The sequence below is a fragment of the Ictalurus furcatus genome, chromosome 12 (assembly GCF_023375685.1).
Source record: "Ictalurus furcatus strain D&B chromosome 12, Billie_1.0, whole genome shotgun sequence".
NCBI classification, from domain to species: domain Eukaryota; kingdom Metazoa; phylum Chordata; class Actinopteri; order Siluriformes; family Ictaluridae; genus Ictalurus; species Ictalurus furcatus.
The window spans coordinates 20,748,317-21,325,032 of NC_071266.1; the positions used below are offsets into that span (position 1 = coordinate 20,748,317).

Genomic DNA, 576,716 nt, shown 5'->3' on the forward strand with positions numbered 1-576,716 from the left:
AGCAGTTTGAAATGATGCGGTTGCTTGGCTTCAGGTGTCTCGGAGGAAGCATGTGTTAGCTTTCACCCTCCTCATTTGGTAGCTCTTTATGATAGGAGAGAGCAGGCTGGTGGGTGAGACTTTGCAGTTGACCAAATTGGAGAGAAAAGTGAAAATAAAAAAAAATACATTTGAAAGATACCTTCAAAATACATGCACTATAGATAGAAAGCACAGCAAGTAATAGAAATAACTATAGAGAAATTCTGAAACTGAACGATACAATCAATAAACATTGCTTCTAACATCCTCCATCCCAAATAAAAAGCTGTTGAGCTGTAAATTACTAGATAGCGAGAGAGAGTGAGAGATGGGCAGGGTCTTGATAAAATATTTCCCTTTGATATCAGGCTTTCCCACCTGCTCGTGATGACTGGATAAAGGTGTACAAGAGATATCAGAGGTGACTGGCAGAAGTGAGAAAGACCGTGCTTTTATGGACGGTCACAATCTGAGTGCAATACAAATGCAGTAAACTCATGGTTACAGCAATTACCTCTACTCAAGGCAAATTGAGCATGGAAGATTTAATTATATTTTATTAATATTAAATATGAATACCACTGATTTCAATCACAGACCTCCATTACAATCTGCATCACAATTAGTGTAAGACATGGGATCCAGGGGTGCTCATACTATGTAGGGTCTATTTATTCAAGCATTTCCAATAGTCTTAGTCATGATCACAGACAAACAGCAAATCAAGAATGTCTAGACTTCAGTCTTGGAGAGCCACAACCCTACAGAGATTTCTCCTAGAATACCACATTCAGCCCATAAAAGCACTAGACATTAGCACTAGACAACACTAGACAAAGTCAAAAGCAGTGTTGCTTATAGCCAGGCATAAGCCCTGTTGATGCAATTGGCCAATGGAATGCAAAAGATCTGAAGCTTGCGAACTAGAAAGCGGAGAAATGGAGTATAAACACATTGAAGACTTCACAATAGAACAGTCAAATAAATGAATATGTATACAGTTTAAATAAGGTGACTAAATCACATGGAATGGGTGAAATAATCAGTGAGTGCTGGTACTGATGAGGAAGAAAACAAAAACAAAAAAAAGGAGAGAGTGGTGTGACAACTATCTTGTACATACAGCATAATACAGCACTCCTGCATAGGAAAAACAGACAAACTGTTGTCACCCATATGAAAAAATTGCTAACATACAGCAGATAAATAGTCATTAATGCTCCTGGCACTAGGGACTATCAATTATTCTCATTCGTGTAACTTTAGATATCACAGGCTGTAATCAGACAAAGGCAGAGGCCAGTGAGAGGTCAATGAGAACTATCCGACCATAAAACTCTATAAAAATGCTTTATGTTTTGGAGCGGTTGCTACGCCTGTACATGTACAGAAAGAATGAACAGCTCGTGATGACTGGGGCCATTTGCTCTTGCTCTTACTCACACCAGTGGATTTATTTACTGCCCAGCATGGGCTGCCTTCAAGACAATAGGTATCTGCTAGAGAGGGGGGGTGGGGGTGGGCACTGGCTCTGAGAGAGGTCATGCCCAAAGATTTGGTCAAGCACATTGTCTATTTACATACTCTACAACAAAGCAACTTTTCTATACATATTTTGTTGCAGTTAAGTAAATGTCATAAAAAACTACAAAGTCAGTAGTTTTTTAGCTGACTGATCACCTTTTTCCTATGATGCAACATTTCTATCCTGAGACGAGTGGTCTTTTCAAGGATGAACCCACCCCCATTAAATATGCTATGAAATTTCCATTCACTTGATTGATAGATTGCCAAGTGAACAACTGTGAGATTTTGGACCAACAGTACTCTCCACCAAATCAAAACATCGGTTGGTGCGCCATCCCTCCAATACAGTTTTCAGACTCTTGTAGAATCTGTGCCAAGGTGCACTGAAGCTGTCATGGCAGCTTGTGGTGACCCAACAAACCTCTACATTACTTGACTGTGACACATACGGTATGCCCATGCATGGGTTCACTGTGTCAGCTTTTGTATTTGTCTTCCAATCAAATATTTGATTGTCATTCAGTTAAGTTATTATTTATTTAATTAAGTAGTCATTGGTTTCCTTGAATATGAAAAATGCATAACATTGGCTTGGCTATTGCCAGATAAAATAGTCAAAGTCCATACCTGTATATTCTAATATCTAATATTTGGAGATTTAGTAATGGAAGGTGTGAGTAAAATTGTACCCACAACTGTTATGTTCTAATCAGGTTTTCATGGATAAACTAGTCAGTTATAGTGACCAGCTATGGTAAACGAAGACGAATATTTTTAATTGCCTTGTAAAACTAACATCATTTTTTATGTCCTGTTGTTTTTTTTAGGGACAACTCATGAGCTCAGTGATGGATTTACCCAACAACTCTCTTGACCACTACATTAACCTTCCCACATTGTAGAACAGAGAGCCACACACAGAACAAAATACAGATCTTTTTTTACACAGGCAAGAGGCTGACAAAAGAGTGGTGCCTCTGAATCACTGATCAACCCCGATTTGGCAGCAAGGCCTTTTATCCGCCGTGTGAAAACCTAATCAGGCAGCCTGATTGCTGCGAGTGGCCTTTTGTGGTTTTTAATCCAATGAGTGTTTTAAGGAGTACATAATTGAAATTCTGTCCGGGACAGCCACAATTTACAGCTGTGGGGATAATGAGGAGTCATCTGGCCTCCACTGTGTGTGTGTGTGTGTGTGTGTGTGTGTGAGAGAGAGATAGAGAGAGACCATCTTCACGTGCAGAATGATGAGTCTCTGATTGGCATAGCACAAAGAGAGTATTTTGACAATATGAGCCTTAGCAAAGGCCAAATCGGTTTCTTTATTTAGACCCAGCCACTGTTTCAAGTTGGACAAGGGTCTGTTAATGATGTCATTGTTATGGTAATTGGACATTCCATGTATCGCTTCATAAGCACAACCTATTAAGTATCGCAGGTGTTTTATTTGATCAGCTTCAACAGATAATTTGTAAATGCACATTGTCTCTGCTACGATGACATTCTGGCTGAACAGTGAATATGAAAAATAGTTAATCCAAACAGCACTCAAAACCAACTACCACATATGTGACTGATCAAAGTGTGTGGAGTGTCAGTAGAGAATCCTGGTTTCTGTAACCAATGAGATCAGACATTTGAAATTGGACAACTCCTTTCACTACAGGTAGCACTGAACATCCATTGACTGCATCCACAGCAGCTGGTGAAAGCCAGGGTCAAAGTTCATTAGCAATGTGAATTACTATACAGAGACTTCTATCTTCATGTTACCTATCTTAACAGCAGTTTTTAAAATATGGACCAATATTGTCATTGTTCAAATAGAGTCTGTGCAGTAGGGTGTCTCTCTGTGGAATGAGAATAGAGAAAGCTTAACAGAGCAGCCAAGATTCACCTGTAAGTGAACTTGCACTCATGGCAAAAAAAAAAATAAAATGCTGATGCTGCAGAACTGTAATCAAATGTACAGAGGCTTTGTGTGCCCCCACCCCCCAAGTCATGAATTTGACAGTCAACAGAAAATAGTTGATCTTCTGTGGCCACTGTGCCTAAGATCTCAAATATCAATCCAGCATAGCTGGTTATGGCAATGATCTATGTCATCCACCAAAATTAAATTACTTGTTTTGTAAGTGTCCCAGTTGAGGCAAAGATCATAATACTTTAGTGAGCATTCCTGAGACCAGTCCCTGACAACTGTAGCTGATTTGTATTGCCATGTACAGTATGCAGTGAGACAGCATATGGCACTGGAGTTTTGACAGTTCAACAATAACCATGAATGGAGGCCATGAAGAACCAATTCCAATAAATTCTGAAAACTTGTAGAGCTTTGGAAATGCCCATGGCCATCATCTGGAACTGGAATTTTCTCTGTGTCTCTGGATTCAAATGGAATCTGCCATTGTTTGGCAGTAGGATCAGTTGTGCTGAACTCTTGTGCCCCTGCCAGACTGTCTAGATTGTCATCAAATCAAGGTTGTGGGTGCGAATACTTGATTGCAGCCACACTGAGATGGCAGTAATCCATGCAAAGTCATTGTGTACCCTCAATTTTATAGACAAACACCATCAGAGCTGACTATGGACTACTGAATCTTCTGTTCTGCTATGCTCCAAGAGTTTTCCAGATCATGCTGCAACAAAGTATGTGTATGTGAAGGGTGCAGTAGGGTCATAGTTTAATAGCCTGAACATCCTGTGTTAATGCACTGAGAGCTGAAGATGTCATCCAATTCTAAAAAAGCTCTAAATGCTCAACCCATATATTTGTGGTTAAGCATGTGGAGGACTTGTTATGGGGTCAATTCGACGTGTTGATAAAGCTAAAGAGCATTCCTCATTTGGGTTGACTGTGAGGGATAACTCACAGTCAAAGGGAAACTGCCTGCAGGGAACTTCCCTTTGACTGGGGCTGGGTATCCTTCTGAGTTCTTATCAGTGGCCAGTGCAGAGATTGAGGAGAATGGTGGTTTAATAATTGCCAAATAAGAAGTGGAACAGACAACACCTGTATCACTGCTAGTAATCTATAAAGTGGCTATGACTAGCCATGCTAGCAAACTCAGTGCTGCCATGCAGACCAGAAATACACAACAAAATTAAACAACTCTAAAAGGAGCTTCTCCACCTAATATTCATTACTTAAAGATGTACACCTCCAGGAAATCTGCATTGTTGCTACTTGGACATCATTGTGCACCTTCTCCAGGTTCTACAAGGATAATGTCATCCTTCTTAGTGCCATTGCTGGCAGTCGTCTCTGGATTCTTTCATTATACCTAAGGTGTTGGTTCCTCATGACGTTATGCTATGCAAAATCCAGATGATTTTCACCATCCCTGGTAGTTGTGAAGGATGGAATAGAATGCTGGTTATGAATATAACTGTAGTTCTATGAACACTATAAACACCAGGGTTCCTGGTCATTTGGAGCAATTTTACTGACTTAGAAGGTCTCAGAATTTGGCCACCTATACAGAACAAGGTACTGTATCCAGGTGATCCTTCCTTGGTGGTTATCCTTTGTTCTAAGAACCACATAGTATCTAATAAGTGCCGAACAATATATAGTAGGGTATGATGGTAACAACAGTAATGAGATGATATACTGTTTCATATGCTTTAATGAGACATACTTTAATATAAAAATATAATATCCTTTGTCAAGTCAGTTGTTAACTGCTGTGAATGTAGATTTGCTAATTAAAGCAAAATATTTAATAATAATAATAATAATTATATATATATATATATATATATATATATATATATATATATATATATATATATATATATATATATATATATATAATATATATATATATGTGTGTGTGTGTCCTTGAACAGAGCACACAGAATCAACCACTAATGTGCATTGGATTGTTTCTATGCAGTTCATCTGTCAGCTCAAAAGGCTTGGAATATCAATGGAGATCCTTTCAACTCTTTCAATAAGATGTTGAGTTTATGCCATCTGACACAATTATTTCACAATTAAACCTTCTCAGAAACATGACGAGATAATAAAAACGACTATTTTGAGAAATGTCTTTAGTGCTTTACAAACTATGCTTTATTTGCAGATTGCAAAAAAAAAAAAAAAAAAAAAAAAAAAAAAACATTCACATGATTGAGTGCAAATAAGTTCAAATCCCGCCCGGACATTTTTTTTTCACACTGGACATCTGAGGTTAGATTCACAATAAAGTCAAAACCTGCTCTTACTTTAGAAACTTCCAAAGAGGCAGCCTATTCTGCAGAAAATGACTCTCAGGAGCTGAAAAAGAGAGCTTGGGGTGTTAATTTCATGGGGTAAGCCTTAAATTGAGCGCAATAATTTCTCCTCAACTACATTACAGAAAGGTCTCCATATCCGCAGGTGAGAGAGTCTAGCCTCCCCCTCCCTGTGGGTGGACCAATCCGGCCTGAGGATGATACCAATCACATCAGCTGAAAACACACACACACACACACACACAAAATATTGACTTGGTTATAGCTGAGTCTGCTGACCACTTGCAACTAGATACTGAAAATGTGGCATCCATCCCCAGGGACAAAACAGCAGATTCAGACAATCTAGTTTTCCCAGATTTTATATCATAGAGTAAATATCAAAAATTAAGTCTGTAAGGTTGTGAATGAGAAAAAGAAAGAAAGCAAAAAAAAAGATTTATTCTGTAAGTGTGAATATAAACAAACATACGCATATGCCTGCAGTGTGTCAGATCAGCTCTGTCAGCTCTCACCTATTATTAGTCAGGGATTATTTTACATGGAATATTTACATTATTCACTTATTCATAGAAATGCATTACATGAAAATGGTCAAGACAAACTATTATTATTATTATTATTATTATTATTATTATTATTATTATTATTATGTTTTCTCTGTATCTGAGAACGATGACAGCAATGCTTCTAAATTATGTAAACAACCTTTATCCTTTATTGTAGCAACTGGTCACACTGATCAACAGTGTATAAAATGATTCACCCTGGAACACATACACTGCAACTATGCTCTTCCTTCATGACCATGCATTATCGGGCTCTATCTAGGCTATAAGCTAACTATGAGCAGCAAACTGGTAAAGTGGCAAACCAGCAGAATACTACATGGTCTGAGGGATCAAACTGGTTCAGATACAAACCAAGCATTAAAACACTAGTACCACAGTCTGATTCCCCCCAGTTACCACCCAATCATTATGTACTTTCTTAATTATCTAAAAGTACTGGCATTAGTAAAAATTTAGTAATAGCAAAATTTAACTATAGACTAGAGTGTGATCTGATATGGAGCAGTTGTAATTTATTAACCCATGATATGGGAAAGAAAATGGTGGATAAAGAGGAACTCCAGAAAGACCCAGAAAAATTCCATGACCTTGATATTTTACTTTAATCTATCTGGCTGAGTTGTGCTTCCTTTGGAAGGAAAAGACCAGTCAATATAATTGCTGGTCACTTGAGGTAGAGGACCAGCAAGAGGATGCAGATTTTATTTGGCTTGGATATAACACATTTACACACTTGTAATTGTTTAATTGGGATTTGTGTGAAGAAAAGCTTGCTGTTCGGCATAGATCACCACATTTTACACAGAAGATTTATAGAGCCCATGCTGATTGTTGTTGCTAATCCTCTTAAGCTATAAGTAGTTACTTGTGGAATTTTCTAATTTAACTGAACTGTAATGTTTTCTTTTTCTTATTTAAATATTTCAGCAAATGTGGTTTCAGTTAATGCCATTTTGGCATCATATCTGACAGATGGAGGGAGGATGACCTTTGGGCCATCACTTGAAATTGCCCAACTGTGCATTTCTGTCAGAGCTTGGAGGAAACTGAGGATGAAAGAAAAGATTTGAAAAGATTTAGTTAACGAATTGATTCATACATATAATGGTATTTTAATGAGTAACCCTACCACTGCTTGCACAGTTTTGGAACATGTGACCAATATGCATACTGACTTTCCCAAATATGTAATCAAATGACACTAGAACTATGATAATAATTTAATTCTGCAAAATACACATTATATTGAACATAAATGAATTGTAAAGCCGCTTACAAATTCAAAACTCATTTTTTTTTTTTCTTGAAAATGTAACTATGTAAGACTACAAGTATTCACAAAGAAGACAAAGCTGCTCACAACTAGCAAACTGGAAAAGAGATAGTAGATAACTTCAGTGTAAGTCTACTTGGATCAATAATCAATAACGAAGGACAAGCAGTCAAGAAATCTGATGACGAATTGATCTGGGCAAATCTGCCATGAAAAGCTTGGACAAAATTCTCAAGTGCAGGGATATGTCTCTATACACAAAGATCTGACTAGTTCAAGCCATCGTCTTCTCAGCCATGTCATACGGATGCGAGAGTTGGACAATCAAGAAGACAGACAGGAAGGAAATTCACGCCTTTGAACTATAGTTCTGGCGAAGAATCCTGCGTTTACCCTGGACGGGACGGAAAACATATGTGTGGGTATTGCTGCAGATCAAACCAAGATGTCATTGCAAGCTCAGAGATCACTGCTTCAACTCTCTTACTTCAGACACATGATGCAGAAAGGACAGTCAATCAAAAAGGACATCATGCTGGGCAATGTGGTAAGTCAATTTACAAGAGGAAAGCCGGAGCAACACAATCACCATAGCCTTGGATGCACCACTTTCAAGTCTTAAGTTTCAATTTGGCAGAAGCCCAGATGCTTTTTTAGGAAACTATCCACAGAGTTGCCATTAGTCGACATCGACTCGACGGCACCTAACAACAACAAGTACTCAATTGCCTTAATATTCAAGTAGGAGTTTAATTACTGAGATACATTCCACCCCTGCTGTTGGATGTCAGCCAGCGGGTTTGTCCAAATACCACTTGGTTTAAAAAAAAAAAAAAAAAAAAAAAGTCTAAAAATTTACAAGCTTCACCACCATTTTTTTTTTCATAGCTTAACCTTTGGTATTCTGAGATATTCAACGATACTGGTGGCGTGGAAGTTTACATAGATGACATATTGGTGTTTGCCAAGATAGCAGAGGAACTGGATTAAATGATGAGAAATATCTTCACAGTCAAACTACAGTATCTAGGACATTGCACTGTTGCAAATGGCATCCTCATAGATGAAAAAGTTTGGTCCTTTGAAAATTACATTTTTCTACTTACCTGCATGTAAGTAGATTCCTTCACTCTTCACATGTATGCACATGCGCACACACACACACACACACACACACACACTGATAAACAACATGGATCTGAATCCACCAAAATGCCAAAGATCTTTTAAGATGATGACTTTGTGGCCAAAGTATTCCTTTAATGGTGTTCCCTTTGCTGACTTCTTTGTAGTGTATGTACACTGATATTTTTGTACCAGTAAATGGGAAATAAAATCTGTAAAAAACAAAGTGAAGCAAAGAACTGGAACAAATGTTTTATTTCCAACATTTACATCACCATCAGTAGCACAATTCATGTTTATCTGCAAGTAATGATCTCAGCAGTTTATAGTAACAATAATGCAACTTCCTGATTAGAATTTGAAGACATCTACAAGTCACAAATTTAAATATGAAATACCTAAAAGACACACACACACACACACACACACACACACACACACACACACACACACACAACACTGCTTAAAACTAATGTGAAGAGTTTTTTTTTTTTTTTCTTCTATGCAAATTCCTCAAGGGATATAAATTCTAATAAAACTTTCTCATCTAAACCTCATTTGAAAAGGTAGCGATGAGTTCCCTACATTGTAATTTAGACAGAAATTTCCATCAACATAGACTGTCTGTAAAAAAAAAAAAAGAAAAGAAAAGAAATATGGTGTAGTTTGTTTCACATCCATTAGCAAGTGCACTGTTTTCTTTTTCTTTTTTTCATCATTATTATCATTATTAATTCCTCATGTTGGTTTCCTGCATCCTAATTAATTTGATTTTGTTTTGTCCCACTACGGAAGCCTCTGGAAATTAATGATGTGGAACTGCAATGTTGTGTCGCCACTGATGGGGCTCGTCTTCGTGGGCTGAAATTTCCGTCATTAGCCAAAACGGCTGGTGACTGGGAAGTTGGCGCTGGCGGTGTGGGGCTCCGTGCCGGGGGCTACGTTCTGTCTTCATAATTGATTAGACCACCAGAGAGTCGCAAAAGTGATAATGATAACCATAAAAAACGTTTATTTCCATTTTTATGACTCATATTCGAGCAGAAGTGTTTTTCCGACTCCATCAGTATCTATATCACTCCAGTCATGAAGACATCTCTTGGAAATAAATATTCATAACGGCAATGATACTCAGAGCAGCAAAAGTTCATAAAGCCTTGAAGTTATCTTTTAAAAATGTTTTAGAGATCTGAACTCGTTATTGTTATTTTGGGTAATACAGAAGAATGCACAGGATGACAGAAAGTGCATGTCGTGTGTGTGTGTGTGTGTGTGTGTGTGTGTGTGTGTGTGTGATTCCACAACACTCTAGAAATGAGACCCTAAAAGTGTGTCATATTTTTTGCACTTTAATAAGAGGCTATAGTATAGTCCCGTCTGAGGTATTTGCAAGTTAATAAGGGACTCCGAAGGCTTTTCACAGTCCAATCTCTCCACTTTTATGCTGCACACAGAGGGGATATTGGGAGATTTCCTCACCTCATAATGCGCTTCACTTGTTTTATTTGATGTGACATCAGTTCGTATCCCCCCGTCACAATTCGATTCCCCCTACTTATATTTGTGCATTCCATTTTATATTTCGGCACTGGCACAATATCTTTCTGCTTAATCAACAATGAGACTTTTTATCTCACCGTCTGCCGGGGAGAATTTTACTCGCTTCTTCCAATGGTTATGCATACGATTTCACAGAATGGGTGTACTTTATACTTCAGTGCTGCAATACTGTAGGTAATTGATTGCAGAAATGTTCTTTATTCATTAGCAGATTTATTGCTTTAAATATGAAAACCCAATATAGTTTGCAAAATTATTTACAAATGAAAGTTCTGATTCACCTTCATTGCTATGAACCCCTTAAATTAGTTCTGGTGTCATCAGAAGTCACAAAATTATTTGAATGGAGTCCATGTGACTGTGATTAAAGTGTCACATGACACACACACATATATATATATATATATACATATGTTCCTGAAAGACCCCAGCATTTGTTAGAGACAATACCTAAACATACCTAAACAGGGTCACAGGGAGCCAGGAGCCTATTCCAGGGGACTCAGAGCACAAAGCAAGGGACAACCTGGGTTGGGGGGCCAGTTCATTGCGCACACACACGTTCACACACCCATTGACACATTACAGACAATTTGGAAATCCCAATCAGCCTACAGCGCATGTCTTTGGACTGTGTAAGAAAACTGGAGTACCCGGAGGAAACCCCGAAAGCACAGGGAGAACATTTAAACTCTGCGCCCACAGGGCGGACGTGGGAGTTGAACCCCCAACCCTGAAGGTACGAGGCTTTGTGTACAGAAATCCATCAACCAAAAATCAGTAACATACTGTATATGACATGTAATCCCAATGGAGTCTGTTTGAGTTCCCAGTTCAAACAAAATGTGGAAAAGGTCAAAGGGGGTGAATACTTATGCATGGCACTGCCTTTCTGTTATTACGAAAGTGGACGTTACAGTGAGAGAGAGAGAGTATAAAAACAACATTGAACAATATTGAAAATGTTGGAAAATGGTCACGGACACTGCAGAGTGTAGTTTACTTAAATTCCTTTCTTACCTCTCTGACATACATCAAAATCCTGTGATGACAATAACTCGTGAAATAAAATGTATGACAGGTAATCCAAAGCAGAGGACGCAAACATGCACGTACACACACACACACACACACACACACACACACACACACACACACACACACAGAGACACACACACACACACACAAGTTTCAGAGAGAAAGCAGACCTCTTGAGTGTCTGTCCTGAACTTTAATGGTGAACAATGACGGATGGGCATCTTTTAATGGGATGTACCAGCGTACAGTGTGCACGGCCCAGCTGTCAGCTACTAAACTAATTAGAGAAGGAGAATTAATCTGGCGCACAGAGCACGAGTTATAGGAGAGGTCGAAAAAAAATTCAATACACAACCTCCCACAGGGAGACTCGACTTATTAAGTCACACCAAACTCCTAGCAGTAAGTTGGGGGGGGGGGGGGGGGTGGGGGGGGGGATATGGAGCAAAAGAGAAAGAAATAGAAATGCAGAGAGAAAGAAAAAAAGAAAGACATGGGGAGAGAGAGGACGTGAAGAGACAGAAAGAAATAGTAATACAAGATAAGAGGATGTATGGAGAGATAGACCGAGACTGAAAGAGCAAGAAAGAAAGAAAGAAAGAAAGAAAGGAGTTCAGGAGACAAAGAAATAGATCAAAAGGATAAGAGGGTATAAGGAGAGGTAAACAGGGAGAAGGAAGGAAAAAAAGATGAATGGATGAGGAGAAAGGAACTGAGGAGGCAGACAGCCCCAAAGGAGTGAGAGAGAGCAAGACTTGGAAAGGCTGAGAGAGGGAGACAGACAGAAGTTGGAGAGTGAGAGAGACATAGAGAGAGACAGGAAAAAAGAGAAATAGAAACAGTGCTCTCACTCACTGTGGGAATTAAGCTGTTCTCGTGAATAGTTGCACTGATACAGTAAGTGTGATGTTTGTAACTCTGTGTGTGTGTGTGTGTGTGTGTGTGTGTGTGTGAGAGAGAGAGAGAGAGAGAGAGAGAGCTATCAAGTCATGTATCCCTGTGTCCAATTTATTACGTACATCCACTTTCTACGTCTTCCATATTCTCCTAACATTTACAAGTAACATTTACAAATATAGCCGAAGCATATACACATATAGCTGTGCGGACGTTTTATTAGGAAGTAACCCACAAGCTTTTTGTCACAGCAGAGGGATATTTGAGGTGATCTTCGCCGCTGTAATACGGTATTGCGTGAGAGAGGGAGCACATGTGCAGCATGAGTTGTGGCACTGCTGTTTTCTTATACTCGGTACATTTGTCACTCCTACAACTCTGCAGCCCAGTGGATTAGATGTTTGGCTTGGATCATTAAGTTTGGCTCAAACCCTGACAGGGCAGACAAGCGTTTCATCCTCGTCAAAAGCACAGAGCGAGGACGAGGGAGAGACGGAGAGAAGAGACGCAAATGCTGTGCTCTGAAACTGTTTGTGGCCCTGAAATTCTCTATAGCACTTAATTAGCTTAATAATAACAAAATTACACCAAAGTGTATGAACTACCTTACATTCATATTTTTTTTTGTTGGGCCACAATCTCCTGACATCATCTTGGGCATTGAGGATTTGTTTATATCACTGTAATAACCATACCTTAATGTGAATATTGCACAGTTTAATACATTCACTAGTCATCACTGTAGGGTTGTTGACTAGTCAGGGTGGTGGAAAAAACAATGAGGCAGAAAGAAAAGAAAGCAGCTGAATGCACTTTAGTGTGAATATACTGTATTTTAACATAAATTCTACATTTTGTATACAAGTACGCTGGGAAAGGACTCTTTTTCTTTTCTTTAATGAGACATTATCACCATACATCAATTTTGTATCATTTTGGATGAAGTGTAGAAATGTGCAATGGACTTCCCAAATGCTGCTGTAATTATATGCTGCATCCGACTTACCTTGGCAGTGAAACTTGGAAATACATCATTTTCTACCTCTGTGCATTTGAGTTACAAATGGGGTTGGGGTTGGGGGGGGGGTGTTGGAACAGCTACATCCCTGTTCGTTTTATTGATTTATTTATTTTGTTTGAACAATCTAGCCATCTAACTGTGATGAGTGATGTATATTTATTACCTCAGATCAACAAACTGTACAGTCAATGCTACAGATTTTTCAAGCAAATATGCCTGTATGTTCATTGATCTAAAGCAAATACTTGTGTTTACAGCATAATTCATGTGAAGGAGTGCGGCGTTGTTTACTTGTTCATGCTGTGAGCGGACATGCTGATTTGACATCATTTGCTGAACTTGAGGTTGAGGAGACTCTAGCTGACGAGTAGGAATTACAAGTTATGAAATTTCGTCGAAGACAGCAATAGCATCGTCCATACAAGGAAGGCTCTATTGATGGACATGAGCGTCCATGCTGCACACACACACAGAATCAACTATTTCAGCACAATTAATGCACTGATTTTATTTTTTACAATGTAGCCTAAAATCATCTTAGCCTGTTTATGGCTGTTAAATGAAGTTATGCTTTCTTTGTTGTTATTTATCAGGATTTAACTGCAGTAATGAAACAGGTTAAAAACAACAAAGTTCTGAAACAGATCTTGCTTTAACAATGGAAGAAAGCCTTAAACTAGTCAACTTTTTGTTTACTTAAACCTCACAAAGACATGGGTTAAAATGTATTGTATTTTAATGTAATTTCATCATCTTCCTCTGACTAGAAACATTCCAGTGACTATAACATGGGAAATATTATCAGTAGCAATGACAGAACACATGACATAATTGGTATTTTGTGTACTTGGTAGTTTGCCTTGCACCTCTGGGGTTGGGGGTTCAATTCCAACCTCTGCCCTGTCTACATGATGCTTGCTTTGGGGGTTTCCTCCAGGTACTCCGGTTTTCTCCCGTAGTCCAATGACATGCGTTGTAGACTGATTGGTATGTTTAAATTGTCTGAGGTGTGTGATTGTGCCCTACAGTGGGTTGTCCAGGGTCTCCTGCTTTGTTAGGCTCCAGGGAACTCATGTGTAGGATAAGTAGTACAGAAAACAAGAAGATGAAGCTTTTATTCGACACATATACATTACAGCACAGTGTATATCCCAGCTGGTTAGGAAGTTGGGGTCAGAGCACATGGCTCAGCCATGTTTTGGTGCCCCTGGAGCAATCTTGCTCAAGGGTGCAACAGTGGCAGCTAGTGGTGCTGGGGCTTGAACCCCAAACCTTCTGATCAGTAACCCAGAGCCTTAACTGTTGAGCCACCACTATGATCCCCAAATTGATGGATAGATATGTATGAAGCTTAACAGTTGCTAGTGTTACATATGTTTTCACATGTTCATGCAGTGTTGATTGTAGTTATACCTTGAAAGAGAAGTAAGGAAAAAGTTACCCTCAGAGGACTTATATTTCTAACTGTGTACAGCAGGGGAGACGAGAGAAAGAGAAAGCGGGGGCAGGGGCATCAGTGGCAATTAATGCAAGTGGTGTCTCAGACAAGGAGGCTAATGAGTTTTAATATACATGCAGGTGAGGGAGAGGCAAGGCTCCAGAGCCCTTAATGAACCCGTGACAGCCTAATTAGCCACAATTTACAATTCCTGGGTTCTAATCAGAGGCGATGAAATGCTGTCACAAATCTTTGTATGAATGAGTCTTTTTAAACGCTCCAATCTGTTGCCTTGTACTTGATTGATAATTGCCTGTTTTCTTTCATATTTTTTTTTTCTATCTCTATCTCAACCTCTTTCCATTCCATCGCTCGCATTGTGGAGGCGAATGCCCGGAGCAGGCCCTGAAATGATGGAGGATTTGTGGATATCTCAGACCTAAATGTATATTTTGAAAAGTTACAGAGGATTTATCTCTTTTGAGTGCGTGAAAGATGTGTTGACAGGTTATCATTAAAATGATGGTAAAGGAAGATGAAAAAGTTTGATCTTTCTACTGGTTAGAAGCTTGAGTACTAATGTAAGTTTTAAGCATTTAGAATTATATAAGCACTGAATTAATCGATTTAAGGAAACAGTAATATAAAACGCTTCATCAGTCCAAACTCAAGGAGCAATGGCATTATTCATGCGCTCTGGCATTCAGAGACAGACGGTGAGATAGGTATGTGTTGACCCGAGGGCCTGGGAGTCACCATTCACACACACCACACCAAGCAAACACACGACCTTAAACACTCGCACCGCCTTGCTATTTCCACAGGCTCACACACAAGATCTGAACACTCTGGATAACATCTGCTAAGACTCCCTGGAATATCTTTTGGCATTCAGTTTGCATTTCCCTGTTGAATTTTAGGAGGTTTCTTTAAACCAATATTTGGTAGTATCAACACAGCATGTCTCCGGATAAAAAGGTTAACTAAAATAGCTCCAGGCTCCTCAGTATGCACAGGTGTGTGTGCTTCATTTTCATTTTCATTCTACATCTGTTATGACTCCTGGTACTAATTTATTGGTCTTCTCTTACAGTAAAGACACAACATTTACACGTGAATAAGTGCATCATTCACGTGTGAAATTTACGTCCTCTTTATCCTCATCACATGTTCTGTTTAACACGTACATACATATATTTTTTAGTTTTCACGTGTTTTTAGCAAATAATTTATTTTCTTTCTCTTTTTTTGCAAATTCAGATACATTTTCACATTTACATATAATTCCATTATTTTCATTATAAAATCCTTTTTTTTTATTCTTGTGATTTACTATTAATTAATTCATTTATTTTTACTAATTCTTTTTTCACTTGTGATTTTTTTTTTCACATTGTTCTTTAATATGCACTTTAATGTAATTTGTGTGACCCATGGAAATTGTTGACCTTTTTTGATATATTTGGACAAGCAAACATTTGATCATCTTTGAAACAGTGACTATAAATGAAGTTGATATACTTGAACAAAACCACAAGGAAAATAGCTTTTTTCAATCATTTATTCAGCATAAATATCAGTAGATGTCATATTCTTCTGTGATAAAAATAAGTACACCCTTGCCGTCAGAAGGTAGTATTGCCCCCTTTAGCAGAAATAACTTCTTGTAGGCATCTTGCATAATTGTCCACCAAGCTTGCTGGAATTTTTGACCACTCTTCAATGCAATATTCTTTCAAAGCAAGCTGTTTAACGGTTTTCTTGCATGTACTGTCCATTTCAAATCCTCCCACAATATTTAAATGGGATTCAAATCTGGGATTTCACCAGGCCATTCCATAACCCCCCATTTCTTCTTTTTGATCCATTCCTTGGTAGATTTGCTAGTGTGATTAGGATCATTATCCTGCTGAAAAGTTCAAGCATTATCTTCAAACATTTTTTGATATGATGCTGAATTCATAGTTGAATAAATGAATGCAAGCTGTCCAGCCATTGAGGCAGCAAAGCAACCCTAAACCATGACATTTCCACCACCGTACTTCACAGTTGGGATGAGGTGCTTCTCCTGAAAGTCTTTGGTCTGCACCAAACATGTCTGCTGTTGCTGTGGCCAAACCACTCTATCTTTGATTCGTCTGTCCAGAGCACATTATTCTAAAAGGCCTGGTCTTTGCCTAGATGCTCATTGGCAAACTGTAGTCTTGCAAAGGCTTTTTCCTGGAACGCCTCCCATGCAGGTCAAATCTGTTCATTCCCTTTCTGATTGTAGACACATGCACTTTGACACCAACATTTGCAAGACTTACTAGCAGATCCTGTGATAAAAATTTTGGGTTTCTTGGTGACTTCTTTTTGCATCAGACGGTCTGCTCTTGGGCTGAATTTGCTGCACGGACAGTCCTGGACAAATTGGCAGTCATTTGAAATCTGCGCCATTTGTAGATTATTTCCCTTACAGTGGAATGATGTATTTCAAACAATTTGGAGATCTTTTTAAATCCCTTTGCCAGACTCATAGTCATCCACAACCTTTTTCCTGAAGGCCTTTCAGAACTCATTAGATCTTGGCATGATGACACCACACACCTCAATAGCAAAGGAAACACCAGACACTACATATGAGAGGGGTTTAAATAAGACAGATATCCACCTGTACTCTCTAAGCAGGTTCTAATCACTCTCACCCAATCCTGAACACCTGATTCTAATTTTATGGCAGGTGTGATAAATTTATGGGTGTACTTACGTTTTCCATGTGACTGATCTGCTTTTTGTTGTTAAATTTTAATCGTGAAAATTACTACAAAATGTCAATTTTATGTGTAGTTTTATAGAGTGTATCAACTTTATTAACAGGCACTGTTCCAAAGAGGATAAAATTTTTGCTTGTCAAAATATGTTAAAAAAAAGCCAACAATACGCATGGTGTGTACCTATTTTTTCACATTGCTGTAGTTTGTAATAGTAGAGAATGTTTAACAGTGCATGTGAAATACATGCATACATATTACACATGCACATAGGTGTGTGTGTGTGTGTGTGTATATATTGTGATATATATATAATGTTCCATATAATGCTATAATATAATTCTAATACTAGTTTGTAATTAATTGATTCACAATCTTTACATGCTGGACACACACTTCTGCTGCTCTCCGTACCGATCTGGTTCCTTTCAAGCGTGAAATTGCTCTTCAGTGTGCTCTGTAACCTCTAAAGCGGACCTGTTGTCCAGCTGAGCAGATTTGCTCTTTAGGCAGCTGCTGCAGCCTGTGGAAGATTACTTCTGAGTTTAAATGGAAGTACGACAGGGAATCATACATGCATACCAAAATTGTGTGCATACTTTTAACTTACATTGTTATGGGGAAACTCAAGTCTGCCCTCATCAGTCATTTATTTTCCCAGTTCCTCTACATATTCCTACTAATTTGCAGATATATACTTGCTGGTAGATCAAATTGATGAGACTTACAATTTCTGATTGGAGACTGTGCTTTGAAGAGCAGGACATGGACACTAACAAGGCCATGATCAAAGCCCAAAGGACGGACATGCGGTTGATTGAAATGAACCAGACAGACATGACATACACTATAAGTGGGCCTAGGTCTTTAGATTAAAACATTCTGTGATTTTGGCATGGATACACATGAAAGGCATAAATCTAAGTAAACCAAACATTTAACAATGTATAACTGACTTTTCTAGTTAGATAGCATTGATTGTTTTGTGTTCATTCTGAAATGTACTCCACATTTAAGGACCATTAAACCAAAAACCCACTTGGCTATCCTTTCATTCAAAGTTTGTTCTAACACACTGATTAGTTGTTAGTTACTGTTCTTAACAAGCAAAAAAATTGCAGCACCTTGTTGAGCTTGACCAGCTGGATGAATAAATCCAAAGCAATATAAAACATTCAGATTTATATATATATATATATATATATATATATATATATATATATATATATATATATATATATAAAATATATATATATATAAATTTATATATTTAAATTATATATATAAAATTTAAAACAGCTGAGCATTTTCAAATGTGAATTTAATAGGACATGAAGTTTAGAAAAGTACAAAATATGTCATATATGGGAAAACAAATCCCTCAAACCATAATACTTAAGTGCAAAGGCATGATCAGATGATCACTGAGTTCTATATCTGGTCAACAGGACACATTTAACTTCCTAAAACGTCCTATTACAATCCACACCATAGTCATTCTCAAATCACAACATTTTACTTCAGCTAATCAAAGAAAAATAAAAATAAAAATACTGAACATGTGAAGTGCAGTGCGAAGATTTTCTATTTGTGGTCATTACAATTTGGATTGAAATATTCATTTGACTTGCCTGGTGTTTTTAATGCATTAACATGTGTATGTACATTTACAGTATATGTACACAATATGTCTAAATGTTTGTGGACACCTGACCTTAACACCCATTATGTGGTTCTTACCCAAACTGTTGCCACAAAGTTGGAAGGGTGTCTGCTGTAGCATTACAGTTTCCCTTCACTGGAACTAAGAGGCCCAAACCTATTCCAGCATGACAATGCCCCTGTGCACAAAGCAAGCTCCATGAAGACATGGTTTGTCATGTTTGGAGTAGAAGAACTTGAGTGTCCTGCACTTAGTCCTGACCTCAACCCCACTGAACACCTTTGGGATGAACTGAAACACTAACTGCACCCAGACCTTCTCCTCACCCAGCCTCCCTACAGCCACACTCTAAAATCTAGTGAAAAGTCTTGTAGATTATTATAACAGCAAAGGGGGAATAACTCTGGAATGGGGTGTTCAAAAAGAGCATATGGGTGTGATGGTCAGGTGTCCACAAAAAGTGCCAAATGCTCATGATGGCGTGGGATCTTTTCATACACTGACAATGGTCTAACTGATTGAATTTTTTTTTTGTATTTTTGTACCTTCACATCATATTCAATTCTGCTAATTCTAATTTTATTCAGTGTTGGAGAATGAAAGACTCTCAGATTTGAATTACCACACTATATAGTATATACATCGATGAAGTAGGTTCTACATAGCTGAATTAACTCCTACTATAAAGGAAACCTCCACCCTGAAACACATTAAATATGTATATACTGAAATATTTGTGGCATGTTTATCGATTCTGGTGCTAATTTATGGGTTTGTGCTGTATTTTCAGTTATTCCTGTGAAAAGTTAGCAGTTGTTTGCCACACTAGCATCACATTGCTAGTGCAGTTACAATGGAGTTTAATATCAGAAAAGAAAATTTCAATAGGATCAAAAACAAGTCATAACAGTTGAGTTTTGCTGTTAGCTCCTAAAAAGAGCAAGAGCTTCTTTTCTCATTCACCAATTTCCAGAAAAGCTCAATGTCATATTAATAAGAAATACAGTGTAGAAGTAGAAGATGTTAGCGCAAACACTGAACTCAGTGTTTCAGAATGCAATACCGGTAAATGACGCATTTGTACTGATTTACGGCAGAGAATCGGCTCGGCTAGTTGACAATCTATAACTGTGTTTGGTGTTGATGGTATTAGCATGAAAGTTGAAGATTTGGAAACTGAGCTGTGCTATAGACAAATATGTCCATGAAAGAAAATCAAATCAGAATGCCATTACCAGTTAAATGGTGGATGTCACTAACGGTAGTTCAGGTTGGATTTTTCCTTTAAAATTTACTTGCCTGAATTAACTACAGAGTTTATAAATTTACTTCTACTGTGTTAAATTAAACAGCAGCAGTGTTGAAGAAATAATGTCACCATTGTAATTGTAATTATTTCTAATTCACTTACAGTATTGACTCGAGACTCACGCAGCAAACAAAGTGTTTAAGTGACATCTTCAATATTTACTTTAAAGATTGGAGAGAGACACACATTGAAATACATGGCAGTAACATCATTTGTGTGAATTAACTTGGATTGTATAGAGAGAGAGAGAGAGAGAGAGAGAGAGAGAGAGAGAGAGAGAGAGAGAGAGAGACCATTTTTTTCAGCAGAGTTGCATGTAGTTGTGTATACAAAAAAACAATTCTATTGAATTGAAACTAAATTATTGTCCATGGTAATTATCCATAGACTGCAGATGTTTTAGTTTTTCTGTCTTACAAATTACTAACACTAAATATATGTCTTCACACCAGTCAGCCATTATGCAGCAGTAAATTAACAGTCTCAACTAATCAAAGCAAGTTTTTTTTGTTTGTTTTCAAGTTCGTCCATCAATTTGTCTGCCCGTCTGTCTGTGTCAGTGTCTGAGATTCTTGTTAGTATGATGTCTCAAGAACGAGTGGTTGAATGTTTGAAAATCCCATTTATGTAGACTTATTATTGTAACTAGAAGATGAAATTATTTGTTTTTGGAATTGATCCAAGGAGGGTCAGGGTCACAGCAAGGTCCATCCATTCATCCATCCATCCATCAATTTTCTAGAACGCTTATCCTACACAGGGTCATGGGGTAGCTGGAGCCTATCCCAGAGGACTCGGGGGATAATGCCAACCCATCACAGGGCACAATTGCACACCCACTCACACACCATGGACAATTTGGAAATGCCTACAATGCATGTCTTTGGAGGAGGAAACTGGAGTACCCCGAGGAAACCCCCAAAGCACGGGGAGAACACCACGCACCATAACAATGCAGAAGGGGGTTTCAAACTCGCAACCCCAGAGGTGTGAGGCAAATGTGCTAACCATTAAGCCACAGCAAGGTCAAATATCTGAAATAGTTTTTCTTCAATAGCTTCCATTATGTTTTAAGTAATTTTAATGATATTTCTGGCATACAAATTAGTAACAAGAAACACTAGACTTGTTGGCAGCTGTTGCAGAGTTCTACTTGTTTTATTTATTTATGTATTTTTCTGTCATCTATTTGCCATTACAAATGCAGTGCTGTGAAAATGTATTTGATTTCTTATGTTTTTTGTGTATATCTCATACTAAATAGTTTTAGATCTTCAAAAGAAATACAACATAAAACAAAGGCAACCTGAGTAAACACACAATACAGTTTTTTTATTATTATTATTGAAGCACAAAAATGTTATCCAACATTGCCCTCTTAAACTTAAAATCTGGTTGTGCCACCTTTAGCAGCAATAACTGCAACGAAACGCTTCTGATAACTGGAGATCGGTCTTTCACTTACTTCTAGGACTAGGATTTACTCCTATGCTTTCGATCATTGTCTTTCTGCTTTTTGAAACGCTTGTGTTTCAATTTATGAACTGAAGACTGGACGTTCTCCTTTAGGATTTTCTCGTAGAAAGCAGAATTCTTGTTTCCCTCAATTACCGCATGATGCCCAGGTCCTGAAGCAGCAAAGCATCCTCACACCATCACATTTCCACCACCATGCTTGACCGTAGGTATAGTGTTCTTTTTTGTGGAATTCTGTGTTTGGTTTATGCCAGATATAACAGGACACCTGTCTTCCACACAGTTCCACTTTCAACTTATCAGTCCACAGAACATTCACCCAAAAGGTTTAAGGATCATCAAGGTGTGTTTTGGAAAAAATCAGATGAGCCTTAATGATCTTCTGGGTTAGCAGTGGTTTTCACCTCACCTCTCTTCCATGAATGCCATTTTTGCCCAGTGTCTTTCTGATAGTGGATTCATGAACAGTGACCTTTATTGATGCAAAAGAGGCCTGTAGGTCCTTTGATGTTGTCTTTGGCTTTTGTGATTTTCTGGATGAGTCGTTGCTGCGCTCTTGGAGGAATTTTGGAAGGTCGTCCACTTCTGGGAAGGTTTACTACCGTGCTGAGTTTTTCCATTTGGAGATAATGGCTCTCACTGTAGTTCTTTGGAGTCCCAGAGCCTTTGAAATAGCTTTATAGCCCTTCCCAGACTGATTTATTTCAATCACCTTTTTCCTCATTGTTTCTGGAATTTCTATAGTGTGTTACTGAGTAAAACCTTTTTAACCAGCTTCATTCTGCTGAAAAAGATTCCTGTAGGTTTTTTTTTTTTTTTTTTTTGACAGGGGAATAGCATTTCTGAATTGCAGTGTTTGTTAATCTTGTATCAACAATATGAAGAATATATTTGTCTATGTATCAGTTAAAACTGGTGCAAAAAAGGATTTGTCCCGTATTTTTTAATTGGCCACTATCAATGCTTTCTTTACCTTTTTTTCTTCATATCCTCATGCTGAAATCTTCTTAAAAATTCAAGTAGACTTTATCACTTAGAAAATCAATTAATAAAAATAAAAATGCTCTTTATTTGACAGAAAAAAATCTCTAGGTTTGTTAAATACACACACAATGGAGTGTTTATTGATCAGACTACTTGTTTAACAAACCAAAAACTGGTGCTAAAGCAAGAAATTTATTTGAATATGGATTTTAGTTATAAGCAATGTTTTTTCCCCCCAACTGTTTCAGTTCATATCACTTCACAGTACTCAACAAAGATAATTACTGAGTTCTCCGACAGATCAGGCATTTAATATCATTCCATAGGTTTTCATCATTGACCTAGGCGTACCTTAAACCTAATCTCATCACAGAGATTAAACACAGCTATTACAATCAAATCCACTCGTGTATGCTTGAGGATAATCTCGAATTTCATCAGTGTGGAAGTTTTCTATTGTCATCCAGCTCTCAATGGGGTTTTAGACCTTTAATAAGGGTATGAGAGGCTCATTCCACCTGGTTCAGAGGGAATGAGATTAATGCAAATCTATTCCATTAGGGCTTTAATAAGTCAATCTTAGCCATATTTATACAAGGAATTGAGAAATAAAGGTCAGGGATTAGTGCAGAAACATTGAGAAGGTCAAAACTGGGAACACACCAAATGAAATCTAGAAGCGAAACTGGAATGACATACTGACAAAATATAGAATAAAAAATCATCAGAAATTGTGTTTATCATTGTTTTTATTTCTATTTAAATGGCAAATTTGTCTTTTCACCAGTATTATCAGTGATATAATATTCTTGAATTATTTTTGAGTATGCAGACCCCAACCAGAAACCTGATAACCTATTCGAATTTCATATTACAGTTTGCCTGTGCGTTCATCAGTGAGCTCAGAGACCATAATGCAGAGCTGGATATGGTTGCCATAGCAGCAATAACCCAGCGAAAAAACCAAGATTCTTGCTCAGCTTGAAAACATTGAACTCGAAATATTCCAAATTCAGCACTTCTTTATCTTTATAAAATGTCAGTGCTGTATTTGTCAAATATTACATTTATTTTCTTATGTTATTTACAGTTACAGCTAAAACAATGATGTCTGCATTATTTATTTATTTTTTTGTTGTTGTTGTTGCTTTGGTTAATAATTTTGTGTAGTCTGATGGGATGATAGGATTTACAAATGCGATAGGATTGACATGTTTCGAATTTTTGGAAAATAATAAGAAAACAAGTAAAACTTGATACCAATGGTGTCAAGTGGGATGTCTCCACCCCAAACCACCAAACAATATTTGACCTTGCTCTGACCTTGACCTTGTTTGGCTCAATTCCACCGTCTAATCAGTTCATCTGCTGGTTACAATGATAATTCCATAAAAATTTGAATGAAAGAAAAGAAAGAAAGAAAGAATTTGGAATTTAAATGAAGTGTATTCATTCTCAAAGCTATTCTTTCTTTCTCAATATCTATAATATTATGACACCATTATAAACCATTGGTGAAATAATTATATTTAGAAAACAAAAAACATGTTTAAATATATGTTCCTTTAAAAAAATGTATTATATGACATTTTTTTTTAAATATTGCTGTACATTTTGCAATGCTATAGTTCTGATGTCCAACATTGCTTTCGAAATTGTCAAATTATTTGTTGTTTGGAGTCTTCTCTGTTTGTTGCCTGGTTCTGCAGAGACAGTTACGTGTCTATAATTTTGAGTACAATGAGCAGTCATTCTTCATTGCTCAATGTCTATGCTCATGGCAATCAGAGGTCTCTTATCAGCTAGTAAGCTGAAGCTTGGTTCATATTACCAGGTTGAAATGACACAGATCCAATTCGATCCAATTTTCTGCCTTAAAGGGCTGTGTGGATATAAAAATCTGATCTTTACAAGTCATTCCTGAGCCACTTTTGAATGTGGCCCTAGATCAGGTACCTATCTGGTGGCCATGATTGGAATTCATGGAGCTATTTCACAATGGCGATGTTGGTAGCACAACAAAACAACAATGAAGGACAGCAAGAGCAGTGACTATATTGAGAGGAAGGATGGCAAACTGGTGCAAACAAAACTGGAAGGAACCTACTGAAACAGTATTGCACGCTATAGTATTGAAACAGTTGGCCAAGTACTAGATGTGCATTTCAGGGTCATGTACAATCAAATTAAAAACAGATATGGGTCACTTGCAATTACAAATGTGAACAGTCAATATAGACAGATTCTATCTGATGAGAAAAGATGCAATTGTGTGAATAAGTTTGTAATGTGGACATAGCTTTTAATTCCAGTTTACCTCCATTTGGGCAAAGCTGTTTTTCAGATCGCAGCTCAAATCTAATTAGTGGAAGTGTTTCTTCGACAAATAGGAAAATACTGCAAATATGCAGTATGACAGTATATTATTAATTGCTGTTTAGTAATTTTATGCAAGTGTGACATACCTGCTACCTACTAGCTATTAGCCAGTTAGCTCTTCCAAGTATCTTTTCAACAGGTTCTACCAAGGACAAGGGGAAAAAATCACCCTTTGCTTGCCTAATTGCCAGTCAAATTGCTTGCCCCACCTGTTTCTACAAAGGCTAGGGAAAAAACACCCACCCCTTGTGTTCAAACTTGGTAGAACATGATAATTGTCAGTAAACATGTCAAGGTGGGAAATAATTTGGTGGAGGGAGAACAGTTGAAGGGTAAATTTGTAAAATTGTATATGTTAATGAATTACACTTTTGACTCATTAACCTTTATGGCTTCTGTAGTAGAGTGAGTTACTTGTTTGTCCTAGAACAGACATTTACACAGTTATGACTTCACACATGTGTTTACTTCTTTCTTGTCTTACATGCATTTTACACGATGTGCATGTGTGGCTTAACATCTTTTCCTAGGATTCTCAGGCCTGCCAGCGTGTGATTAAGGAGACGAGGCCTAAATTGCCTAGCAGTCCTCTCTCTATGAAGGGCGCGGTGAACACGGCGCATACACACGCTGCCATGATGTCAGACTTGTAATGTAATTACAAACCCATCTGTCTCTCATTGCTTGACAAGCACAAAATGTCCAATTATGGTTTCATTTAAATTCTAATTAGTTCGGCCCAATTTCACAGGCTCTGGAGGGTTTGTGTGTGTGTGTGTGTGTGTGTAGGGGTTGGTGGGGTGGTATTGGTTATGCTAGTGATCAGATGATACACATACAATATAGTGCTGGAGGACCACAAAGCTTTGCACAACTTCACTGATGGATCACGCTTGGGTTGACTCGGTCCAGGTGTTTAGACCTGTGTTTGACACTTCTTCAAGAATTCATGTTTTAATGGATAATGTATGTTCAAACAGTAGGTATGGTCTGAGGTGTGAATAGGTCTAAAGATATGAGAATGACATCACCCTTTTCCAATTCCTGAATTTTAGGGCTAGTTTCAAGGTTTTTGTATAGCTTTTTGTACTTGGGCTGGAAATTTTTCTTACTTTTGCTCTGATTATTATTATTATTATTATTATTATTATTATTATTATTATTATTACAAGCTGACCGGAGGTAGTTGATGTGATATTAAAATGTATGCTTGATCTTTCGAAGTATACATTTCTTTTCAGTGTTATATTTTATAATTTATATAACATTCTATGTAAAACATAAAATAAATGCCCTTTTGAATACATTAAATAAAGTATCATCAAACAAGTTTTTTTTTTTTTCACAATGATGATCACATGACATGTGATATTTTGGTCATATTGTCCACCCCTAATTTCAAGCCTAAAATGTTATTATTTATTATTTATGTTATTTATTTATTATGTTGTTATTATATTGGCAGAAAAATTTTGCACATTTTAAGTGATTATTCCTAGAAAGAAGCAAACTTTTCTGCCAAGAGATCATTTTAAGCTTGTAATAGCTCAAGCTTGTCTAGAAACTTAATGGTTTTATTATTTGTTAATTATTTTGATCTACTATATGTTATATAATACTATTATATAATATATAATGAGAAATATTCCATATTTTTTCTTTATTCAAGATATATTTTTACTTGCTAACATATTTTTTTGCAGCGTTTCTTCTTATGTCACACTATAACTGAAATATTTTTAAAAAACAGCATGCTATAATTGTGTTTTACTTATTTCATTTGTTTGTTTATTCTTGCCTTCACATATGTGTGTGTTCGGATGCAAATTAGGGCTCATAATCAAGTAAATATTGTCATCATTGGAACACCAGGGAAGCTCCTTAATAGATAATAGCTGTTGATTTCTTTCTCGCCCCCTCCTTTTCTGTCTTTCTTTTTGTCTAGTTGATCACGTGTTGCTAAAAAGAGAGTAGTGGAAGTGCTGCGTGCACACAGGCCTCACACACTGTTTGGGCCATGATTAGTCCCTAATCAGGCAAGAACAAACTGATTATTAGCTTGACGCCACTTGACGGTCTTCAAGGAATCTGCTGTGTCTGTCTCTCTCTCTCTCTCTCTCTCTCTCTCTCCCTCTATCTCACTCCCTCTTCTCTCTTTCGATCACTCTGTCTCTTCTCCTGTCACCTCCTCTTAATCACTGGAGCAACATTCTCTCCTGATTGCACCCAGAGTCTGATTGCTGCAGTCTGCCATCTGCACTGACTCACAAATGTCACTTCCAAACTCGCTTTACCTCAAACGCGTCTGTTTCCTCATCGCTAACTAGTTCTATAGTGTCATATTCGAAGTTAAAATAAGAAAACCCTCATAGGACTGTTCATGTTATGTTTATGAATTACTGTAGAATTATGTAGACTGGTCTAAATCATCTCTTTTAATTGTACATCACTATAATTATAAAATCTCAAAATACTTTTAATTTCATTTATACCACAGAACTGTTCAGTTCTCAAATCTGATTGGTTAGTGTGTGTGTGTGTGTGTGTATGTGTGTGTGTTGGGGGGGGTTAATTCATTGGTTATAACAGCAGCACTGGCAGTAGTGCCAGCTATAATTCAAATCACAGGTTTATATAAACCTGAATTAATCCATAATCATATTGATAATGGTGAAGTTTTCTGTAAGGAGACATTAATTTAACATTCATGGAAGGAGTCTCCAGTGTCAGCAAGTTTTCCACAGCAGAAGAATCTTCAGGAAAGAGGACTTTCTAGTTTCTTGGTAACATGACAAGCTGCGTGGTGTTGTCCCCCCCCCCCCCCAAAAGGGAACAACAGGGACTAAGCTGTCACATGGAACATTAAAGCTAACTATAAACAGATAATAAATAAATAAATAAATAAAAAAACACAATGATGTTGCTCATCAATAAAATAATACATGTAAATGTAATGGGAAATTGCTGTGGTGTTAGCGGAATAAAACACTTCAAGGTGTGCTGTTATTGGAAAATAATCAACTTCATGGTGGTAAAAAAAAAAAGCTTAGCTTCAAATCAGGCTACATCCTATCTCCACACTGTTAATTTTTTTCTAATAACAGCACATCTCAATGTGTTTTATTCTTTAGAGCCACTCGAACTCCATCACCTGCTTGAGAATTGTCCTGAGACCAGGTTTGTCTGTGACAGGTACAGTAAGAGGTGAGAATGGTAAGAATTTAAATAACATCACCCTCTTTTTCACATGATTATTACACCTTATTACATTTAGCTTAAAGCACAGTTACTGTGATTAAAAGTCAAAATAAAAATTAAATATAAGAAAACAAAACATTTTTTGGTGTAGACAAAATGAAGTAAGCATAAGTGTTCATGTCGTGAAACAAAAGAATTAAAGTCTGTTTCATTCTCAAGAATTAATAAGCAGCAAAGAGCATGAAAGAAAGGAAAAGCTTTATTCTGAGCTCCACAGCGTGACCTACGAATGCAACCTGAGTGTGTGCAGATGATTCACAACACAGAGCTGGAGTTGTACAAAGGTGGAGGTCGTGCGGTAGGTCAGGGAGAAGATGGATCTGCGGCCATCGATCCACTCTGCATCAGAGCCTGTATTTTGCTGAGAGCCTTGCAGTACGGTTGCATGTCTTACACAGCGTCCAGTGATTTATCAAGCCTTCGCAGGCTGCCAGTTGCTGTGGTGATTAATTACGTGCACTGGCCATGCAACGCACATGAAAGTGCACAGTGTGACACGAGCAAGCGATGCGCCCACCCAAAGGAGAATTTATCACAGGGAAATTACAGCAGGGTGCAAATGTCCAATATTGATAACTGCATCAGGAAAGAAAAATGAGAAAGTTAAAATCTTAAACTCAATTACATCATTGTTCACAAATACATTAGGACCCAGTCAGTAACGTGTGTTTCCATCACCGGGTGCTATTTAGCTCGAATAACTCTTCAAAATGAAACTTTAAAACCATTAAACCATTTCAACATTGTTTTTTTTTTTGTTTGTTTTTTTTTTTACAAGTTTTCATTGGGCTTCATTTTGCTCTTAAATGATTTTGTTCACTGAATGAGTGAATACAAAATGTGGTTAACTAGTATCCATGCTAATGAGGACATTAAGAGCATTCTTATGAATTACTTAAAATTCATGATTTACTTTCAATCTATAATTTGTGTAACAAATGTGTGCTTTCAAATCAAAGTGACCTCATGAGTCAATATCGCAGTATCTTTGAAAATATATATGATGAAATGTGAATAATTATTCCTAATATTTCATAGGAGTGATTGTGGTCAGTTGACAGGGTTGAGTGAACGTTGTGGAAGTAAAATGTACGTTTCATTACCGATAATGGATGAGTCATGGAAAAGGATGTTTCAGGCATTAGAAGTTAAATGGATTCAGACATTAAGGGGGAAAAAAAGTTGTTTTTTAAATATTTTAATTATTAGATTTTTAGGTAAAGTGTAGATATAGTGGACAGGGATGGGCAAAATGTTTTTTGTTTTTATATATATATGACTTCTACATTATCGAGTCAGTACAAAAAACATTTTAGATCTCCAAACATTAGTTTTCTAGCACAAAATTAAATGTTGCAGAAAAATGTTTGTATGTCATTAAAAAAAAGCAGCGTATTACATAAGAGACACTTTTCAGACAAAAAAACAAAAAAAACAAAAACACAATGAAAGCTGCTGGGTTTTGATGCAAAATAAGAAGCAAGTGCGACAGTCAAAGTCTCCAGAAGAACCGTGTCTGGTTCTGTAAGATGCTCAATAAAACTTACTGCTCATTTCCTTATAAAACTGCACTAATTCTATCTCAGACTACTATATTTATTTTTATGTTTTTGTCACACCAAACATTGACTTTGTTTCATATATATATATACAGGGATACAAATGGCAGAGTTATAGGTCACGGGTATATGTACATTTAATATCCAATATCTACATCAAAACAGACTAGGGTCAAAACCAGAAGATAACAGAAACACCCTTACTGGGGAAACAATATAACAATGAGAAGAAAAAAATTAAGTATAAAGCTAGAACACTATAATCTGGAGATTAATGGATACAAAACAGACAGACAAACAGACAGCTATATGTACGTATACTGTACACTCCCAAGACACAAGGTAAAAACAATAAATGTAGAAAAGTGTAGCATGAAAAAAAAAAAGAAATCGGTATTTAGATATGTTTGAATTTGTCAACCATTTGTCCAACAGTTAAAAAGTGGTTTGTCTAATGCACTCGATCATTTAAAAAGCTGCTTGTACTAGTTTTTCATAACACATTGTATTATTTGATAATACGTTTTTCATATGTGATTAAATAAAAACACCACTTACTGTATATTAGCTTTACTTCCTCACACACAGCAAATGTTATTTACTTTTAATCAGAAATCATTTGACTATTTTATTAAGTTAAGATGTTTGACTATTTACATACAGAAAGAATCAAAGATCCAGACTAAAAGCTAAAACCCAGATCATTAAAATTTGCCCCATAGGAGGAGGCTCGACACAAAACTTTTTCTAATTAAAGAGCTGGATCAAGAAAATGAAATCTCATTCTTGTAAAGGTTAGATTTCACTCTTTGTTTGGCAGTGAGATGAGAGGAGAGAGTAGATCCCAAAGTGCTCTTTTATTACTGAGCAGCCTGATCCGCAAACAAGTCGAGTCGCAAAGTTTAATCAAAATGATTTTCCCCAAGCTAATATTATCTCGCTCATAATGTTATAATACTGTGATTATCATCTGAGAGAAATGATCCAACCAGCGACACTTATCTGAGTTTTGATATCACTATGCTGTATATATTACTATTGTTCATTCATATAATTTATTTATTTTTAATGTATGAGGATATGTGAATCATATACGATATAAAACAAAATTAAATATAAAACAGGTGATAAACATTAAATTACTTACTAAGTAAATCTTTCAAGGAATTATTTTTTTAAACACATACGGTTCAAGATTTATTCCATCAAAGAAGTGCAACTGATTGGTGGAAAAGCAACAAATATGTATTCACAATGAGTATTTACCCACACTGGGTATTTGGAAAGTCCAACATAGGCACTCCATCTATAGACAAACTATCTATAAACTATATACAACCTGTGTGTTGACTGTCATTAATCAGCATGTTAAATAATTCTAAACAACATGTTAAAAGTTTATGGTTGATTGTGTTTAGTAGAAAGTATACATGCTCACCTGACACATGGTCTCCCAGATGCAGACCCAAGTATTTCAGCAGATCAAATTGGCCACTTGATAAATATTATAGAACAACCAAAAATATGCATATGAAATTCAGATGGTTTTTTCAGTGAGACATTTTTTTCCTGCAGCAGATCCTGGCCTGTTGCGGCCAAATCAAAAGCATTTGTATACGTTATTTACCTCAAGGTGCAGGAACAAGGTTATATAGATTTATTTCATTTACCCTGTCTGGTCTGATTAGCAAACAAACGAATGGCTTGTTCACAAAAAGTTGACGATTGGACAGAAAACTTTGCATTTAAACTCCACTTCAAGTCCAGAATACATGGCTCTAGTTAATAAGTGATAACATAAAGCGCTATTGTGAAACAAATTCTAACCACTTTAGATTGATGTGTCTCATTTATAGCAAGGAATTTATCATTAACGGTTAAGCATTAAAAGGTAACTTTATCACTATTCAGTCATGGTAGTTGTTTATCAGGCTCTTTATAAGCAAGGAATAAACAACTTGCACTTACAGCAAGCAATGTGCCTGCCGATTACCCGCAGAACTGGCTAAATATCCTAATATATACAATATAACATCCAAACAAACATAATGAAAAAATGGTGAACAGTATCAAAGATAAAATAATGTGCCAGAATAACAACTACTATAACAGTACAGCACATAGCCTACTATGCTAACAAAGAGAATTTAGTTGAACAGAACAACAAATTGATGTGGATTCAGGGCACGCATTATGCTATTGCATAATGAATTAACAATAGTTTTTGATCAGGTATGAAGTGGTATCTCATTGGTGAAGAGTAAGCGCTAGTGATTGCAAGATCTTAGCACTGCTAGATTGCCACTGTTGGCTTCTTGAACATATCCCTTAAAGTCTACTTACCCAACTATTGGATTTGCTACAAACCCCTATGTAAATGCACTAAAGGCTGAATAGTTTCACTTATATCGCTCTGTTCTGATTCAGAGTGCACCATTGTATTTCTGCAGCCAGTGTCAGACTCATTCACTGGGAAACAAAGAGATTTGAAGACTGCAGAAAGAAAAAAGGGCAAGAGAGTGAGAGTGGAAGGAACAGAACAAGATCTAAAGATTAGAATAAAAAGAGGGAGGGCTCACACTCTTCAGAATGCCTCCCATGGTGAGGTCTAAGTGTATAACCCGATTATCAACAGACACTGATGCAAATAATTTCAGACATTTGCATCTGGAAAACAGATGACTCAGCACAACCTCCTCCTTCTGGATGCGCTGGGTGTTTTCTCTGTGCTACTGTATGTTGCATCTCTCTCTCTCTTGGAGAGGTTGGAGACACTTTTATAGAGCTCTTGAGCCCCTCTTTTATGTCGGTCCTTTACATTCTTAAGTGTTTAAATCAGACCACAGGTTTTATTTAGGGGTCAAATCTCGAGCCTTAGATGGACATTGTTGAATGATCTTAACAATATTGATATTGTATGTTTTCTTCTTCTTCCTCATCGTATAATAATGATAATAATAATAATAATCATAATCATAATAATCATTATTATTATAATTTTTATTATTATACTTCAACAAAGGGAGTCCATACCAGCCCATAGAACTCTCCGTACACTATTTATAAAATTTGGCAGTGATAGAGGATAGTCTCAGCTACCTATATAGTCATTTTGATGCATGCCCTTCAAGCGCTCTAGCACCACTAACAGGGAAAATTTGGACATACGTTTGCAAGAATATCTGATTCTTTGGGTAATGCTGAGTAATGCTGAACAGATACCATGATGTTAACTACCTCCACATCAGATTTTCCAACCAAATGTGGATCACAGTATTGTGAAACCGACCCAAACTAAACTTGTTTCTTTTCTTTTTATATGCAGGATGGTTTATCCATAACATGCTAAACAAATTTGTCAGCAACATTGGCAAATAGGAAGTGAGGGCATATCTTGTGTGATGTTTTCAGACCTAACTTCATATGTGAGTGGAGAACCAGGGCCTAAGGGATTAATTTCACTTGTACTGTGTGGGATAATTCACACATTAGTAAAACTTTTGTACTGGTCAATATCAAATCATAATTCGTGTTCATGTCCCAAATTTGCATTTAGCCAAACAGGAAGTTGGCCAGGTTGAGTTTAACCAAAAATGGGGGGGGGGGGGGGGGTGGGGAGGGGGACTTTAAACCTTATCTTAGTGAAATTAGAATTTTTTGCATTGTCAGTCTATGCTGAAAAAAAAAAAACAAAAAAAAAAACAAAAAAAAAAGATTTTAGATATTCAACATGATTAGTCTGTAACGCGTGAATAATTTCATCGCTAAGTCACCAAACAGGAAGCAATTCAATCTTAATAACTGCTTGACATATTGCCATCAAATTTGTCTCTTTGGGAACAAGCAGTGAGTGATAGTCCCAATGGCTTCTGGGTTTCCAACATCACTAACGCATGGAGCCAGTCAGTAAGTGCTTGGCTCTTTAATTGCTGTTGCTGTATATTATTTCATTAATTATTTCATTGAAAAATATTCTTTAAAAATAGGTAAACTCTTCCACAAATTGTTTAAATCAGAAATTCATGTAATAACTGAAGTCATGTTACTGGATATTTATGGATTTTTTGCAGATGACCTCCTTTTTAAAGAACAACATGCCAGGCACAAATCAGACAAATGCATTTTATTTTTTTTTTTTTTGACAAATCACTAAAGGTTGAGAGTGACACTCTGAGTCTGACATTTTATTTATTTTTTTTTTCAAACTGGGAAACTGTAATCACATACTATAATGTACAAAAATTGATTATTTTTAGTTGTATGTTTATCATCAGTTTTACATTATTTTCACCTCAATATGAGCAAAGTCCATTTATGATGGTCATCAAACCTGTCCTATGGACTCATACAAATATGGCATTAAATTATTAATAAACCAGTCTGGTGAAAGGGATTATTTTTTTACTAGACTGGTTGACATTAAATCTGTGCGAGCACTGTTTCTCACTTCATTACTTTGGAAATTAAGTCATTGAATCCTCAGTGTCAGCCTATTAATGGAGACACATTTACTTTGGCTGAAAATTCCCCATCATTTGATTAATTGTATCTGCGCTGCTCAGAGAGGAAATGAGGCACAGGAAGTGGGCTTATGAAGGGAGGGCCCCAGAGCATGCTGGGCTCTTAGAGATGTCAGTCGACCCTAGGCAGAGGCGGATCAGCCTGGTGCATTCGTTCAAGACACACCAGAGATTAAAACGCATTAGGCTCTAAGTAGTTGAAGATTTCTTGCTGCAGGCAGCCCTTGCTCAATTTTTGTGCATAATTAACGCATATTGAAAAGTTCACACTGTAATGGGTTGCCTGAGAACAACGCAAATAATGCACGCTTTGTGTAAACAGATTATAATTGCGTTCTGCCAAAAATAAAAATACAAAAGACCTTGACCCTGGACTTCTGAAAAGCTTAAACAGTCACAATTTGAACAGATTTTGGAATATTTGGTGAATGTACTTCATTTATGGGTGACAACAAAAGTCACCTAAGAGGTGTTCTGGTTTTCTTTCATGATGGTGTCCAATAGTCCAATCACAAACTTTGAACCTAGAAAAAAGAGTTCTGAGTTTTAAGAAAATGGAGAACAAAAATGTGTCGAAAAAAATACACATTCTGTATATACAGATACAGTCTGTATACAGAAGTTGCAAAAAAATGTTATTAAAAAAATTATTATTGCCAGTTTGTTATTTTGACTTAATACCTCATTATTACAATAAATAACTTGTTTCATTCAATATTATGTTATTATTTTAACTAAAGATCTCATTATTTCAAGATAGCATGTCATTATTTTGACTTTATATCTCAGTTTTTGACTTAATTTACTGTGTAACATCCCACAATCTATCCATAAGATTAAGGTTAACTTGACAATTACATAAAATAGCAATATATTAACTAGAAATTTAGTTATTAATTAATTGAATGAAATAATCTCATTTATAAATAATGCGAGAAATAGAAACAATGACGTAATACCAATGACATGGCCAAAAGTTTGTGGCCATAACCTGACCATAACACCCATATGTGCTTTTTGAACATCTCATTCCAGAAGTATTCCCTCTTTTCTGTTATAATAACCTCCACTCTTCTGGGAAGGCTTTCCACTAGATTTCGGAGTGTGGCTGTGGGGATGTGCTCATTCAGCCACTTGAGCATTAGTCAGGTCAGGCGCTGATGTTGGGTGAGGAGGCCTGGTGTCCACAAACTTTTGGCCATATACAGTAGTCTATCTTGAAATAGTGAGTTATTACTGTAAGTCAAAATTATGAGATAACTAAAAAAAAATGGTATACTATCTTGAAATAATTAGTTATGTCAAAATAATGATTAAGTTTAACCAATGACATCCTTCAAACTTTTTCACAACTTCAGGCCTTTCATGTACTTATTATATGTGTGTCTGGTGATGATGATGATGATGATGATGATGATGAAGTAACAGAATTGTTTAGTGCTAAATAGATCCTCTGCATGTTTTGTTTTTAGTTTGAGGAATTATTAGTAGATCTAGTTTGAACTACAGGCTCATCCTCACATTAGGAAATGGGTGGAGTTGTTTCTTCTTTTAAATACAGTATATAATGACCACAATTTGATGAGGTATGTCCATTCACCAAAAAAAAAAAAAAAAAAAAAAAAAAAAAGACTTAAATGGTCAGACACCAATGTGTATTGTTTTCCATCCTTTCCAGGACTAGTCATTTTCTCTAATAGTCAAGTGGTGTCTTGAGTATCGTGCTACTGATTGGACAGTTAGAGGTTCAAATCCCAGCACTGTTCGGCTTCTGAGCAAAGGTCCTAGACCTCAACTGCTCCTGGGATGCCATTCAATGACTGACCCTGCACTCTGACTTTAGCTTCCTTCCAACCAGAGATATGCAAAGAAAAGTATTCCTACATTCTATACTCATGTGTATATGTATAATTGACCTTATAATTGCCGTCCAATCATTCTCCAGTGAAATGGAACTTTTCTTTGTCCTGTTTCTAGCTCATTGTCCTTCTAGTAACACACACACCCTACTCTGAAACAATGTTCCACATCAGATTTCGAGGAGAACCAGGCTTCACTCTTTCAGGCAAATTGTCATGAAGTGTGTAGGCTTGTGATTATTGAATTTTCTCACAAATGATTATAAGTGGCAGACTGCAGTCACTCAATCCTGTGTGTATATGTATATTCTGTATGTGGCTGATGATGATAACATCTTCCATGAAATCATTTATAGGGGACGTTAGAGAAGCCTTTCAGTGATAATCCACTTTTTAGGAGCAAGTCTGCTTATCTATGCAAATTATTAATGCATATATTCATTCAGTGAGATTAGCACTATCCAGATATGCTTTAAGGATTGAGTCTCTGTTTTTCATCCATATGCTAATTATGTTTCAGCTTATTATTAGAATTAAAAGGGATAGAATCAGAGATTACTGCACTTCATCGAGTTAAACGTAATCGCATTAATCACATTAATTAGCATTACTTTACAGTGTAAAAAGCCAGTTTTACTTCCGATGGTTCTATAATTTAGGTACTGATCATCATTAATATTATTACTACCTCTACTACTATTACTACTACTACTACTACTACTACTACTACTACTACTAATAATAATAATAATAATAATAATAATAATAGAAATGTTGCCAATAAGTACAGATAGCAAACTGCACATAATAAGTAGATTTTATGATTTGAAGACTTTTTTCTGTATTTTTTAGTGGGTTTTTTTTTTTTTTTTTGTATTGTCTTAAAAATACATATACATCTCACATCAGTAACCTCGCCCTGACTATATCTGACTTTAATGGCACTGTTTTCCTGCCAATTGCATTCATTTTCCAGAGATGTGAATTTCCAGCAAACCGCCCTATAACCGGAGCCTCTAAGAAAAGTTAATGAACCTTCGTAATTACAACTGCTTTAAACCACAAAGCCGACTCACTGCGCTGATATTACACGTAGTCATCTCTTTCCAATGAGACTGCTTGGAGAAAAGCAAAAGGAGATAAAATGCTTTCATTATGCAAACGCGTCTCCTTTGGGCACAAATAGGTAGAAAGGCATTATATCGTTATACGCTGAAAAATGAGGAGCTAATGTCATTAGGTTGCTGAGAATGGAGAAACATTTTAATAGACTAATGTTCTCACTCCTGCATCTCATTGGATTTTAATGTCTATCAGCAGCTGCAATAATGCAATCTGCCCCTGAAGTAAAATCACTGCTATTTGCAACATCAAAACAGGAACAAATGCCATAAGTCTGCCTCATAATCATGCACAAGCATGCATCTTTATTTTAGCAATTTTGGAACCTTTTAATGGAATTCACAAGAAATCATCGAAAAACTTAACAGTGATTGAAACGATCCCACAAGCCTAAATGGATTTGTCTCACAATCTACTGTGGTCTGATTAAACTACAGTGCAAAGAGTGCTTGTTCTGTGTGCGAAGTTTGATCAATTGTGGAGCATTTTTGACGAGTTGTGAGATGCTCTAATGACAAAAGCACTGAGGAAATCCTCAGTCATGATCGTAATCTCATTTTACCATCTTACTGATTACGAAAGCTCGATCTCCCTCTGTCATAATAATCCAGCTGAGTGTTTTTAGATGACGGGATCGATCACATCTTGCTGACTAAGAGATAAATGTCTCTAGACTGTCACCTTTTTTTGCTTGCATGATCCAACCCAGGAAATGCTGTACAGCAGTATGTAGCCTTCAGGGATACAGAATAATTTTTTGTTTTGTTTTTTTAGTATACATGCTTTACTTCCTTTTAGCTGCATTATTTTTTGTAAAATTATCTCTTAGTATTGACTTCCCTTTGGTGAATGATGGAGGAAAGCACACACACAAAGAGAGAGAGAGAGAGAGAGAGAGAGAGAGAGAGAGAGAGAGAGAGAGAGAGAGTTAAAAAAAAAAGATAGTGAGAGAAGCTTTGACAGGATGTCATAGTACAGTGTGTCAGTTCGGTGGCTGCTCCCGTTTGACGCTAATTACAGGTGACAGGGCTAAGTACAAGGCTTAACACATGATAACGATGACTCTGGAGTAAGTTCTTCACAGCATCCCCCTTTTCAGCCATGCTGACAGCAGCCATTATGCATTCTGGGATTTTGTCAGGAGTTTGCCACTAAAGCTGGTCACACAGAGAAAAATGCAAGAAGCCTACACTTAAAGAACAGCCAGGAGCAAGAGGATATTCCCCTAAGGGAGGGTTCTCTGAACAAATATTACAATGTAGCATGAATGACTGTTCAACAATGGTATATAAGCAGAAGTACTATATTGAAAAACTAGTTGATTGAATTCAATATGCAAATCAAACAATTTTGTAGCCTACATTGGTTAATCTATATTATATCAAATCTCTGTTGAATACTCAGATCTGATTGGTGATGATTAATTCAAATGTGTTGTTAATTAACAAAAATTTAATTAACTAATAACTAATAACTAATTGACTAATAATTGATATGGTGGAGTTTTCTGTAAACATTTATTTAACATTTATGGAAGGAGTCTTCAGTGTCAGCACTTTGTAACAATCAGAGGTGACTGTATTGTTTTTATGTTTTACAGCACCAATCTGGATGTGTTTTTCAGCGTCTCTGTAACAATCTACATTTTTTGTCTTATTAAGTTCAAGAGAAAGTGAAGGAATGGCTGTTTATAGCTACTATAATGCTAATGATAACAGGAACTAAGTTATTTTGAGGCTGTTCCACAACACTAAATTGAAATATGAATTAAATAAATAAATAAATAAATAAATAAATAAATAAATATGAAGCCCTTGGCAAATTGTTGTGGTGTAAGTGGAATAAAACATAAGCGTGCTGTTAATTGGAATATTAATCCACTTTACTTCATGTCAGGCAACCTCACTCCAGCCAATCTTTGATGATTTACCTTTAACATCACACCCCATCATGTTCTATCCCATACTTCTGCATGGTAAATTCCCGTTCTATCACATAAACACCAAACTATCTAACCGTCCTGTCACAAGGGCTTTTGTTTACCTGTTGTGTTACTTCATAGTTCCAGCTTCATGGTTTCCAGACTTTCCAGTTCCTATTTCCTGGTTCACTTCTGCTGCAGCTCCACTTTAAACATGCCTCTGCACACATAGCTTTTAATAGCCACATTTTTAAACCATTTTATGGGTGGGTCTTCGGTACATTTTATACTGCTTGGAAACTGATTTTAAATCGAACAGATTGCAGTGTGGACTTCCTCCTTTATAGAGCCTTTACAGACACAGCTGCCCTAAAATAAAAGAAGACAACATTGCACAAATAGCCACTATTACAAACAATTTAACACAAGCACTTAGTGATCTCAGTCAGCCAATGGACTGCAGCTAGAGACCAATCATGAAGAAGCCCTGTAAAGTTTAAAGCCTATGCTGCTTTTAAACTGCTGTAGCACTGCTTGCGATGTGCTAGTGTATACTATATATATATATATATATATATATATATATATATATATATATATATACACATATATATATATATATATATATATATATATATATATATATATATATATATATATGCATATATTATTATTATTATTATTATTATTATTATTATTATTATTATTATTATTATTATTATTATTATTATCCATCCAATTTCTGCACCGCTTATACTACACAGGGATTGTGGGGAGCCTGGAGCCTCCCAGGGAACTTATGGCACGAGGTGGGGACATCCTGGATGAGGGGCCAGCCCATCGCAGGGCACAGTTGCACACGTACACTCACACACCCATTCACACACTACGGACAATTTGGAAATGCTAATTAGTCTACAACGCAGGTCTTTGGACTGGGGGAGGAAACTGGAGTACCTGGAGGAAACTCCTGAGTAACGGGGAGAACATGTGGGAATCAAACCTCCAAACCCTGAGGTGTGAGATAAATGTACTAGCTGAATGAATTTGGGTTACATGATTCAGTGTTTGACTTCATCTCTATCTATCTATCTATCTATCTAGCTAGCTAGCTCAATAATATGGCAATAAACTCTTAGCAAAACAGTTTTTAACTCTATTTGAAAGTTACAGTACAACTGTAAACAAACATTACAAAATGATTGCTGTGAATTGTACTTACAGTAACTACATGGAAACTCTGCAGCCAGTAATATATTGTTAATTTACCTTTATTTACAGTGTGTATTTCCTGTTCTCTTCTCTCTCTCTCTCTCTCTCTCTCTCTTTCTCTCTCTCTCTCACACACACTTTGTATTCTTAGTCTTAGTATGACTTCTTAGTCTTAGTCTTCCTTGTCCTTTGTTATCTTCGAGTTTTCTGAGCCTTTGCCTGTTTATTTGTCTGAGTATAGATTTATTAATCTGATTACCTGTAATCTGATCTGGGCTATGGATACTGACCACAGTTATTAGATTTGCAATTATAAAGGGATGTTCATCCCATTGCCTCAGGCTTCTCAGGGGCAGTAGTGTCTTGACGGTTAAGGCTCTGGGTTAATGATCGGAAGGTCAGGGTTTTCAAGCCCCAGCACTGCCAAGCTGTCACTGTTGGGACCTTGAGCAAGGCCCTTAACCCTCTCTGCTCCAGGGGCACTGTATCATGGCTGACCCTGTTGTAATGTATATGTGATTAATAAAGACTCACTTTCTATATGTGTTACAAAAACATCATTATTTAGCACAACATATTAACTATATAGTCTATACTGGTATTGTGTAGTCACTAGCTACATCATTTTGACACTAAATATTGTGCTAGAATAAAGAACGTAATGTGTATATTTGACAAACAAATGATACAGTTGACTGTACTTTCACACATAGATTATCTTGCCACATAATGCACTAAAAAGTGAAAAGGGTGTGTTTTCATTAGAATCCTGGTCTTTCCCCAAAGGGTACTGGTGGTCATACTGTTCATGGTCACATAAAGTAGAAATTTGATTTACGATTCGATTTACCACATGCATATTTAAAGCAGCCGTTGATGGTGCACAGCTTCTACGAACATGATTCATGACTCCATCTCGTGGGTGGGATGAATGAGCAACCCTTGATGAGGAGTACCTGGTGTTGCCTCTGTGATGAGCTTGTCATGGCAGGGGTGCTGAAAACATCTTTTCATTCAGCATGTGATAAATATAAGACTGCATGGTCACGCTATGCTACATTCAGTCTATCCCATCACACTTTGCTTATGGATGAAGGTGTTATTTCCAGATTGATTTTCGTGCTGAGCTTCCAGTAGATCTATTTCTATATAGCTCCATCCTTTACCTTCTGCTCAATCTGTGGTAAATGTTATCTGTGCTTCAAATATCTTAGGCAATCCAGGCTTGGAAATCTTGGTTAGCCTTCCATTTGTTTTCCATGCTGTGTGAGCAAATAAAGGTCAGTCTAGAGTTCAGGAACAAATGTGATGCAATGCAACTCACATTCATTAGTAATGGAGAGGAAACCAACAGCCAAAATAAACCCAGTATAAGAGCTAAAAAAAAAAAGGAAAAATAAATGATTTTAGAAAGTACGAGAAAAGTCAAAATTCTGAATTACAGGAAATCAGGAAGTAGCATAAAAAGCCACAGCAGCATGCAGATGCAACACTTCACATAGGGCTGTATTTAATTGAGTTAAGGATGCACATTAAGCATTTAATATCAAAATTATGCATATTAATATTCAGACCTAATGTTAGATTTATGTACATGGGGTAGAGTTGGTCTAAAACAGAGGCATGTCTTAATTACATGCAATTCTGAGCTTAGATTTATAATCCTATTTTCTTGCTCAATATCACCTCAACTGAATTATATTCAGGGTTGCTGCCTAACAGTTTGAGGTAAATACAATATGTCACACTGTATGATTAATGATTTAAATGTTAAATGATTAAATGCCATTTGAGGCCAATATTAAGTGCATAAATGCGTTAATTGATAATATTAATGTTAGATTTATTAATATTGACATCCTACAAATTTCGCAATCATTTTTTTTTCACTACAGAGGAGACATTGCTTATCCTGAGGAGCAAATTTGTGTTATTGATGAACAAAAAACTTCGATTAAAATTGTGCTGTAGGCATAGCAGCTGAATGCTCATGTCAGCATATGTCGTGTAAAATTAGAGAAGGAATTCTGGACTACAGTTCCCAGCAGCCACTGCACCACACCATCATGTCACATGATCACCTACACGTGAACTTCATTCATTTTGACGAGCACTTACAGGTATTTATAGCCACAGTTTGCACTACACTGGTTGTCTTGTGTTTGTCTTATTTTGCCGTTATGTTGTTTCGTTTCTCTGCCTAGATTCTATAGTTTATGTTTCATCATTTGTGTTAGTACATTTGTTTTATTTCAATTAAATCTGCACTTGCATCCTACTCGCATTCCGTGTCGTGACAGCTTATCCACAATCCTAAATTGTGAGCATATTTACATTATAAGATTGCATTGAATAAACAAAAAAATAATAAGCCAGGCACATACTTTAGATTCCATGACCTTTATTTAGTATCTTGTGGTACGTTAAATTGAAGGCCGGCATGGGCTATAAAAATGTCATATTGTTAAATCAGTGATTGTGATCATTACAACTAGGACTATTCATGAAGCTATATATTGGCCATATACCAGACTCCTATTAGATGTTTCTTTCAATACTGGTCATCTTCATTCATGTAATTCATCTTTATTCATTAGTTCTTTTTTATCTCTAATTTTTAAATTAAGAAAAAAAAACTCTGTTTCCTTCTTCAGTCCACATTTTCTATCATCTGGTTTATTTTTACCAGGCGTTGAAAGGTGTTTGTGTTTATGGGCAGTGGTCTAGATGCTACTGAAAACCGACATCTCAGGTGCTGTCCTTACTCTGAATGACACATCCAAAAACCAACTTAAGCACCTGTTTAATACAACTCTGAATAAGCAGGACTTTCCTCATATAATTGTTGACATAACTTTTGGACTTACGCCACTGACTCTGAATATGGCTCAGTGTGTTTTTAGCCTCACCCACCTAGCAAAAACTCATTGAAAAGCCAACTTTGCCAGATGCCTCAACAACATTGGTAGAAAAGTGAAAAGTCGTCTTTATTAGGTCGTTGAAAATACATCTATAAAAAGACATCCCTCTAAGTCTAAATTTGCTTGCAAAGTGATGTGTTTGCAAACAAGAACAAGTCAAAACAAGTCACTCTAGCTTTCTGTACTGCTATCATGCAAAATACGTATCCTGTGGTTGTGTGTGTACATGTGTGTCATGAAGCAGCAGGAAATTACATTCTTATAGATAAATGTATATTAAAAGCAGTAACATCAAGCTTTTCGTATGGCATATTTTAAACATACTGCATTTATATTTATATGAATATATTTAATTTTTTGAACAACACATCACACGTTTTCATGACATATAATTCCCTACTTGCTGCAATGCGATCTTATTTTCATGGCTGTATTAGGGCTATATGTGGTCCGAAACAGACGTCCATCATGGGAAATATTTGGACCAAAACAGGTGGACTAAACAAAGCCTAATTTTCAACAATTTTTGGTTTAAATAAAAGCCATGACGGGCCAACTAGATTTAGCCCGACAAACAACGTCCACGGATGTCAGGTGCTTGGTGGGTAGGATCTACCTATTCCTCAGGCAAAATGGAAAACTGCACTATAGTGGTAAAAAAAAAATGCATCAAGTATTACAGTCGATGGAATGGTGAACGAACACTATTTGCATTTATAGGGTTTGCACAACACCTGGCTTTAATAAGCCACTTACACTGATCCATTCTTTTGTTTTTATTTGCGTATGATGGAGAAATTAGTTCCTGTCCATCAAACGCAATGGAGCTGTCACAACCAATGAAGTACTCCATTTGTTTGTGGACATACTCTGCACCAATACTGAAACGGGGACCAAGGTGGACCCACAAATCAATAGACATTGGACACAGTCTAGTTCCCACCTCACGAGTTGGTTTGAGCAGTGTTTGCAAAATCTACCAGAGAGAAACAAATCGAAGAGGGGAAAAAAGTTACATTGTAGTCTACATTATACTCTAGAGGAATGATTTAAAGCATGACCATATATGTTGCCAATATCTCAGTTCTACAAAGTCCAATGTTTATCAGAATATGCATCAAAACTGAGCCAGTGTCTCTGCACTGCACTAGTGTCTCTTGCTACCTTTAAACTGCTGACTTAAAACACTGAGCCTCCATCACATCTGTGAGAGTTTTTTTCTTCCCCCAGTCAAAAGACATCTAATTGCTAATCTATAATCCTTTTAATATGCTCCTGCCTTTTTTCGATTGATCCTCTGCCAAGCGGAACAGCATGGCCGCAGGCTACATTAATCCTATTACGCTGGGTTTGGAATGGTGCTGTGCAAACCTAAACATCTCTTTTTTACACCCGCCATGTGTTCACGCTATATAATATACGTAAGTCTTAATTGAATCTTGTTGTTCAGAAAGGATGACCCTGACAAAAGCTTGTTTTAGTCCCTGTCTATTTCTATCTATCTGTTTAGTCCATTATTTGTTTAAAATAAATGCTGGGTTACTGTATGAACCATGAACTGACCTCTTGCTCTTGTGAAATTGAGTCATTTAATGCCCACGTCATTACACTTTTAAGGTTGTGTTGCCCCAAGAGGTGTTCTATTAATAATGAAATTGTAACCCAATATTCTCCTTTGTGTTCTCAGTTCCAATCAATATGTCATATATTTTCATTTAAACAGGTCAGATTTGATGTTGTACCAATATCTGATTAGACTTTCAGTAGGTTTCTGAATCAATGTAAAACTTGCAGCCTGAGGTAATTCAAACTTTCTGCTAAATCAAATGCTGAGAGAATTAAGAAGTGTGAAAAACACATTAAAATTTGTAACCCGAGTTGGAAATTTTGCTTACTTCCTTATGCAGTAGCTAGATACCAGTGTAACATGTTGAGTACAAAATTATCTTTACCTCTAATCAGTCAAGAAAAGCTAGGCAAAACGTCAAAATCAAGTACTGTATTTCAGTTCTATTTCTCAAACAGTATACTGTAATTACAGTAAAACTTTAAAAATATGTTTTCTTTACTTCTTTACAGAAAGAAAAATGCCCAAACTGAGGCAGTGTTGGCTATTGGACATTGGGAGATGACAATAATTGATACTGTATTACCACTCAGTATGGCACAACAAGGTATAATGTTGTAGTGTAGCGCAAAAGCACAACGTCACACAACAGCAACAACACAGTGTTACACAACAACAACAACAAGAACAGCACATTGTTATACAACAACAACAGTGTGGTACCACAACTACAACAGTACAGTGTTATACAACAACAACAACAACAACAACAACAGTGTGATATAACAACAATAACAACACAGTGTGATACAACTACATAAGTACAGTGTTATACAATAACAACAATAAAACACAGTGCTATACAAAAACAACAGTAGCAGCACAGTGTTGTACAACAACAGCAATAACAACAACACAGTGTTTTACAACAACAATAACAACCACATACGCACAGTATTATTCAGCAACAACAGCACAGTGTTCTACAACAGCACCAGCAGCAACAACAACATAAACGATGCCTTCAAAAATAATGAAATTAAATGTTTGTACATCACCTGTACACTTGCTCATTTATGCAGTTGTCCAATCAGTTAATCATGTGGCAGCTGCATAATGCATAAAATCATGCAAATACTGGTCAAGAGCTTCAGTTATTGTTTTACATCAAACATCAGATTGGGGTGTGAAATAATGGTGTATTTGGTGCCAGAATGGCTGGTTTGAATACTTCAGAAACTGCTGATCTCCTGGGAATTTCACACACAACAGTCTGTAGAGTTTATAGTACTGTGCAAAGGTCTTAGCCACATGCAATGAAATACTGTAACACCAAAAATGCTTTTAAAAATAATGAAATTAAATGTTTCTACATTGAAAAATACTCACATAAAGAGAAGTAAAAAGTAATTAAATAAAGTCAATATTTGGTGTGACAACCTTTTGCTTTTTAAAAATGCATCAGTAGTTTCAGATATGATTTGCACAGTCTTATAAGGAAATTGATGGGTATGTTTTACCGAGCATCTCGGAGAATCTACCGCAGTTTTTCTGGAGACTTTGACTGTCTCACTGGTTTCTGCTTTTGCAGATAAAACCTGACAGACTTTTTTGTCTGAAAAGTGATGTTGTGCAATATGTTGCTTTCTTTACTGACATACAAACATTTTTCAGTAACAATAAATTTTTGGTTGAAAAAGTAATGTTTGGAAATATAAAATGTTTGTGTTGACTAAATAAAATCATAAAATATCTAAAAAAAAAAAAATAATAATAAAAAAAGTCTATAAATATATAAACATCTGTTTAAAAGTTTATAGCAATATACATATCCGTCTTTCGGTTGAGATGTTAAACTGAGGTCCTGACTCTCTGTGGTCATCTCTGTGGTAAAAAATCCCAGGACACTTCTCATAAAGAGTAGGGGTATAACCCCGGTGTCCTGGCAAAATTACCCCGTTGTCCCTTAGCATGGCCCCCTAATCTCAGCCCTGAATTGGCTACATCAATCTCCTCTCCTCTCCACCAATAGCTGGTGTGTGGAAACTGGAATTAAACTGGAAATGTTATGAATCAACCTGGAATTGGACGTGTGTCTACGTTGTCTCAACGCACTATGAAGAGGATGGTTTGAGTGGCCAAAACATCTCCAAGGATCACAGCTGGAGAATTGCAGAGGTTAGTTGTGTCTTGGGTTCAGAAAGTCTCCAAAACTACAATCCAAAGTCACCTACATCACTACAAGTTGTTTGGAAGGGTTTCAAGAAAAAAGCCTCTACTCTCATCCAAAAACAAACTCAAGTGTCTTCAGTTTGCCAGACACTACTGGAACTTCAAATGGGATCGGGTTCTATGGTCAGATGAAACCAAAATTTCTTTTTTGGCAATAAACACCAGAGGTGGTTTTGGTGCACACAGAGAGGAAGCCATATGGAAAAGTACCTCATGCCCACGGTTAAAAATGGTGGTTTGATGTTTTGGGGCTGTTTTCCTGCTAGAGGACCTGGACATTTTGTTAGCATACATGGCATCATGGACTCTATCAAATATCAACAGATATTAAATGAAAACCTGACTGACACGGCCAGAGAGCTTAAAATGGGCCATGGTTGGATCTTCCAGCAGGACAATGATCCAAAACATACATCAAAATCAACACAAAAATGGTTTACTGACCACAAAATCAAGGTCCTCCCATGGCCATCCCAGTCCCCTGACATGAAACCCATAGAAAACCTGTGGGCTGAACTGAAGAGGAGAGTCTACCAGCATGGACCTCAAAATTCTGGAGAGATTCTGTATGGAGGAACGGTCTCAGATACCTTGCCATGTATTCTCCAACCTCATCAGGCATTATAGGAGAATTGTTGTTTAGATGTGCACCACCAATAATATTATCTAATAAATCAAAGCTAAAACTTATGATGGACATCATAAAGGTGTGGGGTTAATTTATTACTCAACATTTGCTTAGCCTAAACTAGTATCCTAATTAAAAGGTAGTATATAGTATATTATATCATATATACTCCCAGTATTGGCAAATTCACATCACCTCTATTAATGAATCATTTTAAAGTTGAAGTCAAAATGTTAATAAGGATAACAACACCTCTATGAAAAGTATGAAGCCCTCAGGGTCTCCCCGGGGAGCCTAAAGTTATTAAATATGAGTGTAACCTTTACCCACATGTATTTTCTTTCTCTCTCTCTCTCTCGCTCCTCAAGCAATTTATTTTAAATGGATTTTTGGAGGATGCAGGGGAGAGAGAGAGTGATCCTGAGTTGTGTAGAAGTTTAATTGTTTTAAGTTACAATAGCCTATGGGACTGAATTCATAATGTGTAACCAGGCCAGCATATATCATATTGGCATCTGTGGTAAAGATTAGAAAATAAGCTATAAAAAATATTTTGTTGTATTAGCATGGTGTAACATTGAACACATAACTTTTTCTTTTAATATCTGTTGGAAGGTGTCCAAAACTTTGTATGAAATGAAATATTAACATACAGTATATACCATCTACATTTTACCTTTTTTGGGGGGGCGGGGGGGACTCCTGAGGTTTACAAATTCATAATCGATGGATTGTTCATCTACAGTGCCAAGGTCCCTAATTTCACCCTGAACCCGACTAGTGTATGTGAGTAATTTTGTATGTTCTCCTCCTGTTTGAGTAAGTTTCTTATAGGTTCTCCAGTTTCCTCTAACCTCCTAAAACATGCTGGTAGGTGGAATGGCAATTATAAATCACCCCTAAACATGAATGTGCGTGCACATGGTGCCTTGCTATACACTGACATCCCATCCAGCGTGTGGTCCCACCTTGTGCCCAGCTCGGTTATCCAGCATTTGGGGATAAAATGGTTGCTGAAGATGATGATGATGTATCTACGGTGACAAAATAATCTTGTACAGTCTACATGACATTTACGTCACTGTAAAATTGATTCTTTACAGCCAATTTTTTTCCTGTCAGTTTAGTTAGTGCTCACAATATAGTTGCCTATGTACACTATCCTGTGAGTTTATTGCACTGTCTTTTCAGTTGTTATTGTCTTACAATGTTTGTACTGGTTTGGCATTTACATAATACTGTTTTGGTACTGTGATCCTTGATAGACGTGTTCACAATCTGTTGGCAACAATTATGACATAACCTTTTGGGGAAAAGTATTTGTAATAATAATAATAATAATAATAATAATAATAATAATAATAATAATAATGATAATAATAATAATAATAATAATAATAATAATTTAACTGTACTGTAAGGGTGCAACACAATGCCTAAGTCTGTATTTGTATTTAAACGTAAGGTTGTTGTAACCCAATTATTATTATTATTATTATTATTATTATTATTATTATTATTATTATTAATGAACTTTACCACTATGCTCCTAAAAAATAGAAGTAGAGATGCCAGCACTATCATCGTGGTCTGCTGTGGATCTAACAGCTCCACAAACTCAGCTTCATCACCCAGGTACATATTTTTAGCATATTTAGTTGGTTCTATTTCCCAAAATATAAGCAAACTCATAGCCTCCACTACCTTGAACGTGCAGTTACAAGGATGAACAAGTGAACGCTGTAAATGCATGTTAACAAAAAAGGTTTTAGTTTGTCCCATAAGCATCACATCTGACTGCCTGAAAGTAAAACTTCCCAACTTTTTTGCAGTATATCATGGGATGGCAATCATGATATGCACACCTCTATTGTCCATCACACCTCCGGTGCAGACCTCTACTCCACAAATAAAACACACAAAATAATAGTGCACCTCATATTTGTATCTGTATTTGTATCTGTTTAGAACACACTATCTATTCATTCATGAACCATGACTAATGTATTCATATTCAATTGTATCCCTACTCTACTGAAAGGCTATATTCCAGTCATAGTAAGACACGATAAAGCATTCCTTCTAGCTTTTATTTACTCCTCAGCTAAAAGGGCCAAACTTTTGGAGGGCTGTTAAGTGAAGAAATAAAATCAGAACTGGATTTTGGCTATCAAGTCCCTCCAACATTTGAGCATACGACCAAATAGACTGGAAGGGCTGGAGGGGAAAAAATGATGCGCTATGCCTAAAATGAGATTCTGATGCAAGATGTCTAATGTTGCGTGTTCACTTGCTCACTGGAGGAGAAAGAGCTTTATCTAGAGTGCAGGGAGAAAACTGTAATGGATGTGCTTTAGTAAAGGTTACTGTTCCTTCACCGAGCACGCCTGAGCAGCTCCCTCACCGTTCTGTGTGAAAATCAAGGGAAATGTTACATCTGAATAAGCTGCTCACAGTTCATATAAATGACTCTGAATGTGATTCAAATGCATGCTTGGAATAAGTGGAAGGTAAGAGAAGTGATTAAGGTACAAACTTTGTCATAGGAGATCGAATGCATAAACATAGAGATTTCCCAAGTTGAAAAAGGTCACTTATCAGATCTGAAAGGAAGGGAAACTTCAAATGTGTACAATACACTACAAAATGAATCAGACGTGCTCATTATGTCCTGGAACACACTTAAAATTCAGATAGGCAACTGTGGAAAGCTTTCAGGAAAAGGATGAGCAGCCATTTTGAGGGAAGCCATAATGGCACACCGGCACCATTGAGAAGATCCAGGGGTGATTAATGAAAACTAATTATTCATGGCAATTAAAATGATTAAAGCCGCAGGGCTTTTTTTTCACCATTGCTCTGGATTGCTCGAGGAACAAGGTGGTAACAAAGCCGAGAAGCAAAATTGCATTAGTACTGGAGGAGAACTGTATTAAAATGCAAATGTACAGCTGTTAATAGTTCTTCAAAAACCAATAATCCCCCACAGTCACTCATGTGTCAGAATGGTTAATGGAAAAACATCCCAGAGGCATGCAAGGTCCTTTTTCCATTCTGCTTTTGATTAAAACAGATATTCTGTGGTAAAAGTAGGGCCGTTGAGTTGGGATGTGATTGGCAGGAATGCTTCAGTGTTGGGTCGAGGACCCAAAACCCACTGTTGAGTCAACCCCTCATTTTTGAGCTCTCTCTCTTTCTCTTTCCATCCCAAGATAGACATGCCGAGCTAACAAGGGCAAAGTTGCTGCTATATTTGATCTTGTAGTATTAAGGACATTCATTATAGTAGTTTTTAACAGGTAATATTTATTGAGTAATAATTGAATTAAATGCATATGACAGCCAGATTCATAAATAAAGAAGAAACAGGCTTCGTCAAGGGATCAGGCAGCAATGTAAATTGAATAAATATTCGACTTGCTCAGTCTGTCACTTAATTATGATTCTGCTGCAGGGTATGTTTCAGAGAGCAAAATGTTCTGACCCACCAGAGGGGAGAAATGTGGTTTTCTAGACACATTCACAGGAGGGGGGCTGTTGATGGACCAAGCAAATGTATTAAATGCATCATTGTTTCTTTTTTTATTATTATTTCTATTCTTTTTTTGTGAAAGTCTCAGCAATGATTTATATTCATGGCAGTATAATGAGGTTTGATGGTACTGATGAGATTATTCCTAAGCGATCATGGTTCATGAAAGAGCTTAAGAGCCTGAGCCTGCTAAACTGATTTGCATATACTATACCAGGCAGGATGGGACAATTGGTGAATATTGATATAAATCGATGAGCTTTATGGCCTTTAGTTAACTATTGTATAATTAACAAGATATATACAGTAGCATGAGAAGTGGAAGTAATGTTTACTCTCTGTATATAGTGTATATTATAAACTTGTGTAATTATACCCAACTCTAAATTCTTAAGGCTAATTAAAAAGTGAGCAACTCAAATGAGAAATCCTATAAAGGCCCCCTCTGAACGGTGAAACCTGGCATCCTTTTTAATTACTGATAAGTCATGAGCCAGCTAGGCACTGTTCATGTCTCCCACCGGATGCTCTAATCACTTTAAAGGGGACTGCTGATATTAAGTGCCAAGTCTGAGGACATCTGAGCTCTCTGAACAGACGTTATTAGGCCTCTGCACTCAGTCTCTAACTTTTGCAATCACGTTCAGTTGCCGAGAATAAGGTACTGTTCTGTTCTGCACAATTAATTAAACACATTCAATACAACATTCTGTAAATTGAATCTTACACAGATACATTTCTAAACCATATCTTTATTTTACTTTGTCATTAAGATCCTAGGTAACTTAAAAGGACTCAAAAAAAAAAAAAAAAAAAAATCAACTGATAAAACTTTCAGTATTTTATTCATATATACACATCTCCACCCCCAGTTTGACCTGAAAGTAACCATGATCATACAGATGGTAAGTACTTATATATTTTTAGACAGCTTTTACAGCTGCTGTACAAGAGCATGAAATTTACATCTACATCAGCAACATCATTTTCTTTGCCCAAGAAACCAGGAACAGATATGGGACGTGGCATAGAGAGAAAGGGGGGGAAAGGATGAAGGGAAGAGGATCGCCAGATAGGAGATGAGCGCATATACAGAAGTGGCTCCATTGGGATTGACTATGTACAATACAAACCATTCATACAAATTAAGCTCTAAGATATAGAATTCAATACATTACTGTGTATTATAATGGCAATGAGCAAACTGTCAAACCATGGCTGGATCATATTGACACTACAGGAGACAGTGTGGGCTGTATCATCCAGGATTATTACAGTAATAGGACAAAGGCTGAGGAACAACTGTTGTTAATCAGGTTCTCACAGTTCTGCTTCTTTTATTTTAACATAGAAAACATGCCCCGAGTCAAGGCATCTCAGACGAAAACCATTATTTTGTCCATAAACATACCGACAGATCTTGGGGTCATTCTTAGATCTCAAGACAGTATTCACCAAAGCTTGGGGATTCTTGTGTACCTTACACAGTTGGATGGATGAGGGAAATTTCTTTTAGATTCTAATTAAAGTATTCACTTCAAATTTCTCTTCTGTACATCTGTTCTGGTGAATGGTTGGTAAAATATACTGTCTTAACATACACATATTGTTAAGGGATTTAAGAAAAAAAAAATCTAATAAAATAATCTTGTTACATTCAAGATATTCAAGAAATGAACATTTATACTGGAATATATAGAAATAAAAGTGACATACAGGATGAAAATATAAATTTCATTTGAATAAATCAAACAAACAAACAAACAAACAAACAAATAAATATACAGCTGGCAAATATCAATTGGCAGAATTTACTACCCCTATAATTGTGATCAGACGTTTCATTAATTAAACCAACTAAAACAATAACAATTACAAAGAAGCTATTCTAAATTAAGAACCAGACTGACACTTTAAACCATAAGAACTACATTTTTAAAATACGTGTGGGGAAAAAAAAATGGAATCCCATCTGAAATATTGAATTAATTCTGGGTCACATATTTGGAAGGTACAAGAAACACATATTTGTTGTGGTTGGGGAGAGAGAGTCCCACATTGCCTGTGTTGTCCTTCACATCAGTGGCATCCATCAGCCCGAGGGGAAGTAGGGAGTGTCGCTGTGGTAATTATAGTCCGGGCAGACTTTCTGCACCAGCTTGTAGTCGGTGCTGTAGAAGGAGATGTAGATGCAGATGACTTTGAAGGGCTTTGAGCAGAGCCAGGAGACATGACTCTGTGTCTGCTCCTGGAAGCACGTCTTGGATGGGTCATAGTTGCACAGCGTGTTCTTGGAGCCCTTCTCAACTTTCTCATACTCAATGCGGCAGTTGAAGGACTTGGAGTCCTTGGCATCAATGACTGACTGCTGCGCTGTCACATCAAACTCCACGATCTTGGTTGGCGGCACTAGACTGACGGATACATTGCCCTGGCCTGTTGAGTTGTGGCGGAAATAAACGCTGAAGGTACCATTGCCATGGTCGACAATCTTGCCGGTGATGAGAAGGTTGAGCTTGACTGTCTTGATGTTGGAGTGGAAGTCTCCCCATCCGAACATCTTCTTGAATTTTCCTGTCTTGACCATGGGCCGCCGTTTGGCCCTGGGCCTCGAGTCCTGGAGTTCGGTGGCATTCCTCAGCCAGTCCCATAAGTCCCATTCTGAATAGGGCTCTGGTGTGTCATAGCGAAGATCCAGGGCTGTGGCATTCTCCTTCCCATTCAGAGTCTGTGACAGCAGACGACTGATGGACAAGTCCTTGGTGCTTTCTGTCCATATGTGCTTTAATGTCGATTTGGGGCTCCCTGACTTAAGTAGCTCCGACTTCCCTGGGATGGAACCATCAACACTTGAAACCTATGATGATGACAACAACAACAAGAAGAAAAGATATCAATGACAGAGCTGGCTAAACTTCAAGAGCACCTTGGCAAACATTAAACTACTAAGCATTCGATTTAGCATTGCAATGCCAGGAGAAATTTGAGAAGATATTAATCTTCAGTTCCAATCGCAATTCTTACTCAAGCATTGAGGCCTTCCACCAAAAAGATAGAACAAATGGATTTGGAGAGAAAAAGAGATAATCGATCCCTGCTGCATGCTTCAGTTTGGAAGCGTATTAGCTGACAGGAGTCGTCTGGGAAATAGAACAGGGGGCACTGCGAATGAGAAAAAGAACCCAGTGATCAAAGTTGGAGCAGCATTGTTCTATACCTCCTCCTCCTCATCATCATCATCACCGAACTTCTCCTCCTCTACTGCTATGCAATGCTGGGGATATCCAGCAGCGTGGCCTGATAATGCTGGCACCCATTCAGTGAGTAAAGAGCAAACTATTAACCAGCAAGTGCTCCTTGAATTGATGATTGATGAACCCCTGCATTCTCTCCATTTAGTGGTAGTGAGTGGAATTAGGTTCATATGGAGCATTGTGGAGTGCCGTGACATTGATTGCCTGATTTCTACTGTAAGACGTGACAGCAGATCTGTCTTTCCAAGCTTTTTACATCTTGTGCGTTCACTCCCCCCCTCCTCCCACCCCTCCAGGATCAATAGTTAGAAAATAAGGTTTTAGAATTGCCTCACAGCATGTGTCAGCATTAAGGATGGTGCGACCCAGTTTTAAGCATTGCATTGCGTGGACCAATGTAGCTCACCTAAGAAAACTAGAGGCAATCGATACATGACCTTAAGACTGCTTTGAGTTGCAAATTTCAATGTAATTACTCTTTAAAAAATTATTGTTGTATAAAGAGCAGGTTCATATATTCAACTTAAATGTGATGTGTGAACAATACAGTAGATCTTTATGATTAGCTGATTAATCTTTATCTTAATCTTACCACTAGAACAGAGATTACCCAAGAGGCTCTTTTAAAAGAAAATTTTGAACCAACACATGCTGACTAAAATCTGCTGAATGTGAGTTAGATACCCCCCCAAAAAAAGCAATGAAGATCAATTATTTTTTGAAATTATTCTTCATTTCTCCTGGAATAATGGGCTAGCCAGGCCTTGCCCTGTGTTAAAACATTCTAATGATGTGTGTTTTATTGCCAGCGAGTACATGTTGGAAAGGATGATTAAAGACTCGAATCAATTATTTATGGCTAATAACTAGAGGGAAAATATGCATTCACCGACTGAGCAACTTTGAAAGATCAATTCTGCATACAGTTCACTACAGATCACATTGATGAATGGACCTTTACAAAGACAGAGCAGTGTGTGCACCACAGCCTACTTTATTATAAATGTCAAGAGAGCAGAAATGTGTAGAATGAGTCTGCTTTTTTGCTGCTTTATTTTCTGCACCATTGTCACTGATATCTCTCTGATTCAAAAAGATAGCTGAGAAAAAAAAAGGTTCATGTTAATGTTGACTGTTTAATGGATTTATTGATCCAGTGAACATATTTGGAGTATGTGTTGCAGCAATAGTAGTGTCCAACCATCAGAGAAATAACCGTGTCTTTGTAAAAATACATTTATCAAACAAGATTCCGCTATTCGTCATGAACCTGAGGTCTGCGATGTCACACGTGATCACGTTAGGGGTGAATGTTATGATAAAGATGATAAACATGATTATCATATATATTTCTACAATATGACATGCATCATGATGTATAGGTTTGCTAACAATTTCCCAGCCGTACAATTGTATTGAATAAAAAATGGTTTGATACCGCCTATAGTGTCAAGAAAAATAAGTTATTTAATTTAAACAATATTATATATATATATATATATATATATATATATATATATATATATATATATATATATATATATATGTGTGTGTGTGTGTGTGTGTGTGTGTGTGTGTGTGTGTGTGTATTTATTTATTTTATTTACCTTGAAAATAAAACAGTTTGATACTTTATCTACAAAAATAGTTTCTTTTTTATTGATAAAATTATTCTCAATAAAATATTCTGTATAAAACTTAACATTTAAAAAATATATATTTTTTAACATCAAATCAGATGCTCTCAAATATAAAAACCTAAAAATTAATAAAATTAATAATAAACTGATAACACAATGTCCATGATATCTCAGAAAAGTTTACTGTGACAATTATAATGGTATCGATATTATATTGTCATATTGCCCAGCCCTATATCACATCTTATACAGAGTTTAATCATTTAGGAATTATTTAGTCCAGAGACTTTGGGTTGTCTCTTGCTACAAGTAGCCAAACCTTTACCCAGACAAAATAACAATATCAACTGTTAACAATATAAAAGCAGGTTGTGTATTTTTATTTGCTTGCTGGTCAGTTTCTAAGGAGGACATTAGTCATGGTAGACACAACAAGCTCACTGTTTGTAAATAAGACCTTTTGACCAGTCGTACATTTTGTTATTCAGTTTGTACACCAGGCAGAAATCTGTTCATTCAGCAACAGGTCTATGTGCCTCTCTAAGATTTGTTAACCCTATGGATTGGACAAATTTCTGTCTCAGTAGTAGTAACATGACATTTGCATATTTTGTTTGTTGCTTTTTTTTAATTTAGCTTTTAATACAGTCACACAGTTGAAACTGCAAATAGTCACACAGCCATCTGTGCCGAAATATCCCTACATATCTATTTAAATCTATGTAGCAACAATGAGCATTTACCTCTAATACATAAACACCTATAATAAAAAAAGCAAAAAAAAAAAAAAAAAAGATGTATCGTTTACTGTTCGTAGGCATGAATCTGCCAGAACGCATACTAAAGCTATAATAATTGAGTCACTATCAGGTGCTATTTGTTATGAGACAATAATTAACACTTTGGTTTAAGAGCATCCATGTGTTACGATTTAAATTAAATAAAAAAGATATTACTGGAATCTGAAAATATGAAGCAGATGGTGTATGAACAGGATATTAATATATATTTCACTTTCACATCATTATTTCTACAACGTCTATAAATAGATTGGTCTGAGTTTTATAGAATTGAGTAAATATTTGAATAATATCTATCACCTGTGTAAAATATTGCACTAGTTCTTGATAAATGATGACTCGATCTTGGACTCAGACTCTTGGACCCTACTGTATATTAATGTGAGCTTTCTTGTGTCCACATGGCTGCGTGTACCGGCCGGGCGAGGTGCCAGTGGGTCTGATGGAGCTTTGTACTACCAGCTGCAGTGTTCACCTAAGGGGACAGGGCATCTGGTAAACTTGGGTATGGGAGAACGCTGGTACTGACAGGCAGCCAGATGCAAACAGCTGGACTCCCCCGGGCACTGCATGCTGCCAGGTCAGCAAGAGCAGAATGTGGATACCTCTAAGGTGTCTTGATGGCTCATGCACTAGGCTTTTGCTACAGTTTGGAAACTTCCAGAACCTTTCCCAGAAATTCTTTCTTAAGGCAAACAGAATTATGTGTGCAACTCTTATTCATCACAGTATTGTGAGAGTTCATAAGAAATCATCGTATCATTTTTTGGAAGGCCATAACTATAATGATCTAATAATACACTAATAGCATGTTATAATAATTTTGTAAGTTTCTGTAGTAACACTTTATATGAAGGCTATACAGTATGCACAATGACCTATCAATACTTTCACAACCTGTACCGTATACATCAATATAATTATTTACAGTATGAGAAGGCATTGCTGTTTATAGTAATGTTTATTATGCATTTATAAATTGTTAACAGAATGCATTATAAACAGTGATTATAACCCATTATTTCGCCATTACCTAAACATTCTGCCTTGGTTTATTAGTGCTTTATTTTTAGTCATAGCCATACCTCCAAGTTCTTGACAAGAATTTGATAAGTTTGTATTGTGATTTCCTAATCATCTCTCTGGTGTATTTAGAGAGAAAATAAACATAATGGTAATGGTGATATAATGTGTTATGAACACTATGCATGTTAATTCATAATGCATAATAAATATTATAAAGTGTAATGTATTTTCATAAATAATTCTAAATATGTACAATGCATATTTATGATGTGTATAACATTGTTATAATCATTTATTAGTAAAAAGTCTACTATGCATTTATAAATGGTTGATTTTATTTATATATATATATATATATATATATATATATATATATATATATATATATATATATATATATATATATATATATATATATGCAAACCATTTCCAATACTACATTTCTCACAATTTAATCAAGCCCTAAATTACACTTAAAAGACATTTAAAAGCCCTAAAAAACACTGTAAACTTGTGTAATAACATAATACTAATACATATAGATAGATAGATAGATAGATAGATAGATAGATAGATAGATATAGTAGTATATATATAGTACTGTCTGGCATAATAAAAAAAAAATTAAGACAGATCTCACGATGCCCCATGCACAAGTGGGCTCAGAGTCGTTGGTATTAGTGATATAATATGTAATGAATACTAGTTATGATTCAGAGGCTCCCAATCTAGTGGTCACAGATGGTTTATAAATGGGATCATAAGAGAAACTTACTAATGGTACTACAGTTAAAACAGATGTGCTGTATTAGAGTGGGATTTGGACAAAATTCTTTGTCCAGCTGCCTCTGCTAGTTCCTCAGCAACTTCAAGTAACCCTGACTAGGTGGAACGACAGAAGTCAAGATAATAAGATAATAAGTCAAGATAAGGAAATATGAAAATTAGGTTAAATATTTATTGAATATGGATTCACAAGCGTGACTGTAAATAACAACAAAGCATCACAAAAAAGTTTGAACACCCTGTTATAATGCATCCTGTTATAGATTCATAATAAATAATAAACATAGCTACAAAGTGTACTTTAGTTTCATGAATAAGATTAAAATTGCTTATAATGCCTTATACAAACAATGTTATGTGTTACCTACATGTTTATTACACTTACAATATGTTTTTTGTCAGATATTTAAGGTGGATCATCAGCTGAGTTTAAGTGTTTATGTCTAATTTTTTTAACATGATGTTCGAACAAGAGTTCTAATTCAAGTCAATCCAACATGAATTACCACATCAAATTATTTCATGGTATGAAAATTTGTATTTGTAGCACTCACTTGCAGACCATTTTTAATTTACCATGTAACAGTGGCATTTAAAATATTATCAGAGTTAAGTGGGTTAATCTTTAGTGACTTTTTAAAAAATCGTTTATATCACACTATTATTTGTGTGTCGTTGGGTAAATGTACACTTTGATTTGTCCAACACTTTATTTTTAACTAGAAATTAAAAGATGCTAGCACTGCATTAAGCAGAGCATGATTCCTGCAATAATTAAAATTACTGAATTAAATAGAATAATTACAGAAGCTAATTTTGAAAACACAATCACGCTACTGCTACGGGTTTGTGTTTCCATCTAAGTGCTAATTTGCACTAATCAAGGTATTAATATGCATCAATAAGTAAGTTAGAGATCTAACTGGCATTTAAGCTGCCGTGTGCTTGTTATTGACTTTATGTCAGCAGCTTTTTTGGTCATTTAATGCATAATGTTTCTTCAAACGAGCTGAACTTCAAAAAGAGCATATTCAAATGTAGAAGGATTGTATTTTAAGCAGTCTTCTTAAACAAATCTGGTGGTTCTTTCCAAGATATATAATCGACATGCATTGTTCTTATTATATATTCAACAGAGCCAGAATATGAAATAAAGAAAAGACCAAAGGTCTGCTAATAATGGGAATATTGGGAATTGAGAATAATGGGTATAGAAATGAGAACACGATGGCTCCTATGGTGCTGTGCAACCTTGAATGTGCTGACATTTATTCATCTTTACACATGAGAAAGCTGAAATACACAGCGTAGTTCAGATAAAGCATCTGCATCTAAAAGAATTCAAGCACCTGTGTCCATTTTGCATTTGAACTTAAGAAGAGGAGATAAAACAGCCAACATGAAAAAAATAAAAAAATAAAATAAAAAAATCCCCATGCTGCTGTTAGCTTGCGATACTGAAAATAAAAAGGAAAGGCATAAATGAAGATGGATTCCAGTAGATCCTCTGCTGCTAACAAAGCATTGCCTCCAGTGTGTGTCGGTTAGCGGGAGTGCAGTGGCGTGGAGCAGTGGCCAATTAACACTGAAGCTCTGAGCTTTTGGGATGCAAGGGGCCCAATGGAGGAGCTGGACAGCTGCTAAGCAGTGCTGTAATATCATGCCGTGGCTATGCACTAGAACTGACTAATGGCCTTGCAAGGAGGCTGTTAGACGCACCATTAAAGCAGACTCTTTGGTCCAGAGCGTATATATGTGTATGCGTATGTGAGTGCAAAAATGACCACAGGCCTCCCTGCGACAAAATATAGATGAAAAAATGAGCCCCTAAATGTAAATCCTTCACCTCGAGTCAGACCAATAATGAATCTTTTTTTAATGTGTAACATTACAAAACACCTTTTCAGATTTTTTTTTTCTTTTTTACAGCATGTGCTTTCATCCTGTGCATATGAAATAACGGACAATTCTTTTCATTCGTGTTTTTTTTTTTTTCTTTAATCCCATTGTTATTGGGCACTTCAGTATTCAGGGAATATACTAAGCTCTTTTCAAGTTGTGGGGTTTTTTTTATTTTCACTTTATCTCCATTCCCTTTTATACAAAATGCCCTCTTTTTCATCCCTAGAACAAGTACACAATTTAATCATGTCACAGCTTCTATGCCTTGTAATCATTTTAACATGATGTAAAGAATATCTACAAAATAAATGTAGCTCAGTGTATCTGAATGCACTTTTTTTTTTCCCTCTGAAGTCAGACCCTCAGCCGAGGTATTTCACTGGGCAGAAATCTCAAGATTAATCCATCCTGAGGTGCCATAAATCAAAACGGACTTCCCTTTGTCAGCATCGCAGATGGTCCGATCACACCAATTAAGAGGCGAGGAGGCAAAAAGAGGCGAGCACATACGCAGCAAGAGGGAAAAAGAGAAACAGAGAGAAGGACAGGGGGGCACCTGTTCCTGTTCGGCTGTCATATTCGACCCTTTCACAGATCAGCCGCTCTTCCTCTGAGCCTCTCCGGGCTCAAATTAATGATGGCAAACAAAGACTCCTCTCCTCTCAGCTATTTGTAGCTGCCTTCGCTTCACTTCTTACCCTCTGAACTAATCTTCAGCGTCACACTTAATGAGATTTTTGGGATGGAATAATAAACTGGAGCTGTGCTGCTCCTCTCCAAATGAGCTCTTTCTCTTTTATATCCAGTCCTGAATCCCTCATGTATCATTACACTGGCTATACATGCAGCACCAAAAAAAGGAGACTCGGGCTTTTCTTTTGGACTAGCAGTGTGATTTAGTTGTTGTTGTTGTTGTATAATATTCCCATTTGTACATTTAACCCAAGACATGATGGTGAAACTCACTGATTCAGTCGCTGAAAAAGAAATATGGGCACAAGCTTTCTCTGTATTTAACTGATCTCATGCATTGATTGTTCCTTTACACAAAACCTAATCATAAAGAGAATGTTATTTAAAGGCCAGTATGACTACATTATGTTTCTTTTGATATGTTTGTGAGCCAAAAATATCATATCATGGATATTTCTACAATACATGATATCTATCACAATACATATGACTGCTAAAGCAAAACAAACAAACACACAAGCAAATCGAATAATTCAAATAAATTCTAATAATAAGTAAAAAAAAAAATAAGTGTTAACCCATTTTAAAGAGTCTGTGCAAAATATCAGATCAGCTGCTTCCAATTAGAACTTGCAACTATGTTATCTCAGAAAAGTGTATTTCACCACAACTTACCATGATAAATGGTAAATGGTAAAATGGCACACTTATATAGCGCTTTACACTGTGCCTCAATCACCCATTCTCACACACACCAATGGTAGCAGAGCTGCCATGCAAGATGCAAACTTGCCATCGGAAGCAACTTGGGGTTCAGTGTCTTGCCCAAGGACACTTCGGTATGTGGAGTCATGCGGGCCGGGAATCAAACCCCCAACCCTACGATTAGTGGACAACCCGCTCTACCAACTGAGCCACAGCCGCCCCATGATATCGATATTAAATCACACTGTACAGGCCTGGTTTGTGTCTGGGTGTATGCTTCTATACAACCAAGGTGGAGTGGGAGGGGATTTATATTAACTCTAATAACACTTTAATAATGTGCTATAAAACATTCCTTGAAACCATAAATATAACCATAAGGATCTAATCATTATAACATGTGCTGTACTGTATGACATTTATAACTAATTATAACCTGTGATTAATTATAAAACAACTGTAATATTTATTACCGATTAAAAAAAAAAAAAGCTTTATAAACATTTAAAATGTCAGCAAAAAAGTGAAGTAGGTGCTACATACTGTATGTATGTCCTTATCATTTTTGGACGTTTCAGAACAAAACACCTATATACATTTATACATTATATGTATTTTCTTTTGTATGTGCCTTTATTATTTTTTACTTTAAACTTTTCAAACTTTTTTTTATTAATCCAGAATTAAATGTTTCCATATCACATGACAAAAATAAAATTAATACTGCCATAGAACTTATAACGAGGATTTAACCTATTAATTTTACTTGATGGCATGTTGCATGTTTATAATTTTTTTTTTGTTACATTATATTACAGTTGCTTTATATTTATTGGCAGGTCAATATTAGTTATAAAGGCTACACAGTACACCACATGGAATTATAAGGAATACGGATACTTGTGTGACAGTATGATTAAGTAGAGATGGCACGATGGTTCTCATCTGAGACCAATAATGATACTAAAAGCCTGAATATAAGCTGATATTGATACCTATCTGATATGTTTTTTAAGCTACTAAGCTTTAAAACGATTCAGAATATATATATATATATATATATATATATATATATATATATATGTGTGTGTGTGTGTGTGTGTGTGTGTGTGTGTGTGTGTGTATGTATAAAAACATATAGCTAAAATCACTGCTTTTTATATTCAGTCAAACTCTTTCACACAAAAATCCCATTCCAAATATTACACCAAATATAATAAATATAATAACATATATAGTATAAATATGTCTAAAAGTCAAGTCTTGTGTATATAAAAAAATAATAATAATAATAATAATAAAATTCCAATTCTAAGCATTTCCAATTGTTACAGAATCAGAACAAATCCATTTTTTGTTTTTGCTAACATAGACCATTTCTTTGCTGATATCAACCCAATATTGTTCCTGAGTATCAGATTGGTGCTGTCTCTATTAATAAAGTTATCAAGAAACTATATATATATATAAAAGGAGCTTAAACAGAATTATAAGCACATAATGGTTTATGAATATGGGCTTCATAGAAATGGTTGTCTTTTAACAGGCACAATACATCCACAATATACTGTACATGTTTATAATCTAAATAAAAATATATATGGTGGAGAAAAACATCCTGTAGACAACGTCAGTATTGTCTGGTGATAAACTTGTGTGTTTTCCGAAAAGGTCCAAAAGTCAGGTGAAGAGCGGAGCTCTCTTTGGGGAGGCTGCACATTCTGATGCACGCACCGCGCTCCAAATCAAATTAAGCCTGTAATCCAATAAACTGCCATTTCTGCTGCGAGTGACCCCACAGGACCTCATTTCAAATCCATGACAAGCTTTAATCAATATGATTTAGTGGTTGAGGACACAAATAACTCGGCCGGGGAGAAAGAGAGCGACGGAGTGGCACGTTGAGAATCTGTTTTTATAGAAGGCCTGTGGTTTGTTACAGTGCTGCATTGATTTGTGGACATAATGTGACACTGCCAGTGGAGAGCAGAGAAAGAGACGGGGAGGAAGAGAAAGAGGAGATAAAAAAAAAAACGAGGCAACGTAGAGATAAAAGCTGCTATCATGTAAACCCCTTAAGACACATTTAACTGAACATCAGTGATCAATATGCTCATTTCCATTACAGTATACGGTCTTGTAACAGATCTACTCTTACCTCTTTTCACTTATCCACCTAAATGCGTTCTGGTTTCATTTCATTCTTTCTACTCTTTGTAAACCTGTAGAAATCTACAACCGATATTGCCCTTATTTGTTCGTGTAAGCATAACAACGAAAACACCCTTCGATATTTGAGCAAGACTCATAATTTTGCTTTTCTGGCTTGGAGGATTAAACGTGAAATGAAGAGCAAATACAGGCATGTGCTTGCGAGCCAGTGTGATTTCCTGCTAGAGTTTATTCCAGCGACAGTCATTTGTGTTTGTGACTGAAGAGTGAGAAAGTGTGTTACAAGCACAAACAGCATTCTCGGAGAGCAGGTAACAATCCTTTTTACCCTTTAAAAGAAGATGGAACAAGTGGAGAACACATTAAACAGGGATTTGTGAGGGGGGGAAAAACATGCTCTAAAAAGAATTGCATGAGCTACAAAAGCACTCATGGACACAATAGGGTGATAACAAATGTCACACAGGGCCTCTTTCAAAATGGGAGGGGAAAAAAAACTACTTAATGAAATTTAAGCATTGAAACCTGAGATGCTCAACCTTATCACTTCCCTCCAATTACACTTTGCTAAATTGCTTTCCATTCAAGGCATGCAGCACATCTAAACCACTTTGAACACACCACTCACGGGGTTTCTGGGGTTCCCGAGTAGCTCGATGACCAAGAACAAGCCTTAATCTACACGGGATATCTTCTTTATGTAGAGAGCTAAAGCACTGTATTGTATTTGTAAAGACCACAGGATCACATTCATAAAGAATCTCAGCTTACTTGAGCTCTGAGCCGAGCTTGTAACCTAATGCAATTTCCTGCTGAAAGCCTGTTGACTCCAGCTGTGAAACACACACACACACACACACACACACACACACACATACACGCACACACACTTCAAGTTTACTGCAGGCTGTATTCGTGCTGCTGTTCAAAGGGTCCGTGCTAAATCGGCACAATTTGCCAAGGTCCACCAGGGACGAGCTCTACTTACATTACTGAAAAGCACCAATACAAAGTGAAACCATCACCAGATCGACCTGCAGAACTCTGACTATACTGTCATCTTTTTAAAATTAATTAATGAAATCAATTCAGATTTACTACAAATATACAAGTATATATATATATATATATATATATATATATATATATATATATATATATATATATATATATATATATATATATATATTGCTTTATATAATGAAACATTTCTATCCTGATGGGAGTGGTCTCTTCCAGGATAACCCCACCCCCATCCACAGGGCACAAGGGCTCATGGAATTGTTTGAGGAGTATAAAAATGATGTAAATCATATGCTATGGCTTTCACATTCATCAGTCCTCAACCTAATTAAACACCTGGGGGTGATTTTAGACAGAGCTCGACCACCATCATCATCAAAACATTCACTGAGGGAATATCTTTTGGAAGAAGAGCACAAATGAATCAAAATGTGCATGTTTAAATAATTGTACAGCTAAAACAAAGCATAATGAATGTATGAAACGGGTAGAACACACATTAGGATTTCATGACCACAAATGTGTATATTTTAGTACATTATAATATTTAAAAAATAAAAAATTTTTATTATTTTTGTTAGTGGTCCAGTTACTTCTCCTGCAACTCTTAACAGAAGATACAGCACATATAGTTTACTTCTACTTACGTAGAATGTGCTGTATTATTTTAAGTTGACAAGCAATTAATGCTGGTAAAACTAAGATTTGCAGTGATAGTAAATTAATGTGATTTTCACAAGAAACATCCTTTCCACTTCCTGCACGTGAGAAGCCTTCTTAATATATTCTAAATATTCTGTATTAGACTACAATAGACTATTCTATGTTTTGTTAAGTCTCTACCTTCTATTAATATTAGTCTGAACTGTATTTTTATTGCCTCTTCCTTTTATGCTACATTATATTGCATTTGGCAGCAAAAGGAACAATACATTCTGCTAGTACACATTTTCTATTCTTTCTATTCCTTTTTTTTTCAGGCTTAAAGAAAAGTTCTTGCCTTTAAAGGCGGTGGCCTAGGCACAACTGAAAAGCTCATATCCTGAGGGTTTTACACAAAAATCTGAAAAACTCTGGCAACATGAACTGAACGAGATTTGATCATCTGAATGAGGCACGCAGAAATTCAAGCCAAGTACCTGCTTAAGTTAACTCTGAACACACAGAACTTTCCTATGTAAATATTTATGCAAGTTACCACATTTAACACTTTACCAGTGGCCAAAAATGGAATTTCGCCTGTTTTGGCATTGAATTTATTTGTGATGTCACACTCCACAGTAGTGGTTAACGGCTCATATGAAAGTAGACACTCAGGGCTTTAAGAATTTATCATAAGTATTTCTTTCCTTTTTTTTTTTTTTTGAATAACCTACTAGTTTTAAATGTTATAGTTTTACTCTGGCAGTTGAATACAGTGTTTTACTATCAAATAACACTTTAGTTTTTATCTCTGGACCAGTGTTATTGTGGAGGGGTGTGAATTGTTTGCCCAGCAGGAGGATCACACACCTCCCCATATCGGCCTGCTCAGCAGCAGATCAACACATTCATGATACTCTACACACAGAAACCCAACAGTGCCCTGTTTAATCTTATAACAGACTTGCAGTGATAATTAGTTCATACTGATTGAAAATGTCCAATGTGACACACACAGCGGTGGTCTACTGCTAGAAATACTGTATATGTAAGTCAGTATTATATACTTAGAATTTGTAAACAAGTATCTAAGGTTATGTCCACATTAATCCACATAAATTTGAAAACGCATATTTTTCTCAAGGTTTTGGCCTTCCGTCCACAGTGGATATATTTAAATATGCTGTGTTCGTGTTGTAGCGTTGACTGAGGAGATATTCAAAAACGATGTCATGTGACCCATTCCACTCAAAACAGACAAGCTGGTGGACGATGTTGTACTGCGGTTGTTGTGCCTGCTATCCACTTTGTGCAACCTTCAGATTTACTTTTAAATAAACGCCTGCCAGAAATGACACAAGCCAAAGCTTCTTATGTTTTTACGTATGCGCAGTATATAGGGATGTAAGTGTTTTCAGACGTTTCAGTAATACCATACAGTTTTAGAACATCTCTCTTAGCTATGTATCCTCTTCAATGCATTTATCTTTCAGAAGGATACCAACTATATCTGGCTCTGAATTCACAGGAGTGACATACGGAGCTGATGCTCCTCCGGGCTACACGCGAACCTGTCCCTGTATCTGATGGCCCAGCAGGGGTCAGAGCCTGAAAAACAGAGCCTGAAGGGGTTACAAAGTCATCCGACTGTGCTTCTCACCCATGTGCTGAGATACTATCACTGCTTTTTTTATAAATGTTGGTATGGTGCAGTGTGTTTAATCATTTCACACAGCCTCTTTTGTACTGAATGCAGCTCTACAACAGCGGACTCTGTTTGGTAACATAATTAAAAACCAGCCTTTTTTTTTTGGTTTGTTTGTTTTTCAGTTTAACAAGAGAATATTTGCATTTGTGTATGAGAGACAGGGAATGAACTACAAATGCAGTGAAAAAGGCAAAGTTACAAGCTCAGTAAAATAAAAATTAGTTTCATTTAGAACGAATAGGAGCTTTCAACCTATTCTACACACTTATTTTTCTTACTGAGGAGACTGTGTTACAGTTTCCTGGTGTAATAGTATACCATGAAAAGTAAAAAAAAAAAAAATAAATTATATTTTATATAAAATATTTATAAAATTTAAAGGGGAGGAGGCTCAAATAAGCGAAAATGCTGTTTCTACATCGTTTTGAAAAATTTTCATCAGGCCTAAATGTCTTCATGTGTTTAAAATGTAATTTCTAATTTCACTGATTATTACACACTAAAGAATCAGATGGCAGAATACTGATATTGATCTGAATCAATAAGGTGAGTAGAGCCATAAATGTACACACAAGAACGTCTACATTCTCACTGAATATGCGTTCATAAATATGTCAGAGATTCTGGTGAACGGAAATTAATCTGAGATCTGAGTATTTTTCTTGTTTAACCACTACTGCACAAAATAGTTCTGACACGACAGGGCAAGGGTTTCCCATAATGCAACTGGGTGCACAAGACTTAGCTAGCTGGGCTGGAACAGTCAAAGAAAAGTATGTCATTGGAAACTAGCAACACTGTGTGTGTGTGTGTGTGTGTGTGTGTGTGTGTGTGTGTGTGTGTGCAAATGTATATACATATGTACAGTAAGGCTGTAAACACTTTCATCTCTCTCTCACACACAAACACACACGCTTTTCACTTTAAGAGAACAGAACATGTATTCTTCATCCTCTTTATGAGGAACAGTGGAAGTTTGCGAATGTGGGCTTTCTGCTTTTCATTGATTGAGGATCTGTTCTTATTCAACAGATTATAGAGAATTAGCTTCATCTTCATCTTTACACAGTGGCCAATTTTAATACTGTTACTTCTAGTGTTGTCTAATGTTAAGCACTGCTCTGTTCTTTGAAATAGTTGATATAAAAAATAAGTAGTCATATTAATCCAAATGTATTTACCTGTATGCCCACACACACACACACACACACACACACACACACACACACACACACACACACACACACACACACACAGTGAGGAAAAAAAATGAGATAGCTAGAAATATCTTATTCTAAAGATCATAAAGGCCATGCGACTCATGAAGGTGATGGAGGCCAAGATGTGAGATTAAAAAGAAACTAACTAACTAACAACTTTTTTAAAATTATGACTAATGTTATTCATCATTATATTCATTGAATTGTTTTATTATTTCTCACGTTACAAATAAATAAACCGATAAATAAATTCACATTTTCAATGCACAAGTACAGAAATGTTTCATTCTTTATTTAGGAGTAACAGTTTGTTCAGTTTGTTAATTTGTTTGTTTATATCTCACATTTTATAGAAATACATATTTTTGCTAGAAATATTTAATTATCATGATGGATGGATGGATGATTTGTTTGTTTGTTTGTTTGTGAATCTGGATGTTTTGCTTTTCCTCAATCAAGGATCTGTTTGTATTCAGTGGATTATTGGGAATTAGATTCATCTCCATCTTCACATCTTTCTCAATTACCCAGTTGCCTTTTTTCCCCACTTTATAACTGAAGGACTGTTTGAGTAACTCCATACCTGTTACATGTCAACGAATGATCCCATAATAACAACTAGCCCCTAAAAAAACATATTTACCCTATCACATATACATAACATGATTTTGCATTCACATTGATTATAAAATCTTTTTCCTGACCCTGCTGATGTACTCCCAGTCCATCTCCTAACACACTCTCAAGGTGTTATTTAACACACAATGTATATATTTGTGTCAAGTGTTTATTCTCAAACTAATTTCATCTCCTCTTTACCCACTGCTCTGATCATGGAGTGTTACTCAGTGAGCAACACTGCTGTCCTGCTGCTAATGCACCTTCTACACACTAATAGCACATCAAAGTACGCCCAGCGGTGGCACAAGCACCACTTTTCCTTTTCCTTCTCACTCCTGCCATACTGTGTTCATTTATTAAATAATATCAGAGCTTTCACTTCCATGCTACCAGAATGGAATGAGTCGTAAACAACGCAGCGTAATATTACAATGCTGACAAAAAATGATTAGGCCTTATGAACAATTCAGACATATAGGATTGAAACTGTATGTAGGTAAACGCAAGTATATTGTGAGTATGCATACACATACTGTACACATGGCACACACACACACATTATAGAACCATAAATGCGCATAATTATGTCAGTAACACAGTTAATACTTTGTTTTTACAAATAATCCATAGAAAAAGTTCAAACAAAGCAGCTGTATAGTTAGTGAAATATATTACTCTCAGCATGTCATTCAAGCAGATGATGGAGGACAAAATAAGACAAACAAACAAACAAATTAATATCACAGGGAGTATGTTTCCCAGCTTTATTCTCCCATTTAGCCCCTTCATCTTTCCAAATACCTGAAATATATTCAAGTGCAGATGTTTATACTATGATGTATATTATTAGTAATTGAGGCTGGATCCTAAAAGATGTAATATCTTTAATACAGAGAGTTAAAAAAAAGGCAGAGAAAGTAATAGTGCATCAGCAATGTTTTAAAGCGAATGTCTGCAACCAGCAACCAAATCATATTAAATTTCAGATCATAAATTAGAATTGGTCATTTGAATATTTCCTTAAAATGGAAATGTGTCCACTGAAATCATGGCGTGTTATTTATTAGGCCTCGCAATAATAAATCAGAACCCAGTGGGAGACTTGTGCCATGTAGAAAACTGCTGCTGTAGAAAAGAAATTGAAAAGTGCCAAGTTAAATGATGAGGTCTGTAAATCTGCATGTCTGACACCAGTATGATCTTAGGTAAAGCAAAGCAACGGACTTCAGTCCGTGACACGAGTTTGATCATTTCTGCTGTCATTAGAGCCGTGTTGTGACAGACCCGAGAGATTGCAGTGAGCCTTCAGCATTATACTTGGGGGGGGGGGGGGACATGACATCAGATCACTCAGATTCTATCTGACAGCCATTTCAGTAAACTAAAATTAAATTCATTTATTTGATCATGGTGAAGTCTGGATAAATTCTGTGGTGATGCTTGAAGACATTGGCAAGCAGTCTACATTCCAATAATCAGATTTTAAACTCACGGTTTAATACAAAATGATATTTTTAACACTTATGACTAAGTAGAAATACACTGTTACATTGTACTATTAGTAACACCTTAGAAATGCCTTTATGTCATTCAGGTATATTAATAAATTTATCATTAATAATTGAATCAGTTTGTCTTTTTTTTAACCACTCAGTCATCTATCCATCTAAACACAACTATATACATATACACATATATACACATAGATATACACACACACACACACACACACATATACATATATACATATACATATATACATATACATATATATATACACATACATACACATATACATATATATATACATACATATTATATATATATATATATATATATATATATATACACACACACACACACACACACATATATATACACATATACATATATACATATGTGTGAAAGCCTGTAGAAGCATAGTAAAATAAAATGTATTATTATTTTTAATATGTCACCGGTAAAGTTTAAAATATTTCCATTACACTACTAAAATGATCTTCCATTGATTGAGGGTTAGAAATGGGTAAGAATTATACACCATACTGAAATTATTCATTTGTACACCATATAATTATTATAATTACACAATTATACAATTATTACCCTTAGAGAATTATACACAGCACTTAAAGGCACGTTAACTAAAATAGAGCTAAATGCTTAGTATTTCAACCTATAGAAAAATGCCTGCATTATTTTAACACTGTTGATAGATTCAGTAGTACAATAATAAAATGAATTCAATAATTGTGACTGTTACTACAGAATGTATTTTATAGTCTCACATGAGCGATTCAACGACCGAGGCGCCATTTGTGTCCCAATGACATTACATTTACAAATACTGCATGTATGTAAAGTAAAAAGTAAAATGCATTTTAAACAACGTTTCTTTCACATCAATCATGAAATGATGTACATGTTTAAGCTAAATGACTTAAGACGCTGTACCTTGGAATGATATCATTAAAATACTTAAATGTTATTTTGTGCATTAATATGTGAATCCATTCAGCATCTCATGCTTGAGACGTCCCTTTTCCATGAGTCAATCATTATGGGCTATGAAAAACATATTAGTTGAAACATTTGGAATATTCCAGAAGTCACGTGTTGGACATTTCCTGAAGATCATGTGAAGAAGAAAAATAAGTTCCCTCATTTTTTGTCTATTTTCAGTGATGTTGTGATACTGACTATCCAGTTTAAACGTACAACATGTTACCTAAATGGTAAATGGCGCACTTAAATAGCGCTTTTATCCAAAGCGCTTTACACTGTGTCTCATTCACCCATTCACACACACACTCACACACCAATGGTAGCAGAGCTGCCATGCAAGGTGCTAACTTGCCATCGGGAGCAACTTGGGATTCAGTGTCTTGCCCAAAGACACTTCGGCATGTGGAGTCACGTGGGCCGCCAACCCTACGATTAGTGGACAACCCGCTCTACCACCTGAGCCACAGCCGCCCCTAAATTATGAATTGAAAGTTAAACAACTAAATTCAAAGCAAATCGTTAGAATGCCATTTATGTTCTCATGCCATTAGCAGGAATGATAGCTAACCACATGATGTGTATTTGCTCATTCCATGATAAAAGCCTCAACTCTTTTACATATGTAAGAGCAAAATTCAGATTTAGATCGGTTTACATATTTGCATGTATTCTTAGATTCCCTGTTGAATTTTTTTTTTAATAATAATAAAATTGAACTTTTAAGAGTTACAAGGATGCCACAATTGTGGAATCACCACATACTTTACTCCACACACACTGGGTTTCAACGCTCTGTCTCTGGAGACTCGCAGTATGCAGCTGAGAGGCCGGTGCTACGCGCCAGACTAATGTGTTAAGTAATGGCTTTTGAGAGCTGACAGATTGGCAGTGTTAAGGCTGCACTGGGAGAACCGAGCGCATCTATCACAATGCCACGCTCCTCGCTACTCCCATCATCCGCCATCCATCTGATAAATTCTCACAAAAGCACACGCAGGATCACACAACCTCTAATTAAAAGAGGGACCTCAGGGAGCTTTTGGAGGGAATGGCAGGGGAACTTTATTCCTTCAACCTCGTTAAAGGAGTTAAATTCAATTTTCTTCTAGTGTAGGAGGGGGTTCAAGTACAGCACAGACTGGATATAGACATTAACTGAATCATTGTTTCATTTTTATGTATGTAATGAGGCAGTTATAGGAATTTCTTTTTTGCTTTCACTACTGCGAAATGTCTTGAGTTCACCAGTTGTGAGAGTTATATTAATTAAAAGGTTGTTATTCCATAATAAACATATTTAAATAACTGCAACTACCATCTTTTGAGAATGTGAATCTATTATCTATTATTTAAACTTAAAAGAAGAATTAAAGTGAGCTTTAAGAGGAAAATGCAGTGGAGCTTTATGTGCCCGTAAGGAGCTTTATGTGCCATTACACAGAAATAAAGAAATATATGAAGCAGACAATTTAAAACAAAGCAGGTGTAATTTTTTTTCCTCCAAAGCAGGTGTGAGTAACAAAACAATCTTTATATCTAAAGATCAGCATTATGGTTGCCTTATGTAATTTTTGTCATTGTCAAATCTGATTCTTTTTTTTTTTTTTTGTCATTTTCAAAGCAAAAACTATAGAAAAGTTTCCACAGACCTGTTGGGGGTTGGGGGGTGGGGGTGAGGGGGTTGTGGATGAATTAATATTCGCCTCCACACACTGTTTACATCCCACACCGCATACTATCGCAGTCAAACGTGTCAAAATTGCATTACTATAGGAGCCTTACTAATTTACCATACTACTTAGTACTGCGATTTGCAACACGTGCTTTAAATCACCAGCACTCTGAAAACTATTAACTCCTATTGGCATTGTTGCATTGCTGTTTGGTGGCCTACTGAAGACCAAAATTGTGAATAAAACGCTACGATGGCCAACACTGCTGGTACAGAGCTCCAACAGGTCTCATCAACAATGTGTTTAGCATTCAAATGGTTCTAATAAAGGATCTTTTTATCTGCAATAAAGCTGGTGTATATTGTTAAATATAAACTCTAGATCAAACTCGCACAAATGTAATCACTCTGTACTTTACACTAGTACATGTTTTACTCCTTTATTGCAAAACTCTTCAAATTTTCCTTGTTACACAAATAAAATCACAAGCCTTCCAGCTAGAACCTTTAGAAAATGAATGAAATACATTGCACTTATGGTAATGAAATATCAAATAGGACCACAGATTTACTGCTTTAACTTTGTTGAAAGAGGAAAGGTCAGTTTATTGTGGTTGTGGATAGACTTGAGATCATGTGCAATATACCACTGATTGTATATAGTATCACTTGTGGCTTTGAGGGAGTTTAGGCTAAACCAGTGGGATAGTGCTGCAGCGATGCTGACTAGGGGGAATAGAATGTGGTGTGACTAGACATTTGTAACGTGTTTTGTGTACATGTTACATCAGTACAGCAAAAAAAAATATCAAAAGTTAATCACTTTTTTTATTAACTACCCATTTAAAAGTCTGGTAAAAACTGAATGTGGACTGTATATAAATCCAATGAGTTATTAGCTGCAACTAAACTCATTATGCATGTACTCATTATATGCATTATACATGTAAAGATGATATCAAATTATATAAACTATGAATGCATGTGCTAGTTGTTGAACAGCAGCAGAGATACTTACTGAATTCTTGTATAATGAAGTAGCCCTGATAAAAGACACATAGTTTCACTTTTGCAATTTAAGTCCCACTGATGTTTTGCGAGTGAAGACATTCCAAGTGTGGAAGGCTAGCACAGATTTGGGACGGTAAGAGTATCAGAGAAAGATGCTTTGTTGCTCTGCTCAAAAAACTCACAACAGAGCCAGCAATGGCTATTAAACGACTACAAAATAGGTTAAATAAAAACACATATTGCGAGATACAACACAATTTATTTTTGTCAATCTTAAAGCTGCAGACACGTTCTCTGACAGACATTTAAATCGTCCATCTTAGTCGCCATCACGATAGATGGAATACCAGCAATTCCTGATACTATCATCAACTGTCTCAAGGCTAGGTGTGAAGGTACTCAATATATCACCAAAATAATCACACAGATTTATGCTTTTTTTTATTTATAATATTTTATAAATTTATTTTGTTAAATCTATTCAGACTTTGGCCTCCAGCCCTATAAAGTCTACTGCTACTTAACTCTGTATACAAGTTATTATGCAAGACCTTAACATAGCAAAGCTATCCTAAAACAAGGGCTGCACTACTACACTCACTGCTTTGTTGGTACTCTGCCACTGATTTAATTTAAATATTTCTTTCTTTTTTTTTTAGATACTGAATAAAATAAAAAGGGAAGTGAGGCAAACATTTGATTTATCTTAATATCATGCACTTTATTTGAAAAGTCATATCAGTCAGCTCAAGACTAGTCTTGATGAGGCAGAAAAAAATATCTATGAATGTAATTAACCCAGCAAGGTCTTGCATCCCCATGAACTTTTTGGTCAATGTACAATCGCCACCTTAACACACACACACACACACACACACACACACACACACACACACACACACACACACACACACACCAAATGTTATCTTTTATTATTATTTTTTTTTTTATCCTTATAAGAACCCCAGATTAAATGGATCTCCATGAGTGTTGTTCTCTTTATGGCCAGTTCATTTGAGACGTGCGCTCTAACACAGCATGGGAATAATGCATTAGCTGGTTATGAGAAGAAATTCAGATATAATGTAAGTTTACTCTCAACTGTTCAGTTGTATAAAAAAAGAGTGAGATAATTGTAAGTCGCTGTGGATAAGGGCGTCTGCAAAATGCCATAAATGTAAGTTTGCTCCACAGGAAACATATAAAGCACTACAAAATGACCATCAGCTAGTAACTGTTTCACGGCATATTACTTTGATGAAGAGTAGGACTTAATGGGAAACCACTACTGGAAAACAATAGCATGGGAAAAGCAGAAAATGGTACAGTACTAGGATTTTTATTTACAGCTTATGATAAGAACTTTATGATCAGCAGTTCTTAGGTACAAATCTACCGTATCCACATAAGATTGTCCACTGCAACAGGTGTTACTGTTTTTGGGAAATGTAAATATGTAGGTTATTCATGTGGGACCACAACAGCTGTAGGTGAGTCACAAATCCAGCCAGCTCCAAGAAGAACTGCATTTTAGCATTTCTTTATGAGAGGGCAGTGTTCCGTGGAGCATTACTGGGATGTAGGGTCATTTTGTTGACCAGGCTCATAACTTTGCCATTTATGTTCACTTTGAAGCATTCCCTCTGAACTGTGGATCGATTGCGCAATTCCATACATCACATTGTGTGCATGCAGGTTTGCAACATGGTAGGCACTAGGCACATCTGTTAGCTCCACTCAAGTGGCAAATAGCAGAGTTTTTCTGTTTTATATATCAATAACCATAATAACCATTTCCCCAGCATCATGAAAATAGCAACAGGAAGTATCTTTAAACATGAACTATTTGTACATACTGTATGTTTTGAAGTTGTGAGGTGTACCTTATACACTTTAAAAAAAAAAAAAAAAAAAAAAAATTGTAACTAATTGACAGCATTTTCTCCCTATATTATAGAAAACAGGCTTTTATTTAGATGCGAGTCATTTTTTCTGTAAAGTCTATAAACACGCACACACACACACACACACACACACAGTTCATCAAAGCACAATCATGATCAACAATTATTTATGAACAATTAAATTTTAATTTTTTTCACAAAGTAGCTTCAGATGCACTCATAATATGAAAGTTATAAAAATGTTAACTTCATTTCCATGTAAGCTGTGTTTTAGTGCTAGTTTATTATGCTTCATTAAAATTACTTTGCATACTGCTTCATTACAAAGAAATTAATATTAAACAGGCATTCAGACAACATGCATGATTTAATTTGCTATTGTTTGCTCTCTTAAGTATTGTTTTGCATTTCAAATATTTTTCATTATTGTGTGTGTGTATATATACATACATACATGCATATATACATAAACACACACACACACACACACACACACACACACACACACATATATAATTTTTTCATTATCTACCATGGTATTTTTACTCTAACAGTAGCACCTGGCCCTAAAGTAAGCTTTAGAGGCTTTAGAAGTCTAATACCAGAAACTGAGTTTATTTCATAGTTATCAAAAAGTAACTTAAGAATTACTGTAACTATGAAAAGTGATTTGAGATGTGTCAGAAGCTGTAATATATGTGAAATTGTTACTTGTATAGTATACACTATCCTCATGTTTAGTTCTGGTTTGTTGTTTCTTAATGCTTGATACCTGATGCACTGCCATATTTATTATTCAATTCAAAGGTTGATTTACTAGAAAGTTACTATGGAATTTAACAGCAATACCAATGCACTCAGTAGCTAATGTTAAATTTCACACAAAATGACAGAAACAGAATTGAGGTTTCCTATAGACCCCACGTGTTTAACACCAAATGGAGTTATATGAAATTGCAAATGAGTTCATTAGGAAATTTATTAATGTTACACAATGAGTCAAATAAGCAGTCTGTATACATGGATGTTATAAGCTCATGATGTGCATTCATTAAAATCTGACAAAAGTATAGATTAAAAAACAAAAAGACACCTAATCGAATGAGTCTAGCCAAAATGCTCTACATTGATGACATTTATTAAGTAGGAGTGTGGCTATACACAATATTCAATAGGATACAGTGGTGTCTCCATATACTTCAATTTTCAATACAGAAAAATAAGCATTGACTGCATGTGTGTAAGGTTTCCATTTTCAATTTAATAAAATGTTCAAAATTATAAGAAGGCTAATACACTAGTATGTTAGTAACTTGCATTATAGCATTTTGTTTTTGGTTTTTTTAACCACTGTAACCTCTCCAGATTCGAGATAAACAGGAAGTTCATTTTTCAGTTTAAGTTTTTATTACACCTCACCTAATATAAACTGTATCTTATGAAGAATACTCTACTTCATTAAGCAGTCTGTTGCCTGTATTGTTCGCGAGCCTCATCTCAAACAAAACAATACGATATGCTGTATTGTTACACCGCTATTGTTCAGGTGTTTTTATTGCTTCTGCTTTTTGACTTCACACATCCACACTGGCACACGTGTTTAGGAAGAAAAAATTGGAAGTAAAGGGGGATTTCAGAGAGAGGGAGAGAGAGAGAGAGAGAAGGGGTGAAAGTCAGGGGAAGTCATTCTGTTCCAAAACCTTGATTGACATCAGTCTCCACAAATTTAAAGCTTCAGTCAAGAGGGTGAAACTTATCTTGACAATGACTGGCAACTGTCAGTCAAAGTCTTAAATCCTCTTTGTTGGCACGAAGGAAGAAAATCTAGAAATAAATAAGAAATCTTCTAAGCTCAGCCATGAAATGCAATACTGACAACCAAGAAAATAGCATGGGTAGGAATTCTGATTGGACTGTTACCAGTCATGTGTTTACATGCACCTTTGTCCCAATTCTCCAGTAAAATGTAAAAGAATGTAAAAACAGCTTATTGCTTATTTATTGATGGATACAATGGCATGCATTGGTAACATTTATGAGGTCGGTTATATCTGCCCGGTTTTCTTTTCTGGACTAGAAGCATGATTGATTTTAACATAAGTTCACTCTTTTACTGTAACAGTAGCATTTGTACAAGTCTCCCGTTCATTAAACACTTAAAGGGTAATTGGCGTTAAGTGGAGATGTAGCTGAAGCATGCTCTCTAGAATCAACGTTATCCATGTAAAGATTGTCAAAATGCACTGGCGTCTCTTTCAAGCAATATGATACTTATAAATATTTAATTGTAGGCCTGAGTTCAACTAAACTGATGCATTAACTCAAAGCCATTTCTGTTGAGCAAAGGACTACACCAAGTAGCATTTCATTCCAACTGGTTAAGTTATGATGATGATATTGTGCTGTTCTTCTTGGGCATAAGCTCCTGTGTATGCAGGAAGGTTTTAGCTATCGATGATTACCAGTTATAGCTAGCTGTTTCAGGTGCAAGCATAAGCAGCTGTAGTTATCTAACAGAAAATATAATTTATCAAAATGGTTCAACCAAAACTATTGACATATCTGGCTAAGGTATAGAACTGTATCAGTCTAATTATTTTACATAAAATTGGACAATAACTCAGTTTACTACTTGATTTATCTGGGATTAACACGGCATCCAGTCTTCACTGGCACATTTTCAACAGTTTCAACATTTAAACTTGTTTTATTTCCCCTATTTCTGCCATTATTATTTTATTTATTTATTTTTGGCAGTATAGTATTGCAGACACCCTGGTGTTGCTGGATTAGCAGTTGATTTCACTACAAGAGCTACAAGAGCATGTCTACAAGAAGACTGACAGGAAGTACATGAAAAAACAATTGCAGAGTTTGTCCCTGACCTCAGTTTTCCACAGACATATGACACACTGGCTTTGATGAAATTACACACACTCCTGTTATCATGGGTAATTCAAAATCTCACTACCCCTACATCCCCTTCAGTGAGAGAATACCTAAGTAGACAGTATTTGCTTAGGAAGGGCAGCATTTGTTTTCCGGAGATAAAGGCTGCCTTTTGAGCGATAAGTCAGTGTTCCTGTGAGCTACTGACTCTTCCTGCTCTGCAGAGAGGTAAACACAAAGACCTTACAAAAGCTCATTAACAGAATACAGAAGACAAATGTTCAGGCATTTGCAGTTTTGTAATTCATAAAGTACACTTTGGTTTCACAAACTTTCTACAAAACTAACCATTAATTAATATTTCATCAAAACAAAAATGCCAAATGTTCTGCTCGTCCCTTTGGGCGAATTGTTGAAGGTTCTTTGTAAAACAGTACAACATTTTTTTTTTTTTTTTTCCCCCTTATCAGCAAGGGTTTCCCAGTAGACACTTTTTAGGAAGCAAAGAAACCTTGAATACTCAAATGACCTTTATGTGTAGCAGAAAGCATAAAAATGATCTTACACTAGGTATGTTTTTATGCTGTCATTTTTGTAGGTTACTATAAAGTATACGCAAAAGGAGTTCAGTAATATTTTTCCATAGAACAGCCAGTTTTAGACCTCCTCAGATGAAATGGGGAAATTTATTATCCCTTTTGGCCTTGTATTGCGCACAGGTCGCATATGAATCATGAACTAATGTTCATTTTCATGCATCATATCATGCATCATTTTCTTCAGTCTCTACTTGATATTAAAAGTATATTATATCTGCCTATAATGCCCACGTATAAGAGTTCCAAAATAAAGCAACAACTGAAAAACAAATCTATGTAGGGCTAATTAGTTCACCAACTTTAGGTTTATTTGCATTAATTAGCTGATTAATGCTAACTAATCAGATAGTATAGCAATATGTTCATTTTTGTTATGCAATGTTTGTTTATGTTTCACAAAACAGTAGCAAGCTACAAACCAATGACATAAAATAAAGCTCTTGTTGACTGATTGTGAATGCCAGGTTTATTTTTGTTAGCGAATTAGCAAACTAGCATTAGATACATATTGGGTGGGTTGATATTCAAGTCCCTGTGATTGTATAGATATTTGTAGTTTTACAGTCTTTCTGTAGTGTACTGTATGTACTGTAGTATACATGTTTCATGTGTCTCATGTCTCATGTAATCTGCAGCTCCAAATACGCACTTGAAGGTTATCCAGACTATAAAACAAATCTATATAGTCTATCATTTGTCCTTATATGGACAAACCCCAAGTGTTCGTAGAAACTATATATAAATACAAGTGTTCCAGAAGCTTCTTCCAACTCCTTCTTCCATATTCCACATACAGCTACATATGCAATTACTGGGCCTCATTTATCAATCTTTTGTTTAAATTAAAATTCCCACCAGTTTTATAAAAGTTAAAAAAAGTTTACAAATTTCCTTCATACTCACATGATGCATATGTTGATAAATGTGAAACACTCTTAAATTATCATCATGTTCATGGCACATTTACGATTAGTGACACCTACAAAACTCCATGAAAGGCAAAGTACACAAATAGCTGAAAAAGAACAAAATGATGACTAAATGACGAAAGAGCACCACCAGAACACGGTTTGTGCTAAACACGCTAAATCTTCCATTACTGCAGCTCAGCAACAGATACACACTAACGCTTTGTCTTTTTATATGACGACCTATAGTATCTTTTATCCTAATTGAATAGCTAGACTTAACTGTCTGCATTTACAGACTAGTTTTGGATTTCTTTCTTTCTAGTCATTTCAATTTTCACATTGAAATGTATACGTGATTTATTCTTGATAATGTATTCTATATATAAAACTGCTTTACCCTAGTATACAATTATACAATTTGTAGCCTATCAATCAGGATTCACATCGAGTCTAATATGTACATTTATACAGTAGGGTACAAACCTTTTCACAAACTACCATTAACAGCTTTCTTGTGTAAATCCTCTTGCAAGCAATTTTGCAAATAAATTTATTTGTATCCAGATTCATAAATCCAAACTATAGTGTCTGCACCAAATCCACTGATTCTCTGATGGTCTCCATTGGTGTAACTTGGAAATCTACAATTGGCGTAACCATGAAATGCTGGGGACATGTTCTGGCCACTTATCGATATGTCTGATTTTGACCCCATTAAACATCTAATAGTTAAAAGCTGATCTAAATGCTTTTGAAAAAAATGAAGCTGCCATTCATTTCTATTAAAACAAATAAAATTGTGATATTGTGGCTGTAAAGTGATGTCTATACTAGCTGTATCTGTCATTTTAATAGCCAATTTAATCAGCTCATGGGATTTTTCCGTCAGTTGGCTCCCACTGAAACGTTATGCATGTGATGGAAACTGTACCACCAAATAAATTTAAAAAGCATTAATCATTCTGTGATTGCAGGTGGTGGTTAATAAGCTGTCATGGTTGGAAACATTGGTAATGGAAGCAGTTTTGTCCCCAGCACTTTTTACAACAAAAGTCCATCATATCAAGCCTACATCAAACATTTTCTGTTCATGTTCTTCTGGAGGATTAATGAGAAAGTATAGATCAGTGGTCACCAACCCTCTTCTTGGAGATCTGCCTTCCTGAAGACTTTAGCTCCAACCATAATCATGCCTACCTGACCATCTCATCACTGCCTTAAGAGGTCATTGATCAACTAATACAGATGGGTTAGATTTTGATTGGATATGAAACCGGCAGGAAGGTAGATCTCAAGGAAGAGTGTTGGTGACCACTGCTATAGATAATCCTCATCATGGTGGTGTTATTAATAATGTCTGTTTTTCAGATCAGGACTTTCACTCTAAGTTATAGTTCCAGTTCAGTTCTGTATCTACATTAAGGTGAGACATAAATATTCATCGACAGTGCTGTGTGATTATCCCCGCAGTCCCAGTCAAACTTTCAACTCAATTTCCAACTGGAAATGTATAACCCTTAAGCTAATAAAACATGCTTGGATGAATATGTACTGAAGATTTTAAATATTGATTCGGCCCTATTCTCTCTCTCTCCAGCTTGAGTCACAATACAAGCCTTATTGCTCAGTTCTTCCATTAACAAGAATAGTCCTCTTTTGTGAAATGTCCCATATGCGTACATTTTGAAGTTGATAACATCATGTAGATAAACCACATGCGTCATGAACACCAACAAAGCATAATGTAATATTTGAGTCACAATCCATCACTGCAGTTGCAATAAAGTAAACAAACCAGAACTACAGCCAGGTGATTTGCATAATCTGAATGGGAAAGCCCAGAAAACTGACCTAAGTACCCGCATAACCCAATTCTGAATACCAGTAACTTTCCCCGTGTAAATAATGACGTATTTAGGCTTATTTCACGTGTAGGGCAATGCCCAGATGATATACATGAGGTGGGCTATGCTTAATATATACATTGTTTTAAAAGAGGTAAAATTATTTATTACATGTCGATCTTACTGAAGTAGCTTAGTGGTAGAGGTGGGCGTGGTTTAATTACATCAGCGCAGAATGTGGCAGACACAGCATTCGAGTGAAAGCTTGATACATTGATAAGCTTGTGACAGAACATTGATATTCATCATATAGAAGGTGCTGCAAGTTGTGTGTGAATTGAATGTTGTTTTTCTTCTGTGAAACTGGGTTGATAAGGACATGTGTAGGCTAGGATATCTAGGAAAAAAGGCTAGGAAAAAATGATGAATTCTTTACATGAGTAATAAAAGAATAGGCTAGGGATAGGGTCTTATTACAGTATATTCCAGATGTAAATCTACTCTCCTAATAACAATAAAACATTCTGTGCTTTTTTTTATTTAAACAGCTCCTGTTCTTATACACTTGGACAAACTTGGCATAGAAAATGAATGTCGTTCAGCCTGAATAAGCGACAGCAGACATTTGTCCAAACATGGAGTAATCCATCACTGCTGTTGTCTGACTGATGTTTACGGCTCTGATATTTCGCTCTCATCTCTCCCGTTCCAGCCTCTTACACACACACAGGGAAGTTTTGAGTCTCAGCAGTGTCTCTGGTATTGAGCGAGCTTGTGCTGATGTTCAGGTTTCCACAACAATGACAATACAGTGCTGAATGTTACAAGATATTGTAGAACTGATTATATGATGACATGCTTCTTATTCAAGAAATAAAGATTGCTCTTTTCTCGCAGTCATCATGTCCTTACTGGTTTTTTTGTTTTTTTTTTTAACATCCTGAAGTGAGATGAAGGAGTGCTGCTATATATAGCGAGGATGGAAAAATTTGCCCATCGAGAGCTAGTTTGGGGTGGTGTAGTGTGATCTCCCACATCCTCTGCTGTTCACTGGTTCAAGTGCACTCATACCTCTGACCTGTGAGTGTGATTGAAATTCAGGAGAAGAGTCGAGCAGAGACTGCGGCCATTAATCAGCCTGGACTTGTCTTGCCTTCTTGCAATGAAGCTTCCTGGATTTCTACCTCTATCTATCTACCTCTGTGTGTGTGTGTGTGCTGGGGGGGGTGATATTGATACGACTGATTATGAGGGATGCACAAGAGTCAGACTCTGGTTTGGTAAATCAAGCGGAATGCTACATTCTTCAGAAAATAAAATGAGAATAGTCGATTTAAGAAATAATTCTTAATGCATCAGCCAATTATAATAGTGAATTTGTTCCAAAATACGCACATGATGCAATATTAGCACATCTTCTGAAAAGCATGCATAGCGGATGTGTTTAAAATTCCCAAAACTGGTGATGCATGAGTTTAGCTGGGAAGTTCTCGTATCCACCAGACAGCACTGACCTCACGTCTTTTTACGAATTATTACACCAGATTCAGCACAATAGATTTTTCTACAAAAAGGACAATGAACTCTTCAATGCCATGCTGGAATTTCTTCAAGCGTGGAATTGAAATAAATGGTGGAACGATGAGAAGAGTGACTGAATTAATGACTGATATGCGAGCTTGGTTTTATGAAACAATGTTTCAGAAGTAATTGAATGTCCCATCTATAATGACACAGCATAGATGAAGAACAATAAAAGCTTAAGCCTCGTACATGCCGCTCAGTCACTAGTTCGTAAAGACGAATTAAGTTGAAAGCAGTTAGGATTTTTAGAGAGCAGTGTGTGTAGGGGTCATGCTGGAGATGTGGACTGTGTACTGTTTACTGACTGAACTGCAGGGAACAGTGACATGTTAAACATTACTGTACATCTGTCTCCTCTCATACACATCTACACCATTGTGTAAACTTTTTTTTTTTTCTATAATTGATCCTACTCTAAATCTATGGCTAACTCTCGTCTTACCACTAGACTGTATTTACTAATTACACACACATACACACACATACACACACACACACACACACACACACACACACACACACACACACACACACACACACACCTTTCACATCTTTTACATCTATGACCCTTAAACTAATTCTAGAGTCGACATATGTACGTGTTTAAACTATTTAATCCTAGACCTAATCATAATCCCTAACCTAAATCAGATTCTAAATCTAAATTTAAAGCTTTCATTTTCAAACACACACATACACACTTCTGGATGATTGCATCCATTTGACATGTGATCAGAAGTTTTTCAGTTCGTACAGGATTTTGCAGAGTTTTTTTTTTTTTTTTTTGTGAACGTTGTGGCCAAAGATGCTTAATTTTGTTACTGTGTTTTTTCAAAATTTGCGATGGAACTTCATAAAGTTTTTTGTGCGGAAAACGACTCGAATTGGCGAAACTGCAGTTGCACGAAATTGTTTTGCACGGTATTTCGCCGTGATGTTTGTTGGTAAATGAGACCTTTTAGCTGAACTCATGTTCGACGCACGTGAATGGCTGAATGCACGTTGTGATGACGTCACGTGACTCGTCCTGGCCCGAATCTGTGGAAAATGACAACTCCTCCGAATATTGCGAAGTTGGCTTGATTTTGCGTGAATTTCTGTGATCGCAAAATCCTGGAGGGACTGAATCACTTTCCATGTGATTATGTAATATACAATATGTGATCACAGGAAAACGTGTAAACGTGCACTGCAGTATGCTATGTCCTGAAAATGTCTATGTGATTTTACTAAGCACGTGACGTCATATGAAAGATACGCTATGCAATCACATGGTAAGAAAAACCAATGTGAAAAATGAAACCACATGGCATAGATGTGAAAATCATTTGAATGAATCATTTGAAAACTTAATATGATAATAAGTTAATCATTTGAGAAAATATATCATCAATATATCATCAGACTAGATTGATAGAGAATAGATGGATTAAAAATAAAGGAAAATAAAGGAACCATTTTTAAGAAAGAAAGAAAAAACAAACACATGAAAATAAATAATAAATCCACATTTTCAAGTAAATTTATCATATGAATAATGTGATGTTCATATGACTTACGTGCATGGAACACACCTCAAACACAGTTAACTTACACTGAGTTGCCTGATTATTAATAGATCATGTAAGCGTAACTAAACTCAGTGTACAAGCCATCAGCATACTACACTGTGTGCACGTCTGTGTGTGCGTAGCGTATGTATGTTACCCATATGTTATAGTTATGCTTGGCCTGAGATAGACATTTACATTAACGAAATTTGGCAGACACCCTTATCCAGAGCGACTTACATTTATATATCTGAGCAGTTGAGGGTTAAGGGCCTTGCTCACGGGTCTAACAGTGGCAGCTTGGCAGCGCTGGGGTTTGAACTCACAACCTTCCAAACAGTAGCACAACGTCTTAACCACTGAGCTACTGCTGCCCCGACGACCACGAATGCTCTCTTAATGCTACTTTGATGATGAGGCAGCACCGCTGATGATGTCATTACTTCACTGGAGGTGCATTAACATCATGCAAATGTCCTTAACCTCAACACAGACCTCTGATCAGTGGACTGTGGAATGAAGATAGTGCGCGTGTTTGTGTGTGTGTGTGTGTGTGTGTACTCGCCAGTGTTTGAAGACAGCTTATGTCATTCTACACAGAGATTAAACATGCCTCTGCTCTTCCTTCTTCCGCCATCTTACTTGTACACACTCCTCCCTAAATCTCTGTGTCAATTCGGAGCTTAATGTCAATCAGACTTAGTGTGTGTGTGTGTGTGTGTGTGTGTGTATGTGTGTGTGTGTGTGTGTGTGACAAATATGAAATGAAAAGTTTGAAATATACAGACTAATATTTGACAACTTGATGGTTCTGTCGTCATCATTTTTGGGATATAAATATAAATAGGACAAGTCGAAAGAGTGGAAATAGGGAAAAAAATGGACAAACTGGTAGTTTATAGTGTATACAGTGTGTACGATATCTGCTAAACAATTACATCCATAAACTGCTGTTATATTGTTTAGAATTAGTTGATAGGCTGGCTGATGATAGACGGTGTGTCGAGTGTAGAGGTGGGGCGATACGATTAAAATATCATATCAAGATTCTTCAAGGCATTTCTACAATACACGATATGCATCACGATATACACTGTATGTTCACTAACTGTTCATTAATTGCTCGCTAACCGTCAGTGAAAACAAAAAAGTTACAAATAATAATACATTTGTTTATTATTATGAATAAACAGATTTAGATTCAATGTGTTTGTATTTTTTTTATATTTTAAATAAATATATAAATAAAGTTATTATAAATATTATAGAAATAATAGACTGATACATAAATAGACATTTAAATAAATGTGTATGACATTTAACACTGAAAAGTTTTTATTTTATTGTATTGTATTATTGTACATTATGAAAGATTAAGTACAGCTGCTTCCAATCAGATTGTAATTCTTTAAAAAAAAAACAAAAAAACAAAAACAACAACTTCAACTACAAGGAAAGTGTATTTTGATATAGTTGATCATTGTCATATTGGCCAGCCCTGGTGTCTAAAGTGGACTATCCTTCCTGGACTCAAATATTTCTTCAACTGAGCTTACATTAAAACGCTAGTATTATATTTTAAAGCATATGCTTAACAATCTTTATTTACCTCAGATATTTTCTTGGTTATCATTTTTCATTTTAAACAAAATGAGAATATATATTTTGACCTTTTTTTTTCAACGTCACTGACATTGACTACCGTCTGTTTCTACATTTACTGAAATACAAATTGATGGATTTCAATATTTTGTTGTTGGCTTTCTAACTTTATATTACATTTATAACTAAAAATTATTATTATTATATATTAGCATCATGAGTCAGTCCTTCATATTGACATTTCACAGCATGAAAGACTTAATAGAAGTAAATACTGGTGGCTGTAATTAATATATTCTTCCCTAAAGAGTGATTTGTCGTTTCTTCTTAACCGCAGCAGTGTGAGTTCTATGAGGAAATGTGTGTGTGTGTGTGGGTGTGTGTGTAGTCGGATAAGTGCTTGAACTTTCTGAAGCACGCAGCAGGTTTAATGGACAAAAGGCTGAGCGGTTTTACTTGAACAAGTCATTTCACACCTGCTTGGCCTTGCATTAGGCTCGAGTGGGTTAGCGCACAGTTCGGCCGCCGAGTTTCCGATGGAGGCTTAAGTGGAGTGGAACTAGTCAGCTAAGCGGCACCTCCAAACACCCGCAGCGCTCCGAGGAGCACGAAGCACGACTCTAGGATTTTCACTTTTCCTGGGGTAAGAAATGCAGTGTGACTCTGTTGACATGCTGTGCTCGTGTCTGGACAGATTTTATGATGCTGTTTGTGATCATGTGACCGTGTCCAGTGCCTGCACTGTCTTGTAGGCTGCTTCAACTGATATTAATGCTCAGCTCTGATTTACAGTAGTCAAAATCCATTTAACTAAATCACAAGCCAGGGCAATCCTCTTAGTTATATCTGGAATTTCAGTGCTGTCAGGTTGTCTTAATAACTTCATGTAGTTGTGCAAGTGCTTTATACTGCGTGTGTGAGTGTGTGTGAGTGTGTGAGTGTGAATATGACATACATGCTATGATGTAATGCACCCACCCTTTGCTCTACATGCCACCTTTACATTGTAGCCTGTATGCACTCACACACACCCACAATGTGAAAGATTTATACATAAACATACACACACACATAAACCCAACACGTTGCTGAATTTCATGTGTTATATCAAAGAAACCTTATTTGTATCCCGTTATTTCTCCTACTCCTGCAAACATCAATTCAAACCAACAAGGTCAAGTCCAATATTCATAAATCTGACACTTACACTATCGTATGTTAAGAAAAACATGCCTGTGTATTGTATGGGGCATGGATACTCCAGGATTCACGGTGCGTTAATTAGACTTTGCAGTAAAACCATTGTGGCGCAGTTTTTTTGTTTTTTTCCAACAATGGTGTCTGACTATGAATGGAGTAGCCCATGAAATCAATGAACGATTTTAAGGCTATGCCAAAGAACATGCACTCATCTTCATTAGGCTATTAAATACATTGGTACACAACCATTGTCTGCTGTCTGTGAAAATGTTGATATTATATATATATATATATATATATATATATAATTTCCTGTCTATATATATATATATATATATATATATATATATATATATATATATATATATATATATATATAGACAGGAAATAAGAGCGTAAATGATTAGACTTATTTATAGGGTTAGGTGAAAACTGGTGAAAGAAAAGAAAAGAGCTGACCGGCGCGGGGTTTTAACGGAACTGTCCGTGGTGCTGAAATCCGTCTTTCGGAACTCGGAAATCCGTCTGTCTTTACCTCTAAACGTGTATTTGATCTATTTCTAAGTATAAATTCTACATTTATCATACACATGAATCAAAATATGTTCGTCAATGTAGTTCAGGTCCCCTTTTTTGTCTGCTTCATGTTACCATAGTCAGATAAAACCTGGAAATGTGTAAACATACATAAACACGTATAAACAGGTAGGACATTGTAAAATTACAGTTTTGGAAAACTGTACACATTTAAGTAGTATTATTTAGTAGAATACTCATTTAAATATATATATATATATATATATATATATATATATATATATATATATATATATATATATATATATATATATAACATTTTATTTAATCTCAAAGAAAGAAAGAAAGAAAGAAAGAAATCCCCCTCCCTCTTCTTCTTCTTCTTCTTCTTCTTCTTATTATTATTATTATTACGATTCTATCAAATTACTCATTTTACCTTCCAAAAAAAAAAAAATCCCTGAAATCTCCGCTTCTGCAACCGACCACATTGTTAAAACTGAGCATATATGAGTATCCCTTTTGTCTTTTATCTCTGGACATAAAATGAAAATAAATAAAATAAAAGACAAGAACATGTCAAATAAAGCAGACCTCTGGCATGCATGTGGTTCCCTTTCATTAGGTCACTTCAACATGTTTTATAGAATTAATCAAATAAACAGTTTAGTGCATTATTAACAGACGATGTACAGGTTTATTGTAAGCTCGGGTAAAATTACTTTGCACGCTTCTTCTACTTGGAATAAAAGTGTGAATGCAGCACGCGTAACGTGTTCAGAAAAGCTCGTGCACTGCATGCCAAACAACTTTTCCTAAACCTGTGTGTGTGTGTGTGTGTGTGTGTGTGTGTGTGTGTGTGTGTGTGTGTGTGTTTCATCGAAAGCGCAAATTCAAACGCAAAACTTGATCATTAAAAAATAAATAAATAAATAAGAAGAGCTGCACAGAACCTCGTGGGAAAGTTTGTTGATTATTTTGAGAGCGTAAACTGTGCGCGCGCGTATGCGTTTAAAATATGCGTCTCACGTCAAATATCAACATTAAATAACATTCTAGGTAAATTATGATGAATGATCCCGTCTTTGTTTAATCTAAAGGGCAAATCTAACAGCAATATTGTGAAAGATGAACACTTCGGACGAGGAATGATGAAGCACATTAGAAAGGTTTTTCAAATGCGTATCACTTTTATATATGTTGTGATAAACGGTGTTAGGTTTGTGGATTTGCTGTGATTCATACAGTCACTAAATCACCGAAACACGCTCGGCAGCCCAAAGACATGCAGCACACTGCTGAGTTTCCGCTTATTGTGGCGCCACCTTGTGGCTAAACCCGAGAATATCACACTGTTAACACGGTTAAAATCAGGGGTTTTTAGCCTGTAAATTCGTACTACTACTACTACTACTACTACTACTACAACCATTACTACTACTACTACTACTAATAATAATAATAATAATAATAATAATAATAATAATAATGATGATGATGAAGATGAGAAGGGCAGCAGTTTCTATAGGTAAAGTGTTGGATTTGTAAAATATTCTGGAAAAGTCGTTCTGGCTACAACAAAAAGTTGTGTTAATGTGTTGTGCATAGTTTGCATGATGATCTGTGCATGATCATTTGAGGAAACGCACCATAAAAAAAGTATAAAAGTAGAAACGACAAAATCTCCCCGCTTGCATTTAGACGAAGTTGAGTTCGATCTCAGAGGTAAAACAAAGTCTATAGGAAATAAAGAGATAACGTACGTTACAGAGAGAGGGAGAGAGAGAGAGAGAGAGAGAGAGAGAGGTGCACTTCCTTACCAGACACAGCGCCGGTGTGAGGAGAAAGACGGCGCACCAGCACGCAGCCCGCATCCTCTTTCCCGATCTCAAACTTCCGCTAATTTCCCTTCAGCCTTTTCTTCGTCTCCGAGGAACATAGATCCACCCGGTATCCGCGTTACGCACCGGTTAAGACGCAGACGCCATGATGGACCCCATAACCACGAGGGAAAGACGGATGTGCAGTTAGCGGCTTGGAGGGCGCGTGCGGCAGAGGAACGCTTACACGGGCGTTAATCCGTACGGATGGTGAAGCGCGCTCATATTTATGTGCGCACTGGAGAGTGAAGGTTTCGGTGTGGAGGAGTTACCTCTGTGCGTGCGAGTGTGCGCGTGTGCGGGAGCGAGACAGTGAAGTCGAGGTGCTCGTATAGCGACACAGCGCTCCACGACTCTCTCTCTCTCTCTCTCTCTCTCTCTCTCTCTCTCTCTGAAGCTCTTTTTTTTTTGCGCGCTAGTCAGCGCGAGGCTTTTATATCGCGCGCTCTGGCACGCGCTCCCTCCCACTGGAAACTCGGCGTGTCACTGCTCTGTCCAGCGCTTCCATTCCTGCCTCCTGATAACTTGTGTTTTTTTTTTCTAAATGTGTGAAATAAATCACAAAAACAACAAACTGACAAAAAATATGTACTTTCTATACAATTATTGTATAGACTAATTGTTACCAAATAAGGTAAACGCGTCGTTATTGGTGGTGGTGGTGGGGGGCGTGTCTATGCGACCATGGTAACGGCTCTCACCCGGAAGGACGCTGCTCATATTTCAGCATATTTCTCACTTTCACTCCATTTCTTGTCTACCTGTATCTGTTTTTCTCACGTTATCTATTACTTTTTCATTTCCCTCGTTTTTTCCCTTTGCTTCTCTCTTTATTTATTTTTCCTAAATGATATTGGTTTAGTTTAGAGGAGTGTCCTGCTCTTTTTAACCTAAAATACTTTTCCTCACGTGAGCAAATTACATTTATCACATGTATAACATCTGTAACAGTTACTTCCAATCATCTTCACTAGTCGTTCCTCGCTGTTTCAAAGTCTCAGCAGATCTGGAGCCAAGAACACTGTGCATGAGGCAGGAATACAGGACACCATTCCATCACACACACACACACGCACACACACACACACACACACACACACACACACACCCCTAGGGGCAATTTATGGGCAATTTACCTATGGGCAAAATGTAATATGGAGGAAACCCACATGAACATGGACAGAACCTCCAGAAAGACAGGATCAGGCTGGAGCTGTGAGATCAAACAATGCTATGTAACAGTTTTAACAAACTACTATTTAAAAAATGCAAAGAATAAGTTTGGTGGCTTACTGTTTAGCATATTTGTCTCACACCTTTGCAGTTTGGGGGCTCGATTACTGCCTACGCGCTATGTGTGTGGAGTTTGCATGTTCTCCCCATGCTTCGGAGGTTTCCTCCGGGTACTCCGGTTTCCTCCCCCAGTCCAAAGACACTCGTTGTAGGCTGATTACCATTTCCAAATTGTCTGTAGTGTTTGAATGTGCCCTGCGATGGGTTGGCACCCTGTCCAGTGTGTCCCCCACCTTGTGCCCCGAGTTCTTTGGGATAGGCTCCAGGCTCCCCATGACCCTGTGTAGGAAAAGCATTAAAGAAAATGGATGGATGAATGGATGGAAGTTTGAGCTCCACTGAAACTTAACCTGACTACCTTAAACATATAGTTGACCAAGATCACTGGTAAATTCATTAGATTCAATTTTATTGGTGTAGTGATTTTAACAATAGCTTTTTTACTGAATTCCAGATGTAGATTTAGATCCCTAATGAGCAAGATATAGCTGAGAGTGGCAAGGAAAAACTCCCTGAGAAACCATGAGCAAGAAACCTTGAGAGGAGCCAGACGTAAAAGGAAACCTCTTCAGAGTGATGCCACCAGATGAGATTATAAATCATTCCACTCCTACATTGTATACTGTAAAGACAAACAGTATTTAGTGTGTTGAAAGGATGTTCAGGATGAGCATATTATGAATAAGAGTCCTGGGATGAGCAAAGAACAGTCTTTATGATTACAAACCGTTTACACTGCTCTTATGCTAATTAACGATATTCAGATATGTAACAGAGCCTATAGAAAAGTATAAATAATTTGGATGTTTGTATGCCTTATGTTCCCAAACTATACATTTAAACGTTAACCTATCAGTTCAGAATATAACTAAAAAGTTCAGCATATGCTGAGTCTGTGTTCTTGTTTAGCCATGATAGATTGGCGTTCCCCTGACGGGCTTAGTTGTTAAGAAGGAGAAAAGTACGAGTGAGCAGAGAGGTCAGGAGAAAAGACACCACAGGTCTGCCTTCATAAATCTGCAGTGGTCTCGTTGCTACTGCATCGGCACAGCCCGAGCATGTCACTATAACTCAGGCGGTGGGCTGATGGGATGCGGTTGTGAATGGCTCCGGTAGCCTTCACAGTCCCAGCATGGAGCGATAGGGCCTGCAGGGATTAATCACCGGCCCAGATTCACTGCTCAACCCTGGGGTTCATGTAAACTGACCATTTTTTTTTTTTTTTTTGGAGGATACAGCCTGGATTCAGTGCATATGTTGTCATAAGATCTTTGCTTCACTTAAACCAAACAGTTTAGAGAAGACAAAAAAAAATACTGTACGGGAAATCGAATACATATTCGTGAATCTAATTTATTCAGTTGGAAGAAGGTTTCATCCAAACTTAAACTAAGAAATATAACATCATTTGTTCTGGTCGTCTTGTGCTAGCAGCTTTCCGATCGCTAACACACCACATTAACCACTGAAAGAGTAAACAGAAAAACGCACACACACACACACACACACACACACACACACACACACACACACACCAAGTCTGCATTTTGTATTCTGTACTTAGTGTACTCTCCATTTATTTCCAATTGTATTCTGAATCTTATCTCTGCTAAATAATAACCCATGACCTGTGAGAGAGAAGCAGAAATAAAATTAAAAATAAGTAAATAAAGTTCTTGAAGTTTTCATGCCACATTCTGTCATGTTTTAGAGTGGCTTAAAATACAGAGATACTAAAAAACTCTATATCTTTGTAATACCTTTTTGTATTACTTCATGCAATCTATTCCTAGTTATAGAAATCTCATGGCTAAATAATAATTCTCGGTATTGAGAAGGGAATGATGCCTGTGAGTGGATCCATGAGAGGACACCTGCATGCAAAATGACTTATTTCCTTTTTTTCTATTCCTTTTCTTTTCCTTCCACTTTCTTTTCTGCTTCTTTTCTAAAGCACAGGCTGCCTGCTACTCTACCACAAAGTGCACAGTGCGTGGTATTAATCATGAGGTCAAGTGGGTCTAATCCACCACGCTGTACCTTTGGCCCACACTCACGCACATTTGCTTCCACTCACTCCATCTAATCTGTGACAAAAGCACAGGAGATTACAGGGTGCAGACTTCCACTTCCTAATAGCTCTGTAGAAGAGAAATGACAGATAAAGACGACCGGAGCAGCTGAGCGGTGCGCTGGCATGACGCTGCTCAGCTGCCATGGCTCGATGCCCAGTTGTTTAGGCAGATGTTGACCAAGTAGGGGTGCAAACTCTGAATGCGTCATGATACTTAGGTTTTCAATTAGATGCATATTGGGCTGTGTGTCAGGCAGCGATGCAACATTGAAATACACAGACACAAAACAGTAAAGAATAAAGAGAAATGGTTGAAAGGTCAGATCGAGTAGTGTGTGTGAAAGATATTTGCAGAGAGGTGCCAGGTTTGGTGTGAGACAGTGGATACTGGCAGCACGGCTCATCTGGGTGTGAAAGCGGCCCCTGAAGGCACTGACAAATGTGGGTGCTGAGCAGCGGTCGCAGGATGCAGCTGGCGTGTATCAAGTGCTTCCACATGGCAATTAGACTGATGGCGAGTCTCACAGACACTGCCTGGGTGATAAGTGCTCAACAATGTCCAGAGCATCTGCAGCACCAAGCACCATGGAGCTCAGAACACGCAGAATTACTGCTGCATGTAGCCTATGTGAATGTCAGAATGTTCTCTCTCTTACATTTATGCCTTTACAGGAAGTCTCTCTAATCAATGTATATTACAAAATGCTTCTAAATGATTTATGTAATGGATCAAAAAAGGCTTTCTTGAATTTTTTTTTCTTTCTTTCTTTCTTTCTTTCTTTCTTTCTTTCTTTTAAAACTAACATCCAGTAACACCCCTGTTACCAAGTGTACTTCACACTTGGCCACAATTTATTTAATTTATCCTGTGAGAAGTGGGGATATCATGTGAGAAGACATCTGAAACATAAATCTTACCATGAAAGAGCATATACAGTAAGTACAGGGTGTCCCAAAAGTATCCATACATAAGGGAAATTAACATTTTTTTAGCAAAATGTCCTCCAAAAATTTTCATACTTAGTATATGTTATTTTCTGATAGCCTTGAAGAACGCCTTTGACAAAAGAAGAACGTATTGAAATCGTTCTCATGACAGGAAACATGGTGAGCACATCACACAAACACACGACACTGTCGCCAAACTTATTAACAAATTCAAAAAGACAGGAAGTGTTGCGGACCGACCGAGAAGTGGACGTCTACGAACATCCACTGACGAAGGCACAACCGACGTGGTGCTGGCAAACATAGTCCCTTATGTATGGAGACTTTGGGGACACCCTGTATATACTAATTAAATATAAACAAATGTATGTATTATTTTCATTATAAAACTGACCTATGAAATGAGATGAACTCTTTTTAAGTATTCATTTATAGAAATTATTTATATCTATAACTATCTACCCACAGAATAAGACAATTTAGCCTAGAAACAGGCTTAATAATGATCTATTTCCTTAATGTTCATCATATAATGAAAAATAGTAAACAGATTTGCCCGTGTTCATTGTTTTCACTTGTGCAGACTGCAATTATTTGTAGTGAAGGCAAAAAATCAAACTTAGTACGTCATAAGAATATCATAAGGCAACATACTGTAATATAGTCTGAAAAGGACCAAAAGCAAAAAATTCAGAGCCACCTCACCATCACGCTCTCCAGATTATATCTAAATGAAGCAGTGTATGATTTCTGAATGCATATAACAAGAGAAAGTGGCAGTTTGGGAGAGTTTGTGCCCACTCAGAATCAGATTCATGTTCTTGGCTGACAGGAATGGAGCCTGATGTGATCTTTTGCTGTTGTAGACTATCTGCAACATGCTGTGCATTTGAAGTTGCTTTTCTGCTCACCACGGTTGTAAAGAGTGGTCATTTGAATTATCGTAGACTTCCTGTTAGCTCGGACAAGTCTGGTCATACTCATCTGACCTCACTCTTCAACATGGCATTTCCACCTGTAGAACTGCTGTTGGATGTTTTTTTTTTATATATATATTTCACATCATTCTGTGTAAACTCTAGAGACTGCTGTGGATGAAATCCCCAGGAGATCAGCAGTTTCTGAAAGACACAAACCAGCCCGTCTGATACCAACAACTATGTCACAGTCAAAGTCACTGCGATAACAATTTCCCCATTCTGAGGTTTGATGTGAACATTAACTGAAGGGCTGTACATTTGGGATGTAGTCTACATCACTTACGCCAGCTAACTCTCTCACGTCATATGTGTTTCCTGATGTATACTCTTTCTTCAAACCTGTTTCTTTTTTTTTTTTTCCTTAAAGCTCTCCATTTTTTTTATTTAGGTGTGGAGCCATTATTAGCTTTTTTTTTTTTTTTCCATTTCATAGGTCCTCTAAGTGCACAGCACAACAGCACTGAAGTGCACTCTCATCAGGCATGTATGCAAACTGGAAAAAAGGGGAAAAAAGCACTTGTCCTGAATATTTTTAATTAAAGACACCTTCCTGGTGCTTCAGTGTAGAGCTCTTGCGCAAACCTCATGATCCTATCTAACTCAACTTAGAACTAATACTGTGGAATTTTGGAAAGGTATTGCATAGAAAGGAACTAAATGCACGGTCTAAAAACTGTCCAACCCAATATTATGCTTTACTGTGTGTCATCTGCTTCTCATTTTAAACATGGATTGAACTAAATGGCATATCCTTCTAATCTAATCGACACCGTCTAACCAGTCATAATGGAGAATTCAGCAGCACGGTGTATAATTATCTATAGCACAGCTTAACATTATTGGTGTAATATTTATAATTTTGTTTCTCACAGTAGCTGTATATTTTTATTATTTTACTCTTTTGCTTGACAAAGACCATCAAGGATTTTTTTTTCTCTTTCTTGATCCATGAGCATCATGGCGTTTACAAATCAGATCTCATCTGTAGATGCAGAAGTCTCCCCAAGAGCACTCATCTTAATAGCCTAATAGAGACTGAGCCTCATTGGATTTTATTTATTTATTTACTTTTTAAAAGATTATCCTTTTTAAGTGATTCCCCACTCTCGCTATCGCCGAAGCCAATCCAAAGTCGATCTGATAGTACGGAAACACATCCACTTTCCTGTACCTGAGATCTTCTTGGCTTAATTAAATTTTCTTTCATCTTGATAGCTCAGAGGTTGGGACATTGTCACTTGTGACCTTGCATTGGGACTTAATTGATTAGGTCAGTTTATGGGACTTCCTATCCTTTACTGTGGAATTCAATTGGAATGAGGGGCCAAGAGACATGATTGTGATAATTACTGATTAAATAATGAGAACTGAAGGTTCCCAGAGGCTTGAGGCCGTGATTATAATCATAGGACTATTGTTGCCCAGTTGATTAAGACCAGATTTAGTTTAACTAACTGGAGGACACCCAGTTGCCTTCCAGTTGAATTGAAGTATATTCTAAATTCAATGAGTTATCCATCTACATTTGCCACTTTTGGCTGACCTCTAACCAAACTTATGCTGTTGCAGTTAACAAGGAAATGACAGTTTTATACATGTTTCAATGTATTATATTGATCTGAATTTATTTATTTCAAGTTATATACAGTAAAACTAACTGAATGTATTTTTACCAATCTGTTCTATAAAATATCAAGACATGGCATGACTATTTATGAGCATTAATAACAAAGAGCAGTATTATTAATAAGATTATTCATATTATTATTCATATTATTATTCATATTATTATTATTATTATTATTATTATTATTATTATATTTTATATAATTTATAACAAGCCTTTTACAGCAACAATGCTGAATTTAAGATTCCAATTTGTTATGTTTAATTCTCTGTAACAGCAGCACTGCCAGCTGTAACTCAAATGAAAGATTTATAATAATGTGCTCCACATGATCTAAGCCTAATAAAATGTTTGTTGTTTTTTTTTTAATGCATTGTTATTTAATAAAGAAAATGTATAAACATTGCTATGATGAAGTTTTCTGTAAGTATACATTTATTTAACCTTTATGGAAGGAGTCTCCAGTGTCAGCACATTGTAACAGTCATTGAGTTGGGAACTATGGGAAAGGCACAGGCTTTGTGCTTCTTGGTTTCTCTGTAACATGACAGACTGCAGTTCGTGGTCTTATTTCAAGATAAAATCTTTAAGAGAGAGAGAAAAAGAAAGGTTGGTGTGGGACCTCTTTGTTCAAGGGAACAAAATCAACACTCCTCAATTTTTTTTCTAATTTTTAGACCTCTATAGATGGCTTAAGATTGTAATGAAACAGATAAGCTGAGCAAGGATAAATCAACAATTATAATATAAAACAAACGGGGGGGGGGGGGGGGGGTCATCAAGGTTATCAACATATATCACTTACTAGCATGACCCCAGGTGTCTTTATGTGCTCTTGTTAGTGTAAAGAAGAGACTGATGTGCTGTGCTTTATTTTAATACAGCACCTCTCGTTAGAGATTAATGCTTAAGTAAATAGTCATATACATTACTGTTTCTAATTCAGTATGAAATTAATATGAATTAATATGAAACTACAATAAATAAAACAAACTAACCATCATTTACAGTATAATCTGTCCGCTGTCCTTGTGCCCTGAGATGGATTGACACCCTGTCCACGGTGTACCCTGCCTTGTGCCCAATGCTCCCTAGGATAGGCTCCAGGTTCCCCTGCGACCCTGAAAAGAAGTAAGCGGTAGAAGATGGATGGATGGATGTCCGCTGTCCTCAGCTCTAGTCACTGTCTTGTGCTGCCATCTAATGGACATCACAGTAAATGCTGCATCTGAACATAACCATAATTTTGATGTAAAATGTTGCCCTAGAATAACTACATTTATCTAATGTGTACACAGCAAAAAGCATTGTTCAGCTATGATATTCTGGTATATAATTTGATCAATTAAAAATGTAGATTTTTGTAGATTACTGGTTAGCATGTTTGTCTCACACCTCCAAAGTTGGGGGTTCAAATCCCACCTCCGCCCTATGTGGGTGGAGTTTGCATGTTCTACCTGTGCGCCGGGGTTCTCCTCTGGGTACTCCGGTTTCCTCCCCAAGTCCAAAAACATACTCTGTAGACTGATTTGGCATTTCTAAGTTGTCCGTAGTGTGTGAATGTGTGTACAAATTGGCACCCCATCCAGGGTGTCTTCCTATCTTGTCCACCAAGTTCTCTGGGATAGGCTTCGGGCTCCCCACAACCCCGTGTAAGGTAAGCAGTACAGAAAATGGATGGATTGTAAATTCTTACTCTAAGACATTGAATGCATACTTATCTGAACTACTGCAACAGAATCACGTTGCTTGCGCTAGTGTTTTGAAACCATAGGTGACTGACAAACAGAAAGCTTCATCTGAAAACTGAACTCCTGTTTCACCTGCACAGTGACTGTAACACTGTAAATCAAATCCCATGGCATTTAAACTCTTCTACCGGGGCAAGACCTCTCTCCTCACCTGAAAGGGAGAGAACCATGGCCAGAGAGATGCTAAAGTGGCTTTTATTACGAGCACCTACAAAATAACTGTATATAATGTTAATGATGTAACTTCCTTCTATTATAAGATCACAAAACCTTGCAGAAATTGGAGGTAATCCATTTACATTAGCTACTGAAACTTCAATCTTATTATTCAGTTATTTATCTGAAGGTGTATTAATCAGTAACTACTGCGCATTATTTAGTAACTACAGTGACACTAATATGAAAGGTTTAAAAGTTAGTGACATAAGTCTGAACCCATCTATGTGTCCTGGGCATTTAAACAATTTACTCTACATTAGCAAGTATACAAGATAAAATATTACAACTTTATTCATGAAAAATTCATAATGTGTAATATTATGAGAAAAAAAGTTTGAGAATAAATAAATAATAATAGAATAGAACAGAATAAATATTTTGAGAATAAAGTTGTAGTATTTCGAAAAGTACTACAACAAAATGGTACAGTACATATCAGAACAGCATTCATGTGTTAAAGGGGTCCTATTATGCAAAATTCACTTTTACATGGTGTTTGAACATAACTGTGTGTCGGCAGCGTGTGCACACAACCACATATAACGGTAAAAATCTACCCACTCCTTTTCTTATATTCCCCATAAATCATAAAAATGTGTAAAAATGCATCATTCGTGTTTTCTCTCCAACATGACATCACGTTGGAACAGGCCCCACCCACGACTGGTGATTGACTATCGGCTAAACTTACTATTGTCTGTGATTGTATTCACAGAGACCAGAGCTATATCGTCATTTTTATATTTAACCCGAAAACGCTTACTGTCTGTATAATACATATTAACACTTAAGGACTTAACCATGGTATTTACGGTGTCAGTCATATTTGTTCATATTGGTTGTTGCCATAGTATCTGAGTCATATTGGTTGTTTCTGTAGCATCTGAGTCATATTGGTTGTTGCCTTAGTACCCACAGCACAAGCTGTGAAGGCACAGCCCTCTTACACAAAGGAGGCGGGGCACAGCAGCTTATTTGCATTTAAAGAGACACACAAGAAAAAAGCATGTTTTTGCTTTCACCCAAAAAGGGGCATCTACAGCATGGGATAATAAATGTTCAGTGGGGTATTTTGAGCTCAAACTTCACAGACATTCTGGGGACACCTGAGACATATATCACATCTTGGAAAAAGGTGCATAATAGGTCTCCTTTAAAATAAGGAATGTTGAGGATTTGGTGAAATTTTTGCCTCTTTTGTTAAAGAAGAAATCGCAGGCAGTGTATACCTCCAAGTCTATCAATGGCTTTTTCATAATATCAGACACTGCGATTTTTTCTTCATGTAGTATTTATCCATGAAATATTATTACTTCTCGAAATCCTGTAGCCCTAAAAACGCCATCATAAACAAATGATTTCTGCTGTTGGCGTGTATTGACTGCTTAGGGCTATGAACTGTCCAGCATGTTTGTTCGTTTTTGTGTTAGTTTTGTTCCGATGAAAAAGCATAATAGCTCTATACTGTATAGCTTCTAAAGTTAACTAGTTAAAATCCAGTTTACATTTCAACTGAATAAATCAGTGTGAAATGTGAGTTGACTTACATGTTACTTGGCAAATTAGTCAAAGCAAGCTACCTGTACTAGCTACATATACTCACCAGAGTCACCAGAAATCTCTGCTCCTTCCTTCCATGCTTTATTTTTCTTCGTTATGTCTCAATGAGAGTTGTATATGACAGAATAAAATGAGTCACAGTTATGTTTTGGGTATCAAACAGTAACTGGGAATTCATTGCGGGTTGTGAAGTTGTGAGGGTTATATGTTGTGAGTGGCAAACTGAAAAAAAGATCATCAGACCATACGCGCCATAAGAGTGATCTGCGGAATTATTCAAGCCTGTTGTTTGGATTTGTCATTTTACTGTGCCATGCCTATTTTGCATATAACTGAGAAAATGAATTACTTGCTGTTGTTGCTGAAATCGCAGCTCCATGTCATGCACGTACACAGGAAACGGTTGTCTGTCATGTTGTCACTTGCTAGTGTGAACCTAATTTTAACGTGTTAAAACTATTGACATTTCAAGTAAACATGGTGGAATCAATGGATGCAACGTCTGTAGTTGACAGTAAATTTGTTGAAGTTGAATGTTTATTCATCTCAGAAGCTGATTTCAGTTTTTAAGTGTTCAGCTTCTTTCTGAAATATATGCAAATTGGTTAACATTTAAGCACCTATAGGAGAGAAATTGTTTGATTTACAATGTTGCACAGGCATTTTGTTTATAGAAAGAGAGCTAATAAAAGTAAAATAAAAACCACACTACTTATGGCTACTTATCAGTGACATGTCTTTGTCAGGCTTTTTTATTTACAATAAAACAAGCTAGTTGCCTGAACAAAATTATATTATTGTACAATTACTATATAAAATGTAATGATAAAGTTTACAGTGGCTTCATATATTGAATAAAAACATTTTTTTTTTAAAAAAAGCACATTGTTTGTTCTTCATTCTCTAGAAGTAGAGTTTCAAAACCTTGCTGTATTTTCTGTAGTTAACTAAGAGAAGGTACATAGCCATCTTGCTCCGACCAAAGTGACTTGAATACACTTGACGTCGTAATTACGACTTCCTAACTCGTAAATACGAACTTCCCAGGAGGACTTGAACGCACAGTGAAATAGGGAAAAGCAAAATGTTAGGGTTCAGTTTCTTCACCTGTTGAGTTGAATAAAGCAGTGCAGTTAATTGAACTATGAACTTCATTACTTCCTTGAAGGTTTAGTTAAAAATATCATCCAAGATGTTACATAACTCATTAAAGTTAAGGCACTTTTGCTCCAGTGAATAGTGTACAGTACTGTATCTTTTCCTACAGCACCAACTGCCATCACTGGATGGAGGATAACTATTTTTAAAAAACTATTTATTAGTGTAATGAGTGTAAGAACAGTGACAAATCGTGGACGTTTTTTTTTTTCTGTTGTTTATTATCAGCAATTCATCAGATACATATAAATAACTTGTAGGAAAAGGACAAAGCTGAGCAACGGTTTTCACATAGTAAATCTGCATCGGCCCAGAGAAGATCAGTAGCTATTGACTCTCGCTCGCTCTCTCTTTCTTTCTTTCTCTCTCTCTCTCTCTCTCTCTCACATACACACACATGCCACACACACACACAGAAGTTGTGCATTTAAAAAAAAGAAAAATCAACATATTTATATATTATACAGAAAATTCAGAAAATACTTAAATAAAATCATTACGCATGTATTTACAAGAAAAAGTAAACATTCCTTTCAACTGCTGTTGTTAAAATGTGAATGATATGCCACTAGAGACCAACAGTTCTCACACCTGTTTCATGTTGACTAGAGCTTATCACATTAATACTGACTTTGATTATGTTGTAAACATGGACGTTTTTCTTTAAATATGGTGACAAATTAAACATTGCACTCATGATGCTGCTGAGAAAATGTGAAAGTGGTGAACCATATGCATTGTAGAGGAATTATATAGTCCCACATTGCTAGTTTTTAACACACGCTCCTCAGCTTCATCCTCCCATTTCTGTTTGTCCCCAGGACTGTTTTAATACTTCATTATTTCAAGTGAAGTGCCAAAGTGACTCAGAAGGCTGATGCCTTTTTTTTTTCTTTTTTTTTTAAACTGTCAACAACACTGTAAAACTGGATAAGTTCATTTAACTCAAAAAATGTGAGGAAACTAATTACCTCAAAATTTTTACGTTGATAAATCAATTTCTTTAAGCCAAATACACTTAAATATAACAAGTTTCAGTTAAATTTCTGTCATATTTAAGTGTATTTGGCTTAAAGAAATTGATTTATCAACGTAAAAATTATGAGGTAATTAGTTCCCTCACATTTTTTGAGTTAAATGAACTTATCCGGTTTTACAGTGAAATGGTGCATCAAACTGATTATAAATGGAAACAGCAAATACTTTCAAAAGTAAGGGAATAGCTACATACCATGGAAAAAACAATATTAAAGGATATGGCTAATCAAGACTAACAATTTGTCATAAACAGGCCAAATACACTTAAATATAACAGAAATTTAACTCAAACTTGTTATATTTAAGTGTATTTAAGTGGGGGTTTAAATTTATCCCCAATTTATCTTAACACACTGAGGAAATACTGTTTTAAATTTGAGGACTGTGGCTATGGATTTGAGGATTGTTATAAAGTTCATAAATGTTACATAGATAAACTATTTCTAAGGGGATGGAAAGATTTTTAGGTTTGGGACAGGAGATAAATGGAAATCCAATGTAGGCAGATGTCAGGGCAGTAGAAAGTAGATTGTTTTTAGTTAGCTAGCTGCTTCTGGAGGAAGTAAAAAAAAAAGAAGAAGAAGTCTGCAATGTTTTGATATCATTAATGATCAAATTAAGTGACATAAACATCAATATCTATGCAAAATTACTGTAAGCTGAGAATGGTAAGTTTATAAATGAACATTAAATTGGTTTATTAATAAAACATTAAATAATGAGATCATGCATTGCTTAGCCCGTAGGAGTTCTACTGAATTGGCAGTTTTCAGTTTTCATATTATGACATCTAATATCTCAGATTATAAAATCATGTCCTCCCTCATCTCACTTTTTATTGGTTGCGCTAACTGAAGAAGAGGTTTGATTAAGTAAAACTCCAATGAGCACTTTACATAAAATATGAAAATCATATGACCTTCTTTGAAAACATCTCAAAACCTCCAGATTGGGATAATGGAGCCCTTTAAAATCAGACAAGCCCAACTGAAATGATATGAAATTATAAACATTTCACCGAGTGAAAAAATAAAATCTTATTACATGATGCACAAAGTCAGTCAGGAAAAAGAACATTTAGCAGACTTCAGCTGTACAAGGGGTAATGGCAACCACGTTTTTTTTTTTTTTGTTTGTTTGTTTTTTTTTTTTTTTACATTTCTATCCAGTCTTATCACAAACAAAAGTTAAAGTAAACAGAGTTCATTCTGCAAAAAGAGCTATTTTTTACACATCTAGCACAAGACTGTACATTGTATTGAGAGAGGCAGTTTTCTATGGCAAGGTTCTAAGTAATCATGCTGCACTAATATAGTGCAAAACAGGACCTGAATAGGGAGAGGGAGAGAAACAGGCCAGGGTTTGTGTAGCGGGTGCTAGCAGGCCTCTGAAACCAGAGTACCAACTTAGAATCCCATGCCACAATACTGAAAATGGAAAGACAGAATACTGTGAGATCAATTATATGAGTAATCCAGACAACGCAGCCTGAGGAAGAAACGGCTATCCTTGTGCTTTCTCAACAAAATGCCTCAGTTCACAAGCGCCCTCTCCAACAGCTTTCCTTTCCCCAAAGACAAGTCCGTGTTACAGGACGGCAGAAAGGCAAAGGCAGACTTTCCGTAAGAAGATACGAGTTCGTGAAAGGCTCCAGTGAAAGTTGAAAATTCGAAACGTAAAAAACAGGAAAGGGAACAAACCTGGGCTAATTATAAATAGGGGTCCAGTCTGAGGTTCCATAACATCATAGAAAAAAGGAGACGCATAATCTTTAAAGTCCATAAGTAGGCAGCTGTGGAGCTGGGGGGTGGGGGGGGGGGGTGTTTGCAGAAGGCTACATGTCAGCGTCACCATCGTAAGCCAGCGTCAGAGGCTTCAGTCTGTTGTTCATCTGTCTTCTCTGGGGCTTCTTTGGCTTTTTGCTGAGAGGGAAACATACAGTAAACATGCAAGTAATTGAGGGATCAGCAAATTCTTCAGCATTAAATATTTACATATTTAAAGCCCAAGAGTCAAGAGGCTGCTTATATTTAAAAAATAAATTAAATAAAAAAAACTTACTGAAGATACTAAAGTATGATTATATGTACTCACATACACTTAATGTAAGTGTGAGATCAGAATATTACTAACTAAGCAAACCGATAAACTGTGAATATAGTATATGCATTCTATTTTCCAGATGTATTCTGTTAGACTTCATGCACATTTCTTTATTGACCGCCATGCTGTTAATAAAAGGCTGATCATCATGCAATGGATCTAATATATTGAATAGTATAGCTCATACTTCTATAATACGGTACAGTAGACATGTTTATGAGCTGTATGCACTGTATTATTCTGTGTATTATTCCCATTAACTAGATTATGTAAATGAAGCAACGAAAAAAGAAAGCTCATTTGCTATCGATTGTGCTGCCATTCTATCCACAAAATAAAAGAGCTGATATAGGGATAGGGGATAGGGATCTTACCTTAGTGAGTACTTTGACAAAAAATAATGCAGAAAAGTAAATATACGAGATTATAACCAAGCTACACAATAATCATAGCTCACAAATACTGTAGCTAGGTGAGGATTAGCTATAAAAAATAAATAAATAAATAAATAAAGTCCACTTATTTGATATGAATGTTTCTTATAAAAGACCGTGAAATAGGAAAAGAGGAAGCTATGAAAGTGACTGATAGGGAGGATGGTGAAGAGTAGTTCCAAGATTTGCCCAACAGAGGACAATGTTGACCAAAAGACTGCAATTAATGGCAGAATCGGATGCATCCTGCATACCAGTGCTGTTTATCGTGCCCTTCACACTTTGCCTTTTTTTTCACTTGAAAAAGTGAAATATTCAACTATTTCTTCAGCTCAAGTTTGTTAGATTCGATATACAGTAAAATATTGTGTTAAAGTATTAAAGGAAAAATTCGACTGGAAAATTATAACTGCTCTGATCTTACTGAGAGGCAGAACTTGGCTTCACCGCTTAAAACCTAACAAAAGTCTCAGTCTATAGATTTCAAGATTTGGTCTTGTCCAGAAGTCACTGGGATTATGTCAGAAGGTGTTGATTAATTTTCTGTAACAGCAGCTTCAACAGTAGTGCCAGCTACAAAACAAAACACATTTCTATTAAAGCTCATTGTAAGCTATTATAATTTCTAAATTAACCACTAAATTAAACAGGACTTGTATGGTAGATGCCAAACATAAACGGATTAAAATAAACATGTGTCGCTGTAAATATGGTGAACTTTACTGTAAACTGTTTATTAAGCGTTGTTGGAAGGAGTCTCCAGTGTCAATGCTTTGTAATAGTCAGCGGTATAACTGTAGCTATTTGTTTTTCAGCATGGGAAGGTGTTCAGGACAAAAGGCTTTGTGTTTCCAGTGTCTCTGTAACATGCCAAGCTGCATTTTTTGTTTGTTTTGTCATGCTAACTTTGAGAGAAAAAAAAAAGAGATTGCTGGTGAAGGAACATTTGCTTAGAACTGCTTTGATGTAAGTGATAAGTGCAACAATATTGTTTTGTAGACATTCCACAACATTAAATGTAACTATAAACAGATCAAATGTTCTTCTAAATAAAAATATTCTAACCTTTGGAAATTTTCTGTGGTAGATGATGATAAGATGAATACATCATGTGCAGTCATTGGAAAATAATCAACTTCAGGGTGGTAACAGTAACGTCACTTCAAATCGGGCCACATTACAACACCCTGTCACTGATTATTTTCCTTTAACAGCACACCCTGTTGTGTTTTACTCCATTCCTATCTACTTTATTCTAGCACTTCATGTTGGAAAATCCACTCCAGGCCTTGTGGCTATCCTTCTCTTGTACCGTAAGTGCCTACTTATTTGACCTAGATGATCAACAAAAATGTGTTGCGTCATCGAAGAAATTTTGTGTACATGGACGTGTAATGGTGAGAAATGATTTTATTTAGAGGAGTGTCTGATAACCATGAAAAACAATATATAATGTAAACAGACATAAAAAATGATACTAGTACTAGTAGTGACATGTAATGCGATCAAAATTTCAACATGGCTATACTGGATGTCATATGCTATGTTTTACATTCATTAAGACCTAAAGTAATTGAATGTGCATCTTGGCGAGCCTATAATTTAGGAAACTGACATGATGTAAAGGAGGTTTGTCCTAAAAAAAAGAGCGTTCACAAGAACAACACACATAACGTGTATACATTATCTTGTCATGAATGTTAAAGGTTCTTACCAGGCTAAGTAAGACATGGAGACGATGAAGACCAGCAGTACAAAAGCTCCAGCGGCCACGCCGTACACCCAGGTCTTCAGTGTTCCGTCTGTAAAGAATGATCAACACAGACAAATCAACACCAGCTGCTTCACAACCTGATTATTAAAACCTGCCTCTGGCCATTTGATACTACCTACTGAAATCAACTGATCATACAACTGGCTTTTCATATATTTATACAACACCCTTCCGCAGACATGGATAAAATATCAACAGCCAACACTAACTGAAGAATCCTTGGTTTGTTTCAAGGTTTATTCCTCAGGTCTGTGAAGCGTAGCCAGGGGGTCTGGTGTTTGTGATTTTTTCAATTTTATTTATTTAAATATCAACCTACTAGTATCAAAACTATTATATTGATTATTGAGTACTTACAGTTATCAAGCTAGCTTGGATTCATCACCTTCATAAACCTTTCATTCATTCACTGCTTTAGCATTTACAGTACATGCAGTGTTTCAATGTATATGTCTCTGTAGATATTTCACAGAATGTGTACTGCTTCACTTGTCAGTAATCATTGTAAACATTGTAAATGTACATGTAAATGATGTGTTCATTCTTAAGTAGTGAAAAAGGCAGAAGGATTAAGCTTTGCTGCAAGGTTATAGCCCACCTGGTCCGAATGGCTGCAGGTACCAGGTTCTTCCAGAGCGTCCGGGCAGGTTTGCACTAGCCTGAGTGGGGCTCATGGCCCTGATGGTCTTTACATCGCCTGGGAATGTGGGAATTTCCAAAACAGGTATCAAAGTGCACTGGTCCAACACTCCATCTGACGTCATCACTTCAGTGTAGCCCTCCTCGCAACCACACACTCCGGCCTGCAGGGGGCAGAAAGACACCAGTGGAACACATAACCACACTGATAATACTGTATATTCTACCAGCAGCCCATGCTTTGTTTAAATACAGACTATTCCTATCCTAAAAGCCTTTTAATTAGTGGAAATTCCCCACTCACTTAAGTTCAATGCTATTTTAATTTAAGTCCTTCATTAGTAATATGATCATGCCCACTCAATCATTCTGTCAATCTGTTCCCGTGCTGCTTGTCTACCTCCTTGTGTTATTACACAGCAATATGTCAACAATTACATATTTTATTTATTAAAGAATGACACCTTATGCTATTTAACCAATTTGAGTTACTCTTGTAGAATATCCGCAAAACAAATTACATCCTATTATCACTTATGGGTCACATGACCTTTCTGATATGAAGTCCCTTGACCATGTATTAGTTTAGGGATATAATTCAGGACTATCACTTCTAGGATTTCCTCACATTATACACAAGTTACAATTTCCCACGCCAAACTGAACGCATTTAGTCATTCGTTCTGTGATGTATTTTTTTCCACAGCAATTCATTATACTGCATGTCGTCTCACTCTGTAACTGAGAATGATTTCAAGAAGCAATAACAGTGATGTCACTGAGCATTTTACCATGCTGTGTTGGTATTTGTCATTTGCCAGTTCTCTAGAATGTTGGATGTGTGAAAGTGTAAGTTTGGGAGTGTGTGGGGGTATTTGAATGAGATAAATCCCAGCATGTGTTCTGGAGCTGATATGTATGAGTCTGCTTGCACTGCACTCTTCTGTGTCTAAATGCTTATGTGCTTATGTGTGTGAATATGTGTGTGTGTGTGTGTGTGTGTGTGTGTGTGTGTCTGTGTGTGTTTTCAGAGGCATTCCACAAAACCCACTGATTTTCAATGTGTATTCTCCTTGCTGTGCTTGCAGTTCACTGGGAGTCTCCTATTCCCTCAGCAATCTCAGGAGGATAATCACTCCCAGTGCAAACCCAGTACTCAGACCATCACACACATGACAGAACGGACTGGAATCTCCAAAGCATCAGAGAAAATGAGCAGAAGCTATGAGCTGGTCCACAGAGGAAATGAGTAATGCTTGGAAGGGGGTTAACATTGAGTTTCTCATCAGCCTTACAGTATATATCTATAGACACTGCTTGAGGGCTCAACGGTTAAGGCTCTGGATTACTGATCAGAAGGTCGGGGGTTCAAGCCCCAGCACCGCCAAGCTGCCACTGCTGGGCCCTGCTGGGCCCTGCTGGGCCTTTGAGCAAGGCCATTAACCCTACTCTAGGGGTGCTCTATCATGGCTGACCCTGCACTCTGACCCCAACTTCCTAACAAGCTGGGATATGCAAAGAAAAGAATTTCACTGTGCTGTAATGTATATGTGATAAATGAAGGCTTCTTCTATATCTACATGATAAAATACACACCAGGCATTTCCTGTAGAATGCATGCACAATCTTCAAACTCATTGAGCTATTTAAGATTCAGATTTCCACCAATGCCAGTTCGATTCATAAAACGAATGCATGATATTTCTCTGCATATATATTTCTCTGTGGATATAAAGCATGTTACATAATATAAAATATGTAGGGAATTAAAAAAAGACAGGGTGTGATGCAGAAGCACACGAAGCAAGTGACTTTTACCACACTGGAGTTTATTACACTCCAATAACTGTACATCCTGAAGTGTTTAATTCCTCTTACGCCACAGCAATTTGCCAACATTTGCAACTGTCATGACATGTCCAGGCCCGAGTCATAGAAAAATGTTGAATATCAGCGTTCTGGCACAGGGATATATTGCATAACGATGTATAAAACTTTCATTCGAATGCTCATTATGCCACATTCTGCACCAACAAGTTTTAACCAAGCTAACCTCTACCACTACAATATTTTAATAAGATCTGTGTGTAACAAATCATTTACCTCTTTTCCTTTTTACATATTGAGTGTTGCCCACTTCATGCATAACATTCCCAGCATATGATTAGTCTTACTGGGTTCATGAAATCCTCTTCTCTGTTCAGAACAACGCAATCAGGCTCGCAAGTCATGCGGTTATGCGGTATGGCGACACAGGTATGTGCAAAATGTCTCCGTATTCTCAGTATCCTAAAGAATTTACACACTAAAAACTATCCGTATGGTAATATACAGTGTTACCATGTTGCCTGCAAACATTTTTGTTGTTGTTGTGAGACTGGGTTAGACATGTCACACCTTTTATCTATTTATTGTTACATTTAATGATGTGGAACGCCAACAAAACAAGTTTTGTTCATGGTAACGCTTACGTTATAGATGCTATAAACAGTAGCTGTACGTTATAGATGCAGTAGTATGTGATAGATGCTATAATGCATTGAAAACCATACTAACTCAGTCAACATCAGCTGTTTGTCTAGACGACAGCAATCCAGATGTGGAGCATGTTGTACATTTAAAGACGTATTTAAAGACACACACACCTGCACACACTGTGCGTACACGTACAGCTATAGGAATCCACAGGAACAGGAACAGAAGCATTTCTTGAAATATATTGCCATAGACTCTGCAATTCTTCTGATATTGCATCTCTATGATTTGTTTGGTCTTTTTGTGTTTTCACATTTCATTTGTATTCATATACTGGGAATGCACACATGATTGTTCCCCCCACCCCCCAACACACACACACACACACACACACACACACACACAAACTAACCTCAGTGCAGAATGAGCGGTGTTTGTCACAGGCTGGGTCACATGACCTGTCAGACACAGGTTCGCTTGTCGACAGGCATCCACCTACAGGGTAAGTGGTCACATGTCAGTATTGCAAACAAAGTTTAGAAATAACACACACACACGCACACACACACACACACACACACACACACACACACACACACACACACACACATACAAATGTCCCAGATTTTGGTACTGCTCCTTATTTTTATGGAACAGTTTGTTACACTGGAGGCACCAGATTCTCAGAGAAGTTTTTCTTTCACTCTCTCTCTCTCTCTCACACGCTCTCTCTCTCTTTCTCTTAGTAGCACTCTCCTCCTCTCTCTCTCTCTCCTCCTCTAACTCAACTGTTTTAAGATATTAGCGCTCTTGCTAAAGGATTGCCTCATATTAACTGCATGGTTCAGACCTCTAGACTCGCACATACATTACCATTAATTCATCACTTGGCTGACTGCATGAATATTGACACAGGCAGAATAAATAAAAAGAGTCTGAGTTCCTGCAGTCAGTCCCAGGTGAACAGCCATTTCTGAACAGAGGAGCTGCAAGCAATTAAAAATGAATCTCACTACAGGATGCTGAGGAATCCCTCCACACTCAAGAAGAAAAAATGAAGAATATTCACCTCCTGCTCTCTCTCTCTCTCTACACACTCACACACACACACTCACACTCACACACACTAATATATATATATATATATATATATATATATATATATATATATATATATATATATATATATATATATATATATATATATATATATATATATATATATATAAGCCATAGCATGAAGGAGAAGCCAATGGGAATATATTGAAATGGACAGTCAGAGGGCATTCTCTCTCTGCATTCTGCAATAAGAGAGGGAAAACAGTACCTCATCCAGAGCTTGGACCTTCTCCATGACAAGTGTTGGATTTTATCCAAGATTGGAAGCGTGTACAAGAGCCACAGCCAATTCAGAAACCGTTTACACCTGAAATGTCCTAAGAGAGCTCTCTCCTCTACACTCCCTGTGATGTTTTTTTGATTACTGAAGCATTAGGAATGAGCTATAGTGTCATCAGGAGGTGTATGACCGTGGCCTCTGAAGAACCCAAAAAACAAAAACTACAGGGGTCTGCAAAACAAGTGTTCACCTATTACAAGAGTCTTATGAATATTCATAAAGCCTTGCATTTTAGGACAGCACATGAATATTCAGGAGAGTGTGTGTGTGTGTGTCTGTGTGTGTGTGTCTGTGTGTGTGGACTGAGAGGAAGAAGGTGAGGTGCTTGCTGGAAGCTCCGGTGCAACGATCTGTCAAAGTGGTCAGTGCCATCTGGAAAAAGTTCTGTTTGGATGGCTCAACAAAGTGGGATTAAATGACTGAATACTGAAATCATTTTTTTATTTTTTTATTTTTGGAACTGGAAAATGTTAATGACTGATCAAATACTTACATCCAATAAAATTGCATTAAAATAATATATGTAAATATAAAAATGTCTGTCTGTTAAGACTACTGAACAATTTTTTGAAGAAGCTGTAAAACTAAACTGCCTTAGTATTTCAAGCCGTTGGCCAGAGTAAAGCAAAAATATAACATTAAAAATGTGATAAATATACCTTATATGTTAGCAATGTATCATATCTATGCAGTATGTATTAGCAATGTATCATATGCATCATATTTAGGATATCCATGTTGTTTGTTGTTGTTGTTGTTTTGTGCCCAGCTACTACAATACAGTGGGTTCATATTATTAATAACTAAGTCATTATTTATTATTTACAATAAAGACATTTAGTTAAACAGGCAAGAAAGGTTCTGTGGATGGTTAAGGGTCTGTCAGGCACCGCAGCCTACAAACCCTTCACTTCCCAGAACTCACACACACTTCCTCGTTCACAGTCAGTGGACTTTTAACAAGACTCTCATGGTCCCTATTCACACACACACACACACACACACACACACACACACACACACACACACACACTCACAGCCATGCTTTAAAAGAGACGCTCACTCACATACACCTTAGTGAAGTGTATGCTCAGCTTACCCTGTGTTACTGACGTTACCAAGCCAGTTTCACTGCCATAGTTACTCTGGTTTGACTAATATTATGTTTCCTGATTTCTGTGTTTTGCATAACCTAGTCTATTCTGTTTGCTGATCACTTGACCTTACCTGTTTTTGACTTTGACCTTGTCTGGCATTTTTTGATTGTTTGCCTAAAAGACTTTCAGTAAAGCTGAATACCTGCATTTGCATCTGTTTCAGTCTCCATCTTATGACAGGGTCTTTAACTGGTTTTACCTGGAACCATGTATTAACTATTACTTTATTATTATTATTATTACTACATTTACATTTATTCATTTAGCAGATGCATTTTATCCAAAGTGACTTACAAATGAGGAAATTATAATAATATATAATAATTTATTGTTGTTGTTTTATATTTGATTTCCTATTAAATGCATATACTGTATGTATATTTACATACACACTCACACCCCACACCCCCAGCAACACAAGGAGTGTGAAATAAAGTGGGATTAAAAATGTCTGTGTCATGGATTAAAAGCTAAAAGCTTATACAGAGACAGTGAGAAAGTAATCACACTCTACTGCCTTCCAATAGTCTCATGACAGCTCCTAATGCCAACTTATCTCAGAACCGTGTCCTGCTAAACACTCTCACACAGTGAGAAATGTGTTCCAGCCTGCACCATAAAACCAGTGCACTTTCTTGTGAAGATACCCATAAATCTAACTCTGGTTGGTTTCCACGGTTTGCTTAAAATCACTTTAATAAATGCATTATTATTTAATAATAGTACCTGTGACATTTAAGCCATCCGAGCGTTGACACCACACTAGTCGAGAAGAGCCTCGCCATGGACCAGTCATCCATTTATACTCATAACACCGACCCTCTGGTGGAGGAACGAAAGTGATTAATGGATGTTACATTGACCCAGACCATTTCTTTTTATAAATGTACAAAGTTTCTAATAATACCACATACATAATGTATCTCAACTATTAGTGATTTCATACTTCACTGTGTGGACATAGTGTTTGTAATTTAAATGTGCTGTTTTAAAAAGATGTGTATGTTTATCAGAACAGTTGACTCAAACAGGTAAATAACTAAAAATCACTCTTAGTACTGTTCTTATTTTCATCTGGGATTTTATTTTGGAATCATTTTGATCCAGACTTTCTGACTCAGTTACTTTAATACATGTCAGTTTCTATGTGTAGTGTGTTTTCAAGGTTCACGTGCTCTGAACGCTGCTACTTTACCTGTGCACGGCTGGCTCTCCCACTCTTGCTCTGGACACTGTTCGAGGTTCTCCGGTTCTTCAGCGAGCGCAGCTCGAGATCGTACCTGTACCGAACCAAGGCCGAGATCATCTCCACCTATGCAGCTCTGCTGACACGAACTCCATGCTGTCCAGTCTGTCAAATAACACTCACCTGCAAAACAGGCATTCACAATTATGCATCTGAAAGTTCTCCAGATCCATTTACAACATTTGTTAATAATAAATTATATATATATATATATATATATATATATATATATATATATATATATATATATATATGCAGTTTTTATGTCTTTTTCACTTCCTCAGGTCTGCTGTTACAATAAAAATATAATGTACTGTAAATAACTGTTCAGGCATGAAAACCTCAGGCTTCCACGCAATACGATACGATATATTCCAGGTGCAAAATAAATACAATGGACTATCAATCAGTGGATTATCATTGAGATGTGAAACATTTGCAGGGAAGAGACAAAGAGACAAAAAAAAAGCTATTTAGTGTAGAAAGCAACACTGAATGAATTAAATGGAGCACGTAGAATATATGCTTGCATTTCAGTTTCGTCAAAAAATAACCACAAGACAATCTTATTAAATGAGTCATGACCTCATCAATTTTGAACTAGAATATGGCCCGACTTGAGGCTTTTGCTCCATTGTGTTGCTACTCATAACATGCAACATATATATATATATACACACACACACACACACACGTACATATACACACACACACACACACACACACACACACACATACATATATATATATATATATATATATATATATATATATATATATATATATATATATACGTATGTATATAGTGCTTTCAAAGGACACCTTTAGGTGTGTAGGCAGAAGGATTTATTAGCAGTGAGAATTTTATTTCGGGTATGTCACTTATGCACTTATGTGGGTGCTAGTAAAGAGGTTTCAAGAGGAGCCAGGTTCCTAATAATCATTTCACATCAGTGTTTTTCAAGGGTTTAGTTGCAATAGTTATAAATACCTCAGCTACTTATGGGAGTTTGCATTCTGAATGGCATTGTTTTGTAATCGTACAGCTGAAAAATTTCAGAAATTTCCACTGCTTCTCGTGCTTATCAGCATGTCCACTCCAACAATCATACTCATGCTTTTTCCTCATGTATGTATGGCATAACCATTTTACTTCCTTCTTCTTATTCTTCTGGTATTGATGCGTGCTCTTCAAGACAGTTTTGCTTGTGACTTGCGCCACCAAGTATTGGTTTTTAACTTCAGCGGCTCCAGGCACGTGAACATAAGCGCGAATCTGATTGTTTGGCCAGTTTTTAACACGGTGCCTCCAAATAAAATGAGCCGCAAGACATTTAAAAAAATTTGACTCTTTGATGGCACGTGTTTCACGCGTGGGTGTGAACACTCCTGTTGACAACCACTGATTTATACACGGACCATTTAACACGCTGAAAAAACGTCCCGGTGTGAACTGGCCTTTATGTCCAAAAGTTACAGAAATATTTACACTATATAGGCCCCTACTCCATGGATAATTATAGTATATATATATATATATATATATATATATATATATATATATATATATATATATATATATATATTACAGCTTATTACAGCTTCAGCTTGTATGACTGAGACTTTAATGAAAACAGCAAAAACATGCAATTTATTGAAAAAAGTTTTCCAAATATCTCCACCCCCTCCCTAAAAATGGTTTAGTCCGATGGTTATTAATTATTTCAGCTCAGTCAATGGCAAACAGCTGAGGGACCCTATAAAATTGTAAGTCCCACCCCAGCTAGTGAACATCACAAATCAGAGTTGAGGCTGCTCTGAGAACAGTTGAAGTAAGAAGTAAAGTTGCAGTGGATGAAAAGGAGACTGAGTGATTGAAAATGTCGGGGGGGGGGGGGGGGGCATAAATCTGGGTAGCAGAAATGTAATGAAAAGGAGGAGAGGGAGGCCAGGAGAACTGCTGGATCCCAGTCTATCAAGACCTTCTTTAACAAGACAGGTTAGTGCACTGTAGGGATGTCAATGTGATGGGATGCCGTGTCCTGATCGTTTCGCTGCCTGATTTACTGTCGCTGGAATAGGACACCTAATAAGAGCTGCCCCCTGCCGGTACTGTCCCATCATTTTCTCAGTACTGTACAGGCGTGCACTGACCGAACAATTAAATGGTCAAAATCCATGTCTTTTTACGCTATTATGTAAATACAGTAGAGTTGGTTTGTATAACACGTGGAAAAAAATGGATATGCATGTCACAAGGATTACAGACCTGCATGCTTCTGATGTGTTGTTTTAAGATAATACATTCATGAAAACGCGACTACAACTCACTTCTCTTTTATGGATAAATCTATTCGCTTTATTTAATATTCTATTATGCAGCAGAATATTGTCTTCATCAAAAATGAAGACAATGAGTAATAAGTGGTTTTATTTTACATATGACTGCATTCTTTTCCATTTCTGAATGTTTACTTCAGCTGTTAGACACCGGACTGACTGTAAAGACTTATTATTATATTGCTGGTAGTTTATAAACTGGTTTTATTTTATTAATTTCTTGTATTTTCTTATTTTATTAGTTTGTCTTGAATAATTGCTTGAGGATTTTAAACAATGTTTCATAAGAAGTTATTAATGGATTAATGCCATTGCTTTGATATAATATTTATATAAAAAATTTAAAACTTTGTTTTGTTATTTTATAAGAAACCCCTATTAGGTTACATGGCACTGTAGATGTCGGCGTCCATGCCCATATCTTATATGGTATGATATGGGTGGAGTGCGGTGGGGGCCTAGCTACGGCCCTGCACACACACATTTAAATTTATTTGAGCTGCTTGTTCAGATGATTAAAATGGCCTGCGTTTAGTTTAGTCTCCAATGTTGTCCAATTTTTCTTGAGTAGTGGCGTCCGAGACATCATTTTTTCAATATCATCTAGAACGTACTGTATATACTTGCCTTTTAGCCTAAAAAGGAGAAACTGCTCCTCACTTCATCCCATATTGTGCAAGAATATCTGCCTTAAATCCAAGGTCAGAATCATGCATAACTGTCAAATTGAATTTATATGTTCACTGCATTTTATTTTCTCAAATCTGAAACTAACGCATTGGCTTTTGAAACAGTAAAGTAGGCTTCTGTAGGCTGCTGCTACAGATTGGCCTAGTTTTTGCCGGTTTAAACGAAAAATCCAAAATGGGCTAATCCATTCGATTTGACAAAAGTGAACCGCTGCAGCTGATCAATACTTTCCTCTAATACAGTTAAATGAAACTGAAATTCTAGATTTTCTTGTAAGACAGGTCTCCACAGATATCTCTTTTTGTGAAAAACTTAAACTCTCTTTCTGTCTCTCTCCTTTGTTACTAAGAATATCTCTAGTGTCTATCATACATTCCAGCAATTTAGTGAATCACCCATTTAGTGAAAGCTCACAGGCCACTTGTTTTTCTGACTCATGGATGGTGGAAGCTTGACAGACAAATTCTGCTGTAAATAGAAGCTAGTTTGGAACCATTATTATCCTGGTCCTTGTATGACAGATTGCATCATTTTTGGAGGGAAAAAAAGCAAACTGAGACTGTATATTGTTAAAATAAATAAATAAATAAATAAATAAATAAATGGGGGAAAAAAAGAAAAAGAAAAATCACAATACCCAAAACATAAACTGTGACATAAGTGTACGTTGGTGCATTAACGAACATTAAATGACAGCAATCTGGATGTATTTCACAATAAATTATGACAACCTAATCAAAGCAGACTGAAAACTGTGAAAACTTTGTGAAAATATCAAGAGCCTGGAGCAGTGAAGTGAGCATGCAGAGAAACTGTAGGCTTTGAGAGCACTTCAGTCTGGCGAGCACTGAGCATCAAGACATACACTTGCCAGGGTCTACACTTTGCTAGATATCATTAACAACAAGTACAAAAAAACGTACTCATGTTTGCTTTGAAAAAAAAAAAAAAAGAGAAAAAAAATCAGTGCATTTCTAGTTTTAATACATGTGGCTATAATGTTTTCTTGACCAATAAGTATAACCTTGGTAATCGTAGAGCAGTTAATATTGGACTATTATGCACATTACAGGGTTGCCAGGTCTCAGCAAAATTTAAATCCCAACTGCATCTCAAAAAAACCCACAAAAAGACATGAAACTAGCCTAAACACTTCAGGAATTGGAAACGGTAGAAGCATTTCTTTCTCTTTCTCAGTCTTTGCAGGAGGAAATAAATTCACCATGGTACAAACAGGTTTCTGATTTACCCCTGCAATACCCGTTTCCCTCACTATCTGTGGAATGTATTTTATAACAGAAAATGGTATCACAGATACACTGCCTTAACAGCACAAAAACAAACAAACAAACAAACAAACAAACATGTAAATAAACCACCACATACTTGCTTTCTTTTTTGTTTTGTTTTTTTTTTTTACCTGTAACATCATTCATGACTGGGTTACAATTTGCTGTAAAAATGAAAACATGGCAACCCTGACTACACAGTAAATAGTACCAGTGGTTGTACTGTGTGAGTATCAGACCACACCTCCTCTCAATGGTGAGTCAAATATCACGGACAAACTGCCACCAGTACCCTTAGAAATTAAATATGAGCTATAACATCCATATAAAAGTGACTATAAATGAATGGGGCTCTATTTCTATTCATGGAACACGACTCAGAATGTATTTCCAGTATCTCCACTTTCCACCTGCATACAGTGCTGGATTTCATCATGAGGATGGAATATGAAATCAGAATGTGTTCATTAGCATAAACTAGGTCAGACTGTTCTACTGTAATGAATATCTAGGAATATTAATTCATCATGAAGCAGATTTTCAAAAATACATAATCCCAATCAGAATATGTCACGTTAGCAGGCTGAGGATACTAAAGCACTGAGATGTTATTTACAGTATAGCATGTATCTGTGTGTTTGTACATGTGCCTGATATTGCCAGGTACCTCTCATTACGATGTGTGTGTGTGAGTGTGTGTGTATGTGTCCTACACAAGGACAGCTGTCACACACATTTGAATTAGGATTTAGACAGTAAGTGGAGCATGAGATGGGATTTCCCTCATGATTTTCAGAGGGCAAGCAGACATTGGCTCACTATGTATGTTTGAGAGGTCAGCAAGAGAATTAGATTTTGGAAACTATAAAGTCAAAAATTCACAGTAAGCTCCATAACAAATAAATCCACACAATGTTGCGCAGAAACATCATCATGTTTCCTTCTAATTGGCAACACATCATTAATATTCACGTTCTTCCTTTGTCTCCGGCACAGACGCACATGAATGCGTATGAATTATTGCAGTCACATTCTGTGCTGCAGAAAAAAAATATTAATAATCTGTGTCACAGCTCTGTTTCAGCTGCACAGAACATGTCAAAACACTGAGCTCAATGTGTCATTCACACACTCTGACTGTGCCTGAAAGCATACTGAAGCATGGATTGCAGCAAAAGAATAGACATGAACTGAGATACCAGTTTATTAGTAACAGAGGGTCGAAGTGGTACGGTGAGCTCCTTCCTGAACTCAGGTTACTGTCTATGCAGAGTTTTGCATGTACTCTCTGTGTCTGTGTGGGTTTCCGCTGGGTTAGCTGATTTTCTCTGAAAAACTTGCCAGTATGTGTATTAGGTATGATAAATTGCACCTAGAAGTGTGCAACTGTATGTGATACCCTGCGATGGACTGGCTAGGGTGTATAATATAATATAATATAATATAATATAATATAATATAATATAATATAATATAATAATGTACTCTATGGTAATAACAGTGGATGTAGTAAAAATTAAACGCAATACATAAAGTTTCCCGAGAAGCAGGACGCTTTAGACCTTCCGAGTCCTTCCGAGGCTATGAGAAGTAAAGCTGTTATTTTTTTCAAACCTTCTTCATCTACAGCCTCAGAAGCACAATTAACTTGCCAGTTTATTAGACACAGAGTCATTTGTGGGTGTTCCGCTAAATTAAGGTTTACACTGACCTTGTTAGAACATGATTAAAAATAGAATTTGATTCCAAACTGAATACTCACAGCAGAGCAAAATCCCACAATAGATACAGCATAATAAAACCCATCACAATAAGATCCTGACAAGAATAAACCTGGTTTTTAGTGAAGCGTTCCCTAGAGCCCACAGAACTCATAATGCTATACATAAAACACACTGCTTTGGGGCTGGGTGATCAGGATGATGGTAGGATCCTCTGGGGAAATCTATTTCACAGCTGAAACATCCCTCCCATCCCTCATAAATATGCTGAACTAGTAATAAGACGGACTGAGAAGTGCAAACAGTGTATGATAAGGATTCAACTTTCAAGAATATCAGCATGACCTCACGTGTGTCTAATTACTATTTACTATTAAATTACTAAGAAAAAAAAATCTATAATTACTGTAATCACATATCGTATCCTAGAGTCTTCATTACTAGCTAGCTAGTACATAATGTTTATATGGACAATGTGACGGCATAGTGGCAGCGGAAATGACAAAATTTCAGAGAATATCAATATTTTCTTGAAATGTGTGGGTAAATTACTAAGAAAAAACTTTGCATGACTAAAATGACACTGTAATCACGCTTAGTATCGTGTAGTTATCTTGTAAACGCTCCAAATATGGTCAGACATGCACCTACTAGCTAAACTGAACCATTTCTAACTTGACTCGTATGTGCTCATGAGTATTCTTAACAATTTGCATTGAGAGAGCAAGAGAGAGAGAGAGAGAGAGAGCAAGAGTGTTACCAGGGCATGGCAACGTGCAAGCCTCCTCCAAAGTAATCTGTGTGTCTCCATCCACGGTCTGCTGCAGATCTCCACATAGTTCCTCATCCACCAAACTTCCACCATTACTCCCAGAGCTGTCAGACACGAAGCAGGACACATTTCTGAAGCGAAGGCCCTCTCCACACCGAGCACCCTGCATAAACACATACACACACCACAGCCATTAGCGATGACTCACATTACCTACATTTCAGTTTCACTGCACTGCAGTCCTGAAGTCATGTATATTGATGGCAGGGCTATAAAAACTGACTTCGCTTGATGAGAGAAACTAAAGCCTCATAGCAATGCAGCATATAGGGCTGATGCTCTCAGACTGCAGCCAAGCACCAACTTAACCTACCACAGACTCTCTCAGATTAATGTTTAAAAAATATTTGGCTCTTTATTTAAATGTGTACACATATTGGAGCCAAAGTGCTTTTTATTTCTCAACTTTCTACCAAAATAATACATAAGGTCCAAATTGATTATTATAGGCAACTTGAGGTTTGGATTAATCTCATACATACTGTAATATACCCTTAATAATGATGGCTTGTGATTTCCACCTCTAAAAAATATTTTTAACAGCCATGCTTCAGAGACTCCACTTTGAGAACCAGCGATTATGAGAAATACCTAGTTATCCAATAACTATACAGCTCAGCAGGGGGTTTTGTTTTATTTGTTTATTTGATCGAAATCTTTGAGCATATAATGGGGCAGCCAAGGAAGTACATGAAGATTTGAGCCTTTGGAGTCAAAGCTGTGGAGAACAAAGGAGAGAGGTAATATTTCTTCAGAGTCTGGACTGTGACAGGGGCATGTGGCACCACTCAGAGCTCAGAGGAGAGAAAGTAAAGGGGACACAAGAAAGAGAGAGAGAGAGAGAGAGAGAGAGAGAGAGAGAGAGAGAGAGAGAGACAGCAGTGAGCTGTGTCATCACCCTGTTCTCTTTAATTACACCCTACAATAGGCTCAGCAATCCAGACACCTGACAACGGGAGAAATGCAAAAGAGCACAAGAGAAGAACAAGGGCTGAGCCAGACAGGATCTAGACAAAAGAATCTAAGAGCTGTTATATAACAAGCAATTCAGAAAGTATATGAAATCAGGGTAGCAAATTGCTATGTAGCCTGACCTCAACTTTACATGTAGACCATGCGCTGTATCTCCAGCTGTAGCAGGGCTTAACAGGACACGGCTTCCACTGCTCCAGCTGAGAGGGACAAGGACGGCCATCACCCTGAGATGCCTGGATCACAGTCCTCTGTCTCCATAACTTTCCTACAAAGAAAATGAAACAACTCCAACTGTCAAATTACTGACTCAAAAAACAAGCTCTCCAAAGATACAGGTAATAGACAACACACAGATAAATATTGAATAGTATATTAAATAGCAATATAAAAATGAGGCTTTAAACTTTTCTCGAAGTAATGCATGACCATTGGGTCTCATTTAAATACAGCCATCTAACAAAACAATGGCTCTGACAGTAGTTCTGTAGTATACTATAATTCATGGGTTTACTGTATATTAACGTGTCCACGCTAATGATCATTTCAATATCTACTCATTCATAGTGACGTGAACATTCCAGATGCTTTACAATAATCTAAGGCTGATAATAAACAGATTAAAAACATATAGTTATTTAAGAAAGAAAAACATATAACTATTGATCTTTGTGATATTATATTATGATTATCATTGATTGGTGAAGCTTTCTGTAAGAAAATGTTCATTTAACGTTCATGTAAGGAGTCTCCAGTGTCATCGCTTTGTAACTGCCAATACGTTTTCTGCCATGGGAAAGTCTTCAGGAGAGAAGACTTAGCAATTTATGGTTTTCAGTAGCATGACAATCTGCATGTTCTTTTGTTTGTTTGTTTGTTTGAGAGGAGAGGGGAAAAAAAGGTGAGAGACTGGTGATAATGTAAGTGATAGCAAGAAGCAACTTGACTCATGGTAGTTCCACAACATTAAATGTTACTATAAAGGGTTAAAAGTATGAAGTGTTGTTAATTTATACATTCAAAAGTTGTCAAGTTCCTGTGGTCTAAGAAGAATGAAACAGTTTAGGACGTTGGGAAATAATCAACTTCTGGGTGCTAACGTTGGGTGAGTTACTGCGAGTTACTTCACATTGGGATGCACCACACCCACCCCTCATTGTTTTTTTTCCTAGTACAAAACTCTGCGTGTTTTATTCCTTAACTAGAGAGCTGACCATTTAAGATTTAAATGAATTAAAAAACACTTAATGTACTTATCACAAATATATGTATACATTGAGCTCTCGTGAGATCTTTTTGAAGATTTGCCATCCAGCATTTGTAGTCCCTATAAAAAATAATCCCTTTACTGTAAAGGATGTAGTTCATATTACACACTCTATCACATGCTATAACTTGATACCAAACCCTACAGCGATGCGTGTCCTGAACCAGACTAATATGGCACTCTCTTACACATAACTCACTCAGCGGAGCCATTTCCCAGCCTAATTCCAGTACCTGGAATTGCTTTGATTAGACGTCATTACTGTTTTGCAATTTGACTGTAACATAAGCAAAAAAGAGCAATACATTTCTTATCCCAAATGAATCCCACTGCTTAAGAGTGGCACCCGTGGGACACTTGCAATTAAGCGGCAGGGATTTGTTCATGCCTTGGGGAATATAGTAGATTTTCCACCTATTAGAGCAGTTTTGTCACATAGTAGGCTGTGTCTTTGCACAAGCTGCACAAATACTGTAAATGGTCTGCACTTATATAGTGCTTTTATCCAAAGCGCTTTACACTGTGTCTCATTCACCCATTCACACACACACCAATGGTAGCTGAGCTGCCATGCAAGGTGCTAACTTGCCATTGTGAGCAACTTGGGGTTCAGTGTCTTGCCCAAGGACACTTCGGCATGTGGAGTCATGTGGGCCAGGACGATTAGTGGACAACCCGCTCTACCAACTGAGACACAGCCACCCCGTACTGTAAAACTGAGCGATAAAAATGCAATTTGTGTACAGGTGCTATAACATAAGCTTAATGGTTTGCTGAGATTAGAGGTCAGTACTGGCACACCACATCTATTCAGCTTGAAAACAAGACTCACCTACAACATGGTAAGATTGCTAAGGGGTGAGAACTTCCTAATGTTTGCATCCAAATGTCACCTGGTCCAGCACACCCAATTAGTGTTCTCTGTTGTAGCCTTGACCTCTGACTACCCCATGCTTATAATATCGCATTACCAATGGGCCATTGAATAAAATTCTCTGTGCTCTAGCACACAAGGAACCTCACTTATATTATCTTCTGAGTTGTTTTTAATGAGCCTGATTGCACACAGCCCTAAGGGGGCACAATGTGATGCTCCTTAATGTTGAAGATGATCAAACGGGTCCCGCACCAGTGAACTGCCCTCCAGCTAGTCATAGCGTTTGTCGATTCATCTTATCCACAGGCTTTCATCATAATAATGTCACTGCTGAGAGGCTTACTAGAAGAAGCGTTGGGATTTTTGGTTAGCATTGTAGCGAGAAAAGCAAGGACTGAACATAATCACCATTGGGGTGGTGTGATAATTATTTTCACAACAGCACGTTGTGAAGTGTTTCACTCCTCTTATACCAGAGCAATGTCAATAATTACAAAATTTTACATTTTATTAAAGGAGGACATGTAGTTTTTATTACATTTTATTAAAGGATGATGTGTAGTTTTTAACCATTTATAGTTACTTACCATTAAAGGGACTTATCAGTTATCAGTTACATTACAGCAGGTATAAACAGATAATCCCTCACCACCTACTCTTTCTTTCTCTTGCTTGAAGACTTTAAGACTGTGATGAAAACATACAGACCATTCCGAAAGACTGACACTGGAGACTCCTTACTTACATGTTGACTTGTTTACTATTGAAACAATATCATTAGAAGATCACTGATGTAAACCTGTGGTTTGTATTAGTTCTGGCACTACTGCCAGGGCTGCTGTTATAGAAAACCTTCTGACCAATCAGACTTAAGAATTCAACAGCTCTCTGGTACAATATGTGCTAACCATCTTTGTGCTGTAGTTTGTGTATGCACTGGATCCAGTGCTCAGGTGCATTGTGTGTTTGTCTGTAGTCTGGGTGCCAAGCAATTCAGCAGCAAACATCAGGGCTAATCTTTGCTGGGATACTGGACAGATAAGTCAGCACCAGCTGTCACTTGGCTTAGGAACAATCACAAAATAATTTGTTCAGATGATTTATTCACCACACTGTGTCTGGCCTTCTGACTTCGTTTTGCTAACAGAACAAGTCATGCATGTTCTTCATGCATTAATCTTTGATTCCAGCCAGAAGCATCTTTGTATAACTTGAGTTCACATCACCGAGAGCTGTGATCCACCTGCTTGGCCAGCTTTGTGAATATCCCCCCTGTGTGTGGGCAGATTAAAGGCGCCACAATAGCTTAGGTCAGTGCATGTGTTAGTTTCACAGAAGCAGTGTTTACTCTGGTTGCTGGTTCTGCAGCCTCCTGTAGTGAGATGGTTCCTCAAGCACAAATTTAATAGATCCACAGTCAATCTTCTGAACTAATAGAATTACACACACATTATCCGTCTCATAAACAACGCTTTTAAGAAGTAACAGAATCACCAACTCTGATTACCTACTCTGTCATTACGCTGATGATGTTATTCTGAAAGACTCTGGTTTTAGACAAAATCCAGTTTTTCATTCATCTTCAGTAATTGCTTTATACTGGTCAGGTTTGCAGTGGATCTGGAGCCTCTCCCAAGAACAATTGGTGTGAGGCAGGAATGAATACACCCTTGATGGGATGCCACACCATGCATGCACACATTCATTCACACCTAGAGGCAATTTACAGTCACCAGTACACCTACTGTACTGGCATATTTTGGGAAGTGGGAAGAAATCCCACCAATTTGGACAAGAAAGCCAAGATTGTTTTCCAATTTTTTTATGCAGCTCTTAGGAAGCCATTCAATGAATCCTTGTTGCCACATTTTATACCACCTGATCATCAGGTTCTAATATTATCTAAGGTTGGAAAATCGTTCTTTCTGTAAGGCTACAACATTGGGTTCCCATTTCAAAAATGTCCTGGGTAGAGCCATTTAGGAAGCAAAGCATCATTAAACCGCTCGAGCCTTTGAAACCCTTAAAAAGCCCTTGAGTAGCTCTGTGTTGTGAGTCTAGTTGTTTTACCTGCAAGGCCACAGGTATGAGAGCACTCAGACCAGGAGGACCAATCAGACATCTGGCAATTGATGGGACACTCAACCACACAAGAAGCATTCATTTGCCACTTCTTTTCAAGATTAAGCTGAAACACAAGAGATTCATTTGATTTTGTGAAATGTGCAGAGTTTACATAAAAGCACAATATAGTGAAAAGAATAGTACCATACCTCTTCACAGAATTTAAGGTCTACAGATTTGCCATCACTGCGCACACAGTCCAGCATGCGTGTTTTGATGCCACTCCCACACACAGCTCGCTCACTCAGCTGGCATGTACTCCAGTCTACAAAATGAACATGGTTAATTTTATTTCTGCAAGCAGGACAGTAAGCGTCACCAACTACGATTTCTTGGAGTTTACTGAAATCACATTCACAAAAATATACTGACAATTACCTGTGATGTTGTAGGAGTAGTGAAAGCAGTTGGAATTGATAGTGCAAGGCTCTTTCTCGGTTGTAGGTGGACATTGTTTTGATTCACCAGGCTGACGGATGGGGATGGCAGTCCTTTCTCGGGTGTTATTCATGTTGCATGGCTAAAACAAACAGAACCCTTGTTAACATTTTCTATGAAAGTCATATACACTTACCGGCCACATTAACAGGAATACCTGTACACCTGCTCATTAACGCAAATGTCACTCAAGGGATGGCATGGTGTGCATTCTAAGATGCTTTTCAGCTCAACCCGGTTGTAAAGAGTGATTATTGATTAGGTTATTTGATTATAATTGGAGTTACTGTAGGCTTTCAGACAAGTTTGGCCATTTTCCTCTGATCTCTCTCATCAACAAAGCATTTCCACCTAGAGATCTGAATGGGTTTTGTTTTGTTTGTTTTTTGCACCATTCTGTGTAAACTCTAGAGACTGTTGTACATGGAAAGTCTAAAGTAGGTTGTGTGTGAAAAGGTCTATTATGCATTATGAATTGTTAAAATAATTCATAAGCAGTGTTAGCAACAAATTATAATGCATGCATTGTTTATTGCTCTTTGTCTATGAATAACTACAGTATAATTAACTTTTTATTATACATTGTTATATGTTGTAGCAAATACAAAATTTGGGGGGAAAGATGAAAAATAAAACGGCACAAGAGTCAGTGTGCAATCTGAATTTCTTTGACGTTTGCAAAAAAATTCTGCTTAAAGCACTGCCAAAATCTTCTAAGAAAACTAATCCTGTAGTAATGTCACGGGATTCAATTGGAGAGTTTGACTCTCCCTGCCATTTCTCCCGTAGGGAGACTTTCTGCATAGTAATTAATGTCCATTACAACTCTGTGGCAGAGTGCTCAAAGATCACATTTGGTGTGATAGAATACGCCTCTGACATTTTGTCTACTTTTAAACCAAACTCTCATACAGAATATTAATTAAGCAGTGAAAGCCAAGCACCCAAACAGAAGTTTGACAATGCCTGGCTTCTCCTAACTTCCCAACACATACTCTGCTTGTGATTGCTCCTGGAGAACTGGCAATTCCCAATGGCATGACTTTAAATTCGTACCAATCAAGCCTGGAGACCAAGCTGTGCTGCACAACCTTCTTGATAGAAGAATGGAAATTTGGGAGAAGATTGGGGGAAGTTAGAGCTTCCTACTGACCAATCATTGTGCATTGTCTAAGTAAAGGCTCAGAGGTTTAAAAAAAAAGTTACAGTGCTTTAAACATTGTGAACCTTGGGGTGGTATTAAAAAAATACCTGCTGTTAAATAGAAAGCTGTGATGCCAAGGTGGTGGCAATAATGTGAAGAAAATTTGGTACATAAACGTAATAATTAATTGCCTAACCAGTGGGCATCGACTCCAGGTGCTCCAATCGGACAGGACACAGTCTTCTGGGCAAGGCAGCTTGCTGGTTCTGGCTCCAAGAGGCATCTCCTCTGGGTCACACAGGTAATCCTCCACTGGATCTGAAGGCCCATCAATTGTATTCTGCATACACCTACAAAGAAATATTTGACAGATTTATATCTATGGGAAAACCTATACAGAATTATGTTTTGGATAGATTCAAGATGTAAAATGAAAGAGTTATTACATCATACCTAACTTTCCTGGTCTGCACGCCCTCCCCACAGTTCTCTTTCAAGTCAACATTGCTGACTTTCCAGACACTCCAAGGTTCAGCTACCCAAACATACTGACCACAATCACTCTGGCATGGTACTACCTCATAAACCTGTTGCGATATCACAAAACCCCACAGCATTGTAACACTCATACAGAATGTGAATCATGACTAACCTAAAAAACGACTATAAATGTACATTGCTCACCTGAGCCTGTGGTGTAATTCCCATGATCAGAGAAGGAAGAAATTGAGAGAAAAATGGAAGGAGTTATTACTCAGCATTAAAGAGAGGTATTCTGTTTGTTCTTGATGAAATATTAATTGCTTTAGCAGGAAACAATAAATCATTGAAATAGACCAGGGACCTCCGGTGCTGAACAGACACCAAAGACTTCAAAGTTCTCAGCTCACCTGATTTACATGGTCGAGTTTGGGGCATGGTCTCCCACCATTGTAGGGCTTCTCTCTGAGCCATTTGGAGCGCACTTTGACCCCACTTCCACACGACTTGCTGCAGCGTGACCAGTTTGACCATTCACTGAGTTTACAATCAGATGGACATGGAATAATGCACGCTTCTTCAATATATCCTGTGTTCAAATGAAAACAAACAAGAAAATAACAGATGATTTGTTTCATTAGATATAACTGAAATAGCTGTTAGCAGTTAATCAAATGGACTGCTGGCTAATTTACTTTTTTCTGTTTTTGCTTTATGATGAGAATAGCTGCAGGTACTGCTTCTGAATTAATGCTGATTCCATCAAGTAATGCAGAATATATTTGAGTGTAAATGATGCTCAGTGTATGTAATATTCATTCAATATTACACACAAAACACACAAAAAAGTTTGCACATTAAATTTTTAAGGAAAATATCACCATTTAATATTTGCCACCCATTAAAAAAGGATGCAGAACATCTTGGTATTAACAAACAAACAAACAAACAAACAAATAAATGGGGGAGGGAGGACAACTTTGATAAAAACCTGTATTTCTATCCCCAGAGAATAGCCTTTAATATTGGTAACATTTAAAGACAAGTAAATGAATTATAATATGTTAATTTTATATCATTTTCAATAATCAGAGCAGGTTTGCTCCTGAATTTCAGGCAAACATAAAATGTTGAGCAACTTGAAATGAAATGCCGTCACAAACAATTTATTTCCTCGCCATCTGTTTTAAAATCACACTTGGAAATATGTGTTGCTGCGGCGGAAATCATTTAAAACTCATTACCAGCACAGCCAACATGATTAAAAAGCTGAATGCACTGTCTGAACTCAAGTGTTTCCCATTGTTATGGTAACATTCACACTAAATTCTGTTCCATGCATGCACATAACGCTGGACTGGATTACATGTAACATGCATATATAGATCGAGATATTATACAGGCTGCCCAGTTTAGGAAACATGTAAACAATTCATTAGGAATCTGCAAACAGAATGAATTCATACAGAAGTCGTTGCGTGTAAACATAACTACTGTCATGCCTGGAAGGTTCCTTGTTTCTAGGGATAAGTGGAATATTTAAGCATGAGAAACACATAGTAAAACTCTCGTGATTGATCTTTCTCTCTGCTCCTCAACATCATCAGTCTTATCTGGTCTAAGAAATAACAGCAGATCCTGCTGTTGCTCGTGCTGTGGATATGGGAAATGTCTTATGCATGTTAGTAACCATGGTGATAGTTTCAGATAAGGTTAAGAATACAGGCAGGAATGGTTAGATCTCCATGCACGCCTTGCTCAAACAATTATCTTAATTCTTATGAATAATATACACCTACATATCACAGCTACTGTCATTTCCTTGCCTTCCAGATTTATACAAACAGCATTGATATAAAGTATAAATAAATAAAAGTGTAATCCGATCTATAAACACAATATAATATTCTTTCCAAGGTTAAAATGTTTTAACTCCCCCTCCTCTAAATGATTCAGTAACCACAGAGGGCTTCCTGCCTAAAGGTTTTCTTTTATAGTTTTAAAAGGCTGACAAACTCAACCCCCTGCAAACAGCCTCAGGCAGCACATCAGTCCATCACACAAAAAATATTCACAAAGTGAAGAGTGTGGGCTCAAACTGGAGTAATACTGTAGATACATGATGCAGTAATAGAGAAAGAGATCTACAGTATTTCCATCAGCAAGGCTTCAGTTAAGGATTTTGGGTCTGTGAGTACATCTGGACCTGGGTGAGAAGACAGAAATCAAACCTGACTGTGAATCATAAAATAAGGAGCCTTCACATCACCGAGATCTTGTATACGCCCAAAACACATCAGATTTTTCCATTACTGCTTTGATCTGAGGCAGCACATGATATAATTCCGGAAATAACGATCTCCAGTTCCAGGAGATTTTTGTTCTTCTGTTCCATAGCAAAATGCTAATTTGGTTCTGTCGGAAGCGCCCTGACAGATTTGGGCTGTGAATGATGCAGTGGGCTCTCACATTCCACATTGATTCGCTTCTATTGAATTTTCCATCAGTGGATGCTAAGTGTGCACAATGAGGTGAGTGTTTTCCTGTCTCAAGTTGAGATCTGCCAAATGAAGGGAATTTATTATGGAGAACACATACAATGGCCTTGTATCTCCTTTGTTTAATGAAAATAACTGGACAAAATACAACTCCCAGAATTTTGAGGAACGTCCAGTATTTAATGTATGTTAACACTTTATTTAAGCAAAGTGCTCATAGTGCTACTTGAAACCTACATAAGCTATTCATAGCACCGGAAATATCGTAAACCTACATGAATATTTATAAAGGATTATTTCAGCATGCATCTGCTGTTCTACCATTTAATGGAACCTTAATGTGAAACATTATAACATTTTGGTTGAATTTTGGCACTTTTCAAGCTGACTTACGTTATAACATCATGAGGACTGACTTTGGCAGACGTGTCAACCATTAAAACCATTTTTTCCTACCAGAAGTGCACAGAGTAGGTTTTAAGTCAACTTGACATCTGTATGGAAGAAAGTAGCCTTTCTGTCAGTTGACACTGGTCAGTTGTCAAGAAAAGTTTGTGTCATGTGACCCCGTGAACACTATCCTTCAAATGTTGCCACGTGGACTTAATTGGGATTATATGTCATGAATATACACAAAATAAATTATGATATTAAATTGGGGGAAAGCAATATACATTTTGTACTATCAATTTCAAATAACAACATAAAAGAGAAATATTTTCCCCCATATGTGTGGAAGCTTTCCCTACAGGGAAAACCAACATTGCTCAGTGTCCTTAGAATACTACACCTTCAGTGAAGCATGGTAACGGTAGCATCATATTGATTAGATACCCTTGGCCTCTTGGTTGCTTCTCTGACTAATGCCCTCCTTATCCTGTCACTGACTTTTTGGTGTATAGCCTCCTCTAGGCAGGACTGCAGATGTGCCATATTCTTTCCAATTTTTTATGCATTCAATGGTGCTCTGCAGGATGTTCAAAGTTTGCCCACTTCAATATTATGAGATTTTGTGTAAACTTATGAAATATTACCCTAATTAATTCCATTTCAGTTCTAAGTTGTAATACTACAAAATGTGAAAAGGTTAAAGGGGGATAAACATATACAACATATATACATATACAAGACACTGTGTCTGCTTGTTTGTGTGTAGTGAACATAGCTTTAGTGTCGCACCATGACTGTTGCACCGAGACGTCTCCACAAGGCGATTATCCTGGTCGTAGCACACCATGGCCTGGTAGCGATAGCCCTGGCCACACTCCTTAATATCACCTTGAACCTTCATGCCCAGGATACCCTCCACACGGCCTCCCTCAGGCAAGATGCAGTCGGACCAGTTGCCCACAGGCTGGGCATTGTACTTATTACAGGGGCAGTATTGGGTCTCGCTTAGAGGATACACCTGAGTATTCTTGCAGTGGTCTCGCTTCTTACTCTTACCTTAGGGCACAAAAAGCAAACACACATACAAAACATTTTACAGCTCCGTCACTAAAGGATTTCAAAAGAGCCTAAACGTGCAGATTGTTCATGTGGATTGAAGGTACAGAGCATTCATGTGATGTGAATTCACATGGAAATGAAAACAGGGTGCTATGTAGGCAAGTTAAGCTGTTTGACTTTCACCTTCCCCCCAAAAAAAGTGCTGAAAATTGACCTTTGATGGCAGAATGCACCCTCCAACACCACAAAACATCCCTTTAGATCTGCTGACTGTGAATAAACAGATTTCAACAGTCTAAACCAAAGGCACATAACCTAATCCTAGGTAATCCTGCTGCAAATTTGTGCAGTCCAAGGGAAACCTGAAGGACAGATGCAACTAGTACACAGATTAAAGTGACACCTCTTTTCAGGTATGAAATAAGCACTTAAAATATACATTTTGAAACAATTTGATAAATTAACTTTGGAGAATGATCAGAAATATGGGCTAAAGTGCTTCATTTGGTAAGATCTTGTAAATGTTTATGCTGGAATTTTCAGTCATAAGGTACCACCTCGATCCTCGCCCATAACTCTAGCCTTAATCTTAGTAATTATACAGATTGTGTCTTACAAGTATTTGTGAAATATAGAGTTGTCCAAGGAACTCCAGTTCGACCATGGGAGAAAAAATATCTTGTAATCTGTCCACAAAGCTTACAAAATCTACCGTACTCACCTACGAGTGTCCTCCTACGAGTTCTCACCCCCACACAATCAGCTGCACAGGATGAGAACTTGGACCATGCAGTCAGCTGGCAGTCATCTTGACATGGGAGCTGGCAAGCCTGGGTGAGAGGGGGCATGGGGCCCGCCAGCTTCAGACAGGCCGAGATGTCCACCTGTCCACCGTCCTGCTTCTTGCAGGACACAGCTTGAAAGAGAATGAGAAACAAAATGGCCTATTCACCACATTATGCATCTTTATTATTCCTTTTACACTGGGAAACATTGACACAGCCTCATTTACAGATATGGAATAAAACCTGACCAAGAGACGGATCAGCATCTGCATAGTATAATGCTTATTGACTACATCCACACGTGTATGAGAGGGTAAAAGGCCCTCTATTGGATTGCCTCTCCAGCCACGTCTGCGTTTGCCAGGATTCTATTACAGGTAATGAGGCCTAATTCAGAAAGAGCTGCCGAAAGTCTGCCTTATGATCTGATCTGGAGTATATATTGCCCGTTTTCTTTATGCTGGTAATAGAAGTCTGAGAAGAATGTTCAAATAGCCTCTTAAACTTCACGCTCTAGTTTGATGCTTTCCGTTTATTACTGCTGAAGTGTTCTCACTTATGCACTATTCAGTTCCTTTACAGTCTTTCACAAGCGCTTTATCTCTTAGTACTTTTATAACTAAATTAATTAAGTAAAAGAGCTCTTCCTAAGCTGATGTAAGTTTAGTGGGGTGGACCTGCAGTGCACTGCTACCGCTGCCGCTACTGTGTGTCTTTTGTGCAATATGATAATAATACAGTCCACTAGCAAGAAGTGTTTTTATTTGATCAGCTATGATAAAGGAATAAAATTATGTTAAATTTAATGTGATCCATCATTTGTTTGAAATTGTGAGTTAATAATGGATGTTAACATACACTCACCAGCCACACTTTAATAGGAACACATATAGATCTGGGATTTTCACACACAACAGTCTCTAAAGTTTACACAAAATACTACCCAAAAAAAATCTCAGAAATTACAACAGCTTAAATCTTGAGGGTAGATGGACCACATCAGATTCCACTCCTGTCAGCCAAGAACAGGAATCTGAGGCTACAGACTCACTGAAACAGTTGATGATTGGAAAAAAGACCAAGCAATGTTTTTTTTGTTTGTTTGTTTGGGTTTTTTTTTTTTACAATCTTTAACAGTCCAGTTTTGGTGAGGCTTTGCCCAACCTCAGATTCCTGTTCTTGGAGTGGACAGGAGTGGAACCTGATCCACCTTTATTTTGCTGTTGTAGCCCATCTGCCTCAAGTTTTGATCTGGTGTACATTCCAAGATGCTCACCACAGATATAGAGAGTGGTTGTTTGAGTAACCAGAACCAGTCTAGACATTTTCCTTTGACCATTCTCATTGGGTGTTTTAACAAGGTGTTTTTCCTGCAGAACTGCCTTACACTGGATGTTTTGGGTTTTGTTTTTTTGCACCATTCTCTTGGGACTCTTGTTTGTGAAAATCCCAGGACATCATGGCACCATCTGGCACCAACAACCATGCCATGATCAAAGTCACCGAGATCACATTTTTGATGTTTGATGTGGATATTAACTGAAGTTCTTCACCTGTATCTGCATGATCTTGTGCATTGCACTCACATCTGCTACATGATTGGATCTTTGGATAATTACATGAATAAGCCAAGGTACAGGTGTTCCTATTAAAGTGTACGGTGAGTGTATGTGGCATGGAAACAATTTGAAATGGAGCAAGGCATGTGTTGAAAGGATATTCAGATACATTACAGTGTTTATACTATGTAAAGATATGTATACATTTAATTCAGTTCTTAGAATTTGACTTTTATACTTTTCTGAATTACAAGACAATCAAAAAAATCCTGTCTCAAATACAGCACATTTGCAATCCCCAGTTTGAAAATGCAGGTTTGATGTGCTCAGTGGTCTCACTGATCTACCATATGGTGAATGGGTTTGTATTTGATTCCTTTAGAGTTCATAGTGAAGTCTTAAGCCTACGGCTGAGCTTTTGACCACATTTCTTAACCTCTTGCAGTGCAGCGTCTTTTAGTTCCTGTGGCACTTACACAGAGATTAATGTTGCATGCAGAACAGCCCAAGGTAGCACTTTGATGCTAACTAACTCTCCCTCACTCTCCAATGTTTGAAACACCAGAATTCCCTGCAGAGGCAAAAGCTCATTTGCACATTCTAAATACACAAGCACATCTCACAAGCTGGTTAGAGTTTCGACTCTGAATCCAGATTAGGTTTTACTGAACCTTTTTAGCCAGCTTGCTGTCTCGATTAAATCTTGCTGTCCAAAACAACTACACTCACTTTGATGAGGCCTGCCACATTGTTAAAATACTTTTCAACCATGTAGCACAAACATAATGCCAAACAGTTCTTAGTGTGGTTTTAGATGGGGCATTGTCATTTCTTCAGAAAAATTAACCTACAAAGCTTTGTTTTCTTTTGGCTCACGATTCCACAGTTCACAAATTTGAAGGGATAGAGCTGGAGTAAATGAAATTGATGAACTCAGCAAGAAGCTAAAGCATGCATAAATCTTTTTTCACCTTTCCATTCAAGAAAAATTCGTTTTTTAAAGACGCATTTATTCACCTTTGGGCAGACTTCTCCTTGAGGACGGATTAAAGATTACAGTATGAAGTATACAGCATGCAGCATAATGACCATAAAACTCATTATCATGTTTTTTAGCTTATTCACTTATAGCTTCAAAGCTATTTTCAAAGAAGACATTAAATGATATTTATACCACAGCCATATATATATATTTTTTTTTAATATCTAAGTCATAATGCATTGATTGAGTACGTTTGCTTCCACATGACCATTTAAAGATTTTTAATTAATGCAGTGTGATCCAAATGTAAATATGTTTTCAGACCGTAGAGGAGTCTACAGTTGGTGTGATGATACTGTGTTTATTCTACCTCTGGCTTGCAGTCCAGGTCCACATGTCTCCTGAGCTCCAGGACTGTCCTGTCGAACGGACCATGGCACCAACTGACACCGCCGCCATTTATGTGTTTTCCACCTTAAGATCAGCACGTTTCAATCACTCAAGTACTCCTGGACATTTGTCACTATTTCTGCATATACACAACACATTAGACTGACATAAATTTTGGTTTTCACCTGAAGCCAGGGCACACAGAAGGCGCCTCACACTCCTTTTCTTGGTAAAGCACTTCTGGGCAGTCCTGACCCCCATTTGCAGGCAGCTGAATGATTATTCGTTTCCTGGACTGCTTCCTCTTAGTAGTGCCACCTTGAGAAGAAGAGCAACAGGGGGTAAATTTATAATCACTAGGTAACAATAATTTAAAAAACAGGGTTTTGAGGCCCATAACGCCTCAAACCTGGTAATAAAGTGGTTCATTGAATTGTTTAAGCAAAGACATGACAAAGTTCTGTTGAAATCGAATCCTTAAGGGAAGTAGTTTGCCATGCCTGTTTTTAACTATTGCAGGAAGTCAATATTTTTTTTATAAGTATTAAGATAGATTCAGAGAGACATAAACATCTATAAATAATTGTTGTACTTTCTTACATAATTCGCTGAAGCATAAGGAAGATGCAATATTATATGTAATAAACTATTGCAAGGAATAAGATCACTTGGATTTATTTATTTTATTTTTTTTTATATGTTTGTCCTACAGTATGCAAAATTTGCTCGATGCATAGAGTTTTGGCATTATGCTAAATCCTGCATCTGATTTTCATCATTTCATTTTTCCTCAAGATTTCTTTTTCCTCACGAGTGCATTAGTTATGTTCAGACAGACAGCTGGTTAACTAGACCGGCGGGTATGTGGCATTTATTTTTAGCGTTTGATTTTCATTGAAAAGTGTGAAGTGGATGTGATTTTTTTTTTGTTAGTCTTTGTCTGTATAACCAGAGATTTGTCAGTTTGGCACTGGGTTGACATGAAACCAAGTTATTTTAGGGGAGAAAAAAAAAAGGAGAGACAGCAAAACTGTTAAATTGACAGCTCTACTATTGTGCCTTTGTGAAGGCTTAGATGATTTCTACTGAAATCTCTGGGTGATTCCACGACTGGGCTGCCATCTGTGCGACACTGATATTGCACTTATAAAAATATGTATGTAAAGTAAAAAAAAAATTGAAGAAATTTTAAACACTGGTAAAGTGTCTTTCACAACAACCCATTTACATGTTTCAGATAAATAACTGAAATCATTAATAAACCTCTATAGCACTTAAATAACATATTTACCTGTAATATGAAAAAATATTTACCCAAAAATATATTTAATCCAACAACAATCTTGAATGAACACTTACACCCTTATGATTAACAGTATGTGGAACCACAAGTCACATGTTCCACAGGAATTTGCATAATAATCAAGACTCATTTTATCCTCCTTTTGTGATATTGGCTGATTAGGTCACTTTCCTGAGATGGGTTAATGCATTCTTGAATGGGTAAATGCACATTTTCTTATATTTTGCCTTTCTAACGTTTTCCAATATTTCCTCATTTTAAGTATTTGACTGTCAATATGCTGTGCACATGATGACCCACTTTTGTTTACAGCCATGGCTTAGAGAAATTACTCAATGCAGAAAATCATCACAAAAATCCAATAAACCCTACCACCCATTTTTGGAAGTTAAATCTAGATTCAGGCAGAGACTCCGACAGAAATTTAGACAAAGAGCTACACTTCCATTTTACCATCGGGGCTGACAAAAGTCATAAAAAATAAATAATCAGCACTTCATAACAAAATGGCAAATATTTCATCTGCATGAAAAAAAGACCTGAGAGGTTCATAGAGATGAATACAGTGAAACGATCTTGAAATGCGCAGTGTCAATATTTCGTACAAATCACTCTTTGGAATGACGAGTGCACATGAGATGAAGGGTGTAAACAAACATCTGGAGTCCTTTAGTAGCTGAAATCAGCTTCTACTTTGCATATTAGAGCATTTACTCTAATTCCTTGCATAGACTGAAATCTCTTTTTATAGACGTGACAGTCTGTCTCAGTATGAACAACATGCTGCTGTACATGTTTTGTGAACACACAGATAGTAGCTAATTATCAGTTCGTTCACAGAAACCGCCATTTCACCCCTCACCCCCATAACACTACAGCCTTTTTTTTTTTTCATAGCATCTGTCCCGTCATATAATCTCGACAAGAAATAAAATATTATGCACTATAGTAATGCGAGATTAGTTGGACATGTATAATATTGTATATGTTATGGCTGGTTTTAATATACAGGTAAGCCCCTTTGATTTTGGTCATACCTCCTTGACAGGTTGATGGACAAGGGCTCCAGTCACTGTATGGAGTAACAATGCAGTCTCTTTTGCATGGCAGTAGACATGGTCTCACCGTCTCTGGACGCAGACTCTCAGGACACCTAGACACCAGGAAACACATATATAGGATGCTGATGATGGTTATGCCAACAGGCAGCTGAATTCCTATTCTGAACCCAGTGACAACACAGGATGTACAGGGTTTGTGTTTTATTTACTCAGAGATTTAAATTGACATTTTTGTTCAAATTATTTACCTGCAGTACCTCAAAGATATATACATATACATGCAGATACATACACATATACTCTATGCAGAAAAAACAGAAATGCTCTGTTAGCACAAAAGATTTATCAAAGACAGCAGTTTTTTCTTTGGGAACTGTTCAAAATCAAGAGAAAGCAATGTGTCTGCTCTAGAGATGCACCGATACTAAATTTCTCAGCCGATACCGATAACCGATTATTCAGAGTGATATCGGCCGATACTGATAACCAATACCGATAGTTCTGCCTTTTATACCTTCTTTTAAATTAATAATAATTAATTTAAATAAATGTGAATAAAAACTTTATTCTCTCCATTTCAACAAGTTGATTCACAGGAACTCAAATTACTTAAATTAACATTAACACATTATAAATTCTGAGGATTAAATTAAGATTTCTTAACTTATTATTATGAGTTTATATAACGCATATTAACAGAATTAATTGACTGAATTCTAAAAATACCTCCTATTAGGCTCACATTCACTCACCACAAACAAAAACATTTGTACTGTATCACTGAACATCAAACTGGTAATATATAATATAAACTTTATATAATAACATTAACTGGATATGAATATACTACTCTAGAAATATATTTTTCTGTGCAATATATACTTTTTGTCAACTCATCTTCATTTAAATCTTTCAACAGTGTACTGGCCCTTTAATTCAGCGCGAGCAGCTCGAGCACCACGGCAAAAAAAAATTTTAGACTCTATGCCGAAATTCCCTCTTCAATGCTGCAGCATCAGGTGTAAAATTTTAAGCAGTGCAGAGCTTACTAACTGCAGTTTTGTCATCATTCCACACAAGAGACATCATCTTTACACAAAGCACAAAATTGATGTGTTTTCCCACCCTCTTTTGACTGACAGGTTATAATTGGCCCTGATCATCAGATGTTTTTAAACTATATCAGCTGATTGCCTTTATTGGCCGATACATCAGTGCATCTCTAGTCTGCTCCCTTATATTCAGAATGTTGCAAAAACCAACTAGAGTATTGTTAGTGAGAAACAATATAATTTACATGCATGCTAAGCGATCGATAAATAGCACTTGATCCAGCACATTCTATTTTTTGCCTGTTAGCTACAAAATAGCCGACAAAGACAGGAAGAATGAAGCTTAGGCAGAGATACAGAAAATCTCTGTATCTACTATTGAGAGCTGTAGCAAGTGATTGGATTTATTTATGCATTTACCTGCAATATCCACATACCAATGCTACTCAATACCAACAGTACTCAGGCATGGACAGGACTTCTGATACATTTATTTGAATTGCTATGTATTTGTATATATTTCTATGAATATAACATCATGTGAACTGCTCAGAGCTTCTCTATGATTAGAAATTCTCTGGTAGTACCAAATATTCATCAGAGGCATGCAGCTTCTGTCTGGAAACAGTTCAAAATCATTGTAGGAGCTTCGACATCACTGACTGACTCATCATGGAGCATATTATAAGATAGTAATGTGCTACTGCCTTTTTTCTATCCAGCAAGTCAGAATTAATAGTTAACGCTATCTATAAATTAACACTTAATCCAGCACAGCATTTTTCCCCTTATAACCTAGAAGTACCCTCTTATTTTATACTGATCACAGCAGAAAGTGTAAGGCTTGGGCATGGGGTCAAAAATGGTGCCTGTACTGTACCTGTTGAGCGCATGTGACTGCAATACCCCTACAATAGTATTCACGCATGGACAAGATTTATGGAACATTTATTTGGTTTGGTATGTACTTTATTTGAATATACAGTATTTTTTTATCTAAATGTCTTGGCCACCTCATACAGAGTGTCCCCTGCCTTGTGACCAGTGTCCCTCGGGATATGCTCCAGGCTCCCCATGACCCTGTGTAGTATAAGCGGTACAGAAAATGGATGGATGGGTGGATGGATGGATGTCTTGGCATTGAACTTTAGAAAATGTTTTAATTTGGTGACATCACCACCTGCTCTATGACTAGAAATTATCTGTTAGCACCAAGCATTTGTGTTTGGGAACAGATCACAAAGAGCACAGTAGTTTCAACAAGCCTGACTGACCTGTGTTTTAAAGATTTCATTGGTAATGTTCTATATTGTTACTCATACATACATTTCACTAGCCAGTGAGCTTGATGTTAGCATATAGGCACTGCTGCCATGATCTTGTAGCTATGTTAATCCCAAGCTAGCACATTGGAGAAAAAAAAAATATATATATATATAACAGCAGATAAACATTAGTGGTACAGTAATACTTAAGAACCAAAATACACCAGATAGATCATGGAGCCTTGATGATTTAGTGCAGACCACCACTGTGGGCTCTGAAGGATACCTAGAGTTAGGTACTGTCCAAAAGAAAGGTGTGTGGGTGTGTAGCAGGTAAAGCCCAGGACAAGAATAACATGAAAACGAAAGTGGAGCTCATTTCCATAGCCAGCATGAGGTGCGCATGGCAGTTCCCTGTTTCACAGCTGGTGATGCCGATCATCCTGCTGTTAAGCTGAATAAATAAATAGGGGTTGTTGGGTTTTTTTTTTCCTTTCAGCAGACAGCTCAAAGGTGGCAAGCAGACCAAGGTGCTTAAAATGGAGCATTACATACAATTTCTGATAGATATGTAGACTAGCCTAGTGGTCCATGTTCATCAAAGTTACGTACATTCAGATGTGATGATGTAAAGAGCGTACACAAATTCCACTGAAATTGCCCCCAGTGATCAATTTCATCTTTGGCATATTTGTAGGATGAACACTTCAGAGTTCAGAATGCATGAACACTTAACTGCTGTTTATGCTGCATCAGAGGTTCAGTGTAAAATAAAGCGCTGTCTACCCTCTTCAGCATACAGAACATTACAGACACCCATGATTGGCTAGTGTTGCTGTGATTGACAGGTGAGCAAGTATAACACTCTTCCCACCTAGAGGGCATTGGCACCATTGCTCCCTTAGCTTGTTGCTGTGTATGGCATTAGCATTGTCTGGACTCGAACTTGCAATCTCCTGGCAATAACATGTTTCTCTAGCGCCACTCAGGAATGTATTAAGGTTGTATGAAGTTTTTAGGATATGATAGAAATTTAGATTGGTCAGAGCAATACAATCAGCAATGTGAGAGAGACTGAAGTTTTCACAAGTGAATTAGCTCACTGTTTATTGATCGTTCTTATCTCACCTCTAGGAGTTCTGTTTAAAATGTAATATTCCTCCAGGAGGACACATCTGCCAAATCAGGCTGTAGGCCTACAGGATTTCCCAGAGGTTTTTTGTGATTGTTGTGGCCAAAAATGTTTGCTTACCAAACTGCTTACCAAATATTGTCTTATCTTATCCTTTAGTAAAACACTATAATACTGGTCTACATTTGGTCAATGATAACATAGGCAAAGTATGCTCATGGGTATAAAAAGGTATATAAAAACTCCTCTCCCATATACTCTATCTCACACTTCCACTGCGTGGTGGAAACACTATTGCCATATATTTCAGATGTAGGTTACAATACCTGCACCCTAATCTTGCGTCTGTTCATTTATCGGGTTTCATAATTTTTTTTTCACATTCTATTTTTCTTTGTATTGTGTAAAAACTTGTCTAACATATTTCTTTCCTATGCACTCAGTTGTTCTTCCTGGGAAATAGTAAATTAAATGAATGCCCAGTGAGAATATTGCTAGACATGTTTAAATTTACCTCTGACATTCTATTATACAGGGTATGTTTAAAATAAACTGCTGAGCCAGCATTTATATCTGTGGTCATATTAAATTGCCCTTTTTTTCCCCAGTCACTCACTGCCACTGAGGCTACTTCTAGGTTGTAATGTGGGAGAAAGCCATATTGTTATGTTCAATAACATATGCAGGGATAAATTACATAATAGTAGAATATAAGAGATAGATAGATAGATAGATAGATAGATAGATAATTAGATAATAACAATGAGTAGGATTCATGCAGCCTCAGTATACATACAGTAGATATATCTGATTACTGTTAGACACTTATTTAAAGGTTTGTCATATTTTCATTTATTTATTATTATCTTTCTTTTTATTTGTTTATTTTTAATTGACTCTTTTTTTCTTACATTGTATAACAAAAAAATATAGACACCTACAGACAATAAAGATCTGGCAACCCTACCAGATCAGGGACCTGCTGACTCTAAACATGGACAAACTTTTCCTGTGTAAATTGTCATGGTATCGTCCGAGAGTTTGTAAAATTAGGGTTTGTGTTGTTTTTTCTTTGATTAGTAAATTAATTACTTCTTCTCGAAAACAGAGCTTAAATCACTGAGACAATGCACAATACAAATGAAGTCAACTAGTTGAAATAATGGCTTAGACTCACTTTCATTTGGACTCATTCTTGACTTTGCCTTGACCCCTGTAAATACTAGGCCTTAACTCTCGGCCAATGGCGTTTATGACTACAGCCCTGCCTATTATAGTACATTTTTGGTGATTAAAATCTATTAGAATTACCTACTACTTATGTGCAATATTTGCACAGCAGCCATTTCAAAGAATAGTAAAGTACACTTTATATTAAACAAGTTATTAATAACACTTTTTTTTGTTTGTTTTCACTGAATCCAAACAGTCTCTGTTAAATGTATGTGAAAGTTGTCTAAAAATCCAAAAAGTACAAAAAGAACAGGAAAAAGAAGCAAATCAGAATTTGCTCTTACTTCTTGGGAGGCACTTGGCCCACGTTGACACGTACACAGATGACCTTGCGGGTCTGCATGCCCACAGAGCAGGAAGCCTCAGTGCCAGTGGTTCCAGCTCCACTGCGGGTGAGCGAGCCATTGGCAGCAGGAACAGATGTGTCCTCTATGCACTGGCCCCAGGTACCTGTCTGCCAGTGGTACACGGTGCAGGGGTGCTCGTTACAGCTGCGCAATTCCTGCAGAGCGCTGCTGTTAGGACACTGAACCCCACCTAACAAACACATCAAGAGCGCAAGTGCATTACAATTTAAAAAGCTTTGTATTTTTATTAATACTTTTTATCTACTAGTAGCGCAAAAGAAATAACAGGAATATCACATTTCAGATCTTAATTAAAACAATAGCAGATGGTAGTCGTTAAGAGACGATGGCAATTAACGCTATTAGGATCGTCATGCACATGTCAGCATATACATTTATTCAAAGATGTGTGCACAGGATGCATGACTTGAAAGTGACTTGAATACTTGAGCAGTTACTTATAATAAAATGAGATTTTTTTCAAGATTAGACAAACAGTTTTCAGCCATTTTTGATCTCTGCCATAGCCTATGTGTAAAGCCACAAATGATTTAGGTAGTATAGGGATTTTAATGGGTACTTTAATTAACATGATCAACCTGATGTTCAATTTCAAATGTAAATTCACAATTTACACTAATGATTAGGAATAATAATATGATAATATCTGTGCTGCTATCATAGCAGAATACAAAGTGCACTTCTTCATTTGAGATGATGTGACTGATGACTCAAATTTCACTGCAACGATGGCACCAGACCTTATATTTAACCGTGAACGTTATTGAAAGGTACTTTTAATGAGCTCAGACCCGACTTGGTTGAAATAGCAACAAGCTGATTATCTCACTGAACCTTAACAGCAAAAAAAGCCCTGCAATTTTGCTCCAGGCATTAACTTATGTTAAGTGGCATTTAATTTTCATACAGATACCAGAATCATCTGTTACTTTGTTCTTTATCCAATTTTCGCGTGGAAAATCCTAGCATGTGGAGCTACTGTAATAACTCAAATGTGAAACATAAAGCCCTTTTTTTTTCCTATTTTTAGATTTTTTTTTTAGCTTCAGCCCACTGAACATGTGAAGTGGTTATGACAACTGCCAGGATTAGTGCTTTTCTCTTTTCCTTTGATGGATTTTATGTGAGATTGGGTTGGCTATTGAGAATATAAGCTTTCCAAAGAAAGACACAGAGTAAATGGACTGCAAGAAGGACCCAGATGGGCAACGGGTGACCCCTGACTGCTATTGGTGCTCATTAGTCTCCCAGTCAAAGCACCTCCACTGATAGGTCAGCCATTAGCCCTGCACTAAGCACTGACCGCAACACAATCAATGCTGGAGTGGGGAAAAGAATGGAACTACACCTTAAGAGGTACTTGTTCTTCAGAAGCTACTGGAAATACTGAATTATTGACTTATCGTTGCAGTGCAGGATAATGTCCTTCTGTAAGTTGTTTATAAAGAGGTTATCGAGCATTATCACATCACTCTTGTGATGTGGTGTGTTAAAATCCCCTGCCAAGGCATGTTAGGAATCCTACGCATCATGACCACAGAATGAAAGAAAAGCTCTTCTTTACAGCTACGAGTCATTACCTTCGAAGCAGCTCAGTGCTTTAAAGAATTACACTTTTGCTTAAGGATTAGCATTGCTCTCCATTATTTACTCACCTGCTTCTTTGGATGAATGCTAATCCTTTATGTCATAACAAAAGTGTGTACTTTAGAGCTCCGAATAATTACTCAGCCATATGCTTCAAAAAAAAAAAAAAAACTAAAAAGAAAAAAAAAAAAAAGGTGCTGCTTTCTACTCTTTCGCCATTGAGCACAGGGACATTGTCATAAGCTTCATGATATCACACAGCTCTTCATCCTGCCACAAAGAGCCAGATGGCTAAACTTCACAATTTCACACTGCAGTCAGTTCACAACTGGGTTGTCAGACACTTGTCATCTATTTTACATGCTGTGTGCCAAATCGTTTGAGGACTAATCAAGCACACAATACAGCACGCAACACAATTGTTAGAAAACACATCACGATCCAGTTGTAACCATATATCCATGCTAAATCCATAATTCATAAAGACACTCCCCTTTATGCTTGTGTTATATATGCTCCTCCTGTCTGTAACATGTTCTGGTCTGCCAGTGACAGTCTAGTGGAGACACTTGCACAGCCATTAGCTGTGATATGAAATGAAGCTAGGTTGATTTGCTCCCAGACTACTCATTCCAATAGCATATTTATGGAAATGGAATCCTGGACAGTGAGTGGCAGCTCAGAGGGACAGGGTTTCACCCAGAGGCACTCGCTTCACCGTCACTGCATTACGAATTACTCGTTGCCCCAGTCTGGGCCACATGAGGCTTGAATCGCTTAACACTCCAGGATACTCATTACCTCAGCTGGCTGGGGTTTTTATATGTCTGCTAGAATGATATAGTGCTAACCAAGCAAAGTGGGGGATGGTAGTGCTGCTAGATTTTCAGACATCTAAACATGTCTATTTAGACATGTGTATGGTTATAAATCTACAATACATCAGCGGGAAAAACACAAGAAAGTTTCTAGAATAGAAGGTGGTGATGATACAAAAAAATATAACAATGCTGATAATGATAATAATAATAATAATAATAATAATAATAATAATAATAATAATAATAATAATAATTATTATTATTATTATTATTATTATTATTATTATTATGAACAATAATGATGATGATGATGATGATAATAATAATAATAATAATAATAATAATAACAATCATAATCCAGTGCAAAGGTTTGCATCCCCCATATTTTCTTAATGAAAAACTACTCTCTCTCTCTCTCTCTCTCTCTATTTTTATTTAATAGAAAAAGAGCTTGAACTGTACCAAAACGAGAAGATTCTACTGCTGTCCAATTAGAATGAATCTAAACTAAATGAAACCCATTCCTCATTTGCATGCTAAAGCATTATATCCTCCAGTAAATCCATAAATATGTCCAGCAATAAATCATTACACAAATAAATATATAAATACATACATATTATTTCAAATAAACTGAAAGTTATTAAATAAACATTTTGTTTGTTTGTTTGTTTGTTTGTGTATATGTATATGTATATGTATGTTTGTTTGTGTATGTATATATTGTGTATATTATTTTTTCTGGCATTCTCCATCCTCCATACAATATGACCAGAACATAATCTCTGTAATATACAGAAGGGTGCCAAATGATCTGTTACAGTAAGTTGTAGGAGGCATTTTCTTGACGTGGTTTGTGTCCACTTGTCCCCTTAAAGGGAAGAGTCACTGCAAATCAATAGGCGATTATTTCTCTCTCGATGGGCGTGGCCTCTTCCAGGATGGAATGCCCAGGGGGCAATGGTGGCTCAGCAGTTAAGGCTCTGGGTTACTGATCGGAAAATCTGGGGTTCAAGCCCTGGCGCTGCCAAGCTGCCACTGTTGGGCCCCTGAGCAAGTCCCTTAAAATAAAATTTTTATTAATTAATCATTAATTTTACTGCTCCAGGGGCGCTGAATCATGGCTGACCCTGCGCTCTGACCATAAATTCCTGGCATGCTGGCAAAGAAAAGAATATCACACCGCTGTAATGTATATGTGACCAATAAAGACTCATTATTATTATCATTAGCATTATGTCCCCGCCCCATCCACAGACTTTGAGGGCTCATATGGGTATGACGGTATGAGGGCCATTCATATGTACCAGACCTCAATCCAATTGAATATCTACTGGAGATTTTGGAGTGATGTTTTAGACAGTGCTCTCCACCTCCATCATCAAAACACCAGTTGATGGAATATGTTTTAGAAGAACAGCATTCATCACTCCTGTACTATTTGAGAGACATGTCAAATCTCTACCAAGGAGTTCTGAAGCTGTTCTGGTGGCCTGTGGTGCCAATCACCCAAACACGAGATAAGAGTGTAACAGAGAGAGCGACAAAGTAAACAAATAGCAGAATGACTCAAAGTGACACCCACCATCTCCTGCGTTGTAGGCCAATATGGAGCGAGATCTCGTCTGCTTGCCCTCTGTGTTTTTTCCAGAGCAGGTGTGTGAGCAGAGCGACCAGGACGTCCAGGGGCTGAGCACACAATCCTTCGAGCAAGGCACTTCACATAGCGCAGGCATGGGCAGGATGGCATCGCGGCACATTTGCCTGTCCACAAATTCACCTGAGCAAACAAACACAAGACCATGAGTATGATCAGGAACTAAAGAGAAACATATTCACACTAAAGAGTGTCTGATACTGTATTAAAATGTGACGTTAATAATACACAGTGTAAAGATTTGTATTTCTTCTTATTGAATTATCTCTCCACACTGAAAGATACATTCTTTCACAAGGATAGCTCATATGCAAAGGGTACGTTCTTACATAAAATCTGCATATTTATGAAATCCACCCCATGCATCCCTCTTGCATATATTTCATTAACGTGTAGCCTTGAGCAGCTGAAAAGCCCAAAAGTACACGGTTCAGGTTCAGCAGAAGTTCATGCATACATGAATTTTACATTACCTAATTCTTCCTCTTGGTTTGCTGCCAGTTGGATGAGCGAGATGCTCATAATCCCAAACTAACTGTGTGAAAACATGAATTAATAAGTCTTTTGAAGGCATCTTAAGCACCTGCCTTGCCTTTGACCCACACTGAAATCGCTCTTAATATAACTGGACTTGTACTGTATAGTGATAAAAACAGGGGGGAAAAGGCCTGTGATGCAACTTTCCTTGGCTGATCAAATTTTGATCTTAATCTAAAGTGTTTCTTTTTTCTTACAGATTTATAACAAGCTGCACCAGTTGACTTTGAGAAGCAAAAATAAAAAATACAATATGATTGGTGGTGAAGTCAGCTCCAGAGCTCCAGTGTGTAGCAGTTAGAGGTCATCACAGAGCTTATTTTGGGAACTACCCCCACTGTGGCTCTACAATGGCCCCTCTATCGATTTGTGGCACTCCACCCTGCTTTTCTTCACCCTGGATCACTAAAAAAGCCCAAAGTGACAGAAAAGCCAGTGAGTCAGATGACACACCAGGACCCTGTGGGACATAACAGATCCATTCTCATCAGCTGTGGAGAACAGGGATCGATAAAAAGCCCAGAAAGGAATGAGGGAATAGAGGAGAGAGGAGCATAGGAGACTGTTAGCTCTCGTCACATCTCATACACAGATACATGTCCACATGGAATCTTTCAACGTCAGGAAAAAAAAAAAATCATTAAACATCCCGTTTGACATTGATGATTTTATTAAGGACAGAGGGTTTTTTTTTTCAGTATGTGTTATTCAGAATAAAATCAGTGTTGTCTAAATTTGAGCTGAATTTATGGTGCCCTGAGATTGTATTTAATTTTTAAGACCAATTCAAGACAGAACACCATGCCTACCACCTCATCATCAGCAAAGACAAGGACAGAGGTGACCTTGAGCAAATCATATGATTTTACACTGAATCACTGACTTAAACAAGTCAATAAAAAAATACAGCAGGCTCATGGGATGAGGAACAAGAAGAGTGGAAAGAAATAGAGCAAAAGGAAAAATCCACCATACGTGACTTCCATATCAATACTTATAAGATTTATTTTCTGTTTAGTTTTGATTTAAACTACTTTCATTGACGTTAGTCTATTTTCACATTAATGGTTGCATACATTACCCACAATGTCACTCGACCGCCTGATGATAGCGATGCCAGTGGTTATTTCATCTCTACATAAAGACAGCGATGCAGCAGCGCTTTACTCTTTTAGTCTGTCCAGCTCTCTCATCTGTACACTCTGCCCAAACAGATCAGCTTCCAAAGCTTCTACTTTCATTCTCCTATCGCCATCAATACCATCGTGTTTGTCATCTTGTAGCTCGTAGCCAAGCCGAGTTTCTGCTGTAACTCTGAGGAACTCTGTTGTATAGCTGCATTGTATTGCATGTAGTTTTTAAAATGAAAATTTAATATGATTTTTGACAAATTTTATCCCTCAGATCACATCATTCATCACTTACTTACTTAATGTGTGAAATTGTACAGTACGTATTGAGTATATTTACAGTATATCTAGATATGGAAGGAGCAGGTAGAACTCCAAACTAATGATGACCGTTTATTTATAATAAAATACATTTTGTAAAAGAGAGAGAGAAAGAAATATTAACAAGAATAAATGAAGAACGTAATTAATCGTAATTGTACAGCTACAGGCCAGTATCGATATAAATTATCCACAGAACCCACAGGACGTTGTAAAACAACAACCATAGAGCAGGACCAAAAGGACCATTAAAGGTATTTGAAACTTTGGTGATATGTAAATATTCTTTAAATATATGTAAATGTATGATGGGTGTGTATTAATTGTATAATTGTGTTTTTGACTATTCAGATATGTAAGTGTCTACAGAATGTCATAAAATGTAAATGAGTGACTGTAACCAGCTATGAAATTATTCAATAAATTTTGGTTTAAAAAAGTATTACTGTAGTAGGGTGCTTTCACTCTTGGCATTCTTTGTTTGTTTATTTGTTGTATTTTTTATGCAGAAAAAGCAATAGTCTCATATGCTGATTTAAAGAAACAGCTCAAGCTATCACACAATACAATATGATTCTTCACACAATACAATATGATTCTTATGTGATTCAATATTTGACGATACTGCTGAATCTGCAACGTTGCAATACAATTTCTATTCATAAGGCAACAACTGGATATTTGGTGATACCACTGAATTTCTTACAATACAATCCAAATACAATTTAGTAGCCTCTGGTCGATATGTGACCAACTTTGTTCTGAATCTTGAGCAGATCTACTGTTAATTCATGGATGATGATGATGAGTTATGAGCCAACCAAATTGCTAGAATATTTACACATAAGTTTAAAAATATGAATTGCACACCAGTTGTCTACCCTTTTTGACAATAATCAATTAATAGATTTATAATAATTCAACATCAATAATTACCTTTTAAATCAATGCATCGATCCAAATCATCTGACTGTAAGTAAGCATAACACCACCCTTAGCAACACACCAGTCCTAGCTATTGTCGCCTTACTAGCTAGTCTAGTTTTGCGATGAGCATGTTGTTAGTCTTCACTGTAGCTTTGGAAGTAAAGCTAAAAAAAAAAAAAAAAAAACATGTATGCAGCCACATTTAAAATAAAGCTAGTGAACTGTTGAATGTCTCAAAAATTGCAAAGTTATATTATTATATTCATTATATTTCTATGTTAGAATGCCGGCAATTAAATATTATTATTAGAAGAGTCATTATAACTATTTTTTTTACATTAAATCACAAAATGTGAAAGCACCCTGAACAGGAAGTAGAACTATTTCTGCTGGTCCAAAATGGGAACAGTAATTATGAGATGCACTACACTGCTGGAGACATACACATCTGTGTCTTTCTTTTTCTCTCCCTCCCCCGGGTGCTCATTAGCCGTGAGGATGCCGAAGTCCAATTTCCCGGTAATTGCTATGTCCACCCAGCAAAATTCACTTACACACACAGTGAAATGTGTAAATGCAAAGTACATTTACAATGTGCTTGCTTATAATTCACTCTTTAATGTACCTCTAACTCAATAAGGAATTTTTTTTTTTTTTTTTTACCATAAAAAGCCACAGACAAAGGCATCACAGGGCTTGCGTTTGTATTCTCCCAGTGTGATAATCATAATTTCTTCCTCATATTCACCACAATCTAAGGTTAATTCATTCTAATATATCACAATAAATTAATTTATTGTAACACTCTGATATCCTGCTTCTCATGGTTGTCTTGAATCAGATTTGTTCATTGTTGAAATATTCAATCAGTTTTACCCTCTTCTATGTTATCCGGAATTAATTAGATTGGACAAATTAGAATTGCAATTAAACTGCAGTGAAGTTCATCCATCCCTCCCACTGGTCCCTCATCAAGTCTACCAAAGCATCCATCCTTTGAAATCACATTAAATATGCATTAGAGCAACGTCTGGGTGTCTGACTTCCCAGAGATGCACTTAAAGTCATGTCTGCTGAACACTGGGAATGTATTTTGTGACCTATTCTACAAGCCAGAATTTCACGCTTCATGTTATGTAGATAGAAATATATATATTTTTTAAATGAATGTAGAAATGTATTTCTACATGTACAACCTTTAGAAGAATGATCCCAGTATTCATTGATGTTTCATTGTATGTACGTGTATATATTGAAGCATGCATTTGTAGGTATGAGTGCAAAGGATAGAAGTGACATCTTTGTGGCAATTCTTTGCCTTCGAATAACTGCAAGCATTTCGTCACCATTACATGTAAATCTCTAGCAACATGTTTATCATGGTGAGAGGAAGGGTTATAAATTAAAGCTTTTATTACATCTCGATTTCTCTTGAATTAATCCATTCTCTGTTATTATTATTCTTGTTATTCATGTACATTTTTACAAAGCACATGCTCCTTTTATCTCACAGGTGGATTTTATAGTTAATTCAATTTCGTACTCATTCAGCCTGATAATGACCAATTGCTAGCCAACAGCTCATTTAGAACAGAAAGCAGCCTGTAATAACACTGGGTTTATGGTGATAAAAGCCACTGATCATTCTCCTCACTTCTCTGAATCGCCACATTGGCCAATCAAACAACAAAGACCACTACCAGCCCATACAAAGACAGCAATTAGGAAAATAGGCAGCAGACCAGAAGAGCAACCCTGTAAAGTGAGTTCAAGAGCACTTTCAGCTAAACAATTTGGGGTCGTCACGATACTTTGCCAGTTAGAGCAAAAGCAAACAATGAAAGATTTCCACTGGCTGTATCCAAAATGCCTGGAAGATCGTTCTCCATTAAATATTTTGTCCTTCACATATGTCCCACTCTAAAAGACTCTCTTACCATCACTGTTCACACACTGCACTTGAGGTTCCTGCGTTCCAGGCCCACACTCTTTGTCATTGTCAGGAATGCATTCCTCCAGCTTCAGCAGCAGCCAGTCGTAACAGCTGGGCTCCTCACAGGGTATGGCCTCTGTCAGGTGAGGGCAGCTTCCCGTCCCACCTGTGGGCTCATTTAACACCTTCCTCTTCCTCAGTTTGAAACCTAAAAGCCATAAACACAGGCACATGTGGAAGAATTAGTAATTAAGGACATAGGGCCATATTTAGAGTGGGTGATTTAAATTCAAAAGTTCTACTATAAGGAGAGCACGGTCGTGGATAAACTGACCAAGCACTCATCTGCTACATTTACAGCTCACTTTATGTAGGTGTTGTTTATAATTTCATCCATTATGAAATCAATTCTTATGATAAGCAATGTGCCTGATTAAGATGCTGTTGCCAGGCTTGGGGAGTAACGGAATACATGTAACGTTGTTACGTAATCAGGATATAAAATACTGGTAACTGTAATCCATTACAGTTACGTCAAAAAACAAAATAATCAGATTACAGGTACGTTTTGGAGAAAATGGGAGTACTATCAGGATTACAATTTTTTTTTCATTTAAAAGCAAAGAAATTAATCTTTTGACATAACACAATATAGACAGCTGCTTGATTCTAGTTCTGGTTCTCTCTTGCAGTCATGTGCAACCTCCTGGTGCATGCGCAAATAACTTTTGCGCAAAGTTAATTTGATAAAAATCAACACAAGTTTTTCTCTGAAATGGTTTTGTTAGGGTGACTATACGTCCTCTTTTTCGAACAATAAAAAAGCATATAAATTTGAGAAAGTGTCCAAGATTCAGCTTTAGTTTCATTATGATATGCTTATGGTAGAATACTGAATCATGTGTGTGCATGTTTGCATTGTTTCAACCCTTCTCTGTAATTTTCGCCTTCCCACACACAAATTGGTCGACTATAAAAGGCTTGCAGCACCTATTGGCCAAATTCCTGCCTCTAAACCATTAGGCTTCTCTCAGCGAACGCGCGTCAAACAGTTGCTTGACAATAGCAGCAAATGACAGCTGTACTGAGTTGAAACAATGCCCATGGCCATATAAGGTCATTTCTAATCTCATGTTATCACATGGCTTCGTATTACATGGCCATTCAAAGGTGTTAATGATGACAGAAGGTACACTCGTGGCATCTGATGTTTTATTTTATTCCATGGACATTCAAAAGAATGTAGCTAAAAATGTAAAACATGGGCAGAGTGAAACCCACACACACATATATATATATATATACATATATATATATATATATATATATATATATATATATATATATATATATATATATACACACACACACAGTATCTCACAAAAGTGAGTACACCCCTCACATTTTTGTAAATATTTGATTATATCTTTTCATGTGACAACACTGAAGAAATGACACTTTGCTACAATGTAAACTAGTGAGTGTACAGCTTGTATAACAGTGTAAATTTGCTGTCCCCTCAAAATAACTCAACACACAGCCATTAATGTCTAAACCGCTGGCAACAAAAGTGAGTACATCCCCAAGTGAAAATGTCCAAATTGGGCCCAATTAGCCAGTTTTCCTTCCTGGCGTCATGTGACTTGTTACTGTTACAAGGTCTCAGGTGTGAATGGGGAGCAGGTGTGTTAAATTTGGTGTCATCACTCTCACACTCCCTCATACTGGTCACTGGAAGTTCAACATGGCACCTCATGGCAAAGAACTCTCTGAGGATCTGAAAAAAAGAAATGTTGCTCTACATAAAGATGGCCTAGGCTATAAGAAGATTGCCAAGACCCTGACACTGAGCTGCAGCACGGTGGCCAAGAAATATACAGAGGTTTAACAGGACAGGTTCCACTCAGAACAGGCCTCACCATGGTCGACCAAAGAAGTTGAGTGCACGTGCTCAGCGTCATATCCAGAGGTTGTGTTTGGGAAATAGACGTATGAGTGCTGCCAGCATTGCTGCAGAGGTTGAAGGGGTGGGGGGTCAGCCTGTCAGTGCTCAGACCATACGCCGCACACTGCATCAAATTGGTCTGCATGGCTGTCGTCCCAGAAGGAAGCCTCTTCTAAACATGCTGCACAAGAAAGCCCGCAAACAGTTTGCTGAATGGATTACTGGAACCATGTCCTGTGGTCTGATGAGACCAAGATAAACTTATTTAGTTCAGATGGTGTCAAGTGTGTGTGGCGGCAACCAGGTGAGTTGTTCAAAGACAAGTGTGTCTTGTCTACAGTCGAGCATGGTGTTGGGACTGTCATGGTCTGGGGCTGCATGAGTGCTGCCGGCACTGGGGAGCTACAGTTCATTGAGGGAACCATGAATGCCAACATGTACTGTGACATACTGAAGCAGACCATGATCAGTATGCAGTATTCCAGCATGATAACGACCCCAAACACACCTCCAAGACGACCACTGCCTTGCTAAAGAAGCTGAGGGTGAAGGTGATGGACTGGCCAAGCATGTCTCCAGACCTAAACCCTATTGAGCATCTGTGGGGCATCCTCAAATGGAAGGTGGAGGAGCACAAGGTCTCTAACATCCACCAGCTCCGTGATGTCGTCATGGAGGAGTGGAAGAGGACTCCAGTGGCAACCTGTGAAGCTCTGGTGAACTCCATGCCCAAGAGGGTTAAGGCACTGCTGGAAAATAATGGTGGCCACATAAAATATTGACACTTTGAGCCCAATTTGGACATTTTCACTTAGGGGTGTTCTCACTTTTGTTGCCAGCGGTTTAGACAAATTAATGGCTGTGTATTGAGTTATTTTGAGGGGACAGCAAATTTACACTGTAACACAAGCTGTACACTCACTGCTTTACATTGTAGCAAAGTGTCATTTCTTCAGTGTTGTCACATGAAAAGATGTAATCAAATATTTACAAAAATGTGAGGGGTGTACTTACTTTTGTGAGATACTGTGTGTGTATATATATATATATGTATATATGTGTGTGTGTGTGTGTGTGTGTGTGTGTTTGTGTGTGTGTGTGTAATGTTAATAGTGTGTCTTTTTAAGTGTATTAAAGTCTGCATTCACAGTAACACTGTTTTGAACACCATCAATTTCTCGGTCTCTTTGATTGAAAGGGGAGAGAACATATGCCACGCCTTCCTCCCAGAGAGCATTGATGGCAATGGCATTGTCAGGATTCAAAATCAAAATCTGCTGACAATAGAGCGTCTGCTTTTCTGCTGCGCCACTCTGGAGTGACTGCTACTGCTAGTGACACTTTATTTTAATCATAAAGTATCTGCAGAGAAAGATTTGGAAATTCCAGGAAATATCCCTACTCATTACTCCAGCTTCCCTCCAAGAGGACTAGTACATTTAGCATTCCATCATACAAAATAGGCTTTGAATTAGAGCTTTTAGGACCAAGAGATGCTCCAAGGTCACCTACATCGTCCCACAACCCCCCCATCTCTGCAGGCTCCTAATCTAATTCATACTACTGTTTCAGCCTGATAAGAGGATCCACAGGGGGTCATAGGGGACCTGCAGGGCTGAAACAGTCACGGTGTCTTTCTCTGATTATTTCTGTAAAGGCAACATCTAGTTGCACTTGTCCACCATTTATTTATTTATTTATTTATTTATTTATTTATTTCCGTATTTATTTAATTTATTTCCAGGTCTTGCAGAGTTTTGCAATTTCCTAAGCATCCTTTGTACAGTAATGCATGCAAATTTGGTGTTACATCCTTTCTACTCTCGCAGATAAGCAACCAACTGATCCCTTGGTGATAAATAATGGTAATTCTATTCAGTTCTCTCAAGCTCACTGTGCTGGGGGAAAAAGGAATATTGGAGGAAACCATGCCACGTGCTGCTAATCAGATCTAAACAGCACAATGGTGTGTGTGTGTGTGTGTGTGTGTGTGTTTGAGAGTGTGGGTGTAAGACATCACTCTGATTCCAAGTAAAGGATCAGGGATTCTTTGAAAATCTATACTAATTAATATTCACCAGGATTTAATGAGCACTGCAGGGCTCACTTGGTCATATGGTTCTAAACAACAAATCTATCATAAACCATAACAGTATAAATGTAGGCATAAATTTGATGAGCAATTACTAGATCATCTCTGGCATCAAGAAAAACATTAAATCCTGATCCAAAAGCTGATGTGTGCTTACTGAGGTAAGACCGCAGTCTGCCAACATGTGCATGAAACATGAAAAAAAAAGACAAAGTACCCCATGTGTCTCCTTTAGCACACAGCTTCCTGCATAATGAACTCAGCCCTGAGCATTGGAGCATGCTGGCAGCCGTATGTTCTACACCGAACACGGAGTGGGCATTGAAGAGGCAGAACAAGCTACATGAACGATGAGAGAATTTATCATTACGATCCATGAGAAGAGAACTTCCTTTCATTCTATCAGTTTGGGTCGCTTCATTAAGGAAGAGTAAATATACGTTAAATATGGCACACAGGCCACCAGCCTCTCTGTCAGGGGCAACAAACGGCTATCGTCACTTTTGCAATTATCAGGCTTTCTCTTCGATAAAGGGTTTACAAAAGACGAAATCCCATTTACTGTTTCTCTTTGGAGCCACTCAACCATCTGTCTTGCTCTTCTTTTGACATCAGTCCTTTATTTATTTATTTATTTATTTATTTATTTATTTTTGTCCTGCTGTCTCCTCTATAAAGTAGCTCATGCACTTTTGTGGAAATGCATTATACCTTCTAGCAGTGGTAGATAAGCTCACAGTGTACTGATGGAGAGATGGAAAGATAATGCACTCTGAGTTTAGAGGTGGAGTTTTTATTTATTTATTTATTTTAATCACACACAAGGTGTTAAATGCTGAGATGGTAAGGAGCAAACCCCTGACTCCACTATTAAGAACGAGGTGAATTTCATCATACATTTACAGACTGTCCGGAACCAACCTCTCAATTGATTCTCAACAGATGTTTATCAACAACATGTCAAAGATTTCATCATTTACAGCACACATTTCAAATTAACTGTCTATAGATTATTAGCTAAATGTCAACTTATATAAACTGGACCACCCAAATAATAAGAAAGTTCCTTTTTAAAGTTAATATTCTACAGATTATTGACAGTCTATTGGTGGTTTGTTAACTGTTTGTACAGTGTGTGGTGTGCATGTGTGTGTGCATGTGTGTGTGGACTGAATCTGATGTGTGAATAAAGTTGTTTCAATTTTATTCAAGGATTTCTGAACCCATTTCAAAATGTTTTCTTGTACCAGTTTTAAATAATGCATTCTCATATTGAATAGTGCTTTTTTATTTTTTTTTTATTTTTTTATAACAGCACAGTGCTGTTGAATTCTCAAGTCTGATTGGTCAGAAGGTGTTGATTTATTTTCTATAACAGCAACTCTGACAATAGTGCAGGCTGTACTATGCTTAATACGTAATTGTTTCTATACTAATGGCTAATTCACAGGGACTTGTATGGTGGACACTCCAGAATAATCTGAGGTTAATAATAAATGGATTCATGAATGTGTTGTTATTTGATAAAATAACATACAACCATGGTTTGACATCATGAAGTTTCATGGGAATGTTTGTTTAAAATGTATGGAAGGAGTCTCCAGTGTCAGTACTTTGTCAGTCAGTAAGACAGTAGAGTAACTTTTTATAGCTCTTACAATGTAAGTGATAACAGGAACTCACACTGATTGGTATCCTATAACAGCACGCTCCATTGTGGTTTAATGGTTCTTAATAGATTAATTCCAGTGTAATATAAATAATACCTACAAAATGGCAAGAAAGTAATTCAGCATTGACAGCAGAGTGTGTGGTACCGAACGTTGCTGTAAAAAAGTAAATAATGTTGTAAGTAAAACATTCACCTTTCTTGGAGCTCTGGTCCTGACAGTTTTCAAAAGTACAGGGTCCCCAGGCACTCCATGAAGAAACCTCACACTCTACTGGACATGGGATGTGACACACCTGAGTGGTGTTGGGTGAGATTCCCAAACACAGATCAGTGTTCACGGGCCGGGATGCTGAGAAGAAACACAATGCACATATAAAAATGTGATTATAGAGCAAATTAGCAGTGTCATTTCTACTCATTTTGTCAGTTAGAGATTTGTGTGTTAATTTAATACTTGCTAGGAGGCATAATAATTAGGGCTCTGCATGTACTGTAGAAGATTGCAATAAACATTATTGTGGATTTGCATCAACTTAGAAATAAAGAACGCCCAAACACATCAAAATCTGAAGCTTAAATCATTCTGAAAGTTTTGTTACAAAAAAAATATTGGGGCGGCTATGGCTCAGGTGGTAGAGTGGGTTGTCCACTAATCGTAGGGTTGGCAGTTCGATTCCCGGCCAACGTGACTCCACATACCAAAGTGTCCTTGGGCAAGATGCTGAACCCCAAGTTGCTCCCGATGGCAAGTTAGCGCCTTGCATGGCAGCTCTGCTACCATTGGTGTGTGAGTGTGTGTGTGAATGAGTGAATGAGACACAGTGTAAAGCACTTTGGATAAAAGCGCTATATAAGTGCGCCATATAAATGACTGTCACTACTTCATGATCTATTCAAATTAAATTAGGGGGTAGTTGGTAAATTGTTGCCATATGGCAACAGTGTGCAATGGTGGAAAATATCATATAGTCAAAAATAACACAAAATGTATGAAATTGCAATTCCAATTACTGCATTTTCCAGACTACAAGTTGCAGAGTTTTTTTTGCCACCTAGTAAGCATGTAAAAGCTATATCTTCTAGAAAGGAATTATAGTTGTAAAAAGTATGTGGACGGATTTATTCAGTCAAAATGCATACAAAAATGTTATGTTTTGGTGTAGTATCTTTTTAATTCTTTCTTTTTTAATTCTTAATTCTTTCACTTGAAACATAACATGTAGAAAATAAGGTGCAATTGCAAAATGACTGAAATTACAACTGTTTCTTACTTTGAATGTGAAAATATATATATATATTTAGGTGCAATTTAGGCCTGTTTCAATTTATGAATGCACATACCACAGTTCCACTATAGCATGTTGTTGCCATATGGCAACAACTACATTTTACCATTTAACAAAATACTTAAAATATATAAACTTGTTTAAATTACAAAAAATAAATGTTACCTTATCTCAGAAAGTGTTTCAGTTTTTTCCTTTAAATAGTTTTACCTAAATATAGAAAAAATTAATCAAATTTTGAGAGCCATCCAAGGATAACCTTCACCCTGCCATGGGATTGCAGAAAAGGAAGTGTGAACAGCACTTCCTGATCATGTGACATGGCATTTTTTGTTATGTCAAAGTTAATATAGTAGTAGTTTTAGTTAATATGGTAGTAGTTTTGTATTATTGCCTATAAAAAAAATTGGAGATAAATGAATTGTTGCTACATGGTAACAAAAACATAATATACATAGCTGTAAAGAGCCCCTTTCTGTCTGCAACCATTCCCTTTCTTTACAACCAACTAACATGGTGTCATATTTGCAAACAACTTTGCAACAAATTGCACACTCATATATGAAAACACACAAAGATAACAGTTAGCATTTGTATATTTTCTTGTTCCTATGTGTCGATCCTGAGCTCAGGTCTGGACTTGTGCCTTGGCTCTGGATCTATTGTGACCCTAACCAGAATCCAGAGGTTGCTTAAGATGAAGAATGAATGAAGGCTGCATGAATGAATGAATGAATTTTCTTATTAGTGTACCTCATGAGTTTCTTTTAATATCAATGGCATGGTAATGTTAAAATCACATTTTGATGCTATCTTTGAAATTGTATGATTATTCTAGATCTAGCAACACTTTGAAACACTGAAAACTTTAACTGTTAATGATTTCTCAATGTTCTGTTCATGTTCACGTATTCTTTGTGTGTGTGTGTGTGTGTGTGTGTGTGTGTGTGTGTGTGTGTGTGTGTGTGCGTGTGTGCGCATGTACATGTGCAGAAATCAGTAGGTGACTTTCAGCAAGGTCAAAGCTCTGATGGATTGCCCTGTGACAGATCTCTACTTCATTCACATGCAAATTGCTGTGTGTGTGGTCAAAAGGTATGTGAATTGATGGAGCTGTTTCTTAAAATGAGTGTGTGTGTGAGTGTGTGATTGCATTTAAACTGTGGGGTGGTAACTATGTATGACATATCCTTACTGTATCATTTTAAATTTGCAACCAATTGTGATGAACAGTAATAATTGCTATATCTGTGTTCATGTAGGTCACTGAGCATTTGGCTTTTTCTTGTTGAAATGGTATTGTAATTTAACTTGCTGAATTGAGTCGGTAGGGCAAAACAAAGACGTGTAGTACCCTTGAATATTCCCAGCATTATTCGCTTGATTTTGACACAAATAAGCTCAAACAAATGACGTCATTTTATTTAGCATAACCTCGTTCTGTTTCAGTGCTCACAGCTGTATGTCATTCCAATGGACAAAAGCTTGTCTCTGGTCGTCTCTCTTTCCAAAAATGTCCCTCCTCACCTCCCCATTAACCCAGTCTGATTAATGACACTCTCCTTGCAGTCTGACCTTGTTCAGGTGCCACATCATTCACACGAAGGCCAGATGGTTCACACTTTGTTCACTCAAGAGTTCCCCAGTCTAATTAGGGCGCCGATATGCCATCGGTATCTTTGCCCATGCGCCAGCCACCAGCTCCCTTTGCTCTGCATCATCAGTAACTCCACCTAGGCACAAAAGATACCTGCATGGCAGCGCTGTAACAAAGCCATCACGCTGAACCCTCAACAGGGAGCTACTTCAATTACAAACAGGATGAAAACATAGCCAGGATGGAAGGAATGAACATCAGGAGCATCATTGTTCAAAATTAGTACACATTTCTCCACCCTGGATCCTTGTGAATGGCGTGCGTTAATAGATGAGAAACGGCAACCCCCCTACTGAGGGAGAGGAAATCAAGCAGAGCTTCATGAGACACAAACAGCAGAGCAGGAAGCTGGATGGGGATTCTGCTTTCATTGGCAGGGCAAAATGCCTCAAGCTGCTTTTGAAATGTAAAATGTAGAAGCGCAGTTTTTGGCATTCATAACCAGGGCTCAGGAAGCCAACCACAATATCCAAATGATTGAAGCAGGATTTGGGTTCCAAACAAAGCCCTCGTATTTCTATGGTAATGACACATACGGGAACCACAACAACCCGTTTTACCCAGCGTACTGTGTATGCTAAAGACTGGTGGTGGATTTAGCTGCCATTCCCCAAGGGCAAGTGAGCCGATTAAATTTGCACAAAACATGCCATAGTTGTTTCGATGCAGCGCAGTTTTTGGTAACTGTCTCATATTAATATTAAGATCTCTGAATAATTTAATATACCCGTCACATGGTCAGTTGTAGTGATGCCTTCCTGTTATCATTATGACCTAGTTACTTAGGGACAGCACATAACAGCAAAATGTAAAAGGCAAGGGTAAAGTACAAGATAATTGGAAAGCAGAACACAAGACTTCTAAGGTGCACACGAGAGAGTTTCCATGTTAAAGGATATATTAAAAGATTCTGAACATGAAACATTGGAGGCTCTCGAGTGGAGTACAGAAAAACGTAGAGAGATTACCAGTTCCCATATTGATGGTGCCATAGCCATTGACTGGGAGTCCAAGAGAGCAAAATTGTCTGTGCTTTCTGTGTGGGAGGTGTGGCATTACTCTATCCCCTGTCAATCAATGTGACACTAGCCAATCATGGACGTCTGTGAGTAAGCTAAAGAGGGTAGATAGCACATGTCTTGAAGGAAGTATGTGTTAGCCTTCACCCCCCTCGACTGATGATATCTGATGTTCATGGGACAGGGGAGTGACAGGGTGGTAATTGGACACAAATCAATTGGGAGAATATGGGGTCAAACATGGAACACCAGGTCAGGCATCAAAATAACAGTAACATAGCATACATCATAACATACATTCTCAGAGAAAAGTTCCTTTCAGTGGTTCTACATTGTTAAAGTGTCTTAGCTTCGTAAAATTGTTTTGCTTGAAACCCTTTCTCATGAAACCCTTAGATTAACATTTTTTTTTTTTTTAAGAGTGTACCTTGCCCCTAATGTAGTCAATCAGCCAAGAAATGTGAAAGGTTTGGTATCTAATGTGAAATTTTACCAAATAGCAGAACAGTTATTCAAGATACAGTAGATGCTACTCCTGGTTTTATCTATAGATGATACTATTATCCATTTTTACAGTTAACAGGACAACATACAATGTTTACACAATACTAATTTGGTAGCTTTAAGCTTTTCTTGCTAGCTTTTTTTCTTGCTAGGTTTAGTGCAAGTGCAAAACTAAACAGGTCGATCAGTCACATTTGGGGTAAAGTAAAAAAAATATGTACAGTAACTTTTATATTTGGTGGAACTAGTGAGCATCATGACTTTCTAACTGTCAGAGAGAGAGAGAGAGAGAGAGAGAGAGAGAGAGAGATGCAATAGTCTTTGTCCAATGTTTTTACTAGCAGAATATCCCCTCTCTCACATATTTTTTACTGTCTGTCACTGTCTCATTGCATCAGCAAGCCAAGACTGTCACATCATCATGCCTATAGGACCAAGAAAATGGCAGCATTTCAATAATAGCAAGATGGTCTCACAAACTAAAGAGGTGTAAGGCAGCATTTTTAAATTGATTGTCTTTTATTCTTTCTGGATTCACTCCAACTGTCTGTTTGGGAGCAGATGTGGCTATTGGAAGTCCTGCACGAGGTCACCAGTTCAACACTTAGAGCAGATGGCAGGGCACTTCCCCTGTCAACGTGTGGAAGAGTACGGGCACGATACCAGCTTTATTGCCCAGCATGGGGTTACCAACATCTTTCCAGCCATGTCACATCACACATAATGAATATGGGTAAGATGTTTTTTTTTTAACACCTTCACCTCCCATGAGAAGTTTTTGACCGTCTTGTATGAAACGTGGTTTTATCATGAATTAGGTAAAAGAGTGACTTTTTTTTTTATTGACCACAGAGAGCTGAAATACAGGTGGGATGACTACCCCTCTCCTCTGCTACATCTGTTATTTTATTTAGTTTTTAATTAAAAACTTTTTCATCCGATTTTTGAGCCCAAGGTTCATTGCCAGATATTGTATCCCAGCATGTCCAGCATACTATACCAACAGCCCGGCACTCAGCACATGCCCAGCAATCCAGCTCACCAGAATACTAACAACTGAAGCTCATTCTCAGACAATCAAGTTTTGCACCATCCGCATGTTCTTGCTCCATCATTTTCCTAGTCATTCAAATTCGCTGCAAATTCAGTGTGTTTTTCTTGTCAATGTTTGAAATATTCCCTGATATTCAGAAGTGAATCTGTGACTGTTCCCGTTCAAAGGGAACTCCGCGTTGTGTTAGCTGAACGCTGTGGGAAGCATCCTCCGCATTCAGCTAACGCAACGTCTCGTTCCCTTCTCAGTGAACAGGGTTACATGCGTAACCCAGACTTTTTCAAGTACATTTCCTCTCAGCTATGTTTGTCCATTTTCTGTATTGACGTTTAAGTATATGTGATTCATTCTACTTCTGTCTTTGTGCATATTCTCATCACACCACCACTTGTCTTTTTACATTTACTCATTCATTCATTCATCAGGCAGAAATGGTCAGCCCAGAATTTTCTACAACCTTGGCCACAGACTCCAGTTCCTCTCGGGAGATCCCCAGACATTCCTAAGCAAACTGTGAAATAAAATTTCTCCATTGGGACCTACTTCTGCCCTGGATCTCCATCAGGTGTGATGTGCCTGATACGACTCTACTGGAGGTCAACTACATGGCATCCTTGTAAGGTGCCTGAGTTATGTGAATAGCCTGGTCACCAAGCTCTTGCCTGCAGATACCACCCCAAGGCCTGGCTCCAGCGGTTGGATCCTAACCTTAATCCAGGCAGGGTCCACTTATTCCTTATTGTACCTCTCATGAGGGCATTTTGGGCCGCTCTTTGTCTGACATCTCCCTCCAGGTCTGTTCATCAAGTGTAGCCCTACTGGGAGCATTAAGGACCTAGTGATAGACATAGAGGCTCAAGTACACAAGCCCCTTCACCATGACAAGATTTTGGTCTACAAAGGGCCTGTTTTGTTTCAACTACTTACAACTAAATCTCCACACTATTACAATATTAAAACAGTTTTGTAGTAAATGCATTAAGTAATGTTGACGTAACCACTGTAATATGCACTCAAGAACTTCAAACACTTTCTTAACATCTACTCAGAATCAGAAATTATCTAGAACTTTCCTTATCGCTTAAATTGGAGTCTGATCTGATCTCATTTCAAACAGCATGTTTGAAATCTTAGGCTGTCTGATGTCTCAAGAGACTGAGATAAAGATACAGGTCAAGATAGAGACAGAAAACCAGGCAGCAAGTATAAAACATCTAGCTATCACCTGTATGCACACACACACACACACACACACACAAAGACTTATATAAGAGAGTACCCTTAATCATGGTGGACACGTTATTATGTATAAGATATATAGAGTTCTCTATAGAGAAGTGCAGCTTGTTTCAGGTGAGCAGCTAAGCTTGCACCTTACCATCTTTGCTCTTGAGGAAGCTGAGATTGGATGGTGAGTCAGAGGGAACTTGAACGCAGTACACTTCCCTGCTCTGGATACCTCCTCCACATAAACCTGTCTGATTTCCCCTTCTACGGTCCTGTTGGCTGAGGAGCACATCAACCCTACATTCGCTCCATTCTGTAGTCTTCCAGTTATATCTGCAGGGAGCAAAAGAGGAAGCAGAATAAATTAAAATGAACTAATATTTCATTTTATAATTATTTCACTATAATTGTGATATTTCAAAATTTCAAACTTCGTGTAAATGCAAAAGATTACATATTATTTAGGTGTTGATAACTTTGATTATTGAGACAGGGAGAACAACATACTCTCTAATATTATGTTCTTGATTTATAGGTAACCATGTATAATCTGTGATTAATAAAACCACATATATATGCAAAAAAAATTACATGAAAAAAAAATCATATACAAAATAAAAGTCTTTTTTTAAATCATATGAATCATATTTATCATATTTTTAAATCACAAATTTAATGGATCATATAAAAAAAATAGAGGAAAATAAATTCATAGTGCATAATAAAAATAAAACAAATGAAGTATGTGTAAAAATAAATAAATAAATAAATAAATAAATAAATAAAACCACACACAAACAAGAAAATAAATGACGTGTACAAAAAACGTAAAAGAAATGAATTATGTATAAACATTAAATGTCACGATCTCCCCTTCTGGCAGCGCGCTCGGAGATCCGGAGGGCGCACGCATGCACGAGATAAGTGCACGAGTGCTTAGCGAGCGCATGCTCTTCGGATGTTGATAGCCGTGACATTGTTTACTGTGGACATGTGTGTTTGTTTTGTTTCTGTTCTGTCTCCTCCCTGTTTTGTCATTGGTTGTTGTTCGAGGGTGTGGCTTCATAGTTTTCAGCTGCCAGCCCTTAATGCTGATTGTGTTCGGGATATATACCGCTAGCATCCCATTACACCTCGTGGAGTATTATAGTTAAAATAGTTAGATAGTTAATGTTATGTACCTTGATAGATTTAGTTAGTTTAAACTTTAGATTAGTTCATTTAGTCCAAGCTGGTTTTTCCACTCCCAGTTCATAGTACTAGTTCATGTTTCTTGTTTTGTGTTTTGACCCTGTTTTCTGCGACCCCGACTTCGATTCCTGCTTTACCCCGTTTATTTCTGTTTGCCGATCGCCCGACCCTTTGCGTGTCTTGACTACGTTTTTTGGATTATGATTTGGATTTGTCTGCCTGCCCTTAAATAAATACATCTTTACCTGCACCTGCTTCCGTATTCTACTCCCTTACGTCTCGTGACGTGAAAATAAAGCCGGGGGTTGGTAAATTAACGAATATTTAACAAAAATGCTGTAAAATAATCACATGTACATAAATGATTCATATGTTGTAAAATAAATTAAATGTGTGAAGTCTGTAAAATTCACATGTAAATTCCGTGTGATCTTTTTGTAAGACATTTTAAAATATATCTTAAAATTGTACTGCTATTTAATTTAAAAAAAAAAATTATAATACAAAAAATAAAAAACAGATGTCCTGGATCAATGGGAAAGTCATTGCTAGTGAACAGAACATGAGGGTTAATATTGCCATACTTACCCCTGTTTGTGGTAAGTATTAACCTTCTTAATACCATGCATTACATTTCTCTCTATATAAAATATATTCTCTAATTCTCTAATTAGACAATGTTAGGTAAATTCTCTAATTAGACAATGTTCAGACCAGTTCTGTGCTTAGTGTGTCAGTGGGGTTAAAACCTTTAGATTGATCACATTGACTCAGCATGACTCCAGCGCAAACAAATTAGAGCTATATCTTCCACAGAGACAGAATTAGAGAGCTGCTCTGCTCATTTAATGGGGAAATTTTATTGTGCACTCTCTGATACTTTATGGTTGGCTGCATGTATTTTTCATCATACCCATTTGTGAACGTCTGTGGAGAATCGCCTGAGGTGCCAGAAACTTCTGTTAGATTACTGGACAGATTAAATAGAATACGTCCAGTACAAATTGTACCAGATTCAATCAATTAATTAGCATCCAGGATACAGTATACAACAGATTTATAATATTCATCTTGACTAGTGGTGCTACAGTATGTCCGTTAATAAAGAGACCATGGTCAGTCATTCGTGGAGGTGAAATCATTTGCCATTCAAAGACCACCATATAAACAGCTGACCTTTTATAACAATGTACACGTGAACAGAAGATGGCATGGGGGAAGTGTGTAAGAGAGAATGACAGTGGTGCAATTACATTATATCGAGTGATCCAGTATGGCAAGATAGATTAGATAAAACAGCTCCATGCTCACTACCACGTCTTAAGTCGTCCTCCTTGGTGTAACAGTTTGCCAACATGCAATATTTAATACCTTATTTTATTGAGCTTGATAGTTAGTTATGTTTAGCTAACATACTTCAATGACAACACCTTATTGTAGTGCTTGCTAATAGCTTATTGAACAGCAAACTCTAAAGCTATCATTATTAAAACTTTTAATGGTTAAAAAATAAGTCAGTTAATTTCATGAGTCTGTCAACTGTGTGACTTTTGTGTAGGAGAAGATGAATCATTTCAGCCAGGTATCATTGACCTTTTATCGGAACTAAATATTATACTACCATATATTCCCTCCCTTCCCTTCTTTCTTTCCACCTTCCTTATTTGGTTGTTTCTTGATTGGTTGCTTTCTACTGACTATGTTCAATTGTTATAGATTAGTTTCTTTATATATACCATTTCTGTTACTAGATTTTGTGTCTTGAGTCCCTTGTCTGTTTATCTTATTTATAAGATTATCCCTCACACCTCACGTACATTACTGGGGCAGTCTGACTTTAATTGGCCCATATAAAGAGGTTATTGGTTTATTTTGGTCAGCCTGGTCCACCTTTATTGAGCGCCTAAATATGCGTCTTTTGTGGTCCAGATTAAGGTTTATGTCTTGTCTATGACAGTGAAAATCTTTTGTTAAAAGAGGCAAATCTACAAGTCTCATACAAAAAAAGAATGTCAAAAGTGGTCAAATACACTATATGGCCAGACCTTTGTGGACCCTTGACCATTAAACCCATATGTGGTTCTCCCACAAATTGCTGCCACAAAGTTGGAAGCACACAATTGTAAAGGATGCCTTTGTGTGCTGTAGCATAGTTTTAGAAGGTTAGAGTGGAAGAACTCAAATGTCCTGCACAGAGCCCTGACCTCAATCCCACTGAACACCTTAGGAATGAACTGGAACACCAACTGCACCCCAGGCCTCCTCACCCAACATCACTACCTGACATCACTAATGTTCTTGTCGCTGAACGAACACAAATCCCCACAGCCACTCTCCAAAATCTAGTGGAAAGCCTTTGCAGAAGAGTGGAGGTTATTATAACAATATTAATATAAAAATGGGACTAAATCTGGAATGGGATGTTCAAAAAGCACATATGGACATGTTGGTCAGGTGTTGACAAACATTTAGCTCTATAATACACGTCTCAACTTATCTTCTTGTTACTTAAAAAAGAAAAGTAATTTTCACCTGCACCATTGACTAATGGAAAAAAAAAAGAGTAAACTACACAGTGACTAGCATTGGAGGTATACACCTTCTTGGGAAATTGGAATTGTAGGTCATAGTGCATAATATTGAAAGGGGGTGTCTGGGGGTCTATAATGTGAAAACTGATTTACAAATAAAAACTGGAAAAGTTTAGATTTACCCTCATTGTTCTGAAACCCCTTAGTTCTGGAGCAACCAATTAATAACAAAAATCTCATAAATAGTTTAATGGAGTCCATCGGCATGCAAGTGTCATGTAGTGTCACTCAATATAGTTACATCAATTCATGGAAGGTCCCAGAGTTTGTTAGAGAACATATCTAAACAAACAGCATCATGAAGACCATCTAGAAGTTCAATCATGGTTTGGATTTTTTTTTTTTTAATATCCCAAACATCCAGGGGAGCATCTTTTCCATTTTAAAAAATAGAAAGAATATCTTACAATCATTACTCTGCATAAAGGAGGCCATCCAGCAACAGTCATTGACCAGTGAAGGGTAACTCTGATGGAGCTGGAGTAATCCACAGCTCAGACTGGAGATTTTTTTGTTTACAGGACAAACCTAATTCAGACACTCTGCAAAGCTGGGCTTTAGGGAAGAGGGCAAGCTACAGTATATGAAATCCTGATGGCATTTGCCAGATGACATGTTGGAGATTCAGCAAACATCTGAGGAGTTCAAAGTGTAACTTTTTTGCACTATGGAGTATTTGGCAGAAAACCAACATTGCTCATCTCCCTGAGAAAAACATCCCTAGAGTGAACTGTGGTGGTGGTGCTGGTAGCATCATGTTGAGTGTTACCCTTGGCTCCTTTTCAGAAGTCAACAGAGCATTGTTTTTTTGTTGGATACCAAGTGGAAAAATGTTGCTGACCACCAAATGACCTGATTACTGAACTTACAAATAAAACTGCTTGTCCTAATTATCCAGGCTAGTGATTTTCTCCACCCCAGTACATGCATGCTTTCAATTTTTTTTTCATTTTTTTTTTTTGCTTCTTGGCTAATTGGAACTATAATGTGTAATTGCAGTCAGTTCTACATGCTGTAGATGTTTTGATCACACTGTTGGCTCGTGTGCATAATGCCTGGAAATGGTATGCCAAGTTTGTTGTTTGGAAGGCTACAAGTTCTGATAGGCGTATACTTAAACATGGATTTACATTTACATTTTTTAGGGCTTGACCATCAGTTGCTTTCTGGAAATAGCACTGAACCCAAGACAAATGTGACGGGCTAACTGGTGCAGTCCTGAATGATAAGTAACAATATCACACTCTGGTCATTAGGTGAGATGTAAGCATTAAATCATGCTGCGCTCAGTGACAATATTGAAAGTGAGGAGTTCTCTGCAGAGCTGTATAAGTGTGAGAAATAGTATTAAAATCACACACGGGGTTACAGGAGGACAGTCCTCATGCCTACATGGCACAACTCATCGAGAGTTCGGACCAGCTGGGGCTAATTCTGAATGACACACACACCTCTCCCAGAGAGACAGTGAGTGATAGAGCATGGACTGGCCCATCTGTGGTGGAGATCAGATTAGACACCACATCGCCTGTCCTCTCCGACACTCCCCATTCATCACCTCCCCCTTCCATATTGGCAGCATGCCAGCATGCCGGTCCTGACTCCCCTCCCCAACCCTCCATCAGCTCCTCCGTCTGTGTTTTTCCTCACACACAATCTGCAAAAAAATCCCCCCAAACAGATGACAGGCATGAAGAGAGGCTTATTATTTCTCTCCCCACTGTTAACACCAGGCCAAACTGCTGTTAGCTGTTAATACAGTACCAAACACACACCTCAGCATGCCATTACATCAATAATCCTACTGGGAGGACAATGTGTTTATGGTTTCACTGCAATAGTTGATTTAAATCAATGTCAGTTTCAAAAGAAATGGTTGAAATTGCTGGGGAGTAGCGGCTATCTAAAGAATCCCACATACAGACACATGGCAGGTGCTTTTATGCTGCAAACATGAGAAAGCCTGCAGTACTTACGCCACACATGGTGGAACTCCATCCCCTTGAGGAGAACATGGCTCAGATTCCTCCAGACCGGGACACTCGGCTCCTCCACCCACATTGAACTGCTGAACATGGCGAGTGCGTGTGCGCTGACCCTTAGGACCGTTCAGATCATAGCATTCTTTTGAACAGGATGACCATTCAGACCACTCGGTAACCTCACAGTCCTTGGTGGTGACACAAGCCTGATATGTGACCGGAAGTGTTTGCTGATCGCACAAACTGCAGAAGAAGAGAAGAACAAAGCAGTTACTACTTAATGGAATTTTCCAGCTGTGTTCTCTACTTAGCAGGCAGTATCTCTGACACACAAGTGCTTCTGATTTTAGAACACTATAACTGTACAGTTGATTTTAGAACATCCCCATATGTCTTATTGTCATTTGTATTATTAGCAGTATAAACATTCATTGGCGTCCAAGGTTTTTTTTTTTTTTTAATGACATTTTGGTTGCAACCCTCACTTCATCTCTACCTAAAGAGAGAGATGCAGCTGCACTTTAGTCGTTTAGTCTGTCCAGCTCTCTTACCTCCTCATCTGCACTCTGCTCAAATAGATCAGGTTCCAAAGCTTTAACTTTCATGAGAAACCCATAACTGTGCTTGGCATCTCATACACTGCTAACTAGGTGAGATAACAGTGTAGCTGCATCCAAAGTTTACTGTCTTCACTACATCTGTGCAGGATTTCCCATTAATACTGTATGACATTGAACATTGATGGAAAATGGTGAGTGATAAAAAATCCTATAATCTCTTCAATGTTGGATTGAAATAACATCTCACAAATCTCCTCTCTCAGCATGCTATTCTCAGCATGCTATTCCCAGCATGATGAGCTCTGTTCTCATGTCTTGTTTTGACTGTGTACATTGCCATGTGCCTTTGGGTTTTTGGTTTTTTTTTGTCCCCATCCCTGTTGTCTCATTGGTCTGTTACCTAATGTGTGCACCTGTGCTCAGTTTAGCCTTTAATTAGTTTGTTTATTTCTACCCTCCTCTTCCTTTGTTTTTATGTGAAGTCAATTGTTTTGTGCATTATCGAGCCTTGTTTTAAAGTTTATATTTCCATGTTCTTTATGATCTCTTGACCCTAACTTATCATTTATTATTATGGATATTCCTCTCATGACCCTACCAGCCTGTGCTTTGATCTATGCTGTGGATTACAATTATGATTGGATTTGCTCAAATTAAACACTGTGTTTACATACTTGAGTCTCTCAACTGCATGTTATATAATCACTGATACAAATCAAACCTGTGATAGTTCACAGAATTTTCAGACACAAAATCGTAATGTTGCTTATACTCTGACCCAAATTCTTGATAGGGTTTTTTTTTTCTTTCTCAGGTTTTCTTTTTGTGCGTGAATTAGATATGCATCAGTATATGACTTTCATGAATTTTAATTAACAGATATCAAACCCAATTTTCCATAGAATGATTAAAACTGTGTTCCTCTCAGCAGGTCCTAAGAGAATCATGGGTGGAAGAATTTCACCTCCTGCTGTGTTTTAATTACCCTGTTCAAATTTTTGAGGTTTGTTGATTAAGAAATTTTCAAAGCCCCACACATTTACAGTTTACTTTAACTTGTGCACTCGCTTTCTCTCTCTCTCTCTCTCTCTCTCTCTCTCTCTCTCTCTCTCTCTCTCTCTCTCTTATATAACAGTTCCACCACAGTTAGACCACATTCTATCGCAGATGCACGCACGTTTCTAATCATAATAAGATACGAGGAAGAGCAGATGAGTTTCAGTAGGACTTTACTCATAACACATTATTGACCATTATTATTCATTTTCATTCAGTCAAGTCGGTCATTAATTCATTCCTGATCAGGGTTGTGATGGATCCCGAGCCTATCCCGGAATCACTGGGCATGAAGCAGGAATACACCCTGTATGGGATACCAGTCCATCACAGGGCACCATACACAAACACTTTCACACCTAGAGACAGTGTAGCGTATCCAATCCACCTCAAGGCATATTTTAAGAGGTGGGAGGAAACCAGAGAACCTGGAGGAAACCCAGAGGGACAATAACCCTCAGGTGCAGGATCAAACCGGAGACCCTGGAGCTGTGATGCAATACTACATTATTCATAACCATCAAGACATTCAAAATAACCTTCCACAGCTTTGAGGCATTTTTCTGAAGATAAAATTACTCAGTGGACTTTACTAGAAACACTGCACAAGCATGTTTCCTTGAATTAATGCTTTTGGCTTCACTTCAAAATGGAATTTGTCAAGCAAGTGCAGTAATCAAAATATTTTGCTGTAGAGATGCATACGTTTTAATATCTCTAAAAGAAAATAAGGTGCAAGAAAATGTATTGAGTGCTAAATAAATCAATCTGTCCATATTTTTATTATGGAGTAAGGATGAAGAAATAAAAATAGAAAGGAACATGCATAATACGTATTTCAGATCAGAGAAGAAAAACCACCCATCAATCAATAATAGTAGCCAGAAGGAACTAAACCCCTACAGTGTCTCTGTATCAGAAAGGGTTCCAAGTAGAACCATTCTGGTAAGATAAGAACTGTCCAATTGAGTCCTTAAAAAAACCTTAAATAATTTTTTTTTCTAAGGGTGATCAAATAAGAGTAAATAACTGCTATATAATAAATAAATAATAACATTACATTATTATATAATTTTATATTATATAATTATAATAATAAAATAATACTAAAAAACTACTTATTCTTTCGAAATGACAAGTAGGGAGTTACTTTTACCACCAGAAAGCTGATTATTTTCCAATAGCAGCACATCCTGTAGTGTTTTATTCCTCTTATACCACAGCAATTTGTCAATGATTGAATGATCAATTTATTAATGAACAACACATCATAGTTTTTATCCATTTATAGTTACATTTAATGTTATGGAACACTTGCAAGACAAGTTAGTTCCTGTTATCGTGTTATCTCTCTTTGACATTAATAAGATTACACAATTGCAGTTTGTCTTTTTGTCTGTTGTGAAGGCTTTCCCATGTTAAAAAAAAAAAAAAAAACTTAAAGGGACAGCCTTTTCTCTGACAGTTTCAAAGCACTGACACAGGAGACTCCTTCCATAAATGGTAAATAAACTTTATAACTATATAAGTTATTACCCTAGAAATGGTCATGTATTAGAACCATCTCCTTCATGTTATTACATAAACCCATGATGTGCCTCGAAGCCAAATTACTGTCAGAATTGCTGTTAAAGAAAATGAACACCTTTCAATCAGAATTGAGAATAACAACTAAACTGTGGTATAAAAACTGTTACCAAGTTATCTGGTGTGATGTGAACCTACAGTATTGGCAAAATTTGTTGAAACATGTTATACAGGCATCATGTAAAATATATCAAATCAGTCCACATCTGGTCTGGCTTGAAAAAGGCTTGAGTGAGACTAACCTCAGTACTGCTGTGGTCCCATTCTTGTGCACACATGTCACCTCCCTGGTTTGGTAGCCCACTTGCAGATTCCAGAACTTTCCACCCTGTCGGTTTAGCCGGTTCCTTGTCCTCTTCTTCTTGATGAGTTCTCGAGTCTCTGGGTCCTTCACCCGCACTCTGTCCCTTACCCGTTCCTCTTTAGCTCTTTTCAGCTCCTTGTTCTTACGCCTTTTGGCTTGTCGTTCTTGCCTTGCTTGATTCCTGTCTTGCTGATTTGGCCTGTCAGGACGATTTTGTTTGTCCTTGCGATTTGGTCTGTCTGGACGTTTTGGTCTGTCTGGACGTTTTGGTCTGTCTGGGCGATTCGGTTTGTCTGGACGATTTGGTTGATCCTTTCGTTTTGGTCGATCTGGGCGATTTGGCCGGTCCTTACGTTTGGGTCTGTCAGGTCTATCTGGTCGTTTGGGTCGGTCAGGTCTTTCTAGTCTTTTGGGTTGGTCAGGTGGTTCAGGCTGGGTTTCTTCCACTTGCCTGGCCTGGCGTGAAGGGGGCATGCTGCAGTCCCCCCAGGATCCTACCTTGATGCTGTACATACTCTCCTCACCCTCACATTCTTCTTCATGACAGGTTTCGAACTCAGTAAGATTGGGGCAAGCCGAGCCCCCAAAGAGAGGTGGAGAAAGGACCGACCGGACTCGGTTCTGCAATCCTATACCACATGTCTTTGAGCATAAGCTCCATGGAGAAAACTCAGAGACAACACAATCCTGTGGGCATGGGATGAGACAGGCCTGCTCCAGCCTCGGCTTGGGCTCAAAGTATTCACAGATGGCATCTTCTGCGGGTGCACTGTTGCTTTTCTGGACACAGGCCACCTCACGGGTCTGGATGCCTTCCTCACCTCGTGTGCACACCGCTGGCCGTGTTACTGCAGGGTTGCGCAGGGATACAGGCACACACTGGTTCCATGCCCCCAGCTGCCAGTCATACAGCTCCTTGTGCCAGTCACAGACGCGGAAACATGTCTGTTGGTTATCAGGCCGCTCGCTCTGTGGACAGTTGGCATGAAGAGTAGTCCAGCCCTCTGAGTGGGCACACCACACCGCTCTGCTCTGACTCCCACCTGGACCACACTCGCTGCCCATACACCTGCCCCAGGGCCCTGTCAGAAAGAATAAGACATGCTGAAATGATGCGACATTTAGTGTATAGTCTTAACAAATGTACAGTTTTGTGATTCTTAACAAGCATTAGAACTGCCATTTTAACAATATTTGTCAAGCCAACATTATAGGCTGGGACATTACACAATTTAGTTTTTATTGACTCACTTATACCAGCTACTCATAAAGCACTGTAAAAAAGTTACTTTGATGTGTTCAACAACTTATATATAAAGTGACAACAATTTTCCTGTTGAATTACAGCAATTGAATGGATCAAATGCTCTTCATTTAAAGAGTTCAATTAATGCTAATGATATAGATGTGCTTAAGACAACAGTAGGAACGACTAGGAACCAAACACTTGATCTACCATTAAATAGAATGATCATTTCCTAAATCAATATTCCTCTATTCCCAGGAATGCTATAAAAGCACTCACAGGGAGGTAAGTGTATCAGGGATGATGGACAGTAAATGATTGCCATTGCTGATGGATTTCGCAGAAAAAAAGCTGCATACACAGAGCAAAGTGAGAAGTGACCGAAAGAGACCGCTTCAGTGGCATGGTTGCTTCGGGAAAGTGGGTCAGTGTAAGCTAAAAAAAAAAAGGTTGTTTTCTTAGTCCACCATTCTCTCCAGCTTTCTCAAAAATTCACTACCTCCTTTTCTGGCCACAGGGTCTACAGTCACATTATGTCTGCTGGGTGCATCTGGATTCTGCTTTGAAACAGCTTTTGCAGCTTCAAAGCAAAATCTATTCTGATACCATTGACAATGTACCAGCAATTTATTTTTCAGTTTTATAGCATAGTTTCAACATGACATGATTCTCTTTGATGATGGGGTCTTGCCAAGTATTGGTTGTAAAGTCTTTTCTTAAAAATAAAACATCAGTGTAGTTGCGTGGCCTTTGGATGACTCCATGAGACTCTGAACTCAGTACTCGTGTACCTACACCATAAAGTGCCTGGGCTGGAGAGTGATTTACCAAGGGCCAGGGAGGATAGGAGCTCTTTGAAGGCTTGCTTTATAGCCCTACTCGATAAAGGTGAGGGAAGGAAATAAAAATGTCAGTGGAAGAAGCAATGGACAGAATTAGCCTGCAGCTGAAGCCGCAGCCTCACGGTCGATAAAGATCAATAGTAACCTCAAGAACCTGGACCAAATGGTAGAGACAGAGCAGGAACATCCACAATCGCCTAGACACACAGCTTTATCACTGAGATAAGAAGAAAAAATAAGCTGGAAGGCATACTTCTCATACTTGATTTCTATTTTTCTTTACTTAACTAGATATGCTGTTGACTACAATAATCGTGTGGCCACCCATTTCCATCTATCTCATTCCCAAAGCAGTTTGCTGTATGGTGATCCTGAAAAATTAGGATTTGATTCTTGAGGACAGACAGAGAGTTAGAGAGTGATAGAGATAAACACTCTTGGCAAGGCAAAAGCTGATCGTCTCAACTGGTCTTCCATCATGGGAGCTGTGTGATCACCCCCCAGGAGAGCTGCATCCTTTTCATCCTGAGCCCCAGCAGGTGCCCTGGGTAATTTATGAGGGTGTCACAGGGTGTCATGGTTATCCACAGGCTACAGGACACCAGGGAAGTGCACACTATAATCAGATGCTGAATTGGGTAGGGCACCTGCCATCCATTGCCAAGAGGTGCCAAGCGGGAGAAAAAAATATGAGAACAGGAGAGTAGTTAAGGCTGGAGTTAATTCATGCGTTGCCTTTTCCCAGCGGCATTGTTGATTCATTAAAACATTAATGTTAAAAAATAGAAGCGTGATAGAGCCGAGGATATGATGTGAGAAAAAAATGAACAAAGTGAAATACAGTATATATTTTTTTTCATATGTCATATTTTCATATTTTAATCAAAGTCAGCAAAAGAAAAGTAACAAGACAGTGTAATTCACTATAGGCCTTATTCAGAGTTGGTGACTCTGAATACCCCAAACAACACCCCCTCCACCCCCACAACTGCAAATCTTGCAGCTTGCATCTCAGAGGTTGCCAGAATTTTCTTGTTTAGAGCCTTAGGGACTGGAGAGTTTAAGTTGTGTCTAGACTCCTCCCTTTTCATCAGGCACTTGTCTTTACACAAACCTGATGGAAAGAAAATGAACTGATAAAGCGGATTTTCTTTTTCTGCCTAATGCAATATTTAGTAGCATAAAATCAAGACACAATAAAAATACAGGTTTGATTGAAATGATAATATACTGTATTGTGTTATTCGCAATTTATTTAATGGCCAAGTAGGTCAAAATCTCCACCAGTAACATAAATCACAGACTGAGATCATTTTTATAAGCAAGTACTGTGAAAGTCTGTGTTTTTAAAGAAAAACTGATAAAATGCTATTCTATTATTAAAATTGGACTACAATACCAATGTATATAAACAGAATAAACTATCCAAGAGAGGTAAAATGCTTCTTTTTTATTATTATTTATTTAAACAAATCCGTTCAGGGAGTCTTCACACACTTAGCATGAGAAAATATTGTTGTGAAATCTGTTGTTGAGTTTTTGATCTTCATTTCCCACACTATGGACCTTGCATTGTATTTTTGGATATTTGACCAGTAAAGTGTTTCCTGCATGTGCATCCTGTCTTTTTGTGCCAATGGCAACACTTTATGTTTGCTGATGGATTTATAACAGCATCAGTTATTTATTCAGTATTATTATGTTTTATTCCAGTGATGGCCTGCCATTTGCACACTTATATAAGCTAGATCATTTTCATACCCAGAGCAAAAACTTAGCTGTCGATAGTATTTTATGTAATCCTACTACTAATTAAGTAACTAACAATCATTTAGAAGTCACCATTTTCAATTTTCAATTTTTTTTTTTTTTTTTTTTTTTAACATAGTGCTTTTCTGTCTTCCATATAAATAGCAGGTCAATTTTAATCTCCACCATGTATTCTGTTTAATAATCCAATGCACTTCAATTGCCTGTGTATATTGGAAGAAAGGTCATCAGTTGAGGATGCTAAGTAATTAGCCAGTGTTGTGCCAGTAAAGCCTGTGTCTTATTCACAGAACACAATTTTTTTTTCATCTGTTTAGCAGCTATCAAAAACCAGCCTCCTATTGCTGACAGCCACAGGGTCAGAGATTTCCCATAGTGCATTGTTCCTCCATGCCAGGAAAAAAGATCTGTGCAAAATCATTTCCAAATTGGTAATGAGATTTTTTCCCCTCTGCAGCCTCTCTTTTCTGTCCATGTCCAAGTGAATGCACATGACTGGAAGAGCCACACATATTTAGGAGCTTATGGCACATGGTTCATAGGTGTTACAAGGCTCCCACATGGGAAGACCTGGCTGGCATGTCTGAATATCTTTCACCTGAAAATTAAGCATCCCACATGGCTCTACCACACTAGTCTTTCCTTGCCAAAAGTCACCCTACAGTCTGTTCTGCTTTTCATAGTGTGTGATTTTTTTGTTTCAGTCCCATTGTGAAGAGCAGTAAAATCTGTGCATGGTTCACATTTTCGCAGACAGACATTGAGGCTGCTTTACATTTGCCAATGGCTTTGTATAATTTCTTTCAGCTGCTCCTAAAATAGCTAAAACAGCATGGGCCAGAGAGCAAAATGAAACAATTCACGTACAAGGCCAAGCCTTCTGACCAGAGATATCGAGATATATCATCCATCATTGCAATCCCCGGTCTCATCCTCATCTCCAAGGCCTACATGAGAAGGCAAGTCTTTCATAAAACAGATTGGATTTCCTTTTTCAAGAGTACACACCATACGGTGAGGTCAGCGTGCAGTGCTATCTGGCTCATACAAAGTGATCCATGCTGGACTGATTTTCAACCATGGAGATCAAACAGCTTGGGGGTAATGATAGAGATCTGAGGGTTTATTTTCTGGAGCCCCCTGTAGGTATCCTTAACAGAAGCAGAAAGGTAAAAAAAAAAAAAAAAAATCCTCCACAAAAAGGCCTCTTCAGAGCATTTTTTTTTTCTGATTCCTTTGTGGTTGACCAAATTTTCTTGTCAGCATGTAGCGAATGAGGCATATTGGAGAGGTGAAGGATTCTTGCACCACATGGCGTTCCACAGAAAAAGAGATTTGTCAGTGTTGCACTGTATTTTGTTAGGGAGAACATCATGATTCTCATGAACAAGAAATGAGCTCAACAATCTCAAATTTATATTGATCTGTACTAAGCAGAGGGGTGTCATCCCTTTTGTGAAGGGGCATTACATGCCTCATTTGGGATGTCGTTCAACATCAAAAAATGCTTATTCTCCCCAAGATTCTCTTCAGCCTCATTAAACTACAGGGGTGGATAAGGCACAGACACTTTTATGTGTTGGGTCTTAAAAGCAATGTAGAATCCAATCCGATCAAATGGCTAAGCAGTTGAAAGTTAGAGGCTTTCGTCATGGGCTCAAACATGGCTCTATGACAGCTCTTGTATCTGAACTCAAAACTTTATAGCACTAGCACACAATCTGAACCATGGATTTACCACCATCTTTCATCCATTAATCTGGGACTGTCTTAGAAGGGCCCATTTGAAGACAACCTGAATGTAAGACTGACCTCGTTAGTTCATGTCACCATTCATCCCTGTTCTCACAATTCATCGGTACCCCAACCCTACATTAACAACAGCAAGTGACAAGTCACTTGTAGTTTGGGTCTTGTTGCTATATAGCAACCACTACTGTTTGGATCCTATGAGAACTGATAGTAGCCAAACTGTACTTGCTTGTAAAGCTAACTAGTTAAACACAAATTCAGTAATGCATTAAGTTTTATTTTACTCCCTGATATCTCTATACACATTTAATAAGAGGTCATAAATGAGAAGAAACCATGGTTATACCATGTTTTTCTTTCACTTTCTTTCACCGCATCAAACAATAAATCGGAACGACTTACAGGGCCGAACTAAAATTGTTATTGTCAGACTACACGCGCTATAGGATTTGTCCGAGGAATCACTCAAGCCATCATTTGTCACTTTATTTAAGGAATACCTTATCTGCCTAGAATTTAGAAAATCTCAATTCAGATGTCGCTTGTCGCAACTCTATTTCACACATGTACACAGAAAATTTATATAAACAAAACATATCATTAAACTTCCTCGAACTTCCTGCTTATTATTTAGCTATTTATCTTAAAGCATATTATTCAGTAACTATTATAAAAACAATTGGTAACTACAGTGAAACTAAAAGTATTGTGGACATGACCATAGGAACATTTAGTATTATACAATCGTGTATATATATAGGATCCTAAAACAGTTTAAATTTTTATTATCTTCAATCAAAATGCCATAATGTTTTCCTGTTTCTAATATCTTTTCCTATCTCTATTCTCTTCATCACCATGCAGGAGTAGGCAGACAGGCAGACATTTAAATCAACACAGGTTATATTTAGTGTTATGATTCACTGAATTTGACATTTGAAAAGAACAAAACAGCATTTCTTACCATTTCAGATTTAAAAAGGGAAATGATATAAAAGTATCCTAAAGCAAACACTTTCACTCTTGGGAGCCCAAGTGCACTTCAAGACAAAAACAAATGTACACCTACTCTAATGTAGCACCCATTTAGCCAATGCATGGAGAAATGGGCATCAGCACAATAATAGCATGATTGTGGGCATGCTTGTACTCTCAATCTCATCCAGTAAACTGTTCTCCTCAACGTCTCCACACCATATTTCATACCACTATCATGTGATAGCAGCAGGTACTGTGTGATAGAAGTGGCAATGGGAATGGTTGGGGAATTCCACGTTCCATAAGCACTGACTCGCTGAAAGAATGAACACAACCTTGCAAAAACTACTTTCAGCTTTCAAAAATTATTTTCTAGTTTTAGAAGAAGAAAAAAATATGCACAGCATATGCAAGCTAAGTAGACAGCTATTTGAAAACAATGAAATTAAATGAGCTCAATTAAGCTCAATAAGTTCACTTGAGAGGTCAGTGAGATTGTAAAAATACACTTATTAACCTCCTACACAGAAAGTGGCATATATTTATTTAGCACTATGAGCTATTGTGTAGTTTGTCAAGCTACCGTAAAATAAAGTCTGACTTCTTCAGAAAAATATCTGTCATAACAGCATGGAGTCTTCTCCAATGATTTTAGAAGCACTATCAGTCAGACTGACAATTTTAACAACTCAAAAGTTGTTAAATATTGTGTAAGCACTCAGGAAGCACCCAGAAAGGTTTTGCAGTTCAAGCAACAGCAGTAGACTAAGAGAGCCTAAAGGATCTTATTTTGCAATCTGTCTTTTGAACAGATTTTGTTCTTGTGTTTTGTCCTTGTGAGTAAGATAACCCTAAAACACTAAAAATGGGCAATAGCAATCACAAAATGCATAACTTCACCGATCCTTACTATAGTTCAGACTAGAGGAAAATAATGCTGTCCTTCCAAAACCCAAAAAGCAGGACCATTTATGCTTTTGGATTTTTAGCCAATGACAACTGGCATTGTTGAGTTTTAAATCCAATCAGGGGTGTAGTTAACCCCCCTAATAATAAGAACCAGCAATTACCCCACCCCTACCCCACACCCTCCAATATTAATAACATGATCAACTGAATTTGTCATAATACATCAGATAAAAATACTAAAAGCCCTCCTCCATTGCACAAGTTGGTAATGCTTATACTATTACCTCACAACACAACACCTGATTAGTGCCATTTGACTGGGAGACCACAGGTAGCATTGAAGATGAAGAAAAGCGCTGCCCAGCAGACTATTATGCATTACTGATCCAAGAGGGACAGTAAACAAAATTAAATATGTACTCAGAAGGAGGTACGATAATATGGTGTAATTTAGCTAACGATACTCCACATATACTGTAGCTACCAAGCTAATTCATCGCAATTTAGTCATAACTATCAATATAACATGATAGCGAAAAACAGCCTTGTGTTATGTTAGCTAAATTTTATTTTAAGAGTTCCCATTATTATCAACAACAAGGTTGTTCGCAGTGGTTGTTATGTTGCGCTGTCTTCTGTTCACAGATGGCCCAGGTCTATTGTAGATTGCTCCATTTTCGGGTATTGGAACATTCTTAAGTGATGTGAAGCTTTGATGGAATCGGCGCATCCAGTGTGAATATCTTCAAATCTGTGTAATTTGTTTTAAATGAAACAATCATTTGATCATAAATGCTTGTGGACAATAGAAGGATAGATGGATGGATGGATGGATGGATGGATGAATGGATGGATTTATAAAAAAGATAGTTAAGCAGAGGGAAATTATGTAATGACACTGCAGATATTTCAAATCCCCCCCACCCAAAGTTCAAAGAAAATCTACACCCATGAATTCAATTTATATTTACATCCCTATAGAAATAGCAACAGTGTCAAGGAACATGACATGAGGAAGAATGTTTAAGAAGAATCAGACTCGAAAGGGAACCTATCTTCTTCTGAGTGAAACTGGTTAGTTGAATTATTAATCATTACTCTTCTACAACTGTATATTGTAAAGTCAAACAATACTAAGTGTGTTGGGAGCATGTTGACTATGAGCATATTGTGAATAAGCGATCCTGGAGTGAGCACAGGACAGTCTTTATGATTACAGCAGGCACAAATCTACAGTATCCAGCTGAGAATTTCCACTCAAGCACGAGATCCACTGAAGCAATGCAAACAGCATTTTTCAATAAAATTGACTGTGAAGCCATGCTTCACATGCAATCTTAAAGCAATCATATGTGTTCAAAAAATGCACACACGTTCACAAAAATATGAACAGACAAAACCTTCAAACCGCTAACCAGTTATTCAGACAAAAAAAAAAGACAGACAGAGGACTGCAGTTTGCCTGAAGTCTGTGCTCTTCTATTGTTAAAAGAAGACAGCACTGCACTGTACAGAGAGAGAGAGAGAGAGAGAAAGAGAGAGAGAAAACAGACTTTCGCCCAAACATGGAGGGGAGCGATGAGGCACCCAGTGACAGCTTGAGCCACTCGCACACAAAGCACAAAGCGCATACTGTTTAGCCCTAGCCTTGTGGAGACAGACACACAAAATCCTTTGTCCTTTATTCTTCCCGCACCAATTTCAGAAACGTTCGTTCTTCACTTAGAACTGTAGCTTTCTAGCTACCCTGTGTGCATACAAATCCTCGGCTGCTGAGTCTCCATTTATTCTGACACACAAGAATAAATCAAGTCTAATCTCAAGCACCATTAACACTATAGCCAAAGACTAATTAGGTAGAGAGGGAGGGTGGAGGATTTAAAAGAGCCAGCACAGCTCCAAGGACAAAACAGTCCAAACATGTAATCACAGGCAATCTTTTGACGCTCTGCCAAGGTTCCACCTGCTGATGTCTTTGAACTGCTGTGTTGATTGCATGTAGCAGGTTCACCACTGATTCAATTAAGCAACACTTTCTTGATCTTTTACTTTATGAGGGATTGCCCAATGATAGAGGTAACTGTAATGGAGTTGTGGAGCACCTGCAGAAATGTAGTGACAACACACTGGGTGCCACACACACACTAGGTGCTTCAACTCTGGACTAGACTCACGGGGAGCTGTTATAAATGGGTGGCCTGCCTTTCAAAGACATGTATATAAGATTTAATTTTTTGCATCTACACAGATTATTTATATACAGTAATGTGCAAAAGTTTTAGGCACCCTGTTTTGTTTAGTACAAACTTTGTTACAGATTTTTCTTTTATGACTTCTATATCATCAAAAAAAATTTCCCAAACATTTTCCCAAAGATTCCCAAACATTAGTTTTCTAGCACAAAATAAAATGTTACAGAAAAGTGTTTGTATGTTATTAAAGAAAGCAGCGTATTACATAAGAGACCACTTTTCAGACGAAAAACACAATGAAGGCTGCAAAAATAAGAAGCAAGTGCGACGGTCAAAGTCTCCAGAGGAACTGTGGCTGGTTCTTCAAGATTTCTTCAACTTACAGCTCGTTTCCTTATAAATCTGCACAAATCGTACCAGACACTAATAATTTTATTTTTATTTTAAAAAAATTATCACATCAAATATTAACATTGATTATTATATTGTTTTAATTAAATTATTTTTGAAGGCATCTTTGCTCTACAGCATTTCTTTGCAGTACTGTGTGTGTGTGTGTGTGTGTGTGTGTGTATATATATATATATATATATATATATATATATATATATATATATATATATATATATATATATATATAAAATTGCACAAAGAAATTAACTTATTCACGATATTCTAGTTTTTTTAGATGCACCTCTATGTGTGTATATATATACATATATATATATATATATATATATATATATATATATATATATATGTATCTGCTTTTCATCATTCTTATGTTGCCATCTAAGAAACCGTGTGATGTAATGCACCGCTCCAATCTAATAGTTTTATCATTGAGCTATTGATAGCCCTCACATCTAATGTCACGACCAGCCATCGCTGACTAAACCTATGGCTTCAGGGATGGACTGATCATCAGTCATGAAGGATGGGTCACAGTAGGAGTCACAGTCAACAATGCCCGCCTTGAGACATCTGAACAAACTCCTCGATTACACATATTTCATCCTATCAGGGAGGAAAACAATTGCAGATGTAAAGAAAGACGGATGGAATGAGGAGTGAAGCTGATACTTGCAGGGAATCTGCCCTTTGGAAAAAAAATTACATTAGTCAGAGAAGGAAGCAGGGGGTGGAAGAGCTGACATCATGATGATGCGTCTGAGCATGTGTTTGTTTGTGTGTAAGAGAGAAATTTAGACAAAACAGTTTTGTCACTTAAACTGTGAAACACATCTCAGATCTCTTAATGGGAGTTCTTGTACTCTTGATGATGCGCTGACAATACTGTAACTAAATAAAGCTTACTAGATCGAACAGAGGGAGGGAGAGAGAGACACAGCATGGGGTCTGTCGGTTCAGTGGTCTGCATGGTGCACAAACAGCAGGTTTACAGGCTCCAAGCTGCTGTTCTGATTAACATCCCGTTCACATCACTCCAGCATATGCTTTGATCTTCTGCGACCAGTGTCTTTTCTCCTCGACTACATTCTACAGATGGTGTTGTGATTAGTCTCATATTTTGCAACATTAAAATAGAATCAATCCAAGGACATGAAAAAAGACTAATTATACTTAAACGCTACATGGAGTCATTGAAATCTGTGGTAAACAAAATGATTAAGTGCTTCTCTTATCTCTCTTAAATTTTATGTCTGTGTAGCTTTATGATTATAATTATGGAGTGTCTTAAGGGTGTTTATCTGGCTACATGACACCTACATATAAATAATTGGCAGAAACATAAATTAACATTTATAAATATATGCTTATTCTGTAAATATAATACTGTACTGAATTACATGAGAATATCATAACTGACTTTGTAGTGTTCTGGTATTTTTGTGTCAAAGAACGGTGAATTCATCCATTCATTCATTCATTTATTCATTCATTTATTTTCAGTAACTCTGTCCTGGTCAGCATTGGTGGATCCAGAGCCTATCCCAGGAACACTAGGTGTGAGGCAGGAGTACACATTACATGGAACACCAGTCCTTCACATGGCAACATGGACACAAAACTAGCAGCAATTTAGCATTTCCAATCTAGGCATGTTTTTTTGGGAGGTGGAGAAATACCTGGAGAAAACCCACATGGACACAAACTCCACACAGACAGTAACCTGAGCTCAGGATTGAACTGGAGACTCTGGATCTCTGTGGCAGCAATGCAGACAAGTTCAAAAAAAAAAAAAGGTCTCTCCTGAGCTCTGCTTGAAAATTGTATGTCGTATAACACTGTTACATAGTGAAGGTTATATATATATATATATATATATATATATATATATATATATATATATATATATATATATATATACTTATGATAAAGTCATGACAGAGTTATTAATTAATTGGCTGATTGATTGTCTGATTGGTTTGCTTGATTGATTGGTCAATTGATTGATTGATTGATTGGTTGGTTGGTTTGTTGGTTGATTGGTTGGTAGATTCCACAATTGGAATCATCCATAAAAAATGTAAGAAATTGTTAGCAATTCCTTAATGTCCTCCTGGCATTAGCATGGATGCTATTTGAGCACATTCTGTGTATTTGCTAATTCTATGCTCACTCAACCCTACCAATTTAACTCTATACTTTCAATACTTCATTTAAGTGCAAAACACCACCATTGAAAAAAAGGTTTTTAAGGTTAATTTTTAAGAGTTACAACAGCTAAATGTCACCCCAATTGTGGACTCATCTGTATTTAGTAATGGTTATTAGAAATAGCAAATGTTTTGCATATTTATGTCATTTTAACATACCAGAAGTACACTGAGCTATGAAGTCAGTTGTTGTCAATTTTTTAAATGTAAGTTAGCCTGGAAAACACAACACAGCACAATCAAAAGTGTCAAAAGCTGTAATTATAACCGCTGACACCTTTTTTTAGTAAGGATTTAGATATATTTCTGTAAGTTTAATTACTTTGTCATGAAGGTCTTATGCATGGTAGTCATTTGGTATATTCATGTACTGTATATTACTGATAGTTAACTTACCTTTATAGAATAGTAAGCAATAATACATAATACGCCAGGTTTCAGACTAGAAGTAAAAGAGCCATGAAGCATAATCAGGTGGTGGGAGAGAAAGCCACTTTATCAAGTCCAAACTGAAATCCCTGAAAAGCCCTGGTGGTAGCTAAACCTCACATAACAAAACTGCCTGGCACAGCCTAGTCCTCTGCTCTTTATCACTCTTGGCTTTTTTTAGGTGGAAGCACACTGTCTTTGTGTAATGCTGAATTTAACACAATTCATAGTGTAGGACAGCCTGTCCATCAGCACACCTACTATCTTTCTTTAAAGAATCACACAAACCCACCTCTTAGCTCAGAGGCATAGCAAGAAAAAGGCTTACCCTGAGTTTTTAAAGCCTATAACACACTTATTTAGATATAGAACATCTACGTCTCCCAACTTCAATATGAACAATATGAATGAACAAACCACTGTATCCAAATACTGAACAAAACTGATCGAATTATTTAATCCATAGCATTTTATTTGGATTGTCCAACAAATGGTCTATACAACAACCAGATTGACAACAACCAGTCATGTGACTGACAACAATTGGCCTATCAACTAATGTTGACTGCATGTCAGCAGTTTATGGTTGTTGATGTTTCACAGATAAGCTATACACACTCTATACACTATCATGTTTTATAGACTTCCACTTTATTACAAAGCTGAGGTTTATGACTGTTGATGTTTAGTACATAATCTATATAATTTCAAAATTTAAAATTCAGTCCACATTGACTCTATTGAAACACTGAAAGATAGATTAACATTATTTGTCATATTGTTGATAATCAGTTGCTTTAATGATAGTCTATATACTGTATGTGTCTGAAGCAGACTATCCCAATAAAGCCTTACCACTGAATCTGTAGCATGTCAAAACAAACAGAACATTTGTGGCTACCAAACATGATCAGCTAGTTGGCATAATGGAGGTAAACATATTTAATAAAATTATTTGAAATCTAGCAAATTTAATTTGTTAGATTATTTTATTATTTTACTTTTGTATTAATTATTTAGTACATTTAGCAAAACCCACCACACTTTTAAAAGAAATGAGGTAGAAGTTATTATTTGGTATAATGCATTCATTATACTAAAATATTTTTGAAGTTTTGCTCTTTTTTAATTTGTTTGTTTGTTGTTGCTGTTGTTGTTTTGGCATTTTATGCTCTTTTTTTTTCTTATAGAGCTTCTGAAGGAACTGAAGTCCCAGAAGAAGAAAGAAGAAAAAGCTGAAGATCTTGGCAACACTGAGTCCAGTGGTAATGATAATGACAATGATGATGGGACTAATGATGCTGATGATGGTGGTCCTGGTGGTGATGATGATGATGATGATGATGATGATGATGATGATGATAGGGCTGTTGATGATAATGATGATTACGTCATTTGTGCTATTAAAGCAATTACATCCAACTGGCAACAAAAACATGTACATACATGACATAACATGACATAAACCCTAATCTTAAACACACTGAAGCAATAGCATCAGAACTAAACTCAGCATCTGAGTCCAGAATAATCCATATATGAGCAATCCACAGCTGATTCTGAGATAATGAGCGGACCTAACAATAGAGCTGCCATTGTTTGATGATTTGAACAGATTAGGGCGGATTTACATAAATGACAAAAGTGGAATGGTTAAACAGCATGCTAAGCAACATGTTCAGAGCTCCACATGATCTGCTGTATTTCGCCAGCAAGAAGCAGGGAGCCATTATGGCAGCACAGAAAGCCAAGCACGAAAGATATGAGCCAGGTTTGAATGCTGGCAGTCACAAGCATTAAAATCAGGAATGGAGTTTAAATAAGAAGAGCAAAATGGTTGCATAAAAAAATGTATATTGTAGATGAATAACTATTTTTACTTTAAATATCAGCATTTTATCTGGACAATATACTCTTATGCACTGACAAATAAGTTATTTAAGGGCATGCATAGTATAACTTTCATAATCAGATGCAAAACAAACATCAAGCATCATTTGAATGTCCAAATCCACACTCTATTTGTACTATGAGGTCATTATCTGCCCAGTGTATATACATGTATATAAAAATATAATTTCTCCAAATATCATTCAATGTAATGTTAACTCACTCACTGTACTGAAAAATTGTGCAGATATGTCTGGAACTCCTTGATAGCACCATTTGCAATATGGTAGCAGTTCTGACTAATGGCTGAAACAACCCACTCGACATGGTCCATGAGTGCTAGATTTATCAAACTCTTACCACAAGCACAAAACGGGAGCCAAATACTGCATCTGCTGCTAGTGGCTGTGATTCAGAATGCATAAGATCACAGGCATGGGCACATCCAGAAAATAGACTCCACATGTTTGTGATTATCACAGACTGAGATATTTAGCCAAAGCCTGACTGTTACTCTACAACAAATGGAGATCAAATGATGGAATCCTGAAAATCCAGTTAAGCAACAAACTCCAATTCCTATACTGTTTAATAACCCAATACCAGTGGGGAATGGTGGAATTAGTCGTGCTTGAAGGGAGAATCTGTAGCAAAACAAAATTGTGAAAGAAAACACATCCTCTGCCTAACAACCTTGAAATGACCCATTACCATCCTACCAAGCATCTTCAGCCTTCCATCAAAGTCAATGACCTTGAAAGACTGTGGTGCATGAACATTAATATACATACAGTGGGGGAAATATGTATTGAACGTGTCAACATTTTTTTCAGTAAATATATTTCCAATGAGGATATTCACGTGAAATTTTCACCAGACATCGGTATTAACTCAAGAAATCCGCAAGTATAAAGAATTCATGACATTAAAGTCCATAAATAAAGTTGTGTAATAAAGTGGAATGACACAGGAAACGCACTAAGAAAAAGCAGTTCTCCAAGGCAAGGTAAGACAAGGAACCAGCTGAAATCTGTAAGTAGTTATAATTATACCTACTATCTGTGCAAATTAAAATCAGCTGGTTTAGTAAATTGATGATCTATAAAAAGACTTTTCGTTATCAAGGTGTCACACAAGAAACATCTCATGATGGATAAAGGCAAAGGGCTCTCCCAATATCTTTGTAACCTTATTGTTGTGAAACATATTGTTGGAATCAGATACAGATGTATTTCAAAACTTCTGAATCTTCCAGTAAGCACCATTGGGGCTGTTACCCGCATGCGGAAGCAACATCACTCTGTCACCAACCGGCCACACACAGGAGCTCCTTGCAAGATTTCTGACCAGGGAGTCAGAAGAATAGTCAGAAGAGTAGCCCAAGAGCCAAGGACCACTCGGAAAGAGCTCCAGAAACTCTTGGAGGCAGCATGTGCCATCGTCACAGAGAAAACAAAAGGCAATGCAATCCACCGCCATGGCCTCTATGCACACTCACCCTACAAGACTCCATTACTAAAGAAAAGGCATGTCGAAGCTCGTTTAAAGTTTGCTACAACTCATTTGGATAAGCCTATGAAATACTGGGAGAGTGTAGTCTGGTCAGACGAGAGCAAAATTCAACTTTTTGCTGTCATACTACACACCATGTTTGGAGAAGAAATGGCACTGCACATCACCTTTAAAACACTATACCAACAGTGAAGTTTGGAGGTGAAGCATCATGGTGTGGGGCTGTTTTTCATCGCATGGTACTGGCAGACTTCATATAATTGAAGGAGCAATGAATGGAGTCCTTTACCGGGAGATTCTTGAGAAGAATCTGCTGCCATCCACCAGAATGATGAAGATGAGACATGGGTGGACCTTCCAGCAGGACAACGATACAAAGGAAACTCTCAATTGGTTTCAGAGAAAAACAAATCAAGGTGTTAGAATGCCCCAGTCAATCACCTGACTTGAATCCAATTGAACAAGATTGAAAGACAATATGTTTAGAAGAATGGGCTAAAAATCACACCTGAAGCCTGTGGCCCATTAATTTCTTCATAAAGGAAAGGTCTTGAAGCTGTCATTACAAACAAAGGCTTCTCCACTAAGTATTCAATAAATTTCAGTTAGCGTGTGCAATACTTTTTTTCCTGTGTCATGCCACTTTATTACACATAACTTTATTTTTGGACTTTAATGTTTGGATTTCTTTATATGTGTAGATTTCTTGAGTTAATACTGATGTCTGGTGAAAATTGCATGTGAATAGCCTCATTGGAAGTATATTTACTGAAAAAAATGTTGACGCTTTCAATACTTATTTCTCCCACTGTATATAGCAGGGTGCTGAGTCATAAAAATTATGTTTGCTTAAGATGACATTACATTTGATTGCTTGCCTGATTGCTTAAGGGGGGCATTTACATTCGCCCATGTTTCACCTATTGGTTGCCTTTTCTGCACTATGTGTCTCAGTATGATGTTGTGTGTGTGTGTGTGTGTGTGTGTGTGTGTGTGTGTGTGTGTGTGCACACATACATGAGTGTGTCTCTACCACTGCTGTGATAAATCAAGAAGGATTTCTGGATACACCCTCTGTGGAAAGTTATTTCATAAAGTAGAAGCATGCCACACTGGTCTTTTAATATAAATGGAACTGTTGCCATAATATCAATAATATAATATATAATAATGTTATAGAACCCCCACAATTAGCCACATTTACCACTCAGAAATTTCAATACAAATATTGGTAATGCAAATTAGCAAGCACATTCATAGTACAGCTGATTTACATTTAGTTCCACTCGCAAAACTCCATAAAAGACAAAGCTCACAGAAGAATGACAAGATGGCAGCTAAACAGTAAGAGAGAACTTAATTGTGCTAAATCTTCCAGTAATGCAGCTTAGCCATTGCAGCATGTTTCTACCATAGACACACATTAACTCTTCCTCCTTTTATAGGATGCTATTTATTGTATTTTGTCCTAATCAAATACTAGTATTATTTAGATTGGGTGTTTTTTGTTTTGTTTTTGTTTTTTCATATAAAAAAAATTAATATGAAACAACTGAGTTTAACAAAATCATCATTCAAATTTGGTGCAATTGAAATAAATAAGCTATTTAAACTTCATTTGTAAGAAAACTGTAGTAAATCATTGGAATTATATGATATGACGACAATCAGTCAAGGTTCACATTAGTGAGTCTACTTTTTAGTATATTTACACAAATTAATATATTATATACTATAAATATAATAAATATAAGTGTACAATATAAAATCTCAGTGGATTTTCTTACTTATAAATTGCATGTGTACACCTCTGAAGTTGGTCTAGACCCAAAAATCTTTCTGGTCAAAATGACCTGAACATGTTTTGTGTAATATAAATACAAGTTTGTAACAATTTTTTTTTTTTTTTACAGTTCATTACAAACATTGAGCTAAATATAACGTTTCATGTTAGTTATGAAACTATTCATTTTTAGTAATACTCCACCTTTTTCAAGAAAAATGAAAAGACATGTTGAGCATAAAAGCAAGGTTTGAACAGAACAGCAAGGTTAAGTGAATATGAAGTGTTATGAAACATAAACATATTGAGTCAAGAAGACACTTGAGTTAACAATTTTGATTGCTGGCCACATTGGTTAAGAGAAGCAATCAGTTAAGAGTGTACTTACCACGCCACTCATGAAAATCTACTGCAAAACCAGTCACCTTGATTTCAAATCATTCTACCTGTCAATCATCTGCATGGTACTTTGCTGAAGTGGGCGAATGTCTGCATTAATGTGGGTGTTTGTGTCTGTTTAAGCTGTATTTCTATTTATTTGTACTGCACATGTAAAATCCACACAAGGAGTCCCATAACAGAGATATGTCTTCTGGTCTATACCTTTCAAGGATATGTAGCTGATTGGAAGTGACCCATTTAGCCTCTGATGTTTCCTCAAACTGCTTATATTACTTTGAGAAATTGTACTGCAGGATAATGCTATTTTTTGACTAGACCAAAGACCAAGCCTCATATATACTGTACAGGACATTGGTGTTTATAATGACTATGGGTTTTATTCTGAGTTGAGTTATGTGCTCATATTGCACATAGTCTCAAAGACTGAATTCCATTCAAGGGCATAAAAAGTCCATAAAAGTTAAGAGAATGTGCTGGATCAAATGTTATTTTCTAAGCTACTGAATATTTAGTGTGGACATGATATTGTTAAATCAAACCAAGTTTACAGTGATCAATCTGATAATTACAACTATTACAACTAGGACTATTCAAGCAGCAATACTATATTGCCAATAAACTAGAATAAAATGAAATACTATTCCAATGCTTTCCATCTTCTCATTTCATAATCATCATATTAGTCTTTTTTTATTATTTGCTTACTTTTAAAGTGTCTCTTGCTTTTATGTTGCATTGTTATTACAGTTAACCGCTGAGATAAAATGATTTGGTTCTTCACTCGGCATTTTCAATCCCTTGATTTTTTTTTTTTTTTTTTTCAGTCTTAGAGGCAGGTCCCTGTGTTTAAAGCTGTCAACACACTATTGAAAAAACACTTCTTGGACCTTCTACTCAAGAAAAATTGTGTTGCATCACATGCGCTTAACTTTAATCGTTTGAATGAGGCAGAGAAAAAATAAATATAAACACCTGCATGAGCAGACTCTGAATATGATGAATATTCTCAATATAAATATTGATGTATCAAGTAACTTACGTCACTATCATTGACAACTACAACAACTATATTATCTGCATAGTAACAAATATAGAAACTACTTTGGAATGTATAGACCAAGGCAATTCAAGTTCAAGAAAATGAACAATCTTGGGGGGGGGTTCAAATATTTTTTATCATTATTACACTTCCAATAACTTTCAAACACCCATATCATTAGTATTAAGAGAGGCAAATATTATCCCCCTTCATTCCTTATTTATCATTTATAAATTAACACAATAAAATATCTCAATTATAATCGATGTGACATTTCCATTAAGGTGATATCTCCAAAATAATGACCCAGTATGACTCCCCTCATTGCCTCAATCCTCAAAAGACTCCCAACCCAACCCCAGCACTTAACATTTAGCTTGAGGCATAACAGGCTGCATACTCCCTTAACAGTTTGTTTATGTGAACCCAGTCCCTCAGATTTACACACTCGTATACAATTATAGTGCTCTGCCCCCAGACACAGCTGGTTTAAAAGCTGCAGTGCTCACACAAGGTCACTCTCATGACCAGGCTCACTACAATACCTATTTAAAGTTGTGAGAAAATCCACAGGGATCCTCTACTGCACAGTGCAAAAAGTCATATTCTCTTATTTCTATGAAGAAAGAGAATGCAAGCTATGTTAATAGGCCGTTGAGACAGTATGAGCTAAATACAGGAAGAAATAGATGGCTCCATGAAGAAATGTTTTCTACGTAAATGGTGAAAAATTCCATTATAGTTATGTAGAGGTCAGACTAATTAAAATTCTTTTGTATTATCCGTTTCCCATAATGGAGTCATGTCCCTGATCTACTTTTGGGATTTTAGTGCAAATGAGATATGTAGAGTTATCTACAGCATCCTTTTATGTACTTACACACACACACACACACACACACACACAAAGGCAGTGCCCTGCAGCAATGTTAGCATGGTGCTCAATATCAGGGCAGTGTGTCAGCGAGACTCTGAGCTGAAAAAGCACACACACCACCATGGAAATCAATCCCACAAGCCCAGTGCTAAGTGCACCAGTACCATTTTCCTGCCTTTTTCTTTCTTAAAGAAACACAAAAGGCATTTGTTTGGTTTGTGAGGAATGAAAAGTCGGTTTGAGAGGGACTAAAGTCTATAATCACACAGAGTACAATAAGTGAAAAGCAATTTCATACATTTTGTTCCCATTTTGGGTATTTTCCTACCACTGAGTCGCTTCCTAAATGCACTACCATTGTATGATTCCTCATCAGGGAGTCCAAACTAAAGCAATAACACTTTCTGTACCTGTTTAGTGCATCAGATATCCACATCTATATCTGTATTAAATTGTAGTTGAAGTGGGTGTGGCCTAAAACAGATTATTGTTTTAAAATTAAATATGAATCCTACCACTGTGCCCCAGGAAACACTGGGGCATAATTCACAGACCATGCTAACTATCTTAGCATCGTCTGTGAATTCTTACTTTGACAGTTCCTCAACCTCAGCTACATCACTCAAGTTCACAATTGGTCTCAACTAAAGATGTACACCTACCAGTATTCTTTTAATCTCGACCACGCAGTTATTATTTTTGTTTCTACCTGTCTGTGATATTTCCTAACTAATAGCTTAATTTAAACCACCATGCCCCAGATCAGGCAGTTACTAAGGATGCTGTAAGTACATTGCTCAGCACCACACATTTATGTTAAACAATGTGATCTTTTTCCCCCAAGCTTCATATATGTCTACTCCTATTCATATCTGTTTAGAATACATTATATGTTGATTCCAAATATTGGGTTAATCCATGCTTACATTCCCTTCTCTTGTAACTGCATACATTGTCTGTTATTTCTCTGTAGCTACTCGATAATTCATAGCAATTACTGATTAATATGTATAAAGATAACTAACTGAATAATGTGCTAGAATTTAGGAGGCTAATTCTGAGTCTAAATGATGTATCTAATGTACCTAAACAATAAAGCTCAAAAGCCGAGGTCCACCAAGCACGCCTAGCGATGGTATGAGTGCATGTAGGCGCTTGTATTTCAGGAGCACGATGTTAATATTACGCATCGATGATGCTTTCCCATGGCACTGGCAGATTTGTATACAAGGAGGGCACCTTGAACTATTGAGCTATAAAATGACAAGGCATCAATTTCCAAAGGAATGGAGGGAGCATTGCTCTTCCAGTGTAATCAGCTCGTGTTCCACTCAATGGCTTGCTGAATTATTCAATACACAGCGAAGTAATTCTCAAGAGTGGACAGCTAAAAGGGTATGAAAATGTTACAATAGTCGACGTCAGTTTGTAAGATGAAGTTTAATTGCTCAGAGTCCTCCATTAAGTTGAAGAATATTAATCAAATGGCTGCTTTATGTAAGATAAGGTTTGTGGAGTAGGTGTAAAGGGAAAACTCCTAGTCATTGGCTGCATTGTAAACACTGTGCCATATTTTAGCATCTCAGATGGAGTGAACCAGTCACCTTGCTCTGGCATGCCTGCTGGGCAATATTTTATTCACTGCCAAGTGAGGGACTGTGGGGGATAGTCACACACACACACACACACACACACACACACACACACACAAATGACATTGTTAATATTTGTGTTTAAAACAACACATTCTAGAGAGTGCAATCTCATTGTATACGCATAACGAGTTTGTGTGTGTGTGTAAGGTACTGAGAACAGAGCCGTGGTCACTAGGGACTCCCTCCTGCCTCCACATGTCCTCCCGCTAGCCATGCTAATGGTTCTAAACACAGCAGATGGGAAAATAGTGGTATCTAGGGAGTGTGTGCATGTGTAGGTGCTGGAACGTGTGAAAAAAAGGGGCGGGAACATGTGCTCATATATGTGTGATGGAGGAGGGAGGAGGGTAGAGTGCATGTTTATAACGAGGGTGTTGATTAGGACAGCACTGGCTTTGGGAGAATTTCAAAACTGGTAAGAGTTTAGAGTTTTAGTAAGAACTATCTTTATTTCAGTATTTAATGAAAGTGACAACCAAGTTAAAAAGATTGTCACTTTTACTTAGCTTTACAGAAATCCAGGTGTAAAGTCAAGCAGTGTTCAGGGTGACCAGGGTAAAGAGGAATGAATGAATGAATTAATTAATGAATACACAGACACATCTGCTCATATTTCAGTATTAACTGCTGTCAATCTGCTGTTGTATTTCTGCATTCGCTCCTGCTTTCAGTAAATAACAACAAACTGCTCTCCTGTTTACACGCGTGAACACTGCTTCATAATAAACCATGGCATCTTCCAATGACATCAAAAAAATATTTCCTGCCAAGTTTATTATTCTTCATGTACACAGCTTATAAAAGTCTTCAAATGCCGTGTGCCACTGGCTGTTGTATATTAATAGAGGAAATTAGCATAGGTCTTTATTGAAATATTCATGGGCACAGTAGCAACGGCTTTAATGATGCTGCTGCATTAGCAGCCTTTGAGGAGGTTGTGTGATGCTGCTCACAGTGGCTTCTGGCATCGTGGAGCAGAGCAAGATAAAAAATTAAAATAGAAAAAAGGCCAAGTTATAACAGCATTTTAACTGTACGCCGGAAATAACTTGGTAAAGTCATCATGACATACTTATGAATATGAAATGAAATGTTTTATCATTAGTGAGGCTACACCTCAAAATAGTCTAAGGGAGGATTTAGCTTTTTAAAAGCAGTGGTTGGATTAGCAAGGGAGCTATTAGCTAGCAGATTCACGCTCCTACTTTCTTCACTGGTGACCTACTTTAGTTGTGCTACATTTCCTCTCCTGAAATGTTTTTGGTTTTTTTGGTGTGGGATTGCATTACACCTCAAGCCAAAGAAGTGGTTTATGTTCCCTAATGACCCATATCATTAAAAATGAGTGAAAACAGCTTTTCATGTGGATGGAGGATGTAATTAGCATTTATAAGAGGTTCCGTTGTATAGATAGTTACAAAATGAACCAACCCTACAAGTCTTTTGTGTGTGTGTGTGTGTGTGTGTGTGTGTGTGTGTGTGTGTGTGTGTGTGTGTGTGTGTGTGTGAAATATGGCAATTATCATCAAACAGATTTAAAAAAAAAAAAAAAATCTCAGATGCTAAAACATGAAAATAAAAAGATCAATGCTATATCAGCAGGTTTACTGTATTTTCCAAAAGGCAGTTTCTGTGTGGTTAATAAAACAGCAGTAACAGATGTTTTCCTATTTTCTCTACATCAGGAGCATGGGCAGGAAAAATGAATACAGAGACATTTATTACCAAGTGTGTCTTTGAAAAGAAATGGCATAAATTATGACAAGTCGACTGTGACTTTCCACCTGACAGTAAGATTCTAACTGCACTTCGTGCATCTTCACTCATTGCCAAGAATATTGCTTTCTATTATCACTAGTCAGACAAACAGTGGCATCCAAAACAAAATATCTTTGCCACAGAGATCCTTTGACCTTATCGGAGTGAAATGACAAGTCTGTCCACGGAAAATGGCAAAAGAAAACATCGGAATAGGCTGGGGCATTCACAAAATAACCAACGTTAATATTTAATATCAAGGTATCACTTCACATGCAGACAGGAGAAATGGCTCTGTGGCCTCAAGTCATGATGATACTCTGACCTTATCAGAATTGATGGAAGTCCCACAAGACTCAGAGGGATTCAAGGAGAACAAAGTCATGTACATTAACTTTCAGGACCAAGTTACTTTTCTGGCAAAAAAAATCAAACTGCTCATATATTACTTTTACTACAATATCAGCCATTTTATTGATTAGATAGATAGATAGATAGATAGATAGATAGATAGATAGATAGATAGATAGATAGATAGATAGATACAGCCATAGCATTCTGAGAATGGTCAAAATTGTCAAATTTTTCAGGGTTAGTGGAGGATTTAGATGGAGGACTTCTTAATTATCATTTTATAGGCTTCATACAGTGTAGTCTCAGTGGTTGATGACTATGTGTACTTTCATAATGTACTGTGAGTATATGTGATTTTTTTTTTTTTTTTTTTTTTAAAGAAAGAAAGAAAGAAATTCATGCTAGCTATAAGAAGATTTACACATATAATTCCAATATGAAATTAACACTAGCATTTAGGATTGATTTTTGATTTTTTTTTAAATTGCTGGATGCAATGTTAACTTAATGTTAATGATGGTGGCTTAGTGGTTAGCATGTTTGCCTCGCACCACTGGGGTTGGGGGTTCGATTCCCACCTCCTGTGAAGTTTGTATGTTTTCTCTATGCTTTGGGGGTTTCCTCCAGGTACTCCGGTTTCCTCCCCCAGTCCAAAGACATGAGATGTAGGCTCACTGGCATCTCTAAATTGTCCATGGACTGTGAATGGGTGTATGAGTGTGTGTGCAATTGTGCCCCTGCAATGGATTGGCACCCAATCCATTGGGTCCCCCGCCCCGTGCCCCAAGTCCTCAGTGATTGGCTCCCAGCTCCCTGCATTCCTGTGTAGGATCAACGGTACAGAAAATTAATTGAAGGCTGGATGGATGGATGGATGGATTTAGATTTTGTTACAAGAACACTTAGAAAAATAGGATCTGTTTAGCACCCTAAAGCGCTCTTTGGTTTGTCCTTCTGGGTAAAGCTATTAAGCATCTACTTTGTTTCTTTCAACAGAGGGTTCACTTTTCCAAATGGCCCCAAATAGAACCCTTTTAGAAATCTTTAAGAACCCACAGGAAACCCTTCTTTGTACTTCCATGTAAGAGTGCTGACATGGAAAAATGTCATTTCACCGACCTTCACAAAACATTTTATTATCACATCAGGCTCTACTGAGAATGAGCAAGCCATTGTGAAAAACTAACTTCTCCATGAGATACACCTGCTGTGTCTTTGTTCAGCATCTGCCATCCTTTTTTATTCAGAAGAAACATGTTTTCAATTAACATCGAGGGCACAGGTAAAGCACTTGTGTGTGAACATGTTAAGCATGTGTTAATTGGGTGATAATTAACTTGCATTTGTAGTCATTTCACAACAGTGTGGGACTTTCAGGACAGAAGTGTAGCCTCCTGAGACCTGCACCTTGCTGTGTGTTGTTCATTTCTGCTTGATATCTGTGTCTAGTAGCATGATGAGTATGGGAAGTGAGCAATGTGTTAGAATAGAGAGCAGCTTGTGAGGAGAGCTAAGTAGTCTTGCCTACTCTAGGGCAGTGGTTCTGTGGCCTGGACCCTGACTATCTCTGTAAAGAAGGTGTTGCAAATGATGTGATTTAGTTGGATCAGGTGTATTAGAGCGAAGAAAACAATTAAATAAGCTGTGCAGGGCAGGGGGACTCCAGGAACAGGATTGGACTCCAGGAACAGGATTGGAATCCTATATTCTACAGACTATATCCAGTGAGTCAGTTGTTTGGAGTAGCCATAAGGAACCACAAGGTTTCCTCTGGGTTCCCCAGTGTCCTTCCACCTCCCAAAAACGTAGCAGTGAGGATGTGGTTTAGCAGGGTTTTGTGAATGGAGTCTTGGAGAAAGGAGTGGGTGGTTTAATGAATGAGCATTCACCTGTGTGTAATTAACAATGCTGTATTTTTACCTTGTGTGTCTTGCCATGAATGCCGAACCGAGAGAAACAGCGGTGCAGTGCTAAGCCGTTTCCTCGGACATCATTCTGCTGAGCCTGTGTGTCTGTGCATGAGTGTGGACTTTTTGAGGTTATTTTGTTTAACGGACGAATATTTCAGTTCAGAGGGCCATGCTAAGAGACCTGCCTTTTGAGTTTACAATTCTCTTAACCCCATCACGATGCTACAATATATACAGTATATATATATATATATATATATATATATATATATATATATATATATATATATATATATATATGCGTGTGTGTGTGTGTGAATTCCCTTCTCTACATTGGCCCCAATTGTAAGTGTGTGCATGGTGGCCTGTGATGAACCGATGTCCCTTTCAGGGTGTATTCCCACCTCACACCCAGTGTTCATGGGATAAGCACTGGATCTACTAGGACCCTGACCAGGTAAAAGAGGTTTACTAATATGAAGGAATGAATAAAGTGTGGCACAGCAGGTAGCTTTGCAGTTCTATCCTGAGCTTACTCTCTAACTCCCTTGTGAAGTTTTGTATTCTCTCCCTACTGTATGTTCTTGTGGGTTTACTCCTGGTACTCTGGTTTCCTCCCACCTATAATAAACATGATGTAGGTGGATTGGCTATATTAAATTACCCTGTGTGTGAATGATTATGTGAATGTGTTTGTGTATGGTGCCTTGCAAAAGTCTAACAGGCATTTTTTTTTTGGTCCTATCATAGAACAATATCTACAAAGTGAAAATGTTAAACCTGCTTCACCACAGGCCCTTTTACAACCTTGTAAACTGTTTAGTTAGTGATGATGGGACTTTTTGCTAAACCTCAAACCACAGTCAGGTTTTTATCTTTACAGAGAGAAATCTAATTGCCCTAGTGGACTGAAATTACCCATGATGCCATAAAAGGTCCTCAGAGACAGTGGCAGAGGGGGCTGGTGGTGAAGTGAGAGTTCAGAGCTGTCTTCAATTTCTCTCTCTCTCTCTCTCTCTCTCTCTCTCTCTCTCTCTCTCTCTCAATGTTCACGTTCCAGCATGTTTTTTTTTTCAGATGACAAATAGAGGTGTGTATATAAACAAATACAACTGATAGTAAATAATTGTATAAAGTTGAAGAAAGTCTATAAAATTGAAGAAGCATAATGCTAGACATTGTAAAAGTGCAACTTGAACAAACAATAAATAAGTGGCACACTCTTAGAAAAAAAAAAAAAGGTTATTCAAAGGGGTATAAAGGTTTGTTACCATTTCTTATAGGGAAACATTATTATACTATTAAATATTTCTACATTGTACCTTTAGAAATCCCGTTATAGAAAAGTCACAGAACTTCAAGTGTTGTATAATCACACAAACAGACATACTGTACATACTTTTTAGAACTGTCACACTATATTTCAAGTATTACTCACATAATCGCACATGTGATTCTTCTGTAAACCCAGAGGGACAACTGACGAACCTTTATTAAAGGCTCTAAATTTCCCATTTTTTAGATATAGTACTTCTTTTTATTAAGTCTTGCAAATTCTTGAGCATTTTGTTGTGTATATTATGTGATGTAATTGTTTAAATCCAGCAATGCAACTCTGTTTTCCGTTCATTCTGTTTGCATTGCTGGCATATTCTTTGATTTCTGAGCAGCCAAGATTTTTCGCACTAGTCAGATGATGCTCACTGAGTGTGTATGCTGCAGGTCTTTTATCAGTCAATGTGCTTAGCTGTGCTTTGGTGTTTTATTTAGGGCTAAATAAAACTGCACATTATTAATTGGTTTGCGTCTCTTTTCCTGTTTAGAAGAGTTGATAGGAACACGAATCCACAGTTTGTTCTCTATGATATCTCTATTCACGATCTCACACTGCGACAGTCATTACACGGCCCTGTGCTGTACACGTTTGACATACATTATGTATTCAGCTCATCCTGCGTTTTCAACAGCTCTTCACTAGGCAAAATGAAGGCCTGCAAACGTCAATGGGCTCTATCGAGATGAATGCATCACATATTGCTCCTTTGAGCACAGAACGTCGCCTGAATGAATGATTAACAATAAAAGTGATGGGCAGACATTGGGAAATCAACATAAATGCTACTGCCGTGGTGTTGAATAATGCTGTTGGGAAGTCCTTTCAACTGAAGCTGAATTAGTTTTGTGCACTGTGTCCCTAGCAGTGCATATCAAACAGGCTCAGGTCCGACAAACCCTGCCAGCTCAGTTTCTCTGATTGCTTCTTCATGCTGCCTGATATGCCTTGCTTACACACAGCAGTGCTGCACTCATCTTGAAAACAGATACAGCAGGGTTACGTTCGTTACGATGACACTAAATCATTTCTTGATAGACGCTGCATAGTCCTAAGAGCAAAACAAGCTGGCTTTTCTGGCCAACAAAATCAATGCGTATATTCCTGAGGGAAGAATATCACCATAGCACACACAAGCTCTCAATAAAAGCCATGCACACTTCCTATGACCTTTTCGAGGAAAGCCACCTGGGTACTCACAAAAGAAGACTGGTGTGCAAAGGAAAAATCAAAGAAAATGCATAGTGGTTATTAATGATGTCTTGTACATGAATGGCCTTTGTTTCTAAACATGGAGCTGCTGTTCATCTATTCATATAAACATTTAAGCCGGGCATATCAGTGAAGAATTTAAACCAGGAGATGACATAAAACTTGTTTGTACCACAGCACTACTGAATTCTGACTTCTGATTGATCAGAAAGGTGTTGCTTAATTTTCTGTTAAAAACAGCTCTGACAGTAATGCTGACTGACACGAGTGAAACCGGATGTGTGCTTCTGCTGTTGTAGCCTATCTGCCTCAAGGTTCGACATGGCATGCGTTCTAAGATGCATTTCTGCTCACCTCGGTTGTACAGAGTGGTTATTTGAGTCACCATAGCCTTCCTGTCAGCTCAAACCTGTCATGCCATTCTCCTCAGACCTCTCTAAACCCAACCTTCTCTAAAGCCTTCAGGACTGCTGCACACTGGATTATTTTTTTTTGTTTTTCACACCATTCTGTATAATCTGTTGACTGTGTGGAAATCCCAAGTGATGTACAGTTCCTTAAATACTCAAACCAGCCCAACTGGTACCACCAACCATGCCATGGTCAAAGGCACCAAGATCACATTTTTTCCCATTCTTCTTTGGTCTCATTCTTTTTTCTTCCCTCTATGCATTCGCTTATTGCATTGTGTTAATGAAGCTGTACTCATCATAGGAGTTCTATGCGAGCAAATAAGCAACTGAATGGTGAGTAGTGAGATGCAGCCGACTAATTGCCTAGGTGCAATTTGTTCCACATTTGTTGTGATTACATTTTATTCAAATGTGCTTCTGGCCGCTGCTTGCATGATTGGGTTTCTCCCTCACTGGGAAGCGTTTATTTTATAGTCGTCTGAGTTCTTGGTATTAACTGGGTAAGTGGGTTGTACAAACTATAAAGTAGTGTGGATTTGGTCTTTTTTATGCAGGGTAAAAGATGATAAACAGCAGTCAGTCCCTGACAATGGCTAACCATTGAGTGTTATACACTGTATTTATATACCCATAACTGCAGATTATTCTATATAGTACAGTATGTATCTGAAAAGCAAAAAATAAATAAACACCAAAACATTTGGATTGTAAAACATAACATTGTCATTATGGCTTAACCTAGTCTTATTTTTTCTTGTACAATATTAGTGTCTTGCTGATATTATTTTCCAATTTCCAGCTTTTTATATTGTAGCCATTATAGTTATTTACTAATTTGAAAAGTTTATGGTGCACCAATAAAACCATTAAAAATGTTGTGTAATTGTACAGTTACAGTAAAAGTAAATCTAATTACTTAGGTGTACTAAGGTGTATTATATCTTACACGATGTATAATTCTTGTGTAGTTACTGAATAAATTAGCAAAGGAAAGGAATGTAGATATAAAACACTGTTTATTACACATTTACTACATAACTTGCTTTTGTAAGGGTCCAAGTTAATTTTATTATTATTATTAGTAGTAGTAGTAGTAGTAGTAGTAGTAGAATTTATTCCTCTTATTATTATTATTATTATTATTATTAGTCATAGTAGTAGTAGTATTTATTCTTCTTATTCTTCTCTTCTTCTACTGCTATTTATGATTATTGTTGTTATTATTATTGTTGTTGTTGTTATTGTTGTTGTTGTTGTTGTTGTTATATCACGTATTCTTTTCACTTTTCCTCCTACAAATATTATCTCATATTTTAAGAACATTTTCTCAAAGCATCTTCAGACTTTGCCACAGAGATTATACACGAATAATAGATTCTTAAAACTGTTCAACAACAACAGGCCAAGAAATTTATGACCACAAAGATATTAAAAAGGTAGCTGGGAGTTATCTAAACACCAAATTTGAGACAAGATACATGACTTTGAGGTAGCCTCAAATAACATTCAAATAGCTGCTTCTTTGTAACTGCTTGAATGATCAAAGTAACATTTTGTATGCTACATACATCTGTGCATAAATGGCTTCCCAGTGCTCGCATTATTGAAAACCCACCATCGAAAATCAGCTTTCAACAGGCATTTGTCAGGGTTTGCATTACCTAACCTTTGGGGCATTTGAGAATGAGTTAGAATGAGTTATATAAAACTTATGAGCCTGTAAAATAAAGTGTTCTGGCTTGATGGTAACAGTTTTGGCCCACAAGCAGAATAGACATCTTGAAAGTGTTCTTTGTGAGCATGTAAACTTCATGTAGCTGTGGCCCTCAATGCCCACATTCAATGGCTCCATTAATATGAATGGCACTTGAAAGGCTGTGCTATTGTGTCTTGCCATACACTGTGACTAAGGCATTATGATTTAGACTGCAGTTGTGCGTAGCGTGTCTTCTAAGTCTTTCAATAGATCGCACATTCCATCTGGCCTCTCTCTCTCTCTCTTTCTCTCTCACTCTCTCTCTCTCTCTCTCTCTCTCCCTCTCTCTCTCTCTCTCTTCCTCCGTGCCACCCCACCCAACACACACATTAATTGCATGCTAACTACTACTCAGTAATATCCTCTGTTAATTTCCTGGGGAAAATGAATGCTGCATGCATCACTCATCACTTACATACTGATCTCAGAGTTCTACATCAGTTCATGCACCCATCCATCCATATCCATATCGCTTATCCTTCCTTCAGGGTCACGGGGAACCTGGAGCCTATCCCAGGGAGCATCGGGGACAAGGCGGGCCAATCCATCGCAGGGCACACTCACACACACATTCACACACCCATTCATACAGTACGGACACTTTGGACATGCCAATCAGCCTACCATGCATGTCTTTCAACTGGGGGAGGAAACCGGAGTACCCGGAGGAAACCCCCACAGTACGGGGAGAACATGCAAACTCCACACACAGGGCCATGGTGGGAATTGAACCCCCGACCCGTGAAGCGAACGTGCTAACCACTAAGCCACCGTGCGCCCTTCAGTTCATGCATATGAGTAAGAAATATCGACAAAAATACAACAAAATTCACAAATAGTGTATATTCCCTCTGAGACTCTACAATCTCAGAAATATATCCATCTAACACTCTAGAACAGTCTAGAAGCTAATTCTGTGGTCAATTTATTTGTAGCAACCTAAAACACTTCAATAGAGGAGTTCATTATTAGAGAGGGTTCCAAGTAGAAATACCTTTAACTATTTGAAGAACCCTTGAGAACTATTTTTTTTTTCAAGAATGTACTGACAGTGGCGTGTCAATAGCCACAGGCTGTTTTATACAGAAAGGGAACTGAACAATTGCCCTTTAGCTCACAACATAAGAGAGACTCATGCATAACATGTTTACATGAAATTAGCCCATCAAGTAGCTAACAAATTACAGCTATTTGAGAGCATGGTGTGCTACACAGTGACATTTCATTTAACGTTCCCTGCTGTGAGCGATCAACTAGGCAGTATAATTTTAACTGTGCGAAGTGCAAGCTGTATGAGTGCGACAGACAGGCGTGCGGTTGACCTCACTCACTCATATTGAGTTTTATTACTGAGCACACCACTGAGAGACTAGGGCAATGGTGAGTCTGTCTGAACGTCGGCACATTAAGACTCAGAGACATAACGCAGCAATTTGTCAAACTAACAAATGCAAAAATTAATTTTGCGCTAGAACCATCTCATCCTTAAAGAAACACACCAGTGCATCTGAAGCATAAGTGCAATTCCCAGCGACAAGAATTTCCACATGTCTCCCACTACGCCTTGCAAATGTCAAAGCTTCAGTTCTGAGCCATGTTATTGTGATTCACTTGTTCCAGCTTTCTACTGTTTCCAGTTTTTAGTATTTCATAATTATTCTTAAAACGTTCTCAGGCTTTGAGCTCGGCCTTCCTGTTCTTTGATGTGATTATACTTTAAGCATGTGTTCCTGTTCTCTAAACACTACTATAGACTTTAACCATGGATCTTGGTTAAACCCATTAGTACCATATTTCAGGTCAGTTTACAGTTTAACAACTTGTGTAGACAATATCTGCAGGACAATGGACATATAATTGCCCGGTCCAGCACACTGTGCAGGTAATACTAATAGCTGAGGACATTCAGTGTCCAGAAGTCTGAGATCACTAGTGAAAATGCTTCTATTTGAATTCTTTTCTAATTCAATAAAAATTTTCAATGACAAATTTTATTATCACCAATATCTTAGAAATATTTACATTAACTACAGAATGTCTAAGTAGTTTGTATGCCCAACTGAGGATTGTCCATGAAACCCTTCCCCAAGACACTCCCTGAGTCTTAGCTGTGGTGAGAGCAAAATTTGAATGAAGACGATGAATCTAAATGAAGGTCAAGAAAGCAATTATGAATATATTTAGAAGCTATGAATTGTGAGTTTATGTATGTATGAAACAAGGTATATTCTACTGCATGAGAGAACATGGTCACATGATCCAAATCAAAACACCTTTGTCATGATAACTTGAGTATCAATCAATAATTGCATTGATGTCGGTGATATATAATGCCAGATCTTCTCTCCAGTCATTAACTTGTCAATGCAGAATTGAAAATGTACACCATTATTCCATACAAAGCAGCGATCAGAACAAAAGATTACAGCCTTTAAACCTGCTTGCAACATTTGAGATAAAATGTTTCATTACTTTGTTCAAATCTATAATCTATGCCACATTACCATATAAGTCATGATTGACACTGACATTTAGATATGCGTGTGTGTGTGTGTGTGTGTGTGGGTGGGTGGATGGGTGGATGTATTTAGTTACTTTCCTCTCTTCCCTTGTTGTTGTGTATTTAGTGTGAGTGTGTGATAGCACACTAAGAAATGCAAGCTATACTGCTGTGCAAAGCAACAGTGGATGTCTAAATTAGCGTGAAATCCTCCTACACATGGCTTAACCAACAATGCTTATATTTCAGCAATATTACAGCAAATAATGCCTGGAAGCCCAGATTACACTTCTATCATAAGTCTCTGCATAGACTCCTGTCACTACGTATATGCACAGAAGAAAAGATGTAAATTGATGATTTCATATAACACCTCCATAAATTCTTGAGCAGGTTTGCAACTGTTCACATTATAGATCGTAAGGAATAAAACATGACATCCCAAAGTGTTTTATTCGTCTTCTGCCAAAGCATCTTCCCGATGATTACAATTTTTCTTTATTAATGAATGACACTTTATCCATTTATAGTTATGTTGAATGTTGGGGAATGTCTGCGAGAGCAGTCAGTTCTAGTTAGAAATTACTTTAGCTATAAACACTCGTTTTCTCTCTCTCTCTCTCTCTCTCTCTCTCTCTCTCTCTCTCTCTCTCTCTCTCTCTAAGACAAAATATACGCATCTTGTCATGTGAACAAGAAACCAGAAGCAGAACATTTTCTGACCATGATGCTGGAGAATTTCATAAATGTAAATTTGTTAAATAGCATGGATCTGTTTATTACTAGATTATTAGTTATTAGATTATTATTATTATGTCCTTTATTCCAGTACCTGTAAATGAGTTGTTATGAATCAACTTCTTCTGGCCAATCAGATTTCAGAATTCAACAGTACTGTAAATATATGAAGTCTATATACTCATTGAAAGCACATATTTATATCACAAATATAGCATTAAACAGCTATAGCTCATAAAACTCTACACTTCTGAATGAAAAGCATTGCAATAGCGGAGGTGGTGCTGGGTAATTGTGCATTGAGGGAAGGTGGAGCTTGACTTGATGGTTGTTTTCTTGGGAACAATGGTTGATCGCTCAGCTTAACTGAGATAAATTGACTGACTCTTGTATTTCACTTACAGTAAACCCCACAGACTAACCCTGGCTATGAAAAATGATATGGATATAATATCCTCCTTGCAGTTTTCTTCTCTACAACTCCACCTGACAGCACTAGTGTATAGTTTCTACCACGCTTAGCCCTGAGGAAATGCCATGAAAATGCTGCTGATGCAGACATCTAACAGCCTTTTAAGAAGAACTCACAATTGGATGAGGAATTCTCCTCTATTAATCGCATTTAATTTGCTTCTTGAGCAAAGAGCTTACTTGTCTTTAATTGATGATAATTCTGCTATCTGTTCAGCTAATGAAAAAAGCACAGCTGCTTGTTAAAGGTGGGAATTTACTGTGGAAGTGTTTACACTGTAGGAACAGGGAGTGTTGCGTGGGTAGATGTGTAAGTGGCTTGCAGTGCACTTGTGAGCAAGTGTATTGATGTGTTTATGTTGAAAGAAGCTGCTGCACCATATTAAAGATAATTTTTTTTTTTTAAATCCTCATATTGAATAAAAAAAAAGATCTAGCATGCTGGTAGATCATTTCTAATCTTTACACATGCTACGGTATGTCCAAATGACTTTGATTTGAATAATTATGAGAATATTAATTCAGGAATAAACAATGCTACAACTATACCAGTTCTAGTTGTATTGAAGTTTTATTAAATTACTTGGACGGGAAACCACCATTTTAAGTTCTCCACCAGAGGCGCAAACCAAATAATGCTTTAGGATCTTAGATCTTCTGATTGTGCAGCTTGGCATGGCTCGTTTATATGCACATACTGTAGAACTCCCTGTATCTTAACTGAGTATTAGTTTTCTGGAGGTTATCAGGTGAAGGTAGAATTCTACAATTCAAAATAAAAATATATAATGATTTCAAAATGAAATCAGGTATATCTCAATTGGCGCTAAAATGTGTGTGAAACTGACTGTGGAGATGAGTTTAAACAATTAAGCACAAGACACAAGTTTCTTTTTAATGAAATACACACACACACACACACACACACACACACACACACACACACACTGTATTTGGCTTCTTTTAAATGAACAAAATAACTACTCTTGTTGGTTTTGTGCTTTTAATGAATATACAATTTGGGGCATTTCTACCTAAAAGTGCGAAACGCGATAGAAGTAGATTTATTTAACACTATTTATTTGCATTGTGCAAATAAACACCACTGAATGACAAAAAAGCCCATTTTCACCATTTGACAAGAAAATTATACCAGTGACTATGTTTTAAAAATGAGAAATGTTCCGAACCTTGCCGATATTATCTCAAAATAATCAAAAAATCTTGAAACACTCTGATGCCTGTGAAACGGCTTTCTTCACATATTCTTTATGAATTCCTGTCAACACTTGTGTTGTATTTCGAAGGCATGTTTTTGTTTTTGTTTTTTTACACATCTCAACACTTTTAATGAGTGTTATATTCACGAATATGTACATGTGGTAGGTTTCTGTTTTATTCTTCTCTAATGGCTATATTGAGAACATATTGTACAAAAAAAACACATTCAAATATTGTTTTCTCCCTGTTTTTTATTTTTATATATGTGGCATTATTTAGGCGATTATTGTTTTTTAGATCACCCAAAACAAGCTCACTGACACCATTAAATTACACAAAAAACACTTAAATTAGTACTATTTTTTTTATCCTCTCCGATTTAAAGATAACAAGGTGTACTTTTCTCTGAGGTGGTACCATCAAAGGGACATTTTTTTTTACCTTTTACCTGGGTACTGAGCAGGGCCGGACTTAGGGACATGAGGGCCCCTGGGTTTGAGTCATTTTCAGCCCCTATAGTTCAAATTTTAGGGGTAATATTAGATTATTTTGCTTATTAGCAATTATAATGCAATATAATATACTGTATGTATAATATACAATACAGGAAGTGCTCTCAGTTACGAGAAGATATCACAATAACACACTGAACAAAGAGCAAGATAAAGAATGAATGAGTGATTGGGGGTGTGTGTGTGTGTGTGTGTGTGTGTGTGTGTGTGTGTCTGTTGAGTATATAAGTGAGTAGGTGGGTGAGATTTCTTTTAACATCAAACAAATACGATAAAAAAATTATAGTCAAGACAAGTAGTAATAGTAATAGTAAATTAAAAAATAGTACACTATCCCCTCAGACAGCTTAAACAAGTGTGACACCAACATGCTAGAGAGAGATAGGTAATCAAATTTTGACTTCATGAATGTGCAGTGCGTCATCTCACCATGCGGCATACTTGGCTCAGTTGTAGACCTCTGCTAACATGCTAGTTACGCACAGTCGTAAGCATAGCCTTTCACAGTATACTCCATTTGACATGTACGTGTACACACAGGCGATCGACGCATGCACGTTACGACAATTTGCACAACCCCTCCTGGCCTACAAGAGTCAGTACAGAGCAGTAAAGGACTGAAGGACGACAACAAAGAAGAATCACAACATGAAGAAAAATGCTTGGGCGATCTCTTGGCACGATTAGCACATATATACAAATCCTTATAATGCGCATGTGCGAACGGTTCGAAAAATCGGGTGGGTCGTACAGTACGGTCGTACTCTGCCGATGGCGAAATTTGTGTCACACGTACTGTGCGCTGTTCCTAGCGTACGCATAAAACCTGAAGCATACTTTTTACTTACGTTTCCTCAGTTTTAAAAGTGTTTGTTTGTAGCTCCTGTTGTGATTGTATCTGGAAACGGTTTATATCAATGGAATCACAAGAATCTTAGCTTTCGAAAAGTATGTCGCATGAGTACCTATGTACCCACAGAAGATGTGTACATACCATAGTTTTGCACTAAACAACCACTGGCGGGCCGTAGGAATTTATGTTATATCTGAAAGGTAAGAGAGCTATAAAATAAAAACCTACCACTGTGAAACGTTCTGCTAGCAAAGTTGGTTCCGCTTGATCATCTGCATTTTCTGAATCTGACTCGGGCTCGAACTGATACGAAAAACCGACGACATGTTGCTTAGGTGCTTAGAATTGCTTGAGAAGCCTTGGAGGCTGAAGCTAACCCTAGGGGCAGGTTGTTTTCTGCTTGTACATCAGGGTGTGGGTCAAAGGTGTGAAATCCAGTATCCAGTGATACTGAGTGCTTCCTTTTCATGTTGTTGTCTCTCATGTTTTCTCATTCTTTCTTTTAAGCGTGCCACTTCGATACCGCTTGTCCGCCATTATAACAGTGACTAATACAAACAGGTTTCAACAGCGACGCATTGTCGTATATCAAGATGACTGATGTATAATTTAACTAATTAACACAGGGCAGGGCAGGGCTCGCCAACCATTCTAGACCAATCAACAAACTTCAAATGAAAAATAAAATGAACGGCATATAACTGAACAAATCAAACAAATATAAACTGGTGAGGCCCCATACTGGACGGGGTCCTCGGGCTGGAATACATTCAAGCCCAATGGTAAGTCTGGCCCCGGTACTTAGAGGTACGTGGTGCACATTTATAAAAATGTTAGAGTAAAGCTTTACAGGTGCATCATGTGTCCTTAAGGTCCAATTAGATACCTTAAAATATTTTCCAAGATATTTGGAATAAAAAGATAACATAATAAAGTTACAAAGATGTACCTTTGGTTCCCTTGGTGCCATGTCAGTGACAAGGAAAAGTAGAGTTTCTTATCTTTATTATTAGTGAGTGCAGTAAATATTACATACAAATTATTAAATTTTAGACACTGATACTTTACAGGACACCAGCATGGATGTATTACAGGTAAACTTTGCACAAACATTGACTGGGTCTAGACTTCTACACATCCAGTCTTAGCTTTCTGCCCAAGAGTCTGCCTGTTAGCTGATTTGTCAGACTTCGATTAAGCTAGGGGATCCATACATATATCTTACTTCCTCCATTTCACTGGTTTAAAGTATGTCCAGACCTGTGAAGATAATGGAGCACTGCAACCGCTGTAATGTAAGACACGTGGAACCTGAACAAGGAAAAATAATTCATATATTCATTCATTCATTCATTCATTCATTCATCTTCAGTAACTGGTTTAAATAGGTTTACATTAGCTCTTGGTGTGACTGAGTGTGCAATTTTGAGTACATGATAGCTCTGATGGACTCGTGTGTATTCCTGCCTCACACCCACTGCTACCGGGACCATCTATGTTCATATATTCATGTCCATTGTTATCAACTGCACCTAATCATGAAGGTTGTACGTCAATCTCCCATAAACACATTATTTTAGGAATGCTTACATATGTTTATACATATACATATCACATATTATGTGGCATATTTTATATCCAATATTATTCTGAGAATATTATACCATGAGAACACTGAGAATCTCTCTTTGTCCTGATTGTGTTAAAGTACTGTTTACAGATGTGTTTCATGGCTGTAGGGTATAATTTAGCTTGCGTTTTTTCATCATCTGTGTGTTGTCTGTGCTAAAAGCTGCAGGTGGGTCACTGTGAGCAATGAGGCAATGAAACTCACTAATATGTTTACCGGACAAACTGATGCAGAAATTTACACCCAACCCCCTGAAATTAAATAAATAATCGTACACTTCTTCATACACCCATTTCCTGTACAGTACTGTGTCCTGTTAATGGCTACAAAGAGCAGAGCTCAGCTGGTGCATCGTGCAGCCTACCTGCTATTTATAAAGCCCTTCATAGATCTCAGGATCCAATAAAGCATGGTGCTGCACCGTTCAGCCCCGCAGAGAAATTCTGTGTGTGTGTGTGTGTGTGTGTGTGTGTAAAAGAGAGATTGAGCATGAAAGTGAAAGATGTGAAACCCTCTAAACCACCTCCACTGTCTTATAATAACCACAAAGTGCATGTCTACATGGTCCATGTTAGGCTGTTAATATGCTTGCTTTTCTTTACAGTGTGAGGGCATGGTGTAAGGGTGAGGATGAGGAAGTGGGGCTAGAATGAGGGACAGGATGCAGGATAGAGGTTACATAGACTAGTCTACTAGTCAAATAATACATTTACCAATAGTAACCATTGCTGTAAGGAGATGATGACAAGTAAGGGCAGTTGGGATATAAAAAACAGGGAGTCAGATGGTAAAGAAATGCAGACAGATGGTAAAGTCTGTATATATTTCAGTCTAGGTGAAGCCAGTTTTACAGTCAACTGCACATTCTGTAAGATTATGCTGGGGGGGGGGAATAGCTTGTTTTATTTTTGCTTTAATGGATCATTTCGTATGCAATTTATAGCCTGTGTATGTCTGTTAACTGAAGTGCGCTTTGACATATGAATTACTGGTCACCTAGTAATGAAGGTGAGGAGATGAGGATAGATTGAAGAGATGAAGAGAGATTAGTCTGGTTATTGGTGTCATTGTTCTGTTGTGAGAAATAAAGTAAAAGCACTGTGGGGTTGACTCTAAGGCCCGGTCAGTGGGACCACATTCCTCACTCTGATAACTGCTTACACCTCCTGTTAGTCTTACTGTTGTTACTGAATAATTCATAGGTGCATTTGTTATCTATCACAGGGGTCATGGAAGACTGCAGTCTAGCCAAGTACTACAGTGGATGGAAACGAGTGCTTGAAAAATATGTAGCAGGAATAAAAACTGGCCATAGTTCAGTAACTTTGCAAACATGAACCATTCTGGGTTCTGTGGCAGATCCTCTGTTGAGGCCAATCATATGCATTTACATGGATGTTAGGACAGAAAGGGAAGAATTTCCATGAACTTTTGTTTCCATGAACTTTTGAATGAATTTTTTTATTTTTTATTTGAATTACTCTTTTTGTTCTGGTTAGTGAAGTTACAACATGGCTTGTTATTTTAAAAAAATAAATAAATATTCTGAAAACAGAATGTTTAAAGTAGAATGGACAAAAAAATATGTGCTTATTTTCCCAAACAGACTTGTCTCATTTGTTCAGTCCATTGCACTAGTCACTTGTCAATAAAACTACTTAAAATTGTTTACAGTCGTACACAATTATTATTGGCTAAGCATTAAAAGGCCACTTTTGTCAACATTCTGTCAAATCATATAGACAGGCTGCAAAAACAGAGCTCAAACACCACCTCTTCTATCAGCTCGTTCACATGCAACACACACACACACACGATGAGTCATGAAGACACACACATACACACACTCTCCAATAACAGCCCATTCTTAGCAAACTAATGAGGCGCGCACTCAAAAAATGTGAGTGTGTATCAAAAAAAAAAAAGCGATAAGGGTAAATGGATGAAATCACACTGTCAGTCCATTCTTTCTCATCCTTTTCAGTTGTTCTGAATACCAAATACTGGGAATGTCCATTCGCTCTTTACAAAAAGAGGAGGACAAAGAAGGGAGCGAGCAAATGCAGATGTGACGGAACAGATGGCCGTATCTCCATGCAGAGAGCAGAAGCAGTGACTAGAGCTATTAAAAATACAGTTACACAGAAATAAGGAAAGCAATAAACAAGATTGAGAAGCGCTTATATGAGGTGTTACACCTTGAGCAAGCTGTAGTTGTACACTAAACTGTTTGGAACAGCTGCAGGGAGCCTGAGTGAACCATACCAATCTGGCTCATGATGAATCTAGAGGAAAACTCATCAAATTTCATCATTTCACTCACTGTCTCCACCACACAATCAGACCTGCAGGCTGTGCATAATACCCAAAACAATAGTACGATAATTCCCAAGCTCGGCTACGATCCATATGCTTTCCACTAATCTTGGCATTTTCTTCTGTGGCTCAGAATGGTTTGGAAAACAGACACTGCAGCACAGATACTTTACAGCAAAGCTGAATTGTTTGAATTAAGTGCTTGACCTGGTACCCACTGACGCTCAGCCCACTTCCTTGTACCCTTGTGACCTTCTCCAGCGCCTCCTCCAACGGTCAAAGGTCAATATGACATAAAAAAGGATGCCTGATGGGGAGTAGGAAGACGTTAAAAAGATTAAACAAAGGATGAGCATCGTAGATGGAGCAAGCCAGGCCCACTCGCACAGTAAGAATGAAAGTGAAGGGCTGGTTGGGCGGGGGAGAATGGGGGGGGGGGTAGGGTTTCGCTGAGGTCGACAAGTATACAGGCCATGACTGAACACAATGCAGACTGACGAGCTGGTCCAACCCTGTCCATTAAGGTCAGCGTGTGTAAGCGTATGTGTGTGATCAAGCGTGCATGTGCTAGACATTTCACTCACCTTGGATGTGAGGATGGATTAAGAAATAGTCCTGAAGATTTACAATAGCCAAATACACGTTCTTTTGTTATATAAGCACATAGGGCCACGTCTTAAACTGAAGACTAACAGCAATATTTAAGGAATTTATATTTAATAATATTTAACTGAGGTATAGAAGGAGAGTAATTGAATTTCTTAATTAATTGCTTCATCCTTGATTATTTTCCTATATCAGCACATCCCAAAGTGTTTTTTTTTTTTTTTTTTTTTATAAATTAATACATTTCAAGTTGTGGAACAGCCCGGAAACAAGTTATTTCCTGTTATGACTTATAGCACATTAGTAACAATCGTTCGCTCACCAGCCTCTCTATTTTTTCTCCCTCTCTCTCTCTCTCAGTGACAAAAAAAGAGACAGCCTGTCATGTTAATGAGAAACTGGGAAGCACAAAGTCCCCCGTACTGAAGACTTTCCTGTGGTGGAAGACCTGCGGACCATTACAAAGCCCCGAAAATGCAGACTCCATCCATAAATGCTAAATAAGCATCTCCGCACGTAAATCTTTACCATATCAATGATTAGATGTTTTTCTTTGTTAAATAACAACACACTTTTTAAAAAATCTGTTTCTTATTAGCCTTTGAGTCTGTGAGCTTGTATTTCATATCCACTCTGCAAGTCCATGTGGATGAGCTGTTATTATAGAAACAATAACATATTAGAACAAGCGCACTGATAAAAAATAAAATTAAAAAAACCTTGCAGCCAGCACTATTGTCAGAGCTGCTGTTATAGAAACTTAATCAACACCTTCTGACCCATCAGATTGGAGAATCAACAGTCCTGTAGTATAATTAGTGCTGACAATTCAATAAAGTGTCAGTATTACAGGCATGCCATGCAATGAATTGTGCAATGTGGAAACGTCACCCAACGGCTCTCGACAGCTCTGTTTTCATATCTAAATGATTAGACTTAATTAGTGTAGGAAAAACAAAAACTCTTTCTTCTAGTTCAAAGCATCAAAGATGAAGCTGCATGCAGGAATACGCCTCCCCCTGGTTTCTCTCATCATACACACACACACACACACACACACATGTAGCCAGCTTCCTCCAGAGGGAAACATGGGGATGCTCTCACAGCCAATCATATCACTCCTAAGCACATTAGCGAACAGAAGCCCCAGTAGTGCACCATATAACATAAGTGTGCTTATCCGTCATAGGCACAAAATTTATTGCACCTTCATCAAAAACCTGATTTGATCCCACAAATGAGACCACATTTCACTTGACAATAGTTTTTTTTTTAAGACCAGAGGTGCTCTGAGATGCTCAGGAAGGTTTCGCAAGGACATATGGGCTGAAAGAAATAGTGAAAGAAAAGAAAGCCACGTGCTGGGAAGGGTGTGTGTGAGAGACAGAGAGAGAGAGAGAGAGAGAGAGAGAGAGAGAGAGAGAGAGAGAGAATAAACCCAGGGTTGGACTGTATTTAGGTTATGCCGTCTCATCACTGCTTAATCTCCTGCATTCAGTTAAAAAGATAGAGTACTTTCATATCACAGTACTGATCTCTCCAGCTGCTGTATTTAACAAAGAAAACCGCTGCCTGCAGTGTACAAATAATGAAAGATCATGCTGATGTCATGTCAATGCCATAGAATGCCTTAGTATTTGCCACGAGACAAAACTATATATTAATGAAACCCAAACTTCATCACATGATGCATGGATCTTGTTAATCTATAACCAGTTATGGAATCTGCCACATTGTCTCACTGGTCATGTGCAGAAGGATTGAAACAGACCCCTTTGCATTGATCCAACCCCATCTGGCTCGGGCCATGGAGCAGTGGGGATCCTCTATTGATCCTGCAGCCTCATCCAGCCATAAGATGATGCATTGATCACTTTACACTGAATACAGGAGCTCCTACTTCCTCTAAGCCATTGATTAGCAGCTTCTCCACTCGCACTACTATAAGACAACAGGCAAATGACCCATTGATTCCCCAGGTTTATCGGAGGAGGCACACCAGTTCGCTCTAGCCAGTCCCCATGAATCCGCCTGTCCGGTGCCTTCCATACCCCTCCACCCCCCACCCCCCAACCATGAGCATGTGGTGTTATCACAAATCAACTGCAGGAAGAGTGGAAAAGGGGAAAGGGAGGGCTACAGGGAGAGAAAGGCACCACCCAAAACAGACGGTGTCGTTCCCTGTCTACATCTGTCCACGTGCAGATAAAGAGATGCTGCTGCAAACGGGACACTTAGGAACAAGACTTTGGACTTTTTTCAATATCTAACAAGTAGGTAAAAACTTATTGGCAATCCATATGTATACAAAAAAAAAAAAATCTGATGCACCCCCACCACTACTACAGCCAACCTTCATGATCAAGCGTTCATCTCTTTAATGAATCACTCTTCTTTCCGTGATATTCTACATACACTAATACGATAGCATATTGATTCAAGTTTAAGTTTCCTTCAGACAGACAGTAAGTATTCCTCACATTTCCTGGAGAACAGCAGGCGATCTAATTATATTCTCTAAGTGAGATAGAGGATCTCGTACCAACAGGACGTCCATTAACCTCCACACTCAGGTGTGATAAATGATCACATCAAATACTTCACTTCCGTTCACTTTAACAGTAAGGGCTATACACTTACTTGCAGTAAGTGCCATATTTCTTCTTTCCTGCCAGTTTAAGTTGTACGTAATCTATCTATTAGTCTGAATGTCTTCCTCATTTGTAGGTAGCTTTAATTAAAAGCAGTGCTGTGCGATTATCATCTTCACAAAATCCTAAACACTTTAGGATAAGGCAAAGCAAAGCCAGTTTAATTCCTGATGAAGCAACTCAATACACACACATAAGTGGGATGATGGGACGTGGGAAACTGACGGATGGTCCCGGGAGAAAGGAAATAGCTGTACCTGTTTGCCAGATGTAGGTGGGTTTGTGGTTGGTGATGGTCTGTGTCTGCACATCCAATAGTGGCATGGAGAGCAGAGCCACCCTGAGGAGCCAGGTAGCTGGCAGTGCCAGCCTCATGGCTTCAGTCCGGCCACTTAGATCCACGGCTGACAGAGTCCACTGCACACGCGCTCACGCTCACAAACACTAGAGACAAGCAGACGAGCAGAGGGTGTAACGTGTGCCTGCTATTGTCCCTCACTCTTGCGTGTACACACACGATTCCTCCAGGAAAAGGGTAATCCACTGGGCTGTCTCTGCTCCTCCTGTTCCTTTCTCTCTCTTTCTCTTTCAGTCTCTTTCCCTGCTTTGTGAAGGTGAATGGAGAAAAAAAAAGAGAAAAAGTGAGAGAAACAATAGGTCCCTCAGCTCAGGCTGCTGCTGGTGCGGTTACTGCGTCCTGCCTACACCGCACTAATGCAGCACCTCCCACTCTCTCTCTCTCTCTCTCTCTCTCTCTCTCTCTCTCTCTCTCTCACAACCCTCCTCCCTGCCTCTTTCCTCCTCACCTGCTATCTCTCTTTCACAATGCCTCACTACTTCACATCTCAGCCATGCTCTTTCTTTCTTGAACATATTTGCATCTCTCTCTCTCTCTCTTTCTCTCTCTCTCTCTCTCTCTCTCTCTCTCTCTCTCTCTCTCTGAAGATGTCCTGTGTGTGTGTGTGTGTGTGTGTGTGTGTGTGTTTGTGTGTGTGTGTCTATCTTAAAGGAGCAAACAAGAGCTAAAGAAAGTACGGAGCACTAGCCTGAACAACAAATAAAAGCAGAGTAGACATTAAACCACTCTCTCGACACTGAGAAATGGAAGGGAAAGACAGCAAAAACAGCAAACCGAGATGAATAAAAACCCCAATGAATAATTGAAGAAATTCCTCTCCAAATTTGACCTTGATATGAGCCGTTGACTAAAAGGTGAGTTATGAGATTCTGTCGATGCAATCATTACAGAGACAGTGCCTAAGGCATCTTTCCGCAAATTCAATTCCGAATACGAACATGTGCTACATCAACATGTCAGCACATAAAACCCAACACCATTCATGCAAAATCAATGGTAACTGCTGATTTTTAGTATTTAGTATATCAGTACACTTCTGGGTTAGGGCTAAACTGCTCACAAACATCGACTGGATTCAGCATTAGATATACACAGATTCAAGCTTAGCTTAATATGAAATATATTCATATGTAAGCAATAATAGGCTTAGGGGACTGCTGTTATAGAAAATAATCAACAATGAGGTGGTATGAAGTGGAGTTACTGTTACCACCCTGACACTGATTATTTTCCAGTAATGACAGCATTTTGTTCCTCTGGTATAGCACAGCTGTTTGCTAATGATAACAAATTGTCCTTTCTGTATGAATGCCACATCATACTTTTTATCCATTTATAGTTACATATAATGTTGTGGAAAATCTGCAAGACAAGTTATTTCTTGTTATCACTTACATTATAGCAGCTATAAACAGTGGTTCCCTCAGCAGCCTTTTGTTTTTCTCTCTCTTGCCGCATCCCTCCAGGGTTGGGGGTTTGAATCACTCCTCCACACGTTGTTTGCATCTTTGGGGGTTTCCTCTGGGTACTCCCCCAGTCCAAAGACATGCATTGTAAGCTGATTGGCATCTCTAAATTGTCGGTAGTGTGTGAATGTGTGTGCGATTGTGCCCTGCGATTTGATTAGAATTGATTTTAAAATTCTTATTTATGTATACAAAGCTCTTTCTGGTCTTGCTCCACAGTGCATGACTGACCTTCTTCACCCTTACTCTCCTACCAGAACACTAAGATCCTGTAATCAACTTCTTCTATTTGTCCCCTGGTGTCATACTAAGACAAAGAGTAAGCAAGCCTTTTCTCTGGTTATTCCAAAACTCTAGAACAGTCTCCCCTTTCATTTATAAATTGTCTGTTAAAACTTGTTTTTATTCTTTGTCATATGATGTTATTTAATGTGATGTTGTATAGTTATTTGGATTAACTATTGTTGTCTTTAAACGTGCTTTATAAATAAAATTTGACTTGACTTCACTTGACTGCGATGGGTTGACACCCCGTCCAGAGTGTCCCCTGCCTTGTGCCCTGGTATAGGCTCCTGGCTCCCCCGCAACCAATTTAGGATGGATAGATTTGAACTATAGTCATATAGAAAAATAATTAACATCATCTGACCAATCAGATACAATGGTTCAACAGCACTGTGATGAGTATGTCATATATATATATATATATATATATATATATATATATATATATATATATATATATATATAAATCTCTCACTCATAGACATACACAAACAAGTGGATACCTACTGTGCCGTCCTCCTTCCTCTAAAGGCCAGACGTCTGTTAATGTCCATTTCACTCATTTCACACCGATTAGTATAATAAAGGAAAATGCTCACCCCCTACTGACCACGACACAGAGAGCAAACCCTGGAACAAATTTCCCAAACTGCAACACCAACAGACGGCAAGCACTCCAAGTGCCAACAACCCAACACACAGAGAGAGAGAGAGAGAGAGAGAGAGAGAGAGAGAATGAATAGATGCCCACCCCTGAAGTGGAAAAGCTAATTTCTGATTTTCTGATTGTGTCATGTCAGTTGTCAGGGGAAACAGGTTAATAGACATTTTACACTTAATTAACTTTAACAAACCTTGCACACACGTTTGTGTGAAATTTTGTATTAAAATATCAATATCTCTGCGCATGCCGGAAGCCCATGAGGGTCAGTTTGGAATGGCAATGGGCCAGAAACAGAACATTTGGATGATATCCAGGAATGCTTCTGGTGCAGACAACATGGCACTGCAGCTGGTGGATTTGTCATAGTAAATGCTGCGCATCCACACATAGTATGCTCCATATGTGTTTGTGTTTGTGAGCAAGAGAATAAGGCTGGAGCAAGTGGATTGGTTTGGTGTCCAGATATAAAGGTACTCTGACTACTAGCAAAACGCTGGGTTGTATATTATACATGCATTTATATAACAGTATAAATTAGAATTCTCAAATCTGATAGGTCAGAAGTTGGTGATTAATATTCTATAACAGCAGCTCTGACAGAAGTACCAGCTGTAATTCAGACTACAGGTTTATATTAATATAACAATGTTATTGTTTCTATAGTAACAGCTCATTCACATTGACTCATATGTACAGTATGCTGGATGCTCCAAATAATCTAAGCCAAATAATAAATGCATTATAAAACATGTTTTATTAAACTGAAACAATGAGGAGTTTATTCAAACTCAAACTACAAAACAGATAGAGTCTAGAGACTTAGACCAAGCCAGGAAACGAAACTAGAAACTAGAAACGTGGAAGTACTAACACTTGAGAACTTCTCTAGGCGTGAACTTTGTGCTTTGCAGTTTCTCTGTAGCATGACTGGCTGCTTTTTTGTCTTACTGGCTTCCACACAGAGAAAAAGAGAGGCTAGTGAGGGGACGACTGTTTATCGCTGCTATAATATACAGTAAATATTAACGGGAACTAAATTCTCTGGCAAACGTTCTGCAACATTAAATTTAGCTATAAACCAACAAAAAACTATCATTTGTCATTCATCAATAAATTATAAAGTGTAATAGTTGATAAATTGCTGTGGTATAAGAAGAATAAAACTCCAGGACACACTGTTATGGTAACATTGGTCTATATCACACCATCCTGTTATTGATTATTTTCCTACACCAGCACGCACCTTTGTATTTTATTCCTTTCTTATCTGATAAGATTCCAAGCACACTCCATCAGCCAATAAAATCCACACACCAACTTCATTCATGCATGTATGCATCAGTGAGATCAGTGAGCGATCCAATCGGTCACTGCTGGTGCAGTGAACATCAGCAAAAATGAAATTAAAGGAGATTGGCGAGACAAAGATGTGGTTATTTAGACGAAATAAAGCAATGCTTTATAAGGAACAAAGGGCCAACAACAAAGATAGCACAGACAATGGACATATGAGGAAGACTGCAGAGAGGAAGAGGGACAAATCAATGAGAAAAACAATGCTCTTTTTCCAAAAGTGCAATAGCAGATGCACACAGCACTGCAGCCTGATTATTGTACATGCCTAATTCATACAGAGGTAGAAAAACACATTTATCCCACTGTCACTCATGCTCTCTCTGCGAGCTTTGAGAAATGAGCCGATCAATGGCGTGGACGGCAAAGCAATTCCGCAAAGCTCTCTCACAATAAGACACACTGAATAATGAAAGGCAGCTACAATGTACAGGATGTGTGTCAGTGTGTGTGTGTGTGTGTGTGTGTGTGTGTGTGTGTGTCAGGGTGTGTATGCAGCTGTCTCAATTATTTCAGTCCAATTGCATTTTGATGAAAATAATTAACAGCCTGATTAACACGATGTCATGTCTCAGAGATAAATTACCTCAGTGCCATGCTATGTAGTTATCACACCACAATCATTAGGAAAAAAAATGAAGAACTAACATGGAGCTGACAGAAATGATCAGCGTAAAGAACAAAAAAACACACTGTCTCTGTGGGACTTCTCACTAAGTGGTAGATTGGGGGGTGAGTGTGGAACCTGTGTAACTTTGACCACTGGAATGCTGTCAAAATGCAGGGTATAATAGAAAAGCAGAATTTAGCTCACTCCATAGCACTCCAGAGTTTAGCTCATTTAACACACCTAATTCAACTCACCAGTTAAGTACCAAAGCCTTCATGGTTTTACCATTTTATAAATCATTTATGAAACCTCACAGCTCCAGAGTGCCTGACTGAATCCTAGGGATATTTTGAATCTGTGTGGAGTTTTACATGTTCTAGCCATGTCCACTGAAGGTTTCTCTGAGTTCTTCAGTTTCCTCCACCCACTAGATAAAATGCTGGTAGATGTACTGGATACTCTAAACCCTGGCATTCAAACAAGGGTGTATTCCCACTTTGCACCAAGTGTTCCCTTAATAAGCTCGTGATTCACCTTGACCCTGACTAGGATAAACTGCTAACTGAAGTTCATGAATAAATGAATGTCTTCTTAAAGAATCTCCAAAGGTTCCTCCAACCACCCAAGAACATGCCAGTAGGTTTGACTACTCTAAATTATCTCTGGGTGTGAATGAGTGTTTATATGTGTCCCACCCAGGGTATATTCCCACTTTGCACCAAGTATCCAAGTATCGGGATAGGATACTTGGGTACTTGGTGCAAATTGGGAATAAGTATTGGGATAGGATATCGGGATAGGAAGTATCGGGATAGGAAGCACCAAGTATTGGGATAGGATACTTGCTTCAGAGCTACTCCAGGTAAAACTCTAATTAAATTTTATTTGTATAGCATTTTAACATTGTCACAAAGCAACTTTACAGAAATCTGGATGCAGATTTGGATTCCTAATGAACAAGCCAGAGGTGACAAAAGAAAAACAAGTATCAAAGCAAAACTCCTTAAGATGGCATGAGCAAGAAACCTTGAAAGGAGCCAGACAACATGTATAGATCTGGAGAATACAGAGTGTGCACTGATATTCTGTTTGAATTAGATGGGAATAAGCCAATGAAGTAATGGCATCCATACTGAATTTTTGAAAACATGAGTATTTCCATATAAAATGTGGTAAATACCTTCAAACAAGCCCATGTGGTTGTGATCATATCCATATCTAAGTAGACCTGACAGGCTGGTCATGCCCCAGTTTGTTTTGAAGGGAGCATTGATGCTCATTTTTCAAAACGGAACATCTGGGAGGATGGGGATGGAAAAATCAACCAATCAAACAGTAGGGGTATGTCCAGCCATGCTGATCCAATTTAAATATGCAAATGTTCTCAGAGTTGCAGGGGGGTGGAAGATGAGGGAGAACAAAAAAGCAGAGCATCCTAATGCAACTGAACACTTAGCATTGTTTAGCCTTCAATTAAGGATTTAATTACACTTCAAAATGAGGTGTGAGGCATGAACAGCGCCAAGAGGCAAGATCTGATGAAGGAACAAGAAGCAACCAGTTTAAACTTATGTACAATTGGTTTAGGCATGCAGCAGTGCTTGAGAAATAAAGTCTCAATCAGGAAAGAAAAGCAATAGCAAATTAGAATGGGTCCAGCTGGAGCTCCTCCAAATGTCTTTCCCTAATGCATGGCTAATACACCGACAGCCTCAAAACAAAAAAACAAAAACACACACAAAAACTGCTTGTACTGTCACAATGGATTTTCTGCATGACTATGGTACCAGGGAGCTAAAGAAATTGGACATCTCTTATTTCTTTCCATGACTATTGCTGAAGTGAGTAAATCCATATGTACACCAGCTGTTGTTTACCCCCAAAATCTGCCCATTCAGGAGCAATTCATGCTGATCCGTAAGCTGGAAGTAGGTTGCCAATAATGGATTTGAACCTTCACATAAATGCTAATCTAAGCAGCTCGAATTTGTCAAAGCAAATCAAGCTTGAAATGAGTTCAGCCAGGCACACTCCTCCCCAAACCCTAAACCTGATCCTGACTGAGACCACCACACTGCTATTGTCTTCTGCCAGCACATAATCAAACAGGGAACAAAGGCTTCATGGGACACCTCCTTCTTTAGCCACCGAACCTACTTCACACAGAACTGTAAGGACGGGGCAGTGGGGGGGAAAATCAAAGAGGATTTCAAAGAGCTTTTCCATCCACTCCTCTCTAGGAAGCATGAGGACCAACCTGAAGCGAACCAAAACAAATTAAATGAAGCTTCTGTTTTTGTTTATTCCAAAGTGCTGTTGAATTCTTGAATCTGATTAGTGAGGTGGTGTTGATTCAGCAGCTCTGACAGCAGTGCTTATTGTAATTTAAGTCAGGTTTATATTAATGTGCTCATTCTGTTACTTTTTTCTGTAGCAACAAGGACTTCTAATAAACACATTACATATACATTACAGCACAGTGAAATTATTTTTTTCACATATCCCAGCTTGCTAGGAAGCTGGGGTTGAGATTGCAGGGTCAGCCATGATTCAGTGCCCCTAGAGCAGATAGGGTTAAGGGCCTTGCTCAATGGCCCAACAGTGACAGCTTTGGCAGTGCTGGGGCTTGAACCCCCGACCCTATGATCAGACCGTTGAACCACCACTGTCCATGAGGGAACAACTGTTTAAACCATTTACAACATAAATGATAAGAGGAAATAATTAGTTTTGCGGATGTTCCATATTATTAAATGTAACTCTAAATGGAAAGTATTATACATCCATCCACTGGAAAGAATTATCCATCCATCTAATGCACGCTCAATCAATTCGTTCTTTAATGACCTTGTCTACATGATGCAGTAGAGCAGTGCAGTGGACCGACTACACGCCTAGAGGAGGTGGGGCAATGTGGTCATCTCTCAGGTGGAAGCCACGCAATGGCTGTCAGAATGGTTCTCGGCTTTGGTCGTCACTGGAATGGAACATCTGGTACAGTTTCCCTCCTTAGATCTAATCTAATTTATACACATACACAACAATTAACTGAAGGTGACTTTTATGAAGATGCTCTGGACTTCTGTTGTATTGCTCATTATTATAATAAAGTTTTGAATTTGGGTCAAATTCAAATTTTGTCCTAGAGTCTATCCCAGTAACATTCAGAGGCACTCTGGATGGGACAACAGTCCATTACAGGACACCATGCACACACACATTCACACAATCATTAGCTCCTATTGTGTCTGACGGGGAAGGTCACTAATTCAGACACTGAACAAATACCACACTCAGAGGTAGACACAACGGTCACGATTCCTCTATCATCCTCTCGATTGAGGTAGCTTGATGCTGTAGTGTGTATTCTGTAGTCTACTAGAGTCATTCAGGTCAGCCTCACTCACCCATGTTTAATGGAGTTGGCTGTAAGCTACTAGAATACTAGACATGACAAGACAGGAGCGATCAGGCAGGAAGTGTATTGGGATTTCCACGACACAGCTCAGTAATAACAAAAGCAAACTGTGTGATGAAAAGATTAAGATGTCCTTCACATGGAGATGATAAGCATGACTTTTGTAACTGCACATGCTGAATATGTCAAGGATACAACACAAAGATGGCCATTCATAGACAAAGATTTGACTTTTTCACTATATCTAGGGTTCTATTTTCACACAAGCACAAGCAAAACTTATAGCATGGGTTTTTTTCCCCATTCTCATTCAGTTGCTGTTGTAGTCAGATATGAACATATCTGCACTCTTAGTCAAAGTCCTGTCCCATTTCTTACAACCCAGTTTCGTGGATATACATTATTAATATCACTAACTTCAAAGTAAATAGGCTACTTCACTCAAATAGTAACTAAATATAACCAACTACATTTCATCTGTAACAAAGACCCAGCCCAGTTTTACAATTATGCTGCATTTTAACCAGATTATCACTTAAAAATACCACGGATAACCATGGAAACACTGACAAACCCGAACAAAACTGTCCTGCATTCTGTGGTTAAACATCCATCCATCTATCCATCTGTACTACTTATCCTACACAGGGTCGCGGGGAGCTCGGAGCCTAGAGAAATAAAATATAAACACTAGCCATACTTGAGGTAGCATTCACTAACAACTTGTTCACTTTTTGTTGACAAAACAAACACATGTTATATGACCATATAATTCTTTCCCTTAGCACTTAACTACGTAAGTAGCTTGCAAACATTTTTATTACATTACATTAGTTGCCACTTTTAGCCTAATCAAATAGATTTCTAAGCAACCAATATATAGGAGAGGGCAGCCCACTGGAGCTTTACTTGCCTAGTGTGCTAGCTAATGAATTTATCATTTGCCCACCTCTGAGTTTCATTATTTGCACTGAGTAAACAGTCGAACAGAATAATATTACAGTTTGGACCATTTAAGTACATTCAATACCTTTTCTCACATTTCTACCCAGTATATCTGACTAATTGATTTAATTTTGTATTTGATTTCATTTCACAAATAACTGGGAAGAACAGTGGCTGTCTTCCTGCTCCTGTGGCTTTGTGCACACCTCAGTGCTTTTGCGCCGACCTCTGACTCTTAATTCAATTCCCTCTCTCCAAATTAATACAATTAGAAAGATGTTTTGCAGCTAAACATGTTGGCACTGCATCTGGTCAACTAATCCCCTGAGGAATTCAGACTGTGCTGACTGTGAATGGTCAAGAGCACAAATCAACCACTGAGCTCTTGGTGACTGATATGGATCAATGCAAGTTGAGGGGAGTGGAGGAGAAAGTAAGGAGAAGGGAGTGGAGGAGGTCCACACTGTGGATATCAGCTTTGTTTCTGGCTCATTGGGGGGGGAAATCTAACTGAGCTATAGATTAGCAATTTCAATACGTCAACATTCTGTCCAAAAATGTAAATAAATAAATAAAACAAATTGTATTTCAGTATTCCATACTAAGAAATGGTTTAACCGGGAGAATAACAAAATCACTACTGCACTGTATTGTTGAAGTATTTATAACCTCAGCTGCACTGTTACTGTCTTCGCTCTTGCTTTTGTGTGTAAAGTTGACAGGTTTTGCATGACAGCAGGTGAGAGGGCAAGCTCATGAAATATTTTATAACAAAGCAACACCAGCTGGAGCTTCTTCCTGTCTCAGCTGCGTGTCAAACTAAAAATGAAAACAAGAAAAAAGCTCCCTTTCACATCTTACAGGAGGTGTTCACTTGGCCTCCTGAAGAAGACCCAGCTGAACTGTATTTGTTTTTATCTTTATCCAGGCATGATCCTAACAGCCAGACATGCTCATGGCACCAGTAGACAGTAACCAAGGCTAAATCCGTACTCAAAAAGTAACAGTGAAGTGCATAGCAAAATGTCAAAATAGGAAAGGGAAACACTAGCTTAGCAATAGTGAACTTAAAGCAAGACAAGGTGAAAACGTTGGGATGCATGCTTTAGCAGTCAGTGGTTTAGAACTGCACCATGTGAGCAGAATCTTGGGGGCTCAAGTCCTTGAGGGTGCTAATGCCTTGAGCAAGAGCCTTGAACACAGGCTACTGGGGAATCCAAGAGGGGCACCCATGTTTTCTGACCCTTACTTCCTTCTGTGTGTGATAAGAGATGCTGGGATTTGCCAAGAGAAAATCTGAACAACAAAGATTCTACAGTATATAAGTCAATGTGATTTTAGTGTGAATGGAAATTATAGCTACTTAAACAGATAGTTTGCATGACACATTAAGAATTATCTAGAGAAAAATATGGTTACATAATGCTGTTTTGTACAAGGTTTTGGTGCGAGGTTTGTAAATTCACAGAGGTAATGTTCACCTACATTCCCCTCCGAAAGCATTGGGACAGTTAGGCCAATTCTATTGTTTTTGCTGTACACTGAAGACATTGGGATTTGAGATCTAAAGATGAATATGAGATCAGCTTTCATTTCCTGATATTTACATATAGATGTTTTAAACATCTTGGTACAACATGGCAACTTTTGTTTGAACCGTTTTTTAAGTGATCAAAAATATTGGAACCATGACTGACAGTGTCACATGGTATGCGCTGTTAGATTGATTGTTTAAACAATTAATAGCTCTGGATGTCTACTCGTGGTTTGAGCCCTGGGAATGTCTGTGAAAACTGCATATCTTGTTTTAAAAAATATAAACCAACATGAAGACCAGAGAGCTGTCTATGGGAGAAAAGCAAGCCATTTTGAAGCTGAGAACAGAGGAAAACTCGATCAGAGCCACTGCACAAGCAGAGCAAAAACAAAAGAATTGCGGTTCCAATACGTTCAGAGAGGATGAACGCAACATGAAGCAAAATTACACGCTACCAGATGCAAATTTCTCTTTTGCATCCCTACTTTTTCCAGCAGGCAAATTTAGTTGCATTCAGTATGACCATTGCTTAATGGATCTTTCCAGAACTGAAGGACCAGGAAAGAAACCTGGAGTGAAAAACCTAGAGTGGAGCCACCTGTGATGGAGCCTCAGTGACATCAAATGTTTCCCCAAAAGTACTCTGCACTTTAAAGAGGTTGTCAAGGTTGTCTGTTATAAAATGGACTAAAGCCGGGTTCATACTGTGCGATTTTGACCACGATCTAGTCGTCTGAGACAAATTTTGAGAAGCCTAAAAGATTCCTATAATCCTAGTCCAAAATCTGTAGTCTTTGATCGCTAGTTTGACATGTTCCTCGTCAGCCGATTAATGGCCGTTGTGATCAAATTTTTCCTCAATTAAATTCTGGCAGTGTCAGACGATTTGAGGGACATTCCTGTAGTCTGACTTCTCCTACACCGTAAGAGTCTTCTTGCGTGCGTCCGTTTTTCGTGTCTTGACTGTCGTACAGTCTGACATTAATGACAAATGAGATCCTACAGTGTGACATGGCTTAAAGCAGGGATCATGTTCATACAGTCTGACAAGCAACATTCGCAAAGCACTATTAAAAATTGCACAGTGTGCACCCGGCTTAAGTTGTCATAAAGGTTTCATAAACCCTGAGTCTCTGATAAGTATTAGATATTGCTTAGCCATCCCATTCAATGTCATCGCCAGCCATCACTGGTGCAAATACATTCCTTTTACCAGGACTTTTTTTTACCAGGATTTGTTTTTCAGGAAATGCCTTGTCGATCAAGAACAAAAAGGACAAAAATGACTAAATCTCTGTACTGCAATCTCACAAATTCTCCTTAGATCAGACGAACCTGACTTAACTGTTTCAGGGTCAACTTAAGTGCAGGAATGCCTGAATGTGGCTGGGAGTATGAGGCACAGTGTAGTTTGCACATTAGAAGCAGGACATGATAAACAGCTGAAAATATGCAATCTTTATGAGCAACCATGCTTGTAACTGAGTGATCAAATGCAAAACACAAAAGTGTAGTTATGTAGTGCTTTGCATAATGGAAATGTGAGAGCAAGGTATTTGAAACTGAGAGTAAAGCTCAAGATTAATTGACCTGCATGTATGATCAGGCCTGTGAGAGTGTAAATGTTTATATATTAGCCATAACAAGAGCATGGTTTGGGTTTACATCTTCCTCATTCTGGAACCACTCTGCCACCCCTCCCCCCCATTCTTTATGCCTCATCCTGCTCTTCAAGCCCCCACAACCCCCAGAATCTTTCCTTGGTCTGCCAATGAGTGAACATCAGCATTATTCCTTCCTAGATACAGTGTGTTTCAGCTTCGGAGTGTTTCCCTCGTCTCCACACCCACCGAGACAAACAGCAATAAAATTATTATTCCTTATTGCAGACTTGCTAAAGAGCATGATATGATGCTTTCTAATTCTCAAACTGCCTTGCAGTTCCAGACTTTAAGACTGGGGAGATTATCCTCTTACACATGCACACACATATACACAGATGAATTGAAATATTCACAGAGCTTCCAACATTGCTAACAAGAAAATCCTAGCAGGCAGAAAGGGAAAGTAAACAGAATTTTACCACAAAAACCCTTGCATGTGTGAGTAGACATGTCAGAAGAACACTCCTTGCTAACGGCATAAATGATAAAACGTAGTGTTTTTAGACAATATATAGTTTATAGCAATATCTGTTTGCTTAGACATAAGAATATACAAGACAGGAAATGACTAATATTTAGATCCCGCATTTATATGAGTGCAGTAGAGGTTAAGTTACAATTACTCAATTTGGAAAAATTATTTTCTGCTTCATTTATTTTTTTTATTTTCATATAAATGTTATGAATTTAACATATATTTAGTGATATAATCAGCATAACATTCAATCAAATTGGTAGCCAATTTTTCTAATAACAGATCTTTCTCTAACTTACATAAATGATTTTAACTTATTACCAAAGCAAGTATAAGGAAACAACATTGTTGCACAAACACAGCGGCTCGTGGAACACTATTTAAGTGATTAAACATGTTATTATGTTTTCTACACATTAATAAACGTTATAAATATACTATACAAAGTCATCAAAGATGTAATTACAGTAGACCACATTATTATTACTTCTTGTTGGAGGAATACTTATAATAATAATTACAGTAATGTTTAATTACTGCAGAAATCAGAGAGAGTGAGATCAAGTACAAGCTCTTTCTGAGTGGTCCTTGGCTCTTGGGCCACTCTTCTGACTATTCTTCTGACTCCCTGGTCAGAAATCTTGCGAGGAGCTTCTGTGCATGGCCAGTTGATGATGGAGTGATGTTGCTTTCACTTGCGGATAATGGCCACAATGCTGCTTACTGGAAGATTCAGAAGTTTTAAAATACGTCTGTATCCGATTCCATCAATATGTTTCACAACAATAAGGTTGTGAAGGTCTTGCGAAAGCTATTTGCTTTTACCCATCATGAGATGTTTCTTGTGTGACACCTTGGTTAAAAAAAAAAAAAAAAAAAAAAAAGCCTTTTTATAGGCCATCAATTTACTAATCCAGCTGATATTAACTTGCACAGACAGGAGGTATTATTACTTACAGATTTCAGCTGGTTCCTTGCCTTACAACTTGGCAACCTTATTTGAATCACTTTCAGGATGTCGCAAATTACCAAACATAGTTCATGTCACATATTTAAGCCTTCATTTGATTTATTAGTATTGTCCTGTCCTGTCATTCATGGTTTCCCAAGTGTGTCCTGGTGTTCTGTCTTCAGTCATTGATTAGTTTTGTCTTTATATAGATAGATAATATTCATTCCATCTCAAGTGGTCTAATGCAGGTTGCTCAACCGTTTTTAATTTTCCTAATTGCTTTTGATTGATCACCTCTGTGTATTGGCATAGCAAAACCACCAGTTTATTTTAACATCAGTATCTCGGCTCAGGATGGTCCTAGGTTCTTGGAACAAAAACTGATCCCTAGAGCACATTACAAGGTACATGGACATATGTAAGCATTTTGCACATTCATATTTCTTAGCCTTAGATCTTAAGTCCAAATGTAATGCTCAAGATTGCTCACAGTTCCACTTTTAGTCCCAGTTTATAATGGGAAGGGTTCAAGTCTCAGTCTTCATTTTTAGGGAATAGATAGGTAAGTATAGTGTGCATGCAGAACATTTCAGATTTGAGACTTCTCTTTTTTTTATTGGGTTAAGAAAGTGACATTTAAAAAAAAAATTCCCTCAATTTCCGTTGTATATTGCTGGTTATACAAACCTGACATTTTGACAGAAATAAGTCCTCTATAGTAGCATTCTGCTGTAAAAATTGTGAGCTTGAGGTTCAATGTAAACTCTGCAGGACACTGGACCTCGAGGACCAGATTTGAAGAACCAGCCTGATCTATTATGTTGGTACAGGTGCACAGTTGGTATCCGTGAATAGATTTTATTCAAATATGGAAGTGCAGTGTTCACTTGGGTGTTTTAAAAATGAACAGTGTCATAAACAGAGCTATTAACCACGTTTGTGACCTCGACTTAATGATAAGTGTATCCTCTTTTGGTTAGGATCTTATTTTCACTGAGGACAGCTTTATCAGATTTCAAGTCTTCAGTAAAAAGGTTTATTCCCAAGCCTCATAAAAGGTTGCTGTTATAACAGCTTTACAATCAGCAGATGTGACCTGTCAAAACTAGATTGCAATATATTATACCAAGATTTGTGCTGTCAGTGAAGAAGTGTCTTGCTTTCATATATTATTTTGGTGTCTGTATGTGTGTGTGTGTGTGTGTGTGTGTGTGTGTGTGTGTGTGTGTGTGTGTATAGTGCCCTCTACTATTATTGGCACCCTTAGTAAATATGTGCAAAGAAGGCTGTGAAAAAGTCTCTTTATTTTTTAACCTTTTGATATTTTGCTCCAAAAATTCACAACATACTATGCTCTCATGGATATCAAACAATTGCAAACATTACACAGGTTTATCAAATAAATATCTTTGTTAAATATGTGCGCATCAATTATTGGCACCCTTTTAGTCAATACTTTGTCCTACCTCCCTTTGTCAAGATAACAGAACTGTGTCTTCTCCTATAATGCCTGATGAGGTTGGAGAATACTTGATTTGAGACCATTCCTCTATACAACATCTCTCCACATCCTTCAAATTTCAAGGTCCATGATGGTGGACTCTCCTCTTCAGTTCACACACAGGTTTTCTATGGGTTTCAAGTCAGGGGACTGGGATGGCCATGGCAAGACCTTGAATTTATGGTCAGTAAACCATTTTTGTGTTCATTTTGATGTACGTTTTGGATCATTGTCCTGCTGGAAGATCCAACCACAACCCATTTTAAGCTTTCTGGCAGAGGCAGTCAGGTTTTTATTTAATATCTTTCAGAGTCCATGATGCAATGTATCCTAACAAAATGTCCAGGTCCTCTGGCAGAACAGCAGCGCCAAAACATTAAAGAGGCACCACCATATTTAACCGTGGGCATGAGGTACTTCTCCATATGGTTACCTCTCTGTGTGCACCAAAACCACCTCTGGTGTTTATTGCCAAAAAGCTCTGTTTTGGTTTCATCTGACCATAGAACCCGATCCCATGTGAAGTTCCAGTAGTATCTGGCAAACTGAAGATGCTCGAGTTTGTTTTTGGATGAGAGTAGAGGATTTTTTCTTACAAACAACTTGTAGTGATGTAGATGACTTCGGATTGTATTTTCGGAGACATTGAATTCTCCAGCTGTGATCCTTGGAGATTTTTTGACCACTCGAACCATCCTCTTCACAGTGCATTGAGACAATATAGATACATGTCCAATTCCAGGTTGATTCATAACATTTCCAGTTGACTGGATGGTGGAAATGGGTATTTTCAATGCTTTTGCTATTTTCTTATAGCCACTTCAATTTTGTGAAGCTCAGCTTCCTTTTGCAGCACATCACTGCTATATTCCTTAGTCTTACCCAATGTTATGAATGCCAATAATTGTTGCACACCAATATTAAACAAATATATATTTTTTGATAAACCTGTGTGGTGTTTGCAATTGTTTGATATCCATGAGAGCAGAGTATTTTTGTAAAATTAAGGTTAAGCAATAGACAGTTTCTCACAGCCTTCTTTGCTCATATTTACCAAGGGTGCCAATATGATTTTAGGGCACGGTGCGTGTGGCACGGTGCGTATATATATATATATATATATATATATATATATATATATAGAACCAGGAAACTGGAGCTGTTAGGCAGCAGTGCCAGCATGTTGCCCATGACCCAATTTCAGCAAATAACTTTTTGTAGCATTCAACAGATTATAATCTCCAGAGCACATTTTGGGTGGCCAATTCCCTAGATAATGTATATTTTTCAACGGAGTAAAAAGCTTTGCTTGAACTGATATACAATAATGAAAACAATATTTTATGCTGGACTTAGTGTTTTAGATATTATTCATCTTTGTTACATAGGCCATATAAGTGGTGAGGCAGCCATACCCATACAATCCATATTAGGGTTCAGGTTACACTTGTCTGATACTGAGGTTTCGAGAATGTTATTTGTCAAGCCCAAGGACGAGTGCGATCGATACCTGAGTCTTTCAGAACCATCATAGTATATTAGTTTAATGTTACTGGCATACTAAACTGTAAACGGATCAAGACTGACATAAAGGAAAGTCATCAGGGTGGGCCAGAACTTCAACTACAGCCTGGTCAAGACTGCCAAAATATTCTGTCTGTTTTACTTTCAAAATTCATACACACACAACACATTAATAATGGAGACTCCTGCTTGAGTATAGCTTTTGACATGCCCTTGGCAATATTCTGTTACAAGTTAGAAGTTGTGCTATTTTCTATGCTGAAATAATCTACTAGATGCCAGACTGAGCTGGTCAGCCATCTTCTGGTAGAGCATCTTTCTTAGGTTCCATTTTTCTTACTTGAATAAACTGATCAATACATGTTTTCTAAATTCCTCACTGTTGTATTATTTTCTTAAAACCACTTGTACAATGTAGCATTAGGACAGGTAATTAAGAAACTACCATTTTGTTTTTCCTTTCAAGCAGCACTTACCACCTGCTAAAGATGATCTACAGTTTGACCAACTCTGCCAGGGTTTAGGCAGTGAGTAGCTGGTCAGTCCTATTTGTATTCTTCAGCAAGGTAAAGTGACTTCTTTACCAATTTCAAAGGTCTTGTTTTAAAGTATGTACAGGCATATTTGTTTGCTAGCATGCGAACATGCTTCCTAGCTAGCAATGTAGGGTAATAAAGCTACACAATAAAGTTACCTTAATATTACAGTTGAGGTCATAATTTTACATATGCCTTGCAGAATCTGTCAAATTAATTATTTAATTTATTTATTTTTAAAGAGGGACCATAAAATTGCATTTTGTTTTTTATTTAGTACTGAATAAGCTATTTCACATAACAGATGTTTATATATAGTCCACAAGACACAATAATAACTGAATTTACACAAATTAACCAGTTCAAAAGTTTACATACGCTTGATTCTTAATCCTGTGTGTCGTTACCTGGATGATCAAGGACTGTGTTTATGTTTTGTGATAGTTGATCGTGAGTCCCTTGTTTGTCCTGAGCAGTTAAACTGCCCACTGTTCTACAGAAAATCCTCCAGATCCTGCACATTCTTTGCTTTTCCAGCTGCATATCTGACCCCTTTCCAGCTGTGGCTATGCGATCTTTTGAGCCTATTAAGACCACATTATGGTCATAATGCTTTTCAACAATTTATTATTTATCATTTATTTATTATTTTTCTGACTGTATTCTCTAAGATTTCAAATAAAAACTATTTCACTAGAGTGATCTGCTAGCTGAGCCTTCCATCCCTGGTTACACTGGACAGTTTATTATATTAAGTACATTGCATGTACCTAGCTAATGTCAGTATGTCATGAATCGAGAGTGCGGACGGATGCAACCGAGGTAAAAGGCTTTATTGAGAATCAGGCAGACAAATCCAAAACTTTTGGCAAAAAAAGTAGTCAGAAATGGGCACAGAGTAAGGCAAAACAGCCAAAAACCTGAATAACAAAACCAAGAACAAAAACAAGATCAAAAACCATAAGACCGTGATACAAAACAATACGGCTTGGTACAGCACAAGCAGCAATGCACCGAACACAATACTTCGTGACGTAATACAGAAACACAAGAGTATAAATGAACAAACTAATCAAAGTGGGAAACAGAAACAGCTGTGGACAATGATGAGGACAGGACAGGTGGAGACAGGACAGAAACCAAAACAAAACACACATGGCAAAATAAACAAAGTCACGTCAACCTGGAAGCGTGCTGTCATGCTACAGGCAGCTTAGGCGTGCTGAGTGTCGGCTTGGGGGGAAATACCTGACACAGAAATATCTAACACTTAGTGTCAATGTCAGCTACCATATTAGCGTTCTGCTGCACTGAAGATTTTCTAATGTGTCATAATTTTTATGCATTGTGAATACAGAAGACCTGTACTGTACAAAACGTTACATAGAACCTTATAATAAAAGTCATGATGTGTTGAAGTTGGTAGGTACAGGAAAATCCCAGTTTGCTACATTAATTCGTTCATTTACTCATCATTAGGAACCACTTCATCCTGGTCAGGGTCGTGATGGATCCAGAGCGTATACCAGGAACAGTGGGTGCAAGGTTGGAGGATTCACTCTGAATTAGACATAATACACTCATTCACACTTTAGGCAATTTAGAGTCACCAATCCACCTAACGGCATGTTTTTGAGAGATGAGAGGAAACTATAGGAACCTGGAAGAAACCTATGTCGATTTAGAAGAAGATGCAATACTCCATGCAGACATTAACCTGAGCTCAGGATCGAGGACCCTGGAGCTGTGCGGTGGCAACAGTCCACTGTCCCAATTGGCTTCATAAAAACCTCAAATTTGTTTGTATTTGTTATATGCTAATGTTATGTCTTACCACAATTTCCTGCTATTTTGTAAATGAAGCAACAATTGTGCTCACTTCAGGGGTCATCAAAAAAACTGCTCAAGTGTATTAGTGAAGAGAACTTAAGGGTGCATTAAAATGAAGAAGAACTCAACAAGGGTGCATTAAAATAAGTATCAGTCAGTATTAGATAATATTAAACATACAGAATGAAAGCAAAGCTCCATGAAATGACCAAGGGGAACCAAAACTAAAAGGGGTTTCTAAAGCATCAGCATATAAAATATGTAGAGAGTAAAGGATCACATAACTGCATTGTTTGCACTCAAGCATTCAGCCCACACGTTCCACAGCAGTGCTCCCAGCGGTTTGCTTGCCATCCTGCGGTTCAGGAAGAGGTGAACTCTGTCATGCATTTGCGTATCAATGTCAATCTCTAGTTTGCCAAGTATGACAGCATCTCTACTTAGATGTAAAGGAATACCGGTGAGTCAAGCACGCACGCATACTCCGCAAGCTCACTTCTTTGATCTACTTAGGATAAAGATTTTACTGTAGAAGACAAAAAAGCTGCCTATTCCCTGAGAAAACACACATCAGGGCATAGCGTTTAAGAGACGGAACTAGCACTCAATCTGGCCATGTTCCGGCAGCCGGGTTAATGGGAAGCACTTGTTTCTGCACGCTGTGCGCACAGGTAATTGATGTGTTCAGCCTGCCGGATCAGAACACATTTCACACTCTAAACAGCCAAGAGAGAAACACACACCCGCACACCCACCAGAAGAAGAGCCAATTAGTTAGAGCTGGGTGCTGAGAGTTTCAAGACAGATAGAGAACTAAAATAGTGTAAAAGATCAAACATGGCAGTTGGAATATCTATATTCAAAAAATGGAATTTACATTCAGCTCAGTGTGGGGTGTTGAGGAAGAAACAGTGAAAGGGAGTTATGCTTTTTTTGGGGGGGTAGCAATGAAAGAGTTCAGTGGAGCTTTTTGATCTAACCTTTATGATCTGTGTGTCGCAGTATGAAATGTGGGTCAGGCCACCAGTATTCTGCTCAGCAACCAATCAAAATCATCCAGAATAGAGCAGGCAACATGCACACACACACACACACACACACACACACACACACACAAAATCCAAGCTGAATTCACTAACACAGTATAAATACAACATGAACACAAAAAATTATAGATGATTCCACAGAAGCATTCACTCAAACAAAAAATTACACACAAAATCACATCAGCATACACCCATGATACATAAAATAGACAAGCACATACACACAAGCAAATAAATAAATATACGCACATGAACATACACAGATCATAGATGACCCCACATAAGCAGTCACTTAAACATACACACAAACACACACATGACATGTAAAAACATATACAGTATAAACACACACACACACACACACACATATAAACACAAATGACCACAAAGCACCTAGTCCCATATCCATAAAAGACATGAAAAACATGAATGTACATACGTTTTCACAAACACAAGAACCTTGACAGACATACACACATAAACATAAATTAGCACACACAAAACACACACACACACACACACACACGCACACACACACAAACCATGACCACAAAAACACAAACATGAAAGTACACATATTCACACAGTGACACATCAGAGATATAGTTGGGTCCAAAAGTCTGAGACCACATTTAAATTCTGGGTTTTAAGAAAATGGAAATTGTTAGTACAAATAACTGTAACATTCAATGTCTGCACTATTTCTCGGTCACATTTTAAATTTAACAACAAAAATATTGTGTTATTGTTCATGTTAACTTCATGTTCCTTTGTACAAATGTATTTTTATAAATACAGATTTTCCTTGCGTTTTATCTCTTCCTTTGAAGTGCACGTTTAGAATATTCCTGAAGATTTTACTTTTCATTTTTGCTGATAAATATTTTATTACATTAGAAAATAGAAGCATTATGACTACTGGTCTCAGAAATAGCTGTAAGGTCAGGCTGAAAGTGAACAAACATGACAGATTATTTATATATGAACTAATACATACATATCTGAAGTTTGTCCTATATTGAAATGTGATAAAATGGTAGCAGACATGCAAACAATTAGCACACACTGCAGCCACTCTTTCTTGTATAAGTGTTATGGCCATATGGTGACAGATGGTGCTGAGGTGAAAAGTCATGCTTCATTCACAGACCAGCATGAAATTGAGGCTACCCTGATAAAGAGACTAACGCTATCACGCCACTCAGCCACTCCACCACAGCTGTCCTTGTTTGAATAAACAGTTCAGCCAAAAATCTCATTTTACACCATTTTCTTTTTAACCCATCAATCAGCCAAAACAGTTATTTTATGCCTGCAATTTGTTTCTATATTTTTGCACTCGAGCTACAAATATTGCTAACAAATTAAAGAAACTCATAGCTACTCATGAACTCATAGTTTACGCACACACTTACTTAAAGGTGTACATTATATATTATTTGGATGATAATACAGTATGTTTCCAGTATTGTTGGTCATTCTTGGGATCATTCTAAAATCATTTCTATAGTATGTTATGGGTGGGGTGTGAATAATTTTTTCAATTACAAAAAAGGAAAAAAAAAAAAAAAAAGGAAAGATGGAACAAGACACAAAACACATCAACTAAAATTCCATGCAAGATATAAATATGTCTCTGGGGGAGAGAAGACATAAAAAACCATGAAAATGCTAGAAAAAGCAGTAAATATACAACATATATATATGTTGTGTGTGTGTGTGTGTGTGTATATATATATATATATATATATATATATATATATATATATATATATATATATATATATATGCACACACACTCTGATGAAAAACAAGGCTAAACCAAAAAACATAACATATGTCACAACTAAAAGCAGAGTACCCAATCAACATACAAGGTCTTTGACAAAACTAATAACAGGTGTCCAACTCTGAATTGTTTTTGATGTTGCCTTATGGAATTTAGCTAGCGCTCGTTCCAGAATAAGAATATCTAAGAAATAAGAGTGCTAGATCGACACAACACAGCAGTGTGGACCATCAAACCAGCCCTTTAAAATTGCTTTCATAGATGCCGTTAAAGTGACCATCAACAGTCTCTTTTGCTGTAAAATAAGTGACAGGTTTGAGTCATCTCTCAGTAACAACAAACCAGGACAGAGTGGAACATTTACTCTGAGAAGGTCAGAAGTGTTATTAATCACATATAGCCAAAGAGTCATAATGCAAGGACATTGCCAGAACATATGAATGTAATCACCGACCGAACCAGTGTTACAGTTATTACATGTTTTATCATTGGTTAGCTTCATCAAATAAGGTGTGACATAAATCCTGTGTACCAACTTAAAATGTATGAGTTGATGGGTCAAAATTTCTGATGAAGTCAAAACACTCCGCCAAACGGTATCCAAATTCAAATCAGTAACCAAAGTATCGAGGTTTCTTTGCCACAATAAAAGAGCACCAGAAGTCAGGCTTTTAAATGTATTCAACAGATCATATAAGTAAGAGACCAAACCCCTAGTTGAAACCCCAGTCTGTGCAAATGTTCAAGCAAAGGATGATTTTTTAAGTGAAAATCCCAAGGGACACCATATGCCCATAAAGCTGATTGTAATCGAGGATAGAAAAAATAAGTTGAGCCAGGAAGTGAAAAACTATGACATAGATCCTGAAAGGACCATAAGCCGTCCGTGTCAGAGATGTCACTGAGAGTTTGGATATTCTTATCTGGCCAAGGTTTGAAGATAAAAGGTCTGGAGCCTGTCAACAGGAAATTATTAAACCAATTGGAGAAGGTCTATGGAATTTCATATAATAACTAAGGTACTTACAAGAGCATTTCCATCCTTCAAGTGAGCAAAGAATTATGGAACCCAACTTCAATAAAGAAATCCACTGCTTCACACCTGAAAATGGTAAATCTTGTAGTCTAAGAGGGAAAACCAATTCCTGCTCTATAGAGTGCCAAGAAATTTCTGACGAGGGATCAAACCACAGTTTCAAAGATCTGAGTTGGAAAGCCCAAAAGTAAAACTTAAAGTTAAGTAAAGCTAGACTGCCAGATTCCTTAGGGCATTGAAGGATTTCTAAACAGAGTTTGGATATCTTTTTTATTCCACAAAAAGTGCTTGCACATCACATCAATATCCTTAAAAAAAAATTTGTGTGGAGTCAGAGGTACCATAGAAAACAAAAAACTGATCTGAGGAAGAACATTCATTTTCAGTACTGAAATCCTGCCAGAGAGACAAATCTGCAACAGTGACCATCTGTCCAGATCCTGCCTGAGTTTATCTAGCATGTGGTTGAAATTTACTTTATGAATATGGGAAAGGGACCTACGGATATTCACTCCCAGATACGTAAAACCGGGGAAGTCTGTATTAATAAAGGTAGTGAAGCTGAAGGAGTCATATCCTCTGGAGAAATATTGAGTGGCATTAAAATAGATTTTGACCATTTAACTTTGCAGCCTGAAAACAAGCCAAGTATGTTATGGTTTCTATAGTAACAAGTAATTTACAGAGGCTTGACTAATCTAAGGCTAATAATAAAATGGATCTAAAATATGTGTTGTTAACACATTTAACAAAGAAAAAACATATATAATTGTTGATATGGTGAAGTTTTCTGTAAAGGAGATGTTTATGGTAGGAGTTATTTATGGAAGGAGTCTTCAGTGTTGGTCCTTTCGAGATTTCCACCACAGGCAAAAGTTACAGAGAGAGGACTTTGAGTGCATCTAGTTAACTTCAAGAGAGGAAAAAAGGGAGATGCTGGTGAGAGAACAACTGTATGAGGCTCCTATAACGTAAGTGCTAACAGGAACAAATTTTATATTAAATAAACAACATAGTTTATAATGATAATGATTTAAAAATGTATCATTATAATTCATTAATTTAAAATATTTTATCATTGTCAAATGGCAGTGGTATAAAAGGAGTAAAACACACCGGGATGTGCTGTTATAGACAAATACTAAACTAGAGCTGCAACAACTAATCGATAAAATCGATAATAGTCGATTATGAAAATCGTTGTCAACGAATCTCATTATCGATTAGTTGGTCTGCACGCAGCACAGGGTACATTCACTCATTACGTTACTTCAATTCCGAAAACACGCTCCGGAGTGTCCCAAATGAAATACTATACACTTACACTATACATATGTACCGTCTAGTGTATGAAATTTAGAAAGGTAATATCATCTCAAATATATCACTAGAGGATTTTTTACTAACCGGAAATATAAGCTGCTTCCTAGTCAAAGGCGCATCACGTCATATGCGCGTAATGTGACGGCGCTAGCTTTAGCAGATACCCAGAGTCACTCACAATGACTTTCTTCAGTTTACTTTTTATGTCAACGTTACCTTTTATTCCCAACATGACCTTAGTCAACATCAGACGGAGGCGAAATCGTCACGTGACTGAGGAAGAAATTCCTCTAAGACAGGGGGGCATTTTATATTAAACACAGCAGAGATCAAACAGTGCTGCATGACCACAAACCTATGTTTATATCCAAAATGCTCCACTGTGTGTAAGGGGCAGGGGAAACTGGTGCAAGCTGCTTAAAAGGTTTAGTTTAAACCATAGTCCATCAACTGTATTAGCAGGTGTAGCCTAACCATTTAACATGCTTGGACAAATTCAGACAGTTAAGACTGTATTAGAGGACCTGTAGACTGAACAAATACTATACAAAGGACATTTCAATGTGAGCATCATTTCATTTACAAATATATTCTATTAAAGCAGTGAATTTGGGCATATTCTCAATTGTGATATGACCTATAGTGGACTCGTGTATAGGGTAGGGGAGGGGACTTGAAATTAGTGATTAGTGAAGTTATCAAGCCAATTTTAATAAGTTACTACAACATAAATTTTGTTTTAAATTAATTAATGCAGAAATTTCAGTTTAAATTACACACAATATTAAGCTGATGTAATGATCAACGTTATTGTGTGAACACAACTCATCAAAATAATGTTTACAACTTAAAATATTTAATTAAATCAATAAATTAGAATTTTTATCTTGCAACCACACATTCAATTAAGTTGTGGTAATAGGTCCCCTCAATTACTATTTAGAGCGTACATATTAAATAACACATCTCCCTACAAACACATAATACAAAATAATTCAACAACCAACAGGAAAGCAAAAAATTACCCATTCGTGGTGCGTGCGTACACACACACACACACACACACACACACACACACACACACACACACTATATTAAGCCATCAAATAGTGAACAGAAAAGAGAGAGAACAATTTACCTCTTTGTAATTTAAAAAAAAAAAAATGGAACCAGTCAGCAATTTGCAAAGTTATTTTGAACGTCTTTTGCACACAGGTATTCTCAAAAGGACTGCCAGTGCTCCATAATATTGCTGACAGGGGAAAAGAACTCAGTGAAGACACTTCACAGAAAGCCGGGTGCAGAGCCCAATCCTTTCATATAGTCCAAAAGATTTAACATTCAATCCTGTCTCTAATAGTCCGAGACAAGTTTCAGAAACATATATGCAAACCATTACACTGCACTGATCAATTTATTTGCTTGAGTTTGCAATGTATCATCTTTTTCATCTACTATAAAGTCATACAGTGTTACAGTGCTTTGAATAAGTATTTCTTCCCCACCACCCCTATCCACACATGGAGTACGTGGGTGCAACTAAAGTGACATGATCTCAGTACCTGCTCCTAGAAGACCCCAGAGCTTATTAGACAACAGACCTGTGGAACAGGTGAATCAGGAGTTGGCTGTGGCAATGACAGGGATCAAACATACCATTCTCATGTGAAATTAATAGCAATTCTGATGAATGAAAGTGATTAAATAAAAATAATAATCCCAAAGTACTTTATTTTCCTAGAACAGCCCATCCCAAACTGTTTTATTCCATTTATACCACAGTAATTATCAGTGATTAAATCATTTATTGTTCTTTTATGCCTATATTTAACTCCACAAGACAAGTTAGTTCCTGTTATCACTTTCTACAGGATTAAACATGTAGACTATAAGTTATAAACAGTTGTTCTGTTGCCTCTCTTTTTCCCCCCTTTTTTGAAGTTAACAAGGCAAGCACAAAGCTCTCTTCCTGAAGTCATATGGCTTGTGCAAATTTTAAGTAATGACACCGAGTATTGCAAATGCAGCACCTGACTTACTAATCAAGTCTCCTTTCTAACAGAGTGAATTTCTGAAATCAAGCAGTGTTAGTGAACCTTGATAATGACCAAGTTTGACTAAACAAAAAAATATATTTAATAAAACTAATTATGTAATGCTTCCATTTTAAAGAACATCTGCAGTTCATGCAACATTGATCCTGGTTTTGTCTTATAACATACACCAGTGATTATGTGACAAATTGTAATTATAATACACTCAGTACAAACAGTGCACACAATTATGCACACTCCAGTTCTGACCATTTTAGTACAATAAAGTGTTGGCTTCATGCATGGTTTGCATTGGCTGTCTCTGTAATATATTATTAAGAATTCACTGTGAAACAACTGCTAATTTAGCTAAGCCACGGCATGATAATTATTTGGGAAAACACTGAAACGAGGCAGCATGTTCTAACTCTAAACATGCATTTTACCCTTTGTTCATGTGTTTGAACAAATTAGGGTTCTCTGCCTAGTGGTTTTTATTCTTATGTCTTTAATTGAAAGAGATTAAGAGATGTGCTTGCTTATTTTCATTTGATATCTCTTTGGGGTGATGCTTCAGATCGAGCCTCATCACATCACCCCATTGTTGATCATTTTCCAATAACAGCACACCCCAAAATGCTTTATTCTGCGAATACCATAGTAATTTGCTGGTAAATTTATTTATTTATTTATTTATTTATTTTGCATTTTATTACTTACATGTTTGTATATAGCTTGTGTTGTTTTAAAAACATATTTCAGGAGGAATATATGGCACTTGATGCCATAATGCAGCTTTACATTTGTTCGTTATACAGTGCTAAACTAAATATTTAATTCAAGACAGACACGTCTCACAGGAAACAGAAGAAAATATTCACGCATAGCCTCTTTCTGTTTTTCCTTTCCTTTATTACTACACTTCTAACACTGTAATCATAGTCACATGTTTTATATGTATTTTGGTACATTATTACTCATTGCATTGAGTTCATATTAGCATGTATATTGGGGAAAATATAATTAAGGCTATTTTATAGATATCCTGGTTGAAATTGACAGAGAGTGTGTGGTGCAGGAATAGTGTTTAATAATGTATCATACTGTGACTGTCAAGTATTTCATGTGATTTCATGTTAGTTTCCAAAGTGCCAACAGCTCACAAGGCCTGGCTTGACTTTTCTGTCCTTGTCCAATAATGATCACTTTTCAGAATGACATTAGGATTAAATAGCAATTGTTAATTAAATAATAATTATTAAAAAAGGAACAGACTGCATCAGAAGAAACTTCTGCCAAGCATTAGTTATTTAGAATCATAAGAGACCTTTTAACTCACTTCAATAGCTCAGACTGTATGACATCACGGGTCATAGCTGAAGGAGAACTCATCATCACTGCTGCAATCCAGCTTCTAATGCAGCTGTTAATGTGCTCTATCAAAAAGCACTCTAGGTGGCAAATGTGAGCTAAATCAAATTAACATCCGATCAATCCCCAACTCCAAAGCTGCAGTTTATACGTATCCACAAATTAGCCTGCCCTATCCACAGAAAGAATAATTATTACAACATGTCCTCAATGCATTATGAATGCCATTATGTTGAGCACTATCAGTTTATGTGCACTCTTTTTAAAGTGCACCCTAACACACCACCCCCACAAAGTTAGATCCAAATATATCATGGAATAAAAGCTTGAAATCCATTATGAAACTGATGGCCAGAGACCTGAGACTCCTACACATCGTTTTCAGCTATTGGGCTAAACAGTGTGACAACAACAAAAACACTCCAAATAAGTGCTGAATCATGATCCAGAATGTTCCTGCAAACACAAAATCGTGATTCAAAAGCACTCCAGCCAACGCAGAGCGATTACTCAGAAATGCCTCCAAATTAAATGAAGAATTATGACTCCACATGATAAAGTCAAATGAAAAAAAAAAAATAGTGTAGCCAAATGCAGAAATATACGCTCATAACTCAACCACCCCAACCGAATGCAGAATTATGACCAATTAGGTCTTAATCTCTTCAAATATAATTGGTTTCCAGTCTAGATTAAGATCAAATAAAAAAAAGTCTATCATCCTTACTTATTTGAAAGTCTTCAGTAATGGGGATAATACATGGAATCACATCTTTCTCTCTCATTCTCAATCATCTGTAGTAATTAGACCAAATAAAGATATTTAACTTCATTGCATGACAGGCTCTAGGGAAAGTTTTAATTTTTTTACATCCTTTGCTGTCGGAGACTGGGCTCAGCGAGAGTTAATCCATTCCCATGGAGAGTTATAAGAGTTATATTCTAATTAATATTTATACAAGATCCATGTGTTAAGATTAGGATCATTCAAGGTTCAATTCATATTCATAATAAATGTGATAAGTTAAATGTGACAATAATTCAAGGCTCTTTAAACGATTCCTGTTACACATGGAGTGGTGTTGTTGTTGTTGTTTTTAATTGAAGGGCAGGTTATGGATCACTCTGATGACTCTGATTGCACAGATCATGTAGAAGCAGTCTGGAAACCCTGAAAGGAGCAAATACACATTATCTGGGTTAGTTAGACTGAGATGGTTGGTAAGTCATGATAGCACCATCAAATTAGACCATCTTAAACAGAAAATACAATTATAATACTGTATATTGTAGTAGACAGCATTACATGCATAAATTATAATAAGAAGAAGAAGAAGAAGAAGAAGAAGAAGAAGAAGAAGAAGAAGAACAACAACAACAACAACAACAACAACAACAACAACAAGAAGAAGAAATGTAGCCATTTTATTCAGATTTGTTACCAAATATGTTATTAAATTAATTATTGGATGAAAATTCAGTCATGTGGTTGGTGGTTATAAGCCGAAACAAATCCTCAGTAACATTTTGATGGCTTGGACAGGGGGAACTGTTTATAACTGTTATAACATACAGCAAGTAATAACAGCAAACAGTAAAAACACTAAAAAGTATTATGTGTCATTTTGAAAAAAAAATTTAAAAGGTTTTGGCAACATTGCTGTAGTATAAGAGGAATAAATCACTTTGGGCTATGGTGTTATTGGTAAATAATCAACTTTGTGGTATTAACATCACCCCATCCCTGTCACTGCCCCATCATGGTTTATTTATTTCACTACTACTGAATTAGCTGGAAAATGTAAGTGTGCATGCTGAATTAGCACTTTCAGTTATTGTATTTGTTCTGAGAGTGGGGAAAAGGTTGCTCGCTCTCCGTGGTCCTGAAAGACCCATACTACTTGTGTGGCTTCAGGTATTGAATCTGACAAGACATGACCGCATTAGAACTGCTGACTACATTTTTTTTTTAAGCTGTTAGTAACCATGGCAGTTTTTATATGTTCTAAACCTGTATGCATATATAATTGTATTTAAAATATAATTGTGCCTGAGATACTTTTTTCTTTGTGTGTGAGCACACATATAATTCATTCTTCTTTACCCACCTCCAACCATATGGACAATTTAATAAGTCCCCCAGGATACCTGGAGACATGGAGGATGCCAGAATGATGTTATTTCCTGACCTGATATGACATTTAATACAGGAGTCAATAGCTGCAGTAGATTTCAAATAAAAGACTAATAACAAATAAAATTAAGATAACATAAAAAATATTCCTGCACAGAGGCTGCATAGACTTTTTTGAAGAATTTGTGCCCACACTGAACAAGATATAAATTAACAAATATCAGAAAAATAGGAAATATAAAAAATTATGGTTCAGACAAACATAACATTGGTGGTAAAAATGAAGTGAAAGTAGTCTTGGTCATAGTTATATGAGGCGAATTATTGTGTAAAATCATATGCTTAACACTTCAACCTTGATCATTATTATATATTTATATATGACCAACCAGATAGTATAATTAAATTATGGACTTTATTTTAATACATCATATTATATAATGCTTAACTAATTCCCAGTATACTGTTCATGTCATTTTGTTTGGGTTTATGTCATGTGCTTTTTTTACTTTGCCCTTGTTTTGTTTCTGTTCTAGCCCTGCCTCCTGTCTCTAATGTGTTCACCTGTTCTATGTAAAGTCCTTAATTGTCTATGTATACCCTGCTGTTTCTGATCATTGTCACAAATTCTTATTATGCATTTATCTGCCTTATTTTCCAGTGTTCCCTGACCTTTGTTTCTTATGATTTATCCTTGATTAATGTTGTCTGCTTGTGTTTTAACCCATGCTATAGGCATCAACTATGATTATTGGATTGTGTCTAATAAATACCATGCTGAATTTGCATTTGCACCCTGCCTCATCTACCCTTGTGTTTCATTTTGCTGGCTAATTAGTTAGTAGACAAATAGAAAAAAGATCCGGGACAGTCACTGCTGAGTATACAAACAGCTATTCGTCACATGGTATAACAGGAATACATAATGAAAGCACTCAGTAGTAGTGTTCTGAACCAGCTTGTGCTGAAACACAGTAGCCACATGATAAATTACTGCATTAGCCAACAGTGTGCCCAGCACTAAATCAAGCAGCCGAGTGCTCATTCTGATTAATAATAATAATAAAAGAAACAATAGAAACAACAGTTACAACTAGATAAATCCATTCAGGCATGAGAACAACCAGCTGGTTGCTGGCCTGTGTGCCACTGCTGTTTTTCTTCACATGACACATGAGGGGATGGTATGTGACAGCTGCCTGCAATGGAAAGAGTGACCTTTGCTTTCATGTAATGAAGAGTCAGGAGCACATCATGTGTGCCAAGAAATATCACAGCTTTTCTACAGCTGAGAGAATCACTGTTTACCTCTATAAATGAATTTCCCATGCCAAATGTAAAAAAAAAAACAAATGGTAAAAAACATCTCTCCAACAAAATATATAAAACTAATGAGCCACAGCTATTTATTTGGATTTCTATGGACACAAATAAATTGCAATTTCAAGCCATGATAGATACATCCACTCATCATCCTTCAATCTCAGAAGAAAATCTCAAAAAAATAAATAAATAAATAAATAAAAATATTTATTTTTAAAAAAAAACTAACTGTTTTTTAATGTACAAAAGCTTGTTGATGGAGCAGTACATATCATGTACCTTTAGTCAGAGAGAAATAATTGCAGAGGAACATGGTGTTTAACATTAGAATGAAACTACCATGCATACACTGTAGCCTTAATAAGGCTGGTTAGTATACAAAGGTTGTCAGAAGCTTTTCGGTTTGTAAATCCAGCGCCCCTGAGCAGGAACCTAAGCTACACATATACCGATGCAAAGAGCTGTGACCAGCCCGGCCCGCAACCCAATATGTACAAAAATACATACATTTTTATTTTACACATCTATTATGAGTATTTGAGTAGTCTCTGTGATAGAAAATGTCTTTCTTGCTTTGCACCTCACAAACTCATCCACCAAATCAGTAAAGTGCCGCTCCGACTCAATGATCAGCAGTGTTGAGTCTTCTTTGGCCCATTTTTTGGATCATTTTAATCTGACCTACAGCATTTGGGAATAGAATCATTGTTTGGCTTCTCATATCTATTTTTAGCTTTATTTTTATCAACAGACTGTTTTGTTTTGTTTTTTCATATGCTTATCCAGCTCCAGGACCTTACTGAGCACTCATTCAATATAAATTCATATCCACACACCAATACCATTTCTGAATTTATTTCAGATTCTGTGACTTTATAATCACTGACTCATGTTCAATGTATTGTGATGTGCGTGATAACATAATTGCCCAATTCACTTCAGATCTATGTTTATCAAGAGCCCTCTATTGGCCAGGGTCCCAGCGCACATGCCCAGTAGGCCTGGTCGGTAATCCATCGCTGTCTAGCAGGGATACGCAATACCTCACTTAAATTGCTGAAAGTGAAGTTTTTTGTGTGCAAAGCACCACCAATACTTTGCTGTGCAGAAAGACAATTCAGCAGAATAATATGAAAAAGCTGGGGCTAATTTCTTTCTAGCCAGACTAGAAAGAATCACAGAGTCATGTTAAGTAATTATACTCTGTGCCTACATTTGGTGTCAATTGGTGTTAATTATTAAGTGTGCTTCGCTGACCCATCTATGACACATCATCAGCTGTGATTGAGAAGCCACACTTGAAATACAAAACTGGGTGTTTTAAATGTTTTACATTTTTTAAAATACCTTTGGAAGAAAAACAGAAGGAAGGCATCCACTGTCCAGTCAAAGTATAAATTACACAATGGGACAAACTACAGAACTGGAAGTTATTTGTACTTTGGCTTGAAAAGACCTGACTAATGATAAAAAAAAAGCAGTTTCTGTTTACTGTGCTTTCTATTCGGAGTGTGTGCGTGTGTGTGTGTGTGTGTGTGTGTGTGTGTGTGTGTGTGTGTGTGTGTGTGAAAATATACTTTTTTTTCTTAGCAGTTACCATACTGTATCACACTATCACGGTTAACATAATATTATCCACTGAGCTATATGACAACCTGCTATTACAAACTGGCACCCAGCAGCCATGGCCCGAGGGGACCTGGACACAAGAGACGTGGCCATGGGGTGCAGAATTTACTAATGAGACTCTTCCACACAGCTGAGTCAATCATTAAACCCTGACTGACAGTCAAACCATAGCCTATGGCTCTACCAGACCTGGCTCCATTCCACTTTTAATGATGTCAATATTAACAGTGAATATAACACCTCCATCTTTGTCATTCCTCAAATTGCTTGCTATGAGGCAATAAAGGTGGGGAAAAAAAGAGGTTTGTCCTCTAATTTGTCTGGCCTCCATTCTTATAATCACTATGGATAATTAAACTGACCCAGTAAAGCATGGCCATCAATATTTATGACTTTTAAAGGTTGTGCACTCTCTTTTCCTTTGAGTTGGCTGCAATTACAGATCCATGTTAACTGTTTGCACTGCTTTGCAATGGGGAAGTCAATTTAATATTTAATGACAGCAGCGCAAGCATGATTTTACACAGAAGTAATTAAGGTCTCAATGTGGAGGTTTAATGATCATGACTTTTAAAAGCTTGCCATGTTTTTTATTTTTGCCCTTGACAAAATCTAATGGCAGAAAGTCTTTGGCTGTTCTAGGGTGTATTGTCTCTCTCTTTGTTTTCATTCTGTATGTGTTTAAATGTGAGGCAATGTAGCATTATACTTATGGAATTAAAAGCTCATTGACAGAGGTGGGTATAGAGTAGCCAAAAATTTTACTCAAGCATAAGTAAAACTACTTATAAAAATAATTACGCAATTAACAGTAAAAGTAATTATATTAATAATTACTTGAGCAAGAGTAATAAAGTGTCCAATGAGAAGACTACTCAAGTAGCAAGTTATTAGTTACTTCAGATCTGATTAAAATGAAGGGAAAATCCTGAATCTCAGACTACATGGAGAACTGTAAGTCACGCCTCCCCTTGAAACTCTGTCAGTTCTGTTTATGCGATATAAAAAACAAACATTTTCCCAATGGTTGACTGTCAGAATCTGCATTTAAACAAGACAAAGAACAAAAGAACAAACTATGAAACAGAACAGAAGAGAAAGTGTGTGTAGAGAGAAAATTAGTGTTTGTGTGTGTTAGTATATTTGTTTGTTTGTTTGTGTGTGTGTATCAATTAATTATTAAAACTAAATTAATTCATTAACATTTAACAGTAACAGATGAAAACCACCAACTGTAGTGAAGTAAAAATACATTTCTGTGATCAAAAATGAACTTGCGTAAGAGTAAAATTATGGCCAGTTAAACCTACTCTTAAAAGTAAAAAATTTTCAAAAAGTTACTAAAGTTAATGTAACGAAGTAAATGTAGCACGTTACTACCCACCTCTGTTCATTGAAGCATTATAACTGGCACCATTTTAATAAACTCTCCTTTAAACATGACACATTAGGCTTTTTTTGAGCTAATAAACTTTAATACGTGATTATAATAATCTGACAGTCCAGTACATACTGTACATTTTAAATCAGTTGCTCACGATTTTAAAATTTTAAAACATACACCCATCCATTTTCTATATCGCTTATCCTTCAGGGTCACAGGGAACCTGGAGCCTATCCCAAGAGGCATGGGCACAAAGTGGGGTAAACCATGGACCAGGTGTCAATCCATTGCAGGGCAGGGCATACACATTCACACACTACCGACACTTGTCTTTGGACTGGGGGAGGAAACACCCCAGAAACCTCCTTGGTAAGGAAACCCCTGCAGAATGGGGAGAATGTGCAAACTCCACACACACATGGCAGCGGCAGGAATCAAACCCCCAACCCAGGCGTTGTGAAGCGAACATGCTAAGCACTAAAATGCAACATATTTACACATATTTTAAAGCCTTGCACTTTTGTAAATAAGCACTTTTAAATAAGCAAAGCACTTGTAAATAAGAACTTTTACCACTAGATATCACTTAAAGACCAGAATCTGCTTAAGGCAGATCAACTGAATAGACCACAACATATGGCTCCTTGACAGCTGCACCATAAATCACCATGAAAATAGAGGGGGTTTTATTTTTTTTTTAAAAAAGAAGAAAAAGAGGGTTTTCCCTGAAGATCACCATCTACATTATAGCACCAATATAGATATTGCTTCATGTGTTTTCATTCCAATTCCAAGTTATCTTTAATGTTGAGACAATCATTTTTTATAAACATACAGTAGATTCAAACTGTTTCTGATATTAAAGATGACATTAAGTATTCAAGTCAGCCAGTGTCAGCTTTTATGATGTTACTGTATTCTATTATTGCAATGTCATAACAATAGTTCATTTCATGTAGTTTGATGTATTTAAAGAAGTTATTCTTAGTTAAAGTAGTTATTCTTATTATTACATTATCTTTATTACATGCATATAGTGAGGAGTTAATATAAAAACTGCACACACTGATATTTGGATCTCAGGTACAACTACAAATTTAAGTGCTGTTCCGAGAGTTGTGAGTGTTGGTGGAGCAGAGGCATGTCTCAGTACGTGAGATTCTGATCTTGGACATAATTAGATTTTTCTTGCATGATATCGGCTCAAGCGAGGAGCAGTATTAAGTCCATCACTGTTGGATAGTCTGATAGTTCATGGACCTCACTTTGTGCACAGGGGCATTGTCATGCTTGAACATATTTAATCCCCGTCCAATGAAGGAAAATTTTAATGCCACAAATACATGTGCAATTGTGTGCTTCTAACTTTGTGCAGAAAGCCCACATATGAGTGTAATGGTCCGGTGTCCACAAACTTTTGGCCATAAAGTTTCAGCATTTCACCATCACCAGCCAATCAGAAACAAGATCCGATATAAACAGAAAATACTAGGCCTACATCCACCACCCAGACATGTGGAGACACAGGGCAGTGTTTTGCATCCCTCTTTTCTCCAGGCTAATGTATTCAGTTGAGGTTAGGTATATTTGAACTATAGATAAATCGAAATAGATTGTGCTTTACAGTAAAGTGACTCCCTTTGTTTGTATTTTATACTGCTATGCACTGTGCTGCTGCTCCTGCAGACATCATTTCTTTTTGAATACACTGAAATAAATACGGAAGCCCTAAGCGGCCATGCATTCTAAATTTTTTTTCTTTGTTGTTTTCTCGTGATCTCGACATAACAAGTTGTTTTCTCATGATCTCGACTTAATTTTCTTGTGATCTCGACATAACAAGAAAACAACTTTTGTTATGTCAAGATCACGAAAATTAAGTCAAGATCATGAGAAAACAACTTTTTGCTATGTCAAGTTCATGAGAAAATGAAGTCGATATCACGAGAAAACAAGAAAGAAAATAATAACAATGCATGCCCGCTTAGGGCTTCCGTACGAAAGAGCATTGTTTCTAAGAAAAAAATACTCAAACGATGCTGTGAAAATACAAGCGAGAACCGCCGCACAGAAGTCTCTCGCAAAACCTGTGTTCTCTACTGTGTAACTGTGTACCTACAACAGGTAGGCTATCTTTGCGAGGGAACGCAAACGTTTCTCAGGGGAACGCAAAAGCTTTGAATTTTTTTTTTCTCCCATCCCAAATTTTTTCCACCACCATGTCCATTTAGGGGCTCCGTAATGTTGCTGTCCACTAACAGCAGGAAAATAAACAGGAAGTGTTTGACCGAACTCAACAAGTTTTGCGAGAGAACACAAAAGTTTCTCGGGACGCAAAAGTTTTGCGAGGGAATGCAAATGCTTTTAAAAAAAAAAAAAAAATTATCTCATCCCAATTTTTTTCCACCACCATGTCCCTTTAGGGGCTCCGTACTTCCGTAAATGAAGTATAGTATTGTATTAATTGTAAACGTTTAAAATATTTTGTACTGCATGCTGCCTTATAATCAACATCCTGATCTTAGTCGATGACGTTGCGCAGCACGCGTCATCATCAGCATGGTGTGGTTGCTCGGAAACCATGTGCACGTGCTGCAGGCTGCGCGCGGCGACTTACTGGCTGCTTTCACGAGTTTATATCCAACAGCAAACTCGAACACTGAGAGAGTGAGAGAGAGAGCGAGAGAGAAAGAGAAAGATTACACAGAGACCCAGGAAATAGAAGAGGCACTAAATGTAGCAGGGGTAACAGTCACCAAATGGTCGTCCGTGTCTGTATTCTCCTTTTATTTCAAAGTTTCAGAGTATAAAACTGCGCAAACTGAGCGCTGCTTGCGTGTCGACATTTAGAATCTGAGGTAATTCGCGGCAGCACGCGCCTGCGTGTAAGGCTAAAGTGTTAGCATCTCTGTGGTGGAGTTTCAGTAAACGGTCAAACACCTAAATAACATTTATGGAAACAAGTCTTGGGTGTCTGTGTTTGTAAAGGGCTGTAAGATTTACCGCTACTGAAGAGGCAGAGGACGAAGGACTGTCTGTTTCTTCACTAACATGACAAGCTACTTTTTTGTGTTATTAACTTGAAGAGAGAAAAAAAAGAGAGGCTAGTGAGGGAACATCTTTTTATATCCCAGCTCACAGGATCCCAGAATCTTCTTCGTTTGGTTCCTGGGAGTATACAGTGCTGTGAAGAAGTGATTTCTTCTGTTTTTGTGTATATCTCATACTAAATAGTTTTAGATCTTCAAACACTAATACAACATAAAACAAAGGCAACCTGTGTAAAGACATTAGAGTTTTTTGTTTTTGTTTTATTGAAGCAAGAAAAGTAATGCAACACTTATAACCAATGTGGCAAATGTGAAAAACTAATTGCACCCCTTAAACCTAAAATCTGGTTGTGCCACCTTTAGCAGCAATAACTGCAACCAGACACTTCTGATAACTGAAGATCAGTCTTTCACTTACTTCTAGGACTAGGACTTACTCCTGTGCTTTGGATCATTGTCTTTCTGCATAATCCAGTTGAGTTTCAATTTACAGACTGAAGACCAGACACTCTCCTTTAGGATTTTCTGATAGAGAGCTGAATTACTGTAAGTTACGCAGGCCCTGAAGCAGCAAAGCATCCTCACACCATCACACTTCCACCACCATGCTTATAGAATTCTGTGTTTGGTTTACGCCAGATGTAACAAGACCACTGTCTTCCAAAAAAGTTCCACTTTCGACTCATCAGTCCACAGAACATTCACAGAAGGATCATCAAGGTGTGTTTTGGCAAAATTCAGACGAGCCTTAATGTTCTTCTGGGTTAGCAGTGGTTTTCTCCCCGCCTCTCTTCCATGGATGCGATTTTTGCCCAGTGTCTTTCTGATAGTGTTGTCATGAACCTTTATTGGTACAAGAGAGGCCTGTAGGTCCTTTATTATCCTTGGCTCTTTTATGACTTCCTGGATGAGTCGTTGCTGTGCTCTTGGAGGGATTTTGGAAGGTCGTCCACTTCTGGGAAGGTTTACTACTGTGCTGAGTTTTTCTATTTGGAGATAATGGCTCTCACTGTGGTTCTTTGGAGTCCCACAGCCTTTGAAATAGCTTTGTAACCTTCCCAGAATTATGTATTTCAATCACATTCTTCCTCATAATTTCTGGAATTTCTTTCAATTTTGGCATAGTGTATTACTGGGTAAGACCTTTTAACCAACTTCATGCTGTTGAAAAAGTTCTATTTAAGTGTTGATTTGATTGAACAGGGTTTGCAGTAATCAGGCCTGGTTGTGTCTAGTCCAGCTGAACCCCATTATCAATGCAGTTTCATAGATTTGGGGAATTAGTAACTGGGGGCAAATACATTTTCACACAAGCCTAGTTAGTATTGGTATTTCTTTAGAGAAATTCAGTTTATTTCTAGACCACATTTAACAACAACCGAAGCTGACTAAAGTGCTGTACAGCTGAGAGGAATCGAGGTTAAAAAGACATATCACCATTATAGCACAAGACAGGGTTAACATATAACAAAACACACTAGAAAATACCAAAATATACAAAGTATAAATCTATGCTAACATTATACTAATATTCAAATTCTTGTTCCGTTGCACATCACGGTTCAGAGAACGTACAGAGAACGTTCCCATAACTTTAAATAAACTTGCTGTAACCTGTGATGGTTCAGAGAGGATTCTGGTAACATTTAAATAATTTGAAACTCTCAGGATGGTTCTTAGAAAGTTGCCCAAACGTTCTGGTGACCTTTAAATAATTTTAACCTTTTGGGATTGTTGCGGTAGACCATGATAGTTTGGATAACGTTCCTCTAATATTCTGGTAACATTTAAATAATTTTAACCTCTTTTTCAATTTCGGTTCAACCTTAAATGATCTTAGCTAAATGTTCAGATACTGAAATGTCTAGATACTGAACGTCTCATAGACATAATTTAGGGTCTGAGTCCTACTGACGTATTACAGACACAAGCTGTCGCTGGAATTCGTTTCATCTTGCAGACCTGGCAACCTCAGTCTCCTATTGGATGAGCCATACGTTGCTGCCATCTTGTGTTTATATGCACTGTAAGCAGTAAGCACTGTAGTGACAGCACAATTTAAGGAGCCTATAAAGACATTTCCAAAAGAATAAAGGTATCATATCAAAAATAACACTATCAATTATTAATTATAATTATATTATCAGTTATAATTAATTATCATTAATATTACATTTCTCATTGTTATGCCCATCTTCCTCTTCAATTCTTGTGTATTAATTCTCATCCCACACTTTTGTGTTGCCCTTCTTTTGTTCTTCCTTGCAGTTCCACACTTTATAAGCTTGTTACAAGAGGATATACATTCAACTATCAGGCATAAAATTATGTACTCATGTCAGAATTGCTGCATTTTTATTCCTTGACCTTATATCTTAAGCCATATACCATGTTTGGGTAAGTTATTTGTATTTCTTAACGCTGGATAAAATTTTCCCCAGAATTAGTCAATGCTGACACTAGAGCTTGCTTTATTAGCTATATCACTAATCAGCAACTCTTAAAGAACATTTATTCACACTCTCAACAAACAACAAAGAGCCATTTATTAATTCAAAATTATGCTGTATTTATTCCAATATATGTAATTGCATACATAAATACTGTTAACTCGTTTCTATGTCTATCTAATTATGTTTTAATCTGGTTAATTAATGTTTCACAGCTCGCTGTTTTATTAAGGTAAGTGAAGGTAAGTTTACAACATCATCCATATTCCACTTTAAAGTCGTGACTGTAGAGACTGCTTGCTTTTAGGGAATCGTGATTCATATTTTTGCAAGGCATAGTCAGAGGTCTTTCCCCCATCACCAGACAATGGCAGCTTGGCATAGTGAAGACTAGCACAAGCCTCCTCCGATAACCATGTAGCCAACACTGTTTCCAAACTACTGGCTGTGCAACATTCTCAAACACTAGAACATGCTCTCTGAATGCTAGGTGCGTGAGTTACTTACAGCCGACAGGTATGTCCTGTGAAATCATGGGGGAGTTACAGAGACCATGCTGTCTTTCGAATTTAATTAGAAAAAAAGTTGTTCTTGGTGACAGCACCACCTAAGAGGGCACCAGCACCTGAATCCTACGTGTCTTTACGGTACATCATATACAGGTATATGATGATATAAAGGATCTGTGCATTTTACCTTCAACCTGGTCACACAAGGAGCCATGACAGAAGTTTTAAACTATTCCAGTATTGTGTTATTAAAATACATCAAATCAACATCAAAGGCTAGTACAAATAACAATGTATATTAGATGAATGTTTGTACCAGATTGGTTTATAAAAATGAAATATACCTAAGAACTTTACACACACACACACACACACACACATCCCTCCAAAATTGATAAAAACAGAAAATTGGTCAGTAGTCTGTTGAAAATAAATGGATGATCATTACAATATAATTGATAAAATTGTTAATGGAAAATATTAATAATAATAATAATATTATTATTATTATTAAGTATAACCAAGTTCTCTCACATACAGTCAAAAACATATTAGCTGTATACTAAGTTGTACAATATCACTCGATTTTGGCTTCTAGTAGTTTAGTAGCCAACTGAAGCCAACATGAAAAAATAAAGAAAAAATAAACCTAAAATCTTGTTCAGATTTTAATGTATTTGATTTGTAGGAACAATAATAGTTTGGCTTCAAGAATCTAAAATGCTTCATTTCTCTTGCTTAGTTTCAGTTGGACAACAGTAGCTGCAGCATTGCCTGATCCATTGCAGTAGCCGCCGTCTTTGTAATACATTTGTAGTTTGTGCTTCCCTTGGAGCCTCCCTACTTAGGCTCTCATGCCCATCATCAATCAGCACATGGAGAGAAGCGCTGGCATGCTCCATTGGTCCTTCTGTCTGAATTTCCTCCACTTCTTGATCAGCCCACACCTGCTCTTTTCTAGTCTGCCCCTCTTGTCTGTCCTCTGTCACTGTTTGTACAGCTTTGTCTGTCACATGCCTGATTCTGTCTTTAATTGTGGCTGTTTCAGTGATGAGCTGCTCCAACCTTTGTAGGTATTTGGTGTTTGTATCTTTTCTCTTGCTCTTTAGTTGGTTAATCTCTATCAGTATACTCTCCTTTAACAGAATGATTTGTTTTTCCTTCTCCATGACTTTCTGCCTCTCTGTCTCTCTTTCAGGATGAAGCACATCTTTCATCAGCTCCAGCTCGATTTTCTCTTTTTGTAGTCCAACTCTCTTCATTTCATTCTTCTGAATTTCTTGTAACCTGTTCTCTAGTTCTTTTTCCATGTTCTCTATTGTTCGACTTATTTCTTTAATGACGTTTTTGTCACTCAGAGCATCATGCTGAGTGATAGCTGTCTTTCCCTCAATGTCTTTGGCATCAGTACTAAGCTCTGTCATGGTTCCTGTATCTTTCATTTCTTTTTCCAGTTTACACTGCATGCATTTGTCTTTTGCCTTCTCTTTATATGTTTGTCTGACATTGATCTCTTGTATCTTCTCATTTCTTCTCATTTTCTCACTTTGTTTTTGTATAACATCTTCTATTTGCTGCAGTTCTTGTCTTCTGCTTTGACAAATTTGTGTTAAACAGTCTGCTTCGTATCTCAGCCTCTGGCATTCTAGCTGAATCTGCTCCATACCATTACTTTTCATTCCCATCTCTTCACTTTGTAGTTTACTGTCAAATTCTTGACAAATGTCTTGTTCTACTTGCACAGCTCCTCTGTCAAACCTTTCCTCCATGTCTTCCATATAGGTTTGAGTTTGAGCATCTATTTTGATTGTCACGAGCGTGTGATCTGGCCCCTCTAAATCAGCTCTGTCAGTTTCTGTATGACTTTTCGTTACCCTCAGGTCTTTAGATTTTTCCTTGTCCTCATTCTCTCTTTGATTGAATGTAGTTCTCCCTCCATCAACTTCACATTTGTTTCTTTCCATCTCATAACTCTCCCCTGAAATGGCTTCTGAAAGGTCATCAGAATCGTGTTGCCACTTGCTTAGTTCAGTCTGTCTTGTTTCAAGCTCATTCCTCTCCTTGGTGTCCATGCTCTTCAGCTCTACCAGGTCATCCCAGTGTTCATGGAGGTCTGCTAACTCTAGTTCCTTTTTCCTCCGTTCAGTTCTTCGTACATCTCTTTCGTCATCAAATTGCTCAAATATTTTTTCTTTTTCTAGGATTCTGTTCTCAGTCTCTTTTTTCGCTCGTTTCACCTTGAATTCTAGATCATCCACATCCTTGTTTTTTTTCTGTTGCATTAAAGTCATTTCCTTTTCAAACTGGCTTTTTTTGTTTATTATGTCTTGTTGGCATCTTTGTATCTTAGCATTAATTGTCTCCAGATCTTTCTTCTTCCTCTCTATTTCTTCACTGATATTCTCCAGCCCCTCTAGTTCTTGGTGTCTCTTCTCAAGCCAAGTTCTTTCCACGAGAACCTTATTTCTGCAGTCTTCTAGTTTCTTCCATTCTTCTTCCATTTTTTTCTGTTTGGTTTCTAGTTCATGTGTTTTGAGTCTGATTTTGCTCTTTTCATTTTCCATAGTTTCTCTCTGTATTTCTATGTCAGTCTTCAGCTGCTCAAGAATCTCCCTGTCATTTTGTAATTTTTTCTTTGTCATGTACTCTTCTTCCCTTTGTTTGGCGATCTGCTTTTCAAGTTCTTGGGTGAGTGTCTTAATCTCTGCTTTGCTTCTCTCCAGCACATTCTTTTCTCCTTGAAGCGACTGTAGGCTGCCTTGAATTTCTTGCTTCTTTTGTTCTAGCTCGGCTTCCGTTGTTTGTGTCTTTACCTCACGCCTCTTTATCTCCTCAATAGTAGTTTGAAAATCCTCCTTTTCCTTTTTCAGTACAACAGCTATTTCCTCCATGCTGAGCTTCTCTACCCGTGTCTCCTCCATGCGTTTATCAATATTCGCAACATTTCTTTGCATTTCTGCTTTGATCATCTCTAAGCTATCTATCTCCTTTTGAATATTTTGTCTGTCCAGCTTAATTCTCCATTCTTCTAAATCCAAATTTGATTTTCTTTGCTCAAGTTCATCCGTTAACCTTTTCAATGCTTGTCTGTCTCTCTCTAGTTCCTTCTTCTCTTGTTGTAACTCAATTTGGAATGTATCCCATTCACCTTTTCCTACCATCAGGTTCTCATGCAGCATGTTCTCAATTTCAAGTCTTCTTATTTCAGTTTCATGCTTCAGTTTCTCAAGTTCATACCTCTCTTTCTTGGTGGCTTCCAGAATGTTGTCCATCTCATATTGACACTGTTGTATGTCAGCTTGTGCTCTCTCAAGCTGAAATTTCTCAGCTTCCAGAGTGTTCTTCATTGTCTCAGTCTCAACTCTCTGCTTCAGTAGGTCTGCCTCCCAACATTCAAGTTTGTCACTGTTCAGTCTCATCTCATCTTTCTCAGCATTCATTTCCTTGGCCAACCTCACCAAGTCAGCTTTCATCTTCTCTAAAGATGCCTTTTCTCTTTGAATGTCATCCTCCCTGATCTCAAATTCTTGTTGCTGCTTTTTTAAGATATTATCTAGGTCATCTCTTTGCCTTTGTATTTGCACTTTCATTTGATCTATTTCATTTTTCTCTGTTGTAAGATCATCCATTGCATTCTTTAGGTTTTGTTGTTGCCTTTCTAATTCATCTTCACTGTATTTTTGTTTTTTATGTTTGTCTTCAGTGACAGCCTTTATCCTCTCCTTTTCTTTTTGCTTTTCCATGATCTCCCTCTCTTTATTAGTTTTTTCCATGAGTTTCTCTACATCGTTTGACTTTCTTTGTAGTACAGACTCAGCCTTTTTAACATCGTTCTCCTTGAACTTTAACTGTTCTTTTTCAATTTCTATTTGTCTTTTTTCATTGACTAGCTGCATACGAAGGGTGTCAATGTGCTCCATTTCTGTGGCCATATTTTCTTTTGCATGTTCAATATCTTTCTTCTCCATCAGTAAGTAATTCCTCAAATTTTCAAGCTCGTCTCTCTCTGCTTTAATAGTTGCTCTGATATGTTCATCTATTTGTTGTCGCTGTGTTTCAATTTCATCACGTGCCTCTTCCAACTCCCTCTTTGAAGCCTTCAACATGTCATCAATATATTGCTTTTCTTGATGTAATTCGTTCCTCTTCTGATCAAGTTTACTTTTCACCACACTCAAATTTCTATTTTCTTTAGCAATTTCCTCACTCTGTCTCATTAATTCATTCTTTAGCTCCTCTAGAGTATCTTCCTCTTTATCTCTTCCCAGTTTCTCTGTCTTTTCCTTTTCTTTGTGCTTTTTCAACTGAACGCCCATTTCATCAGCTTCCTTCCGCAAGTGTTGTAGTTTTATTTCCAAATCTCTTTTCTGTCTTTCAGACAACTGGTTATTGTACTCTAGTTCTTGTTTCTGTGTCTGCAAATTGCCATTCATGAGTTCCAAGTTCTGGGTCATTCTTTTGGCTTCTTCAAGAAGGGCCTCAGTGATTATCTTTTCATCTTGAAGTTGATTTATCATGTCTTTTGCCCTGTTGTTGTCCTTCTTGAACTCGTCTAAAATAGTCTCCATATGCTGGATTTGTCGTTGTGCATCACATTTTGCCAGTTCAAACTCATCCCTTTGTTTCTGTGTTAGTGCTTTTAAGTTTTCAATTTCTTTTTGTTTTTCTAGAAGTTCAGCCTTAATCTGCTCCACTTTGTCTTTCTCTGTTCTTAATGATTCCAGTAATTTTTTTATTTCATGATTTTCATGTCTTGAACCAGCTGTGTTTTGCTCTGCCTTTTTCATTCTCATTTCAGCCCCTTCTTCTGCAAATTGCTCTTCCTCCTCAAACACTGCATGCTGTAAAGTTCCTTCTTGCTCTTGTGTAATATTGAATTGATCCACATCATCGTTCTTTATCTCAGTACTCGTACTTCTTAATCCCTGTATCTCCATGGTAATCATATCCAGTTCATGTCTTTTCTGCTTAATCTCATCTAAGATCATTTCCAGGTTAATCTGCTGTTTTTGAATCAGCAGTTCCATTTCCTCTGCCTTCTCCTGTGTTTTCTCCCTCTCCATTTTGAGCATTTCTACTAGGACATCAGTTTCATTTCTAGCAAGTTCTTTTGCAAAAGCAGGTTCTTCTGTTTCAAGTTTTTCTTCAGTTGAAACTGATAGCACTTTGTCTGTTAGTAGTATGCCATTTTCACTTGTCTGAGTCTGATTGTCTACTTTATTCCCCTCCTGTCTCATTTGAATAGACACATCTGTGCTAACATAAATATTTCCCATTAGAAATTTTTGTCTTTGAATTTCAGATTTAATTTGTTCCAACTCAGCATGTTTGCTGTGTAGTAATTCAACTTTGATGTCAAAATCTTTCTTCATCTTCACCATTTCAGCATTTAACTGGACAAGTTTCTGCCTCTGAAACAGTACCTCCACAGCCATGATCTTCTTCTCCTCCCTTAAGCTATTTATTCTTTTTTCCAGCTCTTTCGCAATTTCAGTTAATTCACTTTGTTGGAACTCGGTCAGCTTTCTTGATGTGACCTCCACATCAGCATCTTGCTCTTGCATCAGTAACTGTTCCATAATCTGTGGGTCTTCAGTAACTTGTGTCTCACAAATATCCACTGCAGATGTAAGTGAAGGAAAAGGACCTGCATCAGGAAGAAGTGGCTCAATGAATCCGAGTTCGACTACTCTCTGTTTATATTCTTTGCTCTGAAATTCAGAACCCCTCGTCTTTTTATCAGGTTGTAGTTTCTCTATTTGTGCTGGAAGAAAGCTGATAGTAAGGTCTTCTCTTTGTAATTGCAGTTGTTTTTCTTGAAAAACAGTATGTTCTTTCATTAACTCAACATCCTCTTTTTCGTTGTCAAGTTTAATTTTGTTTTGCTCAAGTTCCAATTTCATCTTGTCCAGACTTGATCTATCCTTCATCATTTCTTTCAAATTGTCGGCCAGAATTTGTTTTTGGTCTTTCATTTCTGTCTCCTTTTGGTCAAGTAGCAGTTTGTCTGTTAACATCTTCTTTTGGATTTCCTCCATTTCATCCTTCTCTTTTTTAATTTGCACTTTGAAAGTGTGAATTTCTTTCCAGTTCTTCAGTATGTCTTCCCTTTCTTTTTCTGCCTCTTCTTTTTGTTGGTTGATCTTACTAATTTCTTTTTCCAGTGCCTTTCTCTGTTCCTCCATTGCCAATTTTTCACTATCTTCTTTTTCCCTTTCGCTTCTAATTTGCGATTGCAACTCCACCTCTCTTTCCTCCAGATCCAACCATTTCTTTTCAAGGTCATGTTTCTCTTTATCAAGAAGGACTTTGTTAGTCTCAATGTCTTGTTTTTGCATTTCTATTTCAGCGGCCATCTTCTCCAAGGCATCCTTCTGTTGGTTTGTGTCTTCAACAGTGATCCTACATTCTTCTTTTTCCTGGGCTAATCTTGTCTTAATTTCATCCAGGTTTTGTAATTCCATCATGGCTTTTTCCAACGCGTTCTTCATGTCCTGCATTTCGCTCTGCATAGATGCCTTTGATTGGTCGACCATTTTTCTCTCATTCTCTATTTGTTGTTTTTCAAGAGTGATAGCTTCTTGTTCCACATTCAGTTTGACTTTTATTTCTTCTAGCTCATTTTTCAAATTGTTGCTTATAGACATTTGATCTTCAACTTCTTGCTTCTGCATGGTTACTTCTTTCATGAACTGATCAAGTTCTTCTCTCTCGTGCTTCATCTTCTCCCTGATAGTGTTTTCCATTTCCTGTTTCTGCAATTCAAGTTCCAATTTCATCTTGTCCAGACTTGATCTATCCTTCATCATTTCTTTCAAATTGTCGGCCAGAATTTGTTTTTGGTCTTTCATTTCTGTCTCCTTTTGGTCAAGTAGCAGTTTGTCTGTTAACATCTTCTTTTTGATTTCCTCCATTTCATCCTTCTCTTTTTTAATTTGCTCTTTGAAAGTGTGAAGTTCTTTCCAGTTCTTCAGTATGTCTTCCCTTTCTTTTTCTGCCTCTTCTTTTTGTTGGTTGATCTTACTAATTTCTTTTTCCAGTGCCTTTCTCTGTTCCTCCATTGCCAATTTTTCACTATCTTCTTTTTCCCTTTCGCTTCTAATTTGCGATTGCAACTCCACCTCTCTTTCCTCCAGATCCATCCATTTCTTTTCAAGGTCATGTTTCTCTTTATCAAGAAGGACTTTGTTAGTCTCAATGTCTTGTTTTTGCATTTCTATTTCAGCGGCCATCTTCTCCAAGGCATCCTTCTGTTGGTTTGTGTCTTCAACAGTGATCCTACATTCTTCTTTTTCCTGGGCTAATCTTGTCTTAATTTCATCCAGGTTTTGTAATTCCATCATGGCTTTTTCCAACGCGTTCTTCATGTCCTGCATTTCGCGCTGCATAGATGCCTTTGATTGGTCGACCATTTTTCTCTCATTCTCTATTTGTTGTTTTTCAAGAGTGATAGCTTCTTGTTCCACATTCAGTTTGACTTTTATTTCTTCTAGCTCATTTTTCAAATTGTTGCTTATAGACATTTGATCTTCAATTTCTTGCTTCTGCATGGTTATTTCTTTCATGAACTGATCAAGTTCTTCTCTCTCGTGCTTCATCTTCTCCCTGATAGTGTTTTCCATTTCCTGTTTCTGCAATTCAAGTTCCAATTTCATCTTGTCCAGACTTGATCTATCCTTCATCATTTCTTTCAAATTGTTGGCCAGAATTTGTTTTTGGTCTTTCATTTCTGTCTCCTTTTGGTCAAGTAGCAGTTTGTCTGTTAACATCTTCTTTTGGATTTCCTCCATTTCATCCTTCTCTTTTTTAATTTGCTCTTTGAAAGTGTGAATTTCTTTCCAGTTCTTCAGTATGTCTTCCCTTTCTTTTTCTGCCTCTTCTTTTTGTTGGTTGATCTTACTAATTTCTTTTTCCAGTGCCTTTCTCTGTTCCTCCATTGCCAATTTTTCACTATCTTCTTTTTCCCTTTCGCTTCTAATTTGCGTTTGCAACTCCACCTCTCTTTCCTCCAGATCCAACCATTTCTTTTCAAGGTCATGTTTCTCTTTATCAAGAAGGACTTTGTTAGTCTCAATGTCTTGTTTTTGCATTTCTATTTCAGCGGCCATCTTCTCCAAGGCATCCTTCTGTTGGTTTGTGTCTTCAACAGTGATCCTACATTCTTCTTTTTCCTGGGCTAATCTTGTCTTAATTTCATCCAGGTTTTGTAATTCCATCATGGCTTTTTCCAACGCGTTCTTCATGTCCTGCATTTCGCGCTGCATAGATGCCTTTGATTGGTCGACCATTTTTCTCTCATTCTCTATTTGTTGTTTTTCAAGAGTGATAGCTTCTTGTTCCACATTCAGTTTGACTTTTATTTCTTCTAGCTCATTTTTCAAATTGTTGCTTATAGACATTTGATCTTCAACTTCTTGCTTCTGCATGGTTACTTCTTTCATGAACTGATCAAGTTCTTCTCTCTCGTGCTTCATCTTCTCCCTGATAGTGTTTTCCATTTCCTGTTTCTGCAATTCAAGTTCCAATTTCATCTTGTCCAGACTTGATCTATCCTTCATCATTTCTTTCAAATTGTCGGCCAGAATTTGTTTTTGGTCTTTCATTTCTGTCTCCTTTTGGTCAAGTAGCAGTTTGTCTGTTAACATCTTCTTTTGGATTTCCTCCATTTCATCCTTCTCTTTTATCATTTGCTCTTTGAATGTGTGAAGTTCTTTCCAGTTCTTCAGTATGTCTTCCCTTTCTTTTTCTGCCTCTTCTTTTTGTTGGTTGATCTTACTAATTTCTTTTTCCAGTGCCTTTCTCTGTTCCTCCATTGCCAATTTTTCACTATCTTCATTTTCCCTTTGGCTTCTAATTTGCGATTGCAAGTCCACCTCTCTTTCCTCCAGATCCATCCATTTCTTTTCAAGGTCATGTTTCTCTTTATCAAGAAGGACTTTGTTAGTCTCAATGTCTTGCTTTTGCATTTCTATTTCAGCGGCCATCTTCTCCAAGGCATCCTTCTGTTGGTTTGTGTCTTCAACAGTGATCCTACATTCTTCTTTTTCCTGGGCTAATCTTGTTGTAATTTCATCCAGGTTTTGTAATTCCATCATGGCTTTTTCCAACGCGTTCTTCATGTCCTGCATTTCGCTCTGCATAGATGCCTTTGCTTGGTCGACCATTTTTCTCTCATTCTCTATTTGTTGTTTTTCAAGAGTGATAGCTTCTTGTTCCACATTCAGTTTGACTTTTATTTCTTCTAGCTCATTTTTCAAATTGTTGCTTATAGACATTTGATCTTCAACTTCTTGCTTCTGCATGGTTACTTCTTTCATGAACTGATCAAGTTCTTCTCTCTCGTGCTTCATCTTCTCCCTGATAGTGTTTTCCATTTCCTGTTTCTGCAATTCAAGTTCCAATTTCATCTTGTCCAGACTTGATCTATCCTTCATTATTTCTTTCAAATTGTCGGCCAGAATTTGTTTTTGGTCTTTCATTTCTGTCTCCTTTTGGTCAAGTAGCAGTTTGTCTGTTAACATCTTCTTTTGGATTTCCTCCATTTCATCCTTCTCTTTTATCATTTGCTCTTTGAATGTGTGAAGTTCTTTCCAGTTCTTCAGTATGTCTTCCCTTTCTTTTTCTGCCTCTTCTTTTTGTTGGTTGATCTTACTAATTTCTTTTTCCAGTGCCTTTCTCTGTTCCTCCATTGCCAATTTTTCACTATCTTCATTTTCCCTTTGGCTTCTAATTTGCGATTGCAACTCCACCTCTCTTTCCTCCAGATCCATCCATTTCTTTTCAAGGTCATATTTCTCTTTTTCAAGAAGGGCTTTGTTATTCTCATTGTCATGTTTTTGCATTTCTATTTCAGCGGCCATCTTCTCCAAGGCATCCTTCTGTTGGTTTGTGTCTTCAACAGTGATCCTACATTCTTCTTTTTCCTGGGCTAATCTTGTCTTAATTTCATCCAGGTTTTGTAATTCCATCATGGCTTTTTCCAACGCGTTCTTCATGTCCTGCATTTCGCGCTGCATAGATGCCTTTGATTGGTCGACCATTTTTCTCTCATTCTCTATTTGTTGTTTTTCAAGAGTGATAGCTTCTTGTTCCACATTCAGTTTGACTTTTATTTCTTCTAGCTCATTTTTCAAATTGTTGCTTATAGACATTTGATCTTCAATTTCTTGCTTCTGCATGGTTATTTCTTTCATGAACTGATCAAGTTCTTCTCTCTCGTGCTTCATCTTCTCCCTGATAGTGTTTTCCATTTCCTGTTTCTGCAATTCAAGTTCCAATTTCATCTTGTCCAGACTTGATCTATCCTTCATCATTTCTTTCAAATTGTTGGCCAGAATTTGTTTTTGGTCTTTCATTTCTGTCTCCTTTTGGTCAAGTAGCAGTTTGTCTGTTAACATCTTCTTTTGGATTTCCTCCATTTCATCCTTCTCTTTTTTAATTTGCTCTTTGAAAGTGTGAATTTCTTTCCAGTTCTTCAGTATGTCTTCCCTTTCTTTTTCTGCCTCTTCTTTTTGTTGGTTGATCTTACTAATTTCTTTTTCCAGTGCCTTTCTCTGTTCCTCCATTGCCAATTTTTCACTATCTTCTTTTTCCCTTTGGCTTCTAATTTGCGATTGCAAGTCCACCTCTCTTTCCTCCAGATCCATCCATTTCTTTTCAAGGTCATGTTTCTCTTTATCAAGAAGGGCTTTGTTATTCTCATTGTCATGTTTTTGCATTTCTATTTCAGCGGCCATCTTCTCCAAGGCATCCTTCTGTTGGTTTGTGTCTTCAACAGTGATCCTACATTCTTCTTTTTCCTGGGCTAATCTTGTCTTAATTTCATCCAGGTTTTGTAATTCCATCATGGCTTTTTCCAACGCGTTCTTCATGTCCTGCATTTCGCGCTGCATAGATGCCTTTGATTGGTCGACCATTTTTCTCTCATTCTCTATTTGTTGTTTTTCAAGAGTGATAGCTTCTTGTTCCATATTCAGTTTGACTTTTATTTCTTCTAGCTCATTTTTCAAATTGTTGCTTATAGACATTTGATCTTCAACTTCTTGCTTCTGCATGGTTACTTCTTTCATGAACTGATCAAGTTCTTCTCTCTCGTGCTTCATCTTCTCCCTGATAGTGTTTTCCATTTCCTGTTTCTGCAATTCAAGTTCCAATTTCATCTTGTCCAGACTTGATCTATCCTTCATTATTTCTTTCAAATTGTCGGCCAGAATTTGTTTTTGGTCTTTCATTTCTGTCTCCTTTTGGTCAAGTAGCAGTTTGTCTGTTAACATCTTCTTTTTGATTTCCTCCATTTCATCCTTCTCTTTTATCATTTGCTCTTTGAATGTGTGAAGTTCTTTCCAGTTCTTCAGTATGTCTTCCCTTTCTTTTTCTGCCTCTTCTTTTTGTTGGTTGATCTTACTAATTTCTTTTTCCAGTGCCTTTCTCTGTTCCTCCATTGCCAATTTTTCACTATCTTCTTTTTCCCTTTGGCTTCTAATTTGCGATTGCAACTCCATCTCTCTTTCCTCCAGATCCATCCATTTCTTTTCAAGGTCATGTTTCTCTTTTTCAAGAAGGACTTTGTTAGTCTCAGTGTCTTGCTTTTGCATTTCTATTTCAGCGGCCATCTTCTCCAAGGCATCCTTCTGTTGGTTTGTGTCTTCAACAGTGATCCTACATTCTTCTTTTTCCTGGGCTAATCTTGTCTTAATTTCATCCAGGTTTTGTAATTCCATCATGGCTTTTTCCAACGCGTTCTTCATGTCCTGCATTTCGCGCTGCATAGATGCCTTTGATTGGTCGACCATTTTTCTCTCATTCTCTATTTGTTGTTTTTCAAGAGTGATAGCTTCTTGTTCCATATTCAGTCTGACTTTTATTTCTTCTAGCTCATTTTTCAAATTGTTGCTTATAGACATTTGATCTTCAACTTCTTGCTTCTGCATGGTTACTTCTTTCATGAACTGATCAAGTTCTTCTCTCTCGTGCTTCATCTTCTCCCTGATAGTGTTTTCCATTTCCTGTTTCTGCAATTCAAGTTCCAATTTCATCTTGTCCAGACTTGATCTATCCTTCATTATTTCTTTCAAATTGTCGGCCAGAATTTGTTTATGGTCTTTCATTTCTGTCTCCTTTTGGTCAAGTAGCAGTTTGTCTGTTAACATCTTCTTTTTGATTTCCTCCATTTCATCCTTCTCTTTTTTAATTTGCTCTTTGAAAGTGTGAATTTCTTTCCAGTTCTTCAGTATGTCTTCCCTTTCTTTTTCTGCCTCTTCTTTTTGTTGGTTGATCTTACTAATTTCTTTTTCCAGTGCCTTTCTCTGTTCCTCCATTGCCAATTTTTCACTATCTTCTTTTTCCCTTTGGCTTCTAATTTGCGATTGCAAGTCCACCTCTTTTTCCTCCAGATCCATCCATTTCTTTTCAAGGTCATGTTTCTCTTTATCAAGAAGGATTTTGTTATTCTCAATGTCTTGCTTTTGCATTTCTATTTCAGCGGCCATCTTCTCCAAGGCATCCTTCTGTTGGTTTGTGTCTTCAACAGTGATCCTACATTCTTCTTTTTCCTGGGCTAATCTTGTCTTAATTTCATCCAGGTTTTGTAATTCCATCATGGCTTTTTCCAACGCGTTCTTCATGTCCTGCATTTCGCTCTGCATAGATGCCTTTGATTGGTCGACCATTTTTCTCTCATTCTCTATTTGTTGTTTTTCAAGAGTGATAGCTTCTTGTTCCACATTCAGTTTGACTTTTATTTCTTCTAGCTCATTTTTCAAATTGTTGCTTATAGACATTTGATCTTCAATTTCTTGCTTCTGCATGGTTATTTCTTTCATGAACTGATCAAGTTCTTCTCTCTCGTGCTTCATCTTCTCCCTGATAGTGTTTTCCATTTCCTGTTTCTGCAATTCAAGTTCCAATTTCATCTTGTCCAGACTTGATCTATCCTTCATCATTTCTTTCAAATTGTTGGCCAGAATTTGTTTTTGGTCTTTTATTTCTGTCTCCTTTTGGTCAAGTAGCAGTTTGTCTGTTAACATCTTCTTTTGGATTTCCTCCATTTCATCCTTCTCTTTTATAATTTGCTCTTTGAAAGTGTGAATTTCTTTCCAGTTCTTCAGTATGTCTTCCCTTTCTTTTTCTGCTTCTTCTTTTTGTTGGTTGATCTTACTAATTTCTTTTTCCAGTGCCTTTCTCTGTTCCTCCATTGCCAATTTTTCACTATCTTCTTTTTCCCTTTCGCTTCTAATTTGCGTTTGCAACTTCACCTCTCTTTCCTCCAGATCCAACCATTTCTTTTCAAGGTCATGTTTCTCTTTATCAAGAAGGACTTTGTTAGTCTCAATGTCTTGTTTTTGCATTTCTATTTCAGCGGCCATCTTCTCCAAGGCATCCTTCTGTTGGTTTGTGTCTTCAACAGTGATCCTACATTTGTCTTTTTCCTGGGCTAATCTTGTCTTAATTTCATCCAGGTTTTGTAATTCCATCATGGCTTTTTCCAACGCGTTCTTCATGTCCTGCATTTCGCGCTGCATAGATGCCTTTGATTGGTCGACCATTTTTCTCTCATTCTCTATTTGTTGTTTTTCAAGAGTGATAGCTTCTTGTTCCACATTCAGTTTGACTTTTATTTCTTCTAGCTCATTTTTCAAATTGTTGCTTATAGACATTTGATCTTCAACTTCTTGCTTCTGCATGGTTACTTCTTTCATGAACTGATCAAGTTCTTCTCTCTCGTGCTTCATCTTCTCCCTGATAGTGTTTTCCATTTCCTGTTTCTGCAATTCAAGTTCCAATTTCATCTTGTCCAGACTTGATCTATCCTTCATCATTTCTTTCAAATTGTCGGCCAGAATTTGTTTTTGGTCTTTCATTTCTGTCTCCTTTTGGTCAAGTAGCAGTTTGTCTGTTAACATCTTCTTTTGGATTTCCTCCATTTCATCCTTCTCTTTTTTAATTTGCTCTTTGAAAGTGTGAATTTCTTTCCAGTTCTTCAGTATGTCTTCCCTTTCTTTTTCTGCCTCTTCTTTTTGTTGGTTGATCTTACTAATTTCTTTTTCCAGTGCCTTTCTCTGTTCCTCCATTGCCAATTTTTCACTATCTTCTTTTTCCCTTTGGCTTCTAATTTGCGATTGCAAGTCCACCTCTCTTTCCTCCAGATCCATCCATTTCTTTTCAAGGTCATGTTTCTCTTTATCAAGAAGGATTTTGTTATTCTCAATGTCTTGCTTTTGCATTTCTATTTCAGTGGCCATCTTCTCCAAGGCATCCTTCTGTTGGTTTGTGTCTTCAACAGTGATCCTACATTCTTCTTTTTCCTGGGCTAATCTTGTCTTAATTTCATCCAGGTTTTGTAATTCCATCATGGCTTTTTCCAACGCGTTCTTCATGTCCTGCATTTCGCTCTGCATAGATGCCTTTGATTGGTCGACCATTTTTCTCTCATTCTCTATTTGTTGTTTTTCAAGAGTGATAGCTTCTTGTTCCACATTCAGTTTGACTTTTATTTCTTCTAGCTCATTTTTCAAATTGTTGCTTATAGACATTTGATCTTCAATTTCTTGCTTCTGCATGGTTATTTCTTTCATGAACTGATCAAGTTCTTCTCTCTCGTGCTTCATCTTCTCCCTGATAGTGTTTTCCATTTCCTGTTTCTGCAATTCAAGTTCCAATTTCATCTTGTCCAGACTTGATCTATCCTTCATCATTTCTTTCAAATTGTTGGCCAGAATTTGTTTTTGGTCTTTCATTTCTGTCTCCTTTTGGTCAAGTAGCAGTTTGTCTGTTAACATCTTCTTTTGGATTTCCTCCATTTCATCCTTCTCTTTTTTAATTTGCTCTTTGAAAGTGTGAATTTCTTTCCAGTTCTTCAGTATGTCTTCCCTTTCTTTTTCTGCTTCTTCTTTTTGTTGGTTGATCTTACTAATTTCTTTTTCCAGTGCCTTTCTCTGTTCCTCCATTGCCAATTTTTCACTATCTTCTTTTTCCCTTTCGCTTCTAATTTGCGTTTGCAACTTCACCTCTCTTTCCTCCAGATCCAACCATTTCTTTTCAAGGTCATGTTTCTCTTTATCAAGAAGGACTTTGTTAGTCTCAATGTCTTGTTTTTGCATTTCTATTTCAGCGGCCATCTTCTCCAAGGCATCCTTCTGTTGGTTTGTGTCTTCAACAGTGATCCTACATTCTTCTTTTTCCTGGGCTAATCTTGTCTTAATTTCATCCAGGTTTTGTAATTCCATCATGGCTTTTTCCAACGCGTTCTTCATGTCCTGCATTTCGCGCTGCATAGATGCCTTTGATTGGTCGACCATTTTTCTCTCATTCTCTATTTGTTGTTTTTCAAGAGTGATAGCTTCTTGTTCCACATTCAGTTTGACTTTTATTTCTTCTAGCTCATTTTTCAAATTGTTGCTTATAGACATTTGATCTTCAACTTCTTGCTTCTGCATGGTTACTTCTTTCATGAACTGATCAAGTTCTTCTCTCTCGTGCTTCATCTTCTCCCTGATAGTGTTTTCCATTTCCTGTTTCTGCAATTCAAGTTCCAATTTCATCTTGTCCAGACTTGATCTATCCTTCATCATTTCTTTCAAATTGTCGGCCAGAATTTGTTTTTGGTCTTTCATTTCTGTCTCCTTTTGGTCAAGTAGCAGTTTGTCTGTTAACATCTTCTTTTGGATTTCCTCCATTTCATCCTTCTCTTTTTTAATTTGCTCTTTGAAAGTGTGAATTTCTTTCCAGTTCTTCAGTATGTCTTCCCTTTCTTTTTCTGCCTCTTCTTTTTGTTGGTTGATCTTACTAATTTCTTTTTCCAGTGCCTTTCTCTGTTCCTCCATTGCCAATTTTTCACTATCTTCTTTTTCCCTTTGGCTTCTAATTTGCGATTGCAACTCCATCTCTCTTTCCTCCAGATCCATCCATTTATTTTCAAGGTCATGTTTCTCTTTATCAAGAAAGGCTTTGTTATTCTCAATGTCTTGTTTTTGCATTTCTGTTTCAGCGGCCATCTTCTCCAAGGCATCCTTCTGTTGGTTTGTGTCTTCAATAGTGATCCTACATTCTTCTTTTTCTTGGGCTAATCTTGTCTTAATTTCATCCAGGTGTTGTAATTCCATCATGGCTTTTTCCAACGCGTTCTTCATGTCCTGCATTTCGCTCTGCATAGATGTCTTTGATTGGTCAATCTTTTTTCTCTCTTTCTCTACCTTTTGTTTTTCAACGGTGATGACTTTTTGTTCTGCATTCAGTTTCACCTTCATTTCTTCTAGCTCATTTCTCAAATTACCATTCATGAGTCTGTTCTTTTCTAAGTCTTTTTTCTCCATATTTATTTTGTTTGTCAGCTGATCAAGTTCCTGTTTCTCCTGTTTCATCTCATTCCTGTCATTTTCCATTTGTTTTATTTGAATTTCAAGTTCCATTCTTATCTTTCCAAGTTCACTTTTCTCCTCCAGCATTTCCCTCAAATTCTGTTCCCGAATTTGTTTGTGTTCATTCGGTTCATTCTCTCTTTTGTGAAGTATTAGTTTATCAAGTGCCTCACTTTTTCCCTCTTTGTCACACTCCGTTTCATCCAATGATCTTTGCGCATCTTGCCTTGTCTGCCTTGCTTTATTTTTTCGTATTTCTTCCAATGTTGCCTCCAACACTTCCTTTTGTTGCTTTATTTTGGCACTCATCACTTCTAAGTCACCTCGTTCTCTCATGTTCTTTTCTGCTTTGTTTTCAAGGTCTCTTTGTCTTCGTTGCATCTCTGTCTTTAACATTTTAATCTCTTCTTTCTCTCTCCTAAGGACCTCCTTACTTTGCTCCATTTCTAACTTAAGTTGTTGCAGCATCTCTCTAATATGTTCAATTTCTGTAACAAGTATCTCCATTTCTGTATTCATCATATTTTCCTCTACTGCTTGTAGTTGGCTTTCTGCCATGCTGTTTTCAAAGAGAATCTTGCTGTCCCATACAATTTCTCTAGTTCGTTCAATCATGTCAATAAGGCTGATAATCTCAGTACTTATCTCTTCTTTTTCTTCCATTTCTGGAGTGACTGCTTCAACGTTATTCTCAAATTCATCTTTTGTTCTTTGTATTTCAGCTTTAACACATTCTATCTCATATCTCTTCTTCTCAACTTCTACCCTTTTGCATTCCATTTCTTCTTTTTCTTTCTGGATTTCCACTTTTATTTGGTCTAGCTCATCTTTTTTCCTTGTTACTTGCTTCATCCTTTGGTTAAGTTCTTTTCTCTTCCTTTCCATCTCTTTTTTCACAAGTTCCATTTCTTCCATCTCTCGTTTTACCCTCTGCATCCTTTCCTCCAGGTCATTTCTTTGTTGTTGAATTTCCTCCTTGACCTGTTGCACCTTTTCCATCTCTGTTTTCACAAGACACATTTTTTCTTCAACATCACCCTTTTGCCTTAGTATCTCAGCCTTCATCTGCTCAATTTTATTGGTCTTGCTATTAGTCTCTATAATTTTAATTCTATATTGTTCTTTTTCTTGTTCTAGTTTTTTCTCAAGTTCTTGCATGTCTATCCTGGCCTTTTTCAAAGCATTCTTCATGTCCTCGATTTCTCTCTGCATAGATGCCTCTGATAACTGAAACCTTTTTCTCTCATTCTCTATCTTGTGTTTTTCAAGGGTGATAACTTCTTGTTCAGCGTTCAGTCTCACCTTCATTTCCTCTATCTCATTTCTCAAATTATCGTTCATGAGTTTGTTCTTTTCTAAGTCTTTTTTTTCCGTGTTTATGTTGTTTAACAACTGATCAAGATCCTGTCTCTTCTGTTTTATCTCTTTCCTGTCATTTTCCATTTGTTTTATTTGAGTTTCAAGTTCCATTCTCATCTTTCCAAGTTTACATTTCTCCTCCAGCATTTCTCCTAAATTGATCTCCAGAATTTGGTTTTGTTGATCCAGTTCATTGTCTCTTTCCTGACATAGCAGTTGACCAAGTGCCTTGCTTTTTCCCTCTTTGTCACCCTCCGTTTCATCCAATGATCTTTGCGCATCTTGCCTTGTCTGCCTTGCTTTATTTTTTCGTATTTCTTCCAATGTTGCCTCCAACGCTTCCTTTTGTTGCTTTATTTTGGCACTCATCACTTCTAAGTCACCTCGTTCTCTCATGTTCTTTTCTGCTTTGTTTTCAAGGTCTCTTTGTCTTCGTTGCATCTCTGTCTTTAACATTTTAATCTCTTCTTTCTCTCTCCTAAGGACCTCCTTACTTTGCTCCATTTCTAACTTAAGTTGTTGCAGCATCTCTCTAATGTGTTCAATTTCTGTAACAAGTCTCTCCATTTCTGTATTCATCATATTTTCCTCTACTGCTTGTAGTTGGCTTTCTGCCATGCTGTTTTCAAAGAGAATCTTGCTGTCCCATACAATTTCTCTAGTTCGTTCAATCATGTCAATAAGGCTGATAATCTCAGTACTTATCTCTTCTTTTTCTTCCATTTCTGAAGTGACTTCTTCAACATTATTCTCAAATTCATCTTTTGTTCTTTGTATTTCAGCTTTAACACATTCTATATCATATCTCTTCTTCTCAACTTCTACCCTTTTGCATTCCATTTCTTCTTTTTCTTTCTGGATTTCCACCCTTATTTGGTCTAGCTCATCTTTTTTCCTTGTTACTTGCTTCATCCATTGGTTAAGTTCTTTTCTCTTCCTTTCCATCTCTTTTTTCACAAGTTCCATTTCTTCCATCTCTCGTTTTACCCTCTGCATCCTTTCCTCCAGGTCATTTCTTTGTTGTTGAATTTCCTCCTTGACCTGTTGCACCTTTTCCATCTCTGTTTTCACAAGACACATTTTTTCTTCAACATCACCCTTTTGCTTTAGTATCTCAGCCTTCATCTGCTCAATTTTATTGGTCTCGCTCTTAGTCTCTACAATTTTGTTCTCGAACTCATCTTTCTGTCTCTGCAGGTCTACCCTCAACTGTTCAAGTTTATACATTTCCTTCATTACCTTTTCTGTTTTGGCCTCCACATCTTCCTTCTGTCTCCTTAACTCAGTTTCCATACCTTTATTTTTCTCAGCTTCTATATTTTGTCCTGATGTTGCTGCAGCCATTAAATCCAGGTCCTCCATCTTCTGATTTATTTCTTCAACGTGAATTCTAAATTGTTCTTTTTCTTGTTCTAGTTTTTCCTCAAGTTCTTGCATGTCTATCCTGGCCTTTTCCAAAGCATTCTTCATGTCCTCGATTTCTCTCTGCATAGATGCCTCTGATAACTGAAACCTTTTTCTCTCATTCTCTATCTTGTGTTTTTCACGGGTGATAACTTCTTGTTCAGCGTTCAGTTTCACCTTCATTTCTTCTAGTTCATTTTTCAAACTGTTGTTTAGGGATATGTTCTTTTCCATATTCATTTTTTCTATTTGCAAGTAATTCATCAACTGATCAAGTTCCTTTCTCTCCTGCTTCATCTTCTCCCTGACCATTTCTTCTATCTTTGCTTCAGATTCCAATTTCATCTTATCCAGATTATTTCTATCCTCAACAATCTCTTTCATATTGTCCTCCAGAATTTTCTTTTGTTGTTGGATTTCAGTCTCTCTTTGGTCAAGTAACAGTTTGTCCATTATTATCTTGTTTTTGATTTCCTTCATTTCATTCCTCTCTTTTAGTATTTGCTCTTTAAGAGTGTCAAGTTCTTTCCGATTCTTCAATATATCTTCCCTTTCTTTTTCTGCCTCTTCTTTTTGTTGGTTGATCTTACTACTTTCCCTTTCTAATGCTTTTCTCTGCTCCTCAATTGCCATTTGTTCACTGTCCTCTTTTCCCCTTTGACTTGTGATTTGTAGTTGTAACTCCTCATCTCTTTTCTGTAAATCCTGCCACTTGTTGTCCAGGATATTTTTCTCTTTTTCAAGAAGGGCTTTGTTTGTCTCAATATCTTTCTTTTGCTTTGCTATTTCAGCAGCCATCTTCTCCAAGGCATCCTTCTGTTGATTTGTGTCTTCAACAATGATCCCACATTGCTCTTTTTCTTTTTCTAATCTTGTCTTAATTTCATCCAGGTTTTGTATTTCCATCGTGGCTTTTTCCAGATCACTCTTCATGTTCTGCATTTCGCTCTGCATAGATGCCTTTGACTGCTCAAAACTTTTTCTCTCATTCCGTATCTCTTGTTTTTCAATGATGATCATTTCTTGTTCAGCATTCAATTTTGCCTTCATTAATTCTAGCTCATTTCTCATATTATCATTTAAGAGCCTGTTCTTTTCAATGTCTTTTTTCTCCATATCTATGTATTTTGTCAACTGATCAAGCTCCTCTTTCTTCTGTTTTATCTCTTTCATGTTGTTTTCCATTTCATGCCTTTGAATCTCAAGTTCCATTCTCATCTTGCCAAGATTACTTCTTTCCTTGATCATTTCCCTTAAATTGTTCTCCAGAATTTGTTTTTGATTATTCAGTTCAGCCTCTCTTTGTTCAAGTAAAAGTTTATCAACTGTCCTGCCTTTCCTCTCTTTAGCATGTTCTGTTTCATCCATAGTTTTTTGCACACCTTCCCTTGCCTGCCTTGTTTTATTTTTTTGTATTTCTTCCAAAGTTCCTGCCAGTTCTTTCTTTTGTTGCTGTATCTTGGCACTCATGATTTCTAAGTCACCACGTTCTCTCATGTTCTTTTCTTCTTTCTTTACAAGGTCTCTTCTTCTTCGTTGGATCTCAAGCTTTAACAATCGTATCTCTCCCTTCTCTCTCCTAAGGACCTCCTTGCTTTGCTCCATTTCTGTTTTCAGCCATTGTAACATTTCTCTGATGTGTTCAATTTCTACAAGAAGTCTCTGCATTTCACCTTTCATCTTATTTACTTCTACTGCTCCTAGTTGGTTTTCTGCCATTCTGTTTTCCATATCAAATGTTGCATCGCATACAATTTTTCTGGTTCTTTCAATTTGATAAATGAGATTAACAATCTTCACATTTATCCCTTCTTTTTCTTCTGTATGTACCTTAATCTGGAAGTCCTCTCTTACTTTTTGTATTTCATCCCTTTTGCGTTCCATTTCTACTTTTTCTTTCTGTATTTCCACTCTCATTCTGTCTATTTCACCCTTTCTCCTAGCAGTCTGCTTCATCTTTTGGTCAAGGTCTTTTCTCTTCCTGTCTATCTCTTTTTTCATAAGTTCCATCTCTTCCATCTGGCCTTTTGCCCACTGTATCCTTTCTTCTAATTCTTTTCTTTGTTGTTGTATTTCCTCCTTCATCTGTTGCACCTTTTCTGCCTCTGTTTTCACAAGTCGCATTTTGTTCTCAAGATCCTCTTTTTGCTTTAGTATTTCAGCCTTCATCTGTTCAAATTCGTCCATATTGCTCTTTGTCTGTATGAATTTGTTCTCAGTTTCCTCATTCTGCCTCTGTAGCTCTATCTTCAGCTGTTCGAGTTCATGTATTTCCTTTGTTGCCTTCTCTAGTTTGGCCTCCACATCCTCCTTCTGTCTCATTAACTCCATTTTCATTTCTTGCATATGCTTTATTTCATTCCTCATCACCTCTATGTTTTTATTCAACTCTTCCTTCTTCCTATAAAACAATTGACTTTCCCTAAGGGTCTCTTTATGTCTGTTCTCCAGGAGTTCTTTCTCTTTAAGCATTTCAGCAGTCAGTTGGTTTAGGCGATCTGTCTCAAGTTTCAGTCCTTCCTTGCTCTTCTCAATTTCTTGTTTTGCTTTCTGAACCTCAGCTTGTACATTATCACAGTTCTGTCTCTCTCTGACAAGTTCAATATGCATGTCTTCTAGAACATTTATTTCTCTTTGCAGGTCAGCTCTCATTTGCTCAAGGTTGTCCTTCATGGTTTCATGGTTTATCTCCTGCTCCATTGTCGCCAGTCTTCTTCTCATCAGTGAATCTTTCTTTGTCTCTGAGTCAGCCTTGTGTCCACTCTTATAGCCTTCCTCTTTTTTCTCTCCATATGATATATCCTCTTCAGTCTGCGTATACTTGCTGTTTTGTTGTCTCCATTCTATTGAAGAAGGAGTTCAACTTATTAAGGGCTATGTTTTGCATGTAGCTAATTTGTCTTGAATGATAATATTCTAATGCTAAAATTACTGATGAAAGATGAAAATGGTAAAGGGGTTGTTAACTTTAAAAACCTCACCTAGTTCGTGAATAAGCTCAGGTTCATTCATTCTAAGTATCAGGTGGAAGGACACTCTATGTTGGGAAGGTGCTCTTTCCAGGGCCTCAAAAAGAAGCGTCATCGCCTCCTGCTCAGTCAGAGCAGCCTGGATTTGACGAACTGCCCTGTCATGAATCAGACTTTGGGAGAAGACTGCCTCTGTGATGTCGCTGACTTGTCTTGCTCGTACAATGATTTCATGCTTAAATTCAGTGAGAAAGTCTCCAACTACAAGGCAGTAAATTCAATTAAAATATGCATATTACAAGGAAATGTTTTAATTATTGTACTGGAAAAGGGCTGTGATTGGACAGTGAGTGCATTTCAGTGTGGCATTACTGAAAAAAAATACTAATGAAAGTGAAATTCAATGAAACAGGGAATTACATACATCTCTGCTTTTCTATCTTAAATGGAAGTTCATTTAAAAATATGTAAAGGTGTCAGAATTGTGGGTCATGTACACATTATATATATATATATATATATATATATAGCTTCTAGTTGTGTCAGTTGAGGAATATGGAGGGTCCACTGACATTATACTTGGGTGTATGTTTCATATAGAAAGAAAAACAAGGAAATTCTTTGGCATTGGCCCAATCAAATTGAAACATCCAAACTATATTGCTCATACCTTAATACTACAAACATATTCCAGTAGTACTTTTCAATAACTGTTCCTGTTTTCTTAGAAGGAAAAATATGACAACAAATATTACAAAATTACTGATGGACAGAATTAATATAGTAAAATAATTTTTTTTTTTTTAAATAATAATAATAAGTTGCCCTTTTATTAAAAAATGATGCAAGATGAAATTCCTAATTTGAACACTGTGTGTCACTGTAACGTAAACCTGAATCTAAAAGAGGGGGATCTCTTTTTTCCTTCTTTAAAATAGTAACAGTGAGGTTAATTTCACATACCTACATTAATATTAGCAAGTAGTGTTGAAATCACAGTTATTTTACACACATAAGAGAGTGATTAATAAGGATTAATGTTGTGTTGTATGTACAATAACTGTTAATAGAGTTAGACCAGGGTGTCCAATCTTATCCACAAAGGGTCGGTGTGACTGCAGGTTTTCATTCCAATCAAGCAGGAGCCACATCAGATTCTACCTGTTTAATCAGGTGAGCTTTTCTTTGGAATGAAAACTTGCACCCACACTGGCCCTTTCCTGTTATAATTGGACACCTCTGAGTTAGACAAAGATATATGTTTAGATAGTTTATAAGTTTAGACTTTACCATAGTCTCTGGATTCCGTCATGGCTTGACAAGGCTACTGGTTGAACAGGTGCCCATGTAATGCCTGATCTGTTTTTCCACACAGAGAAATGTATGTATTACTACAACCGTAATATATATTTGAGTTGATAACAATTATTAAACTATAGGCATTAGTTAAATAACTACAAAAAATAATGTAACTGACCCAAAGGCAAATGTTTCTCAGCTCATAGCATTTTTAATTCTAAATACTTTTAAACTAAAAAAAAGATTACAAATGATACAAAGTATAAGCTTTTTATATTAACACGATTAGAAGTTAAGAAATTAAGTATGAAAAGGTTCTAGTTTTCTGTACTAAGGGTGTAAAGAATGATTCTACAGATAGAGTTTATTATACTGCATTATATAAATTTTTCCAATTATGATAATTAATGCCTTCAAAATGTAGATATTTATGCTTTGAATTATAGTCCTTTATGGACCAAAACCTTTCTGTAAACTTATTTTTTAAATAAATGTTATTAAATAAAATTTAACATAAAGTTTACATTTAAAAATAGTTTAATAAAAAATATTAAGCAAAGCCTTATCTTTTAAGGCCTACCTTTCTAGTGTTATTGGTGGATTAATTTAATTCTGTAAACTTCAGTCGTCTGGTGGTTGAGCCATGGTGGTAAACAAGCAACTTCTCATCTTGCATCGCAAATAATTTGGAGTGTGTGTGTGCGTGTTTTACATCAGTCTGTTTTTCTCTGATAAGGGGGGTGTACCCTGATATGACATAATACCATGATGCCTACTACAGCATATCCCAGCTCACTGCAGGTTTTCCTGCACATATGATCGAGCTGTCTCAGACAAATTTTATTACAGATTCTAAAGTCTTGACTACTTAGGTTTTAATGCTTTGAATGTATTAAATGTATGAATAGCAAAACATACAGTGGAAATACAGTGTTTATGTTCTGATTGCAATAATGGCGAAAGACCAAATAAAATTCCCATCTGGGGCAAGTTTATTTCTCATGCTATCACACACTCTGCCATGTTACAAAAGTTCCAAGATTATACTTACTGTATATGCCAGCTATGGTTCAACATTTCTATCAATTGTATGTTATGGTGGTAAGACACTTTTGCATTGTTGAGTGTCATAGGCTACCCTGTTTCAAAATGTAAGTTTAACCATCAAACAAACATTGAGCTAAATTTGTGGAAAGGCACAAATCACGAGACATACTGAATATGTAAGTCTCTAGGGAGGCTGTAAAAGAAATAGAAGAGCACAGATTAGGCCATCAGTACCAGGCCTTATATGCTTTCAAGTGGAAAACAAATCATGAGCCCCCATAGATTGGGATCTGGTACACCGCCCTGTTCCTAGAGTGCCTACAGTGACAAAAGAGTTTTGCCTAAGGTCAGATCACCCAATTTTCTTACCCAAGTGATTGACCTTGTAGTGTTCCATGAAGATGAACCTGGATATTGTCCTTGAAATGTCCAGAACATGAGCTGTGGTACTATATATATATATATATATATATATATATATATATATATATATATATATATATATATATATATATATATATATATATATATGAGGTGCCATGTTGAACTTCCAGTGACCAGTATGAGGGAGTGTGAGAGCAGTGACACCAAATTTAACACACCTGCTCCCCATTCACACCCAAGACCTTGTAACACTAACAAGTCACATGACACCGGGGAGGGAAAATGGCTAATTGGCCCCAATTTAGACATTTTCACTTAGGGGTGTACTCACTTTTGTTGCCAGCGGTTTAGACGTTAATGGCTGTGTGTTGAGTTATTTTGAGGGGACAGTAAATTTACACTGTTATACAAGCTGTACACTCACTACTTTACATTGTAGCAAAGTGTCATTTCTTCAGTGTTGTCACATGAAAAGATATAATCAAATATTTACAAAAGTGTGAGGGGTGTACTCACTTTTATGAGATACTGTGTGTGTATATATATATATATATATATATATATATATATATATATATATATATATATATATATATATATACATACATACATACATATATATATACATATATATATATATTGTAGGGAGTTAGCTCAGGGGGAGGGCAGAGCACAGACCCACAAGAGACGGAATGCAGGGGTTAAGGGTGTTTTATTTTAACTCAGTGTGTGTGTGAGTGCGTGGGGGGTCCGTGGGGGTGTGGCTGTCGCGTGACCTTCTTGAGGGCGTGTCCTTCCGTGCCGTCATCTACCGGTGTGTGTGTTTTCACCGCCCGGTGACCTCGTCCGTGCTCACACCTTCGGAGGGAGAGAGAGACGAGAGAGAGGGAGAGAGGTTAGTGGTCGGCGTGGATCAATATTACCGGGGTGCTCCGCGTTGCGCGTCTGTAGGCCGCTGGAGAGCACGCACAGATTCTGTCTCATCACCGCCGGTCTTTCTCTTCTTGTATGGCCGGAAGCGCGCCCTTTTATCCTCCTCCTCTGTCGCCTGAGTGGTGGATTTTTCCCGCCTGACTCCCCAATCACCGGCCGGCGTAGCATCAGCAGCCCCGCCCCGCCGTGACGGTCCTTCCGGCTGCTGGTGTGTTTGGCACGAGGCTGTCCGCTTCGTGCCGGTGCGGCAGTTGGGGAAGGAGCGCCTTTCTTCTCATGCGCGCCGGCTGTTGGTCTGTCGCGACAATATATATATAATCACACACACACACACACACACACACATATATATATATATATATATAATCTGGTTTGGAAGTAGCTTAACACCTGTCAGAACTGTTGGTGCATGCAACTAGATGGTATCACATGTTTATATCACATCAGATAGTCTACATGCTACCAAAAGTCTGCCTGGATCTGAGAGGGAGAAATATAAATCAGTTAACTGTGTGCAAAAATGTGTTGTTTAGTTCTTCCACCATCTATCCATTTTCTGTAATGCTTATCCTATACAGGATTGCGGAGGAGCCTGGAGCCTATCCCAGGGAACTCATGGCACAAGGCAGGGGACACCTTGGATGGGGTGCCAACCTATCACAGGGCACAATCGCACACACACTCACCCACTACAGACAATTTGGAAACACCAATCAGACTACAGTGCATGTCTTTGGACTGGGGAAGGGAAATGGAGCACCCAGAGGGGAAACTGCCGAAGCACATGGAGAACATGCAAACTCTGCACACACAGGGTGGAGGCAGGAGTGAGGCAAACATGCTAACCACTAAGCAACCATGCCCCCCTGTTTTGTTCTTTTGTTTTTTTTTTTTTTTTAATTGTCTCAATAGCAATGTCCTTAAATAATAAGTATGCAAGTTTGATTGTGCTTTGTATTACTGTTTAATATTTCCTTTTAGTGTGTAAGCTATATTAATTTTTAAAAATTACATAATTTTTTTTTATCAAGTGTTTTGTATTGTGCATGCTAGATGTTTTGATTTCATTTATTATTTTCTCTTCTTGGTCACAGTCTCTGAGCATACTGATGCTCAGTTCTACAAAAATAAGTTATAGCCAGTATATATCTATCACTACATTTGTAGACAGTTTATTATTATGTGCTACATCTGACCTGGACCAGAATGCAGACTGGACATGTACTTATATTGATACACTCAGCTGGTCATTCATACATTCAAACATTTCTGCAAATTGTAGTTAAATGGCATTTCAACCATTATATGTTTTATCATTTATACTGTTAGCATGGAGCTGTCCAGTAACAGATGCAAGGTCTTTTTAATGGTAACATTCTTTTCTTCTTCTTCTCTATGCTTGCTAGGATTTTCTTGTTGCCAATGTTGCCACCTCTATGGAGGAAAGACATGAGGAGATCTCCTATATAAACAGAGACTGGCACACTGGGTGATGGACATCATTACCATAACCTACAGGTGAGCAGGATGCCCAGTGTCTACCATGACATTCCACTGACGATCACAAATATTTTAAGTGTGTGTGTGAGAGACTTACCTGAAGTAATAGTCTTTTGGTTTTATTTCAGCCCATCACCCAATTCCTTCAGCACATAACATTGATAAAGATCAAACATTGAACTTGCATGAGAGAGAAACAAGCAAGAATTTTACTTCAAGAACTGGAAATACATTTAGGATACTAATGGACCTACGTGTGGGGAGACAATGTCACCTAGAGCAGGTTCATGTATTCATTCATTCATCTTCAGTAACAGCTTTATTCTGGTCAGTGAATCCAGAGCTTATCCTGGGAGCACACACTCATTCACACACAGAGGCAATTTAGTGTAGCCAGTCTGCCATTTTGGGAGGTGGAAGGCAACTAGAAAAACGCAGAGGAAATCCACACAGACACAGGAAGAACATACAAGACTCTACACAGACAATAACCTGGTGGGAGCTACCTGCTTCACCACCATGCCCCTCACCCAGAGCTGGTGAATGTGTTATTTTCATATGTACAGAATATAGGATAAACATATTTTCATGTGGTGCTATTTTTTACTCCATTTTCTTTTATTTGCGGCCATATGGGATGATATGGCCCTTTCTTTTTTTTTTCTTTTTTTTACTATTGACAATTTTGTTTTTTGGCTTCATTGGGGAAATAGTTTGAATATATCTAGCACAAATACCTGACGTACTGAAAAACATAATTTCACACCCTCTGACAAGCCACTGTCTGTCCTCAAACCAAGACTTGAGTGTAAAGCCCGACTTCCAGAAAAGCAGAGACGAATTCTCCAAGCAGGAGTAGGAAAACAAGGGTGTGTGGTCTACAACAAAAATACTTGAACTTGTGAAATTAAATTTAAACAATGCAATCGCTCTTTTGTGTAAAACACAGCAAGTGGGCATATTTCGTTTTTTTTTTCTGACACACCTGTCACTCCACTTCTCAGGTCATCATACATCTTGCAGACACATGGAGACCTCCTGCCAGATGCTGTGATTAGGAGTAGCTATGTTGCCATTTTGGACTATGGCCTCTTTTGATGAACAGAGGCCTGTGAGAGTGGAATCCCTGTCAACTGCTGGTTTCTTAAGCATCTGGCATAAGCAAAACATAATTACCACTGAAATAATCCTGACTCAAATATATCATGTACAGTATACAGTGTATTTGCCCAAATACAAGGAAAATATAATATAGTAATAATATATAAGGATAATACATCTTATATTAGGACCAATATGGTAATATTGACCCCTAGATGCACAACGTATTTTAAAAAAAAAAAAAAAAAAAAAAAACTAACATGGGTCACATGTGCAGCTGTAATTAGCATTTCATAGCTCCATTAGCCATACTAGCATTAGCTATGAGTTTTCTGTTCAGTAAACATCGACAATCCTAGCTCTCTTGAATGTTGTACCATTATGCTTGAAGTTAACTAATAATATTGTAACTGACAGTGTTAACACATTGTACTTACACTGGCCAGAATTTTGATTTAGTAACTATATCGACTTTTCCTATACTAACTTAACACTCATTTCCACAAGAGCATCTTGAACAGAAGTGTCACTTGCACCTAGTGGTGGCAGTGAAGTACCTTGTAAATAAATGAAAAAGTTCAATCCTGAGAGACCAGTGAACGAAGTAAAGATAATTGTTTATTGAACAAATGATGAGGTGATTAGTCTTGACAAAGTCTCGACTCTAAAAGAGTCCTCACACCGAGGAGATTTGCGCCTATAAGTCAATGTGTAATATTTTAAACACCGAAGCTTTTATCGGCACAAACAAACGAGACTATTTGGGGTGAATTTGGAGCGGGGGGGGCTGAGTGACGTCAGAATTATCCATAAATATTATTTTAATATCTCCAAAACCGAAGCAGCACAGACGATTGAGATTTATTTTGCCGACGTTGTGTTGGGTGGAGTGGGTAACTTCACGCATGTTCTGTAGTGCACTACATAGTAAAGGAAGTGCTTCTCTCACTATGCGGTTGCGTCCTAGCTCCGCCCACTTTACGTCCATGACTCCGCCCCCTCATGCTGCTGCTGGAGCAGTGCTGAAGTCTGTGTGTTTCGGCACCGGGCTGCCGGACTGACTGAGTGTCAGCGGTCTGGGGGTTGCTTTGTTTTTTTGCCTATTATTCTCAGTAAAAAAAAAATGGCTTCCGATGGCATGGACGAGCGTTCGCCGCTACTGTCGGCGCAGAACTCCGGCAATGTGACGCCCACGGCGCCGCCGTACCTCCAGGAGCCCAGTCCGAGAGGTAAATATACAAACCGGGGCGTCGTGATTGACTCAGAGCTGCTGAATCATTTTGGGCGTAGCGACACGCACAGAGCAGCACGTACCGCTGTAGCTCGCGCTTTAAGAGCCGTGCTGGAACCGAGATATCTACTGATGAACTGACATGGGAAAGGAAAGGAAATGTGCAAGAAGGCCTAAATTTAAAAAAGCATAATTAACAGGGAGGTTGTGTAGATTTGTAATGCTGGGGGTTGCAGTTTAGGCCAGCTGTCGTTCCTGCAGTCCTTCGGTGTGTGCGCGCGTGCGTGCATGTGCATCTGACAAAATCACTCAAACGCCTGTTAGTATGAAATGGAAGGAAATGTGATTTTTTTAAATTATTATTATTATTATTATTATTCTCACGAGCCTTTAATGAAGAGGACTGATTAAAGCGTGGCGTCGCTGTTTTGCCGTTTGTAACGCTTACTATGAAATGGTTACATTGTTTACTGTTGTGTATCGCCCGTGTATAGCCTGTGTTAGGAGAGTCCGTGGTTGCGTGAAGGTGTGAAGGACGCCCACTAGCCTCTATTGTGTAGTGTGCTGAGACTGAAATTGACGACGCCTGCGTCCCAAACCTACACTCTCAGAATAAACAGTACTGGACTGTACCATTCGTTGTTGCTGGGTTAGGGTACCATCACATCTTTTGCACATTTATTATCTTTTACCTGGAATAGTGCGTGTAGTATTCCTATTTCCTACGTTCAAAGGTAATTACGGTCCAGTTGTGTACATCTTTATAAAGGTATACGCTGTATCCACGTTCCCAGGTGAAAGATGGACATTAACGGTAGGAAAGATAAGAGTGCCATCCTAGCAGACAGTTTAATACCCTTTCTCTGAATGTTTATTGGACCATACCTAGTAGTAGGGCCTATGGTGACAGTCAGTACGTTTACATGGATAACAATATTCCGATATTAAGACGATACTCTGATGAAGACACTACCGTGTAAACAGAGATTATTGATGACCTTAATCCGACTAAAGTCATACTCGAAGTAAACACAAATGGAATTAAGACGTGTGGAGTATTCCTGTTTTAGTCGCATTATGGACGTGTATTACAGACATGTATACACCTTAATCACATTACTAACGTCGTGTGGGAGTTTTCACCGCATTTAGTGACAGGACACGTACACACACGGCAGTGCTCAACCGTTTGACAGCAAACAAGAGCGCACGGCTGCGTCCCAAACCGCGTTCTTACCTGCTGTATAGTACGTGAAATGCACATGTTTCAGCTACTATATAGTAGGTATGTATGTGGATTGTGACGCAGCCCACGGCTTCAAGCACTCGTCTATTTGCACGTATAGCATGACAAATAATTACCTGCACTTGAAGCTTTTCATAAAATTAAATATGAAACAGCCAGAACTGTATACGGTACCATAACGAAGACGAACTGTATGTTGATACGTGAAATTCTGGATGGGACAGCGTGGCGTGGGGATGCAATGACGTGTGACATTAATCGATCTATGTTCTATAACATGTAAAATGGGAACATGAAAGGAATATTGTAAAAGCAACTTGTGTAAACACCTTAATCAGAACACTGTCTTATTCAGAATAAGGTCAATAATTAGATTATTGCTGTCCATGTAATCATAGTCAATGTTTTCACCTATGCTTTTCTTGTGTTGCATATAATGGTAAAATTGCTTTTAGGCGAGGGATTCTGCAGTCCCATGCACTCTTCATTTTAATTTGTTCCTCCTTTAAAACACCTGGCAGAACTCATCAGCTTATTAGCTTTCTTGAGGGTAATACATGGGAGTATTGGGGAAACACTAAACTACACAAAAGCAGTATGACCCTAGAGCAGAAAAAGAATGGCATAGACTACAGGGCATTTTTATTCTGAAATACACCATAATAATGTATGCCTGCTAACCACAAGTTTAAATAATACAGGTGCAAGGTCCTAGCTACTAGATATAAAAATATTTGTAGGCTACACCTAGTGTCAAAATTGTATACCAAAAAAATAGTAGGGCAAAGGTTATTCTGGACTGATTACGATTATAGCAGCTATAAACAGTCCTTCCCTTACCAGCCTCTCTTTTTCTTTCAAATGACGACAACTCTGGTTACCTCAGCGTCTGCTGTCATGAAGACTTTCCTATATTGGAAAACTCAAGTTACCTTTAACTTTACCTCTGGTTGTTAGAAAGCACTGACACTGAAGACTGCTTCCAAATAAATAAACATTTAATCACATAAAACATCATTTAAAAACAATTACTCAAAGTTTCTTAAAATCTCTGTATGTGGTGTGTCCGTAATATCCCTGTATAAGTTGTTACTATAGAAACAATAACATATTAGAGTGAGCAAATTCATGTAAACCTTGCTGGCAGAACATCTCTCTGAGCCATTCTGGAAAATCAGTCAGCATTCTGAGGCTATCGTGTATGTGTTTATAACATAATACGTGCTTACTATCCACATATGCATTATGAAGAACAGCAGTTTATCAGCATTCAATCTGTAATGGAAATAAAAAATCAGTGCTCTTTTTGACATAACACAAATAACTACAATATGTTTTGAGAATCAACATTATAGAAATAAGAGAAGTAGCATTTGAATACTTCTTAGCAGTTCTCTACTTGTCTCTTATTTCAGCAAAGAGCATATTGCCACTTTATTGAAATCAAAGAAACGGAGCTTGGGAAATGTAACCTTTGAACAGAACGCTGGAACTTTATCTCTTTCCATGTGTTTTTCTTGACTAAGCTTTTAACTTCTTGGATATATAAACCCGGGGCACCCAGTGTGGGACAGTGGAGCATACTGTTGATTTACACACTGATCTTTCCATTTCAAATCATGAGTGTGGTGTATGAACAGTGAAGAATATTGCTGTATATTATATCATTAATGAATAAAACAACAGACCTGCTGTAGTAATCATTAAATATCAAGAATCAAATATTTTAAATAAATAAATAAATCAGCAACTCTGTGTCATTGTTTCCCTGTGTATATAACAGCATGTCCTGAAGTGTTTATTCCTCTTATTAAAACAGCCATTTGCTGTAACATTACAGTTTCTCTTAATTGAAACTAAGGGGCCCAAACATTCCAGCATGACAATACCCCTGTGCATAAAGTGAGCTCCATGAAGGCATGGTTTGCCAAGGTTGGAGTGGAAAAACTGGAGTGGTCTGTGCAGAGCCCTGACCTCAACCACACTGAACACGTTTGGGATGAAAAGGAATGCTGACTGTATGTCGGGCCTCTTCACCTGATCTCACTAATGCTCTTGTAGCTGAATTATTCACAAATCCTCACAGCCACACTCTAAAATCTAGTGGAAAGTCTTCCCAGAAGAGTGGCGGATATTATAACAGCAAAGGGGGAATAAATCTGGGATGGGATGTTCAAAAAGCACATATAGGTGTCCTGGTCAGGTGTCCACAAACATTTTTTGTGTATTATATACAATGAACTTGAATGACCTTGAAAGTTTTTTGGGTTTTTTTTTGGTTGGTTGGTTGTTTGTAATTTCAGTTATTTTAGCAACTTACCTAAAGTTTCAACTGGGAACAGACACCACAGATGAAAAATCCCCAGTTCCTTATTCCTAATTCCTAATTCTTCATACACAAGGGACTGTCTAAGCAAAGGTAACAGTTTGTGTAGGTGTTGTGATGAGAATTGGCATCCCAACAGAGACGTCACTTACTAATACAGATGGGCGACACGTCTAGAAGTCTATGGAACTGTACTGGAGTGATGAACTCAATTTTTCCATAAGTTATTCCCATAGTAGTTGTTTTGATGATAGAGGTGGAGGGTGTCTAATACGTCGTTCCAAAATCTCCCATAGGTTTCAGTTACCTTATTTTCATCGTCATTTTCATTCTCATGAAATGCCTGAGGCCACTTCCACCATAGAAATGTTTCATCAGCAGCATTGATTTGCAAACATGCACAATCAATGCTAACATTGTGGGTTTTATGTTTTTTCCTGAAATTCCTTGAAGTTGCCTTTTTAGGCAAAAACTAGGACATGCTCCATAATGGTGGTAAATAGGCCACTAATATGAGCAGATTTAGTAAAATATAGTCCAAATGTTTAGGGGTGACTGGGTGACCTACAACTGAAATTCCCACACAGATTCCAAGCCAAATACTTCCCAAACATTGTATTTTATGCTGGGTTCTTCCAAGGCCAGATTTGAGGCTGGGCAGCAACTGGCTACAGAATTCAGTGCTCTGTGATAGGAATAGGCCTCTCATCTTACAAGTAGTGTCAGAGAAAATATACCCTGGTTTACTAGAAGGCGCAGGTGCTATACTGATATGTGAGAGAAATTAATCTGCCTAGATGTTGCTGAGTTCAATGAGTTAGTCCCATTGAAAGTGCATATTCTGTGTCTTAGTAATGTAAAACAAGGCAGAATGAAAGCAGCTGTGGCTCTCTGTCAGTTCTCAGGACTTTCCACTGGGATTGAAACTAAACTGCTAGACTACTGATGCAAAAGAGTGAAAAAGAGCATTTTCCATTGAGATTGGATTTGTGAATCCAAGAGATTCTCTCGGCTTCCTTTCAGGTACTCAATACAAGATCAATACATTATCATGGCCAGTAAAGATACTGGCAGCTGTATCTCACCAGTGGAAATTACACTGTTGTTTAGAGACATGACCTGTGATCAGTGTGTAAACAGTTATGGGAACACAATGGCACTGATGCAGAGAAGCATGTTTTTGTCTTGTGCTCCTCATTACAGGTCTTGACTGAATATTGATGAGGCTGACCTGAATTCATCTAGCTGACCTCATTAAAGCATGCCCTTGTTCACAAGTGGAAACCACTCTGCCTTTATTAGCAATGTTGCTGGGAAAGTGAAAAGAAAAAAAAATAGAATCTGTGAAACTGAATATATCTGTTTATGTATATCATGTGACTCATGCATCCACTCTATCAGGTTGGGTGGTACTATTGTTTTTAGTTCTGAGAACACATTTTCGACCTGATTATAAAAACAGTGTCATGGTGTAGTGTCTAGTAGTTTGTTTGTGTGGGGGGTGGGAGTTTGTGGTATTTAACATTTCTAGAAGGAGTCTCCAGTGTCAATGGTCAAATTTTCCAGCATGGGACATAGTGGTTCCTCTTTAACATTACAGTCTACGTTCGTTTTGTCTTATCAACAGCTTAGCTAGCTTGTTAACAAGAACTAGCTTGTTAAAAATGAGGAATAAACACTTCAGGATGTGCATTCAATGGAAAATATTCAACTTTGGGGTGATCACAATAACATCACAATAACGGGTGCGGCTGTGCTCAGATGGTAGAGCGGGTTGTCCACTAATCGTAGGGTTGGCGGTTCGATTCCCAGCCCACATGACTCCACATGCCGAAGTGTCCTTGGGCAAGACACTGAATCCCAAGTTGCTTCCGATGGCAAGTTAGCGCCTTGTGTATTGGTGTGTGAGTGTGTGTGTGTGAATGGGTGAATGAGACACAGTATATAAGTGCGCCATTTACATCAAGCCACACCGTTGTCGATTATTTCCCTGTGAACCCTCGTCTTGTTTATTCCTTAAGAAGTAGTTCTATTGACCGCTATACCTTAAGAAATGACATTAATGTGTGCATGTGCTTTGTAATCCACCAAGCCAAATGTGTTTGTATGTATAAAGTCAGAGTCAGGTGTGAGCATTCCCAGCATAAACGCAAATTTTAGAAGAAAAATAGGATGAAGTCAAGGGGAGAGACAGGTTTCTAATAGTGCACTGTTAATCTAATAATGGAGGCAGATGCTACCAGGTCTGTGATTTCACACTGCTCTGGTTTAGTCGATAATTGAGAGGGTGCATAGAAGAAAGACAGAGAATATATGCATATTTAGGCCTACCTGGTCTTGTTTAATTTTCAAGGTGCTTGCATGATGAAGCATCATTTAAATTTTAAGCACATGATTACTACTTCGAGTAAAATTCATCTGCTCTAATGATTAATCAGTCCAGTTTATGATAAGTGCTCTCTTGTATGTGTAGAACAATGTTAGATGTAGTAGGTAAGTAAGATGTTATATTCCATTAAGTTTCCTGTGAGTTTGGTTGATTTACACTTCCAGCAAGTATTATGGGCTTTGTTATAAATAAGTGTGTTGTGGTTTGTTTGTTTGTTTGTTTGTTTGTTTTTTCTTTTATTTGCAAGGTTTACAAATAGAAGTAAGCTTATATGGTTAGAGACCCCATTAATAAGCAGATGTGATCTACCACAGTCTCATGTTACATGATTAAATTTGTTTAGGAGTTAAGCATTAGATGGTAACTTCTGCATGTACTCCAATGGATTTAATGAATGTCATTAAGTATTACTCCAATAGAGGTTAGTGTTGCTTAATGCATTACAGTGGTATATTTCCATCCACCAAATCCTGTAGAACTATAGATAAAAAAAAATTATCTGACTAAGCAGGTGCCGATCTAATACGCTTTCCTAGTCAAATTCATGTAATATAAATATAATGAACATCTTGATCATATTGATATTTGGTTAACTTTTAACTTGCACACCACTATAATGCTCAACTATGGCCTCAGATAGTTAGCAGGATATTGGAATACCTGTACACAGATCTGTTATTGACCAGAATAGCATCACACTTCCTAATTTCTACTGAAGAGTATATACAAGTGCTTAACCTATTTACAAGCCTAGTTGTGTTTTAGCTCAAAAAAGCAAGCAGTTGCACTCAAGCTATCACATGCACAGTACACAAGAATTGTTCACCTGGTGCAAATATTGCTTTTAAAATAGTAATATTTTCGATGAAATATTATTATAATATCAAAACCTGATTAAAGGCAGTTTAATAATTATGATATGACTGCGCTATGATTGAATTGCTTTTATTAAAATTAAATTAGATTGCTGTTTATTGAATTGCTAAATACTTGTGAACATGGCTGTTGCACATCTTCCTGTTACAGCACTGTGCTACTGTTGCAACAGTTCCTTACAATATGGCTGAAAACAAACAACTAGTTTATCAATGCAGGGGGGGAAAAACTAATTAGATTGTTAAAAAATGCACCATTTTTTAAAGAAATTTTATAGAAAACTGTGCATCATGGAGTGTCGGGAACCATATGCACCTTGACAGGGAAATCTGTATCATAATTAAGTATTATATTAGCCTCGTAGCTCCAGTGAAAAACCAGAGAAACAAACTTTGTACACCAGACTTGCGTTTTGGTTCAATTGGACATTGTGTGCACTTCATTTTTTGGCTGAATGAATATCAGAGCACGAGGCCAAGCCTGGCTCAACTGCTGAATATGGAGTTGATGTGAGAGACTTTATCAAATCATGACACTTCCTTAATCCATTTAGCTTTTAGATTGAAAGTCTAGCCTACGAGTGTAAAAGTATGGCACAGAGTAGGCACGAATTCAATCTACAAGCCAATCCTCAGCGTTTCAGTCTGTGGTTTGAAATGGTTGAAATATAAAAAAATTTTGTAGTAGACAGCCTGTTGTTTCATGCTTTATATATAAATATATGTAATATATTTAACATGCAATGCAGAGCACTTTCCTTTTAAAAACACATAAAACAGTCTATGTTTACACTTACATTTACACACTGATCTAACCCCAGTTTTAGGGGATTACTGATTATTATAATGATGCTTGGTCTAGACTTTGAGCGTTCTCATTCTCCGCTTGGCACAATATTCAGTTATTAGCCAAGCCAAGCTTGTAATGCAGGATTTAGGTCATTTTCATAATCCAATATTTCACTGTTCATAGAGTAAAACCTCATACAATACGCTCCATTATTGGAAAAATAAAATATTGTTATCCGGACTGTTTAGTCATATTGCTCCTGTTGCTCCTTCATATTGAGAAGGATCTACAACCCCTGGCAAAAATTATGGAGTCACCACACTTGGAGGATGTTCTCCTGGTTTTTTTTTTTTGGTTTTTTTTTTTTTACTTCGTAGCAAATAAACAAATCACAGATATGACACAAAACAATTTTTGTTTAATAGCTGAACATTCTGGTTTTGTAAAACATACCTCAAACAAATTGCATGAAATTGTTTTAATTAATTGCATATTTTTTTCCAAATCAAGTAGAGGAAGAAATTATGGAATCACTCAATGTTGAGTAAAAAAATGATGGAATCATGAACAACAAAAAAAATCACAGTTAGTCATTTGCTGCTCCTCCTCCAGCTTTTATGACTGCCTGAATTGTGTGAGGCATGGACTTCACTAATGAAAAACAATATTCTCCATCAAGCTGGTTCCAACTTTCTCGAATAGCGGTTGACATCAGCTTTACAGAGTGGAGTACATACTCCTTGCAGAATCTGCAAAATGTTACTTTTTTTTTAATTGCATTTTGTTTTGTTTGTATTTAGGTCTGCCCTGAATAAACTGTTTCACATAATGTTTACATATAGTCCACAAGACACTATAATAACTGAATTTACACAAATGAACCAGTTCAAAAGTTTACATCCACTTGATTCTTAATCCTGTGCGTCGTTACCTGGATGATCAGTGACTGTGTTTATGTTTTGTGAGAGTTGTTCATGAGTCCCTTGTTTGTCCTGAGCAGTTAAACTGCCCACTGTTCTTCAGAAAAATCCTCCAGGTCCTGCACATTCTTTACTTTTCCAGCATCTTCTGCATATTTCACCCCTTTCCAGCAGTGGCTTTATGATTTTGAGATCCATCTTTTTGGGCACATTCGATTGTATGTTTTTCGTTGTCTGAAAGACATTTTGTTAACTGCTTAATGGTTGAAATTGTTTCTGTGACTAAAGTAAATCTGAAGTTAATGCCATGTATACATTTATTTCCGAATCAGTAAGTATATTTTTAGTAAGTAGCTTTAAACAAGTACATTTCATTTTGAACTTTTAAGTAATGCCTCCTGGGTGAAGCTTGTTCATGAAGCTGTTTGTGAAGATGCCAAGAATATGCAAAGCTTCATCAGTAATACTCTTATTAGTTTCATGAGTAGATTTTTGGAAGGTAACGTGTGTGCAAAACCAAGGCATGAAATATAATATTCTACTAAATGTTGTATGTGTTTTTATTTATATATATATATATACACACACACTTGTGTGTATGTGTGTGTGTAACTGTGTGTTTGTCCTCTGTTAGCTGAGCTTCCTCCCCCATACACAGCCATTGCCAGTCCTGATACAGGAGGCGTGCCAGTCATTAACTGCCGAGTGTGTCAGTCTCTCATAAACCTGGATGGGAAGCTCCATCAGCATGTTGTGAAGTGCACGGTCTGCAATGAGGCCACGGTAAGAAAGCCTCTTGTTTTCTACAACTAATGCTTAGTCATGCACAGAGCCAGTCCTTCATTCTCTCGCTCTCTCTCTCTCTCTCTCCCCGGTCTAGCTTCTGCACAGCCCTAAGTGATGTCTTCACACAAATCAATCTTTGACAGGAAGAGAATATAGTGGAATATAATTTGTGGTATTTGCCCATCTCTATCTCAGACTCTGTGCTCTCTATACTTTGGGACTAAAACACTTGACTAAGTGTGGATTGCAGTGTGATTCCTGCAAATTATATTCAGCATAGGATTTTGGTTTATATTATTAACAGTATTAGTACTATAAAGTGAATGTACTTTATGATTTAAACCAAAAACAGTGAGACAGTGAGAAAGACAGACTGAGAATTCCCATAAACCCCCAAGATTTCCATCATCCTCCACAGCCATTGTGTATTTTGCATTGATGCATATTGATATCATATAATTACACAATCTGAAAGCTTATTTATCCGAATAAATTAAATAGAATGTTGCCATTTATTTATCCCAAGAAGCTCATACAGCACAAATGCATCTTTCACTTGTAACTAAGCAACGCCACATGCAACAGCACATCCGCTTAGTCATGATGAGAAAGATGCACTAGAGCATATCACGTGATTTGGAGGTTGGCGTGTGTGAGCATTCATCCTTGTGGTGCTTTTGTGGTGTGGGAGAAGCGATAACAGGCCGTGATTGAGGGAAAAATTTTAAAGCAAAATCCTTTATTTATTTATTTATTTATTTATTTATTAATAGAGACACAAAAGACGTACACCAGAAATGCATTTTTTGGCATTTATTATTTATATGTTTGTACCTTGTGCATTGCAGTGTTGTAAACCTGAACAAGCAATCTTTTGTTGTGATATTTATACCCAAGTCTCATCCTTGCTTCAGTGGATAATCTCACCTGGATACTGTAGAGTTGAACCTAAGTACTGCTGTGTGAATCATAAAGATTAACAAATCCCAAAACTTTTACTCACAGTATGATCATAACATCCTTTCTACACACTTGTTTTTCTTTAATAGTATACAGTTGTGGAAGAGTAATGATTTGTCATAATGACACGCATTTTATAATCGTATTGACACTACCCGGTGTCACCTTTACATTCCTCTGAAGGTTTCTTCCTCATGACATCTCGGGGAGTTTTCCCTTGGCACTGTCATGTCTGGCTTGCTCGTTAGGGACCTAAAGCTATATCTGTATTTCTGTAACGCTGTATAACACATTTCCTTCACTCATCTGTTCTGGCCTTTTTATTCTTTGCTGATTTGGTCTCGTACATTAGCATTAATTGGCTCTGTTTTCCTGTCTGACCAGTTAAAACTCGTCCATTTTCCTGTCAAACTGACTTTATATAAGAATTTGTGGTAACGATATGGTGGTTCTGTCTAGACTCAAATTAGAGGGATTTCTAAGGTGGATAAACCAGAGCTTTGACCTAATGAGGTTAATCACAGGCTACTGAGTCATTCTGGATATTTGCCGTAATGACAGAAGCATTATATGGTGTTGATGGTGGGACATGCTTGTACACATTTCAGCAGAAGTCGAATATTTTCTAGGCAAAAGTGGTCATTTACTCAGGTAGAGTGTCTAGTGAAAGGATGGTAATAATTATTTTTTAAAGATTAGTCTTTGAGAACTAAAAATCTCACTTTCTCATTTCCTTTTCATAGCCAATCAAAAACCCACCAGCTGGGAAAAAGTATGTCAGATGTCCCTGCAACTGCCTGCTAATTTGTAAAGACACATCCCGGAGGATAGGATGCCCTCGACCCAACTGGTAAGTGTGATCAAGGCTGTCGTGTTACCACAGCTGTCTGAGCATGAATTTGTAGGGGAAACGTATAAAGCAGGTCTGTAGACATATGCTGACAGAGCACAGGCAGGTCAAACAGGTACTGAGCTCTTTGAAGTACAGGAAAATACTTGCATCTGTACAAGAGAGTGAGATGGGGTTTTTTTTTAAACTGATAGCAGCATAGAAGGCACAGTGAGAGGGGGGGAAAAAGCACTGACATCATTTGTTTGTATGACCCACAGCAGACGGATTATCAACCTGAGCCCAGTGATGGTGATCCCAGAGGAGCAACCTGCACAGCCGGCACTTCCTATTCAGCCTGAAGGCCTGCGTGTGGTGTGCGGCCACTGCGGCAACACATTCCTCGTATGTACAGTATTAATCCATTCCTATACAATCCTATCCTTTTCCATCTCATCCCATCCTATCCTATCCCACACCCTAACTATCATCAACCAGCCTATCAACTAATTCTCAACGACATTTCAATAGTTTGTTTGTTGATATTTAATAGATGGGTCAAACTATGTGTATAGATTTTCAGTTTATCCCTTTGTATTTTAACATTATTTATTATACATTGGACTATCCAAGTAACGTTATCCTTGACTAATATATAATTCGACAGTTTACTGTTACGGTTACAGAAATATTTAGGTTAAAAATTAAATAAATATATAAATAAATAAATAATCCTGTAAAACTAACTCATGGTAATTCAGCTGTTGGGTTCAAACTGGTAGGAGTTTTTGAACACACATTGTACACCAGCTCCTGTGTCTTCGGACCTGCTAGCTAATCTTAGAAAGCCAGCTCACTACTATCGTCCTCGGAGACTCTTAGAGAAGTCTTTTCCTTCAACTAAGCCCAGCTAGCTTGCTACTAGTGCCTCTGTGCTGATATTCTTGCCAAATAACTACAAATCACTGCATCAGAGATTAGCATCACAATAAAGCACAAAACAGCCAATGTTAATGAGCTTACATGCTACCTTAAAGACGAGCTCTAGTTAAATTATAGATTGTTTCTACAATCTATCAGTACTCTGTGACAGTCTCATTGATGTGCACAGTAAAGATTTTCTTGTAACACCTCTGTAATACTGAGGACATGAAAATAACAGCAGCAGATAATGATGTACTGTGTATGCTACAATACCAAATATGTCAGAACGCCACTGATATCTGTATTATTTAGGCATCCTACGTAGTGCGGCAAATGCAGTTTGGGATACAGCCTCAGTGAATCCTACATTCTCAGTGAACGTGTATTGACTTGACTTGGTACCCTCAGCCAAGATTAATGATCAAGTAGGGCAATGGTAGCTCAGTGGTTAAAGCGTCGGTCTAACGCTCAGTAGGCCCAGATGCTCAGATGTATGAATTGGATAAATGCAAGTCACTCTGGATAAGGGCATCTGCCAAATACCATAAATGTAATGCATATATATATATATAATATATATATATATATATATATATATATATATATATATATATATATATATATATATATATATATATATAATGTGTGTGTGTGTGTCTGTGTGTGTGTGTAATATGTATATAATACCTTTTGTTTATTTATTTATTTATTTATTTATTAAATTACCATATTTTACATCCCTATGCTTTCACTCATTTATCGGGTTTTATCATTTGTAAATGCTCACGATCCTAGTGATAGCTAATTAAATTCTGCTTGTACAGGATGTTGCCTAGATTTCTTCACTATTATATATTGGAGTAAATTATGGATTTAGCACAGGATGCCCAAGTAGAAAACTAGAATCACTCATTGCCCTGGACGTGTTATCAATGCTCCTGTTATGCCTTTGGCGTTTAGGGTAGTGATGATGCTGGGTCCCAGCCGTCCTCTGGTGTGCATGTTGATGATGCATCTGCTGCCCGCAAGGTCCTATTGCTCATAACACCGTGAATAACAAGACTGAATAAAAACAGCTTGTGATCTGATAAAATGAGTAAAATGAGCATGGCATTATTCTACCAGTAACTAAAACTAACAATTTGCATTGTGATCTACACGGGCAAAATGCCTGTGCTCAAATTCATCTGCTTCATGCAACATGCTTCAACTGCTTAAATGCATCTGTATTCTTTACCATGAATATTTCATGTTTTTCTTTTACATCTGTTGTTCCCTCTGATATTTATTGCTGTTGCATTTTGCCTTTGAAGTGTGTTACTTTAATTCATTTCTTGCCTGTGTAAATCCAGCATTGAATTATGTAGAGGCTACTTTAGATTTTGATTAAGAATTAGTTTCTCAAGTAGTCATTGTAACTCATTATAGGACTATAAAGTGACCCAAGAATAACAGACCACCTTAACCCAATAGTAGAAGAGTATAAGTGTATGTTTGACTTTGATTTTTGTTTGTTTTGTGTCCTGCCCACAGTGGATGGAGCTCCGATTTAATACGCTGGCCAAGTGTCCACATTGCAAAAAAATGTGAGTGAGTCACATTTATCACTTTGCCATGTTTAAATCTTTGTGATATAGATGTCTTAGGCTTTTGTGTTGGGACGCTCATGACTGGAGATGCAATGTCACCGGCATACGATTTGCAATCTCTGAGACTCATTAATCAAAGCGTGATGCACATTTCTGGCAGGAGGTCAGGTCTTGGCACCTCAGGGTAATGCAGAGAGGAAGAGTAAACATACCCAGAGTGGTAGTGCCAGTAATATGATGCCCTGCTCCCATTGCCCAGGCTGGCAGGATCTGCCAGAGCAACTGCTATGGAGTGAGAGCAGATTCATGCTGATACAATGTAACATACAGATGGAAAAAACACATTGAGATGGCAGTTGTTACAACCGGCCTAAACAGAACATGCCAAACAAAAGGTCGCTGTTTGGATTTAAATATGCAGATATTTAAGAGCCTATGATTGGATCATTATTGCAGTGATTTAATATGTTTCAGCTAGCAAATGCTTTTAACCGTAACTGATGCAGTGTGAAGCATCACATTTCTTAAACAACTATGTCAGAAGATGTATGCTGTGGTTGTGGAAAAGACGTTACTGTGTTTCAACAAATTATTGGCCTGGATCAAGAAAAGAACAGTTCAGCGCATTATTAACACCTGGAAGGATACTGGTGAACTGTCGATTTTGCGGAAGAATTGTGGTCGGAAAAAAATCTTGAACGATCCCGATCAGAGATTTTTAAAATGCTTTGTAAAGTCACATCGTAAAAAATCGACAGTAGAACTCGCAGCAATGTTTAATAGTGAAAGTAAGAGCATTTCCACATGCACAATGCGATGAAAACTTACAGGATTGGGACTAAACAGCTGTGTGATCACAAGAAAACCACTTATTAGTGAGGCTAATCGGAAAAAACGACTCCAATTTGCTAGGGAGCATAAAGATTGGACTGTGGATCAATGGAAAAAGGCCATGTGGTCTGATTCCAAAGCGATGGGCAGTTTCTCAGAAAGGTGTTCAACTTTTTCCTTGATGCTTTACTAGCAAACATCGACAAGTAAGGAATAACACTCAACCGACTGCTGTTATAGGAAACTAATCCATGTCAAAGCAAAGCAGATGGCCACTACCACCCCGAAGTGGATCATTTCACCTGTAACACCATGGCCCGAAATCATGTCATTTCTCTTATACCACAGCGATTTGCCGCTGATTTAAAATCTTAGATTTATTATGAACAAAATGCTTGTTTTTTAACCATTTATAGCTACATTTAACCTTATGGAATCTCTGCAAGACAACTTAGTTTATTTTATGGCTTATGTTGTTATTATTATGTAGCCACTGTAAACAGTCATTCCCCCATTAGCCTCTCTTTATTTTTTTTATCTTGAAGGTAATAAGAAAAACACAGCTTGTAATGTCACTGAGAAACCAGAAAGTGTAAACAACTCTGTCCTACAGACTTTCCTGTGTTGACAAAACGCTAACCTTCCTTAAATGTTAAATAAATGTCTCCTAAAGCGTCACCATATCACTGATTATACAATATTCTTTGCTAAATAAAAACATTTTTTTTTTAATATCTGTTCATTATTAGTCTTAGATATAAAAATATAACCACTTTGGAATTATATGATTCTAGCTCACAATTTTTGGTGATTTTAAGCCCACCACTACTTGAGAGAAAGGCATAAGCATGTTAAGCCACCTGATTTGTCATGATTTAAAAGGAGGTTTCCGAATCACATGAGAGCCATGTGAAGTATTAGTAAAAACCCAGCAGGGCTAGGAGGGAGCCATGTGACCCCCGACAAAGTCTGAGTACAAGAATTTACAAAAGAGACAGTTTATTTTCAACCACTTCAATGGATCTGTTTTTCTTTCCAACTAACTAACTAACTTAAAATGGTAATTACATTTTTACACAAATCCCAGTTTATTTATTCACAACCCTTAAAGCAAGATAATCCACTCGCATATTTAATAGTATTTAACAGTATGTAATGTTTTTGTCTCCAGCTCTTCCGTTGGCAGTGCTCTACCCAGGAGACGCTGCTGTGCTTACATCACAGTAGGAATGATCTGCATTTTCATTGGAATTGGACTAACGGTGAGTACTGATCCCAACCACAATATACTTTTATATACGGTGGTGCTCGAAAGTTTGTGAATCCTATAGAATTTTCTATATATCTGCATAAATATGACCTAAAACGTCATCAGATTGTCACACAAGTCCCAAAAGTAGACAAAGAGAACCCAATTAAGTAAATTAAATGGGACACAAATATTATATGTGGTCATTTATTTATTGAGGAAAATGATCCAATATTACATATCTATGAGTGGCAAAAGTATGTGAACCTGTAGGATTAGCAGTTAATTTGAAGGTGAAATTAGTCAAGTGTTTTCAATCAGTGGGATGACAAGCAGGTGTGAGTGAGTGCCCTGTTTTACAGGGATCTATCAAAGTCTGATCTTCACAAGACATGTTTGTGGAAGTGCATCATGTCACGAACAAAGGAGATTTCTGAAGACCTCAGAAAAAGAGTTGTTGATGCTCATCAAGCTGGAAAAGGTTACAAAGCCATCTCTAAAGAGTCTGGACTCCACCAATCCACAGTCAGACAGATTGTGTAGAAATGGAGGGAATTCAAGATCACTGTTACCCTCCCCAGGAGGAGTGGTTGACCAACAAAGATCACTACAAGGGCAAGACGTGTAATAGTTCATGAGGTCACAAAGGAACCCAGGGTAACTTCTAAACAACTAAAGACCCCTCTCACATTGGCTAATGTTAATGTTCATGAGTCCAGAATCAGGAGAACACTGAACAGCAATGATGTGCAAGGCAGAGTTGAGAGGAGAAAGCCACTGTTCACCAAAAAAATATATTGCTGCCTGTCTGCAGTTTGCTAATCGAGGATGGTGGAAAAATGTTTTGTGGATGGATGAGACCAAAATAGTATTTGTGGTTTAAATGAAAAGCGTTATGTTTGGAGAAAGGAAAACACGGTATTCCAGCATAAGAACCTTATCCCGTCTGTGAAACATGGTGGTGGTGGTGGTATCATGGTTTGTGTCTGTTTTGCTACATCTGAGACAGGACGACTTGCTATGATTGATGGAACAATGAATTCTGTATTATACCAGTGAATTCTCAAGGAAAATGTCAGGACATCTTTCTGTGAATTGAATCTCAAGAGGAAGTGGGTCATACAGCAAAACAACAGCCCTAAGCACACAAGTCGTTCTACCAAAGAATGGTTAAAGAAGAATAAAGTTAATGTTTTGGAATGGCCAAGTCAAAGCCCTGAGCTTAATCCAATAGAAATGTTGTGGAAGGACCTGAAAAAAGCAGTTCATGTGAGGAAACCCACCAACATCCCAGAGTCAAAGCTGTTCTGTACTGAGGAATGGACTAAAACTCCTCCAAGCCGATGTGCAGGACTGATCAACGGTCACCGGAAATGTTTAGCTGCAGTTATTGCTGCACAAGGGGCTCACACCAGATACTGAATAGATTATGTAATATTGGATCATTTTCCTAAATAAATAAATGACCAAGTATAATATTTTTGTCTAATTTGTTTAATTGGGTTCTCTTTGTTTACTTTTAGGCCTTGTGTGAAAATCTGATGATGTTTTAGGTCTTATTTAATGCAAAAATATCGAAAAGTCTATATTAAAAAAACGACATCCTTTAAAAAAAAAAAAAAAGCATCTTGCATTTTGTGCTGTTTTATATGCAGGTAGGTTTTACTGAGCATTGGAGAATCTGTGACAGTTCTTCTGGAAACACTTCTTTCTTTTTTCTTTTTTTTTTTTGCATGCACAACCCAGCAGCCTTTATGCTGTAATGTTTTGTGTGTTGGGTTTTTTTTTTGGGGGGGGGGGGGCATCTGAAAAGTGGTCTGTTAGGTAATATTCTTGTTGCTTTCTTTACTATTTAATATTCTTGTTGCTTTCTTTACTGACATCCAAACATTTTTCTGTAGCATAAATTTTTTGGTTGGAAAAGTAATGTTTGGAAGTACAAGATGTTTTTATACTCAACAATGCAGAAGTCATAAAATTAACATCTGTAACTAAATTTGTACTAAACAATAAGAGACTTTTTATAGTACTATATACCAAAAATATATTTATTTAAAAAAATAGAAGTTACTTACAAGACAGAAAAAGATTAAAGTCAGCTATCCTGAGTCAGATCTAATAAACTGTATCTGATTCTGTGCTTTTGTGTGGTGTTTTTTTTTTTTTTCTTTCTTTCTTCTTTTCTTTTCTTTTCTTTTTTCTCTCCTTAGGTTGGAACCCAGGAATTTGCCAGCAGGTACCATGCTACCTATGTGTCATGGGCCTTTGCGTATCTGCTCGGTCTTATCTGCCTGGTACGGGCCTGCTACTGGGGAGCAATTAGAGTCAGCTATCCAGAGAACACCTTTGCATAGATAAAATGTCCGTGATCGTTCATTTAACCCTTTTAGGATTTAATTTTATCCTGATTTTAACAGGTGTACATTTGACTGGTCATTCTATCTAGGTGAGCTATAATTGAGGCTGGAAATTTACACATTATATTCTGATTGGGTGTAAAATATATATATATATCAACAGTCTGACTGATCAAATATTTAAAATATAATGAAATCAGCATTGGGAAATGATCTTTTGATCAATTGGAAAAAATATAAGTTTGGTACGTACGCCTCATGGATTGTTGTAACTCCTACTGGATAGACTGTGCGTGCGTGTGTGTGGGTGTGCTGCGTTTTGTTAACGACTTGACCAAAATGAACAATTTGTCCATTGCACTACAGTTTTATGCAAATATCCTGTTCTTTTTGCTGCTAGTTGTCAGCTGTAAAAAGCTGCAAGTTGTTAAGTATTAAAAGCTGCCCACACTGAACAAGGTACTGTGTTACATTTATAGAATCTTACATCTTACACATGCCAATGTTTGTGCTCATATCTCTTGGGGAAGAAAATTTCTCACTACTCTTGAATCCGTATTGTTGGAGCCGCTCAAACCCGCAGTGAGATTATTGCGGCTTTTTAGAGTAATTAAATACGGCATGCTTACAAACGTCAAAGCTCATGATTTGACTCCAGTGAGACTTAAATGTTTTGCATGATATTCATTTGATTCATTTTTACCACAGGTCCGTGTTCCTCTGTCAATGAAAGGTCACTATGGAAGTTTTAGGCCCTAATTTCCAGCCTTCCTCTGTATACGTAGAATGGAAACGCCTCAGCTATCTTGTTCATGCTAATATCACAGTAGTTCATTAACTTTGGCAAGGCGACTGGGCACAACTGTAGTAACTAATCCTGTTCTGAATGTGAAGAGCAAGTTTCTTTGTATATAGTTTATTCATTGCACCTAGACTAACTTAAGTTGGAGTATGGTTTGGCTCTTTTTAAAAATGGTAATTTATCAATAAAATAAAAAAAGAACTCCCTTTCTGTCCATGTCTGTGTCTGAGTTTTTTTTTTCTTTCTTTCTTTCTTGTCCTTCACAACTTTTTGTGAAAAGAATCATAAAAGATTGTATGAAATAAATATTACCCACTATAATTAGGAGATTTTTTTTTTACACTATTTCTTAAATAATAGTATTTTCTCTAAGGAATATGTGCCCAAATTGTTGCTAAGAAACAATGCCTAAGCCATGCCTAAGAAACTTTTAGATATATACAAGCAAATTGTCATTTTGCTATTATTTTTAATTTGTCTGTTGTTGCCCTCAGTATGCCCTGTTTCCCTGTGTATATAAGTTATGGTTGTAAACATGTGAAATCTCTTTATCATCTATTATCATGGGCAAAAAACAACTTTCAATATAAGAAAATAGTCACAAGTCATATAATGTTTAAAAAAAAAAAAAAAAAAGCATACACACACATAAGCAGTTTCAATTAAAAAAAGTTGGACCCATGACTACAGTGATGGGCTCAAAGATAACTTTTATAATTGCATAATTTACCGGTTTCTTGTGGTTGTCAAACTTTCAGAATCGACTGTTACATGATCAAAGTCATGTGCAAGAAAGAAATCCTGCCTGAGAGTGTCTCACCAAATACAGCACCTGAACTTCATCAAGCTTCATTAAAACTAGAGCTGGCATTGTGATGAGACCAAAATCAAACTTCATCAAGATCTTTGGCAAAAGCTGAATACATACAAGGAAACGCAGCTGATAAAATGTGTGTTTTGGGTGGTTTAATGGTTAGTGGTTTGAGGCTCTTGTGAAGATTGACAGTATCGTGAAGTCTGTTACTTACCCGGATATTTCAGGCCATAACCTGAGACATTCCTGGAAAAGAGCTTGTAAAAGCTTAAACTCGTATTCCGAGTTTAACTTGCCAAATTTAACACCTGTGGGTTTGTCAGGTCTAAAAAATGGAGAGTACAATTAGATATTAAGATTGACTGATGTCAATCAGTAGGACTGTAGTCAAGACTGCCATTGTCAAGTAAAAGACGAGTCCAAGACCATGACTAGTCGAGACTGAGTCTTAAGGGGTTCAAGGCCACATAAAGATTGAGTCCAGAAAAAATGAGACCAAGTCAAGATTGAGACTGAAAATCATTAACCTTTTTTTAGACCAAGCCTTCAGCTAGTTGGCTTCAGTCATGCATTGTGCCAACGATTAGATTTTGTTTTCTAAATGAAGGAATTATTTCTTGTTGAATTTTGCCCAACCCAACAACCCATGCCCAAGACTGAGACAAGTCCAAATGTACAAGTATAAATGCAATTTATAAGTGTGAATAACTGAATTTAAAATAGAGTTACACACTGTAGTTAAACATGCTTGTCCTAAGTGGGATGTGTCCTTTTAATTAGTATTTTCAGGTCATATTTCTGAAGTGCTGATCTAGCTGCTTTATTATAGCAGCTAACATATTACAAACACACTGCCAACACAGTGGCGCACCAGTACAGCTTAGACACAACTACAATCATTTCTTTATTATTATTAAGACATTTTAAATAAGTCCTCTCAAATAAACTACTGTGTTACATCTCATGTAAATTACACATTAGAGTGAGTAGTGAAATGTCACGGGCTGTTAAGTGTTTTACTTCCATCTGTCCAAACAGTTGATCATGGCTGCTGTGTGCCTTACACATTCACAGGGTGGCAGTGTTGCCTCATCAAAGATCAACACTTCTTAGTGATCTCATCCTAAAGAATGAACTGGTACTCAACAGGTCTGAAGAGCTCTACATATCCTCTGACTCAGCCAGAGGTCTCGATTTAAACGGTACATGCTAGAAACAACACCTTTTCCACTGCTTTTGGCTATTATTGATTTTACAGACTAACCTGCTGAAGATGTATTGGGAGTATGTCATTATCAAACCTTTCTTCTTTCCTTTTTCAAGAAAGTCCACGTGCATGAGGGCAGCAGCACGTGGTCATATATAGGAGGTTGCGGCAATGGGTAAGATTGGTGAAAATATCTACAGGAGCAGAAAGGATTGGGATTGGCCAAACTTTCTGTGGGAACAGTTGGGATTGTTTAGGAATGTCTGCTGGAGCGGTCGGGATTAGTCAAACTATCTGCATGAGTGGGTGGGATTGCGCAAACATTTTGTGGGAGCAGGCAGGTGGGGCACACGTTGTGCAGCAGCAGGCTGGATTGGTCAATGTTTCCGCAGAAGTGGTTGGGATTAGTCAAACTCTCTGTGGGAGTGGCCAGGATTTGTCAAACTAGTGGGTAAGACTGGTCAAACCGTATGCAGGAATAGAGAGGATTGGTCAAATTTTCAATTAATTTTAGGTTTATAATATTTTCTTAATATTTAATCTATGACATATTAATTAACCTATAAAGCTAAACCTAAACCTACATTTTTGTATGTATGTATTTATGCATTTTTAAACAATATGACCAATGCTGAGCCATATGTCTACATGTGAAGATGGATCTGTCTCTGCCAAAATTATGACACAACAAACATGGTGACTGTAGCCTTATCTTTATTCACAATGGACAATCTACAGAAAATACAGCGACTGTGGTGAATCTTTATACAGAATCTGCAGAGGGAAGAACTTGTGGTCATCAGGGTTGATCAAGTCACAAGTACTGCTACATAAGGAAGCACTGATGTAATAGTGCTGACACGTACACAGCCTAGCTACAATCACACAGGACGTTGAAGATCACACTCACTGTAGCACTGACTCACAGATTAATGAGGTGCTGATCAGTGAACACCAGCACTGTGATCATTTTACTCAGATTACACTTTATTAGTACATTGACAGGCATACTCTGTCTGAGATACACTGCAAGTTTTTGAACACCTGGAGTTATATTTCTGTTTAATCACTTTAATTGCACGGATGAAACAAAATGATACAGAATAGCAATTAAACAAGGAGAGTTAACTCTTTATAGAACGTATTAACTGCTTGCTCTAAGATCCTATTGGGACTGTTAATGAGTGCTTTAATAAAGGAAGCGTATAGATAATAGGCTCATATACTGTAAAACATAAATATGCGATGTGCGACTTGTGCCTACTTAGAGTTCTAAAGATTTTGGTCTTTTCGGTTAGAATAGATCTACAATGTTCCAATAAAATAAAGTCATTTCTAGCATTTCTAAATTCACGTAAACGTCATAAACGTTTAATAATAAATATACCTTGTTTCACTTATATGCATTCCTTGGCTAGATATTCAGATTTCTTTATTATTATTTAAAATAAGGTCATTTAAATTAAAATTGTTATGTGCCTTCGGTTTTTGTACTTTTTTAACCCCATTTTTCTCCAATTTGTTCATTCTCCAATTTCCTAGTTAGCTCTAGCTAGCCCTCGTCTATCACACAACAGCTACCATCCAGAGAGAGTGAAGGCTAACACATGCTTCCTCTGAGACACATGAAGCCACCACATCTTTATTAGCTGCTCCTCATGTCACATCACAACGGCACTGCATGCACATTCACTGAGAAGAACAATAACTGCTGTCTTCCACGTGCATGAGCTCATGGCCACGATTGCCTGGTGTCACTCTGACTGACAGGGGAGAGTAATGTCATTCCTCCCACCCAGGCACCATGGCCGGTTTTTACGCAGTGATTGAGCTGTAATGATCTTTAGAAAAGGTCAACAAACTCGTACAAGCCCTTATTTAACTTCGTTTCAGATTAGCCTTAATTAGTTTAATCACATTTCATTGGCTACCAACTGCTATGATGAGAAGCAATAAGAAACAGGATTAACCAATCGGGATAATGCGTTTTTCCAATTTCTCTTTGAAAGCTATCAGGGTGGCAAACGATGAAGTATTGCAGGTGTGCTGCAGGTGGAGAAAAAGAAGGGTAGGTCTGGTTTTATGAGGAAAGATGTTTGTTATCTTATTTAGCATGTTAAGATGTTAGCATGTCAGTTGAATTATTTTCAGTGGAACTGTCATAAAGGTATTTTATTTCCTATGCCTATTAGCATCATCAACACGGCAAGATCGGTCGATGGCCGATCGTGCCTTAAATAATTAAATGACAAGTTCAGAATAGCGCCGACATCCACCCATTACTCACGAGCACATCATACTTATCAATTTAATTGTACAGAACCTGCAGTGACTTTATTTAGCATATTTCCTCATTGCCCTCTTAAATTACTTCTCGACTACGCCACTGCAGTAAGTAACGAATCAAACAAACATTTCACACAAACGTATTCCGCATGTAAAAATAGTGGATAGAGTACCATCGATATTGGTGACTAGGCCATTGCCTTAGATATTAAGGAAGGTACATATTTGAAAGAGCTAAAGATGAGGGAGCATGAATATCCGATGATTTTCACCACAACTTCACAGGAAGTGTTAACACAACACTGCTCCATCAGAGGACAGAGACATAGTAATGACAAACTCGGTTGCCTTTTGATCGTTGTTCATTATTGCGGTTCTAATTGTTGTTCAGGACCCACCATGATGCTGGAGAAGGAAAGAATACAAGTAAGCACAAAGAGGCCTATCAATTATACAAAAATCATCTCCTTCTTTTACAGCACAGTGACAAGTATGCTCACTGTACCTGGTACCAGCATAGTTGTCGTAATCTCTGGCGTCTCCAAGAAATCCACGTTGGCCCTCTGGAAGGTTTTGCTGTAGTTTGTCTGCAGATGACTACAAACAGAAAACCCCTACATAAGACACACATACAGTACTACAGCCCTATAACATGATCATACACTCCATTGAATTTCTGTTTTATGATTTCACTAAGAAATTTGAGGGGAAAATAAATAAATCCATCAATAAATAAAGATCAGGCATGCGCATTAGGAACTGGCTGAAGTAAAATTAGGACTTACTTCTTCCACAAACTAGTGTGCTCCCAGAACTCATAGACTATGAAGCGAGACTCATTAGCAATCCGCTGAACTGCAACACTGAAGACAAATGAGCAATCATTAACTTTTGTGTTTGTGTAGCACTCCACTAAATTGTTTCTTTGTTATATAGAAATTACTCCCAATTAATAATTTTTTTCAGTGAAACCATCAATAGCAAATGGACACGCTTTAGATGTTTTCCCTGCTCTTTGGATTCAAGTCATTAGCTAGTAGACATTTCTTTAATGATTCACATGTTTTTAATGAGTCACTTGTGTTAGAGCAGGAAAGAGCACAATTCTGTGGGACTGATTAAGGCACTCTGACCTGTAGTGTACTGAAGCGTGAAGACTGGGAGCTGAACAATGTAGAGTGAGACCGGATTAACAGTGTTGTTCAGGCACGGTTCTCAGACATGATCTCAAATAGGACCTAGGAAACACCTGAGGAAGGCCCTGTGGAACCCCGTCAACTATTCATCTCTCTGAGAGTATAGCTAGCTGAAGATCCAATAGACCTTTGATATGAACTGAAGATCCATAAAGATACATAGATATGCCTTATCATATCTTCAGTGGCTTAGAAGTTAGCACGTTCACCTCGCACCTACAGGGTTGGGGGTTCGATTCCTGCCTCCGCCCTGTGTGCGTGGAGTTTGCAGTTCCCCCCGTGCTTCCTGGGTTTCCTCTGGGTACTCCAGTTTCCTCCCCCAATCCAAAGACATGCATTGTAGGCTGATTGGCATCTCTAAATTGTCTGTAGTGTCTGAGTGTGTGTGTGATTGAGCCCTGTGATGGTTAGGCACCCCGTCCAGGGTGTCTCCCATGGGGTTGTGCCCCGTGTCCTCTGGGATAGGCTCCAGGCTCCCCAAGACTCTGTGTAGGATAAGCGGTACAGAAAATGAATGGCGGGATGGATGAATGTGATAGGATAACATCTCTAAACTGACTCTGAGACAGTCATTGTGAGCTACAGTGACAGGAGTGGGACAAAAAACACAACAAGAAACACATTCTTTACTCTGTATTTCTCCTAATCCCCATGCTCACATGCACCAGCCTCCTCCACTAATGGAAATTCACCAGCTGATGTCAAAACTTGGGAAAACTTTGAGATGAGAATACCTCCAGTGTCCCATGAGGAAAATCGGAAAGCATGGCTTAATATGCTGCGTGTCACTTTGATCTCGTCCCAGTTTCTTCACCACACTGTAACTGACATGTGAACCTTCTTAACCTTTTTGATTCCAGTCCATGTGAAAAATTTTACACTGCGATATTCATTGCAACCCAACACGTCTTGGCTTTTCCAAGGGAAACTTTTTTGACATTTGCGATATTTTTAAGCATTCAGATATGGCACGGGCGGAGATGGAGGCGTGTACTCACTGGAGGCTGCCTGTCTGGACACTGGCACAATCAACGTACTGCCGCAGAGCCAAACGGAACTCCTCCAGCTCGTCCTCCATCACAGACAACTGCCTCTGCACTATCAGAATGTGCTAAAAAGAGAACAAACAGAGCTGAACACAAGCACTAAACTTGCATCACAGCATAGTAGAATATTTTTAAACTCCTTCCTGTAAGATTTAAAGGTAACATTTTTTTTTAATGAACACTTTCAGGGCTAATTAATGTCTTATTTTCTCTTACACTCCCAAAAAGTAACTTTTTTTTTTAATGAACACTTTCAGGGCTGATTAATGTCTTATTTTCTCTTACACCCCCACACAAGCCCAAATTAGAGACTTGGAAAGGGATTGTACTCTATAAATTAGTCTTCATATACATGATTTGAGATCTGTTGTGTGAAAATGACTAATAAATGCATTTTACTTGTGATAACATGCATTAAATACTTTGTTAATCCCTGCTTGCAAAAAAAAAAAAAAAAAAAAAAAAAATGAAGCATGAATGAATGACTCATATTAGTGTATAATTGGGGTCATGTTATATCTATACACTCAGGAAAGAAAAAGAAACAAATGTAAATGTCACGTTTGAAAATAAATGTAACGGTTAGTTAGAGAAGACCTTGTCAATGGTACATTCATCCCTAAATAGTGAACAGAGTTCGATTCTTGAAGGAAATAATGTGACAAATGCTGCCAGATCAATATTCTTATTCTGAGATGATTTGGTAGAATAGACAACAATCACTGATGGCTATCAGACTTATGGGACCTAGAGGGAGGAAACAGACATGCAGTGTAGTGACAGCAGCTGGCGGACAGGATGGAGAATGAGGAATGTGACTTGGGTAAATACCAAGAATGATGAGGGTCTCATATGGTCCTCGGATACTCATAAAAAATTCTCATATAACATCCAATACCATGTGATACTATGCTAACAAAAGGGAGTCATACTTGCAGAAGCTCCAAGCAGATGTAGAGTGTCACGATGAATCAGGCAGGTTCTATTATACAGACACTGCTCATCAGTCTTCTATCTGTGAGATTAACTGCTTTACCCTCCAGTTGCACTCATTAGAATATAAAAGCAGATAGTCCTTAAAGGCAAAGATTTAGGTCTTTGATATTATCTAATATGTTTTGTCTGATAGTGTCTGTGGCACTAATAGTAATTAAACTATAATGAAAATACACTACTTGGGTGTTCAAACACACACGGCTGACAGTGTATCAAACATCATCACTGTGGAAATGACTCTGCATAACATTAATGAGGCACCTGTGAGCTGCTGCTAACCAATTAAAGGAAGAAAGACAGAAAAAGCCACTGTCCCCACAGTCAGTGATCTGCACACTGCAACATGTCAAGTCTGAGTGTATATACAGTGGCACATTTACAGACAGGTGACAAATTAAATAGAAAAAACGTGGCGCTTATGATGTAGGGTGCCATTTTGCTGTCATGATTTGGCCCCACTTGTCCCCTTAGAGAGAACAATCATGGCAAATCTATATAAAGTTATTCTGAATGATCACATTTATCCTATAATGAAGCATTTCTCTTCTGATGGGATCTGAGTGGTCTCTTCCAGTATGACCATGTCCCCATCCACAGGGTACATTACGAAGGCTCAGTAATGGCTGGTGTTTGACAGGCAGTGCTGTAACCTGCTGATGGGCAAATCAGGGCTCAAGTGAACCAAACAGGACGTGATAGTCGTCTCCCAGGGGTCAGGACTGACCTCACTTTGGGCGCTGGAGTGGTGCCACCTCTCATAAAGTCTACTCCCAGTGCACTATACAAACTGTACACATGACCATATATACTGCCCTGTACTATAGCCGGTCCCCAGTTCTTGTCATGTCGTATAATCCTTTTGTTCTCACCTACATCTTCTCTCACACCATGATAAATAAAACGTAAAGAAATTTTTTACACATGAAATCACTACTGAAACAAAAAGCAAATTTCAGATTCACATGTGAAGAATATTGATGCATGCATGCCAAACAGTTCTCATACACCTACCTTTATCTACAGCAAGGAAACATCCCACACTTGAATACCAGTCTCTACAAATACACACTATTGTGTCTTATGGGTAGAAATCCTGAATGACATATCTGGTTGTTTTTTTTGTAAATCTTTACCCAGTGTTCCTTCAACATACCGGGATAAAGCATTTTATTCATCTTGATGTTTATTCACCAACCAGAACGGCCATTGTTCTTATTTTTGTCAGTATGTACTACATAGAGACACCCACGCAAACACACTGAGGTGTAATAGCTACATTTTTCTAACACACACACACACACACACACACACACACACACACACACACATAGCATCAAGACATGTCCAGGATTACAGCAAAATATTAAAAGAAGTCATATACAGTATATTACAGGTGTAAGTATGAAAGAAATAATTTGAAGACTAATTTGGTGAAAGGACAGTCCTATAGGGGAAAACGGTGTAAAAAGAGATTTATAGTTTCTATAAGTTCTATAGTTTCAATAAGCTCAAATAAATGTACAATAGAGACATCTGCTTAAGTCTCAGCTTTTTCTCCTGAGACAAAAGACCCCAGTAATTTCATGTCTCCTCTTCAGTTTTAATACAGAGCTCAACAAAGTCTCACACTGTTCTCAAATCTGTTTATTATTATTATTATTATTATTATTATTATTATTATTGGCTGACGGCACTCAATTCTGCCAAACGCTAGCTCACACAGTCAGTGTGAGGAAAAATGGATATACGCCATACGATTTTTTTTTTTAACCAGTAAAGGGGTTGAAACTGAAACACTAACTGCTGAGAAAACAAGGCGTTTAAATGTCTATATGAGTTCCAGTTTACGCACATGATATAAGCAGAGCATAAGGAAAGATAATGTAACTTTTCAGGGCACTGTAGCAGCTAAACCCATACAATGATAGCTTAGCAGTGCCTCCACTTGGCCCGTGACACCAAACTAGCCTAGTTAGAAAAGTTTTATATTTTATCAGTCTGGTAGTCGTACAAACAGTGACAACACCCGAGCTGAGCTGGAAAAAATGCATGGATAAGAATCGGGGCTCCTTCTGATACACTATCATGTCATGTCTTATTTTAAGACAAGCACACTAGTGTATTTTTCATATGCTAGTTTAAGTAGTTGGTAAAAGTACACTAGTGTGCTTTTTATATGCTAGCATTTATACTTATATTTGAAGAGAAATTTGCTAGGTGCTAAGTATTCCAAATGCAAACTACTATTTATTTGTAGATTTAGTAATGATATTTTTTTTAATTAAAAAAAGGATTTGACTATGGTAAATATTCAGGTCTACTTATTCATTGTCCATTTTCAATTAGTTATGTTTTTATGAGCAAGTGTTAATCCAGTAACGTTACGCTAAAAGTATGTTAAAAATATATTTTTATTAAGCATTTACAATTGGATTTGGCAAATGGATTTCATTTACGTTTTACTTAAATGTTGAGTAAACCTGACATTTTAACATGACTGCAATTTCATAATGATAATACATACTAGTTAGCTAGCTAGCAACATGGAGATTTAGTTGTTTGTTTTACATAAGAACAATATTAGCTCGTTAGCTAGTTAATAACATGGAGATTTATCTGTTTTACCTGAGGGCAATATTAGCTAGGTAGCTAGCTAGCAGCATGAAGATTGAGTTGTTTGTTTTACATTTAACAATAGTAGCTTGTTACCAACATGGAGATTTTGTATATAAAGGGAATATTAATTAGTTAGCTAGCAACCAACAGGGAGAGGTTTTTGTTTAACATAATGACTAAGCTAGTTAGCTAGCTGATAACATGGATATTTTATTGTTTTAGATAAGGACACTATTAGCTTGTTAGCTAGTTATCAACATGGATATTTAGTTATTTAGTTGTTATGTATGTATGTATTTACTTTATATTCAAGTGTAAGCTTAAGTAGTAATTCTACCTCGTTGTTAATCTGCATATGAATCCTTGCGTTTGTTGTTTTTTGAATTTTAGAACTTTTGGCCATGTTGGTGTTTTTCTGCACTTCTCACTCTCTCACTCAATACACATGCTGACTGAGATATTTTTGGTATCTTGAATGGGATTGTTTTAAAATGGAGGAATAAAAACTGTTTTGTATACGTGTGGATGAGGCCTGAATCATGTATAATACATACTAATTAGGTGTACATGTCCTGTACACCTCTACATGTCTGGATAATTGTTTCTGTGTATATGGGTGAGAGCAAAAGCATATTCTGTCTGATGTTTGTAGATAAACACCATGATCACATTCTCACACGTTCTGCTGCTCAGCACGGATCTTCACAGGGAGCCAAGTGCTGCTCAGGCCTATTTTCATTGCTTTCTCTTATACACACATACAGAGAGAGAGAGAGAGAGAGAGAAATAACAGTCTCTCAAGTCTGCCACATGAGACTGGTACAAAATACTTTCTGAACGATGGAACTGACAATTGAAAATGGAAGATGACAGAGATGAAAGACAGAAAAACTTGAGAGTTGCTCAGTTTCCTAGACAACAACATAGAGAGGGTGTAGTAACGGTTCTGATTACTGAGGGAACACAGAGAAAAGCTCTGAATGAGGTACCGATTTCGTGGAGCCTTCTGAGACCTCTTCTTCTACCGGCTCCAGACGCAGCTCCTAACAAAAATAAAACGATAACTGCATCTTCTGCAACCATCAAACCAAATGATTTACAATTATCCCCCTGTGTCATGGGGGGAAAACATGAAAAGCTCAGCAGCTATTAAAAGGCAAATTGGTGGGAATGAGAATGAAGAGTGAGATAGTGGAGGGGAGGGAGGAAGAAAGGAGATATGGAGAGATAGAGATAGTGGGAAAGAGGATGAAGGAAACAGAGAGACAAAGGGAGACAATGAAAGGGAGAGGGAGAAAAATATGGAGAAGGAGGCAACGGTAAAGTGATGAAAGAGAAACAGCCAAAGTGAGGGAAAGATAAGGACAGTGAAAGAGTAGAAAATGAAGACAAAGGGAGAAAAGGAGAAAAGGCGGGAAAAAGACAATAAAAGCAGAAGATGAAAAAGGAATGGGACAAACACAAAGGGAGACCATGGAAGAGAGGTGGAGAAAGAAAGGGAAAGAAAGAGACATAGAGAGACAGCAAAGGAGAGAAGCAAAAGGAGAGGGAAAAAAAGAAAGAAAACGAAAATATGGAGAAGGAAACGAGGAGGGGAAAGATACTTGGACAAAGTCGGGATGAAAGAGAGGGAGAGGGAGAGAAAGAAAAGGGGGAAGATGTGAATGCAAATAGAAAACAATGGGAGAAAGGAAGAAAGAGGGAGATGAAAGAAGTGAGACAATGTTAAAGAAAAGGAATAAGAAAGATGAAAAGAAATGAAAGAAAAAGAAGATCAAAGAAACAAAGAAAATCAAAGAGAGCGATGGAGTAGAAGGAGAGAGAGAGAGAATCAGAGGCAAAGGGAGACAATGATAGAGGGGGAGATGAAAAAGGGAAAAGAAGGATTAAATTACAGCCAAAAAAATGAGAGATAGAAAGAAAAGATGAAAGAAATCAAGTGAAGGAGGGGAAAGCGATGTATTTCACGGATCTTAATTACATTGTTTATGGTATGACTCATCAGCCAGTGTGTAATTATGCAGACAATAAAACGACACCAACCGCAGGAGAATTATCAGGTGTAAATTGTTACCTTCTTCTCAAGGCGATCGATCAGCTTCTGTAGTCTGTTTATCTGGGTCATCCACTGACTGTCCTCCTCATACATACCTAGAAAGATAAGACGGTTCAGCAAACAGAGCTCAAGCCCTCTCTCTACCTTTTACTCCTTCCATTCTCTTTTTCCTTTACTCCATCTCTTTCTCTCTTTCTTTCTCAATGAATGCATTGCAATGAATCTAAATGACACACTCAAATATATATATATATATATATATATATATATATATATATATATATATATATATATATGATTCAGGCCCTTCATAGATATGACACATTCCATTTTTGTTGAGTTTATTTAAACATATCGAATTAGGAGTAATACGTGTGTATATTTAACTAGTCTAACATAAAATGTATAAATAGTGTCATCTAGGAGATTTATTTCAATTTCATTAACACAGATTAGTTTGATTCGGGGAACGCCATTCGCACATGTGTGATACAGGCTCAGACACCGTGCTGACAGTGTGTGACCGCCATTTTCTCATGCTGGCTCTGCAAGGACTGATGCTCTTACTGTGCTGTTGGATATTCGTTGCTGGTAATTTTACGTCCCAGGGATGATATTTCATGTATAACGGTGTGTTTGTGTTTCTGTTTGTGTATATTGTGTTTTGGATGTGTGTTTTGTTCTCTGCCCTCTTTCTCTATCCCTCCATTGTCATGCAGGTGCTCTGACCAGCTGGACCTAATTAGTCGATGTTGGAGGTGATTGGATGGTGTGCGGGAGGAGCAGAGACATAAGCCACATTGGATCTGTGGAGAAGTGAGAGAGACTTCCTAGGATGCGGTTGAGGTCTTCCTCCTGGTCACAGAATCCAGAGTTGATTTATATGTTGAGTTGTTTTGTTTCTGAATGAGTGAGCTCAGGAGTTCGTGCTGTAGCAGAAGTGGTTGCTCAATATTTCTTTCTTGTTTGGGGAAATTAGGGGGAGGGTGCCATTTTTTCTGGTACTGCTGACTTTTCTCCTGGTTTATGATTAGACAGGGAGAGAGGGAAGGGTTCTTGTAATTTATTTTCTTTCGTTTGTATGGTTTTCGCTTAGGTAAGTTAGAGAGGCTTTTGGCTTAGTTGGGTATGTTTGTTTGTCTGTTATTTTGGCCTGGCCCTCCCCTGAAGCTGTTGTCCCCCATTTTCTTTTTTTATGAGTATTCTTTGGTATTGTCTTGTTTTGGTGATAGTTGTGATTGACATCTTTTGCAACTACAAAATTAAAAGTTATTGTCTAATTAAAAGTAGTGGTGTCTATGGTGCTGATTCTGGGACAGGAGGTTGGACATCCTGGTTCTCTCTCTCCAAGGTAATCTTTTTTTCTTTCATTACTTTTTTCATATTTCTTTACTTTGTTACTGGCTCCCCAATCCTAGACAGGTGTCTACGTAACAGTAAGTATTAATTTTTTGAAGTTAAGAATTGACCTCGGTGTCAAAGAATGTGTATATCACAATGAGTGAAATATACAACAGCGTCGAAATAGTTAAGCGAGGTGAACTGTTCCAAGTGTCCCTTCACTTAAATTCAGACTCACACAGTGTGCAAATTAGCATTGTCATACTCAATTCAACTTCAGAAGTTTGCTAGGCCAGGGAACAAATGTTAGCAATACAGATTGATTTCTGGCTAGCAAAATGCCTCGTATTTTGTCCCAGCACCTTTTTTCCAACTTGCAAAACTAGCTAGCTAGATAGCCACTTGGCTCATCAACCTCCGTGCTGCACACTTTAGCTCAACCAGTTCTGTGGTATTCTCGCCATTTTATAACCTCGCAAATCCAACATATTAAGATTTAACACATTATCTGTTAAAATGATTGATCTGTGTCTTCTGTGAAATTTTGTAATTCATTGTTGATTTATTTTCTATATGTATTATGGGGACTATATTTAATATGTATTATGTTGTGTTCTTCCCTAAATGCATGCAAAGTAATGCACGAAAACATACCGGTGCTCAACGTTAGTAATATATCTGCAGTTGTGTTTGTGTCCAGTGTGGTGCCTTTTACCGTATAGTACACCAGTTAGCATATACAAGAAAGCTGAAATTCTACAGAATATCATACAAAATAACAATCATCAACATGCACAAGCACAATAAAGTAGTTAAACTCTTAATAAATATTAAAGGTATTCAAAAACAGTTGAACAGAACATAAAATATATTTAAAACAGATAAATACACATAAAAGGCAAAAATATATATGTTTTAAGTGTTTTCTCAATTTTTCAAACCCCTGCTTAATATTGATCAGACAATGGTTTACCAAATAAACCTTTTAAATTAGTCTAAAATCAGTTTAATTACTTTTGTGAAAATATTAAGTGTCCTATTAAGTGAATATGGAGTTGAGGGAAAATAGAACCATGTGAACAAAAGCATCTGTTTTCATATGAGTATTCAAATGCACTTTAGAGGAGGTCTATGAAATTTCAAGTACTTGTTCGCACTCCTAAGATAAATCTTCTCTTTCACAGTGTGATGAACGTCATCAAGTGAATGTGACAACCTCCTAGTGATACTAAGTCATATTTGATCAAATAATCTGATTTACTTATGTCATTTTAAAAAAAAAAATGGTATCTAATAATACTTTTTTTCTTCTTCTTTTTAGGATTCTGAATGTGGCAGTGTAAAGAATGTCACTAGCTAGCAAGTATTTGTTGCTGTTTATACAGTGTGTTTTAGGGGATTTTATCGCTATCCATGCCCAATTTGCAGGATTTGTCTCACAGATTTATTCACCCATCAATATCACGTACAAGTGCTATTGCCCTGCCATTTGCTATCCTCTATAATCTATCTTCCGTCAAAACTTATATATATATATATATATATATTAGGCTACAATGTTTTACAATGAGTTAGTTCGATTCAGTCTTGTGAATGAGTAAAATAAAGCATCATACCTTTTAAAACCATCCCTTACTCCTAGAATTTTTATGCACAAACTCCTTCACAATGTCTGTGGTGTCATCAGACGCTTTCAATGCTGAGAATTGCAAGTCCGGAGAGTCTGTCCTGGCTCATTTTGCTTCTCAAGCAGGTTTTTATGTATTTGGTCGGCACTTGCCACCGTGACAGGGCTAGTTAGAAAAAGCTTCAGAGCAGTAGCCACATCTGTGACAATTGGAAGAATAGATGCATGCTTCAGCAGCAGCATCTCTGTCAGATCTTTAATTGACCCCATTTCAATTGCTTTTATTTCTGACCGCAGGGCACTTCGAAACGAAAGCAACTGTGATGGAAAATCGGAGGAAATGTCATCATTGTAGGTGATTGCAAGTGTTTCAGCGAATGCATGCAACACATCATCAGCTGAGTGCAGGAGTTCACTCGGACGTAAAAAGTGGAATTGTCTGGCTATTGAATCCAAACCTTTGAAACGGTATTTCAGCTGAGAAACACCTGTATCAATGCAAGCGTAAAAAACACCTACTTTGAAATTTTTCTCTGGGTCTGTGAGACGCTGATCCTCACCGAGTTCATCAAAGTGCCACTTTATGAGTCATGCCCGTTTTTTAGTGAAATGACAGCTGATACCCCACGATGCAGCAAGGCCTTGTGCAGTGCCTTTGATGTCTTCAAACTGATCCCTTAGCAGTGACAAGGAGTTGCAAGTATTTTCCAGTAAGGTTGCTGCTTGAAGGAGGTCCATATCTTTCTTCTGCGATATACCATATGAGATACTACACTGACAGAGTTAAAAATTTTCTACTGAATCACAGTCAACATTGCGAACTCGAATGTTTGCTCTGATTTCACAAGTCCAGTCGCCTCTGTATGTTCTTCTGCTTTTTTGGAATGTAAACCGATTTTGGTCAGTACCCGTTAGATGTCAGCTTCACGAACATGTAATGCATGGAGAGCATCGCGCCTGGACGCCCATCACATTGGACAAAGTCTTTTCGGTGTTGGGTTTGAAAGCTGATTTTCCAACATTGCCCACTTTTTTATGCTTTGGCTGAAGAAAACATTACGTCTCTGAACCATGTCCTAGAACTCTTTGATGGCTGTTATATGTTGACAAGCATCATACAACACCAAATTCAAATAATGCACTATACAATGTATATATACAGTATTGGGCTCCAGGGCTCCACTCACCCCGTCATACCCTTGGCCTCTGCAGTTTTTAAGTCCCTTACTTTGTATCAACTCAAGGAGGTTTGTTTTACCCAAATGAGGATGGGTTCCCTTCTGAGTCTGGCTCCTCTCAAGGTTTCTTCTTCACACACTTAAAATCTGTATCCTGTGTTTATATGTTTCTGTAAAGCTGCTTTGAGACAATGTCCTTTGTTAAAAGCACTATACAAATTAAATTGAATTGTTTGCAGACCCTCTGCCATTTGATCGCTTATATTCTGGAATCTGAGAAAACTCTCACAGACATCAATGCCAATTGGATTATCATTTTTGTCTTTGTGAACGGTAACATATCTGAACACTTGACTGAGTTGATCAGTTTTACTGATATCCTGAGTAGAGTCCATTATTTCAGACAAAATTTGGTCATGCACCTTCTGAGACAACAATGCAATCAATTCATTCTGAATTGCTGGACTTAAATAATTGACACAACGTTTTTTTTATCCAGTAACTCTCGCAACACCGGCTCATACGGAGCCAACAGCTCAATTACTGACAAAAAGTTCCTGTTGTTAGGGTCACCCAGTTTTTCATTGTGTCCTCTGAATGCTAGATTACATGAGGCTAATGTCAGATTGACGTCAGTGAGTCTTGTGAGCACCCGAGTCCAAAAATTAATCTGACTCATGTATTCGCTGTCAAGTAGAACATCAACTGTAAGGTCAATTTTTCCATGCATCATACGTTACACAAGCTGCTAGATGAGCACGTGAAGATTCGTGTTTCTTTATTCTGCCCTAAAAGCCCTGCCCGTTTTTAATTCCCATAGTCCAGGATGGATGGGGGAACGGACACGTCCTGTCTGCAAAATGCCAACACGGCTCACAATAGGCATGGTCCATATTTGGTGAATTACACAGCCACCAATACGCCACTGGGAGTAAGCTGCTAAATCTAGTCAAGTTATAAAACTCATTAGGCCATACATGTACAGTGGTGTCTGAAAGTGAACCCTTTAGAATTTTCTATATTTCTGCATAAATATGACCTAAAACATCATCAGATTTTCACACAAGTCCTAAAAGTAGACAAAGAGAACCCTATTAAACAATTTAGATTTTATACTTAGTCATTTACTTGTTGAAGAAAATGATCCAATATTACACATACTTTTGCAAGTGGCAGAAGTATGTGAACCTCTAGGATTAGCAGTTTAATTTGAAGGTGAAATTAGAGTCGGGTGTTTTCAATCAATGCGATGACAATAATTTATTCAAAGAACAGGGATCTATCAAAGTCTGAGATAGTTCATGAGTCCACTATCAGGAGAACACTGAACAACAATGATGTTACCCTAGTAACTGAAAGTCACATACAGTGTATGCCTGGATTGTATTTTGCCCTACTTGTAAGTCACTTTTTTTTTTATTGAAGTGTCTGCCAAGTGAATAATGTCTATTCGCAAGTATTATATCCATCAGCTTGTAAAAAGGTGCGAAGGTCCAGTAGATTAAAAAAGATTCCTCATAAGAATTCACCCTCGCTTCAAGCAGGGCAGGCAAGCTCTGCAGCTCTGCATCGAGCTCTGAAGCTAAGAATAAACACACCTGAATTGACGAGGCTAAGAAGTGGGTTGTTTGGAGACAAGCTGTTATTCCGTTGGAGTCTTCGATTGGATCGCCTTCCTGACCATTGAATCGACAGCACCTCAGGCTTCATGGGTGCCTGCCTATAAATGAGATTACAAAAGCACACGCGCGCGCACACACACACACACACACACACGCACACAATGTCGAAAGGTCATAGACTACCAGCTTTATCAAATAAATTGAAATCTGTCAGTCTCCTGTGAGAATGATATTCACATCAATAAAAAATTATGTGCATCATCTGTCCAATAAAAATGGATCATATTTTGCATCAAGATGTTTAGATCTTAGGGTATTTGGATATACATGCATAAATAGAGTACATATATATATGTAAGGAATACATCAAGAGGGTGTGTGCTTGTGTGTTATAAGAAAATAATGTAACAGTGCCATTGTGGTGTGATGCAGTCTACCATACCGACACATTCCTAGTATATGGTAATTTGCCAACAGTTAACGATTTTTTTTTTCCATTCATTAAATAATGACGCAGCAGGCCTTTATCCATTTACAGTTACGTTTAATGTTGTGGAATGTCTGCAAAACTAGTTCGTTCCTGTTATCACTTACATTATACAGTATGTAGCAGCTATGTAAACTGTCGTTCTCTCAACAGCCTCTCTTTTTTCCTCTCACTTGAAATTAATAAGACAAAAATGCAACTTGCCATGTTATTACGTCTTGTAGACTTTCCATTGTCAGAAAATTTACACCATTACCTCTGAAGTCATGAGACTGGAGACTCCGTCCATAAATGCGTCCATAAATGAGCATTTCCTTACAAAAAAAACTTCACCATAACAATGATTACAAACACAAGTTTGTTTGTTTATTTGTTTGTTTTACTGTGCGACAGTAGTACCAGACTCAAACAGTAGTAATAGAGAGTGTTTTATGCGCACTTGCATATTTGCATCTTCTTCCTAGTGCTAATGTCCATTCACACAGTACATTAAATTCATACAGAGCAGCTAGTTATTGTGTACCTTCTGGTTATTTAATTGTACTGTGCTTCACTTGAGACTGTACAAGTTGCCCTTGTCCTATACTGCTGTCTCCGTAGCAAAATGTAATCATGGATACAGAATACTTGTATAGTCTTATATGTTGCCTTTGGCTAAGTATTGACACCTGCAGTTTGTTCCACAGCTAATTAAGGACTTGTCATTAGCACACTCTCTCAATCAGACATTGCTCAGCATTGCACCATCTCTGTGCTCTCACATGGTAATTTCCATGCCATAGTTCCAAGAGTTTTCCTAGTCTCTATAAGCTAATGTTAGTTCCTGCTTGTTGTCCAGCTTGTCATTTTTTCTTAGTTATACCAGCTCATGGATAATAGTTTCTTTGTGACTTGCTTACATCTTTTTTTATATATATATTAAACTCATGTTTCCTAGTTATTATCTTAGTTCTATAATTTATTATACGACAGCATTGTTGAATTCTCATGTCTGATTGGTTAGAAAGGCATTGATTAGTTTTCTATAACAGGAGCTCTGACAATAGTTCCGGCTGCAAGGTCTATATTATTGCACTCATTCTTATATGTTATCATTTCTATAGTAGCAGCTTATGCAGTGAATTGTATGTCAGACACACAACATAAACTGATTTATTTTTTAATATTGTTGATATGGAGACTTTTTCTGGAAGGAGACATTTATTTAGTGCTTTGTAACAGTCAGGGGTAAAGCTGTAATTTGATGTTTTCTGACACTGGAGCGTCTTCATTAATTGTTGGTGAATTGCTATGGTATAAGAGGAATAAAGCACTTCAGGATATGCTGTTATTGGAAAATAATCATTACAAAAATTATTATTTTCCTACAACAGCATGTCCTGTCCTGTTTTATTCCTTACTTATTTGTTAATTTATTAAATTATATCATATTATATTATATTATATAAACCCAACACAAGTGTTTAAACCCTGTCCCGAGTATCTCTTTGTTACAGACAAGGAGGTCTACTGTGTATTTTTATATGGACAGAATAACAAAGTTAACGTCTCGTTAACTAAGAAAGACATCTATTAGTCACAGTGTGTCATAAATGTGTCATAAACTTAATATTATATTGAAATGCCAAACCATACAACAACCTCTTTCATTTAAAAAGAGCTTTGTTTACAAAAAAATCCTGAGAGATGCAATGACTTTTAAAGATATGTTTGTTAGTTGTGTAAAAATTAATCAGAACTTAATTTGGGGCAATGGTAGCTCTGTGGTTAAAGGCTCTGGATTACTGATCAGAAGGTCAGAAGTTCAAGCCCCAGCACTGCCAAGCTACCACTGTTGGGCCCTTGGGCAAGGCCCTTAACCCTTAAACCTCAACTGCATAGTTGTATAAATGAGATAAATGTAAGTCGCTCTGGATAAGGGCGTCTGCCAAATGTCATGAAATGTAAAGGTAAATTTGTGACATGATTAATATGACTTAATCATTAAAATCATTCCGTCCCTACAAAATACTACGACTGTGCCCATTTTAAATTCCAGTAGAGCCTAAATAATTCCTCAGTGACAACCAGACAGCATCTATTTTGGGTTTTTTCTTATTAGAGTGTATTTCAGTACACGGCTTTACAGAAACACACAGAGAGCGAGCAGGTGTCAGGATTACGGCTCAGCTGTGTCCTCATTAAGCTCGAAGACACTGTTACACAATGAGGGTCCTGAGGGGAGCACATCCCACACGGTTCAACATTTCTCATTTCAAGACCATAATCATCATCAGGAGTAGTCAGCGTCCATGCTGCTCTAAAGAAGTGAAGTAGACTCAGTGTGAGACAAAATCACACCTGTACAAAGTGTTGGTTAGGTACAGGGCTGGAACTTTATATTTTGAAAGAGAAGGACTAAATTCCACAGTGTAGGTATTAAAGGTGTATGTTTCTATAATAATAATAATAATAATAATAATAATAATAATAATAATAATAATAATACTTATTAGACATTTTGATTTACAGAATTGCTATAAATCTGATCTCGTTCAACGCCATCCAGGGTGTTCCGAGTCCCCTGGGAGAGGCTCCGGGCTTCCTGTGACCCTGTGTAGGATAAGCAGTATGGAAAATGGATGGAAAAACATTTTGGAGCCCCTTAAAAAGGAGTTCAGACCCTAGGCAAAACAAATCTGCTAGACAGTAAACAGTCTATTTTTCTAAGTCTGTTTACATATTTATAGATTTGCTACTCCTGGAGATTTTTCAAAAAAACAAAGACACCTCTATGTGTAAAAAGATTTACGCTCTAAAAACTATTAATCGCTAAAATAAAAAAAAAAATTTAAAAAAGGCTGTGTGTGTGTGTGTGTGTGTTTCGGTCAGATGAAAGCCATGGAGTGAATGTACACTAAAAGAGTCTCTGTCCTGCAGATTCCCTCCCGCGTTTCATCCTGCGGCTTTCAGCAGCTGCTCAGAGATCCAGACTGACCACTTCAGACAGAATAGAAAATCAGTAGAGCTTTCTCTATTTGCACTAGCCATCGACCATTATAATCAAACCCGATCACACAGGACATGGTGGATATAACCAGTAGAGTTTGGCTACTGGAGCCACTTTATAAGTGTAATAAACACTAAATATATTTATATATGAATTCCAATCTGAGATTTCCGATTCTTACTGTTGATGAATGCTTTTCGTCTGGTCCACTATATTTCTGCTATTGAAGTCTTCTTTGAGAGACGGATTCTTATACCTTCACCCCTGCACTGTGAAAGTTGTTGGTGGTCACTGACTAGTTTTTGGATTTTTCTTCACAGCTCTCACAATGTTTCTGTCATCAGCTATTGTAGTTTTCCTTGGCTGACCCATTCGGTGTCTGTTGCTCAGTGCACCAGTGGTTTCTTTCTTTCTCAGGACATTCCAAATTGTTGTATTGGCTATGCCCAATGTTTGTGTCATGCCTCTGATAGATTTTCCCTCTTTTCTCAGCTTCAAAATGGCATGCTTTTCTCCCATAGACAGCTCTCTGATCTTCATGTTGGCTTATCCTTTTTAACAACAATTTCAGTCTTCACAGGTAAAACTGAAGGGTAAAACCCAGAGTAGATGTTCAGGGCTATTAATTGTTTAAACAATCAATCTAACAGGACTCACCTGGGTAACAAGAAACACCTGTCAGTCATGTGTTCCAATATTTTTGCTCGCCTACAAATTGCGTGGAGTGATACAAAATACGCTATGTTCTATGTAATTTAACACAACTACATGTAAATACAAGGACCTAAAAGCTGAAATTCTAAACTCTCTTCTCATATTCATCTTTTGAGCTCAAAGCCAAATGTCTTCAATCTACAGCAAAAACAAATGAACTGGTCTGGCTGTTCTGATGGTTTCGGAGGGGACTGTAAAAAGCAGTGGAGAGTAATTGGTGGAAATTTTATTTAAATGTAGCACTTTAAACAGCACTTTGGCCAATATAGCAATGTTTTAAAAGTGCCTTATCAATCAACTTTACTTCCTTAATTTAATTACATTTATCCGCTCTAAATACAGAGGATACACAGCAATGCTATTCACCTTCAGTTCATTGCCAAAAATAACAAGAGAATCCATTTACTGTCCTTGATTGTGCACTGAGAAATATCCATCCAAGAGTAAAGGAGAGAGGCAGACAGGAGAGGAACTGATTAGAGAGCCTGTGAATGTGCTCACAGGAGCAACAGAAAGGCAGCAGTTCAACCCTGTCTTTGCCCTCTGCATCTTCTGAATGTTAAAATTAGAAGCACTGAGCGTAGAGAAAACATTCAGTCAATCTGAAATTATATTCCCCCCACCACCACCACCACCTACCAATGATGTAAATGCAAAGTGTACATACTTGCTTTGCAGATGAAGTGACTGGTTTGCAACAAAACCAAAAAAACAGACTCTACTATTCAAGATGATGTATGCTTGTGCTAAGAGTGAACAAAAGACGACAGGAAGGCACATCAGAAGGTAGAAAGGTAGTAGGGATGGTCCCTCTCTCTCGTTATATCTCAATCCCACACATACACACCATTCTTAACCGTGCAATCATGTAGGTGTTGGATAAAACTGGCTCGTTTTTAAGCTGTTCTCTCTAAAACTAGCAATTCCCTACGGCAGCTGCAGCCTCCACATGACTCAGAAATGTGAATATTACCTCAGCGTCAAAACACATTATAGTAAGCTAATAAAACCTTATAATCAGCCATCTCACTCATATCACTGAGGCCTCACAGCACTCATAGTATATACTTTATATAAATACACAGCATACAGTGTGAAGAGCGGGAAATACCTCTGAATGAAACTAGTTGTGAACTCATAGATCTTGAATGGATCATAAGAATCTGACATATTATTGTCTATTGTTGAGTTGTATAATAAAGCAGCAATCAGGGATCTGATAAAGTTATCACTTTATTTCTAACTGTGAACCTCCTCCTTGTTATTTTTATGGACACTTATTTATAAGTCTTTTCAGATTTGTAAGGCACACTACGAAATCACTTTAATGCATTTTGCTATTGTTGATTTGATTCAAACTGGTGACAAATTATCGTTTGACCCAAAGATTTCAAATTTTTCTAATTGTCATTAACAGCAATGTTAAGTTATTCATTCTGATTGGTTAAAAAATATTATATTGCTGTAAGCAGATTCAGCTACAAGGTAAATCACAGGTTTATATTCCAGTGCATTATACTTTCTATAGTAATACCTATTTCACCAGGTCTAGGTGGGTGGAAATGTGCTGACTTTAACATATTAAAATGAATAGTTGCAAGAATGGAAACTACTTGAGTAAATGTAGTTTGTTAGTGTACTTAAATATTATTTGGGGATATTTACACTTTGCTTGAGAATTATTTAAATGTAATATGGGTACTTAAGTACAACAAAAATCCCTTTTGCTCATTGCATTTTTATTTCCTTTAAAGTATTCATTACAAATCTCAAAGGTCACTTCTTCTCTCATCCAGCCAATGACTGTACACTATGCATTATATGCATTATAATGGGCTCTCATACATTTTATTAACATCTTCAATGTACAAAAAAACCTGTCAAGAATCATGCCAAATTATCATCTGTGACCTTTTCATGCTACACAATGTGGTTAATACTACAGCTATCGGTGTGTGTGTGTGTGTGTGTGTGTGTGTGTGTGTGTATGAATTTAAGTATAAGCCACCAGACTACATTGTAGAATTTGAGGATGAGCGACCCTGGCCCTACCTCAGAAAAATGTTTCAGTATGCTGGAGTAAGCAAAGTCTCATATAAAGTGAAGCATCTCCTTTACCTCCCTAAAAGGCATGAACTCCATCTAATTTGAAAAAGCATGTCTAGGTACGTTTTGCTAATTTGTTAACGTTAACTGATGATATTTAACCAAGTTAGCCTGCTTTCTTTGCTAATGCCAGATTAAACTAGCATTGATTCAAGTAGCTAAAAAAAAATTGTCTACAAAGCTAATGGTAAATTCATTCTAGTGGTAAATATTGGTTATACTATATGTACATGGTTGTTAGTCATGCAAATGACCAGCAAGTGTACAGAGGTTGAACAGGCAAAACAATGTAGTTTTAGATAAGTAATAAAAGTTCTTCATTTTATAAGTTAAAAACATTTACTTCGTACTTTTTATTACTTGAGTGCATTTAACAGTAGAAATTGCACCCGAGTACATTTTTGGCTGAATACTTCCATTTTTAATAGAGTAAGCTTTTGACTATACTTCCATTTAATTTCTCAGTACTTTTTCCCAGTATAGTTGTATAGGTAGTTATTATGGCCAAAGATGCATTTGATCAGTTTATAAGTGACAATAGGGACTAACTTGTTTATTGGTCATTAAGTATGTAGAAATGTAAAAAAAAATTCCCAAGGTGTTCAGTGAAAAAAATCGCAATGTGTTTTATGTAAAAAAAAAAAAAAAAATTCTGTAGTCCTTGGCAAGGTGAAGTTTTATAAGTAAGGAATAAAACATGACCAGGTGTACTTATTTGTGTCAATCCTGAGATTGATTATTTTTCAAAGGACTCTAAGGTGTTATAGGAAAATATACAACTATAGGGTGGAAATACATCACATCACAAGCCCCCCCCCCCATAAATTACTTTTCAATAACCGTACATCTGTCATGCTTTACTCCTTAATTGTTATGAATATGTGCTTACTGATGTGCTGTAGTTGCTGTACATTGAGTATCAGAGTGAGTGTAAAATCTGAACTCTTGCCTTTCCTGCCGTGTCTGCTCAGCTGTGGTCTCCATGGCACACTCCAGCGAGCTCTGAAGAGACTGCAGCTGGCTCGTTGTCTCCTTCAGCAGAAACCGAGTCACAAACTGCTGCAGGTGTGTGGCCTCCTGGTAATCCTGCATGTCAGAGGAAAAGAGTTCATAGTTTATAACTCCTCTCTCCACTTCCACCAAGGTTCTGTCAATTGGATGGCAAGAGGGCAGGGAGTTGCAAAATTTATTAGATGACTTATTAGTTATGTTACATTCATTTTATCAGTGGTTGGGAATGTGTAGTTTCCTGAGTTTAAGGGTTTTGCATACCAAGTGCGGATTCACTTTAGTTGATAAAAGACAATTGTTTTGTCCATCATATAGCCTTTTCTGAAAAAAAAAATCAGTTTTAAGATTTTTACAACTGTAACCGCATCACCACTTTTAACTAATACACCAAAGTTAAAGAGCTGTGAAATAAAGTCCTACCTGAATTCTACACTGTTTTAATAACCAGACTCAACTACACTCGCTTGCTAACACAGGGATGAAGTGACTGATTGGGCACCCTCTTTCTCTTTTTATTTTAATTCTAAAGAAGGCTTTTTAGCGCATTGATCAAACATGACTCCCACCACCAGTCTGCAGCATAAAATTGAAGAAAAAAAACAACAAAAAAAAGCATTGTAAGTTGAATGCATCAAGATGAAATTAGCACAAACACCTGGTGCCAAGGCTCTGAGCCCCATGTGGATATTTCAATCAGGTATCTGATTCTGGAGGTGGAGGCTGTGTGCTCACCAAGGTCACGCATCAAGTCTTTCAATTAAATAGATATGGCAGATCAAAACTGTGTCAAGAACTGAACACTTGAACAACAAGGAGCCGTCTCTTAATCAATTTTCATTGGGATTTGTCTCAAGCTCAATATACTAAAAGTAGAACTCTAAAGCTCTGTGTTATTTGCAGGCTGGGTTGTCTTGAATAACACTCTTGTCCTACTCTTGTCATCTTGGGGGGTTTTTTTAAATATCTTGTCCCCAATTTATTATGCTAACACCAAAACTCAAAAAAAAAAAAAAACAAGCAAACCCTTAAAGCAAAGCACCGGACCCAACATAAGGCAATAGAAACGCAAGACAAAAGCATCATAGAAGATTTAAGTTTATTAAAGAATCTTCTAAAAGCAGTAGGTTTTGTTAAATTTAGGTCACAACAGAAAAGTCACTACTAAAACACACTATATGAATTTGATATTTTCATATATTTGATATATTCAACTTTTGACATTTTGTCATTTTAACACAAATTTCATTTCATTTTATTAGAAATCTTAAATTGATTTTCAAAGAATTATATAAATTAAAGCCTAATAGGGATAAAAAAAACATATTAGAAAATGATTTGGCAGCTAAACTGTCACCCAGAAATACAACAATAAACAATTAGTTTTTCAAAGCTGAAACTTTGAAACATTGTTTGGTATATTTGTAGGTTTTTATTGGTGGTTTTCTGTCATGTGTCGTTGTCGGAGGTTATGTAAAATTGTGAAAATACATTTTAAAAAATGTTGTGTCTGCTAAATCATTTTATAAGTTTAGATACTGTCCAACACTAAGGTGAAAAATAAGTGTAAAGGATTTACCACAAATTTGCCACTTTCCCACATTACCAATTAAATTTGCACCAAATGGGTAGAATGAACCTTATACATAAAGCAGATGCTACCATCTACAAGACTAAGGTTAAAGATGATAAGCTCAAAACCGAATGACAACACAGAATTTTCCAAGATGCTATCAATAAATCAGTTGCCAAATGTTTTCTAATATTAATATTAACGCATGACACCTGCCCAGTGATAAAGCATGTAATAAAATCTCCACTCATTTCTTTTTTCTTTTTACAAATTTGCATCTAACATGAATACCACAGACAATTGTGACAGACATTTGCCCTCCTGCATGTTTTGAGAGGTGAGATCAAAGCAGAATGAATAGGGTTTGTAAAGACAGAGACAGAGAGATGACCTTTAAGAGGCCAGCTGTGAGTCCCAGCAGCCCAGACCTCTATCACCTGCAGCTATTTTCGTCAAGAGAAAGCATCATCTCCCCCATGGGTCTGTGTTAGGCCAGTGTTTTCTACAAAGCACCTCACTGGAACATATGCATAAGATGACTATTCCCACTTTTTAATTGGATAGTACCTTGTATCCTCATCATTATTATGACTGCTCAGGAGAGGTTCTCAGGAGATAGTTGCAGCACATACAAATCATTATATGTGGTTTCTTGCAGCTTTTAGAGAATTAATGTAAGCTCCAGAATTAATCAAACCCTTTATAAAAAAATAAATAAATAAATAAATAATGAGCCAAATCGATTGTGAAAAATAAATATTACACACACAATTAATCCTTTGATAAAGATAAAGATATTTTGGTAACATTGATAGTACACTCTTTAGTCATGAACACTGTGTTTGGCATCCAGTAGTCCAGGTGCTACTGAGAAGACTGGCACAGCATGAACTCTAGCAATAACCAGGATATTTTAGCCCAAACACTTGTTGCCTCTGCCAAGAGATTAAGACTTGGCTACAGATGGAAGGTATTAACTCCAAACATGCATTTTAATCAATACACAAATGAAAAAATAAAAAATATATATATCAATGTTTTTTCAGTAGCTGTGTCATTCTCTGGATTTGAACCCTATTGAAAAGCTGTGGTAAGAATAATAAGAAGTCTGAAATGTTCTGCATGAAGAAGTGGTCCAATAATCTTATTAGACATTACAGGTCGAGCATCAGCTATTCTTTACCAGGAGATGGCTTATCCAGATTTTAATTTTAGCAGTACCAATATTTTAACCAATCCATTTCCAAAGACTTTTTTGTGTTTGAAAATGAGTTCAAATGTATATGCTGTCCCTATATGCTTAAGCTCAAAATATCATTCGCTGCATGTGTTATATATGTGCTTGAGTTTGTTTATATATTTTTTAAATAAAATATACAACTTTGCTACATTTATATTTGATCAGCATTACAGACTAAAAAAATAATCTATGTAACCCCAGAAGACTTAGCCAATTAAAATACAGTTTTTGCCCATATTAAATCATTCAATTTCAAGACCCAATCAAAAATAAAGCAGTTTCCAGCCAAAAGTCTAGGCTTCACACCAAATGCTTAGCAGTGTCTGAGACAGTGAACACAGACTTTCATTTTAAATGCTTCAAAGGAAACAAATAATGATATGCAGATTATGCAAACCAAATCCCATGGAGCTATCAGCATTTCACAGTTCAACATTCAAATCTTTTGATGTTTAACACTGTGAAAGCTCTGAATTAAACATAAGATGTCAGTCAGATATTCGGTAGCGATTGCCTGTTGGATTAAATATGTTTAAAAGCTTAAAAGTTTAAAATCTTACAGATAATATTCAGGATACACTGAAAAAGGGGGATATGTGGTCAGTCAGATTTAAGAGAAAATATTATGTATAGTTCCAGTTTTTGATTCCAGCATTGCAAGATATTAATCAAATTTTAATAATTCATATACAAATATATGCTCAATGATACACATGCATATATTATTTTGTAATTGGCTGTATATACCTCATAATGTGGTGTAAATACACTACACAAATATTTATACACAGTTACACACCATACAATGCTATTTTTTCTAATCAGATATGTGTAATCCTTTTTAGTACCTATAATTTCTTGAAAAGTACACAAGTACTTGTGTACTTATCAAGAAATTATAGAGGACGTCCTCATTTTCCAACATTATGTGGCAAGATACAATTAAAGCATATGACATACCGCATGCTTTAAAAAAATTCGTAATTAAACTGCTTCAATAATGTGGATGTTAGATTCTGGTCCATGGAATTCCCATGAGGAATCTAATGAATGACAGACAACAATGATATAGTTTAACAAACTCTGAATATTTTTAATAAATATGCATGAATTTTAGTAAATGCAGACAAAGTGAAGCTGAAAAATGACATTTAATATTGTAACACAAAACAGCCAGATATACCCATGTATTGCTAATCAAAGAAAACAATTTATTAATCAGACATCAAACCCAATGGAATTCTCAGTATATACAAGCTCATTAGAATTGTACTGTTTGGAGGCTGTCACGCGAGGGAGAGGAATGAGCTTCCAAAATTGAATCTGAACTGGACTCACACCCAATTCTTGTAGGACGCACTCGAGATCCCACGTTGCTCTGCTGTGAACAGACAGTGGATATATCTGAATATATGGCATTTTATTTCATTGGTATATACATGTACTATATGATGCAGTCTGAACCAACAATTTCGGAATCAGTAAACTACAGACATTAGCTACACATTGCTGAACGCAAGAAAGTGAACCACAATTCACTCATAATTTGAAACCTCCAAATCAATCATCAATATTCACAAAAGGTTTGGAGTATGGATGCACTTTCAGTTATATGCATAGTGGAAAAGTTTTTGCTTTTCAAATGGATATAAAAACTAATGAATCAGTCAACAGTGTTGCACAATGGCACATTTGTATGAATGAGAAAAGAAAAAGAATCACAGAAGTTGTAGATTTAAATTCTAGACTTAATCGTAAATACTCACGATATGTTTCTTGCCACCTTTCCTGGCTGGGGCTTTTTTTAGGTAGCTGCCGATGGCCTCTCTGCAACTGGCAACAGTATATTCACGTCCATGGGCTTGTTCGGCAATATCTGTAACATGAATATCAACAAAAACATTCAGCCTTGGAATGCAATAACAGAAAATGTCCAATTTCAAAAAGAGGCATATACAGTCATATATACATTTTTATCCTTCATACTCACAGTGTACAAGGTGATACACTTCATCGTGATCAGTCAAAGCCAGCTTCCCACCTTTTGACCCTTTCAACAAAAACATACATCACAGGCTGTTCTCCCCGATTCTTTGGAGAATGGAGCAAACTGTCTCTCCGATGCTGCTCCCCCTCATTGTCTTCAAGTAAGCACGCTACAAGAAATTCAAATAAAAAAAATCTCTGGAATACATGGTCCAACATAAGATACAATTCCATCATTTAGTCACATTGGATTGTATGACAATATTGATATTATGATCAAAAACTTCAGTTCATGTAAACATATAGATTTATTATTCTGAGATTTATTATTATTATTCTGAGTCAAACTCCGGGTGAACAGTAATAAGGGTGACTTACAAAACAGTTGCAAAGTTTTTCGCTATTCTTCAGTTGTTCATCCAGATCCTCTAACTCCCTGAGAGTTTTGAGATGCCGTGGTAAGGCCACCAAGCCTTCATCTGCCTCTGGCTTGACGTGACTGAGCACGTCAGCCAGGATTGTGCACAGGTCATCAACATCCTTTCTTATCTGATGCAGAGTGGTTTACAACCCTTCTAGACCAAGATAAATATATTCCATGCCAGAGACCATCCTGGTTGTAACTTCACTCTCAGTTTTTAAAAGAATCTGAGATGCTGATGGTATATTCTCATGCCGCAGTGCCTTTCTTGATCTTAATAACTTCAGTAGGCTGTCTGTTGCATAATGTTTGACACCATACTGGATCACCCACTGTGCTAACAAAGGGGCTAAGTCCGCCTCCCTCTCTTCATCAGATGACGATGATATAATTTCTTCTGGATCATCAATGATACCATCCCAAGTGATACGATTATTGATGGGGTCCAATGACACATCTGAATCCAAGTTGATATCATTAACGTCAACAACAACAACGGACAGACCTTGGGAGGAAGTTTCTGCTGGAGACACACATCTACTGTCCTGACGACTTGCTGAGACATTTTGGACAAGAGTTTCCAGTTGGAGGAGTTCCCTCTCACGCTCACTTCGTAGTAGTGCACGCTTGTTTTTAGCCCAGCAACTTTTATACAGAGATCGTCTACGTTTGCGCTGGTCCATATTGGAGATGACCTGACCCTGAAAAATCTCAAATAAAAATACATCATGCAAAAATAGTTACTGAAGAATTTACCTAGGAATCTTTAATTGAAAATAAGAATTGAGAATAAGGACACTGGAAGAAAAATACAGAGATTCATGACTCCAGAATCTCCACTAACCTGTTAACTGAACAGCTTAGGTGGTAAGTTTCAGATGAACTCACCTTTAGTGATGTGAAGCTTTCAACTTCCAGCTCACTAGTTCAGTAATTCAGGACACTGTTCAGAGAGTTGGCTGTTTTAAGGTCTGTCTCAAAATTCTTCCAGTGCACTGGACTGTTCACTCCCTAACAAAAAAAATCCCACAATGCACCACAAAAATCAGTAAAAAGTAAAAGTTAACAATACACAGATTAAATGTACGAGTACAGCTACACAAGACAAGTCCAGTAAGAACACAATAAAAAAGGGTTTTAATCAACATCAAAGTGTTGCAGAATTTTAAAATCCTAAGTTTACACACGTAATAATGCTAAAACTATTTTATTTAACTGTGTCTTCAGGTCTTACTTAGCCAGCGAGCTTGCTTAGCATCGACTGGAAACACATGAAAAACAGTTTTTCTGAATTATACCCCTCAGAATTAACACACTGAGGCACACAGCAATAAAGTGAACAGCTGATTTAATATATTTGGTAAGAAAACCTGTTAAACGGTTAAAACGCTCATTCTGATGACAAACAACTTCTTAACAAGTCACATAAAACACTTCTCTCAGAAAGCGGCGCTGAACCGCAGCAGTAACGTGCGCGCTCGTAGCCCCTGAGGTAAGACAGACAGCGCCATCTTGTGTAACTATCCGCCATCTTGTGTAACTAACCGACTGAACTTCAGCTAGCAGCAAGCTAGTGTTAATATGTTCACTGAGAACTTTAAAAAGCATACAAAAAATCAGCTATTTACAACTTCAGACAAAATGCTGTGATTTAAAGACGAAATGTCCATTTTAAGCTCATGTTAGCTAAAATTCATGCTGTCCTAAACTAAACTAATCTGTTTAGTAGCATGTTCGCTAGAAAGCTAACATTGTTGTGGGGAAATGGGTGTTAAAATAAAAGCAAAAAGGACCACAGAAAGAAGTAAACCTTGAGCCTTGAACTTTAACATGTTAGATTTTACTCAAAAGAAGTATCTATTCTCTACATCACAGCTTAAATAATTTTCGGTAGATTTAATCTTAGGGCTAACCGCTAATTAGCTGTCTTCTCTTTAAACCGTATAGCTGAAGCGCTGTTTAACGATTTAATTTAATTAGACTACATAACAGATTTATAACTATGTGTGAAGATAAGGAGAAAAAAAAACATTACTTGCCTTGAGTTAGTGCACAGCTCTGCTGCTCCACTCAGATGAAGCTGTGAGAGAGAGAATGAACTCCAGCGGAAAGATGTAGTTTTCCCTGTGGGGGAGGGGCAACTCTCAGCGCCACACCTACACGTATTTATTAAACGCGATTTCGACCACATATTAGCAACGAAGGGATTGCGACTTCAGAATCTTTTATTCAGGTGTATAAAATAAGCAACAGTTTTACACGTCATGGAAATGCCTAGAGTACAATCTACTTAACAATCCATTCATATATAACACAAACATACCAGTTCAAGATATAGCCTATGTGTACAATGAAATCCAACATGGTTTAGGGACGATATCTGCGCATGCGCGTGCTTAGCTTCGTATGATTGGTTTCGTATGTGCAGTTTCGTACGCAAGAGATTTCGTATTCCCGTAAAAAATGAAATAAAAATAAATCTTAGTGAACAATGAACAATGACCTCTAGATATATTTCTTTGAAATTACACAGCAGTAACTTCATTAATCAGTTTGTTTGTTTTTTTCGCATAATTTCAAAGTAATATAGCGTTTCAAGAATGTTAACATTGTTTAAGATTCTTTTCTACGTATATTCGACGTCGATGATTTTTTTTTTCGTCATGATCAAGCCTCTTTTTGACTAACTGTAGCTTTCATTTAAACGGCGGGGGTTCGCTTGACTTTGTCAAAAGTGCGTTTGTGTTTGCTGGGTAGCTAGCAACATATCTGAATGGACATCAGCTAGCTAGCTAGCTAGCTAACAAACCTATCAAACTACTGAAACCCAAGGAGCATTTGGCAAAGTTAGCTAGCCAGCTAGCATTACCTTTTCTTATATATTGTTGATAATTGAGGTTGTGTTCACTTCAGCATGGCTCACTTGGTTAGTTAATATGATTGTTCGAAAATGCATTCCTGAAATGTAGAATATTTAATGATTAATTGTGCCAAATGTAAAAAATATATATATATATTTAGGGTCATTTGTAAAGTAATTATTCAAGTAGTTTTTTTCACCAAATGATTATTATTATTATTTACTCTTACTTGATCACTACTTATTGCTTATTACTACAGGAGCAGTACCTTTCCTCAAGTCAGTGTGTTGTGTCTTGTCTTTCCACCAAAAGTTATATTTTTATATATTAACGTTTGCTTCACACTTTACAATTCACCCATTCAAACCATCTCCATCACAGCTTACACTGTGATGGTTAGCTTCAGCTAACAATTTTCTCAATCTTCTGCCATATTACTATCGTCTCTCTTTGTCCAGAGGGCCCCCCCTACCGAGCCATGATTCAATCAACATATCTTTGTAATGATCTCCTCTAATAACTTATGATTACTGGCAGGAAAATATCCTTGTTCCTCAGGGTTTTGTCTATTGAGCAATGATCGTGTTAGTGTTTCCCAAGTATCGTCCACCATCTGTAATTTCTGTTTCTCTGTATATAATTTAATTCTAGATATTGCTGTAGTTTGGAGTCATTCTTTTCAATACACTCACCTAGCCCACAGAAGATGAGGGGTGGGTTTTTTTCCCCTCTCATTTGCTCTCTAAACTAGATTTTCACAACATGATCCTAAAGTGTTACTCCAGTTACAGTGTGAACAAAGCATTTTAATATCTCGTGTTTGTCATGAACATTTGTCGTTTCATTTTCATTTTACTCACTGCTTTTCCAACTAAACTAAACACTCGTGATTAATGTTCACACCTAGATCTTATGTGTTACACTGAGATTCTGAGCCTTGTAATCATGTGTCCTTGTCATTTTCTGGTCTAATACTACAAGTCTAATTCTTATTCATAAAGATTTCTTTTTGTTTTGACCCATGATTGCCTGTGCTTGACCCCTATTATGCATTATAACTGCTAGTACTGGAACACTGAAAATGCTGTGCATTTATATTCAGTTGCCTTTGGATTGCAATTAATAGATCATCTATATACAGCCTTTTATCATTCAGAAATGTTATCAACAAAAAAAATTAACCCCTTAAACTCTGGATATCCATCAGCAGGTCCGGATTTACTTTCCTCCCTCACATGACTACGTCCCTTTCCTATGAGTTTAACTGTAGTTACTGAATAATATGCTTTAGTGTGAATAACTGTCTAGTAATTTGAGACTTGGTGTAACACTAAGGTGTTAACTAAGCATACAAGTGGTTCTAATTGTTACAGGCAAAATTCTTTCTTCCCCCAATCACTTCCGCTATCAAAATGTTACTTCCTATTGCTTGCTCAAATTCACAGTATTTTGTCTAATTGAATGTGGACTTATTATATTATTCCAATATTGTAGTAATTGTATATGTTTATTTAATTTAATTATATACAGTATATTCTCATACAATAGTGCTGTTGCATTCTGATTGGTCAGAATGTGTTGGTTCAGCTTCTATAACAGCAGCTACTGTTATCATTCCTATAGTAACAACTTACACGTGGACTTGTATTGTTGACGCTCAACATAAACATGTTTAAAAATGTGTGTAATAGTTGATATGGTGAAAAGATGTTTATTGGACAGTTTTAGAAGGAGCCTTCAGTGTCAGGTAAAGCTGTAAAGGTAAGCCAGATAAGTGAAAAACAGTGTACAGCTGCTATAACCGGAATGAACTGGAATTAAGGATGTTCCACAGCATTAAATATAACTATAAATAGATAAAAAAAATAAAAAATAAAAAAAAAAGTATGGCATGTTGTTGTGGGACCTTTGCCAGCGATACTAGCTGGACACAAGGTTTGAAGGATTTGGTATAAGAACACTAAAAGACACTTCTTTTTCATATAAACTCCACTTACTAAGTCAGGCCTCATCACACCACCCTGTTGTTGATTATTTTCCTATAACGGCATGCCTTGTCATATTTTATTCTTTACTTAATATGCTGTCACATTCGTATATGTCTTCTGATGGTCTTCTTCGTGCACTAACCGTTAATTATGTCTCGCTTATACCATTGCAGCTCCAGTTATTCTGTGTAACTAAAGAGATTCAATTTAAAAACATACATTTAGGGGGTCTGGGAAAACCTCTTAAAGGTTTGATATAGGACACTGATACAAGTGTTTCCCCATGACAAAGTGTTCCAAGCAGAACCAGTTTAGGAAGCTAAGAACCCTTAACTATTTCAAGAATGCTTGAAGAAACCATGTAGCGGGTGTTTAGTGCTCAGTTCCCCATGCAGTTTTCTATATCTATGTACTTGTTCTTGCCATTATCATATTATGTGTTACATAATTAAAATTGCCCCTGGAGGCATGGCGCTTACAAAAAAAATTACTTGTTCGCTCTATGCTATTTAAGACAGAGCATCCATGCAAGTAAGAGCACACATCCAGTATTCAATGGACAAATAAACTATATATAGCAGACCTGAGTCACTACAATGAAATGACAAAAGACCTTTTAGTCTCTCGACTCTGACTCACTGCCCGAGACACCGACGTTTCTAAAATGTCAGGTCTACAGGGCCTATGGTAATGTTCTGCAAATCTGTTATCTTAACAAAGGCATAATTGAACACAGCTAAGTGTCATTAAGGTGATTAAAGTGTACACTTTATATCTGAGTTCAGCTGTAATCGCTAGACTGGCCTTTCATCATGCAGCCTTGGATAATGAGAGTTTCAGTAATGAGGATGCATAGAAGAGCATCATTACGCGTGGAAATAAACAAAAAATAGGTATCAAAGGAGAAGATCACGTTATATAATATTTAGAAGAAGGAGTGATTGAAGGTTTACTGATCTGTTAGTCAGTGCTGTGTACAGTTGTTTGCAATGAACTGCTGACACAGGTGTGCTATTATGTAGGTTAGAATAATGTCTTTGATGTTACAAAAAATAAACTGCATCACCTGTAATACAGAACAATTCCAAAGTGAATTGTAGATGCGGTGAGTTGATTTTCACTACACTCCAAATTTGCCAATTAGAGCCACCAATTGCTGGCAACGGCACTGCATAATTAGAGCACTATATGCCCTCATCCCTTATCACTGCATGTTTATGTACCAATCACTTCAGAATATAAAATATTTATATTGCTGTAAAGTGATATCTTATTAAAATAACTACAGACGGATTTTAAAATTGTTTTAAAACAATCATATTAAAAAATGACACAACAAATCCATGCTTCCATGTTTCAACTAGATTCACAGCGCGTCCTCCTTCTCAGTGTGTGTGTGTGTGTGTGTGTGTGGGCAGAGAAGACTGTGTGACAGTATCAAGCTGTTGGCTTTTATAGGGTTTTTTCACTTCATTCTCATCACCATTAACGAGAAAAGCCTGCAGTGTTCTGTAATATATAAAATGATAATCTACCTGTCTCTCATGGAGCTATGGCATGAACTGCCAGAGGGAATCTGCTGGCAGCCACAACAAAAACAGGTAAAGAATCACGATTTTAGGGCCTAAAGCTATAAAAAAAAAAAAAAAAGAAAAGAAAAGAAAAAAAAAAGAAATTTGAAATCTCTCAGCTATATTAACAGCTAGAAGATAAAACAAAGTGAATTTAAATAAAAAAATAGCAGCTTAACATGAATGGGTAACATGCATTTCACAGACCACATGAGGTTCATTCAACCCAAAATTGATGTTCATATGTACCAGACTGCTGGGACCATTTAATTTAACATGAGGGTTATATCGTTGTTATTGTTGTTGTGATGCTGTTATGTGCATTATTATTGTTCTTACAGTAATACCTGTAAAAATGTGCCATATGATAAGTCTAAGGAATATCAATAGCCTTTATGTAGAGCTATACCTAAATATCTTTTAGAAAGAGTCATGCAAATCTTTATTACTTTTTAATCTACAAGAAACAATAACAGTATACTGTTTAAACATAACAAATATATCAAGTATAACAATATCTTATTATTATTATTATTAGTAGTAGTAGTAGTAGTAGTAGTATTAATTTTATTCTTCTTATTATTGTTGTTGTTGTTGTTGTTATAGCACCTTTCATATGTAAAGGTGTCTCACAGGAAACTTATAAAGATAATTAGAGTAAAAATAAAAATGTAAAAAGAAATAAAATAAATTGAGTGTATAAAATATGTCTTTATTTACTTTTTCTTAATTATGTACCGTAGTTGCCTGTCTGATCTCGGTTGGTCAATCGTTCAATTTGTTTGCATAAAAAGAAGGAAAAAACCCAGAAGGCTGTTGTGCTCAAGTATATGTACACACTAATCATTATCATTAAATATATACTATAACAAATGTACTGTGAGGAAATTGTGCCATCTTTAACCAAAGCACTAGAATGAACATGCATTAACATGTCTGCAATATGAGTTCCAGACTTTTGTTCCCTCTTTCATGAGTTTTTTTTCTTCACCTTAGAAATAATCCAGCATGACTACATGATTTGTCTTTTTTGGAGAAAAGCGAACACATTAGATTTTCATTAAACGCCGTCTACTGAGGAAAATTGTAACTGAGGAGCAAAAAAAAAAATTAAAAATCCACAGGATTAGACAGAAGAATCTTTTAAACAGCATACAGGGTTTGACTGGGTTGTCAAATTACAGGCATCTTCCATTTCCCAAGCAACTTTGACAGTGAAATTATAAAGGTTCTATCACAAGATACAAACCTCTTATTAGTACCAAGAAAGAAAAAAAAAAAAGCACAAACATGAGCATGCAACAAAAGCTTTATGGGTAGATGTGTTAAAGAGGGCTTTGGTACTGGTTATGAATTTTACATTTTAAGATTTTTAAGCTTTCTGTCACTCATATACCTTCAACAAGTCATGGGATGAAAATTACTCACCTTTTTGGTTTTGTCCATAGCCTTCAATATAGAGACGTTCAAGTCTTCTAAGGCAGCAAGGACATTTTCATATTCTCCAAGATGCTGAGAGAAGTATGCTAAGAATAACACAAAATATGACACATGAAAATCTCCCAAAAAGATCTGTGTTATTCTCTAGTAATAATGCTAGTAATATGTTGCTTTCAAATTTCTTACCGCACAGCTCTTCTGTGTCCACATTGCTGAAGAAAAAAAAAAATCATTCAATTATTTCAACTGCCCACAGATTCATACACATCTTGATATGAAATAACTGCACAGAGAAAACAATTTCCATTAGACAAGCCTGGAACTGTGAGGTGGCCGCCACTCCTGGCCGCCACCACATCTTAGAGGATATTTTGCAACATTACATTTAAAATGTATAAGTGGGCAGTGTTGCTGTCTCACAGTTCCAGGGATCCTGTTTTGATCCTGAGCTTGAGGTCACGTCAAGTGGATTTTTAATGTTATTCCTCTATATAGCATGTATACATTGGAATGAAAGTTTGCTTCTCCAGGACCATGGTGCAACACATTATGTTATAGTATGCAAGACTACATAAAGTGCAACTACACAGCAGTATGAGATGAGTGCAGGACAAAGAATACACTGAACAGAACAGTAGAACGTTTTCTATTAACGTTACTGTTAATGCAGAATTGTGCGTGTTCTTCCTGTGTCTATGGGTTTCCAACATGTTCTCTGGTTTCCTCCAAACTTCTACAAACAGAAGAGGGAGGATTGACTAGTCGGTATTGTATTCCTGCCTTATGCCCAGTGCTCCCAGGATAAATTTTTGCGATTAAGGACCAAGCGGTTGCTTACTGAAGATTTTTTGATCAATATAATAAATAATAATTGCAGTGTGTTTTCTTCACTAAACAATAAATTATTTATTTATTTATTCTTATCCTTTATTTTAAAAAGAAGCACATTTCTTCCTCATCTCATGTAGTAAGCTTTAGCTTATTACAGCGTATTATTTTTTCTATTTCTCAGCTTGAATAGAGAAATCCATAAATCAGACATTATTGTTTTTCCTCAAAGGCACAACTCATTTCGTCCTTTTTTTTTTTTTTTTGCCTTCTATCCTACAAGAAAAATCTTCCTGCACCTTCCCATCCAACCCCTGCTACAAAGTGCCCACAAAACAGTCCAGTAGTTGCTGCTATGGAAACCGTGATGACTTAAATGAAGGGAAATTCAATCACATGGGGGTTGTAAGCCAAATCAACATATATTAACATGCATAAGCAAAGAGGGTGATCTAATTCAAACGTCATTTAAAATTCTCATATGCGTGAACAATGCAGACACATGTGGCTAGAATAAAATCGTTCCGATCGGTATCCATTTCCTGTGTTCTGAAAGAATGTTAAGCTTCAAGGGATATAATAATAAGGAACGTTGTTTTATATCTTACAGCAAAAGACAGAAAATCTAACCTTTCTTTTTTTGCTGAAGACAGCTCCATTGTAGGAAAATGGAAATATTCTCTCCTAGCTTTGATTTAAGCCCACACATACAGACACACAGACTCTATCAGAGATTATGACATGACCCTGTCTGCCATGGCTGATAGATTTCAGGGCAAGTCCATGGTGTTTCAGAGCAAAAAGTGCCCTCATACACCATGGATATTATTCACAGATGAATCTCTGTTCGTGTCGTTTGCTAGCAGACAGGAGGCTGAAAACCGAGATAACCACAAGCATTTCTTTGTGGATCTATGTTTGGGGTCAGTGCCTTTAAAGGATATATATACTACATTAACTTACCTGCCATGTCTTAACCTCCTGGCAGAGGCAACCAGGTTTAAGCTAAAATATTTTGATACTTAGAAAAATTAATGATGCCATCAATCATAACAGACCTACTGGAGGTTTGGGGGTGTCCCCTGGTATGTGTCGCTTTTCACCAAACATAACCAGAAAGTTTGATTTTGGTTTGATTGCAGCATGTGATTCCAACTGGAGCTCCGATGTTGTTTGGTGAGGTTTTTAAAGGTTTGCTCCCTGAAACCATCCCAAACAGTTTGCTTATATGGAGGCAGTGACTAATTGATCATTGAAACCTGGAATCTAGTAAAATTCTGAAACCATCATCTTTGGGCCCTCGTGAGAATTTTCCTAATACCTGACAAATAGTCAACAATTCCAAACTTTTACATCTTTTTTATGGCCCCGATTGTACTTAATGATATTCTTATTTGCTAATGTATTGTTAGAATGTATATTACTTGTGTGCACGAACATGTCTTTTTCGCTCGGAAAGCTTTTTGGGTTTTTCATGGAATCCTCCTTTGTGTTGTAGTTCCCATGGCGACAAGTGCCAAGGTTTAGCCTCCACCCCCTCTTTTGTCATTTGCTTATTACCCGACTGTGTGCACCTTTAACATATACCCTCCTGTGTGATTATGTCTTTGCGTTTTATTATGCTTTTCCGAGTCTCTGTTTCCTGTGTTTCCTGATTTGTGGTTTATTTTACCCAGTTGGTCTTTGGATTTTGTATTATAACATTTGCTGTTTTTGATGCCGCCTTCTTGTGCCTCAACCTAGTTGTTGCGTTATAACGATGATGCCTACAATAAAGGACACGCTGAGTTTACGCACTTGCGTCCTGCCTCAAATCACACGTTAAATGCGTTTTCTCCACGCTGATGGATGAGAGAGATTTCACATGTGTTGAAACTCATATTTTTGTCAAAGGTAATAACAAAGTTTCTTTAGATTGAGAGCAAAGTAAGAAAAATATGATTTTTTTTCAATGACAGCTGACATATTCATGACGAGCGTCAATCATTTTACTATATTTTGATAGAAAAATAATATTACTGAAAAAAATTGTGTCATTGTGTGTAATGTTTATGCAGCATTGAAGGGTGCCAATAATTCTGGAGCTGACTGTAAGTGAGTAAGGAGTAAATCCTCTGAATAATTAATTTGGCACAAAATGCATAAAACTCTGCATATATGCAGCTAAAGGAATATCAATTTGTGTCACCTCCTGTGAACTTTAGAAACATTTTTCTTGCACAGAATTTGCATTTTGAAAAGGACTTGAGTACTAATTCACAATTATTTACAACATTTCTCGCTCTGTACATATGCATGCATGTACGTATGAATGAAGCAATGTGTGTAAGCAGGTGTGTAAATGTACATAAAATAAATAAATAAAAAAGAAAGAAAGTTGATCATTACTTACTCTGTATTATGAGTATCAATCTTATGGAAGAGCTCCTTCAATTCTTCTCCTGACAGAACTCCGTCTGAGAAATAAGCCTTAAACTCTTCAAAAGACAGCTTCCCATCATCTATAACGGTAAACACAATGTTTAAACATCTGTTGTTGCCGCACATGGCCATCTGTACAAAATATACATTTGCATCTAGGAGAGAATGCAATGGGGTTTTTTCGAGTCATTACTACATATGTGCGCTTTAGCCACAGAGATGCCCTTTTATAATGGAAATTCAACAGCATGAGGCTTGAGACTCTGTCCTCAGGTATGTCTGCACATGGTGACATAACCTAACTCCAGCAGTGAGTCATACTAGCATGCACTTAAAATAGAAATCACACAGGCTACGTGTACCACAACCACTAATTGTAAAAGAAAACTGGACAAAATATGACACATCAGGAGAGGAATTATGGAGAGCAAGATAGTAAACAAGTCAGTTCTTGTTGTCTCGTACATTATAGCAGCTATAAATGGTCATTCTCTCAGCAGCCTCTCTTATTGTTTTTCCAATAAACCCTCTGTCCTGAAGATTTTTACAAAGCCCTGACACTGGAGAGCAGTTGGAAAATTTCTAAAAAAAAATCTCACAAAAACAAAACAAACACTTCACCATATCAATGTTTATGCACGTTTCTGACCCATAAAATTAGATAAAATCTAAATTACCCTCCCACAAGATCAGCAGCAGTCATGAATGCTAATATTTAAGCGATCTCTGAGGTTGTTTGGAGGAACACAATGGCATTTATTTAGCGTCTGAAATATTGACTGATATTAAACGCGGTATGGACGGTCCAGTGTGTTTCCATGACAACCGGGCAACAGCATTCAAAGGGAAAGTGCTAATTAGAGGTGGTAAATCTGCATGCAACACATACGCTGAGATGCCAGTTTATTAGATAAGTGATTGGAGTATGTAGTACACCGATCAGCACAAAGAGTTCTTGGAAGACTGAAAATGATGAAAATGAAAAGTCTCACCATTTTTGTCTGCTCTTCTCAAGATCTGGAAAAGAAAGTATGTCATGGTAAGAGAGCAGGAATTCACAGTAAAAATGCATTCATTCTATAAAATAAAAATAAAAAGACACTGCTACATCAAAGCCTCACTGTGTTAAACGAAGTTAATGCGATTATTATGTGACAGGTTAGTCGATGTGATGCTCGCTTTATGCCAGGATGCTCCTGGGAGATCCGTGTCTGAAGTTAATCAGCCAGCGCTAGGAGGAGAACAGATTTAGAAGAAGGTGTAGTCCCAAAGCTCAGTTAGACTCCATTAATTAGAGTTTTATTTCTCAGCAAGTGTACTCACACTCTTAATATTCATATCATGGTCAGCATGCCAAGAGTGTGCTACATTTAGCTTCCTCCAGAGAGGCAATGCTAAAAAAAAAAAATGAATAATTCTGTATATATGCCACTGCTACATCAGTGATTGGTGGATTTATCAACCTAATTTAATTGAACCAAAATTTCCAGGGCAACATTTTAAATCAATTTGACTTCTGTATTTTTCATTAAAAAGTTATGGCATGGATTCAGGGAATATCTGTATTTGTAGTGGAGGGTGAGTCATCTTGACTGCTACTATCTGGATTACAGAGTTTATATTTAATCGTTTGGCAAATGCTTTTTCCCTCAAATATAATCCAATACAGCTAAGCATTTCAGAGTTTAGGGTACTGTCTAAAGGAGAGGATATAAACATTTAACCTTCCACTAAATAGCACAGACCTTTAAGCAAGACACTGCTTGTGAATAGTGTAATGACTTGTTCTGGAACCTTTTCAAAAACGTACATTTATTTATGTAAATGCGGCTTTGTCTAATACCTAAATTTACATATTTAACAAAACCCAGCTAAATCCATCCATCCATCCATCTTCAACCACTTACTCCTTTTTCAGGGTCACGGGGAACCTGGAGCCTATCCCAGGGAGCATCGGGCACAAGGCGGGGTACACCCTGGACAGGGTAACCCAGCTAAATCTATTGTTTAAATGATAAGAGATGATGGCTTAGGTTAGCACATTTGCCTCACACCTCCAGGGTTGGGGGTTCGACTCCCGGTTTCCTCCCCAAGTCCAAAGACATGCATTGATGACATTTCCAAATTGTCTGTATCGTGTGAATGTGTGTGATTGTGCCCTGTGATGGGTTGGCACCCCGTCCAGGGTGTCCCCTGCCTTCTGCCCCACTATCCCTGGGATAGGCTTAAGGCTCCCCGTGACCCTGTGTAGGATAAGCAGTACAGAAAATGGATGGATGGACACCATGTGTTGTTATAAAAAATAAAAAAAAAATTGTTTTCATTTTTCAGTATAAAATCTAACCATAATCAACATTTTGGGAAATTCCTCTATAATGTTCTTTCAAATAGGTACAGGATTTTATATACACTCTATATACATTTTGAAATTTTAAAAAAGAGGCAGGGAAATGACGTTTTCTGAAATTGCCCATTTATTGCCTTGGCTATGACTTTGTAAAAATAAAAACAGCATTTTTATTTCTATTTTCGTTAACAGTCTAGACTGAATGTGATGTTTTAGGATATTGGCCTATATACTTAATTGGAGGTGTACATTTTGACACGGAAGAAAAGACAAGTAGATGACAAATCGGTGTATGCAGTGGTCAAATTGTTAAATTGGTCAAACTGCCTAAGGCTATTTATCGACATGGCCACTCCCATTTCTTTGAGGTTTTCATCCACTTGTACTTTTCTTCTCAAGTTGTGATCTTAGCAAAACCTGCAGATGCTCATTACCAGCATTTGAGCTAGATTGGCAGGCATATCAGTGTATATCATTCCATTATCAAACATTTTAACTATAACATCCATATACAGCTCTAATTATTCCAGTTTTCCAAAGTTTTTTAGCTATTTTCAACCCAAAGTCTTCTGTTCAAATCCTCATATCTCCCCCTGCTGGTGGCATATATATGTGTGTGGATATAAACACGTTTTTTAAAGATACCTTTTTTTAGATGTTTGGGGGGGTTTGCATTTCCCCTTTTGTTGTCAAGAATTAAGATGTTAAGATGAGAAAACGCTGATAATTCAGGATTTTGATGCATATTTTATATGAAACAATCTTGATTGTTCAGAAAAAAGATTTCATATTTCAAATTTCAAAAAAAAAAATTCATATTCAGAAAAAAGATTTCTGAATTGAACGCGTAAAATTTCATGAATGCGGGTCATCTAGAAGATTTTTATAGAATACAGAAAAACGGTTTTAAAAATACAACATGATTTCAGGTCTTTCCACTCCAGTAAGTCTGGTTTATAAAGGAAATAACATTATGACATAATGACATAATGAATTGAACGTAATGACACAAGCTTTTGAGCTTTTTGTCAGAAACAAGCTTTTCAGGGATATATGATGTGATGTGATTGTGGGAGGAGCGTAAAGCTTTCAAAGGTACTAAGTTTCAGATAATGGTTGTTAAAAACTAGTGAAATGGACATTTTCGGTTCAGTTTTGATATGTTTGTTACTACAACTTAAATGCAATTTAACTACAAATCTGAAAAACAAGACTGATGAACATCCAAATTTGTTATTTCAAACTGTAGTGTCTTGCCTTAACCCAGATATATCCACAACTTTTAAGTGGAAAAGTAATTAGTAACTTCCCAGTATAATCAAACACATGAGGTTCAACACATCACCTTATCAGCATGGAAAAGCCTGTGTATTATTAACAACTGCACTCACCCATACACTCAACATCCACTAAACCCAAATGTAACATTCTACTTGCCCAACCCACATCATGTAAAATCACCTAGACCACCTGTATTGTTAAACAAAAAAACCTTAGAGATGTTCTCCCAATTGCCAATGAAAATTCCAAAGTCCTGTGAAGCTCCAGGATCAAATAAGAGCTACAGAAAGAGCAAGCGAGAGAAGAGAGTGGCAAACATAATTTCACTGCATGGCAAGATCTACATGAAGGGTTACACCACCGCTGTGAATACAGGTCATTTGCATGAGCAGAACCACCGTATGTATAAAAATTTGTAATTGGCACGTTCGCCTCACACCTCCAGGGTTGGGGGTTCGATTCCCGCTGCTGCCCTGTGCGTGCGGAGTTTGCATGTTCTTCTGCGGGGGTTTCCTCCGGGTACTCCGGGTATTTCCTCCCCCAGTCCAAAGACATGCATGGTAGGCTGATTGGCATGTCCAAAGTGTCTGTAGTGTATAAATGGGTGTGCGTATGTGATTATGCCCTGCCATGGACTGGCACCCCATCCACCTTGTGCCTGATGCTCCCTGAGAAAAACTCCAGGTTCCCCTCGACCCAGTAGGATATGCGGTATAGAAGATGGATGGATGAATTAATGAATGGATATTGATTTAATTATTTATATATTCTTATATATCCTCCATAAATTTATAATCAAGAATTCATACGACCCTGGCAGAAAGTGCATAGAAACGGGGGGGGGGATTATTTACATCCACCAACATTTTTATTCCTAAATGTTAAAAAGGCATTGTTTTGTTTTCGTTTTTTTTTTTTTTTAAACAACATAAGTGGTCATCATTAACCCTAACCCCCCAGCGAGCCATCAATTCTCTTTAATCGTATAAATATAAACTAGAGGATGTACTTACATCTAAAAATATCGACATTCCCTTCTTTAACTCCACCGGAGTGCCAGTTTCATCCGAAACGGACTGCACCTCTTCAGAGCAATCCATGTTAAGTGATTAATATCAGAATAACAGAGCCCGATCAACACTGCTCCTCTCTGATCACACTCTTTCACGAGGACGCGCACAGACCGACTGGCTGCGGTGGGAATCGCGCGCGCGGCAGCAGCAGGTGACGCTCTGCGCGTCCTCGACTCAGTGCGCGCGCCCCGCAGCACAGCTTCCAATAACTTCAGCACCAGTGGATCTCCTCGAAGAGTAGGCTATGGACTTCGTTCATATATATGTTTACATGATGAAATTTAGCACTGAAGAGTCAAGTACGGATGTGTGTTTGGTAAACAATACATTGATCGTATCAGTAATATTAGATAGAGATTTAATGTTAATTAATTAATTAATTAATTAATTAATTAATTAATTAATTAATTAATAGCTGTCAAGTTCTACTGACAATTCAAAAATACGACTTATTGTGAAAGAGTAAGTATGTATTATGATGCAGTAGTGGTTCATCCATAGGGACAGGTAGTGAAGAACTCCACCATACTTTATATATCAGCTGTTTAACAAATTATAATCTTCATAATATCCATATCCAAAGATTTATTATTGCACCACGTGATCAAAAATAGGAACTGCAACAAGCACTAATAGAGGCTCTTTGAGGCAGGAATCACGCTGCCCCATATTCAGGAGTGTATATAACAGATAATGGGGTTGCCCGGTTGGGCTTAAATATATGTGACCCTCTATGTCTTGTAATGTGAAATTAGTGTACTTAGTTATTTTCTACCTGTATATATTTCTTACTATGTTAAATAAATAAAGACATACATTTTAAAAGTGAGCAAAAGGTCAGACAATCAATCAAGTGCAGACCTTTTCATAAGACATGAACAGTCAAGGGTTTAAAGGTGCAGTCTGTAATGTTTCAAATTGTTTCAAGAGCTGTATTAGTAATTTAATTTCAGAGATATCTAAGAACAGTGCTTAGCACATTCGCCTCACACCTCCAGGGTCAGGGGTTCGAGTCCCGCCAGGGCCATGTGTGTGCGGAGTTTGCATGTTCTCCCCATGTTTCTGGGGTTTCCACCGGGTACTCCGGTTTCCTCCCCCAGTCCAAAGACATGCATGGTAGGCTGATTGGCATGTCTAAAGTGTCCGTAGAGTATGAATGGGTGTGTGAGTGTGCGTGATTGTGTGCCCTGCTATGGATTGGCACCCTATCCAGAGTGTACCCCACCTTGTGCCCGATGCTCCCTGGGATAGGCTCCAAGGAGTAAGCGGTATAAGATGGATGGATGGATGGATGGAGATATCTAAGAACAGTGGTTACTAAAGTTTTTAACAACCTGGATCAGACTACATGCCATAATAATTCTGATGAGATGCATTGTGGGATGCGTTGACTGTGATAATATGATTTGTTGGAAGATTTCGTGATAGTCATGGAGGATCCATCCATATGATTTTATGATGCTGTGTTTCGCTGATGAGCTGCAGCACGGTGCCACGTGTGTGTTTGTGTGTTTTGGTTGTTCAGAAAGCTTTTAAATTTCATTTCACTGATACACTTGCTTATATATATATATATATATATTTCATTACAGACTGGGTGTGGTGTGGGGCCTGTTGTACCACCTTACATATTACATCACATGTTATTAAATAAGACCATGTGAATTTTTTTATCAACAAAAATATTTCCACATATTCCATATTCCACATATCCACATATCACATATTAAAATGATAATATATATCATTTTAATTGGAAAAATGATCTTTATCACAACCTTATGATCAAGATATAAACATTTCTGTGATTTTATATAATGTGATCAAAAGGTTTAGTTTTGTTTTACAATATGTAGCCTAAACACCAAATGCCTCAAAAGCAGCATATGTGAATGAAAATGGAACTGTGGCGCCACTTTGTGGTGAAACAAAGTAGATTAATAAGAGAATAATGTATAGAATTTTGCACATCTTAAATATGCTGGAGTTGTAATTACTTCTCCCCCCCCCCCCCCCCCCCCCCCCCAAAACATTAACAAGTTTCTAAACAAACAAAACAAACAAAACAATAAAAAAAAAATTATAGGGGGACTATAAACTCATATAATCTTAAAAAGTTTAGATTGAAAAATAAGAGTTTCAGTAGATTGGCAAGTGACTACACAGAACACAAAGTATCATGGATAAAGACATGTACATGTCTGAGAAGGGGAAAAAAATCTAGAATCCTTAAGAGTTCTTTGGCTTATCCCTATGGGGAAACCCTTACATAGTCTATGTAGAACCCTGCATAAAGGTTGCATACTCCCTTCATAAATTCAAGGGTTATTTAGGTAGTTAGGTTGTTTAAAGCATAATAAATAATGAATTATTATGTTAATGCCTTCATGGTGTAAACACAACTTGAATATATATATATATATATATATATATATATATATATATATATATATATATATATATATATATATATTCATTCAAGTTGTGTTTATATATTTATATATATATATATATATATATATATATATATATATATATATATATATATATATATATATATATATATCCTATCAGCTTGTGGTAGGATGTATATGAAATATATGTATAGGAATATATGCTGTATACTATACACCAGTGGTCACTAACCCTGTTCCTGGAGATCTACCTTCCTGAAGACATTAGCTCCAACCATAATTGTGCCTACCTGACTATCTAATCGCTGCCTTAAGAAGTTCTTGATCAACCAAAACAAGTGTGTTAGATTTTGGTTGGAGATCTCAAGGAAGAGGGTTAGTGACCACTGCTATACACAGTCACTACTCTTGAGTCCTTCATATTCCTGGGGGCCATAATTTCTCTCAAATGGCCTAACTTGAAACACTTAGCAGATTTGCTTTCTGACATGAATAAAAAGGTACACCCTCTACATCAGTCAGTCTTCATCCAGTGCTACACTTCCATTATTAAATCCTTCTCACCTCCTCTGTAGCAGTCTGTTTCAATTCATCTCTCACTCAGGAATCAGCAGAGCGGATAATCACCTCTAACATGCCCACTCACTAGAACATGTAGGATACGTTCTCATCATTCTCAGCACAGCAGTGTCTTTAATCAGGGTCGTTTAAAACACCCAATATAAGTGCTGGGTTGAGAAATAATTCGCCAAGCAGAAATTTGGTGCCAGTAACAGTGCTGAGGTCAGAAACTGACTCTGATGAAGGATAACACAAATTGTGCATGTTGTATACACATCAAGGTCGGTGTGTCTAATTAAAATGACCAGTAAAAATACACACTACCTAAAAACCCAATCAATCCTGCTGTGATACACTCATACCAGTGTAACACACACTTCCTTGTCAATATCTGTCAATGGGACTGCTGTGTTGAAACTGGACCAGCCAAATAATATCTACAAAATGTGGTCTCTTCTCTCTGATGGACACTGTCGAGAGATACTGGCATGTGTGTAGGCATGTTTTTATATCTTGGTCAGGACAAAATATCCAAGAAGGATAGAGAGTTTTGACCACCTGGGGACAAGCCAAATGTCTCCACAAGGTCAAAAGCGTCAGATATTTCTATCCTTGTGTGGACATTTGGTAAGGTAGCTAAATTTGCCTAGTTTTGACCTTGAGATGACATTTGGTTGGTCCCCACGATGAAAACTATTGGTTACTGAGGTTAAGGTTTGGTTAGGTTTAATTGTAGGCTTAGCATTAGGTCTCCAATGGTCCTCACAAGATTAGTAAGACAAACATGAACGGGTGTGTGTGGGGGGGTTCCAAAAAAGTTGGGACACTGTGTAAAATGTAAATAATAACCCAATGCAATGCAATGATTTGCAAATCTACTAAACCCATATGTTATTCACAGCAGAACACAGAAAACAAATCAAATGTTTAACCTGAGGAAATGTACAATTTTAAGGAAAAAATAAGGTCATTTTCAATTCGATGGCTGCAACACGTCTCAGAAAAGTTGGGACGGGGGCAACAAAAGGCTGGAAAAGTAAGTGTTACTAAAAAGAAACAGCTGGGGGTTAACTGGCAACAGGTCAGTAATATGATTGGGTATAAAAAAGAGTATCTTAGTGCGGCAGAGTCTTTCAGAAGTAAATCATTGCATTCTGTTTTTATTATTATTATTATTATTATTATTATTATTATTATTATTATTATCCTTTCTTATACATGTTGGTGCTTTGGTAATATTTTATGTAAACAATAATGCCAATAAAGTACTTTGAGAGAGAGAGAGAGAGAGAGAGAGAGAGAGAGAGAGAGAGAGAGAGAGAGAGAGACCTGTTCTCGCGATATTAAAAGATGACACGTGATTGGAGACACGTGGTTATTGTGCGTGGCATTCTGGGAAATAAACAGTGGTGCGTTAGCAGCAGCATCAACAGTGTTTCAGTGTGCCTAGTGTGTGTCGGTGGGCTTTAGTCCTGACGAATGGAAATGTGTGTGTAGCCAGTACGTAACACTGAGTGTACTTGTGTATTGATCGGTTAAAGTGAACTTCTCGGCGCAGGCGGAATGATGGATCACAGCAGCAGGACTTTGTGCGCGAGCGCTGCAGCGCAATGATTTATTTTCTCTCGCTCTCTCTCTCTGCTGAAAGTTGGAGATTTGCTCTGATTTTGTTTGCCTTTAGTTAAACCGCAGGGTGATGGATTAAACTCTGGGCCGTGGGTTTGGATGTCGGAGTTTATATTCGCGGTCCTGTGTGATATTTTTAATGTGAACATGGTGGACGTGGTGCATGCAGAAGGGGCGCGCGCGGCGGCGGCGGCGGAGTGTCTCGTGAACGTTATGGCGTTTCTTACTGACGCGCAGACAGAGTCCTTGAAGTGGGAATGCATCTAAAACTGCTGATCGGGACCAGCTCGTGCTGTGGTTCATGACGCCTTGCACGACAACGGCGTTGATTTCTTCTTCTTCTTATTATTATTATTAGTAGTAGTAGTAGTAGTAGTAGTAGTAGTGATAGCGATCTAATATATTTCTGCGTTTAAGCCACGCTGAAGATTGACTTTTCTGAGCACCGCAATCATGTGGAGTCTAGCCACGGCAGCGCTGCAGCTTCTGCTCAAATCGGTGAAGCACACCGCGGGGAAAGGACACAACCAGCTGAACCGCTGGCTGCAGCGGCCGCCAGACTCGGTGGACTGCGAGAAGATGGAGCTGTTGATCTGCAGCGCGTTTGAGGAGCGAGGCGGCGCGGGCAGGGCGGACTTGGAGGCGGTGTGCACCGGCGAGCCCTCGGCGTCCTTCACTTCTTCAGACTTGAGGAATCCGTGCTGCATCGCGACCTGTTGCTTCAAGAGCGCGCTGCTGGCGTGTGTCCTGACCGCCGCGTGCTTCTTCTCGGTCACGCTCGTGCGCCGGTACCTGAAGGACGCGCTGCTCTGGGTGGAGAGCTTGAACGGCCTCATGGGCGCGATGCTGTTCATAGTGTGCCTCATCACGGTGTCGTTCCCCTGCGGCTGGGGCTACATGATCCTTAACGTGGCCGCGGGTTACCTGTACGGCTTCGTGCCCGGAGTGGGCCTGGTGATGGTGGGCGTGCTGATCGGTACCTCGGTGGCGCATGTGGCGTGCAGGCGGCTGCTGTCCGGCTGGGTGCTGAGCCGCGTGGGGAACAACGAGCAGCTCAGTGCCGTCATCCGGGTGGTTGAGGGAGGCAGCGGGCTCAAGGTGGTGGCGCTGGCCAGACTTACCCCCATCCCATTCGGCCTCCAGAATGCTGTGTTTTCGGTGAGTGATGTGGAGAAACCTGCACTGTTTAAAGAAAAAAAAAACTCTGTAGACTAACAGTTTACAGTAAAGTGATGAAATATCGAATATCATGGTAAGAAATAACACACAGTCCAGTACATTTGTTCATTTAGCTGATGTGTACAATTGCTGCAGGAGACAACTTTGCTTAAGGCTAAAGTTCTTGCTTAAGGACCTAAACATGGCAGTGTGTTAGCGCTGGGATTTGAACCTATGACCTTCTGCTCTGTAACAAAGCCTTAACCACTGAGCCATCACATGTAGCTTGCAACTGCGATTAAAAAATCACCCCACAGCCAATATGCCAACAAGTGCAATCAAAATGATTCAACCCCCATTGCAAATCAGATTTATTGTCCAAATTTACAGACTCTCAGCTGTTTGCAGTGAACAAATCAAACACAAGCGGTTGAAATAATATTCACGACGCAACGAACGCTTCAAGCGGTTTCCCCAAATTCGACTGAAAATTTTTATTTATTTATTTTATTTTTTATTTTATTTTTATTAAATCCGTTTAGTTTGTTGTGGAATAGCGAAACTCTAGGGCCATCTGTGCTAACCATTATGGCTGTAAGGCAGGCTGGTATAGAAGAATAATCCACGACAGGGTAGTATAATGTATCCAGAAAGGTGAGTTCCTGTTACCACGCAGACCAATAAAACCACAATTTGTTAACAATTACATCGTTTTAAGATGGTTAGCCATGACATGTAGTAGGTTTTATCTGTTTATTGTTGCATTTAATATGAAATTAGTTCCTTTTATCACTTGCATCGTAACAACTATAAACAGTCATTCCTTCACCAGCCTCACTTCTTCTTTTTTTTTTTTCTCTCCCCGCCTCGATTTTAATAAGAAAATACACACCTTGTCATGTTACAGAGAATTCGGAAAGTGCAATGTCTTGAAGGCTTTCATTTGGTGTCGAACTTATTGTCACAAAGTGCTGACACTGGAGACTCCTTCCACTGATGTTAAATAAATGTCTCCTTACAGAAAACCATATCGAGCGATGATGTGTCTCTTTTGTTAAATGACAACCTTTTTTTTTTTTTCGTATCAGTGCATTATTATGCTTGTATTGTATTATATATGGAGAGTCCGACGGACAATTCCCTGTGTAAATTGTTACTATGGAAACAATGTATTTGGAGAAGTGCACTAATATAAACCTGTTATTTGTTTGTTAGAGTTGATATAGAAAACTAAACACCAATTTCTGGCCAATCAGATTTGAGAATTCAGCAGCACTGAGATGTAAAAGGAGTTATTTTCCTGTCTAAAGTTATTGTTTATTATTATTATACGTTCTTAACGTTATTTTAAGAATTGCAAAGCAATGATCATATTTGAAACCTTTTGTCTGTGATTTAACCTCCGTTGCATAAGTAAAGTCCCCATATTACACCTTCAGGTGCAAACTTTCACTCTGCATTTGCATCTTGTTTACTCGCAGCCTTCATGCTGTATTTGCAAAAACATTAGTCACACTACCAAAGCAACCAAATACAGCTTGCGGACCTCGGCAAGGATAAGGGGAATTTGTAAACCCGTGGCTTTATGCCAAAGGAGAATTGAACTTTATTACAGATTTACAGAGTTGACCATGGGTTTGTGTAATTCCTAAAATTAGAACTTCACCATTGCATTCACATGCACACAATTACTTTAGACAAGAATTTATCTCCCTAGCCATATGTCAGGAAAACAATCAACAACTGAAGACACTTTTATACAGCACAGGTCACACATGCAGTCTTTTCAGGCATGTCTTTGGAGAGTGTCTTGACTGTATTGTAATCTCCACATTCTGCTTTGGTGTGTCAGAATAGTACTCCTCCACAAGTTGCTATGGAAAGCATACTTTTCTGACTTAAAACAGGTCTTAGTATGACATGGTACAGCGTTGAGTCTGAATTATGGGTGTGCAATGTGGCAATACTATAATAATCATGATATTTAAGGACATGTTCCACAAGGCAAAAAACATATCTCAAATGTGTTTCCACCCTAACAAACACCCTCCCCTCCCCCTCCAAACATCAGAGCATTTCAGGCCATGTCCCAAACCACAAACTCCTGTACTAAATAAATACATCACATTCTACAACAGCGCTGTTGAATTCTCCATTCTGAGTGGTCGGAAAGTGTTGATGAATTTTCTCTAACGGAAGTTCTGACCGTAGTGCCAGCTGTCATTCAAATCACAGCTTTATACCGATCGCACGCTTTCTAACGTGATATCGTTTCTATAGTGATCGCTCATTCACGGGAACTTTAATGACTGATGCGCCACATAATCGGAGCCTAATAATAAACAGATTTAAAATGTTATGGTTATTTACATAAAATAAGATGAGACTTTATTAATCCCCAGATGGAGAAATTAGGGTGTCACAGCAGCAGCAAGACAGGTGAAGGAAAAAAGAGATGGTAAGGAGAACAACACAGGTATATATAAAGAGTATATACTAGATGTATAAATATGTATAGACATGAGCACAAACCATATATATATGAGCATATGTACAGTGTACACAATACTATATACATATTGCAGCTGTAAGGTATAATCAGTGTAGACATATAACAATAACTATGGGGCAGTGATGTGTAATCAGTGCAAGTAGTACAATACCATACCCATATTACAGCAGTGTAGCAGCATATATGTAGTGTAGTAAAGTAAGGTCAAGGGAGGGGGTGGCTAGGTGTTGTACAGTCTGATGGCTGTCGGCACAAAGGAACATCTGAAGCGTTCCGTCTTGCACCTGGGGGGATGAGCCTGTGGCTGAAGGTGCTCTCCATCTGCCGCAGCTCAGAATACAGTGGATGAGAGAGGTTTCCTAAAATGGACCTGATTTTATTTCTCATTCTCTTCTCCACCACTGTCTCCAGATTGTCCAGTTTGTGACCAGCAGCAGAGCTGGACTTCTTCACCAACTTGTTGAGTTTGTCAGCCTCCCCAGCCTTAATTCCACCTTCCCAACACGTCACAGCAAAGAACAGGGCACTGGCTACTACAGACCGATGGAACGTCTGCAGTAGCTTGCTGCTCACTTCAAAGGACCTGAGTCTCCTTAGAAAAAACAGTCTGCTCTGTCCCTTCCAGCAGAGAGCTTCGGTGTTTTCTGACCAGTCCAGTTTGCTGTTAATGTGCACTCCTAGGAACTTGTACAAGTCCACCATCTCTATTTTCTCCCTCTAGATGGTAATAGCTGTGGGGGGCATTCTGTTTCGGCGGAAGTCCGCTCTCTGGTCTTGCCGATGTTGAGCTGAAGTTGGTTATCCTCAGACGAAGCTCTCCACTACGCCTCTGTACTCCTCCTCCTTATCTTCACTGCGAACTGCAGCAGATCAAGGGAGTCTCTTACGATCAGCTTCAGGTGCCTCAGAACCAGTCTCTCAAAGGTCTTCGTGACATGTGAGGTCAGCACCACAGGTCTGTAGTCATTTGAGGTACTGGAATGCCCTTTCTTGGGCACCAGGAGGTCTTCCACAGTTGGGGCACCTTTGTGAGCCTTAGGGAAAAATTGAAGAGGTGTTGAAACACACCTGCAAGCTGTGTGGCACACGCCTTGAGCAGCCTAGGGTTGCTGTTGCCTGGGCCCATAGATTTGTTGATTCGGAACTTGGATATCTCCCGTCTCACCTGGCTTGATGTTATCAATGGGCTGGTTGGGGGGTCATTGGGGTGCCTGTGTCTGTGAAATTTCCTGTATGTCCTTTTGAGCTCTCAGGGTTGGAGGCAGAGTCAAACCTGTTCAGAACTGGTTTAGTTCATTTGCATGTTCCAGGCTACCCTCTATGGCTCATCTGGAATTTTTAAACCCAGTAATCCTGTTCATGCCCTCTCATACCTCTTTGGCACTGTTTTCTTTCCAGCTTGTCCTCTAGCCAATCCCAATAGCTGTTTTTGGCTTTTCTCAGCTCCCTCCTTAGCCACTTTTGGATCGACCTGACCTCCTCATTGTCTCCTGCCATGAATGCTTTTTTTCCTGTTTAGGAGGGCTTTAATGTCTTTTGTTGATCCATGGCTGCTTGTTTGAAAAACAGCAGTTCTTCTTTCTGGGTACAATGCTGTCCTCTGTGTGATCCGAATGGAACAGGTCCCAGTCTGTGGTCTGGAAGCAGTCCTGCAGGGCCTTTTCAGCCTCACTGGACCACACCTTCACAGACTTGGTGACTGACTGTCCTTTGACTACAGGCTTGTCCACAGGTACAAGGTAGATCAAGTTGTGGTCTGATCTGCCCGGTGGGGGTAGTGCAGTGGAGCTGTATGCCCCCTTCACAATGGCATACAGCTGGTCCGAGAATTTATTCTCCCTTGTTTTGCATTTTACATATTGTTTGAAGTTTCTAAGGGTTTTAGAGAGGGGGAAATTTTTGAAGTCCCCGTTTATTATCATGAGTGTGTTCGGTGTTGTGTCTGAAGTTTTGCAACGGTGGAGTGGATGATGTCACAGGCGCGTGCCGCTACCACCGATGGTGGAATGTACACGGTCACAATAATGGCGTGAGAGAACTCCCTGGGCAATTAGTATGGTCTCAGCCCCACAGCCAGTAGCTCTAGATCTGGAGTACACGTGCTCTCTTCCACCATTTTGAGTTAACAAAGACAGCTATACCTCCTCCCTTCTTCTTACCACTCGGATTTCCTTCTATGTGAAGCCAGCCAGCTCGACTAAAGAATCAGGAGTGTTCCCTGTTAGCCATGTCACGCTGGCCTCCCTGTACTCACGCTGGCTGGTATATCACTGCTGCAGTTTCGTCTGACTTGTTGGCCAGCAATCTTACATGCCGCTGATTCTCTCCCGCTTCTCCGTAACCTTCGCACCTGCTCTCGTCCCTCGCTTCTGGCTCCACAGCTCCGCTGGTATGTCTGCCGGCAAAGCCGTCGCTCTAGTCTGATGCATCATGTGCTGCTCCGTTGAATAGACGAGCCTTGTCCGAGTAATCTTGGTGGGTCCGAAAAAATACGGCAAGAAACACTGTTTAAAACGACAAAATTCGGGCACACGTATAGATAATAAGGTGAAAAATAAAAAGTCTGGTGTAAAAGCCAGAACATTAGAAAGTCAGAAAGAGGTGAAAAAGAAGTTCAAGCTACAGGAGTTGAGATGTGACCGGCTGCCGCTCGCGTCAGCGCGACTAGTATACAACTAGTATTGTTGATATGGTGATGTTTTCAAGAAAGAGTCTCATTAAACATTTTTGGAAGGGGTCTCCAGTGTCAGTGCTTTGTATCACTTAGAGATAAAGCTGTTCCTTTGTTTTCCAAGTCTTCGGGATTTTGGGATATTTTTGTGCTTTTCGGATTTCTCGGTAAGAAATGTTAATGAGTCAGCGCAACAGAGGGAACGGGTGTTTGTTGTTGCTATATCGTAGTTAACAACTTGTTTCACAGAAGTTCTACAACGTTGAATGTAACTATAAATGGATAAAAAGTACACCACGTCATTATTTTAATAAATTTTACATTTTAGTAATTGGCGAATGGCTGTGGTATAAGAGGCCTAAAGTAATCAAATTTCATGGTGCTAACAGTAATTCCAACTTATTTGATTATTTTTCCTTTAACGTCACTCCCCAAGTGTTTTCTTCCTTGCATACTAGGTCATCATTCTGTAAGTTATCATAGTGACCATATATGGCCTGCTGTTTGGGAGTTTGTGATTCTGAGTGTTGGGTGTGAGTGATACAGCAAATTGTATTATTTTTTTATTATTATTTTTAAATAGCATGCTTCGTGTTGTTTCGTTTTGCTGAAAAGAAACAAAGCACCAATGACAATTAGTGTCCATGGTGGATCATTCTGGGTTTCTGAGCAGAAGGTTATGAATCCCATTCCTGCCAAGCTGCCACTGTTTGCTCCTTGCGCAAGCCCCTCTGCTCAGCTCGACTGTGATGTGATAAAAGCATCTGTCAAATGATGCAACTGTGTAACATTTTACGGTTTCTGGAGAAGCATGTTAGTTGACGTTTCCAGTCATTACAAAAATAAAAGATTTAACTAAAGAAATAAAATTTTAAAAGCAACGCCGCAAGTTGCTTATTATAAAGCTTCCCACCCCCCAGGTGATGCCATTTGGAAGCGAACAGGTTATTAAATGCTTCCCAAACTGGTTTTTAGGCATCCCTGCTCCACCCACACCCGAAGCAGATGATTATTATTAGTATTGTATTGTTTGTTTTAGGTGTGTAGAGCAGGGACAGGCCGAGGACTTATTTGAGAAACGTTGCTCTATCACGCCAAGTTTAACCATTTACTAATTAGCTGATTAAATGGATCAGAGCAAGGACAGCAGTAACATGTTCAGTATCAGCTGATGGTGTTTGTGGACATTTTTTATAGCCTTTTCTAAATTGGTGATTCTAAATATTTTATAGCGAATCAGTTCACGTTTCTGTTTAATTAGAGTTAAACACCGTTGGTCTGTAAGGGATATTCAGGTAGGTGGCTTAATCCAGCTTAGGAGTGATCTCATTAAACACAATAAGTTAGGATGATGGCTACGGGCTGTTACTCGTAGTACGTTTACTCCTTGGAGCGATGTGTAGCCTGCATTATTAATTTTTGATTAACTGACACATGAGACACAAGAAGCGCCAGTTAGGCTTAGCAAGGTCGAAAAAGTGCAGAGGTGTGCGCTCGCCTGTGGTGAACATGATATGAGGAACGATCCTTAAAGGAACATTCTGTACACAATGAACATCTCTAATATACATGTCATACTTGTCTAGTAATAGCCTAGACTCAACATATTTACACAAGGTGTGGGGAATGTTTCAGAAGTACTCCGTCATCGTAATGTTTGCACAGCATACTCAAATGTGTATTTGTTGTATGGCAAACCCTTAGCGTTATCTCCTTAACAAAACATTAGTCAAATGTAGAGCTAACAACATTTATATGTTACTCCGTAACCCACTCAGTCATTGGAAAAAATTCATTCATAGGCACAGATGTTAGCCAATCATAGCAGTGGGTGGTTACATTGAAGCCTTCAAGGTAAAGGACACAAAAACTGATCGTTTCAGATCATAAATTACTAAATGTATGTTTTCTGTGCAAAAAAAAACTTTGCTAATATTATAATTACACCTCAGGGAATTGAATTAAAAAAAAATTAGATACATGTTATGACCCCTTTAAAACTTTTAAAATGATGTGTTGAAGATGTGTATAGTTAAGCTATAAGGCCTGTGAATATGTGGATATCAATGCAGATTGTATGCTTGAAAGATTGAAAGACTATTTTGGGTTACTGTGGTTGGTTATTGTATATATTCATAAAACATAAGTTGTATAGAATATTTATACAGGCAAGCAAGGTTGCAGTTAAAAAAAAAATTTGTTTAGTAATCTGGTCTTGACAGGAAGTGGATTTGAGGCACCTAGGGAGCATTGTGGCCTAGTTTTAAAAAAGTACATGTGTTGACAGCAGTCAGTTTAAACATCGCTTCAAATATTACATTCCTTGTTCATGTATGGTCTTGGAAATACCCAGTTGCAAAGGGTTTATGAGCTGTGTGAGGTAGCAAGGGTACCAACATCTACAGGTCAGATGAAGCTTTTATGATGTTTGATGCTATTGGGAGATGCCTGGAAACTGCACATTTTGCCCCACAAGACCAAAAACAAAAAAACTCTCCCAGCGGAAAACACAATTTTGGACATCATACGTAAAAGACACACTGGCTTTTGAGGTTTGTGGTCATTTTATTTACTTTCTGTCTGCTTGGATTGTCTTGTTAGCAATTCTGGCATGCCTGTACTAGCCAGAGCTGTCCAGAGGTCAAAAAAAAACAAATGCGCTGGGGAAAAAAAATTGACTCCGAAACGGTCTGAACAGCTTTGAGTGCTAAATGTGTACGTGAGCAATGCTTTTATTGATCATTGTGGTGATGCAACCTAATCTGAAATGATAGCAGTTGAGAAACCGGAGTTTTAGGTTTTGAGTAAACAAACTGATAAATGTTAATAAACCCATGTGTGTTTTATGTGTAGTGAACCAGTGGCTGAATATCACAGGGTGTGCACTGTATGTAGTACACAGTGTAGGGAGTACAAGCCAATTATGGTATACCGTAGAGAGGTAAGAAGTTATGCTTTAACGAAGGTCAGGTATTGTTTACCTTATCGGTGTTTATATTACAAATTACAACGTATGCAATAATCTTTCACTGAATGTTGTAATGTTTAAACCTATTATTATTATTATTATTATTATTATTATTATTATTCACCACCATTGTAATTACACACACGTGAGTATGAGTCCACTGCAAACCTGTTTCTTAAGTACCATGGATTAAAGAAAGTGTTTGGTCTTCATAGTAAAGCTTATTTATAAATATTTCTGAACCCAGTGCAATGTTCTGCTGATCAGTTGAGAGAAAGTAGCTTAAGTCAAATGCTTTTTCATGCACACCATGGCATCATAGTAGCATAGCATGGCGTCTTGGATAAAGAATAACTTTACAAATGTACATATATTAAACATAAAATTGGTTGAAACAGTGATGTAAGGTTTGGCTGAATGTTTTTAAGAATTTGTTCAGTACACTTGTTGAGGAAACGGATCATTTGAACAACAGACGAGTTTTTGTTCTGAAAATCACCACCAACACATTTGATTAGCAGAAATGGTAAACGGCAAGCAGAAAAGAATCAGATTTTTCAAGTAATATTTCTAAGAAAGCTAAAATTATTGACACGTTCACTGAAACCGGACAGTTGAAGACTGGTATAACATCGTCTGGTCTTTTTCCGATCTTCAGCTGTCAAGTTTCGGTGAGTTTGTGCCCATGATAGCCTCAGGTTCCCGTTCTTGGAGTGGAACCTGGTGTGGTCTTTTGAGCCCAGAAGCTTCAAGGTTTGAGATACTTTTCTGCTCAGCACAGTTGTAAACCGTGGTTATTTTGAGTAACTGTAGCCTTCCTGTCAACTCAAACCAATCTGGCCATTCTCCTCTGACCGCTCTCAACGACAAGGTGTTTTCAAGCCTCAGAGCTGTTGCTGACTGGATGCTTTTTTGTTTTCCACACCATTCTGTATAAACAAGACATCAGCAGTTTCTTAAATACCCAAACCAGCACGTCAACAACGTTCCCATGGTCAAAGTCACTGAGATCACATTTTTCCCATTCTGGTGTTTGACGTGAACATTAACTGAAGCTGTTCACTTGTTTCTGCAAGACTGTGCTGTATACGCTGTGTTATTAAAGTGAGTTCGATGAGGATGCAATTAAGAGCGCCTACATTTTCAGCTGGACTGATGATTAACACTAGCGCCCCTGCTTAGCTAAAATTGGTCAAGCTGGTTACATCCTGTGTCTACATTACGTGTATGTGTCAATTTTGGCAAGGATCAGATCAAGACTTGGAACCATGGACTATTTGAAGCCATGCACCATTTTTTTTTTTTGAAGTGCACTCTTCTTTAAAAAAAAAAAAAAAAGAAAAAGTTGGGCCGTTATTAAGAATTTAACATGGGTTGTGGCTATAACGGAAAACTGAATCTAAAAATAGTTCATCTTCCACTCTCTTCTTTTTCTCCTTCATCTCTTCATCACACTAATGAGGATAATTCTACAGGGATACATTAATTTTCCCAAGCTTTTTGGTAAACATATTATGAGTGAAGGAACAGAAAAACAGAAAGAAGCCCAGGGGAATTTGTACACACTGGATAAATTCATATTTTTGTTTAGTAGTTCAAATGAAAGTTAAAGCTCATTTGTAAAATTGTCCTTATTTTGCTTTTGTGTTTGTTTGTTGTTTTTGGGGGGGTTTTTTTACAAGCTTTTGGTCTAAAATGAGAACTGAAAAATTGTCAAATCTATAACTAGTGCAGTTTCATTAGTTTAGTGGTGAATTTTAAGATGATTTTAGCTGGATTACGTTACACAATACAATTACTTACATATACCGAAGTCACCTACATCACTACAAGTTGTTTGGAAAGGTTTAAAGTAAAAAGCCTCTCCTCTCATCCAAAAACAAAGCCAAGCGTCTTCAGTTTTCCAGACACTACTGGAACTTCAAATGGGATCGGGTTCTATGGTCAGATGAAACCAAAATAGAGATTTTTGGTAATAAACACCAGAGGTGGTTTTGGTGCACACAGAGAGGTAGACATATGGAAAAGTACCTCATGCCCACGGATAAATATGGTGTTTAATGCTATTTAATGTTTTGGGGCTGTTTTTCTGCCAGAGGACCTGGACATTTTGTTAGGATACATGGCATCATGGACTCTATCAAATATCAACAGATATTAAATGAAAACCTGACTGACTCGGCCAGAGAGCTTAAAATGGGTCATGATTGAATCTTCCCGCACGACAATGATCCAAAGCATACCTCAAAATCAACACAAAAATGGTTTCCTGACCACAAAATCAAGGTCCTGCCATGGCTATCCCAGTCCCCTGACATGAAACCCATAGAAAACCTGTGGGGTGAACTGAAGAGGAGAGTCCACCAGCATAGACCTCGAAATGTGAAGGATCTAGAGAGATTCTGTTTGGAGGAATGGTCTCAGACCCCTTGCCATGTATTCTCCAACCTCATCAGGCATTATAGGAGAAGACTCAGCTGTTATCTTGACAAAGGGAGGTAGCACAAAGTATTGACAAAGGGTGCCAATAATTGTTGCACACCTATATTTAACAAAGTTTTTGTTTGTTTGTTTGTTTTTTAATAAATAAACCTGTGTTGTGTTTGTAATTGTTTGATATCCATGAGAGCAGAGTATTTTTGTGAATTTTTTTGAACAAAATATGAAAAGGTTAAACAATAGACACAGCCTTCTTCGCTCACATATACCAAGGGTGCCAATATTAGTGGAGAGCACTGTGTGTAGGTTTTAAGTTATGCCCTGACGTTTGAGTAATCCTGTGCTGTGTGTACCAGTATCTTCTTGCAGTCGGCTTCTTCAGGCTTGTTTCAATACTTTATAAGCACAAGTGGACTTTGTTATATGACCCCTCAGAGGCTTAAAGGCTTGTGTCAGCATGACAGTAAACTTCAGAAGCAAAGCATATGATGACACATCTAGTGAGCTCATACTGGAGTTGTGAAGCGTCTGCTCCTCACAAAGTACATGTTGTTGACGTCTACATTTCAGCGTGTCTCATGTTTTCTGCCGAAACAAAATACACTGCATTATGTGAGTAACCCAACACAATGTACACTGCATACATGGCCAAAAAAAAAAAGAACCTCAGTGTGAGATGTCTATAATTATCTTATGGGGTTTGTCCTATTGAAACTAGAAATGCATACAGATGGCATACAGCTTTTTCTAAAGCCTAGCAATGAGTCATGTAACTGAAGATGTCTGTAAATAAAACAGGAATTATCATTGACAGGGAGCACTGTAATCTGGGAGTTGTGCCAATACAGACATGGAGCTATACCGAGTTGTATAGCATTTACATCCCATCTCTACGACAACGTTGCACCTGTTTTCGAAATCATTTTCCTGATATTTGTCACCACTAATTAGTTGCTTGATTTTATTTTATTTTTTTCCATCAGACCTCCTGCCTTTTAATAATACAAGATTGAAAACTAGAGCTTTGTTCACATTAGGTGGCGGAAGTGACACCAATGTGTTTGGGGTTTTTTTACCGAGCAGATACAGATTTTCAGATACAGAGATCTCTGCTGTTTTCGAATTTTCGCCACTTCCAATATATCCAATAGATCTGAGAGTAATGAAAATCCCTCAGATTAGTTTGAAGGTTTTTCTTTTCCTTTATGTTATCCATCATTACGAGTTTAATTAATAGCTGAAAAAACGACAACAGCCACACACCTAGCCTTTTGTTTCCTGATTTTCACTCGACTTGCTGAATTCTTGATTATGATTGGTCAGAAGATGTCGATTCATTTTCTGTAACAGCAGCTTTGACCGTTGCTCAACTGTACTCATTGGCATGTTGCTGTGGTAGAAGAGAAATAAAACGTTGACGGGATGTCCTGTCATTGGAAAAGGACATCATAATTACAGTGATATCAGGGTGGGGACATAACACCACCCCGTCGTTGATTGTTACCCCCCATGTTTCTCTGAGTGGCACTATTAACAGTCATTAGTATTCAAGTCAAGTCATCAGTTAGTTCGTGCCAGGGGCGTTAGCTGGACTGTTAATCATCCGGGGCTGAGCCCAGATTCTTCTCCATCAAAAAACCTTTTAAAAACGTACTTCTAAATGAGCTGTTTCCATGTTTGTTTGTTTTTTTTCTTTTTTCTTCTTCTTTCTCTCGCATGTGAGTGCTAATTGCTTAAAAATGTGAAAAGTTGGATTCATCATAAAACTTGCTTCGGGTGTTCTCACTGTTTGCAGGACTACCCTACTAGACCGATTTTAAAATATACACCTTTTTGGCTATCTAACACGAGACTAGACTGGTTTGGTTTCATTGACCAAGGCACAGCTAAGTTATCATCGCATGGGTTTAGCTGCTACAGCGCCATGCAGAGTTCATTATCAGTCCTTATGCTCTGCTCAGATCATGTTAACGTAACTTGGAACTCATATAGACATTTACACACCTTGTGTTCCTGCTCAGTATGAGAGAATGTTAGTGTTTCAATTTCAACACCTTTACTGGTAAAAAAAAACAAAATAATTGCCATATATCCATTTTTCCCCTCACTCTAACTGACTGTGTGAGTTAGTGTTTAGCAGAGTCAAGACCGGTCATTCGATAAGACACGAGTGTTTCCACGTATTTAAACCCTGTCTGACTGGTCTCGCCTTCATTTACTGAAGATACAAAATTACAACCCCGCCGTCGTCTTTTACTGACGTTCAGATACTTAGTGACAAAAGATGAGAATTATTTGTGGCTTTAGAAAAAATCTTCGTGGCTACAGCCCTGAATGGCCCAGACCAGGTTCATGCTAGTACATAAATAGTGTTTAAAATGTCTGTTCTTAAATATGTTTTGTTTTTTTCCGCATTTAGATCACGGACATGTCCTTGCCAGGCTACCTGGTGGCTTCATCAGTGGGTCTGCTGCCCACCCAGCTCCTCAACTCCTACCTGGGCACCACACTGCGCACCATAGAGGACGTTATAGCGGAGCAGAGCATCAGCGGATACTTTGTATTCAGCCTACAAGTAAGAAAAGTGCGGTGTTCATCAGTTCCTGTGTCCCTCAAACAGTCAGCTGGAGTGCAGTGACTAATACCGAGAGGATTACAGGGCATGATTTGAACTTGTCAGGGGTTTACACTGTGTGAGGATTAGATTGGCTGTTTTGAGTATTTTTAAAGGTTTTAATCGTACAGGTCATAATCTCGTGGGACATTTCTGAGAATTATAACACAACACAAGTCTAGTAAGCTTGACTTATTATTACTACTAGACATGTCTGATGTAGAAAGTATTTTTTGTCATGGTACAGTGACCAGGACAAGAATTACAGCATTCCTTCGGGTGTAGACGTGCATTCAGGACACCTCTGAGCATAAACTGAAGCTTATTTGTGGTATTGAAGATGTAAGGAATAAAACACATTATTTCCAAATAACAGCACATCCTAAAGTGTTTTATCGGTCTTCCAGCTCAGCAATCTGCCGATAACAATACTTTATTTATTAAAGAATGGCGTAATTGCAGGGGGTGCATGGGAAAGTTTCAAATGTTGAAATTATTTATTTATTTATTTTTCAAATATATCATACGCCCATCAAATGTAAGAACAATTTAAGATGTGTTTTAAAATTAACCAATTTGGTTATTAATAAATGTAACTGTAACGTCGTACCATCCGTTTTATCCATTTATAGTTACCTTTAACGCCGTGGTACGTCCGTCAGACAAGTTAGACCTCGTATCACTTATATTTTTACAGCTATAAACAGGGACACCATAACCGGTGTCTTTTGGGGGTTTTTTTCCCCCCTCTCTTTAAGCTAATAAAAGAAAATGGGGCTTGTCATGTTACAGGAATTTTTTTTAAAACCGCAACATCCCCCATACTGAAGACTTTCCTGTCTCGGGAAAAACTTAAGGTTCTAAATCACTTGCACAGGAGACTACTGGGGAAAACATGTTAAATAAACTTCTCACATAAAACTTCACCATATGAACAAGTGTGCATTTTTGTTTTGTTTTAGTTTTTAAGTACAGTAAGTCCCTCTGAATTAGTTGTTACCATAGAAACAATAACGTATTTGAATGAGCTCATTAATATAAGCCTGTGATTTGAAGTCGAGCCGGCACTACTTTCAGAGCTGCGGTTATAGAACATCGTTCGACCTTCTGAGCGGTCAGAACGGAGAATTCAGCAGTGCTGTGGTATTAATGCAGAACGCCATATAGCCTTTAATCCGCACCTGCTTAGGTGCGATATTACAATGTATTCTGTGGCTCCATGCAAATTTGGACTAAAACAGATGTTCTCATCTCTTTATCCTCCTCAGATCTTTATCAGCATAGGGCTGATGTTTTACGTCGTGCACCGAGCGCAGGTGGAGCTGAACGCCGCCATCGCCGCATGCCAAATGGAGATGAAAACATCACACATGAACGGCAACATGTCGAACCACGGCGGCTCCACGTACTGCAGCAAGCGGACCTCGGCATACGGAGGGATTAACGTCGTCTGACACTTAAGCGACGTTTATCCTGGTTCGAAACGTATTAACACGCCCTTTTTCCAGCGGCGGATCCTGACCGAAGACGACAGGATAAAGATGAACGTGGCGTCTCCGACCAGAGAAATGCCGGTTCAGGTTCAGTGCTGGTGTATGATCAGAGAAGACGTTAGCGCTGGGTTTGGAAATTCTCTCCGAAGTGTGACAGGAGGCCAGTGTGTAGTTCTGCAGGACACCGTTTGAATAGAGCATAATAGTTTCTTTTGGGGCTTTTTGTTTTGTTTTGTTTTTTTATAGACTATGGATTTAAATTAGAATTTTTATATATCTAGAGCAGGCGTTGAGCATGTGAATTAGAGTGAACACTACAGTATTGTGCAGTACAGAGACCGCTGGTGTACATGCTGTATATTGTCAGATGCTTTTAGTAAAACATTTGCTTTTGGTACTTTTCCAAATCATAATGTTTGTTGTTGTTGATGATTATTATTATTATTATTATTATTATTATTATTATTATTATTGCAGAAGACATACCACCTGGCTAGAAAACGGTTGCTTTATGCCAAGCCGGGATCAAATTTGCAGTTCTTCACGTCTGCTGGGAACAGATGGAAAGGAAGGCAAATTTCCCAGCAGGGTATTTAACAGTGTCCTTCCAAGATCCGCCAAGTGCAGCATAATGAAACCGAACAGCGGGATTTTTATCCGTGTTCAGTCTCTCATAATGTTGCTTGGACAGGATGGTGAGCCTTTCTTTTTCTTCTTCTTCTTTTTCTTCTTCTTTTTTTTTCTCCTTTTTTCTTTTTTTCTTTTTTCGTCTCATTGAACCAAATGTGTTACAGGGCTGCTTTAAACCCGTTTTTAGCAGCTTTGCCTTTTAAATTGGATCCGATTTTTCCATGAAGTTATTTATCGTGTGCAGTATGTGTTAGGCTGTCACTGTTAATATTTCAGGTAAATTATAATCATCACAAAAAGGGAAGGAATATTCATATGAACATATTTTGCTTATTTACTTTGGATGGTTAATTCATATTATTATTATTATTATTATTATTATTATTATTATTAAAGTTAATATAATCAGTTCATGGGGTTAAATATTATTTATTAGTGAGGCACTTTAAATCAAACTCTATGTTCACACTCAAAAGTGACAAAGCACCAGGCATCCATTCACTTTTCTGTGTACATTCGCAACGTCAAGCTACGATTTCAGCGACAAACGGCACGTTTAAGATTTTCTCGATTCTTTGGGAAATAATGTATTATGTGGTAAAGCGACAAATCCAAGCAATCGTCTAGAATGATTTCCTCGGACGCGTGTGGTCCGGCATTTCTTCAGTCCCTCCCACTCACAGCTTTAGTTCCTACCTGAACATAACTGTTTGACTCTCACAAAAAATAGAGCACCGTAAATGCGTATAGAGACATTCTGAAGAAAAACAAAGCTAGACAGGAAGGCGTGGAGATCAGTGGTGAATCTAGTGAGTGTATATAACTTGTACAGTTAGCTCACTAATCTTTTAATACGAAATGAAGCAGTAGCTCAGCAACCCTGGAAAGTGCACACCCACAAACAACAACAGTATTGTCTCCTTCACTCCCACAGGAGATCAACTACAAGTGGCGCCAGTGACGTGTCATTTGCTAATGTGAACATAGGGTTAATTATATCATTGTGTTCATGAATATATCAATGAAACGTCTGCACAAATCTTCCACAGTATCCACTCTTCTCCCCAAGACCACCAACAAAACTGATACCCGTAAGCTGTGCAGCCATAACAAAAGACGTCTAGATTTATTTATTTATTTATTTATTTAGACATAAACGCCTCCGGAATGTTCCTTGACATAATCTGATCTGAGCTGTTTAAACTAGCCCTCGGTTTTGTCTTAATAAGTTTAGTGCTTTGAGCACAGTGTTTCTTTTACCCCAGAGATCTTCTAGGTCGATTATTCTTCTCGGAGTCTGTATTCCCACGACATGAACAACCAAGAGGCCGTTATGTTCTTGTGGAAACGCACAAAAGCGTTTGAGATTAGACACAGTTTCAGGGTTCAGGGAAAAGATTTATGCGCACATGCCCTGGTTGGACTTTCTTCTTCTTTACCTTTTGCAGGCTTTAAATGTCATGAAATCCTAGCATCAACAGTATTACATGGCAGTTCCTTTAGTTGGAAGGATGGCAATGCCTTTCTCTTTTTCTGTCTTCTGATGACCTTGAAAGCCATATGATCAGCAGCATGCCACTAATGAATGACCTTAACGTAAAAAAATAAATAAATAAATAAATAAATAAGTGAGTAGGACTTAGCTCACCTTTTAAAATGTTTATGCAACAGGGATGAGTCTGTTTAATTAAAATATACATAAATACACACCGTACTGTGCAAACGTTTTAGACACATGCGAAGAAATGCTGTAGGGAACAGACGACTTCAAAATATTGAAATTGAAATGTTTTTACAAAAAAAAAAAATACATTAAAGAGCAGTAAACAGTAGTAAATGAAACAAAAGTCAATATTTGGTGTGACCAAAAAAGTAGTAGTCTCGGAAAATTAGTAGTCTCGGATAGAATTAGTGCAGTTTTTTTAAGGAAATGAGCAGTAAGTTTTATTGAGCATCTTACAGAACCAGACACGGTTCTTCTGGAGACTTTGACCGTCGCACTTGCTTCTTACTTTTGCAGCAAAACCCAGCAGCTTTCATTGTGTTTTTTTTTTTTTTTGTCTGAAAAGTGTCTCTTATGTAATACGCTGCTTTCTTTCATGGCATACAAACATTTTTCTGTAACATTTAATTTTGTGCTAGAAAACTAATGTCTGGGGATCTAAAATGTCTATGTACTGACTTGATAGACGTCATAAAATTAAAATCTATACAAAGTTTGTACTAAAAAAAAAATAGGGTGCCTAAAACTTTTGCACAGCACTGTGTGTATGTATGTGTACATACATACATATGTACGTACGTACGTACGTAGAGGGATGGTCAAATCTTAAATGCATTAGCAGTCTGGTTGTCGGGAAACCTGACTAGGTCAACGTAATGTATGCCAATGGTATATTTCATGCTAGCTAATTAGTAAGTTAAGTTCATAAATAATCACTAAGCGAAACCAACAAGAAAATGATCCTTTTCCTTATACAACAGTGTGCGCTTGGAAAGTCGCGTGTGCGCTTGGAAAGTCATCGGCAAATTGGTTTAGTTCTGTCCTCATGCCGCAAATATAAACTTTGTCCGAGTCAGGCTAGCGTCTTTCTTTCTCTCAACATGTTGATGTATGACAGCTTTGCGCTGGACTTCAGTGTTTGCACATTCTTGTTCTGAAAAGATTATTCTACTGGCACAAACATCGCTCTCCTCAAGAGATGTGTGTAGTGCTGCAGGAGGTGGGATTCGTGACAATTAGCACGATTCTAATTACAGTAATGAGGTGCGTGATGACATGGTGCGTTATCTTTTGCATAAACACATTAAATGAAAATATATTTTGCAAAAATCATTACGCAATATGTTTATTTTATTTTCGTGGTTGCTGAACCTACTTGTTCACTTGGCAACAATGAATAAAAACTACTATCACGGACCCAGGCACCTGGGTTACTGATTTGTCCACCCCTGAAAAGCTTTTTAGCTATTATCTGATATCGTTATTGTTAGTTTATTACAATGTGAGAATTTCTTTGTTTTGATTTTGTTTGTTTTTTTTGCTGTGAACTTTTTAGTTTTTGACTTTTTAATATTCAAGTTCTATATATATCTGGAATCGTCCTTAATTTTGTGGACTCCACTTCTTCTAACCTGACAATCGACGGGTGTGTGAACGGTTGGTCATTTTGAAATCCATGTCACATTTCTTGTCCCTTTTTTATTGTTAATTTATTTTATTTTTTGACATCCTAATTCCGATGTTGTTGCTGCTGCTTAGACCCCCGGGGTCTGAGTGAAATGCTGATAAGGGCTCGAATATATAAACATCAAAGTTCTACACTTATCTTTACAGGCTCATATGAATAGAAATGGCTAAGATAAATTTGCCTATGATCTTTTTATATAACAGTTTACTACATCAGTTTTCACAGTTGCATGTTCTATGAAATGGCACACAAAAAAAACAAACAAAAAAAAGCCCAGACATTCCTTGCCGATATTTCTGTCCAGATCACTTTGAAATAGGAATGTACCCTTGGTTTGTTAAATTTAGCAATAACTGAAAGCAGAAATGTCCTTGAGTTAGGTCGAGAAATGCAACATTCCTGGTCTTGTGTTATGATGTCAGCCTGCCTTGTACCTCTTGCTGCCTATGACAGGACATGACACTAGCCTGTGGCATGATCATACACCACGTTCATGGAAATGAATATTTGGGAAAACAAGGAAAAGAAATGACAAACTATTTAATGGGGAAATGGGTTTTACACATAGTAGTATTTTTTTTGTTTGTTGTTGAATCGATATTTCCGACATAATTATGCAACAGAGGAACTCTATAAATCTGACATGGGGGCTGAAATGACTTGGTTCTTGCTGAGGCTTTATCTGAGATTGCACGTACAGCTACAGCACATCAGAAACCCAGTGCACGTGTGATTTCAGATAAACACAAACCAGGGACCGTTACGAAACCTCTGCCCCCATGAATCAAGTGCATTTATCAACTCCACTGTATTTTGTAATACAGATTCTTACAGTGTGTAAACAGATATTTATCGCTGTATCACGCTTGTTCTGTGTTTATTTATGAAATAAAAAGGTCTGATATATAAATCAGTTGGTCTAAGGCTGGATAATATTACGATTATAGGGTGTGGTGGTATACTGAGACAAAAAAATGACCTTAAATAGAGATACAGAAATAAACCATAAGATTAGTTCAAGGTGTTTATACCACACTGCTGTTATATTCTCGATTCTGATTGGTCAGAATGTATTGATTTCTTTTTCTATAACAGCAGCTCTGACAGTGTTTCACCTCAAGGCAAATTACAGGTTTATATTCATGTACCCATTATAATACGCTATCAATTCTATAGTAACAACTCCTTCACAGGGACAGATGCTCCACGTAATTTAAGGATTTATTTAATTAATTTATTTTTAAGTATAATCGCTGATATGTTGAAGCTTTCTGTAAGCAGAGGTTAATTTAACGTTTACGGAAGGGTTCTAACAGTGTTGGCGCTTTGTAATAGTACGTTTTCCTTCATGGGTAGAGCACTTTGTGTTTTCCGGACACGCTGCATTTTTTCGTCTTATTATCCTCAAAAAAGAGAGAGGCGGAAAAAAATTAAGAGGCTGGTGAGGGAACGAGTTTAGAATTGCTCAAATGTACCAGGACTTGTTTCATGGATATTCCACAACATTAAATATAAATATAGTCAGATAAAAAATTATACTTAAATTATTAAAGACATGGACGTAAATTATTTATAATTTTAAAAAATGAATAAAAAAGGGCAGTGGTGGCTTGACGGTTAAGGCTCTGGGTAACTGATCAGAAGGTCGGGGGTTCAAGCCCCAGCAATGCCAGGCTGCCACTGTTGGGCCCTCAAGCAAGGCCCTTAACCCTCTCTGCTCCAGGGGCGCTGTATCATGGCTGACCCTGCGCTCTGACCCCAACTTCCTAACATGCTGGGGTATGTGAAGAAAAGAATTTCACTGTGCTGTAATGTATATGTGACTAATAAAGACATAAAATAAATTAAATAAAAAATGATGTGCTATTCATTAGTAAACAAAAAATATAACTGCCGTGGTATAAGAGGAATAAAGGACATATGTACACGCTGTTTTTGGAAAATAATCCACATCGGGCTGGTAAAAACCCTCTGCAATGTTGAATACTTTCCTGTAACAGTGCACCCTGGTTTATTTTTTTCCCCTTACTGTGTATATTGTATTTCTACACAGCGTTGTCTAAAAGCAATTCGAATCATTTAAACACTGGCCAAGTGTTTTCTTATGGACTTCTTGAACATGCTACACTATAAGCAGATGCTGTTCTACATCATATTGGATTATACAGCTTTTATTCCATTCTAACCCTACTTTTAAATTTAGTCTCTTCTGTCTGTGGGTGGAATCTGACAAATCCAGTTTAGTTGTTGATTAACAGGCTGTCTGGTTACGCAATGAGATTTCAAAAGTTCACTGTATACCAGCTTACCATCTTCAGCAAAGGTAACAATTAGACAGTGATATGCAAGAGACGACAATATATTGCAATCTGGTTATTAAGTATTGTGTTGCTAGGCGTGGGAGCAGTATTTACACCAGACGACCTTTACTCGACCTTGGCTGTCTTGCTCACTATGACATGCTTATTGAAGAGTCTAAACTACCAGATACCCAATGACCGACACCGTTAATAAAGATCTCCAATATGATAGGTGGTTGGCCATTGTATATTTTTAGACTAGTGGTTGTCAAAATAGGATCTGGAGTCACTAGGGAATGTGATTTTTTTTATTATTTTGTTACAGTGATAGACGCAATAACCTGCTGTTATCAGTGTTACCATGTTTATTATTAAATTGGAATAGTTTAGTCTACGTGACTTAACGTGAATGGTTTTAATCCAAACCGAATCCCTAAAAGACAAGTAGCTTATAAATACTGTCAGCTTGGATGAGGATTAAAAAGCTCTCGCGCTCACATAAATAGCCAAGACTAATATTTGAGCAGTGGGGTTATGTTAAGAGGGGGAATATTCCATGTTTATTTTACAGTTAAATGTGTCCCTGGCTGCAAAAGGTTTTACAACCCCTGATCCATACTTAAATAGGATTGAAATTATTGTAGTGCATTATGGTACATTGTGCTCATTGCTTGTTTTTCCACGTTTACATTTATAATACATTTGACAGGTAAGGTTGGGGAATATGACAAAAATGTATAATAATGGTACATGAAGACATTTCTGTGATGCACAAAATGTAGCAACGATATACACTGATCAGCCATAACATTAAAACATTAAAACCACTGACAGGTGGTTGATTGTGTTGTTATAATTGTGCCAGTCAAGGGGTGGGGTATATGAGGCGGCGGGTGAACAGTCATACAGACTTTGACAAGGGCCAAATTGTGATTGCTAGACAACTGGGTCAGAGCGTCTCCAAAACAGCAGTGTGTATGCGTGACTTACCTGGGGAAGAGATGGCGCCAGGATGCACTATGGGAAGACGGCAAGCTGGTGGAGGAAGTATGATGTTCTCTGCTGGGAAACCTTGGGTCCTGGCATTCATGTGGATGTTACTTTGACACGTACCACCTATGTAAAAATTATTGTAGAAAAATAAAGTCAGTGGCGTTGTTGAGCAGGATAATGCTCCCTGACACACTGCAAAAATTGTTCAGGAATGGTTTGAGGAACATGACAGAGAGTTCAAGGTGTTGACTTGTCCTCCAAATTCCCCAGATCTTAATCCAGTTGAGCATCTGTGGGATGTTCTGGACAAACAAGTCCAATCCATGGAGGCCCAATGTCTCAACTTACAGGACTTAAAGGATCTGCTGCTAATGTCTTGGTGCCAGATTCCACAGTACACCTTCAGAGGTCTTGTGGAGTCCATGCCTCAATGGGATGAGCTGTTTTGGTGGACCTACACAATATTAGGCAGGTGGTTTTAATGTTACTGCTGATCGATGTATGTTGTGTAAGGTAAATGAACCGTAGCAGTTCAACAGTTTAACCGTTTCCAGTTTTACAGTTCACATGTAGATTTCTAGAAGTCTTTATGAATTAGGTGATTCTGGCTTGGATGTAACGTTACCTCTGTCCAGGTGATAAAGGTTGAAAGAGGAGCATCAAATTGAATCATATGTTTTAATACTGGGTCTTTGGACAATAATTGCTTTCACCTACAGTAAGTGAAAGAATACCCAGGACAATACTGTAGAGAGAGAGAAAAAAAAACGGCTTTTATTACACAGAGTAATATTTGGCCTCACCAGAGGCAGATAAACCTTGAAAATGCTCAGGGTTACCTGGGGTCACACGCGTGGCTGAATGTAGCTACTACTTTGGTCAAAAGCTAATTTAAAGTGCATTTTTGGGCAAAGCCATCTATTTTAACCACCAAGACTGTTATTGCAGAAGTTGGCGTAAGAATACATTTCCAAATCTGAATCAGTGTCATCGCCCACTTCCAGCTAAATGGCTCTTATTTGAGTTGTTTATTCCAAAGTTCATTCAGATAGTAATCCACTGACTTTTAATATACAACGAGAGAATCATGTTCCAACTGGTAAGGCACTGAATCCAGGATCTGGTACAGTTATAAAAGAAATACTTTTTTAAAATTGTTGTAATGTTTCAACCAGTTGTTTTCATGATTAAAACCTGACAAAGTGGTGTCAATGGCTTAACAGCCTGGGCTGTAATTCTTATCTCTGGCCTTGGCCTTGCACAGCTGCTTGAATTTCACGGACCAGTTAGATTACAGTGTTTAGGGAATAAGGTTTCACAAGTACTAGCCATGATTTCTTATATACAGTTTCACAGGTTAACCCATTTTACTTTTTACTCCATTCTGGTTTAAGGCTGAGTGAAGACTTAAACACTATTAAATAACGTAGTACAATTGGTGATCAAAAATGTCTTCAAATCAAAGCAAATCTTACATAAATAAGTGTGCATGAAAGTATGCAAAGCTTACACAAAGATGGATTTTGCATATTTTTTTTTCTACCATTATAACCGTTACAAAATTCTTAGTATGCATACGTAAACAGCATGCATAATAAATATGCATACTAAAAAAATTAAGTATGAAAGAATTAAGCCAGAACATATTATTATTTGCATATTTTCTAATTAAGTATATTTTAAGTATGCATTCTTACAGACTTTGACTCTTTCCTACTATGAGTGTATACGAGTATTCAAATGCTCTGTTAACTACTTCTTGAACAGAAATGATAGTACTGAAATAGTAAATATGTAAATAGTTCATTTGTGGTGACATGACCAAATGTGACTTCTTTCTATAAAATAAATAAAATCATGTAGTGCCTTTTAATATGCAAATGCTCGTGACGCTTCATTTACTATACAAATTAGCCCATGCCGTCACCTGACGACTTCTCAAGCATGTATTTGCTATTTCCCCCTGAAAATCGTTGGCGAAACTGGTTAGAGGTGTGCATGAGGGTTAATAAAGTCTCAGCATTGGGAGAGAGCATGCTGTCAGATATGAACCTTGTGGGTGAAAGAAAAATGCATTCACAATAATGTTTTGAAATGATACATTGAATTAAATTTTATTTATATAGCACTTTTAAAAACAGACAGACATTAACACAAAGGAGCTTTACACATATCCGGATATAGCTATCGATTTAATCCTTAATGAGCAAGCCCGAGGTGGTGGTGGTGATGAAGGAAAAACTCCCTGAGACCACATGAGGGAGAAACCTTGAGAGGGACCAGACTCAACAGGGAACCCATCCTCTTCTGTGTGACACCGGGTACATTTACATTTATTCATTCAGCAGGCGCTTTTATCCAAAGCGACTTACAAATGAGAAAATACAAGCAAAGCGATATATCAAGCGGAGAACAATACAAGTAGCGCTGCCATAGAGGATCTGTTAATTGAGTTCCAGAAGAAGCAAAGTGCACAGAGTCGAGGTGTAATTGCCAGAGTAATTTAGCAAGAATATAAATCATTCATATTCTTACAAATGTGCACTATTGAGTCTTGTAGTGCGAAGTGTGTTGGAAAGATGTTCAGTATAAGCATCAAAAATAGCAAGCTACAATGGAAACAAATCAGGTCAAATTTGCAAAGCCTGTTTTACATTTGTCGCTTTATTTTCTGTTATCATCAACCAGTTTAGAAAATATAACCTGTAAATATGTCAGATTTTATAATATATTGACACTATGATTACATATTTGTTTATATATCCCACATAATTAAACTGTTATTCATCAAATCTAACTCTAACATCTCTGCTCTCTCTCTCTCTGAGCCACCTACAGGTGGGATGTTTAATTTCAGTGGGAAGATCATGCTTGATTACATGAAATACAAGTTCACTGACTAATTGTCAAATATTACAATTGTATTGATACCGAGTATCAATAGCTGTTAACTAATTAACATCATTTCTGAATATTTTGGTCTCATTACAGCACAGTGAAATTCTTTTTTTCGCATATCCCAGCATGTTAGGAAGCTGGGGTCAGAGCGCAGGGTCAGCCATGATACAGCGCCTCTGGAGCACAGAGGGTTAAAGGCCTTGCTCAAGGGCCCAACAGTGGTAGATTGACAGTGCTGGGGTTTGAACCACCGACCTTCCGATCATTAACCCAGAGCCTTAAACGCCAAGCCACCACTGCCCACTTTATCTTAATAAAGACGTTTTAAAAATTAAATTAAAAAAAAATATTGAAATGGTCATTACATTTGGATTTAAGGTGAAAATCTCAGGTCTGACATCTGCAGGTAAAGAAGTAAGGAATAAAACATGACTGGTTCTACTGTTCCAGGAAAATAATGAATAAATATACATTAATAAATAATGAACAAGGAGGTTGGTGTGATTGTTCCACCCCAATGTTGATTATTTCCCTGTAACAGTACATCCCGAAGTGTTTCATTCCTCTTGTGCCACATCAATTTCCTAAGGATTATGAATTATATTAAAGAACACATTATACCTTTTTTTTTTAAAATCTGTTTTAGTGATGCTTAAAGTGGAATGTTTGTGAAAAGAGTTCCTTTAATCACTATAAGAGTTCCTATAAATCAGTCATTCCCTGACCAGCCTCACTTTTTCCAGTCATTATAGAACAATAACCCAGCCCAACAGATTGTGGTTGCACTATTTGAAAAAAAGAAAGAACGAAAAGAAAAGAAAAAAAAAAACCCTCCATCCTTAAGACTTCCTCCTGTTGGAAAACTTACAGCATTAAAAAAAAAAAAAAAGCAAGTATGCACACAGTTTTTGTAAAATAAATAAGTATGCATACTTTATTTCATGTTAGGAATAAAGTATGCATAGTAAGAAATAGTAACCTAGTACGCATACTTTAAAAAAAAAAATCTTAAACACGAAATATATAACTGTTCATAAAAGCAGGCAAAATGATTCAGTATGTTATGATTATGCGAGGATTTGTTCTGCTTAATGTTTTTTTGTACACTCTTTTTAAGTAAGCTCCTCCAAATATAGTGACGTTTGCTTGATTTTGCGTTAATTTCTGTGATCACAAAATGGTGAAATCCAGGAGGCACTGAAAAGCCACACAATACCCCTACAGTATGTTGTTAACGGGAAGCTGAAAAGGCCGTCCTGAAGAAAACTTACAGCTTTACCTCCGACGCTGAAGACTCCTTCTATAATCGTCCAGAAAACTCCACCATATCAACAATTTCACGAGGCTTTTAATTCTGATCATGTAGGAGTCCCTGTGGAAATTATTACTACAGAAAAGAATGAGCACATTAATATAATCCTTGTTATAGAAAGTTGCTCAACACTTTCTGATCGATCAGATTAACAAGTTTATCAGCACTGTGGTATAATGGACAGCTGATTAGATGTAAATAATGTCTCAGTAAGGCTTAAATAAATTAGATTCATTTAGTTTATTAAGTTTTTATGTAATTATATATATACACACACACAAAAAAAAAACAACAACATGAGAATAGTAATCAGGCAAATTTATAACCGTTAACGATGGAACACACTGATGTTCCCAGTGAACGTAGTCCTCTGGACATGCTAGATCATCAGTGTGTGATTAAGCCTAGGACTAAGTGCAGTAAATAACAACTGAGATAAAAGAGGTAGCGTGACTCGCTCAACTGGAGCAAGTGCACATCCCCCCCAAAAAATGCGTTAGAATTTAAAACAGGTTTAAATCCACTTAAATCTTTGTTGCAATTTCTCTGTGAATTTTAAGAACGCTACAAAACCAGTAAAATCAATCAAACAGCCAGATTGTGATGAAACACTTCTGCATTATGTTCTGATCAAGCTGAGGGGAAAAATCGTAAAACCCAACAATCTGTCTTGCTAAAAAAACATCACTCAAGCATGTCTAGACTTCTTCCTAGACTCCAAACTCAGCTGGTAAAGCTGCAGTAGATTCCCCAGTGATCGCTGGTGTAGCTTCCACAGTCCAGCTTCTCCATTCCGACCAGTGCCATGTGCTCCGGACGCACTTTTACCTCCGTTTTGGCAGGTCTCAGGTAGATACGGTCGAAGCGACACCTGCTGATGTACGGCACATCTTTGTTGCTGTTCATTTTAGTGTCCCATGTGTATCTGCAATGCTCCTGTTTGCCGAGCTCCTCCCACACGTCGATCACGCCAGGAGGCAGTCCACCCACTAGTGCTACCTATATATATACACACACACACACACACACACACACACACACACACACACACACACTATAAATACAATATATATCAGATGTGACACTACTGTACTGTGATAATAAAATTAACAGTTATTTAATGATGCAATACTATATGTATGAAATATAACACTTCGGCAAGTGTTGTTAAGGGAAAATAATCAACGACGGCGTGCTGTGATGCCAAAACACAAAAGAAATTACTTCAAAAGGAGTATGCCTCTGGGTCTGTACTCAAAAAGAAAAGAAAAAAAAAATCACCTCAAATGTTTTTGTAATATCACTTGCCTTCTAGCAGCTATTCCTCAAACAGCCTCTTTTTTATGCTATACTTTCATGCACACTTTTTTTGGTAAGAGGGGGTATGTATACTTTAAAAAAATAAATAAATAAAAAGTATTCTTAGCATACATACTTAAAATCAGGGCCATTTCTAGGCGGTTGCTTAAAGCACCACTGGTTTGGGGGCGTCAGTGAGCGCCCCAATGCCCCCACCCAACTCACTCACCCATAAGAAAGAGAGCACCAGGTGCGTAACCTGGCCTGGTTATTCTGGGCTAGAGTCCCAAAGATTTCTCTCACCTAGGGCGCCAAAATGGCCAGAAATAACCCTGCTTAAAAGGAAATGTTATGAATAAGTATGCATACTTTATTAAAAAAATAAATAATACAAATTAAAAGCTATGTAAAATAATCATGAAATATACAAGTGTGCATAAAAGTATGCGGAATGATGCAGTACGGAACGACTACGCAAGGACTGCATTACGCAATTATGCAACTACGCAAGGACTGCATTACGCATTACTGCATTACATTACGTAATTCTGCATAATGCGTTTCACTTGTTTTGCACACTCTTTTTAAGTACGCATGAAATTAAGGGTGGGGGTTGGGGCTCTCTCGCTCTCTTTTTCTTTTTTATTAATTAAAGAGACCCAGAATTTTTTACCTACAAAAGGTTTTCAGGGTCTGTATAGAAGAACAGTTTGAAATGCTGAAAGGCTTCACCTGAACCACTGAGCAAAAGTAAAGAAACAATGCTTCAACGATAGTTTGTTCGTAAGAGCAATAAATGGATGAATCGGTTAATTCGCGTTTGACCAAAACAGACAGACGATGTCCTGCCCTGCTCCTGAAATTACCTCAGAATCTCGAAGATTGGTGTCGCCTCCAAAAATGACCGTGGTGTTATCAGGCTCCTCTGTGATGTTCTGCAACACCACCTTCAGCTGCTTCATCCTCTCTGCAGCCTGATCTTTACAACTCTCCAAGTGTGAGGTCATCAAACAGAACTCCTGACCTAAAAAACTTACCTGTGAATGACAGAAGTGAGTTCACGCATCTCTTACGCCCAACTGTTTACGACAGGAATGCCGTGGTCGGTCACTAACTTTGGCACGCAACAGATTTCTCATCATCTGCGTTGTTGGGTAAGGAATTATTTCACTACTTTGCAGTTTTACTCTGGATTTCTTCAGCATCAGGGCAGTGAAGTATCCGTCCTCATTTCCTTTAATGTGAATAAAACGAATGATGAGAGAAAAAAAGTCCTTCAGTTGTCTCGCATCGGGAAACCGTACTGCGTTAGTTACCTTCAACTATCTGGTAGCTGTTGGCACGCTTCTTAAGATACTGAAGATATTGAGGGACGAGTTCTTGGAGGAATACAACGTCTGGTGTGTATCTGTGACAAAAGATACAAAATACATCGACATGCTTTGTGAACCGTTTTTCTTAAACCAAAACTCTACCCTGAAAGGACTGTTTTTATATGTTAGAAAACAGATTTCTGATGCGTTTAGTGGTTCTGGTGCTTATTTGTGTTCATTGTTCCTGTGAGAAGTTATCGTTTATCTACAAGATGTCGAGTTTGATGGTGCTGAGGATAAATTTAGGATGAAATTGGAAGCTGATCTGTCTGAGCAGAGAGTACAGAAAATGAGGCGAGAGAGCTGGATAGACTAACGGACTAAAGCGCAGATGCATCACGTTCTTTAGAGATGAAGTAAGAGCTCAATCTCACTTGGAGCCACGGTCAGCAGTTCATCAAATGGCATTGTGGTGAAAGTATTCAAACTACAAGTAAACTTTGGAATTCTTCTGCATCACTGAAGATCACATATTGATTAGAAATACACACTATAATATACTGATCAGCACTACGCACTCAATAGCAAGCTTATGGTTCACTCACAGTGCCAGATAAGAGCACAGGCCTCTGGCTCGTTCCGCCAGGTTCAGCGTGTCCAAGCCATCCACGTTCCAGGAGATGAGCGAGAGCTTGCCGTCACCTTCGTCCTCCGAACTGCACTTTGAATTCGAGCAAGCAGGCTCATCCTCGGTCAAGTCGATACTAGGGTTTCAAAAGAAATGAGTCAGTGTCCTTCCAAAACAATTACAAATAAGAAATAAAACACACGACAGTATGAGAGGTCAACTGATTGATCGGTTTTCAGATTAATCGGCAGCGATAACTATCGTCCGTTGCGGGAGAGGCTGAGAAGGGTCCGCTGTCGTTATACAGTACGAGAGCGGCCTCTAGAGGCGAAATAAAAACTATCACTGACAAATTTTGTTGTGTTACTTTAAGTGTTTTTTTTTAATTATTATTCATTTTGGATGTCTCTATTTTTAATTTTTCTGTATTGTTACGTTTTGGTTTAGTTTGGATGTACATCTTTTATCGACTAATATATATTAATAGTTAATATACTCATTTATTTCATTAAAAAAAAAAAAAAAAAAAAAAAAAAAAAAAAAAGTACAGTACATTTTCATGGTCCAATCAGTATGGTTTACTTCTGTAATAAAGTTCAACGATATTTAACTTTGAGTGTGACATTTAAAATTGATACTGAATGAAAAAGTTATCGGATGATTAATCGGTTATCGGCACGTACCGCCCGAGTGAGTTATCCATATCAGTAAAATCCACTATCGGCCGACCTCTAGTCTGGTGTGTTATTCCTCTTATATCATAGCGATTTGGTAAGAAATTACAACATTTAATTTATTAATGAACGACACGACGCAGATATTAACGGTTTATAGTTAGATTTCATTTGGTTGTCAAGTGTCCATGCCACAAGTTAGTTCCAATTTTTCTCTCTCTCTCTATTATTAGTCTTGCATTATACATGGACCGTCTGCTGTACAAATCCATGTGTATGAGCTGTTACTATAGAAACAGTAAGGTATTATAAAGATCACGTCAATATTAACCTGTCGTGAAGTTTACAGCTGGAACTGCTGTCCGAGCTGTGCTGTTACCCAAAAACAACGCATACCTACTGGACAGTCAGATTCGAGAATTCAACTGTGCTATGGTATACAGGAACATCTCAAAAAATTTTAATATCGTGGAAGTTATTTTTTTCTGTACTTAAATTCAAAAAGTGTAACTTTCATATATTCTAGATTCATTTCACACAAAGTGCAATATTTCAAGCCTTTTTTTTGTTTGTTTTAATCTCGATGATTACGGCATACAGCTCATGGAAATCAAAAAATCCAGTATCTCAAAATATTAGAATAAAGAATTTATAATACAGAAATCAACCTGAGAAGAGCTCTAATCAGATAATTAACTCAAAACACCTGTAAAGGTTTCCTGAGGCTTTAATCTCTCAGTCTGGTTCAGTACACAATCACAATCACGGGGAAGATGGAAGTAAATGTTGCATTTCATTTGGAAATCAAGGTCCCAGAGTCTGGAGGAAGAATGGAGAGGAACAGAATCCAAGCTGCTTGAAGTCCAGTGTGAAGTTTCCACAGTCAGTGATGATTTGGGGTGCCATGTCATCTGCTGGTGTTGGTCTGCTGTGTTTTCTCAAGTCGAGAGTTGATGCAGCGTCTACCAGGAGATTTTAGAGAACTTCATGCTTCCATCTGCTGACGAGCTTTATGGAGATGCTGATTTCCATTTACAGCAGGACTCGGCACCTGCCCAGTGCCAAAACTACTAGTAACTGGTTTACTGACCATGGTATTACTGACCATGGTGCTTGATTGGCCAGCCGACTCGCCTGACCTGCACCCCATAGAGAATCTATGAGAGACACCAGACCCAACAATACAGACGAACTGAAGGCCGCTATCAAAGCAACCTGGGCTTCCAGAACACCTCAGCAGTGCCACAGGCTGATTGCCTCCATTCCACGCTGCATTGATGCAGTAATACATACAAAAGGATTAAAGCCCTGACCAAGTATTGAGTGCATAAATTAACATACTTTTCAGAAGGTCAACATTTCTGCATTATAAATTCTTTATTCTAATATTATGAGATACTGGATTTTTGATTTCCATGAGCTGTAATCCGTAATCATCAAGATTAAAACACAAAAAAGGCTTGAAATATTTCACTTTGTGTAATGCACCTGGAATATATGAAAGTTCCACTTTTTTAATTCAATTACTGGGAGAAAAATGAACTTTTCCACGATATTCTAGTTTTCTGAGATGCACCTGTATATGGATTTAAAATGGACAAACTTAGACTACTTGACCTTCTCATCAGCTAGATATTATGAAGGCTTAACATGAGAGGCCATTGTAACTGCACTAGCAAAAACAATGTCCCCCTGTGACGTCAGTGTGGCACACAACCACTAACTTCTCCCAGGAATACAGGAAACACAACACATCAGGAATACTTCAGTGTAAACACTAATATGTGTTTCAGTGTGGACTGAACAGATCATTATACCAATCTGCTGGTTTGGAGTTCATCTTCCTTTTTGTCTCTGGAGCATCTAGATCAGTCTCCTTTCTCTTACTCGAAGGTCTATCATCATTTTTCTCCTCTGAGTCCTCGACTTCAAAAACCGACTCCATATCCGCTTCGAAGAAAGCATTCAAGGCTCTCTAAAAAAATAAATAAATAAGAAGTAATAAAAACATGAAAATTAAATGATATTTTACTAATAGTAGGCCTATAGTAGTAACACAAGGCTTAATCTCAAATGGCTTCCTCTTGGGAAAAGAGTGCACTGACTAGTGTGCAGGAGTAATTACTTCGCACACTATGTAGTACACTACATTAGGGATTAGGGAGCGATTTGATATTAAACCTAAAATTGAGCCAGACCTCCATGTCCCAGTCGTTTTCAGCGAGGTAACACTGAGCCACAGCGCTGTCCGACCCGGTGACGGTTGCAAACTGCTCACAGAGCCGGGACCGCGTTTCCTCTAACCCCTCCATCACCTCTTTATCTGATATCGCAGAGCTGTTTGTCATCTAATTACTGAGGCAGCTGTAGAGACATGGCGCGCTCGTTCAACTCGGTGTAAGTGGAATAACATCCCGGGTGGAACACCGCTGCTTGTTTAAAACGTTCCGCACACAAAACCAGTCCTCGTGTTATTTCACATGTAGGTAAATAACCCGAGAGCCGTGAATATCCTGCCTCCGAGTCGTAATTACGAGCTGAACGCCACAACAATGTCTTAATTACAGGCTGTGGTCTTTTTTTATGTATCATCAATTGTTTTAATATATATATATATTTTATTAATTGATGTTACAGTTAAAGCAGCTAAATAATTCAAACAGGACATCCAGGATCAAGACAAATCAAAGAAATTGCATAAAATATATGTACATTATAGTTACATAATCCATCCACTTTATTAGGAACACCTGTACCTGTTCTGTTCTCATACATGCAGTAATCCAATCAGCCAATCACGTGGCAGCAACACAATGCATAAACTCATGCAGATACAGGTCAAGAGCTTCAGTTAATATTCACGTCGAAGATCAGAATCTGCATCTTTAAGCCGATTTCTGATGGTGAGGCATCTGTCACATCTGAGCGGTAGATCAAATGATATTTCGTACTCTTACTAAGTGTATAAAGACGAAATCGTGTTCTCTATCAGTCTGTAGTAGCAGACATTCTGACATCGAACATAAAACATCAAAGTTAAACATAAAACATCTCTTCCTCTGAAATGTGAGAACATACACAAGTTCCAGCAAAAATGAGTAAAACCCAACCAATGTTTCTCAAGCGATGGATCGTTGGAACAGGTAATAGTGCGTGAAAACACACAGCCGAAAACTCGCCAGTAAATCATGTTTGCTGATAACAAGCTGCTAGTATAGAGCAAGACAATAAGGGACTTGTACGTTCTAGTGTGCATTTAATTGGATGTACACAAGACTAGTACAGGATGAGTCATCAACAAAAAAAAAAATCTTTTTTTTTTTTTTTTTTTTTTTTTAGGATTTTCCAGGAAGGGACAAATTGTAAAATTTAATTGCAAAGATGTTCAAAACTATTGATTGTGTTTTGTTTATTTATTTATTTTTATTAATTAACAGGGCGCACAGCTACAGTGCGTTAGGGCGTTGGTCGTTAGCACGTTCGCCTCACACCTCCAAGGTTGGGGGCTTGATTCCCACCAGGCCCAGTGTGTGTGGAGTTTGCATGTTCTCTCCGTACTGCGGGGGTTTCCTCCGGGTTCTCCGGTTTCCTCCCCCAGTCCAAAGACATGCATGGTAGGCTGATTAGCATGTCCAAAGTGTCCGTAGTGAATGAATGGGTGTGTGATTGTGCCCTGCGATGGATTGGCACCCTGTCCAGGGTGTACCCCGCCTTGTGCCCCATACTCCCTGGGGTAGGCTCCAGATTCCCCGCGACCCTGTAGGATAAGCGGTACAGAAAATGGATGGATGGAAGGAACACCGATTAATTAACAGGTACAAAAGCTCTGAAAGACCCATTTTTGCTCCCAGGGCACTTTAAAGTAAGAACTGATAATCATTACTAACTGGAAGTGTTGAGATTTATTTATAGTACTTGCCTCTTTGAGTATTTTCAAATATGAAATATGATACGATTTGTAAAAATGAAACTAATTTTATTTGAAAATAACATCATAAAAATATACATGTAGTGTTGTATACGTACATACTGTTTAAAAATGTATATTTTAAATACATATTTATACATTTTTATACCGAAGATCCGATATTCAGGGCAACGTTTCAGCAAATCCTACGGCTAAACTACAAATAGCTTAAATCCAAAGAAATAGTGCACTGTCTAAGCGCGAGAAACCCCATTAAAATGTACTGAACGTAGTGATCCTATGTAGGGAGCATGGATACGTTTGGAAGTGGGCCGGATAGTGGATATTGTACGGAACTGGTAGAGGGATTGGTTAGCTTTAGCGAGCTAGCTGGTATCACAGTACTGGGATTGGGAGGCTGACGCTGTTGTGTTATTATAATAGTAGAAGAAAATAAGGTATGTTATCCATGTGGACATGGTGTTTTGTGGTTTTCTTTTGCATTTACGTCGAGATAGATATTTAAAAGCGCCTGTGTTAGCGAAGCTAACCTGGTAGCGACCTCACAATGAATGCCAGTGTTTATGTGTCTATAAGCGTTAAAGGTACCTTAGAGACTATAAACTCAGTTTCATTCTTATGCTGTTTGCTTTAATGTTACACTTCATATAGAGAGCAGTGCTAACCCTTGGATGTCCGATTTGTGTTATTATAATTAACTCCACACATGGTGTGTGTGTGTGTGTGTGTGTGTGTGTACACACAGGGGTCCATGGAGGAGTCTGGAAATATTACTGTGACTGTTAAAACTCTGGACTCTCAGAGCAGGAGCTACACAGTCCGAGGAGAGGTGAACATGTTAAATATCGATTAATAATCCATCCATCCATCCATCCATTTTCTGTACCTCTTATCCTTCAGGGTCATGTGGAACCTGGAGCCTATCCCAGGGAGCATCGGGCACAAGGACAGGGTGCCAATCCATCGCAGGGCACAATCACATACACATTCATACACTACGGACACTTTGGACATGCCAAACAGCCTACCGTGCATGTCTTTGGACTGGGGGAGGAAACCGGAGAACCTGGAGGAAACCCCCGCAGCATGGGGAGAACATGCAAACTCCACACACACAGGGCCACGGTGGGAATCGAACCCCCGACCCTGGAGGTGTGAGGCGAATGTGCTAACCACTAAACCAAAGCTAAAAAGACAACCAGTCACTGTAATAATAATTGAACAGGTCACCTCCTGGGCGTGCTCAGTATCGCCTAATTAATATTCGCTTCTGGTTTCTGAAAGCCCAATCAGATTGTTTCATATGGAGGACCAAACCTGCAGAAATTAATATTAATATTATTAATTCAGAAATATATCTGCCACATCCTGTAGCAATTTGGACAGTGTACTGCTACGTGCTGCCATTTTCTTTGAAAACTCTGATCTCCACGGCTTAGTTAGACCTGACGCTTATACGTGAGCTCCCAACCAATGATGCACTGGAGCTACGCAAGGACCGCCTCCTCATTTGCATGTTGCACACGGAAAAGTGAAAAGAAATAAATGTGGAAATAAATACATGCGGGAATAAATAAATCCAAAAAATAAATGAACGCATAAATAAATAACTAATAAAAATAAAGAATAATAAAATATAAAATAAAGAGAGAGGCATGGAAAAAAATTAATAAATAAACATTTAAAAAAGAATCAAAATAAATACAGAAAATAATAAATGAAGGAAAAAAGTAATTTAGAATTAAATTTATTTAAAAATGAATTATATATGTTTTATCAAGTCATTTTTTCCTTTATTTATTTTCCTATTATTCTTTGTCTATCTATTTATTTATATATTTATTTATTATTTCTGCAGGTTTGGTCCTCCATAGTTTCAGCGAGTTTGTGTGTGAATGTGAATGATGTGACTGGTTGCGTACAATACAACCAAATCCAGATGGCTAAACACTGCACTTCAAAATCACTCAGATTACACAAACATGTACTGTATAGTATAACCATTTCACTCTCAATCTCTAGTCAGCGTTGAAATTTGAGGAGATCGGACCTTAAACTATCGGGAATGTTGGAGAACGATGCAAGAAAATAACACTACTGTATTTGATATTACAATATTTTGACTAACGCCTGAACCCGTCTCTCCTCTCAGTGGACGGTGCAGGAGTTTAAGGAGCACATTGCCTCCTCGGTCGAGATCCCGGTGGATAAACAGAGGCTAATCTACCAGGGCAGGGTGCTGCAGGATGACAGGACACTGACTGAATACAGTAAGTTTCCCTTCTCACGTAGCAACTCTTCACTGAGGTGAAGATTTCATCTGACGTTACGCTTCAGGAGAACCTCTGAACCTGGTATACACGATAATCAGTTCTACACTATGCTGATATTCAGGGTTGTCACGATGATAATGAAGATGATTTCTTAGTATTTAAACCCTAATAATTTAATATGATGATTCAGCCTGGTTAGACACAGATTTCTTGCACTTTATTTTATTATATTGTTTTAAATCCGCAGTATCAGAGGCATACATGTTAAATTCATTGACAAAGTCAAAAATATGGATTGCCAATATTTGTTCCTATATGGTAGAACCTAATTATAAAAACCTGGGGGGAGAAAAGGTTTAATGGTTATTTGTGTTTGTAATTAGTTCATCATGTCCTGCTAGTTAACATAACATTATTAAGGTTGCATATTAGGTAGCATTATTTACTAGTTGGCTGTGTTCATCAGCATCACACCTCAATATTAAAGTTAATCTCAGTAAAAAGCTAGCAATTGTGACAGATAGTGTATAGAGATTTAATTAACCTATTATTGAATATAAAATCTTCTGGACAGAAAGAATACTAAATAGTGATGGCCGCTTTCAAAACCCTTCTTCATGAAGCTTCGAAACCTTTGCGAATCTTTTGTTTCGAATCAGTGGTTCGGCGCATGTATCACATTGGGTGAGTCACGTGATTCAGCAAACGAGGTTCCGTCATTACTGTTTTGAAACGTTTCGAAATGTTGACGGTTTTCCACTAGGGGGTGTTGATCTCCAGGTGAACCAAAGAACCAGTGTTTAAATACATCATTTGAACTGTTTTCCGGTCAGTTTTATTATGTAGGTTTATAAAACTGAAATGATTCAATAGGGTTTGTACTGATCCATGGTCAGTGGATGCCTTGTTAATCATCTGACGTGAAATCCCTACAAATTTCCTGATTTAAATATAAAGAAGACATGGCCAGATGTTGTGGGTTATTACGTAGGTGAGAGAGAGAGAATTTGGACAGTTTTGCATTTATTAATCTTCATTTTTCATGACCAAAATAACCTACAGCCTACAGGTTATAAAACCAAGCTCGTGTGGTTATCAGACAGATGTTGAATACTCAACACATTAAAAAAAAAATACCACAACAATAAAAACCCCACAAATTGTTACATTTTTAAATGTGGACAGGGACACTTCACCCAGGGTTCGAACCCAAGGCAGCAGCACGCCAGGCGAGAACACTCCCCCACACGTCCTTGTTTGACACAAACAACATTAGGTTATAGGTTATAATTCGTCAACGCTTGTCTGACTCGTCGTCAAGGTTGTTTCAGGTCAACACCTGCAAGGGACCACTAGGTGTCACCGTGGAGACAGGTGTCGGATTGTTTCGAAGCCGCAACCCGATACAGCACATTTAGTTCAACTGTTTCATGTCAACACTCTTGCTCTTTCTCAGATGTTGATGGGAAGGTCATTCATCTCGTCGAGCGGGCTCCTCCTCAAACCACGCAGTCCGGAGGTGGAGGAGATGCTGTGTCTGGCTCATCAGGAGGAGTCGGAGAGGCATCATCCGGCTCGACTCCTTCATCTACCTCCGCCTCCCAAGGAGCGCCGCATGACCGCAACGGTAACAGCTACGTCATGCTGGGCACCTTTAACCTCCCGGTGAACATCCTGGACCCCCAGCAGATTCAGGTTACTACATTTGTAGTCTCAGACATCTGAATCAGTGAGTGATGGTGCACATGGGAAATAAATGTATGAACTGGGTAGAAGTAGAAACGCCAACACACCTACGACGATTTACTAAGGCCCACAAGCTGAGATTTTATATTTGTACTGTATCGAGAATGAAAACGCGTAATCTCTAGGTACGTGTCAAAAAAAGATTGTGTATGTGTTGTCTCTGCGTTTAGATGTCTGTGCAGCAGATGATGGCTGGTGTTGGGGAAGGAGGGCGAAATGCCAGAGTCAACACAAGCACTGGGGTAAGCAACATGTCTACAAAGCAGTACCATCTTAACACTTTGTAATTAGAGGTAGGCGATACGTAAAGAAAGTTTCATCTCGTGCAATATGTATCTCAGGATTTACTTTGGCTAAAAGAATGTCAAGGAAATAATGATGGTTGCTTGCTAGCTATCTAGTTGTTTGTTTATTGATTTATTTCTGTATTTATTTGACTCACACAGCATAAATAGTATTGCATTAACCACACAGGTGTAGACACTCACTCACTACCCGCTCGTTCTCCGTGACTCCGCACGTGCTTCACAACCTGTGCTCAGCTCTTTTAGTAAGAGTGGACATGTTATAAAAGTGCTGACTATATCCTGAAAAGCACTCGATCATTATTTTTCGCTCTAGTTCATCACCCAGGGGGAAAAGAAAAAGGTTTCAGTTGTCTGTATATGAACATACAGTCATTAGGTGCGTCCCAAATCACATACTTTGCTTATGTAGCGGGAAAGGGGAGGGGCTACCAGACGGTGACGTTGGCTCAGATTTGCTTAGAATCCAAAACGGAAATGTTGGGTTAATAAAAAACTGTTAGTGTTGCATTTGAGAATACCTTTCTAAAATTCATACATTAGACGGTAGAGCATATAGTGCATAGTGTAAGTGCACAGTGTATAGTAGGTCATTTGGGACACTACTACTGTCTATATTTCTGCTCTGCTTTGTTGTTCATGCACACCACTTGATTCATACTGGTTTCCATAGATGAAATTCTTTCTAAAAGCCTCAATCAAGGTTTACTATAACTTGGAGAATTTAAGAACTAGTGGGTCACAGGTAAAATACTTAATGTGTCTTTATCTAATGATTTGTTACCAAACTTGCAATGTTTTAGCTTGTTTATAAAGAGTTTTAACTAAGATGTTATTCAGAGCAATGGATCTGTGGATGTGCGTATTAACTTGGACCAGTCGGCTCAAAGCGAACCGAGGATAAGGCTCCAGTTGGCGGAAAACTTGTTGCGAGAGACTCAGTCTTTAATTAACAGACTGGAGGTGCGTACTTTTTTTTCCTGGCGTTTGTAAACAAGCATTAGAAATGCTTTCTTTTCTACTAAATGTAGTCTTTGTATTTTTCTTAGGTGAATCTTGTTATAATTATCTTGTTTCAGGGTCCTCAACAAGCGAGTGAAGGATCCAGCCAGCAGGTGCCTGCGGATTCCTCTTCTTCATCCGCGCAACCAATGGACACTTCCCCACCTCCACCTCCTGCCTCTTCTTCCTCTTCCTCCACCTCCACGCAAACAGAAGGCCCTCCTCACTCTGGACCAAAGTAAGAAAACCTCTCGCCCTGTTAGATAATTAAAGGATTATGACACGAGCTACCTTGTTGCTTCTGTACAGATTTTGCTCCCATAATCCTCTGCATAGTATTTATTGACTGCCCCAGCACCTGCCATTATATGAGGTGCCAAACTGGACAAAAGTGAAGAGAATGGGGAGGCCGAGTGTGTCGGCGAGAGAGAGTGAAGGTGCGCGAGAGAGACCGAGTGTGTCCGCGAGAGGGACCGAGTGTGTCCGCGAGAGAGACCGAGTGTGTCCGCGAGAGGGAGGGAAGGTGCGCGAGAAAGACCGAGTGTGTCCGCGAGAGGGAGGGAAGGTGCGCGAGAGAGACCGAGTGTGTCCGCGAGAGGGAGGGAAGGTGCGCGAGAGAGAGACTGGTTGGTCTCACACACTCGGTCTCTCTTGCGCACTTTCACCTGCCGTTCTGTCTCTCCCCATTCACTTCACTTTGTCCAGTTTGGTGCCTCATACCATTACACTTTTTTACCATTACATTGCACCATTTTAAGTGCGTTTACAGTAAATTCACATTTTCTGTTCTTTTCTAAGTACAAAGGAACAAGTTGAGGTTCTTGTCTGTGGTAATTAAACATGGACTACAGATGCACTAGGTATTTATCAGGTTGGGAAAACACTGCAGTTATTCCTTTAAACCGTACCCTTTACTGCACTTTATCATTATCATAAAGTGTTTGTGCTATAAAGTAAAGCGGTCGTGTGCTTTTGTGAGGTCAAACCAAAAACGTGAGAACAGTGCCATTGACTCTCTGCCTTCGTCCGTGTCCTCAGTCACCCAAGCCCTTCAGAGCTGATGGAGGTGCTCTCAGAAGTGCGGCGGGTGGAGGAAAGGCTCCGCCCCTTCATGGAGAGAACTCATTCCATCCTGGGAGCAGCCAGTTCTGCTGATTACAACAACAACGTATGTGCTACAGTCCCTTCTTCTGTTTCAGATTTTGCCTTGTTTCATGACTGAACCTTTTCAGGAACCCAAGGAATTTTTGTTAAGTATAAACCCATTTCCTGTGTCTGTCCTTTGTGCGACAGACACAAGAGCGCGATGAAGACCAGCGCACCCTCAACGTAGTCGGCGAGTCCCTTCGGCTTCTCGGCAACACCTTGGTCGCGTTGAGCGATGTACGGTGCAACCTGGCCGCACAGCCTCCCCGCCACCTACATGTGGTTCGGCCCATAACCCACTACACGTCACCTATTGTGCTGCAGAGCGCTCTGCCCCATATACCAATACCAGTGAGCTGTCTTTCATATGTTTCAATAGTTACTATTAAAAGTGCATCGGGGATTCATTGCAAGATTATTTTAACGTTGTGGTTCTCTGCTCTACTGTTCCACCAGCTATTGTTGGACTTAACTATACACTTTTGACTGTTCTTCCAATTCAATTTCCTGATGTCGTTTTCGATAGATGAACATCGGAACCGCTGTTACAATGACCTCTAATGGCAGACAGGCAGGTGAAGGTCAGCCTCAGCCATCTCAACCGTCTGGCCAGTCAGAGGAGCAGGATCAGGCACAGGCACCGTCCTCTCAACCCAATGGAGCCAATCAGATGCCTGGTCAGGGGACGCCTCATGTTATCAGAATCACTCAGCAGACCATGGAGCCTGTGGTGATGATGCAGATGAACCTGGATGGTAAGTGTCTGATAACTGCGTGTGTGTGTGTGTGTGTGTGTGGTGGTGGTGGTGTTTTTAAATCACACAACTTTTAGTCTAGCCATCCATTCCTGGTCTGAAACTATTCAAGTGTCACAAATTCTGGAGTAGAAAGACATGCCAATCTTTCCTGGTTCATTCGATCTCGTATTGTTGATCCAAATCCCTATAGAGGGGGAATGCTCTCAGACCTGGATTGCGAGGCATTGGCGTTGACGCTAGCCACTGATCTGTGCATTTTTGTGCAACAGATTCAGGCAGTGGAGCTCAGGCCCCAGGCCAACAGAATCCCAACGCTGCTGGACAGACTGGTCAGTGTCCACTGCTCCTCACAGTGAACACCAAACGCAGACACGCTGACATTAACAGGCTTTAACGCAGCAATATCCAGGGTCTATGAGTTTGTGATGGCTTACTTGCAACAAACATCTTTACTTGCAACATGTCGGCTGTCGCTTTAACATGCTACATAACCCCGTGTACTGTAGAGCTCTCTTTGGTAGCGAGGTGTAGTTTAGTTTTGTTTTGAACTCTCTTTCGTCCTCCAAAGGCTCCACCCCACCCATGCACATCCCTGGCTTGCCTCCCGAGTTCATGCAGGCCATCGTGCATCAGATCTCCCAGCAGGCTGCTGCTATGGCCACCGCAGCCTCAGCTGGTCACCACGGACATCAGTCAGGCACTCCTGCACCAAACGCCTCAAACGGAGAAGCACCAGCTGTTCCTCCACCACCTCCACAAGCCAGAGTTGTCATCACCCGACCCACCTTTACCCCACGGATTCCTCAGCCTGCCGGCACCAGGACAGCTACCATCAACCTGCGTGCGTCGGTACCACCCACCACCGGCCAACAACCTGCACAGGTGGGGAGTAATCGCAGACGTTTTGTTTGGTTTCGACATGTCCTGTTTGTATTGTAACACTAATAGCATAATATAACCTTTCTCAATGTCTTCACTAGGGCCCCTTGGCTAATTCTCCTCTAACTCAGATGGTGAGCGGTTTGGTCGGGCAGCTGCTAATGCCGACGCACACAGGTGAGACTCTGGTTATAGGCAGGTTCTACTCCTTTAAAACCCACAGCACGTAAATGCAAAATCTTCCTCAAGATCCGAAGAATACTGTAGGCAGCACACATCAACCGTGACAACCATGAATGTGAAATCATGAACAACAAGGATCAACTATCAGCGCCGTTATCTAGCCAAGCCTCATCTACCTTCTCGCGCTTTGATAAATTACTTGGGGCAGATGCTTGGGGTGATCTGTCCAATCAAGCAGGAGCCACACCTGATAATCAATCAAAAGTCAAGATGGATTGATTTAAACTGGTGGAATGGAAACCTACAGCGACTCTGGCTCTTCAGCTAAAACACTAAAAATGTCCTGTTTTTTCACCAGGTGATCAAACATCCACTGGCTCTTCAACCCATTCGTTCTCCTTCTCTACCTCGTCCTCCTCCTCCTCCTCCTCCTCCTCAACTGCTCCTTCCTCATCAGCCAATACATCTGCACATACCTCTTCTAACACTACCAGCACAGCCTCCACGGGCCAGTCACAGAACGAGGGTCCGGATGAGAACTTGCCCCACCTGTTGGGCTCTCTCTTGGGTGGAGCCGCAGGAGTAGGTGGGAGTGTTTCCGGAGGCTCTCCTTCCATTACTGTGACGATGCCTGGTGTGCCGGCCTTCATCCAGGGCATGTCTGAGTTTATCCAGGTCAGTGTTGATTTCATGAAAATGTAGAGAATTAGAATGTCATGAGTACCTGCAAGTAAAGGCAATTCATTTTGACAGATACGATTAATGTGCATCTCAGAAAATTAGAATGTCGTGGAAAGGTTTTTCCCATTTTTTCCCATAATTTAATTCAAAAAGTGGAACTTTCATATATTCTAGATTCATTACACATAAAGTGAAATATTTCAAGCTTTTTTGTTTTAATCTCGATGATTACGGCTTGGAAATCAAAAATCCAGTATCTCAAAATATAAGAATTACATTCTGTAAATTATTGCTCTTTTACCTTACAACCTCATCAGATACATTTCACATCGATTGAAGAGTTTTTACAGATACAGAGAACTTCTGTCCAGTTATTTACAAAAGCAACACTAATTTTCACTAATGTGTAGATCTACACAAAACATGTTCTTCCTGACTTCCTTCCAGGCCAATCAGCCTGTGTTTCCTCCTCCCCCGAGCCAGCAGCCTCAGCCTGCTTCCTCTGCTCCATCTGGCCCATCTCTGAACCCTCCTCGTCCTCCCAGCGGAGGAGGGGAGACGCTTAGCCCGGAGCTGTTCACAGGCATCGTGCAGGGCGTGCTGTCCACCATGATGGGTTCTCTAGGAGCCGGTCAGGGAAACAGCGAGAGCATCGCCCAGTTCATTCAGAGACTTTCTCAAACCAGCAACCTCTTCACTCCTGGAGCTGGAGATGCTGTGGGTGAGTGAGTGGTTGTAAAGTTTAGACATGCTCCTTGATATGTGTGTATTCTCCCGACATTGTTAAAGAGAATCATGTCTATCATTTATCATTCCTATTTCCTCTGTCTTTGTGGCAGGATTCTTTGGAGATTTGCTGTCTCTGGTGTGTCAGAGTTTCTCCATGGTGGATATGGTGGTGTTGCTGCATGGCAACCCTCAGCCTCTGAGTCGTATCCAGCCCGAACTCGCTACCTTCTTCAACGAGCACTATCTCAATGGACGAGAGCCTACTGATGCCAATATTGCTGTAAGACTAGGATATGCCGCCTGCTCTGGTTCTCTTTCATCTGGTTCTCTTTCATCTTTACAATCCCATTAGCAAGCTAGAATGATTGTGCAGAATAATGACAGAGTGCATATTATCTTTACTTTCTAGGGGCTAGTTGTAGGCAACAATTGCCTACGTCAGTAAACACTGTAAGGAATAAAACACGACCTGTGTACTGTTATAGAAAAATAATCAGTGACAGGGTGGTGTGTTGCTTTGCGTTGGACCGTTATCCCCCTGAAACGGATTATTTTCCTCAAAGCGTTCTGTTCTGTTATAGGATTTTCCCAAAGGTGCCCCTTCCCTATAATCTATCAGTTTAATAGATCGTTTCATTCTTAAAATGTCTAGAAGTCCTTGAGCCTAATGACACTTTAACATTTCTCTTTAGACCGCTGCTGAAGATCTCATCAATGGACTAGAGGAGTACATCGCTGAGAGTTTTGTACGTCCGTATTTAAATCATCTGAGCTGTGATTTCGAAACTGTTTCACTTGAACAGGTGGCTGATATTTTCTCTGGTTCATGTGATTCAGTCCACAGTCACAGTGCGAGAGGGAGTGGACATCATCCAGACTAACATGTCCTTCCTCAGACAGCAGTTCACCCGCATGGCAATGCACATTCTCCGCTGTACAGGTACTCGCATCTAGAAGTACAACGCAACGATTTAAACATGTGGTGCTCAAGTTTTTAATGATGCTGCTGTGGTCGTGGTCCTCACAATGAACCGCTTTTAAAGTTGTTGTAGTTATTGTTTGGTTATAATAACACTCATAACCCTTGATGCCTGGTCACTTGAATCGATAGAGTTGAATCTAAATCTCAGTAGCTTAAGAGCAAGTATAAATAACGTCACCTCGATTTTGAAACAGTCATTTTACAACCCCAATTCCAAAAAAGTTGGGCCTCTGCCTCTCTAAGACACTCTTTTTATATCCAATCATGTTACTGACCTGTTGCCAATTAACCTCCAGCTGTTTCTGTTTAGTAACATTTACTTTTCCAGCCTTTTCTCGCCCCTGTCCCAACTTTTTTGAGATGTGTTGTGGCCATCCAATTCAAAATCACTTTATTTATTTTTTTCTTAAAATGGTACATTTCCTCAGTTTAAACATTTGATGTTTTCCATGTTCTATTGTGAATAACATGCGGGTTTGTGAGATTTGCGAATCATTGCATTCTGTTTTTATTGACATTTTACACCGCGTCCCAACTTTTTTGGAATTGGGGTTAAAAAAAAAGTAGTAAAAGTACTGTTTAAGGCGCATTACACCATACAAGATTTGTCTTAAACAAAAGAAAAATCAAGATTAGGTCTCTTATGTAGTTAGGTTTGACATTTGAATTATTATTATTATTATTATTATTATTATTATTATTATTTTACCCCCAGTCAGTTTTCCAAATGAGTTTTCTCAGCCACGTAGTACACCTGTGCTGAGGCCATGGATTAAACTAATATTTCTTTATCATGTTTTAAATATCTTCCAGGTTATTTGTACACATAAGTAATAAACAAAATCAACTACTACACCAACAATAAGATACCAAATCATTCAGATCTCCATTTTAACGCCGGGAAGTCTTAAGCATCTAACGAATGCCTACTTGTTCTTTCCAGATCACACGTTTGGTCCTCGCTTGCTGTTACTCTGCACTCAGGGTCTGTTTGAGTGTCTGGCTCTCAATCTGTACTGTTTAAGAGGCGAGCAGAGGGCGCTTACGGCGGTCATCAACCATCGCATTGTTAGTTCTCCCGCACGTCACCTTATACATATGCGACCGATTCACCCGAAACCAAAGTGCTTATTTAAGCATTCGCGGTCCTGCTTGGTTCATTTTAACCCAGCTAAACTGGATGCGTGTGTGTATGTACGCAGAGAAGGATGTCTGCAGAAGTAAATCCCAGTCTAGTGAACTGGCTGACCAGTATGATGTCCATGAGACTGCATGTGATCCTGGACCATAACCCGGTTACAGAGGACCAAATCCAGCATTATGTTCTCTACGCGCAGGTCAGGTTCTCATAAATACGTGTTTCAGAATTCAGAAAGCTTCATTTGTGCACGCGTACGGTTCTGAATATATTTCTTTATCTCCAGCCTGATTCTGACGCGAGACTGGAGTCGAATACAGAGGCAGTCCAGCAGACGGAGAGCCAGAACGTGGAGGTGAGAGCAGATCGCATGCAGGAGATCTCCGTTTGATTAGTAGTGCTCTTTGTGATCTTCTAGTGGTCACAAAACAACAATATATTGTTTTAAATAGAATTTAAATTGTCTTTGTATCATTTACAGATGTCTCCAGCACCTGCCACCACTGCAGAGGAGGCCATGGCATCTTCAGGAGAGAGAACTGACTCCAGACAGCCAGCTCCAGATCTCACGCCTCTTCACAGGCCATCCTCGGTAAACACACGCGAACCTGCTGGAATGGCAGCTAATGGGAGGGAGGGGTCTGGAGCAGAGGCGGAGCCATGGGCAGCAGCCGTCCCACCTGTAAGACTTATAAGCGCTTATAATCTTCTTTTTTCCCCCCTTGCACTATCATAAATCATTTAAAGCTGAATGAGGAAAAGGTGTAAAAGGGGTGTGTGTGTGTGTGTGTGTCAGGAATGGGTGCCCATCATTAGGCATGACATGCTGTCCCAAAGGAAAATAAAAGCTCAGCCTCCGCTGTCTGATGCTTATCTTCATGGAATGCCGGCTAAGAGGAGGAAGGTAGACGCTAATATAAAAATATATATATACATCAAAACGCTTTGTTTTTATATTTAGCAGCCGTCATATATAATATAGAAGCAAGATATTTAGAGTTTGGTGGGTTTCCCCCGTTTTCTTACCTGTAGCCAGAGCGCATTAATGACAATAAATCAATAAGTAAGTTTTCTGTTTGTTTTATAGTGCTGCTGAAAATGATCTCTCGTATGCAACGCATTACAGAAGCACAAGAGGTTTTATACTCATACTAGTCTGTGTTGTGTCTGATTGATAGACTGCTCAGGGTGATGGACCGCACCTCTCTCTCTCCGAGGCCGTGACTGTCGCTGCCCGAGCAGTAGGAGCACGGCCCATCACTACACCAGACAACCTGCAGGGGGAGCTGGACACACCAGAGCTGCAAGATGCTTACGCACAACAGGTGACCAAAAAAACAACCAACCTAGACTAGCTTGACGTCTTCTTCGCTTGGCTGCGTACGTTTAGTGACAGGGGTGGACCAATCACGAGCCCCGGCACCCAGGACAAGCAGATTGCTGTTTTAAAAATTATTTATTTCTTTTTTAAGGATATTAGTTTTCTATTTGTGGTTGTTCGGTGAACATGTAGGTTTTAGTAGTTAATTAACAGATGAATGAATGATAGAAGCTGATAGATAGCTTTTAAGAAAGTGTTTACGAGCATCTTTTTTCTCCTGTCCAGTAACCGGAGAGAGAAAAACGGCATGCTCGCAAAGAAATGTTTTTGGGTTTTTTTTGCTCAGTATGTCTGGTTAAAGTCTCACACTTTCCTGATTCGGCTCCTGCAGCACTACACACATCAACCAAGGATCCTGACGTTTTCATAATAACAATTTACACCGATCACGCTGTTCAAAAGTTTACACCCCCCCTGCTATTAGTGTATTGTGTTGCCTTCTTGAGCGTCAGAGAATGTTTGCACCTTTTTGTAATAGTTGTCTACGAGTCCCTCAGTTGGATCTCGACATCATAAAGCCGCTGCTGCTGGAAAGGGGTCAAATATGTAGAAGATGCTGGAAAAAGCAAAGAATATGCAGGATTTTTCTGAAGAACAGTGGGTATTATAACTGCTCAGGACAAACAAGGGACTCATGAACAACTCTCAGAAACCATAAAAACAAAACAGTGAGAAAGCGCAAGAGTTGGATGCCTCATATTTAATTCGTCTACGTGAAGTTTTGTATTCACGAGTAGTTCTCCATTTTGTTTTCCTCTCTCTCAGATCAAGAGCGACCTAAGGAAAAGAGTCGACGAGGATCCAGACTACAATTCTCAGCGTTTCCCAAACACGCACAAGGCTTTCTCTGAAGACTCCTAATGTCATCGTTCAATTTTTTTTTGCACATTATTTCAAGCTCAGCCGAATTAGTTAAGTATACGCTCTGTAGTCAGTCAATAGAGGAGCTGGATTCTTCTGTGAAAGGGGCCGAACACTTATAATCTTCACTCGTCGTGCAATAGCCATCGATGGCTATTTATTATTGTACCTGATGTCTCACAATCACGTTTTCTTTTAACGGATTTCTGCTGTAAGTCTGACTTCAGTGTGCCGAAACGTTGGAGGATCGGTCACGTTTGTGACAGTTGTGATAAAAGATTTATACACATGCATTGAGGCACCAATAAGGCAAGGGCTTCACAAAGAGGAAGAGTTAATCTAATACATGTAGAGGTCTTAGAAATGCCCATCAGTGGCTCAATGCCAGTGAACTTGTAGCATCAAGCTTTGTTTGTATTGTAAAATAGATTAACATTGTTGTAATGACTTGTTTTAATAGTTGCAATAATAGCAGCTATCATACACCATGTATACATGACGTTAAAAAAAAAACATTCTGGCTCGATCACCCAAGTAGGTCTATTTGTAATTTTCAATATAAACACATCAGGCTGTTATAAATCCTTTCACTCAGACGTGTATTTAGCGATAGCAGAGCAGTCGTGTGTAATTCCAGTCATCCAATTAAATCCAGTGGCCAATCAGTGTCCTCACTTTTAATTGTCGAGATGCATACCGATTGTGACCGTGATGTTCCACAGCAGCATCCGTCCCAAAACTCAACATTTTAATCTACATGTAACAGAATCAGTGTTTAAAAACTTCTATACTTTACAGTATCTGATTCATGATGTAATAAAATCCGTGTTTCATTTTTATTCTTGAAAAACTAAACAAGTGGCTGTTTTTGTTTATTTACGCTAGAATTTCCCCTCATCTAAACAGCTACTAGGTCCGATTCCCGCCCGGCCCTGTGTGGGCGGAGTTTGCATGTTCTCCCCGTGCTTGCCCAGTTCAAAGACATGCATGGTAGGTTGATTGGCATGTCCAAAAGTCTAGGAATGTGTATGTGATTGTGCCCGGTGATGGAATGGCATCCCATCCAGGGTGTACCCCGCCTTGTGCCCCATGCTCCCTGGGATAGGCTCCAGGTTCCCCGTGACCCTGTAGGATAAGCAGTATAGAAAATGAATGGATAGAAACCACTACTAAATAGAAAACTGCCTTTCCTATGTTTTGATCATGACGACAACAAAAAACAACCAGATCTGAAATGGTAAACAGTGCCTGTACACTTTATTATCCACACCAGAATTTGGGTTATTGGCAGCAAATAAATAAATATCACATCATCAGACCAAGGATTCAGTTTCCATGTTGATTTTTGGAGGATCATTGAGCTAAATTTTAAAGTGCAAGCTGTAGAATGTAGGACGTGTATTACAGTTTCATTTTTTTTCTCCTGGAACTTGAATCTGCAATGGTTTTCAAAATCTTGTCAAACAAAACAAACTTGGCTCTGAACATAACACTGATCAGTAAAGCAACACAGGCTAATAAATTCACATATTTATACAGAAGACAATCCGACACAGTTTTACTCACGCCACCTGTATTATTCAATTACTTCAGCTGAAACACGGTGGCCAAAAGTATGTGGACACCTGACCATCACACACTCTCGTGGTTCTTCCACAAAACTGGTAGCACATAATTGTATAAGATGTCTTTGTATGCTGTAGCGTTACAATTTCCCTTCACTGGAACTAAACCTGTTCCAGGATCACAGTGCTCCTGTGCACAAAGCGAGCTCCACGAAGATATGGTGTGTTAAGCTTGGAGTGGAAGAACTCGAGTGTCCTGCACAGAGCCCTGATCTCAACCGAACTGTAACACCGACTGCACCCCCAAACCTCTTCACTTAACATCACTAATGCTCTCGTGGCTGAATGAACACAAATCCCCACAGCCACGCCCCAAAATCTAGTGGAAATCCTTCCCAGAAGAGTGGAGGTTATTATAACAGCAAAAGGAGAATAAATCTAAATTGAGATGTTCAACAAGCACATATGGGTGTGATAGTCAGGTGTCCAGACTTCGCCGTATAGTGCATGAGTTATCTATACTTCGGAGATCGGTTTGCAAACCGGGCAGGAAATGAATCAACAGATCTGGAATCGGTCTGTGCAATATCACTCATTTGGTATTGATTAGGAAAGCAAAAAACAAACAGATACAGTACAAGGCCATGGCTGTGTTTCATTCAGAATTATGGACACCCCCTTTTCTGTCCTTCATGTGCCTGTCACTGATTTTCTGGAAAGGCAAAAGCAGTTTACAAGCGAGAGGGATTGTGTGCTTTAAGAGTACACAGTCTACGTTGCCATTTTATCAGGTTAACCCACCATATAGGTGCACTTTATAGGTGTAGACCATATAGGTATACAGTTTGTTGTTGTTTTTTTTAAGGGACCACCCTATGACTACTGCTGCTGATGCTTTGAGTGGTAGTCCATACTGACACGAGTTTAAACACTTCTGGATCCTCTTACCAAAGCTGCCCAGACAACCCCAGTGCCGAGAAGACAATTAAAAAGACCTGTGTGTGATAAAAGTGCACTAGTCGATAACTAGACACCTACTGTGTGCACCCACAGCGATGGAACCTGATAAACTGCCAACGTCTGCACAAGACTCCAACTAGGGAAGGAGTAGTGAGTGTACAGGTGCATCTCAGAAAACTAGAATATCATGCAAACGTTCATTTCCCATCCCACCCCGTAATTTAATTCAACAAGTGGAACTTTTATATATTCTAGATTCATTACACGTAAGTGAAATATTTCAAGCCTTTTTGTTGTTGTTTATTGAGATGCACCTTTACAATGCAGTGAGTTCTTATCTTATGTCTAGGCATTTTCCAGGCCATTCTAGTAAGATACTATACTAATCCCTGATTTCATTTCTGTCCTAAACCAGTCAAAAGGCTACAGAGAGACACTTTTTATCCACACTGGGGGGTGAGCTGTAGTCACGGAATACGTCAACATTGCTCAATTAGCAGTGCGAATAAACTATATGAAACACGGTACAGTGTTAATAACCGCTACAACACACTTTATGACGTGCAGTTACAGGAAACTGATCGGCGAGCGGGTGGCGTGATTACACAACGTTTCCACACTGTTAACAGCATGTCCTGAAGTCTGTATTCCTGTTACACCACAGCAATTTGCACATGCTTACTTTTTATTTTCTTGCAGAGCCAAACCTTGTACTTTTTATCCGTTTACAGTCGCACTAAATGACACGGAACTTCTGCGAAACAACTTGTCACTTTACATTTCACAAACTGCGTTGTCCTCTGTTCTGAATTTCTAAAGACTTGAGAAATGACGAATTCAGCGTTGCTGTGGTATAAATGATAACATTCCACTAACGTTACACCGGTCTGTGCTTTACGCTCCGTGTTACAGCAAAGACGAGCACTACTTCAGCTTACGTATAACAGGTGATTATAACAGCAACTATGTGTACTGAGTAAGATCTCCTCTCATCCCCTCCCTTAAGCGAGCATAGCTGTGCTGACTTGTTTTAACTGTGCATCAAAACAAAACTTTCTTCTTTTTATTTTATTTTTTGGAATATATGTCATGAGGTCACCGAGGTTAACTGCACCTCCATCTTACCACCAACCTAGTTCCTAGTTCCTCATAATAGGCAGGTGCAAAAACAACAACAAAAAAAAAAACACACACAACAACAACCTTGTAACAGTTGCATGTAAATCTTTACAGTTTGATACAGAACCTCCTTTTAGCCCCAAGTGATTGGTCTGCGTTTGAAATGCACGCTACTCTTGACAAACTCCTGCTAGAAATCTCCACGACTGTATTTAAGACGGTTGTTTTCCTAAAAGGTAAACGGTATTCATGACACGGCCCAGGTGTGCGTCTTTTGTTTTGCTCTCTCTTTTTTTTATTGTTATGGTCACTGATTCTGTTCATTTATTATTATTTTTGTTTTAGAAACTATTTCGTTCAAGATCTTTTAGTCCATGGTAGATTTTAAGCAGTATGGAAGTAAATGGTGTAGCGAATCCTGCATCAACTTTGGGATGTCATATGGTACAGTATCACTTAATATTCTACAGTTAAGAGAACGATTGGACTTGAGGACCGTGTTCATTTCTGGTTGTTTTTTTTAAAATCCAGAATTAGGAACATCTGACTTCTCTGTATATATCATTCTTCTCTTTGAGAATGGATTCTAGTCCTTCTCACCGTCCACAGAAACGTTACAGTTCTCTCTCTACCCGCACACATCCGTGGGCGGTGCCGTGCCGTGTCCGTGCAGCGTTCTTTAATCTTGAGCCTGTCTGAAGGAGGAGAGGAACATTGGGAGAAGATTAAGGGCTGGCCGGTCCTCTTGAAGCCCCAGAGCCACCAGAGCCCCTGCTAGCAGCGATGGCACTTTGGGCAGTACAGGTGGTTGAGCCTTCATTACCTGCACAAAAATAAATAAATAAATAAATAACCCAGCAGTCAGCATCAGAACAGCCATGACTCAGTCCGCTAGCGCTGCATTAAAAATGATAAGCAATTCAGACACATTTCATCTGGACAATTCCGTTTTAAATCCCTTTTGAGTCTGGTTGCTCTCTAGGTTTCCTTCCCATGTCGCCTCAGGGAGTGTTTCCTGCCGCTGTCGCCTCTGGCTTGTTCATTTAAGACGTGAACCTGCATTTCTGTAAAGCTGCTTTATGACAATGTTAAGAGCGCTACATAACTATAAGCTTTAACCTCACAGGCTTGAGAAAGTCTTAAAAAGCTGGAGTTTTATCAGTCTTTCTCAGAGGTATCGTGGTATCGTTGATGACTAAAACCACAAGTTATTCACCGGTAACGCCTAAACCCAAATTCCTCTCTCTTAGAAAGTAGTCTTGTTGCTACAAGGACAAACTCCACAGAGCTTCATTGAGCAATTATCTTCATGAATGAATTTCAGGAATGTGTACAGACTGGATTTAGTGCTGGACGATTTTCAAGATTAATTTGGTTAATTCGAATGAATGTTTTAACACGATTTCCGTTTTACATGCATGTATGTACACTACCACTCAAAAATTTAGAAATGCTCATTCTTAATTTTTATTTTTGTTGCACATTTTAGAATAATAATAATAATAAAGTCATCAAAACTCTGGAGTAACACAAATGGAACTATGGGAATTATGTTGTTGTATAAAAAAAAATAATAATAAAAATAAATCAAAATAATTTAGTATTTTATCATCTTCAAAGTAGACCCCTTTTTTGCCTAGAATTTCCAGATATGTATTCTTGCCACTTTATCAACCGATTTCTTGAGGAATTTCCACGAGATGCTTTTTAAACAGTATTAAAGGAGTTCCCACCTACGCCGGACTCTTATCGGCTGCTTTTCGGAATATTTCCCTCCGATAAATAAATAATTTTTTTTGTAAGTAAAATGTTAGTTTTCTAATGAAAGAAATGAATATGTCAGCACGATTATATTTTTGTCTACAACACCGATTTCAAACATTTAATCACACACCTTGAGATCAAAAGGTTTGTCCAAAAGTGTCTCCAAACTTTTGACGGGTCGTGTATGTCTATCTAGCTATCTATACACGTGCATTTTCATAACATCCGCTATATAACGCTACTAAAAGTTTCATCCAATAAAAAGGAAAAACACAGCCTTTTTAACCTTGTAAATGCCTCCAACAGCCTGCGCTACTCCCAAACACTGCGCATTTAGATTAAAACCAAAAAAAAATAACAAGATAAACAGGCAACAGACTTCGCTGAGCAAGAAGGCTAGCAAAAAAAAAAAAAAAAAGGTTCAAATATCACTGCAGAGATATGGAATTGGTACAGGTTTGAAAATTCAGATGAACAGTATAGTGCTGCATTACGTCCTAAGAGGTAATTCTCCGGTCGGAATTACGTGGTTTGCGACCTCGGCACGTTCGTCAGACAAAGTGGGAAAACTGACACTGCCGGATAACTCATTTTATATATATACATCTCTGATGTATATTCTCTTTCCCAAACTGCGACACGTGTATTCAGTGTTTTAGATTTAACAAACGAATATGTCTACATTGATTAATCTAAAGCTAACACTTGTATACACAGTATAACTCATTTAAAAGGTAAGAAGTTTTACTTTGTTTATGAGGTGTAGCCATGTTGACTTGACGTCACTCCGTAAACAGGGAAAGAACTCAAGTTGACTTCTCAGTCGCGGTGGCATTTCATGTCACGAGGGGAAAAAAAAAACAAAAAAAAAAAAACACAACACCATGGTATTCGTTTACTCTGTCGAGAAAGAAGGGTTCACTAAGGGTTTTTATTTTTTATCCTTTATTTAAATATCCTTTATTTATAAGAACTATTGTTTGCACTATTTGCAACAGGTGCGGTTACTATTTATATTATTTATTATTATTATTTATTATATATTATTTATATATATATATATATATAATAAATAATATAATAAATAATAAATAATATTTATTATTTATAGTCAATTCTGATCAATAAAAAAAAAACTTTATAAACAAAGTGCTTAATTTTTCCAACTGAATTACATAAGAAAGACATGACGGCTGCACATACTCTACAATTACGGCAGACAGGAGTCTGGTCGGAAAATTGTGGACCGCTCCTTTAACGACTGAAAAACATGATGAGCATAAAGAGCAAACGATCAAAGGCTTTTACCTTTTCAACTTTATGACAGTGTATGAGTCCGTCAGAGCCCAGATAGAAGGTAGAGAATGCATCGAAGGTCCTGTGGCAAAAAAACCCCAAACAAACAGATGTTAAAAAAAAACAGTCGACTTCTAAAGGTAAGTAAGTAAATTTTATTTATATAGCACGTTTAAACACAGCAAAGCTAACCAAAGTGCTGAACAGAGTAAGAAAAAGTTCAATAGAAAACAGAATAAAACCAAATAGAGACAGACAATAAACAATAATAAAAATGAGATTAAAACTCCTGGGAGAAGAGATACGCTTTCAGCCTCTTTTTCAAAAATGATAGCAGAAGGTGCAAGGCAGATATCCAGTGGAAATTGATTCCACAAACAAGGGGTGGCGACTGAAAAAGCTCTATCCGCCTTTAGTTTTTAAACAGGATCGAGGGACATACAGAAGAAACCTATCAGATCTTAAAAATCTGCTGGATGAATGTGCTGTGAGAAGATCTTTGAGATGTGAGCTTGAAGAGCTTGATCATTAAGAGTTTTAAAAACAAACAACAGAATCTTAAACCGGATCCTAAAATGGACCAGGAGCCAATGGATCCATGCTAAAATTGGAGTCACATGATCATATTTCTTTGCCTTGGTCAACAGCCTTGCAGCTGCATTCTGAACCATCTGGAGACAAGCAAGAGATGACTGAGGAAGACCCAAGTGCAATGAATTACAATAATCTAAACATGATGTGATAAAAGCATGAATAACGTCCTCCAAATCTTGGAAAGACAAAAATGTTTTAAGTTTAGAAATAATCCGTAATTCTTACTGACTGAATTGATTTGCTTGGTTAAGTCAAGGTAAATACCAAGGTTCCTCAAGGAGGGAACTGATGGGAAGTGATGACAAAGCTCATTAATGAGACCGACTCCCAATCTTGAGGGACCACAAACAATTATTTCGGTTTTGTCTTCATGAAGTTGGAGAAAGTTATTTGTTAACCATTTTTTAAAATATAATATAAGGTCATGAGCTCACACCCTGTGTGTAACCCATATCCTACCTGTAAAACTGGCTTTTATCTTTCTTGTAGAAGCGGAGGAGAAGAGTGTGAAAGGGCAAGCCCTTGACCCTCCAGCGCGCTTTGATGGAGCCGTCTTCTGGGTGCTTGGTCAGCTTCAGCACCTCCAGCCGAGCATCTGCGTAATAGCACAGGCACAGGAGTCGCCACAGTGCCAGGGTCAGCTGATACGTCACGCGGCCTCTAAGGAGAATCAAAAGCGGCAGTGTTCGAATATCAACTGATCATGTTATAAAATTCACACACAGCACAATCGGGCATGTTTTATTCAAATATAACAAATAAAACATGACAGGGCGTTGCTGTTATAGGAAAATATTCAACGACGGGGTGGTGTGAAGTGAAGCACCGTTACTGTTACCACCCTCGAGTTTCAATTTCCCCATTTTCCAATAAGAGATGCGTTTTATTCCACAGCAATTTCTGTCTATTAAACAATGAGATGTCATCCATTCACAGCTACAAATTACTGACATCGGAGACTCCTTCCAAAAATACGAAATAAACCTCTCCTCACAGAACAACTCGCCACATTAACGATTACAAACGTTTTTTTTTTTAATCTGCGGAGCGTCTACTACTATGCTTTACTGTAGAAATAATAACATATTAATACAAACCTGTCAGAGCTGCTGTTTATCCAAAAAATGAATCAACGCTTTCTGACCAATCAGATTCAAGAATTCCATAGAATACCTGGTTTTCATGTTGAGAAGGTCATTGATGAACTCCACGTTGTTAGAATACATGCCGTAGTCATGATTCTTCAGAAAAAACCCGGGGAGCTGTAACGCAACGTACACAGACGATAAAGTTGTGTCTACAAGCAGACGCGAGAAAGCATCAGGAACACGAGACGTTTTTTTTTTTTTTACATTTTACCTCGATCCTGAGCTTTTCATGCATCAGCGCCAGTTTCTCCTCGTTCTCATCGTGCTTCTCGCTGGAACCTCTGTCCATGCTCTCGGCGGAACTGCAGAGAGAGCTAAAAGACCGTGGGAAGACGACGTGTCCGATTCTCAGATCATCTCCAGCCTCAGGTACAGGCTCGGTTCCAGGACAGTGAAAGCAGTAAAAGCGTGATCCCGATATGAACGGAGCGGGGCATCCTTCAGCCTCGAACAAACTCTGAAATGAGCTCTGCTCCCGAGCCGGTTCCGGCTCAGTACTTGACTTCCCAATAACGCTAATGTCATCTTCTCTTCTTCCATCAACAGTGGTTAAAGGGAAAGGAAATTCAGCAAGCCGGTTGGCTCCAAGCACCAGGAGCTCGCTCGGCTTGATTTGTCCGAACAGGGGAAACTCCACCAGTGTATGCTGATCGACTGCTTCCCTGGGTTTGAGCAGGACGCACATGCGAAGGGTCTCCTCCCAGTCTTCTTCCGGAGTTTGCTCTCGCGGCTGGGACGCATGATGGAACGAGTCAGGCGGCGACAGTTTCTGGACGGACTGATAATGTAGGCTGTTTGGAGGCGCCAAGGCCCATGATCCAGTGCTCAGTGATCTACAGGGGGCATTTAACACCACCTGCAAATTTTTAAAATTGTAATTCAATGATATTTGAAATACAATCGCACTTTTTTCATTTTCACAATACGATATAAGAGCTCCAATACTAATAAGGAGTCTAATCTGGACTAATCTTAGTATCCGAGTGTCAAAGTTCCTGTTTTGCAGAGAGTAGTTTTGTACATAAACATTGCATACACTGCTCGATTATGGCGAAAAATCATAATCACGATTATTTTGGTCAATATTGAGATCACGATTATTAAACACGATTACTCAATGACTTTGGAAACATTGTGCATTTATTGAATTTTTAAAAAATTAATAAATAAATAATTGTTGTTGTTTTTTTTTCTTTTTATTGTATTCTTAAAAGTGGATTTCCTTAAATATAATTCAACATATACACACACACACACATATATATACACACACACACACACATATATATATATATATATTTAAATAATGTAAAAATAAAAAATTTATTAGATCACCATGCCTCTACATGTACTTTCCTTACTTACATTTGTCTTTTTTATGCTTTTGCAGGAAATTTCTAGGTTTTCCGCATGACTTTTTACTGTATTGATGTCTCGCCTGTAAGCTAGCGGAGCACATCACGTGACACTTTTTGGCAAATCACATAGCCAGAAATGAATTTAAACTTCCTTAGCCGATGAAATTGTGTCTCCTGGTTTAGATCAGCCTGTAGTTTCTCACTATTAGTGAGCTCGAGAAAGGAAATGACCGTATTTACACCAGCTGTAGTGACGCTAGAAGAAATTAGCTTTCCAATGATACCAAACGTTATTTCGTTATTTTCCTTCCACATCGGACTCCTTGAAACCAAATAGTTTCCAAACGACTGAAATGGTTTTATCTTTCTTGTCGACCAACGGCTCTCTTTCTCTCTTTCCATCATCTTGGCTCGAGGTGAACTAAAAACACCCCAGCCTGGCGGGGAACGAGTTTGGCCTTTTAGGGAGGGGCGAAAGCGCGCTGTTGTAAAGAAAAAAAAGGCGCATGATTTTTAAAGACAAAACCAGAACATTGAGAAACGGAATGCGGCATAATAATCATTTTATCTCGATTATTTTCTTTTCGTTATCGTCAGAGGCCATAACCGAAATTGAAATCGGAAATTCGATTAAATCACACAGTCCTAGCAAACACACATTTCTACACATAGTGAGTGATTGATCAAGTTATGCAGGAACTCCTAGTGGTCAAAAAGTGTCATCGCAGTTCAACTGATCACTAGGCACTCCCATGTCACCCATCTCCTCGTCATAACTGACAGTAACTGAATGCACGTTAACAACGTGCGGACGTGTGACTCGGACCTCAGAAATGCAGAGTAAAATCACGTAAAAGGAACTTTTAAAGACTGACTGCCAAGACACCTTCCTTGATGATTCTAAGGACCACAGGAACATCTTTGCAGAGACTGATCAGCTCATTTTATTTACATTTATTTCGTCATATCTCACAGCAGCTCATCTCACTTTTGGACAAAACGCTGCAAAAGGATCCTCAAGTCCTTTCTAGTACAAGATGGGAATCTAGTATAGCTATGAGAATAGTTCAACAAAAAACTTAGAGACAGGCCAGGCATTTCTCAGTCAGCTGATCTAACGAGATCTAATGAGCCGAATAATGTCGTGTCTTACACGCATTAATATCGTTCACACTGCAATACATTACATTTCCAAAAGCGGCAGTGGAAATGACAAGAACAACGGGTGCGATTTGCTGCGATCACCCCAGATTTTTCTATAATGTAACTGGGTCAATAGACTGCAATTGCACACACATCCCCCTTTTAAAAAGGAAGCTGTTTACCTTATATGGAGACACGGAGACGTTTGATCATGTAAACGTGTGTGAGAGTGCACAAACGAGTCATTTAAAACATGTGGGATTTATTAACGTCGTACAGCTGTATGTGTGCTAAATGCAAATATCCCAGTGCGCATGGAATTATAACTGGTTTTTACGCAGGTTTTGCTAAATGAGACCCCGTGATGTAATGATGGCACACTTTAAGCCAAGTTGTTAACATGTGTTAACATCAAAAGCTCTGTGTCACTCGGTCAATGACTACGTTTACATGGACAGCAGTAATCTAATTATTGACCTTATTCTGAATAAAACAGTATTCTGATTAAGGTGTTTACATGAGTCACTTTTAGAATATTCCTTTCATGTTCCCGTTTTACATGTTATAGAACACAGCTCGATTAATGGCACATGTCATTGCGTCCCCACGCCACACCGTCCCATCCAGAATTTCACGTATCAACATACAGTTCGTCCTCATTATGATACCGTATACAGTTCTGGGTGTTTCAGTGCAGCTTCAAGTTAATTATTTGTCATGCTATAGGTGCAAATAGACGACTGCTTGAAGCCATGTGCTGCGTCCGAAACTGCAAACTTACCTACTATATAATAGCTGAAATACATGCATTTATTTACCTACTACATAGCAAGTATGTACGCAGTTTCGGACGAAGCCGTGCTCTCTTATTTGCCGTCAAACGGTTGAGCTCTGCCGTGTGTGTACGTGTCCTGTCGCAAAATGCGGTGAAAACTTCCACACGATGTTAATAATATGATTCAGGTGTGTACATGTCTGTAATACACATCGATAATGCGACTAAAACAGGAATACTCCACACGTCTTAATTCGATTTGTGTTTACTTCGAGTATGACTTTAGTCGGATTAAAGTCATCAATAATCTCCGTTTAGTGTCTTAATCGGGTTAATATCGGAATATCGTTGTCCATGTGAACGTACTGAATATGAGAAGTGTTTTACAGCATAAAACGCATCAGTGGATTGGTCTGTAAAATGTCGAATCCAATCCAATCCCGAGACAGCGTTTAAGGCCAGTGCTGTGTCTAATAATCAATATCAGATTGATCCAATCATGCCTTAAAAAAAAAAAAAAAAAAGAATGATCGTATGATACTTCTATACTTCTCACCTGCGATACATTCCAGTTCCGCTTCTTTATCAGCTGCCGGCAGCCATGATTTCTGATGCAACCTACCCAAAACGAGACGCCCCCTCTGCACACAGCCATTCAGGACAGGCTGCTCGGGATCCTCACAGCATTAGATTACCAGCAAAGTGACATAGTGGAGCAAATCACAGCAACAGATGTAGCTTTCCGTCCCTGCACCTCTGCAAAAAAAAAAAGATGATCTTATTCACTTATACAGTATAGTTACAGAAAAGAACAAGCATTATAGACATTAGAGTGCAATCAGAGCTTATACATATCAAGAAACAGCCCGTGAGTTTCTCAAATCCAACACGGATCTTCTTTTATTTACAATGTGCTGCACTGTCACGTATAAGAGGTCACGTGACCTGTCCTTGGCTGAGTGACAGTACCAAGTTTTATATCCAACAACAACAATAAAATATTACTATATTACAGAACTCTTTCTGTGTGAACTTTAGTTGAACCTAACTCCTACATGAGAGCAGTTTAGGTCCTGCCTGAACTTGAGTGAAACTCAAGTTAGACTAACAAGCGATAATGTTAGCTCCATCAGGCGTTAGCCGCCATGCTACCATCGTCACATTACTCTAACTCCATCAGCTAACTATCCCGGCTTTTCTCTTTTCTCCAAGTCAGCACTGTAACGCATACCTGTCCTTCCGGAATCAGGAGAAAACGTTAAATGTTTGGCGAAAAGCAGTGAACGGCTTTACGATGCAAAAATACCGGAACACCTGAATCGGTTGTTAACGTTACACTAATGTCACATCTCTTCCAATGCCCTTCACCGAAATAATACTGCGCATGCGTCAACTTCTGTTCTAGAAAGGGCGGCGCTGAATCACTAGCGACGGTTTAAAAAAAACGGATATGACGTGCGTTAACGCGCTTTCCAAACAAAAATAAATAACAAACCATATTTTATCAAACTGCTGAATTTATTCAAAGACTTATTCATTTAAAATGTACTCACTCAGTCAATACACGCATGCTATCTTTCTTCTTAAGTTTTGCCACAGTATGATCTACGAACTAAGCTGCTAACATAGCTTCACGTCATTGAACTTTACAGTGCGGTGCATAAGTATTTACCCCCTCAAACTTTGCCACATTATTCGGTGTGTGAGGGAAATTACTCATTTTCACTGTGTAATAAGTTTGTTCTTGTTCATCTGAGGACAACGCCTAAGAAGGCCATGTCATGTCACTGAGATCAGTACAGAATGTTTATCTGCTTACAGAGACACAAACATGTTCTTCTGTTCAAGGTTTGTCTGTCCAAGATCCTAAAACAAAGCCTGTTTGAACTGCCTCAAACTGCTTCTTATTGGTACACAGAATTGTGTCATGTTCTGCGTTTCATATATATAGTAGTGGTTTAGTACAAGGGCTTCAGAGCGCTCTCATTATTCTATCCTGCTTTATTCTATCCTGTATTAACCATCTTTCTGTAATAAACCTTTTTACCTTCAGAAGACGAGTCTGCGAGTATTGTCTAATTTCCACGACAATTTGACGTCCCTGGGTGGGCTGCGCAAATCTTTTCAGCTTTTCTGGACAACAAGCAAAACCAGAGGACGCTTGTAGAAAAGTTTCACCCTGAAGTCTGTGTTGACGCGTAGGCGGTTTGTCCTTTATTGTGCAGAGCGAAAGACCGATGCAGCCTTACCACTGACTGGTAGGAATCATCAAGAATTTAGAATTAGAATTTTATGAAGTCATTGTGTATTGCTGTCTCTATGGAAGGGAGTTAATGATATAAGAAATGCACATATTACATTGGGAGAAGTATTACATGGAGCGATTTCTTATAAGAAGTTCCAGGTACTTCGCCTCTGCGACGGCAGAGAGATGGGTGTTTCTTAGATCATAGCTTCAAAACGAAGATATACACTGACGGCTATATATAGAGAGAGATAATCACGGTAAAAATATTTGCTAACGGAAAGAGTCCGGTTCAAGTAATAAATAAGTAAAAAGAGTACTTATTAAGAAGCGCAAGAGGTGCAGTATTTTTGCGGTGGGTTATTATCAAGCGGCATGCCCCATTGACTCATTCCATCATATCAGCTGTACATGATACATTTGGCAAATTTAACGCACAAGTAAATTCTACTGAGATAAAAAAAAATTATTATTATTTATTTATTTTTTAGAAAGGGAAGAGAAAACTGTAACTCCTACCAAATTGCTGTATGTGGACTCACGCTCACAGGTAAACTCTTCTACATTCTTAAGGTTTGCTCTATTGAACCTATAGGTTATATGATGGCAGGGACCATGCGTCAAAAGGGGGAATGACAGTTGCGATAAAGCATTGGTTTCTCTATAAAAAAATTTTTTTTTTAAATTGTTCACGCTGTTTGCGCAACTCATAACATGGGTTGAGGTTTGAAGGTAGAAAAGGCCACGTCCCTACGTTCAAACAGGACTCAGACGCGGTAGTGATGATGATAATCTCCAGTGAAAATTCTCTGTTAATTTATCATATTTTGTAATGGTAAAATGGGGAAATGTGAGGGAAATTACTCATTTTTAATTTGTAATAAGTTTGTTCTTGTTCGTGTTCAGTACAGAATGTTTATCTGCTTACAGAGACACAAACATGTTCTTCTGTTCAAGGTTTGTCTGTCCAAGATCCTAAAACAAAGCCTGTTTGAACTGCCTCAAACTGCTTCTTATCGGTACACAGAATTATGTCATGCTCTGAGTTTCATATATATAGTAGTGGTTTAGTACAAGGGTTTTTACATGCGCTCTCATTATTCTATCCTGTATTAACCATCTTTCTGTAATAAGCCTTTTTTTACCTCCAGAGGACGAGTCTGCGAGTGTTGTCTAATTTCCACGACAGGTGTTACAGCCTGGAAATGAAATGGAATGAATTGGGATTATATGTCATGAATGTACATAAAATAGCCCACAATACATGACACAAATATAAACTGAAGGAAACCAATATAGCTTGAAACTCAATTGACTAGCACAGGGATTTTGTACCGGAACCCGGAAGTTAGCATCGCAAAAACCGAATAGGATTTTCCCAAAGGCTTTTGGATTATCGCAAAAAAAATAAATGAAATTAAAAAAAGCTCTGTGACCAAAAGAAGTTTACGATACTAACACGTTTTGTCCATCAAGATAATTTTCACAAATGAATACAACTTTTATGAAGATTGAAGCCTGAACACAAAACGCTAACTATATGCTAGAAACGAACTACACCACGGTCGCTCAACTTCAACGTCACCATCCCCAAGCTTCCGACTACTCTTCCAAACTTGATTTAAAAACATTTTCCATAACACGGATTTACTCTGTGAATGTGGGGGAATTGTGCACAGCAAACCTGAACCAGTTTATCTGCAAAGTTTTTTTTCCTGTTCGGCGTGATGACGTTTAATGTCCCCGACAACGTCTGTAGTCCCATTTAGCAAAAAATAATGAGTAGGGTATTACTGGTGTAGTATATATCGTAGAAAAAACATGAAAATATTTTGAGTTTGTGTTCACAACATACCTTATTTCAGGCTTTTAACCAAAATCACATTCAAAAAACCCACTGACTTCAGGACGATGGAACCGGAGGGGCTAAAATGCTAACTCGTTTCGGCATACAAAATGACGTCATTCCTGCGCCATTCTATTGGGTTAATCTAAAACTCCCTAATTTTGGGCATGGACTATAGTCAGACATACCTCTTAGTTGTGTACCTGAAGACGCCCATAGCTTAAAGAAGTCCATTCCTAAAGCTGCCTATACCTTAAAGTCAGCCATAACTCAAGCTGTGCATACCTTAAAGTCACCCATAACCAAAACTGCCCATAACTTAAAGTCACCCATAACCAAAACTTGCCCTTCATTAAAGCTGACCATAGCCAAAACTGGCTATAACCTAAAGTCAGCTGGACATTCACTAAAGTTGGCTATATCCATACCTGGCCATGACCTGACATTGGCTATAACATAAAGTCGTCCATAACTAAGTGGCCATACTCTAATATCACCCATTAACAAGGTGGGCCATACCCTAATGTCAGCCATAACTAAACCTGACCATACACTAGAGTCAGCCATACCTAAAGCTGACCATACCCTAAAGTAGGCCATAAGTAAACATGGCCATACCCTAAAGTCAGCCATAACTAAAGCTGGTCATACGCTAAAGTCAGCCATACCTAAATCTGACCATACCCTAAAGTTTTTTTTAACAATAGACATTGTCCCAAAGCAGCTTTACAAAAATAAATGAATTCCGAATATAAAATTTAAATGTATGAATTTGTCCCTAATATGCAAACCAGAGGCAACTGTGGCAAGGAAAAACTCCCTGAGACAAAATAAGGAAGAAACCTTGAGAGGAACCAGACTCAAAAAGGGAACCCATCCTCATCTGGGTGACACCAGATAGTATAATTATAAATAAGTCCCTTCTATAAATGTGCTAATACTACATGCTCAAATAGTGTAATTGTGTAACCAGGAAAATTCAGTACAGTTTTTACATGAAGTCTATTTTGTTGAACTTTTCTACTGTTCGCTGATGGAGACTTGATTGCAAAACTGTTTGTAGTAATTGCAGTACTAAAGATATCATAGCAATTGTAGTCCTAGCCATCACAGCATAATTGTTCATATGAATTGAGGTCCAAATCCATATTTATGGTTTTTAAGTGGTACCATCCTCAGCAATCTCAGTGATCTTTAGGCTGCACCATGTGGGGGCCATCATCATCATCAGCATGTAACTTCCAAATGATGAGAACTCCAACCAGAAGTAGGGCATCAGGATGGATCAGGCAGGTCAGGATCACTGGTATATCAGGAGTATCATATGTAACTCGACACAATGAGGGAGGGAGAGACAGGGAGAGATTATTATTTATGCTTTTTGTCCCGTAATGGTTAAGGACAATGTACTTTGCGTGAGTGCAAGCAGGGACTCCGGCAAGACTAGCTATGACAGCATAACTAAAATGGAGAGCCAGAAGGCAACACAGACATGAGGGAGCCCCGGGACATAAGGCAACCAACCACTCCACCATCAACAAACCTGGGTGAACGAGTGAAAGTGGGGAGCGACAGCATCCAAACATCCCAGTTCACTACAATATTCTATGCCTGCGAGGCCTCTAGATCTGCTCCTATACCTAAGAAAAAAACTATTCACAAAAAGCTTGACTAAACAAATATGTTTTCAGCCTGGACGTAAACACTGAGACTGTGTCTGATTCCCAAACACTAATTGGAAGGCTGTTCCATAACTGTGGGGCTTTGTAAGAGAAAGCTCTTCCCCTGCTGTAGCCTTCACTGTTTAAGGTATCAACAAATAGCCTGCACCTTTTGATCGAAGTAGGCGTGGTGGATCGTAAAAGACTAAAAGTTCTCTCAGGTGCTGTGACGTGAGACCATTCAGTGCTTTATAGGTCAATAGTAGTATTTTATAATCAATATGAAATTTTACTGGGAGCCAACGCAGTGTGGATAAGATAGGAGTGATGTGGTCATAATTTCTGGTTCTAGTAAGGACTCTTGTAGCCTCATTCTGGACTAACTGGAGTTTGTTTATGCTCCTACTGGAACATCCAGACAGTAAGGCATTACAGTAATCCAGCCTAGAGGTGACGAAAGGTGGCCATACATGTTTCTGGCCATACCCTAAAGGAGGCCATGCCTATTTCTGGCCATATGTTAAAGTCAGCTCTACCAATATCTGACCATACCCTAAAGTCAGCTATACCAATATCTGACCATACCCTAAAGTCAGCTATACCAATATCTGCCCATACCCTAAAGTCACCCATACATATTTCTGGCCATACCCTCAAGGAGGCCATGCCTATTTCTGGCCATACCCTAAAGTCATCTATACAGATATCTGGCCATACCCTAATGTCAGCTATACCAATATCTGGCCATACCCTAAAGTCAGCTTTATCAATATCTGCCCATACCATAAAGTCAGCTATACATATATCTGGCCATACCCTAAAGTCAGCTATACCGATATTTGGAAATACCCTAAAGTCAGCTATATCAATATCTGCCCATACCCTAAAGTCAGCTATACCGATATTTGGAAATATCCTAAAGTCACCTATACCGATATTTGGAAATATCCTAAAGTCAGCTATATCAATATCTGGCCATACCCTAAAGTCAGCTTTATCAGTATCTGGCCATACCCTAAAGTCAGCTTTATCAGTATCTGGCCATACCCTAAAGTCAGCTATACATATATCTGGCCATACCCTAAAGCCAGCTGTGTCTATATCTGGCCATACCCTGAAGCGCCGTGACTGCCTCCGTACATCTGCAGTTCCTTCCTCCAGCCTCTATTGGCGCTGTCATTTTCCAAACTACCGGCTTCTGAAACTCTGTGGTGCTCTTGTGTAGCGAGCAGGGAAGTGTAGGCCGCATGTGCGCTGTTCTACCGTACAGAGAGTAATCTACGCATCAACTTCACCACCTAATCACCCTTTCATTAATTTAACGGTCGACGAAAATATGCCCAAGAAATCTAAAGATGTGGCGGAGTGGGAGGGAGACGAGGAATCCCAGTCAGGTAAAGAGTAAAGTTATTCGGCACATGATCTGAAATCAGAAAGATCAGCTAACGTTACATATCAAAACTAGCGGTTATAACGTCGGGCAGAGGCGTTGCTTATTTATCTGATAACAAACCGACATGTTTTATATGTTGGACAGTTAGGATTAGAAATAGGAGTTGATAATAAGAAGCAGTCTGTTGTGTGATCTACACAGATGTCTGATTCTCTATTGCTCAACTATGGAGCACTTCAGTATGAGCTTAATCAGGAGCATTGCATCATCATCATCATCTGGTCTACTTAACTACAGTTTATATATAATATGAATGACAATACACACATCTGTGTGTATGTCATTTTTGTATATGTATGTGTGTGTGTGTGTATATTATATATATATATATATATATATATATATATATATATATATATATATATATGCTAAGTAGATCTATATATGTGTGTTATATCTTTTCATGTGACAACACTGAAGAAATGACACTTTGCTACAATGTAAAGTATTGACTGTACAGCTTGTGTAACAGTGTAAATTTGCTGTCCCGTCAAAATAACTCAACACACAGCCATTAATGTCTAAACCACTGCCAACAAAAGTGAGTACACCCCTAAGTGAAAATGTCCAAATTGGGCCCAAAGAGTCAATATTCTGTGTGGCCACCATTATTTTCCAGCACTGCCTTAAGCCCCTTGGGCATGGAGTTCACCAGAGCTTCACAGGTTGCCACTGGAGTCCTCTTCCACTCCTCCATGACGATATCACGGAGCTGGTGGATGTTAGAGACCTTGTGCTCCTCCACCTTCCGTTTGAGGATGCCCCACAGATGCTCAATAGGGTTTAGGTCTGGAGACATGCTTGGCCAGTCCATCACCTTCACCCTCAGCTTCTTTAGCAAGGCAGTGGTCGTCTTGGAGGTGTGTTTGGGGTTGTTATCATGCTGGAATACTGCATACTGATCATGCTCTGCTTCAGTATGTCACAGTACATGTAGGCATTCATGGTTCCCTCAATGAACTGTAGCTCCCCAGTGCCGGCAGCACTCATGCAGCCCCAGACCATGACACTCCCACCACCATGCTTGACTGTAGGCAAGACACACTTGTCTTTGTACTCCTCAGCAGCACTCATACGTCTATTTCCCAAAGGCAACCTCTGGATATGACGCTGAGCACGTGCACTCAACTTCTTTGGTCGACCATGGCGAGGCCTGTTCTGAATAGAACCTGTCCTGTTAAACCGCTATATGGTCTCGGCCACCGTGCTGCAGCTCAGTGTCAGGGTCTTGGCAATCTTCTTATAGCCTAGGCCATCTTTACAACAATTATTTTTTCAGATCCTCAGAGAGTTCTTTGCCATGAGGTGCCATGTTAAACTTCCAGTGACCAGTATGAGGGAGTGTGAGAGCGATGACACCAAATTTAACACATCTGCTCCCCATTCACACCTGAGACCTTGTAACACTAACAAGTCACATGACACCGGGAAGGGAAAATGGCTAATTGGGCCCAATTTGGACATTTTCACTCAGGGGTGTACTCACTTTTGTTGGCAGCGGTTTAGACATTAATGGCTGTGTGTTGAGTTATTTTGAGGGGGCAGCAAATTTACACTGTTACGCAATCTGTACACTCACTACTTTACATTGTAGCAAAGTGTCATTTCTTCAGTGTTGTCACATGAGAAGATATAATCAAATATTTACAAAACTGTGAGGGGTGTACTCACTTTTGTGATATACTGTGTGTATGTGTGTGTGTGTGTGCGTATATATATATATATATATATATATATATATATATATATATATATATATATATATATATATATAAATACATACTTTTCTCCTGTACAAATACTGCATGTTTCATCAGCATTTCAATTGTGGTATTTCACAAATACCACCTTTAATGTTGTTGTTGTTTTTTTCTCCCCAATCAGACAAAGTTGTCAAGAAAGGAAAGAAAGACAAGAAAGGGAAGAAGAGTGTAAGTGAAAAACAGTAACTTTACACTTTGGTTAAATGTGACATTGTACATGAGATATTTTTGGGATGACGTCACAGTGGCTTTACCCACCCATAATCAAGTATGTTCACCCCTACACACTTAAGTCTAACAGCCATGGGTTGGTTTGTTTGTATTTTTTATGATTTTCTGTAGTTCTTCGATGAGCTGTCCTCGGAAAGTAAGGCAGAGAAGACTGAAGAGCCAGCAGTGAAAGAGACACAAGGAAAGCAGGTACGACGATGATGATAAAGTCAGTCTGGTCACCATCCCTGATTTCATCAAACCACAGACATATTTGCTCTATGGTGTCCCAAACGAGGTCTTGTTAAGACAGAGATAACCTTAACGTGGGAAATAAATGCAAACTGAATTTGAGGCACACTCGGTTTTCATTCAAGTCAGATGTTTAAGGAAAAAAAAACCGAAAGGAATGGTTTAACTTTAGCACCATTTAGATTTTGCGTTCACAGATGAAACAAGACTTCCTTCCATTTAAAAAGAATCAGCAACTTAAATCCAAATGTGATTACAATATTTACATGGGATGTGAGTCCAGTTACTGGTATTTGATACATTATAAAGAGTATTTACAGCCTAAATAAGCAGAAATTCCAAAGTAACATTGTGGTTAAAACAGACTGTCAGTCAGAGGCGCTGGACTTCTTCCTGCTCCATGCTTAAATTGATATCAAGCAAGATAATGGGCTTAAGTTAAATCAGTCCGTATCTAAGACACGCCTTTATGCTAGTCAGACTCCACCCAGCATGCGCAACTCTTAGGATTGTAGTAGTTTCTTTTATTAACTTCTATTAATGAACTCCTAACTCTTCAACTCTGAATACAGGTAAAATACCTGCAATATTAAAGCTACAGTGGTTGAACCCAGTGGCAGCCTTTACATTTGTAATCAGCAAGTAACATGACTGGTTTTCTACTGGTAACATATGCTAGCTCAGAGTGATCCACCATCTTGGATCATTCTTCTGTGTGTAAGAGGTTCTGTTATTAAATAAATAATATGCTTCCATCCATCCATCCATCCAGTAAGAACCGTACTGGTATCAAAAGAAATACATGCACTAAACAGTAACAAAACGAATGTATGCATTAATTATGTTTTTTTCTTCCAAAATGTACAGTTCTATATGTAAGAATCCAGACAAAGTCCAAAATTGTGAGGAAAAAATTTGGCAAAAGATCAAATGGATTCCATGGAGGTCTATAATCGACTAGTTTCTTTTCACATGATGATATGAATTGGAGCAGGGGTGGGCAGTCTTATCCGGAAAGGGCCGGTGTGGGTGCAGGTTTTCATTCCAACCAAGCAGAAGCCACACCTGAATCTATTGAAAGCCAAGATCAACTGATTAAACAGGTGGAATCAGGTGTGCCTCCTGCTTGGTTGGAATGAAAACCTGCACCCACACCGGCCCTTTCCGGATAAGATTGCCCACCCCTGGATTAGACTAAGTTGGCACTTGAACCTGTATATTATACTGTATATTATACTGTATACGCATTAGCCTCAAAAGAAAAAGAAGGACCGGCGGAAAGGGAAAGCTGCGGACGTGGAGGATGAAGATGAAGACGTCATGCAGCGACTCAAGAAACTGTCTGTCCAACCAAGCGATGAGGAAGAGGAAGACGGTAATGTCATAAACTTGAGAGCTTTTGTGTTTGGCTTATTTAATGAAAGGCATTAAAGTTATGCAATGCAAGTCTTATTATTTTAGAAACCTATTTAAACCCAATTCTTATTCGTTCTGATTAACCTGCTGTACACTTTGATTACAGTAATAGCAGCTCCTGTGAAAGGTGGAAAGAGAAACAAGGTGAGCTTTCACAAAGTAGCTTTTTTTTTAAATATATATATATATATATATATATTCTTAAATGGGAATGCATGTTTAACGGTTACAGTGAAGTCAGAGGCTGCGTCCGAAGTCGTGTACTGCGTTCGATTCAGTACCTACTGCTCGGCCGTTGATTTGGGCAGCGGTGGCTCAATGGTTAAGGCTTTGGGTTAGAAGGTCGGGGGGTTCAAGCCCTAGCACCGCTTAAACCTTTCTGCTCTAGGGGTGCCGTATCGTGGCTTTATCGTACCTTGTGCTCTGACTTCCTAACAAGCTGGGATGTGCGAAGAAAAGAATTTCACTGTGCTTCTTCTAGGTAGCTAAGACATTGGACTTCTGACCAGAAGGTAATGAGTTCAAATGACCTTCTCAGCACCACCAAGCTGCCACTGCTGAGCCCTTGAGCAAGGCCCTTAACCCTCAGCTGCTCAGTTGTATATGTGATATGAGATATATGTAAGTCGCTCTGGATAAGGGCATCTGCCAAATGCCATAAATGATACAGTACATACTGATTAGTGTATGTGTGCAGTATAAATACAATATAAACATATTACGTCTGCCACATTGTCATGTGACCTACATGACCGCAAATACTTAATGAGCCTGCCAGATTGCAACTGTTTTTTTTTTTCTTTCTTGTTTAAACCTTCAACGAGTTAACAGTTTACTCAGGTGTTGTTAAACAAGTACAGTTTAACCACAAGGAACAACGTTTAATACCTATAGCACTTGCGCTTAAAAATAGCCGACGTGCTGCCTTTTGGAATTTTTGATTCGGACAGCTCTTCCACGTCAGTCCCGTTGCCTTATGGGATAGCGTAGTGTCCATTGCTTCTATACTGCAGAATCTTGGCAGAAGAAGCAGGTTGTCTGGCTATTTCTCCCCTACTGTTTTATGAATTTTAACATGCTACTCCATTGGCGTACTGCTTTTTGTCTACTGTATAGTGGGGTAATAGGGATATGTGGACGCAGCTGAAGTTTTGGACAAACCTCATGGAATTAAATGTCTTTCTCAGGATCTTAAAGACTTTTTGACTTGTGCTTAAAACCTATTTGTGGAACAGATATAAATGGGGGAGTTGATGCATACAAGTGAACCTATTTCTAAGAGACCGCTCAGCATATGTAGGAACTACTTCAGGCCTCTGGGAAAAGCCTGAAGCCCTCATTGAGAGAGTTGAGAGTGCAAAGTAAATAATAATAAAACCCGATGGGGCATGATGTCTGCAATGCAAAGCAAATGTAACCACTCCAAAGTTGATTTAGTCCTCTTTATGCAACATCAATTTAGCAAGGACTATTATTAATATTTTTTAAAGAATTACTTGTTGTACTTTTTATCATTTATGGTTACATTTAATGTTGTGAAATGTCTCTGATACAATTTAGTTCTAGTTATCAGTCTACGTTATAATTGCTATAAACTGTCCTTCCCTCAGGTTCTCTGGAAAAGTACAGAATAGTACAGATAAGCTGCACGGTTCACTGTCATAAGACTTTCCCATGACAGGACAGTGATAGAGTTTTGAACACAAATAGCTCTTTGTATGAAACATTGGTGTGTGTGTATGCGCTCTAGTTTGACAACATATATCTTGCTTTTAGGGTGGCAACATATTCGCTGCCCTGAGCCAGGGGCAGAGTGATGAAGAGGACGATGCAGATGGTGACGATGATGACATTGATGATGATAAACCTAAAAATAAGAAAAACTCTAAGGTGAGCGGGTATACTTTTTGTAATATTCTCCGGGGTTTCAAGTATTTGAGAAGGTATTAGATGTCGGGGGGGGGGGGCGTGGTATTATATCCCTGGAAAGTAGAGGTTGACCGATTGATCGGTTTTTTGTTAAGTGCGGGAGCGGCTGAGAAGAGTCCGCTGCCATTATACAGTACGAGAGCGGCCTCTAGAGGTGAAATAAAAACTATCACTGACCAATTTTGTTGTGTTATTAGAAGTGTTTTATTTTTTCATTTTGGATACATCTATTTCTATTTATTTGTTGTTTGTATCGTTACATTTTGGTTCAGTTTGGATGTATATCTATTATTTACTTTAATATATATTAATATTTATATATTTACTTCATTTTTAAAAAGTACAGCACCTTTTCATGGAGCAGTCCATTCTCCAGTCATGGAGAATTTTATTTTTGTAATAAAATTCAACGATGAGTATTACGTTTTCGTTCAGTATCAATTTGAAAAACTATGGGTTGATTAATCGGTTATCAGCAGGTAGGTACCGCCCGGCTTAGTAATCGATATCTGTAAAATCCACTATCGGTCGACCTCTACTGGAAAGTGTTCTATAAGATTTTTTTTAATGAACTGTACCTTGTAAAAACATACTGGCAAAAAAATCAGCCAACATGAAGGTTAACAGCCAGAAATTTTGATTTATTTATTTATTTATTTATTTATTTTTTACACCTCCATTTATTTTCCTGTTAATCAATAAGTCTCAAATCTTTATCCTTCTCTCTCTTTGTGAAATTACCTGTGAACATAACTACAATTGATATAAAAAAATTTTATATGATGCTTATTATGATGAATTATAAATAATTCTAGCGTTCTGTCAGAGAGGTACTTCTATGAAATATGTGTGGTGGCTGGAGAAAACCCTTTATGCAGTGAATTGTTAGCATTTTCTACTATATATTATGTATTTATGTATTTATTTATTTATTAAAAGTACTGAAATTGTGCACATATCTCAATCTCAAGTAAGATTCCAGTATTTAATGTCTAATTAACGCCATAAGTCAGAATTGATAAAATCTCATTGAAATAACGTTGATTGCATAGCGGACATTTTCACTGCGTTTATTAAACTGGCTCATTACCCAACATGATCTTTGCTGTAAGATAACCAAGGCAAGACAGTAAACAAAAAAAAAAAAACATTTCCATGTTGTCTTAGTAAAATACAGTTTACACATTTTGTTTAAAGGTCTTTATTTATTTATTTATTTATTTATTTATTTATGTTTTATTTAGTACTGCCCTTCAGAAGCTACATAAGATATTTACTTATGTCTTCCCAGAAGACAAAATAATAACAAAAGTTTACACCCCCCGTCTCTTAATACATCATTTTGCCTTCTTGAGCATCAGCACCTTTTGTAATAGTTGTGTACGAGTCCCTCAGTGTGAAAAGATGGAGCTCAACATCATGTAGCAACGGTTGTCTCAGTCCCAACGACTAATGGGTTTTCCCAGACTGCCACACATCTGCTTACCTACACAGCATAACTGAGCAGTAGTACCTGGAAACCTTTCTGTTCTTGCACCTGTATCTAATATGTGCCAAAATATGTGTATGTATGTAATTCAGGAGGTTTCCAGAGGAAAGAAAAATGATAAGGCTAAGACTAAGAAATCTAAGGTGGGTACATGGGAATGTTTCTTTCTCTTTTTCATTTCCTGATTTAACCATTTTAACTTTTATTTTATTTTCTACATGTTACAGAACATCAATGTACAGTATATACCACGTACTAACAACTCTTTCCATAACCGTCTTCTTTTTATCTGGCACGGTCACTTCCTGGAAACTTATATTCACATGATTTAAAAGGCCACAGAAGGTGTATTAAAGATGTTCTTTCGAAGGAGAAAAAAAAAAAAGGTCGTGTTGGGGTTCTCTGTTCTCATTTCTCTGAGCTCATGTCCTAACAGGGATCTGATGAGGAACCTGACGAGGAGCTGGAGAAAAAGGTTGAGAATGACAAGAAGGGGGTGAAGAACAAGAAAACAGGCAGCAAAGCATCTAAGGTGAGGAATTTAGCGGTTCACTGACTCACCGGCTGTTGAATCTTGACTCTCGGTCACACGTTAGCTTCTCAGCTGTAGAGCTTTCACACGTGGCTTTCAATTAAGCAAAGTAACAATGAGATATATTTCTAAATATGGCTGTTAAAGCAATAGGGTTGTTTGAAAATACATTCCTCCAGTTGCTTTATATATTTCATGTATTTCATATATTTCAAAAAGCAAAATACAGTACAGTGCAGCACAAAACCTGTTATACAACACTACTGCTAATACAACTGACACAATACACTAGCCAGACTCAAATAATGTCTTTAGGTGTAATGCCCAAATGTTTGCATCTGGTGATGATGCTTTCAGAGATATTATCAGGAGAGGATTAAGCTATGACTATTACAAAATGTGCAAACGTTCACTGATGCTCAAGAAGGCAACACGATACATTAAGACTACAGGGGGGTGTAAACTTTTGAACAGGATGATCTCTGTAAGTTATTTTGTTTAAAGATCTTTTTCCCCCCATTTAGTTCTGCTCATCAGAACTTAGAACAAAGCTACGACAAAATAATAACAATTTACACTGCGCACCCTGCTCAAAAGTTTACACCCCCCTGGAGAATCAGTGAACGTTTGCACCTTGCACATGATTTGCTCGGCCCTGAACTGCAATACAGTAAAACTGCACCCTTTGACTTTCGCTGTATAATTGTAGATTGCCCGATGGTGTCTACGCTTTTGCGCTTACTGTGCTCTTTTTTTTAAATAATAATAATAATAATAATAGTGGAGTAACTTAAACACAATGAACGGATGTTTGCAGGACGAGGATGAGGAGATGGAGGAAAAACCTCAGAAGGCTGCTGTAAAGAAAGAACAGCCAAAGGTCAGGGCACTTTAACACTTATTAAAAACATTCTTAGCATCTCGGCTTTAAAACAGCTCATAGGTGTTTATTTGGTATGACGAAACCAAGAGCCGAGAAGCAGTTGTCATTTTCCCTTTCCTTCGGTTCCCTTTCAGAAAGGCAAGCCTGCTCGGCAACCTCCTAGTGAGGATGAGGAAGAGAAAAGCGATGACAATGACACCATGAGGGTATCCACACTGCTTAACTTTACTCCTTGTAACCCTGCTATTTTTCCCCCCTGTGTTTACAATCCTTGTTTTGTTTTTTTTCCTCCCCTTGATGGTAGAGTGCAGAGGACGCTCTTGTTGCAGAGCAGAGTAAAGATCAGCAGGAAGACCCCTATGCCAACCTGAGTAAAAAGGAGAAGAAGAAGAAAAAGAAGCTGGTACATGTCCTGAGAACAGACACAACTGAACTAGAGAGCTATTTAATCTCTGTATGAATAAATGACCAGGGTGTTGCTTCACAGATGGAGTACGAGCGGCAGGTGGCTAGTGTCCGTGCTCAGAACGCCACAGAGGGAGATTTCTCAGTCTCTCAGGCTGAGCTGTCCTCAAGGCAAGCCATGCTGGAGAACGCCTCTGATATAAAGGTCAGTTCTTAATCGAGCTTTGTTGAGCTCGTCTGTCTCTGTATTCTCCATTTCTTTTCAAGGTTCACAAATGTGAGCATGTTAAAATGTAGGTTCACTAATCTGTTAGGATTTGAATACATAATTCTTAGGACCTGCTGTGAGCTGTATTTTAGTCATATATATATATATATATATATAATATATACACACACACACACACACACACACACACATATATATATATATATATGACACTCGACTGAAATGTTTCTCATGATCTTAAAAAGCTTTTGATTTAAAGGTGTATGATTAAATGTTTGAAATCAGTGTTGTAGGCAAAAATATAATCGTTCCGACATATTCATTTCTTTCATTAGAAAACTAACATCTTATTTACAAAAAATATATTTATTTAAACGGATGACTCGAAGGGAAATATTCCGAAAAGCAGCCGATAAGAGTCCGGCGTAGGTGTGAACTCCTTTAATACTGTTTAAAAAGCATCTCAGGGAAATTCCTCAAGAAATTGGTTGAGGAAAATACCAAGAATACATTTCTGGAAATTCTAGTCAAAAATGAGGTCTACTTTGAAGATGCTAAAATATTCAATTATTTTGATATATTGTGGATGTTTTTTTTAATTTTTATTTTTTATCACAACATAATTCCCATAGCTCCGTTTGTGTTACTCCAGAGTTTTGATGACTTTATTATTATTCTAAAATGTGTGGAATTATAATTTTTTTCTTTGAAGTGTACATGCAACAGCATGGATTGATTTTAAAGGTGCTTCACATTCACATCTACCACAAGATCACCACTTCATTCTTAAAATGAATACCCAGCTCGTTATTAAAGAGATTATTACAGCAACATAAGAGCAATACAGTGGCTTTGCTTTTCAGTGTGGTACATTTTCTGTATGTGACTAATGAAAAGCAATACCATTTTATGTACTATATTTCAGGGTTTTTAACCTATGTGAGCAGCACCATACTGCTATTTCGTTTACTTGGTATCAAGTTAATGCGTGTTCGAACTAATAACAGAAGTTCACACGTGTGTTGACTGTGATGCTGCATCGACATTCGTCGATCAATGAACTATTTTCACATTTTGTCGATGAATGAGTCTTCATTTATTAAGCAGAATGCTAGTTTTGTATTCAGTCTGTTTATAAACGTTACTATCAAACTGCTAATCATGAGACTACTCTTAAATATCTATATATCTATCTACTGAATCAACGCAATATTATACAAGGGTATAAACGAATGTAAAATATAATGGAGCTTTTAAAAAGGTGAGACATGTAGGCTGTGGGTTTAAACAGTCCTGACGCTCTTGCGTGTTCTGTCGTATCACAGCTGGAGAGATTCAGCATCTCGGCTCACGGGAAGGAGCTTTTTGTCAACGCTGATCTTCTGATCGTAGCCGGTCGCCGCTACGGTCTGGTTGGACCAAACGGGTTAGTAGTTCGCGATAATAAAAATGGCTCCATTTGATAATAACAGGCTGTACATCGTGTGGAAAAATGCAAGGAATGTCACAGTCGTTGATATCTGCTTTTAATTCCTGCCTTCCACTCTGGTGTTTTTCTAGGAAAGGAAAAACCACGTTACTGAAGCACATTTCCAACAGAGCTCTCAGCATTCCTCCTAATATCGATGTGCTGCTCTGTGAACAAGGTACAGATTTTTCTGTATACGACAGCGCTGTCGAATTTGGAAATTCATGTTGGAAATAGCGCTGCTGAATTCACAATTCTGCTCCGTCACACGGTGTTGATTTAATTTTCTATAATAGCGTCTCTGACTGCTAGACAAATCGCAGGTATACACTACTGGTCAAAAGTTTGTGGACACTCGACTGAAATGTTTCTCATGATCTTAAAAAGCTTTTGATCTGAAGGTGTGTGATTAAATGTGTGAAATCGGTGTTGTAGACAAAAATATAATCGTTCTGACATATTCATTTCTTTCATTAGAAAACTAACATTTTATTTACAAAAAAATATTTATTTAAACGGACGACTCGGAGAGAGATATTTCCGAAAAGAAGCCGATAAGAGTCCGGCATAGGTGAACTCCTTTAATACTGTTTAGAAAACATCTCAGGGAAATTCCTCAAGAAATCAGTTGAAAAAGTGGCAAGAACACATTTCTGGAAGTTCTAGGCAAAAATGGCGTCTACTTTGAAGATGATAAAATATTAAATTATTTTGATTTATTTTGGATTTTTTTATCACAATATAATTCCCTTAGTTCCATTAGTGTTACTCCAGAGTTTTGATGGGGGTTGGGGGATAAAAATAAAGATTGACTACGTTTACATGGACAGCAGTAATCTAATTATTGACCTTACTCTGAGTAAGATAATAATGTGATTAAGGTGTTTACATGAGTCGCTTTTAGAATACTCCTTTCATGTACCCGTTTTACATGGTATAGAACATAATTAGATTAACGGCGCACGTCATTACATCACCGCGCCACGCCGTCCGACGTCCCTCCAGAATTTCACGTATTAACATACAGTTCGTCATCGTTATGGTACCATGTATATAGTTTTGGGTGTTTTTATTTTTAATTTTTACGAACGCTTCCAGCGCGGTTAATTATTTGTCATGCTATATGTGGTAATAGACGACTGCTTGAAGCTGTGGGCTGCGTCCCAAACCGTACACGGTTTGGGACGCAGCCGTGCTCTCTTGTTTGCTGTAACAGGAATACTCCACATGTCTTAATTCGATTTGTGTTTACTTCGAGTATGACCTTAATCGGATTAAGGTAATTAAAAATTGCTGTTTACATGATAGTTTCTTAATCTGAGTATTGTTTTAATCTGGTTAATAGTGGATTATTGTTGTCCGTGTAAACGCACTCTCTGAGTGTGTCTAAACTTTTGACCGGTAGTGTACATTAATGCGTTCTTTCAAATGCGTGATCTTCTCTTTATCTTTTTTTGCTGATTGTACAGGCCGACATAAGCCCCACTTCACGTCCGTCTATTTTTCTTCGTCGTTATACTGAATAGCTGTGCTCTTTCTCAGAGGTGGTCGCTGATGACACTCCGGCCGTGCAGGCTGTGCTGAAGGCGGACACGAGGCGTCTGAAGTTGCTGGAGGAGGAGAAGAGGCTGCAGGCCTTGCTTGAGAAGGGCGAGGACAGTGCCTCTGAGAGACTAGAGAAGGTCAGAGGCTTTCTGTTTTGCTTTCACAGTTTTCCGTGGGGTTGTTTTCTTGAATGTGCTGCACAGAACCTGGAAGTAGTATTCTTCATCATTGAGTGTTGAGTAAACCTCCTACAACCACAACTAAAGTTCGTCATGAGCTTTTAACTTTTTATATTCGTTTCAGTGGTCCATCACGTCCATCATCCTTTAAAAACACAGATGTGAGAGAGACGGGACAGACTGTGTTACACAAAACAGCCGTCTGCGATTAAGTTTTGTCGAGTGGCACAAACACAACCGGCTTTATAAAGTCATATTGAGCTCCTGGAAATGAATGGACTCGCACATTTGCGCTGTTAAAATGCATTTTATTTCCTCTTCATGTATCATTTATGCTTTATATTGCACGCTGTGTAGAAAATGTGTACGTGATCATCTCATCATCTCTGTCAGGTGTATGAGGAGCTGAGGGCAATCGGAGCAGCGGCAGCAGAGCCCAAGGCTCGCAGGATCCTGGCTGGTTTGGGCTTCACCTCTGAAATGCAGAACAGACCCACTAAGAAGTTTTCAGGTGGCTGGAGGATGAGAGTATCACTCGCCAGGTATGAAAGCTATCAGTAGCCAAAGCAGGAAATTGTATCAATTCGATCGATGTCTGTCTTGAGTTTTGACGGAATGACTCGGTTATTTATGACATTATGACATGATCGCTTTACAGAGCTCTGTTCATGGAGCCCACCCTGTTGATGCTGGACGAGCCAACCAACCACCTCGACCTCAATGCTGTCATCTGGCTCAACAAGTAATGCCTCACTTTCTGCTCTTGGTTTAAAAAAAAAAAAAGAGAGAGAGAGAGATTCGAAAACGAAGAATTGCGATTCTGTACAAACTACAGCTGTTATTTGCATGTATTTAGGAAAGGGTTAAGGAAAAATTCAAATTTTCTTCTTCTTCTCATGCAAATTTAATGCTGCATCACACTCCAACCTGAAGTCTTAACAAATTCAGTCGTCAAGTTTTCTGTAAACTGTGAACCTAGAATCAATAGACTTCATTTATTATGTACTCTCACCAGCGACTTTATGATAAACCCCTGCTAATTCATGAAATTATCCAATCAGGTGGCAGCAGGGCAATGCATACAATCGTGCAGGTTGAGCGCTTCAGTTAATGTTCACATCACATGAAACATCAGAACGGGGGAAAATGTTTAATTGGGCTGGTTTGAGTATTACAGAAACTGCTGATTTCCTACAATGTTCATGCTCAACAGTCTCTAGAGGTTTTGAGATGCTTTTCTGCTCAGCGCAGTTGTAAAGATTGGTTACTTGAAATATAGAAGACTTCCTGTCCACTTGAACCAGTCTGGCCATTCTCTCATCAACAAGGCGTTTCTGCCCGCACGACTGCCACTCGCTGGATGTTTTTTGTTTTCTGCACCATTATTTTTTCCTTTAGTAATGTTTGGCTTATTATCCAGCTTAGGCTTGTAATGAAAACATGGGACTGGGCAGCATGTTGGAGCTTTCACTAGCCCAGTGGACTAGCTAATAACTTTACCATGTGTCCCTGAACTCTTGACTTCTAACTCGTATCTTGTTCCCCTCTTTTCTTCTTCTTCTTCTTCTTCTTTTTTTTTTTTTTTCAAGCTATCTGCAGAGCTGGAAGAAGACCCTGCTGATTGTGTCCCACGACCAGAGTTTCTTAGACGAGGTCTGTACAGATATCATTCACCTGGACAACCAGAAACTCTATTACTACAGGGGCAACTACTGTGAGTGACCCAGTTTCCGGATCCGTTTTCATTTTTCCCCAATAGGTCATGCATGAGTAATGAGTTTGAAATATAAAATCCGTTTTTGTAGTGACGTTTAAGAAGATGTACGTGCAGAAGCAAAAGGAGCTCCTGAAGCAGTATGAGAAACAGGAGAAAAAGCTGAAAGAGCTGAAAGCTGGAGGAAAATCCACTAAACAAGCTGTGAGTTTTTGAATGGATTCAAATTGCTTGATATTTATACAGTTTATTGCGTGTCTGTGATGACTCCTCGCACCCTCTCGTCATCTCTTCACAGGAGAAACAAACAAAGGAGGTTTTGACTAGGAAGCAGCAGAAAGGCAAGAAGAAGGGACAGGAAGAGGAAAGTCACGAGGCCCCAGAGCTCCTGAAAAGACCTAAAGAATACACCGTGAAGTTCACTTTTCCAAACCCACCGCCTCTCTCTCCACCCATTCTTGGCCTCTACAGTGAGTGTCTCTCTAGAAATGTAACCGAATACGAATGCATTATTCTAATTGAACAGATGGTTGTTTTTTTTCTAAACAGTTACAAATAGAAGATGCACTATTTGGGGTTGTTTTTTTGTTTGTTTGTTTGTTTATTAGTCCCTCCAGGATTTCGTGATTTTTGCGGTCACAGAAATTTACATAAAATCAAGCAAACGCCACAATATCCAGTGGAAATTTTTCAAAACTAGCGCAGATTTTCCACAGATTTGGGCCAAGACACGTTGTGAAGACTCATTCAGCCAAAGCCCTCTTCGATTCGTACGCATCGAACATGAGTACAGCTAAAAGGTCTTATTTACCAACAAACATCACTGTGAAAGACAATTTCGTGCAATTGCAATTTTGCAATTCAAGCAATTTTCCACAAAAAAACCCTCCAAGTTACATCACCGATTTTGAAAAAAGCCATAGCAAAATCATGCATTTTTGGTCACAACCATCACAAAAAACTCCTGTATGGACGGACTGGTTTACGTTTTGGGAAATAGAATCAAATAAATTTGTTAAAATGTAACCAACAGGTACAAATAGAAATAATTGCACGAGTAGGATTAAAAGAACAGTCCTGCACACATTTCTAGTTGAGACCAAGTATGAATTTGAGTGATGTAGCTGAGGTTGAGGAACTGTCGGAACTGACGTTCCTGTGTTGTTCAGTGTTTCCAGGTGCATAGTGGTAGGATTCATGTTTAATTAAATAAACAGTATACAATTAAATAAACACTCACTTCTAGTTTTAATCCAAATTCTGATACAGATGTTTGTATAAATGCCGACAGTGGCATTGTGTAGAACGTCATCAGCTAGTTCAGCTCATCTGACTATGAACAAATTTCAGGAACCAAAAAACATGCAAATGTTTACTGTGGATGATTTGTTGCTGCTTTAAGCAACTGTCAGAGCTGCTATTATAGCAGGCAGATTAACATCATTTGACCAATCAGATTTGAGAAATCAACAGTGCTGTGGTATAAATGTTAGTTAATCAGGATTGCCTTAATAGTTTGGTCAGAATAGCCAAATGTTATATATCAACAAAGGTATATATTTGACAGAGTTATTTACAGTATGAGCAACACTTTTATCATCCATTGTTATGAATGACTAAGGGAATTTGGCTTATGTGTTACTTCATATTTATACCCTTGTGAAACAGGAAGTCATGGTTGAACAATTTCCTGTTCCTGGTCACCCAGGGGTACTAAAAAAAAAAATTAAAATATCAATGGGAATATACTTCAAATATATTTTTCTCTCATGAATTCATAGGGGTGCCAATAATTGTTGCACACCTATATTTAACAGTTTTTTGGTTTTTTTTGGATAAACCTGTATTGTGTTTGTAATTGTTTGAGCAGAGTATTTTTGTGAATTTCTTTGAACAAAAGATCACAAGGTTAAACAATAAAGACAATTTTTCTTCAGAGCCCTCTTTGCTCATATTTACCAAGGGTGCCAATATTAATGGAGGGAACTGTATATTATCTGTCTGAAAGTCGGTACATTTGATTGTTTCCTGCTGAAAGAAGGAAAACTCACTTTTTGTTCTATTATTCTCAGGTGTGGACTTTGGCTACGTTGGTCAGAAGCCTCTGTTCAGAAATGTTGAATTTGGTATTGATATGGAGTCTCGAAGTAAGTCACGTTTAAAACTTTGTGCACCATTGTTAAAAGAAATTACATGGTACACTAGCAATAGCTGTTATATTAATAAGAAATTATTGACGTATAATAATTTACTGTAGATATGATTTATAGAAATATCTGAACAGCTTTCTAATGAAGGAAATGACAGAGTTATTATTTTTCCTCTCTCCAGTTTGTATAGTTGGACCAAACGGTGTTGGAAAGAGTACACTCCTACTTCTGCTGACAGGGAAGTTGACTCCTGTAAGTGCTGCTCTATAAATTCTCATCTTGTGTGTTATTTTTCTTGTCCAGTTCGTCTGTAAAATGGAACTTTCATTTCATGCTAGCTATGTAACAAGTAGCATCATACTGACATACGTGGCCATAAGCGTAGCACAGTGGTGCCCTATGTAGTAACCAAAAAAAAAAAAAGATCTAGACGTGTATGAAAGTGTCTACAGTTCTCAAACTAGCACAGATGTAAATAAATTAGTCCCTGCCAGTGGTAACTGATGGCGTGTCCACCTTTTATGTTTCAGACCAAAGGCGAGATGAGGATGAATCACCGCTTGGTAAGTAGAAACTCCTAAATGTTGTTATACCACAGTGCTGTTAAACTCTTGATTCTGATTGGTTAGAAGGTTCATATTAATGTGCTTGTTCTAATACATTATCCTTTCGATAGTAATGGCTAATTCACAGGGACTTGTATAGTGAATACTCCATACAGTCAGTACGTTTACATGGACAACAGTTTTCCAATATTAACCCGATTAAGACGATACTCTGATTAAGAAACTACCATGTAAACAGAGATTACTGATTACCTTAATCCGGCTAAAGTCATACTCGACGTAAACACAAATCGAATTAAGACATGTGGAGTATTCCTGTTTTAGTCGCATTATCGAAGTGCATTATAGACATGTTTCATTATAGAGGTTTCATCCGTATGGTGTAGCTTTCAATAAGGAGATGTTTATGTAACAATTTTGGAATGAGTCTCCAGTAACAGTAAAGCTGTAACTTTAAGATTGCCACCATGGGAAAACTCTGCATTTTCTCAGTAATTTAAGCATAATTTTTATCTGATTAACTTCAGTAGAGAGGAAACAAAGAAATGCTGGTGAGGGAACAACGTTCAATGCAGCTATAAGTGGATCAAGAGTATAATTTTCAAATTGCTGTCATATTAACACACTTTGGGATGTGCTGTTCTAGGAAAATAAATAATAATAATAATAATAATAGTCACCCAGCACACACGGCCCTTTTGTTGATTTTCCTGTAACTGCACATCCTGTCCTGTTTATTCCTACCTTAATTTACTGTATCAACTTTTTAAAAAATCTTAAAACGGTCTCCTTTTTGGAAATGAATTGATTTGATGTGTTCAATGTGCATAGAAAGTGGGCTTCTTCAACCAGCAGTATGCTGATCAGCTGAACATGGAGGAGTCTCCCACAGAGTATCTGCAGAGGAATTTCAATCTGCCATACCAGGACAGCAGGAAGTGTCTCGGCCGCTTCGGTCTAGAGAGCCACGCGCACACTATACAGATTTCTAAACTCTCTGGTGAGCACTTGATTCTCTTTCTACTGTCTTTTCGCAGTCTTTTCGAACCACTACATGTATTGACTGCTACATTTTCTCACATTATTAGGCGGCCAGAAAGCAAGAGTGGTATTTGCTGAACTTTCTTGTCGCCAACCGGACGTCCTGATTTTGGTGAGTGGTTAATGGCAGCATGTCTGAGGACATCCGTTAAATCTGGCGTAAATATAATAAACTGTTTACGTCTATTTTCATTCCTATTTCATTTCCAAGGACGAGCCCACCAACAACCTGGACATTGAGTCAATCGATGCTTTATCAGAAGCCATCAATGAATACAAAGGAGGTAGGTTTTCACAACAAACGCTAAATATATGCACTTGAGAATGATATTTAATTCTGTGAAATTCACTGGAACTGACCTTCAGCTGTAACAGCCCTCTAAAGAAATGAACATTACTCACATTGGCTCTTATTCATCGAAGTTGTTAAATCAGTTGGAAAAAATTGTTTCCGCGTTCATTAATTTAATCTTTTGGCATGTTTGTTCGATCAAACTCATGTCTGTTCCAATTGTGTGAAAATTTGTAATATCTTAACAACCTTACGAATGTTTGATTTGCAGTTAAATAATCCAAATCTGTAGCTGATTACATCCTAGTTGCAAATTTAACTTGTGTGAAAAATTGGAATATCACAAAACATTCACAACTAAAGCACCGTTTCAATCCCATGTGATCAAGAGAACGAAATAGTCACTTCCAGGGAAACTGGCACAAAATCGTCTATCCAAACATACTCTCCGCCATTTTTACTTTTTTTTTGCCAATTATCCAGTCACATGATTTGTTGAGGCAAAGTCACATGACTTTTTTGGCCTCAATTGAGCGCATACGTTTTTATGATTTTATTCGCATCTAGTTTTTCCATTCAGCGGTTTTTTTTTTTTTTAAATGTGGTACACAGCTAATGTAATTAATAATTATAGCAAGTGTAGAAGTAGCTTGTAAGTGAATAACGGTAAAAATGTCATCATAATTGCGCACTCAGGAACCTTCTACTAAAATGTAATTTTACTAAGAGTAATTGGTGACTTTCCGTATAAGAGGCACCGCAAAGCCGTGACCAGGCTGTAGTGTTTCAGGCAGGCGAGATAACATTAGCACACTGAAATATTATTTTTTTGAGGCCAATAAATATCATTTTCATATCAACACTAAAGCACACCAGATGTTGTTTTATTCACTATGTACTCATTGTTTTTCTTTCAGCATTTTTATATGAAATAAGAGTTTTATTTTGTTCAGGATGGAAACTTGACTATTTTTTAAAACAAATCTTAAATTCAATCTGATTATTTGAGATGTGAAATTAATTAACACCCAGCTATAAATAACTACCTGCAGGTGAGTTTAGAAAACAGTTCAGTTTTCTACCTGATTTTGATCTTAGTCACCTGCACTAAATTATTTTCATCTCAATTGACTTCTTTTGTCAGATCTTGGATAACTAGTCTGCTTGAATGCTTTTATTGGTATAACTTGGGCCATGTTTCATGTTAATTCTAAATATACACTCACCGTCCACTTTATTTGGAACACCTGTACATTCGTGCAGTTATCTAATCCAATCATGTGGCAGCCGCACAATGCAAAACAAAATAGTGCAGATACAGGTTAAGAGCTTCAGGTAGAGTTCACGTCAAACATCAGAATGAAGAAAAAGTGTGATCTCCGTGACCGTTGATCGTGGCATGGATGTTGGGCTGCTTTGAGTATTTCATAAACTGCTAATCTTCACACACAACAAACTCTAGAGTTTACACAGAATGCTGCGAAAAACATTGAGTGAGTGGAAACATCTTGTTGATAAGAGAGTTCAGAGGAAAATGGCCAGATTGGTTTGAGCTGAAGGATGTAGAAACTCGCATAATAATCACTCTTTACAATCGTGGTGAGCAGAAAAGCATCTTTTCATGCACAAAACATCGAACCTTAAGCTCGATGGGCTACAATAGCAGAAGACCACATTGAGTTCTACTCCTATCAGCCAAGAACATCTCATTCAATGTGGGTTTTTTTTTTTGCACCATTCTGTGTGAGCTCTAACAGCAGTTTCTGAAATATTCAAAGCATTTGGCACCAACAACCATGCCATGGTTAAAGTCACAGAGATCACACTTTTTCATCATTCTGATGTTTGATGTGAACTGTATCTGCATGAACTGCTGCCAAATGATTGGCTGATTAGATTATTGCATGAATGATTATTGCAGGTGTTCCTAATAAAGTGGACAGTGAGTATATGAGCATAAACTGGACCATTCATATCTTTATGATGTGTAAATGAAAAAAATCAAGGGTGGGAGCTTGGGTCCATGTATTATCCATCAGTTGCGCTCAAATCACCAGATTTGTTCTTGTGTCATTGTGTGCGTGCAAATCTACACTCGTTTCAATGCAACCTTGATAAATAAGGGTCAGTGTATGTTTGGTTGTGAAAGATGTACAATTGTGGCTTGTCTTTTCTAGCTGTGATCATCGTGAGCCACGATGCCCGGTTGATTACTGAGACTCAGTGCCAGTTGTGGGTGGTGGAAAACCGGTCGATAAACAACATCGACGGTGACTTCGAAGACTACAAGAGAGAAGTGCTGGAGGCTCTTGGAGAAACGCTGGTTAACAAGCAAAAAGAGTGAACGTTCGACAAGGGGATGCGAGATGCTTCGTTTTCAGTGCCGTAATTTACTCGCACAAACCCTGATGCTTCAGTCTCGACACCTACAACGAAAGTTCATCATTAAAACCTCAGTGTGAGGCAGACTGACACAGTGTAACTGGTTTCTGGACTTTTTTTTATTATAAACAAACCAATTTCTCTGAATGGGTGTGCACGCTGACTTAAAAATCTGTTGATTTTAAAGTCTTGGTTTTGATTTATTGTCAGCTTTTTCAGGAAGTACAGTTTGAACTTCACCAGCATTTAACCTACATAGTGTTTTTCTAAATAACCTACAGGAGGGCTGCATGTTATGGATAAAAATCACACATTGCCATTATGATTGATTTGTCCTGCATTAGTTTAACACTTCCAAGCCCCCACCCCACCCCACCCCACACACAACGTATCAAAACCCATCCAGAAAGTTTGATCTGGAACCTTCATTACAACCTCCCAGTACACAGTTTAGTCTGAGCTTTTGCAATATTAGCAATTAATATTGCAAAGGCCACTATTAATATATATAACATTAACATTATATATCTATTGTGCAGCCTTAATTGCATTAGTGCAAAATTGAAACGCAACTAAACATAATGGGATCTTACTTACGCATCTGAGTATTGACAATACAAATAAATAAATACATTTTGCAGTAGGAAGTGGTACTTTGTCTCTTTATTATGGAGGTATTTACAACACATTACCAATTTACAGGTGAAGAAAGTCCAAAATACATATTGATACCTGTGGTGGCCAACTCTGGAATATAATTATTTCTGCTTTTCTTCTCAATCATGTCCTTTTTGAGTGTATTAACAGAATTTTAGTATTACTGATCATAGCATGAGTAATTTTTCCATCGCTTATTAAATATGAGTGTAAGGACTGAATAGTTATGGTACTTAAATAATACCAAGTTCTATCTCACTCAGTTCCACATTGCTGTTTGTTTGAAATATTACTGCTAGAGCCTGTTTCCTCAACACATTATACAAATCCATGCTTTATAATTCACTGTTCTCAGTCCATAACAAGGTTAAATCTGTACCCTACAAACCTATTCAGCATGTAATATTGAGAAAACATCTCTACTTCAGGTAAGGTTTGTATATCTTCTTCACTCGGGCCAGCTCCCGTTCATCTGGCTCTATGTCACCGTACCACGCGTACCAAGGTTCGACATGGGTGTAAGCAGGTGGCACAGGTGTGCGCCCCACTGCGCCATGGGAATTTGAGAAGTCCTCTCCAGAATAGTCTACAGAAGGTAACTGGGTGGGAATCAAGCCTAAAAGATAGAAGTGATCTTTTAAAAGCCACTTCAATACAAAATGCAAATACTATTGTGTCAGATGTCTTCGTGTCTCACCATAGTCTCTTGCAGTTTCAATTGCTGCGTTAAGTAGTTTCTGCTGCTTCATGCATACACCTGAAGGGCATGAAAACAGCAGAGATGATGGATCTAAATGTAATTTACTGTAAAGTTGAGACCATAAGAGGAAAAATGTGTGGGATTACCAGTTCTAGTAGGATCGTACACCATTCCTGTGTGAGGGCTTATGAACTGTTGCAACAGGTTAACGTTCTACAAAGACAAAGATTAGATTTTAAACCATTTTGTGGAGCATGTATACAATTTCAAAAAAGGCAAATCACACTGAGGGTATGTGTGCATGTACAAACCTGGTAGTGGATGATTATATTTGGATCACGGCAGATTGGACAGGGGTTCCCACATATCTTGTCTCCTCGCTGTTGCAACATAAAAACAAAAATGTCTGATAAGTCTACAGACACCTCAATGAATTCCCCCAATGACAATGAACAAAGCCTGTATTGAAACCTTAGAGGCCATTTTGCAACACAATACATTTTTCCAGCAGTAGCAAATTTGACTTTTCTAAGGGATTATCTAAAACTTCTACAGCTATAATTCCCTTAAAAGAAAAAAAAAATCCACCCTGAATGACTTGTATAGAAATCATTAACATGTGTTCTTCAATTATGTCCAAAATGTACATTATTTTGTAATAAAATTGAGTTGCGTTTTTTAATTTACAATTCATTCCTTGATCAATATGATCATTACACCCCCCACCAAGAGTTTTCTACATTACCCACAATTCTGTTTGACAACCTGCTGATAGTGCCACCAGTGAGAATTATTATTTGCTTGATCTCTACATAAAGAGAGCAATGCAGCAGCACTTCAGTCCTTTTGCCTGTCCAGCTTTTGCACTTGCTCATCTGTACACTCTGCTTAAACAGATCAGCTTCAACTTTTATGCTAATAACAATCAGCACCGTTGCACACAGCGCTTGCTTTAATGTCTTCGCCACTTCTCGGTTGGGTTTCTCATTGACATGATACTGGAAAATGGTGACTGAGAATGGAACAACAGAACCTGATCATTATCTCCTATGTTTGAGATAACTGATTTTTTTTTTTTCCCCCCCATCCTGACTGCCATTTTAACTGCAGTAACTGTTCCTCAGTGGCGTCGGCCCAGCAGACAATCTTCTGCAAACTTCTCCCAGGAATAATGCAAATACAGCACCTATCAACAACTTGATATTGATATTTTAGTTTGGAATTTTCCTTTATGATGGTTATGGGGATTCCCACAGGGGAGTGTGTTAAAACAGTATTGGATAATAGTGTATTAAAGCAGTTACATACTATGCAGGTCTTCCTGGTCTTTTGGGGGGGAATACCACCTTTATGGTTCCGTCTGTAGTCAGCCCAAACTGGTCTGGATCCATAGCGCTCAATGTACTCTGAAGAGAGAACAAAATAAAAGCATTTATACTGAAAATGTACATATTATATTACCAAAACAAGAACAACAGATTTCTCTGTACCTTCACTTTCCAGGTATTCCCATGGTGCATCTTTATAACGAGGATGTGACTCTAAAGCCTCAACTGCCCGAGCACCGACTCCATCACATGTCAGTTTAGCAGAATTAAAAAAGTGTCGCAGGACTGGAGTAACAAACAGGACCGTAACTCCATTGTGTATTGTCTGAAATTAAAAAAAAAACAACACATTTTCTTATTAGTCCCAGCTGTCAAAACCTTTATTCGCTTGCTAGCTGACTTCTTTCACAGATTAATTAAAGTTATAATACGAACATTAACGCTACTACATACATCTTGGCTCAGGTACTGTAAACGTTTATAAAAGAACAAAAACAAACCTGAGCTCGAAAAGTTTTTTGAAAAACAGCAGGAGAGACGCGACAAGCCGCTCTCACGATGCTCTGTAAGGACGCCGCCATTTTGTCTTTATACGAGAGGGAGGTTAAAGTTGAACACAAAGGACGTAATGCTTTCCCTCACAGACAGAAAGAGCTCGTTTATGTGTTGTATTGCTGTTTTTCATTTATTTTCATTTTCTAGCTGTTGTTAACTCTTTTCATCTCTGTTTTAAAGATATGTATCGATTCAGTTTATAGGTTTTAACCCGTGGATACTGTAAAATGATTACAGTTTGGGATAAACACTATGAATGTAGTCTAAAGCCTACTGTACAAAGATTTTTTTTTAAATGATATCATCTTCAGCTGTAACTTGTTAATTTCTCTTTTTGTAATTCACTTCTGATTTATTTAATTTCTTTCTTTTGGTCAAATCAAACAACTTCTTTTTTATTTATTAATTGTTTTTTTTTTTTTAAAGATTTTGTTCTGATAAATTGTTCCATAACTGTTAACTGTTCCACAACTAAACAGCTGGGGGGAAAATGTTATTTTACTGTTTTCCCCCTGCTGAACCACCCCCCACCCCCCCATAAAAAAAAAAAAAAAAAAAAAAAAAAAAGAATAGAGACAGTCGGACACAGTCAGGTTTAGGACACAAGTCAGGTTGGTCATCATAGGGATAGTAATCAGTCTTTGTCAACATCAGCGTTTGGTCATTAGCGATTTCACCAAGCGTGAGAGACTGCTCCGAATGAGAGAAACAATACAAGGCAAAATGAGCAAGACAAGAAGAATTATTGCACCTATTGGTAGACAGACGGTTAATATCAACAAGCCCTATCCCCCGAGTACTGAGTTCAGCCAATCAAACCCCATCTCGCTAGTCTGCAGATCAATGCATTAAATGATAGAATAACCATTATGTGTCTGCGTGACGAGGGGATGTGTGACATTGAGTGGGTAGCACAGTTGCCAATGATTCTTCTGACAAAATTATTATACCGTTATTATCTCTCTCTCTCTCTATATATATATATATACCCGTCAGTATATATCTTAGTTTTAAAGCTATGATCTAAGAAACACCAATATCTCTGCCGTTGCAGAGGCGAAGTTCCTGGAACTTCTTATAAGAAATCGCTTCCATGTAATACTTCTCTCAATGTAATACGCGCATTTCTAATACCATTGACTCCCTTCCATGGAGACAGAAATACACAATGACGTCATAAATTTCTAATTCTAATTCTAAATTCTTGATGATTCCAATAGTCAGTGGTAAGGCTGCATTGGTCTTTCAATCTGCACAATAAAGGGCAAACTGCCTGTGTGTCAACACTGAAAAGCTGAAAAGACTTGCGAAACCCAGCCAGGAGACACCAAATTGTCGTGGAAATTAGACAACACTCGCACACTCACCCTCTGAAGGTAAAAAAATGTTAGTACAGAAAGATGGTTAATACCGGATAGAATAAAGCAGGATAGAATAATGAGAGCGGTCTGAATCGCTTGTGCTGAACCACTACTATTTATATGAAACGCAGGGCATGACAAACTTCTGTGTACCAATAAGAAGCAGTTCGAGACAGTTCAAACAGGCTTTGTTTTAGGGTCTTGGAAGATATGCAGAAGAACCTTGAACAGAAGAACATGTTTGTGTCTCTGTAAGCAGATAAACATTTTGTACTGATCTCAGTGACATGGCCTTCTTAGGCGTTATCCTCAGATCAACATAAAAAGAACAAGAACAAAACTATTACAAAAGTAAAAATGAATAATTTCTCTCACATTACAATCAGCTAACCATTAACAACATTAACATTACTAGTCCTTATTGGTATTCACTAGACATAACATACCACCAATAGAAGGCAAGAAATTACCGGTAGAGACCCATAGGGACCATTACCATTAAAACCAATACAATTCCTTAAAAAACACATTCTATGAGGATTGAGAGTTTCTATAGTTTTTTTTTTAGCAGGGTTGTATACACACAGTATCTAACAAAAGTGAGTACACCCCTCACATTTTTTGTAAATATTTGATTATATCTTTTCATGTGACAACACTGAAGAAATGACACTTTGCTACAATGTAAAGTAGTGAGTGTACAGCATGTGTAACAGTGTAAATTTGCTGTCCCCTCAGAATAACTCAACACACAGCCATTAATGTCTAAACCGCTGGCAACAAAAGTGAGTACACCCCTAAGTAAAAATGTCCAAATTGGGCCCAAAGAGTCAATATTCTGTGTGGCCACCATTATTTTCCAGCACTGCCTTAAGCCCCTTGGGCATGGAGTTCACCAGAGCTTCACAGGTTGCCAATGGAGTCCTCTTCCACTCCTCCATGATGACATCACAGAGCTGGTGGATGTTAGAGACCTTGTGCTCCTCCACCTTCTGTTTGAGGATGCCCCACAGATGCTCAATAGGGTTTAGGTCTGGAGACATGCTTGGCCAGTCCATCACCTTCACCCTCAATGAACTGTAGCTCCCCGGTGCTGGCAGCACTCATGCAGCCCCAGACCATGACACTCCCACCACCATGCTTGACTGTAGGCTAGACACACTTGTCTTTGTACACTTTACCTGGTTGCCGCTACACACGCTTGACACCATCTGAACCAAATAAGTTTATCTTGGTGTCATCAGACTCAGGACATAGTTCCAGTAATCCATGTCCTTAGTCTGCTTGTCTTCAGCAAACTGTTTGCGGACTTTCTTGTGCATCATCTTTAGAAGAGGCTTCCTTCTGGGACGACAGCCATGGAGACCAATTTGATGCAGCCCTTAAACCTCTGCAGCAATGCTGACAGCACTCATACGTCTATTTCCCAAACACAACCTCTGGATATGACGCTGAGCACGTGCACTCAACTTCTTTGGTCGACCATGGTGAGGCCTGTTCTGAGTGGAACCTGTCCTGTTAAACCGCTGTATGGTCTTGGCCACCGTGCTGCAGCTCAGTGTCAGGGTCTTGGCAATCTTCTTATAGCCTAGGCCATCTTTATGTAGAGCAACAATTCTTTTTTGGGCCCAATTTGGACATTTTCACTTAGGGGTGTACTCACTTTTGTTGCCAGCGGTTTAGACATTAATGGCTGTGTGTTGAGTTATTTTGAGGGGACAGCAAATTCACACTGTTACACAAGCTGTACACTCACTACTGTACATTGTAGCAAAGTGTCATTTCTTCAGTGTTGTCACATGAAAAGTTATAATCAAATATTCACAAACGTGAGGGGTGTACTCACTTTTGTGAGATACTGTATATATATATATATATATATATATATATATATATATATATATAAATACAAGCTGAAAAGCTTGTTTCCTGATATATACAATGGGGTCCAAAAGTCTGAGACCACACTGAAAATATGTGTTTGGCTCTATGAAAACATTTACAAAAATCAGGTCAATCTTAAACCTCAAAACTTTACAATCGTTGAAATGTAAAAATAAATGAATATTTATTTTTTTGTCATGTTCCTTGATGATAAAATAACCCTGTTAACGGAATCGAAAGTAGATAAGATCACAAAAAGAGTAAGTCTGTTTTAAGTCTTGGATTACAAATATTATTTTATTACAACTGGATTGTCATGTAACAAATTATCTAATATTTTTTATAGTTAGTCTTGTTTTCTATATGTAATTCCCTCTATTGTTTTCGTTTTATGTAAAGAAAAGTGGACGTGATTGGGGGTTGGGCTGTTGTCCTTCACGAACAAAAGGTCGTTTCGACGAGAGCGCCTGCGCCACAGCTCACAGGCCGAACTGCGCATGCTCGAACAGCCATCTGACGAAAAAATCGTCATCTGTATATAAAGGCGGTCCCACCCTTCTAGATCATTCCTGGATTTGTCTGAGGTAAGTGTTCCTGTGGAGGAGGATTCTACAATTTTACATACGCTATTTAATTATTACTTACTCGTGTTTTTGGTCCTCGTTTTGTTTGTATTTTAATTGATAAGTGTGAACGATTTTTGATATTATTTCCCCCTCTTGTTAACGTCCATCATGTTTTTTTCCCCCTAACCGACGTTTGTTCATCTGCTTTGTTCCAGGTATCAAACGATCTCACTGAAGCTCTTGGCGTCGAGGATTTTTCCAACTGTGTGAAGATCAAAACCCCCCCAAAAAAGTTTTTTTCTACTCGAGTAACGGACATTTGACTTCTACTTTTTTGCTCCAGATTATTCAAGAAGGAAAAGCTAGCATTCTAGCCACATCATTCCCGCCCATTAAGTCATTTTAAGTCAAAATGATAGAGTCATGACAGTTTAAGCTGTCTAAAACTGTTCTGAAAATTGTTGCTGTTAAGCACAAAATATTATAGGTACCCGAGACGCAGAGGAGAATTATAAATAGTAAGTGTTTACTTTCAAACCAATTTGAATCGAAATTTAACGGTTAATCAGTTGCCTGTCTTGGAAATGATCAATTCTTACTTAAAGTAGTTAGGAGAAAGCTGTGATAAAGCGAGTAAAGCTGGCTAGTTAGCGTATGAGCTCACACCGCAAAGATAGCAGCGGCTAAACGCCCTGTTTCTCTTTGTGTGTGTGAGACGGATTCATATTCTACTAATTACTGATTAAACATGTTTTAAAATAAGCTAGCGATCGCTTCTCATAAGCAATCTGTTCATAAAGATTGCCGCAGCATAAAGCAGGATGTAATTATTATTATTAACGTGCTTTTGAAAGGAGAGCTCATTGGGACATTCAACGCAATCTGTCCATAAAGATTGCACGATGACGACTGTGGATGTACAAGGGCTGAAATGTTCGATTATTGGCTTATCTTTGTAGTTAAATTTAGTAAAATAAACAATTTAAAAAAAAAAAAGCGCATAAATGGAAGTCGGTTAGCTTTTAATGGAAATTTTTTGTACCGCTGAGAAATGTCGAGGTTGTTCGTGTAGTCGTGTTTTGCTTTTAAAATGGCGGACAGGTTGTCCTTTGCTGAGATCCAACGCAATGGTGGCTTTGGCTTTGAGACCAGATGGTATTTGTTTGCTCGGGATTTTCTCGTGTTGTTCTAATCAGAGTCGGTCGGAATTCAATTTTTTACTATATATATATATATATATTTTTTTATTTTTGGGAGTGGGGGTGCGCGTGTAAATAGTTTTCGGGGTTGTTTGGATATATTTCAAGATGGCGCCCGGGCTTCTTCACGAACGCGAAGCGGTTAACGGAAAAGGGGGCGGGGCTTAGCGCACGCGCTTGCTTCAGGGGGTGTAGAGCCGCACGCGCAGGATGACTCTGACAGATGGCGAGAGCCACAGTGGGGCTTCTGTAGATGACTCCCATTTTATATAACGCATCTGTTTTAACACAGCGCGGTTTGGGCATTGTCAAATCACCGGGTTTGTCATGCAGATTTATTGTGATTATTTATTTAAACAATATTGTGTGTTTAAAAAAAACCCAACAACAACAAAAAAAAAAGGCATGAAGGAGTTCCATTTCGTACCACCCTGTGTGAGGTGATGTGATGTTTAAAAGGGCATTACACAGTCCGTGTGTGTGTGTGTGTACATTTTAATGTGTTTCTTTTCGAACTTGACAAGTTTATTCACTATATTTCTGATGCGATATTTCCGGCAGTCGCGTCCACTTGTTCATGAGGTAACTGCCAGCTTTGTTTACTGTGTGTAACAGTTGTGACATTTTCAGGAGTGTGTATTGTACCGTGTAACGGAGGTCGATACTGAATTCAGAGACTAAAAAAAACTTCAACAACACTTTTACGGGTAAGACACAACATGATTTCCTCACACGACTCACATTATGTTTGGTTACAAATGATTTTTGATAAGTTTATTTACATTTAAACAGAAATAAAAAATAAAATCCCAGGTAGCATTTTCGCCACTCGGAAAAAAAAAAGAGCGTACATGCAATAGTACAAGCACATAAATATATATATATATTCACTACACAAGTTGCATGCTGAAGTCTATCATCTTTACCTCATAGTTTTAGATATTCTTTTGCCGTTGTATAATCTGAAGCCCGGATAAAGTTTTTGGTATTGTACAGTCCAGAAGTAATGTGTGTATGATCGGAGATCCTTTGGGTTCTGCTTTACACTGAGCGGCTGAAGGAGAGTTTTAAAGCCCGGCGACACAGAGTGGGCGGGGCGAGAGCGTGTCGGTAGCTCCGCCCATCTTCCCGCCTATTTAATAGAGTGCTTCCAAAAAAAAAAAAGCCTGATTTCCTCATAGGCAGGTCTGCTGTAAGGTTACAACTCAGTGGAGCAAACCAAGTGAAATACTCATGTAGACAGGGTTTTTTTTTTCCTTTTTTTTTTGTAAATATCTTTTTGATCACACATTGCCCTACACGGTTTGTAAACCATGATTTTCAATTATTTTTAGTTCTGTGTCATGTCTACAGAGCAGTAACATTTTGGTGGTGTTCCTCTTTTTATATATATATATATATATATATATATATATATATATATATATATATATATATATATATAATTTCAAGAATTAAAATCAATAATTTCTCTTTCATCTATTTGTAAACAGCCTCTATCGTCTGCATTGATTTTATTATTCAACAGTATTAACAATTTTGACTACTTGATGGCACCATAGTACACAAAGCAAGTTTTGATTAATTAATTAATTAACTAATTAATAAATTATCATCAGCATAGTGCAGCTTTTACATTTAAAGCCCTGGAGTATTTACCTTTTTTTTTTTTTTTTTAAAAATGTATGTTTATATAATTGTTGCATGAATATTAGTAATAAATGTATGTATGTCTAATTAAGGTATATACACGTATGTGTGTGTGTATATATAGTCTTAGTATTTAGGGCTGCAGGTTTTCTATACAAGTGTGCCTCAGTGTTTATGTTGTAGAGAAAGTATTACACAATCCTGTTATGTGAGAATTACATCTGTGGCTTGGTGGTTACCTTGAGCAGTTTTTACTGCCACCTGGAAAGGAGGTGTGTATTCTGGGTTGTACTGACATGTTTTCATTTCAGTTTTCTGTGTGACTGTGTGTTTTTGTTGGAATATATATATATTATCCAAACGTGACAGATTTTCACAAAGTTTCTTGAAAGAGAGAGATACTTCAATATTTTGCTGTGCAATAGAAATCACTCACACAGCATCACAATGATCACAGGTGTAGTAAAACAGTTGACCAATAATAAAATTGCTGTTCAGTGTTTTAGCTTTTTGTACATTCTCCTCCAGTAGGTATTTTTTATATATGTAATTTTCACTAAAGCTTCTGTAACGAAAATGCAATTAAATAAATTCACACATGACTACCTGTTTAAAATTATAATCAAGTACACTGAAAGGTTTTTTTTATTTAAAAAAAAAAAAAAAGGAGTTACCAATAGGCTTGGAAAATGACCATGTCAGAAATCATGTATGTAGTCCCTTTTAAATATTTACATACACATCATAATAAGGAGAGCAGGTGGGTCATGTGTTAGAGGAAGGTTGTAATAATTCACTTATAAAGTTTGTACCCATGGTGAATATTGTAAGCCTGTTATGAACAATATTAATATAAAAGGATTTTAATTCCTACCAGACATTACCTCCCACCTAAAAGTCAATTACATACAGTTTATTTTGTTAATATGTGAGTAAATTTTTCACTATACGTAAGCAGTGTTATATGCCAGAGACCAGGTCGAGGGAAATCATATCATCTGTCATGTTCATTATGCCTATACCTTTTTTCATATCACATAAGTTGCTCAACTTTATCATTCCATGTTTTTAAATTGTCCAAGCATAGAGTTTGTGTCACTGAAGCTTTGTGTGTACTTCGCAAGCCATTCTTACATTCAAATGCCAGTGCTTTTATTTTAGAGCAGGCCCAGCCAGGTTCACGAACATACTTATGGAACGTTTCGTGCCGATTTTATGCCCCATGACCCGAGCTGTCTCATCAGTGCTTGTCATAGGTGTCTGATGGATCTGGGATCACGATTTGACTTTGCCCTGAGGTCTGTGGACGTGATGCAGTTGTACAGTCGAGCTCAACAAACAGCTCTTCGTGTAGCTCAACTTAATTAAAAACTTCTAAAGCGTTTGGGGTATGATGGAATAAGGATGCCACCGATTGGAATTTCCTGATAGGTTGTATCTATCATGGCCTTTTTTTGTGTGGCTTTTGTTTATAGCCCAGTAAAGCGTGTGTAGAGTTGATTTCAGCCCGTGTGTGTGGTATTTTGTGTTCCAATGAGCTCTCTAAATCTACTTTGACGAAACCATTTTTAAACTTTAGGGTTAGCTACAGCTGTGGTAATTCACTTACCGCACAGATACTCTAGAGTAACAACCATTGTGTAACCTCAGACAGTATATAAATGCCACTTATTCTCTTAATTCTTTCTCTCTCTGCCCTGTCTGTTTGTGTAGGCTGTAATGGCAGTGGGCCCAGTGGACCCAAGGGAGGTATTGAAAGGAGTGGAGGCGCTACTGGGGAAGGATGGTGAGCTCCGAAGCCTGGAGGGTGTTGCCAAAGTATTCAGGTGAGACTTAAACACATATTGTACAAGAATTGGTGATCCCCATTTGATTGTTATTCTAATCTCATGATTTTTTTTTTTGACTTTTTTTTTTTGTTGTTGTTTTTTCACTGCAGTCTGATGAAGGCCTCTCATAAAATGGTCAGCAGGTGCATGTATCTAAATATCTTGCTGCAGACCAAATCACATGACATTCTTAATCGGTATGTATATATAGCCTATACAAGCTATAGAGTGCAACTTTATGTTTTTTATGAGTCTGTCCAAACCTACAGTTATTCTGCTTTACAGATTTATCCGTGTTGGTGGCTACAAGTTGCTGAACTCTTGGTTGACTTATTCCAAGACGACCACCAATACCCCAATGCTGCAGCTCATTCTTCTCACTCTGCAGAAACTGCCTCTTACAGTGGACCATCTCAAACAGGTAGCTCTTTACTTCAAGCTCTCTGCCAGTGCTGTTTATGTAAACACATATTTTTTGATGTTTTCTAATTATTATTATTATTTGTGGCTGTTTCTCACACTAGAACAACACGGCAAAGTTGGTTAAGCATCTGAGCAAGAGCGGGGAGACAGAAGGTAAGAGTCCAGTTGTGGTGTATTATTGTGGTGGTACTCTGATGTATACATGTAGATAAAACTTCAAGAGGAACATGTTGAGGAGCACATGTCTCCCGATGCCTTCTAGTCTAATGGAACCCTGTTCGATATACAATGGACGATCTGCTAATACACATCTTAACACTTTTATTAAGATTCCTTCCTGTTTGCTCAGTCCTGCCTGTCGGGTTTGTTCTTTGCAGAGTTGAGAAAGCTCGCCTTGGTACTCGTGGAAGGTTGGATGGCTATCATCCGCTCTCAGAGTGTTTCCAGCGGTGCCTCGCCTAACGGTAACAAGTTCTTCTTTTTTCTTTTATGTCATTCACATAGCAATTTCATCACCCTCTCGGGTTTCATTCTCACCCGCACAATTTGTCATAATACAAAAAAAAAAAATTTAGTCCACATTCCTTTATGTGGTGCTTCAACGTTCATCACACTCTTAATGTGTATTTTTTATTTTTTTTCCAGACAAGAAAAGAAAGAAGGAAGACGTTAAAGTGCGTCCAGAGGTGAAGGCTGTGGAGAAAGGGACAGAAGAGGAGAGGAAAAGAGAAAAGCCAAAGGCCCATGCGCCTAGTCATGCGAAGATTCGCTCCACAGGTCTGGTCCCCATCTTTATGTCGTCACATTGGTTGATTTACAGCGTGTTTATATTTTGTGGTCTTCTGAAATGTTAATATATGAGGCTGGATTTATTTTGCTCGTTCAGTGAGGAAGTCTAATGTAGTACGTTAACTGTTAGTAGGATTTGTTGGATGTTTTTATAAGCGTTGCTCTTATGCTTCATCTGAACAGGTTTAGAGGTAGAAACTCCAACACCCATCCCTACAAAAAAGGTCCCTGTAGTCCCCCAGCTTGGAGACAAATACAACATCAAACCTGCCGTCCTTAAGAGGCCTAGGTAAGTTATATGTTTAACAACCCGGTAATAATCTGCCTTGGCGTTTACACGCCTTGCGTTAAGTGAACGTGTTGCGTATTGCTGCCCTCTGCTGGTGAATGTTAACCTCGGTCATGTTGCTTCCTCCAGCTCTGGTTTATCAGACGCGCCACCTGTGGAGAAAAAATACAAGCCTCTTAACACCACGCCCAACTCGACCAAAGAAATCAAAGTCAAGCTCATTCCTGCACAACGTAAGCACCCCGTTTGGCATTTTATGCACATAAAGATGTAATAATATATTTAAAAGATATTATTTTGTTACCTATTTATGAAGCTTGCCACTTTGTTGTAAAAGTGTCTTTCCATTCCATTAGCTATGGAGAGCCTGGGCTTTCTGGATGCACTTAACTCTGCTCCAGTGCCAGGAATCAAGATCAAGAAGAAGAAACCCAAGGCAGTGTCTCCTACCTCTAACAAGGTAGAGTCAGAAATAATTTTTATTATTATTATTTTTATTTTTTAGCTGCTCTTCCGGAGGAATAAATAAACAGCGGCGTTCACGTGTTCTCTTTTCTTCTGATTTTCCACAGCCATGTCCGTTTGAAAGCAAGCCCCAGTCATACTCGAGCACGCAGACCAAGCCGTCTTCCCCCGAGGCTCCTGCGTCTCACACTCCTCCACATGAGCCCCAAGACCTGGAACAGCCAGGCACGCCTGTCCCCACCGAGGACCCTGAGGCTATGGACACTGGTGAGTTCACTCAGCCTCCACTGTGCACTATAGAGGACTATTACGCATGATTGTGAAGATGTTTTATGACTTACTAAATAAAAATCTCTTTGTCCTGTATGTGTGTACAGATAAGCCTAATGCGCTTTCAGAGCCACGCGGAGAGGAAGAGAGCCTCACAAAGAAAGGCAAGAAAAAGAAGAGCGTTCGTTGGGCCGAGGAAGAACAGCTCAAAGAATATTTTTACTTCGATCTGGACGAGACAGAGAGAGGTAAGGACGGACCCGTCTCACTCCTCAAACTCCATCCACGCAGTTTCGCAGGTGATTGTAATATAATTCACATCGTTTGCTTCCTTCCCTCAGTAAACGTCAACAAGATTAAAGATTTCGGCGAAGCGGCCAAGCGGGAGCTGATGATGGACAGGCACACCTTCGAGATGGCCCGTCGACTTTCACATGATGCCATGGAAGAGCGGGTGCCCTGGACACCCCCGCGACCTTTGATCCTGTCAGGCTGTCTGGTCAGTCCAGGGTCCAGCAGCACTGAGAAGCTGACGCAGAGGGACAGAGAGATGGGCATCCTCCAGGAGATCTTCCTCAACAAGGAGAGGTGAGAGCATCTTATTCGCTTGAAAACAAATACATTGTCACATTCATTAACGTGTTCACAGATATGTTTTTGGACATTTTAAATATCGCGTCTAAAGTCATTCTCCGCTTTTCATTTAGTGTCCCGGACAGCCCACACGAGCCGGACCCAGAGCCTTACGAGCCGATGCCACCACGTCTCATTCCTCTGGATGAGGTACACACCTCCTCTATGCCTTCACCTACACTCACACGCAGTCAGGGAATTTCTCTGGGGCAATATTGCGAGCTTGCAAACATTTTAGACATACTGATTTGTAAGTCCTCCACACTGGCTTATTTCCTTTCCTTCCTCTGTCTCTTTGACGATCCAGGACTGCACGACGGTGGAGGACAGCTACACGGAAACCGCCGACACTGCTGCATCGTGTCCACCCCCCACAGCCCAGGAGGGGTCCAAGCTGCCCCCTGTCCTCGCAAATCTCATGGTCAGCCTGAACAGCAGCAACCGCAGTCCGCAAGCTCCGAGCAACACACCACCTCCCAACAATTCCTCTGTGAATGTCCAAGAACTCCTCAGCTCCATCATGGTGCGTATTTTTTTTTTTTCTTCTTTTCTTTTCCCCTCCCCCTGAGCGTCCTCTCCTCCTTCCCCAACTGCCTTCCTCTTTGTCCAGGGGCTAATTTGATGTGTGTGTGTGTGTGTGTGTGTGTGTGTTTTAGGGTGCTCAGGGGTCTAACCAGTCAGCGGAGGACCTCATTAAGCAGCCTGATTTCTCTGACAAGATCAAACAGCTTTTGGGATCTCTTCAGCAGAACCAGAATCAGAACCAGAACCAGCAGGGCAGCGCTCCACCTAGTAAGCAGTTCAAAGTTGCTTTTATAGTGTGTGTGTGTGTGTGTGTGTATAAACAGTAGACATATTAGATTAAAACATGCCGGAGTGTTAAACAGCGTCGTTATTAAAGACTTGGTTGTGATTCGACAGTGAATGCAGGTCTTCTCGGCCACGGTCCCGGCATGAACATGAACAACAACATGAACATGCCGATGCCCATAAACGGCAGTTACCCACCGAACAAGCCACCCGGCGGGCCTCATTTCGGTCACCCGCCCCCTCCTCACGGGCACGGACCACCACCCTTTGGCGGAGGAGGGCCGCGCATGATGGGTCCTCCACCCGGACCTCAGGGCAGAGGAGGGGACAACGGAAACTACTGGGGAGACGACTCTATACGGGGAGGACCACACCGGGGCGGCCATTTCCACCGTGGGAGAGGAAGAGGAGGAGACCAAGGATTCAGAGGACGGGGAGGACGAGGAGGACCACGCGGAGGACACAACAACATGGGTGGTAAGATCATATTTAGTGTTTTTATTGAGTTTAAGTTGAGTTTTTGGTTCTTTGCGAGCTTAATCATTTTATTTTTGTCTTCTTTCTGATCAGACATGTCCAAAAGACCTGTGTGTCGGCATTTCATGATGAAAGGGAACTGCAGATACGAAAACAACTGTGCTTTCTACCACCCGGGTGTGAATGGTCCTCCTCTACCCCCCCAGCATGGGCATTAACTTCACCCCAAGGAGGCAGACTCTCCTTGAACCCCAAACACTCACACTGGATGTGATCCTGCCACTCACTTTCACTAGAGGGCAGTAGAGCACATTTTGAAGAATTTTTTCCCCATTTGATTCCTGTTCAGTGTTTACAGCTGCCTGATCAGAGACCGCGACGTCCGGACCCCCGAGCGTACCCCCCCCCCCCGTCTCTCGCTCTCTCTATGGGAAATTAATGCTTATAAATGACTTCATCATAAGAACAAGCTAAAGCCTGCAGTGATGGATAGACTTCCTGTGTAAATGCAAAAACTCAGTGTTACGATCACTTCAATATATTTTTGTGGTCATATGTACGACACTGATTTAAAAGTGCGGAAGAATGTGCCACTCTTCGATGACCACTATTGCAGCTTACTTTTGATTTACACTGATATATACGTTGTGTTCGCTTTGGGTGTTACCCATGATTTATTTTTATATTTTTTTTTTTACTTTGAGACTATGAATTTGGTTCAGCACTACAGAACCTTTTGAAGTGTGAATGTGTTCCCGTTAGTATGTGTTTTTGTTTTAAATTGTAGAACGGAGGGGAAATGTACTGTTTCGCCGTTTAAGCAGGTTACGGTTGCAGAAAGCGTCTCTCTGTTATCACCTGTGGTATATAACCACGCATTCTAGCACCTCCATTTTTATTCCAAAGTCCTTTGGGCGAACAGCTTTGCCCTCAGCTGCCTGGCTGATATGAAGCTGGATTCTCACTCACACATGCGCGTGCACACACACACACACACAAACACTCATAATAATGTGTCCTAGATTGCTATTAATGCTTGAACTTGTGTAAAAAAGGGGAAAAAAGACAATCAGGACAATTAGGGTGTTATCGTTTCATTCAGTCTGTGCATCCGTGCAGTCACACTCTCAAGTCATGGTCACGTATATCATACAGCAGTGCTAAACTGAGCCTAAGGCTCTGAACCACTCTCTGGGCCAACGCTAGTGTTTTCTGTGAAAACAGTGGCCTTTGTGTCTCTTGTGGGACTACATAATTTTTCTTTCCTTTTTTTTTCCTCTCTCCTGTTTTTATTTTTTGTAAAAATCAATTTTTTTCACCTCTATCCGAACGAGGTTTTGTTTGTGTTCTAGAGGTATATGTGTCTGAATTACAGTATCTTGCAAAGACACATTTATAAGTATATAAAATCTGTAAAGGTTTTTTTTCTACATGTACTAATAAATGTTCTAAAAATAAATTCTAGTTTCGAGCAATATCAATCACAATAACTTATTTATGTAGCGACTTTCATACAGAAAATGCAGCTCAAAGTGCTTCACAATTATAAAGAGAGGAAAAGAATACGTTCTATAACTAAATTTAAACCAAGGAAGGTTAATATTGTAGGGAAAATATAAAGAAGGAAAATAAAAACAACCTATAAAATGAGAGAATTTTCATTTTATAGGTTGTTTTTATTTTTCTTCTTTATATTTTCCCTACAATATAAATATAAAAGTTAAACACGATATAAAATGTATTCTTCATGCTCCATTTCGATTGGTCAGGTAATAAATGATTAATGTTCTGTAAAAGCACAACCAATTCATTTCAATGTGCTAATTCTGATACATTGTTTCTATGGTAACAGTTTACACAAGTACTTGTATGGTGGTCACGCCACGTAAACAGATATTTTTCAGTGTATAATTGTGAAGTTTTCTGTGAGGAAAAGTTCATATAGGATTTTTTGGAAGGAGTCTCCAGTGTTAGTGTGGTAACAGTCCGAGGTGAAGCTGTAATTAAGTTCTCTGACACGGGAAAGTCTTCAATAAATGGACGTTTCAAATTGCAATTACTTTACATTTCTACAGTAAAATAAATGCATCTTTATTGTGAGCACTGAGTTGGTCCCTGTGAACACGTCTAAATGGGTTTGATCATCTACCTATTTGAAACGTCCGTTTTATAATGGATTATAAAGTGCCTCCTGTCTCAATTATATTGACAGATCCAGTGATTTTGAATTGCAATTACTTTAAAATTCTACAGTAAAATGAATAGATCTTTATTGTAAACATGGAGTATGTCCCTATAAACTGATCTGAGTTGGTGTGATTGTCTACCAATTTTAAGTGTCGCTTTTACTTCAGTGTTAATGTGAAGTGTCAGACGTCCTCTGTGAAATGAACCACGTAGGTTACTATGGAAACGTAAGTGGTTTGCCGCTGATTGGTGTCGTGACATGTGCGCACACGCACTGCGTACGTGCACTGGCCGGAACAAAACTGACTTTTCATTCACTTCGGTAGGCTCCCACTGGTTCACTGACCCCCGGTATTAGAGGAATAAAACACTCAGGAAAAAAAACCCAGCACCTTCCAAAGTGTTTTATTCCTTACTTACTCCTTCTGTGATGTCAGTCCGGTTTACGGTCATTGATAAAAGTTATGCGGTCTATGAAGTTCAATCTCGTTTAATAATTGTTTGTTCTCTACTTTGTTTAAACATGCTAACAGCAGTGAGCCAGACCTCATTAGCGCGTCGCTGTGACCGAATCTGGTCGCATCCGTTGATACGTTTGACTTCCTACCCGGCACATCCGTGTTCTCAGGGCGGGCCTGGAACTGTGTGTGTGTGTGAACAGGAGTGGCCTCAACACTCCGCCCTTAGAGGCAAATATTGACATGAGCAAGAGGGTTTGAGTACACCTCAGCAATTCACTGATAGAAAATCCACACACCCATTCACAGTTCTGCTCCTGATATGTTTTAGTTCCGTTTCAAAGGGAACTCAACTTTTCGTGAGCTTCACGCAACATCTCGTTCCCTTTTCAGGGAACAGGGTTACATGTGTAACCCAGACGTTTTTCTGCGTCCATGTTTTTGCTTGCACTGAAAGCAATCTTGATCGTGTGTTCAGCAAAAAGGAACTGGCCTCTAAAACACTTTTGCTTGATGATATAATGCTGAACATTCAGACTGTCTCTACTGCAACATTTTGTAATATTACTAATTATTAATTACAGCCACTCTTTATTTTATTTCAATTGATCATGCCAGTGCCAAACAACACACTGCACCCCCCCCCACCCAAATTAAACCTTGTGCGACATAAATAATTGTTTTTTTCTCTTCATTACACGTTTTGTTTGTGAGAACATGGCTGTAGAAGAAGACAGCTGGTGCTGCCTGAGTTTCTGAACAAAGGCAGCATTGATCGCTGTCGGCCCGCCATTATCCCAAAGGCTTTTAATCAGCCCTCAATCCCAGCATTGTTCCCTTCAGGATGCAGACTGCTGAGGATGTCCACAGGGATGGCTTTATTATTATTTTTTTTTAGACTAGAAACCGAGATTCATTCATTCATCTTCAGTCAGGGTCGCAGTGGATCCGGAGCTTGTCCCAGGAACGCTGTGTGTGTAGCAGGAAAACACCCTGGTTGCGATTCCAGTCCATCACAAGGCCTCACACATACTCTCAAATTCACACCAAGGGAGGTGGGAGGAAACAGGAGAACTTGGAGTGTTCTCAGGTGAACACCGGGAGAACATGTGACGCTCCAAATACACAATAATCCATGCTCAGGATCAATCCGGAGCTTATGATTTTACTCAACTTTCTCCTTTGTTTCTACATGTTACGGTAACATACAGTGGGGTCCAAAAGTCTGAGACCACATTGAAAAAAATGTTTTGTTTTTTATTTTACTTCTTTAAAATGAGAAATAAATAGAAGGTATTAGAATTTTGAAATCTTTCAAACAAAGAAAGTAGATGATCGATATTGTGGATCTTTAATGTTTGAGATTCTGCACTATTTCTAGGTCCCTATTTAAATGTCAGCAATTTTATGGTACTGGCCATGTTAACCGCGTTGTCCAAAAGGTCAGGTTTTCCTCATGTCTAATCGGTTCTATCAGATCAGACAACGCTCAGACGGATTTGACCTAAAATGCATCATAAGGTTTTGCACAAAACCTGTGGAGTCCATGAGTCCAGCTTGAGTGCACGCTCTCATTAGAGCAAAACTGGGACGAAACAAATACTAAGACGCTTTGAAATTCACTTAAATATTTCAAAGATTCTACTTTTCACTCAAGTTTTTGACAAGAATATCATTTGTAGTGAATATTGGTATATTAAATTAGAAAAGAATGCAAAGATAGAAGCGTTTTCACTAGTGACCCCACTGTAGGTTCATCTTATTGGAATTCATGTTGATGTGTGCACCTATGCGAACAGTTTCTAAAGCGTATACAGCAAATAACACATGTAATGGTGACCATACGTGTCATTAAAGGATTGGAAGTTCATTATAAACACGTCAGTGATCCCGAAGTGCGATAACAATCAGCCAGCTTCCTCCTCGAGAGCAAGCTTAGACGCAGGATTCCAGTTGGTTAGCACAGACATGAGCATGTTAAAAGCTGTGTACATAAAACACACCCAGCTTTGAGACTGGGAGAGCCTTAAAGGGCCTGATTACATTCTCTTTTCAAAGCTTTTGAGTCATTTAAATTATATCTATATATAAATTACAGAACAATAATTTATAAGAAACAAAAGAATGGTGAGGAAGAGGACCTTGTGCTACAGTGGAATTCCAAGTGCTAAAAGGTCAGCATCCAGCAAACCCTCTTCCTTCCTCTGCTTGGGTTTCTGCCCAGGCAAACAAGTACAGTGGTACAATATAACCTCCAGTGAAAATCTAAAAAATAATACTGATTAATAATTTTTTTAAAATCTAACCTGTTTCCAATCTCCATTTCCTTGAAAATGTAGGTCTTAAACAGATAATAAATCATTTAACAGATAATGCATCATTTAGTAATACATTTTAGCTGATTTAATGTATTAAATATATTTAATACACTAATTTATGTTGTATCTGTATGTATTTAAAATAAAATTAAAACATGTTTCGCATGTATATACAATGATTTTAATTATCTAATGATAATTAAAGATATATTTATAGACATTTTGTTTTATTTCGTACTAAACAATACTTGTGTGACACATTTAGATATATTCAATTTACATGTAAATATTTTCATTAATTGAATTGTACAATCTCCATTCCAACCTGAATTTTATTTATGAATACATTTTTTAAAAAACTTTTACTATAGAAAGTTTTTTTCCTTTAAAATTATATATATATATATATATATATATATATACATATATACATATACATACATACATATATATATATATATACATTGTATATATGTTATTCAGAGAGAGAAACTTCCCTAGGAAAAGTAATGCATTTCATAACTTATATATATATATATATATATATATATATATATATATATATATATATATATATATATATAATGTATATATAAGTTATGAAATGCATTACTTTTCCTAGGGAAGTTTTTCTCTCTCTGAATAACACGTCATGGTTTTGTCAGTGTTAGTGAAAGCCTGACATCACCTTTAAAATCTCAGCCAATCATAAAGAGCCTAATCATTACAGGCTTTGCCTAGTTTTAATGACATTCTGCTGACCTGGCCTTGGACCAGAGCCAAACGTAATCGAAATTAATACATTTTCTCATTTTGGGGCTTTTAGATTAACACCAAGCCTCCGATAATTTATTCAGTTGATTATTCAGAACAGCGTCATGTGCCGTATTTAAAGGAGATTAAAAGAGGATGTGTAAAAGTAAATAGGAACTCTTTTAGGATGGTGTCGAATTAGACGTTCCTGAACAGGACGAGAGGAGAGGCGGGACATGCAGGTGCACAGGTGTATAAATGCAGCTCAGGTGAGAGTCAGAGACCACAGCAGGACTGGGAGACTGAACACACACACACAGACTAAAGGGAAACCTGAGAGCAGGTGAGAGTCTTGACAAAACTTTCCTTCTTTCCCTTTCTGCTTTCAGTCTATGAGACCGCTCTTTGTTAGATACTCAGACACTCTTGTCATTTCTATGTTACTCTCTCTGTACAAAAAAAAAATTTTAAAAAGAGAAAAGATACTCAGCCTTTTCTAACACCGGATTGGTCTCCTTTGATCAGCCTGTGAAGATGATTAAAGGACTGTTGTCAGTGCTCTTGGCCCTGGTGGTCGTGACTTCCACCATGGGGAAGCCTGAGAAAAGTTCTGACAAGACTGCGGTCAAGAAGGAGAAACGAATCCCTCAGACTCTCTCCAGAGGTGAGTGTGGACAAACACTTTGTTATAATGCATTGCTCAGAATACTCAGCGAGCACTATGGGTGTTTTTGTTTATTCTTATTTGCTTCATTCTTTTTCACTCGACTCCTTCAATGAAGCTCGTATTACCTGAACTCAAATTATGAAAAAGCTCTGTGTCTCTTTGTGACTTCGCTGCTTCTCCTTCTCAGGATGGGGTGATCAACTGATCTGGGCTCAGACCTACGAGGAAGCACTCTTCTTGGCACGTTCACAGTAAGAAATGCTTCATTTCCTTCATCTAGAAAGATTCGTAGGCATTGATGGCACATCCAGGACGAGTTTATCAACCATTTCTTTACTAAAAACTAGGATGATGTATTGGAATTTGCGTCACTGTTCAATATCGTTTACACCGACATTGACGTAGTATTTGCTCAAATGGTCACAGAAGACATTAAACATGATGGCGTGAATGATTGCTACACACTATTTCCTTCTTGTCAAGTGTGACTCCATGTGAACCACGTTTTTGATCAAATGTTAATGATATTTCTACAGGAACAAGCCCCTGATGGTCATCCTCCACTTGGAAGAATGCCCACACAGCCAGGGTAAAGATTTAAACCTGCACTTCAGGAATTTCATATCTGTTAATGTTTAAGTGCCTATTCATGCATAACAATTTAGGTCAACCTCTTTGCCAAATGTTTGGTGAGCAAATATTAGTTTTGTTCCTTCACCAGCCCTGAAGAAAGCTTTCGCTGAGGATAAAGAGATCCAGAAAATAGCCGACGAGGACTTCATCCTTCTGAACCTGGTGGTGAGTCTTTAATCTTTAAACTTTATTGTATTTTTCTGTGGATGAAGTGGAAAGGATGTAAATCTATAAATCTGTGTATTACAGTATGAAACCACAGATAAGCACCTGTCTCCTGATGGGCAGTACGTTCCCAGAATCATCTTTGTCGGTGAGTGTGTTAAACCTGAAAGATGACACTTTAAAAAAAATTTCCACCAAATGACAAAGTGAAAAAAATGACCTCTTTACTTTTTTCCAGATCCCTCAATGACTGTTCGTGCTGACATCACTGGCCGCTACTCCAACCGCATGTATGCCTATGAGCCCGCTGACATGAAACTCCGTAGGTGGACTCGTTTTATTCGAATGATTTTCTATACGTCCAGTTTTTGGACAGTGATTAGAGATTATCTTCCATGGATTATCATAGTGATTATAAGTGCAATCCTCAACATTCTACAAAATTACACTACTTCTAAGCCCTAATGACATTTTTATTTACTCCAACAGTGCAGAACAACATGCTCAGAGCCAAGAAGCTCCTGAAAACAGAGTTGTAAAGTGCAACTTCATGATGTCTTCCATCCTGGAGTGGATTATCTCCCCCATTTAGATTTTATAGTTCTTATTCTGTTAATAAATGTAATGTTGTAAAAAAAAAAAAAAAGAGAAAACCCGCACTGGAAATCTTTGAACTCATTTTTTGGATGTATTTTGTTTTGAGATCCTGTTACTGTCAGCCTTATAGACCGGCTTTTCATCTGATGTACTGCATCAGCGATGCATTTGTTTTTGGATAAATAAAGAAAAGTTGTACTAAACTCTGCTGTTGTGTCTTCATTAGTAAGGAAATAAGCACTGCGCTCATATTTGTGGCCTCTAGTAAATAAGTGGCCTCATTAAGGTGATTAAACTGGCAGGATTACCCAGATTTACCTAGCCCTTGTGGGTTTGGGCCTACTTTAGACAATTTTTGTAGATTTTTTATTTTGCCTATATATAGCCTGTAAAAATGTTTCGCATGCACGTGTCTGGTATCTATACTATATCAACACACTGGAGCTTAAAAAACACAAGAAAACAGAAAGTTGAATTTAGAAAATAATGATGATTCTTACCCTGTCCAGGATGTACCCCGCCTTGCGCCCGATGCTTACTGGGATAGGCTCCAGGTTCCCCGTGACCCTGAAAAGGATAAAGCGGTATAGAAGATGGATGGATGGATGGATGATTCTTCTTTATTCAAAGCCACAAACATGCTTAACGAATCTTATAAGCGCTTATAAATATATGTAGGACAATAAAAAAGGAAAAAATAGGTTAAATAAAGGTAAAATCAACTATGTGTAGTGTAATTCACTGTCCCACTTTTGCTGATGAGCTCTCCCACTATATCTGAAAATACTCTTTCAGTGAAAAGCAGTGCCTAAGGGCAGGGGCAGACTAGAACCAAAAAGTGACCCTGGACTTTCTGGCCCAGAGTGGACCACCACACCCGGCCCACAACACTGCACAGCATTACCCACCAACTCATTGATGGTTAGACCAATTTTTAACACCAGTTGCTAGCATAAAAATAATAACACAATACAGAAACATAAATGCTATTTAAACACATTTATTTGAAGTAGCACTGAACAGATATCAAGTCATATTTGTAAAACAGGCCAACAGAAACAGAAGAACCGTGTGACAAAGAATATAAAACAATCAAGACAGCATGTTAGCTAGTCAGGGGGCATCGTCTGGGTGCAGTGTAGGAGAGCTGCACCACTCAGCTCTACAACTCATGAATCAGGACTGAAACTTTATTTTTTTCAGCACTAACATGAATCCACATCTGAATGGCACACTGTCATCATGTGACATTAAACTCACCTATGATCATATCTGCAGAGTTCAGGGTTTCTTTTGGGAGCAGGTCAGCAGAGCTTTAGAAGGAAATGAGGAGGAGGAGAAGAAGGGTGTATACAGTTGCAATCAAAATGATTCAGCCCCCATTGCAAATCAGGTTTATTGTCAACATGTACAGACTTTCAGCTGTTTGCAATGAACAAATCAAACAAAGTCAGTTGAAATAGTTCAACACAATGTTGTGCTTCAAGTGGTTTCCACAAATTCAACTGAAAATGCAACTTATAATGATTTCTCCAGTTTCAAAATTATTCAACCCCCTGAATCGAATCCTTCACAACAGCACAAATATGCAAAACAGATGTTGTCTCAAACACACCTGATGTAACTATTCAAGGGTTCATTAGTTGCACGAGGTGTGCTTGAGCTGGAACACATGAAATACCTGAACTGGCTAGGGGTAGAAAGTTTATGAAATACCTGGACGGGGCAGAAAAAGGAAGCTTTCAATGGCTGCAACCAGATTTCTGAGAAGGCAGGTTGTGAAAAACCCTCGAGTGACTGCAAAAGACCTGCAGCAAGACTTGGTGGCAACAGGCACTGAGGTTTCAGTGAGCACAGTAAGGCGTGTACTAAATGCAGAATGTTTCCATGTCAGAACTTCAAGACGTACACCATTACTGTCCCAAAAGCACAAGAAAAGTCGCCTCAAAATCATATAAATAAGCCACAGAAGTTTTGGGATTGTGTTCTGTGGCGCGATGAAACAAAATTGGAACTTTTCAGCATGATGGATCAGCGGTGTCTCTGGAGGAAGAAGAATGAAGAAAGTACACTCTGTCCACAGTCAAGCATGGTGGTGGCTCGGTGATGCTCTGGGGCTGCTTTGCATCCTCTGGCACTGGAAATCTGCAGTGTGTGGAAGGCAAGATGGATTCATTGAAGTATCAGGAAATCCTAGGAGAAAACGCCAGGCTGTCTGTGAGGAAGCTGAAGCTTGGGTGTCATTGGACCTTCCAACAGGACAATGATCCCAAGCATACCTCAAATTCCACCAAGGCTTAGTTGCAGAAGAAGAAATCCTGGAAGATTCTACACCGTACCACAGTCACCTGACTTGAACATCATAGAAAATCTCTGGTGGGATTTGAAAAAGGCGGTTGCAACATACAAACTCAAGAATATTACTGAACTGGAGGCCATTGCTCATGAGGAATGTGTTACGATTCCTCAGGAACGCTGCCAGAAGCTCTGCATCTCATTTGCAGCAGGTCATAACAGCAAAAGGGTGCTCTACTAAGTACTAAAGATGCTCGCCATAAAGGAGCTGAATAATTTTGAAACTGGAGAAATCATTATAAGTTGCATTTTAATGTGAATTCTTGAAACAGTGTTTGATAATTAGAGAATGCAGAAATTGAAATATAGTCATTTAAAATGTTATTATAAAATTAATTATATAATAATTACACCGTAATAGTTGATTTTACCTTTGTTTAACCTATTTTTTCCTTTTGTCCTACAAGCAATTATAAACTCTTATAAGATTTGTTATGCATGTTTGTGGCTTTGAATAAAGAAGGAATCATTATTTTCTAAATTTAACTTTTTGTTTTCTTGTGTTTTTTAAGGTCCAGTGTGTTGATATAGTATAGATACCAGACACGTGCATGCGAAACATTTTTACAGGCTATATATAGGCAAAATAAAAAATCTACAAAAATTGTCTAAAGTAGGCCCAAACCCACAAGGGCTAGGTAAATCTGGGTAATCCTGCCAGTTTAATCACCTTAATGAGGCCACTTATTTACTAGAGGCCACAAATATGAGCTCAGTGCTTATTTCCTTACTAATGAAGACACAACAGCAGAGTTTAGCACAACTTTTCTTTATTTATCCAAAAACAAATGCATCGCTGATGCAGTACATCAGATGAAAAGCCGGTCTATAAGGCTGACAGTAACAGGATCTCAAAACAAAATACATCCAAAAAATGAGTTCAAAGATTTCCAGTGCGGGTTTTCTCTTTTTTTTTTTTTTTTTACAACATTACATTTATTAACAGAATAAGAACTATAAAATCTAAATGGGGGAGATAATCCACTCCAGGATGGAAGACATCATGAAGTTGCACTTTACAACTCTGTTTTCAGGAGCTTCTTGGCTCTGAGCATGTTGTTCTGCACTGTTGGAGTAAATAAAAATGTCATTAGGGCTTAGAAGTAGTGTAATTTTGTAGAATGTTGAGGATTTCACTTATAATCACTATGATAATCCGTGGAAGATAATCTCTAATCACTGTCCAAAAACTGGACGTATAGAAAATCATTCGAATAAAACGAGTCCACCTACGGAGTTTCATGTCAGCGGGCTCATAGGCATACATGCGGTTGGAGTAGCGGCCAGTGATGTCAGCACGAACAGTCATTGAGGGATCTGGAAAAAAGTAAAGAGGTCATTTTTTTCACTTTGTCATTTGGTGGAAATTTTTTTAAAAGTGTCATCTTTCAGGTTTAACACACTCACCGACAAAGATGATTCTGGGAACGTACTGCCCATCAGGAGACAGGTGCTTATCTGTGGTTTCATACTGTAATACACAGATTTATAGATTTCATCCTTTCCACTTCATCCACAGAAAAATACAATAAAGTTTAAAGATTAAAGACTCACCACCAGGTTCAGAAGGATGAAGTCCTCGTCGGCTATTTTCTGGATCTCTTTATCCTCAGCGAAAGCTTTCTTCAGGGCTGGTGAAGGAACAAAACTAATATTTGCTCACCAAACATTTGGCAAAGAGGTTGACCTAAATTGTTATGCATGAATAGGCACTTAAACATTAACAGATATGAAATTCCTGAAGTGCAGGTTTAAATCTTTACCCTGGCTGTGTGGGCATTCTTCCAAGTGGAGGATGACCATCAGGGGCTTGTTCCTGTAGAAATATCATTAACATTTGATCAAAAACGTGGTTCACATGGAGTCACACTTGACAAGAAGGAAATAGTGTGTAGCAATCATTCACGCCATCATGTTTAATGTCTTCTGTGACCATTTGAGCAAATACTACGTCAATGTCGGTGTAAACGATATTGAACAGTGACGCAAATTCCAATACATCATCCTAGTTTTTAGTAAAGAAATGGTTGATAAACTCGTCCTGGATGTGCCATCAATGCCTACGAATCTTTCTAGATGAAGGAAATGAAGCATTTCTTACTGTGAACGTGCCAAGAAGAGTGCTTCCTCGTAGGTCTGAGCCCAGATCAGTTGATCACCCCATCCTGAGAAGGAGAAGCAGCGAAGTCACAAAGAGACACAGAGCTTTTTCATAATTTGAGTTCAGGTAATACGAGCTTCATTGAAGGAGTCGAGTGAAAAAGAATGAAGCAAATAAGAATAAACAAAAACACCCATAGTGCTCGCTGAGTATTCTGAGCAATGCATTATAACAAAGTGTTTGTCCACACTCACCTCTGGAGAGAGTCTGAGGGATTCGTTTCTCCTTCTTGACCGCAGTCTTGTCAGAACTTTTCTCAGGCTTCCCCATGGTGGAAGTCACGACCACCAGGGCCAAGAGCACTGACAACAGTCCTTTAATCATCTTCACAGGCTGATCAAAGGAGACCAATCCGGTGTTAGAAAAGGCTGAGTATCTTTTCTCTTTTTAAAATTTTTTTTTTGTACAGAGAGAGTAACATAGAAATGACAAGAGTGTCTGAGTATCTAACAAAGAGAGGTCTCATAGACTGAAAGCAGAAAGGGAAAGAAGGAAAGTTTTGTCAAGACTCTCACCTGCTCTCAGGTTTCCCTTTAGTCTGTGTGTGTGTGTTCAGTCTCCCAGTCCTGCTGTGGTCTCTGACTCTCACCTGAGCTGCATTTATACACCTGTGCACCTGCATGTCCCGCCTCTCCTCTCGTCCTGTTCAGGAACGTCTAATTCGACACCATCCTAAAAGAGTTCCTATTTACTTTTACACATCCTCTTTTAATCTCCTTTAAATACGGCACATGACGCTGTTCTGAATAATCAACTGAATAAATTATCGGAGGCTTGGTGTTAATCTAAAAGCCCCAAAATGAGAAAATGTATTAATTTCGATTACGTTTGGCTCTGGTCCAAGGCCAGGTCAGCAGAATGTCATTAAAACTAGGCGAAGCCTGTAATGATTAGGCTCTTTATGATTGGCTGAGATTTTAAAGGTGATGTCAGGCTTTCACTAACACTGACAAAACCATGACGTGTTATTCAGAGAGAGAAAAACTTCCCTAGGAAAAGTAATGCATTTCATAACTTATATATATATATATATATATATATATATATATATATATATATATATATATATATATGCCAGTACAATATTCTTGGTTTTGTGATAAACAGCACTTCAACATCATTTCAATCTTTAATGGTTTATGTAGCTTTCTAAAAAACCTTTTTTTCTGAAATGAAATCTCTGCTATACCCAGTGGGACTGAAAACCCACCCAGGGTGCTAGATGTAACCGTTTTTCTGAAAGTGTACTTAATATTTTAGATGAAAACCTTATGTATTATTATGATCATGTCTGCTAAATAACAGCATGAACAACATTTATGACATTTCTTTATTACCCTGTAAAAACACAACTTATTTCTGCATTTATTTATTAATTTTTTAAAATGTATAGTAAAATCATTATTAATCTATCTGACAAAGAGAATAGTCCTATCCACAAAAAAAACGGCTCCTTATTTTATAATGACTTTAGTAGATCCAAAGTGTTTTATTCATTACGTACGTAAATCTGGAACGGCGGTTTTTAGCCAGACTGTGAGGTTGTCTTTTCTACATTCCAGGATGTCAGTTGTAGGATGTAAAGGGTCAAATCTCTCTGTGACTTATTCAAACTGGCACACTTTGGCCTGTAAAATCAATCCCATAGGAAACCTGTGGGATCCACGGGCGGACTGGCCGTTGGGCCGGTCTTTTTCTCCCAACTCCGGCATTATACTGCCTATATACAGATATTCAACAGGTCATTTTCTTTCATGTTGTAAATATAGTGTGCCTTGTGTGAATATGTAGTGTGAATATAATGTGCTCCATGTGGATCGAGTCTGCTGGTTCTAATTTAGTTCTGTTTAAACACTATTTACTGTTTTGCAATATTTTAAATAATTCTGATAATAAAAGCAAGTCAAATTAGGTGTCAGGTGATCATTACATTAATTCAACTTAGAATTTTTGCTTTCTGTACACACAAACATGTGGAGGAAACCTTTAGAGAAAAATAGTTCCATCATTTTACCTATTAGCTTAACACAAACGATACAAAGGAACAGATTGTGTTTTTATTATTTTTTAATTCGTTGACTGAGAAACATGTTGTGTCAGATAATCGGGGCCACTTCACAGCCAATTCCCAGGTTGCCCCTGACCCAGATCCTCTATGATGATAAATGACCGCAAAATAATTTTTTAATATGATGATTTTGATTAACCTGGCACCTTAATAATGTAGAAGTATAAAATTAATAAAATCCAAGCTGAATAAAATTGGTGTTCCTTGGTTTTGTGTTAAAAGACTGCTAAGTTAAACAGAGAGAAAGAGATAGAGAGAGAGAGAGAGAGAGAGAGAGAGTTCAACAGAGGCACCATGGTGTTCCTGTTTGAGAGAAAATGTAAAGTTAAAGCACAGCTCCAGGACCTGCATCATGCTTGACTGGTTTGCCTGAAGCTAGCCCCCCTGCTCATATCCTTTAAGGCGGAGTGAGTGTGAAACCGGTCAAGTGTTTTCCAGGAAACCTCGTTGCCTAGTTACCTGGTTACGAAAGCAGGATTTGTTCTTCAGAGATTCCTGCTTTTTTTTCTTCTTTTTTTTTTGTATTTGGTTTTAGCGCTGGAGGAAACAATTAGTCTAAAAATCCCTGAGAACAGGAAAGAAAACTGAAACTATGTGCTTTCTATAAACCCTGCAATTAAGCTGAACAACAGAAACGTGAGATTATCAGCCCATTCTGTTTTTCTTCTTCAATATTTATTTATTTTTGTAACGGATGAAGGCATAGTTCACAGAACCGTAGAACATGGATACACACTATAGTGAAGTGTTCATGCAAAAAGCCAAAACCACACAGAAATGCACACATTTAATTGGTTTGATAGCACACACAAGTATGATGTGATCAATTCCCGAGCTACAGTATGTCAAACCCAGCGTATTAAACTTAACAGGCTGTCATATTCATATTGCACGGATAATGAATAAAGACCATGCACTATATTTTTTTCTCCAATTAATTAAGTGAACTTCAATTTTTTTTGTCATTCAGAAGAGTAATTAAAACACACATTAATCAGCCAAAAAGGCATGATCAATTTATTGCATTCATGATCAGTAGCCTAGGTCTGTTTTTTTTTTTAATACTACTCTCACATAGCTCAGAGTTTTTCTCTTGGGTTGGTCTATTTTTTAAACAGTAAATACGATGATTACTTTTAGCCCTTAACAATCTATGAGAAGAAGTGTTTCCTCCATAGAAATTCCTCCGTTTCATTTGGTATAGTGGTAGCTCCATTCAAAACAACAACAAAAAAATTCAGCTCAATGATATATACATGATTATTGTTATTTTTTGCCTCAGAACACTGCAATCTTTCAAAATGATCAACACACGCAGCAGCGAGAACGAGCACTGATCTCTGCTTTAGAGAAAGCAAACACACACTTCTGGTGTTGTACAGAGCTCTAGTAAGAAGTCCAGTGGTTAGATGGAGGACAGGAAGTTGCCACGTCCAGGCTAGGGTTTACAGGAAGGCGCTAGGATTGGCCCGTGGATCTTTCTGGTTCCTGTATCTGTAGGTTAGCCACACCCCCAGGATCTAAAAAAAAAAAAAAAAAACAGGAAAGAGAAGAGGAAAGAAGGAAATATAGGGGGGTACACAAACATTAAACGTGTGGTTTGTATTTAAACTTAGAGAAATTTACAAATTTACATTTATCTACTAAAATAATTTTTAGTGTGCAAAATAGTTATTCAGAAATACAAACTAAATTACATTACATTTTAACATTAATTAAAAAAAAACCCACAATAAAACTACAGTTTAATCTCTTTTGGAAAAGTTCTTAATAACATCACATTCTTTAAAATACAGGACAACAAATAAGCAATAAATAAACAAACACATAACAATGACGAATGTAGAGACAAGTGATTATCTGTGGGGTCCAAGCACTTTTTGCAAATATCGCCTCCAGTGCTCAGTTCTACGTTTCTAATTTGTACAAAACAATAAAAAGACCATAGACTAACATACTTATCAGGTTTTGTGATGACTGATCAATGCTAATCATGCCAAATGCCTGCTGAGAGCTGATTGGCTGATGGTGGGTGGTCGTGCTTTTGAAGTAACCCAGTTAACAAAATAATTCACTTACAGATCAGCACAACACTGCAGTAAGTACACCAAATTTCAGCTCAATCGGACATGCACTTCCTGAAAAAAAGGGCTTTTGGAACTTTGCTCCGCACCGCATTTCAAAATGTCGCCGACATCCTCAGAGCCTTATACTGAAAATGCGTGTGAATTCATGCAAGCAGTCTTGAGTTACGGCTGTTTCAGTAAACAAAGCTCTGCCCCTCTAGGATTGATTACATTGATTTGAACTATATTTGTTCATTCATTTTTAAACCACACCAATTCCACAATTTTTCAAAAACACTCAGAGAAATCCGTGTCCGGAACTTCTGAAATCAGAAACTTTGGAAATACTCAAAAAAGCTCACAGAACACAACATAATATATATATTTTTTTTAATCTCGCAAGCTTCTGTGATGTCAATATTGTTAAAGGAGATACTGCGCTAACAGTCAAAACAATGTTTTGTGCAGCCCTATTATCTAACTGTATTTCTGAAAAAAAAAAAAAACGTCTTATAGACCACTTTATAGATGATTTGAAAGTTGTGCCTCACCTCAGTGAAGCTGAAGAAAAGGCTGATCCCTCCGACGATGCGCAGCACCTCCCCAACGTGCTCCTGGATCTTCGCTGCACACGTGTCACATGTGGAATGAGTGAAACACGCCTGCAGGAGGAACAAACCGAATCAGAATGTCATCTTTGATAAACCACAGCAGCTATAGACCTGGAGTGGGACTTAGACCGCAGGTTCAATAACGGCGATGCTTGTGCATTAGTGCGATATGTATGGAAAAACAGAAGACCGAGAACGATCCATCATCGATTACCCAGAGAGGGGTATTAAAGCAGGTCTGCAAAAATGACAAAAACAAAAAAAAAAATCACATTTGAGAGTTCATTAGTGCAAAAAAAAAAACCCTCAAAAAACCCCACATGCGCTAGTCTACAGAGATGTAGAAAAAAAATTGAGCTGGCGGGACGAGACATCGCTATAATCTCAGAGACAGTACAACCCTGAGTGTCTGAATATTCCCTGATGGAAGATCATTAGAAAGAAAGGTGTCCATCCCTCCGGTACAGTACAGAGACTTGAGCACATCTATACCAAGGCACAGTAAAGCAGTTCTGGTGGCTTGTTGTGGTCCAGTGCCTTACTAACACACTTTAAGTTGCTATTTCCTTTTAAATTGTCATCCACGTGTACATATGTAGACATCTCTGACATGGTCTCTGTCCTTTTCCGAATCTATTTATCAGTACAAGGAAGGTTAGTGAAATAAAACAAGACTAAACATTTCTGACTCTCACAAACAGCCATATCATCTCCACTATAACTAGGGCAAAAATGTTCAAACATTTAGACATCCATTGACCTTGCACTCAATGTCAAACAAAATGTCCTGGGTTTGCTAAATAACACGAGAAAGGTATTTTCTTCTGGTGATCAACATGGAAAATTTAGGGGGGAAAAAAAGGTATATCCATGTTAAATAAACTGTCACTAGTTTTTAAGGGTCCTGGAACTAAATTTCCTCAGACAGAACTGACGTTTATGATACTTAATGCAAGCCATAAAGTCATAAAGCCGTAAAATAAATCAATCTGCCTAAGTGTGTGTATATGTGTTGTGTATACGTATTTAGCCCTTTGTGAGGACCAAATAAAAAATGTCCTTACAAAGGTAGAATAGTGTCAAATGTCTGTACAATCACCTGTTCCTCACCAAAATAGAGTTACTGAGGTAAAGGGGTTAGGGGTAAGGTTTAGGTGTAGGCATAGTGTTAATTACATACAGTAATCATTTTGTCATTAGAAAGTCCCCAGAAAGAGAGAACAAACAGTGTTTGCATGCATGAGTGTGTGTGTGTGTGTGAGAGAGAGAGAGAGAGAGAGAGAGAAAGAGAGAGAGAGAGAGAATTACAGCAGGACAGGTGCTGTTGACTTCCACGTGAGAGAATCCGCAGCAGTTCAGGCTCTTCTCCACGTCCCTTTGTGTGGTATGCGAGTTGTTCCAGCCCACCTCCAACAGCTCATTCTGCATTCACACACACACACACACACACACATACACACACACACATTCTCTGTACTTTTCTGTCATATCAAAGAAACATCTCGAAGGTCCTTAAAACAAATGTAGTGTGACATTAAGCAGCTGGTATAAATGGGCTATCAGGGCTCCCTTGTCTTTCAAAAAAATAAATAATAAATAAATACACCAATATAAGGTGATACATGGTATCCACATCAGATTATTTTAAAGATTATTTCGGGTATTTGTGAATCAAAGCACAACAACCTCACCAGTGGTCATGAGATAAATCCACAGAATGGTATGAAGAGGTGAGGCTGGGGCTGATTTCTTTCTAGTCCAGACTATCAGAGATAGTCCTGTCAAACGATTACACAGCGTGAAACACTGCCGGGATTTGATCTCCATTTGGGCTGAATTTTTTTCAGACACATCCACAACATGTCATCAGGTGGATTATTTACAGATTAAACACACACTGTCTAATCAAAGTACACTATATGGCCAATAATATATGGACACCTGACCATCACACCCATATGTGCTTGCTGAACATCCCAGATTTATTCCCCTTTTGCTGTTATAATAAGATCCATTCTTCTGGGAAGGATTTCCACTAGATTTTGGAGCGTGGCTGTGGGGATTTGTGATCATTCAGCCACAAGAGCATTAGTGAGATCAGTCACTGATGTTAAGTGAGGAGGTCTGGGGTGTAGTCGGTGTTCCAGTTCATCCAAAAGGTGTTCAGTGTGGTTGAGGTCAGGACTCTGTGCAGGACACTCGAGTTCTTCTACATCATCCTTGGCCAACCATGTCTTCATGGAGCTCGCTTGGGGCATTGTCATGCTAGAACAGGTTTGGCCCTCTTAGTATCAGTGAAGGAAAATTGTAATGCTTGGGGAAGACCTACATATGGGTGTGATGGTCAGGTGTCCACAAACTTTTGGCCTTGACAGACATCTTTCATGTGCGAAAGTCGAGACGAGATGAGAGATTACTAATGTGACATGGGAGAAGGGGGCGGAGCTTCCAGTGAGTGTAAGTTAATATCGGAGAGTTCAAAACACCTGTGCAACTGTCAATCATTCCACATTCAAATGCTGATTGGCTCATCTATAAAAAATAAGCCTATTTTTGCATAGCAGTGTTCTCCGATGTTAAAATGTGGAATTCCTAGCATCTACCAAAATAATAAATGTTAGCATTTATAATGCAACGTGACGATATGTATGAAAACATTTCACAGGGATTTTTCTAAGGCACAAAGGCTTCCACACAGAGTATCAAGACAACAAATAACAGGAGGCGAAAGACTGGCAAGAATAAAACAGCAACACTGAAGCAGTCTAAAAATAACTCATCAGCATGCTAAAGTCAGTGGTACAAAATACTGCAGCGCTTAACTTCATTAGCTCACCACCATTAAACTCCAAAATGAATTAGCATGACACTCAGAGAGCCGCAGAGGCTGCTTTGTTTTATGGATTTATGAAGGGTATTATGATCTGATCAGACTTTACCTGCTGCTCTTTGTTAATGGCCAGGCACGCACTGGACACGGAGAACTGGACCACAAACACCAGGAACAGGATAATCATGTACTAATAATCAACCGTTAAGGAGGGATAAAGGAATAAACACACAGCATGATGATATTTGATCTACAGGGTGTCCCAAAAGTCTCCATACATAAAGGATGACGTTCGCCAGCACCACGTCAGTTGTGCCTTCGTCAGTGGACGTTCGTGGACATAAACTTGCCATGTTTCCTGTTAAAGTCCATCGCAACCTTGGGACAGCTTCCCAATCCAGCCATGAGAATGATTTCATTACATTCATCTTTTGTCAAAGGCATTCTTAAAGGCTATCTGAAGATATATATATATATATATATATATATATATATATATATATATATATATATATATATATATATATATATATATATATATATGTAAACTGAGGAAATGTACCATCTTAAGGAGAAAACAAGGTAATTTTTCCCCCAGTTTAAACATTTGATATGTTTTCTATGTTCTACTGTGAATATCATATGGGATTATGAGATTCGCAAATCATTGCATTCTGTTTATTAATTTTTATTTATATAAATTTTATTTACATTTTACACTGCGTCGCAACTTTGGGACAACCAAGTGGGGTTGTAATATAAATATAAATATAAATATATATATATATATATATATAAAAAACTAAGTATGGAAAACTTTGGAAGACATTTTGCTAAAAAGTGTTCCTTTCCGACGTGCATGGAGACTTTTAGGACACCCTATATTTCCGTGCTGCAGAGTGTTCGGTGTATAGCTTCGCTACAAAGCGAAAATGGACACCAAGCATCTAATTGCATGCTCACAGAAAATGAAGGGGAACAAACAATGGCTATAAATGAGGGAGGACAGTTGAGCCTCGAAGTCCCTTAAACAAGGAAAGTGCATTTGATTGCAAGGCTGACTTTTTAAAAACAGTGTTTGAAATCCAAATTGAAAAATCTCAGAGAAAATGACTCATGCATTACGGGATGTTTAATGGTTACAACATATGTTAAAATATCAAGTAATATGTAAAAAATAAAATAAAATAAAAATACAACAGGGCATGCTGTTAGAAGAAAATGATCAGTGATTGGGTGGCTGACGTGAAGCTGAGTTACACTTATCACCCTGACGTTGATTATTTTCCAATAACAATATGTCCTGAAATGTTTTGTTCTTCTTATACCACAGCAATTTGCCAACACTAACCATTTTTAATTTGTTAAAGTATGACGCTTTTTATCTGTTTACAGCTACATTGAATATTGTGGACCAGTTCGTTCCTCTTATCACTTACATTACAGCAGCTATAAACAGCTGTTTAACAGCTGCAGCTTGTCACGTTACCGAGAAACTGCAATCGGTGTTCGAAAACCTCAAGGTACATCTTTACCTCTGTTACAAAGCACTGACACTGGAGACTCCTTTCAAAATGCTAAATAAACAACTCCTTACACACAGTAAGGTTGGACAAATCATCCCAAGTGCCCAGGACAAGCAGATTTCTTGTCCGGGCTATTATTTTATTCTTTATTCATATAGTTACCCACAAAAATGACGCTAGCCTGAGTTAAATATCTCTTAACATGTCTCATAGGCAAACTGTTCATGGGACAGACACGTTTCACAGCAAAGGATACAAAGAAGAGAAGAACTTGGTGGTGCTTTATGGCGCCAATGAGTCCAGCCAAGGCGACGAGGAACAGAAAGACCCCAATGCCGATGATACCCCCTACCACCTGGAAACTCGAGACCAGGCCAAACCACTTTCCCCAGGCAGCGATGCCAATCATCAACATGCTCACCATCTGCAGAAGGCCAGACAAGAGGAGGGAGACGGTCAGCAGTCAGACAGTGAGTCAGATAGGATAAAAACACCAATATAACAGTTAAAACAAGATACTGGTGCTAGAAGAGTGCTCCTAGAATAATATAATTACAAATGATTGTCACATTTTAGAAATGAAAGTTTAACCAGTTTAGTTATCTTTTATTGTTACAGTATCTCACAAAAGTGAGTACACCCCTCACATTTTTGTAAATATTTGATTATATCTTATCATGTGACAACACTGAAGAAATGACACTTTGCTACATTGTAAAGTAGTGAGTGTACAACTTGTGTAACAGTGTAAATTTGCTGTCCCATCAAAATAACTCAACACACAGCCATCAATGTCTAAACCGCTGGCAACAAAAGTGAGTACACCCCTAAGTGAAAATGTCCAAATTGGGCCCAAAATAGGCCCAATAAATTACATTATTAAGGTTTTGAGAATTAACAAGTGGAAAGGAATCGCATGCGGCTACAAAACAAACAAACAAACAAACAAACAAACAAACAACAAAACAACAATCAAAACATGAAGATGTAATCAGCCAGAGGTTTAAAAAAAAAGTCCTGACTGATGGAAAAACTGTAAGGAAACATGGGCTGTGTTCCAAATTGTATACTAACATACTAGATACCTAAAGGAACACCACTGGTCGCCATGGTTACGTCCGGAAACCAGCGCATATTCAAATGAAATACAAATTTCATACTATTTAGTGTAATGTCAGATGGAGCAGCGTTAAACACTTTTTTTTTTCCTTTTGTTTTTTTTTTTGTTTCCACTCAGAGCCAGTGGAGACCATGAAACCAAAACCTGCTGATTAGTATCGGAAATTATCCTGAATAATTCATATTAACCCCGTGGGTCGGACAGGGATATTGTTTACCAACGTTCCTGCCTGAAATACATTTTAAACACGTGTATATGTATATATAAATATAAAAATCCCTAGCACTGAGAACAAGGTGTCCATATGGTTGTTGCGCGTTCACTACTCACCACATACAGGATGTTGAGGGCGCAGAGGGAATTCTTGGAGCAGGTGAATCCGGCGCAGCCCATCTCAGACAATGATTTCCTCACAAAACTGTGCGCAAAAACACCTGAGCCTGAACACCTAACCACACTTACATCAATTACAACGAAAACCCTCGAGATCAACCCAAAAAACCCCTGATCGCTGTAGCCAGTAAAGCAGGTGAATGAATGAGCCAAACGCAGCTGACTGCAAAATGCTGTACAAGCAAGCAGATGAATGTCTAGGGTTGCCAGATCCTGGAAATGAGAGCCAGCCCACCCTGCTGGGGTGAAAAACAATAGAAACTATAACAGAAATTAGAACGTTTTCGACTACAAATACCATTACAAACCATCAGCTAACCATTAAAAACCGTTACCATTAACATTATTGAGTCCACTAGACATAACATACCACCAGACCAGTAGAGACCCATAGGGACCGTTAGAGTTTTCTTTAAAACCAATACAATTCCCATTATAACCTTTATAACCAAATTCTATGAGGGTTTCTATGTTTTTTTTTGTTTTGTTCTCTTTTTCAGCTGGGTAGTGTGTGCAAATCAAATCCTGATGGAACACAAAAACATCAAATTCAGCTAAATGAAGTTTTGTTGATCAGTAATGTGTGTTAAATGAGATAACAGTGTTAACCGTTTAAATGCACTGCCGAAAACCCAACCAAACAAACAAACAAAAACAACAACAATAGAAACTCTCACAGAATTTGAAATGGTTTTAATGATTATAATAGGAATTGTACTGGTTGTAATGGAAACTGTAATGGTCCCTGTGGGTCTCTACTTGTAATCTATTGCCTTCTATTGGTGGCATGTTATGTCTGGTGGATACCATTAAGGACCAGCAATGGTAATGGTTTTAATGGTTAGCTGGTGGGGTATAATGGTATTTGTAGTGAAAACTATTAGAATTTTTCTTTAATGGTTTCCATTGTTTTTTTTTTTCAGCAGGGGGAATTTACAGACGTTAGATGTTTTATCTCATTTTCCCTGCTGAAAAATCCAGCTTGGTCTCAGCACATACCTGCTGCCTAAACAAAGGCCTAACTGATAAACTGGTAGACTGTCTTTACTAGTGTATTACTTGACTAAATTCATCCATAATAGAATTGCCTTACTATTTATATCATTAGCGATAGCATGTCTATGATGTAGCATTAGTAACAGTAACTCTGGATGGCAAGTGCTGGTTTCTTTTCCACCAGCAGGTAAAGATGGTCTCACAGTTTGATTAGCTGGGCCTGTGTTCAACAGCTGTTAGCTGGTGAGACTAACCAGGATTTAAAAAATGTATTCTACATAAATAATAGTTTCTTCAAGATTACATAACTACACATGAGGTGTGCATGAGGTGTGCATCAGGATTGGAGTGGAGTTCTTATAGTCTTATAGAGTTCTTATAGCTTTCATTATGTTTTTCGTCTGAAAAGTGTCTATTACCACTTAATATGCTGCTTTCTTTACTGAAATCCATACATTTTTCTATAACATTTAATTTTGTGCTAGAAAACTAATGTTTGGGAATGTAAAATGTTTTTTTTTGTATTGACTCGATAATGTAGAAGTCATAAAATAAAAATCTATAACAAAGTTTGCACTAAAAATAGGGTGCCTAAGACTTTTGCACAGTACTGTATGACTGCAACAAAACAAATCTCTACAGGAAATCATGCACAGAAGGGTTTTCCACCAACATGGCCACCCTGTTGGATAGGAGCGCGTATGTGTAAGCTGATTGGTCAGTTTTATTCGTATGACGTTACCAGTTGCTCTCATTGCTAAGTTCTCCACAGGGAGAGGCATCTCGGGCAGCTCTGTGGTGCAGGACTGCTGTTATATATAGCTGATGTTACGATGCTATAAATAACACCAGTTTGATGTTATATCACTTATGTAGCAGGTTACACGGTTGAACAAACTCTTAAATGATATAAATATATATATATATAGACTGCCAGTCAAACGTTTTTGATATGTTTTATTACAGTTGAAACAAAGTGCTTTTGCATTCTCAATTCTGATTAGTCAGAAGGTGTTTGATTAATTTTCTATAACAGCAGCTCTGACAACAGCATTTTAGGGGCCCTAAGCAGATTTTCCAAATGGGGCCCCCTATACCTATGCTTATGGTATACCTAACCACCCCCGTCTCCCAACTTACACAACATACACAACCTACTCCTAATGTCACTTATTAGGTAGGTCCGGCTATGTCTGACAGTAGTTCCGGCTACAAGGTTTATATTAATGCATTGTTATCATTTCTGTAGTAACATACAAAGTGACTTGGCCCACTATCCACATAAACATAAAAAACACCTCATTGTTAATATGAGGGAGTTTGCTGTGAGGAGATGTTTATTTAGCAATCTTGGAAGGAGTCTCCAGTGTCAGCACTTTGTAACAGTTGAACCTGTGACTATGTTTTCCATCATAGGAAAGTCATCGTGGAGCCTGGAGCCTATCCCAAGGAACTCGGGGCACAAGGCGGGGGACACCCTGGATGGGGTGCCAGCCCATAGCAGGGCACAATTGCACACACATTCACACACACACTCACACATACGGACAATTTTGGAAAATAGCAATCAGCCTACAATGCATGTCTTTGGACTGGCGGAAGAAACTGTAGTACCTGGAGGAAACCCCTGAAGTATGGGGAGAACATGCAAACTCCATGTACAGGGTGGAGGTGGGATTTGATCCCCGAAAGTGCGAGGCAAACATGCTGACCAGTAAGACACTGTGTCCCCCGTCTTGTGGTCATTCCAGAACATGAAATGCAACTATAAATTACTAAAATATTTGTTATTATTTAATTAACTAAAAAATGGTTAGTATTGGCAAATTGCTGTGGTATAAGAGGAATAAAACACTGACACTAACTCCACTTCTGATTTGTCGACATCCCACCACCACATTGCTGACCATTTTTATTAAGTGTTTTTATTACTTATGTAATTACCTTTATTGCCAGACCAAAGTGATAAGAGAATCCCACATTTGCTGTTATATTGCCTACATGTGCTAATAAAGAATCTTCTACATGGCTTCCTCATCAGTCACCTACTAATGTCAGAATGGACATAAATTCATATTAGTGTCACGGTTTGTTCTTCACTCTCACCACTAGAGGGCAGTGCTTCATCATAATTTCTCCACAGATCAGAATGGGTGCCCTCAAAACTTCATTTCGCTCACATGGTTTCTCACATTACATAAACATAGCACTGTTCTGGATCGTTGTATTTCTGAAAATAATTGCTAAATGGAGCAATGTTTTCTGTGCTTATGGTTCCCCAGGCGCAATGAGGGAGAAATTAGGATCCTCAGAAAATGGGGTTTGAATGAAAAAGAATAGGCCTGAGATAAAGGGTATAAAAACCATCAATGCAAGGAAGTGATTTTTAATTCTTACAGATATTACTTGGCCTCAATGGGACGGTCGTTATATTCCGTGGTTATAAACATGGCCTAGTTCATTTTCTAACATTCAGAAGTGAGGCAAAATAAGCATATCCAAGCACATAGATGAGCAGTTGAGAGATCAGGGACTTGCTCAAGAACTCATCAGTGGCAGTTGTGAGATGTGAAACCACATCCTTAAAAAAGTCACTGTGGCAGCAGGGATGTTGTCAAGCGAATTGTTGCCCCTATCATTGTGTAACAAAAAGTCCATGGTGTAGAGCTTGTTTCAAGTTGGATTGGTGTGTTGTACAGTGTTGTGTGGGTTAGAGTTAGGGGTTAAGGTTAGACTTATAGGAGGAGTTAGATCAGATCCAGCTCCACCCCCTGGGAGTTCTCAGTTGTGGAGAACTAGCAAGAAATGTGTGATTGTCTACATTTGTGTGTGGTTTACAGCAACCTATTTGCGTTTATTTTCCTCCTCAGCAGGCTGCCAGATGCCAGAGAGAGACGGAGTCTGATCTGACCTGAGCACAGACCCTGTACTGTGGAGCTATAAATAACAACAGATTAGAGATTTTAAATGACTAGGTATATGTCAGACTGGTCTCAGACCCACTTCAGATATGAGACCAGAGATATTACACCCATAAATAAGTCTAAAAAAATTCTTAAAATTTCCTTAACCTTCTATTCATACAATAGACTTACAATTAGATAAACGTTTTGTAATAGTACATGGTCTCTTTGTCCAGCATATACAACAATACAGGTGCACTGTACATGGTTTTACATAAACAACAAAAATTATAAATCCAATATGTGATGGTGGCTGCCACAGCACCTATGTTTCTGATGTACTGAGTAAGGCAGACCATGAATAACAACAGCACCATGTTTTCCAGACCCAGAGAACCCACTGCAGACTAAAAGGCCACCTTCTGTAGAATTGTAAGGAGAAAACGATTCATTGTCAGTCTTGTTGTGCCCTTCTCCTGTCCGAGTGTACTGCTGCTCTTCTTTTATCTACCCCCCCTACCATGTCCCCATACACTCCTCACTGTGACTCTTTATCTGGCTCTATTTTTGTCAACTCACTTCCACTTCTAATTATTTTCGTTGCTGATATGAGTCTCTTGTGCAATATTCTCCCAATTAGCAATGAGAGGAAGATCAAAGGTTGACACGCTGCTCAGCTGGCACTCAAACACTTAGTATAAAGCCAAATGATCTGCTTCTTTGATGCCTGTAACATCCCTTATGCGACTATAGTATGATACATTGTTATTTATACCACAGCGCTGTTGAATTCTCAAATCTGATTGGTCAAGAGGTGTTGATTCATTTTCCAGCTCAGCTGCAAAGCAAATCACAGGTTTATATTAATGTGCTTGTTCTAATATGTTATTGTTTCTATAGTAACGACTGTGAGGAGATGCAAATTGATTATTTTTGGAAGGAGTCTCTAGTGTCAGCACTTTATAACAGTCAGAGATGTCCCTAATATCATACCATCCATCCATCCATTTTTTATACCACTTACCCTGCAGGGTCACAGGGAACCTGGAGCCAATCCAAGGAACAAGACAGGGTACAACATGGACAGGGTGCCAACCCATCACAGGGCACAATCACACACCCATTACATACAATTTGGAAATGCCAATTAGCCTGCAGCGGTGGGAATCGATCCCCCAACCCTGGAGGTGTGAGGCAAATGTGCTAACCACTAAGCCACTGTGCACCCAATATCACACCAATCAATAACTTTTGATTGACCAACTATTTTAAAAGATGGTACTGTTTGAGAGATATAAGCAGGTGTTACATTGATTTGCTCATCTTTCTAGATGTTGCACAATCACAGGGCAGCACTGTCACTGCCACATTAAGCTCCACAGAATTATTATTGCACCTACTGGTCCAAAATGGGAACTGCAACAAGCTAACAGGGGTCCACTGGGGCAGGAAATCCTCTGCCCCATGTTCAGGGGAGAAACAGTGCATGGGATGTATAAGGACAGGGTTGCCAGGGCTGGCTAGCTTAAAAAAAAAATACTCCGTGGCTTCTATATCAAATATATACTTATAGTGTAAGATCACAGAACCATATAGCTCAAATCAAGAATCATATTAAATAAAAAATGGTTCTTGACATGAAGAAGGTTCTTTGCAGAACCTATGGTGCTGTAAAGAACCATTGAAGAACCTTTATTTTTAAGAGGGTACACTTGAGTTGAGCTAGATGGTTCTTTGGAGATTAAAGAAGTTCCTTATGTTTCATTATGATTTCTTCAGAGCAGTGTATTGGTTCTTCAAGGGATCATCCGTTAACAGGTTAAAGTGAACCCTATAAGGTTCTTTGTGGGCCTGGAAAATGTTCTCCTGGCATCACGCTTAAGAACCTTACCTTGTTCCTTAAAGCACTAACTAAGGGTTTGAGAGAACTTATGATAATATGGTTCCTTGGCACCTAGCATTGCTGCGAAGAACCTTTTCTGGTTTCTGTATAGCACCAGTAAATAGATGGTTCTCTAAAGAACTTCTTTAAAGAACGTAAAAGGTTCTTTGCGCAACTTAAATCTGAAAAACCCTTTTTGGTTTTAACTGGAAACTTTATTTTTAAGAGTGTAGGGGTCCTTATGGTTACGGTTAAATATACTGAACTTCAAGGCTCTTCTTTCAGAAAACAAATGAATGGAGATTTAAATAATTGGAGGTTAAACTGTAACGAAAACCCTTTTATCAAGATCGTTTTTTGGCAACATTTCCCCTCTCCTTTCTTTTCTTGAACCTTTCTCACATCATAAAAAGAAACATCTTGAGTCAGAGAAACATGTGAGTGAAATTCGACTCGTGAAAGAGCCTTGAACTTGCCTTTTACAGCTGATAAGATTAGGAATGTCTCTCTCACAAAGTGAAATTTCCTGAGGGAATATTTCAGAGCCTTTTGAAATATACAAATTACATGAATTATAGGCCCAAGATAAGAATGTTTCTGAAATCAACTCGGTCCTTAGATCAGAATCCCTTAAAATGTTAAAAGGAAAATGGAGCAGTGTGTAATGATGGAGCTGCATGGTGACTACCCCGTGCACTTAGTCCATATCTAAGTGATGATCTGCTGTGCATTACAAACTCGTCGTCCCATTACTACTGCTGGAGCAGCGAATAACTATTTCAGTGTGATCTCATCTTGGACTCTCCTGGGTGTTGAGTTCTTTTTTTATGTCATGGTGCATTATCAGTCTCAGCCTTGCCTCCTGCGAGAACGTTTGCTCATTTATGTCACTGGTTTTAAAACTTGCGAAAGCTTCTAGGAGAGGACATTGTTCATTTACAATGTAGAGCACAGCGTGTGCCTCTAAAAGGCTTCCTCTGCCACCTACAGCTGCATTTTTTAAGCCAGCAAGAGCTTGATTAATGGCTTAAAGTCAACAGATAGACAGGATAGTATAGGCTTTTTGTAATATATAATGCTTGTCACTTTTATATGCTAGAAATGTGGAGATACAGGCTTTTCTAGATACTTGTACAATATAAAAGCAGGAGTCAATTGTGTGTGTGTGTGTGTGTGTGTGTGTGTGTGTGTGTGCATGAAATTTCTTGGATGCAACACTACAGTTTGCTCGGATTCCTGCAGTCTGTGGGAGCTCTCTCTCCTTTCGTCACATTCTTGTGCACAAGTGTGTGTGCCATTAAGGCAGCGTTTGTCTGCGATAACCGCACTCAAGGTCAAGCTGTCAAGTCCTCAAGTCCTCTTGTTAAAGTGCTGACAAACTGTTACGATCAAGCACTGGCCAGAAATCAGGCGTAGCTCTGCTCTATCTGTTGGTTTTTTTTCTTCAGCTAATTTCTGCCTTGTTGAGTTGCATCATCCTTATATTCAGGCCAGTACAGATTTACAGATTTAAAATTTTTTTTTTTTTTTTTTTTGCACAACATGCTCTGCTTGCCAGTGCTAATTAGCATGTTAACCACCGAGCACCTCTCTAGGGAAGCTGTAGAACTATAATGTCACTGACCTTGTACTTGCTTAAATGTCTACGCGGCACTGATTGATAGATCGCTGGGAGTTAAAGAGGAATAAATAAAAAGAGCTAATCTTGATTCATGGGTAATTAAAAAGGCTCTTAATGCAGTGGCACGCTGCCCAGCGAAGGACACGGGCAAGCCACACAAATGGCAAGCAGCGCACGTAAAAGCATTGAAAGCTGAAAGTCAATAAGAAAATCAGCTCATTAGATAATTAGCAAGTTGTTCATTATGGCCATGATAATGGATGGCTAAGGTAGTAGCTTCTCAGTCAGTCTGCTTGTCTACTTCAGGCATGTTTGTTTCAAAGGAGCAGCAGTGTGACACAGTCGTTCAGCCTGAGGCAGTCACTGCAACGAAAGGTCAGAGTTGACTGATGATATGAGACAGTCACTCTCAGCCCTTGACCCAAATGTTAGATTCCATGAAGGCACATGCTGGAAAAATGATGCACCATGGAGAAACGTCAAAGGACCTCCTGAAGGCATCCTGGGGTGAGGAACATTTGGCTAATGCAGCGGTGTATGAAACTGATACTAATTACCCCAACAGATCATCATGCAGCAAAGCCTTTAAAAGCAAAACTCATAAGACTGAAAGGAGTATGACAGATTTATTTATTTTTTTTCAAATGAATCTCTATCTGCTGCCATCTGTAGCATGTGATTACTGCTGACTGGAATTTTAACATTTTCCTCTAGGGAGAAAAGAACAGAAACATAAAACATACACTACCAGTCAAAAGTTTAGACACACTCATTCTTTATTTTTATTTATTTTATAATAATAATAATAATCATAATAATCATAATAATCATAATAATCATAATAATAATAAAATAATAATAAGAAGAAAGTCATCAAAACTCTGGAGTAACACACATAGAGCTATGGGAATTATGTTTTGATAAAAAAAACCCCAAAATAAATCAAAATAATTTAGAATTTTTAATATGATTTATTTATTTATTTATATATTTATATTTATTTTATATATTAGTATTTTTAATAAGTATTCTAGCATCTTCAGAGTAGATACCCTTTTTGCCTAGAATTTCCAGAAACGTATTCTCACATGATTTCTTGCGGAATTTCCCTGAGATGCTTTTTAAACAGTATTAAAGGAGTTCACACCTACGCTGGACACTTATCGGCTGCTTTTTGGAATATTTCCCTCCGAGTCGTCCGTTTAAATAAATATATTTTTTGTAAATAAAATGTTAGTTTTCCAATGAAAGAAATGAATATGTTGGAACGATTATATTTTTGTCTACAACACCGAATTCACACATTTAATCACACACCTTCAGAGCAAAAGCTTTTTAAGATCATTTCAGTCTCCAGATTTTTGGCAGGTAGTGTACATGTCAGAAGTCTATGGGTGAAACATGACTTGACATGGTGTGTTTTAGGAAAATAATCAACTACCAAACAACACATTTTTTAAATTTTTTTTTAACAAAAAACACCTTGTCATATTACAGAGAAGATGTAAAAACACAAATTCCTCCGTCCTGAAGACTTTCCCATGGTGGAAATCAGTGACACTGGAGACTCCTTCCAAAAAACAAACTAAACAAACATGAATTTAAAAAGAAACGTCCTGTGTTAGTCATTACTATTCGACATGAATATGTATTAGAGCGAGCCAGTTCATATAAATCTATGATTTGCCTTCCAGTCAGCACTACTGTCTGCTCTTATAGACAATGAATCAACATCTTCTGAATCACAAATTGAGAATTCAGCTGTACTGTGGATTCATGAATTATTCATCCAGTTCTGTATATCTGTATAACGTTTCCTTTCTGAGATGTACATTTTCAGTAGAACTAACTGTGGTCATTTGTTACTAATGTTCAGTTTCGACACAAAAACCCTTTACAAAAGTCTAACTCTACAGATTTACTTCATATCGTGTTTCTACAGAGTTGGAAATTCGGGTAATACTCCATTAGAACAGATTTGGTAAGACTTTCTCACGTGTCAGTTCCTAAGACCTTTATTGTTAGAATGTAATGGGACATTTTGAATTTGTGTTATATATGCGCATATTTGAATGACTTTCAGCTCATGGGTTCCTGGTTGCTTAGTCCTGTGTGGGAACCCTTGACGGTTCTAAGAGCATTTAACTATCAGAACAACTCTTGAGGAAACGATTTTCTTTCCAGGAATATAGTTAGGCCAACGTATTAGTTCTTGCTTATTCAATTCCATGATGGATTTCAAGTCATGTCAAGTCATGTATTGATAGCACTGCTACCTCACAGCTCCAGGGTCTCTGGTTTGATTATGAGCTTGGGTTCCTGTCTGGGTAGAGTTTCGCATGTGTGTGTCCATTTGGATTTCCTCTGGGTTCTCTGGTTTCCTCCCACCTTCCCAAAAACATGCTGGTAGGTAGGTGTATTGGCTACATTAAATTGTCCCTACATGTGAATGAGTGTGTGCGTGGTCTGGCGTCCCATTCAGGGTGTGCTTCTTTCTCGTATCCAGTGTTCCTGGGTCAGGCTCTGGATCCACCACCATCATGACCAGGATGAAAGTGACTCCTAGATGAATGAATGTAAAATAAAACGACTATAGAAATATGCTAAAGTGTTGCTTAGGAACCAAGTCTACAAAGATACAAAAGAAATGTTCCATCCAGCATCTAAGAGAACCCCAAAACAGAGCTTTAAAAAAAAAACCAAGAACCTTTACCATTTCAAAGAATCCTTGAGGAACCTGTTTTTCCTGAGTGTGTATGCGATGTAATCTTCAATCCCATATTGTAATCAAAGTCCAGTGTACTGACCTGCAGCTTGTTGAGTTTGCTACACGCACATAACTTTAATGAACATTTTTAGCATTTAACAGTGATGTAATACCTTGGCATGAATTTTCTTTAGATCTTCTTTGTTTTTTTTTGTTTTTTTGGTATTTTTTTAAAATTATGGATCATTACAATGACTGACAATCTCAAGTCCTCTGAGCCTGCAGTGCACAGCTCCACCTTCTCTCCATCATTACAGGTATGAGTCAGAAATCAGAGCCCAGTGGTGCAGCTCTGCAGACCCCAAGCATGAACACTGATCAAAAAAGGTAGCTGAAGAAGCTGGTTTGTGTGTGTGTGTGTGTGTGTGTGTGTGTGCGTGTGTGTGCGTGTGTGGGCATCTCTCTGGGTTTCTCTTTGTGATCATTCCCACATCATTAGTATATCTGTGTAATTGTATTTGTTTCTCACTGAACACATGATGCCTGCTAGGCTGCAATGAAATCAAACCTAGAACAAATTAATGATCGGATTTCTATGGCCCTCTGCACTGTTGCCACATGGCGAGAACATTTCTAACACGAAAAAGCACTGAAGGAGACCAAAATCAGCTGCCTGATCCTCTCAAAAACCTTCAGCATTCTATACCCAAGAGCCATACACAAATGCAGTACATACCTCTCATCAATATAGGTCTATGTAAGGAAAAAAACCACAACAGTGAGTGCTGTTATAGGAAAATAATCAATGACAGGGTTGACAGAAGTGGATTTAGCGTTACCACACCAAAGTTGATTATTTTTTTAATGACAGAACGTCCAGGAGTCTTTTATTCCTCTTCTAACACAGCGGTTTGACAACAATTGATTTTTTTTTGTTTTTAATTAAACAAGTACTTAATAAGATAATAATCATTAACAAAGTTCGTCATTAAATTACCCATTTTTTTCTTTTGGTGTTGTGAAACTGACTGTTAAGCGCTGACACTGGAGACTCCTTCCAAAAACATTAAATAAACACCTCCTGACAGAAAACATCACCATATCAACTATTACAAATGTTTAAAAAAAAAAAAAAAAAATCCATTCATGTGCAGTCAAGTCCTTGTATAGGTTGTGACTATAGAATTGATAATGTATTAGAACAGTGGTTCTCAACCGGGGGGGCGCACCCGATAGATAGATAGATAGATAGAATCTTATGATATTGATCATATTAACTACTTTGTACAAAAGGTCAGATTTTTCTCATGTCTACTCTCTTCTGTTGAAGCATGTGATCAGACAACTAAACAACACTCAGATGGATTGGATCTCAAATGGATCATAAGGTTTTGCACAAACTTGTGGAGTCCATGAGTCCAGCTCGAGTGCACACTGTCATGTAAATATTTCAAAGGTTCTACTTTCACTCAAGCTGTTGTCAGTAATATCATTTGTAATGAAAATTGTTGTATAAAATTAGAAAAGAATGCAAAATAGAAGCACTTTCACTAATACCCTCAGACTTTTGGACCCCATGGTATGTAAGAGTGAATGATAAGTCTAGAATCCGTCAAAACAGTATTATCAAACCAAAATATTATGTTATACAAGACATATATTTTGGGCAGAAAGTAAGAGTGCAAAACTCAGAAGTTAAGTTTTTGCTCAAATGTATTTTTTTGTAATGTTCTTATGTAATGCTTTCTGACTCTGGCTCATCTTGTCCTTCTAGTCTCAAGCACACACACACACACACACACACACACACAGGGTGGCTGCAAGTCAAACAGCCCCTGGCAAGTTTGTAATAAAAATGTTTACTCTCCCCAAGGTGCTGTTTTTTTTTTTCTTATCAGGCTATCAGTTATAAAATATATATATATATATATATATATATATATATATATATATATATATATATATATATATATATATATATAGAGAGAGAGAGAGAGAGAGAGAGAGAGAGAGAGAGAGAGAGAGAGTGGAAGAAAATGCAAGCAGGTTATGAATGCAAGGAAGAAGGAAATGAGTTAAGTTAAAAATGATTAGATATGGGCATGTAGTCTGTGCTGACCTTGAAACTAGAAAGAGAGAGAAACTGAAAGGGAGAGAGAAAGGTGTGAAGGTAAAAAGCTAAGCAGGTGTGACAGCTCTGAAAGCTTTCACAGGACAAAAAGGTTTCTCAGGCCTCCGAGCAATGCTAAGCTGTGGCTCACCCCATCACTGACCCCGGCGTACACCTCCACTGGCAAGGAGGTGTGAAACTGTGTTCAAAGACAATACAGCACCTCTGCAGGAATTTAGGGGAAAAAGTAGATGTGTTTCTGTAGTCTATAAGACTCACGGGTTTATATTAATTCTACTGAATGGGTTTATATAGTAGGGTTGGAGGTTCGAATCCTGCCTCTGCCCTGCGTGTACGGAGCTTGCATGTCCTCCTCCTGCTTTGTGGGGTTTCCTCTGCGTACCCTGGTTTCCTCCCTCAATAAAAAGACGTGCATTGTAGGCTGATTGGCATCTCAAAATTGCCTGTAGTGTGTGAAAGTGTGTGCAATTGTGCCCTGTGATAGGTTGGCACAGGGGCGTAACCTGGCCTGGGTATTCAGAGCTGTAGCCCCGAATATATTAAATTCTCCACTTGGAGCGGTTTGTCACTACGTAACTGAACATCAGTAAAAGAAGATGGCGGTGTTGTGATTTTATATCTTCAGTGAATGGAGGCGAGACCAATCAGACAGGGTTTACAGGAAAATATGTGGAAACACTCGTGTCTTATTGGCTGACGGCTCTCACTTCTGCCAAACGCTAGCTCACACAGTCAATGTGAGGAAAAATGGATATATGCCGGAATTTAGAATTACAGTAAAGGGGTTGAAACTGAAACACTAACGTCCTCTCACGCTGAGCACGAAAACGAGGTGTGTAAATGTCTATACGAGTTCCAATTTACGTGAACATGATATGAACAGAGCATAAGGAAAGATAATGTAATTTTGCATGGCACTGTAGCAGCTAAACCCATACAATGATAGCTTAGCTGTGCCTCCACTTGGCTAGTGACACCAAACTAGCCTAGTTAGAAGTTTTATATTTTATCAGTCTGGTAGTCGTACAAACAGTGACAACACCTGAGGCAAGTTTTATGATAAATCCAACTTTTTCTGATCATGTCATACATTCACAGCTAAGTTACCTCAGCTTCCATAAAACAAAACTTATTCTACTAGCTGAGCTGGAAAAAATGCTTGGAGAATAATCCGGGCTCAGCCCTGGATGATGAACAATCTATGGATGGATGAATGGATGGATGGATAAAAACCTTTCCTTCAGACTCAGTGCTCAGATAATGCAATCAGTTGCTGTTTAAATCCACAGGGGGGCAGCAGATATTAACGTTTGGTGTTTTTTTTCATTTCCGCTCTATTAAAACATTATTTTCTGCTCATTGCATTATTTGAACATCCTTTCCCCAAATCAACTCTGTAGAGACTCATTACAGCCGTCTGTTCAGTCAGACACTCAACCTTTCAACCTACCTGATTAAGGATTTGAACATAAATGAATATTACAATTCATACCAACACACAGTGCTGATCAGATTGACATTTAATATCAACGAAAAGAGAAATATTGAGATAAAGGAAACATCTCATATGAACACTCTGATCATGTTTGTTTCCTTCTCAATGACAAAATTACATAATAACACTCCATTTTATCCGTCTTGTCATCCTGAAAATAAACTTTTACACCGAAGAAGGCGGGGCAATAAGAGTTGGGTCGGTGTGTGACATCACTTCCGCTCTCGGGGCGCCTTTTCGTAGCTCGCGAGCTGTATTGTTCTTCCATTTCCGCACGCCGCGCGCTGGACCGCTGCTCTTTATATCCGTGCTGCTGCTGCGCGTTTCTCCGCAGACCGCGTCGTAGTCTCTTCACCTCAACCGAATACACCCGGCTCTCCAGGAGAAAACAAACAAACCACAGCGAGGATTTGCGGTAGTTTCACCGCCGGATTTTACAGTTTTGCTCCGCGCTTGAGGTTTTTATCTCGCTTTGTTTGTAAACTTTATTTACGAACTCCCCCAAAATGGAGAACGAGAACAAGTACCTCCCGCAGCTCCTGGCGGAAAGAGACAGCCTGGACTCGTCCTTCATGCACGCCATGAAACTTTTATCTGCAGGTAAATTTAATAGTTTACCTTAAAACTATACATATGTACATTTTTTGTTCAGAGTTGTATGTGTGTGGAGGTTGTTGTTCCATCCGTTTATATCTCGAGTGTTCGCTTTCTGAAGGGGAAACAGTACCCGTGTCTCAAACCGCTCCGTGCTCCCTATGTTCATGCACTACACAGGGTGCGACATAATGAGCGTCTGTGCCCTACGTAGCGCACTTCATGTACGTTTTGGGACAGAACCGAAAGCGTCCTGTACAAACTTACTTACCCAGTGTAGTTCATGCTGTATGAATATAAATGGGCATCATTTCTGTTCAGAGCAAAAGGTACGTTATTTTAATTTTATTTATTTTTGCTTAATGTTTGTGTGAAACACGAGCTGCCATTTGCATAAAAAAATAACAACGAGAAATATGATGTTTTCCAGGTGATGTGTAGCTCTCTTTCTCTCTGTTTGTTTATTTTACCTCAAATGTCGACTAAACGTTCCTAAATTGTATTAACTACACAATTAAAGTACAACCGATTTATCGTAATGTAAGTTAGAGACATACTTAGCGTGTTAAAGCGTTTAAAAAAAGACGCGTTGTTCATCAGAAAACGGTAACGGAAAGTGTTGACCTGGCTCAGTCCCAATCAGCTCGACGCTGCCTAGAAAGGTGCACTACATCGCGCGTGAAACAAACAGCGCGTGTGCACCCTATGTAGTGCGCCATATCTCCAATGGGTACTGATTTCTGTGTTTTTAAAGTTTCAGTTCTGAATGAATGAACGCGGCTGTAGTCGGGTTTTAGTCTGATTTGAAGGAGGAGTGTGATTAGACACTTTGCCCTCTCCTGTCTCCTTGTTTGGATCACTGAGTGAATAAATACAATGAATTTCTTTAGCCTTTTCTTTTCAATGCGCTTGATGACTTAACCGTATGTATAACAGCTGAAATGTCGGATTATCTCAGCTAGGGTTTATTTCTTTCCAACAGGAAATGTCTCTCCCTTTTTAAAAAATGTTTTTATTTGATAATTTTCCTTCCTCTCCTCTGTCTACAGCAGATGTTTTAGATCAGCAGCCTACTTGGAGCGTTGCTGTATATTTGAAGGCGTGCAGCTCTGCATCTGGATCTTCTCAAAGCTGTTAATGAACTTCATGTTTCGTCAGATGTGTGTGTGTGTGTGTGTGTGTGTGTGAGAGAGAGAGAGAGAGAGAGAGAGAGAGAGAGAGAGAGAGAGGAGTTTCATGCTCTAAGTGCAGGTGTACCGACAATTTCGTTTTGTTTTGTACCAGATCAAGGACTCCAAGTCTGGAGAGAGCTGATTACACTGTAACCTGTATGACTGTGTAACCTCTTGAAACAAGCACCGGGAAATACTCTGGCTAATACAGCAACGATTAGTGTAAATACAGAATGACCCGAGCTATGTGAAGAACCATTTCTGTTTTTTTCATCCCCCCCCGTGTGTGATCTGATTCCTTTATGCTAGACAGGATCAGCAATAAAAAAAGGCTTGTATGCAATACCGTCTGAAGCATTCTTGAGTTTTCAGGTCCTCCAAGGTCACACCGAGATGAGATGTAGTGATACTCAGTGGATACATGCTGGTTAAACCCCTCTGGCTTGGCGTAAAAAGGCACAGCTGGAGATTTTCGAGCGTTCCCTGGAGCAGCACAGCTCAATCCGTCGGTGTTTATCCTGTGTGTAAATGACAGCATTATTCGCGTCTTCCTTGACCTTTAGCCTCTTGGCTGAAAGCGTTTAAATTTTTTATTTTTTTGCTCCTTAGGTTGAATGTGCCCGTGTCTGTCAAACCATAGCATGGTAATTTGATAAACTGGCGTTGGTTACACATTGGTGTAATTCCCTGCCTGATTGGTCACACAGAACTATTAACATCCAGCCTTGACTCTGCTTTCTGTCACCTGCAGTCATTATTCTTTCTCTCTCTCACTCATATCTATGCATAGCAAGAACAATGCTGCTGTATTGCAAATAACCTTGAATGTCGTGGCTGAACAGAGGACTTGTTCTCTTTTTGTTCTCTCTCTCCTCTAGAAATCGAGAGGGTTCAGAAAGATGAGCCGGAAAAAGACAACGAAACCTACTTGGATCTCTTCACGGCGAAGAATATCAAACTGAAGGAAAGAGTTCTCATTCCAGTCAAACAGTACCCAAAGGTCGGTGTTGCTTTTTGGCGATTGGCAAAATAGCTTTCGTTTGTGCTGGATCACTCACCCAGTATGTTGCGTATAGACGCCCAGTATGTTACATATGTGACTCCAGCAAAGCACAGAGTTCTCTCTCTCACACAGAGGCACTGCTAAACTCATTATTGTCAACTATTAGACAGAAGTAAGGTAAATGCTGAAAACATGCAGAGATTATATACAGATGTGTCTGTGCTGGAAAGAGGAGGAACATCTGTGTTTTGTTTTAAAGATGTCCTAAATTCAGTTTTTTTCCCCCCTCTTCTAATGCATGTCAATCTCTGTTCAAGTTATTGTTTTAGTTAAACTCTACCTGTAAGAGTGATGGGAATTACTTTTTTAAGCTTCCTTTTAATGGTAAAGACAGAAATGTTACTCTTTGGCTGTGTTGCATTCAGTTTTGTTTTCTGACCACAGTGATGTGTTTTCTTTTCTGTGCCTGAATTTGGAATGAAGTACACTCTGTGTATTGTATAATCCTGTTATAACGTCATACGTTAGGTGGAAAGCATAAGCAGTGAATAGGAAGTTGGTTTACTGCGTGTCGACACAAATATATTCCTCCCTAGGGCTGGGTGATGTGATGAAAATGTCATCATATGAGATACCTGAGGGCGTTTCTACAAAACACAATACAACAAACTGTCTGCAAAATAGTAGTAAAAAAAAAAAGTTGATACTCTTCTTTAATGCCTTCAAAGACAACAATTAGTTTTTTTTTTTTTAGTGATTACATCAAATCGGCGGCATCCATTCGGTACCATTTAATCTGTAATTATTTAAAAGCCTAAAAAATGCATCACCATACCAACGATATCCCAGAAAAGTGTATCGTGTAATCATTTGTCACGATATCGGTATATCGCCCAGCCCTGTTCCACCGTAAAAAGAACGTCAGTCCAAGAAGGAAAATATTCCCATTGCTGTCTACTGATTTATCCTGAAAAGGCCTGAAGCGTTAAGATTCTTTAGCACGTGGACATTAAAATGCGTTTCGTATCTTGACGTTCAGCGACGTGTACGTTTCCGTTATCAGATGGCTGTTCTGTTATCGTGCTTATTAACCCGTGTCATTGCATATAGCGTGTTTTATTAAATACGGTCAGGAGTAAATTGCAGCTTTATGGAGGATGTTCAGGTGTCGATAAGCGGTTTATTGCTTACTTAATTGTTTCTAATCTGATTTATTTGTAAAAGAAAGCTTTGGCTTGGCATAGCGTGCGTCTCCCTGCTCTGACATGCCCGTGTTAACCCGGTGAAGGAAATGTTAATGAACTGATGCCGTTATTCTGGCGTTTTTTTTTTTCTGTTTAAACATGTCGAGTGTTTAATGTAGAATGATCTACGCTGACCCCTTGTGTATTCGCCGTGTCGAATATTTTCAGCCCCCAAATCTTCTTGGCCTTGAGTCCTTCACTTGGAATTGTTCTTGTTTCGTTTGTAATGATAGAAGTGGGTCACGTTGAAACCTTTTTATTGCTGTTCTCTCAAGACTAATCAGCTTTTACTGCCCCAGTTTACTCTTTCTGTGCTGCAGTTTTACAAAATGCTTGCCTTGTCAGATTCCCCATCACATCCTGCCCTGTTCTGCAAAGCTATTTAAGTGATCTATCAATATCGCAAGAGAAAAGGAAGGCGATTAAATACACTTCTCCCTTCACCCTGACTCCCGTAGATGCCATCTCTCTCTTAAAGCTGTCGAGTGTTTTGAGTTCAGCCGTGTTGCAACTCTATCTAACGTTATTGAACGTCGAGTTCTTCGGAAAGCATTTTGACCAATCCAAGTGAGACTGAACTTTCCTTCATGCCCTGAATTTAGTGTTTTAATCTCACCTGTGTTTTCCCCCTCCCACACACACAGTTTAACTTTGTTGGGAAGATTCTCGGGCCTCAAGGGAACACCATTAAGAGACTGCAGGAGGAGACGGGCGCCAAGATCTCAGTACTGGGCAAGGGATCTATGAGAGACAAAGCAAAGGTAATGACACACCGGCACAAAGGTTGCTACGATTTCACGGTTAGTCATGGTGTCAGAATGTGTTTCCATCTATTACTGTCTACCTGGGCAAGTTCCTTACTCCAGTGGTTCTCATCCCTGTTTAAAAATATGCAGCCTCTTTATTCTATGTTTTCTTTTTCTTTTTTTTTTTCCTTCTCCTTCAGCTTATAACAAGATGATTAAAATCTCTTACACTGTCAGTACTTATGGAAAAGTCCTTCTCAAAATTCCTTACGAACGAGAACGTTTATGGGATTTGGTTGTTATGCTTCCTCTTTTTTTTGTGTCTGTTTATTTACACGCACACAATGTGCAAATATGCTTGTGCGTGAAGAGTTCTTGATAAATATTTCCTTTGCGTTTCCCCATTAACACTGTTGCAGTGAAGCTGTGGTATTTTTAAACACTGATTTGTTGTTGTGTAACATCATATTAATCGACAGACCAGTGCAGCAGCTCGTTGTTTGTTTGTTTGTTTTTTTTTTTTTTTTTTTTGTTGATATCCAGAATCATATGAAAATAAATCACTTACAAGAACTGATTCTAGAGCAGAGATGCTAAACTGTTTGTAGCTGGGTACTCCTTCAACTGTAAAATAAATTCCACTGACCTGCTCAGTACCGATTTTTATTTCATGCCCATTCATTAAAATCATGTCTTGGTGATGTATTCGAGCCTTTCTCTTCCTGAGCTGATCACTGACAGAACGCATTAAGTCCATGCTGATGTTTTGTACAGGTTATTGAGGTTTGGATTAATTCAAGGGACCATCATTTTCTTGGGCGTTTTTTTCTGATGAACAAATGAGATTCTTGGTACGTTTTGGAAGGATGAAAAATCTTTTTGTTTCTCTTTCTGTGCCTCATTTTAAAAAAAGAAAAAGCTCTTGCACTTAAAACGTCAAGTGTGAAGGCAAACTGCTGCTCTAATTTGCGTGTTGTGGCCTCATTAGGACATAGTGATGCAAACCATTCCCCAGATTGTGACTCGTTTCAGCTGTAGCTCAAGGCGCTGCATGCATATAAAGGGCTGTAATTGACTAGATTAGGGTGTAATTGAGTCATTACCCACCCATCCCCCACCACACAAACTCGCATTGCTTTTTCATAATTTTAATGAGTTTATTAGTCATCTCTTTTTAAAGTAAAGAAGCGCAACGAAAGACTAGAGTGATGGTTGTCAGCTCGAACAATTCCTATACAACGTATTACTGAAAACTTTTTCTTTAATGAGCGTTTTTAGCGTTGGAGCGAAAAGTTCTACACTTCAAATGTCCAATTTCACTGATATTCCCCGAAAAGCATATGGACTACGGACGGCCGTTGCTCGTTAAGCTTGGAACAGTGTTCTGTTTTTATCAGCTTTCAAACCGTCGTGATCGAATCACAACTGAACAGATGGAAATTGAGTGTTCTGACTGGTAAGTTTTGCTGTTATGATGGTAACAGATCTTCTCTACAGCGTTTTATCCTGCATCAGTAAGTTTCTACACAAGACGTCTTGTGAAATTAATTCTCAGCGTTTTGGTGTTTTGTTTTCAGCAATCCAGAATGCATCTCCCAGTTGAGTTTACGTAACAAATCCAACCTTTTTTAAAATTTTTTTTTTAACGCTGTGCTTTGGCCCACTTCTCCTCCTGAGCTAATGGCACACCGCTAAAACCGAATTGATGAACGACTTAAATAATCTAATGAAATATTAATGAATTCCCGGATCTGCGTTCACGGCTCAGATCGGCATCTCCGTCCGTGTGCTTGGCAGCAGTCTAAAGTGCCCTGGCCGTTCCACGCGACACCTGTTGTTGTTGTTTAATGTCATTCCTTACAGCGATCGCAGGAATTTGGTCCGTTATCAGTGCCTGAGTGGCCTGTGATGGATTAGCAGTCGTGTGGGTTTGGACAGGGCAGGGAATGATGCAAAACTAGCCAATGAGTAAGACTTGTACGCTAAGGACTGATGCGTAATCAGGTTTTTTTTTGTGTTTCTACCAGTTTTGATTTTGTTTTACTTCCCATATTTATGATTTACTGCTTTGAAACCTGCTGCAGTTTGGTGTTTGGGTTGGTTGGGGGATTTGTAGCCAGACACAAAATAATCCAAAATCACTGGAGGAAGTGAACTTGAGCTTGATCTGGTTAAAAAATATGAACAGATACATGGTAATAGATGGATAGTACTTTGAAAACTCAACAGTGAGGTGACCATACATTGTGTAACAACCCTGCTTGTGTGAATAAGCACGTTTGTGCTTTTAATAGAGTTTTCATTTGACTTGTTGGATGCGTTGCCGCAAAGAAACATCTTTTGAAACATGGTTTCATGGAATTTCAGGTTTTCATCTACAACACTGTAGTTTTCTGTTGGGCTATCCATATTGATAAATTATTTGGTTTAAATGCATTTTTATTTATTTATTTTTTTTGCCGTATTCAAGCGTTTATTAAAAACCAATCCGTGACTCAGAGCAGAAAGGCCAAGCTGTCGATTTTTGCTGCTCGGTTGTATCGTTCATTTTCAAGCGAGAGACAATAAGAGATCTGCTCCTGTGTATGCGATCTCTTTAGCAGCCAGGCCGACGGGTTTGGTTTAATTAAATTAATCTCCGAACAATATGCGTGGTAATTCATATGGGTGAGTGTAAACATTATAAACTAGGCTACAGAAAAACAATCGAGAATTTTGCCTGACATTACGCCTGCCTTAAACTGAGGGAAGCCTCGGAGCTCATGTTTTATTTATCTCTTGGTGGATTTTTGAAGTATGCTGGCAGATGCTATACTCATACTTGCATTTACTAGCCCTCAGCTCCCTGTTGTTGATAATTGGTTGAAGTTTTTCAAAACAGGAGGCCTATAAAGTGTGTTTTAATGTGTTTATCAGGAGGAGAGCTTGAGGAAGAGCGGCGAGCCCAAATACGCCCACCTGTCTATGGAACTCCACGTGTTTATCGAAGTGTTTGCTCCAGCGCCCGAAGCGTACATGCGCATGGCCCATGCTATGGAGGAGGTTAAGAAGTTTCTCTTCCCTGTAAGTACCAATTAAAAATTTCTCCCAGAGCCGCCGGATGGATCGTTTATTAGAGCCAAATAGGCCAATGTTCAGAACTGATTAACCGCTCGTGGTATTAAATTAGCGCTTGGCTTGTTTTACCTGTGGCTGCAGATTAATGCTTAGCGTGAGAAGTACAGATACCGGGCAGTGCTGTTCTCACGTGATTATGGATTGTCTTTCTGGTCAAATCAGTCTTCTGGATTGATTGTTGTGTATGTAATGGCACCTTAGATCTATGTTTTGCTGCTACTACTTGAGTGTTTCTGTTAATAGCTGATCTCAGAGTTCCTGGCTGCAATTTGGGAAGCCTGAAGAGGAAACGTTGTATTTGAGAGGGAATTGTTTACGTTGCCCCTTTCTTCTGCGCTGTCCCTTGCTCTCTAGGACATGATGGATGAAATTTGCCAGGAGCAGTTCATGGAGATGGGATATCTGAACGGAAGCCACGAACACAGCGTCCGAGGCAGAGGAGGCCCGATGGCCAGGGGGCGCGGAGGACCCCCGCCACCCAGGTATATCGCACGTCTAATTTATGTCCATACAAATTGCATTGAATCCTTATTAGTCTGGATTAATTGGTCTTTTTCAGCCATCAGCTTGGTCATAAAATTGTTTTAAATAAAAATTTCATCAAGGTCACGAACTGCTTCCAATATATTGGTAGTTCTGCAGGGGATTTATCTTGGATCTTGTTTGTTGGTTCAGGGGTCGAGGCATGGCACCGATGCGTGGCGGTGTTCCACGTGGTGGTCCAGCCAGAGGTGGTGCTGTGAGAGGAGCCCCAGCAGGGCGCGGAGGACCACCGGCTCAGCCTGGCAGAGGCGCCGTTGCCAACCGAGCCCGCGCTCCTGCCCCTGGGTCACAGAGGATGCCTCCTCCACCGCGCCCTCCTGCCCAGGAGTCTTATGAAGACTATGTGAGTTTGAATGGCATCATTGCACTCTGGATACACATTTTAAAATTCAGCTTTGTGATTTTATTATCTTTGTAAATAACATGGTGGATATCTCACTTTCTTCCCATCCCTTGTTTCCCCAGTCCTATGACGAAAGTTACACAGAATCGGGCTACGAATCCTACGACAACTATTACAGTCAGCCGCAGGCGTGAGTCGAAGCCTCTTTATTCTGTTATTCCTAATGCCATCACCAGGCCATCCTAGTTCTTCAGCACTGGCTTTAGGGAAACCTCCCTGTAGCTGAGAGATTAGGTCAGGGCTTCTGAGCTGTACACTGCATACACACTGACCTGCATAGTTCTCATTTTTCCTGCTGTAATATACCTGATTCCGCTAATGCAGAGCTGCATTGGGTGTTAAAACATCTAAGAGCCTCTTTTCCACTGTGAGATTGAACATTCTGAATGCAGAGAGTAACCGTTCCAGTGGCATTTCCGCTTGGGCACAATTTGGTACAGAACGCTCACATGCCACAGTACGGCTATATAACTGTTCACCATCCCCTGGTGGTTATGCATTTACCGTGTCGTGTCGCTCTCCTCCTTTTTTGCTTTTATATACACTACTGGTCAAAAGTTTGGGGACATTTGATCAAAAAGCCTTTGATCTGAAGGTGTATGATTAAATGTGTGAAATCGGTGTTGTAGACAAAAAATATAATTGTGCCAACAATTTCTTTCATTAGAAAGCTAACATTTTATTTACAAAAAAAATAAAAATTTAAACGGGTGACTCGGCACGAAATATTCCAAAAAGCAGCCGATAAGAGTCCAGCGTAGGTGTGAACTCCTTTTAATACTGTTTAAAAAGCATCTCAGGGAAATTCCTCAAGAAATTGGTTGAGAAAATACCAAGAATACATTTCTGGAAATTCTAGGCAAAAAGGGCGTCTACTTTGAAGATGCTAAAATACTAAATTACTTTGGTTTTATTTTGTGTTTTTTTTTTTTTTTTTTTTTTTTGGATCACAACATAATTCCCATAGTGCTTTGTGTTTGTTGTTGTTAATAATAATAATAATAATAATAATAATAATAATAATAATAATAATAATAATAATAATAATAATATTATTATTATTATTATTACTACTACTATTATTTATTATAATTATTATTCTGAAATGTCGGGGGAAATAAATAAAAGCAAAGTGCGTGTGTCTAAACTTTTGGCCGGCAGTGTATTTTATGTTTTGGGTCTGCTCTGCTCAAGAACAGTCTTGGTGCGACACTTGCGCTAAAACACACGTCTGTATTGTCAGTTGCAACGAGACTCTCTCTAGGCACCTCACAGTTCAATTTAAATCCAGGATAGAGGGTTACTGAAAGCTGTTTTCTTTTGAAGAGTGATCATTTTTTTACTTGCATCAATTTTTGCAGAGAGCCAGAGTATTATGACTATGGACACGGAGAGACGCAGGAAGGATATGAGAATTATGGTAGGTGTTTAAAAACCCTAGGTCTTTCTTTCTCTCTTTCTTTAGTGTGTTGAGTCATGGCATCACTTTTGTTTAACACTTTAAAAAAAAAAAAAAAAAAAAAAAAAATATATATATATATATATATATATATATATATATATTCATACAAATTGCCTTTCGAAGAGAAGTGTTAGTTGTGATTTTGAAGGAGTTAGAGCTGTATTATGTTCAGGTATGCCGAATATTCTCATTTGGTGTGCGTGTATGTGTGTTTATCTTCATAGCTCAAGATGACTGGAATGGAACGCAGCGTGCTTCTGCCAGTGGGAAAGCTGCCGCTCAGAGACAAACGAAGGGAGCGTACAGAGAACACCCGTATGGGCGATACTGAACTCTGAACAAGCACAACGTCATCACCCATAATGTTCCATCATGACGACTGTCTCCCACGGCAGCTCGCTCTTTAAGCAGCCTGACAAAAGTAATTGTCCGCCTTTCCGTTTCGCATTTCTGCTCTGGACATTTTGTTTTTAAAGGAAACCTGAAAAATCAGCAACTGAACGCATCGGGACTCAATCGAAAGTTCAAGACAGTTTGAGGGGGGTTTAGGTATTCAAAAAAAAAAAAAAAAAAGCCAGCCTGTTCTTTTATTTTCAGTTTATACTCTTAATCTCTCTCTGCTTTAATCTCTGCTTTTTTGCATTGTTAGTTTTATTTTTTATTTTTTTTATTTTTTTGTCCTCTCATTGCTTTTGGTAAAATTATTTAATTGAAGAGATAAAGCCTGACTTGTTGATGAGTTGCAGATTCCCAGTAGGCTACATTTCAAAATTCTGCTCAATATTAGGAACTCAAAAAGCCATTAAACCAAATCAATTATTTAACATAATGTAAAGGAGCGTTAATTAAGGAAAGGAAAAAATCTCTTTAATGACATTGACAGCAATTGATTATTTGTTTTAAATAGTCTTAAAAGATGTACGTTTAGCTTTAGGCTTCAATATTTTTTTTTACATGATATTTTAGAGTTTTGAAATATAGCCCTAATAGACACTGTTGAGATGGACTGTCCTCAAATCCTTAATTTGTTAAAATAACTTATGGCTCTTCAAAATCTGTTCTGCAAAATGATAATTGTGTTTGGGGGGGGAAAATTGTGTTCAAAGAGATTAAAATAAAGTCAGATTTTTCATAGATTATAATACTATGTTATATAAAATGCATGCTCAAACTGTTTAAGAAGGATTGGGACAACAATCTCTACAAGGGTCATCTCTTTCTAATGTAAAGGGATCCTGCAGCTAAATCCGAATTTCTTGTACATACTTTAAAAAAAGAAAGAAAAAATATCAAATACGCCCAAACTGTACTTACTGCCATCTAGTCTCTGTACGCTCTCCAGAAAATGCAGAATGCTACCTGTGTAAGCTTGCCTAAATAGGTAACTAAATCTGTCCAAAAATGTTTTGCAGCAATTGTCAATAAAGCCTAGATTGTTTTTTATGAAACTTTTTTTAACCTGGTTTATTTTTCTGTTTCTGTCATCATAAAATCTGAACTGGCCTTTTAAATAACTTGATAACCTTTAAGTCCAGCAACCTTTTTTTTTTTTTTTTTTATATCTTCAAAACAGAGCTTAAATCTAAAATGGTGCATGTAGACTGGAGACGTAAACGGCACTAAAGGACTGTTCAGTGTTTCCTTTGTTAATAAAAAGCGCCATTTAATCTTTCTCTCTCTTTTTATACTTAAAAAGGACCCTAGAGGTAAGACCCTGTGCCTTTTAAAATAACCCCGGATATAGCTTCCTAATGTCTTTAGACAGCTAAGCATTCAGTGCTTGGGTATGTATAAAACTTTTCTTGAATGCCGTTTTATTCTTTTGGTCATACGATGACAAATGTATTGAGTAGTTTGAAATAACGTGAGTTTTAATAAAGTTTTAGCTTTTTATATTTGTCAAGTTTGAATCTGCTTTTCTTAATGAACGTAATGACTGAGAAAAGGAGAGGACTGCTAAACCTTCAGTGCAGCATTGTAAAGGTAGCTCTAACCCTAAATTTGTATTTAGCCGCTGTGTTATGTCTCTTATCTAAACCTCTTGGCGTGTAATGAATTTAAAAGTTTCAGTCACAAAAATAAAAGTAACGGGGGAAAATATTTTCTTTTCTTTTCTTTTTTTTTTTTTTGGAAATTAAAATATTTTGGTATGTTAACTTGGATTAGTCTTAGATCAGGCATGTAATGCAACTCTTGCTAAATGTTTTCTGTACCAGTGTGTGGTGTTAAAGCTGCTGCTACTTTTTTCTTTTGCATAATTGAAGTGAAACTTGTACATAATTCCAATTGTTTTAAGAAATTTCTTGAAAAGCTTGAGTTGCATGACCTATAAATGTTTCTATAGCTGCATGTAGTTATTGTATACCAAAAACACTTTGTTCGATGGCGAGTTCAGAGTCTGTTCTCTTTTCATAGGGAACTGTTCCTCATGAGATCCAGGGATGGAATCGGGGTTTGCAGCTTTTTTCTCAGGTCAGTGTTTTGTTTATTTTGTATTTTTAATTCTATTTTAGTCGTTTTCCATTCACACTGCGCTTGTGCTGGAGCCTCGTCTCAACCTATTCCACACTTTTCCTCCACAAACGGACCGGTTCTCAGCGAGAGAACTGATTTGCAGCTCCCAGTCCAGCAAGTAAACAGTGACCGCGATGACTGAAGTAATTTCTCAGCAAACGCATGCCGGGAAATTACCACGACCACCATTTTAGTTTGTTATGCTGGTAAACCCATGTGACAAGGCCTGCATTTTCATGCTGAGACCTGATTGGCTCTTGCATTTTATGATGCGGTAACACTTGTGTTCGTTTTTTATTTTAACTTTTCTCAGAAATTTCTTTTGAATAAACTCATAATGTGGACTTCAATAACGGAAGTTTTATTCCTCTTCTACCACAGCAGTTTGGCAACAATTGTACACTCACCATCCACTTTAATAAGGAACACTTGTGCACCTGCTCATTTATGCAGTCAGCCAATCATGTGGCAGTTGCACGATGCATAAAATCATGCAAATACAGGTCAAGGGTTTCAGTTCATGTCCACATCAAACATCAAAATGGGTCAGGGAGAAAGTGTGATCTCTGTGACTTGAACTGTGGCCTGGATGTTTGGTACCAGATGGGCTGGTTTCAGTATTTCAGAAACTACTGATCTCCTGGGAGTTTTTCTCAGAACAGTCTCTAGAGTTTACACAGAATGGTGTGAAAAACAAACAAAAAAAAAAACAGTGAGGGAGCGACAGTTCTGTTGGTGGAAACGCCTTGTTGATAAGATAGGTCAGAGGAAAATGGGCCATGTTGGTTCAAGCTGCCAAGAAGAAACTCGTAGCAGAAGACCACTTTAGGTTTCATTCCTGTCAGCCAAGAACAGCAGTCTGAAGCGATCATGGACAGTTTAAGCTAAAAAAAAAAAATCGCTTGGTCTTCAACTGTCCAGTTTGGTTGAGTCTGTGCCCATGATGGCATCAGATTCTTCTTCTTGGCTGACAGGAATAAAACCAAAAGTGGCCTTCAGCTGTTGTAGTCCATCCACCTCAAGGTTTGATGTGTTGTGCATTCTGAGATGCTCTTCTGCTCACCACAGTTGTAAAGAGTGTTTGAGTTTCTGTTGACTTTGTCAGCTCGGACCAGTCTGGTCAGTCTCCTCCTGACCCCTCATCTCAACAAGGTGTTTCAGCCTGCAGATCCTCCATACATGGGATGTTTTCTAGAGACTTTGTTGTGTGTGTGTGTGTGTGTGTGTGTGTGTGTGTGTGTGTGTCTGAAAATCCCAGGAGATCAGCGGTTTATGAAATACTCAAACCAGCCCATCTGCTTCCAAAAACCATGCCACGATTAAAGATCACACCTTTTCCCCTATTCTGATGTTTGATGTGAACATTGACTAAAACTCTTTGACCTGTATCTGCATGATTTTATACATTGGCTGATTTGGATAACTGCAGAAAGGTATTCCTATTAAAGTGGCTGCTGAGTGCATATTTATGTATTATAATACTTATATCTATATCTAGAGTTGCATTTATTTATTTGAATGAGACAAGTTCTCTTTAGCACTTGCATTATAGCCACTATAAACAGCCGTTCCCTCAGCAGCCTTCCTCCCCCCTTATCTTGAAGTTAGTAAGATGAATAAAAACAGATCGTCAATGTTACAGAGAAACCATAAAGTCACCTGTCCTGTGGAGGAAAACTTAACTGTTACAAAACAGACACTGGAAACTCCTTCCATAAATGTTAACTAAACATCTTACAAAACTCTTCGCCCTATCAACAATGAGACATTTTACTTTGTCATACAAAAATACAATAACTTATAATTTGTTTATTATTAGGATTAGATTATGTAGGTCGTCTGATATAGAACCCTGTGTGAATGACTTGTTACTTCAGAAACAATAGCGTATTTATAAACCCGTGATTTGTCTTGTTTAAGAGCATCATTATTGGAGTTGCTGTAGTAGAAAATGAATCAACACTTTCTAACCAATCACGGTTGAGAATTTTGATGTGCTGGGGTATAAATTTAGCTTCAAAAATAAGCAGTCTAATCTTATTTACATTGAATAAGCCTGCTCCTGAGCAGATTTGAGATTATTGTTTTTGGTCTTGGTAAAAAGTCTGATGATGGCTTTGAAGAGCAGACAAATCCAGGATCATGTCAAATATCCAGTCCAGCTAACCGTTTAATACTTATAAAACCAGTGCTTATAAAGTACGGGAACCAGCACAGGTGGCTCAGTGTCTGTGGAAAAATGATTTTAAAGTGATTTTTTTCAAACACATTTCTGTTCATTCTGCTGAGTTTGGACTCGAATGTCTCAGCATAGCCTCATATTTGATTGCTTTAGTGTTTCATATTACTGCATGTCCTGGTCATTGTTACCGATTTGATTTGATTTCCTGCAGGGAAGACCGATTTGCCGTAAAGAGGCGGCCTTAAATTTCAGCCAGTGGGCTTTTTGAGGAAAAAACTCTGAAATCTGCAGAGACGGAGTCGTACTGAAGTTCTGCCGGACGCCTTCCAAGAAGCCGGAGTGCTAGGAAAGTGCATCCGTGCGTCTTAAAAAGGAAATCAATGCTCTCCTCGGCGCTGCTGCCAAAGCAAGCGGGCACTTATTGAGCTGGAGCGGAAAACGGCTTACGTGTCCTACAGCGTCCAGCGGTCGTGTTTGTGTGCGCGTATGTGGTCACATATTGGAAATGCGTCTGGCTCGTTGTCTTTGAAGCTTCCAGCCTTATATATTTTTTTGTAGCTTTCTCTAAAGCACACTTAAAGCTGTCCTGAAAATGACCAGTGTCATTTTTGTCATGTTTTCATCACCCTCATCGTCTCTCATTTAATATCAGTTTATTTTCTTTTCTCTTGTGCCTGGACAGCAACCCAGTTAGAGCAAGTAAATGTGCGTGTTGGTGTGTTCAAGTCACTTATTTGAGTTGAACACATACGAATGCCACCATTAAGTTGTAACTACAAGTGGGGAAACTGGATTTTCTTAGAGCTGTGAGTTGGGGGTGTGTCAGTAAGAAAACATGTGGAATAAATGGATGCAACGTCTGTAGCTGACGGTAAATTTGTTTAAATTGAATATTTACTCCTCAGTAGCTGATTGTTATCGTCAGCCCTTTTTTTTGAGCTGCAATAAAACAAGCTAATTGCCTGCACAAAATACAATAGCATTGTACAATTCCGATATAATGTAACGAAAAAGTTTGGCGGCTTCGAAAATTGATTAAAAACATAAAAAGCAGAACGCCCGATGTGCGTTGTGGTGTTCATCTTCTTGAAGTAGAGTTAAAAACCTTGCTCCGAGGTTGCTCCGCCATCTCGCGTCGACCAAAGCGACTTGAACGCACCCGATGTCATGATTGCGACTTCCCAACTCGTATGTACGAGCTTCTGAGGAAGACTTGAACGCACGGTGTGTGTGTATATACCCAGTCTTCACATTTACTTACACAATACTTACTGGACCCTCCTGCAACTTGCACATTGCTGTATATTACAATTTTTACTTTAATGCATAAATACAAACATGAAAACCAACCAATGCGTTCACTTCAGATCAGTTGTGCTTGTATGAAAATAAATGCAGTTGTCATGGCAATAACCAAATCGCAGGAAAACTAGAGTCTACCTGTATTTTCTGAATTATAAGACTCATCTTTGGTGCTACACCCTTTCAGTGTACATGGTGGGTGTGTGTTTAAGGGTAGTGTGCACATGTGAACCAGTGCTGCTTATCATTTGTAAAATAAAGTGATTTAAGGTAATTTGTCTTGTTCTACACCAAAGATATCTTAAATGGGTGTGTGGATGTTAAGTTTTCTCTGGGGTTTTTTTTCCTTCAGTTTCTAGCATCATTATGGGGAACTGTAGTAGAAAATTGGCACATTAGTATTTGTGTAGAATTTGGAAGTCGTGTTTGTATTGTTGGACAGCGTTTTAACTAAAATAGACCCTCAGCAGGCGAGACTCCGTTCAGCATCAGACACCTTTTCAGTCCCTCACCGGGTTCTCGGCTCGGATAGAAACACGATTAGGCTTTTGTGAAGTATGCACTGCAGAGGTAATGATTTGTGTTTTTTAAATGTTCAGTATTGTTCTGTTGCAATCTTGAACGATAAAATACATCGTATTACAGATTACGATCACATGGCTGCTTCAGTGCGACTAATACAAGTAGGTCTTAATTTCCATGCCGCAGTGCCACCAGGGCCTGTTGCTCCACCGAGCCATAATGATCCCTTCGCTTTTTGAGGAAAGGAGTGTGTTTCGAATACACGGCAGTGTGCACCGGCGTGTCAAGCCGAGAATTGGGCTTTGGAGCTGAAATGCCTTACCCTGGGCATTATTGTGTGTGTGTGTGTGTGTGTGTGTGTGTGTGTGTGTGTGTGTGTGTGTGTGTGTGTGTGTGTGTGTGTGTGTGTGTGTGTGTGTGTGTGTGTGTGTGTGTGTGTGTGTGTGTGTGTGTGTGTGTGTGTGTGTGTGTGTGTGTGTGTGTGTGTGTGTGTGAGAGCATTCAAGCAGATTTTCAGCACTAAATTTTTGAGACCGTATTCGGGGCAGATGGAAAAAGCATGCTAGCTTGCATGATGACTAAGCAGAGGTTCTTAAAAATAAAGCCTCAGTTCAAACCCAGTTAATAACGGAGAGGGCTAAAACCAGTGTGCGCTTTAGGACAGATCTGTTTACACTCATCCGCTGCTTGAATAGAAACATATTTTGAAAGCTAACCAAAACGGGGCGGTTGAAGTTTGGAAAAAGACCCAGAGAGGTTTTTCTGAGAGTCTGCCCACTGTAGCCTCAGATTCATGTTGTTTTCTGGCAGAAGTTTGAACTCCAGGTTCGACGTGTTTAGATGCGGTTTTTTTTTCTTTCTTTTCTTTTCTTTTCTCATTACTCCAGCCTTCCCATCAGCTTAAACCAGCCTGGTCATTCTCCTCTGATCTCTCTCATCAACAATGTGTTTCTGCCCACAGAACTGCTGCTTCCTGGATGTTTTTTTTTGTTTGTTTGTTTGTGTTTTTTGCACCATTCTATGTAAACTCTTGGGTGTAGACTGTTGGGTATGAAAAATCCCAGGAGATAAATAGTTTCTGAAAAACTCAAACCAGCCTGTCTGGCGCCAGCAATCATGCCACAGTCACAAGTCAGAGACTTCTGCATTCTGATGATTTGATGTGAATATGAACTAAAGCTGTTGATCTGTATTATCCATTGTGCTGCTGCCACGTGATTGGCTGATTGCATGACTGTCCAGGTGTTCCTATTAAAGTGGCCAGAGTGTGTACTCGTTTTCCAAATATAAGACAAATGCCATAGTTTTATACATTTGGAGACACAATTTTGTAGAATTGTTAGTCTTTGTTTTGTCTTAAAAAAACCCCCCAAAACAACAACAAAAAAACCTGTCCTTCAGAGATCCCAGATGGTTCTTTGCTGTAGTGTTTTTCCTGAGTGTTACTGTAGTGTTTCTTGCTCTTAATCCCTCAAAACCTGTACATCCTTATGAAATGATATATATGTATGTGTAATGAGAGAAATCCAAATGTACATCACTTTATTAGTAGCTTTCGGCACCGTATTGATAACGCGGACTTCCAGAGTCCATCCAGTGCCTCAGGAGGCCGGTGCTCGGAGTACAGGCAGTGACTGAAAAAAGAGTGCCACAAGCATACCGTACCATGGGGTGCTTTTTGGCAGGAAAGCCTGCAGGCAAAGCATGTTTTGCTCGTACTCACCATTAAGGTTTTTTATTTTATTTATTTTTTTTGGAAGACTATCTCCAGTGCTTTCATTAGAGATCATGTATAGTTCTGCAACACCAGTCTCAAGCCAACAGTTGAGGGGGAAAAAAAAAAAGGCACTTCTCGTGCCTACTGAAAAACACTAACACATGGGATCTGTCGCAATGGCCGCGTTAATAGGAACACATGTACATCTGCTCATTCATGCAATTAGCCAATCATATGGTAGCAGCACTTTTTTCATTATTTATTTATTTATTTATTTATTTATTTATTGGAAATCATGCAGCTTCAGTTAATGTTCAGAATTGCGAAGAATATGACTTCAACTATGATTTTGATCTGAGGTGGCTCAACAGTTAAGGCTCTGGGTTACTGATCAGAAGGTCGGGGGTTTAAGCCCCAGCACCTCCAAGCTGCCGCTGTTGGGCTCTGGAGCAAGGCCATTAACCCTATCTACTAAAAGAATTTCACTCTGCTGTAATGTATATTTGACAGTCTCCTCCTCCTCCTGAGGCTATCTGATCTGTTGTAGCCCTTCCACATCAAGGTTTGGTGGTGCTTTTCTGCGCACCACAGTTGTAGAGTGGTTATTTGATTTACTGTAGCCTTCCTATCCTTCCAGTAATGGAACCCAATGTAGTTTTCTGCTGATGTTGTCCGTCCACCTCCAGGTTTGATGTGTTGATGCTTTTCTACTCGCCGCACTTGTAAAAAAAAAAAAAAAAGAAAAAAAAAAAGTGTTTTTTTGAGTCTCTTTACTGTTCCCATCAGCTCAAACCGGATCTTTCTCATCAACAAGGCAATTCTGCCCGCATACCTGCTGCTCACTGGATGTGTTTTGTTTTTCCACACCATTCTGTGTGTGTGTGTGTGTGTGTGTGTGTGTGTGTATTCCACAAGGACAGCAGTTTCTGTAATACTTAAACCAGCCCATCTGGCACCGTGCAGTCAGTCTCTGACATTTGTTTCTCCATTCTAATGTTTGATATGAACATTAACTAATGCTCTTGACCTGCATGCATTGCATTGATTTGGATTGGCTGATTTGGATAATTGCATGAACGAGCTGATGTCCTGGTGTTCCTAATAAAGTGGACAATTAATGCGTGTTAAATGGATGGCTGATTAACCCAATAAATTATATTCGTGTTAATTACTTCAATCGCAGAGTTGGCTGCTTTGTCCTGTAATCCACTGAATAATACAGGGTTAAATCTGTGGCTCAAAAACGTTGGTGTCTCGTTGGCTCCCTTTTACCAAGTCTGCATTTCTGTCAATCCAGCCAATTAATGCTGATGTCCGTGTCATTGCCCTAGAGCTAGTGTTGATTGCTGACTGGCTTAACAGGCTTTTCTATTATTATTTTAGACACAAGTCCTCGGTGCGGATTTTAATGAGCAATACCGAGCGCTTCGGCTCCATCCAACAATTGGGGAAGCTTGTTTGTGTGAGTTAGGAGGTGGCCCAATCTGCGAACAGTATGATGAGAAACTGTGAATGTAGATAAACAGAATATCTCTAAAGGGGGTGAAAAAAGCCATTCAGTCCATCTTTCCGCAGTTAATGATGACACAGAAGCCCTCTGAGTGCGAAGTGTGTGTATGTGTATAGGATAGTATGGCCTACGGCAGCAGGGGTGTGCTTATTACACTTGTGGATCCCATGCACGACCATTGAGGTTTTTCTGCATTTCTTCCCTTATCATGCTGAAGATGAGAAATGTGAGGTCATGAATGTCATCCAGCATGTCTCGTGTGTGTGTGTGTGTGTGTGTGTGTGTGTGTGTGTGTGTGTGTGTGTATGTACGCGTACACCTCTCTAATGCATTTAAGGGGGGGGGCATAATCAGACACCGGCTGTTAAAATCTCTGCAATGCTACTGCACTGTCTCATCCTCAAAACTAAGAGCTCTTAAAGACTCTACAGTCTGCTGTGGACAAAGTTTTAAATGTTTTAAATGACTCATTTAATAACAAAAAAGAAAAAGAAAATTAGCCAGCAGAACTGTGCAAGTGAATTAATTGCGTGATTAATCGCGTGATTAATCTCGGCACCGGTGATCATTCGAGTGAAGAGACGATGACGAGGCTCATGTTTAAATGCCATGAGTGACTTTTACCTCAGGTGATGAGACAGACTGATGTGGATGACGCAGATAATTGGAGGTGACCGATGTCTCATTTGTAAACTTCTTCTTTTCAGTTCTTTCAAATTGGTTGGAAATGTTTCCCCCTCCCCCGCATATGTAGACTAGGTTGTAAATGTAGAGGTAAATCAGTGACTTTTAGTCAAGTTACAAATGAGGATTTTACAATGCTAGAACTTACTTGCAAAATGAGTGGTGCATTTGAGTTCTGGATTTTATCTGTAGATTTAAGAACTGTTTATGAACATAAAATGTTAGTGTTACCATGTTTTATATACAAAAAAATTAGATTTGTACATTTTTGTATGTTTTTTTTTTTTTTTTTTTTTTTGGGAACAGCCATTTTATTATTTTTTTTCTTCACATTTTGAAATGAAAGCCTAAACCTTGTAAAGGTCTTTGAATTGACTTGCTAAAGTGCGGTGTGAATCCAACAGAGTCTTTGTATGTAGAATTGGGCTCACACAGCCTTTTATTCTACTGTATTCTCCTAACCTTTTACAGCACTCTTCTCCTACATCCTGATAAGTACTGGGGGAAAAATGTTCTGGCTCAGTTTTTTAAAATAAATAATTAAATAAATAAAAAATTGGATTTAGTGCAACTGACACGTTTCTAAGTGTGTGTGTGTGTATGTATATATATGTATGTGTATATATATATATATATATATATATATATATATATATATATATATATATATATATATATATATATATATATATATATATATATATATATATATAATATAATATAAAAAATAAAACGTACATAAAGGGTAAGCTAATGCATACTGTTTAGAAGGTGGATAGTGGAACATGATTAAATCAGTTAAGCGCTGATGAGATGCTCTACTTGTCAGCACTCTCCTGGCCTTGGGGACGGTGAAATTATAAAACCGTGTCGGAGACAAAATATCATCCATTCGTTTCTTTAATACATGGCTGTGTATAATGTTGATAGAACGATGCAATGTTTGAGCGGTTAAATGAATAATTGCTGTCACAAAGAAATGAGAGAATGGCTTTACGGTGTCACTGTACTGATTTATTTATTTATTTATTGTAGTAATACTACCTTGCTGTAAATAAATCTCGAAAATAAAAGATACTCTTCTGTCATTCTTTAAACCCTGTCTCTGTTTGTTCAAGTTCCAGCCAGCTTGCTGCCGGGAAGCAAGGATTCAGTTGAAGGCCTTGACACGCCACACTCTCTGCTACCCAATCTACTGAAAGTAGGGCAGCTATAAAAGGCTGATGGATACTTCTCCAAAAAGGAGAAAAAAAAAATTAGCTACTCTGTCAGAAAAAAAAAAACAGGTTGCTCTGCTGTGTGATGTGAATCATATAAAAAAATAATGAACCTTTCTGAATTTGAACCTCATTAAAAAGTTATGTTAGGCCTGTTGAATGACCAAGCTGTGTGTGTGTGTGTGTGTGTGTGTGTGCTTAAAGTCTAGACATTTTAATGGGATGTGTATTCCAGGTTGGAGTGCGCACTCTCAGGTTTCCTACACTGTGGTAGACGGAGATCAATGAGACACTTAGAGCTCCTCTTCATCACAGCCCGTCAACTCCGACGGTAGGCAGGCGCCATCGCTCTCTCCTCACGCCAAACACAGTCTAATAGACATAGAAGGAAATGTTCAGCGTGTTTCGCAACGAACATCACGTGAATGCCGATCATTACGAGTTTGACCGCAGCTCCTAAGAAGACTGCAATCGCAGCGTCATACTATGTGTACTTTTTCTGTATTTAAACCCCTTATACTAAAACCTGAACCACACCACTGGATTTGTGCAGGCTGTTCACAAATATTCACTTTTTGCTAGTTCTATACAGTCAGCAGCAACTTTATTAGGAACACCTGTACTCGTAAGGTACCTTTCCAGAGGTACAGAATGATGCAAAAAAAAAAAAAAAAAAAAGACCCATCTAGTGAGCATCAGTTTTGTAGGTGCAAAGACCTTGTTGATGGGAGAATGGCCAGGCTGGTCAAGCTAACAGGAAGGTTATGATTACTCAAATAACCATTGTTTACAACCATGAGGAGAAAAATATCTCCAAACACTGAACATTGAGAAAATGGACAGTTAAAGATAGGAAAAAATGTCTCAGTGCCGTTTTCAAGTTTTTGTCTCATTGGATAATTGCATGAATGAGCAGGTCTTCCTCTTAAAGTGGCTGGTGAGCATACTTGCTTTGGAGAAAAACGAAAAAAGCAGATGGTAACTCTTCATAACGGCAGTTCATATTTCCGTTTCTCATATTCGCAGGTGCATCCTTCATGCATAAATTAAAATAGGTCACGTGAATTAAAAAAAAAGTAAAAGTCCAATGTGTAAGAATATCATGCGTAAAAAAATGTTATAACGCAAATCAACGGTTTATCAACTATACAATTCTAACATAGCTATATTAAAGATCATTCTTGAATTAAGAAGAAAAAACTCTCATAGGTGACATCCAATCAGCCACTCATGTCGCAGCAGCACAATAACAGAGTCTGGATTAGAGAGAAGATTAGAAAAATGTGGTCTCATCAGACTCGAGGTTCGATGGCTTGTGCGATCGGAGATGCTTTTCTGCTCACCACAGCTGTAAAGCGTTACTTGCATGTATGTCCATGTGTTCCTAATATACTAGATAGTGAGTGTATAGCAATATTCTTGACATGCACAATGTTAACTACTGCTTACAAAGACGTGAAGGCATTCGTTAGAGTCTGGTACAAATATATAACATATATAACTATAATATATTTCATTTGGGATTTTGTGTTTTTAAAGATATACCAAAGTCTGGGAATATCAAATAGTCTCGAGCGCAACAGAAATGAAGGTAATGGTTAATGGTTATATAACTGCAATGGTCTTAAGTGCTTATATTTTCCTAAAAAAAAAAAAAAACCCAAAACATCCTTAAATGGACAATTCATAAATGTGGACACTATACATGACAAATTAAATAAAAACACATCTATTTTAATTTATGTGAGAGTCATTTCAGGTCAATTCTGTCATCTGTGCTACTCAGAGACACACTGCTCGCATCTCCTCTCTGTTGGCATGGCAACTGGGGGCGTCTCGTTAGTGGGAGCACTTGACTCTAAACGTCTCCTGACCACATGAGCAAATCCCTTGAAAACAATTTAGGCCTCGCTATGAATCTGTTTTCACGTTAAACAGCTACAGAGGGCTGACAGGAGGAGACACGGCTGTACTTTACTGAGCTTTAGGCACTTGCTTGTCCCCAGAGTCTCGAGTCCTTTTCTGTTCTTTCATACACGTGCTCCTTCCCTTTCTCTGCTAAGATTTGAGGTTTCCTGTATGTTTTCTGGCTCTGCCTGTAGCTGCAGTCTAATTTTAGGGTGCTAGCCAGGGGAGGACAAAACTTTGGCACAGCTTGCTATTTTAATTCAATTTTAATTACCCAGCCCTTCACTAGAATAAAATCTCACTGCAACCTGGTGCACGTCATGCTAATTTAGGGGCTTGATCAGTGAGATAAGGATTAGGTTTAGAATTAAATAGACTGATTGTTATAATACAGTATTCAGGAATATATAAGAACTTTGAATAAATAAAGCTGTAACTGAATAATAATTATACAATTTGACTACCATTTTTATTGTTGTTAAAAGGAATAAAACCCAATAGGGTGTGCTGTTAGAGGAAAATAATCAGCGACATGGTGGTGTGATGTGGTCCAATCTAAAGTGGCGTTACTGCAGAGTTACCACCCTGAAGTTTGTTATTTTCTAATAACAGTACATCCTGAAGCATTTTATTCCACTTACACCACATTAATTTGCCAATGATTTTGAATAACACTAATTATTATTATTATTAATTCAATGATGACATCGTACTTAAAAAAAAAAAAAATCCATTTAGGGTTACATTTAATGATCTGTAAAACAAGTTTGTTCCTGTATCACTTACCTCATGGCAGCTATAAACAATTGTTTCCTCACCAGCCTCTATATTTCCACTCTGAAAAAAAATAACACAGCTTATAATGTTAACAAGAAACCTGACGTCTTTCCTCTTGCTTACTAACTGTTACAAAGCACTGACACCGGAGACTCCTTCCACAAATGTTAAATAAACATCTCTTTACAGAAAACGTAGCCAGATCAATGATTATACATAACAGCCAGTTTTTAAGTCTGTTTATTATTACTTTGTGAATTAGCTGTTATTATGGAAATTATAGCATATTAGAAGTGCATTCATTTAAACCATTCATCCATCCATCCATCGATCCATCCAACTATCCATCCGTCCAACCAACCATCCGTCCATCCATCCATCCAACCAACCATCCATCGATCCATCGATCCATCCAACCCTCCATCCAACCAACCATCCATCCATCCATTTTCTGTACCGCTAAACCCACATGAGGTTGCGGGGAGTCTATCCCGGGGGACTTGGGGCACAAGGTGGGGGACTCCCTGGACAGGGTTCCAACCCATCGCAGGGCACAATCACACTCACACTGACACGTACACCCATTCACACACTATGGACAATTTGGAAATGCCAATCAGCCTACAATGCATGTCTTTGGAATGGGGGAGGAAATCCCTGAAGCACAGGGAGAACATACAAACTATGCACACACACGGAAGAGGGCGGAATCAAACCTCCCAACCCTGAGGTGCGAGGTAAACATGTTATCACAGACAATTAATAAACACGTATACTTGTGACGAATTAGCATGTTTCTTTCTTTTTTTTTTTTTACAGTGACCAATTGCAGTATTTGTTTTCTATTTATATTTCTCTTATGGAACAACATTTAGTACTGTTAAACATACAGACGCTCTTTTTATTTATCCATTTATTTACTCGTCTATTTATTTATTTTTTAAACATTGATACGTTACTATAATTTAAACAAGAGAATTCCCCCCCAAAAAACCCCACTAAAATGAAATAAATGCAAGTAAGCATCTTTTCTGCATTTAAAATTCAGATGATCGATAAAGAGCTTAAGCACATTTCTGTATCAATAGACAACTGATCCATCAACTCCCACAGAAATAAACTTTCCCTTTTACTCATTCTGTGGAGATCTACTAGCGTTTATTCTGATTCACTGTTGCCTGAAGGGGACATTAGTTATTTGGATGCAGGAAAGGATTTTTTCCCCCAATCCAAATGAATCCCCCTGCATGGCAATTATAGCACAAACAGGTCTTAGCTTAAGGCCTAGATGTGTCTGAGAATTAAACTGCTAGCATGGTGACTGTAACACCGTAATATTCAGTGCTTGAATTATATCATGTAAAAAGGATTGCATTTCCCAAAAGAACATGTCATCGACTCTTAACAGAAACACGACTGAATTAATTAATTTGCCGTCTCAATTCCGGGCCTCCCACATTTCCCAGCACACTGCAGATGGTGAAGTATGCCCTGTGCTCAGAGTGTGGATTTGGCAGCGGTTGTGATTTTCATAGCGAATCCCTGATGCTTTGTTACGAAACCTCTACATTTTAGACAGAACTTTGACGAATGTGCTCTATTTCGCACCACTCTGGATAGCAAAGTTCCAGCTTTGGGGAATTCACTCTTGTGTCCGTGTTACCCTGTTTCCAGCCGGCGGAATCGAGTCACATCTGGTGCCTTCATCCTTTAGAAGGAGAGGAGATAGATTTGGTGAATCTAGCAGCTGCCAGGAGAAAAAGCCAGCACCTGTCACTTGGGACGTCATTAAGCTTCGAAGGAAGACGGATCGAGACACCAGCCTGTCCCTATCTCCCCTGATTCCCTTGCTCTTTCTGCATTCCATCCCTCAATCTCTTTTTCTGTCGTCTTCCTTTCACCTTTCCACCTTTCTCTGTAGCTCTTCATTGCCTCCTGGTCCGTCAGTCTCATCCTTGCTTGAAGCTCTCAGTCTCTTTCCCTATCTCACCTCCGTCTTTCTTTGTCCTTCTCAGTCTCCTGTTCTCCCTGTTATACCGTCTCAGACAGATCGTCTGTCCCTGAGTCACAGCGTTGCCAGTTTCAGCCTCCTATGGTTCCACTCGTTTAATTGATTTCCAGTCTTTGCTCGTTAGCGCAAAAGAGGCCATTGGATGCTCGAGGCTCAGGTCAGGTAGCACAAGCTTTTGTGCTGCTGCTTGGTTTTAAGTTGTGCTCTGACTGTGATCACCGATTTCACAACTCCTTTTTCTCAACAGATTTGATAGACAGGTAGAACACGAACAGGAAGAATCTTTTCCAAGACACCCAGTGTGCACACAGAGGGATAAGGACATTACTTTTTTTTCTTTTTTCTTTTTTCCAAAAAGTGTGAGATTTATTTCTGTCATCAGTGCGTGGGCACATGCGCAGTAGAGGTTGCTTCCTCCGCCTGCAGAATTTCTCTGATTTAATCTAAAGATAACCTATCTGCCTCAATGTACAGTTTCTCATTATTGCATTTACGCTATATTTATTCATTTAGGGTGTTTAGGATAGAGGTATTCAGCTAAAATATTTTGATCCAACTACATAAAATTCTTTGCTTATAGAGGTCTGGATAACATGACTGAGTTACCTTGTACTGCTTAATCATTAGTGGCTAGTTCATAGCTATTAATGTTATGTTTCAGACTGGTGCTTCACGTTACCATTTTTGTCCAGTCCCACAGTGAAATATGGTCTGCACTTATATAGCGCTTTTATCCATAGCACTTTACACTGTGTCTCATTCACCCATTCACACACACACACTCACACACACACCAATGGTAGCAGATGCAAGGCGTTAACTTGCCATCGGGAGCAACTTGGGGTTCAGCATCTTGCCCAAGGACACTTTGGCACGCGGAGTCACGTGGGCCGGGAATCGAACCGCCAACCCTATGATTAGTGGACAACCCGCTCTACCACCTGAGCCACAGCCACCCATATAAATAAGTAAATGTTAAAGACAAGCCAAAAACAACAGCAGCAACAACAACAACAACAACAACAACAAGTCAAAAAGACAATGGAAAAACAAAAATGCAACACTAAAAAAACACATCAATATGATCTCAAACAAAAAGAGTAACTCCTTATCGAGCATCACGTGCTCGTTGCTGATTGGCTACAGAGGAAATATGAGTGATTTTTTTTTTTTGCCTCACTACTCCAGGGTTGGGAGTTCCATTCCTACCGCCGCCCTGTGTGTGCAAAGTTTACATGTTCTCCCTGTGCTTTAATAGTTTCCTCGGGGTACTACGGTTTCCTCCCCCATTCCAGAGACATGCGTTGTAGGCTGATTGGCATTTCCAAATTGTCCATAGTGTGTGAATGGGTGCGTGACTGTGTGTGTGTGTGATTGTGCCCTGTGATGGGTTGATACCTCGTCCAGGGTGTCCCCCAGCCTTGTGCCCCGAGTCCCCTGGGAGAGGCTTCAGACTCCTCGTGACTCTGTGAAGGATAAGTGGTATAGAAAATCGATGGATGGATGCATGGACTCTACCAGTGCTTTTCTTCATAAGTAACTTTACACTGAATTGTTTTTGCTGGACTAACTAAACAACAGATGGAAAAAGTGCAATTCTTTTCCACTGCGATAGTCATACACTGTGTCCAATCAGCAACGAGAGTGCGATGTGTAATACGGACCTCACCATTCTGTTTTGAGTTCATGTTAATGTTAATGAAACCTTGTTCGTTTTTCCATGAGCTGCCTTCAGTGAAATCCATTCATCCATTCATCTTCTATACCGCTTATCCTTTTCAGGGTCACAAGGAACCTGGAGCCTATCCCAGGGAGCATCGGGCACAAGGCTAGGTACACCCTGGACAGGGTGCCAGTCCATCGCAGGGCACAATCACATACACACTCACACACCCATTCATACACTACGGACACTCTGGACTCGCCAATCAGCCTACCATGCATGTCTTTGGACTGGTGGAGGAAACCGGAGTACCCGGAGGAAACCCCCGCAGCACGGGGAGAACATGCAAACTCTGCACACACAGGGTCACGGTGGGAATCGAACCCCCGACCCTGGAGGTGAGGCGAACGTGCTAACCACTAAGCCACCGTGCGCCCCTGCCTTCAGTGAAATGATTTACATAAATACACGTGATCAGCTGCAACAGAGGATCTGCTCCAGAAACTGTGATGGTTCAAGTTTAAATAAACTAGACTCTCTGAATGACAGACAGCTTTTCGTCTCTGTTACAGTATTTTTTGAGTGCTTGTTCCGATTCAAAAAAATACTTTTCTGGATCTGTATTTGGAAAGCGGATCACTGGTTTACAACCGCTGAATTGTCTTTGCTCAAGGACTTATTTACGTCTCTGTCAATGGTGGAATTTTACCTTTGCTATGCTGTCTGCTCAGATTTTTAGTCAGGCTTGTAGGTAAATATTTATGATTTGCACTTGCATTTTACAAGCATTTGTTTAAATATATTGTTCTTTCTCTTTAACCCTGTTTCATTTCCTGACTGATTCCCACCACTCCCCATCCGCATCCCCATCCCCCTCTCCCTCTATCCTCCCCAAAGTGCTCTCATTTCTCTCTTCCTCCATTAATTGTGCAGGAGCAAGCTGTCTGAATGTGCGAAGCTCCTGCAGCTTGTCTCATAGCTCACGCTGTTCTGTGGCCCAGTGGGGAAAAAAAGAAAACGTCAAAAACACACGTGCATTACGGTGAATAATACTGAAAAGCACTTCTTAAGCCTACATGAGCTGTAAGCGTTTGTGTATCAGTGATATATGATCCTGACTGGGATCAGCTGGAGAGAAAAAGGGGGAAATCATGGCTCTCTCGTCTCGCCGTTTGGCACCACATCAAGCCGTGGCGTCGTATAAAGGGCTGTAGTCTCGGCGTTCTTTGCCTACTAATGAGATATCTCTCTCTCTCTCTCTCTCTCTCTCTCCAGCTCGGACCCCTCCCCCAGGTTGTGTTTAATCTCCTGTAAAAGAGGCCCATCTCGGCTGGCATGCCATCTTCTGTTGCAGTCCGAGTCCTCGCCTTGCACTGGATCGTTTATGAAAGAGTGTAAAAGAGGGTGAGGAAAAAAGAAGAAAAAACAAGAAAGCTGGCACAAATGCAGAATCAAAATGACGAAATAGACACTCGGAAAGGTTCAGTCCCTTTGTGCTTGCTTTCTCTCACCGAGGAAGATTTGTGATAAAAATGTCTAGCTCCTTTTCTTCATACAAGTCCAGAAGGAACAGAGAAGATCTGCACTACAGCTCATCTCGCGCCCGTATGCTGCTGGCGCTCTCTGAATTATTAACACTTATCTCTAATAATTATTACTTGTTATTGATTACATAAAGTGGTGTCAGAATAGAAATGGTGCGATGTTGCACTATAAGTGCTGTCATTACCAATTAAGGAAATGGAGAATACGAGCACCAGACATTATTTAATATAAAAGGAAATTGCTTTTTGTCCGTCAGTGGACGCTGGAATAAATGTTTTAAATGGATTGTAACTGGATCTTAGACTCTTCAAGAGGAAATGACCTGCTATTATACAGCATGATTAGACAGAAGTAAAACCCATACCATCGCTAATAAAAAGAGATATAGAGATAACAGACCACGGTATTATTTGGTTCTAGCGCTCAGGTCTTAGCCCAGGGACAGTCGTGACACTATGTTCTGTGCTAGTGAGAAGAACATTCAAACTCCAGGACTGCCAGAGTCTCTGCAGCGTTTCTGCACCTTTCTTCTTCTTCCTCAGAATTGTTTTAACACTCATCGTCACCTCTACTTCTTCTTCCTCCTCCTCTTCTTCTTTTTTTAACTTTTAACTTTTTCTTCCTTATCCACCTTTGTCTTTGCTGTTGTCTCTTGACGTCTTTCTGCTGGCTTCTACTTCACCTTCTTGTCTCTGCTTCTTCTTCTTCTTCTTCTTTTTCTTCATACTTTTCTTTTTCTACTCCTGTACCTTTTATCCTTCTGTATCTCTAATTCATCATCATCATCATCATCATCATCATCCTCTTCTTCATCTTCTTCTTCTTCATACTTTGTTCTCCTCCCCCTTCTTCTCTCTACTTCTGTGCCTTTTCCCCTTCTCCATCTCTAATTCGTCATCATCATCTTCTTCTTCATCTTCATACTTTTCTTCTTCTTCTCCCCTCCCCCTTCTTCTCCTTCTTCTCTCTACTCCTGTACCTTTTATCCCTCTGTATCTCTAATTCATCATCATCATCATCATCATCATCCTCTTCTTCTTCTTCTTCATACTTTTGTTCTTCTTCTGCCCCTTCTTCTCTCTACTTCTGTGCCTTTTCCCCTTCTCCATCTCTAATTCATCATCATCATCATCATTGTCATCACCATCATCACCATCATCGTCATCATCATCGTCATCATTGTCATCATCGTCATCTTCTTCTTAATCTTCATACCTTTCTTCGTCTTCTCCCCTCCCTCTTCTTCTCCTTCTTCTCTCTATTCCTGTGCCTAATTCATCATCATCATCTTCTTCTTCCTTCTCCTCTACCTCTTCTTCTTTTTCCATACTTTTCTTCTTCTTCTCACTTTTTCCTTCTCCTCCTCCTCCTCCTCCTCTCTACTTCAGTGCTTTTTCTCCATCTCTACCTCTAATTTTTCATCTTTTCTTCATCTTCTTCTTTTCCACCTCAACCTCTTCTCCTTTCCCTCATCTTCTTCTCCTACTTCTTTTCCACTCCTTTCTTCTACGTTTTTTCTTCTCCTTTCCCTCATCTTATTCTTCTACTTCTTTTCCCCTCCTCCACCTCTAATTCTAAAGCTGCCACTGTTGGGCCCTTGAACAAGGCCCTTAACCCTCTCTGCTCCAGGGGTGACGTTGTATCATGGCAGACCCTGCGCTCTGACCCCAACTTCTAACAAGCTGGGATATGAAAAAAATTATTTCTCTCTGCTGTAATGTATATGTGAAAAAGAAGGTCTTCTTCTTTCTCTTCTTCTTTGCTTAGTTCTCCTCTTCCTTTAGTTGTTCTTTGTGCTCCCCCTCTTCTGCATCCTCTTTTGCTACCTATGTTCCCTCTTTCTCCTCCATTCTTCTTCTAACTCTAATTCTTCCTCCTCCAGTGATTCTTCACTTCATACTTTCTTCAACTCTTTTCTTTTCTTCCCCACTTCTTCTTCTTCTTCTTCTTCTTCTTCTTCTTCACACTCACCACCTTACTCCCATGATGCTTCACAGACACCGGGCTTTGGAAAACATTATTATATTCATTTTTTAGGTAATGAACCTTAATCTAATGTCTATCTTAAAATAAAATAATACGGTTTCTGTACCTGCAATGTTTCACTGATATTCAGAATAACGTCATTTATTTTAGCTTTGCTACACCACATGTCTCTCTGATTTATGATCCACTTCACGACTGACGTGACCTGACCCACGTATCCTGCGTTTTCATCTTCCGAAGGCAAGATGCCAGATGAGGCAGTTAAAATGTGTGAGTGAAATGCTAAAAGACCTTGAGGAGGAATGCATCTTTCCTGCAGCTTCACGTTACCTTTGTGTCAGTTCACTGTCTCGCATCTGACCTCTTTGATACAGCCCAGCTTTCTGACCTACTGTACACTGCACACTGCAGTTCATGTCAACAAAAGCAAGAATGAAATAGTTCAAGAACGATGATGACTGCAGTAAAAGATTGTGCAAATGGTTATTGAATGATTTGGGATGTAGATTGTGAATGGCGTATGCATTTTGCTACAGCCTTCTGATTTAAGAGAAGCGGCACATGAGTAACGGCGCTGCCTGCATAGGCATAATTGCATTCTTACCACACAGAGGAGAGGCTTTCAGCTCCATTACACTCTAATGGAAGTGTGTGTGTGTGTGTGTGTGTGTGTGTGTTTGTGTGTGTGTGTGAGAGAGAGAGAGCGTGTATGTGTGTGTGTGTGTGTATGTGTTTGTGTAGAGGAAAGAGATTCCTTGACTCACAAATCACTCTCACACACCACATGTATTTGTTATCCAAGCTATCCGAATACCACGGCTGTGTATTGAGTGTATAGAACTCTGGTGGTATAAGAAAGTGTGTGTGAGGGCTGCAGAGCTGAGCTCCTGAGTGAAACAGGTGGCCGAGAGAGAGAGAGAGAGACACTGGCCTCTGTACCCGCTTGAGTGCGTCTCTCATGTAATGGATTTCGAGGCTTCTTTTGTAATAGATTATTGATGTGGTGGTGGGAGGGAGGCAGGTGATAATTGGATTCTGTTCTGGGTCCCATCCTACAGCCCAGCAACGCGTGTTTTTAATGAGCCCGTTTCTTTCTTGCCACCAACAGCTCATTTTCTCTCCTTTCATCGTTCCAAGAACGACTTGGCGTCGTCTCCCTCTTGAGAAGCTGTTTAGTCACGGGGGGGCTTAAGCAAGCCGGCAAGAAGGGATTAAGTGCAAATACGGTGTGTTTTGATCACTCAGTCGATCACACCTGCGCATTGGTGACAAACTCTCCTTTACTTATGCTCTTGACTCAAGAAGAGCTTTCATCATCCCTTTTTACTGCACTTCCAAAGCCATTCTGCTTTTATTAACTGCAGTTTTGTCGGGAGTTCACGCTGACTCTTTAATGTGCCGCCTTTCTCCTGAAATAATTACGCTGGACGGGGAAAAGGTCGTAAAATGCAGATAATTAGGAACGTCCTAAACATGGAATGAGTAAGTCACTCAGACGTCCTGTCAGGAGGGACTAATCAGGTCTTAAATTCAAGGTGAATTCGCTAAAAACGGGGATAAAATGGATTTACGGACTGCTTCTACTTCTTATTAGAAGAGTGAGGTTCGTGTCTGAAGCCCCAGAGCCAAGGGAGGAAAATTGGCCATGCTTTCTGGGTGGGAGGGACGACATGCTCTCTCTCTCTCTCTCTCTCTCTCTCTCACACCTGTCAATCACAGTGACAAAAGCTAGTAGTATGCATCTGTGAGTTCATGTATGTGGACGAGGACAGATAGCACTTTCCTCTGGGAAAAGTTAGAAAAGATGTGATTGGATAGCTTGATGTGTCTTTGAGGAGACATGTGTTAGCCCTTTACACTCCATGGTTAGAAGCTGTCAGGTTGCCAGGTGAGCAGATTGGGGAGTAAAATGGTGGAAAATAACCTTTTACTCTTAAGTAAAGAGTTCCTTAAAAATTCTTTGGGTGTTTAAGGAATATAGTAGCTTTCTACTAGGGGTTCTACTTGCAAGTGATACTGAAAGGGAAACTCTCTGTTGTTGTGTTACTCCAGTCAGGGATTTTTCCTGGCCATTCTGGCACCCTGTGTATGGGTTTAGCTGCTACAGTGCCATGCAAAGTTCATGATCTGTCCTTATGCTGTGCTCATATCATGTTCTTAGAACTTACATTTACATTTATGGCATTTGGCAGATGCCCTTATCCAGAGCGACTTTCATTTATCTTGTTTATACAATAGAGCATTTGAGGGTTAAGGGTCTTGCCCAAAGACCCAGCAGTGGCAGCTTGACAGTGCTGGGATTTGAACTCACGACCTTCCGATAAGTAGTCCAACTTGGAACTCAAATAGACATTTACACACCTTGTGTTCCTGGCTCAGCGTGAGAGGATGTTAATGTCTCAGTTTCAACCCCTTTACTGGTAAAAATGAATAAGTAAATATAATAATAATACATCGACAGATATCCATTTTTAACTCACACTAACTGACTGGGTGAGCTAGTGTTTGTCAGAATTGAGAGCTGTCAGCCAATAAGACACGAGTATATCCACATATTTTCCTTTAAACCCTGTCTCGTTGGTCTTGCCTCCGTTCACTGAAGATAAAATGCAACACTTCGCTCACTGAAGATACGAAATTACAACACGTCCTCTTTTACTGATGTTCAGTTACGTAGTGACAGACTGTTCCAACTAGAGGATTATTTGGGGCTAAAGAAAAAATCTTCTTCTTCAGGATTACAGCCCTGAATGCCCAGGCCAGGTTAAGCCCCTGGTACTCGCTTTCCTGTGGGTGGGGGAGTCGTGTGGCTGCGGGGGCATTGGGGCACTCATCAGTGCCCCAAAGCTGGTGGTACCTGAGGCAATCACCTAGTTCGTCTTTGCCTAGAAACGGCCCTGACTCCAGTGCAACAAACCACAGATTGCTTTGTGTGTTACATTTTTCCTAAGATTGTATTAATACTGGATGGAGGGAGCCCTTCAATGTGGTTATATACTAACATTATAAGCTGACTATTATAAACAGCCCCAACCTGCTGAAATTTTCACAGGTTAACAGGCTAACACAGATGTTTGTCACATCACATTCACATTCTTCTTTTCCTCAAAGACTACTTAAAAGTGAATGGTCACCATTACGCCGTTACACTCCTGCACCTATCCATGCACTGTGATTGATTGAAAGTCGTCTACTGTTCTGTTACACTTTCAGTTTGTACTTAACTGCAAGGAAAACCATAGGGAAGGAGGATACACCTTATTGCCTACTACGCCACATTTACCATTATGTGATTATAAAATTAAGAACCCCCTTGAGAATATCTGTCTCCCGCTGCTCCTGGGTTGAACTGTAAACTGGTATAATGGTGCATAGTAATATGGAAATCTTTAAATAGTAGCAGTTAGCGTCGCTGTCTCATAGCTCCAGGGTACCCCGGAGTTTTGTATGTGCTCTCCATGTCTGCGATGGTTTCCACTGGGTTCTCTAAATTTAAATGTGAAGGTGTGTCTCCTGCCATGGTCCCATCTTGGATGTATTCTTGCCTCAAGCTACAGGAAAGGCTCTGGATTCTATTGGAGTGTTATTTTTTCTTCCCCAGAAAAACCTGCTACCTCAAAATATAATATCTTCATGAATCTTATCATTGTGTGTTAGCTCACACAGTTATATACCAAAAGCTAGTTGATTGAGTTGAGTTGTATGACAGTCATACAGTAATTTATGCAGCGTTAGTAAGTTTCCCTTCCTAATTCTTTTTTTGGTCTAAATCACACTCTCAGTTTGGATTTTCTGCGTCTAAAAATGGCTCATATGCATATCAGGCATACTTTCACATCCACATTTGTTGATTCCTGTGTGAATTAGAAGCTTGAGTGGTCCAGCATCATTATCACACTCTTCTATCTGAGGATGAATCTCCAAATCCTGTTTTAATGTTATTTATTTATTTATTTCTATCTCATGTTCTGATTCATCACCATGACTTTCCATTTTATGATAATAGATCTGAAGACTGATAGTGTGTGATATCTGAAATCTTTTGTTGAAGGTATGATGAGGTTTCAGGTTTTTTTTTTCCGGTTCTCCAGATGCCTCCTGTGAGTGATGGAGCGTGATGCTAAAAGACTCCTGTCCATGCCTGCCAGCGCCTTCATGCATGACACACCATCTGATAGCACTGGTGTCAGTCTGAAGCTGCCATTTCTGTGTGTGTAACATGAAACCTGTGTAAAGATATGTAGAATGAAGTTGGCTAGTGTATGATTTTAGTCATTAAAGGTACTGTAGTATTTTCTTCCTCTAACATTAACAGGTCCTTTCTTGAAAAAAAAAAGGTCAACTATAGACATGTGGATTATTCCCTAGTCTGAATCCTCCACCTAACGGTCTAGAATGTCAATTAGCTGTGGTCGTCTATATCTTATCTCTAATGAAAGGATGATTAAATACCTATGAAATGCAGATGATTCAATCTTATATTCTCAAATTACTCATGTAGTTCCAGTGTGATGCATTCCAGACCCAGAGAATCTGAGAGTAATGAATATCCATCCATCCATCCATCCATCCATCCATTTTCTCTGAGCCTGGAGTCTATCCAAGGGGACTCAGGGCACAAGACGGGGGACACCATGGATGGGGTGCCAACCCATTACACGGCACAATCGCACACACACTCACACACCCATTCACATAATACAGACAATTTAGAGATGCCAATCTACAGCCTACAATGCATGTCTTTGGACTGAGGAGGAAACTGGAGTACATGGAGGAAACCTCCAAAACACCGGGAGAACACGCACACAGGGCAGAGGCGGGATTTGAACCCCCAACCCCGGAGGTGCGAGGCAAACGTGCTAACTACTAAATAAAATAATGAATGGTGGTTAGTGTGATGCAGCCAGTTGCAAAGCAGAGTTACGGTTACTACCCCAAAGTTGATTATTTTCCTATAACAGCACACCATAAAGTGTTTTATTCCTCTTACATCACAATAATTTTCCAACAATTATAATTTTATTATAATGAAAGGAGGACGCAATGTCTTTTTGCAATGTCATTTACTAAAGATTCACACATCATACTTTTTATCCATTTATAGTCATGGTACAAGTTAGTTTCTGTCATCGCTTACATTTTAACAGTGATTTCCTGACTTTCTCTTGAAGTTAAAAGACAAATAAATAAATAAATAAATAACACGCCACGTTAACGAGAAACTGCAGTCATCTGTTTTGAAGACTTTCTCCCTACAAGAAATTTCAGAATCCAGGTTACAGTGCTGAATGGAATGTAATTATCCACCACCACATAGGATTAAGACGTGTCCATGGCATGACTGTGAAAAGTGCAACACAGGAATAGCTCGAGTTTATAGCGTCATTAAAGCAAGCAAGATTTCTCCAACATGGGACTTGTGGTCTGAGTTAGCCAGATGTTAATTCTAAATGACATTTATTGCAAGCTACTGAAACATTACCAAAGTACACAGGGCAATTAGAGAGTGAAATGGTCCATTGATAATCAAAATGACTGTTGTAGCTTTAGCTCATGTAGCTTCCCCTATAACTTTTCAGACTTCTTTTTTTTTTGAGGCGATTATTAGCTCTTATTGTGTTTAACACCAGGACAGTGTTGTGAATTGGTTCCTGCTGTACTGGGATGGTAAAAATACACCCCGTAGCATAAAGACTCACCAGTACACCACCACAGAAGAGCTTGGAGGCAGCACAGCACGGTTAGTGGAGGCCGGTGAGTTTTCCTGCCCAGATAACACTCAGGGTGAGAATAAATACTCTGTGTGGAGTGAACTGTTTGTTGAGCAACTGCATTTGATTGGTAATTGATTTGAGAATTGATTGGTGATAAAACATGCTGGTTTTGTGTACTTGGTGAAAAAAAACTAAACCTATTTGGAGATGTGTTGGGAGCAGAGCAATGTGGATCTCTAGAAATTTGAGGTCTGCTAGTAATTTAACAGTAAATAAAAGATAAAATCATCATTAAATAAGGACATTTTCATTATATGTTTTTATTGATTAATTAAAGTAAGTTTTTAAAAAAAAAAAAAAAAAAAAATGTAATTCAGTTAAACTGTTATTACAGTCTTTTTACATTTACATTTACATCATCATTTAGCAGATGCTTTTATCCAAAGCGATTTACAAATGAGGAAATACAAGCAAAGCGATATATCAAGCAGAGAACAATACAAGTAGTGCTACAATGCAAGATTTTTAAGTTCTAGAGGAGCAAAGTGTGCATGGTGAGTAGAGGTGTAAGAGCCAGTGTAATTTATTATTTATTATTATTATTATTATAATTATTATTATTTTTTTTAATAATAGGGGTTTGGCAGGTTAGGGGTTAGTTAGTTGTTCACGGAAGAGGTGGGTCTTTAGTTGTTTTTGGAAAATAGTGACAGATTCTGCTGTCTGGATTGAAGTTGGAAGTTCATTGCACCACTGAGGGACAGTTAGTTTGAAGGTTCTGGAAAGGGACCTTGAGCCACGTTGAGTAGGCACTACTAAGTATCGGTCGTTAACCGATTGAAGATTGCGTGAGGGAACATAAACCTCAAGGAGAGTGTTGAGGTAGGGGGGGTCAAGGACTTGAAATTGATGCGGGCGCCTACAGGAAGCCAGTGGAGGGAGATGAAGAGGGGTTTACCATGGTTTCTTTTGGGCTGTTTGAAGACGAGGCATGCTTCTGCATTCTGAATCATCTGAATGGGTTTGATGGAGCTGGCTGCGAAACCCAGGAGTAGTGCGTTGCAGTAGTCCAGTTTTGAGATAACAAGAGCTTGGACTAGTAGCTGTGCAGCTTGTTCGGTGAGATAGGGCAAATAGAGCTGGGTGTCATCAGCATAGCAATGATATGAGAAGCCATGAGACTCAATCACAGGCCCCAGAGATGTAGTATAAATAGAAAAGAGCAATGTACCCAGAACTGACCCCTGGGGAACCACAGTTGTGGGTTTTAGAAGCTCCTCCCCTCCACAATACCTTGAAGGATCTGCCTGTGAGATATGATTCCACAGTGCAGAGCCATTCCAGTGATGCCAAGGCTGGAGAGAGTTGACAGGAGGATCTGATGGTTCTCAGTGGTGAAAGCAGCAGAGAGATCGAGTAGGATGAGGACACATGATCTAGAGGTTGATCTTACTAGTCGTAAGGCTTCAGTGACAGAAAGCGGAGCAGTCTCCGTGGAGTGACTGCTTTTGAAGCCAAACTGCTTGGTGTCTAGAAGGTTGTTCTGTGTGAGAAAAATGGAGAGTTGATTAAAAACAGCTCTTTCAAGGATTTTGGAAGGAAAAGGGAGGAGTAGTTATCAAATGCAGCAGGGTTAAGTGTCGGTTTTCTAAGCAGCACCCGGGCCTGCTTAAATGAGGTAGGGAAGGTGCCAGTACAGAGGGATGTGTTGAAGATGTATGTGAGTACAGGTTGTAGTGTGGGAGAGATGGACTGAAGAAGGTGAGAGGGGATAGGGTCAAGAGGACCTTTCATTTTTAACCTGAAAGAATTAATCATTAATATTTAATAATTAAACTAAGTATTAGTTGCTTATAAATAGTTTACTATCCTTCCATTTTCCATACCGCTTTTCCTACACAGCGTCGACGGGAGCCTGGAGCTTATCCCAGGGAACTCAGGGCACAAGGTGACGGGACACCCTGGACGGGGTGCCAACTCATCTCAGGGCACAATCACACACCCATTCACACACTGCATACAATTTGGAAATGCCAGTCAACCTACAATGCATGTCTTTGGAGGAAACCTGAGTACCCAGAGGAAACCCCCGAAGCACAGGGAGAACATGCAAACGTCACATACACAGGGCAGAGACATGATTCGAACCCCCAACCCCAGAGGTGTGAGGTGAACATGCTAACCACTAAGCCACCCCAAATAGTTTACTATTGAACCTTAAATTACTGCACTATCAGTCATTCATAATGGACAATGCACTAAGCAAGAGAGAAAATGAGAGTAAATATCGGCATGGCTGTTCAGTGCTGGAGTAAACTGAGACAATCAGGGTTTAAAAACTGATGCTAGCTTGCCTTTCTGGTTTGCTTTTCTGCTTGTTTATGCACTTACTATTGAAATGATCCTTTTTATTGTTCCTTCTTGTTTTCTGAACTTATCTGTATAATTGTTTATGCACCGACAATGTTTTTAATGACCATGTAGACCAGTGTAACACAAATCAGCAGTAATCTTGTTTTTTTTTCAGTTGTGATTTCTTGCAGATTATTTACTACCAATGTAATACATACCAATTAAATGAAAATGTAAAAAGGTCCTTAATCCATAAAAGAAAGCCGTTGAAACACATCATTAACACACATTTCATTACTTTACTTTTGCAGAGAGTTCTCCATCTGATTCATAAGGGATCTCCTTTCAGACCTTCTTTCTTCAGCTGGTATTTAATCGTCCCCGAATGTGTTCGTTTCCCTGATTGAATGATAATATATACTGCTCTAAAAGCCTCTTTTACATCTTGAGGGCCTGCTGATTTGCAGGTTAAACACTGCGGCTTGGAAGCGTGCACTCTAATAAATCAGCCTCGATTGCTTTCGAACATTGAACACCCTTGTAAATTTATATACTAATTTCGTAGCATTTAGCTATCTGAGCTGTAAAGAAATTGAAGGTGAAAAATGGCACCTTTATTATTTTGAAATGGCAAGATTGGAAAGCAGTAAACTGGAAGTTACAGTCCACTGGTCCATAAACTCTTAATACATGAATTAGTTCTAGTGCAGCTTTTTTCCCCCTCCGTCTTCTTCTCTGGAAACTCAGTTATACTGATATACTGTCTGACAACCTAGAAACATTTATTGCTTTATTTTATTTATTTTTATTGCTTGTAATAGTCTAATGCAGAACTCCATTCTCTACTTTCATACTTTCTCAAGCCTGTTTTTTCACAGCTTCCTGAATTGGGGTAGGGGTGGCATATTATTCATCACCGCAGGGATGTCGACTTGCTAAATGTGCAGTTAAATGTATTTAGTTAGTCTAAAAATATTTCAGACTAGATGCATCCAATTCTACAATCAACTGCACAGAACTATGCTGGGAAAATCTTCAATTTTTTTTGTGGTCATTTTCTGTTGCTTTAATAGACCATTAATACTTTGATAACACTTTGCATGAAGTAGAGAAGTGTGTGCAGTGTGGCAGAGTGAGTTCTGTTGTGACCAGAGCTGTGTGAAAAAGGGGTTTCTGAGCCACGAGTTGCACATCACTATCCAATCCCTCTCAGCTAGTTTAGAGCATGTTAGTGTTTTATGGCAGCTGAAGCAGGCCAATCCGGATTGGTTTTTGGATTCTCTCGACAATGAAGTTGACGGCGAAAAAACCCCCTCCCAGATACTGTTGTAGACATTCATTGTGCATCCTCTATCCGTTATTAATTCATACGGAGCTTCTGTGCTGCACATTCTCAGTTTCTGAATCAACAATTTCAGCTGATCCACCAGCTCGTCCATGCGAACGCATTTTAAAAGTTGGTACATCCTTAAATAGTGTGATAGGAAACATAGATTTATTATTTTGCACATTTGTTGCATCAATTTATTTGCTTTAGTTGTTAACAGTGTAGCTTAAAAGGTATAGAAGCTGGAAATGTAAATAGAGATTTCTGGAAACATCCATCCATACATCCATTTTCCATACCGGTCATCCTACACAGGGTCACGGGGAGCCTGGAGCCTATGGCTGGACAGAGTGCCAACCCATGGCAGGGCACAATTGCACACACCAGACACAATCACAGTTAAGAGATGCCAATCAGCCTAGAGTTTTTGGACTGGATGATCAACTAATCAAGGCTTTAGCATATGAAAATGAAAGGCGGGTGTATTGAAATTAGCGTGCAGCATGCCAGAGCTCCAGGAAAGAAGTTGGACAGGTTTTCTGATTTCTCTTTCTCTGATTCCTCTCAATTAATGTCTAGTTGTGTTTCAGAACTTTTTATGCTCCCTTGGTGTTCAGCTAATGACCAATCCCATGCTAACCAAAGTATTATTAAGGTTGACACTTAGTGATGGTGTTAATTAGAGACCTCTTAAAGGTCAACCTATCTATGGGTGCATGGTATTCCTGTGAATCATCAGGAAGGGGAATGGTGACTGAGCAACAGACAGACATCACACTCTTTTTGATGTATGGAGAAAGAATAAAAGAAGTATCTGTGATATTTTATGATGTGCATATCCAGTAGAACTCAGATATTATTTCATTTGGTTTGTGTGTGTATGTTATCAGAGGTGGGATGTAACAAAGTATGTTTACTACTTAAGTGTGTTGCTGTATATTAGTCTCATATATAATCTGTTACTAAATTTCAATAGAAAAATCTCTATTGTCTACTCAATACATTTTCAAAACTCACTACATTTCTCTATAATCATATATTTGTAAAGTCATAAGGTGACTTTTTTATCATCAGTCAACCTAAAGTCCCTTCAAATCTAAAGTATAACAGAAGCGACAGAGAGAATGAGACTTGGCACTAATTAGTGTAAATCTATCTGATGCTACATACATTTTGTGTTTGTAGCTAGCTATTAGCATTCAGCTAGTTTGTATCACCTGAGTTATTATCATGCTAGCTAAAATTCGAGAGATTAGCAATAAAGCCGTTGTAAGTTAGCCTTAGTTAATGTTGGTTTCCTGGTGAAACATGCACTAATTTACCATCAGTAACTAAAATCAGTGTGTGCATTGATTTGAGTCATCTCGATCATTTCTTGAATCTTGATTTTACTGTTACTTTCATTCACATACAAATTTCATACAAAGTTTATACTCCTCGACTTCAGTTAAGTGAAGTATTTGAAGCTGTACGTTAACTTTTACGAGAATATTTATTTAGATGAGTAGTTGCACTTTTTCTGTTCGTCTTCTAAGATCTCTGGATATTATGTTAATAGAAGAAATCATACAAAATGAGCAATATTTGGAAAAACTAAAAGCATTAAAATTTGTTGAAATTTGTATAGAGATTGCTTTATGCAGATATTGTTTTTTTTTAAATCATATTTTTTGTAAAATGGTGCACAGGTGTAGCACTGTATGTCAAGCTGGCATTAATACTGGCCTGAGGGCTCCAGCTGTTGAAATCAATGGCCATGTCTATACGAATGTGTGTTTATTTTTGGTTTCTGGTGCACTTGGCCTTGTGCAGAAGACGACTGTACTGTTTGACATGTCACGACAAATCTCTGTATTATTTTTCACTGCTGTTACTCAAAGGATGTGTCTAGTGCAGTATGGAAAAGAATGGGGGGATTAAGAGAGAGATGTATTTTTGTGTGTGTGTGTGTGTGTGTGTGTGTGTGTGTGTGAGACAGAGATGATCACTGATTTGTTGTCGGATTTTTAATACTGTGCACTTGTATGAGAGAAGGCCTCGCTCCTATTTGCCAGTTTGTGTTGGGAATTATTTAGTGCCAGAGTCTTGAGATTGAGGTCAGTGGCTTCCTAGCAGACTGTGTTTGATTAGTCCATTTTGTCTCCTGTTGTCCCCGTCGAACCTGAGCACGGCCATCATTCATGCAGATTAATGAGAGCTCATGAAGACAAACAGCATTAATAAAGCTGATTTATGTGTTCGAGCGCCTGTCAGCTCAGGCCATATCTGACTGCAACGTATAGAGGACACTGCCTACGTATTAATCCAGTTGCCAAGTCTGAACCAGAGCAAAATTTCATACTTTTGGTCCATTTGCTGATTAAACAGAGCTTCTAATGGTTTGAATTGAATGCTGGTGTGTTTTTGGTGTGGTTCGTTGTAGTGTGCAGCTGAGAGTACAGCAATCATGCTAGGGCAAGGACTGAAAAATAACAGAAATAATCAAACTCTAGCGGGGTTTGACTGCAGTGAGAAACTGATTTGACCCTGAATGAACCCAACTGCTGGAAGTGAACCAAACATGGACTGAGTTTTGGGTTGTGGATGACATTTTTTTTGTAGATATGAGCTACTAAACTAAGCATTAAGCTGCAAGGCACAAACTGAGCCAAGGGACAGAGCTGAAATTCTGTAGAAATGGGATATGTTCTGGAGATTTGGGCCGACAAGCAAAAAGAGAAAATAAATGGTGGAGGCAATACACAAAATGTTTTAAGCTAGTTACTTCTATAATTATCTGCCTATTTATTGAGCATGGCTCCGTGTTCTCTATGCTTGGGCGATTTTAATGATTTCTACGCACAGTTGGCAAAGGTTTGTTTACTTTTTCCATGATTGTATTTCTGACCAATGAATGAAGGAGTTTTTAACCTGAGCTCTACACACCACAAAGTCAACATTTATTTATTTATTTATTTACATTTCTGTTCATTTAATGTCAGTGCTGTGAAAAAGTATTTGCATGATTTCTTCTGTTTTTGTGTATCTCTCCTACTAAATAATTTTAGATCTTCAAACGAAGTACAACATTAAACCAAGGCAACCTGTATAAACACACAATACAGTTATTTATTTATTGAAGCAAAAAGAAAGGCATCCAACACCTATCACCAATGTGAAAAATTTATTGTCCCCGTTAAACTTAACATCTGTTTGTGCCAACTTTAGCAGCAATAACTGCAACCAAACGCTTCTGATAACTGGAGATCAGTCTCTCACTTACTTCCAGGACTAGGATTTACTCCTGCATTAGATCATTGCCTTGCTGCATAATCCAGTTGCGCTTCAGTACAACAGCAGAATAGAAACACATTCATGATCCCACAGTCTAACATTAACATTGTTTTCATATTATAGCTAAGTACCTGTGCTGAATTTGGCTATACTTCTTGCCAAGGATACCATTCATATGCTCGATGCTACTTTCCAGCTCAGAGAGTTCAGCTAACTTCAACTGTTTAAGGATTTGAATGAATAATCCCACCATTCTATTATGGACTGTGCAGAGGAAAAGTGCTGTAAGAGTTGCTGTGTTAGATACACATCCATGTAAAAATACACACCCACCCACACACACACACACACACACACACACACACACACATCTGGTGTGCATCCCAATGAGAGTTGAAAAACAGCTTTATAGTGTAAATGAAGTGCCTGTTTATTTCTTCAAAAGCTGACCTTCAAGGTGCTTTTCAGTCTGTCGAGTGCTGCATGGACCCGTTTATTTTAATGTTATTTTACACACATTAGCTGTCCAGGAGAATGAGTTCAGCTACAGGAGATTTCCCGGGGTTTATGAGGAAGTAAATGCTTCATACAGGCTTCATAAAGTTTCAACTGTTGTACAGAGTGATCAGAAGTATGTTATAGTTTTTCTTAGCTGTGAGGATGAGAAAATACTTTACAACTATGTGGTGAGCATCTTGTCAGGGTTTGAAATAAGTAACCAAAGGGTAAAGAAAGAGACAGAGAGAGAGAGAGAGAGAGAGAGAGAGAGAGAGAGAATGGGAGAGCAGGGTGATAATGGAGTTTCCTTGTTCTGTTGCTCGTGCTGTCTTTAGTGTGTGGGCTGAACTATGACAGATGTGCTGAAGTATTTAAACCACTTTCAGGGCTGAATGCTGTCTGGCCACGGCGCCAGCTCCTGTGATGACAGATGTACAGTAATGAAACCGGATTTGAAGTGGAAACCCTTACAACTCCCTCAAGACCTTATTCAAGGAACCATGGCCAGGTGTTACAGTATGTGTGTGTGTGTGAGAGAGTGTGAGAGTGTATCTGAAAAATGCATGACCATGCCTGACATGTCTTGAGGAAATTCAAAGATTACATACTGAAGGATTGGATGTAGGGAGAGAAAGAATAAGAATATAAGTAAACATTTCATCTGACTGACCGAGTATATCCCTTCTGCTGTCTCAATCACAGGAGAGTGTTCTTGTCAGTGAGGTGCTTGGCTCTTACCGAGAGGAACAGATGCCACAATCCAAACTTGTTTTCTCCTGTGTAGAAGAATGTGAACACCTGAGTTCCATCATGAAACATTTAAGTGTTGTGTTCATTTCAATGACTTTAGAATAGTAATGATGACTTTAACACAGTGAAATAACACACGTGGAAACATACAGTTACCAAGAACAGTGTTAAATGAATCAAAACTTTTTTTTAATTTTGTTTTTATTTTGTATTTGAATTTCTTAAAAGTATTTCTGATGTAGCTTCACACACTCGCAGCATTTTCTCAACCAGCTTAACTTACTTTTACTACTTAAGACACTCCTAAGAGAGGGAGAAAAACAAAACACTATTTGACAGCAGAAGAGGAATGAAAAAAAAAAAATTAAAAGAAGAAATAAAATAAATAAAGAAAAACAAGTGAGGAGTAAAATTCTACATAGTGAATGATACTGAGTAGTAAGCGAGAAACAAGGGAGAGATGAGTACACATGGACATTATCCTCACAATTGACATTTGTTTTCGAAAATCTTGTCTTAAATTCCCCATGAAATCAAAATAGTAGTTTTGTAGCTTTTAGTACGAATATAATTAAGCCTTAAGCTTATCTATAAGATAATGTGCTCCAAAACAATGACAAAATTCACATTTAGGAAATATATTCAATCAAAATTTACAGCCGTTCCTTACCAGCAATATGGAGCAGCAATTTTGATGACATCATTCTGCACTTCAGCTGCTCATCAGATTTTCTGTCCAATCGAATGCTCTGTAGAATCTGAAGTGTCCCGCCCCCAACATTATAAAAATCCCCTTGCCAAAGTTGCTGTCGTTGAGCGAGAGAAATCATATCAGTGAGCATGGGTCATAAATCTTGTCTCCAATCTTTCATTTTTCCAAGTTGGTTAAGAAGGAAATGGCTCGGATTCATTCACTTTGAAGAAGCGGGTATTTGTGCCAGCTCATGGCTGTGTGACAGGCACTAACTGTGAAGTATGGTTTAGCCCAGGCTGCAAGGTAAGCTAAAATCTATTGGCTATTTAAAAAGAGGGAGGAACCACTCAAAATGTCCCGCCCTGACTTCTTGTTTCAGTGAAATTACATCAACACATCGAATAACACTGTGTGTTTCAAGGCACTTTACACGGGGACTTTAAAGGCAATAAAAAATAACCCTGCAGTGGACTGGCCTCACATCCAGTGTGTACTCCTGCTTCAATTCAATTCAATTCAATTTGATCTGTATAGCGCTTTTTACAACGGTTATTGTCTCAAAACAGCTTTACAGAAATATATAAACACAGGATACAGATTTTTAGTGTGTGAATTTATCCCAATTGAGCGAGCCGGTGGTGACGGTGGCGAGGAAAAACTTCCTAAGATGTTAAAAGGAAGAAGTCTTGAGAGGAACCAGACTCAGAAGGGAACTCGTCCTCATCTGGGTACCAACAGATAGTGTGAAAGCAAAGGAAAGTTCATTATGGTTTTCATACTGCATTCACACTAGTGGGTGAGAACATGACAAGCGATATGCGAGTAGCGATTTTCTCTACTTTATGCAAATTAATTATGACACTTTAAAAACGAATAACCAAACTATTGTCTTAAATGATTCCTCGAACCAATTTTATGGTGTGTGTTCTATGACTTTTTTTTTCATTCTCCCTCTCACAATTTTAGTTACCTTTAAAAGTTCCCTTTAACGAAAAAATGGAAGAAAAGCTTATAACTATGGTTATATATTAACTATCTTATCCTGTCATATACGACCTCTCATTAACTGGGTACACAGCCACGACTGTATATATCAGTGGACAACAGGTGTCATGTTATATTGGAGAAGGACTAGAAACTACTTTTCCCATCAGCCACTGCACCATGTCACATGTCTCTATTCACCTATTTCATGTTTAGCTTATAAGCACTGGTGTGTATATTTCGTCACTTTCTGCACTGCACGAGTTGTCTTGCTTTACTTGTTCTGTCTGCACGTATCACATTATGCTCGTCTTTGTTCCAAGTCTTGTGTTGTGCTTTGTTGACTTTAATGACATTTCACTTATAGTCTGCATCTGCAACTGCCTCAAATCTCTGATGTGACAACAGGACAAAATGACAATGCCATTCACTCCCATTGTGTGTTTTTGATGCCTTGTTGGGCTTAAAATGTGAGTCGCCACCTTGCAAAAAGTGGAGTGAATGCATGCATAATAGATATGGCTTAGCCGATGTATAAATATATCTAGGCATATGGCGATGCCTCTTGTGAGGGTACATAGCTAGTACACTGTGCTGCTACTCTGCTAACAAAGTTAATAGTAAGCCTGGCAAATAGCCTACATCAAACAACTAATTTTCAAATTTTTGCACTTTATTTAAATATTAGAGTACATTTCGAATGCATAAACAAAATCATATATTAGATTGTAGTAAAAATGCAGGATAGGCTCCAAATCCAGCATAAATTGCTCACTGAAGATGAGTAAATGAACAAACGAGTTTTTGTTGTGTTGACCTGAGAATAAAACAGTGGTAAACTTATAATGAAACATTTCATTAAAAAAAATATGAAAAGTAATTTTAGTCCTAAGGGCATTCCTCCCACCTCATTTCTTCTCCTCCTTATAAACATGCACTTACCATTGAAGGATCCAAAGCCTTAGGAACATTTGTGTGGCTATTTAATTATTGTTTAGAATGGCAATGAATGATGTATTTACATACATAATACATCCTTTTGTATTTTTAAAATGTCATGAAATCTTAAGACAATGAGACATTAATTGCTGTAGAGAACAGAACACGAGGAACTTCTTCACTGATGCTCTCTGTATGCATCCTCTGGTCAATCCACCAAAGTTTCATCTATCACCCCTGAATGGTTATGTCAGTTTGAGTGCTTATAATCCAATATTGAAGCATTTTCATGTGAAAGCACCCCACCATGCCTGGCAGGCAGAGTCTATCCAGCTGTGTGGGACAGCTGCAGGATGAGTCCCAATCAAAAGGGCCTGTCCAAAATGTACCTGCATGTAGGCTCAAGCAAGCAGAAAGCAACAGACCAATGCAGCAGCTCATGCATCATCCATCATCGTTCATCATCACTGAATGCTCTAGTGCCCACTCTGTCAAGAGCAGACTGGGTCAAATAGAAAAATGTCAAGTGTGCTGAGAAATTAGGGCAAAAGCTCTCTTTAAAGTGCCTCCAAATGTCAAAGTGGATCTAAAATCCAAAATATGTACAGACATTTTGCTGGCCTGCTTTGGCTCCACATGTCCCCTTATAGAGCCTGCAAATCAATAATCACCCTTATCCTATGGTGAAACATTTCTATCCTGATGGGTGTGGTCTCTTCCAGGATAGCTCCACCCCCATCCAAAAGGCACGAGGGCTCACTGAATGGTTTGATGAGGATGAAAATGATGAAATCATAGGCTATGGCTGTCACAGTCACCAGATCTCAACCCAACTGAACACCTATGTGAGATTTTGGAGCGATGTGCTAGGCTACGCTTTCCACCTTCATCATCAAAAATCGAATTAAAGCAATATCTTTTGGAAGAGTGATGTTTATTGCTTCAGTACAATTGGCCAAGAGATGCCAAGGTTCATTAGAGATGTCCTGGTGGATCTTGGAGGTCTAACACTTTATTAATACACTGTATGTTGGTTTTCTTTAGACACTTTATGTTGGTGTTGTGTAAGACACCCAAACACAAATGACTTTTTTGAAGGGAATAAATATAAATGTGAAAAAAATGTTAAGGAGGACAGCAGATTTCAGTGAAAGGGGTGGTGGGGAAGGTCTAAAAATCTAGAAGAAAAACAAAATAATTAGATGTCTAACAACCAAATAATGAAATAGCCTAATTAGGATGACATAACACAATTCCAAAAGATTATAAAGTCAAATTCTCTGCTTCATTAACCCTGGACTTCTCGCAGTGCTGATCATCATACAGTGCTGTGAAAACGTATTTCCAGTTGACTGGAACTTCTTAATTATTGCTCTGATGGTGGAAATGGCCATTTTCAATGCTTGTGCTAGTTTCTTATAGCCACTTCCCATTTTGTGAAGCTCAACAACCTTTTGCCGCACATCACAGCTATATTCCTTGGTCTTACCCATTGTTATGAATGACTAAGGGAATTTGGCCTATGTGCTACCTCATATTTATACCCCTGTGAAACAGGAAGTCATGGTTGAACAATTTCCTGTTCCTAGTCACCCAGGTGTACTAAAAAAGAGCAAAATATCAATGGGAATATACTTCAAATATAATTTTCTTATTTGAATTCATAGGGGTGCCAATAATTGTTACACACTTAAATCTATATATTTTTTGGAAAACCTGTGTTGTGTTTAATAGCCATGAGAGCAGAGTATCTTTGTGAATTTTTTTTTAAACAAAACATCAAAAGGTTGATCAGTCTTTTACTTACTTCTAGTAATAGGATTTGCTCCTATGCTTTGGATCATTGTCTTGATGCATAATCCAGTTGCGCGTGAGTTTCAACTTATGGACTGAAGACCAGACATTCTCCTTTAGGATTTTTTGGTAGAAAACAGAATTCATGTTTCCCTCAATTACTGCAAGTTGCCCAGGCCCTGAAGCAGCAAAGCATCCTCACACCACTGCCACAACCATGCTTGCCCATAGGTATGATCATTTTGTGTTTCTGTGTTTGGTTTACACCAGATGTAACAGAACCCCTGTCTTCCAAACTATTCCACTTTCAACTCATCAATCATCAATCCACAGAACAAAACAGGTTTGAGGATCATCAAGGTGTGTTTTGGCAAAATTCAGATGAGCATTAATGATCTTCTGGGTTAGCAGTGGTTTTCACCTTGTCACTCCTCCATGGATGCCATTTTTGCCCAGTGTCTTTCTGATAGTGGAGTCATGAACAGTGACCTTTATTGATGCCTGTAGGTCCTTTGATATTGTCCTTGGCTCTTTACTGACTTCCTGGATGAGTCGTTGCTGTGCTCTTGGAGGACTTTTGGAAGGTCAGCCACTTCTGGAAAGGTTCACTACTGTGCCGAGTTTTTCTATTTGGAGATAATGGCTCTCACTGTGGTCCTTTGGAGTCCCAGAGGCTTTGAAATAACTTTGTAACCTTCCCAGAATTATGTATTTCAATCACATTCTTCCTCATAATTTCTGGAATTTCTTTGGCATAGTGTGTTACTGAGTAAGACCTTTTAACCAACTTCATACTGTTGAAAAAGTTCTATTTAAGTGTTGACTTGATTGAACAGGGTTTGCCGTAATCAGGTCTGGTTGTGTCTAGTTCAGCTGAACCCCGTTATGAATGCAGTTTCATAGATTTGGAGAATTAGTAAATATGGGGGCAAATACATTTTCACACAGGCCCAGTTCTTATTGGATACCTTTTTTGCTTCAATAAATAACATTATCATTTAAAAACTGTATTTTGTGTTTACTCAGGTTGCCTTTGTTTTATCTTAGATTTTGTTTTAATTTCTGAAACAATTTCGTATGAGATACTCACAAAAACAGAAGAAATCAGGATGGGGCAAATACTTTTTCACAGCACTGTATCTGCTTGTTTTCTTTTTAAACAATGGATCTTGATTCAGCACTCATCCTGTACATTATTTGTTGGCTTGATATAAACAGATAAAAGTTTGTCTGCGGCAACTTGGTGTGAAAATATCAAATATGGATGGAAATAATATCCAAAACAACACATAACAGCATTAATTCAAAGTTAATGGCAGGGTATGAACGTTGTACAATACAGTTCTGGTATTTTTTTATTTTCTTAACTTGGGCGCTGCATACTCCTGAATCAAGCCTTGAAAATTGTGATATTGTAATCTAAGAGTGTAAAGCAAATAAATCAGCTTAAAGGTTTGTAACAGATTGCCTCATTCCACACCAAATAAAGATATTCTGAACACTCAAAAATTCATAAAGCATTACATTCATAGATTTAATTTTGAAACCAGAAGACTCAACCATGCTCAATGTGCAGACAAGAGCTCCTTAATGAATAAATGAGAACACACGTCTGGAGGCAGAACCCATCAAAAAAAATTCCACTGTGCCAACTCAACCCAACCAGGATAATCATCATAATGAGGGAAAGTGCAGCTGTGTATCCTGCAAGTAGATATTTGAAATCCATTTCACAACCTTGGTGATGGGCTTGAAGGTCATTCATTCCAAACACACAAAAAAGCAAGATGAAGAAGGGTTGACTTCAAGCAGATTTCTGTTACTGACTCCATATGTACTGCATACAACAGCTCCTTTGCGCTACAAAAACTCTAACCTTAACCCTGATTCATTTGATGCCTCATGTGATCTAACTGTCCAATCATTTAGCAACATTACTTTGTGTAATTTAACTAGAATTTACCACATAGTGTTTTTTAATAGGCTATTCATTATAAACACTGCTGAAAAAAAAAACCCTGTTACTTCACCATGATGAAAAGCCAGAATGAAATTCATGTTACAAGTACAATGATGTGACTTTCATTAGATCATTCCCACATGTGGAGTGCCCAGTAGCGTGAGCTGTGGACATGTCCCATATGCCACTGGTCAATGATAATTTATCACTCGTCCAAAATGATTATGGATATGCTGCCCTGGAATAATAACGAGTCAGAAGTGAATTATGAATATATTCAATAGACCTGAAATGATCCAACGTCTATGATGGATATTATTTAAATGTACATACATTGGGGTCCAAATGTCTGAGATGACATTGAAAATCTGTCTTTTTTAAAATTTAAAATGAGAAATAAACAGAAGGTTTTAGAATTCTGAAATATTTAAAACAAAGAAAGTGAATGTTCAATATCTTGAATATTTAATATTCAACACTCTGCACTATTTCTAGGTTCCTATTTAAATGTAAGTACTTTGTACAAAAGGTCAGATTTTGTTTATGCCTAATCTCATCTATTGAAGCATGTGTTCAGGTGACACTCCGATGGATTTGAGCTAAAAATCGATCATAAGGTCGATTGTCATTACAGCAAAAATGGGACGTACCAAATACTAAGGTACTCTGAAATTCATGTAAATATTTCTAGTTCTACTTTCCACTCAGGTTGTTGTCAATAATATACACTGTAATAAAAATTGTTGTATTATATTAAAAAATAATACATGATAAAAGAATTTTCACTTGTGCTCTCAGATATTTGGACCCCACTATACTTTTTGGATTCTCCTTTACAGACTCAACAACCTGTCAGGTGATTGTCATTAACCAGCCTATCAACTGATCCGTCAACAGTTTTTATTGTTTAGTAGTAGTAGATGTTTAGTAGTTACTCTATAGATTGTCCGGTTGTCCCGTTTGCTTTCACTTTATTTGAATGATCTGGTTTAAAGCTCATGATGTTCAGCAGACATTTTTAGTTGATATATTTTGTTGTTGAATGGTAATTAAACATATTGAAACAATCAGTTGATTGTCTGCTTCATTATAGTCTATAGTTGGTTTGTAGAATGTTTAAAGAGGAAATGAATGTGCTTCCAGAATGAACTGTACTGTAGATATGTGGAATTCCCCTAGATTTCTTCGAGTAAAAGTTGCAATGATGTGGATCTCTGTCTTGAAAAATACCACCAAAAAGACACTTGTGGTATTTGACCACAAGCAGCAGCATGTCTGGTTAAGGACTATGTGTTCATGAGACAATATCTCCAAACTTTGATCTGATCCTACAGATATACAGTATTGATATAATATTTCATTCTCTTGTTAGCTGTTTGTCAAGAGGTTTAAGAATGGAAAGGAAGAAAAGTAAAAAATGGCTCAACACTATAGCACCAATATATTTAGATTATATCTCGAGCCAAAAATGCTGATGTATCAACATTGCATCACCAAGTGCAGCAGCATACTTACTCATTTGAGTATTAACATGACAATAATGCATCATTGTGCTGAAGGCAAGCGAAAATTGTTTCATGCTACAGGGTAATCTGAGCTCATGGTTCATGATGGCAATAAGAGCAAATTTATTGAGAGCATCGGTATGTGAGAAAGTTTTTGCAGATTTTACCATGAAGAAATCCAGAAGGAGATCCAGGAGGAAGATGAAGGGAAATGTACTCCTGTGTGTTTACTTGCAGTGAATAGGAGCACATGCTGTGCTTGGTTGAGCGAATCTTTGGCTTAGTCTCTTCTGCTGACGTGGCATTTTCCAGTGTTGAGAATACTTTTGTTTATTAAATCTGCATTGTGTATAAGTTTTTTTGGCCCGCTTTTGTGCCTTTGTCTCAGCAGGATTACTCTGTTTTCAGTGAGCAGCTTTGCCCATACACTCATATCAGTATTTCTTTTCAGTACATTTGCTTTATTTAGGCCAGATATAATAAGCAAAGGTCAATTTAAAGTAATGGTTTGAGAAAAAAAAATCTAATGTCTATAATATTTCCCATTCCTCTAAATGTAGTCTATCAGTCCAGAGTTGTTTGGTGTCTGAGGTTCACTTCTTTAGTTTTAGGTTACTGTAGCTAACAGTTAAGGGAAGTATTATACAAATGCTTAAAATCTTCAGCCACACATCTCAAGTTACCGTGCTGTGAAAAAGTATTTTCCCCATCCTGATTTCTTTTTTTTGTGTATATCTTGTACTAAATAGTATTAGACCTTCAAATGAAATACAACATAAAACAAAGGCAGCCTTTTAGCAGCAATAACTGCAACCAAACGCTTCTGATAACTGGAGATCAGTCTTTCACTTACTTCTAGGACTAGGACTTACTCCTATGCTTTGGATCATTGTCTTGCTGCATAATCCAGTTGCGCTTGAGTTTCAACTTACGGACTGAAGACCGGACATTCTCCTTTAGGATTTTCTGATAGAGAGCAGAATTCATGTTTCCCTCAATTACTGCAAGTTGCCCAGGCCCTGAAGCAGCAAAGCATCCCCACACCATCACACTGCCACCACCATGCTTGACCTTAAGCATTCTGTGTTTGGTTTACGCCAGATATAACAGGACCCCTGTCTTCCAAACCGTTGCATAGGTAAGATTGATAGCTATGCTTCTTCTACCCCTGCAAGCCATTATATAGTTTTATAATAACTATATAATAACATGTCTTTAAAGGATTCAAAAGAAGTTTCTGTAATGAATACAACATTTTAATTCAGTGATATGATGTATCATCCAAAACTGAGACAAATCTTTTTTAGCTATTTGTGAAATCCTCTTATGAAAGATAATTTGAATATCTTGTTTGCACATCATTTAAAACTTTTTTTTTTTTTTGACGTGGTGAAAAATGATATAATCTTGTTTCATTATCCTTTGTCAAATGTAGTTTTAGGTTGTTAATAATTGACAAAATAAAATCAACACTTGCTAATAGACTTTGGCACCCTGCTGTAGTTATAACAGAACGCATTAAGAACCCTGAGAACATAAATTGCTTTTAATGTGCACATATGCTGCCATCGGTCCCAGTAGAGATTAGAGGATTGTAACAGCAATGTGTGTTGTGTGTGTTGTGGAGGGTGCTGCACACACTTTTATCAGCAGAGTAGGGTCTGGAATGGAAGGTGGTAAGAGCTGATTAAAGATATGAGACGGATGGGGAGTGATTAGGAGGTAATTAGACATAATTACTTCAGCATTGTTTTATAAAAGCGGGAGCTGTGAAATGGCCAGCTGCTCTCTGCCCGCCGCCTTCACCCATGCCAAAATGATATGACACAAAAAAATTCTAACAAGCGAGAGAGATTTCATCCAAGAAAAACCATGACTGCCAACTCTGACCTAACCGTAACTAATTTAAAAAATTAATTAATGCTTTATACATACGCTGAACCAGAATATCCCGAGACTAGGGTTGTGACCATGAGTGGCTGGTATAAATCAGCTAGCAGGGCTAAGCTTGTATGCTCTTCAAAGATAAAAGAAAAACATCTATTTAAGGTTTTATTTTTGGCATATAGATCAGATTATTTGCTGTGAACAAATACGGTTATTTGGACTTTTGCGGAAGCGAGCACAACAGCTCTACTAATGATTGTAAGAAAAATACTCAGAATGGTGTGGGGCTGATTTCTTTTTAGCCCAGACTGTATATGTATTTAGCCTATGGTAATAGTCAAGTTACTGAGAAAGATGATTCTAACTTCACATCTAATCTCTGCGCAGCATCATTATGTGAATGACATACCAGAAGTTCACTGAGCTAAAAAAAAAAGAGTCAGTTATCATGAAATTTAAATTCGCTTCAATGTTTTTTGTACAGAGCTTTTAGCATTATCACTAAGCAGATTTAAACAAATCAGGATGGAGATTAGATCCCTAGTGAGCAAGCTAGAGATGACAGTGGTGAAGAAAATCTCCATGAGACAACACGAGGAAGAAACCTTGAGACAAACCAGACTTTAAGAGAACCCATCATCTTCTGGGACTGTATTCAGTGCAATATACAGGTGTAGAAGATTAAAGACAAACAGTACTAAGTGTGCTGAAAGCATGTTAAGTATGAGCATATTGTGAAGAAGAGTTCTAAGATGAGCACAGGACTGTCTTCCAGGTGAAAGCCACAGTATCCAGAGTATCCAGGTGAGATTATTTACTAAAGCAAAACTGAGATTACAGTCAACAAAAATCTGTGTCCACTGACTCAGGTGTTATGTTAACATCAACCACCAAAATTGATGGAAGATATCTTTGTATCATTTGGCATGGAAGGTTTATGTAGGTGTCATGTAGCCTCATGAATACCTTATTATGTGATATGGAAAATACCATGATGTTCAGTTTTTCAAACTGTAAACATATCCAGTCATAGCAAGTTCTACCACTTTTCTCTTCCAGTCTTGCTTTTTCACACACTCTGTTTTTCCTCACCATTAACTTCTCCATTTTCTTCTCTGGAAATAAAGTCACCCCCCCCAACCCCACACTTCATTTTTATTCTTCACGTTTCCTCCCTCTTCTTGGCTGATCTCAGACACTTTCTCAACCTTCCTTTCAAAGCTGCCTCTTGCTGTAGCCTGAGTTCTGACTAATAAAAAAAAAGTCCTTGAAGGAAAGAGGGAGTTGCTTCTGTTCCCTTTAGCTCAGAATAGTGTGTCTTTTTTTTTTAATTTTTAAAAAAAATTTGTTGAAAGCAAACAAAAGACACAAAGGGTTGGCGGTGCACTGTACGTGTCCAGACTGTGGTCAAAAGATCAAATCTTTCTTTTGGACTGTCTTCACTGAGTGAGCTGTCTCAAGGAGAACTGTCTGCCAGTGTATGAATGCAGAGAAAGATTGGAAATGATTGAGCAAATGTGGAACTTATTTTCAGTTCTCTTGTGCAAAAAGATGGACAGAATCCTATGAGCGACTAACTCATAATTGGCTTGCATTTTTGAAATGACCCTTACAATACTTTCCATGTTTTTGCACATTTTAAGGTCAAGTTTTACTGAGCCAAATTCAAAGAGTGCTATGCTTCTCCTTAATCTGGCTGCATCTTTTTTTTTTTTTTTTTTTGCAGAAAGAACCAACATGGCTGAGTTAGATGGACTGAAAATGATCTAAGAGCTGCAATTGGACCCCCATTCCCCATTTGTAAGGACATTCCATTTCTCAAGCCATCCTAATGCACTCTCAACTTGAGTGTGAGAATGCTTGGCTCATGTCTAGAGCATGAGCAGAAAGATCAAAATGACTATACTTTCTATTCAGACTCACCAGGGCTGTAAACAGAATTCAAATTTTAGTGAGGACCACACTGCAGAAATATGGCATAGTTAATGCAATAAAACGCAGATTGTATACTTCATCAATGGCTAATTTCTTTTTAAAAACTCTATGTTACTGTTACATTTTTCCATAAACTGCTCTTGCTCCATTGATATGGTTTAATTTTATTCAGTCCAGAATTTTTGGGTTGCAAAGCAATGTAAATCACACAGTACTTTACAAATTACCTGACATGATATTCTACAGTCAATACAAATGATTAATAATAAACTTATCATGCTCATAGTAAACTTAAGCGCTTATTTATAGCCAACTAAACAGCTTGTAACCTAACAAGATCAACTATTACTGCAACTAGAAAGCTGATTTGAATAGCAAGATCACAAGCAATTTGAGGTTATTAAAAAATTACCTTTTTTTTTTGTTTTACAACCACCAGTTGGACAGCTGAAGAAACACATCACCTGGATTTTTTTCTAATATTCAGCTGCCCAATTTCAAAGAGGCTGTGCCGACTGTAGCATCAGATTTCTTTTCTTGGCATACAGGAGAGGAACCTGATGTGGTTTCCTGCTGCCTGTTGTACATTTACATTTATGGCATTTGACAGATGTTCTTATCCAGAGAGACTTACAGAAGTCTCTATCAATAGATACATCCTGATACTGGTTCACTAGGTCATGGACTAAGGCCCTGTTTACACTAGTGTGTTTTGGTTTTAAAAGAGCGTTTTAAAATAAAAACGATCCTCGTCCACACTGGCGTTTCCGCTGTGTTTCAGAAATGATCTCCGTCCGCACTACACGACCGAAAACGCATGTCACATGACCATTCATGCACACTGGGCATGCGCACACAAGTGTAAACAGGAAGTTGTTTGCTAGTCCAAACCGGAGTTCCATGTACGGCTTACGCCGCTCGAAATGAGATCTGTTTTCGATTGCTTGATCATAGCTTGAGTCTTGCACATGTAGTCAGCTGCAGTGTTATAAAATACAGAATTTAACTGCACAGTGGCTGCTAAGAATGACTACAAAGCCAGCAAAGCTTGCGGTTCAGTCTCCGTGTTGTTGTGTATACGATCGAGGTAGCATAATGGTCATATGGTAGGGGCTTGACGAATCAGGGAAGGATATGCGATGATCCAGAAGACCCAATCAGGGGGCGAATGTGGGCGAAGCCACGCCTTCGTTTTCAAAAGTCTTCGTTTTGGTCTGTTTTCACTGAAACGCGAGCCTGGAGTTTTCAAACTAAAACGGGGTCTTCTGCGTTTCCAAAAGTCTCATTTTTCGACATTTGAAAACGCCGGAGCAGTATAGACGCCAGGCATAACCGTAGCAAAGGTTATGCATTTTAAAACAAAAATGCACTAGTGTAAACAGGGCTTAATAGTACTATCAGTCCAAAATCTGTTTGGGAGGTACTATTGTAAAAAAAACACACAGACATCCCAGGAATTATTTTTTAAAAAAGTGCTAATATAAGTACCCTTAAATTAATTAAAAGTTAATTCCACCACATAGGTGCCAGAACAGTCTTGATGCGTGCCTTCCTTGTACCCTGAGAAATGGAGGGACCAGTCGAGCAGAGCTAGAGGATCGGAGGGATGTGTGGTGCACTGCAGGGTGTGATAAATGCTTTAATGTAGGTTAGTGCGGATCCGTTTTGGCTTTGTAGGCAAACTCCAGTATTTTAAATCTGATGTGGGCAGCTACAGGAAGCCGATGGAGGGAGCGTAGCAATGGGGTGGTGTGGGAGAGCTTCGGAAGTTTGAAAACAAGTCGTGCAGCTGCATTCTGGATCAGTTGCAGAGGTCGAATGGCGCTTAGAGGCAGACCTGCCTGGAGCGAGTTTCAGTGGTCCAATCTTGAAATGACAAGGGACTGAACAAGCACCTGAGTGGCCTCTATGGATAGAAATGGACATTGGAATCTTTCTGATGTTGTAAGTAAGAAATCAGCATGAGCGTGTCAGATTAGCAATGTGGGAGGAAAAGGACAGTTGATTGTCCATGGTTACCCCAAGGTTGTGGTAGGTGAGATCTGACAGTTGTCCAGGGAGATCACAAGATCCTGATGTGGGGATGAGACACCTGGGATGAACATCAGTTCAGTTTTGCTGGGATTAAATTTCAGCTGATGAGCTGCCATTCATGATGAGATATCTGCCAGACATGCTGAGATCTGAGCAGAAACATGAGTGTCTGAGGGAGGAAAGGAGCGGATGAGTTGAATGTCATCCACATAGTGGTATAGCGGTATGAAAACCTATGTGAGGATATGACCTCACCAAGAGATCGAGTAAAGAGGGAGAACAGAAGAGGACCAAGTACTGAGACTTGAGGAACATAATGGGAGAGTCTGCTGTAGTCCATCTGCCTCAAGGTTCAACATATTGTGCATTCTGAGATGCTTTTCTGCTCACCACTGTTGTAAAGAGTAGCCTTCTTGTTGGCTCAAATAAAAAGTCTGGCCATTCTCCTTTGACATCTCTCATCAAGAAAGCATTTCTGTTTGTGAAAATCCCAGGATACCAAAAGTTTCTGAAATACTCAAACCAGCCTGTCTGGCACCAACACCTATGTCACAGTCAAAGTCATTAAGATCATATTTTTCCCAGCTTCTGATGTTTGTTGTGAACATTAACTAAAGCAGTATCTACATGATTATTATTATTATTATTATTTTTTTTGCATTGTACTGCTGCCACATGATTGGCTGATTGGATAACTGCATGAATGAGCAGGTGTACAGGTGTATGTGTGTTGCAGAACTGTCACAAAAAGAAGTCTGGTAATGTAGCATACATTAGAAGGAATTTAATTGTGCATATGTGCAGATCACAAGACCACTGCAGGAGGACTGTTGCTTGGGGGTGGGGGATGCAAATATACAAAGTAATAAACATCTTACTTCTGTATTTGATAGTAACTAGTTGCTCTAAGTTCAGTCATCACTACTCGGTCGTGTTGGAATGCAGGTTTTCCACACAATAAGCTGCATTCTGCCACCACATTATCAGGATATAACTTTTCCCATATTTTCCACATATTTTCCACAGCTGGAGATGAAACTTTCTGAAACTACTGAGGTCTGGTGACCTTGGTGTCCTCATAGCTAGTTATGGCCATGTCTACTTCTATATATCGAAGGCATTCTCTACAGTCTGGAGCCACAGAGAGAAGACCACACTGCTGCATATGATGACCACATATGCTTTCTCACTGCAAGAGCAACCTGCTGTCCTTTTGACAGGGTGAGAGACGGACTCCACTGGAAGGAGCGAGAGCAAGAGTGCTCAGACCCGAAAGATCGCTTTTTCTATTTTCTCCAATTCCCTCTCTCTTTAAATCTTCCACCGCTCAGCGGGTTCCGAGTGTAGTGTTGATTGGCGTCATGCTGGCAGATCAGACGGAAAGAGAAGGACTTCAGATGCCTTGCGTGCCTTCTCCCCTCAACCTTGCTCTCTGGAGGACCCTAGTATCCAGCGCAACAGACAAATAAAAACTTCCTTTATGATAGAGAAGCCAGTGATGATCGCTTATCACGATATCTTGCTTAAGGACCTTGAACTATCTGCTGTTTGAATTATTTGTCATGTCTCTTATCAGATATGGCGCTGATACACTTCCTGCATGAGTGATGTTGCCCTACAGGCAGCCATTCTAATGAATTATGTAACTAGTCTAGCATGCCTAGCTAGTGTGAAGGAAAACACATTTGATATTTGGCACCTTAATTGGCTATGATAGTGTCTTTGTGACAATGATGAATTAGATGCTAATGATTTATAGTTATATACAAGTGAACAGAGATTTTAGGAAATCTGCTGTGAAAGCTAGAGTTGAGGGCAAATGTTTGCATGATAAGAGAAAATACCTCTGTTACAACCCAGAGGATATGGGGGGGAATGAAAGCAAAGAGAATGCATATGAGTTAATTCCCATAGAAAGGGAAATCTATTTATTAACTTTAAAAAAATAAATAAATAATGTTCACTTGTTTTTCCCCTACTATATGTTTTGGGATTTGACCAGTTGTGTTAATTGTGATAATAAAGCAACATCTGTGAAACTTAACACACTAAAGGTTTTATTGTCATAAATATAATTTCTTTCTTTCTTTGATTTTTTTGTTTGTTTTGATTTTTTTTCCCCCTAAAGTCTAACATTCATATAATTGCTGGCTTTGTGTTAGTCAGATTTCTGAGTAGACGCATCCAGTTTTTCAATAGTGTCTAGACCACCACCATTTAAACAAGCAATTGCCATTAATCCCGAAAACAAAAAATCAGACACATAAAATGCATAAATTTTTTGTCAAATGTAGTATAATGTAACATAAAAATGAGAGAGAAAAATGATTTTTTTTGTAATTCATATCTCATGTCTCGGATTAATATGCAGTCAATATTAATTCTTTAATGGTGACGTATTTGTGCATTTAATGTTGCTCTCAAATTGCATTAACATACACGGTTCGATCAACCCTGTGCTAATGTGATAAACATCTATGAACGTCTGTCAAACAGAACATTCTAAAGGTCTTTCTTTAGAGGTTTTTTTTCTCTCCCTATTGTGTACCAAGGCTATGCAAACTTTTACATATGGCTATACACACCCTTGGTACAGTGATTAACACCTGCCACAGATATAAAGATGAGTTATTGTTTTAGTCACACATTGTAAACACTTAATAAATATTTACAGAATAGTAATAATAGGTGTAGAATAATAATTAACAATAGGTATAGAATAATAATTAATAATAGGTATAGAATTTTGGATACCTATTCTCTGATAAATTTTTGATGGCCTACTTGTGCAATTTAAGTCTTTCCTCATTAGTATTTTCACATGTTAAGTCTAGATTTGGACATGTTATATAAAGTGCTCATTACAGTGATAACACTAACGGGGAAAACTGTGGTAAATAATAGCATGCTGAATTCCTCCACAGATGATGGTGTGCACTCTAAAAGTGCACATAAATGGAAATAATGACTTGATTCCTATCAAATAATTGGACCAATGGTAATAAAACAAAAGCCTTGACACGTGAGCAGGTTTATGGGTTTGCTCTGAATGAAAGCGTAAACGTGTGTGTGTGGTGGGGGGGTGTAGTGCGGGGGGGGGGAATTTATATGGAGTCCTATGCTGCGGAAACCTCTCTTCTTTGCCCTGCTGGAGGCTTAGAAGGAGAAAAACAGAAAGATGGAGAGCAACATTCAGTGCACTTCAGACAGAGCACTCCACCTCAGGCTGTGCCAAGCAAATGGATTGTAACTTAGAAGAAAATGGAGAGAGAAAAAAAAAAGAATCGGAGAAGCTATTTGACAAAGTTAAAGTTAAATACATTATAGAAAATGTTCATAGTGGAGAATCATAGACTAGATCTGGACAAATAGATAACCTTTTCCACTTCTTTTTAACCCCTCTATATCCCCTATATCATTCCTTGATTAAAAAAAACAAAACCTAAAATAATTTCCAACAAACTGATTGCTCTCATGGCACTTAAACCATACTGGATATTTATTTTAAGCATAATATCTTGGCTACCTGTCTTTTTGGCTTTCAGTTCTTGGCTGAATGATAGAATCTTGGCCTGATTGCGTGATTGCATGTATGCCTTTGGGAGTTATGTTAGATTGTTGAGCAAAAACACACACGGTGTTTGCTCAGTTTCTGGATCAGTGTCCTTGAGCTGACATTGTGCTCTGAACAGCTGTAATGTTTGTTTAGGATCCCATACACTAAAGGACAAACGCCTGGAAACAATGGAAACTCATTTTCATTTATTAAATATACTGGATATAGTGTGCTTGTTTTGTTAATATTTTATGCACTTTACAATTTTCAGGTGTGTTTATATTGGGCACTAGGAATTCGGATATAATTACCCCTTCCATAGCATAGTTCTTAAACAGAGGTCACCTTTTTTAACCCAAGTTTGAGAATAATTGAATGCCACACTATAAAGCCTAGAACTAATATATATTGTGTAGACTCCAGAGTCAAGTGAATGCCATCCACGTTTGAGGATGTCACAGCGTTCAGTTAGCAATTATTAAATGTTATATATTAAAATCAGACCATATCACTTGTTTCCAGATATGAGGTATGTTTTTATCTGCTGAGGTGTTTTAGGACAAAGTTATTGGTTTTAGTGTTGAAGCCAAAGGCGAGGTCCAAGTTGAAGTCATGTAATTTGTGACTCAAAAATCTAACAAGTCCAGGTCATGTGACTTGAGGACTGATATATGGGGCATCATTTAATAAAGTTTAAAAATGTTTTTTTTGTTTTTTTTTTTTTGTTTTGGTTATGGCATTACTGTGAGTGCTCTAGTTCACATCCTGTAGGTGTTCAATTAGTAAGAAACAAATGACTGTGGGAACGCTGGAACATTTTCATGTCTAGATGTGGATAAACGTGTTATTTCGATGGTGGCAAAATGAATTAACTGCGAAATAGCTTTCTTCTGTGTTTTTGACTTGTAACATAGATTAAAACATAATCAGATATCTTCTTCTTTAGGCTCATAAAGTGGCTCATAAAGCCTTCTGCGCATGAACAGGCATTAAAAATCTCCTGTGTCTCCCACCCACACAGGTTAGGAATGCTGAATACATGACCTTCTTTATAAATTCTTATTCAAATGGAGAATCTTAGATATTGCCAAGGGCACACTGATCAAACATTATTCTGCTGCACCTGAAGAGTGTTTAGCATTTTAATGGACGATTTTGCAGTCACATTAATGTAGACGACTGCATATAATGGAGACAGATCTCTTTTTCCACTAATCCCAATGAATTATAAGTGCACTGCCATGGCAGGCTATACAACAGTAGTCCTCCAATTCCTGCAATTTCTTTGTTTATCCTGTGAACATGATCAATATATCTCTGTGTGACTAAAAAAATCTACAACATGGTGTGGTTCACTACATTTGAACTGATCCAGTGACTACAAGATACAAAATTATAGTTAAATTTGAGGGTATATATATATATATATATATATATATATATATATATATATATATATATATATATATCTTTAATGGGTGAACCGTATATAGATGTAAGGATAGTTTTAACAGGTTGGGTTTGACTCACATAGTGGGGAGTTAATACTGAAAATTAGTATTCAGAACACAGATGTAACTATGGATTTAAGAGCTGGGCTTGGTTGCACACATGGGGTGGTTCATGCCTCAGTTTCGTGTGATTCTAACCTTGGACTCAAGCCCACTTTCTTGTGCAATATTGGCTTGAGCAAGGAGCAGTATCAAGTCCAACAGCTCTGTCTGACATTTTGATGTAACCACAATATGTCACACTGAAATTTATGTTTTGGGCTGTAAATACACAAAAACTGGAGTGGTATTTGAGGCCAATATTAAATATAGTGAGTGGAAATAAGTATTTAGATTATTCTCTCTCTCTCTCTCTCTCTCTCTCTCTCTCTCTCTCTATATATATATCTATATATATCTATATATATGTATGCATAAAGATAAACAAAGGTATGTTTAGTAAACAAAACAGGCACACAGTATTTCACGACACATTCTCAGAGTATTCAGTAAGGTAAGAAAAGTAAGAGAGAAGCCAGCAGTCACTGAAAAAGAGTTGCGGAATGATCTGAAACCAACAGGAACAGTTATACAGAGAGCGATAAGCAATGAACTGCAGAGTCATCATCGCAGTTCCTACAACCCATGCAAAACTCCTCTGCTGAAAAAGAAGCACAGAAATGTGTGTCTAAAAGCATTTAGACAAATCAGATGAAACAAAAATAGAACTCTTTGGCAATAATTCAGCTTGTCATGTTTGGAGAAAGAAGGGTTGCGCATATAATCCCAAGAACACCATAATACTCACAGTGAAGCATGGGGTTGGGAGCATCATGATATGGGGCTGCAAATGGCACTGGGGCATTGCACATCATTGACGGAAACACGAATAGAGCGATGTACTGGTAGATATTCAAGGAGACTTTAATGTCATCAGCCAAAGAATGTGGGAAAAAGATGGACATTTCAACAAGAAAGTGACCTCAAACACGCAGCCAAAAATAACCTAAGAAGGCCTTGCATGGCGTAACCTCCTGACTTGAACACTACTGAAAATTTATGGAGGATTTTGAAATATATTTTTGGATTTCTGAAACTTACATTAACTTTGGAACATGATTAGCTGTCATGGTACAATATATAAAAGTAATAAAATTACTTATAAAAGATGTGCTGGATCAAGTGCTATTTTATAAGCCACTGAATAATGAGGGTGGAAAGAGTATTTATGCAACAATATCTTGCCAATAAACTACACATCTACTGGATGTTTATTTATTTGCCATCTTCTCATTCATATACCATCTCCTAGTTGCTTTTTTTTATTATTTTTTAAATTGTCTCTTGCTTTTATGTGACATTGTATTGCATTTGACAGCAAAGGAAAAACAAAAACAAAACTACAGTCTGCATTTTCTATCACCTAACACATATGACCATTTTGAAGAAGCCTTTATTTGTTACATATACATCACAGCACACTGAAATAATTTTTTTTTGCATATCCCAGCTTGTTAGGAAGCTGAGGTCAGAGTTCAGGGTCAGCCCATAATACGGCTTAAGGCCAGTGCTCAAGGGCCCAACAGTGGCAGCTGTGTTGGAGTTTGAACCCCAAATGATTTATATAAAACCGTCATATTGTATATCGGAATTACAGTATGTGAAAATTCTTTGAAATGTTCAATACTGTACCTAGGCCTGTAATGCCGCTATTCCTTTGTTTCCTACTTGTATCAAAAGCTTTTCAGTGAGATCCAGGTTGGTGAATGAGTCGGCTAGTAAAGAAAATTCTACTTTTTTGGACCTACAAAACATCATAGTTGCTGTTATAGTGTGTTTATTGTCCTGCTGCAGTTAAAATGCTTCTGTTCGCTTCCTACTGGTGCTTCATCCATCTTTCTGCCATGCTTTATTTCATGCCTGAAAGTGTTCTTTGGTAATTTACTACTTTATCTTCAGTGGCCGGCCAGGTTGTTTGCTATTGCTGAGTTCACCACTCTCTTATTGCTTCTTAGCAGAACACTTTCTACTGTGGTTTGAAGAACGTTCAGGTTTTTCTAAGTGTTATGGGAATGTTTTTTTTTTTTTTTACACAATGCTTGTAAATGTTTATGAATTGTAAACCTACAATTTTTGCACCATCATTTTAAATTGCATTTTAAGATGCAACAATTTAATAGCATTGTAAAGCAAGCCATTATACATGCTTATACCTCAGCACTGTTGAATTAGCAAATCTGACTGGTGAGAAGGTGTCGATTAATTTTCTAGAACAGCAGCTATGACAAGTTATGGCTGCAGGGCAAATCAATAGTTTCTATTAATGTGCTCATTCTGATATGTTGGCATTTCTATAGTAACTTGCTTAGGGACTTGTATAGCAGATGCTCCAAATAAACATATTAAAAACCATGTGATCGTTGATATGGGGATGTTTTCTGTAAGAAGACATTTATCTAAGAGTTTCCAGTGTCAGTGCTTTGTAACAATCTGAGATAAGGATGTTCTTTTACATTTTCTGATATGGGAAAGTCTTCCTGACAGAGGATTTTGTTCTTTGCAATTTCTCTGTAACACCATAAGCGCATTTTTTTTTTCTGTCTCATTAACTTAAGATAGAGAAAAACAAAATACATATTGTGGACATTCCATAACAACATTATTCATAACTATAAATGAATAAAAAAATGTGTGCGCTTCTTTACTAAACATAAATTGCTGTGGTATCAGAAGAATAAAACACCTCAGGCTGAGCTATTATTGGAAATAAATCAACTTTGTAATGGTCATTGATTATTTTCCTATTAAAAAAAATTCTTAGAACATGGTAAATGGCCTGTACTTATATAGTAAGTAACTTTAACCTTAGCGGCTCCAAAGCGCTTTACACTGGTTCATCCAGGTACTCATTCACCCACTCACACACCAATGGTAGCAGATGCAAGGCGCTAACTTGCCATTGGGAGCAGCTTGGCGTTCAGTGTCTTGCCCAAGGACACTTCGCATGTGGAGTCATGTGGGCTGCCAACACTACAATTAGTGGGCAACCCACTCTACCACCTGAGCTAACATTACAGGGATGATATTTTTACCATCTTAGAACATGTTGAATTCTTTATTTCATAAATACTAAACATTCAATGATTAAAGTAATTTGAAATGGTAAATTAATTTGGATAATTCTAACATAATTCTTAACAGAAGGAGGAGTAGAGCGTCAGGATAAATGAGGCAAGTCAGTCTAGGAGGAGGAACCACAGCAGACGTGTATTAGAATCGATCGAGTTGGATTTTCAGACTGTTCTTGTAAACTAGTCAAAGAAAATGAATATATATGAAGTTATTATGACAGAGTAAACACAAAACAGTGATTCCTTCCTTCTCAATACAGATCCTACTTGTGGTTTTAGAACAACTTTTTAAATACTAAAGCATTCCATTAAAAAACAGGAAGCATGCGACACATTCAATATGTATTTTAAAGATATCGCTTTCGATCCCGATCTCCTTAACTAAATGTGAATGCGTGCTTCACACTCCAACTCATATATTTATCAGCTGGAAGAGAAAACGGCTCTGTCTAACAGCTTTTCCAGGGTTCTGCAATATGTTACTTAAAATAGTTGCGGCACTTTGACAAGTTTCTCTTACAAGCAATTTATACAAAAATGACACCAAAATGAGGTTTTGAGAAATCTGTGTATGCTTATAAGTGTGTGTGTGGGTGTGTGTAGGTGTGTGTGGGTGTATAAGATGATGTATGTGATATGAATAGATATTTGTTTTACAGTATATATATATATATATATATATATATATATATATATATATATATATATATATATACACATAGAGAGGTGACTGACAGGAAGAGAAAATAGATAACTTCAGTGTTCACTGACCTCTTTTTTTTTTTTATCTTTGTCTTCTTGTCTGGAAAGCAGATCACTGATGTGATAATGTCAGAAATCAGCTGAATGGTGACCAGTTATAAATGTCTTTTTAATACATCTTGTCAGTTTTTCCATATGACTTGGAAGTGCATATTAGCTATTTCATACGAGTGGTTAGTCAAGGTGAGGGGTGATTAGCAGGAGCAGAGTATACAGTATTATTTATAGTATACAGACATATTGTGAGGATGTTAGCTTGATGGATAGTTATCAACTCTGCTGTAATTTATAGGTGGAGAAGTTCGGGACATTTTTTTTCTTCAAATTATACTACACCGCTGTTTTCACTGAATTCTCAAATCGGATTGGTCAGAAGGTGTTGCATAACAGCAGCTTTGACAGTAGTACTCTGTAATTCAATGCACTCATTCTTATACAGTGCCCTGCACTAATATTGGCACAATTGCAGAAGTCTTGGGTTCAGAAAGTCTCCAAAACTACGATTCGAAGCCACCTACATCATCACAAGTTGTTTGGAAGGGTTTCAAGAAAAAATCCTCTACTCTCATCCAAAAACAAACTCCAGCATCTTCAGTTTGTCAGACACTACTGGGACATCAAATGGGATCGGGTTCTATGGTCAGATGAAACCAAAATAGAGCTTTTGGCAATAAACACCAGAGGTGGTTTTGGTGTACACAGAGAGGTAGCCATATGGAAAAGTACCTCATGTCCACGGTTAAATATGGTGGTGAATCTTTAATGTTTTGGGGCTGTTTTTCTGCCAGAAGACCTGGACATTTTGTTAGGATACATGGCATCATGGACTCTATCAAATATCAACAGATATTAAATGAAAACCTGACTGACTCGGCCAGAAAGCTTAAAATGGGCCGTGGTTGGATCTTCCAGCAGGACAATGATCCAAAACATTCATCAAAATGAACACAAAAATGGTTTACTGACCACAAAATCAAGGTCCTGCCATGGCCATCCCAGTCCCCTGACTTCAAACCCATAGAAAACCTGTGGGGTGAACTGAAGAGGAGAGTCCACCAGCGTGGACCTCGAAATTTGAAGGATCTGGAGAGATTCTGTATGGAGGAATGATCTCAGATCCCTTGCCATGTATTCCCCAACCTCATCAGGCATTATAGGAGAAGACTCAGAGCTGTTATCTTGGCAAAGGGAGGTAGCACAAAGTATTGACTAAAAGGGTGCCAATAATTGTTGCACACCTATATTTAACAAAGATATATTTTTAAAAATAAACCTGTGTTTTGTTTGCAATAGTTTGATATCCATGAGAGCAGAGTATTTTTGTGAACAAAAGATCAAAAGGTTAAACAATAAAGAAAATTTTTCACGGCCTTCTTTGCTCATATTTACCAAGGGTGCCAATAATAATGTCACTTTACGGAGGTTGAGACGGATGCAAGCGCAGATATTTAAACTTTAATAAAGAACTAAACAAAATACAAAAATACACTATGACATTGTGGCAAAACACTGTGGTAAAGACTAAACAAACACCAAAGAGCAAAACACAACAACAGCGATAAAAGCAAAGAAAGACAAACGTGAGACAAAGAGTGCAGTGCAAAAAGTGGCTATATCACGAGTGCTCAATTAACAGGAACGTGATTCAGGTGCAGATGGTCATGTGACTGTGATACAGTTGCTGCTGGGAACTGTAGTTCAGAGTTCCTTCTCTGATTACATGACAAATAACAACAAATTGCACAGGGACTTATATGATGGATACTCCACATAAACAGCTAAAAAAAAAAATACAGTGTAGCTGTCGAGAAGGTGAAGCTTTCTATAAGGAGTCTCCAGTGCCAGCATTTTGTAGCAGTCAGAATTTCTTGGTAACATCACATCTGCATCTTTGGGCTTAGTACATTCAGCAAAGAGAATGTACTAAGTCACATGAATGTACTAAGTCACGTGAGGGAGTGACTGTTTATAGCTGTTCTGCTATAAAGTAAGTGATACAGGGAACTAACTTGTTTTGTGGACATTCCACAACATTAATTGTAACTATAAAAGGATAAAACGTATGATGTGTTGTTCTTATAAACATAAATATTTATTACATAAATATAATAGAAATAATAAATAGAACTTATAGGAATAAAATAAAATACTGCTTATTGCATGCCGAAAGCATGGAGATTAATAACTCACCAAGGTCACACTTGTGTCACACTTGTACAAAAGAGTAGTTTCTTTTGATACTAATAGGAGTGGATCACACTTGGCTGGAAAGAGGATATTTAAAAAAGATGAGGTTGTGTTGACATCCAACAAGCTGAGTGTTAAAATGTTGAGACTTAAACAGCACACACTAGATTGCTAGTATTTATACTAACAAACCGGTTGCTGCTTTGAAAAGTAAATTGCATCAGATCGCAATGCTTCTGGATAAATTCCACTTGCACAATGTTGACTTGTCCAGGCTTCTAAGGGGCAATATAATGAACTTCACTTGAGCTAATAAAAAATTGGTAAGGCCCCTGAAATAGCAATATGATTCATCCAACCACCCGCTCCAGCCCAGAAAGCATGCTCACTCTGAAGAGGTGTTCTCTTATAGGAAAATAATACACAACAGTGTGGTACGATGTGGCCCAATGGGAAGGGGATTACTGTTATCACCCTAAAGCTAATTGTTTTCTCACCAAATTCTCTTTTTGCATTTGTCATGTTACTGGGAGACCATGAGACACTATGAAGTGCAAACTCCTCCATCCTGAAGACTTTTATGTGTCAGAAAACTATGTGTGTTACAATGCCATGACACTGGAGACTAACTAAAACGTTAAATAAACATTTCCTTACAGAAAACTTCATGTGGAGCATCCTCAATACAGGTCCATGTATAAATGGTCACTATAGAAACGAGAATGTATTAGAGTAAAGGCACTGATCTCCAGAACTGCAGCTGGAACTATTCTCAGAGCTGCTGTTATGGAAAATTAATCAACACTGTTTGACCAATCAGAATCAATCATTCAACAGTGCTGTGGTACAAACATGGAGAATACTGTATGTCACTGGATGCAGTCAGTACAGCTGATCTTGATAACATCACAGTACCTTGAGGGTGACTTTTAAAAATACAATGCCAAGTAAATGTGTGAGACATTCACATTTGTCCTGAATGTATGTTGTTAAAAAAAATAAAAAAAAGAATAATAAAAACTATATCTATAACTATATCTATCTATCTATCTATCTATCTATCTATTTTTTTTATTTTTCTTTCTTTTTTGTCAACATATATGTATATGTATACACACACACACACACACACACACACACACACACACACATTATATATATATATATATATATACACACACACACACACACACACACACACACACACAGTACACACACAAAACATATAGTATATAACACAGGAGGCAGCGACAGATGTCTGGATAGACCTAGTCTCTTTTGTAGAAGAGACTTTTTTATTATGTAGAAGTATAGAAATATAGTCAAGGTCTTTGAACACTCAGTTAGACAGAGTAATCCATAGCCGAGATTTAGAAGCACAGGCAGAGGTCAAAAACCAGAAACATGGCCTTATCTATTAGCTACAGTGGAAGATATTTCATACACACATTCTTCTGAAGGCATGGGTAATGGAAAGTCTAGACGGATATGCAAATTGTGTCGTTAAAGTTGTCTGAACTTCTTGGTTGCCTTCACATGATCCTCCAGGATGAAAAGAGTGAAGTAATGGTAGAAAAAGCAGTCTAGCTTGGTTGCATCCTTGACGAGGAGTCACAGCTTGTGACAGTCAGTGTTTACTTGATCATGGCTATGACATCCATAATGACAGCTCTATATGGTTCCTGTCTGGTGGGATGACTAGGCATGCACTTCAACATTGTTTTTCAAAGCAGAAAACCATTGTTCAACTGTCTCACATTCACTGGCACTTAACCAGGTATCACAAAATGATACTGAATAGACAGACTAAGTAGAGAAACCTTCCCTATGATGTCACTAGGTTTCTTTACCAGTTACAGGTCACTTAGCCTGAACCCTGCTGCTTTGCTTATGTCTGGTTATGTAAAGCAAGTCCATTTAGACATGCAAATGGTGTGTCAAATGTGTTTGTGTGAGGTTAGTACGGACTACAATACTTCAAGGCACGTTATTATAGGAAAATAATCAACTACAATGTGGTGTGATGGATTTCCCGTAACAGCACGTCTTGAAGTATTTTATTATTTTTACCTTTTACCACAGCAAGGTGCCAGTTACTACGTTTACATGCACATCAATATTCCGATATCAATCGGAATCTGGCAATATTCAAATTAGTGTTGAGTCATGTAAACACCACAAGCCACTGTGACTTGCAGCAGAACTGCAAGTATCCCAGCAGAGTATTTCCAGATTCGAAGTAGATTCTGATGTCGCAAACCCTAAAACTAAAGTAAATATGCAAAAATATTATTAGCTGCACCCTGTCCAGGGTGTACCCCGCCTTGTGCCCGATGCTTACTGGGATAGGCTCCACGTTCCCCGTGACCCTGAAAAGGATAAGCGGTATAGAAGATGGATGGATGGATGGATTATTAGATGCCCATTGTTGACAACTGCAATCAGTAGTTCCCTGATTTGTTGTTGTATGTGGCGAATGAAATACGACCCTGTCCGATTGCCCACTACCTGTTCAAATCAGATACAGATAGTGGAATTGCATTTCACCCCTAATATACAGTATATTGTACAGCTGAGCACAAATTGATTTGACTACTACTCCGTACAATTGCACAGTATGATTTGTATATTTATAGATAGAGACAGATTTATCTGTTCCTTGCACATTTTATCATACAGAGTAATGACAGTGCAAATAATTTCGAGACAAAGGTGTTCATCAGTTGGTCTTTTTAGTACTGGCCGTTAAGGGTCCTTTAAAGTAAGTGCTATTCGATACTCCAGCTAGGAACGACTGCAGCAAACTGCTGCCACAGGCGTTCTGTGAAGGTCTCCGTCACTGTGTTCGGACCTCACTAGAATACATTTGGCATAACTGTTTTATAGAGGATAGACTACTGGCGTAAACAGTTAAACACATTTCAGCCGCTGTTACAAAATCACAGCAGCACTCATTTGCAATTGAAGAACACTTTTTTTCTAGTAAAGCAAATCCTTCGATGTCTGTGTGGTCACAGGGCCTTTTTCACATATTGGATTGGCATTTAGTGACGATTTTATGCGTGTTATGATGGGAAATCAAGGCGCTTAATGGCAAGTTTCAAAGCCAGTGGTGACCTTTTCTAGACACTCCTGCTGCTGCTGTATTGTTTTCTCCCTTGGTTCACAGACGATATGGAGACAGAGCATGTAGAGTGCTTTTTTTTATTTTTTTTCTTTCTTCAAAAAAAAAAAAAAAACGAGATTGTGGACAGGCTCAGGGAGACAGCGTGACTCATTCTTGCTTTAGAGCGCCGTAGAGAGAAAGCAACTACAAAGCTACGGACCGTCAACAGCTTTTGTCCTGTAATTCTGCCACTTTACAGATATATTAATTGAAGTAAACATCTGTTTAAACAAATAAACAACTGTGTAATGAAGTCCCACCACAATTGTATTTTGTTTACTTCTTACGATGTGCCATCGACTCAGTCATCTGTTTTGATTGTTTCTCAATGCAACTGTAAAAATCGGTTTTAAAATATGCAAAAATGTCTTCATCACAGAAGATTGGAGCATACCTAATATTTACAGAGCACTTATGGAAACAGCTGTTCAGATATTTATAAAATAAATCCAAATAAGAAATGGTAGCGAATGATCTATACATAAAGTTTCAAATTGGAAAAAAAAAAACAACTTTGTTAATATTCTTCCAATGATAACATTTTTACCTGAACTGGAAATTAATGCTAATGGCATTAACCAAGGTTTTGATGCCTGCAGTCTCCTCAATCAAACCATCCATATCCCAGAAGCCTGAGCAGATGACGACGAGCCCACCTCGGAGTGACAGTTGTGTCGAGCGATGCCTGATGGAGCCAGATTACAAGCATCAATCAGCCTGTCACACCATTTCTGCTTCACAATTGTTCCACAGGAATAAAGCCACAGGTCATGGATTTTGAGTGGCTCTTCAACTGTGATGTTCTGGTGATTACATACTGTAAAGGGTAGGGCACAAAATTCTCAGTTCACTAGCAGGAACTATTTTGAACACTTTGTGAAAAAGGAAAACAACCTACCTAACGTTTGTTATACTAATAAAATATGTTTTAAAAAAGCATATTATGTTGCTCAATAAGAGACAAGCGTGCAGAACACTTTATTAAAGACATCGTTAAATCACAGTGCTGTTGAATTCTCATGAAATCTGATTGGTCAAAAGGTGTGTATTAATTTTCTGTAAAAGGAGCTCAGGCAGTAGTTCAACTGTAATTCAAATCACAGGTTTACTGCATATTAATGTTCTTGTTCTAATATGTTATTGTTTCTATCGTAACAACTAATTCACTTCGACTTTTATGGCGGATGCTCCACATAATCTAAGCCTAATAATAAATGTTTTAAAAGCATGTTATTTAACAGAGAAAAAAAAACAATTATTGAGATGATGAGGCTTTCTGTCAGGAGATTAAAAAAAACAACAGAGAGGCTGGTGAGGTAATGACTGTTTATAGCTGCTATACTGTAACTGATAACAGAAACTAACATATTTTGTGGAAAAAAATTGCGCGGAATTAAAAAGAACTTTAAACTGATAAAAGATATGATGTGTTGTTCTTGGTAAATTGCTGTGGTATAAGTAGAATAATACAAAGTTGTGAGGTTGGGTTTGTTTGTCCAGCACATCCCACAGATGTGATCGGATTGAGGTCCAAGGCAACACCTTGAACTCTTTGTCATGTTCCTCAAACCATTCCTGAACAATTTTTACACTGTGGCAGGGAGCATTATCCTTCTGAAAGAGGCCACTGACATCAGGGAATACCACCAGTGTTTAGGTTGGTGGTTTGTGTCAAAGTAACATCCATATGCATGCCAGGTCCCAAGGTTCCCCAGCAGAACATTCACACTGCATACTGCATTAACTTTTCAGCAATTTGTGCTACAGTAGCTCTTCTGTGGGACTGGACAGGCTAGCCTTCGCTCCCCACACACATCAATGAGCCTTAGGTGCACATGACTCTGTCGCCGTTTTACCGCTTGTCCTTCCTTGGACCACTTTTGGTAGGTACTAACCACTGCACACAGAGAACACCCCATAAGACCTGTCGTTTTAGAGATGCTCTGACTCAGTGGTCTAGCCATCACAATTTGGCGTGTGTCAAAGTTGCTCAGATCCTTATTCTTGCTCATTTTTCATGCTTCCAACATATCAGCTTTGAGAACTGACTGTTCACTTGCTGTCTAAGATATCCCACCCCTTGACACGTGCCATTGTAACAATATAATCAATGTTATTCATATCACCTGTCACCTGCCATCTATTTCAGTTTTATAAAGAGATTTCTCAGGCAACTAAAATGGTGATTAGACACCGTTTTGAATAATGCATTTGAATAATAAGCATAAACTGAGTAAAATGTTATATGCACAATGCAGTAAAATCAATTGTTGGTTGTGGATTTTCAGACCTTGAATGTTTGAGGTCCTGAGGTTGTGTGTGTAATGTGTATGTATAGGCTGTGTCGGTGTACATGTATAAGATTGTGTCACTGTGTGGCGCTGAGAACAAGTGAACGCTAGAAAGGACAGAGCGGAGTTAAGACAGACCCTCATGCCAAGGCCTGGCTGAGATCCCACTCAATTAAGCACCCGAGTGCGCCGATCCTCTTTCGCGCATACGCACAATGAACATCTGAGCTTTGTCACTGCCCCACAGGCGAAATTAAATCCATCAGACACACACTCGCACAAATACACACTCTCATCCCCCAACTCAGCTGACTGTGCTCTGACAGGTCTAGACAGCTCGACTGTTGCAGGAGCTTGTAATCACTGCACACCTTCCTCTTATTTTACACATAGCCATGCATATACGAATGACTTGGAGAGGAAATTTTTAACACCTCGCTTCAGAAGGCCAGAATAGAGGTGTACTCCTACACCTAGTGGGTTTACTAACAGCATGACAATGCATAATAGATAACGACATTGGAAACTCGTTGCTAACTACTTCATCAAATATAACTAAATCAGACTTGATGAAGCCATTGGACATTGTGTAATAAGTCATTTCTTAAATTTCTCTTTTCATTGGTAACACTTTAAAATAACTGTGCATGAATAATCATGCACTAATACCTGAATTAATTCTGTCTTAAATATGAACTAATGATGAGATAAAGCATGTACTCAC

General features: G+C 38.1%; 16 protein-coding genes and 1 long non-coding RNA gene across 33 annotated transcripts; 7 read left to right on the forward strand and 10 right to left on the reverse strand.

The window, feature by feature from the left end:
- Positions 1-51,585: 51,585 nt before the first annotated feature.
- nxph1 (neurexophilin 1) lies at positions 51,586-91,594 on the reverse strand. Its single transcript, XM_053638848.1, has 3 exons — positions 91,590-91,594; positions 91,427-91,505; positions 51,586-54,463 (listed from the first exon to the last, which is right to left on the reverse strand). The coding sequence occupies exons 1-3, from the start codon at positions 91,592-91,594 to the stop codon at positions 53,699-53,701; spliced, it is 849 nt and encodes a 282-aa protein (XP_053494823.1). The 3' UTR covers positions 51,586-53,698.
- A 14,348-nt stretch (positions 91,595-105,942) lies between these two features.
- thsd7aa (thrombospondin, type I, domain containing 7Aa) lies at positions 105,943-220,117 on the reverse strand. Its single transcript, XM_053637446.1, has 28 exons — positions 219,641-220,117; positions 175,191-176,334; positions 171,740-171,988; positions 166,133-166,314; positions 159,428-159,583; positions 153,530-153,733; positions 148,606-148,800; positions 144,529-144,781; positions 139,539-139,654; positions 137,384-137,516; positions 137,179-137,282; positions 134,204-134,398; positions 133,213-133,479; positions 129,946-130,124; positions 129,740-129,745; positions 129,509-129,642; positions 129,252-129,405; positions 127,852-127,993; positions 127,623-127,738; positions 127,420-127,537; positions 123,328-123,473; positions 122,162-122,336; positions 115,311-115,484; positions 114,842-114,937; positions 111,972-112,054; positions 109,044-109,248; positions 108,386-108,473; positions 105,943-106,056 (listed from the first exon to the last, which is right to left on the reverse strand). Exons 1-28 carry the CDS (start codon positions 219,756-219,758, stop codon positions 105,969-105,971), a joined length of 5,220 nt encoding a protein of 1,739 aa, XP_053493421.1. The 5' UTR covers positions 219,759-220,117; the 3' UTR covers positions 105,943-105,968.
- Positions 220,118-247,936: 27,819 nt separating this feature from the next.
- Positions 247,937-256,405, reverse strand: LOC128616255 (uncharacterized). Its single transcript, XR_008387397.1, has 2 exons — positions 256,187-256,405; positions 247,937-248,270 (listed from the first exon to the last, which is right to left on the reverse strand). It is a non-coding gene; the product is annotated as an uncharacterized LOC128616255 (long non-coding RNA).
- A 2,767-nt stretch (positions 256,406-259,172) lies between these two features.
- si:ch211-250g4.3 (nesprin-2) lies at positions 259,173-283,676 on the reverse strand. Of its 2 annotated transcripts, XM_053638606.1 has the most exons (4): positions 283,545-283,676; positions 282,956-283,024; positions 281,678-281,926; positions 259,173-281,539 (listed from the first exon to the last, which is right to left on the reverse strand). In XM_053638606.1, the coding sequence occupies exons 2-4, from the start codon at positions 282,975-282,977 to the stop codon at positions 260,304-260,306; spliced, it is 21,507 nt and encodes a 7,168-aa protein (XP_053494581.1). In that variant the 5' UTR covers positions 282,978-283,024; positions 283,545-283,676; the 3' UTR covers positions 259,173-260,303. The 2 variants fall into 2 exon arrangements, with proteins under 2 accessions (XP_053494581.1, XP_053494582.1); XM_053638607.1 differs by lacking the exon at positions 281,678-281,926 and having other exon boundaries at positions 259,174-281,539.
- Positions 283,677-288,921: 5,245 nt separating this feature from the next.
- Positions 288,922-308,249, forward strand: pip4p2 (phosphatidylinositol-4,5-bisphosphate 4-phosphatase 2). 4 transcript variants are annotated; one of them, XM_053637693.1, is made up of 7 exons: positions 288,922-289,158; positions 298,341-298,489; positions 300,196-300,302; positions 300,563-300,686; positions 302,739-302,791; positions 304,797-304,887; positions 307,085-308,249. In XM_053637693.1, exons 1-7 carry the CDS (start codon positions 289,053-289,055, stop codon positions 307,226-307,228), a joined length of 774 nt encoding a protein of 257 aa, XP_053493668.1. In that variant the 5' UTR covers positions 288,922-289,052; the 3' UTR covers positions 307,229-308,249. The 4 variants fall into 4 exon arrangements, with proteins under 4 accessions (XP_053493668.1, XP_053493671.1, XP_053493669.1 ...); XM_053637696.1 differs by having other exon boundaries at positions 307,940-308,249; XM_053637694.1 differs by having other exon boundaries at positions 298,365-298,489.
- A 4,070-nt stretch (positions 308,250-312,319) lies between these two features.
- On the reverse strand, positions 312,320-354,689 carry necab1 (N-terminal EF-hand calcium binding protein 1). The gene is made up of 13 exons (XM_053637697.1): positions 354,293-354,689; positions 350,644-350,668; positions 349,623-349,731; positions 346,589-346,614; positions 346,391-346,488; positions 333,264-333,400; positions 325,995-326,116; positions 320,269-320,345; positions 319,184-319,237; positions 314,535-314,647; positions 313,126-313,203; positions 312,846-312,937; positions 312,320-312,745 (listed from the first exon to the last, which is right to left on the reverse strand). The coding sequence occupies exons 1-13, from the start codon at positions 354,377-354,379 to the stop codon at positions 312,717-312,719; spliced, it is 1,047 nt and encodes a 348-aa protein (XP_053493672.1). The 5' UTR covers positions 354,380-354,689; the 3' UTR covers positions 312,320-312,716.
- Positions 354,690-358,725: 4,036 nt separating this feature from the next.
- On the forward strand, positions 358,726-379,841 carry tmem64 (transmembrane protein 64). Its single transcript, XM_053638228.1, has 3 exons — positions 358,726-360,111; positions 373,121-373,276; positions 374,584-379,841. The coding sequence occupies exons 1-3, from the start codon at positions 359,407-359,409 to the stop codon at positions 374,767-374,769; spliced, it is 1,047 nt and encodes a 348-aa protein (XP_053494203.1). The 5' UTR covers positions 358,726-359,406; the 3' UTR covers positions 374,770-379,841.
- A 5,479-nt stretch (positions 379,842-385,320) lies between these two features.
- tdp2b (tyrosyl-DNA phosphodiesterase 2b) lies at positions 385,321-392,468 on the reverse strand. Its single transcript, XM_053638727.1, has 7 exons — positions 392,245-392,468; positions 391,864-392,021; positions 389,350-389,508; positions 388,748-388,839; positions 388,547-388,665; positions 388,298-388,468; positions 385,321-387,131 (listed from the first exon to the last, which is right to left on the reverse strand). Exons 1-7 carry the CDS (start codon positions 392,392-392,394, stop codon positions 386,856-386,858), a joined length of 1,125 nt encoding a protein of 374 aa, XP_053494702.1. The 5' UTR covers positions 392,395-392,468; the 3' UTR covers positions 385,321-386,855.
- Positions 392,469-394,159: 1,691 nt separating this feature from the next.
- Positions 394,160-409,528, forward strand: bag6l (BCL2 associated athanogene 6, like). 2 transcript variants are annotated; one of them, XM_053638935.1, is made up of 25 exons: positions 394,160-394,411; positions 394,720-394,803; positions 396,127-396,244; positions 397,704-397,942; positions 398,164-398,235; positions 399,139-399,261; positions 399,378-399,538; positions 400,339-400,468; positions 400,594-400,797; positions 400,973-401,201; positions 401,474-401,533; positions 401,773-402,086; positions 402,185-402,260; positions 402,625-402,941; positions 403,395-403,668; positions 403,787-403,956; positions 404,369-404,422; positions 404,514-404,616; positions 405,602-405,726; positions 405,861-405,995; positions 406,083-406,151; positions 406,278-406,478; positions 406,593-406,700; positions 406,975-407,121; positions 407,943-409,528. In XM_053638935.1, exons 2-25 carry the CDS (start codon positions 394,726-394,728, stop codon positions 408,036-408,038), a joined length of 3,603 nt encoding a protein of 1,200 aa, XP_053494910.1. In that variant the 5' UTR covers positions 394,160-394,411; positions 394,720-394,725; the 3' UTR covers positions 408,039-409,528. The 2 variants fall into 2 exon arrangements, with proteins under 2 accessions (XP_053494910.1, XP_053494911.1); XM_053638936.1 differs by lacking the exon at positions 401,474-401,533 and having other exon boundaries at positions 394,161-394,411.
- Positions 409,269-423,677, reverse strand: c12h6orf136 (chromosome 12 C6orf136 homolog). Of its 4 annotated transcripts, XR_008387416.1 has the most exons (9): positions 423,151-423,677; positions 421,808-422,015; positions 420,317-420,516; positions 416,696-417,340; positions 416,510-416,598; positions 415,796-415,996; positions 414,755-414,824; positions 414,195-414,261; positions 412,394-412,505 (listed from the first exon to the last, which is right to left on the reverse strand). XR_008387416.1 is itself a non-coding variant. In XM_053638945.1 (8 exons), exons 3-8 carry the CDS (start codon positions 420,413-420,415, stop codon positions 412,362-412,364), a joined length of 1,248 nt encoding a protein of 415 aa, XP_053494920.1. In that variant the 5' UTR covers positions 420,416-420,516; positions 421,808-422,015; positions 423,151-423,677; the 3' UTR covers positions 409,269-412,361. The 4 variants fall into 4 exon arrangements, 3 of the variants coding, with proteins under 3 accessions (XP_053494920.1, XP_053494922.1, XP_053494921.1); XM_053638945.1 differs by lacking the exon at positions 414,195-414,261 and having other exon boundaries at positions 409,269-412,505; XM_053638947.1 differs by lacking the exons at positions 414,195-414,261; positions 421,808-422,015 and having other exon boundaries at positions 409,269-412,505.
- On the forward strand, positions 422,121-447,510 carry abcf1 (ATP-binding cassette, sub-family F (GCN20), member 1). 3 transcript variants are annotated; one of them, XM_053638937.1, is made up of 28 exons: positions 422,121-422,164; positions 422,497-422,555; positions 428,850-428,896; positions 429,071-429,148; positions 430,442-430,565; positions 430,713-430,750; positions 432,383-432,496; positions 434,117-434,167; positions 434,461-434,556; positions 435,374-435,436; positions 435,574-435,645; positions 435,744-435,842; positions 435,927-436,049; positions 437,399-437,499; positions 437,634-437,719; positions 439,084-439,223; positions 439,659-439,807; positions 439,924-440,007; positions 440,855-440,979; positions 441,071-441,183; positions 441,278-441,449; positions 443,052-443,126; positions 443,311-443,381; positions 443,660-443,692; positions 444,527-444,695; positions 444,784-444,848; positions 444,948-445,020; positions 447,206-447,510. In XM_053638937.1, the coding sequence occupies exons 1-28, from the start codon at positions 422,136-422,138 to the stop codon at positions 447,370-447,372; spliced, it is 2,616 nt and encodes an 871-aa protein (XP_053494912.1). In that variant the 5' UTR covers positions 422,121-422,135; the 3' UTR covers positions 447,373-447,510. The 3 variants fall into 3 exon arrangements, with proteins under 3 accessions (XP_053494912.1, XP_053494914.1, XP_053494913.1); XM_053638939.1 differs by lacking the exon at positions 434,117-434,167; XM_053638938.1 differs by lacking the exons at positions 422,121-422,164; positions 422,497-422,555 and adding an exon at positions 426,719-426,906.
- Positions 447,511-448,025: 515 nt separating this feature from the next.
- mrps18b (mitochondrial ribosomal protein S18B) lies at positions 448,026-451,172 on the reverse strand. The gene is made up of 7 exons (XM_053638948.1): positions 450,596-451,172; positions 450,258-450,420; positions 450,076-450,173; positions 449,079-449,147; positions 448,914-448,980; positions 448,765-448,824; positions 448,026-448,683 (listed from the first exon to the last, which is right to left on the reverse strand). Exons 1-7 carry the CDS (start codon positions 450,674-450,676, stop codon positions 448,487-448,489), a joined length of 735 nt encoding a protein of 244 aa, XP_053494923.1. The 5' UTR covers positions 450,677-451,172; the 3' UTR covers positions 448,026-448,486.
- Positions 451,173-451,851: 679 nt separating this feature from the next.
- ppp1r10 (protein phosphatase 1, regulatory subunit 10) lies at positions 451,852-464,827 on the forward strand. 5 transcript variants are annotated; one of them, XM_053638943.1, is made up of 22 exons: positions 451,852-452,026; positions 452,143-452,262; positions 454,136-454,155; positions 454,295-454,479; positions 454,677-456,367; positions 459,024-459,136; positions 459,250-459,336; positions 459,425-459,560; positions 459,664-459,715; positions 459,940-460,026; positions 460,208-460,339; positions 460,535-460,640; positions 460,770-460,873; positions 460,997-461,100; positions 461,213-461,372; positions 461,483-461,623; positions 461,717-461,963; positions 462,083-462,158; positions 462,316-462,531; positions 462,665-462,800; positions 462,930-463,295; positions 463,389-464,827. In XM_053638943.1, the coding sequence occupies exons 6-22, from the start codon at positions 459,030-459,032 to the stop codon at positions 463,511-463,513; spliced, it is 2,382 nt and encodes a 793-aa protein (XP_053494918.1). In that variant the 5' UTR covers positions 451,852-452,026; positions 452,143-452,262; positions 454,136-454,155; positions 454,295-454,479; positions 454,677-456,367; positions 459,024-459,029; the 3' UTR covers positions 463,514-464,827. The 5 variants fall into 5 exon arrangements, with proteins under 5 accessions (XP_053494918.1, XP_053494917.1, XP_053494919.1 ...); XM_053638942.1 differs by having other exon boundaries at positions 454,139-454,155; XM_053638944.1 differs by having other exon boundaries at positions 452,209-452,262; positions 454,139-454,155.
- Positions 464,828-469,246: 4,419 nt separating this feature from the next.
- agr2 (anterior gradient 2) lies at positions 469,247-471,272 on the forward strand. The gene is made up of 8 exons (XM_053637991.1): positions 469,247-469,354; positions 469,537-469,675; positions 469,866-469,929; positions 470,215-470,267; positions 470,400-470,476; positions 470,561-470,624; positions 470,715-470,798; positions 470,966-471,272. The coding sequence occupies exons 2-8, from the start codon at positions 469,546-469,548 to the stop codon at positions 471,013-471,015; spliced, it is 522 nt and encodes a 173-aa protein (XP_053493966.1). The 5' UTR covers positions 469,247-469,354; positions 469,537-469,545; the 3' UTR covers positions 471,016-471,272.
- Positions 471,273-474,335: 3,063 nt separating this feature from the next.
- Positions 474,336-476,213, reverse strand: LOC128615731 (anterior gradient protein 2 homolog). Its single transcript, XM_053638046.1, has 8 exons — positions 476,105-476,213; positions 475,784-475,922; positions 475,530-475,593; positions 475,192-475,244; positions 474,983-475,059; positions 474,836-474,899; positions 474,662-474,745; positions 474,336-474,494 (listed from the first exon to the last, which is right to left on the reverse strand). Exons 2-8 carry the CDS (start codon positions 475,911-475,913, stop codon positions 474,445-474,447), a joined length of 522 nt encoding a protein of 173 aa, XP_053494021.1. The 5' UTR covers positions 475,914-475,922; positions 476,105-476,213; the 3' UTR covers positions 474,336-474,444.
- Positions 476,214-478,425: 2,212 nt separating this feature from the next.
- tspan13b (tetraspanin 13b) lies at positions 478,426-486,589 on the reverse strand. Of its 2 annotated transcripts, XM_053638726.1 has the most exons (6): positions 486,141-486,584; positions 484,947-485,114; positions 483,274-483,354; positions 481,643-481,756; positions 480,275-480,385; positions 478,426-479,177 (listed from the first exon to the last, which is right to left on the reverse strand). In XM_053638726.1, exons 1-6 carry the CDS (start codon positions 486,201-486,203, stop codon positions 479,103-479,105), a joined length of 612 nt encoding a protein of 203 aa, XP_053494701.1. In that variant the 5' UTR covers positions 486,204-486,584; the 3' UTR covers positions 478,426-479,102. The 2 variants fall into 2 exon arrangements, with proteins under 2 accessions (XP_053494701.1, XP_053494700.1); XM_053638725.1 differs by having other exon boundaries at positions 478,426-480,385; positions 486,141-486,589.
- Positions 486,590-500,180: 13,591 nt separating this feature from the next.
- Positions 500,181-519,316, forward strand: khdrbs1b (KH domain containing, RNA binding, signal transduction associated 1b). 2 transcript variants are annotated; one of them, XR_008387268.1, is made up of 11 exons: positions 500,181-500,538; positions 502,583-502,704; positions 504,596-504,712; positions 507,614-507,760; positions 508,169-508,296; positions 508,490-508,700; positions 508,823-508,890; positions 510,122-510,180; positions 510,447-510,643; positions 512,638-512,694; positions 515,130-519,316. XR_008387268.1 is itself a non-coding variant. In XM_053638096.1 (9 exons), the coding sequence occupies exons 1-9, from the start codon at positions 500,445-500,447 to the stop codon at positions 510,551-510,553; spliced, it is 1,053 nt and encodes a 350-aa protein (XP_053494071.1). In that variant the 5' UTR covers positions 500,182-500,444; the 3' UTR covers positions 510,554-511,663. The 2 variants fall into 2 exon arrangements, 1 of the variants encoding a protein (XP_053494071.1); XM_053638096.1 differs by lacking the exons at positions 512,638-512,694; positions 515,130-519,316 and having other exon boundaries at positions 500,182-500,538; positions 510,447-511,663.
- Positions 519,317-576,716: the final 57,400 nt, after the last annotated feature.

Bases quoted from the DNA above. Each gene is read 5' to 3' on its own strand.
- necab1 (XM_053637697.1), bottom strand. From the start codon at position 354,379: ATGGATTGCTCTGAAGAGGTGCAGTCCGTTTCGGATGAAACTGGCACT. The intron at 350,669-354,292 runs GTAAGTACATCC...TTTCTTTTCCAG, and splicing joins GAATGTCGATATTTTTAGAT to ATCTTGAGAAGAGCAGACAA. The intron at 346,615-349,622 runs GTAAGTAATGAT...TTTTTTCTTCAG, and splicing joins ATTGATACTCATAATACAGA to CAATGTGGACACAGAAGAGC.
- khdrbs1b (XM_053638096.1), top strand. From the start codon at position 500,445: ATGGAGAACGAGAACAAGTACCTCCCGCAGCTCCTGGCGGAAAGAGAC. The intron at 508,701-508,822 runs GTGAGTTTGAAT...TTGTTTCCCCAG, and splicing joins AGGAGTCTTATGAAGACTAT to TCCTATGACGAAAGTTACAC. The intron at 508,891-510,121 runs GTGAGTCGAAGC...CAATTTTTGCAG, and splicing joins TATTACAGTCAGCCGCAGGC to AGAGCCAGAGTATTATGACT.
- agr2 (XM_053637991.1), top strand. From the start codon at position 469,546: ATGATTAAAGGACTGTTGTCAGTGCTCTTGGCCCTGGTGGTCGTGACT. The intron at 470,477-470,560 runs GTGAGTCTTTAA...TGTGTATTACAG, and splicing joins TCATCCTTCTGAACCTGGTG to TATGAAACCACAGATAAGCA. The intron at 470,799-470,965 runs GTAGGTGGACTC...TTACTCCAACAG, and splicing joins GCCCGCTGACATGAAACTCC to TGCAGAACAACATGCTCAGA.
- tmem64 (XM_053638228.1), top strand. From the start codon at position 359,407: ATGTGGAGTCTAGCCACGGCAGCGCTGCAGCTTCTGCTCAAATCGGTG. The intron at 360,112-373,120 runs GTGAGTGATGTG...TTCCGCATTTAG, and splicing joins TCCAGAATGCTGTGTTTTCG to ATCACGGACATGTCCTTGCC. The intron at 373,277-374,583 runs GTAAGAAAAGTG...TATCCTCCTCAG, and splicing joins ACTTTGTATTCAGCCTACAA to ATCTTTATCAGCATAGGGCT.
- bag6l (XM_053638935.1), top strand. From the start codon at position 394,726: ATGGAGGAGTCTGGAAATATTACTGTGACTGTTAAAACTCTGGACTCT. The intron at 397,943-398,163 runs GTTACTACATTT...CTCTGCGTTTAG, and splicing joins TGGACCCCCAGCAGATTCAG to ATGTCTGTGCAGCAGATGAT. The intron at 406,701-406,974 runs GTAGACGCTAAT...TCTGATTGATAG, and splicing joins TGCCGGCTAAGAGGAGGAAG to ACTGCTCAGGGTGATGGACC.
- LOC128615731 (XM_053638046.1), bottom strand. From the start codon at position 475,913: ATGATTAAAGGACTGTTGTCAGTGCTCTTGGCCCTGGTGGTCGTGACT. The intron at 475,245-475,529 runs GTAAGAAATGCT...ATATTTCTACAG, and splicing joins CTCTTCTTGGCACGTTCACA to GAACAAGCCCCTGATGGTCA. The intron at 475,060-475,191 runs GTAAAGATTTAA...TTCCTTCACCAG, and splicing joins AGAATGCCCACACAGCCAGG to CCCTGAAGAAAGCTTTCGCT.
- mrps18b (XM_053638948.1), bottom strand. From the start codon at position 450,676: ATGGCGGCGTCCTTACAGAGCATCGTGAGAGCGGCTTGTCGCGTCTCT. The intron at 450,421-450,595 runs GTTTGTTTTTGT...TTTTAATTTCAG, and splicing joins AAAAAACTTTTCGAGCTCAG to ACAATACACAATGGAGTTAC. The intron at 450,174-450,257 runs GTACAGAGAAAT...TTCTCTCTTCAG, and splicing joins GGAATACCTGGAAAGTGAAG to AGTACATTGAGCGCTATGGA.
- pip4p2 (XM_053637693.1), top strand. From the start codon at position 289,053: ATGGCTTCCGATGGCATGGACGAGCGTTCGCCGCTACTGTCGGCGCAG. The intron at 302,792-304,796 runs GTGAGTGAGTCA...TTTTGTCTCCAG, and splicing joins TGTCCACATTGCAAAAAAAT to CTCTTCCGTTGGCAGTGCTC. The intron at 304,888-307,084 runs GTGAGTACTGAT...TTCTCTCCTTAG, and splicing joins TCATTGGAATTGGACTAACG to GTTGGAACCCAGGAATTTGC.
- abcf1 (XM_053638937.1), top strand. From the start codon at position 422,136: ATGGAGCGATTTCTTATAAGAAGTTCCAG. The intron at 436,050-437,398 runs GTCAGTTCTTAA...GTCGTATCACAG, and splicing joins AGAACGCCTCTGATATAAAG to CTGGAGAGATTCAGCATCTC. The intron at 440,008-440,854 runs GTAATGCCTCAC...TTTTTTTTCAAG, and splicing joins GCTGTCATCTGGCTCAACAA to CTATCTGCAGAGCTGGAAGA.
- nxph1 (XM_053638848.1), bottom strand. The intron at 54,464-91,426 runs GTAAGGAAGTGC...TCATCATCATAG, and splicing joins TCACACCGGCGCTGTGTCTG to GTTTCAAGTGTTGATGGTTC.
- c12h6orf136 (XM_053638947.1), bottom strand. From the start codon at position 420,415: ATGGCTGTGTGCAGAGGGGGCGTCTCGTTTTGGGTAGGTTGCATCAGA. The intron at 417,341-420,316 runs GTGAGAAGTATA...AAAAATTTGCAG, and splicing joins GGAACTGGAATGTATCGCAG to GTGGTGTTAAATGCCCCCTG. The intron at 412,506-414,754 runs GTAAAAGCCTTT...ATTTTTGTGCAG, and splicing joins ACTGTCATAAAGTTGAAAAG to GTAATGAAGGCTCAACCACC.
- thsd7aa (XM_053637446.1), bottom strand. From the start codon at position 219,758: ATGAGGCTGGCACTGCCAGCTACCTGGCTCCTCAGGGTGGCTCTGCTC. The intron at 127,994-129,251 runs GTTAGGCAATTA...TGTTTGTTTTAG, and splicing joins CCTGGAGTCGATGCCCACTG to CCATGCAACATGAATAACAC. The intron at 115,485-122,161 runs GTAACACTCTTG...CCTGTTTTGCAG, and splicing joins TTGCACGTTGCCATGCCCTG to GTGAGTGTTATTTGACAGAC.
- si:ch211-250g4.3 (XM_053638606.1), bottom strand. From the start codon at position 282,977: ATGACGGAATCCAGAGACTATG. The intron at 281,927-282,955 runs GTAAAGTCTAAA...ACTGCCTTGTAG, and splicing joins GACGGAATCCAGAGACTATG to TTGGAGACTTTCTCACTGAA. The intron at 281,540-281,677 runs GTGAGGTTTTTA...CTTCTTCAATAG, and splicing joins TGAGCTTATTCACGAACTAG to AATGGAGACAACAAAACAGC.
- ppp1r10 (XM_053638943.1), top strand. From the start codon at position 459,030: ATGGCAGTGGGCCCAGTGGACCCAAGGGAGGTATTGAAAGGAGTGGAG. The intron at 459,137-459,249 runs GTGAGACTTAAA...TTTTCACTGCAG, and splicing joins GGTGTTGCCAAAGTATTCAG to TCTGATGAAGGCCTCTCATA. The intron at 460,027-460,207 runs GTAACAAGTTCT...TTTTTTTTCCAG, and splicing joins CAGCGGTGCCTCGCCTAACG to ACAAGAAAAGAAAGAAGGAA.
- tdp2b (XM_053638727.1), bottom strand. From the start codon at position 392,394: ATGACAAACAGCTCTGCGATATCAGATAAAGAGGTGATGGAGGGGTTA. The intron at 388,840-389,349 runs GTGAGTGAACCA...CTTTTGTCACAG, and splicing joins CTGTGCTCTTATCTGGCACT to ATACACACCAGACGTTGTAT. The intron at 388,469-388,546 runs GTTAGTGACCGA...TGTCATTCACAG, and splicing joins GAAATCTGTTGCGTGCCAAA to GTAAGTTTTTTAGGTCAGGA.
- tspan13b (XM_053638725.1), bottom strand. From the start codon at position 486,203: ATGGGCTGCGCCGGATTCACCTGCTCCAAGAATTCCCTCTGCGCCCTC. The intron at 483,355-484,946 runs GTATCCTTTGCT...GTTGATTATTAG, and splicing joins ACCAAGTTCTTCTCTTCTTT to TACATGATTATCCTGTTCCT. The intron at 481,757-483,273 runs GTAAAGTCTGAT...GTGTGAATGCAG, and splicing joins CCATTAACAAAGAGCAGCAG to AATGAGCTGTTGGAGGTGGG.